Source organism: Pagrus major, chromosome 9, assembly GCF_040436345.1.
Source record: "Pagrus major chromosome 9, Pma_NU_1.0".
NCBI lineage: Eukaryota > Metazoa > Chordata > Actinopteri > Spariformes > Sparidae > Pagrus > Pagrus major.
Genome location: NC_133223.1, coordinates 25,178,674 through 25,717,241, shown reverse-complemented (window position 1 = coordinate 25,717,241; position 538,568 = coordinate 25,178,674). Strand labels below are relative to the sequence as shown.

At 39.7% G+C, this 538,568-nt stretch overlaps 1 protein-coding gene across 1 annotated transcript; it reads left to right on the top strand.

Moving 5' to 3' along the window:
* Positions 1-93,310: 93,310 nt before the first annotated feature.
* On the top strand, positions 93,311-381,848 carry lrp1bb (low density lipoprotein receptor-related protein 1Bb). Its single transcript, XM_073473505.1, has 92 exons — positions 93,311-93,401; positions 179,000-179,122; positions 198,960-199,097; positions 220,164-220,283; positions 221,958-222,086; positions 223,986-224,243; positions 225,781-225,943; positions 233,934-234,156; positions 236,422-236,614; positions 236,767-236,910; positions 238,126-238,362; positions 238,931-239,111; positions 243,339-243,558; positions 244,675-244,864; positions 246,083-246,205; positions 246,534-246,677; positions 249,195-249,320; positions 251,155-251,268; positions 256,597-256,677; positions 256,770-256,940; positions 258,310-258,492; positions 262,056-262,256; positions 265,454-265,699; positions 269,739-269,936; positions 270,882-271,086; positions 276,419-276,583; positions 276,908-277,152; positions 282,409-282,540; positions 283,899-284,126; positions 284,505-284,679; positions 284,991-285,085; positions 288,491-288,640; positions 294,087-294,227; positions 294,343-294,468; positions 294,678-294,809; positions 298,007-298,141; positions 298,329-298,458; positions 299,711-299,837; positions 299,965-300,116; positions 300,770-300,894; positions 301,604-301,975; positions 305,492-305,681; positions 308,169-308,373; positions 311,295-311,487; positions 314,047-314,172; positions 315,116-315,244; positions 315,429-315,548; positions 317,215-317,328; positions 317,524-317,673; positions 317,897-318,019; positions 321,753-321,872; positions 322,746-322,874; positions 323,335-323,457; positions 324,440-324,580; positions 324,817-325,004; positions 327,602-327,785; positions 327,875-327,960; positions 332,175-332,297; positions 336,514-336,695; positions 336,849-337,048; positions 337,890-338,078; positions 338,214-338,362; positions 338,631-338,724; positions 339,015-339,131; positions 339,642-339,761; positions 341,474-341,593; positions 345,720-345,836; positions 346,947-347,053; positions 348,357-348,489; positions 349,826-349,932; positions 350,158-350,290; positions 352,106-352,228; positions 352,422-352,544; positions 354,660-354,803; positions 355,094-355,228; positions 356,317-356,436; positions 356,584-356,825; positions 357,148-357,371; positions 357,968-358,074; positions 359,832-359,948; positions 360,240-360,413; positions 362,577-362,702; positions 363,347-363,511; positions 369,228-369,389; positions 369,962-370,136; positions 370,490-370,594; positions 372,377-372,490; positions 375,188-375,264; positions 377,613-377,703; positions 378,038-378,188; positions 379,979-380,053; positions 381,708-381,848. The coding sequence occupies exons 1-92, from the start codon at positions 93,311-93,313 to the stop codon at positions 381,846-381,848; spliced, it is 13,935 nt and encodes a 4,644-aa protein (XP_073329606.1).
* Positions 381,849-538,568: the final 156,720 nt, after the last annotated feature.

The window sequence follows — 538,568 nt, the reverse complement described above, 5'->3', positions numbered from 1 at the left end:
ATTACAGACTTGAAAAAATACTCATAAAAGTACGAGTACCCCCCGCAAAAAAGACTTTTTAGTAGTTGTAATCCATTACCTTCAGCCCTGCCTCTGCCTCAAGTGCACTGGAGTGGGTATTGTTAGAATGATAATACCGGTGTCTGTATTGTCTTTACACAATGACCTTGACGCGAGCAATAGGTAATACAGTCAGCCAAGTCAGTGTGCATGACACAAAGGAATTTACTGTACAGTACAGCAGAGCACAAAGAGCATTATCGATTGATAATCAGTTTCACTCAGTACCAACAGATGGCAGTAAATCCCTAAGAGATGCTTCCTCTCCCATTAAAGCCTTCCACAGTTTAAGAGTCGAGCTCAAATAGAAAATGCCATTTTGAAGAAACCAGACTAGAAAGTATTAGACACAGCCAGAACTACAAAGTATCCGACGAGTATTTTCTCTGCCTCTCTGTCCCAGGAGGATTTGTTTGCCTTTTGGTTTTATTTAGTCGCTCTAAAGAACATGAAACAATTTGGGAGAGTGACATGCCGGCAGGGGGAAACACGGCCGCTTTTGAGATTTGTGTGTGTGTGTGTGAGAGAGAGGGAGAGAGCGTGCACATGTGTGTCTGTGTGCGGCTCTGAATGGCAATGATGCCGCCCATCCCCACCCCCTTCCTGTTTGCAAAGCCTTGAGCATTACCATCTTGGTGGGACTGTTATCTGCTTGTTACCAGCGCTGCCTCACTTCACACCACACACAGCGCTCCTCCCTGCGTGTACAGGCGCCGAGCATAGCTGTGTATTGAGGGAGGCTGTGGTATAATGAGCTGTGCACACTGTGACCTGACACATCTGTTTGTTTTGCTCATCTGCCATTTTTTTAGGCAATTACATATGCTGCTGCATATACAGTAGGTTTCCCAAGGCTTACCTGTTTTGTTTGCACAGGTGTGTCTCGAGGCAAGGTGTGACACTGAACATACTGTAAAAGGCAGACTTAACTCTTGTCTCTCAGCGACATGGAGGACAGAGGTGTCTGCATTCCCTTCATTCTGCAGCATTCACAGCAAAAAGTTATGTGGATTTTTTAGGGAATTTTGTGGGTTTTTTTATCACTGACATGGGGGGAAAAAAAAATGTGAAGAAGAACAGAACCTCGACTTAATTTATTTTTGGAAAATCCTGTCTCAGTTAGACTTCCATGCTTGAAGAGAGAGCAGACCAGCACAATGTGCCAGGGAATGCCAGGGGAGTTGAGGAGAGCAATTATTCTGGATTTCACACTGCGGCTTTGGTCAGTAAACACAACTCAGACTGCAATGCAGAGCTCATCTGAATAATGTCAGAAAACACAGGGAGACAGAAGAATGACAAGAGGAGAGACTCGAGCTCATTTCATTTCTCGGAGAAAAAAAAAAAATACCACAATCTCTCTGACCGTGCCGTGGTTTGCTGAGCACCAATGATGCACAGTTTTTGTTTTGTTTTGGTCAAATTGTAAGTGATACCAGTTTGCTTTGCAATTCAAGCAGCATTGTGTCACCGGGCCAGTATTTTCTGCTCAGCTGCTTTTTTTTTGTATGTGTAGAAGACCACTCTAATGCTGGGCTTAGCACCCAGGTGAAATATGGAAATGAGGATCAACGTGTTGACTCACTAAATGCTGCCAATTTGTCCCCGGATCAACTCTCGCCAAACAACCTAAATCAGTGCAGCCTCCCAACCTCAATGCAGTCATATTATGGACAACTGAGCACCTCTGTGACAGGAAATAGCAGCTAAGCTCTTAAAACCAAGAGGGCTGAAGAGTTTTTGGGTTATGGGCTTGAGAGCCGCTGTTGTCTGTCAGCTGTCCTCGCTCGGCTCAGGCTGGGCTCTGTCCCTGGAGGTAGCGCCGCCATCCTCCACCGGCTTTGTCTGGTGGAGGCAGCCGGCACATAGCTGCCTTTTTAATGTTGTGGCCTGGAGCTATTATTCTGAAGGTTATTCATCATGTATAACACTCCTGTTACAGAGGCGGATTAATTAAAGATGAGGACTATAGGTGCGAACCTTTTAGACCCTGGCTACTGCCTGACTTAAAGTACTGCACTGTATGTAGGACTTAGTCTCTGTTTACATTAATCTCTCTTTGCTACTGGTCTTTGACATAACATTATATGGTATAACTATGTAGGAAATGAAGGTAATAATAATAATATTCACCGCTAATGAGTTGCTTATTAGCATGCATTACAATCTGTTCGTATTTCATTTCATTTCATTTCATTTCAACCTCTATTTAAGATTCTCTGCTAAGATAACACATTAGAATATACAAATCAGCAAGCTGTACAGTATGATGGTAGCTTTCCAATCAAGACTTATAGATATACAAACACCAAGTCAGGGAGGACCAACCAACCTCGTTATAAATATGTAATATATAACATATATATGTAATATAAATAAATAATTACAGGTCTCAATAGTTTCCAAATCTCTTAAGTCTTCCACATGCAGGATATGTTTCCCATTCAAATGTGAGAGCTCATAACTTATTCACTAGTATAGTTTGAAATGAATTAACCCCACTCCATCGACTAGGTCAACTAGTAGTTGTGGAGTACGGTCATGCAGAAGAAGACATTAATAAGTTATGTATAATGACTAATAAATAGCCAATATGCTATCAATATGCAAGCTTATAAGCAAGTGTGCCCTGATATATAGCCTGAAAATAATATACGCAATATTTTAAGTTTATATCGCAATACACAAAACCAAATACCTCAGTATTGATATTGTGACAATATTGTTGGGATGGCTATTGGTACTTTCACAAAGTATTAATACAATGAGATTTTTTTTCATCAGTAATGTGGATATAATGACTAAGTAGACAAGTCTGATAAGTTCAGAAAATGACATCACTTGACTGTAATGCAGCCTTTGAAACCAGGAAAAGACAACACAACAATAGACAACAGTATTACCATATCAGAATAACAATATAGTATTGATATACTGCCTAACCCTAAGTGTAATGCTGCTGCTGCTATTAGTACTACTACAACTAATGATAATAATAATAATAATAATAATAATAACAATAATAATAATAATAAAATATCCATATCAGTCTATCTAATGTAAAGGCAATATAGTAGTCTTGCAGATAAATAATTAGACCCATGTGGCTTCACATCTGGTGATTTGGCTGGTAGATAAAATCCCATCAAACCTTTCTGTGTGAGTTAGAATCACATTCTTGAGTCGAACCGGATGCAGCAACACGTTACCAACAGATTTAGTGTGGGTAAAGACGGCATTTTGCTGCATCTTCAAGGGTGTGTCATGATACACTGCAAAGGCTACTACACCTCCGCTGAGATAGTCTTGACTTTAACACCGCTTTTTTATTTGTACTTCACTTTTCTGTCCCCCCCCCGAAAATCGGTCTGCCGGTGCCAGTAATCTCAGAGACATAAAAGAGGAGCTATCACTATGATTCTTTTACCACAGACTTTTTATAGGAAATCAACAGCAATCTGAACTGTGAGCGAAGGATCGTTTCAAATGACCAAACTGTGGCTATTGTGCTCCTCCAATAGCTCGTGCACATGCCATCCGACACTGAGGGATGAAGGCAGAGATGCTGCAAGAAAATGAGTTGGCTGTCCTTATCCTTAATATGGCCATCCTCATCCTTAAGATATATATCAAACGAGACAGCTAAGCAAACGTCGAATCATAAAGGTGAGCACTACGAAATTGGGTGAAAGGTTGTGGAGACGGGGGTGCAGTGATCAGGTGGTCACCACAGCCTCGAATAAGAGCATCTTCACTAAAAGCCCCTCTGCCAGCTTATGGGGACCACACTGAGTGTGTGTAATGGCCTGGCTGTGAGAGTCCAGGGATTTAACAGCTAGACTTGAGTCAACACTGAGGCTCATCACAAACATCATTACTTTCTCTTGGCTTGTCCTTTTCCCTCTTCAGTGGCCCAGGTCTGATAGCTGTGTACAAACGACTGGGAGCAAAGGGATGGATGGCCTAGTTTGATAAAGAATGATTGACTCAAGGGCTGTTATTTACTGGGTATGTGCTCGTCTGTGGCTCCATATCCACAGAAAAAAAGCTCTTCAGATGTCTCGAAGAGGAGACCTTATTACCGTCTCACCTGCTGCACCTCTTGTTGCTTATTCAAGAGTCTCCACTAATTATTAATACACGGGGTTGAGTAGTAACGGATCACACGTACCCCGGGATTATGTAATCAGATGACAAAAAATGAATAACTTTAAAATGTGGCATTTTTACATTACAAACCTTTTTTCATAAAAAAAAACAGTGCTCTGTAATCTCATGAGAAAAAAACGTCCGACATGCAGGGTTATTTAGACAACTGCTCCGCTTTGTGGTGGACCTGGCGGGAGAAAAATGGACCAGCAGCAGTCCCTCCACAACAGCCTTCCATTACTGGCAATATCGCATCATTTCGACTTCAAAAATGTCCAACACAACACACTTCTGTGTCCAGTGTGACTTGTGTGTGTGAGAATTTTAGTTCAAAATGTTCAAAAATACACAAAAACAATCAACAGACTGTGAAGAAATATCAGTTTTTATGATATGTGTTGTGCTGCAGATATTTACTACTGAAGTTAGCACGCTAACAAGCTAGCCCGTGGCAGCCCTTTCTCCTAATATGACTCCCAGTGCGCGTTGCTAGCTGCACGGCTAACTGAGCTAACTAGCTGGCGGCAGCTTCAGTTTAGTAGTGAAAGGCTGCCCCCTGTATGCTTGCAGTATGAATTCAAGAGGTGGCCAAATCTCACACACTGCACCTTTAAAGAGAAAAGAATAATGTTTATGAAAGTGAACCTGGTGTGCCTGCTTTCATTATTCTTATTTTCAATGTTTGATTTTAAAGTAATCCAAAAGTATTCAGATACGTTTGGATTACATTACTAATCACAAAACTTGAAATGTAGATTGTATTTAGGAACAGACCACATTTCAAAGTATTCTGACCCAACTCTGTTCACACATTTAATCATTGTAATCGAGGCTCACACAGGCCACACTGTGACCGGGTACAGTCGGAGCTGTGACAGAAGTGGGTAAAGGAAGGGGTGGGCACTTTGACGGAGCCCTCGTGGGAACACCAAAGCTACATCACAACACTTTGCCTGTGACAAACCGCACTGATAACTTGCAAATGGAATGAAAGTTTGCATCTCCAGAATGTTTTTAACGAGTCTCCCTGGAGTGTGGCATAATGACTGTGGAACTGGAATGGAGAGAGAGTCAGAGTGTTTCGGTCTGCATGCAGCTCTCAGCTTTCTTTTTGCCCGTTTATGCACCAGCGGCTCTGGGGACTCAGACAGGCAGTGAAAAGACATGAAAAAGCCTCTACAAAACTGTTTGTTTTTGTAAGGAATGGCAAAGTAGGGAGGAGGAATCCACTTAATATTAAATTACTACATTTTTTTTCCCTCCAGTTACACAGCAAATATTCAGTCGGACCCCACAAAACATCAAAAACAATTTTCAAGAATGTTATACGCAAAACTTTGTCAAGGAGAGATTGGTAAGGAATGAGAGGAGCCTTTGAAGGGAGTGTTTTCAAAGTCTTTTGCACGTCAGGTGTGTATAAAATGACCTTTGTGTCATTTCAGTTGTGTACATTCAACGTTCTGTCGCAACATATTTCAGTACATTTCTTCTCTCAATACAAAATGTATGAGAATAATGGTCTCTGCAAGGAAGAGAAGCTCAAGCTGAAGCAATGACATTGAATCTCACATTGCTTGATAATTGCTCCTTTTCAAGACTGCCATTTTCTAAAGTATAAAGGACTTCTTTTTTTATAGAATCAATGCTAGACAGAAGAAAGCTTTAAAAAAGTAGATTTTAATATAGTCTGGGTTGCTATAGAGAATAGCCGACCCCTGATACGGATATGTTTCTCTGTTGAGGATGCATTGATATAATAATTTAAAATTTGGAACATGGTTTGATCTGATGAACAGTGGAAGCACAAGTAAAAACATTTACTCCCTTTGATGAATGCGTCCATTAAAATCAGGTCAGAACATGGGCATCAAACAGATGTGTTTAAATGAACGGCAAACAAATCAGAACTTTGGGTTTGTTTCAAACACCAATCATCAGGATCCACAAACAGGAAGTCACAATCAGCTGATTCTTAAGTATACGGACATGTTGATAAGACTCAGATCCCTCGTTTGTGTGACAAAATGTCAGCAAAACACTCCTGGTACAAAACCAGGACTGTTGAGGGTTTAGTGAGGGTAAATTTCATCATCTCTTAAAGAAAATAAACATTATTTTGATCATTTACAGTCCATTTTCATAAGAATTAAATGTAACCTAGGCCTCTATTGGTGTGTGTCTGTCTACTATACTATACCTACTTACTAAAAACTATACAACACATAATACAATATTATACAATATACCACATCGCATGGCCTCTATAAGCCAAAAACTCTGGTATTCGACTAAGCTATCCACCTTTAGCAGGAGGTTAGCTGCTTTTCTCCTCCACGTGATTGAAATACACTTTTATTTAATTATGTTGAATAACAAACTGATTTTACTGATGAAATTACCAGGTGGGCTTTTTTTTCCTTTTGCTAAGGCTAGTCATGGTTATATTTGGCTCACTAGCTTTTACTTGATCTAGCTAGTGTTAGCTGTAGATGTCAAGTTGACACTGACCGTAAATGTGATGGTGACCCACACATTACCAATCGTACTTTAAGTAAGCTTAGTATTAGCTCAGTTTTGTAGTAAGTATTTAATATTTATTCACAGTCTTTAGCCTAGAATACTCAAATTTACAGTAGCGCCGAGATCGAAAAGTGGCTGAAGGTATGTCGATTGCTGCTCAGCGGCATATACCGTTCCCTGGAGTGGTATATACCGATCCCCAGACTGGTATACAGATCCTTGGAGTGGTGTATACCGATCCCCAGACTGGTATACAGATCCTTGGAATGGTATATACCGATCCCCAGACTGGTATACAGATCCTTGGAGTGGTATGCTGCTATTATGCCGCTGTTATTCCCAGCCACCGTTCACACAATAATTTAGGTGTTATTCAAAATGTTATATGAAGTAATGTATTATTGTGTTCTAATAAAGAGAACCTGTCACTAAGTATCGTTTTGTTGGTTGGCTGGCTCAAAGTTTCTGCTATCGATTACTCAGACTGGCTACGGTGGCTGGGCTAACATTAGCCATGTTAGCTAAGGCTAGCGCTTTCATTAGCTTTAAGTAGTTTATAGGTAGAAATTTAGACATATTACTTTACTATCATATCGCAAGAGTCCTACGTGTAATTACTGTATATATGCTTACATCCCAACAACATAAAATACATACGTTCCTTTATTTACGGCAATGTGTTACGTTAGCATTGTCAATAAAGACTAAAAAAACCCATATATTCATCAGGGGGCGGTAACCACCCAACAGTCACTCAGTGCCACAACAATCTCAAGCGGCACATACCGTTATGTGTCGGTGGAATAACAGCGGCATAATAGCAGCATACCACTCCAAGGATCTGTATACCAGTCTGGGGATCGGTATATACCACTCCAAGGATCTGTATACCAGTCTGGGGATCGGTATATACCACTCCAAGGATCTGTATACCAGTCTGGGGATCGGTATATACCACTCCAAGGATCTGTATACCAGTCTGGGGATCGGTATATACCACTCCAAGGATCTGTATACCAGTCTGGGGATCGGTATATGCCACTCTAGGGAACGGTATATGCCGCTGAGCAGCAATCGACATACCTTCAGCCACTTTTCGATCTCGGCGTCACTCCAAATTTAACCTAATAGGCTGGTGTTATATAGCTTATAGGGAGCTATATCAGGCAGAGAGCAAATGGTTTGAACATTACTGTGACTTGATTGGCTAATGCAGACGGATCAGCTCCTTTATTTGTATTTTAGTAAAGTTAGCTCGACTATCCAGACAAACCTAGTCCTGAATTAGCCTACTGACTAAACAAAGATTCTGTCTCATGATGGTGTCATATGTCTCCAAAGATTTGTGTGGAGGAACTAAATAAAAATAAATAAATATGTGAGATCACATAATCAATTAACACTGAACCTTAGCGACTGGATTTTCTGCGATCTCGAACATCCAAGGCTTGATATCAGTTCCGCGGATGGGAGGAATTATCCAGCACTTAAACCTCTGTGGCAGAGTCACACCCCTGTGTAAGTGTTGCCTGAGTTATGTAAGAGTATGAATTGCTGTGAAATCCTAGGGCAAGGATATTATTACGAAGCTTTGAAAAAAAACAAAAAACGGAGAGGTGAAGTCACAGCCTTCTCCGTCTTACTGAGGGATGGTTATTGCAGCCTGACTGCAATGGATTCCTTCACACCTCTTTTACACCGTCAGTCTCCTCCAGCCAAGATGGCAACCGTGATGCTTTTTAATCAATACATTGTAAATATTATATAAATGCGTATGGTATAAGATGTTCAAGTTTGGATTTTAGGTTCGACAGACAACTGAAAAATAATCCACTTTCAGGCTTCATTGGCCTGTTTGACAACAGCAAAGGGAAAACATTTTTACAAAGCGCATTTTATTTAAAGGGACACGCTCATAAAACTCAAAAGGAAGTGAAAGACCCAATAAAAGATCCACTCACAACCAGTCTGACACAACAAGCAGCCAAAAACTCAAGCATATACCCTATTCAGTAAGATCCTTGTAATTGAAAAGTAATAGAAAAAAGCGAGTCACCCCCTCGAGCCCTCAAGAAGGTTTTCCTTCATCAAGGAGCAAAAAAAAACCTAAATGCAGCTTCACCAGTTTTTAAAATGGACTTACGCACATTGAGAATATCAGTGCCGTGAACTGAGAATTCTGTAGCTTTTAAGAATATATTGTTGACCAAGGGCATTAAGAGCTTTACACACTGTTTTAATAGTCCCTGTTTAAGTTTTTTGAGCTGCAGCCGCTTCATAATGTTTCTGAGGCAGACCACAGTGAAGGCCAGTACAGTCTTCATCACGTTCAAAACAGAGTTTGTTCAAAACAGAGTTTGTTCAAAACATTCTGCATGCTGTTATTATGTTTTTTTACCCAACATCTTTACTCAGGACCTTAAGAAACAGAGTTCATTCTCATCATTTTATGGCCACACTTGTCGTGATCTGCACCGCTTTCATAATCCAAGTATTCTAAAGCGTAACAGGCTTGGCGGCAGAAAACACATGTTCAAATTAAACCAAAAAACACTTCACTTAGACGCAGAGTAGTGTATTAAACTGATTGCTGATCAACTCTATGTTACACACACATACTGTACGGAGAGAATTTTCATCCGTCTGCTACGATCTGGTATAATCAGCTGATTCTCAGGATTGTGTTATTGTCAGATAGTGCACCGAACACAAACAATAAGGACATTTTGTCTTTGTCACTGACGAGATGAAAGAGGCGGAGGCCATCATGACTTATTGATTTCGCCTTTCAAAGCCAGAGATGAAGAGGAATAAACTAGGAACAGAGAGATTTTTAAGAGACAAGCCAGATTGTGGGGCTGTGGCTCAGTAGCAGGAGCGTGCCCATAATGTCTTGTGCATGCGGTGTGTTTGAGCACGTGAGGTTTTGTGCAGCACATAATATGATTGTAGCATGTTTGCACAGGCATTTTCCTGCATTATACATGATGTACACTATGCATCTTATCCATGCGTCATTGCATACCAGTGGGCAACGGGTCAAAAGCATCCCAATTAAGCCAACATCGTGCTGACATCTCGTATGTCTAGTATGTTTTTGTAAATAAGAAGTAATTAATCTTGAGGAATACTGCAGCAAAACATACTGTAACATGGAACAATGCTTTCTGTTTTTGCAGATTTTAATAGAGTGCTGCAGGGATGATGTATTTTTGTAGGCAAAACCAGAAGTTGGCATCGCAGAAGAACATTTACTGATTTTTGAAGCGTTGCTTCACGGTCGCATGACTAACGTTACTACCGCTAAGTGTCTTACAACACTAGACTGTCATATTTCACTATAAATTGATTAATCTACAAGTTGTAAAGTTAAGGTAAAAATAGTTGTAGAACGCTGTATGAATCAAACGTAAGGTAATTGCATACTGAAATGTTTTATGTTGTAGAACAAAACATGAAAATATCTTAAGCTTGTGTTTATCACATACCTTTTTCAGGTAGTACTCAATAAGGCTCTCACTACTGAATACATACAAAACCTTCACAAGCTGTTCAGTATTGAAAACTGAATGTATTTGTCAGCCTTCTACACAACATACAGTATCTGACACCGTTCTTGACCTGAACCACAGCGCCAACAGGATTCAATAGAGAGTCTATTACATTGGCAAATTATTCCCCATTTACACTTTTAACAAAACTCCATTCATTCACTATATACCGCTAAGTGTCTTACAACACTAGACTATCATATTTCACTATAAATTGATTAATCTACAAGTTGTAAAGTTAAAGTAAAAATAGTTTGCATCTAAATTCAGCTGTAAAGACAGACTAGTGAGTATTTGAGTCTCTGTGTTCAGCCTGAGGACATTTAATGTCCCCAACAACCTCTGTAGTCTCATTCAGCCAGTTGTTAGTGTCATGGTTTTAGTTGTGGTTTTGTTATTTCCTGTTTTATTTTGAAGTTCTGCCCTCATATGTCATGTTTTGCTTTTCATTTCCTCCCTTTGTGTGGTTTCCCGCACTTTTTCGGTTTCACAAACCGGGAATGACACGGGGAACAAAAGCCAGAAAGACAGATGGAGGGCAGAATTTCAAAATAAAACAGGAAATGGCAAAATCACATGACCACACGAGAACGCTGTATGAATCAAACGTAAGGTAATTACATACTGAAATGTTTTATGTTGTAGAACAAAACATGAAAATATCTTAAGCTTGTGTTAATCACATAACTTATTCAGGTAGTACTCAATAAGGCTCTCACTACTGAATACATAAAAAACCTTCACAATCTGTTCGGTATTGAAAACTGAATGTATTTGTCAACCTTCTACACAACATACAGTATCTGACACTGTTCTTGACCTGAACCACAGTGCCAACAGGATTCAATAGAGAGTCTATTACATTGGCAAATTATTCCCCATTTACACTTTTAACAAAACTCCATTCATTCACTCACATTGCTGTTGTCAAACATTGCTAAACCATTGTTGGATTTAAAAAGAGCCCTCATTGGCCTCTAAAACCTCCAAGATGGCAAAGACAAATCATCTCTGCAGGGCCAAGGCTAAGATAATGATGTGAACATCCACAGTGATGAAGGACAACTTTCTGTAGACAGAAAGTGGTGCCAAGCACGCGCTGCTCGCTCCAGCTGTGTCTGCAGCATAGGAAAATAGATATTGATGACTTGTTACTGCTGTGCATTGTGCAGTGCAAACTCACAGAAGGATATGGTTTTCAGGAAACTTTTCAAAGATGAGGAGTGAGGAGGATCCAGCACTCTGTTAGGAGAGTTGTCATCTTCTGAAGACAAATTTTACTGATACTTTTGGCCGAGACAACATCAATTATCCCGCCTGTTGTTATAAGAAGACAGCAAAACAAACTTCAGAGACCCTGTCTGCACCAAAGATTGTTTGGCAGTATGTCTCTGGTAAGATTTTGTTTTTTGTGTATAATTAGCAGCCTGATCTATGTTATTTAAGTGTTTAACAAGTTGGATGAACATCCAAGACTGAGTTATTAGAGTAGATCATCTAAAAAGTGTCTCCTAAATGGCATCAGTTAGCTTACGTGAAAGAGGTCGGCTACAGTTGGAAACTATTAGGCAATTATAAACACTCCTGTGACATTATTTTGTAGGAAAGTGTCCCCAAAATCAAGCTGATTGATGGCCCAGTAAGTTGTGTAGAGGAGTTAGAACAATCTTCAACCATGCATTTATAGTTATATGCAGTTATAGTCGTGCTCTCTCTATATATATATAGAGCACGAGTGGCTGTTTATTAGTAAGATAGGCCTCAACACTACACTATTATCTCTTCCTAGATTACTGCAAACGTTTAAGGCAAGATGCTTAATTGTAATGTTAATTGCTGCATTCACGCAACGAATACCTACCAGATTATGGCACTGATATACGGATGTAAATATGGAAATCAATAGGAGGCGCAGAGATTACAGCGACAGTCTTCTGCATATTGAGTGTCTCGGAAACTTCTCCGAGCTCCACCTTGAGCTCGTTATCCAGTCTCTACCACGCTCTGGGTTTGCGACCAAAACAAAGCAGTGCGGACCAGACTGCTTATTTCAGCCTTACATCTCAGCACTAACTGAGGTAACAGTGACTTGCATGATTAATAACACCTGCAAACCCCCGCTGATGTATTATTGTTCTTCCTGTGCAATTAGGCAGTAAAATATGACTGATTGTATCTCGTGCATAAAAGCATTGATTATATGAAAAACAGTAGTCTAGCTTTATCGTGGTGGATGGTATTATCTTTTTGCTTTTTAAAGTCATTTTTGACAACATGGAGCTTGAAAGTATGTTTTTCCTCAAAATCCTCCTTTATTCACTGGAGCATTTGAGCAAAACACAGTACACAACCCCTTTTTCCCTATCAGCTGCACCACAGAGGGCTCGACTCAGCCAAACAAAGATGTCTGAAAAACTTGCATGTCTCTTCATCCATAGGACTGGGGATTTGAATTAGAATAACTGTTGCAGCTTGTACGCTGCATGGGTAAATGTATTGAGAATCAGAATAAGAAGCACTGTTAGTGCCTCAGCGAGCACCCAACAAGCCCTGATTTATCTCTGCTGGCTGATAGGAGACAGTGGGACTAAGTCATCCAGACGGTGTGTATTAAAACAGCAGCACTATAACTCCATAAACCACAAGAAAAGCAACAGTGGAAGTGTAACACACACTCCGACACGGGCACGCAGGGATGCGTTGATGTGCAAGCAGCAACACACTCGACAGCAAAGTCGTTCATTTACAGGATCAGTTTACCAGCATTTTACCATGGAATGTGTGCAGTAAAGCGCACATTTGTCAGCTTTATTCTCTTGAATTACACCACAACACCACTGTTGTGAACGTGTAATGTTCGGTTGAAACGCTCTCTGAAAGCCGCTGAAGATTATGGACATTCTTTATTGAAATGCTTTCAGAAATGTGAAGTATTTTCTTTGCTTTACATTTGTAAGACTATGAAAGTGCATACTTTGTGTAGCCTGTAGTAGACACAACATAATATCACTGCCAGTAGGCGATTTGAAGAGAGAAGAGGGGGAATGGCATCTCCCTTGATAGCAAAAAGACCAAACTACATATATTGACACTAGTTTTGAAACTAGTCTTTCATTTCTGTGACCGATTGAAGCACATTCTGGATTTATGTACAGCGCTGGAGTTGCTGTGGGATGGTCAGGGTGGATGGCGGGTGTACAAGTCCATGGCTGGTCACACCAGCATCCAGGCTTTGCATTCAGTGAATGGTTAGATTTAGGCAACAAAACTTTGGGGAAAATTAGGAAAAGATATTTTTGGTTTTTGAAACACACGCAAAATTTAATGTATAGGATTCACTTTAACCTGATGTGCCAGATGGTTTGTTAGACATACTTATCTGGGAAGTCGTCCCTCAAAACTGTTTGAAATAAAGGGCAGGAATTTCAAAAAAATAGATGGCAAATGATTGGACGAACCATCTGTCCACCCCCGTCCATCATGGAATAATTTCATCAGATCAGATCAACAATACCAGCGGAGTCGCTGGTAAATCAAACCCTTATCGAAGCCGGTCGAGGGAAGAGCAAAAGCAAATTATTTTAACGAAGCTATAGCAGCATCTACGCTAACCTCTTGAGGAGCTACCATTGTTGGTTTCAAACAGTCACAGCTGCCGTCTCTAACTGCCAGTAGTTCCTCAGAGGATTGTTTCAACACCTGTGTGTTTAGCCGAGCCTATAGCTTGAAGCCTAGAAAGATGATCACGTGATCTTAAACTTAAACTTTGGTTAAGGTTAGAGAAAGATCCTTAGATCAGTTTACATTTCATTGTACAACCCTGTGTAGGTTTTTTGGATATAATGTTGGCTGCTAAGCTAGAAAAACCTCATCAAAATATGTGAAACCACAGCAGAATTCTTACATTTGAATGTTGTAATGAATAAAAAAATGAACTCTATTCCATATTCAAGACTGTATCCAGGGAAAGTAGAGCAATGGGACCATTATAAAGACAGACAACGTGAAGGTATAGAAAAGGTAGACTTCTTCTTGAGAGCATGGCAGCTGGACAACATGAATAGAACAGGAAATTTCCTGCCTAAGATGAAGAATGAGATGGAAATATAAAAGATGTAGTGCATGGCCTCATCAGCTGGTCTCCATGACTATAAAGGTGAAACTTCCATCTCTTTGAATAAAACATTCTCTTTCCAAAGAGTGTACTTGGACCAGCATCAATGAATACATTAGGCTTGGCCAAAAGTTTTAAAAGGTATACACCCTGCAGTCCGCTGTGGGATTCTGATCTGAGGAAAAAAGAAAATACATTTTTACCCCATGGATGAAATAATTAAGACACCGACTGGAGAGCCGGGGCGAGGAGTCCAGCTGTGACAACAAAGAGAAAAGGCAGGTTTGAGTGAATGCACAAGCTGACCTTGTTGTGTAGCTTGGTGTAAAGTCCTTCATGTGGAATGAGAGTCTTCAGTTTGAATGATAATCTTTGGCATTTGACCTTTAACTGCTGTCCATTTCTGTGGTTCAAGTTTTTTGAGCAAATCTCCAGCTGGAAGAAATACTAGATTTTAAATTGAGATATTGTAGCAACACGGACAGCTCTTCTAGCCAGACATACAGTGATTGGTCTTAATAATCAAAAGATAGTCTACAATAGAAGAGTGGGCATGTACAGATATTACTGCACAGATATTTTAAACTTAAGAGAATAGCTTTCCAGTGAGACAAAAAGACTGACATCAATCTTTGGTCTGTACATTAAAGGTGTAATATGTAGGAAATTTTAGTTAAAAACATTCAAGTATAACTAACATCATCAACAGAAGTTATCCACTGAAGTTAGCATGCTAACCAGCTAGCATCAGTCTGTTCTGGTCCAACATTCCTGTGCTAGCTATGTGAACACAAAGCAAAGCAATATAAGCTAACTAGCTAACAGCAGCTACAAATCGCAGCTAAGGTTAGCAGCAGTTAGCGGTTACTCTGGTGATATACTGGCCCCCATTTTTTTTAGTATGCATGAATTAGACAAGTGGCCAGCTGTCATATATTGCACCTTTATAGATCCAATATGTAACATTAAAATATCTAAAAAATACCTTTTTTAATGTATTTAGATGTGGTGTGCAATCAGTCTTCTTGTCTCACTCTCTGAAATATAAAATAAAAAATAAAATCTTCTCAAAATCCTTATTTCTTCCCAAAGGAACAAAATAAATGGATGCTTTCTGAATAACAAGGTTTTTATAGCAGGATTTGCAGCACCTGTAATTACATTTCTGAATCGATAGTAAATTTAATGTTAAAAAAACGAATGAGTTTAAAGTGTATTAATTAACTTTTCTTGAACACTTGGGGCTTTGGTTTGGTATCCAACAATTCCTGAGGGGAAATATCAGGCTTAGCCGGTAGTTGCTATGTTATATTCACCTTTGCTAACTTTGTTCATCAGATTTTTCACTATAAACACCTACTTCTGGAAAGAAACCTGTCAACGGCTGTGTTAATTCTTAAAATGACTAATGGCTGGATTCCATTAAGCTGGTGAGTGTTTGTACAATATGGCTCACTGACACACTGAGGGACAATGGAACGGATATGTTCCTTTTAACATGCGTTCTCTCCCTACTGTGACAAGTCAAACTATATAATGTATTTTTTTCTTGCAGAGTGATTGCTGGCTGCTAAAAAGCTGAGAGTCACAGTGTAAGGACTTAAGAGCACAGAGGAGTCCCATTGAAGTGTCTTAGTAGGAATAAGAGTAGACCATTAGCTGTGGTCTGAGCCCATAAGCACTACTTACTACTACTTATTTCTGTTTTCCCTGATATTTCTGGTCTGTCAACGTTGGAGTCAATGGGGAAGCTGGATGGCGCTCCTGTCACTCTGAGGCACCGTACAGCGAATTGACAGGGCCGCCATTTTCATCTGACATCCGGTTATATTTCTAGGTAACACGACATATTTGATAGCCTTCTGCTAGCCAACAGCAAACGTCAGCATTCACCCGACATCCTAGCTAACATTACTGTTTGACACACATTACATGATACAATAGTAGAGGCATAAATTAATTCTAAATATTAACATGCATCTTGGACACATTTATTTAAACCTGGAAGAAAAACAGACTGGATGTAATCACATGGAAGTGGTTGAATGCTAACGTTAGCCAAGGGGTTATCAAATCAGTTGTTTTGCCTTGAAGTGTGGCCCATGTTCCTCCAGATTTTCACTATGTATTGTCTTGTCAGTTGCTGAAAGCTGTAAGATTTCCTATATTTTCAAGACTTGCACCTTGGAACACAGCAGCACAACGTGATCCCAGCATTCGAGCACTCGACCCGAGCGTGACGCCAGACGAAAAATGGACGCCATGTGAATGTAGTCTATTTCATAAAGTGTGTTTGCTTGGATTAGTCACATTATTTGAAAGAGGGCACATATATTGCGAATATTTTGATAAAAAACATTAATGGAGACCTTAACAGCTTGACCCCATTCTGAGTGTTATGTCACCCTCTCTACCTCCCATGAGTTCTTCCATTGATTTGAATGGGGAAAACAATTCCAGACCAACGACTAAAACATGTGATTTTAACATGGATTATCAGCGTATGCGTTTGAGACAACTGACAGAGCTTTTTAGGAGGTGGTCACATGTATACATTGGTCTAAGTGGTTTCAAAGTCCTGCAGATTGCTATGCTTTGTTTGATTTATTCCATTAGAATTTCTATTAAGTTGTTATAATATTTGTCCGCGTCCCTGTAGGTGACAGCATTATGGTTTGATTTGATTATATTTGTAAACCTCTTAGTGCAAAGTTCCCAAATAGTGCGAGCAGCAGGGCATCTCCAAGCCCCCTGCTGCTAAAAGCTCTGGCTTATAAATTCAGGGGTGCTGTCACAAGTCCTGTTTATATTTTTTCCGACTATTGCTCTGTCACTACTTTCAGAACTCATTCTGGCTCTCCAGCCAGGAAGCCACAGTTGCACTGTGCAGCCAAACATTTGATTGTTTATAACAGCAGCCAGTGACATCAAGCCCACAAGCTGACCACCATCAAGTTAGCCAATGTTTTTCTCTGAGGTTGGATTTTAAGGGGAAAAAAATAATTTAAGTATAAAAATAGAGGTGATGAAAATGCCACTGCGCCGTAGATTAAACTCATTCATCTGGAATTATAATGGATGACAAAGCTTTTTAGCTCAAGTGTTCAATCTGCACAAGGCGACTACTTTACTTTAATGACCTCAAGTGCTGCCACAGAAAAGTGGTTTTTAAATCTTGAGGAATAATTACTGCCTCAGTCAAAATAATGAAAACAAAAGAGACTGTTTGATGACATTGTGAAGTGAGAGTGGGATCATGGGAGTTGTTGTCCTCTTGGTTAAACAACTACCACTGCCAAGGAAAATATGAAGCTCTAGTGGATGTTCAGTAAAGACTCTTTTGCACGCTGAGATTTTAGTTTATTTTTCATGCCAACCTGTCATTCAGTCCTCTCGCTCATGATGACTCATAGTTGCCTGTCATTATCTGGGGCTGTCAATTGATATCAGCTGCTCACATCACCCAGGCACAATAGCACAGTGACGCACTTTCACTGTTAGCCTAATCTTGCTGCTGTCGTTTTAAATATGATTGTCTCCTGCCTTTAGTTCATTCATGCTGCTGTTTTGTGTCCACCTCCTCATCACCGCCCAGTCTTTGCAGATTCACCAACTTAACATCACCGTGAGTTAAACTGCAGATTTCTCTGTGTTTGAACATTGTTGGAAACATTTATATAACAAAGGTCTAGTCGTTTATAGACATTTTAATGTGGAAATGTTACATATTATCATTAATTACCATCTCATTCTTAGTATTTAAAGTTGGTGAAACAGTAACAACAACAACTAGAATGGCACTCCAATATGAAATAAAACACATTTAGACCCGTAGATACCACCCACCTCAAAATGCCTTAGTTTTTTCATCAACATCCACGCATCAGTCCTTGGGAAATAAATGAAACACCCTTGAAATGTTAAAAAGAGTAAATATCTGTCCTTTTATCTGGTTCAGAACCAACAGTTAATGGGGTCTATTCTGGGCCGAGACCCATCCTCCATCCAAGTTTCAAGGAAATCTCTCTGGTAGTTTTTGTGTAATCCTGCTGACAAACCAACCAACCAAACAATCAACTAACAAACAGACACGGCCAAAAACACAAGTAACAACATTACTACCACTCCTACCAATGATACTAATAATAATTCATAGCTGGCGAATTCAAACCACTACTTTTACCTAAATCCAACTGAAGCCGCCTGTGAGTCAATCTTCATTAAGTATATTGTGAAGGAACAGAGCGATACAAGAACAGTACATCCACAGCTGCTGTATGGAAATCAAAGTGTAATCTAAATTCACTGCAATCCCTCCATCTTGATTGACAGCAGGCTTGTGAGACTTACTATCTTCCATTGTTTTGAAGACATATAGGAAACTGTCTGGCTTGTCAAATAATTACCTGTAATGATCTTGTGATGTCTGTGTGTATCTACGCATACCCATGTCAAAAACAGCTGTCACTGACAGTTTAAGGTAGTACTTTGGTTGTCAGGTTCAGTCTTCATCACTTTAATAGCACTCTGAAACACATGAATAATTGATATATACCTGGCTGCATTTTTGGGTTTGCAGTCCAGTGGACTCTGCTGTATGTCCAGTTACCTTCAGAATTAAAAGCATCTCTAATGAACCTGGGAATAAACCTGACTGATACCAAAGGTCTGACCAAAAGGGCTTTAAAATGTATAGTTTAATATCGTATGATTCTAAAATACTGCATCGAGAACAAGATTTAAAGATACGGGAGAGGAAAATGTAAAGAAGAGCTGATATACAGTGTCCACTATGCATGCATATATAGCTCAAAGGCACTCTGAAATGAGGTTCTCACCTGCAAATTCCCCCCGGATGTGGAAAAAGGAAAATAGACCATGTATAAACGTTATGAAGCATGACAGCAGAGTCGTGGTCGTACACTTATTTATAGTCTAGATTTAGATGGACTGAAGCAGCCTGAGGTAAGAGTCTCACAAACATGTATTACAAAGAATATGTTGCCTGTGCAACAATGATAATGGTGTGGGTCCTTTAGAGAATACATTTAAATTAAAGTAGTAAAAAATATGTGGCATGAAAAATAGTTAAAGGAGACCTATTATGCATTCTGGTTGTTTCCTTTTTCTTCAGTGTGTTATGTATATATAGGTTCTTGTGCATGTAAACTTCTCTAAAAGTTAAAAAAGTCAAAAGTCTGCAACAAGAGAAGCTCCTCTCTCCCACAGAAAACACTGCTCCTGAAACGCCTCGTCAGTGGACATCACGCTACATCGCCATGTCACACATTTGCATAATTAATGCCTTGCGGCTAGTTTGGCATTAAAGTATCGATTTAGCACGGCTGCTCTGTTGTTGTGAGTGGGGCTGGGTCAGGCGTGTGTGAGCTGACCAATCAGCCAGGGAGGGCCTTAAAGAGACAGGAGCTAAAACAGAGCGTTGCAGACAGAGGGGGAATACAATACTGCAGCACCGGACAGTATGTGAAAACAGATGTTTTTTAGCATTAAAGCATCTAAACCTATTCTAGTAGTAACCCAGAATAAAACTATGAACCTGAAAATCAGCATTATATGTCTTTTTTTTAAAAGAGTGATCACTTTTCTTGGATTTCTATTTTGAAATGTTCCCAATAAAGCCAGGAACACCAGGAATTTGTCAAACTGCTCACTAAGTTCGCTTAATAATCATAATCAATCATAATTGAAGTTTTACAATCCTCAATGAAGTCTTTCACTGATTTTTCATCCAATAATAATGGAAAACAAGCGCAGTAGGAGATTCTTTTGTCTTTGACGGCAGCCTTAGATATCGCCCACCAAGCCTCTGCACTGCGTGTCCAGTGTGCCAGAGTGTTCAATTCAAGCAGCAGGGTTTACATCCTGCGTGTGATCAACGCCCTGAGATGTGAGGAGCTGTGCAACGGCTCGAATAATGACTGAGCTTTCATTCTTTCTTTAGGTTTTCTAGTAATGACTGGCTTGCTCAGAATAATCACCCAGCTTTGGAAAAAGCTCAATCTTCTATTCTGATGTGCTGCCGTGTGCCCCCAGGGGCCCAACAGCTTGAAGGAGTCTTCTGCGGAGTCGAGTTGAAAGGTTTTATTCTACATGATTTCGAACCTGACTTTCAACCTTCCCACTGTTGGCTGTGCAAGGGGAGAAACACAGCAGCAGTTCATTAATCATATTTCTTGACTGCAGTACCTCGTGAGCGATCTAGAGTCCTGATATAAATGATCTTTTTTTCTTTTTTTGATCACTTCACACTGAAATAGTAAAGCAGTGTTGGAGAACGAACTGGCTTTTCACACCAGTGTAACAAAATGTTCCTATGAGAATGTGCATTGACTGTACAGCACATGGTCTAACAAAGAGTGACATCATGGACAACAATATAATCCTCTATGTACTGCAATGGTGAAAGCTTAAAACCACCTGAATTATGATATATCTTTTTTTTTTGTCAACACAAAAAAGAGCAGGTTTTTAATGAATGCGTAAAGCAAGATGTGCCAGAAAAATGTTCACCGAGAATGATGGAGGCCCCCGAGGACAACGTAGCAGCAGTGGACAAAACGCACTCACAAAATAGAAAGCACAAGAAGAGAGACAACTTTTTAGAAAACAGAAGCATCTCCAAAAAATACATTACACGAGGCACACTTAAAAAACAAAACAACACGATGTAAAATACATTCACAAAACAGGAAGCAAAACAGTTCTTGTCCATAATTGGACAGAGCCAGAGTCAATTAAATATTCCCAAATCAACACCCATAGATATACTGACTAGGGTTGGGTATGATTTGGGGCTTATTTCAGAGAATGGTGCTAAAACAATACTTTTAAAAAATCTAAATGAAACAATCAGACAAATGAATCTAATGCAGAAAACATGTATTTATTTGTATCATTGTACTCAGGTTGCAGCAGCAGTATAATACTGCACCAAGGCGGCCACTGTACATGTGACTCATGCAGTTTAAGTAAGATATCCGCCACGGCTTCTGCTACGTTGCACAGTGCTGCACAACCTGCAAACATGGAGACAAAAGCAGCCAGCGTTACACCAAAATAAATCTTCCAATTAATTTTCAGTGTTGGGAGTCCACGTCTTACTGCAGAGATAAGGTGCAGCGATGCCCTGCACCAACTATCTCAAATCTCTCCGTCACATGCTCACAGACGACTGATCTCTTCTGTTGATATCCCGCAGTATTTCTGGAGAGACTTGGAACGATTTGGAGTGTGTAGTTCTGTGTTGTCATGTAGCTTCAGCAAAAAACTCCCCTCACGTTTCACCTCGCATCTGTCGGTGAGCCTCTACTGTTTCTCTCCAGCTGTAAGAGGTTCATTCACAAATGTGTAATTTCCAATTCCCCACACTGTCAAATCACAAAAACTCATCACCTCATTTAAATGTTCTTGAGTGTTCTTCAGTGTTCAATGATCTTTAAATGTCATGGCTCATTTCTTACTTTCAAATTCAGTCATTCCCCGACGCTGTTTCCATCACCACACTGATCTTTTCTGTATATTCCCAGCTGGGAGAACCACATTCCTTCCAAATCTCTCTCCACCTACATCAGCCTCTCTTCTCCCGAGGTAGATCCCAAAGCCTGCGCCTGTGAAGAAGCATCTGTTTTCTGTTTTGTAAAATTCACAATAAATATAAACCATTCATCTCAGCTTGATCTCTTGAGATTTAATATGGTAACCGGTGTCAAACCCACCCACCACATAATGGTGCCAAAGCACTCGGGTTCACGATGATGATGCACGCTGGAGCTTTTCAAGGCCGAGTTATTTGGATTGCTAATGAAATTACAAATGAGAGGCAACGGGAGTGCCTTCTGCACAAATTAAAATTTACTGACCTGTAAACATCGTGCTCGATTGTGTCCTGTAACAAGAACTGAGATACATTTTTTGATAACCGCGGATTGCGCAGTATCATTACTTTTGATCGTCCTACAAACACTGCAGGTTCATTCACTTGTTTATATCTTCTAAATGTAACTCCGCCAGCTCTCCAGTGACTTTAAGATTGAAATGGATGGATGTTAAGCAGTGAGCGGACAATCTTCCGTAGAGATTTCAATTTACCGTAGTCTTCACTTTGCGAAGCCGTCGCCTGCTGGTACATTTGAATGGATTTCCATGTTAAATAAATACATTTTCCTCAGTGGCATTATTAATGGAAGTCAAAATAACCTCAGAGTGCCATTTATTTCACTTTTTGTTCCCATTTTCTGGATATCACAGTAACCAAAGGGTACAACATGTGGACCTACATGAGGCAAAAATAGATGAAATTGAAAAAGCAAATGACTGTGCAGTTGATTGTCCTCTCATGCACCCCCGTGCGCTTCCTGTATTTTTATCCAGTACTAAACTTATTATAATATCCACACTGGACTTGATGAGTAATTTGAATTATTTGAGCCCATAGTCTGCAATTTTCTAAAGGTTACATGCAGTGCAGATGCATTTGTGTGCAGAATTGTGACAAAGCTGGCATCATTTTAAAGGTTAGAAAATATATAAGTAAGGCATTAACTCCAGGACCCCTAGAAATAAAAGCTTCTCCTCAGAGTGCCTGTTTGCTACTGCAGGGAGCAATTTTTATTTTTTTTTACCTGAATCATTATAGAGAAAGTAGAGCATGTCTACATACTCTTATAAGTAGCTGTGGTGAAACAAAGGCAGCCCAGTTTGGTGGCACATCGCAAGTCTTTTTATTGCATCCTGCACATGTTAAGGAGATATTATGGAGTGACGGTAATGTGCAATAAATTGATACTAAATGTGAGAAATGAAATGCAATTGGTGGCTGTTTGAGAGCGTATTGATTTACACCTCATAGTAACTGCTCGGTGACAAATTGTATCACCGACAAATCGTCTCGCTTGACTACACTCAGGCTTCGTCTGTGTACAGTGCATGAGACCTGTTAAGTGCCACTTTTTGAACCAGCTCCCTATTAACGCAATGCTGACGACAGCAAAAAGTCGCACGAGTACCATTTATAGGAGGGTTGGGAACAGCGAGGCTGTGTGATTAGTCAAGACTAAGAGCCTGAAGTTTAATTAAAGTCATCAGGCAATTAGGAGCCGGCACGATAGTGCTTTACAATGCATTTCTGTCTTGTCCATTACCCAGGCCTAATCAAAGAAGTCCCTTCACTGATGTTATGAGCTATAAATGTTACCACAGTATATGGGTCAGCCACATGGAGACTACAGCTGGAAAAAAAGCATCTGTGGATTAATTGAAAAAACACCATTTATTATTCTATTATAAATCGTACGCATCCTGGAAATATAGGCTGTAAGTAATTAGTTTGTACTGATGTATAGATTTACCTTGATGAAAAAGGTCACGTCAGATAAACTGGGTCTTGAGAAACAGTTTTCTAGAGATATCGTTATTGAAATGATACCAAAATGATGTTGGGATGGCTGTAGTGCGTGTGTTTATTCACTGTACGTCAATAGTATTGTTCTTCACATTGTTTCCCTGTAAGTGCCTTCTAAACTTTTTAATCACGGTATATTTATTGATGGCTAACTTGTATCCATGGCTGATTGATTGCAGGGGTGTGAAGGATGAGGAACAGCGGTGGGGATTGCAGACACAGTATCCTCATTGATCCGCAATTGCCTGTGTGCCAGACACAGACACGCAGTAATGGAGTGTGAAAGTGGAGAGGATGAAAAGTAACAGATGAGGAAAAATGAACTTGACCAAGTACACGGCCGCCGCGAGACCCCGGGATTCATTGTAATGATGCAGATAGTGTCAATATTTATTACCGTAGCTCCATTAGCGATGACTGTAGCTCATTAATATGTATACAGCAGCTCCGGATGACCTTCACAATCACTGATGTTTTTGTTCCAGTTGGATCAGATTGAATCGGACGGATGAAAAAAAAAAAAAACCTTCTTTGCTTACGGGCAAATGCAATTAGTCTTTTTGCATCTGATAAGGTCTCGACATTAAATTCTAACACTGTAACTGGAAAAAAACATGTCTGAGGTTATGTTATTGAATTGAACCATAGTATGAGCTCCATCAGCCTTTTTTGTGTTCGGGTTATTTATTGTGCTTGTTTGTTTTTATGGCCCTTACTGATTTTTTAGTCAGTCAAGGTAGTTTCTGAGTGGCAGCACAATAGACCAGAGATGGAAAAACAAGGCACTTAAAAAAAAGAAAAAATGAAAATTGGTTGGTTGTAAAATGAATTAAATGCGTTATGTATCACTGGAATTAAAATTGAAGCAATTAAGTAAAAAATTGTGAAAAAGGTGTTTCTGACTGACACCACCGTTGCAAAGACAAATCTAAGGTTTGTGTCGCAATATTGTCGGATGTGACGTACATGCTAACTATGAATAAAACTCGGCAGTGTTAGAACAATGTCATGTCTTGAAAACGTGTCTTGAAGTAAACATGCAAGCTCGGTCAGTGTTTGCCGAGCAGCAGTCAAAGTTTGCATGATTCAACACAGCAGCATACCGAGCTAAGGTTACCTTAAACAGCAGCCAATGCAGCTAACACCTGGTTATAACATTTTACCAGCTAGACTTATGTTGAAATTGGCTGTCTTGGACATCATCACAAGACATATAACAAGCTAGCTAATATGATTTACTAGTCCAACAGCATGAAGTCCAGCTTGCCATCTGTCTTGTAGCCTTTTATTTTGCATGGCTCTCACCAAAGTCTGAAATACAGTCCAAGATTGACTCTTGTTTGGCCTAAAGCTTGCTCGGTTTCTCTTCTTAGCTCCCTCCGTCATCGTCCTCTTCAGTCTCGCCATCTCCGTCACGTCTATTTGCTCGCACGTCTCCGGTTGCCTGGTGCTCAGGGGAAAGTCAGCTAGCTGCATGTTAGGGCTGGGTGATATGGATGAAAAAAAAATCCACAAAACTGAAGCTGAAACTGAGTTGAATATAATCAAGTAGGTCCAATGTGTCCGTTGAGAGTATGAGAGGAGAGACGTTTTCTGGCATTGCAGAACTTTTGCAACTAATAAAGCTTTCTTTAAATAAGAAAAGATAGTTGAGGCAGAGCAGCAGGAGGACATCAGACTCAAAACCAGACAACATTCTCTCCATAAAGTTTGATCCCGTCCCACCAAAATCTGTGATTATTAGAGGTCAATGCGACGTACAGCGATGTGCACCGAGATGCCGCCCGCTTGCGTAGGTTACATAGTGCAGAAACAGGCAGTGGCAGTGCAGCGTGACTGAGACAGGGACAGCATCACAGAATAACAAGACAGTTTGTTTTAAGGTTAAATAGTTACATAATGTGGCTTTAATATACTTTTGCACTGAAACTTTCTTTCTTTTCAGCTGATTCAGTGTCTTAGCACTGTGTCCTTGCTTTTCTGCTTCAGCTCTGGATTATTATTTACCAATGACTGGGACATGTAAAATGTACAGCAGTTGCCTGTATGTATCACATATTTATGGGTTGCCCTGATATTAATATTCTATACGTACAGCTTCCTTGGGATTTGTGCAGACGACATATCTAACTTGGAATATGTTCTATGTAAATTCTTGACAAAACAATAAAATGTGCTACACAGTTGCATTTGTATGTAGCTCACACTTCTGATTCGGGTTAAGATCACACACTGCTTTTGGCAGAGAATAACAACAATGTACAGAAAAATGCAGCAAAAGTCATCTTGACTGTGAACAGATTAGACAATATTAACATTATGCTGTTTGTGCTTTCGTGCATTGTCAGTGATGTCTTTGATTTAGCTTACTTAGTGTCAGTAAGCTAACGCTGAGGCTGCTGTTGCTGCTGGCTATTTGCTCAGTTTTAGTTTTTATATGCTGTGCTTGTTGCTGGCACCGCTTGAGATTCGATTAAAGCATGAATTGTTGCGGTTTTATTGCTGTCAGGCACGGTGCCTACTGTCCAGTGGCGCCGGTTGCTAAGTTTGCTCCATAATGGTGCTGGATTTATGTGTATTCATTTGCATGGTATTGATTGCAAATTACTTTCATGTGGGCCTGGAGGTAAAATTTGTTGTTTGTATATAAAATATTTTTAATGATGTTGAGAGTAAAGAAATATGAATACTTATATTTATGGGCAGAATAGTCATGTGTTTGTTTTTTGTTCCCTACCAGCTCATTGGAAAAAATAATCCCTTGTGTATTATAATTATCTGGCTCTCATATATTTTACAGCAAACATGTGGATGCAAGTACTGTATGTCAATGCTTGCATTGAAATAGCAAGGTGCCAGTACCTATATAGCATATACATAGAGTTTGAAGGCATAAATCATCCACAAGAACTATTAATCAGAGTGTATATATTAGTAATTTCTGTAATAAACCTGCACAATTTATAAGTATAGTAATGAAAACCCCTACAGGGCTCTATGTAGAACATCAGCAGATGGATAACTCTGGATGTCTGAGCAGAAATAGCCCACATATTGTACCTCACACTGCCGCACACTGAGTGCCTCCACTTGTCCAAATTCAGCGTTTAAATCTTTTTCATTGAGTCTCTGTGAGAGCGCCACTTATCTGTATATATGATCAAATGTAACAACTGTACTTATGCTCATTGTTGATTCAGCTTGCTCTCAGGGAGGTGAGAGGACTCGCGCTTGCTCACACAATAAATGGTGTTGCATACACAAGCAGCACTGGTGTCAACCTGTCACATGTTGGGGGTTAATCAGGGCTGTGTTAAAAAGTGCGCAGATGATTTATTTGTGACGGGGGGTTGCAGATTGATGAGATTCATCGCATGTGTCCTTCAAGTTACCAGATGTCAGCGAGAGCAAGGAAACCACGCTAATCCACTCGTGTCTTCTGTCTTCCGAAAGTTCACCATCACAAACTCTGCCCATTTAAATGGAAATGACCTGGAGATGAGCAGTGCAAGCAAATCTGCAGGTGAAGGATTGGATGCACATGAGCCATATTTCCACTGGGATCACCTCTCTACTTATGTGCTGTACTCCGGTCTTTGTCTGATCCTTATTCAGCTGTGGCCGCACAACAAAAAGGGCAGAGTCATCCATGGCACACGGAGATATCTTAAGTTGCATAAATAAAACAAAACCCTAGTGGCATTGTTGTCTCGGCCTCAAGACGTGTCGGAGTGCATTCTGAATAGTTCATGCCAGAGGCCTGAGGCCATGAGTCAATCAGCATCTTGCAGCTCATATGGCGTCAACCAGCTCTGACATGTTAATTAGTGACAACTTTCCCTCCTGGCTGCAGCGCGAGGCAGCTACAGCAAAGGTGAGATACTGCGGGGAAATATGCAGGAAACTAGAGCTCAGCCCTGTTTTTGATCTGCCGGGGATCGCTGTTATCATTGTTCGGTTTCATTTGCGGAGATGAGAGTGGAGCTCCTCTGACATCTGAAGTGCTGACAGCGTCTTGAAAAGGCACAATTCTGTTTGACTTCATACTCACATTTCTATCTGGAATCATTTCTTTCATCTTAATGTGTACAGTAGACAGTATATTGTACTTTTCAATGAATAGCTACAACAATCTGAATAAGATCGATGTAGTGTCCAAAACTAAAAAGGGTATGACATCTGGGCTGATTTTTATTATTATTATTATCATCTATATTTTGCTTTTTTATGATTGTTTATTACAAATAAATGGTGGCAATACTGCAACGACAATATCCTGAGCATTACAAACATTTCAATTCAGCTTGTTATCAAACAGTATCAATTTAATACTGATGCCTCTATATGACCTACATAAACAAACAACACCATCAGCAAAAAGACTCGCAATTTCTATATTATTACATTCATTCTTAAAGGGATAGTTCGGGTCTTTTGATGTGGGGTTGTATGACAGGTGTGAGAAGTGTGTGAGAAGCAGAGGATTGTGCTGCTAAATGGCACCGACAGCAAAACGTTCTTTAGCCAGCTAAAAGAAGACACCTAAAGAAATATACATCTGGTTCTCTATCCATATTTTGAACATTTTTGGTGCTTAACATTGCTGTCAGACAGCTGTTGTTCATCCCAAACAGCGGATATTCGGCATAATACAGTGCGTGGCAGGCACAGCTGCACTGGTGCGTAGGGATATGGATGTTGTACAGTTGTCTGACGGCAATGTAAAGCGCTAAAAATTTTCAAAATATAGTTTACACCGAAACATATACATATTTTTTTAGGTGGGCCTTCTTTTAGGTGGCTAAAATACATCTTGTTGTCGGTATCATTAAGCAATGCAATGCTCTGCTTCCCTGTCGGTGCTACGCGCTGCTTCTCCACGCAGAGGCAGAGCTGATGGTCGTCTACTGCAGGTAATACACTGAACAGGGATAGGTACCTCATACAACCCCACATCAAAAGATCCGAATTATCCCTTTAATGCTTGTCACCAGGCCAGATTCTGACTTCTGCGGGTCATAATATGTAGGGATTCTGCATTAAAATGTCTATAAACTACTAGACCTTTGTTATATATTTTGTTGAGCTGTGTGCTTACATTATCCCAAATGTTTCCAACGTTTCTAGGGTGTGTTTATGTGTTTCAGGAACTCACAGGAGATTCTGGTACTCTCTCTTCTCTTCCCCCTCTCCTCTCTGTAATGTTACGTTCACGAAGCACATTTGCCCGTCAGCTCCATGGATCACTGCTACAGTCAGGCTGATAAACAGGAGTGAAGATAAATCCACTTTTTAATCCCAAAGGTTTAAAAGTAATCTCTGAGCTCTCTTTCACACGCTTCCTGAACAAATGCACGTGCTAGCCAGATCGAGATAGCTACCACACGAGGCGGTGGTGCTCACACTGCTTTTGTCCACAGGGGCCGTCAGAGCCAACACAAAATGAAAGTTCCTTATAGCTGCTTTAAATTAAAAGAACCAGGAATGGTACTGGAGCACAGAAATTGAAGGTGATAACAGCTTTTCTCGGTGAGCAGAATTCATCTGAATGAATGAGCTGCCATGTTTAGACACCTTATCCAGCCCAATGTTATATTTTCTCAGTCTGTGAATTCAAACATGAATTCCTTATGTCTGGACGTGGCTGATTTCTCAACTGGATGAGCGCTCTGTTGCCAGGACTGCGCTGTGCAAACCCTGTATCTGCAGTGGGAGAACGATACCGCTCATTTTAATAAAGGCCTCAAGCCACGCACGAACAAAACTGAGGAGCCTCAAACATGCTGACCTTTTATCATGCAGTCATTTTCTGTGCTCTTAAAGGGGGAGCCCTTGAGACCAAACAGAAATTAACTCATAATTAAAGCAAGCCACATATTACATTGTGCAGTCCCGGTGGCAGTCAATTTTGTCGGCTGCACAGGTAAGTTGATGCCTTCAGATGAAGGAGAGTCCATCATTTGCTGATGACTTGATTCAAAAAGAGGGATTATCATCTCACGGACACTGAATGAAGGTCAAATATCGCTTGTATTTCTTTTATTACTTTTACAAAGTAATAACTTTCCATTGATTACTCCTGTCAGTTATATCCATGGTGCCATGTCATTATTATGCCAGTAGCCTTGGCTCATGAGAAATGATTTTCACTGGAGAGTCACTTTCTGATGGATCTGCTTTGTGGCTTATGAGCGCAAATTATGTTCAAGCATGTCAACAATTTCAACCTAATGTCAGTGCTCTGTATTCACAGGGACCTTGCTTGAGTAATTAAGATGTTAACTCACCAAGGCACAGACTATTACGTTGAACTGGCACATGATAGACATTCTCAACCCAAAAAGTCTGTTTGTCTTTGTGCTCCTGCACTGTATGTGTAGACATGTCCATAAACTGCGCAGGCCTCTGCGTCTTCAACGTTCCACCATGAACAGACTTTTCTCCCCACTATGTGGCTCCCCGCTGCTCCAGAAACTGCAGACCAAGGGCATAACTGAATAATGCAGTCAAGTGTAGCCAAGCAGATTACTGAGGTACCAAATATGATTGTGAATGCATGATACCGTGTAGGGAAAGATCCGCAAGAGACGTCATTATAAAACACAAAGTCCTTTCCAACTGTGCAACTGTGATTCATATGGCGTTGTGACTGCCATAAATTGAAAGCAATTTGAGCTTGCAAATCGAGGATCAGTCAATCACAGGTACCGTATATTTTAACTTGGAGGTTGAAGAAAGTAGTTTAATTTTAAAGTTGTTGAGATGTGCGGCAGTCATTGCATGTGGAGGTTGTTCCAGAGTATTTTTAAAGGTCTTGCAGTTGATTTGAATTTCATACAGTATAATCAGATGGTCATAAATAGCACAAGTAGTCCACAAATTGCATATCATGAGGTATAACGTCAGTTGTATCTGTGCAAAGGGAAGTATAAACACTAAAAAAAAAAAGTATCCTCATTTTCATTTAACAGCTAAGATGGAGGCGAACCAAATTGTGAAGCTGCATGTTGGCGCGTTTTAATTCGTATCGTGGCAAACCAGGCTCTGTTTGAACCGTCATCTTCTGTAAACTTGTGAGTGTGGTTGCTTAAGGCAGTAGCTTTTTCTTTTCTCAGGCATCCTGCTCTTTATTCAGTGAATGGAGTCGTCGCCACATGTCTTGAGCACCAAACTTCAGTCACGCTGTATCTAAAGAAAGCAGTGAGATACGGTCGTAATCTCTAGAAATCTTTGGTGAGTTTATAATACTTCACAGGTGTTTCCAAGGTCGAGAATGACTATACATGCTCAAATGTTGTTTTGTTTTGTTGTTTTTTGTTGTATTGTTGCCATGGTTACAGTCTTTGAGGGATCCCAGTGTGTTTTTTTGGCCACCATTGAGCCAATCATGAAAATGTGTAGTTCATGGCAATTCTATGAAAATAAATGTCACCATATTATAACTGGTCAAAAATACATTGAATAACATTGACCATCTCATCACATGCGATGTTCTGCTGGGAAACCTTGGGTGCTGGCATTCATGTGAATGCCACTTGACACGCACCACCCATCCAAACACTGTTGTGGGCCAAGTACACCCCCTCATCACAACAACACTACCCGATGGCAGTGGCCCCCCAGCAGGACAATGTGCCACACCGTGACACACCGCAATCACTGCTCAGGAACAGCTCTAGGAACACAATAAAGGGCCCAAGGTGTTGACCGGGCCTCCAAATTCCCCAGATCCCAATCTGATCGAGCATCTGTAAGACGTGCTGGAGCAGGTCTTATCCATGGAGGATAATTCCAAACCCAAGCTTTAATCTGCTGCTATAACAGCCTCTACTTTTAGATAAAATATCATTAAAAAAATCAAAGCATTTGCTTTTCTCTTAATCAAAATTATGCTGTCTAACTCACAGAAAGGTATTGAGAGGTCTGTCTGCAAGTGTATTTTTCAGATGAAACTATCCTTGAGTGCCTTTTATATATCAGCATTCAACTGCAGTTGCATTGACAATTATAATAATGATAATAATAATCATCATCATAATAACAATAATAAAATTGGTATGCAGAAAGCATCACCAGTGTTGTTATGCTTTGTAACTGATGAGTCACGACTGACAAATCTCACCAAAACCTCCTTGTAATTCGGAGTGTGTGTCAGGTGCAGATTTGAAGTAGACGCGTCGTTCAGTTCTGTTTTCGTTTGTTTGCATTTATTGCATTTGTAGTGATTTAAATGGCAATTACATTTTTTTTAATAATCTGTGAACTCTAGCACATAAAATATTCATTCCTGCACCGTTGCATCTTTTGCAGAAAGAGTAAATAGTGAAAGAGCACAAGTGTTGTGCTGTGTCGCTGCTCGGCTCCATGTGCTGCACACAATACAAGTGCAAAAGATCAGGACGCAACACAGAAAATTGTCATTTTCACTTGCTGCTTAGAAAATATGTGCCTTGCAGCATTCCCCCAAACAATTCCAGATGGCATAACAGGCGAGTGAGAGGCATATTGCATTCAGAATCATATGCATACCAGCCTTTGACAATCCCTCTGTTCCCGTTTTACTTTGTAAGTCATCTGGATCACTTGCTCATTTAATTCAGAATAGGTGGCATATGCTGGCACAAAAGCTGTCGTAATATATGCAAAATACCACTGCAACACATTCGTACACTGACACATTTGTGCATTCTACTGCATCATAAGCTCTGACTTCATACACTGGTCAAAGTTATCGTGAAAGGTTATCTGAGAAATGGAAAGTACAACAATTGCAATTTTATGGAAGGAAGGGGAAAAGATGTTGGCAAGTGTTCGCTGAAAGCTGTGGCGGTGGCACGTCTGAAAAATGGGGATAAAATCGTTGAGTTGTCAGATTGCCACCTGGTATAACATACGAGGGAGGAGATGAGCATGAAATCCTCATAAACCAAAATGCAGCAGTCTATCATCAAAGCGAGATGAGAAGGAAATGTTTCATGCAAGGTCACAGCGAAGCAAGTGTGACATTAAAAACAGCTCAAGACGTTAATTCACTCTAAATGTGCCATTTATATGCCATGGAAAGCTTACCTGACAATATATTCCTTGTAAAGCTTTGAGCAAAGGTCATTTGGAAGTTTCCCGACACCATTAGAAACTTTGAGCGGCGTCACTTTGTTAAAGTGTTGACGGCAGACATCAGACAACACAACGGGGTGCAGTGTCATTTTTGGGAAAAAAACTATTTTAATATTTGATCGGAGACATGATGGAGTCTGATTGCGACACACTGCGAACTGATGGCTTCATTTGTGGAGCTACCTCTTTTATGTCGCAAGAACAGTAAAATGTCTGGGTTTATTGTTATTTATGTGGGCAAGCTCCATTCTGCCTCGCAGACATCCGCTTCTGTAATTTGCTTGTATTTCATAGAGGTTGTGTCGCAAGCAGGCTGCGGAAATTAGACTGAAATTGATGTTTTCACTCATCCTCGGCACGGTGACTCCGCTCGCTCTTCCTCTCGCACTGATAAGGTTTGAGTCCCACCCGAGACTTGTTGATCTGTCATGGCTGACGCACCGGCTGTGTTCAAAGACTTTTTAGCTGTGGGGGCAGTCAGGTGTGAGGGGTTTGGACCCGGGAAGTCTGATGCGTGTGAGAAAGACAAACCTGACCTTGGCCTCGCTGTGTGAGTTGCTTGGCTTGCGCTCCACTGTGAATGCAAATGAAGGGGGGATGAGTGCAGAGCAGAACAAGCTACCTGGACGACAGTGACTGTACTCTGTTAGTCGCTTCTTTAGTATGCAACTCACTCCTGAGCTGTGCTGTAATATCACCCTTGTATTCTAATACAAGGATTTCGGTCCATAAAAGGATGTGGACAAGTGAATTGGGCGGAAAAAAAGGGACAGAGGAGGAACTGAATGAGATGTGATGCAACCTGGGTATCTTTTCTCTGTGGAGACTCTCCGGGGCCTTCAGCTAAATTTTGCCAATGAGGCCCCAGCATGCAGTGCAAACCATTTATCAACAGCCACACTCCAAGCCCCAGTGCTGATCTGAGATCCACTATTCAATACAGACTGCATAATGCTTGATTTAAAGGGGCAGTTCAAACCAAAATCAAAAATATACATCTTCTCCCTTACCTGTAGTGCTTTGTATCCTTCTAGATTGTTTTGGTGTTCAGTAAGTTGCCAGTTTTTGAGATATTGACCAGCAAGATGTCTGCTTTCTCTGAAATACAATGGAAGCAGGTGGGCGCAAAATATTATATTTAAAAAACTCAACAGCAATGTCTCTTTCCTGAAATAATCACCCGGTTACTCAAGGTAATCCACAGACTCTGTTCAAAGCAGTTTTATGGAGCAGCGATTTTCTTTCTACCAAACAACGCCGCCCTCCACTCATACTTGAGACAAGGCAGACATCTTATAAAGTGATATCTCCAAAACTAGACAGCTCGCGCCAGCAAGGCCTACACCGAGGCTCCTCCTATTCAAGTATTTATCAGTCAAGGACTAGTTTCCCTACCTCCTAGAAACATGTGTGTCTGTTAGACTACATTCAGGAACTTTCTGTCTGCTGTTCTGTTGTCTTTTGTTATGTTTTGGTGGAGTCTATTGTTTGGTGCTGTGTGGCAGCATACAGTGGGTGTTCCACTTGACTGAAAACAGATTATGTTTGCACTTCCCATCAGCTTTTCTTTCAACTCATTGTAGTAGTGTCAGAGTAGTGCGATGTATGGAAAAACAGGCTCAATAGGTATCAGACAGATAGAAAACCTTGAAGTCGACACGATGCAAATATCTACCAATGAAATAAAACCACTGAATGCGACATAACGGCCAGTGAAAAGTATGAATTTAGCTAATTTAAAAAAATTATGAATAGGTAGGATAACATCTTTGAATTTTGTATATATCTATGCAATGAATATAAATACTTTAAAATACAAAAGTTTCAAGGAAATTGGAATAATCCTTGGGAAAAAAAACATATATAGCTATATTTAACAAGCTCTGTGGCACCCAGTTTTTTATGCAGGACCAGATAAATTCTAGATGTGATAGAGTTACATTAATACTACACAACACACCACACTTCCAGTTATTCATTTGATTACTGTAACCGTTCAGCAACAACTACAGTATTTAAATGAATACATGTTCACAAGTGTTTCTTGAATATTCAGGGCAAGTTTCAAACCAATCCAGCGAGAAATGAACGATTGGTGAGGCTGAGAATACACATAAACAGTCACAGAAATGCTGAAATGTAGCTCTGAGTGTCAGAATTCTGCATGAACACGTCTAAAACTGCCGTGACTTTTGTTTTGGTTTATACTTACATTATCCTCTAATGTTGAAACCCAGAGAAACCCACAAGTTAACTAAAGGTAACGTTTTTTTCTTCAGGGAGGACAGGGAGGTCGGCAAACAAGAGGAAACTTAACACGAATAAAACTTTAAACATGAACTTATCTGTGAACTTTTGTACCTGAGTCACACCAGATAGGTTTTCATCAGCGGTGCTGCTTGTTTCAACAGTGAACCGAGTTTGATGGCAGGAACATCACTGTTTATGTGAGTTACTTACAGATTATTGTACACTAGCCGTAAGCTAACATTACTGAGCAACGGCACACACCAAGGTTTTGTGAATCCAGCGTTCCCTACAGCCTCCAGTTCCCTCTCTTCCTTGTCCCATCTCCTCTCTGTCAAGTCTTCACGAAGTAAAGTACATTTCCCCTTCAGCTCCAGCTGCCAGTCAACATTACAGAGTTCACCTCCACACAAAGCTGCTGCAGTCAGGTTGATGAACAGGAGCAGCTGATCAACAGCTTGCCCCTTGCTCCGCCCGGTCCTCCACACCAATGATCCACACGCAACACTCGTCAAATGTCTCAGTTTCCCCCCTAACAACTTGTAATAAGTACATGGAAGTCTGGAGGCCACAAGTCTATTTTTCTCTGTTTTTTATTCTTTTGTATGTGAACTTAAGAGAATTGAGCTACAAATTGGGGTTGACCTACACAGCAGGTTGAATGCACGTATTGCCACTGACGGAGGACTGAATCTGCTGCTGAGGTGCTACTTTAGCTTAGCAGCCTGTGAAGACGGGGTGTAACGTCAGGTCTATGCCGGCGGCATAACGGGAGAAGCATCGGCAGCTTCAGTGCCCCATCTGTGTCTACACAGAAGAAAAAAAGACAGTATGTGGAATAAAAAGGCTTTTGGTTGCGTTTATTGATACGTGACATCGCCTGCAGAGGTAGCTTGATTCATTAAATAGAAGTTCTGTCATTCGCCAGTGAGACAGATGACTGAAAAACCCAATTGCATCCTGTGTAGACATGCCTTAAGACTTTTTGTGGTAGAATACGCCACCTCCACTTCTGTTACTGAATGTAAACATATTGACACCGCTGGATGTTTTTGACTCGAGACCACAGCTTTTCTACATCTGTAAGAGTCACACCACTGGATATTTTTAAGGAGACCTCGGGACAGCTCCAGCTGTGTTTGCGGCTGACAGAACATGTATGTTAAGCCAAATAATAATCTTTTCCAAACCCTAACAGAGTTGTTTTTGTGCCCAAACCTAACCAGACAACGTTATCACAACATAAAACAGAGAACTGAACCTAAAGAAAAGTCGCGTTGGAACTATAAATGTAGTATTTTAAGGCCACAAAAGGTTGCTTCTCAGAAAACCATGAACCTTCATGAAATTTCCATTTATCTGTATGCCTAACACAGTAAAAACAGTAAACAAAAAAAAAAGAGTGTCTAAACATAATTTAATGACTCTTCACACCCACAGCAAGAAGTCCTGAGAGGCAAGTGAGGAAAAATTAGTCAATATTAATTACTTAGTTTCACACGTGAAAAAAAAAAAAGAAATCTCTTGAAAATATCATTTCTTTCCACATGTTTTGACAGAAAAAATTAACAAACTTAGAAAGAATATCCTGGCAAAACCCTTTTTTTCACCAGTTCTCAAGTCATCAACACGGGAAAGAAAACAGTTTGGATCACACTTAGAAAATGGATCACCAGATTGTTTTGCCCCTCAGGGCTACCGTACAAAAGGTGCCTTCTGTTAAACTGGCTGATTAGACCGCTGCTCAGGTTGAAGGTGGGTGGAGCTATGATGAGATTTACGTGAGATCACTGGAGTCTGTACACTAGGTTAAAGATAAAGATGTTATTCGTCCCACTCTAACAGGTGCAGTAAAGCTGGCATGACAGTCAGGATCCCAATCAAGCATTACTCTTTATAAAGTCTAAACAGCCAAGAAAGTTGAATCACCTGTCTGCGCAGCCTTTCAAACACAGTTCTATGTAAGCTGAGTCCATTTTTAACTTCTTGAAGTAAACAACCTGACCTGCTTGCTGCTAATTCCCATTTTTTTCTCCTTTGTTTTCTGTTTATAGCTGAGGGAATTTGCTGGCGGGTTCCATGCTGTCATGCTGTGTCACTTTTCTAGAGGGACCGCGGAGCCCTGAGCACCTTGTGTATTCTCTTTATAGGGCCGACCAGACATTCGTGTCCTCGGAGGACTACTCTCCTCTCAGTTTTAAGCTATTCATCACAATTGTGTTCTGAGTTTATTCATGTGCGTTTCCTGTGAGTACCTGTGAGGCTTTTAAATTTGACAACTGTGGGCAGATTAAAGCCTCCTCTTTTCATTTTTTTTCACAGGATGTGATTAGAATAAGCTTTAGACTATTTCTTTAGCTATAAGTGGTTATCGGAAGTGCGGTTAAGGCTGCGAATGTGGAAAAATTCGAAAGTTTCTGACTCACTTTGTCAACATGGGAGAGGAGAAAAGGAGGTACACTGGTGAGATACTAAAACCGTATTAAAAGATTATCTTACAATGGGAGCGAATTTGCATGGAAACAAACCGGTTGCAAAGTATTGATTATAATGTGGAATTAAGTTGGATTAGCGGCAGGCTTTAGAGTTATACTTCCACATTAAAGGCACGCCCCTAGTCTTTGGGGACTAGCTGTGCCATTTATTTTTCACTACAAAAACATAAGTGTCCTGAATCCAAAGTGTAACGACTAGCAAACGGATGACATTTCTGCACGTATAAAAGAGTTCCCCGGAGCTTTACATTCAAAGCGGAAGTGAAGACGTGGTGATGATCACCAGGGGAAAAGAGGTCTTGTTCATTTTAGCACGAACGTACCACCAAACAATGCAGCAGGACGGAGACGCGCTTTAAGAGTTTGCAGGCAGTGCTGCTGTGGTGCTTTATCAGTCAGTGAAGATCCTTATTGGTCAGTCTGATGATGATTCAGGAGAATAAAACTGAAATGATGTGGGATCTCAGAGAGCACACCCAGCCTTCTATAAAGAGCCGAATTCATCTCACGTTTATGTACCATTACAATTAAAATTTTACATGAACGTTGGCGTGACACTAGAGGAGCTCTGAATTCATCTCCGTACAGGTGCTTCTCACGACACCACAGCAATTTTCATATTTTTATATAGAACCCAGAAAGCACCGACTGCAGGGACATTTGAATGCATCGCTCTCACTGTCAGTTTGCAGGACAGGAGAAATATTTTACAGTTGACCGCTTCCGGTAAATGTTTGTGTGTTTGTGTTCATCAACCGATGCTCATTACCCTTGTTCAAGCTGTGAAATTGCAGTTATCTGTCTGCTCAACACAAGAGACATAACATAGTACATGCGGTATATATCAATACGTAGTAAAAGCTGTAATTAATATTGATTGTTCTCGCACGATTGTGTCATGAATCTTGTTTTGAGCTCAGGGTGTACTGTGGTATGGTTGGAAAAATCTAAACATGAGTTATCAGTAAAATTACAATATTGTAAAACTCACAAGCAGATATTGAAGAGGCAAGTATGGATGTCATGTGTTCTTGTGTCTGAGCCAAACATGTGACACAAGTTATTTGGTCCTATCTGGTCTTTACTATATAAAGAGATGAGACTAAGTATCAGTACCTGTCTAATAATATTATTCATCAGTTTATTTAAAATGGCCAAAAAGTACGACAGTGAATTGAAATTGTATTATAGTTATTGGCATTCAATGGAAGGAATTAATCACATTATAACCCAATTGCGGGAATAAATGTTAGTTTCTTTAGGTTGCAACTTTACGTTTGTTTAGGTTGAATTTTCTATTTCTCTCCTGTCACAAGGCTGTGCTTATGCTCTGCCTAGGTTTAGGCACAGAAGCCACTTGGATAGGGTTAGGAAAACATCATGGTTTGGCTTAAAATACTTTCTTTAGTCAACCACGATCACAGATGGAGATGGTCGCCACAAAAAACAGCTTGAAATGTCTGCAGACTTGTCAGGCCACAAAAACACCTGGAAATATCCCAAGGTGTTCTTAAAAATATCCAGTGGCATGACTTGATCTGCGGTTGTCTCTTTGGCAGCATTGTTAGCTGTAATAATGCCATGTCCTTCCCCTCCACCGCCTGGTGTGAAAGGCAGCTAATAAGCATATAATGTGAGTGTGATATACCATGAGATATGCTATAAATGTTAACCTTAGACATATCTGTGGTTTGAAGAAATGTTACCTGATAACATTATATCCGTCGACTGGGCTGAACATTATGAGACCTTATTTATTTCTTGATTTCTTCAAAATAAAATAAAAAATCCCTCCACATCACTTTTAAACAGGGAAGAGCTGACAGCTGGAGAGTCATCAAGTCACAAATCTTTAACTGACAAGTCCAAGTCAAGTCTCGAGTTATGTGTTTTCTGTCAAAGCAGTCGTTCGAGTCGACTCAAGCCAAAGTAAAATTGACTCTGGTCCACATCTCTGGTCTGTGCTTAAAGCACATGGTCCATTGATTCTGGTCGATTCCATTTCACCTGTAAAAGCAAGAAGAGGTGAGAGCATTTGCTGCTTTTTCCAAGTACTGGTATTATGATTTAAGATTTAAAGTGATTTATTTTTGACTGTACCCAAAAACACAGTCAGGGAAGGAAAAGACCTTCGTTGAGAGGTCGTGGATGTGAGTGCAATCATCAAGACAACAAAAACTCATACCTGAATATAAAGTCAAATATAAAGAATGTAAAAACTTGTATGTGCACATTCTTTACAAAATAAAGCAGTGACGAGAAAGATGTATTCTAGTTTCTGCCTAAAAATGCCTTTGACCTTCAGCTTTTTATCTGAATTTCCCGCAGGCTTCAAGTAGACAAAGCAGTTACCACAGAGAGGAATGTAAGTGAAATAATGTAAAAAGGAGTTCCCATAATTTTGCAATAATGACAAGATGACATATTATAATTAATTCAGTGTAGTGAGGCTGCAAAATTAAAAAGATCGATCATTTGAAGAATTTTAATTTTTTTACAGATCATGAACAAACCTTTAATAAAGCAGTTCATGGCATGCGAAGGCAATACGTGGACATTTGGGTTCACAGTGCAATGAAAGATACATCATAGACCCTCTGCAGGAGCCGGTGAGTATGGGTGCAATGGCTTTTTTTAAAAGGCTGCTTATCTAGAAAACTTTCAGATAGGGAAAATCTAATATACAGTAAAATTTAAAAACATGCAGGTACTCGATACAAGGCACAGGCAGACGCTTTTGAATTACTTGAGAGCGATATTAGTTTTGGACAAGGATGTGATTCATAGGCTGCGCCACTCCGGTGGTACCTAACTCGGAAAAGAATTTTACTTTTTAAGCACTTTTGCCAAGAAATCTGTCCAGCAGATTGTCCTGTAGAAGCAGTTATATGTTGAAAGTATAGTCATTATATGCCATTTAAATACAGGTTTTAATCTACAAAACCTCGCCTTATCTGGGCTGCCTCAGCAATACACTTTAGGAAAATGGACGGTAAAAGTCAAAAAGTTTCAGCTTTGGGAAATTAATTTAACTTGCTCAAAACTTCCAAAATTTTAAATGCTTGTGTTTAATTAGCATGATGAGCAACTTGCCGACAGGAGAGCGATGAGGGACGAGGGCCAATGGTGAGCTGCCACCCAACATATCATGTGCTACGTTTCCTGGCAGAAATACTTTTTTATTAATTCATTTTAATTTGTGTATTTCTTCTTAAATACAAAGCAAGGAGTGGCATAGCTTGATGATGATATGAGCACGACTTTTATCCACTTTCACATCCACACTTCAGGTCACAAAGAAGCGGCGCGTGAGTGTTATTTATTTCTCAAGGTCTGTGTCATAACCACTTTTAGTGTTTTGAGACTGAATAACTTACTCTGTCAGAGGGGGCAAACGCTGACTGTGATAAACACAAACATCTCTGCTTTTACTGTCAGTGTAAATACATTCACTTCTACTCTGCCACTGTATTAACGGTGGCAGCGCTTGAGAGCGCAACACATAAATCAGCCCCGGGATTTGTCTATTTTTAAGGGCGACAAGCAGCGACCTGAAACCCTTAAAACCTTTGTCAGGCAGGTCGTCCACGACAGTCACTGAATCACTGTCTGAACATATAGAAATGTCAAGTCATCTAAGAAACGTACTGGCCTGACAGCTGTTCTTTAGCTGCAGTCAGAACAGCATTGAATTCACCACTGCTCAATGTTGCAGCAAGACCTGGCAGACAAACTTATGATGAACTCTTAAATTTGCAATTTGCATAAAGGTCCAGCGTGCAGGATTTAATAGCCTCTAACAGTGAGGTTGCAGAGTGCATTCAACCGAATACCTTTAACCTCACCCTCCCCTACAGTGGGGACTAAATACGCAGTCTAATTTCTCTATTTTGTGTCTCCTCTCTCCTCCGTCCTCCTGCCCGTGACCCGGAAACCTATCTCAGCGCGCCATATTGAAGGATTCCTAAGATCCTCCTCGAGGAGGGAGGTGCAAGACGGAAGAGGCTTGCCGGAGGTGTATCCTTTAGCGGCAGTTCTTCTGGCACCCGTGACATGCAAAGGGTTTGATGCACAGCTGGAAAATACAAACCATAATAGGAGTGGAGCTCTACAAATGTCCCTCTGTGTTCATCAGTCGAATTGGTAAGTTAAGATAATCAAATGTGTGATAAAACTGTCTGTCCTTCACTGTTTGTGTAGCGCCTCCTAAGTTGTTCTAATGCATTCCTTCATGACATTTCACCTTTATTTATAATCACATCTTTTCACGTTGTGAAGTGAATTGAAAGTCCATATATAAGTTGTCATGGACACAGCTGATAGGGCTAATAACACAAAGGAAACACTGAACGGACGATGCAGCTGCGCCACACGTCGTATTTAATTGATGTTGATTTAAAACACGGCTCTGAAGCACGGACGTCTGATTATGTTAAATGCCTGTTGCCTCGACTCCTCTCTCCTCGCGTCTTTTCTACACCTCCTATGCTCGCATCTCATGTAGGAGGGACTCAGACGCGAGAGGAGGCGAAGATAAAAGAGCAGAGGATGTACAAACTGAGAAATGACTAGAGGGCCCTTTCTAGAGGCAGTGTTTAGTTTGTCCATTCTGGGCTTCCATAGAAACATGGCAGACTCGATAAAAAGGTTTATTCTAAGGTAACAAAACCAAAAAGATTCATCTATTCAGGTGATTAAACACTAAAAAAAACATGATTTTGAATATTCAGTTACTGCCTTTAAATCCTCCACACTGGATCATTGTTGTTATTCCATTCACTGTAACTATGACAGCACATAATTGTACTATAGCCTCCTTTCGGTCTCAAAGTTTTCCTCATGTGCTGAGGCAGTGTCGTGCACGGTCTGATCAATGAAAATGTCTATTTCAGGGCGGAGGCAATAAAAAGAACTAGGTCCCGTCTATGAAAAATCCATTTAAATGGCTGTGGTTTGTTTTGAAAAATGTCAATAAGGTAAAATACTGTACGGAATATTTGTAGAAAATGAGCATAAATGGGTTGACAAAAGACTATTCACAGACACTTTTACAGAAAAAATAAATAACTGCATTCCATTAAAGCAATTCACTTTCAGAGATCTGAGGTTGTTCATGCCGTGTGAAAGGTCTAATAGGTTTCGTGTCTGCAGACTGAAGGGATCATCACTGGGGAATTTTTCTTTTTTGCGTCGCTTAAAATATCTTGGATCAAACTGCTATATTCATAAAATGATTTGCTTGATGTTTTGAGTTATAGAAGTTCATGTTACTCTCTATATGTGTGATGAGACACGATTCCCGACTCTGTTAGGATTTTAAAACGAGGGTTTAAAAAAAAAAAACTCCTAACAAAGGATTTTAAGAAAGACATCTCAGGACTTGATCTGAGTCTCTGCTCTCACGTCACTAGTAACTCTGCCATCAAGGACAGTTAGATATATGGAGAAAAAGCTTTGAAACATTGAAAATGAAAGTGTACTGTTGTGATTCAGTACAGTAAGGAATGTCAGTGAACCGCTGACTGAATGGATGATTTATTTTCTGTTATCTACAGCGGATATATGTTAAAGAATAGGCTTTACCTTCAGTTTATTAAATTCCTGCTGCAAGACAGGTATGTTTGATTGACCTCCAGCCTCCAGTTTGTGGATTGCTGAACTGCCATTACAAAAAGGTTGTGCACTGTTTTTACCTTCTGCCAGTGTATGATGGATACGACACATTTCCGTGGCTCATTAATCTTCTGCATCACGGCCTCCTTTTCGAATTTTTTCTTATCAAAGGGATGTTTCATGTTCTATTCTTGAACTGCGTTATGATGGATTTTTTTCTGATGAATACACATTCAGATGATTTGCCCATTAACGCAAAACTATCAGGTGGACACAAAACTGTCAGGCGTCCTTGCAGATGCACACAAAGTCCTGCCATTGTGTTTCTGCTGCATTAAGATATCCATAATGTTTCTTTCTGACCTGCACTGTGCAAAAAAAAATGTATGTATGTAAGAAAAGTTGGCAGAGGTTAAGTTAAGTGCTTGTCTGTGGCGCCGCTGGGGCATTATGCAACTTTAAATGGAATTTAAGTTAAATAAGTGCGAAACCTGCAGGATTATGTTCAGTTCAGAGTTCAGTCAAAATCCCACAATGAACGAATTCATCTGTGGATCCTAACAGTGCCGTTAAAGCATCGTGCGCGCTACATAAAAAAATGCTGCACTATGATTCATTTCAATGAGCTGTGTCGATGACCTTTGCATATTTTAATTCATTTTCATGTGCACTCACACACACTGTACCTTTGTTTTACAATACCAAGCAAGTATGTTCAACATTTTTTCTTGTAATTTCCAACATACTGATTTGGCTTTGCCTTAAAGAGATACCAGAGTATGTGACAAAAATGTCCAGTGAATTCATTTAGGTTTCACTTGTTATTAGTGCAAAACATTATTAATACAATGGTAGCCACTGGTGAGCCCTCTCTTCACCTTTTGCTGCACATCATTCACACATCCTGTCCTTCAGAGATGATAAAAGATTGGAAAATACTTTTGAAGAAACATTTTAAGGCACCGAATCTTCCATCAAGGTAAATGGGCTATTGAGAATGGTTTGCTTTCTTCTGACAGTGAGTTTAAATAGTTTTGCTGTACAAGCCGTTAAAAAGTACTCACGCAGTGCTGGAATCAAGGGGGAGTTATCAGGGACTCATCTTCCTCTTAACAGACACGGAACAAGAGGGAATTAACCATTCAAAGAGCTGAATATTGATTAACGATTTTGATTTCATGAAACAATTGTGAAGCAAACGATTTATATTCATGTTGATCTGTCAATTTTTTCAAAATAAAACCCTTTTTTTTGCCTGCCTGATGGCCTGAAAAGCAGGCTAATAAGATCTGTCGGACCACAGAAAACCAAAACAACAAGCTAAGGGTGCTAAATTGCTATAATCTATAATGTTAATCTCTGGCTTCATCAATTTAAGCAACAACTTTTCACAGTACACATAAAAACTTCTATCTCTGGTGCTGTCCGGGGAGGCAGCCTGCTACAGCTGCTCTTTGTCATCTTGTATTAAAACTGGGCCCAGTGTGCGATCCTGACCTGGGGAACCCACTGGTTGTTACTGGTTGTACTGTAAATGTTTTGGAGCAATTGTAAATATGAAAATGTTGTTTTGTGCAGCTTTAATTATTGACTTGTGAGAAGTGAAGAGACGGGAGGTTCTGCAGTCAGAACAGTCAGTGTAAAAGTATTTAAATGTGTGCGCGTTCACAGTTTCTGTGCAATGTAGCTGCAGTCTACAATTGTAGATAGATAGGATGAAAACAGTGTGCAGTTACAGTAAAATTCAAGTTCATCATTAGTGGCAAAGAGCATGGCTAACAGTGTTTACAGGGCAATTACAGTGCACATTATAGAAACTTCACTCTTCGAACTCAACCGTGACAAAACTTTTGAAAAAGTTCGACTGTTGACAGACTTGCTTTGTTTTGATTACAGTAGACACAAGGCGTGCTATCATCACCTGTTCATACACAGAGGCAAAGCCCTTAATGAAGCCTGAGCAGAGCAGACAGATCAAGCGTCAACACTTAAACAACTTTTCAAAGTAATTATTCTGCCCTAATTAGGTGGGAACCTGCGTTCCACATGTAGAAACAATCCGAGGTGAGAATTAATAATCTGTTGTTATGCATCGCACTTCTAAAAAGAATTCAATTTTTTCCAGATAAACATCCGGTAATATAATTAGCAAAGGGAATAGTTTGAAATCCACTTTTCAAAGTGAAACGATGTTGGCAGCTGATACAGGTGTACAGGGCAGCAGGGTGAGATAAGCAGGCCAGAGACAACTGGTGATAAACATGGCCTCTCAGTGCCATTGGATTTTAGGTAGCACATTTTTTCCTGTAACCCACTCAGCTTGTTTTTTCTTATGTAGTGAATGCTACCCGACTGTTGGTATACAAATAAGTTGAAAGAGTGGTCAAAGTTATGTAAAAACATTTCAACACTCCTTTTAAAACAGTAAAACTGTGAAACGGATACCACACCAGAGCTCATTGGAAAAAGGTCATTCAAGTGCTGTTTTTTGGCCGAGACACAGGCAACCTGAGGTGATGCAAAAGTCTGCCTTTGTCGCCGCTAATTCTTTGATGTCTGTTTACCTCTTGCTAATTATCTTGTGTGGCCTGCCCGCTTCCTGGTCCCCACGGTGGAGAGGACTTTGTGTGGCTCGGGCACCATTTGGCGGTGCCTCGTCCTGCCCAGTCGTCTCCTGGATCCACACACGTTACATATATTATAATTTGTATCAGATATTCTGTCAATGCAACTTGTAAACTGTGATTTTGTTGTTCTTTTCTGTACATGCGACATCTATTGCATGTCTGTTCTGGGAGAGGGATCCCTCCTCAGTGGCTCTTCCTGAGGTTTCATCCATCTTTCTTCCAGTTTTTCCTCACTCAAATCGAGGGTCTAAGGACAGAGGATGTTGTTCACTGTACAGATTGTTAAGCCCATTGAGGCAATGTGATTGTGATTTTGGGCTATATAAATAAAATTGATTTGATTTTGATTTGTTTGGTGTGTCTGGGCCCTAAGCGTGAAACCAATGGATCCTTTTCAGGAGAGTCGGGACATGTTAGTGGCAACAAAACTGGATGTTGGGTCTGTTTCCAGCTGTCTTCATGGTGACTGAACCAGGTAAGCCAAACGTGATTGTTTCCTCACCCTAACCAAGTGGTTTTTGTGCCTAAACCTTACCTGACTATAAGCACAGTGTTGTCACAACATAAAATTGAAGCTAAGGGAGTGAAAATTTGCAACATGAAGAAAGGTAAAGTTTCTCATAGCCATGGTTTGCAGAAATGTACATTGCCACATTGATTCTGGCGATTGGGTTGACCAAGTTACAATTTCATTTAAATTCAAATCAAATGAAAAATCCAACCTAGATAAACTAGCAACAAAAAAGTCGACCACCTGGAGACATTCCAAAGAAAAACCCTTCATGGATGAAAAATGTGTTTAAAGAGCATTCACCAAATCAGTGAGCCGAGGCTCTGCTGCCTCTACATTTTATTAACCTCTCAGAGCAGTTGGGAGACGGGTGGCCATACATGAAATTGAATAATTAGGCTTAAGAACTGAAGAAATTAATGCCGCACCTCGACAGGGAAACATCACCTCTGAGTATTTATCAAACATCTCATCTGCATTCTTTATTATCTGCTCGAAGTCGTTGAGGCAACACAAACAATCACAGCAGGCAATTAGATCCTATTGGACAAACGACCAAAGGACTCGCTGGTTTGATGGAATAATATCTATAATAACGGCGTTGGGGAGTAATATGCTTTCCTGTCTTTGCCTTTATTCGTGACAGCTGTAGTCAATGCCTGTCTGCCCTGAATTAAATACTGGATATCATTAGTTTTTTTTTTTTTTTTTTCTGGTACGAGAGCAGAATAGACAATTATGTCATTTCAACATGTCAAGTAGTTGCTGAAGCAGTAAGAAGTATCGGCTTCATGCTTCAGCAGAACTTGAATAATATCTGTAACCTCTCTTATACACCTGGGCAGCTTTGGAACATCAGACGTTGCCTAGCGACAATGTGTTCAGCGCTCACGCAAAAAAAAACCTCCCATCATCATTTCAGGAAGGTTTGGACTCGCATTTCTTAATCTGTATTATTCACCATGTTAAATTTAGGCTAAGTAAATGAGTGCAGCACACATGTGGTTTCACACCGTGCACACTCAAACTCCCCCACCAAGAAGAGCCACATGAACACATTTACCAGTGGTAACCTTAAAATGCTTTTGCACTCCTGAAACAGTCAGACATGTAGCCTGAAATGCTGTGTTGTTATTAGCTACTCTCTTCCATCCTTTGTGGTGCCGTCCAACCAAGATCCATTAAGGTGCGCTGCAGGTAGGTTGGTCAAGTTATAAGAATATTATGCACCATACAGGCCTCCATTTCATTAACAGTCACGTCTCTGGTTCGAGACAATCTGTTCATATGTGGCACATGGTATGCATCAGCTACAGAGGTATGGGGGTGGACAAGGGCAAAGAAAACCCATGCAAATAGACAAAACACAAGCAAATTAAGAAAAAATCATCAATTCGACAACACACTAACAGCAAAGACACACAACGAAACCAAATACATGAACATGCTGCATTCAGTCAGCACAGCAGAGGTTCTCCAGGCATGTGGGGGGAGTGCTCTCAACTGACAGGAAGATCCAGAGCTTTATTCTGTTAATTGGATATATGTTGTGTGGTCAACACATTCTCACTCCAAACTCATCAAATATGGAAGCTCAGTGGCCTTAAGCTTAAAAATATGATGCTATACCTACCCCACGAGTGACAGTTTTGCATGTGAAAGGCTCACATTAGGACTTTTGGATTATTATTAATGTTGTTATGGTTGTTATGTTAGGTTTAGTCTCCAAAACTACTTGGTTAGGTTCATGGTTCAAAACTACTTGGTTAGGTTTAGTCTCCACAACTACTTGGTTAAGTCTGGTCTCGATAACTACTGGGTGAGGTTTAGGAAAAGGTCATACTCTGGATTAAAACAACTCTGTTCAGTCTTGTAACTTATGTAACGGAAGTCACGTCATTTACATACGTTAACTTACTCACGTAACATAAAACATTCTTAATTGTTGTTCACAAACAAGACACAAACCCAGGTCATCAGAGGGAAAGTCCATCGTAAAACCCATCCAACCACCCCAACCACCCTCTGACTCTGACTTTTCTTCATCTTTATAGTACTGCATTCATGGGGTGCTTCAAGAAGGGATGCTTAAGAGTCAAAATTAGAAGCATTGGGCCACATAGCAGGCTGCAATATTTGACGTATTGAGAGTTAAAACAGGCTGATGATGTTTTCAACCACCGGTTTTATTGTGTCTTTTACAAGATTGGATATTTAAGCAATTGCAGGGGGATTATGCAAACTGTGAAATTTCCTTTGCCTGGATGAAAAACCTTGGCGGGCCACTGTTCTGGCAGCACCACACCTATTGTTAGCTAACTACATGATGTGGAACAGGACAGGGAAATTGTTCTGAGCTCTTATTCAGTCGAAGCGACTCACTCACTCACTCACCAGACGCTGCTCAGCAGGAGAAGCAGCTCCTGCCTGTAGACACTGGAGGGTGGGGAAGCAGGTAGGAAATATTTTATGCCACACACATGCACTTACCAGCTTTGTAGCATGTTATAGTCTCTAGATGATGTTGAGACAAAGAGAGAAGGAAAGAGTTAGAGATACACCAGTCAAACCACAAAATGATTCATTTAACGGTTTTCAGTTTGGTACAATACAACTGCATTATTGTCACATCTGAATATAACAATCTAATCTAGCATCATTGTACCATGCAACTTGATTAATGAAGTCAGACATGATTAATATGTGTGGATTGATGATTTTTTTGTGCATCAACGGAAAAAGCACTCACCAACAGTCGGCCAACGTTGGTCTCTGAAGCTGGGCAGGACGGACAGGCACAGTTTCCCTGGATCACAATTTTTGTCATCCAGTGAACACACTTGCAAAGTCTTGTGTTTGTCTTGTCTTATCATGTTTCAGCTTATCTGTGTAGCTCATAATTATTACTCTTATTCAAGCGTTCTTCAACATTTCACCACAGCTTAACTTCAGAGTTTCATAAATGTGTAGGGTTGTTAAACGTACAAGGAACTTTAACTGGTTCTGAAAGGGTGTCAATGATACATTTGTAGCTGCTTTAAAATGTTTTATCTTGTAATAAAGTGTGTGCCACAGCTTTTCTTTCTTTATTTGATCAAAAATTTTGTTTTTTTCTCTGCATGGTTAAATTTGCCCCTTAATTAGCTGATAAGAATCAACATTATCCATGTGTGAGTGCACTGTCTGTGAAGGCTGAACTGATTTATGTTCCCCGAAAACACATGAAACTCAATGCATTTCTTGAAAAGACTGGAGAGTTATATTTGGGGAAAAAAGTTTGATTCAGTGACTTAGAAGAAAGAATTCTGACATTCTGACAATAAAGGAGTTACTCGACCGGAATCGGAGGAGTGATTATGTCTCGAGCAGTGTCTCACGGTGTAATCAGTTTCCCCGTCTTTTAAACTCAGTGTATTCGAGCCTCATTAGTCAGCCATTGTGCACTCTGGCCTTAACTTAAAGCTTACACAAGGATACACAACTTCATGAATTCAAATGGGACAGAAACAAAACAATACCTTTACGCAGCCGCCGAGAAGAGTTTAAGAAAAAAATCTCGGAGGTGATTACGGAGCCTCCGGTATGATTTTGTTGTTGCTGAGCTTTGTGTTTGTTGTTTATCGTTTGGGTTGATGTCTTCCTCACAGCAACGCAGCAGCCCACAAGGTGAATGGAAACAAGCAGCATTCTGGAGAAGACAGTAAACATTAATGTGATATGCCACATTACCAGACTTGAATAATGCTCCTTATTTTATGCTCCGGACATTTGTGTAATTCATTTGATCTGTGTATGCTGCTCCTTTCTCCAGGCTATTAGAGAGGATTACAGATTACCTTTTACAGCTGTAAGGTGTGGTGTCATTCAGCATCCAATGCATTTAAATCAAGCCATTCTACCATAGCCAGCCTGTTGAAAATAGTAACTGTTTATAATGGAGAAGATATTCTCTATTCATGAAGTTGCTCTTTATTGATTGTCGTAGCCTGCAGTGCTCCAGCAGTGGAGCCTGTGCAGGAGCCCGATATGAGGCTGAGAGAGGACCTGAGGAGGCTCTATTATGTCCCCAAAGTCATGCTCACTGTTCAGAAGGGGAGAGTTCACTTTAATTAGGGAAGCTTAATGCTGCTTTTTATGAGGCCTGGAGGGGCTGCTCACCTCCTCCTCTTTCTGCATGTGATTCCTGTTCTGTTCGAATGGCCAAAAAAGGAACATCGGGGTCTCGGAGGTTTGTAGAAATGAGTTCCCTGCATCGAGGTACATTGCTGATTAATCTCAGCATCTCTGAGCAAAACACAAGCGTACAATATGAAGACACCGAAACCATTTCTACTTATTTTACAACTTTTATAGATCCAATTGTTCACCCTTTTTTAGCATTACCCTTGTTCATGAAATTATTTTTAATACAGTAGTAGAAAAGAGCTTAGCACTGTACTGTACTTGAAATGAAAAGTCGTCGTTGGATGAAGTACTGTGGGATCGTGGGAGTTGTCTTCCTTGTTAAACAGAAGTGACATCGGTCCTGGATCCGAGTACACTTGACCCCAAGTCCAGCTCGTTTGATCAGTGTTAACACAAGTGTACGGCTCAGGCACGGTTCACACGGGGTTGCCTGAAAAGGTGGTCTGGAGTACGGTTCGCATCAGGTGTTAAAGCAACTATAACAAAACATGGAAGTGGACTGCTACAACTGCTATGCTATGTTCTGGTGACACAAGTGTTTGTTTCTTCTTCACACGGCACATCATCATACCTAAATGACTAAATTGGTGGATTACCAGTGACTCCCAAAACAACATACAGTTTATATCACCGTTGCCAAAACAACATGACCGTTTCAGCGTACCAGCGACAGGCACCTTCATCATACACTCGCTTGGTCAGGTTTAGGGAAATAATGTGGTTTGGGTTCAAATAATTAAATTACTTACGCACCTTTAGTTACCAGTGTACCTACATTACATAGGTAACTTCAGTAGGTTGGCAAGTTAAAATAATTCACAACTTACTTTGGTTTCACACATTATACACCGACATCTGTCCTGACTTCCTCTTTTGCTGCTGTAATGGTTACTACAAACACTAGAGGTCGCCACCTGACGTCACTATGGGTTGTGATAAGCTGCTTTCACAGTCATGAAACCAACATTACTTGGAATAAAATTATGGTTTTCTCTGGGATGAAACATTGTTGGAAACATATTAAAAGTGACAAAATATAAACAAGTTGTTAACGACATTTTAAATGTGGAAAACTGTGACCAATTCCATCTTTATTTACAATTTTGAGGTACTTGAGTATTACCTTTTTATGCCATACTTTGTATGGCTACTCCAAACTTTTACTTTCAGTAAGTCCATAATACCTCCATACCTTCCTGCAGACTTCTACTTCTAATAGATTATTTTTACACCGTTGAACTGCTACTTTTTCCAAATATATCTTCCAACAGCGTTAAGGCATCGTTTGTGTCAAATAAGAACAATCTCAACTACTTTAATACGTCTTCCCATGTTTCGACATCGCCCTGAAACGTGTCAAACACAAACACAAATAAGCACATCCACAGGGGCAGCTATCACCAGCAATATTTTATAAAAGACACCTGAACATCCAGTGTTGTTTTCCAAACCAATTAATGCCATCGTTACAGACTGATGGCAGAGTCGCATGCGGAGCTACTGTCACAACCTTATCCCAAAAATAGACAGTTTTATTACCATAAGAGAGACCAGTAGTTGTGGAGCTGAAGCCAGAGGGGGCTGCCACATGTCAGGCAGATGACAGCCTGGACGTGATTGTAATTGTTTTCAATGATTCTGTTGGATTTTAATCGCCACAAAAGTGCCGCGTGAGGCGGAAACAAATGTGTGCTTCCTTGCTGGAGTTGCTACTTTTGGAAAAGTCAGGCCTCTGCTGTGGGGACAAAGACTCAGACTTGAGGAAATATTTGCACATCCAAAGTGGTTATCTAAGTGCACCAGAGTCGAGGCCACGTATCATAAATTGAGGAAACTTCAACACACCGCTCTTGCATAAACTCCACTTCAGCAGGCATGCAATGTTTTAGTGTTCTCCACAGAGTGCAAGGCCTGCAGCACTGAAACATTAGTTTTATAATAAAACGGTGCTACAGAGAAGAACTTACTCATACAATAGCTGCACACGTGTCTGCTTTAAATCATTGATATTGCCTTTATATCTTCTAGCTTGTTGTCCATATACACAAAACATTTATTATTTGATATGATATGTATAGCTTGATATACAGCTAGACATCAATGCATTCCCTATATATTCAATCAAATAATGCCTCATGCTGCACATTAGCATTTGGAAATAGATTCCTTTCTTTGCAGAAATTCAATCACAGACAGAATGATTTAAGGAGCACAATGTAGTTTTGGAGGGCATTTTAATCAAAAGAGAAAGATCTTCATTGATTGATTTGTATGCCTCAACAAACTAAATAAACAAGCTCTCTTTGTTTTTATGACTGAATAATCTGAATAAACAAACTAAATTTCATACTGTTTTACTTTGTTTGTATGTGGCGGACCCTGCCACCTTTCTAGCTTCAAACAGTGTTCTGGGGACCTTATTTTCCTCTGAGAACAGCTTGTTTACTCAGTTATGGAAAAAAATATATATTCCTGAGTTTGTAATATTACCACATTAATGTTGTTAATATCAAAATTCTGAGTTTGGATTTCTTCTCCAAAACTACGTAGTGCCCCTTTAACTGGATTCCAAACATACCCTTATTGACACTTTTAAGCATGTATCTTGGCGTCCTCCACTTTCTCACAACTTGCTTCACATTTCTGTCCAGGGGAAATATATTTCACCGGCCAACATGAGTAGCTGTCAAAGAGAGTTGCTATCAAAGAGACTTTTTGTTCCCCCATCCCACCCCATCATCGCACCAAGAGAGAGGGCTTCACCTCGCAAGTTACTGTCCTTTTCATCTCGCTGTGAAGGTTTTTTCCACGCACTCTGCCATCGGAGCTTTTAAAAAAGGAGGACAGTCGGCACCACGCTCTGTCACCGCTCTTTATTGTTTCACACGAAGTGGCGAAGTCCTTCACCAAACAGCCGGAGCATTGCAGACAGCGCCTCCAGGTCCCTGAGGAGGTCATTACGATAGGGATGAGCAGCTCGAAAGCACTGTAAGATGGACAGCAGAGTGACAGCAGGGGAGGACAGGACACAGTGTGAGGGAAAAATATAAATTGGAATGTGCTGAGTTGCAATGGATCAGCTTTCTGTTTTAGAGGAAACTTTTGACAGTTTGGGATCTTGCTTGTATCAGCACTCCTCCAGTTGAACATGAACAGAATATGTCTCTGAAACCTTAAACCTGTAAATATGTAAATCACAGTTTATCTCTATTTAAAGCATCAATGTTGACTATACTTTATATGATTACATATAAAAAATAATAGATATACTCTTGTTGGTATTCCCACTTATAGCAATGTGGTTATTATGACAATTACTATGTGTGTATCAGCCCTTTATTTAAGCTACATGATGTTTACACCAAGAGAAATATTCGGACCAAAGTCTCCATACTTTTTAAAGGGATAGTTCAGATTTTTGGGGTCATATGAGGGTATGGTGGTTGTCATGCCCACAGTTAGGTGAAGCAGGCAGGAGCACTGGTGTAGGAAAGCAATAAATGCGCTGCTATGGATGGGGGAGGCAGCAAAATACATTTTATCCACCTTAAAAAAAAATCAATTTCAATCGAATTGTATATTATATTAAGAATATTTTTCAAAAGCCGTGCCTTGGCATTGAACAGCCCTGTCATTGGCATTGCATTTTCTCAAGTGTACACTTGATTTCATGGAAAAGACAACAAATACAAGAAAATAACAATGAGTCACCAGGTTTTTAATATTCTGCAAACCACAGATACGTCCAAGGTTGACATTTATACCAAACATTGCATGTCACATTCACATTATATTCTTATTATTAGCCACCTGTCGCAGCAGGAGGTGGAGGAGATGCTGGATGTGTTATTACAAGCCAACAAGGCTGCCAAACAGCTGACCACAGTTCAAATTACATTACTGAATATTTTGAAGGACACCTGGGGATATTTCCAACCATTTGTGTGGCAGCCAAAAGAGATGTTTTGAGCCAAATCATGGTTTTTAACCGAGAGTTTTTTGTGCGGACACCTAAGCAGAGCATAAGCACAGCGTTGTGACAGAAGAGAAATAGAAAACTTCAACCAAAACAAAAAGAAGATGTTCAGTTTTGACTTATCTGTGGTTTTTCAGAAACAGACCAACTAACATTTATTCTGGCGATTAGGTTGTTTTGACAGCAATGACCAAATTAAATTCACTGTTGGAAGGAGAATAGCTTTACAAGCCAGAGTATACAGAAATGAACTTTTGGAGATGGAGACTGAAAAGAGAGAGAGGGGAAAGGTTTGTGGAGACTGGAGGCCAAGAAAAAGCCCAAGCTACCTGGAGGTGCAGATGTTGGCAAGTGTTGCACAGAATCCCAATTTTGGAGGGATTGGGGGTTGAATCTTAAGAAATCCATTGCATATTTTCCCAACAATTCAACCCAATATGTGATATATCTGGAAACTTTAGGACCTTCACAACAATTTGAAATAAAAATCGATGAGTTTAACAATACTTGGCAGCACAGCACGAGTCTCCACTGAATGATCCACTGCTGGGCTGGTTGTTGAACAGTTGTGTCTGTCCGTAGTTCTGTGCAGGTCAAACTATAATTCATGAAGATCGACAGTCAGACACACTCCCCGGTTATGTTATAACAGCCCCAGATTCCACAATTGGCGAGCGGTGTTGAATTTCAAATAATCAACAATGAGCTGGGAGGATGTGATTTGAGAGCGCTATTATGTGCTTTAAAATCATCAGGGAATATGTTTCAACAGCATACTGGATGATTCTGCCAAACCCACTATTTCCGTGAATAAGTCCAACAGATTCCACAAAAGTAAACTCACTGAAGTATTGATTAATTTGGTTATGCAACTTGAACTACTTGGTTAACTTGAGCAAAGTATTCTGAAAACACAAGATTATAGATGCAATCGTTGTAAAGGTTATTGTGTTTATGTTGGGTGACAACCCCGTAAGATACACCAGTCGATAGTATATTTTCATTAGCCATGCTGGAGGTGTGACTTTAAGGATGGCAATGTTGATCTGTCAGTCAATTAGTGGTCCACAGAGGATGAATCCTACTGACTTCGCTTTTTCCTGTTAAATATCTCAACAACTGCCAAATGACTTGGTAATAAATTGGTGCAGATATCGATTGTCCCCCTGATGATGTACCGTTCCCCTGACTTTTCGATATTGCGTCTTTGAGTGAAGTGCCTTGATACGATACACGATGTTTATTCAAATGCCAGAAAAGGTAATGACAGTTGAATCATCATCAGCTGCACTTTGCGTTTAGTGCTAATTAGCATGCTAACATCTGTGAGATGAAGAACATTGTAAAAGAAAAAGAAGAAGAACACCCCTCTCTCCACGTACAGCTGCACAGAGCATGATTGTAGACTTCAGAACAGCCTAATGGGACTGACAAGCAATCTGTTATGTTCATGAGGTGTGAGAACTACAGGTATAAAGAGAGTGACCAAGGGTTAGGTTTGGTTACTGGCCGACCCAGAAGCAGAGACACGAGGTTAAGTGTTGAGTAAAAAAGGTTTATTTTCACAATTGGTAGAATGACAAAGATGAGGGCAGGCAGGTGCGCTGGTAGAGTCGAGAGCCAGGGTTGAATGGTCTTGCTGGGTCTCGCTGGGTTTCTGGGAGGACGCAGGACACACAGGTGGGCAGGTGAAGGCAGTGGAGCAGATTGCTGAGCAGAGAGACGCAGGAGGTATCTGCAGCCAAGCAGAATGTAGCGTCAAACAAAGACATGAAAAAAAACAGCAAAAACTGCAAAACATGTCTGAGTATGCATGTTTACTCCTGGACGTACGTTTCCAAGAAAAAACTTGATGCCACCGAGGTGTGTTTGTAGTTAGCATGTACAGGATATCTAACAATCTTCTTACAGACACCTGGGATTTGTATTTACGACAGTGGTGACACATCCGCCAAGTGGCTATCTTCCGGTTTAGCCCTCCTCTAACTCGAGTTCGGCTCTTCTAGACTTTCCAAATGTTCTCGGACTGAATGTCTCAAATTCTGATACTGAAATAAGTAATTTTAAAAGGGTTGTGATGCTCAAAAAAATGTTACCCACTGTTTTACGACCACTTCTTACATTTATGGGAAAAGGTCTTTTTGGGCCAGTGTGCACCACGTGAAATTATTATAACATGCTTTGACTATTTGGCCTCCAAGCCTGGCGCTGTTCCTGGGGGCTTGATCATGACATCATAGAGAATGTGAGGTCGGACGGGAATATAAAGTTTGAAGGCACTTTAGACGTTAAATATTCATTCTTTAATCTCAGACTTGCTCCTTGTCTTATTAGGGCTTTCGGCAGCTCCCTTAGGGGAAGCCTCTGGTCGGCAGCAGTACCAGGGATACGTTAATGCTTGAAATATTCCTGATTTTCTCAAAACTCACCACACAGTTGAGCCACTGCGGGGGGCAGATAATAGCTGCGTGCTTGCAGACTGTGAAGAAAGCAATTTCCTTATGGGGCGTTATATTTTAATTATGACCATTTATTAGCAGGATTGCAAATTATTTGGAGACTCCCAGGTGACTTATATAGGGGTATCATGAATATACTGTATACATGCAGTGTATGTAATCACTAATTAGACTGTGTGTGCAAGTTATTTTCTGCATTGTGAGTACAATTAATATGTATTAATTCTGTGACATAAGGGATTAAGCGGAGGGTAAAACTTGTATAACATAATTTACCCACAATATGAATCTTATTAAAATAATTATTCATACATATAATCTCAAAAGCTCTGTATACAAGATAAGCATGACGCATAACAAGATTTTTTCTTATCAGTGGCTGTTTGCTGTAAACTCATGTTTGAGTACAATTATACACAGTGTGCAGGTTTAAGCAGAGGAGAGGTTATTCTGTGAAGTTATATCTGAAATATCACAAATTCCTGTTTTTTTTTGTTTTAATTTTTGCAGCTAAATTTCAGACTTTTATTTAAACTTTTCAGGTCAAGGTGCGTCAGTGCTTTCATTACTTCAGTTGAGAACAGAGAAAGTGCCCTTCAAACACATCACAGCTCGTCATTCTGTTATCAGTCAGCTATGAATGACCTTACCTCCTCTTATTAAGGTTACTCCCTCTCCTGCGGTCTCAAGCAACGCTCTCTTTCACTGATGCCAAAATGCTCCTAAGCAACTTTATTTTGAGATCAAGTTTGGCTGAACTTCTACAACTTTAATTAAACATTAACAAACATATTTTTAACACATTTCTATTTGATTTGAAGATGGATTTTAAGGTTTTAATGCCGTGCATGTTGCAGCTCACACTAGCCAGCACATAGGCTCGCGTCCTCAGGGTGGCTCCTGGCAAGCACAGTCCAGAGGAAACACCAGAGGTGACTGAGCCGTTAGAGTCAGAACATCTGAGAAAGTCCTGCCTGGGGACATCCAACAAGAGACATCTGTGTTATCTCGCTGCTCATAAATCACTTTCAGGATTGGGTTTTTTTATATTACTACTACTGCTACTTTTTATTTGCATTGTGTTGGTTTTGTTTCATTTTTTTTCCACTTTCAGACATTGTTCATTTTGACCTATTTGCTTTTCATACATTACTGACTCTATAACAGTGATTACTGTGTGTTTAATAAGATAATAACACTTACAGCAGCTTTAACTGTTAAACAACTATAAATTGTTATTATACGGTGTTACCCACATGTGATGTTATTTTATTTTCACACAAAACATTTTAGTTCACATGTAAAAAAAATAGCCAATTGTATGAGAAAATGTGGAATTCACATGTCAAGAAGCGATTTTCACGTGATTTCATGCGCCGTCACATACAAGTGTAATTGTATGAGCTTCTGAGTCCAATGTTGTTACTACTCTGTTTTGAGAATTTGGGGATATTTACTGCAAGACTAATAAACATAGAAGTGAAGTTATAAATTGTCTGTAGTCTCTTAAACCTTTGAATATGGCCAATCACGTGTAAAAATATTCAATTCACATGTGAATTATTATCATTATGACTGCAAAATATCAATCTACATGCAAGGGGTGGCCTTTATTTCATGGACTTGAACAAGTATCCTCATGCTCGCCACCCTGCCAACCTTTCATGGCTGTCAGATTACGTGCTGGGTGCCCTGGCCTGCAGTGATATGGAATTGAATTGTGCTGCAGGGATTTGGTGGAGGGGAGATTGCTGTGCGAGTCTGGAGCCACAGTCAGGCTTGCTTGATACTGTTATGCCTCCATTTTACCATTTCCAAAACTGCTCAGGGATGTTGACTGTTTTCTGCGTATGAGCGGTAGATTCTGTGGATAGAGGCTAGATTAGACAGACAGGAGGACAGACGCAGATATGCAGCCTTGTTTTTAAGAGGAAATTACTGAGTCAGGGGCCGTTGTTGATGGCTATTTTTTAAAAACAGCCCTTATTTAAAGATAGGCAAAAGCAATAATTGAATATTGAAAGTGTCTGTGGATGGGTTGGGTGTTAGGTGAGTGGCTGATGTGTTTCAATTTACCCAAACTAATGAAATCCTTCTTCAGGAGCCATGTAAAACAGCAACTAACCTTTTAGTACTGGTGATAACCGCCGTTGTACAAGGAATTCATTTACAAGTCGCAATTGATTTGTTTCAACAGCAAATTTGTTCATCCGCCTTCAATTTAAACTTCAATTTATTCTGTTCAGCGTTCTTTCTCATCTCTGTTGAGCCCCATATTGTTACTACACTGTTTTAGAATTTTGGGATAAAAATATAGTATAAAAATGAAGCCTGAGATTTGCTATTAATCTATCCTGTTACTTCACACTGGTTGGTCAGTGCAGTTTTGTGAGTAAAATGTAGAATTTGCAGAAATTAAACATCACACTTCCGAAACTCAATTTTCGTGCACAATTCTGTGCAAGTGACCAAATTCCTGCATATCCGTGTTCTTTTTCAAAGGAAGGACATTCTGCATGTTACCAGTATGGAAAGAAGCCCCGTAGGTTATTCAGATAACCCGCGGAGTTGGCCTGAGGGGGTATGAGAATAAAGATTAAAGTGCCTGATGTTCTTAGATTTCTGGTGTGAGAATAGAGGAGGCTCTTTGACAAGCTACCCCCCTGTTGATGTGCACTTAACACAAGCCTCTGCTTTTAGTCATATTTTGTATTTTCGCACTTGTGTTGCATCCGGTGTTGTACCAGAATTCACATTAAGGGCTTCCCACTGTAGCACTCATCACATCATGCATAAACATGGATGGATCGAACTGCATCACATCCGTCATTAAAGACATGGACCACACTGGTGGATTCGTGTCAGATCTCCCATGAAAAGATAAAACCAGCTCCTCAATACATCATACCTGGTGTGCCACTTTGTATCCCTGCTGTATATCTGAAATCGACAGATCCCAAGTCCTGAGGCAAATGACTTTGAGAATATTTCCTCTATGATGTCAACACATAACAGCTTGAGACCCCTGAATGCAGCATGTAACACGTCTGTCATATGATCGTTATTTGGATTACTGACAACTGACATTCACATTCAATATTATAATGTGATCAACATCGTCACTTATGTCAGTTTTAAATATTAAATATCATTTGTCAACACAAATTAACAAACAAATTAAGCATTTTGAATCGAGACGATCAGCAGTACGTTCTGATCTCTTGCTCCTTATTGTGTTGACAAAGGTAATACAGTCGAGTACCTTGAGGTAAATTGAGAACCATCTATCAAAACCACCTAAAAATTATCACTCAAAGTATTTGCTCTGACTGAAATGCTGTAACATCTGTCACATTTCTGTCAAAATTTATCAGAGGTGGAAAAAAACATCTCTCACTGATGGCACACCTGCAACTGCCAGTGAACACACTGTTCAAGGTGACATTCTGTCTGTAGAGTTTTCCCTTTTTATATTTTACTTTTACCTTTTACAAATGTATCTCAACACAACATAGCTATGGTGGCTGCAATACCTTCTCACTCCGAACTTCGTCAACATTACATAGAAACTGGCATTTTGTTTCAGTTTCTGAGTTCAGGGTTAGTATGTTGAAGTAAACATGTATTCAATGCTGTGATCCTGAGACACCATTCACCCTATTACAAGACACTAAACCATCAAAATGATTCTGAAGCTGTTATTTTAAGGTCAAAAAGTTACATAATGTTGCTTTACGCTTCAAACTTTGAGGCTTTACTTACCCCAGTAACGTCGGTTTTGCATGTGAATGGCTCTGTGGTCCAGTTAGCAATCCTGCGTAACATGCAATGTCCGGCTAGACTTTCAAAATAAAGCTCACAGACAAACAGTTCACATATTATGACACAGGTGTGGTTTGGTCAGATTTCGGGAAAGATCATACTTTGGATAAAATAACTACATTCAGTCATGTCATATATAACAAATATCACATTTGGTTTCCTTGCCACAAATGGGGTGCAAACCCCAGTCACTGGGGGGAAAATCCAGTGTGTGACCAATCGAACCATTCCGACCATCCCCAACTTGGACTTTTCCTGCTCTTTATACTACTATACTACAGAGGTGTTACAAAATATAGGGTAACAACAGCGACAAACTCAGAAGCGTAGGGCCACTGACCGCTGCTGTATTTGATGCTCTGTATAATATTGGATGAGGAGGACAAACTTTTGTGCAAACGATGCTTAATGTACATGAATGCCATTTCGAAGGCAGTAAATGGTCATAGTTGGGATGTCAGTCTATCAGCAACCCTGTAATTATATTTCAAGGCATTTCTGTCTGCCGCGGTCAGCACTGATGACAGCTTAAATCATTTAGATTAACACATTTGGTTCCCGTGAGACTTTCTGGCTTTGTCAGACTCAGACTGACATGTCATAAAACCCCATTAGGATGGAATTTCACTTACAGTCGCGATGGAGTAAATGGACAGAAATAAGCCAATATTGCAGGTATAAATGTGTTAGCATATTAGTTCGGCGGCACGCTGAACTCCCCTGGTTGGGGGAGTGAAGTCATCTGTGTCACATGATGTCATCTGTTAGAGAAATATGCTTGAACTGTCAGAGCCAATGATGTTAGAGATGGAAACGTGAAACCGTCTGAATGTCAATGAGGGATGATTGCTGCAGTGTTGCATCAAATTGATGTGCACTGAATGAGACTGTTTGAATAAATTTCATTCTCGGCGTACAGGATGAGAACTGGAATCATTCGCAATAAAGTATGACTCTATTAAGAACTTATTTTCCAGTTTTGTTTCTAAATTTGAACCTTCTACAAACTGACTGAGCTGTGCCTGCAAACATTCATTGTCACCAAAATCTACCTTAATACACTTAAAAAATAAAAATACTTCCCAAGCTGCACTGTCGACTTTAGATGGATGACTTCTTGGAATAAATGCAACGCGTCAGAGTGTTTCAGAAGTCTACTGTGTCACTCAAGGTCTGATGCAACATTGTGCAAATATGAATTATTAGAAGGCGCCTTTTAAATCTATTTTCTTCTGAACTTTTTGTGGTTCTGGATGAGTAAGTTACTTTAAATAACTGTCGGGCCTCATTATTGTACCTGGTTTGCATAAGAATGCCTCAAGGTGGCTTGAGGTTTAAAAATTTTTCCATTGTTGCCTAAACAATTAAAATCTGACTTTATTATGAGGCTGTCAGGCGGTGTTACTCCCCGGTTTATATCTTCTTTTCAACAGTTATTCATCACTTCACCATGGGAAGAGTCAGTCCTCAGTTTACACTTTACTCCTGACTTCCTGAGAAAATAGACTGTTTTGATCACCTTACCTCAGTGTGTGTTTGTTTTATGTAGGTTTTTAGTCCACTGTGCAACAGAAACTACATTCCATGAAATTTACGGCAGTTTCCTCTCTTCTGACAGTGTTTTCCACAGTCTACATTCATTTTCACGTACGCCAGAGGTGTTTTTATAGCCACAGCTGATTCATTCGCTGAGATGCTACTACTGTACATAAAAGGACAGATTTCAAGACTCTATAAAGTATTGATTGATGGGATAATGCCAGTGGTTCAATGTTTATGACCCCACCTTAAAATAGAAACAGTGCATCAAAGTGGAACATTGATTTATGTTCTGTTGACGTTGGCGTCATTGTTTGGAGATCTCATACACCCCACTGCTGTAAGTATAAATAATAATTCTATTCAACCATTTTCTTCTTAAAATATGGTGTTTTTTTGTTCTTTGTTTTTTGTTTTAACTTTCTTTAAACCTTAAAAACCTTAAAACACTTTGCCACAAACTGGACTTACACATTTCCTGATGTTGACGAAATACACAAATGACCATAAGGCATTGCTTTCACGCCAAACAGGAAAACATTTAATGTTTTATATATTATGTTCTCGTGAATAATACATACAAATATTCCTTCTGTTTGACAAAAACTATTTTACTGACTAAGAAATGTAGTACAGTACTACACAGTGAAACCACTTATGTTTGCAGCCAGTTGGACCCCAGCGAGGCCTAACTCCCTGTTGACCTCAAATAAAAAGCTGCTGGAAAACTCCACAACAAATTCAAACAGGCTTATTTGAGATGTGGGAGGGGTAGCGCTGTGCTAAAAGTTCTGTCAACACCAATCAGGGATACAGAATGGAACATCAAAGTCATGCTAGATAGCACTTACTGACATTTGTTTGCAAAAACATGACATATTATATACCACAATATATCCTATAGTCATCATTCAACTCAGTTCAGTGATTTGCTAACCCTTTGAAATCCTGCAACCCAACTGCCAGAATAAATGTTGGCAATGTCCATTTTTTGCCAACCATTTTGCCAACTTGACATTTTTTAAGTTCAGTCTTTTCTTGTGCCGACACTGTGCTTATGGTCAGGTTTGGCTCAGGCACAATACTACAGTAAGGGTTAGGAAAAGATCATGTTTTGGCAAAGAACACCTGTTTTGGTAACCACAAACATGGCTGAAGAAGTCTTGAGGTCAGTCTCATAACATGGTTTGACATGCCCCAATTTCCCATCAAAAATGTCATTGTTTTTGTTTCCACAAACACAGTTTGAAATACTCCAGAGGTCTCCTTAACAATATCACCAACATCGCTTGGCCTGTTTGGTAGTATAAGCCGTCACGGGAGAGCTGGAATTGGTGTCTTTCCCTGTTCCTGATTGGATTTTGGATTTTTACTGCATGAGCAGGGGGAGGAGAGACACTGGTTACTGACCAAAAGCTCTATAGCACTGACAAAAAAATGTATCACTGACAGCAGCTTTAACTTTTACATTTTATAACAAAATTCAAGTTATTTTAACAGATGTCACAAAAAACACTCAAATGCCTATTGTAACTGTCAATACAAAAGAATGCTAGAGTAGGCAATTCTTGCTGGCAAGCTTAGAGAAACTCTGACATCACATTCGAACAGTATAATTAAGTTAGATACTAAGAATAATGTCATGTCTTTACTCAGAAAGGTTACTGTTGGCAGGATGTCATTGATTAGAAGGGCCGTGTGAAGGTCACAAGTGGAAGCTGTCAGAGTAGCTCGTTTTCACACTTTTACTATCAAATCCTCCTCAGCGTATGTGTCAGAAATCTAATTGAAAAACTTTCTCTCCCTTTGTTCCAGGCAGGACCTACTCACAGCCGCAGAGGAAATGAAAAGCATACAGAACATCAGGGAATCCACGGTGAGAGCAGGAAACCGAACAAAGTCCGCTGGTCGCGACATACTTCTCATTTGTAACTCAAAACTGTCTCTGCACTGTGGATGCACATTCTCCATCTTGTGTCTCGTCTGTGGTGTTGTAGCCTTGAGGGGACTCTCCCCCCGCGGTTCAGATTGGATCTCTGTCTGGGAAGAAATGTTCCCTCACAGCCAGGCATGACGACAACATGGTGAAGACTCGACCCCCCCGGAGCGACACAGTGAGGCAGCCTGCTGGCTCAGCTCTGATGTAACTGAGGAGACAAGTGTATTTCCTTTCGTTATTCATGTCTCATGGTTTTGGCTGGAGATGTGTCCCTGAGACACAGACGAAGTTGTGGTCAGGTCAGGATTTTTAAAGGCTCAGTTTGTTTGGTATAATATAGTGTGTCAGTCTGGATCCATGCTCAGCAAACACTGCAGTTTATTTTGTAGAAATAGGCAAGATATTCCCTGACTGACTCACGCTTTGTATTTAATTTCCACCTACAACTGCAGTGCTTCTATTGTACACAGTCGTGAAAGACAACACTGTTTTTTGGTTAGGATTAGGATAAGATCGTGTTTTGGCTTAAAACACTGTGTGGTCAACACAAACATGGCTGGAGATGCACCGAGGTCTTGTTAAATACAAGTCGTTTGTCGTCACAAACATTGCTACAGATCTCCCGACTTCCCGTCAAAAATAGATTTTTTTGTCGCACAAATATGGCTGGAGATGTCCAGACTTCCCGTCAGATGTATCAGTTTTGGTAATTTGCTGGTAATTGTCCTGAGGCCTTGTTTAAAACACCCAGTTTTGTCGCCACAAACACTTCTTCTAAGTGCTGTATCGTAGGCAACTGGACTTGTTCTGACAAAGAACCAGGACTGAAGAAGCCTCTTGGATGAGAGGTGAAACATCAGTCCAGTTGCCTACGATTTAGCACTTAGAATTACCATGACCTGGATGGCTGAGAACCTTCATCAACACACAAACCCTGCTGGTAATTGTCCTGAGGTCTCCTTAAAAACACCCAGTTCTGTTGCCACTAACATGGCTAGAGATGTCCCGACTTCCCTTGTCACCACAAACACTGCTGGTAATTGTCCAGAGGTCTCATTAAAACCACCTGGTTTTGTAGCCACAAATACAGCTGGAGCTGTCCAGACTTCCAGGCAAATATATCCGTTTTTTGTCGCTACAAATGGCATGTCATGTTTACAAATGTTGAAACGCAGTATTTAAATATGGTCACTGGCCAGACATAAATGTTAGATCATAAACATATATTGTGAATGTGATTCGAGATGTCAAGATGGTACGTAACCTATGATATGTACAGATGTGAATGTATCAGTGGTTTTCAGAAACATTATGTCCCACATTTTATCCAGACAGCTTAACATGAGTTTAAAATGTTCACTTTTTGTTGAAAACGTGTGTTAAAGGTTTAAATTCAACTCACCACAATCTGTGAATAAGTAATTTCAGAAAGCATCTTATTACAAGTTATTTCTTATGGTGTCAAATGCCTGTATGCTTCAGTACAGCAACCAAATACTACAGCAAAAAATAAAGAAATGTGGAATTTAAAGATCATAAAACTTGCCAATGGACTTTTACATCTGTGAAGTAAAGCCAAAAGTAGTTCACTCCGAGCCAGGCATTTATACTTTATCCTGCGATCTGTAAACGCTCCAAAGCCAAAGAAAGAAAAACATCTTTGTCCAAGTGCCATTGTTTAGGGATAATTGTGTCTAGAAACAAAGAGCTTAGACCACAATGATGAATGTGGATGCTCTTTTTCACTGAGCAAGGGAAGTATGGGCTGACCCACTTTAGACCCATATGTGATTGTGATGTATGGAGGATGTACGGGAGGGAGGGAGGGATGAGGCGGTGTGGTGAGGGTGTGAAAGAGGAGAAAGCTGTCAGGATTTCTATATCTCTCCTACATTTATTATTTAAAACAAAAAAGTTTATTGCCAGCGGATAATCATCATGTTGGTCACATCATCTTCTCCCTTTCTTCATCAACAGCGGCTCAATAAACAGATGGTTGCCCTTCTTCTCGGGATTATAAGCACATCAAGAAAGAGTGAATGATGGGGTTTAATGATAGTGATAAAATATTAAAAATGTAATGAATAAAGAGCAATGAATTATTGACCAAATACTGAGCCCTGTGGGTCCAAATAACAAAGACTCAATATTATACTTTCTGACAATCACTGTTAGGGGTATGCTGCTTAATACACTCTCCAGTCTGGCGTCCTCGTAATGTTTCCATTCAGAGAGCGAGAGAAAAAAAAACTCTTCATATTTGAGGTCAAATTCTAATTTGGTGGCTATGTTTGGCCTGTTTGGATCAGCTGGGATTCGTGAGGTCCACAGATAGTTGCCGAGAGTCAATGATACATGATGCCTATAAGGATTCAGGGTAATTGCCGGTTACATTGCGAACATGACAAATTGCCTCCACCGCAGCGAGGTCCCTCAAGTGAAACAAGCCGCCACGAGGTCACTCTCGGGTTAAGAGTGTTATCAGCTATTGACCTTGACTGTTCACTCTCACTTGCGCGTGGCAAGGGGTGGCAGGGGATTGAGGCAAGAAAACATTGAATGCCCATTAAAAGCCTGATCAAGATGTGCGATAAGTGTTGGGTAAGCAACTCAGTATGCATTAACACAAATTCAAAATTGTAGATTTAACAGTTTTTCTGCAATATCAAAGCAAGAGTTTGACTTCAGAATCAGAATCAGAATTCCTTTATTAGTCCCACAAACGGAGAAATTTGTGATGGATACTACTCAGTACGATAGCAACCATGAAGATATGTCAGATATGTATGTATGTATGAAGATGGGTTAGCATATTCTAGGTTAGCTTTTACACTTGGGTTTCTACAAATTAAATAAATATATATAAGACCTTGATTAGTGACCTTCATAGGTGCTGGCAGGTAGATTTTTCTCACCATTACACAAGACCAAAGATAGGTGTTTTCTCTGTTTCCAGTCTTCACGCTCAGCTTAGCTAACCAGTTTCTGGCAGTTTCTATGTGATGTCCCTTGCACAACGTAAGTTACATCATTTTCATGCGTTAAGTTACTTAGGTTGCATAAATTAAACTAATTACTCTTGATTCTTGGTCACAAATGGGACACAAACCAGGTCTCAAGAGGGAAAGTCCTGTTAATGAACACCCAACCTCATCCTAACTCAGACTGTTCTTGCTCTTTACACTATAGAGGGGTGCTTCAAAAAGTGACCATAGAGGGGTACCAACAGTGCCAAACGTAGAAGCATAGGGCCACTGACCAGGCTGCTGTATTTGTCACGCTGGGAGTGAGAATGGGAAGGAAGTCGTGCTATTTATAAGCAGATTAATAAGACATGGTTGATTTACAGACAGACAGACATGATGTCGAACTGTCACCAAGAAAATGAAAAAGAAAAAATCCCAAATATCTAACTATTCCTTTAAGGCCTGCTTCAAAAGCCTGCCTGTATCTGGCAGCAAAGTGTGATCTCTTTTCTTAGATATGTGTTCCTCCGAAGATGCAGATGCTGAATCATTCACACTGGGGTTTTTTTTGAATCCCTTCACATTCATGAAGCTCCCCATCAAAAAATAAATACATTATTTATCGCTTTTTGTGTCCCATCATTCATGCAGAAATCACACCCTGAGACATTAAACTTAGAAATTTGAAAGCAAAGCTTTTTCAATGACCCATCAATATTTAATTTGTCCACATCAAATTTGCCGTTGGAGCTCATATTTTTAGATCAAATTTGTTATGCCATATTTCAGTGGGTGGTGCCCCATGTGTATCCAAATGGAGAATGCGGCGCAAGGATGATAACTTGCTAACTCCCTTGATCTTTGCTTGGCTTGGCTTTACAGCTGCGTCCTGCGTGGTAATGGTTGCAGCTATTTTAAACAAACCGTGGGGGATGCATCTATTTTGCATTAAACCATTCCAGTCTGACAACTCTCCCTGGGCTGCTGACAAATACAAGTTTCTGAGGCTGGATAGCTGCGTACAGGAACATTTTGGACAAGACAGCCTCTGTGATATTTCATCCATGCTACTTTTCAACGATGCAATAAAGTGTTTGGAATAGTGTATATATGATAAGGACATCCAGCGCTCTCATTTTCATAATGTTCACTATTTAAAGAAAGCCACTCAGAGAAGGAAGATTTACTCACTGTAGTATTTTCTCACCTTTTTTTCCACAAGGTGGTTAAATACAGCCGAGTCTTTGAAATCAAATCCTAGTCTAAATATAACACACTCAGTCTTACCTCCATGTGTGTAAACAGGCAAACACAGGACCACCGGGCCTCCCCCCCCTGTTGGTGCGGGAGGCAATTATTGGGAGAGAGTTGCAATGTTACAGGTTGAGGGAGGCATGTTAATTACCTTAGTGGATTCACAAGATGCTGCCTCTTCCTTTTCCTTTGTTCAGTCTCTTTATGGGCTAATTAATTATGAAACAATGCACAGGTGATTCATCTGAGAGCAGGAAATGTTTAAACCTTTCTTCTTCCTTTCACATGTACACAGCAGGGAGGGGAAGGCTCTTTATCAAATGTCAGCAAGGTGCGCATAACTCAATACATAATGTACAGGAAGATTGTTAAAGGAGCAGTGGATTTCCAAGAAGTCACCAATTAGGACCTGTGACTCTAATTTGACCATTTTATTTCATTCTAAGAGTGGCTTCGGTGTGCTGTACCTGGTGAGAGCATAAGCTATATAAAAATATGAACAAAGCCTGTGTGACTTTGGTGGGCATGTGGAGGTTTTGAAGTGCTTTCCACACTTGCAACTTTAAGCGCCGCTGGGTTTAAATATTCACTACGCCGGTGGCTTCTTACATTCACCGCCAGGTCTCCCACTTGGAAAAAAAAATCCATATTGAGACTGTTCACTCATGACGTGACCATTCTAGATAGATTACTATTTCTCCACTCATCACGCTGGCGGCAGCGCAGGAGAGCAGCGGCGAGTTGGAGAAATCATGACACCATTGAAGAAGAGCGTTCCTGGATCTCACTCACGCTGCCTAAGCGGTGGAATTTTAAACTTATTTTGCAGTTGAATGGCTGTGTTATCCCCACAGCAGACCCGTCACCTTAACTGTAATGAAACAGGGAGAAGGGTGATGAAAAATGTATAGAAATCAGTGTAACCCCTGACATTGCTTTCAGGCCTGGTGTGAACCCGAAGCAGCACCCGCTAATAAATGAAAATACTCCTGTATTTATACAATGGTAACTTCTGCTGACAGTGCTGTCAGGTGCATTAACCAAAGCCAAGAAAGGTGCTGAGGGACGCATCAACATTTTATGACTGAACATGAAATACAATGCAGACTTTTAATCTTCATTAATTATGAAACGATACACAGGTGAGTCACCTGAGACCAAGATATGTTTAGCTCCACAGTTAAAATCAGTTTGTGTGTGAGAGACAAGTTTGATGCTGTGAACCTGTGCTCTCTGTATCCATTAACAACGCTGAACTTTTCACACCTGATCTATATAACCTCCTGAGTGAGAAAGAATTGACAGAACTCTGAAGAAAAAAAAAAATTTGTACTTTCCGCTTTTGATGCCAACATAAAATGAAAGAGCACTTAAGACTCAAAGTGCATTTGTGTGGCTGAATATAGTGTGTATAAGTGTCTGGTGTTTTGGGAGGTAGTACTTGCTTCAGTACTTAGTCGAGTTGAGGGGATTCTTCACCGTACTGTGGGAGGCAGGGTTTGGTAGAAACGGATTACGTGTAATCGAGATTACAAAATCAATTATAAAAGTAAGCAACTATAATCAGCCCAGATTCAATTAGAAAAATGTAATTACATTGTCAAGGATTACTTGATTACATTTTTGATTACTTATTTTAAAAATGGCAATTTTAAAAATTGTGAAACTTTTCTTTCATAATAGTCACTGCTCTATAAACCCATGAAATGTGTAATCCCTATTTTGCAATGTCATAGCTTGGTGATAAATACCAGAAAAATACACACATGGGAGAAGTTATCTTTTCAAACATGAGTTTCAGTTAACCTTACCAAGTGTTTAAGTTCTGTGAACCTAATCAAGTATTTTAGTTCCCTAAACGTAACCAAATATTTTAGTTTCCAAACCTAATCATGTTTTTTAGTTTCCAAGCCTAATCATGTTTTTTAGTTTCCAAGCCTAATCATGTTTTTTAGTCCCCTAAACCTAACCATGTATTTTAGTTCCCTAAACATAACCAAGTATTTTAGTTCCCTGACCCTTATCAAGTATTTAAGTTCCATAAACCTAACCATACATTTTAGTTTCCTGAATCATGTATTTTAGTTCCCTAAACCGAACCATGCATTTTAGTTTCCTCAACTTATCCATGCATTATAGTTCCCTAACCGTAGTCAAGAATTTTAGTTCCCTAAACCTAACCACGTTTCTTAGTTCCCTAGACCTAACCAAGTATTTTAGCTCCATAATTGAGTATTTTAGTTCCCTAAACCTAACCGAACAGTGAACAATTGACAGTAAGAAAACCCCCCAAAAAATAAGAAGTGAACTTAGTGTAAAAACAACTGAACATTATAATACTAACCAAAGTCTCCTGAAGAAAAGTCCTGTACACAACCCACTTAACCATGACAGCTTGCTGCAGTTTGGTTTCAAGCGCTGTTTCATAAGTTGAAATAATGGTTCTGGAGCAACATTAATTGTGGTGTCCCAGGAAAAACACCAACATGAAATGCAAAACTATGACATCAGAACTACAGGCTTTTTCAGATTTAATGATGGTCCCAGAACAACATTTATTATAATGTTCTAGGAACAATACCAATTTGGCAATATAAGATTAACCTTTCTTAAACAAGTGCTCCACTTTGTAGTGGACCGGGCAGGACAAAACAGAAGGGTGATGAGTCAAGATGGAAGGTTCAAGCAGCAGTAGTCCCTCCAAAACTGCCTTCCATTCCTGGCCATATTACCATCACGTGATGACTTCAAACATGTGCAATACAATAACATCTATGTCCAGTGCAATCTGTGCCATCAAAAAAATGAGTTGCTGTCATCAACCTCAAGTTTCCTGAGATAAAAGATTTCAATTTTATTTGCATTTTAAATGTTTTTTGCAATGTTTAAAGAGAAAAAATATATTCATTAATGGAGCTATGGACTTTTTTTTTTGTGGCAGTGTCCATTTCCTTTTTTAAGAATAAGGTGCAATAACATCAATGTTGGCTGTGAAATAATCCAAAAGTACTTACTAATTACAAAAATCATCATGTAATTTCTATAAAGTCACTGACCCAACCCTGGTAGTGGGCTTCTATTCTCAACATTGTGGTTAATCTTCACTTGTCCACTGGCAGGCTGGTAATGTTCAGGTCCCAATGAGGCAAGCCAAGGCCCTCCCCCCTCCTGTGCTGTAAGGTTTGATAAACTGGTTGGAAGCGATTATTCAGAAAAATATCGCCTTTTGGAATTGTTTCACTGTGGTGGCAGGGGTGTTGTTTTTTTTCTGTTGGCAGTGATCAGTTCTTAGAGAGGCAAATTTGAATGTTTTGGCCAGGATGTCAATGTCAAGCTGGTTAAGCCTCTCCTCACTCACTTCTTCTTCCCACTTGGACATCTCACAATGGTCCCCTCCTCCCCTTTTCAGTTACTCCATCTCTGTGGAGCTCCTGGCTCAGGAAAGCAGTCAGGCAAAATTATTCATCTCCCTCCTTGTGGAGTGATGTGCATGGAAGTTGTACACAGTTAACAAAATCTGAAGGGTAAAATCCAGAATTTTGAAGGGTTTTCATAGTTTTGACACTAATTGCTGGTGTTGCTCTCGCTCTTTGACATGAAGGACATTGATGGTTACACGTACTTGCCTGATTCGTTATTTCTGCATTTTTGTTTTGTGCTCTCTGTTACATCTCACAAGCTTTCTGGCACTTCACAGAGGAACCCAGGTGCATACTATTGGAGAAGTTTATTGCCACACTCTTTCATAAAACACATTTGCAGTGTTGGCCAGTGACAAATTACCAAGTTAATCATGCAATAATATAACTACTTTCTCCATAACAAGTACTGTAGGGATTACTATTTTAAATTTAAGAGTTTAATTACAATTGCTAATCCCAGTGATGCTTCTTTACTTCAACACGGGGACCTGGAAGTTATGGGGGAGTTGCAATGTGCAAGTGCAATGGGACGAGTGGTCCAGGATGTGTTAGCCTGGTGCATGGACTGGGGATGAGCTGTTTGGCTGTCGACTAAGCCAGCCATTTTATTTACAGGTTATGTCATCCTGGGCTAAAATTGCTGTTTGTGGTCACTGAATCCTTCCAAACTGAAGACTGGGTGTTAAACCACAATGTCTCTTTTTGTATTTCAGTGCAGAAAACGTGAGTATTTAGGGTATGAAAATGTTTAAAAGCATTTTTGATGGAACCAAACTCAGTTCCAACAATGTAAAAAGTAATGTTAGTATTAACTTTTGCTGCTGATTGAAGTTAGTAATTATGATTTTATCGAGCAATGTGTGAGTAATTGATTATATATTTTTAAATATGTCTTTGCTGGTAGAACCTTGGCCCCAGGTAGCTGAGGAAGGCCTTGGTAACACTTTATAATAACTATCATAAATAGGTTGACAGTCAATGAAACTTTAGTTAAACAAACAATGAAATAAACCATTTATAATGCAATTGTTTATTATAAAGTTGCATTTGATGTTTAAAATCCTTTTTCATTGTTAACAGTGAAACACCTATTAACTTCAGTGTAATTAACTATAAATTTACTATTTATTGATGTGGTCACTATAAAGAGTTTCAAAGGCCTCGTTGTAGTTTTTGTGAGATTTTATTTTTTGGTACTCCACCCCACCTCTCCCATTTAAAAAAATCAATAAATTAAAAAATATAATATGATCGTGTATAGCTAGCAGTGACAGCAACTGTGTTCAGTTGACATCAGTTAATTGATATCAGTGAGGAAGGTCAAAGGTCTTTGTTTTTTCAATGATAATATGACTATAGATTCATTAAACCTCACTCAACTTCAACCCCTTTGACATGTCATCAACAACATCATCTCGGTTTCTCTGTCTCAAGTGGTTTCACAAATTAGCTTGACAACATGGTGTCAATGACCTGCAAAAGTGAAAATGCCTACGACTCACCACCAATCAGAGGGGCTAATGAGCCCTCCTGGATGACTGTTGAAACACATTCACATCTGTAAAAACAGTAGAGACTAATGAAGTCGTATGTAAGATAAATAAAACGCATCTATCCATCTGTATAACAAAGGCAGACAATGGAAGGGGGAGTCACTCTCCATCGTCTGTTGCAGGGCTGAAGCTCAGCCAAACAATCAGGAAGCGGATGTGTCCCTAGAGACAACGATGCCTCCGGAGAACGACAGCTCTTAATCATGAAGGACCCACTTTTCTGGCATTTCTCTCATTGTTGCACGCTCACCTCTCATTGAACAAGTGTGTGGGGGGGTCACCCGTCTTATGCATAGCGGAATAGCTATAACTCAAAACATTTAAGGCCAATTTTAGTGACAGATGTTGCTGTGTAACCACTCACATGACAACATTTGTTGCACAGTTATACAAGGAATACAACATGGCTCCAGGAGGGGCTTGGCATATGTGGAGTATGTGCTGTGCAGCACAAAACAGAAATCTGATGCTCAGCCCAGCCGGGGGGATGTTAATGTTGGCAGTTAATGTTCCTCAAAACCACTGATTTATTCACATTTGTTTGTGTCATAGGCTACAAACCATACTTCTAGTAAATGTGTCATATCGTGTTCACATTACATCATTATGACCTGACTTTTCTGCTCGGGAAGTGGAGGGTATGGTGGTGGAGTTACAGACCAGAAGCCTGCTAAGTGACCACAGTTCAAGAATGTGTTTCAACATTTGTAAAGCATGACATCCATGATATTTTTAAGGAGACCTTGGCACAATTTCCAGTCGTTTGTGCGAAAATGCAATGTTGCAACATATCCGTTTTGCAGAAATGTACATCGCCAGCATTTATTCTGGTGACTGGCTTTAGATGCAGCAGGTTGAGAAAGGACAACAGGTAAATCATCTTTGAAATGTTTATATCTTCAATTAAGTTATACATTTTTGTAATTTGGCTCCTAATTTGAGTAAACTGGCACTAACAATATCACTTTAGTGAGAAAGGGGTCTTGACCATGGCTGTTACATGGTTTTAACATCTGTGGATGACAGGTATGGGTGATATTAAATGAGAAATATTAAAAAACTGTTTAGCATATTATGAGGAATTAATTCTACTGAATTTGCATTGTGGTTTGAATAGCAGATGAACTATACTGGCAGGACATTACTAAACCAAATGAAAACAAAGACGAAATAACAGCAGGCATCTGTTCCACTGAGAGCCTTTTCTTGCTACAATTTTAGTTAAAGATATATCTCTGTGCAACCCTCAAGTACTGTACAAGTACATGCTGTACTGTCTCTGGAAATCATTCTGTTACATTCTTTCATTGAATTTGCAATAGTCATTTTGCCTTGAGAATTTTTTTCCATTCAAACTGTACAAGCGCAGCCTATTTTTTGTTATTTGCAGCTGCAGTAGATTCCTTACTTACCAATTACTGTGTTACAGAATAACTTCTTTAAAAATCAGCTTCTCACAGGGACTCTGTTTGCTCCAAAGTAAAAAAAACAGCAATGTACCCTGAAGTTATTTAGGAGCTATGCAGTTTGCCTGTCCTCATTTTGTTTTATCTGTAGCCCTCTAGTGTTGGTATTATATGATATTAACATAGAATTCATTACCGCAAACTTCCTCAATAATGATCATACTGGACTCAGATTCCCACAATGTTACCCATAATTACATTACATACTTACATCTTGTCCCATTGTACCTACATATACGTACTTGTACACTGTTGTACAAATAATTACACTGTAAATTAGGAGGGATTACACTCTACACTATGATGCAGGGCATGAGCTAAAGCGTTACCTAGGCTGATATTGGAGCAGCAGCCAGCCACTGTGGGCTATTTCAGCCGGCTGCAGAGAGCAACAGTCAACAGTTTCTGACACGACAGACTGATAATTTAGACTGAAAAGCAGGAGATAAGTATGGAGCAGAGATGGGGAGGCTAACAGGCAAGAAAGAGCAAAAGAAATTATCCAGGAGAGGTCATACAAGATGATTTTTTAGAACACTTCAAAGTCCAACAGCGTGTTCTCAAAGAAGGGTGTGTCTGGTCCGGCAGGGCATTAAAGTCTGACAATCAGTCAGAATATTTTATGGTGTGAGATTGGTGATGTCAGACCAGACCTTTCAGTAAGCCACTCACTTTTTACTGAGGCTGCTGTTTCTGTGTCTGCAAAGCTTTACATTCTTCTACTTCACTTCAAAATTTATAGACATCTTTGAAACAGTAGGTTCACAATTTCAGACAGAAGTAGAGAAGAGCATTGTAATTGCATACCCAGTGACTGCTGACTGTCGGCTAATATGACCACTATCCTGACAGATTTTATTAGCTTTAGCTGGCAAGCTTTTTAAGACAAAATTAGCGACATGAGGTAGATGAAAAAACCATCTCCAGCTGACTTTTTAATGTATCAGGCTGACTTATAGTAGCACTGAACGGCGATACGTTTCCTGGTAGAGCCTATACATTAGCATCCAAGTGAACTACAGCTGCTGTTCTCCATGAAGGAACAAGATACAGACTTCAAGCTTGCAGGAGCACATCACAGACAGCATCCCTGCCAGCCTGGACCCTCACCAGTATGCTTTCAGAACCAACAGATCCACAGAGGATGCCATGTCTACTGCCCTCCACTCAGTCTTCACACACAAAAGAACAGCTATGTCACAATGTTGATGTTGACTTCAGCTCAGCATTCAGTGCAATCTCACCCATGGAGCTGCTAAACCTAACTTAACAGGGGCTTGACTACCACACTCTGCAATTGGATATTGGACGTACTCACAAGCAGACCCCAGGCGGTACGGATGAGCTGTCAAATGTATTTAGTTTTCTTTCCTTAACAGAAAAATCCAGCTGCTACTGAAACAACTGTGAAAAATAAGAGAGGACTGCGCTCCATTTCAAGCCTGAGGCAAGAAAAGTTTCTCATAAAGACAGTGGAAAATAGAAACACCTGTACAATGTAATGCAAATTGCAGCTCTGTTATATTAGACCACGATATATTGTCGTTTCGGATATTTTGTTTACATAACGGTGATTACAGCCTCAAAAATAAGCACATCTGACCTATCATGACATCTTAACTTGGACTTTGGACCAACATTGTTTTAGGCCTGCTGCTAAAAACATAGACTTGCCACTTGCCGGGTTTTTGGGGCACACTGAGGTTAAACTAATGCACTGATACAACAGCCCTGTAATAAATAAAATACAAAACTATTGAGAGTTGATGATATTTAATCTACCTATAATTACTTTATGGGAAGGGCCATATATTGATCTGGTGATGACGTGTTCATGTGTCTTGTTTTGTCTGACTAAAAGTCTAAACAATTTCATAAAACACAAAAGCAGTAAATTGTATAGGGGAAGCTTGAATCAGAACATGTTTGGCATCTTTGCTCAGTAAACGTCTGAACTGTTTCATCATTTAATGAAACTGAACGGTCATTTTGTTGACAAAACAATTAGCTGATTAATCATTTCAGCCCTACACTGCTGCAACACACTGCATTCACTATAGAGAGTGATTAATCATTTCAAACAATCCCTTTTAATAAGTCTAATTTATTCCAAACCTGAGTGACCCTGCGGCTGTGAACCACCAGAGTCCTTGTCTCGGACACTCCTGCCGCCAAGACCTCAGCAGAAAACCATACAGGGAGGACTCCTTGGCGGTACGGACTGTTTGGTTGACCTGTGGTGTATTTCACAGGAAGTGCCACTGCTTCGCATTTCAATTTACATATGCTTGACATGGTTTATTCTTATGTTTGTTTTAACTCTGCAGAGAAAAGATGCGAGCCCAGAAAAAACAGTGGAAAGTGAAAATGAAATTGGCTCCTTCAACCCCTACCAACAGTGTCGATGTAAGCAGCCTCATTGTGAGTCAAAGTCTTTGTGCGGCTGATAACTCCATGTTGTTCGCAGTGGATTCATCACCTCAGGTCATTTATCCAAAGCTAAGTTCACAGTAGAATAACCAGCAGAGACGAAGAAGACTTGCTGGAGGTGAAGAATCTTTGCTGCAGAGAAACTTTCACACAAAGTTTCACATTAACCACATATTTTTATACATAATTAAAAAAAAACACCATGTCAGTGTATTACAGTATTGAGAGCCTTGAGAGTTGCTTTAGCTGTTAACAAAGAGGGACATCACAAAAACCCCTCGCTGACAGTGTTAAACAAGAGGAGAGAAAGTCTACCAAATACAAAATCAGCTAAAGAATAGCTGGGCTCACTGTGTTGGAGCCCTGTCAGAGCTACAGATGGGAGTGCAGATGAGGTCAATAAAGAGGTGGAGTTCAAAGCTCCTGCTGACGAAGAGGAGGCAGCAGCGAAGAAGACAGCAGAGGAGAAGAAGGACGAGCTGCCCATTCATACCTCCTTAGTGGTCCAGGCAGAGTGCCAGACGCTGTCCAAATAGCACTCGTCCTCGAACAGGTCAGTCCACAACTGCTCTTATTCAAAACCACAAAAGAAAAAAAAAAAAGATTTGTAGAAAGTTTTGAAATTCTTTATTTTACCATCAGTAATGTTGCCTCTGCAGCACTGGTGCCGTATGGGGGGGAAATGTTAGGACGATTCTCAGGGCCCGTGACTGACAGGGGGCCACAAAAGATAAGTTAAAAAAAATGTTAATAATTAACCCATCATAATTAAAGGTACATGTAGGTATATGTAGTGGCATCTAGCAGAACAAACTTGGCATAAAATGGAATATGTTTTCATTACCTTAGAATGAGGCGTATATCTACATTGGGAGCGGGTCCCCATCCACAGAGGTCGCCCTGTTGCACCGCCATGTCTCTACAGTAGCTCAGAACGGACAAACCTGGCACTAGTGAGGGCCTTTCGTGTTGCCGCCAGAAATGACCGGGTTGGAACAAGAAGAAGAAAAAGAGCAGGTGGCTGCTGTTTCCTGCCAAACAACATGTATTGAGAGAAGTGGAGGATGGGGGATCATACTTATTTTGTAGAAGAAACATCACAGGAGCATGAATCGAAGAAACAAAAACTGAATGAGATCGGGACAATTGACGCCGTTAAAAAGGAAGAAACATTGGAGATGCCTTTCCCAGATGGAAATCTCTGATAATAGAGAAATGTTTGCAGATTGATTGTGTCCTGCTTTCTGCTGGACAGGTAAGAGTAACGTTAAAGATTACAACTGACCGTAATATATATTTCCCCCCACTGCTAATGGTACAAGACCTAGATAATGTACCATATTTATTAGCAATTTTGAGTTATAACCTATAGTTTTATAGACTAAATAACTAAATACATCTTTACCTCATCACTTGAATTAGTAGAAATACTCAACGCTGTTGTTTACAAGTCCGTATTTAGAAAATGAGTTTCTTGTCCTGTGAGGGCCACTGGAGCTTCTGGAGCTTCTTGAGGTCTTCAGAAAGGGAGGGGTGAGCGAGGGAGTGTTGCAATCTAGAACCTCACCGCTAGATGTCGCTAAATAATCAATATATTAAACACTGTACCTTTAATATAATATTTTATTCAAAATATAGGTCTCTTTGTCTTAACTTGTTTTTAGTAAACATCCATATTGACCACCCCCCTGTATCTGCATGAAGATGCTGCTAGCGGATAGGCGTTGCACAGTGAGCCCCATGAGGAGCACCGTTGTCATGCTCCCCAAAAGGAAATTCGGTTTCCACAAAGGAAAGAACAAAAGTTAAAGACAGGAGAGAGAAAAGAAGGGGCGACAGCATGTCACCCAGTTTTTGTCTTCGCTGGCCAAGATGTTTACATTGTTTTCCCCAAAGGAATGATTTTTTTTTCTCCTTCAGATATAAGTGAACAGTAGAGTCTTGACCTGAGGAGTTGGCCCTCCTGTGTTGTGCCATTCGTTTATGGAGAGGTTGTTTTGTCTCCCCAATGTAACAGTATAAACTACATTACTCTGCTTATGCCTGGGTGTTTTGTCCCTAGGATAGACAATGTAAACATCTTGGCCAAAGGAGACAGTTGGTTTGAAAGAGGAGTAAAAGAATCAGACTGAAACGACTGTCTTAGAACAGAGGAGGAGGTGGCTTATGACATTACTTAACCCCACGTACAATGCTGTACTGAGTTCCCTCCCCAGACAGCTTAACAACAACCATTCACACCTGGGCTCACCTACCCCTAGCAACCAACATGAAGACCAGTTGGGTCAACGACCCACAAGTGGCCCTAAGGACTCTGAAAACTCAGAGCTCACACGTGTCCTTAACGACTCTGTAAAGACACTCCCACACAGAGTTTAAAAGCCTGCGGCTCCCCTCCAGTTAGTTAGAACTGAAGAAGCCTCTTGGATGAGAGGTGAAACGTCTTCAAAAAACTGAAACAAGTCCAGTTGCCTACGATACAGCACTTAGAATTACCATGAGCTGGATGACTGAGAACCTTCCTCAACAGAAGTTAGTTAACCTTCATAAACTCTACATGTAATGACACCTGATCTAACTCTCCTGTTAGGACACTACATGAGTGACGGGTTGTATCCTCATGCGGAGCCGGACGACCCTGCTGACTGCTGGCTCACTTTTAATGATTCAGAAGTCACTGAGACATTCAGGGTCTCTGTCAGCGAATATCCTCTTCTGCCGAAAAAGGGGTATGATGACAAGGCTGTCACGACCTGAATAACAGAACGAAGGATTGGAGGAACAAAAAAATAACTTGAACTATACACTTCCTTGTATCAATTGGAAACAGCTAATATGTTCTACCAGAACAATCACATGTCTAAATAAAACTATATATCTGGATGCATCATTCAAAGTATGCTGAATGTGTGCCCATGAATGTATAGGAGACATTGGATTACTTTGATGCTAGTTAAAAGGAGTATGTCTTCTTTGTCATGATTTCTGAATGGATTCAAGGACACTTCTTTGCAATCTGAGATAATGATATCCAGAGAAATTCAAAGTAGCCCTGAATCACTCTGAGAAGAAGCTTCAGTATGTAAATTGCCTTCATGAGTTGTGTGTCTCAGCCAGTGCTGCTGCTGTGCGATGGTTGCAATGGTCTTGAGCCAACAAACAGTTGTGGGCAACAAACAGAACATCTGTACCAATTATTCAGTGATGTGAACAGAGGTGTTTTCAATCGAACATGTAACAGACTGCAAAGTTGTAGAGCAAAGGGAAAGAGGCTGAACTCATATAAAAGGTGTTTTGTGGTTTTGGAGAGGTCTTTCTTCATGTGGGTACACGCCTCTGCCCACTAAAGCCATGCAACTAAAGTTGTGGCTGTCTGTAATGTTATTGGACCAGTATTGGTGCTGGCATATGGAATTAAAAGGAAACCTACACAGCTACTTTATATTTTCTTTTAGAAATGAGCGGCTTTGTGGCTTCCGCTCATTTGGCATTTTTAATGATATTCGAGTGAGATTACTGTTCGAGGGAGGGTTTGTGTTCTCATTTGAACTGCTCTGTGAATAGATCGAAAAAAAGGTACTTGATGATGACCTTGCGTCCTCTTCTTTGCCTTTTTCCTTGTTTTCTTTTGTGTGCAGCTTCACCACAGCATGACAAGCATTTTCTCAGGAGCAGTTGTTTGGCCTCAACGGCACTTGTCGAGACTGATTTGTCTGACCTGAGTCTAAAAAGAAAAGGGGAATAAAAAGGAAAGACAGTTGTAAAGGGCGCTTGGACAAGCCAGCTATGCTTTTCCTCAGGTCACATCATGAACTTGCAACGAGCACAATGAGAGCTCATCTGATCTGTGCATAAGGGGGATGCGTGGTGCTGTGAAAACACATCCTGAAACACTGATTCCAAATGTACAATTCGTTAAAAAAGAATCAATTATCCATCCAGTACTGTTTTTGATTGATCAACCTTGTTCAGAGTAAATGTTGCGTAAAGGGTGAACATGAAGACAGAGACAGGCCGGGGAGAGGAAACTCCAGACGTGGTCGACCTTCTCTCCAACTGTCCATCAATCAAACGGTAGTAGGCCATTACGTGAGGCGGCAAGCCACAACCACAAACTGTCATCTTCCATAAATGCTATCAACACAACTCATGCAAGATAAACAACAGAGAGAGCTAAAAGGGAGATGACAGAGCGAAGACAGCCAGGGAGGGTCTTAACGGCCAAGCTGGATGTGACAGCGCGAGTGGTCATCTAGAGATAAAGTGTCAAAGAACTATCAGCTGTGTATGCCGCTGCTGATGCAACATAGAGATCATGTTCTCTATCTCAAGGGTTCTTTTTGACTGGCTTTTAAGCTTGGCATGGATTTCAAGAAACAGATGGTGCCTGTCTCGAGATGCATCCTGGCTGATATAGCAACCGTGCAATCTAACTGATGATTGTAGTTTTGTTCTGACAAACATTTCCAGGAGGCAGAACTTCTGTAGAGGTTGAAACAATCTATGAAAAACTGAATGTCAACGTAAGGCAATTCAGCAAACCTAAGTAATTAACCGCCTAGCGGATGGCAAATGTGATCACTGATGTAATTAATCAATGAAATTATTACAACACTGGGCAAAACTGTCTTCTTTCTTTTAGTCTTCTTCCCTGCAGTCACTTCCTCCTCTAATGGTCCCATTTCCTGTGTTGGGGTGTTGTTCTTCTGACTTGTGTTCAGTGTTCACGAGCTTTCAAGTCGTAATGTGATGTTGCATGTTGTTGCTCAGATCATTTAGACGACATCCTGATAGCTGACCTTGGCCCAGACTTGTTGCTGCACCAGTTAATCACCACCAACCACTAAAATATTGCCTTTTATCAGGGTAGATAATAATGTCAACCGATTATTTACTTGTGCCCGCCATGTTTCTGGTAAAGCTCACCACTGACTTACAGAGTTGTTGTCACGACTTGAGGGGCCATTCACATCAGACTTCCCCATCAGCAACTCATTATTCAGATTATTCTGACGCCACATGAATGCACTATGAGAAAAAAATACTTTTGGGGCAACTTCAGTAAACTACTTTCACCTTCGTACCAGCCTATGGCACTCGAAGGACTTGCACAGCCTTGGCTACACCCACACAGGTGTTCACTCTTATTTCGCTTGATTTGACTTGACTTGTAAGAACTGTGTGGGTGTGTACGGACGTGACTGACATATTTATCATCTTCTTTATATGACTTTAACCTTTATTAATTTGTTGGTGTATGCAGTTTGGTAACCTTAGTCAACCCCCAGAACAATTCTGACTAAAGGTAGATAGAAAAGTGAAAACACCTACGTGGGTAAGACATTTTGACATGTCACAGATGAAAATAATAAATTGATATAGTGGCTGAATTTCATTTGGTTTTTCAGTTCAGGGACGTGGTATTGCGCATGCTGGCTCACTGTCACTTTCATGGCTTACTGGGAGACTTGAATAGAACCGATCCATCACTATGACAGAGCTAATGTTTTTAGTAACACCTGTGGCAAGTCAAAATGTCTACTATGAAAAAAAAAACATGTTGTATCATCCCAGTATCATCTTTCATCTTTTCAAAAGGTCAATGACATGGCAAAATAAAACAGCTACAAATTGGGAAGGGACTTGGGCTGTGTATAAAGTATATTTAGTGTTACCGATCATTTTGGTACAAGCCCTGAAGTTAAACGGGTACCAAAACAATACCAGCCTGTTCTCACCAAATGGTGTATGATTAACATGCCAATGTCTTCAGTCATTGTGGATGTAATTACAAAACAATTTTTCTTTTATGGATGTCATTTAACACAATCGGTTTGAAGTTTCTACAGTGACATTTTACCCTTGAGCACTATGGAGGAAAAAAAAGTCAGGTAACAGTATAAAGAGCGATAATGTTCAAGTAGGGAGGTGGATGAGGTGGATGGGTGAAAATGAGACTGGACAACAACAATAGTTGCTTTCACTGAGCGAGCAACCCAAAGAGACTCAACAATATACCCTTCTCCAGAATCACTGACCCCGCCTTTAACTGTTTTGAACTTGTGCCACATACTTTTTTTTACCCAAACCTTTATCTTTTCTTAAACCGTGTAGTTTTGACTCCTAAATCCAACCAAATGTAATCGTTTCACAGCGTTTAGTCGTGTAACTATGACAGCAAAGGTCACCTGACTATCATGCCTAAAGTTACCTGACTGTGTCCTCTCTTGTGTGACCAAACCTCCTAAAATGCAGATGGCATTTAACGACTTTGCTATCAGTATGCCAGCCCAAGACATTGGGTTACGCTAAACAGTGCTAACAATTATCAAAAACTCAACCATGATAACTCCATGTTCTCCCAATCATGTTTAAAATGTACGGATAAATACTTTGTGGAGCACTATCATGTCATCAAACCTCCACACATTATACTGTGTTTACATGTCAAAGGGTCAACTGAAAAGCAGTCCACTGGTTTGGCATTAGACTCCTTTAACACTATGGTATCATTATGGACAGTCAAAATCGATACAGCAGAAGCAGAGATATCGCCTCTTTTATCACACACACTCTTTTCCATCCTGGAGCCAACATTAACCGAAATGCAACTTAGCCACTGAGTGACTTCACTGGAGGTAATTTATCAGATTACATGCAGCTTCCTCTGGAGCCACAAAAGGCTTTATACTACTTTCTTCACATATGCAGTCGTACTCCACAAGACCTGTAAACACACTGTATACTTCAAAACAGAGCTATTCACAGACCTTCCTTATGCAAAAGCCTGCTTTATTTCATTATATACTGTATTTTTGCCTGTCACAATAAGGTATGGCCTCCGTCTATATAAAAACATTAAAAAATAACCAAACTCACGCCAGGCATGAAACTAAACATGACCTAGAGCAACCTGTGTCTGATATTACAGTATGCTGGGACCTGTCAGGCTTCAGCTCTGCCCACACATTATTTCTGTTACTGGAGCAATTGTGGCTTCACTGTGTGTATAACAATGACAACCCCAAACTGCACAGCTACAGTACGTGATAAGTTAACATACTCATTGAAAAAAGCAGCACCTATTGCTTTTCACCTTCTCCTCTGTGCTATCTATTGTAGCTTTTCTCTCTTTTTTCTTTTTTTTTTCATTTAAGTCTGATAAGACTTGCACACACATGACATCATTGAGTTTTGATAGCAAATTACAGAATTGATCTGGAGCTCAGCAGGCAATTATCAGGGTGGAACCACGGTGCATATCAATGAGCCCAGTCAAGTAAAGAAAAAAGTACAAATCTGTTCCTGCTGCACATTGCTAATATTCGACACTGCAAGGCTGTTTTGATGTCAGTACCTGGGAGCTCTGTGGGAGGACGTTTCCAGATCACTGCTGTATTTGATTTCCTCCACTGATCAGAGGAAAACCGAATTCTGACCCTTCACACAGGCATGATAAAAACCTGCAGTATAATGGATTATTTCCTCTCCTATCACCTCTGAAAACCTGCAACTCCTCTCTGTCTTTCTCGCCTGATATTCTCTCTCTCTCTCTTTCCATTCAGTGCTGAACAAATATCCCCCTGTCCTCACAGGTACGACGGACACAAAAGCAATACTGAAGCAGACATAACCGCCGACATTATTGGCGTGCTGTTCCCTCCAACAAGGAGACGACAACAATTACGCCATTCAGTAACCTTGCTGGGAAGTTGGTCGCCGCTGCTTGTTGATAGGCAAGTCTCTCTCTCTCTCCCTTTCCCCTTACCGCCTGTCGACTTGGAAAAGGCAATTAATATTCCTTTGCTGAGTAGAGGCTTTAGTTTTAGGCTGATCACGTGGAGAGTACTGGCTGCCACCTCCCCTCTCTTACAAGTCAGATAATTACCTATTTAGATGTTGCTGAGGAGATGTGTGTGTGTGTGTGTGTATGTGTGCCCTTGCGCGTGTATTGGCCTGCTGCCACAGCTTGTGAAAAGAAGCACCATGAAGTGGATCTGTCACTATGAGTTAAGAGACGCAGGATGGCTGCCCACCAAGAGAAAAAAGCACAGGACAGTAAACTGAACTATCAAAGCCACAGAAACACACTCGGTACATTCAAGGATTCTCACTCTGACATTGCTTTTTTTTACATTGTGGAGTTTCTCCACACGGCGGCCCACAAATTTCATTAGTGTCTCAGGTAATTACGGTGGATCTAATCGAAAGCTGTCATATTTCTGCGGTTAATGGGCTCCTCGTGGAGGCTGCCGAGGTGAAGGGCTTTCTGAAAGGTCAGCTGACTCACCACTGCTGCTTACCCCCTTCAGCTCCAGCCACCCACACCTCTTAAATCTCAATCACGGATGGGAAGTGTGGCCATTCATTAGCTCGGTATCCAGCGGCTGTCTCTTTCATCTCATTCCTCACGTGACCACCAACACGCAACCCGCCGCCCCTTCTTTTCCAATCCTCCCCCCCTTCCACTTTCCCTGGACCCCCCCAAAGGTACGGGGGGTTGAACTAGTGGGAAACTGCAATTGAACCCCTACAGCACACACACACACCAACCTCCCCGACTGGCTCTCTCGCTGCCTACACATCTCCCTCCTCCACGCTGAAACCATCATGATCCTGCGATGTCTCGCGGCTCTCCTGCTCTCTCTGTTTTTTTTCTCTACTGCCAATCAGCAGCACATTTCTCACACAACTACTTGTGGCAGGAAGGAGTGACAGCGTCTAGGGGTGTGTGAGTGCGTGCCTGTGAGCACGCGCATACGGGCAACAAAGCCTTGCACTAAGCTGAGGGCGGCTCCAAGGTCCCCCCATGAGGCAGAGTCGAGATTGAGTTCATTATTCAGTAGGAGCATGTTCCAGCTGTGAGAGGAGAGAGATGGCGAGCTACTCTGTCTGTGTTGTGGCTCCTTCAGCCCCGGCGTCCACTGGGAACGAGCACAAAATATTGCAGAGGACAAAGACTTGAACTGTCACACACGTATGGACAGACGGCATTTTTTTGCGCTTTTTTCCATCTAATAGTGAACGATGGCTCTCTTTCTGTGTCTTTTGAACACAAGAACACACAGTGCACTTTTTTATGTGTCCTTCTTGCTTTGTAATTTAATAGTTCCATGGTAATAAAGAGTATGCAGTGCCCCCGATGTGACTGTGATGTACACATGGAGCAGCACTTAAAATCTTATGTGTCCCTAGATGGCAGTAGTAAGTCAGTGCAATGCCTGCCACAGAGAGTGTGTCTTTGAATGTGTGTGTGAGCTTGTGTCTGCTTGTTTGCGCTCCCTTGAGATTGATATAGTGTCTCAGCGTAATTTCAAAAATAAATTTAAACAACGAGTAACAACAAAAGGAGACAAAAATGAGATACAGTATTTTCAAAATAGTCTTGGTGCCACGCTGCTCTTCACTTACAGGACCGAGGTATCTCCTTCACAAATAGATAAATACAGATTGTAGAAGCTTCTTTTTTTCCTCGTTTCCACACAAAGGCAATTAACTTGAAATTGCTTGTTGAAATTGGTCCTCAAACAGCTTAATACAAGCACAGGAAATGGCATCGGAGTGACTCTGTTTTTGCGAGAATTAAATGTATGATGTTCATCTCCTCTGAGATGTGCATGAAACTGCATAGAGGAACAATTAACTCATACAATAACATGTGTTTGTTTACACTGCGGCGGCTGTTGATGACTTCTGTGACGAGACAAACAAGTCACATCTGGATGAAAAACATCCATACTTGGCACTATTGTTTCAGTTACGGCCAACTGGTGTGAGTGAAAGCTCTTAAATCAATTTGATGGCTGTATATCGCGCTGAAACACACACACGAGACAGCTCTACCCTCACATTACCCTGAAACACTGCAACAGAGGTGCAGTTTGCATTCACCTTTTTCCAAAATTGCAAGTCATTTTCAGCATGATGAGAGTGCAGTGATTTATGCAGCAAATGGCTTGTCATACAACTGCTTGATTAACAAGCACTGAGACCCTGGGGAACACCTGTGGATCCTCATCACTTCATGGCCCGGGCAGATGAAAGCAAGACAGGACCAACCTCCATTCAGTGCATTTCCTGCATTTCCAACTAATAACTGTGAAAAGGAACAAAACGCACATCAGACCAAACAGCTTATTACAAGCACAGGAAATGGCATTGGAGCTACTCTGTATTTGTGAGGATTAAATGTGTGATGTTCATCTCCTCTGAGATGTGCATGAAACTGCATAGAGGAACAATTAACTCTTATACAATAAAATATGTATGTTTACACTGACACTGACTGTTGATGACTTCTGTGTCAAGACAAATGAGTAATATCTAGCCAAAAAAAACAAACAAAAAAACATCAATTTTTGGTAGAATTGTTTCAGTTATGGTCCACAGCCATCAAATCAATCAATTTGATGGCTGTATATCCTGCTGAAACACACACGAGACAGCTTCACCCTCACATTACCCTGACACAATGCAACAGGGGTGCAGTTTGCATTCACCTTTTCAAAAATTGCAAGTCATTTTCAGCATGATGAGAGTGCAGTGACTCATGCAACAAATGGCTTGTCACACGACTGCTGACTAATAACTGTCAATAGCAACAAAACGCACGCCAGACAAGATTTGCCGGCCGATCTTTGCTCATTCCTCATTTTATAAAATTGCTTTTGACTTCTGAGGGGAATCTTGTGGTAACCCAGCTGGGAAGAATGCTGAGCCTATAAGCTGAGGGGGAAAAAAACACAGCGGCGGAGTTATTAGCCTGATAATGAGCCCGCAAACTATGACAGGGTCAAGCAGGGTCAATAGCTGCTGCTAATTTTGGACCACGGCATCGCCATCCAAAGCAAGAGTCATGCAAAAAAAGTAAATGCAGTGCGGGAGCTGATATGGTATCTGAGCCACCATCACTCACGTCAGTCAGCAAGAAGAGCTCCAAGGGCATGGTGCTAGCAAACGACCCACAGAGCGTCACCTCAAACAGATGTTTGACACCGAGGTACTGTGGGGTGCGTGTATAGCTGCGTGTCAGTCTGTAACTCGTGACAGGCCCCATCCAGTCCTGTATGTCAGGACCTGTACCACAAGTGAGTGATACACAATGCTCGAGTGGCTATTAGGCTGCCCTACCATTGCCATTCTGTAGTGGGGCTGCCACTAGCTCTCAAATCTCTCTGACACATGTGCACTGAAGCCAACTGAGCATTACTCTTATTGACAGGCGCATGGCCTCTTTGTGCATGGCAACACTCAAATTTACCAAAAGGGCGTTAAATTTAAGTTGATGCGATCGTGTATACGTGAATGACTCTCGCTAATTAAGGCCAAAGGTGAAAAGAAGAGGCAGATGAGTACAAAATATTAACACTGACATGGCTCTAGTGCTAGCACATGTGAATCATTCAGAACATAAGTAGAGCACTTAAAACGGTCAGAAAAAGCTGAGGCGGTTCAATCAAAGTGTAGCCACTATGATTGCGAGGGGAAAAAAATGCAGTCAGCTCTCAGCATTCGAGGCAAAAAAAAAATATGAAAGCCTCATGAAATTATTCATCTGTTTTTTTTTTTTCCTCTCACAGGCAGAGAAACAGTGCAATCCTAGCAACGAGAAATAGCAGAGACTCGATGTGATATGTCCTTGAAGAATTGGACTTCCTCATTCTTTGTGACAACTCAATAATAAAACATGACAGATCGTTCCGCATGAAAGTTCAGCATGTTGCAATCTCATCTAAGATACATTTCTTTGTCACCTTAAACAGTGTTTCGCTTAATGAATTTATAACGCTGTGACAGGACACGGCTGCTTATATGCGAGCAGCACTAACAGCTTGGTTCATCAGTGGAGTTTAAAGTGATGTAGCTCTTAGTTTCTTCTTGCCATTAGGTCAAGGGATAGTTATTAACAGAGACGGTGCATTGTAACTTCATTAGCACCCATCCTCACCTATTAGTATTAGATCTGTTATTTGCAAACACTCTATTTCTCTCGCTAAAACCACTACACAACATATAGTAAATTAATGAAGATAACAGTTCAGAGAGTGCCTGTAGAGGGATTTTAGTTGAAGTGTAGCATCCTGTGGCCCCAGCCGTGGGCAGTCTTTTGTGTGGGTAGTCTTCACGAGCCTGCACTCTGTGATTTACTTACCTTTTACTGCTGAGATGCTACTTGACCAGTCCAGGAGAGAGAGCACAAAAATATGTTTTTCTTCTTGTCTTTGCTGTTGCTGTTGATTGATGGTGTAAACACTGAGGTTGAAAACATCACCAACTGATGGGCCATGCAGGTCTTATTTTTGATGAAATAAGAGCTAACATCAGAGAGATATGAAAACCACACTGTAGAAGTGTCATGTTGAACAATGGCACTCCCCTAAGTGTTAATGAACAAGCTAAACAGTCTCATCTCAAGGCCTGTTTAATAGCTTTTCTGGAAACTTCTATCATAACACTATGACCTTCGTGGGGAGAAGAGGTTTTGTTTCGTTCTCAGAATTGCAGAAGTTCAAAATTACATTTTTATCACAAAATCTTCAATAGTGGGGTGAGAGATTCTGGGAAAGGTGAGCTGATTGAGTCCAATGCCGCCACTTTTGGGTTGGCAGCTCAGTCAGGGCTACTATTGTTGATGGCTTAGTCTCATTCACAGGTCCCCACCTTTATCGTTAAGATTCATTGTTTAAAACAGCAGAATCTCACCTCAAGGTCTCTTTATTAGACATCCAGAGCTCCTATACTTAGCTAACTCCATCAGCTGATCCTGTGATATGATGAAAACCTCCAGACTTGCTACTAAAGGGATCTTAAGGTGAGATTGTGAGGCCAACTGATGTTTTTTGTTTTTTTTGTTAAAGGCCCAATTTGTAAGAACCTGACCTACAATCCCAAAACATCAGTATTTGATGAGTTTGGAATGAGACTTAAAGATCTACTTCCTTACAAATTGGACCTTTAAAGGTAGGGAAGGCGAATCTGGAAAAAGATAGTTGCTTATTGAGTCACATTCCCAGTTTGTCGAATACCAACGCGTTTGATTAGAATGGAATGAGAATCAACAGTCAACTATCTTGCTCCAGAATTGCCTCTCCTGACTTTCAGGCTAACTACCTGCAAACTACTGAAGTACGCAAAAACATACAAAGGAGCAAATAAATTGATATACTCCTCCAATAAAAACAGTACCACCTTTGCGTTGGACTTCTGTTCTGTCCAGAAAGACCCTCACCAGTCTTGCCTGCTTCAATCATGCTCTCACGTTCTTCCACCACATCTGTGCCATGTTATTATCTCCCAATTTGCGTACATATAATACGACTGTAGACTTCGATAATCACTCCCAACCTCGTCAAATATTGCACTTTCGGATGGTGGCCAACCGTCTCACTACAGCAATCATCTAAAGCGTCATTTAAAGCAACAAAATGTACTTAAGTTCCTGGAGAAAGATAGTTGGTTGTCAAGTTTCATCCCCAGATATTTTGGTAGGGTTGGCGTCTCGGGTCAGTATTTGATGGCATAGGACTGAGACTCAACAATCAACTATCTTTCTCCAGGAACTTACATTTTGTTGCTTGAAGTTCTGCTGAAAACAGATGCGTCCAAATACCATGCAGACATAATGTGAGGTCACGTAGTATAAAGAGTGAAGAAAGTCAAAGCAGGGTCAAGGATGGGGTTGACGGATGGGTCCTTTCACAAAGGAGACTGGCGTTAGTGTCACTTGTGAAAGAAAAAGTCAACATTGACCAACTTTCTTACAAACTGGACCCTTAGCATGATGACGAAGGTCAGCTGACTATAGATCTGCTCTCCACAGGATTCAATGGAAAGGACTGGCATCACACCTGCACGCAAAATTGGACTGTGGCGTATGCACTGCATGCAACTATGAAGTGTACAGTTATGTTATTTCTGCACAGATTGAAGGGACCGAGTTGGACATCCTGTTCTTCCACACCAAATAATAGAAAACATCTACGGTGTACCAGAAGAGCCACAGTGTACCAGAAGAGCCTAGCACTCTCAGTACCACGCTGACCATAACCATCCAGAGCAATTCATTTCATGGCCTTGGAAATTTCACAAAAGACGACAAGAAGTGAATAACACAGGTGAAATGGGAGGCATGTAAGGAATAGAGTGCAATGCACAGAAATGAATACTCATGCTGGCATAATAGACACTAACAGCAATAGCGTTCAAAAACTCTGCAGTGAACCTCTTATTGTAATGAGGTATTGCAAGAAAACCACATTCTAGGAGGGAAAGCGTCCTTTAAAATAGCTTATGAATGTTGTTGCTGAAGAAAAGAAAGTTTCGAGTTCAACAGCCCTGGAATAGAGGAGCTCTTTATTCAAATATGTAGTCTTTGTTCCTCTGAGACTCCGGTGAGCCATTTGAACTTATGCAGTCAAGCATTACATTATGTAACTTTTTAACCTTAAGACAGCTTCAGAATCATTTTGACGGCACAGTGTCTTGTAACAGGGTGATTGGTGTCTCTATCTCTGTCTCTAGTGAGAGGGTAGGATCACAGTGTCACATACAAGTTTTCAACATATAACATTGTTACGATGTAATGAGTTTTGTTTGTAGTGATCACCTACATTACATCTGCCAAATTGTTACAGAGCTGTATATATGACAATGGTGTTGCACTTAGAAACTGTGGGGGGCGCCAAATCACACAAAATGCCAATTTCTATGTAATGTTGCTTTAATATTTTTTGACTGTTGGGAACTCTAAATCCATATTTGTGATCTTTGTTCCTTTGAGACTCTGGTGAGCCATTTGAACTTTACAGTAGATTAAAATGGGCCGCATGTTTTTACCATTATCTTGTTTCTTTGTTGCTCTTTGTTGTTTCTCAGAGAGCAGCGTGGAAGTGGTTGACCGAGGGGTGTTTATCCCAGCGGTACACGTCCATTGTGCAAGAGGGCTTTCAACTGAATTTTCCTTGCTGTGTTTCTGTCATTCTGTTTGACTCTGTCAGACCTGGTCATACTTGCGAGGACATAAGCGAACGACGGTAGCCCCTATTGGCCCCTCATGAACTGCTGGTGCAAAATAAAAACACAAGAACAGCACCAAAATTAACTCCAGCATCTCACACAGGACAATATTTGAGAGAGCTGTCTTGAATTGCACTCATGTAGCTGGGGGCTTTTTCAGATCTGTGCTGTTCCAGACTGCAGTGCTCTCTGTGTGGTCCAGTGGTTGACAGTTTGGGGTGTCCTTGGCTGTGACTGTTAACAAGTCCAACAGCTCAGCAGTCATGGTTGTACTCTGATCTCTCTATGAGGTTATACACTACAGGCTCATTCTGTGGGATGTAGGCTTTTGTAGGAGTACACAGACTATTGAACTCTGCTGGTGAGAGAGAGAGAGAGAGAGAGAGAGAGAGAGAGAGAGAGAGAGGTAGAGCTGACATTACTCACACCTCATCCTACATCCTCTGACTTTTTCTCCCTTTTTTTTTGAGGACCCCCCTCTGACACCCACTCCACCGACTGTGCAGCCAACCAACATGATGAATTTCAGGCGAGCTGCGCCACCTTGACGGCATTTAATCATTGAGAAAAGCCAGGAAACGTACTCATTCTTTATCCTCCTACACTCCCACCCCGCCTTCCTTCCCTCCGTCCCTCTGACTCTCATCTCTCCCTGCGGTCTCCGGTGCGTCTGTTTGCTGTACGGAGCGGCGGTGTGCATGTGTCGCGGAGCGGGGGGAGCGCTGCACTGTTCTGCGCACTGGTTCACCGAATAACGGCGCTCGGCAACCGGGGTGGTGGTGGAGGGGGAGAGTGGACCCGGACCAGGAGCAGGACCAGGAGAAGCACCGCGGCTCTCTACAGCCCGCTCTCCGGAAACATGTCCGAGTTGTTTCTACTCGCCTTCCTAGCCCTATTGTCGGGATTATTTCCGTGCGCCGAGCCCTCGAGAGTGTCGGACGAGGAGAAAGGTAAGGAAGAACCCGGGCCGTCGGGGATGCGCAGTCCGTGTGAAACTTGGCACCACAGGCCGTCGTAGTGCAGTCTGGTGTTGTCACCGGTGCCAAATGTTGTGCCGATGCTGGATCTAAAAACCCCTTTGCTTTCAATTCATGAACGATGGAGAGTTGATCATGTAAAAAAATGTGCTCGTCATTCATTCATTTCCCTCCAGTGTGTTGGGGTGCCACGCTGGAAGTCTGCATCTTTTTCTCTTGTTGAAAATGTTGCATTGTGCTGCGTCCCAGTTGGTAACACACACAAATGACGGTGCCACCTTTTCTACTAACACGTTGAACTTGCCCTGCGCATAAAGCGGAGCTCTTTTTGCGGCGCTATCCTACAGTGCAGCAGGTGAAAATATCCCCGTGCCCAAAGTGTGTGCTGTCTCTCCCCGAGCTGGAGCCTGGTGTCTCCGCCGGGAGGAGAGGATGCGGGGAATGATCGGATGGAGCTGGAGATGGAGACGCAATTGATAGGACTAGTTCTGCACGGTCAACCGTAGTGTACATCCACAGTGATGTGAGGGGAACTCGTGTCTGAGCAGCGTTTCGACTGTTGCACGTCTGAATGTGACAGCCGTCTGTCACAAAATTACAGCATGTCTGCATCCATGCTGAGCGCTGTCCTCACCATCAGCGGTGGTCCCTGTGGATGTAAAGATGAGGCTGAACTCACCTCTCCATCAGGCTGTTTGATTTGCAGAGTAGAGTTCAAGAACATTTTTCAGTTAGTGTTGCCTGTATCTTCAGCAACTGCATTCACTGAAGGGCTACTCATTGAGTTTTAAGATCCTCACAGGAGGAAGAATTCAGTATTACCACACTGAAAATCTGATTTTTTTGCTTAATAAGATAGTTATAACTCAACTTTTTTGTCCTGCCTTTCAATTATTCAGGGCTCCCATCTGACTAGATACATTCTAAATAATGGGCATTGGACATGTGCATAGTTTTCTTCCAAAAAAAGCACAGAAAAGGTGTTTATTGCTGCCCTCGAGGTCACATTTTCCATCACTTCTTCCCTCTCCAGCATAGCAATCAGTGTCGAGACTTGGCTCGCTGCGAGACCGTCCCAAATTTCACCAAATCGCCCCCCAACGCCGCGTGGAGAAACATCGACTTAGACTTTGCTGGGCGATCACAGTAGGCAAGAAAAACACTGTTTACCTCTCTGTGTGCATGAAATGAAAAGATGAATTTGGCTCCTGAACCCCCCGAGGACGCTCTGAGCGAGGGTGAAAGACGAGAACACACCCACCTGAAATTTTAAAAGGGCTGTTGGAGTTTTTTTGTGTTTGTCAGCATTGCAGCAGCGCTGAGCTCTATTAGTGTGGCATGAATCAAAGTGAAGAACTACACGCCTTTGGATTGCCTCGCCTGGGCTGCTCCAACAATACAGTTAAGCTGAGACACATTCAGAGTCAAACACACACACACACACACATCCAAAAGTGTAGTTGGGACCTGCGTCTTTGTCCGCAAGCAGACTCCATCCTTCTCCTCCGCACTACATCCAGAATAAATGAAAGCTCTTGTAGTTGTGTCTAAATGGACGGTAATGATAATAGTATTTCTTATTTCTTCCAACACCAAAGCTGGTTGTTAGCCTAATTAGTCAGAAATGAATTTGCTTTGTGGCGGCGTTGTTGCGTTGAATGCCAAGTAGTGAGCCCATGGTTTTTCTCTACATGAATTTGAAGCCTTTCCAGAGCTCATTCATTCAAGTGCCTCCACTGTGTTCCACTCCTTATCATTTGTGTCCATCTAACATTGAGCGGGGCTGACCTGGCCGGCAGCGCACTGCTGATGTGACAGAACGACATGGTTTGAGAGTTTTAGACACACCAGGATGCTGCCTGCTTGTTATAATTTTAAAGAATAAATAAATAAAAGATCCCAAACACTCTTGATCTCGGTCGGTGACCTCAGCACCAGATAAGCATCGCCCGGCACAAACAGCTCAAGGTTGTTTGAAATGTATACCCCATTTAAAAAAGATGATAGTACAGAGGAAGACACAGATAGGTCCACGCACTAATGCAGGGAAGGCTGCCTTTAGGAGCTAATTAGGTGAGATAGGGAGATAGTATCGCAGGAGTGCATGTGATTGGCCGTGTGTGTTAGTGTGTGCATGTGTGCGCAAATGGCCAGCACAAAGTATAGATGATGGAGGAGTCAGTCAGTGTCTGTGTGCAGTTTGTTGACCAGTGATTAGCATGAAAGTTAACAAAACCAGTCACCAGCTGTTAAGGATGGTGTGGTAATGTCAATCAGCTGACAATACTACTAATGAGGAGGGCTGCACATAACAGTTATTTTCATTATCAGTTAATCTGATGATTTTTTTTTTTTTAAAATAATGAATTCACTACTGGTTGAGTCTCTAAAATGTCAAATAAATTTGAAAAAAGCTCTCCTAGAACCCAAAGTGACCTCTTCAAATTGCTTCTATTGTCCAACTAACAGTGCAAAATCCAAAGACTCTTCATTTAATATCATGAATGACAATGAAAAGATGATCACAAATGATCACATTTAAGAAGCTGGAAGCAGCAAATGTTTGACATTTTTGCTTGAAAATTGAATGACACGATCCATCTATTATCAAAGTATTGGCAGTATCTTTTTCTTTTGATCGACTTATTGATTAATTCACTAAAAGCTGCAGCTCTACAAATGACACACAACATTTGGACTAAAGCAAAACAGAACTGGAATCGATATTTCGATACTTTTGACTTCACTGGTACATAATTAATCCAAGAAGCGTATATCTAACTGTGCCCTGTTGAAATCTGAAACCAAACAATATTTAGTTTAGCAAGATAAAACACAAACATACAATGATTTTTTTTATAAATCACAAAAAAGCACAAAGGCTGAGTTGACTTTTACAACCCAATCAGCAGAATAAATGTTGGCAATGTACGTTTCTGCAAACCACAGATATGTTGAAACTTTGCTCTAGCTTGGTGTAAATGATCATGTTTTAAAGTACCTGCTATGAACCTGATATGAAAGTCAGATCATAGTCATGTAATGTGACGAGGCACAAATGTGAACTTAGTGGTTTGCAGAAAGGTAAACTGCCAACATTTCATTCTGGTGACTAAGTTGGCTTCTCACATCCAAAAGATCTAAAAGACGGGGCACGCCACTAATGTAGTGTAATGCAACCTGTAAACAACAGCTTTGTAATGCATTCAGTGGCTCTCTATAAAGGCTGAAAAAAAGTAGCCTCATGATGTCACCATCTCTGCTGGAGCCTGAGTCTTAACATTTCTCAGATACCCTGCATTGTAGGATTCAGTGCTTTTGGAACTTGAACTTGATCCATACCGGGGCCTAGAAGTCAAGATATAAGTCTGTGCTGCTTCGATTTTGACCAGTCCTTTGAAACTGTGTCTCTTGTGAGTCCTCTAACTTTTATGGAAGTGCAACACTACTGGAGTACCACTTACACTCAGCCAGTTACTTGGGAAAACGCCTGGGAGAGGAAGAAGAGAGCCTCAGGATAAACTTTAGGCTGTAGCATTTATTGTCTTCAGTGTACAACTTTGGCAGATAAATATATGTAATTTGGAAGTATGTACACATAATGTTATAAGTGTTAGCAGAAGATGTGTTATAAATGTTTTTTATATATATGTATGGGTGTGTAAAGTAAGTATTTGGCACAAGGAAAGGAAAAAGTGTCGCTAAAACTACAAACACGACTACTTCTAACCTAATTTTGACTGTTGCAATGGTAATTTCTTTTGGCTAAAGCTCTTTGTCATGTGTCATGATTGCATCAAATATTCACTCCTTAACTTTTAGAGTTAAAATTGGCCTAATTCCATTGAATCACTTTTTAATCAAACCCAGACTCTTGGCACGGAGCACCATGCAACAATTCAGGGATTTGGGCATTAATAATCTCTGACATGTGCACAATGACTATCTATAACTCTGCTTCCTTAGTGCTGCTGAGTTAAATAAATGTTCACTCTACTTAATGTCACCATTGTATCCTTACTGATTTAATAGATGGCTTGCAAGCAGGAAATTGGTTAGTAAATTGCAGTTGGACATGATAAATTGCAACAAAATGGAGATTATGTAAATCACCCGCCTTTAGCTACACAAAACCAAAAATTCATACTGTTTGTGACAGCCCTGAGGCCTTTCTATAACACTCGGTTGGTGTTATATGATCAGAACAGCAGGGCAGTGACTAAAGGTTGACCTTCAAAGGCCGGACCGGATTCTGTTTTCATAGCTGCTTTACGTCTTTTTCTGGAAGGCATTAACACAAAATGAGCCCTCCAGCTGCGAGGCCTCCTTTGTAGCTCGATTTTCGGTCCGCATCCTGTTCAAAAGTGTTCACCTCAGCAATAAGTGATCCTCAGGACGGAACGCGGCCGGCTAGTCTGTCTTCACCCGGTGATGGGAGAAACCACATGTGGTTTCCAGTCGAAGCCGGTTTGGAACGAGTAAATAAAGTGAAGGCAGGGGACGGGGATGAAGGGACGGGGTGGTCTGAAGAGAGGAGGTGATGCAGCAGTCAGCAATGTGTTTCTCCTTGTGCAAGTGGAAGTCAGCGGCTGGAAACTTGTGGAGCGGGCACTGGCTGGTGTTGTCATTGGCATTCAAGCCCCGTGCTCTGCACTTCAGGTGCTTTTTATTGACTATTGCTTCACAAGTTTGTTTTGGCTGGAAAACCAGACGAGTCGTCAGAACAGCCTGTCAGCTGGTAACATGCTGAGAAGGTCAGCTTCGGTTGGTACATTAGCAGATTATGCACTTCTACAGAACCTCAATGTTTAGTTTTCTTTCCCCCAAAAGTACTTCAAACATCATTACTGGTTTTCTAGGGTTTATCTGAGCGAAGTGCTTAGACAGCATTTTTGCAGGATTGCATTCGGTCTTTTACGAGCTATGAAAAGACATTAAAACAGCTGACACATCTATCCAGTGATGTCAGCTAAGTGTTGCTGTCATTGAGCTCTTACATCTATCTCAGGGCAGAGGTGAAGAATGGCCTCAAGCTATCAAGAGGCAGCAGTGAACCAGCCCACACAAGTCTCATTATGCTGTACAGTATGATGGTGGGGCAGGGCCGACTCCTGGAGAACAAAGTTATTGAATGAAGCCATCGGATTTTGATTGTGTCACCTTTAATATCACCTCTCACAGCCTTAATGGGTTACAATTGAATCAGTAATGGATTGGCTCGCCTTGCAAAAGCCATTGGCTGTAAATTGACTTGTGGAATTGATTACCGATGGATGGAGGAGCCACATGTTTGACCCACATGATATGTTTGTGTTGCTATTCTGGGCAGACTTAATTATGTGGTGTGCTTGACGTTTCATATTAGATTTTCCTGAAATGTAGCATAATCAAAAAATGTGAGTAACGAATCAATAAGTCTTTCTTCAGAGGAGCCCCATCTTGCAGGAGAATAATCCAAAAGCCGGGCTGTGCCGTGTACTGAAATGGCTGCTTGATAAAGAAGTGTGGATAAATTATTAATGGAGGAAAGCATAACTGTTTTATTGCCAAATATGCTAATGAAAATGGGGCTCATAAGGGCAGTGGTGGGATAAACCACTCTCTCTCTCCAGTCAAGTTGAGTATGAGGTCATTAGCGGGTGATGGATAAGATAGAAGGCGTCATAAAATGAAATGTAAGGGTGATGTAATGTGCCTTGTCAAAAGGGAAAAACCCATGCATATGCACAAGCAGGACCATCTGCTCAAACAAAAATTCAACAGAACAACTTATGAAATAGTCTTGTACTCACGTGCGAAAATCAGATATCATCTTTAGTGGCGACATGCATTTTCTCAAGAGCAACACCAAAAGTAGTGCTGTAACAACAACCAACGACAGGTCCAGATTCTCACAGCCATACTGTACTTGCATCATGCCCCACTGCTAAGGCTGTCATAGGCTACGTACTATGCTAACATGGCTACAAATCGTGTCATATCACCTTCACATTACATGTTTATTATCTGACTTTCATATCTGATGGTGGAGAGAACAATGGTGGAGTTAGAGGGGACAAGGCTGCCAAGCCAGTGACCGGGGTTCAAGTCTGGTTTCAACATTGTAATTTGTGACTAATTTCAACACTGGATATTTTTAACATCGGGACAGTTGCCAGCTTTGTTTGTGGCGACAAAATGGGGTGTTTAACGAGGCCTCGAGACATCTCCAGCTGTGTTTGTGGTTACCAAAAAAGGTAAAAGTTGCAAGATAAAGAAATGTAAAGTTTAAACTTACCTGTAGGCCTACAGAAACATACTTTTTCCAACATTATTTATGGGCGATTGGCTTAAATTTCTGCCTGTATATCTTCTATGCGCAGTGGTGTAGTGAGAATTACTATGGACTGCCTGGATAGTAAAGGTTAAAGTTGGTATGCTGCTGGGTTCTGAGAAGTGATACGTGAGTTGGGAAAAAAACCTTTCTGGAAGGGTCTCAAAAGGGGGAAAGTGTCTGCATCTCAGGCTAAGAGTCTGTCTGCCAGTTTGAAAGGGTGACCTGTTAGGTGGATGGAGGTAGCACCCTGAGGAGATGCTTCCTGCATTACGTTGTGTGCTCAGCATGTGTCAAAGTCAATGCGGCAGCAGCTGATTCTTGTGGATCGCTTTTGCTCTCACCTAGAACTGTGAATATTAAATTAATTGCCAACCACTTTGAGAATCAATTAATTGGTTTGAGTAATTGTTTAAAGAAAACAACAAAAAAAACCTGATTTTCTGATTCCAGCATCTTTAATGTGAACAATTTCTGGTTTCTTAACTCCTACATGACAGTAAACTGAATATCTTTGGACATTGTAGACAAAACATGACATTTGAGGACATTATCTTGGGCTTTGAGTGACACTGATTGACATTTCTCACCATTTTCTGACATTTTTATCAAATAACTGTTCTTTATTAGTTCCTCCATTCTGTCGAGGTGGGCCCAGAGGAACTGCAGCTGTAGCCTGTGATTTGTTTATTAGCTTTCGACCAGTTAGTAAAGTATCCACTGTGGAGTACGCCTCAAACATTCACTTGAATTCAATTGTAAGGTAGCAGGGACTTCTCCTGCAGAGGTTGTGTTACCATGGGAATAGTTGGTGTACAGCACTGTTCAAATATATATATATTTAGAGAGAGAGAGAAGGATCTGGAGCATAACTTCAGTATTTTATAGGTTAACCTCATGCAAGTCTGTTTTTTAATCACTGGCATCTGTTGTCTATCTTTGCTAGAAGGACAGAGCTCCTCTGATTGATTAGCTGAGTGGTTGGCATGCAGTTGGCTGACCTAAATCGTTTTCGCGGAGGTGTTTTTCTATTGTTCTCTACTTCATCGGAGTTTCCAGACTGACAGGATGACACAGACGCAGACACAGAAGCTATATTAGCGTTATGAGCTGTCAAAGTTAACACGATGAATCATGCTGTTAAATTAAAAAGTGTTCGGGGCCTTTTCTTTTCAACATAGTCTTTGGTGGGAGCAATTCACCCTGTACCGAGAGTTTGCTCATTGTTGTTTGAAGTAGAAGCCGTTATAGTTCTTGGCACATTCAAGTCCAAATATTAAACTGGCAATATGGAGATTCTCTGGTTAATGTACGAGCATGTGTGAGCCGAGTCCATGGCCCAGCCCCAACAACAAGCATCTCGCTGATTAATACTTTAAGATTTGATTCATCACTTCGTGTGGGCAGAGAGCGTTTCCTGCTTGTGTTGAGACCAGACATAGCAGGATTTAATTTAGGTGAAAATATCAGAGATGGATGCTCTGCTGTGTTGAAGCACTATTTTTTTGATTTACCGTTTTCATCTCATTGAAGTTTTGCAGAAGAAAAAGAATCTTGCCTTGTAAGAGTTTAAAACCTTGAATATGGATCAACTGATATGGCTTTTCAGGGCTGATACTGATACCGGCCGTTAGAAATAAAGAATTTGTTTATATGTGGCGGACCCTGCCACCTCTCTATCTTCAAACAGTGTTCTGGGGACCTTATTTTCCTCTGAGAACAGTTATGGAAAAAATAAATATGTCTGAGTTTGTATTATTACCTCATTAATATTGTAAATATTAAAATTCTGAGTTTAATTTTTTATCCAAAACTACATAGTGCCCCTTTAAGTAGAATTTTGAGGTGCTTGAGTATTGACATTTTCTGCTTCTTTATACGTCTTTATACGTCGTTTGTACAAAATTTGATAAATGTAGTTACAAGTCACTTTGCCGATTCATGTTATTCAGTGTTTACAGGTGGTTAATGGCGACATATAACCAATCAGATATTGTTGTGGATGGGACATTGTGTGAGATGATGCAGCATCAGAGCCAAATTAGCACATTTGTAAATTAGTTAATTTTATCAGCAATCTGACAGGGAAATCACAAAGACTGGATATTGTAAAAATGGGCACACAAAATATGATATTTGTTTTCTTTTTTTTAATTAAAAACCTGCACACAGTACTGCCCCAGAAAAAGTCAGTGAACACACTTCTGTGCAGCCTTCAGATTAAAATCTGACTGTAGACTTGTTTGTTCTCATAGCTTCAGTACTTTCACTACTATTAAATGTGAATATTGTATTGTTTGAAACGCATGGCTAATAGCAAGTATATTTTTGACAACCTTATTGTCTACAATAGTTTTAAAATGGTGAATTATTGGGTGACCAAACTGTGGACAAAGACAAACTGGTTCTGCAGGCTGACCATGACCAACGTGTAGGTCAGAAGTGCTGGTGTCGAGCCCCGAGTGACAACGATGGTGGCCAGAGGACCAGAGTGAGGGCTGCTGAAGCCTGGCTGGGGACTCTCTCTCCCAGCTGCCACCTGGCACAGACCGAGGGCTCAGGGCCCCATCATGCAGACTTGGCCCAGAAAACCAGAACAGGGGAGGGATTCATCCATCCCCCAACAAGCTTCATTCAGCAGACAAACCTAAGGCCCGTTGGTGATGCCGCGCTGCGTCCTTTTTTAAAAAGAGAAATTGGTGCACTTAAGCAATTAAGAAATATTGAGCTATCGATGTGTTTCATTTTAATGCACAACTCTGTAATAATCCATAATTTTTACCGTATGGATTTAAACATTAAAACGTTATGCAGGAACAGCTTAACACAGAAGTGAAGATATTTTATTTTTTTTGCCTGATTTGTTTTTCAGTCATTCTCACAAGCCATTGCCTTTAAAGAGCTGCAGTATATTTCAGCCATTAACCAGAAGATGAATACACGGACTGAGATGATCTTTAGTGGAGATGCAAGGCTGTTTATAGTATTTACATAAGGCACACAGCTGTAAGGGTTTCTAAGTTACCAAGATACCAAGTAAAAACCTTCTCTCACACAGGCTGCAAATGTGCAAACACAGACAACAACAACAACACATGCACATGAGCAAAATAAGCTGCTCTAAAATGAACGTCTGCGCCCTGTCTGTGTTGTGGCTGTCGTCCCTGGCAGAGCTCCCTGACAGTCTAGTCCAGTTAGATGAGAAGATAGAAAGGGGAAATTACTGGCATCGTTTTCATGCCTGTGTGCAAAGCAACGAGTGGCTATCCTCAAATGTGCAGTCGCTTTTTTGTCAACTGCTCTGAATTTCTGGGCTGCACCGAGAATTTCAACCAGTCTGATTCTTTCAAAATCAGTTTGGAAGAGCCAATCTATGTCCAAGCCCGGCAGTGCACTAAAAGAGCTTTTTGGGCCTAAAATATTTGTGAGATGGCCACTAAAGATGAATAATTTAATGCACTTTCGTGCCATAGTGCATGAATTGAAAATCGAAGATATAACCGCACTGCTGCCCCTACTTACACCTGCAGCAGGCTCACAATTCACTCTCAACAGCTGTGATACTGTTGGCCCACGAGGATTGAGTTCAGTCTTGTGGCAGCACTATCACTGAGTTACTTTGTGTTAAAATTAGATTGCCAAGTACATCACCACCAGCTGTCATCAATCTGATTCAGTATGATTCCCTAACATGCTTCCGAGCTGCTATTGATCTCTGGTCCCCACCACCCTCCCCCCCTCACACAGTGTTGGATTGGGAGTCCTATTAACTGCGTTCCCATCAATCACAGTTCACCCATGTTTGTTTGTAGAAGTCTTTGATACGATTAGAGCGGTGCTCTCGCACTCACACGCTACGTGGTTTCTTCTCTGCCGTTCCATTTCTCGTGTCTGCTGATTTGAAATGCGTGCAGTCGCTCCCCTCTTGCTTTAGTGATGTGCCTCAGTGCTCCGTAGCCGAGACCAGAGATTAAGCACTTGGGCCTCAAACATGTCCGCTGTCACAGGTATCTCTCACTACTCAATGCCTGATAAGGGCCAGTTGTTCCTGAAACAGCCCTCGCCAAGAAGAAAACCCTAGAGAAATAAAACCCCCTCTGGACACTGAGGGATTTAATATGTTTCTTGTAGAGAGAACATTCCTATGATTGCTTTTGTGGCCTTAGACACGTCAACAATTGGAGAGTATTGGCCACTTTTCTTTTTTTCTTTCTTTGAAGAGTGATTGGATTTTTTTTTTCTATTTAATTTTGATTTTGCCTACTTTTACATACACGTACTTATGATTGCCCATACTTTTAATTTAACAGCGCCATACCTGATTCATTCTTGTCGAATTCCAGTTGAAAACTTTTCCTGAGATCATTTAAGGCTAAAGAAGCAAACACAAGAAAAATAAGTATTTAAAGTTTTCAAGGTCCAGTTTGTAAGAAAGTTGAATTTTGAATCTCATTTCAAACTCCTTTAGATACTGAGGCTATGTAGGTCGTGTCGAGCTCCAGCAAAATCAGCAGGTTTTTTGAGCCAAAACATGATGTTTTCCTAACCCTAACCTACCCTAACCAGAGCTTAAACGCTGCATGTCACAACATAAAATTAAAAATTTAACATAAAGAAATGTAAAGTTTCAACATATCTGTGGTTTGTAGAAACGTACACTGCCAACATTTATTTTGGCAGTTGGGTTGGAAGATTCACAGTGAGAGGGTTGGCCTATTGACGGTGATGTTGCAGGGAGTGTAGCTGCTTTGAACTCTTTTCTGTTTGCCTGCATTGTCGTTACTTTCCACGGTTTCACTGATATTGCGTATATGTCTTAATACATGTACTGATATCAATGCAAAAGTTCATATGTGTAGATAATAGACATGCTGACTTTATAAGCACATAGTGACACCATAACTACGTCTGTTGCTTTATGATTATATCATATATTGAGCTTTAAGAGTGGATATTTACTTTGTATAGTCGTGTGCATCAGAAGCTTTAATAATACTTTTTGCATTACTGCTTTTTAAAATTTTTTCTTATAGATTTTTATCAATAATCTGTCAATTTGGTCCCGACATTTCATACTATGTGATGTTAACTGCTTCACAAAGTGGTGTCTAATGGGTTCATTGTTTCAATGTTCATAAAACAGCTTTGCAGACAGCCCAGCATTCATGTTTTCTTTCAGTATAACAGACTGTACCAGCATGCATTGAGCAGAAGACAGGGAAACACATGGAGATAGTTCCGGTCTGTCTCAGGCTAACACGCAGACAATCACATTCACACACTCATTCACACCTAGGGGCAAATTTGGGTCCCCACTTTGCCAGGCTTGATAATATTTCGATTTGGCAGGAAACCCGAAACCCATTGAAAATATGAAAAGCATTCAAACTTCACACAAAACAGACTGGATCCTTCTCCTCTGCGAGATGACAGTGCTAGCCATTCAGTCACTCGGTCGGGTTTGCATTTAGAAATCTGTCTGAAATGTTTTGTGTGTTGAGCCAAGTAAGGCAAAACTCCAGTGAGCAGAGACCCAAAATAAATGTGTCTGAAAAATATGTCCACAAACATCTGTGTGTGTCATGTAGGTATGCATGAGTGCAGATATGTGTGTGAAAATCTGTTGTTTGAAGTGAGGAATGTGGCAGTAATTAGGTTTAAACTGAACCTGATGCAGTAGGCGGTGGCCCAATCAATGGCACACAATTATCAAGTAAAGGTCACACCAGGATAGTGTTCAGGTATTGGAAACGCATTAGCCCACAGTCACAGTCATCATGAGATGATGGCTAAAAATGTGGAGTAAATACCCGAGGTCGTGACGAGATTTAATAAACCCCAGCTTTGTTATAGAGAGGGGGTTGTTGGCTGGGGACATCTTCATGACACCCCTGTACTTGTTGTTTTTTTTTGTTTTATATCAGATGATTGGTGTGCTTTGGTGTTTTATTTCTGTCACATCATAAGTGTGTTGTGTAAAGTTGCATCATGCCCCAAGTGCCAAAAGTATTCTGTAAGTAGAAGGATTTGACGTTTGTCAGAAGAGGTGATTTCTTTCTGGCAATTTGCACATTAAGCACACGGTTACTCTTAAGATTAGGGAACACATATTAACCATTAACTAGTTTCATATTAGCCTATTAGTAGCATATTGGCTCTTTATTAGTAATTATAAAGCACTTATAATACCTTATTCTGCATTACCATGTTCCACAACTCCTAGGCCATTAACCAAGAGTTTTCCCTTAATTACCTCCTGATTTGCTGCTTATTGATTATATAAGGTGGTAGTTTATTTATAAGGTCATGTGCCACAAGACTAGTCATTCTCCTGTAATAACACTTCATAAACAGTCTATTCCTATGTAACAATCCGCAAAACTTTGAATTGAGTCTTTCTTACTCAGAATATGTTCCCCATTCTAAAGTGTGGGTTATTAAAGGGAGATTCCAGACATTTTAAACCAGGGCCCTATATTTTGGGTTTGTAATTGATTAATATTTACCAGAAAGTTTTGGAATCAATCCAGTAGATCGCCACATCTGGCAGCCGTGACTCGTCTGCAATGGCTGTAATCCTTTGGGGCAAGTCTCTGACAACATCACAGAACTGATTTCTATGGAGATAGACCTTTTTCTAAAATGATAAATCTGTTTTCTCAGAAACACTATTGTTCAGGGAGAAGCCTCGCTCTGAAAGCTCGCGAGGTGAGTATTTACCATAGTTGCCTCATCGAGATTGTCAAACTCGGTTAAATATTCAGCCGTGGTTTTGGAATTAAATTCTTGCTGGCAGTTCCTCTACGTAAATGCCAAACTACTCTCTCCAACTCTGACTCATGTCACATTTCAACAAGATTTGTCCTTGAATGAGACGGATAACAAAAAGGTCAACCTCCATGGGAATCATTTCCGTAATATTGTCAAACACTTAACGACCTCAGCCAGTCAGTTGCAAAAACGTAACTTTGACAGTCACAGTTGCCCCAAAGGATTACGTTGCAGCTATTGCATCCAGCTGCCAGCTGAAACGATCTATAGCACCGATACCAAAACTTGTGGCAAGTATAAATCATTTACAAACCAACACATGTAAATATAAGACCCAGGTTTAGATGGTGCAATTTGTAAGAAAGTTGATTTTTGAGTCTCACTGCCAACTTGTATAATACTAACACTGGATTGTCGGTAGGGTCCGCCGCCATCTCAAAGCGCCAGTATATGATGCTTCCGAAATGAGACACAAAAATCAACTTTCTTACAAATTGGTCCCTTTAAATATACCTGAATTCCCCTTTAATTTTCAAATTACTTGAAAAACTATCAGTTAGAATTAGTAATGGTTATTAAGGCAAATCTCTGTTTATGGTCTGGTAGTTGTAGAATATGGGCATGCAGAATAATAAGAGCCATTATGCCATACTAATAAGCAACTAATTAATATGTGTTCCCTTATCTTAAGTGCTGCCAACCATACAAAATTCCATTATTTGTACCATTTTATAACTGAGGAACACAATGTACCTGACGACGCTTCCTTACTTTCGAGAGCCTTTTCAAAGGAAGCAACAGGCATACATGTAATTAAGCATGGCAGTTGTCTATGCACTCAGTCATGAGTGTTTCTATTTTCAAACATGCTCTGTGTCTGTTGAGAGACTGCATTTGAATGTACGGAATAGTGACCAAACAAAATAATGACTTTTACTTATTGTATCTCATGCAATCAGTACACTTTCTCCTTTTATCTGTCTGTTCTCTCTTTAATGATCTGCTCCTCTTTTCATCCCTGTACAAGCAATTAATAGCCCTTAGTGGATAAAAATCAGAGGCTTAATTCCAGGAAAGAAAGTTTTACAGTTTGATGGGGCCAGCTGAACAGAAGGCAGCACAGACAGCACTAGTAAAGGTGTTTTAGGGACAAAGGAAAGTGATGGAACAAGTGCATCTCGGGAAATGTTTCATCAAGAGATGGAAAGCCTTCATGGTCCATTTCTCCATGCTGGGGAGACATTTATGTTGATGTGCAAAATGGGCGCTTCCTCGGAGCAACAGATTGCATGAGGGTTGCCTGGCGACATAGGTGTTATCACAGTTGTAATGGGTGTCGTTCCATGTTTGTTTGCTTGCTTTTGAAGTGACGGCCCATACTGATGTACAAACAGCACTTAGTGCAGAGTGAGTCTGTCTGAAGAAAAAGTTTGATGTTTGATGAATCGGTGTCATCTCTGATTGTTCCAGCCCTTGAAGCCAAAGACAGTGTCGCATATGTCCCCGCAGAGACATCACATCTGTTACGATCATTAGAGAATCACTTTGTCCTCATTAACCAGGAAGTGTCAATCGAGAAAATAGGCAGCATTTACTAGAAGGAAAAGTGATAAGCTTCATAATTAGACAGCAAACGTCAACTAAACTGGGTCAGTTTCCCTTTGTGGCTTGATGATTTACTGTAGCTTGTCTTTATCGTCATATTAAAGAAAAAGTACTTACAGTGAAATGCACTTCATCATAACAAAGTAGAGAGTTGTATGATTGATATAGCAGAAATATTTGACCTTTTTTTTCTTGTTTTTTGTCTGTCATTATTTTCAGTCATCGTTCTTAATTGTTGGTCTTAGTCGTTCACTGTCTGTAGTGGCTGCTCGCCAATGTCTGTTTTTGTTGTTGTGTCATGTGTTTTATTCCTGAAAAGCTTAACCAGAGACTGGACAGCAAATTAGCCACGACTAGAAGTCCTACATATTTGCATAGGTTGCATTTTAATTAGATGTAACAATGCCTACATGTATTATCCCTGTCAAAGAAACGGATTAAATGAAATTTTAAAAAAAGAGTTACCTCGGCGTACCTTAGAATTGAGCATAAAAGCATTAACTTGAACATAGAAGAACTTTAGAGAGAGCTTGAGTTAGAATAACATTGCATTTTAATCAGAGCCACAGAAAGCGTTCATCTGTAATGTCTGCAGAGCCTTGGATGGGTGAAGTAAAACCTTCACTGACGTATATAGGCTCATGAATCACACATCACAACAAAAGGAAGGTCAAGCTCAAGTTGAAGGGCACAATCTTTATACAGTTTGACGGACTACATGGATATTACCAACATTAATAATTAAAATGAACAACATAAATTATAGCTGAGTAAACTATAAGCTGAGTTTTTTCCAAGCTTGCAAACAGGCAACTAAACAGAACTCAAACAGCCAACAGATTATTTTAATCGCTCCACGAGCCCTAAGATCAGAGAACCACATCTTGTTAACAGAACCACGGTCCAGGCTTAACACAAAGGGGGATCATGCTTTTATGGTTTTCGCCCCACAAACAGCAAACATTTGTCTAATGTCGATTCAAAGGTTTTAATGTTGCTCTTTTATATTTTGTTTTACCTCCGTACTTGCCAAATGTGACTTTCTCGGGAGACTCATGTTTTTCTTTGCCCTCTCCCGGGTTTCCTCCCGGGGTCACAATGTCCCTGTGAATTTTTCACACTTTTCCCCTTTTAATTATCATCACCTGTCTCTGGAACTGCGCAGCGTTCAGTCTGCTATCCTCCTCAGTGAGTGACAGACGGTGAGGAGAAAGAATATTTAAACAAACTTGAGATGCCCTGGAGAGAAGTATTCCCGTTTCTTGCGCAGTTTTAAAGGAAAGGGCTGTATGGGATGACCTCCATCAACAGGCCGACCAACACAGGGCAGTGGTGTGCACGGACTCTCTAAAGGGCAGGGGCAAAAAAATGAAGGAATTAATGAATGGAAAGTGATAAATTATACCAAGGGCAAATTATTTTGTGTTGCTTTCTGAGATGAAAAGTAAAATTCAAATTATTTGACACAAAAATCTGTTGCATTTTAATCATTGTTTTGTTGTTCTCATTCTTTGAATGTCAAATGTCAGAAGGCAGGAAACAAAGTCCTCGAATCTCAGTTTTTTCAGGGGCAGGACCCCTGGATCCACACTTTGGTTTTGAAATCCTCACTATTTTTGAGGTCTCGAGGTTGGCAAGTATGTTCATCTCTCTGTGTTTTATATTTCTTGTTCATTCCTTTTAAAATCCCTTGTTTTATTGCATTTTACTTCATCTTATTTCTCTTTGATTTACTGGCTTTGCACCTGTATTTTATGGCATTTTATTTTGTGAAGCACCTTGTTACTTCACTTAATTGTTTGTCCAACCAAAAGTCCCAAATCCAATTATATTCGGTATCTGATCGCACACGAATAAAAGCAACACATTTGGAAGCTGTATCTGTCCTTTGGCTTTTTTGCTCGAAAAAATGACTTAAATGATTAATAGCTCATGAAAATAGTTGCAGATTAGTTTCCTGTCGATCAGCTGATCAATTATGTGACAAATTGTTGCAGCTGGCAATTTTGTATTATGTACTTTCTATCAATCAAGCCAGCCCCTCATGCATTTAAAAAAACAAAAGCGTTTTCTAATCAATGTCTCAGTTTACTAAATCACAAACACTCCAAAATCAATAGACGTCTTTCCACATTTACATTCGGACTTCTACTCGGTGCTGTAAATCCAAAAGCTTTGCCTAATGATGAAGGTGACTAATATGACAAAGTGTTGATTTACTGGTGATTGTTTTTAAAGTGCTTCATCTCGTGGCTCATGAGTTTGGCTCAATCAAACGCACGGCGATTACATTACACCCTCGGTTATTAACCTCTGAGATTGTACAACAATCAAGATGGATCTGTCTTCTGTGCATTAATGTTGTGAGACATTGTAATGACACTAATTGGCTGTGTGACTCTTAGCCTAATCTCTTATGCAGAGGTAGAAATTACCTGACAAGTGGCTTCTGTAACTGAGCGACCTCTCCTGAGATACGGCTCACCAAAGCAGCCTATTAACTGTGTTGACAAGTACGTCGTCTTGTCAGGCGTGTCAAGTCTTTTTCCTGTGAAGCTCCTTAAAAGTGACTACAGTGCACGCAAAAAAAAAAAAAGAATCAATTCTAAAAATAAGCAGTCTTGCAAAAAGAGCGTCTTCAAGGGCTGTCATCATCAGTGGTGGCAAGCATGACATGACAGTTCTCATTTTTAGATACTCTCTTCTTGACCTTAGTCTTGTTCAGCTAACCAACATATTCATGTCTGACTCAAATTTACCTCGGTGCTCTGATTCATCATTCATAACAGTCGGTCAGGACAAGGCACATCAGCTCCCGGAAGTCTTTGATGCAGCAGCTTCAATCCAGAAATTAAGTCTGTGGTGATATATTTCGAGGCAGCCTGTGTTTTCTGAGTGCACCAGCTTTTTTCGATTTCTCTGCCATCACGCCGAGCTCCCTGACACAGTTATCAGAGGTCAGGCTCCAGCATCTGTCTACCCGAGACACTCCTCACACAGGACGTGTCGCTTATCTCCGTGGTTACAGTGTCCCTAAGGAGGTCTCAGGGAGATGTCTTTGCCAGAACTGAACTTGAACTTTACAGTGGTGACAAATGGAGAGGTACTGATTAAAAATCAGTCAGTGTTGGCAGCGATAATAGCCCTATTAAATGGATCAGGTATCAATCCGTTGTGAAGGGTGAAATTGTTTCACTTTTTTGGGAAAATTAAAACACTCATTCGCTGTCTTACCAAGAAATATTTGAGATGATCAGAGCCGCTTTCATGTCTGTGCAGTTAAAACCAAGGCTGCAGCCGTGAGACAGTTAGCTTAGCTTAGCACAGAGACTGAAAGCAACGGTTGACATCTGGTTTAGCTCTCTAGATAAAGAAACAAAGCAACAACTACCGGCACCTCGAGAGCTAATGAACACTATATGTCTAATTTCTAGTACAGTGATAGAAACAGAAGCGTATGAATGACACATTGGGGTGTCAGCTAGGGGTGCAATGATTATAGATTTTGACTGTACGATTATAGTCTGAGGAACAATCCAGGTTTCACAGTTTCACAATTAAAATGCATTTAAACAATACATAACAATGATGATAATGACGGATGAATGAGCATTTTAGTTCAGTTGTATTTTGACCCCCCACAAACTAATACATAAACCAAATAACACACTACTCACACCTCAGTCAGGTCAATGTGCAGTTGTAAGAAAAATAAAAGAAATGAATTGATCTCTTATGCAGGTGTTATGCCCTTGAGGGGGATTACATGCTGTTTTGGTGAGTTGCACTGTTCCTTTTCTTGCTGTGGTTTGGGTTAAAATGACTTCATTGCTCCTGTAACTTCAGTGACAATCATACTTACATTACCTAAGTAACTTACTTTAAATGTACGTTATGTATGTGACGTAGCTTCACTAGGTCAATAAATTCAAAGAACTCGCCATTGACTGCTGGCTTTGCACTGCACACAAACAACGGTCTCCTGAGTGAAAGTCTTGTGCTTGTTTAACTCCAGCATCCATCCCCGACCTCCTCCCTATCCGTATAGGGTATATGCTCTTTAGGTGACTTTGCCTGACTTCCTCCTTTGCAGCTGTAATAATCACCACAACCACTAGAGGTCGCTGTCTAACAACATGATGGTTATTTTTCTGATGAGGACAGGCACTCGGCGTAGCTGAGCCTTTACAGTTACAAGACAGTGACATTTTAAACTGTGGTTAATAGTGAAATTGATTTGAAATTGATAAATTGCCGCATCCCCACTGTCAGTACTCGATCCATGCCAGCTACCTGATTCATTCTAGGTCAGGTTTGAACCCTAACCCATCCCCAACCTCTCAAACATGCGCTGAATGGATCAGGTTTCCGGTACGGAGCAGACACTGAGAAGGGGCTATGTACCAGAGTAACTTCTTTGAGTTTTGACATCACTCCAGGAAGTTACAGCGCCCGACCCCTGTGAAACCACAAGCTTTTCTCTGTTATACTCTGTCTTTTACTAACTAAAAAAAGCCCCCTCTCTCTATGCTAAACTAAGCTCCGGGATGTAGCTTCACATACCAGACAGACTCAAGAGTGCTGTCAATCTTCTCATCTCACTCTCGGCAAGAATAAGGATATTTCCCAAAGGAGCTAATCCTTTAAATACTGTTTCTTCAGATTTTTTATAGGTGTGAGAAGTGATGCACATTTACAGCCGCTTGCCACCTCGCACAGAGAAGAATGATCCCAATCAGTTCCACCCTGTGAGGTATACAGATAACTGGAGAGTATGTTGTGGGAGAGAGGAAGTGGGATCGGTTCATCCGCTGTGACAAAACGTGTAATGTTAATATAACACCCCCCTTTGCAGCTCTGCATGCTTTGATAAGTGTCTGGTTTTTATTGTTAAAGATATGAAAGTGAAAGGAATAAGAATGATGTTGTTTTCGCATTGCTCGGAAAAGAATCATATTGCACAGGTCATTTCGAGTACGATAGGAGCTTATGAATGTGACATCTGATAGTTAAGCCCCGTTGCTCATACTGTGATGTGAATGGAGCCCTGCTGGAGAGCTGTTTGAGAATATAGAATGTGCCATGTGTGCAACTGCTAGTTGTCGCCTCTAAATTGCTACCGAAGCCGAAATTTGGATGTTCATTCAAAGCCTGGGAGACTGGCGAGGGGATCTGCATCTGCCCGGTATTCTGATGTGCCCAATTCCTCACTGTTGTGTTGTCTGCAAATGGAGTTAGTCGCCTCCACTGCATGATTTGTGACATGAATGTTGTTTATTTTTTTCCAATAATAAGTGGGTTTTATTGGTAACTTTCACCACTAGGATACTCTCTAATAGGAATGAGAAATAGAGTTTATGGTGCGGTACTGTCAGAGAATAACGCTGTCAACAAATCAAACAACTATCACTTTAAAGAGCGTTAGCCAGCGTATTTCTTTTAGATGCGTGGTGGGACCTTTCCTGCACCTCAAAATCTTTCATTTCCATAGCCGCCGCAGTGTGAACGGCTGCTTCAGGCGGTGTTTCCCTGTGGATCACAAGCTCTTCATTATTAAAGGCCCCTCGCCGACCATCCTCCACACTTCTCTGACCTAATGACTTTCTGGAGAGCCGAGCCACAGCTTAAAGCTCATCCCTGTTTCACTCTCTCTGTCTTCTCCTGGAACGGCAGCCAAAGCGCTGCATCTTTGTTTTTATACCAATTGGTAGGATGAGAAAATGGGATCGCCCTTTTGTGGCATTAAATATTGATATGTATTCTCGCACACACGGGGGAGAACTAAAGTTGAACCAGACATAAGAAGGGATATATGTGTCTTTTTAGCAACTGTGCAGTTAAGAATAAAGACGCCATATGTATATCAGATCAAAGTTTCTTTCTTAACATCCTGTTTCCTCATTTAATTATTAAATCGAAGACTTACTCTAAGTAGAAGCTGACAGATTACTCAATGAATATGCTTTTAGGATATCTATTTATCTTCATGAAAGTATTCAACACTGGTTCCTTCTCAACAAGGGCTCTTAACAGTAATGATACGCCACAAAAACTTCAAGAACCAATATACATTGTTTCTTGCATTCCTCTGAACTGTGCTGTGGCACTGACACTTCTATATAAGTCTTACTTCCATGAGTTCAATCAAGAACAATTTGAAACAATAAAATGTTTGAAATCTCATCCGTTTTGTAGAAAATACTCTGATAAGATACTTTTTTAAGAATTTTCAAGAAGCCAAAAGTAGATTTGATAAGAAATTGTCACATTTTGCAGTGTGTTTGAACCATTCCATTGCAGGTTCGCTTAAATTACGTATCCAACAACACCATTCACATCAGCTTCAGTTGCTTTGCACAGTAAACACAGGTAATTGTCGCTCGCATGGATGCAGCCTTCCAGTACTGTCTGAAAGCAAATGCGTCACTGTGTAATGAGCCATGTCTGCATTACATTTTTTACATGTAACTCTGCACTAATTGACATCGTGAGCTATGCAGGCCAGCGCTTGCAGATGGTCGAGGGAACAGTGTGCACAAATTGGGGTGGTGGTCACTTTATCGTTTTCATTTTGTACATTTCATTTAATCAAAAATGTCTCATTTCAGAGCAAGTAATCAATATCATGAAAACTTTTTTTTTTTTAAAGTTTTTCTTGCTTTTGTTTTTGAATCACCTCGTGAGTTAAAAGGAAAAAAGAAATTGCTGGTGTTGTACCATCATAATTTCTTCTTTTTTTATATATTGTTTGTTATTGGGAAGTACTATGACTGGAAACGACCCAATAACCAGAGTAAATGTTAACTAAGCACGTATCTGCAAAACCACAGATTATCACCAATTTCTGCATATAATACTGCGTCCTGGATGAAATATGTTACTGAAATTGATCTAGCAAAGTAGCAAGTATCCCCAGTGTTATGGCTCGGACTGTGACCGGCCGTTTGGCAGCTTTGTCGGCTTGTAATGACCTCCTGATGTGAAAGGTGACTAATAAGCATATAATGTGAACTTGATATGCCACGATTGGTACTAATGGCAACCTTGGATGTATCTGTGGTTTGCAGAAATGTTAAGTACTAACATTATATCCTGGCGACTGGGCTGCTTAAAAATCCTGCTGTGTGACTGTGGCTGGGAAGAGTTATTACTGAGAGGAGATGCAGCACAGAGGTACCCGAAGATTGAGCATCCTGTTATTAAGTAAATAATCTTTATTTATGTAGCACTTCTGTGCAGTTCTGTCTTTTTACTTTGTTTTGCATCTGTTAAATATATTGACCTTTTTTTATATTTCAACTCTCAGGATTATATATACTTCTGTCTCTATGTCTCCCATTGTAAAATCCCTACCCCTGACACATAATACATTACTGTATATATATTATTAACACGCATGGTCTTACAGTAACACATCAGGGAATAAAACAGGGGAGGAGGAAGTCTCACCCCACTTCTACACTCATGCACAAAGACAAACAACTCATATTTGTTCTTTGACAATTTCGCCAGTTGTGGAAGTTTTTGATGGCATTTGTAAAACTTTCCCTTTGTCATTGTATTCTCTTTATAGTCTAGTCTCACTTGTGTTTGTGTGCTGTGCTTGCCTTTTATATTGGCAGCACCATGGCACTTCAAGAAAACAAGAATTCTTATTCAAAACAACAGCCTTGGCTAAAAGTTCAGATATATATGATCTGATTGAGTCACACTGAGGGAAGGTTTTTGTTAGCGCTGCATTGCACTGACTTTGTATGAATTCACGTGTACGGAAGAAGCAATATTAAAGCTTTCTGTTTCAATATTTAATGTCAGCTATAGCACGTTGTCGGAGCGAGCCTTAGGCCATGTACATGTATTTTATGTCTGCGGCTTACTTGACATGTTTTACAGTCTGGAAAATGAGATCCTACCATTTTCTTTAGCTAAGAGTACATGGAAATGTTGACATCAAAATGTCAGTCAACTGTGGCCTGGGTATGAGGAGTATACAGTATGTGCTGTGTTTAGTGAATATCATGCGATTACATTTGCTACAGTGAAAACTGCCGTAGATGAGGATCTACAAAGCATCGTTTCACAGTAACAAGTAAAACACAGTTTAAATTTGTACTTTTCTACTAAACTTTTTAACTTAAGATGCCTACTGCTAATAAAACCTTGTTATCCAACATACATCTACAGCTAAACAATACAACAATAACTGCATTTCGTCTTTTGTGATTATGATTGCAATATAAACATGTTTTCACTCATGTTAGTAGTTCCTCCTCAGGACTGTGTGTACACGCTGTGTCTTGGCTCTCGTGTTGCATCTGTTCGGTGCACTATCGGTGCATTAACTTAGGTCAGTACCTCAATCACACATTGAAAACCTTGTTTCCCAGAAGTAGAACAGAATTAGGTGAAAAATCTTAAATAAATAAGCTGCTTCTAATCCCTGGAATAATCTATAGACATACCTGAAATTGTCAGAGTTGCTTACCTACCATGAGGGAATTTGGGTACATTTTAAAAGACCATGAGAAAAGTACTCTTGGTCAATGTGTTTGTTATTAAAACTCCCCTGACATTATTTCATAGTCGGTTCTGTATTCATGCATCATAATTGTTGCAGTAGTAGCATTTTATTTCTGTAACCCTGGATTTATAAATTAACTCCCATCATGCCACTACAACATGACGTTGTTATGGTAAACATCTTAGCATGCAGAAATTGCTAACTCACACATCGAGCAGACAAGGAGCAACATTAGCATGCTACTGTCTGCACACATTACAGTCAGAAATGTAAGTCCAATATTTACTCTCATAATAGGTCTGTTTAGGTCTCAGACAAAGATGCACGTTTAACATAAACTGCTGGACATCCAGCCAAGCTAACCGCTACAGTGCTGGTAAAGGTAGTGTACACTGGGTCTTCTATTGCTGTTTGGGGGCAATGACAGTGTGAACAGTAAAAACAACACTGACATTAAAGCAGCTAAAAGGATTCAAGAAAGAAAAAATAAGAAAGTAAGAAATCACTTTACTAATCCTGCATTAGGGAAATTACATTTTTAAAGAGAGATTCTAATTGTGTCACTTGCAGTTACATGTACTCATTGGACATTTTTTATCATTACTTTGCAACTCAAACAGCTGTTTGGCTGACATGTCAGCAAACAATTAGTAAATAATGTTTTTATAACTATTTATAGCTACAGTTTGCTTGGATAGTGATATCCAACTGGATTCTTCTGTTGACTTTAAAAGAGCCCAGAGAAAGAAACCATAAATTTAGAAATGTAACCATCTGTTCATTAGCATGAGGATGATTTTATATTATTTTATTTATTGAAGTGTACTGTTCCAAATGGTGCCCAGTCCATATGGCCTTACTAGTGTGTAATTGTGCTGTAGCTGAGTGTTTGCGTGGATTGTGCTCGGTGCATAGTTTAAACTCAGCAGAGTCTCTCCTCCTGTATGGTACCATTATTTACGTAGGATGTGCAATCAACTGTTAGTCTCAACAAATACTCCGAGGACTGAGCGGCATCAGAACAGCTGGAATGAAGCTGTAAAATAGGAAACTAGAGGGTGAAAAAGCTTTGCGAAACCAGTGTGTTGAAACATTGTGAACCATTTCAATCAGCATGAGCAGCAGGAGGCTGCAACTTCCACATTCAACACGGTCATAGATCGGTGCAATATGTGCAGGAGCGATAACAACAAACAACATTGTGCCAAACCCTGCTGCTGGCACGAACAGTCTGAACTTTTCACATCTCTTTGAATAAGGATGGTCTTTTGCGCTTTCAACATGAGCAACATTTCTGCAAAAGCACAAAACACTAGTCCAAGCTAAGGAGAGGATCAAGAACTCCATCTCTGAAATAGCAAAAAAAAGGTCTTGTGTACATATAGATTGTTGGATACTTTCTTGCCTTCATGTTTAGGCCATTTCTACAGTGAACTTTTTCAGGTCATTTTGTGAAGAAGGAGGTCATTTGAGAGAATCAATGAGCTTCATATATAGAGTAGTATGGCAAGAAAAACATCTGGAGGATCCTCAGGCTTCACTATTGACAGATGAGTCAAGCGGTCATCTTCCTGGCTGACATAAGCCTCATTATTTCCAGCGAAAACTGACAGTGAGAATGTCAAAGAAGGTGGTTTGTTGCTTCGGGCTATTTGCTGGTTCAGGAAAGTGAGCTCACTTTTTCTAGAGAGTGTCTTGTATATAAATGGAGGTAGTAGAGCAACAGCAGGAGCGAGACTCCATCAAATGGTCAAGGAGAAATATGAAGTTTTCATGAAGACGTGGCTCAGTGAAAGTGCAGGTTGCTCATTCCTTCATTGCTGTTTGATTGAAGTTGCAGTTATTTGGCGTCTTATCTAAAGGTGCAATAATCAGTTCTGGATGAAGATCCCATCGGTATCTGATGAGCTGCCAACCAGAAGCAACAATTTCAACTGCACCTTTAAGCCTTTCCTTGCAGAAGAAATGTTATGGTGGGGCTTTTATTCAAATACGACCTCTTTCTTTATTTATTCATTTATTTTTTCACATTGAAATTTAAAATACATCTTACTGTAAAATCTTTAAAAAGAAAAGTACAATCAAATTGCAATCAAATTGTAATATTAGTATTAGTATACCTGATTTTTGTATATTGCACCAACCCTGCATAATACAGTAAATACAAAGGCTACTAGTTTTCTCATTGTCCCTTTTAAACAATACATATTACACAATTAAAACTGGAAAAATACAAATAATTAATTAAAGCTTATGTCGCAATACTGTATATAATTTCATTGTTCATGTTCTCAAGCATATCAATAATGTATTAGTTTGATAAAGTTACTCGAAATTATGGGAAATAAACTAAAGAGCACAGAGCAGAATAAGCAACATTTCAAAAAGTCCCGTGCCAATTTATGTTTTTTTTTTCTTTTTCTTTTTATAACATTTATAATGCATATTGATTTATTTACTGCTGCTGTTCTCATGTGCTTTACGATGCTACAATACAACTACACCAATATATAACTAGTAGCCAACTTTACTGCTGGGTATATTATGGATTTTCATTGTACAGTGGTTAATTATTTAAGTCATCAAATGAGTGGTGTAGGCTATCATGGGCTTTTGCAGGCAATGGATGAAAAAGCCCCTGTTATCTTGTGTTATAGATATTGTTGATATTTGTTCAGTGGTTTCTGACTTATTCAAAGGAAGAAACCATCAGTCCTTATTCTGACAAATGTGACAATTTGGGAGTGTCATTCATCTTATTGAATTTGGATATTAAAAAACACAACAACAGAAGGAGCAAACTAAGGAAGTCATGATGCATACCTCAGAAATTTCAATGACAATGGTCTTCTCAGGCTCCGGGTCTGAACTCTGCTGCTTATGCCAATCCACGTCTCTGAAGTCAGAAACTTCTCCGCCATCAGACTCCCCCTCACTCAGTTTTTGGAACGCTGCTAAAGCCTCTTTAAAATTGTTATTTTTCTCATTCTTCCTCTCTAAGTCTTCCAATCGTTGTTTCTAAAGTTTTTATGATAAATCTCTGGGGTAAAATGCCAACTTCTCTCTCAATTTCTCCCACTTTCTTCAAATAGGTCCTGCGTATAAAAAATAAATTATTGAATAGAAACAATAAACAATGAAAGACAATTTTGGGCGACTGAAAACATCCCGGCGAAATGGAAAAACAAACCTGTAAAATGAATAAGTTACCTTGTATGGTCATAATGCCGCATCTGGCAACTGCGGTCTATATGTCAGAGGTATAAATGGCAATAAATCGTGCTTGTTTTTATTTTACTACCTTCCGGGCTTCAGAAAACATCAAAAACACATATTTAGGAAAGTTCATGGCTGAGAGGCATCTAGTTTTTATTTAAGCAAAGTTATATGCATTATGAAAACCCAAACAAGCTGTCAGACAGTCTTGGCGGTGCTAGCGTGAAGAAACAGGGAGCTGTTTTTTGGAAAAACAGAACCTCAGCCTCTAAATTCAACTATTCTGCTACTGTGGATGGCTTACCAGCATTTACCTCCTGTGGAGCAAAGCCACAACATTTTTACATTCAGAAAACTCTGACATGGAGTGATGGTTGTTGATACGCCTGACAGCGAGGCACTGTATTTTAAGACTGTGTAGGTGTCACACTATATACCATTGTCATTCTGACTGACTGGTAGACAACATATTGTGTTCAGTCGTGCCGTGACACAGCCTTTGTGATTTCTTCTCTTCATTTTTTGGCTCTTGAATATGCCACTAGGAGCCTGGCTATGGCGTTGCCACAGCATTCGTTTCACTGCACTGTTAGTATGATGGGGTTTACTGATAATGTTAATGGAGTCCAAGAACCTCTGTGTACACCAGCGTCCTGTCTCCCATCCCCACCATGAGCCCACCAGTGAAAAAGTGGCCTTGGACCAGAAAAAGGAAACCTAAACCACTGAGCCAACACATGCAGAGTGAAACATTGTGTTTACATTTAAACGGTGCCAATTTACTGCTTAAGAGCAACCATTATCAGTTCCTTTGAGGCCAAGATAATTGACTGAGAATTTGATTTTCTCAGTCCAAACATGATTATGGCGTTGCTTAGTGGGTGTCTGCAAATGCTGATTTGTTGCAGGTTGTTGAAGCTGGAGTTCAATCAAGGAGGAGCTATTGATAAAGCTATTGCTCCGGCTCTGAGAAAATTGCACTTCAACAGCAATTCACAATGTTTCGACAAATAGACATTGGTGAAATAGAACATCAGCGTAATTATTGCAAAACAAATGCCTTTGAGTATCTATCTTTCTTTGGGAAAAGAAAGAGATTTTTCTCCCAGTCAGCCTACCCCAGTCTGACCATCATATTACTTTTACCTTTAATTATAGCAGGCAGGATGGCCCAATGGCAGAACCACCTCTGAACCACCTAACCCTATAGTTATATACGTATATATAATACATAGTATAGTGTGGAGAATGTTATAGATCCAAGACGAAACTGAAAGCTGGGCAGGAGTCCATGCCATGCATTTATCAATACACAGCACGGTTAGGCTACTGATATTCCAGACCAATGGTCGGGGCGATAGATTCTAACTTCCACAAACCTTAGTCAGATAAAGGATCAATGAGTCAGGCAAGATTGAACTATTGAACTAAACAACCCCTATACTCCTGCATACTCTCTGCTACAGAGGGAGAGGTGGTTTGACATTAAGCCAAATGCCAGACTGGACCGGTAATACTGAATTTTACCACTAAGAGTCGCACGTGACTCAGACCCTCCTGAGGGGAACATAATCCATCAGGACAACTGTGTCGTTAAAAGTGTTTTCATTCTACAACAACCATCAACCTAACTGTTCTTTTTCTATAGTTTCTATAGTTTCTATAGTTCGACTTTTCAAGTGCGTACGGTAATTTTTTTCATGACACATTCCTGGAAACGTTTCATAATAGAAGCCTCAGGACTTTTAATTTGAAATGGATACAGAAAGTGTTGGGTTTGTAATCAGAACATGATGCAGTATACGTTTTCAGGTTGAATGGGAGCTGATGAAAACAAGGCTTCGTAGTAAAGTATTGTGGCATCACAGGTAGCATAACCAGCGCTAAATCGTTACTGAGGACTGACTGCTCTGTTGTGGACGTCAATCTGAGTGGTATAGCGCCACTGTGTGCACACCTCTCAACTGTAGTATCACAAGAAACACAGTAACCCTGTATCTCTGAGCTAATCGGTTATCCTGGGGCTCCTGCTAACTAAGTAGCCACATGCTGCTGGCTTTCTCCAATTACACTTGGCAAATGCCGGTTCGGTCGGTACAATTAAAATAAAATAGCAGTGGAAGGACAGAAGAAACGGCATGCCTACAAGGGGGATGCGTTTTGGTTATTTTGCGGAGTGGCGTCCGCCTCCATCAAACCTCACAGCTCAATGCTTGTTGTATAGCTCTTTTTCTCAAGCACTGTGCTGCAATGTATAATATGATTAGCAAAATGCATCAATATAAAATAAAAATTTGTGATTGTGAAAGTGATTCTGAAAAAGACATGCCAAGAGCGAAGGGCTGCAACACTGAGCAAATCCTTTTCTTTGTAGCAAAAAATCTGCTGATATTGACTGAATCTTTAAATAATCCTGCTCTCTGTCCATCACTATATTCCTTTGCTTCTCTAAAGGAAACAAGCAGCAGCTGACATTGAAGCCTGTTGTAAGGTGTCCCAGGTGGCATGCCATAAGGGCAGAAGCAGGTGGTGTAGAGTCTTCGACATTGACTTAAGGGAAAGTGCATATTAATCGGTGTGGGAGACTTCAGGCTGACTTTCACACTTTAACACTGGACTGAAATCGTTTCCCTCTTTTCCAAACCTCACCTCGATATCTTGGCCCGCGTTTCGTGCCAAAAAGAAAACACAGAATATTGCTGCTCTCGCTCCACTGCAAACACACTTCCTTATTAGCTTGGCTGTTTGTATTGCTTTTGCTTTGCTGTATGCCACATGGACAGACACTTAAACAGGGAAAAAGCAACGCTCTAATTTAAGTGGAGGGTGGTTGCAAGCAAGATGTTGTAACCCTCAATTTTATATAAAAGAGCTTTTTCAGACCACTTGCAGGAGAGTTACAAATCAGTCACCATATTGTGTGTGTATGCTGCAAAAATACTGTTAATTGTATTGTATAAAGCCCCCCATTTCAATGATTGAAGCAGCAAGGACGTTCTGCTCAGTATTTGGTCATCATTATCATCTGTTTCAAGGCAACGACATGGCCGAGAGAATATCAAGAGTGCCACATGAGTGAGATCCCTTAGAACAGTTTTTAATGCCGCTTTTGAATTCAATTTTTGACACATTGTATTGTGACTATTGAGTATTCATAGGCTTAATTAGGGGTGGAAATAATAGTAATTTCTTTGATGGATAAGATGATAATGTTCACCAACTACACTGGCTTGCACATATGTGAGAAGATAATATGATCATCAGTCACAAAATACAAGTCTTTACCCCTGAGGCAATTCTTAAGTCACAGTGATTTGGCTTTTTTTTGGAACTCCACTGCAAATTGGTCCATATCCCCTTTAGATTATATACTATATATATATATATATATATAGCATATATATATACATATATATATGTGTGTGTATATATGAAAAATGTAATTTCTATTTTAACTTAACATTGTACGTACTTTTAGATTTAAAAAAACAGCTGTGGACTTACCATACCACAATGAGCCCACATAGAGTCTATGTATGGGAAAACAGGGCATTATTTACTTATTTTTGTGATATAACTGTTGTCATTAAGTGTCGTTCAGTCAGTCAGGTCACTTTTATTATAAAGATGACATTCTTTGAGATGTCTTTTGTTACAATGTCAACTTAGCATTAAAAGCGACATAAATGACCAATTGACAACAGTCATAAATATTCATGAAGACTCCTTCATGTTCATGTAAGGTGTCAAGTCAGTCGTATGCACAGCCTTTCAAATCAAGTGTAACCATATTGTTTTTTTTTCTGGATGTTGTAATGCCTATTATTGTGTTAAAATAAGCTTGATTTCTGAGTTTGACATTGACTCATTGTCTCATCAGCATTTGTGTCTTGTCACGTGTCGCAGTAAAGAATGAACTCACCATCTCCGGTGACTTGGCTGCAATGCCTGTGCCATCGAAGTGGCAAAAGGGACATTCAGTGAATGGTTTCTAATCATGTCTAATGTTCCATGTAAAAGTCTACCCTGTCTCTGTCCTCCCTCATCACTGAGGCCACACTATGCCGGTGTTAAGTGTGTGTGCACGTATGTGTGTTTGCAAGGCAGGGCTTGACAGCAGCACATTTGGCTTCTCACTGGACCATGGAACTGCAACTCAGACTTGGAAGTGCTCAGATGTCTCTTCATAGCCAGGTCTCTTGGCGCGTGACCTTATTCCCTGTGACATTTTCAGCCATTAATCTGCAGACGTATAGTGATGGAGTACCTCTCTGGGGTTACATTGTGTTCATGTCACACCATTTTCTAGATGGCACAGGGGTCGTTCAACCCGTGTGGTGGCGATGCTACTGTGGGATGGAATTGAGCTTTAATTCAATCAGCTGTGATAAGAGGTTATTGACATTTTACTTGATATTAACAGGATAAACTGAAAGGTGCTTAATATTGTTGAACCGTAGTTAGATTTGATTTAGTGGCAATTACATTTTAAGTTATTTGAATGTGGTCAGTTTAAATCTAGTTTTAGTCAATTAAATCATTAAGAAATAGTCTAATTTCACAGTGTTATGTATGGAAGAAAAGGACACATAGCATTAACAATTGCCATTCATTGATTTATTTTAAAAAATGAAAGGGTATACAGGAAAACAAAGATATATATTTAAAGGAAACAATGATTTATTGGATATGTGTGTTAATTGGCTATTTTAAAATCAGTTTAACATTCCAATATTTGATCAAAAACATTATTTTAACTGTTTTAACATCAGCTTCCTCCTTTTATATTTATTTGTTATGAATTTATTCCATGAACCTCGCCGCCGTTGGACTTTGTACTGTGTTTTCAAAAGAGATTAGCCGTCTGATGAATATTTATGAGATGTGTTTTGACAAACGCGTCACTTCAGAGTTGTCAAAAATGTCATCCTTGTACAAGGAGTGTAATCTTCCTATCACTGACGACTTCTGAATTCCTCTGCAGCACAACATCTTAACAGAGCACTGAATAATTATCCTGACAGCTGTGCTACTTTCCTTACTCCTGACCACACTGCAGCTGTATTACAAACTCAGAGCACATATGCCATTTGTAATCCCAATTGTGGTAAAACTTAACTTGAAGTCCTACTTAGCATATGTAAGCAGTTGGGGTGTCATGATTCTCTAAATCTATGATTCAATTTGACTCTCGGTTTTAGGATTTTAGTACATTTTTGATGGGTATGACATTGTTATACTATCAAATCTCGATTTGTAAGGATGAGCGGATCATTGTTTCTGTGACCTGACAGCTGTCATTTACATTGAAAAAAATGATTTAAAAGAGAGGCTACATGGTTATTAAGAGTGATATAACAGCCATGTTTCTATTTCGGGGGGTGGGGGTGGGGTGGTGGAGTAGTGGAGCAGGTTTGACACTTTCAAATGAAGAGGGAGGTCTGTCACGTTTTGTAAAAATAATAAACATCGAAAGAAAACAACTTAAACAACAAGTAGCAATTAAATATACGTCACCAAACACCAGCACTGCAAAATAGACCATTCAGTTTTGGATGGGTGTATCACATAAAGCAAAAATGCGTTCTCCACGTGCTACATGCAATCCACTCAGTAAAATGGTTGCTTTGTTTTCCCCCAAGAGTCTTATCCAGGTCACAACCGCAAAAAGAAAGAAAGTCTGCAAAGGGTTTTCCTGCAGATCCCCACAAAATCAAATCACAAAACCAAGATTGGAATATCAGCGTCTGTATTTGCAGTTCAGTAACTGTAATTAACACAATAAACAATAAATACAGAGAGACCATTGATCAGTCTGTCAGTCCGGTTTGCAGCATCAGCCTCAGCTCAACCAAGACCTATAACTCCTGGACAAACTGACTGAGAAGTACAAATCCGCTGGATAATTTCTCCCCCTGAAACAGACAAGAGACAAGGCTTCTGTATACTGTGAGTTGGCAGCTGGTTTTGTTGTGTATAGTTTTATTTTTTGTACAGTTGAGAAAAGAAAAAGAAAGACAGGCAGAATCGCAGATCCTGATTTTTGGAATCCAAATCTTGATGCCCCTAGTGCGCAGCTTATAAACATTCCTTAAATAGACATTATAATGAAGTTATGTAGGAAGATATAAAGACATTTTAATTTTTATATTTTTACAACTGTGTTTTACTATATTGCGACTCATCAAATATTTATGCACCAGTCTCCACATATGGGTCAGCTGAGGCTCAGGAGGCTAAGTACTAATCGGAAGGTCAGCGGTTCAATATGGATCCCCCAGCTGCACGTGGAACTATCCTCGGGCAACATACTGAACCCCAAATTGCTCCCGGTAGCTTTTCCATTGGCGTGTGAATATGTGTGAATGGCTGAGCACAGAAATATCATGGGGCAGTTGGATAGGAAGCGCTGTATCGCTCCTGATGAGCAGGTTGGCATCTTGCATGGCAGCCTCTGCCATCGTTTCAGTGTATGGATGTGTGTGTGAATGGGTGAGTATGACAAGTGTTGCAAAGCGGTTCGGCAGACTAGGAGAGCTGTATATAAATGCAAGACCATTTACCATGGGTGCTCACAGGAAGAGATATTATTGGCAAATTAATTATTGTGTTACATGTGCTAAATGTGTTTGTGTGTGTTACCAAAATGGTTTGAATGTTTCTCTGGAATCTCCTGCTGGCTGAGCTTGTTAGTGATTTCCTGTTTCTCACGGGAGGAAAGCAGCATCAGCCTAACCAGGGAAAGTAGACAGGTTTAGGCTGTCAGGTGTGCTACAGTGAAAGGTTAGGGCTGTCACTAAAACAGGGAAGTGGAACAAAGCTGACACGTACTTACAGCAGCACATCTATCCCCTTCCATCGACACTGCTTTATCTCGAGCAGTAATAACATTTTATGGATCTGCTGACGGCCTGTCTTAGACAGTCATTACACACTGCTCCTCTCTTATCACAGCCACCTGATATTGCATTAATGTTTGCTTTCTGTTTCAGCGAGCATGATGGCTACAGGTTGCAGTAAGCTGGTGTGTTGGGTTTCTAGGTGACATGTTTTTCCTCATAAATTGTGAAATCAGTGCTGCCGGTCCAAGACTTCAATTCCAAATGTTTTTGGCTTTGCATGGAATATTTATATTTCATTGGTGGCAGCTGTTGCTACAGTCTTTGATATGAATTTGGAACTGGAAATATCTAATTGCACAATGATAATGGCTTTCTGTGCTGTCAACGTTTTGGGTCCATATTGCATTGCGGCTCTGTTGTGTGAGAAATGATAAATAATAAGATGTCCTACAGAGAGAGGACGTGTTGTTAGTAGCAAAGTTGGATTCCCTCCTGAGCTCTGTTTACTTGCGGGACAACTTTCACAAACTACTTTTGTAGTTTATTTTCACGTACACAGAAGACAAAAAATTTGGATTCCAGTGGCACTCTGTCTTGACCCTACATGTGGGCTGCAACCTCCATCTTTTTTTGGTGTAGGTATTGACAGGTGGGCCGGAGAGAAAAGCCACAGTATTACACCTCCAGCTGTTCCAATTTCTCATCCCTGCTTCTGAAATGATGCTGCTGCCGCTGTAAGCTTGAAGCTGAATTAATAATGAACAAAGTCAATAGGTCTCAGGATCCTATTCTCCCAGGTATCACCTTGAAGTGACTTTGCTCAGGTATTGAGGTGCCACGTATGAAGGAAAATCCTCCATATTTACTGCTGGAGTCGGGGCTATATGGACCCCATTAGCATGTGAAAATGGGTTTGTCACTGTTGGTGTTTTATTGCGCCGGACCTCAGACTTGAGCTCCTAATGAGGGACTGAAGCGTTTCCAGGACAATTAAATTCATGTCCAACAGCAAGCGGCCTCTTTGTATTTGTCCCCTTTTAGAGCGAAGCCTCAAAGGGAAACAGCTTCTCCTACTGTATCACTTTTCTGTCACATGTTTCCTCTGCAGTCATTGGGCTGAGAGGCATTTCAATTTCAGTGTGTGTAAGTACTCGGAAATGAGATTGTTCTGTGTCTGTTTTGTTTTGTGCAGACTAATAAAATATGCATCAACTGGATGCTATTTGGAGCCCTGCTGATCAATACACGTGCCTGTTTTTATGAGATTTCTCCAAAGAGAGGCCTTGTCAATCTGTCAGAGATCATTAGCAAGGCTGGTGGTGTGATAGATTGCGGCTCTGATGGGAAAGAGAATCAGGTAGGCCTGACATTAACATCCCATTGCCGATTTTCCATCTGTCTCATTGTTAACAATTCGTGCTGCTGAGAAACAGTTTCAGTAAACACACACTGAACAGTTTCCATTTTCACTGCACTCGACCAGCAGCTCTCTTTGATAAATACAGCAGAATATAAGCCTGCAAGCATAATCCCCTACATATATCATCACCGTTTAATGCATTTTTTTCTCCTTTATTGCAAGACAAAAGACAGAACAGGATGACACGAGGAAAACAAAACAATGAATGCAGGACCATTGCAAAAGTTTGGCCCAATAACAAAGTGGTGTTGGTGTATACATGAGCGCTTGTTCTTTCCACGGTCAGGTGGGAAAGAAGTTTATATAAGTCGGAGGGGAGCAAGCTAAAAAAAAGTGAATAAATATACACAAATGCTGTAGGTCAGTTGGTAGAGTGTGTGCACTGTAGTGGCAGTGTCCTCGCCTGCACGGCCGAGGGTTCAAATCCGACCTGCTGCACGTCACTGCCCTTCTTTTTCTTTCCATTTCCTGTCAATTTACTAAGCCCTCCTGTCGAATAAAGCCATGAATGTGCACAGTTCTATGAATGGCCACTTTAGGCTGGCTCAGAAAGCAAATGAATGAAAAAGCAGTAGTGGTCTCTTTAACTAATTTCCCTGTTCAATCAGATGGAGACTTCTTGTATAAATCAGTGTCAGTGTTCTGAATCTGAGGATATGGTGTGATACTTTTTTATTAATGGTCATGACTGATGTGCTTTGTAGTCTAGGGATAATGTGTGTGCTTAAAGTGCTGTGGTCTGCGTTCACTGTCTTTGCCCATTTTTGGATTAGCCTGAATATAGGTGGAATTAAGCATTGCTTTTCAGAAGTAGTCATGTTTTATACAGTTGTAATACTGATAATATTACTATTACTGAACTACAACAACAGCTAATGAATAAAAATGATTGTAGTGCCCTGCTAATTTGTTTATATGGGTTTATTATTATTATTTATTATTATTCGTATGGTTAATGTGGCGAATACCAAAATGTCCTATGTTTTGAATGGCCTTTGAACGCCTCAGGTTTCTCTTATTTGGGTTCTCATTTGTTTGGGCAGGTGTCAATCATTTTTTCTGTTATTGGGGATTAACCTGTCGGATTGTTGGAGGGGCGGGACTAGCGGGAAAACGAGGCAAGTCAGAAGAGAAAGAGCTGCGGAAAGACGTGAAGTCCGAGCAAACCTTCAAACAACTTTATGAAAAAGTATAATTTACCGTTATCAGCCGGGAGTTTATGCGAGTGTTTGCTTATTTTGTTAAAAGAGTTTAACCGAGCGTGTTTTAGAAGTGAGGGCTCGTACCTGGCGCAAACTGAAGACCATGATGGGGCTCTTGCTAGCGGTTAGCATCGCTAGCTGCTAATCAGGAGACAAGTTTTTGACATTGGACGTTGCCACATGCTGCAGGACGGAGGACTCGGGACAGGACCGAGCCTCGAGACGGGTCTCTGTTCACATCTCTGCCTCTGGGAAGAGGTTTTGGAGGAAATTGCTGGATCGCTTTTCCGTGGTTCGGGTGTGAGTATCCTGACCTGCGGGTTCAAGGTAGATTTCTGTATGCGCTCCAGCTTGCACGTCATCATTGATACCAAGTGAAACATTACAAAAAAGGGGTATCCATGAAAATCCCAAAACAGAGTTGAGTGAGAGGGCTACATGATCATACCAATACGTCTGTCAATAACAATCACAGCCATCTACACACTCATTAGCACCGTAATACTATGTACTACAGTAAATAAAATAAAATAGGGACAGAATTCACCATTCATCTTTCATCAAAAGCCTTTATTAAGCTGACAAAATTGAACAAATTCACATTTAGATAATGAAAATAATTTCATCCAGAAAGTGACTCAGCAGAAATAGTAGGTAGCTGGAAACTGAACTAACACAGTGAAATATTGAGATGTGGAGGTCACGTCTGTTAACCTTCAGTGTAGACAACTTAAGTTCAATTGGTTAGTCAGTTTAAAATTAGACCATTTCTTTTTGTATTTTAGTTTTTTTTATTTCTAACCAAAGGTCATGTCTTTCAGCATGACCAAAAGCTTCCTTTAACCCTTAGGAATTGTTTTTGTTGACATTTTCATATAACCAGCAGGTGGAAATGTCAAATTCAATTTGTTAGACTGTTAGATAGTCATCTTATTTTATGATTTTTTTTTTATCTGTGTCTAGAATGTAATGTTGACTATATTCCCAAAAAAAATGAATCACTATGACTAAAGCTGTCTCTGATTTATTGTTTTTATGACAACAAAAGAGTAATGTAATTTGAACAATAAGTACAGTACTTATTGTTCAAATTATAAGCAATTTAAGTGTACTTTATAGTCATTCCACACATCATCAGAAAGCTTAGATTCTTGCAAACCATTTCAAGATAAAACTACATCAGCAAGGTACAATCAACAAACAACCAACCCAACAAACTAGCAAGTTTTGCTAAATCACCAATAATTGTCTGGGTGTTTCAGTAGTGCATCAAACTCAGACAAAATCAGTCTTCTCTTTTTCCCAAATGTCCCTGTAAAAAGACTCCTCATTTCACAGCAGATGCCATTATCCCTCCACACCAGAGATCCTGAGATGGCAGCCATTTGATTGACAGCGTATTTGAGCAGACATGAGCTTCTATGCCCAACCTAGAGCCTACAACGGCCAATGAATGAACGTGTAGACAAGTGACACAGTTTTTAAAGCCCTAGACTGAAATTATGTAAGTTCATGTAGTTTTATGCGTTTTGCTCTTTGAATATGCTGCTTCACCTGAGCACTTGCTTTTGACTATTTTATAAAGTTAGTGTAAATAAGGACATAAAGAACTATAAAGAGTTTTTGCCAGTTTCTCTTAGACAGGGGTATTTTGCGGTCGCAAAATGGCATTTCTTTTTGCCTGACTATTTTCTTAAGAAAAACAATCTGTTCAACTGTCCATTTTCAGTGATATTGTTATCTAACTTGAACTTGGACCATGAAATAATATAAAATGTGGACCTATTGTGTTTTCCTTCTAACAGGGGCAGTTACAGTTAATCTGCAGGCTTATGTTTGCATTAAAAAATGTGGGCAAGAGAAATAAATTCATAATTCAGTGTGTTCAAACTCCTATAGATTAATGCCAGAAGCATTTACAAAGCTTCTGACAGCTTGGTTAAAAAAATAAAAATAAAAATCAACTTGTAACCGTTTTTATAACCAGAGATGTGAAGCAACAGGTAAACATGTATAAATATCATCAGTAATATCATGTAAAAGTAAAGCCCATTACATTAAGCTCCAGCAGGCCTATGCAGAGTGCGGTCATCAGTTCATTTTGGTAACATCATTGCCACTTGAAGCACTTTTTGGATTTGTACAGTTAATTGCAGGCTTTAGCATGCACCACATATTTTCACTGTTCCAGATAGTGTGCTGTTGTGCTGTGCTGTAGATTAAAACCATGGGCATGCTGATGTGATTTAGCTCCCCTCTTCCCCCTGTTAAACTAAATCCATCAGACACATTCACACACTGTCCAATAAAACCACACTCTTGTACTTTTGGGCACCGAGCAGCTCCACTGGAGCAGTCGCAGATCCAATAAGTGTCTTGCTTTAGGGCAGCACGGCGGTACAGTCGTATTTCAGAGAGAGGGGATGTGCTATGTCTGGATTGTATCTGGCACAAACAGAACATAATCTTAACAGCTGAACTGCTTTAGACTGTACCTTTACACTGGGGAAAAGTGTGTGTGTGTGTGAGGAATTTCATCATGGGACATGGCGATATAAAGACTGAAGCTAGATTGCTTTGTGTCTGGCATATAAATGGTTTGGGTGCAGCAATGCATAAATTCATATACATAAAGCGGAGGACATGTGGGCGGACTGCTCCCTGTCGGTTTCAGTGAAGGAGGAATTTGAAGAAATCATTTAAAGCTGTTTTAGAGCTCCTCACCTTTTCAGTCCTGCTAATTTGGAAATTACAAAAAAAAAAAAGGAAAAGATCATTCAGATAATTATTTTTCATTCATAATAGCCTTTTTCATGTGTGTTCTTGTACCTCCTTGTATGCTTGCTTCTTGACATTATGTAACTTTTGATTGTTCTCGGGAGTGGGTGAAAAGCTTTCACAACATGCCATATGCCAGCGGGTGGATGTGTTTATCAAAAGCACCTTGCAGATCTTGAGCACTTTCATTTTTTAATATAGATGGGCCCAGTGGGAATAGAACTTTTAACTTCAGTGTTAGTGATGTGCTCTTTTTCCTAGTTTGTGTCGTGATGTATTTTTGTGCTGAAGACCTTCATTAGACTAAGATGCCTCTCTTTATTTCTCTTTTTTCTAAAGGACAAGTTGTATCTTTCGTTTTTTTTTTCCTCTTTGACTGGAGGCGGTCGAGTGTGAGTGTTTGTCTGCAGCACAAGTTAAAAACACTGGTCAGTCGGTCAGCTCAATTACTGTCTGGCTGGGTGTCTCTGCCAATGTACTGTAGCAGTGAAACACATGCTCATTATCCCTCCTGCAAAACTCTGCTTCCTCCTCATTACTGTTCCATGCACAGTTAATGGATGGAGATGCAAAAGGTGACAGTAATGATTTTTTTGACACGACTGAAGCCCTCTCGTTTACATATGTATAATTAAAAAAGGGACAAACATGCACTCTGAAGTCCCATTTTTAAGGTTTAAAATTCAGAAAGAGAATGACGCATAGATTATATTCATCTGGAATCTCATTACTTTTTCATCGTAATGATACCAAAGCGATAAGATGACATGTGATGAGATACAAGACTGCTGCCAATCTCAGTGGACCTTGATGGGGCCTCATTTATGAAGGAAGTACATTATGGGCGATCAAATTAAATTACTCCCCACTCACGGAACAATTACGGCATGAATACTGTGTAACACGGTATGACAATGGAACAAGTGCCTGATTGAATTCAGAACTTAGATGTAATTTCTTTTTGGCTGTAATTTTCATCCAGGGTTTATAATTAAAAATGAAGGAAGAAGAAGTGATGATTATGCGTCCTTTTTGAGGGGCAAACGTTTACGACTGCTCAACTGAGAAATCCTACAAAGGCATAAAGAATAGAAGACAATGTTCTATTAAAGGAGAGGAAGGTGCTTTGAAAGTGGCATAGCTGACACTATATATACTGGAATACTGGTTAGAGAGACAGACTTTTGATTGAGGAGACTTGGCCGACATGTTACAGAGGGGTGGATACAACGGTGTCATGTCTACAACATGCATTTGTTTCTTTTTTACTTAGTGGTATCAATTTGAGCAGATTTGCTAAATAGCACAAAACTGCAGCAAAATTTCATCGGCTGGGAATTGCAGTGGAGTTAAGAAGGTCGTTTTCGGGAGACAAGCAACCGTTAACTGATTTCCTGTGAGATTAGCTGATCATTAAGCAGTGGGTGGCTCCTGGCGTTCGATTCACCAGCCCACAAAACACTGCTTTCACCCAACCAAGCTGGACTCTCTCAAATTGACTTTTTGACTGAGCGAAACTGCTGCTGAGTTAGCTGATATGATTCGCTGTCTGCCCTTGCAGAGATTAAAAGGAGGACGTATTGCCTAGCTGTTAACAATCTACAGTACCCCACAGATTTGTCATTTCCTTTTAGTTGACGCCATCCACTGTCTGATTGCCCGGGAAAAAAATACTTCAATCAAGAGAAAACTGGTAAAAAAAAACCCAAACATTTTACAGTCGTATTAATGTGTGAAACATTCGTTGCTGCTTGTTTGTGTGTGATTTGTGTCTACGTGCTTGGAAAATAATAAGTAGTATTTAGCCACAGGTGTACTGAAGTGTCTGGCTTCCGTCCCAAGGATTTATCTCAACAGCAAGGACGAGCAGGAGCGAGGGTATGTGCACCGGATGATTGGCAGACCTAGTGACAATTAAACTGTAGCTGTTAAGCAAAAGAGAGGATTTGGATCATGAGAGATGTCCGCTAATGTCCCTGTGCGTGTCAGCCCTGCCTCTGCTCGCTGTGCCCCCTCCAGGCTTAAACGGACAAGCTTTCCTCACACCCAAATGCCGACTGTAGTGGGCAATTACGCTATCGCAGCCCCGCGCCTGTCGTATTTTACTGCTATCTTTTAATTGAAGGAACAGTGGGAGACATTCTACACCAAGGATGAAGGAGATGTGTTTTACCTGCCTTCAGCTTGCTAAGAATAGAGTGGAATAGAATAAGAATCTCGAGCCGCCTCTGTAATGTGATTTCACCCGTAGGCCACAATTTTAATAGTCGGGGATAGCTCTCCCATTGAGGTTACTTTCATTTCACAGGCATGATGCCTCTTTGTGCTGGCCTTGCACAATGGGGATGTGAGATATTTCAGCTTTGTCATTAACGGGCCTGTAGTTAAAAATTGCCGTCACATTTCTGGAGGGGTTGCATTTATCATATCAGCAAAAACAGTTGAGACCAGCCGTATGTGAGTTTTCATTTTATGTATTTTGTGCAAATTGGGGCCTTCACAGTTTCTAAGTGCCACATGGATATCATTATTACAAACCCCAAGGATTCTGGAACAGTATTGTTGGGTGTAAAGTTTGGTTTGGTTACTTTAGCAACAAGAAAAGCTGTCTGTCTATCAGAAACTTCATATGCAGCAGGTAGCAGCAGGAGGATTTACTTTCACCAACGTCCGTGATAGTTGGTGGTGTGTGTGACATAGTGCCGTAAAACGTTAAGTGCTGTGATCCAAACCATACAGGCTATATAGTACAGAAAAAGGTGACTCAGGCACAGGGTGGCTGAGACAGAGATACCTTCACCCTAGTACAAGACAGACTGTCTGTCTGTAAGAGTCTGAGGCCCAGTACGTCATATCTATTGGCCTTGGTTGCCCTGGAGCCTGAGGTGGTGTTATCAGGACAGCTGCCCCAACCAGTCATCCTTAGGTGACAGAGAGGTGAACTCGCTCCAAGAGAGACAGATTTTCAAGCTGTGAAATATTTACATAATGTTGCTTTAGGTGAGCCAAGGATAAAATTTAGGGTTAAGACGATGAATGATTGAATCGGGTTATGGACTTATTTCTTTTTCCATAGTCGTCCTTGCTTGCAGAAGGAACATTTCTGAGAATTAGCTGCACATCATATTCAATTTGATTGTGCTGGAAAATGACATGGTAAATTATGCATAACTTTTTAATTGGCTGGTGGGTGGTGGTTGTGGGATTTCTTTTGAGAAGGTGTGACGTGAAAGGTGAGGTTGTGTTGTGTCTTGCAGAGGTAGTGCTGGATGGCTTCCAGAGGTCACATGGCTGAACAGTAGGGAGCTGGCCACCTGCTGTTCTGCCGGTTCCCTCCACACCTCTACCACTGCCCCACCTCACCCTGCGCTGTCTCCTGATAGCAGCCAGTTTACCCTCAGGCCAATAAGCGGGACATATACCACATGTCTGTGCAGCTCTGATTCTCTCTCTGTATAAATAGCTTTAATGTAGTCGCCCTCCTTACAATGAAAGTTTTAGAGAAAGGACATGCTTTTGACCTTAATTGGTTATCCTGCAAATACTTTAATGGGAAAGGCCAAGCTACATCTGACTGAACGCTGGCATCATTAGACCTGAGATCTGAGAGATTTTTATCCAAAAATAAAGGGATTTGATAGTAGTTTTCTCACGCATTTCCACCTACTGCAGGGAGTTGCAGCCGGACCTAATGTGAAGAGGGAGTTGATTTCTAGAGTTCAAAAGTGGGCAGAACAGAGACACACAGATCCATCATCTTATTGAAGGTGTGGAGGTGGCAAACTGACCCAAGTGTGCACCAACAACCCACTCAGAGATCATGCTAGACAGAAAGTAAACAGGCAGTTTTGTATGACTGGTTTTTATATGAGTAAACTCGCTGGATTGTCCCAACTGGCCCTGAACTGGAGTATGTGTTTTTCGAAAAACTTTTTAAATTCTAATAAGGCCGGGAGTGTGGTGGATCTGATTCCTGTGATTTAGTAAATCACTGTAATGGGCCATTACAAACTATTGCAAAAGCTCTTTAATGTGTAAAAACATCAGCTGCGATAAATGGCAATTATCAGACCTGTTAAAATGACTTTTCCCACCTCTAACGATCCATTAGCTCTTCTATTGCATAGTGGTCCGGCAATAGCCACCTTGGTGTATCCATATTTATGACAATAGGAAAGAGACCTCAGAAGTTAGAAAACAGAAAATAGCGACATTTTCATTAGTAAAGTGAATCTGAATTGTTATACTAATCAGAAGATGTTTATAAAATGTCACATTCGCAGTGAGAGGCGACGTTTGAAAGAAGCAGCGAGGCGTGCATCCTTTAAGACCACTTGGTTGTAAAGAGTCAGAGCTAATTGAATTGTGAGGAAACAAGAGAGGTTTCTTTAGATAAGGCGAGAGTAAATTAGCTTGTGTCTAGTAAAGTTGTGCAAAGTCTAATTGAAGCTGATAACCCGGTTTATCGAAGAGAAGTCATGAATAAAGACTTACTGATCATTGAAATTAGACCTAATTAGTAGCAGATTAGTAGATAGATTTGTATGTGCCCCATTAAAATAAGGGCCTGAATAAGTTTACATACAGAACCTAACGTGGCCTTAAAGGTGACTTCATGTAGTGTTAATTAATTTTGGACAACTTGAAAGGTTGTTATCAGTCGTAACAGCGCCTTTTGGTAATGTTTTCAGATATAGTAGTGGGAGCTACCACAGGAACAGTTTTGAGTGCTCTTTCAACTTGATTGATTTTTGTAAATATAGACCTTTTCTGAATTTGATGCCAGCAATGCATGTTTCAAACAAGTTAGGACAGTGAACATCCCACAGGTTAATTGGTATCGTGATTGGGTATGAAAGGGGCATCTTTGAAAGGCTCAGTCATTCACAAGCAGGGATGGGGTGAGGTTCACTACTTTACTAAGATATTATTGCTCGGGAACACCTTGCTAAATTGTAATCGGCAAATCATTGAATTCTGTTTTTTTTATATTTTACACAGTTTTTTCAGAATCAGAGTTGTAAGATGACCTGGCATTCACTTGTAATGATTGTAAAGCAACAAAATCAGAAGCTTGCAGTCGCGCTAGCCATAGTTAAGCTGCACAGAGACATAAAACAGTATATGGAGTAATACTGAGGAGTGCATGTGAGCACAGATGTTGAATGGCAGAAAAGATTGGCTAAAATCTTGTAAAATTGTCTCTGCCAGCTTTCAACGCGTACATCAATTTACAGAGAGAGATCTGCGGTCTGCCTATGAATTGAGACACTTAAGGAACAGAAGCTGCAACATCTGTGTATGCTAGCAGAGCCTCAAGCGTCCATTGACTCACTGTAGCTGTCCTTGGTGCAAAAATTGTTTACAGGAAAATACAAGTCCTCAACTTCTTTTTGTAAAACTGTCTCACTGCCTTCATTTGCATCAGTGCAACCATTAGAAAGATGATGGTGAGCTTTGTTTCATTAATATTCCAGCCTCCATGCTGCAGAACATTGTCAGATAAATGGACAAAGATTCCTCCTCTGCATTAGATTACAACATCCCACCAATACTTAGCATCAGCTCCTTCTGTCATGATGCTCTGTGGGGGTACATCCTCCTGTTGATTGTGTAATAATTGCATTAGCTCTCTGTGGACTTTCATACTTTCAGTGTATAGTTTTAACAATAGTTCCAATAGAGTAGAGTGTTTACAATGAAAGTTAGTCACTGAGTGTTCATAAAGAACAAGGCAGAGTGTAGGCAGTAGAACATCTTTGTCATGTGTCCTCAAGCTGGATTGTGGTGTGTCACTATACGCAGTGAGAACTCAGATAAAGAGTCATGCTTGAATTATTTGCTTGGTTAAAATGCCCTTCAGTAATGCAGCTATAATGGGAGTACACTTATCTTGAAGCTTAATCCAACTAGGGAGTATAATTACATTAACATAATCAGACTCTGATGTTTACATGGACTTCATCTTACAACCCTGGTTCCAAAAAAAAAAAAATGGTGACACTGTGTACAACAAACCAAACACACTGTGATAACTTGTTAATCCTTTTTGACATGTACCAACGGTAGAAAGACAATATATATAATGCTTTACCTCATCACCTGAACATATTTCTGTAGGATTTTGATGCCAGCGAAACATTTTAAACACGTTTGAACAGGTCAGGTATCACGATTGGGGATGAAAGAAACATCCTCTAAAGGCTCAGTCATTCAAACGTAAGGAGGGGGTGAGGTTCACTACTTTTGTGAAAGACATGACTGTATAAGGGATATTGTTACATGGGCGTCGGAAGACTTCCTAAAACCTTTGTCCGTAAACACAGTATGTTTGCAAATAACTGCATCCTGTTTTATTTACGTTTTAGACAGCGTCCCTGTATGTAGACCAATGTCAAGTTTAAAATGGCTAGTCCGAACTCTGACCCAACTTTAGCGACTTATTTTGTTTCTGTCAAGGACCCCTAAAAAAGAAGGAAGGGTTTGGTGCCAGACTGTGGTGACAGCTGTATTGGAGTCTGTGGGATATTCATGATGGATGATCGATTTTGTCTGGGAAAGGCTCCTTTTCGCAGTGTAATTGTAGTCTCATCAGCGATATTTGGCACCGTTTGGTCACAATATTATCAGCTCTGTCAATCATTTGGGGGGAAAAAAACAATCAGTCATTAACCTACCCTCTGAAGTGTGTTCTTTCATTTTCTGGAGGCTGTCACCACAATCTGGCACCAAAGCAAGATTTGGTGATGTAATGACCCTTCCTTATTTTGTAGGTTCCTTAGTTTCTGCATGATGTTTTCTAACATAATACTGTATGTTGTTATGAAGCTTTAAGCTCTCTTTGGAATGAAATTTGTTTATAACAAAGTCCAGCTTGTAAAAAGAAGCCTGGGTAGGCACACAGAGATCATCATCATGTCAGCTGTTGGTTGATAAAAGCGCTGTCCATGGTGCTGAACCACAGGACCTTTGTTTAATTGCAAAAATTGTCTTTGGCAGCTTTTTTTGTATTTTACTTATTTCCTCGTCTAAAAAAAAAAGAATTCATGTTCAATTTATTGAATTGTCTGGAGACTTAATACATTTTCAATAAATGTCTTTTACTATTTCTCTGCCTGTAATTGCTTTGATAACATCCTGATATTCAGATGTTTAATTGAGCTTTAAATCACATTATCTTTTTTAACTGACATCACTAAATGACTGGTTTCCCCTTACATCCAATTCCACGACTGCAATTACTTTATTTAAAAAATGCATAAAACTCATCCGACCCTGCAGCTAAGTTGTCATCCCTGCATGTTATGGCTAACATTAGTGTCATTTCACTGCACCTTGACTGTATGTTTTGAAGTAACAGCTTTGAACTAAACTACTGTTGATGCTCACTGTACTAATGAGAGTCTTAAAAGCTAACACATGGCCTGCCCACCTTGCCAACTGCCGCATAAACGGTGGACATGATGAAGGATGTTGTGCCAAGGTGCAACTGTTGCTACCTTCCCACCTGCTAGTGACAAAGGCTCCCCCTCTCTCCTCTGAAGTAATGCATGATGGGAAGGCCATCTGATGATCTTGGAACTATTTCCACAGCGACACACAAAAGAGACAGACAGAGAGAAGCTGTTAATAGTCCTCGTAGAATAACACCATCTACCACTTTGACAGTTGTATAAAGAAATCGCAATGTGACGCTGGGAGTTTGAGTGGCCCTTCAAGAGCCCACTTAGTCTCTCTATTGTGATAGCAAGTGGTAACGCTGTTTGTCCATCACTCTCTTTAACATTGAAATATAGCAATCAGAGCTCTCAGATTCCTGGCTGCCTGATACAGAGCTGTAGGCACTTCAAATATATTCATATGGAGTTCAGTTGTTGAACGCCTTTTTCTGCGATGGCGACAGTATCAGATACTTGATATTTTTGTATTCAGATGAGTCACAGGATAATGGTATTTGGTGATTCCTATAGCTGTGCTAAAAAATAGTTTTGCTGCTATCATCTTGGATCCCAAAAAGGTTGATATTCTTAATGCGGCGAACAAGATTGCACTGTAGCAATTCCAGCGACAAAGTGATATCATATGCTGATGCACAGAGCTGAGGCCAGGATCAAACATTTATGCCCACAGCAGCCTCCGAGATCCAGCTAGCCTGCAGCCACACCCTCGGGGCACCAGTGCACTCCTTTCAGTATACCCGGGGGACTCGCTAAAGGGTGTGACAACTTTATTCTTCTAAAATGCTGCTGTGGTGTGACTTTGTGTGCAACCGTTGGTCTTCAATAAAAGGAAATGATCCAATCCGGTAATGGAAAGATATATTTTTCAATGACTACCTGTGTCTGAACATTAATCACACCATATGCCAAAAGCGAGTGCAGTAAGACTGTGCATTAGGAAATGTGTTACGACATAACTACCTAATACCTCGCTTTACAGTATTGATATTGGAGCCATTGAGATCATGAACTGTGGGTTATTTTCCATATTTCGGCTCAGTTTCTTGGAAACTGCGAACAAAATGGGTGAGGATTAACCCCCTTGACCCTCTTTCTTACTTATAATAGTTCTGCAATTCCTGGCTTTTAGACTTTCAGCAAACCCTCTTCTCACATCCCTCAATGGTAAGACTGAACTAAAAGCATGTTTATTGTCTTGGTCCAAACATCACAGGGTAACTCTTTTTGTCATCTCCACAACAGAACCCTGTGGCAGGGATTGATTGCTGCTCTGCTGATTCCTATGGACCCGCTGGGCTGTGCAAATGCCTTTTGACGCGGGGTGCATTTTTAATGTGTCAACTGAGACCTAAGGCAGAATTACCACGGACCAAATTACAAGCACATTACTCTAGTTGTAGAAAAATAACCCGCATTTTTTTTTTCTTCTCTGGCTTTAAGGTGCAGTTCTCGATGTTAGGTATGCCTCATCGCCTGACTCCCTATATGGCAAATGTTGCGTGATGGATGCAAACAGCACACACCATGGTGGGAGTGTTTAAACCCCTTTTTTTTCGGCTTCGTGTTTTAGTTTGACAGTGGTGAAAGATAAATTCTTTGAAGAAAAATAACAAAGACAAATGTCATAGTCTTGATTCACATTTATGTTTCCTACAATGGCCCTGAAGTACAAATCACAACAGTAAATAGAAAAAACACAACTGCAAATACAAATCACAGAACACAACCAATGATAGGAAAACACAACCAATATTAGGAAAACACAACCGCAAGTAGAAAAACAACTGCAAATAGAAAAAAACCACCATGGCATATAGAAAAAACACAACTGCACTACCGTGTTTTTTGTTTTGTTTTTGTGTTCTCTAATTTCCTATTAAGTTGCACTTCAGTGCCACTGTATAATTCTATATAATAGGATCTAAATATAAAAAAATAACATGAGCTTGACCTTGAATACAGCAAAAAACAAGCTAGTTTTTCTGATGAAGGCTGTTTCAGTGTCGTATGACCAATTATCGTCGTAACATAGTGAAATAAAAGTGACAAAAGGGTTTTAAGAAGTTATTTTAATGAGGTGCTGTTACATCAGCTCAAAAAGGTGACATTGAGTTTCATTTAAGCAGCTACAAACAGTGGGTACTGGATTTCTGAGGGAGATAATTTCTAATGTGTTGGGAAACAGAACTTGCCGAGCTCTCCACACCAGGGGGTGCGTTTCTTAAGAGCTGCTGTTTGAGCTAACACACTGAGACCCGACCTGCATTCTTCCCACATCTAATGGGATTTATCCTTCACGTAAGGTGCATCTCGTTGTAGGGAACTGGCTGTTGCATCACTTTATTTTGCAGTGAGTTGGTGAGCACTGCCAATGCACCGCAGTGGGGTGTCCCTGGATCTGTCGATGGCAAGAACAAATCAACATCACCTACGCAGATACAAAGGCTTCTCATTACTGCCTTAGAAGTGCACTCCATAATACAACTGCATTGTGAAGTCTTGATGGTGCATTGAAGTTTTTACCTATCAAAACAAACGCGTATAATTAGGCCGATCTGCAACATGTCAAGTATAAATCATCGTTGAGAACAAAACACAGATTTGAAGGTACACAGAGAACAAAAAGAAACGGACTGTTTACAAATACTGTTCTCATTATACCCACTTTTCCTTTTAGTCTCCTCATAAGCTCAACTGACCTTCAGGTGATACTAATCATCTGTCGCTAATTACTGGTCTACCTGAGTAAACAATGTGTGCTTTTTTTTCTCCATACTGCAGTATAAACATTAATCATCACACACGAGTGAGAAGTTGTAATGAGTTAGATAACATTAATTAGAGTTTGAAGTATGGGCTACTGGTTGTACCAGAGAGGACCCTCTCAGCATTGTTAATTATCGAAGGTGATATTTTGCAAACTGACAGGGATATCTAGAGCTTTAACGTGCATCCATGGAGCACTGTGAAGACTTTAGAGTTCAGGCTACCTGATGATGTTAATTTGAAACCAGACCGGATGTATCTTCTCCCATATCTGATGTGCACCACCTTAAGCACTTTATAATGACAAAGGGTCAACTCATCAATTGCAAAAAAATATAAATATATTTCCTTACTTACTTCTTAATGGTGTCAAGCCTCAGTTTGCAGTAGTATCACATATTCTGAAAAGTACGCTGCCATCTTTGAAAAACACAGGAAGTCGTTCAGCGAGAATTTCCAGAGTCCTCAAATGCTCTTCTAACCATCTTGATGGAAAAATATTCCCTCTGCTGAATGATAAAAATATTTCTTTGAACAAGTTTCCCTAGCTACCTAATCCAAACAAATATGCATGCAGGAAATGACAAATATCCTCGAGCAATTTGCAAGAGGTGAAAGAAAGTTTAACATATTTTTTTTATTACGTCATTACGTTTTCAAACAAAATAACAGGTTAGTATTATGGCAGTGTGTGTCACTCCCAGTAGAGCCCGACTCATGTATCGATTGGACGATGTCATCGGCAGATATTGGCCTATCACAGATATCAGTATTGACTTATATGTTTTCTGATATGCACTTTTTTTATTATCTTTGTTAAGTTGCACTATGATGCCTTTCTTACAATGCACAAAATACCACAAGATACATATATAAATGTTTATTCTGAATATGAAAACATATTATGTGAAATAGTTTATACCATCAAAGGATTGGGTCAGGATCACATAAAACATTCAGGCATTCAAAAAACCCAAGACATAAAAGACAAGCTATAGCATTCCTTCATCTTTCACATAACACAAATCTCTCTCATCCCAACCTCTTACCCTCTACAAACATAAAGCAGAGGCACCTTCGATTTGATGAGATGTTATTTGACTATAGATAAGACATTGTATGAAGATAACATTAGAATTAAACAATTCAAACTGTCATGATCCTGTTTTTTGTTGTTCTCTTATTTCCTGTTTTATTTTGAAATTGGGTCCTCATGTGTCACATGTTGCTTTTCAGTTCCTCCCTCTGTGTGATTTTTCCCTCCTTCCAGTGTTTTTCTGTTGCTTTCCCTCACCTGTCCTTTCCCCGCCTCACTCCACCTGTACTTCATCCCCTCGTTAGTGTGTGTGTGTATATAGTCTTTGTGCTCCCTCTTGTCTTTGTCAGTTTGTCCTGTGTTACTCACCTGTGTTATTTCCTGAGCCTGTTCCCGTGTCTCTGTGTCTCCTCGTGGTATGTTTTTCTGTTTTTTGTTCCTGGCTTTATATTTCTGCTTTATTTCTCTTGTTTTTCCTGAGTTGTAATTTGCCTCTCTCTCTTTGTTTTAGCGTTTGTGTTGCTACTTTGTGTTTTGGGTATTTTTGCTCTTCATAGTTTTTTGGATTTCAGTTTTCGTTAAATAAAGCTTGCTTTTTGTTCCCAATCCTGTCTGCCTCCCGAGTTTTCTGCATTTGGGTGCTCACCTTTTTGCCAAACCGTAACACAAAAAAGGGATGTATATTTTTGAAGCCATATGAGATCGGAATAAAATACTGTGTCATGGCTGGTAGGGGGGAATAGAGGACATAGAATTACTATGAGGAGTGTGTGTGTGCGCGATGCTTGGGTCGTTTCTAATGATTAAATTCCCACTAAGTTTACTTGTCAAAAAACATTTGAGTTATCATTTGAACAAATTTGTGTGTATTTATATCTGATTTTTAATTTTTTTTTAACTCCTTAATATTGGCATCAACCCAAAAAATTTAATCTTGGTCCAGCTTCACAATTTCACAACTTTAGAAGCTGTTTAGCTCTATGGTTTGAAAGTAATGTTAAAACCTGGGACATGCAGATATAGTTTCAGATTTATGTGATGAGATTCTGAGAGGTTTCAAAGTATGTAATGATTCATTTGTAGCCTAAGTTGCAATTTCAATTTTCTCAATTCATTCAGCCTGACACTCTAACCACCAGTAGTGTGTAACATATCCACCGATCCGACATCATTTTCACTGTGGTAGCTGTTGCTACAAGCAGTTGATATTTTCCTAAACAATCAATATGCTGATTAAAGAGTTGTTAATTCTGTAAGTTGACTAAGAACTGCCTGTACAGCTTCATTGATCTCATCCATGCTTGTTACCATTTTTTTGGCCATTTTGTGTGGCCATATTTAATGGATGTAGCTAACTGTGTGGGAAAGTGATTTTCCCATCATTAACCCCATTAACAAAGCTCTAACTGGTTGACGCTTTGTCAATCTAGTGGAAACAGCCATCGACGGGCACAACACTGGGCCTATTTGAATGTCTGAACAAAACAGGAATTCATTCAACAGATCACATCTGGAACCAACTGCACCTGTTTTTCTGTTCTACTATAGTTGATATTCAGCCTATTGATTAACAGTAAACAGACAAACCTGTTTTCTACATTTTAAGATACTGTGGGTTTATTCTGGTGGCTCGACTGCCTTCATTTGAAGTAATATGGTATTTGTGACAGGCTAAGGGAACACATAAAATGGAGAATTGCTTGCATCCAGTGTACTTTTGTTACCACTGTTATTCCATCTCATCTTTCGAACACTGTTTCCTTTCACTCTGATGTTTCTGTCATACAGAGTTGTTGAATAGAAGGAGGCAAGCAGGGAAGCAATACAATACTATTTCCTTGTGAACATGAGGGCAAAAGAGAAACTTTCAGAATATTTTTGTGACAGAGCACATATGAAGAAAAGGGTTCTCGCCAACATTGAACGTTGTTTTGAACCATGCAGCTGCATTGGGGAAAAATGAGCAGAGTGTGCCAAAGTTCATCGCTCATTTTCCAAGATCCTCAGCCTTAGTGTTTATTAGCTTTAACATTAACTTAGAGTAAAACTCCACCAACTGATTTGCCCAGTTGGCAAGTGGTCCAACTGGAAAGGTATCACCAGATGGTGGATGCTCGTGAAAAGGCACATGCAGGGTGTAGTCACAAATATGAAGGGATTCTTTCATTAGAGGTTGAGCCAAGCAGCTGCAGAATATTTACAGAGCTCTATGACTTTTCTTTTTTTTCGTAATTTGGTAAAATGTTGACGTTGTTTGAGTAAGGAACTTTTTTCCGCTGCTTTAAACCATTACCTTCAAGGACCCAGTGCAAGTCAGGGAACGGCAGTGAATGAGCTTCTGCAGATGCTCCAGATGTTTTGTGACAGATGGGCTGACTTGTTCCTCATGTGGGAGGTGATCTGCATGCTTAAGGTAAAAAAAACAAAAAAAAACAGGTGACTCTGATCTCATGACTGTGGTGTCTTGTGACATTGTCTGGAAGCCATACTGCCATACTGTAGTTGGTGTTGCAGTTGCTGTTCCCTGTTACATGGTAAAAGAAAATTGAGTTCATTAGCCAGTTTTTTGCATATGGGATGTTACAATTATACAAACCCAATCGCCGGAATAAATGTTGGCAAAGTACGTTTCTGCATAACAACAGATAAGTTAAAACTTAGGGTCAATTTCTCTCATGTCACAATGCTGTGTTTAATCTCTAGTTAGGTTTTGGCACAAAAACACTTGGTTAGGATTAGGAAAACAACATATTTTGGCAAAATGTTGAAACACATGGTCCATCATCAAAAATATCCAGTTGTTTCACTCTTACAAATACTGGAACGCAATGCTGGCAGCCTTGTCACCTCTAACTCCACCACTGTTTCCTCCACCTCACAACATAAGCCAAAAGCCAGGAAATAAACATGTACTGTGAACGTAATATGACACATTTTGTCGATGTGTTAATGTTGGTAGGTAGCCAGTGACATGAACAAATTTGAACATATCCGTTATTTGTAAAAAACATTATCTGCTTACATTTTATCCTGGCGTCTGGGCTGAATTATAAGTTGCAAAACACAACACAGTCTGTAGGTTTTAGTTCACTCATCTCATAATGGCTGTCAACCTAACAAGAGAGACCAAAGATGAATGTTGAGTGTATGATATTCGCTTTGGAGTTGTTTGCTGTCAGTGTTATTAGGTGAGGTCTGTGAGGAGCCCTTTCGGTCGGGGACGTCACTTGATTAGAAACATTAATCAAGTCGGTGAGGAGTGGATGGGGCTGATTACCAAACTGGGCAGTGTGTTCAGTCTCAACACTTCATTTCATCTTCACATTCGACAGGCCTGCTCTCCCAACCCTGTTGCTCACGCTCTGCGAAACTGAGTCATTTAGCCACAAATTCGAGTCCCTTTATCCCCTGAAAAACATTCAAACTAATTTCTTGTTACGCAGCAAAACAATTACTCTCACATTGTCACTTTAGTTGCAGCACTTTAAGTTTTCTCACAGGACTAGCGCGGTAAGAGATTAACTAAAACATGCAGAATATATTAATTCTAGACCTCTATCATTCCATTTCCATCCATCCCTCTGAGGATGCTCATAGCTAATTTGCCCTTGAAGCTACATTTTCCTTGTTAAGACTGGAGGGCTTTTCTTTCATCTCAGCCTCGCCTCTACTGCACATTTCGAGTACGTCTGATGTATGCGCAGTGAAAGGCAAATGGAGCTTTGTATGGAGAGGAAATTGGATATTTTGTCATATTCTTAACGCAGGAAAACATTTCTTTGGCTGCTATATTTGGCAAATATCTGCTGTCAGGTAAAGCAACGTCCAAGATATTCTGCTTGAATTTTGCAGGAAATGTCTCTACACAGGTTACTTTAAGAAGTGTGCACCTTGAAAATGACAGGGGACCTTTCACTCCTTAATATTATATATATCTATGAATTGAGCATGACTGGCCAGACATACATAACCTGGAAACCAGATGATTTTGTGAGCCCATGTTACATTCACTCACCATCCTGTTCAGATGGATCATGGTTTGTGACAGGCCAATCACAACTGTTAAATATGCAGCGATATGGGCGCGTGTTTGATACTGTGAGCATGACCAGCCCAGACCTGAAAAGTCAAATCACATGTTACTTATTACTAGGTCTAGTCAATTGTGTCTAGTCTGCAGGTCTGTCCAAGTTTGCAAAACTTGAGTATGAATCAAGATTCTGCTGCTTCATTGCCTATTTCTTGCCTCAAATCGTTGTTCATTCACACCGGTGCATATCAAGGACACCCGGGGATATTTCCATCTGTTTTTGTAGTGACAAAACTAGGTGTTTTTTTTTTTCAGGAGACCTGCAGATATTTTGAGCTGTTTTTGTAGTGTGAGAAGCGGTGTTTTCTTCAGGAGACCTGGGGACCATCTCCATCCGTGATAGTGGCGACCAAAATGGGTATTTTAAGCCAAACCATGAAGTTTTCCTAACCCCAACCAAGTGGTTTTTGTGCCTAAACCTAACCAGAGCATAAGTAGATGAAGAAAAATCAACCAAAACAAGCACAAAACAAACTTTTCTGAGGCTTTGCAGAAAAAGTACTTTGGCGATTGGGTTGGTCGCTCAGGGCTACATAACAAGTTTTGTTGCTCTGATTTGTTGTAGGTCTATTAAATTGCATCCAGAGGCATTATGGTCTGCCTGTTGATAACTTTAGAAATCTAAAATGAACTGAGAGGTTTCAGATTAATGCGAATCTGCAAATTAGTCTGTTTTAAACACAGTCAAACAAAAAATTGGCCTCGAGCTGATGCTTTTCAACCCAAAAGTCTCCAGGGATAAAGAAGTTTTAAAGATTGATTAATGTGATTTCTTAAAATTGCGTTCAGCCACAGTGGCTCCACTAATATGTAATCACATATTACAGCACCCTGCGTTCAATACTGCTCTTGCTCTTGCATTTAGGTAATGTAATGCTCATTTCTCTTTTAAATGTACATTTTGTCACTCAAGTTTTTCTTTTCAGAAGTGAAACAGGGACACACAAATACTCTGAAAATAACTATTTCCTTTACTGCTTTATGAGAAAACTATTATGATAAAAAGCCGTAAATAAAAAGATAATTAAAACATGAAAAAAGGTGTGCTTTCTTCAGAAATGTGCAGCTGAATCAGATCAAGGCCAGCAAAGTGGAAAAAGACTCAAGCACATTTGTCGATTTACAGCCTTGAACAACACAAAGAAATTAACATTTTACCATTTTTGACTAAGGAAGTCAAACATGGAGAGGAGGAGAAGAGTTTTTTGTCTGGAGCCTGGGAGCCGAAAAACACGGGGCGATAAAGCACATAAAGCACTCATTGCTGCTTGTAAAGCTTTCTGCTGCGAGCGCACGGTAATGACTGAAGACAAAGTAGATGAGCACAACGATTTTTTTATCAACTCAGAGCTTCTCTCATCTGGAGGTGGCTCGGCAGTAAGAGAGGACTGTTTATAGAGTTCTGAAGAGTAAATTGAATTTTAAAATGTAAAAGTACGGGGGCACATACCCCTCCTCATCTTCGGCGTAAATTACATCCTTGCTTTTCGTCACCAATTAACACCATGCCACAGTGATTTAACAGCATGTGAATAAACAAGCTAATCTGGCAAACAAACAAAAAGAAATGTCTGTAATCTGTTTGTGATGATCTTTGTTTTCCTTTGAGGGTCATCAAAAAAGAAAATTGTAGTTGCTTTCCAGAAGGAGCAGTGAAACAGAAGATGGCTTTTTAACATGACAGAACCATGAGAAAATTAGGAGTTGACAGGAAGGAGGTTGTAGACATGTAAAACTACCACTGCTGGTAGTACTGTACAATAGCATGCTAACATACAATACTATAGGTGTCCAAATATCCAGTTCAGTTACACAGTTTTCATGCATCTAATGCAAGCATTTTAAACTAAGTATTATAAGAACAAATGTCCACTTAGTACCTGCTTTTAGACCATTCAGTAACATCTCACTGTCTTTAAGAAATTGATGTGTTAGGGTTTAGCAAACTAAGGTGAGGACCAAAATGTGAACACAGTCGTGGGCAGGTTAAGATACAAAAGGTGAGCTTAATTTATAAAGCTGGAATCCGAAAATCAAAATGTAGGCGATGAAAAAGCAGGCGACAAAAAAGGCTGGCAACAAAAGTTCAAGATAGAGATAGAGAGAGTAAAAGAGAATCCAAGAATAAAACTAAGAATACAAAACCTAGAAGAAACCAGAAAGTGACGGGTAACAGAGAGCAGAGGACATGCAAGGAGCAAACACAGGCGACCTGACGAAGTATGAGGGAAAATACTGACTTAAATAAACACAGACTGATTAACTAATGAAAGAGGAGTTCTTCAAAATAAAACAGTGAAATAACTGAACTAAAACCTAGGACCATGCCAGGATGGCTGGCTGTAGTCAGTCCTGTGTGTAGTGCAGAAACAAGTGATAGAGGGGCGGAGTGGCTGAGACAGAACCATTCACACTATTACAAGACACTGTACCATCAACATGATTTGAAGCTGTTATTTTGAGGTAAAATAGTTACATAATTGTCGCTTTAAACACTTCAATGATTGTATTATTCATGCACTGTGCTGTGGTCACTGAGAAACTGTGACGAGTAGCATTCCGGCATCTGCTCCTCGGGGTGTGGCGAGGAGGTGATGAGAGTTCAAGATGCCAGGTGGGAAAACATTTTAGGCGGGAGGAGAGTCACCTTGCCTGGGGGGCGAACTTATGCAGTTTCTGGAGTAGCTCGGTGGCGGTGCTGAGGACATGGAGTCAGTGACTCACGCTGGCCCAAGGCCACTTGAGTCTATCACCTTCAGAGGGCCATTTGCCCATTGGTGGAGAGACACTTTGACTGCTGGTGCTCGCAGGCTCGGCCTCATGCACAGAGCAGGTGGCAGGAACATGCTGCCAACAGGGACGTCTTTTTTTGGCTTCACTGTTTAATGAACACGAAAATCTTATCAGGATATTTCTGCTCTGCACTGAGGACATTCAGTGAACTGATTTTTAATTACAGATAGGTGTTTGAGATATTTGATGCCTTATGTGGCAGTAGCATTTCTGTTCTGATGATTAACTCTTGACTTATTGTAACAGATGGAATTCAGTCTGAGAACTGAAAGATGAACAAAAGAGACATGGTTGAAGCATCAGCTGCAATGTGATGCAATGTCCTCGTTTTTTCATTGCTTTTTGACTATTTAAATACAATTGAATTTTTATGTATTAATTATTAATATAAATAATGACCAAGAGATCTTGCACAATGTCTGACAGCTGTTTGTTGAGATGCTACAGTGAGCTGAACGCTGCACGTGAATCCTTTGGTGGTGTGCGCGGTTATTAATTGAGAGCATCAATAACAGTCCCTGTTTCTCTCTCTCTCTTGAGGAAAGCATTCATCATGTGAGGTCAGTGCAGCTAGGCAAGAGAAAATAGGGCAGATTTGGTCATCGCAAGCAGGGTATCGCTGAACTGGAACTCTCCCCATACCCTCACCAAAATGACAAAGTGCCATAACATCAGCCATGCTTTGGTGTGAAATTACTACAGCATGTTTCTGCCTGTGGTCATGTGCATGGGAGACAAATCCAATCAGGTATTAGACATGTCCCTTCACACCCCCCCCTTTGTCCTTTTTTGTCTTTGCACATTTGCAGTACATGTAGAAACTAACTGGAATTAGAACATGTAGCGCCTGGAACACAATAGGGAATTAAGTTTATAAATTCTGCTCAAAGTCCTTTACTCTTAAAAATTAAATAAAAAATAATGAAGAAAGGACATTTACACACATTATGGCCAGTAGTGGTGAGACCAAATAGCTTATAACTGATCCAGAAATGAAACTGATGCAAGTGGGTCATGTGTTAAGACCATTTTGAGAGCTGACTAGAGATTAAAGCTTAAAAGTTTCAGTACATTAAAATCAATGTATTTTGGTTCAAAAGCTTTTTTGCTTGCACTAACTGCTTTAATTTTAACACCTTTTCACTCCCGGCTCATTGAATATGGCAGACTATAGCGTCAGTTTTACACGTGAAGGGCTCCTCCTTATCTCCTTGCTTGCGCAACATTTACTGTGACGTCATTATATAGACTGACCCCTCAGCACCCAAAGCTGTGACTGCCTTCCCGCGTCCCTGTACACAACATCCTGTTAGACTTTCAAAATAAAGCGTGCTGACTAACAGCTTGCATAGTATGTTGGAGTGTTATTAATGTTGTCAAATGGTTGGAAGCAGGGTCCGAAATTAACACCCGCCAAGCGCCAATGGCGGGTAAATTTTCTGTTTGGCGAGTAAATCGCGGAGGTTATCCGCCGCTCTGGCAGGTAAATGTTTGTACCACAATAGTAGTAAAACTAAGAGTCTACTGCATTTTGGGACGCGCGCACACACACACACACACACACAAACTGTGTGAAAGTCTCAGATGCGGCGAGGGGTGAAATTTCCCTCCGCCTCTGATGCGCCTCCGGAGGTAGATCAGAGGCGCATTATTGGCGAACCGATCCAGTATGAACGGATAGGCCGGCGGCGCGGAGCGAGGGTGTGTCGATCTGATGGTGTTCACTGTCTGATAACTAAACAGGTCCATCACTCAACAAAATAAATGTCCGACAAAGCAACGTTACAGGACCAAACAACAGTAACGTAGTAACTGGTCGTGTCTTTGGCAACTTATATGAGGAAAAAAAATACCGCAGTTATTAGTGGAGAAGTGTCTGTCCTACTGACTCTTCGTCACATTTCTGCCCGAAAAACAGCGTCTGTCCCTGTCATAACCATGATGCGTACCGTCACGCCCCCTTTGAAGCCGCAGCGCCGGCTTGCTGTGTGAATTACACTCTGGTTCATCTTTTACGCCGGAGCTGCTCGGCTCTGTGTGAACAACCAACGGCGGAGAATATGCGAACTGCTGCTGCTGCAATAATACGGAGACTCTGTGTGAAAAGGCCTCGGCTCTAGTGATGAGCTGTTGGGTGTGTCGCCAGTATACCAAAGAAAAAAACCGAGACATAGAACAATTGATAGATAGATTTTCTTGCTTTAACTCCTGTTGATAGCAAATGCATTCATCAATATGTTAAAAAATAATTACGCTTCAACTTTGCTCTGGCCTCTTCTTTAAGTTTGTATTCAACATAATACTTTATCTCAATGAAATGTATGGAAATGAATGTTTATGTAACACAAAAAGGCAATTTATTATTTTGGCCGGTAAAAAATATGCTTGGCTGGTGGATTTTTTCATCTACCAGTCCACTTGGCTGGTGAGTCAAAAAGTTAATTTCGGACCCTGGTTGGAAGTTAGAAGCGTCGGGCCACTGACCACATTGCTGTATTTGAAGCGTCGGGAGTGAGAACAAGCTGTTAGTTTATCTGTCTTGAGGACCAAGTAAAAGTTAATCAATGGCACTGAATTATTTACCCAAGGCCCTCTAATGGGAACATTAAATCACTCGTATTCCCACAACAGCTATTAACCAACAAGCTAATGTTATGCTAGCAAGTGCTGATTGTCACCGCCTATTTTCTGCATGATGTAACCTACCCAGAATTTTCTTGTCAATTAATTTCCAGTCAAAGTATAACAGCTTCTTTATTTATATATTTCTGTGTCAGTTTCTGTTTGCTTTGTAAGCTGGACATTATTACTGATGCATTCAAATATTTTATTATTTCCAAACTCTTAATATACTGACAAATACCACAATGATGAATGCCTGCGTTTTTCAGTTTTCAAATTTTGTGTGCTCTGTACAACCCCTACAACACACCCCAAAAAAAAAGCACTTTGAAGTGTGTCGAGCTCTTCTTCCTCTGCATTATTAGCAGCAAACTCTGCAGTATGATCTGTGTAATCCGTCTTGAAAGGAAAAACCTTTTTTCAATGCATAGGTGGACCCACATGACCCTGTTTTTCTTTGGTAACATTTCCAATAGGTTGACCTTCTGTGAGCACTTATGTCATCACATCTTTTTGAAAAGACAGAAAAGAAATTCACTTTTGAACCTTATTTGTTAAAATAGATAAATTAATAGGAAATGTTTGCATGGCCCTGTGTACTGCAGCTGCACTATCTGTACACCTTTGCGACAGCTCTGACCTTGCGGTGCAATGTTAAGTGGGTTCCAGAGCATCAGCACAAAGATGACTTTTTCTTTTGTATATTTTTAGATACAGACATTTCAAGTCAGGTTGAACTTCTGACGGTTTTAAAGTAGCCGCATTGTCTCGCATCAATAGCATGACATTTATGAACTAACAAGAAACTTTGCAAGTGCATTAAAGCAAAGTTGTGAACGTCACAATCTAGCAAGACAAGACTTGGTTTGTATAAGAGGATTTTTTTGTGCATACTCATGGAACTATAACTCTACTCTCACGCGGCAGAACTGTTAGAACTTTACACTTCTTTGCAACTTTACTACTTTAGGTCCAATTTCCTATTTTATGTTGTCACAACACTGTGCTCATGGTCTGGTTAGGCTTCGGCACAAAACCCACTCGGTTAGGGTTAGGAAGAGATCATGTTTTGGATGGAAATACCTGCTGTGGTTGCCACAAACAGGGCTGGAGATGTTCAGACTTCTTGTTCAGAATATTTGGTTTTCGTTGGCATAAAAAAAAACATCGTATTAGGTTTGAAAGTTCTAGATATCAACTATAAATGATGTCATTTCTATCATGTATCATGTTCCACCGGAGTCTACATGCCAGCCAATAACCATTTAAAGTTGTATGAATGTTTTCTCTATAAATAAGTATATCTAGAATCATACCTGACAACAATTTTTCATTTGAAGCACACACTGATTCCTCAGAAGAAGGAGCAGAGACTGTGGTGCCTTAGGAAGCTCACTTTCCTTCAAATTGACCAAACTTTGATTGTGTCTTTTACTGAGACAGCTGTGAGTTTTTCTATGATTTATTGTTTTACAGCTGCAAATATCAAATGGAGGAAAAGCCTGAAACTACATCATTGACCAGGCCAGTAGGTTCATAGCGGGAAGGCAGATATCTCTGTCAGAGCTCTGTGATATACAGGCTCTGTGAAAGACTGTTCAGACCGACTATCTATTTAATGGTGAAGTCTTTCTTCTGGTATTAAAAAACATCTGCTTAAGGTCAAATAAATGCACAGTCCTTTATCCATCAGCTTATAACTTACTAATTAACATGATTTGGGGTAACTATGTTTGTACTAACTGTATCTGAGAAGTGTCTTATTTCAGTGGTTTGACTTGAAACCTGAAACCGTAATGACAGCATGGGGATTAGCTGTATGTACAAAATTACATATGCAGTATATCTCATGTACAGGGACCATCTAATCCCCATGAAATATACACCTCCACATCACCGGGAGCTCTCACTGTGTCGCACATGTCAAACAAAGCCTCATGCCGGAGGGAGGGCCACAATTTGGCATAAACCGCATGAACCGGTGGATCTGTCTGACCTGATGTCAATGGACGACTCAGGCTGTCTTCGAGGCAGGGGCAAAAATAAGAAGGGCACCAGCTGCATGCATTGGGGCACCAGGAGGACATGATGCAGTACTGGGGAAACAGCACAGACAATTCACATTTGTACATGTCCACGTGCCCTATTGACTTTTCTACAATCCTTGTCATATCATGTTCACTTTACATGTTTAAGACCTGTCTGTCACATTGGGAGGTGGAGGGGATGGTGGTGGACTGCCAAGCCAGTAACCGCAGTTCTAGACTGCATTTCAGCTTTTGTAACTAGATAGGTTTAAGGAGACCTTCGGACAATCCAGCTGTATTTTATGCCAAAACATGATCTTTTTCCAAAACAAGACAAGTATTTTTTTGTGCCTAACCAATCAAACCATTGTCACATCTGTGGTCTGCAGAAACGTACGGTAAATTGCCAACATTCATCGTGGTGACAGGTTTTGAAACAGTTCCAACCCTGGTTAAGATTAAAATAGTTTTATTATGTCAGTCAGATTTAAAGTATAACTACTACATCACTATCATCAAAGGAAGCTTTTCAGCCTTGAGTGCACTTCATCACAAGTTTTCTTGCACAATGGGCCATTGTTGAGGGCACTTTTATCTTTTTTTTTTATCTGCCACAGGGGGGCATCCAACAGGGCACTTTTGCAGTGTTATTTTTCGAACATGGGGGCACCAGGGGACCTGGCTCCCTGGTCTCACAGCACCTTAGGCGTACAGGCAGCTTTCATGCTTCCTTGAAAAAGCAGCCTTTCGCACCAATGCTGCACGATTTAAGAAAAGCAAAGCACGCCTTGCGTTTTCAGCTTTAAGAACCAAGATTTCATTTTAATCAAATGAATCATAGAGAGACCTTGATGTTAGTGCTAAGTTTAATTAAAATCTGTCAGTTTATAGCTGATTTATTTTCATACTAAAATGTATTAGATTTGCATTTACATTCACACAGCCCTAGTCTCAATGTGCTGGACTTATTGCTGCTTTCTATGTTTGCTCTCATTTTGTTGCAGTTGGGCTTCTAAGCGTGATGAATTTCTGGCTGTCAACATCAATCTTCTTTTACCCACAAACCCCTGCATCTTAGGGTTGCTTCTTTGAGTCAGTACATTTTTTTTTTTTTTATGGCTCACAAATCTCAGTAGATGTCGTGAGGACTGAGACATTTTTCATTTTAACTATTTTTGAAAATGGCTCTTACTGTTTACTTCTTTATACTTGGTTAATTGAAAATGTTAGGATGCTTTATCTGACAACTTTGAAAGGAGCACAACGTCCGACACTTAACTAAAACAATCTCGAATCCATGAGAAAGCAGCTCAGTATTCATTGCCGTTTTTCTGATGTTTTCATTTAATCTGGTAGTCGATTGAAGGTTTCTGCAGGATCCCTGTAAAAGAAGCCACTGCACAGCTACATTACAGGTCGGGAAGACCAGTGGTGGAAAGTTATTAATTAAATGAAGTCATATGTTGAGTCTGGTGATGCCACACCTGTTTCCTGTGAAGACGAAAAAACATGGGTTTGGTGGAAGTGACTCACAGCTTAACTGCAAGAGTGTATATTACCTGTAGGGTTTTTTCCTACACACAGCTCCTTGTGCCACAATATTGAGACTGTCAGCCCATGAGCTGTAACAGGGTTTTTACATCTTGTACCTAATGAGCTCTTTATCATAGCAACATTCCCACAGCCTTTTTTAAAAAAATATGTATAAGCATAAATTCAGGTGTCGACATAATGCTGCCTTGGGAGTTCAGTGAATAAACGTGTTTTGTGCTTGAGCCATTTAATATGGAACTGTAGTCCTTTGAAACTCCTCACATTACATCATCGCTTTCTTGTTTACGCAACATCGCCCACGAGGAGGATGCATCTGTTCTCACACTTCGCCTCTTTTTTCTTTTATAAAAAAATAAAAAGGACACTGATTCACTTTGAACAACTTTAATTTTCAATTTTGAATGACCGTTTCATGTCTCCTTCCAACACCCCATTGCGCCTGCATGCGCTGCGTTTGGCATCGCAGCAGTGTCTTGGAGGAATAGGAAGATGCCAGCCCTCATTCAAGACTCACAAAACAGCTACCAGCTATCTTGTACCTCTGAAAAGAAACCGTGAAACAACCCGTGGCTTACATTTTGACATCGCTGACAGCCCAGCTTTAAGCAATCCCAACGAGGGAGACGATGAGAGGGGAACACACAGTACACATTATTTTTTCTGTTTAGTTCATTAGATTTAACCTGATAATGAATGTCTATAAACAGGTTTAGCTTTCTACACTCAGACTAGTTCTCTCCATGCCATTCCTTGCAGTTTAAGGTTTGTTGTCAAAAGAGCATTTCCATAACTCTGCCCTTTCTAACATTGCATCATAGTGCTTCATAGAATTTTTCTGGTTGCCGCTCGGTAAATAAGTTGCGTACCCGTACAAAGTACAAAACCCTCTCTTTACCTGTCAAGTTTGAAAACTTGAAAGCCTTTCTCATCTTTTCAAGAGCAGGAATTGCTATCATTTGTCTTGCAAAGCTTAAAAGCTTTCAGCCTCTTTTTTTTTTCCACCAAGCAGGAATTGCTATAATTCACTGAACAACAAGCAAGACAAAGCTGCTGTCTTTGACAGCACGGCGAAACACGTCAGTGAAGAGTATAGGAGAGAAAAATGATGCCTATGCTACAGTAGATGGACTGAAGCCGACAGCCCTATTCAAGACAGACAATAGACAGTAATGGTTGCTTTAATGTTTACTTACATGGTAAACCCATTTTGACTGTCTAAACGGGCTGAAGTCTGAGACTAAGCTCATACCGTGTGACTGTTTCCTTCTTAATTGGATTCCGTTAAAAATGCAGTGGGTAAACAGGACTTTCACAAGACCCAGAGACAATCAGCACCCTTGGAAACACCTTGTGTGCAAAAAAGAAAAATGTTTATAACATCAAGTACTCGCACTAAGAAAAGAGGTGTACAAAAGCTGAAAAGCCTCAACTGCATCTGCGTCTCTCAGCCACTCTCTCAGTTTCTGCATTTATTGTCTATACGCAACTCGAGCTGTAAAAAAACATTTTAAAACACATGGCTTTGAACATGCTCTATGCATTATACATGTCATGTTTTACGGTCTCTCATTAAACGGTTAAACGGAGCAGCATGGTGACTACAGTGGTCTGGATCTGTGTTCAGTAGGGATGTCCCGATCAGGTTTTTTTTACCCCGATCCTGATCTGAGTCATTTAATATTTAGTATCTGCCGATACCAAGTCCCGATCCGATACTTAGCCCTAACTAATATTTTCTTAGATAATACAGCTGCATTAAGAAAAAAATCACCTGCATCCAAGCTGTTCTTAATAGCTTTTTTTATTTTGTTGAAACAAAGTAAATATTTTCATATGGCTCTTTCTTATTCTGCATATGCTATTGCAACATTGGTTTTCATTAGTTTTTTTGTTTTTGTTTTTTAACAAAAAAAACAAGTAAACAAAGTCAGTAACTAAACCCTGATCCTCTACCACAGAGGTAGGCTGGTTATCCAGAGCGATGAATTCAATGACCTTCTCTGTAATATTTGTGGCCATGTCGCTGACTCGAGGATATTTCTCTTTCCTTTTGAAAGTATCCACGAGTGTTTGTTGCTTCGGTGCCTTTGCCTGTATTGCTTGAGTGAACTCGTGTTTTTGTTTATGTGCCGTATCAAACTTGTAGTATTAAATGCAGCTCTTTTGTTACCAGCTTGCGAAACGGTCGTATTGCAGATGTTACGTGTTGCCATTGGACTGCTTTCGCTTTCGCTTTCTAATTTGAAATATTTCCACACTACAGACATTTTATCCACAGGTTCTCCAGACTAACGTTACGCGCACGACTGCATTCTGCCACAAATTGTGCTCCGTTGACGACAGCTGACGTAAAAATAATCGGGCCTGGGTCCACGTTCAAAATTGCCAATCCCGATCAGTGAAAAAATGCCCATATCGGCCCCGATCCCGATCCCGCAATCGGGATCGGGACATCCCTAGTGTTCAGTGTGTTGTAAATGATCGGCTGCAGTTTTCATTCCGATGATAGCAGAATGTTTAATTTGCGTTGTTTGTTAGCGCCACTGCAGGACGTGTAATGACTATTCTGCTGACAGTGTCGACTCATGCATGACAAAAAGTCAACTGGGCAACATCTGTTCAGTGATACTTGGTTTTAAAGTTTGAGTGATGTAAAAAAAAAAATGACAGAATACTTTCAAAGATTTTTTAGTCATTAAACACTATCAGGTATTTTTCTAGTCAATATATAAATATATAAATATGTAACATGGCAATGCCATTAATCACTTTATTAACAATGCACTAGGAACTAATAACTTGAAAATAACTTAAATTATCGTCAGAATTTAAAATAAATAATAAAGCAATATATCCACTACAGTATACTACGAAGAATCTAGCCCTGGCTTGCCCGGGTCCAAAGCTCCCAGTCAAGACCGCTAGCTGCACGGCTAACTGAGCTAAATAACTGACAGAAGCTACAGTTACTATGTGAGAGAGTATGAATTTGACAGGTGGCTGATTCTTATATATAGCTGCTGGCACAGTTGGTCCAGAAGAAACACTGAGTTCAACATCATCTTAACGGTGCTATAGAGCTGTGATTTTTTTTTTGCCATGACGCTGATGGATCTAATAAGTAAACCTTAAATGATCTAAAATAAGCTTATGTTGAAGGATAAGTTCTCCCAAAAATGTTCCAGAAATGCTTTATGGACTACAACATGTCATCTTACGTTCCATTAGCGTTAGGGTGAGTAGATAATGACCACATTTTCATGTTTGGGTGAACTTACTCTTTAAATTGTGTTGCTGATGAGGTGTAGGTTAAACTGCTGCTAACCCCTGCAGCTTATTTGTATTTCCTAGCCTTAGCTTTTGAGTATTGACCTCTTATATTGTTTTGGAAATTGTTCATTACTAATTCTATCATGTTGCCTTAGATATCTTGGAGCCAAGTAGCTGGTTACCACTGTAATCAGCTAAAGTTAATGTACTTTTATGAATGGAGCTGCAGACAATGGCCTTTTATGGAGAAGGCGACAGAGGCAGAGAGAAAAAGAGCCGATGGAGATAGAGCCTCACGCTGGTTTCAGAGCAGCAGCCGGCCAAATGCTTAATGATTATGAGTCTGTATCTTCTGTTAATATTGCAAGCAGGCATGTGTTGTGGACTATAAAACATTACAGCCTGTTTTGCAAATTGTGTGCTGTTGTATAATGACGGTGTAAGTGTCGCCACGAATGTATGTGGTGATGTTACATTCGGTAACCGTATCCTCAGATCAGTTTGAATAATTAGAGGACACAAGTGTGTGTGTGTGTGTGTGTGTGTGTGTGTGTGTGTGTGTGTGTGTGTGTGTATGCCCCTCAGAGTTTCTGATCTCTTCCCTTCCTGTTAATTCACAGCAATATCTTAAGTCCTGCCGTTGATGGATTATCCCTCTCCTTTGGTCATACCACGTCAGATTTTACAGACTGCTGCTCCCACAAATCTGTGCTCTATGTTGCCATGACAACTTATTACCGCTACGTGAAAAAAAAAAAAAAAAAAAGGTTCCTCTTGAGGCACTGTCTGAAGATATGGTGAAAGGGAAATAATTCAGTTCTGTGGGAATGCTTATTTGTAATCAAGTTTAATTAACCTGATGCACTAATGCGATTGGTCTGATTTATTTTTCCACTGCATTCATTAAATTTCTTTCTAAGATATGAAGACAAACACCAAGCCTGTCTTCAAATCAGTGTGCCGGAGACATAAATACACACATTTATGTTCTCACTCTGCTAACAGCTCACAAGTAAGAGCTCCCTCTGTATCTGGTTTTTATAACAAGATGAGATTCTTGCATCACATGTTGCTACACAGTGCTTTGCAGAGGTTGCAGAGGTTCACACATTCTTTACTCAATTAAAAGTAATAAAGTACAGACTCTGAAGTGTACTCGAAGTATAGAAGCAAAAAGTATCCCTCTGAAGGACATTTCTACTGGCCAATTCTGTGCAGAGCAAACTGAATCTCACGTCATATTGATATAATTCAAGGACTATTAAACGTAAAGGTAGAATCAGTAGGATTTGTAAACACACCACAAAGATAGTTGATTGTTGTGTCTGATTCCCAGAATGTCAATTACTGACATTTTGGCTTGGTAAAGTGTCCCGAGCACAGGAACAAAGTGAAAAAATAATAAAACCCAGGCAGAGGGCTGCAGGGTCTCTGCAGATACAAGACACTAACACACCTTTTCTCCCCATTCGATGCTATCTGTAATCCACTTCTCATCAAAAGGATCTTGAAATTGTTCAGATTTTGTCTTTGCGACAAGTATTTGTACTTCCCACCTCTGTTGCTTTGCTGCACTAGTTCATGGCTTTGTTATTTCTGCTGATGCTGATGTTCAACAGGGCGCCTAAAAGGTCACATAAGTTGTTTTATTTCTTCCTCTGCTAATCAGATCTCCCCACACTGTATTTAAAGAATGCATGTACTGTGATGCACTTATTGCACATAAATCCACAAGTTGTTGACAACCTTGTTAATTAGCTGTATAAAGGGCAGAAACCAAGTAATAAAGAGAGTTAACACGATTCCACAACAACTCGACATTATTCTCGGTCATTCGGAGCTGTAATGCCAGACTATTATTTTCACACCTAATTAAGCTGGAGTGCATATGAAAAATCACATCTTTCACTGGACATTATTTTGCATTTATGCGTATTATTACAACCGTATTTCTCTGTCCGGCCAGATCAAATCTGGTGCGTATTGTTTTCTATCTTTTATCGTTTATCATGAAGAATGTAATCAGCCTAGAAAGCTCACTGCAGATAACAGTATTATGTTGAAAATTGAGTGAAAACATGAAATTGGATTAAGCCAATGTGATCTTGCATGCGGTGTACGACATGAGAGGTTATTCGTTTTCATATGGGAGGGATCATTATTACCGTGTCTTGTCAAAACAGTCGTCTCATAATCTTTTAATCACATCTGTCTGTTTTGCATGACGGAGCACGTCTGATGACCTTTTTAATTTTTTTTCTTTCATTGCGGTGCCACATGTCATGAATCATAGAGTCGCAGAGCCGTCGCAGCCGGCGTTCACCGTCACACTGCACTTGCTCAACAGTGAGAGGAGAAGAGGAGATTGCTCATTCTATCCCTCCACCTTCAGCATCGGACACACCAAATTGATTTTAATCAGGCAATAAAGTAGATCCGATCCTCCCTCTGTTGACTCACTTTCATGCCCCAGAGAGGCCGACCCGATCGACTTTTCTGATGGATTTTACTCATAACTGCCGATAGCCCTGTTCAATACGGACAATCTCTTTCATTTTTAGTTGCATTCGGAGAAGACTGATGCTGTATTGGTGTTTGCTGTGAGGTTTCAACAGTTTTATTTATCAAATACTTTGATCCTTTAATTCCTGTATCCCGCAGCAGCTCTGGGAGAAAAAAGATGTGCAGGTCTGATTGTGTGAGAGCGAGATTCTTCTGATGCCTCATTCTGAAATTAACTTGGAAAGATACGACAGGAGCACCAAAGTGACACTGAAATATAATCAGTGTGCCTGCGCTCGGTTGGTCGCAGATACATACATTCATTTTCACTTTTATTTTTATAGCGATACTTGTAGGTCACATTTTTTAAGATAGGTGGTGACTGTCTTCTCCCCGGAGGGAGGGGGAAGTGTAATATTCTTAATCTCCAGTTCCTCAAATACTCCTTACCACCCAAATTAGTTCTGGCTCTGAAACCGGTCCCGTTCAAGATTCTTGGAAGCTTGGTGCTCTCTTTGCAAATCAACTCACATTTCAAGTTTCAAGGTTGATTTGTCATTACATTCCACACGATGTTGCATAACTAAATGAAATGTGTGTTACTCTGTCAAACAGTTATTTAGGCTATAAGCATAGTATTGTATACACCCAGGAAAAAGCAAGGTGGTAATGATCCATCAACTTTGACCGCGTTTGAGCACCACGCATCAATGATGTAAACACAGAGTCTACCTATCCTCGTCCTGCTAGAGTCCGGCACTCTGATGAGTCGGAACATGGTTGAGTGCAACAGCTTGATCAGAGGAGTTGTGTTGGAGACAGGTCTAAAGATGTAAGAACAACAGTGGCTGATTTCAGTGTGGTCCGTTTTATTTCTCTGCAACTGTACATTAGCTGGTCAGGTTCGAGAGATGCCACAGGCAGTGATTGTCTCAAAGTCTGCTGCTCTTAATCCAAATTCTTGCTTTCTTCTTCAGTGTTGAATTCATTTCTGCCATAGGCAATTTGTTTTTCAGCAACAAAGCTAAAAGGCAAAAAAATATAAAAAAACAAAACAAAACAGAAATTGTAGAGAAATTTGAAGGAGCTGAGTTTCCCCCAGTTTGAGCAGAACCATTGAAATCAAGGATGTCTTCATTGGAGGGTGTTGCACAATGACCTGTAGAATATGACATGCCACTTGATTTGCAGCTCAGGTGAAAAAAATGCTATTTATTTGGTTCCTGCTTGGCACCAACGTGCTTATTATTAAAAAGTAGATCTGTAGATTTTTACTAAAAACTCCAATAATAATCTGTAACATGTTACTGAAGTACATTAAACCAGATGCTTAGGAGGGTCCTATGTTTTATTTAATTTGTTTTTTTAACCAATAAAAACATTAGAAAATAGTCCCACTTACATTTCATCTGTCTGTTATTTGACAAAGAAGCAAATTAAAGAATCAAAGGCTCGAAGGGCGTACAGTGGGCTGACACAAAATCCCCACAGTCGGATATTCTAAGTCCCTCATTGAAAATGAGTTTCCATTTTAGAATATGACCTTTATGCAAAGTAAAAGGGCAGATGCAGCTTTCAGGTTCGTCATTTTTTTGTCCTTTGTCCTTCTTAGTTTTTGCTTCGTTTTGCATGTAAGATTTAAAGTCCTTCTGAATATGTTTGCAAAACCTGTGCATTGCATACAGTAATGGGCAGTTGGGATTTAACTTCATAAAATCAATATAGGTTCAAACGTATGTGAATACATTCACCATGATGTTCAGAAGGCCCATGGTATGTTTGTATTTTGGTGAAAAAAGTAATGAGTTGTTATATGTCATGATCAACACCACAACTGCCTGGATTTAGCTTTTATATTCCGGGTTCATTGAGGATTCTACGAGGGCTTGCATATAAGCCTATAATACAAATCACATTATATATCTGCAGGGCAAAAAGCCTGTTCTTCCTGTCCCAGAGCTTTGGAGAGGAATTTAGATATTTTCTCTTTTAGGATGTATTAATGGAGCCAGATTAGTCTTTGCTTCGGGCTGAGATGAGGAAAGCACTTCTCTGCTTTGTTTAACAAGTAATATGGGCTGCTTATCATTTCCTTACTTTCATTAGCTTTGGGACCTGCGCCGGATACTAAGCACACAGTGCACAAACACATATACGCATTGGCATGTTTATACATAATTGATATGTATTGGCCTGCAAAATGGCCCAAACACCACCGCTGTTTCAATTACTAAGGTGTAGGACATTACAGAGAGAATGAACGGTAATCATAAACAGTTACATCTGTATAATGGTGTGGATCTTCAAATGTTAATTTATGAATACTGCAAGTGATTAATCTTAATATCTGATTGTTATTATCTTATAATATATCATCTGATTCTTCTGTCCTCACCTTTCATTTACTGTTAAAGGAAAACTAGAATTTACCACAACATTGGTCTTGTTTTCATTCCTCTGGCCATCAATTCAGGTAACACTGCGCTCTAATTGCTGAGATGTAATCTAAACATTGCTAAAGAAAAGGCTCCAGAAGGGCAACAAGCAAGCAACAAACAAGCAGTCAGAGGATTATGCAGGTTGTAAACAAGCCAAAAGTTTTTCCAGATTAGCTGCGACTCTATTCAGATATAAACTGAGTAATGCTGCTAATAATTCCTTGCTGTGCCTGAGGAATTAAGCTGTGGATGATGTTTAAAGATCCCATGAAATGTGTGGAGTGCCATTTGTGTTGTTGGTATATAGTTACATGTATCTGTAAAAACAGGCAGCTTAGGGAGGGGACTTTGTCAGAGATATTGATTGCTGTTTGCAGTAGCCAGTACAGCTAAATGTGTGCCATGGAGCTAGCCATCTGCAGACTCTGCCCAGACAGGCAGCTCATGGCTCATGGCTCATGGCTCATGGCTCATGGTGAACATGGCCTTAACAGGACGGAACAACACAGTCTCCCAAAAGACAGAGGCCAGTGTGAGGACAGGGATTACATCACCAAGGTTGTTTTCTTTAACGGTTTAGCTCCTGCAGCAAATAGGACCAATAACGAGCTAATAGCAGATTGAGATTGAGTTAGCGATCACTTTAGCAACAAAGCTACTGGTACCTGTCCATCAGGAAACTCCATAAATCACCCTTGTACGATTAGCAGTAACGTTAGCAACATATAAAGCCAATTCTGTCCAGAATTGAGGCAAAGCAGCCTAAGGACATCAGAAAATACTAAATAAAACATGATCCACTTACTCCCAAATCAGTGAATAAAGTCCCCCTGAGTCCAGGATGAATCATCGAGATTTTTTTAATCTTTTTCCAGGCAGTTACTAATTCTTGAAAAAACAAACAAACAAAACATTTAAAATTCCAACAAAACAACTTTCTTGGCACTTCTTGGGCCTGATGCTGACATAGATGAGATATAGAGCAAGTCAAAAACAAACATCAATTTGGGAACTTTAAACACAGTCTGGCTTGTTATTTCACTTTATGCCTTCATTTTCTCAAACCTTGTGGTTTATTTACTGTACAACTTGATTGTCTGACATGCTTGTCCCTCCAATGGCCCTATTTTTAGTGATTTTTGGAATAGTTAATAAAACTGTAATAGAGCTACAACCACAGTACCTTTACTGCAAATTAATGCCTCATTTAAACAAGACAATACAAGGCAGAGCTTAATGCATATGCACCCTTACCGGTTCACTGTCATTGAAAAGAAACTTAATAAAATACAGTATATCAAGTTACCAAGGAAACAAAATGTGATTTCGTTTTTTTCCTTCATGAAATACTTGTTCCTTGCAAGTTTAGTATCTTCACTTATAGTTTAAAATTGCATTCAGGGACATGCTGAATACAGGGGCTGTGGTTGCTCAAATTTCTTTCTTTCTTTCTTTCTTTCTTTCTTTCTTTCTTTCTTTCTTTCTCGTTAGCCTTTTCTCTGATCTTGCTGATGTCCTTACAAACACAACAACAAAGAGCGCAAATTAAAAACCAAACATAAAAAATTGTGGCCTAATCTCTTAAAAAAAATCCCCTTTGCATATTTTTCTTCAACCTATCTGCTAAAATAGAGAGCATGGTGGCAATATGAAGATCAACTGAGGGGGGAACTCTTTACACTTTTTCATACATTCAAAGATTGACTCCACACATGATATCTGTGCTTTATTTTAGTGTTACAAATAAAAAGCCTATTGTACTGCTTTAATATGCTGTTTCACTGGGTTTGATTTATTGAGGAGAAGAACCATTTGCTCATGTTTTACTCGTATCTTTCAGGTTACATTAGAAATTGTGCGAAATCTAAAGTAAATTCCATATGTGCAAAGCAGTTTCTGTACTGTCAGACCGAATTATCATAACGTGATCCACAGCACACGTTTCCTCAAACACCTTATCACTAAAGCTCTTTCGTCACCCACCGGACCTCAAAGGAGAGCTGGATGTAATTTTTCAAATCGATTCCTTGTGTGCTGACGGTGCAGAAGTATGAGCAGCGGTATTATGTATGCACCTGCAGTAAAAACTGGCTCCTGGTTTTATCTGAATTAGCCACTTTAGAGCCTCCTGAGCAGAACAATGATCGTGATCACAGAATAATAGGGTTTGTAACGAGACCAGTGCACACACTGGTCACACTGCGACTCTAAATAAACTATACTGAAAAGCCAGAATTAGGCAATAAAAAACAATTAATTCTACTATTCTCTTTAAATGTAATGGATTATCTGTAATCATGGGATGTATAATAACATAAACTACATTTATTAAGCTAATTCTAAGTCACACATGGAAAGAACAGTGCAGTGGTCTTGGGTGGCATTTTCTTCTTTGTATGTACAAGAGTTTAAACAGACACAGCCATCATGGTTAATAAGGCTGGTTTGTGTTCTGAGGCACATTTGAGGAGACGAGTTTCCCCATTTCTAATGGAACGAAGCTAATCAGATCCGTGCGAGCTGACTCCCAGCTGTGCAACTTTGCAGAAATCACTGAGGAGTAAAGTGGAGTAAAAAAAAAAAAAAAAACTTAAATAAAGGGCAAGTCCATCTTGATCACATGCTTCTACGGTCCGGTGGCAGGCAACGAGACAGAAATGTCACATTAGCAATGCGAAGTGGTTTATTACACCGTAAAGACAGTAAAAACCAAGGTGCCGTTTGCTGATTCTGGCCTTTTTATTTAATATTGAATTTTGGCCAGTTAATCTCCTCTGAATACATTTTCTTATGTTTTAAATTCATAGACGGTTTGAAAAAAAGTATAATATTTAGTTTGCTTTTAATAATCAAAAAGGTCAAAGGTTTTGTTTTTCTTCTGGGCTTATTAGAAAAATAGCAAAAATGTACCTGATGGCGAATCAGTCTCAGAGAAAATCCTCATTTAGCCATTTATCTTATGTTCAGCTCCTTGATTAGTTCTCGTGAAGAGCTTCATGTAGATGTAAGCGAGTAGGCCTGCAGCATGATTTTGTATTTGCACTTGATTAAAATCAACTCCAGAGGGTGATTAGAGGAGAACATAAACCTAACAAAATCTCCTTTTTTCATTTGTGTTGCTTTAATTTGTGTTTTTTATTTATTCATTTATTTATTTTTTTTTTTTGTTATCACCAGTAGACTTCTGTGCTATACTTAGAATATACCTGTGTAGTGGATTTGGGAAGTCTCCCTTTAATGTAATACCCATTCCTCATTTCATTTTCCCTGTTAGACTTTGATGATATTATAGAAAACTATTGAAATACATTTCCCTAAGTGCCACAATGTTCTCATTTTTCAATTTCCAAATTTACATGATCTTTGTTCAGGTGGTTAAATTCAATAAGTCAATGCATATTCCTTTTACGTGCAGGTTTCTATCTTTGTGAGAGAAATTAGATTTAAACTTATTTGTTCAGTTTTAATGAGGTAATCCATTTTGAGGTTTTCGAGGTGGATATGGAGTTGTTAGGTAACAGACAGCTCACTGGGTGTGTGCAGTGGTACAGGAGGTGGGGTGGGGGGAAGGGAGGATGTGATCCCTCACCATAACAACTCTCAGTCCACTCTGATAATGCAGTTTAATCTGGAGGCTACACCCAAGGTACTGACATGCCCCGCAGAGTATCAGCCCCCATTGGGAAAAAAAACCCAGTGGAAACCTTGACTGGCACTTCACCCCTCAGTGATGACAAAAACCCTGTCTGCTTAAGCAGCTATTACTCCACCTGATTGGTAATCATGACATGGAGCGGGGCATAAATCCCTCCGACTGCTGCTGGTTAAGATAGAGGTCTTTGAAGGAACACAGTGATTAGGTGACCTTGGATGGAGCACAGAAAGGGGGCCAGGCGGGAGGAGGCTGGTGTGTGTGTGTGGGGGGGTGTACTTTTCTATTATTGGCAGTATAATGACACATTCTCATGCAAATGAAATTCACATACAGAGGCTACATTCAAACCAGTTACCACCTCGGACCAATTTAAAATATGCACAATGGATTTTATACAAAGTCATCAGATACACCTGAACATTCTCATGCACAGTTTATAATTTTTAATGTGTCTATGTCTATTATTGAGGTCAGAGTGTGTGGTGGTGTTGTACTGGACCCTCTCTCCTCCTAGTGTAATGCAGTCCAGTTCAACACCACTGCAAACTGCGACCTCACTAATAAACATGTAGTTATATTAACACCTCTCAGACAGAGTCATTCAAAACTGAACATTATTATCTTTGTAAAGGCAAAATTCATGGCAGAGCTGTTGTATTGGATCAGATAAGATCGTCAACCCAGTTGCCAAAATACATCTTGTCAATGTACATTTCTGCAAACCCCAGATATATATTGAAACTTGACATCTCATTATGTTGCTACTTTACATCTCTTTAGGTTAAATATTCAATGTTGACTCGTGACACTGCTGTGCCTAGCTCTCAGTCCTTCCTTCCTTCCGACTGCTACTGCTTCCTACAACCAGCACTGCTCCCAGTAGACCACACACACCAGAACTGACTTTCAGCTGTGCAATTTCAATGTCCCTATGTGAAATTTTAGCATCCCGATGCAATACAGACGTGCAGTTGTGTAAATATTTTAGAACTATTGAGTTTGTTTCTTATTTATATTGCTTGTACTGTTCTTACTGCTTTATTATTTTTTTTTAATCTTTTGTTCATATCTTGTTTTTTACTTATTTATTATCATGTTTTTTTTATTAATGCTTCTCCATTTTTGCTATTCCCTTTGCTGCTGTAATAATGGAAATTCCCCTGTTGTGGTACTAATAAAGGATTATCTTATCTTATCTTATGCTCTGGTTAGGTTTAGGCATAAAAACCCACTTGGTTAGTGTTAGGAAATGGCCATGTTTCGGCTTAAAATAACTGTTTTGGTTGCCACAAACATGGCTGGAGATGTACCAGTCAAGAACATCTGTTTTTTGTAGCCACAGACAAGCCTGGAAATTGTTCAAGGTCTCATTAAAAATGTCCAGTGGCATCTTGCTTACAAATGTTGAAGCTGTATTGTACCTCTTCAAAAATATCTAGTGGTTTGCACTCACACAACCCTGGTCTCTGTTGAACTGTGGCTTAGCAGCCTTCTCACCTGTAACTCAACCACCACTCTAAGGTTCTCTAAGGTTTCAAAACTTTTCTTTATGTTTGTAAGATTAAAGCATACTTTTTTTTAAAATCGTCCATTTAGTTGATGACTGCTTTCTAATGAATATGTTTGATACTCATACACATTTTTGCTTCACTCCAAAGTCCTGTGGGGTTGGAAATGTATTCTCCTGTATTGATTTATACCTTTAGAGTTAGATGCATATATTTTTTGTGTTGTACTCTGAGGGATTTATTCATATTTGGTGTCTGTGCATTTCTCCCTTCTAAATATTACAAATACATGATTATTCGTAATTATGATCATCTTGAGCTGAATTACTAATCATTTGGCACCCACACCTGCTCTTAATCACATGAAATCTACAGTACATCGCAACTTTCCTGACTCCATGCCGAGTTTGCCTGACGCAGATGTACTGTCAAACTGTGCTAAAAAAGAAGCTGCTAAGGAATAAATGCTCTTGTCAATCAACTAGTTGTGTTTACAGACAGATATGTGGACTTTTCCGGCTCTGATATCTCGACAGGCATCACCAATTGCAAAAGTATGTCAACAGGAACAGTAAACATAACCCAAAAATCCTCTGATATTGGCAGTCAGAGATACTAAAAATCAGCCCTATTTATAGGTTCCTGCTCGTACACTGAGCCGCACTCATAAAAAGTCAGACATACGGTGAGATATATGGCTGATTGTAAAATTTTAAGAGTTTGGAGTCATACTGTACCAAGAAGCAAAGTAAAGCGCTGTCACTCACAGGCAGTTACATGCTGTTCTTCAGAAGAACAGGGCGAATCGCAGCCAGCAGGGTAAACAAGGCGGTTTTGAGCAACGTGAAAGAGGAATCAAAAGGACAGTCTGAACGGAGATGTTGCTATTTAAACATTTGTAACTGCAGTGTGGATGTTTCTGTGTTGACAACATGTGCTTTGATCACACTTTGGGTTTGTTTATTGAGCAGCTGCGCAAGTTAAGACTTACATTTTTGGACCATTATAATGGCAAAAACGCTTAGAAAATAAGAGCCAGGGTGAGGATAACTAAAATAATCCTTTGAGTTATTACATTTCATTGGATTACAGCTCGTTGTCTTCCGGAGCCATCAACATGCTAATCCACCTGGTAATTATTTCTTGAACATGCCCACTTCTATTGTTCATTGGCCCGCTTGTCTTGCATGTTTCTGCTGCAGACTTTCACATCAGATCCAATTAAGAGCTGCACATTAACCTGACACCTTAATCAGATCAGGTGTGAACGAGCTCGGTTCAAGAGCACACTAGAAGACTTTGATAAAATCCTTGCATGTGGAGTTAAAGGTCAGCACAAAGCATACAGCGTAAGATCAGCCTTATTAATCATTCATTGTTTACTGTTGTAGGGATTTATACCAAGGAGCAGGAGGCCATTCTGCCAACGTCTTCTGAAACTTTGGTGCTCCCTTTTAATAATTTGTTGACATGCCCCCGCTGTTGTAGAGAAAACAAGAGTGACCTCGCTCTGTGGTGAAGGTCAGACAGCATCTAATGAAGGCCCCCTAGTCTTACAGCATTGATTTCTTACCCGTTTCATGGAGAAAGAATGCAGAGTTGTTCGGTGTTGCCATGAGGGATGGCCCCGGGTACGAGCTGTTATACCTCAGATACTCTAATTACTTCCCTTACTTTTACATCATTATTTTAACACAACCTGCCTGTGATATCTAAGAATTCCTTTAAAAGATTTTTTGGAGGATTTGTCGGAGAGCAGCAGAACCGGCGTGCACGTATAACGGGGAGGACTATGCGTCCAGAAGTGCTCTGACATTCTGAAATCATTCATCAGTGAGCAGGGTCACGGTCCTCTCTCTAGTCTTCATATTCTGATCAGACTTGACATGGATGGCATTTAAGTCTAAATACCACGTGGCATATGTCTCTTCTAGAGATACGCGTGCAATAAAGATTCATTATGCAGGTGTGTGGCGTCATTGAGATGCACCGCACTACATTGCATCTTTTGGCAGATTTAAAGATATGAAGATTAAGGGAGAGACTGCATTATACTGTTGTTATAGTTAATAACCTGCTTAGTTTGGCTCGTAGCCCCACGCTCATCCATAATGCATATGACCTGCAGCTGGCCAGGACGCTAAGTCTGCTCTGACACTGTGAGGGGGGTTTCAAATCACTAATCTCTTTGCGTGTACAGTATGTGGATGGAGGTGGGTTTCTAGCGTGTGTTTGTCTACTTGCAAACAGAAACTCTCCAAGTGCATTTGATTTTTTGTGGCCTCAGTTACTTGTGAAACATCTGCATGTGATGTATTTTAACCCGTGCGTTTTGATTTATGTTATACAATCACACGTGTCTTTGAGCAGAATATTCCACCCTCGTACTCTCAGAGTGTTACATATATCATCAGTCTGACATCAGTGCTTTTTCGAGGACTTATTTTGTTATGTTTAGTGTTTAGTGAGTGTTTAGCACCCTTTTTTCTCTCCACCCATCCTGTCTACTTCAGATAGTCATTTCACACTTTTCTCAAAACATTTCTAAAAAAGACAAAAGGGAATGAGAGTGAACCGGTTTTGTGCGACTTTGGGGTTTTATAAGTACCATGCTAAAAATGGGAAATGAAGTGCTGCTAAGCCAACTCATAACAAACTGTCTTGTATTGGATTGCGGTCTGGGAAATATGCTTATTTGCAATCTTGCTGGGAGATGGATGAGAAAATTAACGTGGCTCTTGTGTATATATGGTAAATATGAAGCTACAGTCAGCCTAGCTAAGCAGTATTGTAGATACTATTGAAATACATAATACAAATTGCTAAAAATGCTCTCATTTTTTTTATTTCAAATTCAAATTATCTTTGTTCAGGTGGTTTATTTCCATAGGTCAAATCATCTTTTTTATCTGCAGGTTTCTGTCTTTGCGAGCAAAATTGGTTTAAACCTATTTACACAGTTTTAATTAGTTAAATTAATCCATTTTACCACCTCCCAAAAGATATATCTAATTTGTTTAATAAAAGATAGAAAAGTAAAAAGATGAAGTTTCACAGAGGGTTAGGTGTGACACAGGGTCATTACCATCCATCTGTTATTATGCACATTTTCAATTTGAGCAAAAACCTTGAAATATCACTAAAAACTTTTTAAGCTTGGCTGAAGTGGAAAACTTGACGTATAGACAAAAGCATAATAGAAACACAGCCAAAGCAAATAAATCATGATGTACATGAAGAACACGACTTAAACATCCACTGACGACTGAAGCCTCCGCTGCCAGGAAAAGATGAAAAATGGCAGCAGACTAAACCAAATCTGCATGGAGTGATGAGAACACTGTAACATTCATCAAACTGATACAAGAAACAGAAATGCCAAATGTTTATCATGATATCTACATTGTTTTATATCGTTTGAGGTTGACTGGTGCTAACTTAATAATGTCATCTAGTTGAGCTCTTTTTTCTTCTTTCCAACCAGAGGCAGCCTGGGATAATAATTCAGGCTGAGAATCTAGCGTCAGTCCTGGGCAATCTCCACAACCACTCTGTTTACAACAGACCATGTATACTGCATATTTATTACATGTCACGTCTTTTTCTTTTATATTTCCCAAAACATCAAAATAGTTAAGAACAGCCACGTGTCTTCAGTTTCAAGAGTTGGTCAACTGCACTTCCATAATTCTATTATTCATGTGTCTTTTTGTGCACTTCTGGGGTGTTTAATTGCACCTGACATTTCCCTTCAGAGACTGGGCATGAATTTATTTATCATGACACTCTGGCAGCTCAGTGTGTGATACTTCCACCTGACAGAAAAGATGAGGTTATTAGGTCTTTTTTTTAACATAGAATGAAGTCTGGAAAATATGGTATTGTGACATGACGTGCTGATGCCGACCCTCCCAGCCTTTTTCTTTTATAACCACCAACCATATCCCCTGCTCATGATATCTGTAATTTTACAGCATTTAGTGGCACTTTCCTCCCGGGCTTCTCTCCTTTCAGTGCGCTCCCTCTGAGCCCTACCTTGTCTTTCTTTTCATCCCTCTTTCTCCTGTGCGGTTTATTTTCCTGCCACACCGCAGCCACTTGCACTGCACACACTGACTGAACGTTGTGTCGGTGTGTAGTGTGAGCGACCAATCGCGCGTGATGACAGACACAAATCATACAGTCAGGCCTACAGTTCTGAGGGACCTTACACAGAGCAGTGTTGTTTTCTCTCTGATTTACCCATTTTTAATTATTTAAATTTTAAGGCCACTTATTTCGATGAACCAATTCCTATCACATAACAGTAGTGGATGGAAACAAGCATTCATTCTCATTTTCTTTTGGTGATGTCCTCCAAATTCAGTTACAATTTGCAATACATTTGGATAAAAACTTGCGGTAGCTTATGTCTTGGCTAAATGTAGCAACTGTTTCCCTTTGCTCCCAGTCTTTGTGCTAAGTTAAGCTAACCATCTGGTGCAGGTAGCTTCATATTTACTGTATGGACGTGAATATGATCGATCTTTACAACTAAATCTTGCCAAAATGTTGAACTATTTATTTAATTTTTCTTTGTAGGATTGTGCGTGGGAAGCCGCTTGATTCTGACTCCAAAACCAAAATGTAAGCCTAATACATAATGTACAAATAGAAAAATAGTGGAAATAATTTAAATGAATTAAGAATGTAGTCAGATGCGAATAGCTTCTGATTGGTTAAAATGTGCAACATGCGTGTTTGTTATATAGTTCAGTTGAAGATATGGAGCCTTGAGAGCGCACTAGTCTCTGACCATCTCTAATATGTTTAGCATATATGAAGAAGGAAGTTTCCAGTTAATGGTTGAAGCACACGTTAACTCTGTGTATGTAACACTGTGATCCTACCCTCTCACTGAAGTTACATAGTGCAGAAATAAGTGATGGGGGGCAGAGTGGCTGAGACAGAGACACCATTCATCCTGTTACAAGACACTGTACCATCAACATAATGAAAATGATTGAAGCTGTTGGTTTAAGTTTAAATAGTTCCATAATGTTGCTTTAAGTGAGCATTTTAAGGAAAAAGACAGAGCCACATTAACACATATCATATAACAGGAAAGTCCTTGGTTCAAATTCTACTCAGGACCATTGTTTCCTCCACCAGCTGCAGTTTTCAATTAAATAATTTTGTGTGTGTGCATTTATATTTCTGTATATGCTGCATATTTCCATTTGGTTTTCAGATACACAGTATTCAGCTGCTATTTTCTCTTTTCCCCCCACACTGGCTGTTGGTCGACCTTGAGCCCCCTGAATGCAACATAGGTCTAATGGACTATCACTGCCCTGACAAGTGCACACACAGCCTTCTATGTAGAGCGGAGGAAGTTGGATGAGCTGCAAATAGCTTCTTGAAGAAGCAGCCCCTTCTCAACCTGCAGCTGTAAGATAGGCCTGACTGAGGAATATTCTCACATCTGCTTTTTTTCAGCTGTACAACACAGATGACGTTTAATTCACCAGTATGTGCACTGCACTGCAGCTTTTACAACACAGGTTTTTTTGTTTGAATAGGCCTGTGGCTTACGACTTATCCACTGAACCACATTGTGAACTGTGTGTCTGATGCAATTCAGGGGATTGTAATTCCTTAGTGGTTTGGAGCTTACCTCATTGGAATATAATATTGTTTAGAAAGATAAATGAAGACCTAAGCTCTCTTGTAATTTAGAGTTTTATAGGACTGAGCAAACGGGAGGGAGTGGAGGCTATATTGCAGAATGCAGGATGAAGAGATTTGTTGTGCCGTCTAAGTGCTCATGTTGCCGCACACCGGACATGTTTAGTAATTGGGTCAACACTCTTGAATTTATACTACATCTCAAGCAAAAAATATGTTGATCAAACATATGCTGCATTGAGTGCTAACTGCATTGTCCTCCTTCAGCAGGTTTGCAACCATCTTCCCTGTCTGCCTCCCTCCAAAAACTCTTTTGTTCCTCTGAAATTCTGGCACATTTCAAAGGCTCAATGGCTTTAATGAGCCACAGTGTTGTGCCAGTGGTGGCTGTTGGGTGTCAGGAATGAAGCTCATGATAATGTGCCCGGCTGAGTGCCACTATGTGTTCCCCACTGTTATGGTAATAGAGGCAGTCTGGGGTTTTTTTCCGCTCCTTACTGAAAGCGGCTGCAGCCTTCCTTCCTTTCTATTTGCTATTCCTGCCATCGCTTCTCATTTGATGTTTGTATAGAATTATCTCCAAAATACATAATGCCGTGTAAAATGCTCCTTCATGTATCTCATGCAAATACAGCAGTATATGGAAGAAGAACAAAAGAAAAACAGCAGTTACTTTTCCCACAGTTGTTTTGTTTGTGCCGCTGTCCTTCACAGCTGCTGCGACAGTGCGGAGAAGTCAAGGAGAGGCTGAAGGGAAAAGATGAATTGACATAAGAGGTCATTTGGTTGCCTCATATTTGCACCCTCAGCTTCCAAGGTGAAGTGGCATGAAAGGAGGTAGAACATCAATAGGAAATCGGTCTTCTCCGAGGTCCACGGGCAGTTTCTTTCATGGCTTCCATCGCCTGGCTGAGGACACGGCCCTTCTGTCAACCGACCCCCTGCTTTTCAGTGGTAATCAATTCAGCTTTAAAGGCGTAGGAGATTTCTCCCTCATAGACTTCAGCAAACTGAGCCTGCCTTTGCCAACCTCGAACCCAGCATGTGTTCATTGATGGTTTGTTATTTTGTGAGAGGGAATGTAAATAATGTATTCAGAATATTCAGGTCATACACAGTTCATTTGTTATGCACTACAGATGTTATGAGTTCAAAAAGTGCCTGTGTTTAGACTGGACTGCTTGTGCAACCCAGTCGAGAGAGAGAAATGTCTAAAATTAAACATGTTATGTTGTTACAATGTGGTGTTTATGGTCTGGTTAAGTTTAGGTAAACAAGCCACTTAGTTGGGGTTAGGAGAACATGATGATTTGGCTTACCTGGTTCTGTCGCAAACAATCACAGCTGGAAAATGTCCAGACGTCTTGTTAATAAATATCCAGTGATTTCATGCTTCCAGATGTGGAAACGCCGTCCCCACGCCACCACAATCCCCACTTCCTCCCAGTCCCGACATGAAAGTCGGCTCATGTACATATACAACAAACCACGGGCAAACCACGGATATGTTGCAAGTTAACATTTATTTTGGTAACATTTTTAATTTTATGTTGTGGCAACGCTGTGCTTATGGTCTGGTTAGGGTTAGGAAAAGATGTTTTGGCTTTGTCTCATTCCAAACTTGGAATTGTAGGTGGTGTCGTCCGCCATCCGAAAGTGTCAGCATTTGATGAGTTGGGAATGAGACTCAAAAATCAACTGCAGCATCTTACCAATAGGAGCTTTAAAAACAACCTGATTTTGTCGCCACAAGCACAACCGGAAATTGTCCCAATGTCTCATTATTAACATCCAGTGGTGTCCTGCTTATAAAATGTTGAAGCACAGTCTTGAACCAGGCAGCCTTCTGGCCTAGCTGTAACTCCACCATCATCCCCTCCACCTCCTCTTCTGAAAGTCAGGCCATAAACATTTAATGTGAACATGATATGAAACGTATTGTAGAAATGTCAATAAGGTACGTATGACATGCACAGAGTTGAACATAGCTGTGATTTGCAGAAACATAAAACGCCAACATTCCATTCTGATGACTGGGCTGGTTTCTGACATAAAATTACATGTCAGATAATTATTACTTGGAAGCAATCAATGTCACAAAATGATGTGAACCTAATTATGATTTACAACGAAACAGTCAAATCATGCACAGTCCATCATAATATTAAAAGACGGTGCTGTATTAATATTTATTGCGGCGATAATTTAATATTCATCAGGGTTGACAGCCTGTTTCACTGAAGATCAGAATATTGTGTTGCTTGATGGTAGTTAGAGGAAGCATATTTGACTGTTGGCTTTGCACAAAAGTAGTTTGTGTTATTATGAAGTTAACAGTGCTTTGGGAAATATTTGGCAAGATGAATTATTAATGTTCCACTGTTTAGAAGCAAAATAATGATTGTGAACGTGCTCCTCATGCAATGGGCTACCTTGAGATATCTCTTTTCCACTCTGCATGCATTTTAATTTATTTTCTCTTTAAAGGTTTGATGGCTTTGGTGTTCAATTTTAACCATGCGCTCCTCTTTAAAATGTGAAAAAAAGGGGCTTTGAATATTTCAAAAGAGACCTTGATTTAAATTGTAAGATTTCAGATATATTGCATCAGTGGGAATAGGAGAGGCAGAATGGATGAGATGTTTGACCTTTTCAGATTTGTCCCTGGGTAGTGAATTTGCTGGAGGGTGCCGGGACAGGGAGCAGCGGTGCGTTGAATTATCACTCTCACTGTTCAAACGCTGCAGACCTGATCTCCCACTTGCCCCACTCCCACTACTAATGGGTTAGGAACACACGGGGAAAAAGACAGAGAGAGAGTGGGAGGGGGAGCCAGAGCCTGTCTGATTGTCTGCGGGTTAAGCTTAGAAACAAATTGCCGTTTTTTGCTCGCCGCTGAGGAGGAGTAACGGCGGCGTTGAAATCTTTAGCAAAAGCTTGTGTCATTCCGCGGAATGATGGAGCTGAGTCTCTGACAGCTACCGGCAGGAAACATGTCAACACTTTGACAGATGCTCGCTTTATTGAAAGGCTATGATGACTTTTTAGTTGACTGGGCTTTCACTGAACTCCCCCAGTCCCACCATCAATTGAAAGCACAGCACCACCGAGGCAAAAAGATAAGAACAAACTTGCCAAACTGCTTTGTAATAGTTTGCCAAGGCGCAAAGGACATCATGTCTTTGTTAGAGGAGAGGAGCTGTCAAAATCACAATGTCTGGGCAGCGTCTGTGTCGTCTGCCTCTTTCGGTAGATTTTAATCGTGTGGAGAAAAAAAAGTTACGGCCTCTTGTTCTGACTAAGAATTGTGGTTTTTTTTAAAACATATGCCACTGACAAAAGGACTAACACTGCAGTACTCTATAATCATGAGAATTTTCATCAGATGAAGAAAGTGGAACCGCTCACACTCATGTTCAAGTTTACATCCAGTTTGCCGTGATCCACCTGTTCATTACCATCACCTCATGCTGCATCTTTTCTCTCTTTCTCCACCCTTTTTCATGCCATCCAAGAAGCCATCTTGTGTGACATTGGGGAGTTTCACTGTCACGACGAGGAAACCTGCATCCCTGAGGCCTGGCTCTGTGACGAAGAGCCGGACTGCCCCGACGACTCCGACGAATCTGACAGACTTTGTAAGTCACTCATTCCATCCATTGCTCACTAATGAAAATCAGCCATATGGGATTCTGACACAGCACCTCATTTGTCACCTATATAGTATAAGGGCTCATGTTAACATGCATTAAGTGATGTTCCTCCAAAAATGTATCTCTTTCAGTATCAAACACTCTCCACCTGTATGGCTTCATAAGGCATTAGAAGTGTGTGGTTTCCTGTGTCACAGAGAGCAGCAGCAGCAGAGAGAAACATCGTTTTTTTGTAGGTGTCTTTGAAGCACGCTACAATTGATACAGAAACTATATGTAACTGCGTATCAAGGTGGACAGCAGCATTGTGAGGACTGGAATTCTCTAACCATATAAAAGCTGTATGTTTCTATTTAAAAAAATGGTCAGCATGGTAGTAACTGACATAAATTTAGGTTGACCAAAGCTGCAGACTACCATCTCTCAATGCTACAGGCGTTAAGTGTTTATTATTAAGATGTTCCACTAAATATTGCTTTATGATGTCAAGACTTCTGTGCCTTTGTTGTTGTCCTCCAGGTGTTCTAGTCCACAGACATGTAGACTATGTGAACTGGAAACTTCAATGACGATAACTTTATTAACAGTTAATAGTCCTTTAACCTGAGAATAAATGTATAAGCTCCAATTTTAAACATTCAATGATCATCTCTCTGGTCCAGTGAAGTTTTCTGTCCCCAAATCTGTATCTTGTGATCAGCGAGTCACTGATTTTGTGTTTTTACCCAAACCCCACATTGTTTCAAAGACGGGAGCTGGATGAACGGCAAAATGTTATACTAAAGGGCTGCACATCCTGCTGTACGGTGAATTGATCAAATGTACAGTGTAACATCAAACTGTAATGAAAAATCTGTCAGAGCCAGATGGATGGCATGTCAGTATTATAATGCCAGGGTGACTGCTGGGCTCTTACTTTTAAAAACTCCCAACACTTGATCCAGCAATTGGAAACTTAAAAAAAAAAAGGCCAATCTTCTCCCTGAAGGTCTCGCGTTCCATAACCAGTTAAAAGTTCATGTTGGTATATTTGATTTATAGTTGAGCAGCTAAAACTGTAACACGCCAGGGAAACAAAATGGGGAAAAAACAAAGAAAATGACTGACTCTTCATATTTTTGATTTGCCGACCACATGAACTTGCAGTAGATTTGGAATGTAGTTGTTTTTTTTTATATTCTGGGATACTGTATATTAAAACATCTGAAAACTGACAGTGTTTTAAATGTATTTGTTTATTTTTCAATATAGATGTTTTAATCATATAATCGTTCACGAGGGGTGAGAACCATAAGGGCACAACTTGCATCTGACCAACTTTACAGCAGAGCCGTGCTGACGTTGTTTCTGAAATTCAATTTCTAATATCAAGACTTAATAAACACGTGACCTGCAATACACTTATATATATATTCCTTGTATAGGACTTGTAGGTTGGGTCGGTCGCCATCCTAAAGCGCCAATATTTGGGATTTAATAGATAATATGCAAGATATTTTTAATAATTTGTTTTAAATTTAGGTACTAGGTGCATGTGCATTATTTATTCAAACAGACTCTAATTGACTGATACAGACAAGGACAGGAAGCACAAAAACAGCTAATCATTTCAGACAAAAACAGAAGACTCCCAGTCCAGCAGAAAATGGGGTTATTATTAGTAGTGCTGTATTATCCAGTAAACAACTGGAAGTGGTTGTATTATGCTGCAAAGAAACCTGCTTGGCATATCCGACTGCAGTCACGTAAACCTTCATTCGTCCTTCACATCAAAATAGGTTGTGGCATGCAGGCTCGTGGGTATTATTTACACACTTCTGGGACATAGATTTCCTTTAATGGATCAACATAGCAGCAATTCCACGTTATTATGGGCTGAAATTAGCCTGAGTAAATCATGATGAGACTGTCGCTGCCACACGGCCTATCACAGCCAAAAAAACAGGCAACAAAACCAAATTATTAACATTCACTCCAGGTTCGTCATCAGTGTGATTTATTGGGTATAATTAGGACTTTATAGCTCTGGCAGTGGCATCTGTGCATAAATTGACCACAGTGTACAATAATTGTTAAAGCCCTAGTGTGCAGGAGGTCATATATCAAGTAGGCTACTTGTGGTAGGCAGAAAAGATGAAGGTCTCACTGCTTATATAACAACTATGTAATTACAGTCACCAGCTGTTTACATGTTCAGAGCTGCGTACACGCTCTCCGATGTATGAGAGGTGGCCTCTTGATGTTGCTGTTGCATGCTGACAAAATACAATAGGAGGCAGGATGTATAGAAACCAGATGGAAGGACGGCTAGTTTCTTCTAAAGGCTGCATAAGCAAATGTAGATATCATATTAATAGGATACATGCCGAGTGCTGTGTTGTTCTGCATATTTTTCCCCTGGAGGCTTTGTTGATGAAGTGAGTCGCTGCAGGTATATCTCTTGGCTACATATAGCAGTCCACCTTTAATAACTTATAATAATAATAATAATAATGACTTCAAAACGCATCACCTCATGTATCTCAGATTTTTTTCAATAAAGGGACTGTTCATTTAGAGCAGGTCTAGCCAAACATAAAGACAATGCTCTAATGTGGTCAAGACATATGAATGAAAAATGTCATGAGAAAACGTTTGTCAAGATTTTGCACTGTATAGATAAAACTGACCTGACTCGTTTAGGCGTGTTTAGAGGACAAAAAGCTTTTTTCAGATGCACGCACATTTATTCTCATGAGTGGTTCTACTCGGCATTTGAGTCTAACAGCCATACGTCTTCTGTGATTTTAAGTGATCATATCCATGTAGGGGTGGGCGATATGGCAAAAATATCATATCACGATTTTTTAAAAATAAAATCACGATTTCGATTTTATCACGATCTTAAATCAAAAAAAGAAAAACAGACAATGTAGGCCAAAGAACCTTTCTGAACAGATTTTAATTTAAATAGTTGCAGTTTTGCCAACATGTGCAAACAACGTAAACATACTAAAAGGTAAACAACACTCTGATAAAGTGCACTCTTGCAAGTAAAATATCAATGAAGACATTACTGTTTGTTTTATTCAATACAGTCATTTTAACAGGATTTAAGTATATCAAAACACTAAATAGCTTATTGAAAAGGGTCAAATAAGTCCGTCAGTGGTCGGACTATCCGACGGGGGGGTGGAGGGGGGGTCGCGGGAATTTGAACACTGTACAATTAGCGCATTTACCCTTTATTAGCAGCCAAGCGCGACCTATCCATGCGCCCGTGTGTGTGTGTGTGTGTGTGCGTGTGTGTGCGCACCCGAGAGAGACGGCAGGTGGAGAGGCTAACTGGGAGAGATGAGAGATGGGGAAACGCTGTTTTTTTTTTTAAAAAAGCGACCAACTCCTCCGTTTGGCTTTCAGCCATGGCTCTCCATGTCACTACCGCTCACCGCTACACACATAAACAAGGAGGCGGGTAAGAAAGCGCGTCACTGCCCGTAGTTCGCTATGATTGGTCGGTCAGGTTGATGACGTAATACGTTTGGTGCGTCGGTGCATCAGCATAGAACTGCAATTTATAGAATGTGCCCTAGAGTCGATCCCTACGATCTCTGCACTTTGGCAGATCGTCTACACATTCTAATCCTTCACGATCTAATATCGTCATATCGCACACCCCTATATCCAAGGTATTAAAAAGAAACATAACCCTAATGATGGCATCAAGTACTCTCAGCTTGAACTTTAGAAGTAGATTTTTCACTGTAATGCTTGACCGCCAAACCTCCTTTTTTCGTGGCAGGGGGAGATGTTACATCGGGTGTTTTTGGAACGTGACCCATGCACTGAAAGTCACGATATCTTCGCCTCTGCTGCATCAACTTTGACCATTCTTCGTCTTTCATAACTCCTTTAACGCAGCAGCTTGGCTAACTGTAGGATGAGCAAACCGCTCAGTCGCCAGGATAAAATGTTGGTAGTAAACGTTTCTGCAAACTACTGATACGTTACGATTTCTACATGCCATACGTACCATCTTGACATTTTTTACAATACATGTCATTTCATGTCGACATTACATGTTTGTAACCTGACTTTCATATCAGGAGGTGGAGGGGACGGTGATGGAGTATGGACACTTTACAACCGTGTTTGTGGCACCAACACAGGTGTATTAAGCCAAAACATAAAAAAAATGATCTTTTCTTTGCGCTAACCAATTGGATTTTTCACCTAAACCTAACCAAAACATAAGCGTGGTGCTGTCACCACATGAAATTAAAAACTGAACCCAGAGAAAGGTGAATTTGCAACATGAAGAAATGTAAAGTTTTATTTATTCTGGCGATTGGGTTTGAGCTTAACATAAAAGAATAAAATAAAAGAATAAAATAAAAAAAACAACTTTTTTTTGGTAATCAAGATGGAATCAACATTTAAGCTACGTTTAAAGTAAGTTACGTTACCATCCTATAAATGTCATATCTAGTTGTACTGAATTTAAAATCAGGTTCACGGGGCAATTCCCAGCAGATTTGTCATATCCTCTCTGATTGGTTTCTCTGTCACCTCTGATCTTTCTCCCTCCCTTCCTCTGTCACTTTGTGAAACATGTTTTAAATATAATAGATATAATATTACCTCTACACGGTTGCTGTGGGCCAAGTCGTATAATCTCCAGAAGCCAATTAATTATCACTTCGATTAATGCTGGCTCCATTTTATTTACAGTGCCTGTAGAAAGAAGCCCTTGCATATTCATCTAAGGAATTTGGCACAGCTCATTATCATGGATTATATATTGATAGAAAGGGGAATTAGATCAGCTTTGCCCTGCAAACAGAAGACAGGACTGGAATGAAACCTGCCTTTTTTAAATGATAGCATTGGCTGCAGTCACCTGTGAAGAAAAGATCCTTTATATAGGATGATATGCACTGAGCGAAGCCATAGAGGATTAAAATAAAAGCGCACAAAAACGAGGTGTAAGAGATCAGAAGTTTGATTTCAGTGTGAGTATTTGGGGCATTGTACAGAGGAATGTATTATCTTGAGAGACGAAGAAGGTAATACATTACACTCTGGTCGTCTAGAAATATAAAAATGTTGGTGCCATTGATGGCCTCTCTCCTCCCTGCTCCGACTTGGTCAGGGAGATGTAATCACAGGGCCTGTGGGGAGGAGGGGAGGGAAGGTGGCCTTGGATTGCAATACCTAGAGACTGGAAGGAGGCACCGGTTTATCCGCTCAGCCCCGGGCCTCGTGGGACTGGACAGCTGACGACAGTTATTCAGGGAGCTGGGAAAACCGCCTGCCTTCGGGAACGGCTAAAGAAAACCAAGCAAATGGCATTTCTCCAATTGTGTGCAGTTCAAGCAAACGCTTTCAGTGCAATAAAAAAGTCAAACCTCTTGGATAATCACATTTCTAGTTTGTGCATCATATTTACAAGGACGGCTAAATGTCAAGACTGTCTGGGGACATACGGATCGCTCGTTCGCTGTGCATTTGAGATAAAGTGGCACAGCCATAATTCACTTTCTGTAAATATCTTTTAGAGTATAATTTTATAAAAACTGTCGCTGCTAATGGCTGTCAGCACGCAGCTCTCCCACTGTATCGATGCAACATGCTTGCAAACACTGTCTTAGAACTTAAATCCATCATGAATCCTTCAGGAAAGGATTTCATGGACTTTTGGCTCGTCTCAGTAGTGCTGCCATGAGGAGCTTTGTGAATCTGGTGGACGTGGCGACCAGTGAATCCTTTGATTGAATTGTCACTCCCAGAGGAAAAGACAATAAAAGGGGTCAGCAGCTGACTTCAAAAAGATGGTCACAGACGCTGTGTTTCATGGCCGTAGGTTGGCTCGACCCAATCAGCACAGACGCTGATCTCGTTGTCCTCAAGGCACAGGGGAGGAGGACTGTTCAAAGACAGCTATCTCTGGGGTTCTTCCATTTATTCCCTTTCGACGACAGGGGAGGGCACATCTCCACATGGCTTCCTCTAAAGTCCTCAGATTCTCTATACTGAACTCATCAGTATCCTACAGGGAGGGTGAAAACAAGCAGCATGATGATCCAACATGGGGGCTCAGCGCCTCAATCTCATGGTTATTCTACTAAGTCTGATTCGGTAACTGATTTCTTGTTCAGCCTGTGCAACACAAATAATAACAGTGATGCCCTTATGCAGTATCTTTTAGTGGGAGTAAGGTCAGGGTGTGGAAAAAAGCAGTTCAGGAAAATGTTTTTTGCTACCTTAAATGTCTGAATGCTTATATTTTTTCTATACATCTTGTGTGTTTACAGCAAAGGAGGAGCTAGGATTCCATTTATCCAGGATATTGTTGATTTCCACTCATGTTTTTGCATTTGTGCGTCTCCAAGTTCATTTTGTTGGGTTTCTGTTCCACACACAGTGTATGTTGCGCTACTTGATCAGCGCTAAATTGCAGATGGACAAAGTTAGAAACATGATAGTGAAATTTAGCATTTAACCAGATAAAGAACTGAGTTTGCTTTATTTCTCAGTAGTTAGTAGAGACCAATGCTAAGAAGGGAGTATATCACTTTATCTTGTCAGATGGTCAGAAACATGACTCCAAATCAATGTTGCTCCATTTGCTGAATGTATATAATAGATCACAATAGATGAAAAGCATGATTTGTGACATCACACATAGTTTGGAGGGTAAATCTGGGACCAATTTGTAACTTAAAGGGTAACATTGATGTCACTCAGTGGCTAAGTTGCATTCTGGGTAATGTAGGCGTCAGGTTTTAAAAAGAAAAGAACGTGGTATATAAATGTGATATCTCTGGATCTGCTGTGTCGATTTTAAACATTGGTTTTAAAACTGTCCATAGTGAGTGCAACAGTGTGCAATGTGAGACCAGTGGACTGTTTTTCTAAACCTGCAGCCCACGTTACCCACAATGCAACTGAGCCACTGAGTGACATCACTGGAGACAATTTATCAGATTACATGCAGCTCCCTCTAGAGCCACAAAAGGCTTTATACTACTTTTTTCACATATGCAGTAGCACTCCCCAAGACCTGTAAACACACTTTAATGTGTAACATTGGTGGTCTCTCCCTTTAAACAAGTGTGATATAGAAATGTGAAGCATATACACTGAGAATGGACGTTTTTTTTAATCAGGGAATTTTTAACGAGGTAGGATTAGGTGCCAGTTTATGGGTTTTAATGTGAAAATTATACTTTGTATATACTATTTGTTTATATGTCTTAATACATGCCTTGGGGGGAACTTTAACTGTTTGCTTACATATTTTTTAATACAATTTTATAAGGTGACAATATGTTCATTTTGTATTAAAGCTTTTTTTTTGCTGCCCTCAAATTACCCCCCATCTCTAAAATAGATACTAGGTGGATTAGATAATATTGCAGCTTTTAAAGAATAGGTGAATAAATTAACATGCACTTTTACAAGAAAATGAGACAGTTAATTGTGATACCGTGGATTTTAGGTCATATTGTCCAGTACAGTGTCTTTGTTTTGTCTGCAGATACATTCTCTGCTAATGCAGGAAGCGCTAAGCTGTATATTCAAAGAGGCAGACAGTCTGTGTGTGAGGTCGAGGTGGTGGAGGGTCGTGTACCTCATCAGACATTAATGCAGGGGACTCGAATGTCTAACTGTCGCCTTAACAAAGTGTTTTAGTTAACATGCCTTAACCTCAGTTTATTTGACATAACCATGACCCTTCCTTAACCTTAACCCCGCTGTTAAGATAAGAAAAGCCTTTATTGATCCCAAGGGGTGGAAGTCAGGATTTTCTTTTATTGCAAAGCATGAATTTTTAAAACGTCGCTTTCAGGTTTTGCAGGATTGTCCAATATTTTTGCTCTCATCTGGTGAAAAGGTTTGTGCTGTAAACAACAGCTTTACAGTATATGTTTGTTTCTTGTTTTAGCTCTGTATTTTTACAGTCACAGCTAGCTTCCTCTAACCATACTCAAACAATAAACTTAATTCTGATTGTGAAGTGCATTTCTTAGATGTTAAACTCACATTGCCATTCAAACATTTGGAAGTGGCTGACAAAGCCCCTCTGGAAACACTGCTTAGAAGTGCAGAGGATATTTGATCTGTCTGTCTGTGATGAAGCTGCTGCAGCTACAGACAGTGTATTTCAGGCTGCCTATCAACATCCTGCAGGGTATTTTATCTGGCAAGTCCCATATTGAAATAAATGTATCACAAATGTGTGTGGTTCCCATGAGAATTGGCTCCAGCAGGATGGAGGTTTAGGGGGTAATGTAGCGTAGCACCTTGTTATTGAGCTGAAGGACAGGGCCTTTTGCATTATGTAACGTTTATTTTCCTTCCTCTCCGTCTCACCCTCCCCGCTGACACGTAACCCTTCTGTTGAATCATCAAAAAACCCCTAAAACATGCCATTATTACAAAAGCAGCATGTTTACATTTAGGCGTCTCTTGTGCATATTGTGAGAATTATTCATTGAAAGCGCTGCACCATTAAATCTGCATGATTCTGTCTTCACGATGCTGTCTTCTGTTAAGATGATTTTTTAGGAATGCGCAGGTTATGTTCTCCTAACGCTATCACTACAACATTTAGAGTGACTGTGAGTGTTGGCGCTGCGGAAGTTAATTGGATATCATGTTTGGTTCCTTAGCCCTGCGTCTGACACCTGGATTTGATTTGAGATCAGATGCATCACATTGTCCTTTAACCTGCCATGCGCGGCATCATAATCGACTGTTTTTTCGGCAGCACGAGGCATAAGGCTTTGAGATAAGATTTTTTAATTCACTGTCTCTCTCCCTCTCCCTCCTTTACATTTGGAACAGAACTTATGTACACTTCCTCAGGCGCCATCTGTTTTACCAGTAGTTTCAGTAGGCGGGGGAACAGACACAACAAATATTGTGTGTCTGTGCGCTGGGAAACATTAATTCCCACGAAGGCTGTATGCTTTAGAGTCTCTGTGATTAAGACTGCCTATTCTGTCAAGATGTCATAGTTGTGTAAAAGAGAAGTCATCTTCTTTGCCCTTAACATATCATTTGCTGCTATTCAGTCGTCTGCTCGCCGCATTTTAACACATTTCCGTGTGTTTTCGCATTTGTCTCTGGCGAAACTATTAAGGCGAGAATGAATTTCGTTGCCTGGTGACAATCTTGCAGTCGCACCATGTCTCATCCATGTCAGAAGTGATGCACAGGGAGGAGTACATTACTGCTTTGTCTTTGCCCTCACAACTCCCATCTCGACAGTTAAGCTGCACTGCCAACATTTTCCCTTTTGTATTCCCTCCTTGTATTTTGAGTGTTATAAAGGACAGCGTCCCAGATTGTCACCTTAAGAACCAAAGAAGAAGACATACTTTAAAAAACTTGCTGTCATGTTTGCTGTCATGGTACCAGTGTGACATTAAAGTACTAAAGTCTACATTATCTCCCTGCTGCAGAGAACAAAGTATCGCAGCAATATGAGCTTTAACTCAGAGCAAATACAGTGACATATGCCGTTACACCCAATCAGAATAGTGTCCTGTAACACGAGTGCTGTTCATCTCAGTTATACAGCCGCCAGGACTTGACTGTTAAAGAGCATGATTCAGTGACATTGGCCTTTATTTATATATTAATCATAAATAATGGGTAGTGTAATAGATAGTGAAAGGGATGAGCTAATGCCTGCTCTTATAGCCACTCTATAAACATGGTCATAGTCCAATGATTATTTCAAGGGAGCTGGTTTATTGCCAGAGGATATTTAGGAAAAAAATACATGTCCTCCCACTCGCTGTGTGTATTATACTCTACCACGGTCCTCATTAAAGATCCCTTCAAGCAAAAAAGCAAAAAAAAAAAACAAAAAAAAACGTATTTGCTCGCTCACGATCAATTGATTTATACTATAGGCCAGAACACCAATTTAGGCGCTGAAACTCATTACATAGTGTGGAATATAAATAAAGTCCAAGGTCAAGGCTTTTTCACCAAACAATTATAATTTAATGGAGGGAAACCAAGGCCAACGGATGGAAGAGCTCCTCCATTTTATTTGAAAGACGTATGGTTAGTTCACAGTGTCATCCACTCCCTAAATTCAACTCATTTTCAAGTGCTCTCTCTCTTGCCCCAATCACAGATGAGGTCAAATCTTGTCATAGTAACAACAATGAAATGGTCTTGCAGATTTCCATTATTAATGGAAATTGCCACAGTAGAAATTGAACGACAGGCTTTTTTTTTTTGCTTGTATAGCTTTAGTGAATGACCCTTATCAGTGATTTGAAGCCTTTGTTTGTAGCTATGGTGAAGCTTTGGTTAGATTTGGAAACATAACTTGGTTTAAAAAAGTGATTTGAATGATATCACATCATAACATTATCAACAAAGTGTGAAGAAACAACATTGTTGATAATAAGCGTGTTAACCAGCTAGCTCTGGCCCGTCCTTTCTCCGAATACCACTTTCTACCGCAAGAGGCGATAGTCCAAGAGCTCCCTGCAGTTTCAGCTTGGAGATATAAAAGCGTCGAGTTTGCTACCTAGTCTAATAAGTAATCAAAATAAACTCACAAAATATCAAGAAAGGGATCTTTTTCCTCTGCTTACTAAACAGAAAAATACAATCATACACGTACAAGCTTAATGGCCCGTTAACAAATCTCAAAACACACTCGACATAAACAAAATAAAAAACAGTGTTTGTTTGTCCTTCCACAATCGCCTCTGGTTTGATCAAAATAAACCCTCTATTCACAGAGTAAGATGTGAAAATATTCCAGCTCTATGTGCCGTTTTCATCTGCTACTCTCTCAGGGAAGTCTGTTCCCCCCAGCTGCGTGCAGCTAAAGAACCTGATATTTCCCTCAGGAGTTGGTGGAGACCAAAATTAGAGCTTAAAGGATTGTGAATTTTTTTTGGACTTGCATTCATCGAGCTAAAAGCTCGCCTTCAGCAGTCCAACTTAGGCAAATCAAGTGAGACTGAGACTTATCCTTAAAGGTAGGGAGGCCGATTCTTGAGAAAGATTGTTGATTGTTGATGAGTTTCATTCAAAGGTTGTCAAATACTGACACTTTGGGTTTGAATTTTGGGCCGAATACCGACCCAAAGCATCCATATTTGACGGCCCTGGAATGAGAGTCAACAGTCAACTATCTTTCTCAAGAATCACCTTCCCTACCTTTGAATCATCACAGCCAATGTTCCTGAATGGAGGTCATGGAAGTAAGATAATATCTAATTTGGGTCTGTATCTGCTTGTTTGAACATTTATTCTATAGGATATGTTGAAGAGCTTAAAAAAACATATATATTGTGTGGATTGTCCCAATTGAAAATCACTTCAGGCAAAGCAATACATCAGAATCTCATTGCATCAATGACATTAACTTAGATTACATTATCGCAATCGTGTATGTGTCTTTGAATAAAGAATGCCAGCATTAAATACTACACTGTTTATTATAATCCTAATGAGATCATTCTTCTCTGTGAATATTGGTTTTAGCCTCTCTAACTACGATATACTGTATGTATTATTCATTTGAAGCTGGCCCCAGAACAATTAGATTGGAACATTTGCATAATGGTTGGTCACAAAAGTATCTCTATTGACTAATTATGTCGTTGTTTTCCAAATAATGATAAATTGGCCTTTTTGCTGTTTTTTTGTGTGGCGTTTGTGAAGTGCAGCTTTACTACATTGTCCCGAGGCTGCTCATTCCTCTCTGTCGACTGATGTATTGATTCTTTATTATACAGTAGAGCCTGGATGTCACAGATGCCAACACCCGGCTTCATTCCACTGCACCCCGGCGACATTTTTCCTCTCTTTCTAATACGTTTGATTGAATACTCCGCATCATTTACAGCGAGCAGTAAGCTACAGCACACAGGAAATGAGGTGTCGGAGGAGCTTTGTGCATATTACTTTTCAGGTTTTTCTTCTCATTTACTCTGCCCAGTGCATATAAGATGTAGCAAATAATATTGATTTGCATACCTGAGGTGTTCGATTTGGAGTGAAACCATGCATTATTCAGGAGCAAATCACTCATTTCCTTTAATGTTCATGCAGCAGAGTAGGATCTAAAATATATATGGTTCGACATCAGGTCAAAAAGGCTAACAAGCCAAGTCATTTCTTATTTAATGACCGATCTGTATGAATGCAGGCTTTAGGAATGCACACACAGCTGTGGACATACTATAATATTGGTATATTCTCTCAGTATTCTTCTTTTAGCATAAGTGTCTTGTCAAAACTTATAATTTGATAATTAAAAAAGGGTTTTTTTATGAATGCCATCAGCAATAGGTTGTTGCCTTAGCCAGACTTAGTCATATTAATGCAACATATATTGTTGTATCTGTTCACTGTTTGCTGCTGTTTAACAACATGTAGTTTAGAGTTTAGCAAATAAAAAATAATCAAACGAGTAATCATGATGTGAGAATCTGATTAGACAGGCCAACAGACCAGCTGTGCGGTTTGCTGTGGGAGAGTTATATTTAATTAATTCCCTATCATAAATAAATAGCATTTATTTAAACTGTGTGTGTGTTGATTTTATTAAACAGCAAACACAGTTGTGCAGCAATGTAGACTGTCCTGTACACAAATCAAGTGTGACAGAGTAACACGTGCAGTAATGTGATTACTTTTTTGTTACATAATGTAAAGCCTCAAAATCTAAATGACCTCATCACCTTACACTTACTAATCCCAGAGATGCAGTGTTATTTTGTCTTTTCGCGGAGTTGCCAGGGACTGGGACTTGGATGGGAGTGTGAATTTCATCCCTGTCCTGTCTCAGTGGAGAGGTCGTGGACGTGTAAGCTTGGGAGCTTGAGATGGGGTAAGACAGCTGGCCTCTGCTAAAAGAAGAGGAGTGCACCTTCCTGTAGGACAAGTCTGTAAGACAAGGGGCCAATCCAGCAAAATACAGAAACACAATGGTCCTAAATGTACAAACCAGGCTACCAAGGACTTTTCATGGAGGCAAACATGTGAATGCCCTTGATTGGCTCTGTCAGTTTGGCCTCCGTCCAAGTCAGCATGTGTTTCATGTGCTGAGGACCAGACTGAAGGTATAAAGCTGCCGAAACAAGCAAAAACAGAAGATGGCTGCAGTATGGGCCTGGCAGAGGATCACCAAATGCTGGCCATGCATATGCACAAACATGCAAAGGCATTCACATTTTCCCACCTGGGAGCTGATCAGTTCATATGTGCCACTGGCTGCCTTTTCTGTGATTTGTCGGGAGTCAAATGACTGCTCATTGTCCTGCAACATCAACATCTTCTCTATTTGTACTAAAAATCACATCATGCAGTAATTTTCTTCTTTTAATTTTCATGAAGAATCTTCCATGAAGAGTCCTCAGAGGTTCTAACTTGAGGGAAATATTACTGATGCCTGTGGTCAGTCAAATACAGCTAAATAAGCTCTTTTGGCTGAGTACATCCTTTCAAATGCCAAGGATCTAAAGGTCACACAGGAAAATTATTCTTTTAAAGAGTCCTTCCTGTTAAGACCACTGCACCTTTTAAGAGTGGAAGAGGCTAGGGTGAGCTGCAGTTTACTACTGGTGAGTAACGGCTGTAATATTACTTAACTCTGCTCTTGTTTACCCCATTGCACTTTATCTGTTCACTTAGTTACCATAGAACTGGAATCACTAAAAGTCTCCGGATGACACACATTGTTCAGAGACAGCTGTGGCTCAGGGGGTAGAGTTGGATCCCGATGGTCAGGGCGAAAACTTTGTCTGTGTGGGCTTGTGAATGGGGGAAAAAAACATTTGTAAGTACTTCAGATAAAAGCGTTTCGTAATTGCAATTCATTTAATTGCATTAAAAAGACAGCAGCAATATGATGGGCTAGTAGTGGAGGTGTGTCGCTGTGCTATTGGATAGATGTGCCGATATCAATTGACAGGCCCAGATAATGACAGGCAATTATGAGTGAGCATGAGTGAGAGGGGTGAATGAAAGGATGGTATGAGAATTAAACTAAGGACTGAGCATGCGAAACGACGTCGGAGCACATGTGGGAAAATATTCTTTGTCATGGTTGGTTCTTATGAACTGCTTGTTGTTGAATTTGGTTAATAATACAATAGTGAGTAGCCAGTCAATGATCCCCTCCACAACTGTGTTAAAGCATACACAAAAACTACCACATTTAGATACTTTAAATTGGCACTTTTCTGTATGCCTCATTGAACAATTCCAGAAGTTTAATTACTGGACATAAGATGTCTCTTGTTCTATTGTCCTGGAGGATGCCACATTTACTTGTGTATGCTGAATATTGGACTACGATTGGCTGAAATTACCACTTCCAGCCATGGACCAAATTCACATAGTGGCCATTTTCCTCTGACATGGAGCTCAGAGTGGGAAGCTCAAATTTTGTACCGCTGTGCTCCAGATTGCAAGTCCTGTAAAGGCTGGGATCTGATTAATTGTTATAATTTCACTGCTTCCTGACTGATCAACAACTGAAAAGACAATGGATAATGAAAACATCTGGCCATATTTCAAGGTAAAACAACATATGTGATACTCCTGTTAGCTTCCATTAAACTGAAAACATTAGCTACTGGCGTAAATTAATTTTAAAATATCAACACACATCTTGGACACATTTATTTAAACCAGTGAAATCATAGCAATTTGTCTGAATCCTTGAGTTTATACTTAAGGGGGTGACTTCAAAAATGTTTTTCCCACAAAAAGTCCATGACTCACACATTTCATATGCTGTTTAACCTTCAGTTTATGCTCTAACCTAATGCCCAGTGTGAGTATAAGAAAAATCAAATTGTGTAAAAGTGTATATTTCTCTCAACACAAGGTGGAAGGGGGTAAATTGTTCTCTACTGCCTACCCAGGTGTATTTGTTGTGGTGAATGAGGCAATATGTCAAAAGGTTAGTCTTTATTGCCTACGGGCAAAGTACTGCGCTGGAGCACAGTGTAACGAGTGAAAGCCGCTGTACTGCTGTCTGTGCTGTTTCTGATATTTTGGCTCAAGTTCAGATTCACAAAAAAGCTTCTGCACTCTCATCTTGCTCATGATTAGATCAGTGATCTATGTAAGATTAATAATGAGGTTAGGGTTGAAAAATGGAGTGCATACAGTAACTAATGTCATTGTAATTGTGGGATTCACAAGAAAAGAGACGGTTAGCTACCATTATAAAGACATTATAGGAAGTCTATGCTAAAGCTGCCTCAGGTCAGGCATCGGGATGCCACTTTGATCATCAGCTTGAGCCATAAATTAAAAGAAATAAATCTTTATTTCTTTGGGATGCGATGAATCTCTTAACATGGAAGTTCAAGGAGTCTCCCCTGCTGATCGCTGCTCTGTTATTTTCTTTTAGGAATTCATTATTCCGCACAAACTGGCAGTGGATCAGATTAGCATGATTATCATAATGAACATAGCTGCTGAAATTCTCCCCTAGAAGCCTCTCGTTTTACATTAAATAGAGGTATTACTTTGGCCCAGCTGATTCCTCCTCATTCACTCCTCAAAGAAGGCAAACAGCAGCATGATTTTTAATTAACATGTTCTTATATCTAAAATCTTGCTGGCTGCCTCCACAGTTTGCAATGCTTTATTGAATCAAGGATAAAAGTGTTGATAGGTCAAATATGACTCAGCATTCATCCTTGATGCTGACCTGCTGCACTGCACGAGTCACATCTTAAAAACTCTTTCCTGCAAATGATTTGTTGGGCATAAATCTCATCTTCAGTACACGAATATTGTTCGCTTGCAGCAGTGGCGGTAATAAATGTGGAGTATTTAGACTAAATGGGGATGTTTTATTTAATTTATAGTTGTGTTATGGTGAAATAAGACATTTATAAATATTGATGCTGGACTTAAATGTTTCCCGCTTTACCTGAATAAGCACATCGTGGTATAATTTTTTTTTAGAAGCGCACCAGGGGAACATCTGCCACCAACTCAAGGTGTTATGATTAAACTGGTATTTAAGTGTGTGTTGACCATTTCATCTGTGGACATTATTCATTTATCAAACCATTACTGAGGATGTGGAGTTTTGCATCTAAAATAATTGGAGGTTTATACATCAGCAATTGCCGAATACAACAGGGACTTACAACCGTTGATATGTTTTTCAGAATGCCTATCTATCTATCTATCTATCTATCTGTCTGTCTGTCTGTCTGTCTGTCTGTCTGTCTGTCTGTCTGTCTGTCTGTCTATCTATCTGCAATTTGTATTTCAGCCTTTGATGTGTGTGTGAGAGAATCAATGTACAAAGTAGTGCATAACAAAGTGATTTAGCTCATTTAAAAATAAGGACAAACAACCAGTGTCAGTGCACCACAAGACATTCAGGAAGTTTAAGACATTTTCATTCTAACGGATGTGTCCTCAACTCACTTTAAGTCTCCAAGAGCAAACCGTCATTAGCTTCAGTTAAAACAACTAAATGTAACTTCCTGGAGACAGAAAAGTTGATGCTTGAGTCTCATCCCCAGGTTGTCAAATACTGACACCTCTGGTTGGCAGCTCGGCTCAGACGCCAGCCCAAAGCATCAGATTTTGACGACCTGGGGATGAGACTCAAAAATCAACTATTTCTCTCCAGGCTGAATGGGTGTTTGCACTTACTGTGTCTGATTAGACCTCTCAGGACCATGTCGGCGTCTACAAGCCACGCTTGATTAACACCACTTGTCAGTTTTGCTGCATCTGTAGCTTTATCATTCTTATTAGGTTATGTTGTTTTGGTGATGTCCCATAATTTCCAGCATGAGTCTACCTATTGTCAACCTGAGCAGCCGGTCTAATCAGCCAGAAATAAAAGGAAATGAAAATGTGTGGGTGTGCTGAGCTTTTAAAGCAGAAGGTTTTCAAAAAAATATCAAAACACTAACACTGGAGGAATAGCACATACTGTATATTGTGCATGCTGTCTCACTGATACAATTGGATAAAAGTCACCCATCAGTCATGTTATTGGTGACACCTGTGCTTTTCCTACTATGACATATCAAACTGACTGCTGTGAAAAATGTATAATACTGAAATTAATAAATGTAAGTTTATTTTTAAGATAAGATAATATTTTTATTGATTCCTCATTGGGGAAATTGACTCGTTGAAACAGCTCAAGAGTTTAAAGCAGGGGGTAAACAGTGAATGGATGGTAGATATAAAGATATCTACCATGTATATACATGGTAGATATCCTTATATCTACCATTCATTCGCTGTTTACCTCATAATTACTGTATATAAGCATATGATAGAAACCAATTTCAGAGGAAAATGTTTTTTTTTCCTAAGGTTGTTGCTGCATTTGCATATGCTTAAGACTGTGAATCTAGAAATGCAGTTGTGAAATATTTGACCTTGCAACACACTGTAGTAACACTTATATGTATGTATTTGCTCTTGAGGATTCTAATCTCGCAGATAATCATCACTAATGTCCCAGCGGGTGTTGCAATTACTTGTGCATTTTTCGTTTATTTGCCCTTTTTTTCCAAGCTTAAACAGAACGTATTCCATTCAGCTTTGGTCAGGCTGTAACCAGAGAGGGCTAAAGATGACCTAATGTAAACTGAACATACAGTATGCAGGGTTTCAGCATCTTTCAGCGCCTTGGAACAGGAAGCTGAGGAGATAAGAGCTCCGGTATGGCTGTCAGAGGATGTGTTTCGTGACATGGTGTACCATCCTGTATGTACGACTTTGAGCAATCATCCAACATAGTACAGTAGTTTGGGAATTGACGGAGGCATCCTGAGCACCTCAGCCGTTGAGAGACCATCTGTGTATCCCTGCATGACAGATCAGAGCCGCTGAATATTCATGCGCCATCCCTCCCCTTATCACATTAGATTAGAACCCATGTGGCGAGAAAGCAAGGGGAGAGGCTGACAACACCGTAACGTTGTCAGAGACCCTTACAGCTGTGTGTTAAATAGTACATTTGCCAAATGGACATGTGCTATTGTGTGGCACTGGGTTGGATGTTCTGTGACAGTGTGTCCTTTTCTCTGTAATGAGTAAACTTTCCTGTGTATTTTGAAATGTATAACAGTTACACATTGGGATCGCCCACTTATTTGAATCTGATTCTAAATTTAAGACATGGAAGCATTTCAAAAAGGATATTTTTGCTTTCCCTTTTTTTTTATAAAACGATTGCTGACTTAAAAGTCAAGTGTGTAAATACAGAATGCAAACTCAGCCTTTTCAAGAGCATTGGTGACATTTGAAGATGGAATCCCTGGTGTTTAGTAAGTGATGATCATTAAGAAACCAAGTTAAGCCTTTATACATTTCTTTTATTTCCCTTTACTGTATGGATGATGGATTTACAAATAGATTCATCTGCGTGAAGTCATGCATGTGTTTGAAAAGAGCACACACATCAAAAAGTCCATTCCAAAAGGAGCTTGGAGAGAAATGAAAAGAGCGTTGCTTTAAACACATTCCCAGCTGAGGCTGCCAGTTCACTCATGTATGAAATATGAACTCTCATAGACAAGGTCACTTGGGTTTGACTTACCTAAATATGGCATAGAAATAGTGTGAATCACTTGGGCTTGAAGAGATAGCCAAGAAATATTCATTAAAGAGGAATATCTCCTGCTACCCTTTAAAAGCAATAAAAATGCTCGGGAGGAGGAACTAATATGAGCCATCATTGTGTCAATACAGACGCACACCTACTTGTCCACATCTCCCGTCTGTAAATCAGCAGAGGATGGCAGCCCTCATTGTAATAGCCACATTAACTGCGGTAACTCTTACCTTACAAAGTAGAAATAGATGTTGTGAATAAGTCACCGCCCAGTCAAGATGGTCCAAATGTGCTGGGATGTGAGCTCCGAGGGGCGGGAGAACTCCGGGGGATTGTTACAGATCCCATCACGCGGGCGATAAATCTTCCCATTAAGTGGCTGCAGCGGCACGCTGGTAATTGATATCAATGTAGTTGGGGTGGAGATGTGACACATTTACAGTGCTGGTGCACTGGTCAGCTGTGTTTTATGTGCTCTTGTGGCTGCCACATGAACGAGGGTCACCTATGTGCCTCATGAATCCTTAAACAGCTGCTCGCCGCCGTTCGCTTGGCTGGCAGGGGGAGTCGGGCAGTTTGTTATGGGACTTCACCAGCGCATCTGCAAAGAAGCAATGTGGCGAACATCTGTTGTGTGTACAGAACAATGCTGCGAAGTATAAATATATTTGCATATGCATAGGTTCTACCACCTCCTATAAAAGAGGTCTTGAAGTATCAGCACTTTACTGACAAAAAATACGGGGAAGAAATTGTTTACCTTCAGAAATTACAAATGATGGCGACAATGACATATGCAAATTAATTTCACATATGGTACTCAGTCTCCCACTGTAAGTGCTACTCCATATGCAGAAATGAACATTAAAGCTCATTGGGTTTCGCAGTAAACATGAATTATTAAAGGTGCGCTATGTAGTTTTGGGGAAGACATTTTTTATGCCTAAACAAACTAAATAAACAAACTTTTCATTTTTATGACTGAATAAACAAACTGACCTTAAAGGACAGTTTCATACTGTTTTACTTTGTTTATATGTGGCAGACCCTGCCACCTTTCTAGCTTCAAACAGTGTTTGGGGGACCTTCTTTATCCAGTTATGGAAAAATAAATATTCCTGAGTTTGTATTAATACCTCATTGATGTTGTAAATTAAAAAACTCTCTAGGGCCCCTTTAACGTTGAAATACATGAAGATACAGCTTTCTGACACTGATCACTCTTGTTCTTTTCCTCAGGTGCACAAGAGGTGGTGATCAGATGTCCCCTCAATCACATACAGTGCATCGGGACAAAAAAATGTATTCACTTCAACAAACTCTGCAACGGGGCGAGAGACTGCGACGATGGCTACGATGAAGGAGTTCACTGTCGAGGTAAGAGTTAACGGTGCTCTCACATCCTGACTCTTTTTCCCCTTGGGTTTAGAATACATAAGTGAAATGGGTATTCTCATTATTATGTTAATTAATCAGATTGCACTCATCTTATTTGGATTATTAAGATTGTGAAATTCCCCTCACACATTAAATCTGCATTACATTTGTAAAATATACAGCTGTGAAAAATGCTTTACTTTAATACCCGGTTAATGCGCTTCAACTAAGACATTCATTAAACCAAACTTCAGTCAAGTAAATTGAAGCTAGAGTGTGCTTGTTGTTGTCTGTAGGAGTTTAAGCACCATTCAATCTCTCCCTTGTATCACTTAGATTCAGCTCTTTCAGGCTCATTGCTCGCTTTAGCTTTAACTTTCAAACTTTAGTTGTTGCCAAGGTCACTTTGCATCATCCCTTCCTGTCAGAGCAGGAAAGAGACACAGTAGGACGGTAGCACCAGGTGACGTGTTGTACACAAGTTTTTGTTGTTGCTCGCATTCTTCTCAACTATAGCAAGCTGCTAAGGACACCTGGCTTCTGTGATAAGGCAACGTCTGCATCCTGATTGCTGCGGTCCTGGCACTACGGTGGCCTCTGTCTGGCAGAAGCCACAACCTATTTTGACCCGTAAGACAGTTAAAGTCATGCTGGGTTTTGTCTCTGTGTGAGTGCTAGGTGCAAGAACACGGTAGCCTCTGACTCACAGTCGGGAGTTGTGAGTCCAAACGCTTGTTTGTTGGCAAGGAGCAGAGAACTCTTGCTCCAGTGTTTCACTCCTTATACTCTGGTTTGCAGTGATGAGCTTGCTTTGAAGATTGCCTGGATTAAATCAAAATGATTGAAGTGGGAAGTCATGGTAACAATATGAAACATGTTTGTTTTGGTTTAAAAATCGCCATTTATTATCACCTAGAAATATACCTCAGATAACCACCCATATGTTCACATTAATGAATGTTATAGGCTATGTACATTCACATTACATGTTTCTGACCTGACTTCCATATCAGAAAGTGGAGGGGGTGGTGGTGGAGTTAAAAAAGAAGGCTGCCAAGCTAGTGACTGCAGTTCAAGTATGTGTTTCAAGTGTGAAAACCACTGGATGTTTTTAACGAGAGACCACAGTGTTACACCATTTCTAAGCAGGGAACCAGTGTTTATTTTGAGGGCAACCTCAGGCCAATTTCCAGACATGTTTGTGGTAGCAAAAAATGGATATTTTTGACAAGAAGTCGGGACATGTCCGTCTGTGTTTGTGGAGACCAAAAAGAAGATATTTTTGACTAAAAGTCAGGAGATATCCATCCATGTCTGTGGTGACAAAAAAAACTGATGATTTTAACTGATGATATGTTATGTTGGAAGTAGGAACATCTCCATCAGTGGCATCCAAACCAGGTGTTTTTAAGGAGATCTCCAGCTGTTTTTGTGGCGACCAAAATGGGGACTTTTTTTTCTGAACCTAACCAAGTTGTTTTTGTGCCTAACCAAACCTTAAGCACAGCCTTGTCACAACATAAAATAAAAAATTAAACCTAAAGCAACAAAAGTTGCAGCATAAAGATAGAGAAAGTTTCAGAATATCCATGGTTTTTCAGAAATGTACATTGCCAGCATTTATTCTGGTGACTGTGTTGTTATGTTATGTTAAGTACGACCTTTCTCAGGGCACTGAGATCCTAATATAAGTACGAGAGCATACATTTTATACTTCTTTCAAGTGAATTGTGCCTGAGCTACAAATGATCCTCGGGGCTAATACCTTAGGGTCGGCTCATTGAACCAAACAGCAAAGCAGGATAAGAGGTCTGCAAGACTGGATCAAATATCGTGTTCAAGTCATGTCAGGTTTAATGAAAATGCAAAAAGCAACCCGGGAGAAACGCTCAAGTCAGCTCAGGTAGAACACGCAGGCAGTTCTTGCAGGCTCAAATGTCTTCCATACAGCAGGAGTGTGTCAGCACAGAGAGACATATGCCTGTTAATCCACTGATGCCGGAAGGACGAGGTGATAAAAATCTAAATTATTAGCAGCTTATTCACCTTTATTTTCATGGGAGCAGTCTCTCGCACATACGGCAAATACACACAATGATGAGTATTCATACTCCTTGCAACTTGTAAATGACTCTCTCCATTACCAACCCCTTAAAGGAAACTGATTAGAAAACGTTCTAATTTACTGCCGGCTTACAATTAAAAAAATAACAGCAGTAAGCCTCACCTTGCAGCATTTTACTTGCAGCAGTAATGACTCATTGGCCACAGTCTCTAAGAGGAAGCGAAATAAATTTGAAAGGAAAGAAGGTCAGACAAATAGTATTTTTAATTGGAATTCTGTTTTTTTTAATCTTTCTTTATTTTGGGAGAAAAAGAAACGGCAAAGACGTCCTGGATCCTCCTCCAGAAGTAAATTGCTGCATTCTGCTATTTGAGTGACTAAGTACAAAAAAATGAAAAGGCTTTTATTGCGCACAACTTCCCCCCTTTGTTTTCTTACTTTGCAAGCCAACCTTGATCCAAGAGTAAAACAAAATAATGAAAGATAATTTTTTCTTTTTTGTCTTTTCTTTTCTTGTTAAAAAGGATAATAGTAATCATATAATCTGATTTTTAAAAGAGAAATATAATTAATTTATCTTATAATGAGTACTTCAAACACTCTTGATATGTTGTTACTTTTTATCTTTATCTAAATAAAAAGCTATGAAAAAGCACTTTTCAGATTGACTTTTTAAGTTTCTGTACACTTTTCTAAAGAGTTCAATCCTCTGCACAACATATACATTGTTGGTACAAAACAATTGATCTTTTTCATAATTCATTCTGGTTTCAACACCTCCACTCTCCATTTACACAAACTTTATTTTCTCACTTCAACTTTAATTGCAATAAGTTAAATGGAGGATAGAGCCTCACTCCAATACTGCTAAATCCAGGAGCATGTGTGCTCTCTTATGCATCAGTTTAATTTGGATGTACTGCTTTGCATTTTAAATTTTTTTCACTCAGAGCGTCAGGGTTAGAATGTCAGCTATCTTAAAGCCCAAGACTACCGAACAGTCGATCTACTGCATATTTCATTCTGTGTAACACTCCATACTTCTTTCTACCATGAGGGCAACTTTTTGTGTTCTCTAAATTTTGTTATAAATTGAGAAACGAAAAGTTGATATTGGTAATATTTTTGATCAAGTGATCTGCCGTGCCGTGCACAAATGAAATTCCAGTTTTAAACTCTGCTTTCTGTGGCTCCGACAACACCTTTTCCACGTTCCTTTGTTTTTTTTTCCTGCCTTGCTATGGCCTTGCATAACCCTTAAGGGATTCAACATTATTCTTGCCAAATACATATCATTTCACACATCCCTTGTCAGTGGGTAACATGGCACCTCTGTCTCCTAAACTCCTTTCAGAAGGCACTTTCTGATGTGTGATCTGAATGCTAACAATCCACCTCTCAATGCAACACTGCAGTCAGCCGCTTTGAGTTCTTTGCCTAAAGCAGGAGAAAGATTGATTCTTTCACAAGGAATAAATTAGTGAGGAAGAAAAAAGGAATTTAGTTTCCTGCAATCTTTCGACACATTTTTTTGATTCCGTGGTAAAGATATCACTGAGTTTGTGTGGGGTAAACCTTCTGCTTAAGTTCACTCAGGGACACACACTGTACAGTATGCTTAGTCCCGCATGGACAGACCAAACTCTCTGGGAAGCAGGAGGAATTGAGGTCACCAAAGAGAAGTTTTAGGCAACCAGCTGGGTCTCTCACAAAACTTTTTTCCCTCCCTTTCCTGCCCACCTCTTATGAATATACATGCCGAACATCCCGAGAGGCCTTGATATGAAGGTGCCCAGATGGAAATCCACCAAACTCTTTTCGCTCACCTTCAGGAAACTTGCTCATTCGTAATCGCACGCTCGTGGCTGTGCCATGGGATCTCTGAAGTCTCTTCTGCTTGCATTGAGCGAGCCCTAAATAAACATAATTCGGCATCAAACGTCATATGTTATCTTCAGGACGGTCCCAGAAAGTTAGCACAAACAAATGTCTGCTAAATGAACATAGTTGTGAGAAAGAACAGCCTGGAGCTTAAAGAACTGAATTTGGAGACGTTGGCTTGGTCTCTCCAAGATTTAAAAATGAAAGCTTAATTTGATGCTCCATGTCTGCTCAAATTGTTGACTCAGTATTTTCACTTTTTCACCAAAAATGTGTTACATCTTAAATTTGTGATTAAACAAAAAATTGTTTTGTTTTTGGTTTGTTTGTTTTTTTCATGGGAAAAAAACAAGACAAAATGGTTAAATAGAAATTACTGTCAGAGCTGAGCTGACGGGTTTTCATTCTGTTCTTTGAAAACAGTGAAGAATTGAAGACTGGAGACTGGATCATGATAGCACATTTACAGCAGTGTCATCACAGATCACTGATAGAATGATGCCAACTCAACACTGTCAAACTGCTGTCTCACAGTGAGTGTCAGCAATGCAGCCTCAACTATATAGCATATGAAATTACATAACTGGATGATAAAAGATAGATATGTGGCTTAATATTTCATTACTGTTCATTACCACCACAGTACGGCTAAAGTCGAAAATTTAGATTATCATTTAGTTATGCTTTTACTGCACATGAGCTTCATTATAAACCCACTGATGCCAAATTACTGTATTTAGTATGTTGAGGAAAAGCTACACAGAATTTTGTTCTGTTAGAGGTGGGAATACTACATGTGCTCTGGAAACCATCAAGAAAAAATCTAAATGATTGATTTTTCTTGTCTCAGTGGGTAGAGAAAGTTGATTTTCTTTTCAAAAGAAAAAAAATTAATTAATAATGTGGAATAAGTTAATTATTTTGCTGACTCTTTTGCTAAATATCAGATTTAAACTGGACGAAAGACGATATTACTGAAACTGAATTAGATTAAAGATTTTAATATAAATCCTTATAGTTTTTAAAATACAGTTATGTCTGTATCATACTGTGATTAGTTTCTAGTCACATGAGGTAACTCATTTTATAACTTTTCAAAAATAAAAAACATAAGAGAAATACAGCTTCATCTGGTCCAGACGTCCCTTACTCGATCCGAGAGAGAGAGAGGGAGAGGAGGGTGGCTGTTTCTCTCCTCAGCCGACTACACTCTTTGTGTCAGTGAATGCAGGCGTACAAAAATGCGGAAAAACAATCTGTAGTTGACACAACAGCACTGAAATAGGGGTGTTCTGGGTGCAGGCGAAATGGAGAGAAGTTTATTGTTCGGCTGCACATACCGACATTGTGGTGGTACAAAGCTGGTTGGAAATCGGCAAGATTCCTGTTTCCACACATTGGCTTCAGTCACTTGCATGCTGCACACTGCCGTTTGAGAGTGAATGCCCAGGCAGATCATCAGCATTAAGTTTTATGAGCCAGATGCATGGTATAAAACATCACAGCCTGGGCTCGGTTTTCGCAGCAGTGTGAATATTGGCTTAAGCAGCTATCCGGCTATGAGATTTTTTTTTCATGACCTTGCAATACCGTGCTTTGGCCATCATAGGGATATTTTTTTTCTTAAAGGTAGGAGAGCATGCACCTGGGACTTGGAGCGAGCCAAACAGTAATTACATGAAGATCCACATTAAAAATGCATGTTACTTGTGATTCTCGCTTGAAAACCAGAAAAAACATCTGTTAATGTTATTGCTTTTGCTGTGTGCAATCTGTGTGGAGAACACAAGGAAAAAGCAGTTCTGCTGTGATTTTTTTTCTCATCATATTTTTGCAAATACTATCATAGGAGCGAGCATTTTTAGCTGCCTTAGCTTTCATTGACAAAATAGCACAAAACCTGAATCAACAACAATTTAAGTTATTGACTTTTAATGGTAGTTGATGTTGCTGGGTTGTCCTCTATATCTTCTGTTTATCTGAACTGAGAAGCACTTATGTTCCGACTGCAGTTTCTTCTAATTCAGAGTGAATGTTTGACTCACATAGCAGAATTTTTAGAGCAGTTATACGTGTTAGAAGGTGTCTGCTAATATGGGGACGACATGCAGTTCACGTCTGTCACTTCTGCTGACATTTAAACAACACATTAATAAGCACCCTGGTATTTTTGTCCCTGACTAAGCTCGACCTGAACCATTACGTTCATCATTAATAACCTCATTTAGTAATAGCTCATGATTACTTGACATTTACTGCAGAATCAGTCATTGTCGTGTGTTGATGGTGTGAAGTGTGGAGCAGCAGAAATTCCTCCTCACACAGAAAACAGGTCAATTTGAATATCAAAACAGCACACAATGGATATAATTCATGCTTTGTTAACCTTTCAGCCTACGAAAGAGTGAGGCCTGTGAAGCTAGCTCAGACAGCTCGAATCGCACTGCAAAAACCCCAGTATGAGTGACTCGACTCACGTACTGTATAGACATATCCAGAGCCCCTTCTCTACTGTAGTGTTCTGTTTAAGCTGTCACGCGTGTGCTCACTCTCGCAATGCCAATGAAAGAGCTGCTTCACTGCTCACAATACAAGCAGGGCTGCCACAGTTATTGCTGGCGCTCGCTATTCCATTTCATCCTCATGTAGGCTCTGATTCTGAGCTTTTTCCCCCCAGTGGGGAAGTTTGTTGCTCCCCAATCTCTCTACTCTCTCTTTGTGTGAAGCTTTTAAGTGTATTCTCTGAGGGGGAAAAATAGATCAATGTTCTGTTTCAGCATTTTAATATCTATTCTGTCTAAATTCGGTTCACATGAGTTGAATGAACTGTAATTCTCTCCATGTGCTTCTACCATTGTTAAAATTTGTGGGTTATGAATAACGTCAGTAACGCTGTTAATGTTAGGCTTAGGCATGACCTGAGTGTTATATCAGTCAATGCGTCAGTAGTGGTCCAGTTTAAAGAATGGGTAGGAAGCTCAAGAGCGTCATGCAAAATGAGAATCATCCAATGTTCAGTGCTTTTAGTGAGCTGAAGAGCTCTTTTAGCGACAGGCTTGTTATGCCGAGATGCTCTTCTGAGAGATTCAGGAAGTCTTTTGTACCGGCTGCAGTTAAGTTTTTTAATGAACACTGCTGCTGACTATCACTGTTAGCCAATCTAAGTACTGTGGAATGTTGCTCGCCATGAATATGTTGAATATGTTAGGGTGCAGTCATACTGATGTGTGCACTATTTATTATTGTGTATTATTGTGTATTATTATAATGTTGCTGTTCTCTCCCCTTATTTTATACTGCCCTGAAATGTGTATGTCTTCTTAATTATTTTCCTACTTTTTGTCTTATATGTATGGTGACACTCCGTTTAAGTATTTAGTATCCTACCGTACCATACCACACCGTACCTTACCGTATTGTATCGTATCGTACCGTATCGTATCAAATTGTATCGTATCATATCGTATCGTATGGTGGAATGTAATTAAGCACAAATATTCAAGTAATGTACTTGTACTTTACTTGAACAACAACTACCTGTTACATTTTCAGATCGCTTCAAAAAAAAAAACATGTATCTCCAAATTTGTGATTTTGAATGTGATGAAATTTGCTTACTTCTGAAGCTAAATGAAGTATTAAAAAAACAACAACCTGGAAAAGCTGGAAAATGCATTGTCACAAAGCTGAACACGGGTCATGACAAGGAGACATTTTATAAATAAGTGTTTCTCACAGAACAGTGATGCTACAACAAGTGATGATCTTAGAGAATATGTTGCATAAAATACACTTCACTGAGGTAGTTAGCGCCTAGCTTAACAGGTACTTGTACAGTGTAAAACGCAGCTCAAGGAAAAAGGTGCCAGAATATCTCAGTTAAACGTTATCAGGTAATTCACTTTTTTCTGCCTCATCACCTTGGAAAACACCTTTGAAGAAGTGAAACCTCCAGGCTTGTGAAACAGCTTGTCTTGTCAGTCTGGACAGCTAACATCCCTTTTAGTGTTGAGCAGCTACAGTGCAAACCTGTAGCTGCTTTTATTTATCCTGAAAATGATAATATGCAACACATCCATATTTGAACTTGGATGAATTCACTGTTTTCTTTGAATTGATAAGGTTAAACACTGAGTCAACCATTTATTTATATTTGTATCGTTGGGTTGCATCTCGACACTGAAAGCATTAAAAAGCCATTATAACTGTGTTACTCGTACCTATTGTGAATTAGATACATGGATGCGGGAACTAGAGGTGCTGAGGGGGGTGCAGCACCCCCTAAAACGAGGCTATAACATGTGCCGAATTTACAAGAAGGCCCAAATGATTTAGAATTAGAATTTAGTAGAAGACAGAAACAGTGCTTCATAAAGTTTTTAAAACTCCTCCTAACTCAACAGTTCACAAAATTGAGTGATTTTATAAGGGAGTCTGGGGAATTTATCTCCCACGTCATCTCTTTGCTGTTGTTGACTGTAGTTGCTGTGGCTGCTTTGATCTATAGTATGTTGGTGTTCAAGTGTGTTTGTTAAAAGTTAAACATTCTCAAATTGTTGTAAATTATATATGTGAATAATGATTAGACACATTTTATCCTGGCTAATTTAACTCATACTAAAAACATGAATGTTGTGCACCATTTAGTATGACGTCATTATATAGACTGATACCTCAGCACCAGCAGCTGTGACTGACTTCCCCCATTCCTAGTTAGATTTTATATGCTGGTTACATATTGGCTTTGATCTGCAAAAGAACTTGACTTGTAAATTTAATAACTAGGTTTATGACACTGAAAGGAAAGACGAACAATGTCACAAATTGCTACCTGAAGCATAGCTGTTTGTGATTAATGACATGATTGGACTTTCAGTGTCAACCTGTGTCGATCTCACTCACTCTAACAGAAAATCGTCAGCAAAAATTATCCACTGAATACTGCCGAACGTTACAATGATGAGGTGCGTCTGCCTCTCCCTGCACTCCGCGATGACAGCCTCTTTAATGTTTTTGATTCAAAAATACATGGATCTATTTCTGCCACGTAAGGGTAATCCGGACTTTTATGCAGCGTCGATTTCCATGTCACAGCACAACCTGTCAAAGGCGATGGGTTTGCCCTCTGCAGAGAAAGCACTGATTTAAGCTATTTGGGGATTTAAATTATAGTTGCCTTCTAGAGTACATTGGCTTGAAAAGTAGCGGGGTAAAAAAAAAATAAAAAATCTCATTACTGACGTTGAAGCGAGGAAGCATTGTCTCCCCGGCTCATCTTCTTCGGCAAACACATAACTTAATCGTTTTTTTTTTCTAACACTCTCTGACATTTTGACACTGAAAATAATACGGAAAACATTAACGTACTTTCTTCTTATGATAAAGCTTCTGAAAATAAACAATGTCAAACATGCACCTTCCCTCCCACACTCTGCCTCCGAACAGCATTCAATTATCTCACTTGATTAACTTTTCATTACGACAACTCAAACAAACAAACACTTTTCTCCGGGGTGAAGGGGCCCGTGATAAGTGATGCTCTTGTTCCGAAACGACTAGCCACGAACACAGCTCCATAATTTTTTTTCGTTTTTTTTGTATTCTCAGTAGGTTGAAAATGTGCTGCCAACCAGCCTTGCAGACTGCAACATATTAGCATATTTATTAAATTTTTGCCCCTCTAATGGATGGAACATTTACAGTAAGTAGTCAAAGTGATCGCTCTCCTCTCTCAGCGCTGTGCTCTGCTTTTTACTGTGTTATTCTACCTCACTGCAGTCACTTCTCCACCAAAGATGAGGCTGTAATTTTCGATAGTGTTATTACCTACTTCTGCTGTCGATACAGATGCATTTGGTGATTTAAAAAGTGATTTCCGAGGAATTTGTCAAAGTATTACATGACATTAAAGTCATCCAATTTTAAATTCTGTGTCAGGGTTTGCTTGGCTCTTTGAGGAGTTTACGTTCCAGACCTTGTTATCCTGGTAACACTGGTTAGGATTGACTGCCAGGCCCCACTACACACTATATAAATAACAGCAGACACTGGCAATCAATATTTCATGCATCTTACTTTGTTGTTCCACAATCTGGCAAGATATTGTCACTCATATCATTACTCTCACTAATATGAGGAAACAATCTGGTGTCATCAAATCCTATTACAGCGGATTTTCTTCCTCAGGAGTGGTTAGAATTAAAATTTCATTGTTTGCAGGAAGATTTCAACACCCACACCCGTAATGTTTCTTCCAATATTTAAGGGCATGTCAGAAGCCTGGCAGTGTACCAGTTCTCAAATCCCTCAGCGAATTGTGCTTTGAGGGATTAACAACATTTACTGTCACATTTGAGCCCTGGTTTGAGCTACAGGATTACATTTTTTTGAGAACTACATGTATATGCGCTTGTATCTCTCAATTTCTTGGGAAAATTATACCTTCTAGACCATCCGGACAGCTCCATGTCACATCAAAGCCGACACACTTGAGCTTCTCAGATAACTTTCCAAAAGCCTTGTCAATAAATGGTGTCACTCCAATCATTGCACATCTTATACAAATAATATTTCCCTGCACATACTTCTGGAAACTCTTGAATGTATGAACCTCGGGGAATTCATGACCCAATTTCATCGTTGTGAAATCAATCTTGTCATTCCTGCCACCCAGAGGATCCCAACCACAGCTACAGACCTACAGAATGGGTTAAGCCTCTAATTTATGGGTGAGAAATCCACTCATTAAAGGTCCTTGAGCCAGCCTGGGTGTACCTCCTGTGTCGGGTTTGCATCCTAATTTGGTCCCACATTAATTACAGGCCTTGACTGCAAACAGAGTTTTCGGGTAATACTGGCTTTTCACACACAAAGGCCATGGCCATCTCTAAAGGGAAACCATAATTAGGCCAGATGGGGCAATCTAACTGTTAGCCTTGGGTTAGCCTTTCCTCGCCCATGGTGAGGCTTCGTGTTTGTATTGGCAGAGGGACAGTGCCACACTCACCATTCATACGCTGCCATCTGTGTGGCTGAATGCGGATGGTCTGAGAAACTTCTGCTCGAATGGTCTGCTTGATAGATGTGTGACATTTTGTGTTAGTGATGGTGTGGAGTGAATTTTCTGGCCCAACTTGGCAAAAAGTCAATGCTGCTGTCAGTGAAACCAAACTTGTTTAACTGAAGTCTGAGTTAAAAACTAATAAACTACAATGATACTGCAACTATTATGCATGTTTTCCTTTGTTCTGAAGAAGATCAAACCTTTTTTAGATGAATTTGTGGAAACGGCGTCCAAGATTCAGGCTTCTGGGTAGCTGTCCTCCATGGCAACCATTGACAGACACATGAGAGTTGGAGTTGTAGGAGATATGCTGTCAACTTTTGTGGTGCACTACTGACTAGAGCACACAATAGGTCTGTATTGAACAGTGATAAAAGTCCCCAATGCATTGGTTATGTACCATTAGTGAATCCCTTTAAAACCATTGTCTGTATAAAATAAGTGGAAGTAGTCTCTCAGAAGTGCCTTGAAGCTGCATTCTTTCTAATGACCAGCAGGTTGCGACACTACTGGTTTCAAAAATAGGTCAGATTGTATGTAGGCTTATGGGAAAATGACCTCACTTCTCACCTTATCTATTCCGATGTTGTGTCAGTGATGGTGTGGAGTGAATTGTTCTGCCCAAAATTGGCAGAAATTCAATGCTGCTGTCAATAAAACCCAGACATGTTTAACTGAAATCTGAGTTCTCTTTACTTTTGTGTAGGATAATATAAACTATGGTGATACTGCAACTATTGTGCTTGTTATGCATCGTTCTGAAGAAGACTTTTTTTGGATGAATGTCTGGAATAAGATTTGTGTCTAAGAGTCAGGCTTCTGGTTAGCCGTCCCCCATGTCAACTTTTGACAGACACTTGAGAGTTGGAGTTGTAGAAGACAAGCTGTCAACTTCTGTGGTGCACTACTGACTAGAGCACACAATAGCTCTGTATTGAACAGTTATAAAAGATGTTTTTCCTCTTTTTACCAAGTCTCCAATGCATTGGTTATGTACCATTAGTGAATAGTTTAAAACCATTGACTGTATAAAAGAGGTGGAAGTAGTCTCTGGCTGCAGAAGTTCCTTGAACCTGCATTATTTCTTATCACCAACAGGTTGCGACTCCATTGGTTTCAAAAAGAAGTCAGATTGTATGTAAGCTTATGAGAAAACTACCCCAATTCTCACCTAATTTATTAGCACAGTAATCAGTTTACTAATGAGTCTATGGTCTCAGTCTTTAGTTCCAAGTCTTCTTTAATACACCACGATGTTCATTTTGTAAATCATATTTAGAGTAAAATAGATGATAAAGTGGGGTTTGTTTACAGCTGTGATTGACAACTCGCTACCATAGTGACCTGTCAATCAGGATAATGGGTTAGCAATACATATCCATGGCACTGTGTACATATATATTAACGTTAAGATGGTATTCCACCTGGGAAATTGAGGCTTTCAGGCTACTTTTAGATCATGTTATATCAGCTATGTAGTGTTCACCACCACCAAAGATATTGCACCAACCAAATTGCAGTCAGCCACCACTGCAAGAAAAAAAAAGAAAAAAAAAATCAATTTCTTCTTTTTTGTAATTAGAATTTTGACAAAAAAGGGCATACAAGTCAAATAATTTCCTTTTCCGTTTGATTTTAGTGGCTATAGACACTAAGATTTTTGTTATCTTAATTACCAGAACTGCAAGGGTTGATCAGTACAAGTAGTTTTCAGCAATTCTTTATATTGTCTGATAAATTCATTACAAACTCAGCTAATTAAACAGTATCTATGCCTTAAATTGGCTGGTTCCCCTCCCTATTGTGAAAACTGGACCTCATGGTTTGTTCTAATTTAAGCACACCATTTGGTTTGCCAGAGCTATATTGACATTGCAAATTTCCAGATGACTGATAGAATTTAAGCAAATGATAATTTTCTCAAAACCCGCTATAACCGAGCCTTCCATATTTCAACCCACCATCTTTTTTTTTTAACAGGCATAATGTGAAAACAGATGGAATTAATTTTGTGCAATTGCTAGAATCATTCTGTTGATACATCTGATTAGAGTAAATTAGACTGCACCAGACTGCAAATTAGACCAGGCTTGCTGTTGTGAATACATACTGAGATACATTTAATGGCATATTCACAATGATTTCAACATTTTATAAATCTGAATTTTTTACATTGAGAAAGTGGATGACTGGGCTCAGCCTGTTTACTGTTTTGTTTACCAACTCATGAATATTTCTGCATGCGCTCTGAACTTCAGCAGTCACTTCTTTTAAGGTGCAGGCATTATACTTTTGAGAGAAAGAATTAAGTATGCAGTTTCTCAAATCGTGTTTGTGGCTACAGTTCGTAATTTTGCTCTTTCTTTGCCAATGGGCCTTTCATCACAGCTGTATTATCCTTCAATTGCAGGAGACGGCATGCAAAAGTTTATGTTAATGTCAGTGTTTAATAATATCAACTTTGAAAGGGTAAATCACAGAAAATGAAAAGCTTTAACTAACTAAACCATACTTGTACATACAGCATATTTGCAGACTATCGATGCCATTACTGTACTTCACTATTGACTCACGTACTCAGAGGTAGCAATGCATAGCTACAGATATATGAAAGGCATCGGGCAGACTTGGTGGCAGATATACAATCCCTGCAGCACTCTGTGTTTGCCAAGAGGGAAAGCTGATCATCTGGCGTCTTTGAGCAGATATAAGGATTAGCTTTGAATATCTTCAGCCCGGCATGTCGTCGTTTTGCATACAGCTTCACAACGGGGAAGTGTGCTAGTACCACGCGATGAATAATAATGCACAGGTCACATGGGGTCCACACAAGCTTGAGAGTGAGTAAACAGAGATGGCTGAAAGCAGCATCAGTTTTTGACCCACCTGTTAAGAGCTTACCCACCTACTACCTCAAGATTGTAATACATTTTTCAAAATTGTGTTTATTCATGTAGTAATGTGTAAGGTTTGCAGAAGTTTATTTAGAGGAGGAAAGAACCCATACAGAGATCAATTATTTCGATATGAACCGCAATAATACGGTCTATAAACTTATACACAGCTCAGTGGCCAGGATAAAATCAAGTCTGCATTTCAACATTGTGTGCAGCCACTGGAAATTTTTAAGGAGACGTTGGAAAAAATTCCCAGCCATGTTTATAACGTCAAACGAGGAGACCTCAGGACATTTCCAGCTTTGTTTGGGGTGACAAAATCCGGATGTTTTTAATGAGACCTCAGGACATCTCCAACTGTGTTTGTAGCAACTAAAACAGGCAATTTAAGACAAAATAGTATGTTTTCCTAAACCAAACAAAGTGGTCATTGTGCCTAAACCTAACCAGAGCAAAAGCACGGCATTGTGATGAGAGAAAAAATGAAAGTTCAGCGTCAGAAATGTAAAGTTTGACTTATCTCTTTGCAGATAAGTACTTTTGAAAAGTATTTATTCTGGCGATTGGGCTGTTAAACATACTATTACACATCCTCTTGTATTTTGTGCCACTTCCTGCATGAGAATTCAAACCAAAACAGCCTACATGTTGTTGTTGTTTTTTTTTTGTTTTTTTCAAAGTTAGCAGAAGATGAAGACTGCAGATTCAGAACGCAGCTTTATTTTGCCGCCCTCTAAGGCAGCCTGTCAAGAACCTGTTTCATTTACACCCATTGTTTTCCTTTGATTTAATTGACACACACCAATTAAAAGTGCATGACAGTCAGAAGTGGCAGAGAAAGTCTGTTTACACCGAGCCATTCAAATGCTAATGTCTCAGAAAGATAGCAGCTCCTGTCAATGTATCTATCCAAGCAGACAAATTTTCCCGGCATGTGGCTCCTTGTAGGTGGGAGTAATTCTGGTTATTTCCGACCTGGGCTTTCTCCCCATCCATTGCCATCATGATGGCTCATTGTATTCAGTGTTTTGTTATTTCATTGTAGAGCACTACGTGGCTCCTTTTTGCTAGGAGTGCTGCTCTCTAGTCCAGCAAGTCCAATATTTCCTTCACAACCTCACTCCATATAACCCTCAGTATAACCAAAACACATCCTTGTCCTCTGAATAAATGTTTTGCTTTTGCAGCTAGTTGCTCACATTCACAGAAAATATAGTTTGAAGGCAGCAGATGGAGTCACTCTTGTGACATTTAACCAACAGTTAAAATTCTCATAGTAGTTTTTCTGTTATCTAACGTTATTTGAAAGGATGTGTTTTTACCACTTCTCAGCTGTGGCTGTCAGTTTGGCCTTCATGACATGATTGGCGGGCACCTCTTATTGTTAGCTGCAGCTACAGCTCAAGAGTGAATTAAGGTTTAAAGGTTGTAACCCCAACTTTCAATCATCCTGATAACAAAAACTTGGATGCTATGGCGAAGGTTGAAAGTAAACGTAATTCAGAGCCTGTTTGACTGTGTCGAGGCTGAAATGCGGTGTATTCTGATCTGGAAGAAATCCCTATTTATGGGAAAAAATGTCTTTTCACTGCATGCTTCTAATTTAGTTCACCCCTGTGTGGTAATTACTAGTTAAACATGAGTAACTCAGAGCTGCACAGCAAGATAGATGCAATGGTTTCATATTATGTCATAATCAGCGGCACATTATGTCAGCGCTTGCCACATTAAGGAATGTTCTAACAGTGCTAACCGACAGACTGTTGCATTCATTTTCAGAGGGTAAAACTTTAATGATCTCTTGTTAAATTGAGCTGAAAATGCATTCTGTAACTGTGGCAGCCACGAAGTGATGGTTGTGTGTTTTTCTGAGTGCTTTTGTATTATTGTATGCATGTATGAATGTACAGTACAGTATGAATGTTTTCACATCAATGCTTTTGTGCATGCTGCTTCATTCTGGGCATATTTTACATCCTTCAGAAATCTGAAATCCTTAGATTTCTTTTTTACTCTTTTATACCTCTTAAAATAAAATAAACCGTCCTTTATTTAAAGTATAGAGTAAAGGAATGAGCTGCTGTAATGAGGCATTTCTTTCCCCCATACTTCAGATGTGAAGGCAACCAAACCAAACACTGACAGAAAATTTAGAATAAAATAGAAATATAAGTCGAATTATAACAAGTCAACAGTATAACAATAAGTTCCACATGAACAAAAACCCAGTATTCCAGCCTTTCATATCCGGAGATGGCATTATTACAAGCCAACAAGGCTGCCGACCGTAGTACGAGTCACAGCAGTGGATACTTTTAGAGACCTGCCGAATATCCAGCCGTTTTTGTTGGAACCAAAACTGGCTATTTATCAAGGGAAGTCAGACCATCTCCATTCCTGATTGTGGCGACCAGAACAGGTCTTTTAAGTCAATGTTTTCCTAACCCTAACCAAGTCGTTTTTGTGCATAAACCTAACCAGAGCGTAAGCACAGCGTTGTGAAGAGAGAAATAGAGAATTCAACCTGACAAATGTAAAGTTGCAACACCTCAGAAATGTACTCGGCTAACATTTGTTCTGGTGATTGGTTTGGTAAAAGCCCTTTCCTTAACCTTTTCAAACATCACAACCTGCTTCACAAGTCACAAAGATATGACATCACAGCAAATTGACTGGTCAGTTGAAATGATGGTCTTGAAGCAACATTAGTTATGACCTCGAAGGAAAGTCAAGAAAGTCAATTTGACATAGTGACCAAACTGTGTAATAACAAGGTCACATAATGCACAAAGGCCCAAAAAAATGTTTTTTCTCAAAAGTTTACATTGTGATAGAAGTGTCTGTAGAATGCTGGATGATCTTTTTTTTTAGCATCACATCAGAATTTCATCCATTTGGTCCGATAACAAATGGAAAGTCTGGAAGAGCGGCACAATTAAATCCTTTTATCCCTATTCAAGTTGGCCAAGTGCTCAACCAGAAGTTAGCAGACTTGGCTTATGAAAGTCTCTAGTGAGCATGCTGTATGGGCCCCACAATGCGGAAGATCTGAGTATTTTTATACCCGGATGTCAAACTTATTTGGCAGCTTTGATAGTAATGTACTGGGCCCCTCCTCCAATGCTGTATCCAGATTTCATTATACCTCTATGGTTGTAGGAACAACAGCAACTCAGCCATATCAGATAAACTGTAATCAAACATAATGAGATCAGTCAGGCAGTACAGATGTGGGCACTCAGTTAACTGAGGCTACTAACAGAAAACCTTACTGTCACCTTTGAGCTTTTGAGAAAGTTGGATCAAAGAAATTATCTTTTCATTCTGACTCAACAGATGTTATGCACCGAGATAAGCCCCCCCCTTCCACATTAACATTTTGTCTTTACTGAAAAAAAGACATAATCTGGCAGCATTACATTTCCTCATTACAAAATTCATTACAAAACCTCTTAGCCAATGCAAATTAGTGGTATATGTGCATAATGTTGAGGAGACAGGGTTATGTCTCCAAGGACTATATGAGTGCAGAAAGCTCCGAAACAGGAATTTTATTTTCTTGCAGGCCTTTAATATAGTCATGTTTAATTGTTGGGACCTTGCTTAACTTTTTTGACGTCTGGTGGTTTAAAAACTTTCTCTCTAGTAAAGAGGTCAGCTCGTCTCCAAAAGGTAGCCCAGGGTCTGTGTGTCTTCGTGCAGATAAATGACTTGTTTTGTGAAAATCTCTTCTGCATGCATAGCTTAAAACTCCCATTTTCTGCGCAGTTCGGTGATTACTTTCAGCAGTCAGTTTGGCCCCTAGCTAATACTGTATATCGCTAAGGTATTTTCTTAACACCAAGTAAGAGCAGGATACATATGATTATGGGTTTGAAATCACCCTGAGATTAGATGTATTTTAATACATGGAGAAAAAGTAAACGGGCTTCTATTTGCAATTATGGGCAATAGAGACAAAATGGTGATTTTTCAACTGTAAGTCAAAACGCTCCATTATTCATGTGAATAAAGATGCAATTTATATCATAAAGTATGCAGTAGGTTTAAATATTTGAATGTAAGCAAAATGTGTGTGCATGATTTTTTCATGCATTAACAAATTATGTATGTATATATATATATATATATAATATTTACAGTACATTTGTGAATATATAATATAAAAGATTACTTTCTCAAATGAGATGTATAAACATTTCACTGGCTCTAACACACTACTGATTTTGCGTTATGCCTTGATTTTGTTTACCACCAACCCCACCAGAATAAATGTTGGCAATTTATGTTTCTTCAAACCACGGATATGTTTCACTTGACGTCTCTTTATGTTTTAACTTGACATTTCTTTATGTTGAGTCAATGCTGTGCTTATGGTCTGGTCAGGTTAAGACACAAAACCATCTTGTTTAGGGTAAGTAAAAGATTGTGTTTTGACTTACCTGGTTCTGTTGCCACAATCACAGCTGGAAATCATCCTGGTGTCTCATTAAAATGATCCAGATTTGTTGCCTAAAATGGCTGGAAAATGTCCTGACATCTCGTCAAAAATACCCAGTGGTTGTGTGCTTACAAATGTTGAAATATGATCTTGAACAGTGGCCTCTTGCTTGCACGACCAGACCCTTCCTCTTCCTGACATTGGAGTCAGCTCATATACATGTAATCTGAGCATGATAAGACATATATTGTAGAAATGTTGACACGATGTGTATGAACTGTACAAATTAAACATATACATGGTTTGCAAAAAACACACAATGCCAACAATTTATTCTGATGAACAGGCTGCTACCACCAACTTTGCGTGAATACTTGAACAATGTTATGCCACAAGCCATAAACAGTCTGAATTTGATATTTCCTAGTCAATATTCCCGACTTTCAATTTAAATGCATCTTAGTGCATCTGCTCTGGAAAACATGGACGCCCGCAGCAAACAGATGTTTGTATGGCAGGTCTGTGAACTTCACAAGCAATTACAGCATCTGATTTAACAGATTAGGGCACTTAGAAAGAGACAGGAGGAGAAGGCTCCTATTGCACGCTCGCAAAGACTTCTATCAAGCAAGAATCACCTGAATGGAAATGAAAATGTTGACTACAGAGTTGTTCTTCATGTTTGATGTTCCACATCGCAAACACTATGTAAAGTATAAAGTGATAAAAAGATTAAAGGTTCAATATGTGCGCCACCATACTGTTGTGACTTCATCCGGGTTAATGTCGTTGAGTTTCCGACTTGCACTTTTCCAAGTTCCGTGTTCAATGGAATGCAGCATTAGTGTGGATCAACCTTTGGGTAGCCTTACAGTCACACTTTTCTTGTGGGTGAATAGCTGCATATAAAATTGCCACAAAATGAATGTCAACAACATATCTTTTAAACAAAGAAAAGCAAAGCCATGCCCCACCAAAACAGTTTGTTTCTAGATTCTCTTTAAAGTTGATTATTCTCCAGGTCTTTGCTCCCTTCAGAATCATTTCACCACTATGAGCCGGTGAGGAGTATTAATAAATATCCAAGCAGGCTGTCTCTGGTCATGGAAGACCAAAGGCTATGGGGCATTCACCATTTCAATACTTCAGTGTTTGTTTGTTCTCTATCACCTCGAAAAATGAAAATGCAGTCATTTTCCACTCAAGCCCCTGTCAGTCAAAGCTCCTCTGAGGGGCTATATGAAAATCAAATACACAGAAAGTTCAGTGTTGTAGCTCCATCTCAGCCCTCTCTGAAGCTGTGAAAGGTAATAGAGCCATCACTTTGCGGCCTGCATATTTTAATATCAATAGAAGTATTTTGTACACACTTCAGTGGAGTTTAGAGTTACATCTGTGGGTATTTTATGATTATCTCTTGCGTTATTTCACTGTAAAATTAACAGATTTTAATGAATATAATTCAACTTCAGTAAGGCTTGTTAGTCAACAGTTACTGACCGTATTTCATTGCTATATTCTTCTTTCCTCTCACTTGAAAACAGTTTTCATGGCTATCAGCTGAAATATTGGCCTCCAACAAGCAGTCACTTAGATTTATATATTGCTCTCCAAACAATCAGACCGCGCCATTCATCTCAATGTGTCAGTGAGCTCACGAGAAAGTTAGATACTGTAATGAAAAATGTCCTCCTGATAACTCATTGAGTGTTTAAAAGTGTCGGATCCACTGACATCACGTAATTCCGCCTCTTGAAAAAAATCAAAACAGGTGACTCTGTTTTCATCCAGAAAGTAATGATAACTGAAGCTTTGATTGCCGTTCAGCTCCCACTACTCTGTTGAATGTAAATACAGCCTGTCAAGAAATGACGTGGTCTGCAGCTGCAGTATTTCATAATGTCGTGAAATGGTTAGCGCAGGAAATGCGAAGGACGATCAATGCAAGCCTTTATCTTTCGGGCAGTGAGTTGACATTAATTAATGTTCGGCAGCGGCGTATCAATCTCTGCGCAATTAAAGCTTTGTTTAGAGGGTTATATTTTCAATTGTGCCATTTATTCTGCTGGCACATTCATCATGCCATAATTAGCTGTTCTTTGTTCCTTTCTGTAAAAAAGATTAGTGCTATACAGAGCATCATCACCAATCACAACATTCAGAAAATACATGAGAAATGACAATGTTGGCACTTCCTGGGGGCTGCTACCACTCAATCAATGTCTCTTTTATAATGCAAGGCTGGTAATAAGTTTAAATCATCCTCATCAGAAGTCTTAGATTGCTGGGTCACAATTTATACCGAATCATGAAATTTAAAGTTCAGCCTCATGAAAACTTTTTATTAAAAGAATCACTTTTAACTCTTCACCAGTCTATATCTTTTGATACCACATTCTCATTTCTTTTTCAGTTATTTTTCTATTTCCTGCTGTGGTGATCCTGTAGTTAAGAGTGATAAAATACTTTTTTTCGTCAAATAGTTTCCCTCATGATCACACCACTTTCATTGCCACGTGGTGATTCGGAAAAAAAAAATGTCTAAACTTGTGATCAAATGACAAGGGAGCAGTGGTGACTGAAAGGGCCACGACAAGGTGAAAATCAAAAAAAGTCATTTCCCAAATCAAAAAGTAATTTCCCATACTACCTTGCCCCTTTCATGCCCTTTTCCTCCAATTCTGACTTTTTCCTCTCTCTTTCTTGTTCCCCCCTGCAGAGCTCCTGTCAGCCTGCCATGAGCTCCGGTGCCGCTACGGCTGCGTCATGACGAGAAACGGCACCTTCTGTTTCTGCGCTGACGGCTTTGAGGTCGGCGAGGACGGGACGAGCTGCAGAGGTAAGATTCGGCTGCACTAGTGGGAGTAAGGGGGGGCTCCTGCCATGGAGCCTCCCCCCCACTCCAAGTCTCCCTTTGCCCTCAGCCAGACTTCCATCAGATGAATAAGCAGGAGGTGCTGGGTGTATGAGAACCATCTGTCTGCAGGCAGGGCCTTATGTACAGTACATTACATGCATATACAGGACACAGTTTGTCTTTGGCTCTTTCTCTCCATCTTTACGTTACTGGGGTACATTTATTCAAGTGTTGTACTATTACAATTACAATTTTGAGGTACTTGAACTTCACCAGAGTATTTCCATCTTCCACTCTACTATAGTTTGGAGACAAATATTATACTTTTTACTCCACCACATTTATTTGATACCTTAATTACTAGTAACTATGCAGAGTGCATCAGAGCCAAAGAAACCCATTCTTAAACTTTTAAAACAGTGTGTGCATGAGGGATGTTGCGATATTGTTAAACAGTATTTATGGTTACCATTTTATTAAAAAAAGAAATTGATATCATGGTAATATTACACTATGATAATATATCGTGTGAATAATCCAGCGAAGATGTAAGGCCTTGGGCATTTTTTGTTTATGAGTTCATCTGGTTGCCTTTTCACGAATAATTGAGTTTAATTATTATTTGTGTACCCTTTTTTTTACAGTTATGGTTACAGACTCTCTCCACTGAAACACTCGTGTTTTGAGGGTTATTAATTTGCCAAAATGTAATAAAGATATAAATAAAAACGATTTAATAAATTATATAAAGAAATGTCTGATTGCTATCATTTTTTTTGCTATAATTTTTGTTTTGTTTTTTCCAGAGAAAATTTTATCTCGTGACAGCCCTATGCAAATTAGGGATTCCCAATACGGATTTCTTTTTCAGCTGATACTGATAACTGATAATGACCTGCTTAAAGATACCAATAATTTCACCTTTTTGTATTTCATAAAGAAGTTCAAGCACACCTGGGGGGAAGAAAAGCAAAGATGTAATGAGAAAATATTGATGATTTAATTTTCCATAACTCAAATCACATTTGTTGTGTTAAAACTCGTACACTACTTTTTCCCTCTTCTCTTGACCCTTTGGGAAAATGTATTTAATGCAACCATGTTGTTTTGCTCTGAAACGCTGCATGGCTCTACCCATTTGCAACAGTTTGACAACAAAGTACTTTCATTGGCAGACTACTCTTAAAACCTAGATATAAGTCAGTAATATTGAGGATTTTCCCATTTACCAAAGTAACATTTTAGTACAATAACTTTTCTTTTTCTAAAGTATGACCTTTGGGTACTTTTTACAACACTGTTCATACGTGCCACTGACCTGGTTTCTGACAGCCAGGAAGAAGACAGGATTTTTTTTCTCAAAGGTGCCTTTAGAGTTGTGGTGTCTTTCTTAAACTCATGGCATACAGTTGCATAATTATACTGGGGGAAGAGGCTTAACAAAGAAGCACTGCTTCCTGGATTTGATCCTGTTTGGGGAAGACATGAGAAAGAGAGGTTTATAGGGTACTGCAGCTCCAAAAAAGGCTCCTTGGTTATAAAAGTAATTATGCCTGAGGTGTTAGAGTGAGGCCACATTAAGTATACTTTATGTATTTGGGTCATGTTTGAGCACACCTAATTTGTTACAAATGACTCTCTTCCTTTCTCCATAAGATCATGATGAATGTGCCATGTATGGCGCATGCAGCCAAACCTGCACGAACACCTACGGGTCATACAGATGCAGCTGCACAGAAGGATACATCCTGCAGCCTGACAGGAGATCTTGCAGAGCCAAACAAGGTGAGCGGCACACTTGCATTGGGAAACAACATAATCTGCATAGTAGGTATGTTTCCTTTCTAATAATAAACAGGGCATTTTTGTTCAACTGGAGCGGATTTGTAGCTTCTCATCACCTTGGTGCTCACCAGCTTTGGTAGGGCAAGATTAATGTGGTTTAGCAGTGACCACATCTATCACCCACATGGGACTGGGTAGACGTGGTCAGGCCGGGATAATGATAAAATTAATGAGCATGAGATTTTAAGTGGGAGCAGTCTGGAGTATTTTGTGCAGAGACAATACCCAGCGTCACCCTGATTAATGTTAATGCCTGATGCTGCTAACAAATCTGTCCTGATGAGCAAAACAGCCCACTTAAATGAAACAACCAGAAAGAGGCATTGTGTTTTGGTGGTCCGCCATACACACATAAACAAGCATAACCTCATGTCGTATATTTTTGTGTTGTGCATTGAACCATAAAGTGAAGCTGATTTTTTTTTTTTTTAAAGGTGTTGTCACTATGGCATATATGGGTTGAAAATAGCTGGAGGCACAACACACCTAGCTGGGGAGAACACCACTGTTGCAGCTTTTAATCAATGTGACTGGTGTCCTACCAGGAATAAACTGAATATGATTACCCATAAACTTAACTGAACCCAATGCTCACATGCATTAATATTAATTTAGCAGAGAGCGATCGTGGTACAGGGATAACGATGGGGTTACCATTAGTTGTAAAAGCTCATGAATATAAATTCCAGATAGAGCTCTGTGAGACCAGAAGATGAGGAGCAGCAGGGAATGAAAAACATATTAAGGTGTTGAGTGTGAGTGAAGTTGAAACTCCACAGGACAAATGTTCTTTTTGGAGATTTAATCTTGATTTAATCTCTTCTCGTTTGGCTCAGACTAAAGTTAAAAAGGTAGAATATTTTTATTCAGAACATAAATCTGACTCAACAACACCTTAATGCTTTTCATGGTTTACTGACTGAGTCATGCCAAGAAATGAAATGGCATTTCTTTTTTGTTCTGCTGGCACACGATCTGCTTTGTAAGTCACATTTCTTTTTAGTTTTGGTTGTCGTGATGACACCTGCTATCTTTGCATTAATTTGTTGGAATAATTGTTGTTGTGGTGAACATTCACCCCAAAAAGAAATGTGTTGTGCACCCTCCGTTGTAGGAAAATAAATAAACCTTGAACCTTGAAAAGTGCGCTTCTGACGTCAGTTTGCTTTCTAAATAGCTAAATATTTGGTCAGCTGTAACACATAAAACGGCATATGTCGCTTTGGTCCATTTATTGTTGATATTGATGTGGTCTTTACTCACTTCAATACCACTGCCTCAAACACACCGTCTGCTCTTTTAAGCTATAGACCAACTGTGTCTCTCGTTCCCTTGCTGGTGCTCAGCCTGCCAGTTGCTATATAAGAGAGCCTGGTCAAACTCCCATGAAAAATGTCTGACCACTGGATTTAGAGGGATAAGGGGAAGCGGTTATGTGATCAGACATTTAGGGGGCAAACCTGATGTCAGAGAATGTGTATGGTCAATTGAGCCATAAAACAGTTTATCTTAATCTTATCAGACTATTTTAAATCTTTGAAAATATTTTTTGTTTGATTGTTTTGGTGCTGTTTCATCTGGTGTTAGAGTTAGATTTTTCTCTTACTTTACTTAATGCTTTCTACCTCTGAAGGTGAAGGCATGCTTTGCTGTCTTTCTTTGTTTCTCTAACCCCATATCTGGAAACCACTTTCCCTCTATTCCTTTTTTTTAATGTATTCTTGTCCTTATTTGAGGTCAGCTGGTCCTTTAATGTTTCAACAGTACAAATTGTGCTCCAGAAATAAAAAAAATAAAAAACAAGATTCAAAAATATACTTATTTTCCCTTTCTCTTAAGATCCTGGTGACAGCCGTCCAATGCTTCTCATCGGTGGTTCAGATCGTATTGTCATCACCCATCTAAATGGAACAGGCCTCCAGCCCCTGAGGTCTCTGAGTGTAAATGGAACACTGGCATTGGATTTCCAGCACAACCAGGAAAGTGTATGCTGGGTTCTGTCGACAGAGTCCTCTGGGCAACTCCGCTGTGCTGAAACGAGGAATCTGCGCGGATTCACACGGGAACGGGAAATAAGAACACAACAAAGTTTGCAGCGTACGTTTTCAGCTGTTCATAGTTTCCCTTTCTTACAGTACATACTCCTTTTCCCTTCTTAGTTTTTATGATAACTCTGAGTGATTATCTGCTCTCAAATCCTGAACACTCTCACCTACACACCAGCGGTGCATCGTTTCCGTTGAGACACCCAGAGCTCTCTCACACATACATGCTCATGCTCTCCTTTCTTCTCTCTCACAATCATACCTGTGAGCTCTCTGTCTATCCCTTCATTATCCGTGTGGTTGGATGCAGGTTAGCCTCAGCGGTTTTAGCTGCTCACCTTTCCCCTACAGCTGTCCTTCAAACATGCTGGCTACACTAGCTTCGCTACTTCAAAAGGGCTCTTTCCCTCCTTTTGATCTGATCCAAGTTCTCAATTTATCAAACATGTTTGACGTTAACAATGCATGATTTTCACCACCTATTTTTCAGTTTTTTGGCTTGAAGTCACAGCCTAAACCATTGCTCTTACAACCTACAGTTTAATACTAGAGCATTCATTTAGAATTCCTGCATCAGAGGTGTCAGGTTATACTGTCCTTTACAAAAACAGAATGCAAATCTGCCAGCCAATTATAATTCTCAGTGGCCATGGTGTGATTTGAAGGGGCATTGCATCCATTTAATATATCAAAATCAGCTCACTTATCATGAGCTTTTTTTCTATTATTATGTCTGCTTTGCATCTGTTCGAAATTTCAAAATTGAAAATAAAATCCTAATAATGTCACCAAGGTTGTCTAAAATCGTGCTTGGAGTCTAGACATGTTTTATTAAAGCAGGCACAAACTGGAGCCATGGAGTTTGAAAAGTGTCTTCCATTAAAAATTAATGGAAATGTATTGCTGTGGTGTCAGGTGCGTATATGTCACCAAACTCAGGCTAGATGGATCTCACCTGAGTGTCCGGATATGAATTCCGACTGGAATTACCGTTCCATTACACTTTTCCATATCAGAAGTTGTTTTTTTTGTTTTTTTTTCAAAGGTTCTAAATGCAGTGGATTGCAGCATAACAACATCTACTGAGATGCGTGATGGGAAGGGTAGCACCCAGCATTACATGGAGCAGGACTGATGACAAGTAGTTGGAATGTAACATCCTCTTCTGCTCTGATTTTTATTATTCATCCAACCCAGTCATCAGGATAATGTTTGCAGTATACGTTCCTGCAAACCAGATATGTTGAAACTTTTGCTTAGGTTGCAACTTTATGTTTTTTTAGGTTAAATTTTATATTTTATGTTCTGACAACGCTGTGGTTTTTGCACAAAAACCACAAACATGGCTGATATTCCAAGGTTTCGTCACAGGCATCCAGTGGTGCCACGCTTACAAATGTTGAAACACAGCCTTGAACTGTGGTCACTGGCTTTGCAGTATTCTTGCCTGTATGACAGTCAGGTTATGAATATGTAATGCAAATGTGATATAACACATATTGTAGAAATATCAATATCGTGTCCAAATGAATTCTGTGATTTTCGTCCACTGTTTTAAACAGGAGTCTAACACCTGTTTGCCATTGCAGATGTGGAGCACCTAGCCATCGACTGGCTGACAGGCAACTACTACTTTGTTGACCGAGTCACGGACAAGATATTTGCCTGTGGCCATGGAGGGGACACGTGTGTTACTATCCTACAACTAGACCTGCTGAATCCTAAAGGAATAGCTCTGGATCCTCTCATGGGGTGAGTGTTCTGCAGCCTATATAATACACCATCTCTGAAAGAGCTGCAAGGCTCATTTATCATCATGCATCTTTTGTTAAAGAAAGAAAATCATGGGAGAAGAAGAAAAAAATTCACTATGCATAACAATTGACTTGTCTGGTAGAATGTGAGCAAGTCACAATGAAGGGATTTAAATGATTCCCTGTCCTTCAACTCTTTTCTCTTTGAGCGGTGTAATTTGGCGGATAGTGATGCTTCAGACAGCTTGGACTGTCGAGACATTCATTTGTATTCACTGATTTCACCCCACATCCCTCAGTAGAAAATGCCCCTGCAGGACTTTCCATTACGGATTTTTAGTCTCTGTAGAGATCACAAAAAAAGCTGAGCAACTGTGGAGTAAAAAATATCCCCACAGCGAAAAGTGAAACATTTACAGCATGTGGTTGCCAGTCACACAGAACTCACTTATTGTGTGGGTTTCTTAGCAGTTTCCTGTTTAAAATAAAAAACAAAACAAATCAGTAATTGCGTCACCTGTACCAAAGATTTTAACCAGTTACCAGTAGTTTGAAGCCTTTTCTGTCCTTATTATTATTTTGAGTAAGCAGGAGAAGAGCACAGCAATGGTCAGGCACCAAGCTTGGATACAGGGCAGGTTTTGAATGGTACACAATGGTAACATATTACAGTAACGTACACAAAAATGTCAGTAGTTTAGGAGCGAGTAAGGAATGAATCAAGAATGACATGATAATTAATCGTTAATGAATCATTCTGAATAACTGTAATTCCAAAACTATATAGTAGATAATGATGAGTTACTAGGAAACAGACCAGGAGGTACTACATTAATGAATCATTAGGTAATGATTAGTTCATAGATATGTGTGAAATTAGTGATGACTCATTCATTACTAATTTACTGAATCATTAGCTACTCTTTTTGTTTACCTTCAAGTAATGTGAGATATCCTGCTGGGTAGTTACCCAATAGCCTCCTTAAATACTAGTTACATATTCATTAGTTACTCCTTTTCCTGGGAGTTCACAATTAGTTCTTTAATAACAAAAAATATTATATTCACACCACACATACATTCATATTCACATTCAAGTCATATTCTACCGCATAAGTGATGCTGAAACCTTAAAAAATAATGTTTTAAGGCTTCTGACAGAGATTTTAGAAAATGAGATGGACTAATAATAATGCTAGTTCCTTTCAGCACTGTAGATCATAGCACAGTAATGACCGCTCCACGCATCAGTAACAATAGAAGCATTTTGCCTCTGTGCACTAATTGTGTTACACTGTGTCACTACCAGCCACCATGAGGCCAAAGGCGATGTAAACTTTAACTCTCAACAGATAATTAATTTGATAACTGAAGCAGAACTACATCGCTTCTTTGTGCATTTCCAGTTTAAAAGCTGTACTTTAGTCAACAGCTTGGGTTATCACTATAAGCCATTTGGACTAATCACTATAATTAGCTGCTGGTTTCTTAATGACATGGAAAGTTCTGATTTGGTTGGCAGCGTCTCTGTGTTCTTATTAAATGCTGGTCATTAAGCAATATGGCTTATGGTAAATAACAGCATACTTATACCTTTGAGTTTCTGCTTAAGCTCTCTGTGAATCACCTCCGATAAGTAAGGGTGTTTTTTTCATTTTTTTATTCCAGGGATTTTATTATAATCACACATGACTCACAGAAATAAGTGTTCATTCTGTTGTGGGTATAGAAGGATGACAGTATGGGTATAGAGTCTGCTGGCCCACAAGGGAGCTGGACACGCAGGCTGCTGGCTAGATTGACTGTAGAAGGCAGAGGTTTTCCTAGGCTTCTTCTTGCCTCTAATTGGTGAGACATTGGTACAGCTTTTTTTGAAGAAAGCAAGTGTGAGAGAGGTCTGTCAGCCTCCAGAGCAATGGAGTGAAAACAAATGAAATCAGGGAGGTGATAGATAGTATAGCACTGTGTGAGGAACAGCGTTTATAGAATATGCTCTGGTTTGGCATTGCATTTTTTATTTGTTATTATTAGATTCTCTTCTTGTCTCCCTGCCCTTCCTACTGTCAGTTAAAGCATTTTCTTTTTTACTTTTTTAGACTAAAGTTTAATTGACAGTGCGGTTTGTTCATCAGCTAAAACTCTAACGTATTTGAAGCTACCTGTGAGTCCCATTTTAGTTTCATGTATAATGTTTATCTACAACTGGAAAGGATGTACTTTGTTTTAGAAAATTCTATATAGCCATGCTTGGCAAGACCAGTGAAGCCTATAGTAGATGATGTCAAAAAGTATGATAGAGTTCTCTGGTGTACATTTTCATTATAGACTCAAGATTCTGTGTAAGCAACAGTCAACCCTGTCCCCTGGAAATTAAAGGTGCATTATGTACAAATTTTAGATTTAAACATTCAAAATTGACTAAAATGATCAACAGAATGTGAAGAAATATCAGTTCTGTTACACATTGCACCTTTAAGTTTAAATAGTACAAATTTGTTTTAACAATGTGAATTTTCGAAAACATGATGTCTGCCTGGATTGTGTCACGGGGCATAATTTGAAGGAAATGCTACATTTCTTTTACTGATGGGAAGGTCATTGATTTTGAAGGTATTTGGTTTTGTTCCAAAGTATTCAAATAATAATAATAATATAATTTGACCAGATGATGGAGCTAGATTAAGCATTAAAGCATCACCGAAATTATTACAACTCATTCTGTGGGGACCATGAATGTCATCTGATATGAATTGAGATATTTAACTACAACCTGAAAATGTCAACATCATGGTGGAGTAGTAGGAAAAACTGTCACCTTCTCTTGAACATCAAGCAAAAAAATACTCAACAGCAATGTCTCTTTTCCAGAAATCATAATCAAAAAAATCTTGTTGTGAATCTTGTTGTGAGCAGTTTCACGTAGGAACTATTTTTCTTTCTTCCAAACAAAACCTGCCCAGAGTACATCTACTTATGTACGAGAGGCCCACGCTTGTGACATTGTTGGATGTAAAAGGTAATGGCATTCCTCTAAGGGTGTCACGATTTCGATTTTAAATCGAAATCGATCGAAATTAATTCACAATCTCGAACTTCGAATTAAAAAATAGAATTGTCGATGCTGCCACGCCCCCATGTCACGTCTGGTCGGCTTGCCAAGGGGAAAAAACACACACGTGTTGAAGTGCTGCGAGTCAACCTCCTCTAACTTAGCTACTAGCTAAGCCAGTAGCTATTAGCTACAGCCAGTCAAAAGATAGCATGGTGTTACACCATTCCTGTTCGGCTCCCGGACCGTAGTCGGGAAGCACAGGGGAGATGATTTCCTCCAGGGCCGAAGTTTATGTTAACCTTTGGGATGAACCCCCTTTCACGTGTTAAGCTGGTCGGGAAATAATACCAGGGAGCTTTGCTGTATCTTGAGGAGCCGTCGCCTTTATTCACAGCCAAACTGCAGCCTATATTGTACACTTTATTGCTGTCACTACTACTGCTACTCCTTTCGCTTCTCCTTCCTCTCCCATTCATTCACTGTCCGCACGTATGCACGCTCCCTTACTCTCGCTCGCCCACTCACACCTTATGCACCTTGTGTTCAACTGTTCGGAAATAGTTTGTTAAGACACTTAATTTTTCAGAGAAGACTATGGACATGGCTGTTTTATTTTTTGTTTGTTTTGTTGTGAACTTGAATGTCATCTTCTGTGAAGAAGACTGCAGTTACAAAAGAGAAACTAGATGGCAGGTTATTTTGTTTAAGTTTCCAATTGACTGAAGATATAAGTTATTGTTACATTATGTTGTTAATAAATGTTTTAAATTTGACAATGTAGTGTGGTACATTGCTAACAAAGGTCAGATATTATATTGCATAAAAGTCTAGTCTAAAAATGGCATAGCAACCTGTGCTTTATAAAAAATAAATGTAAAAATCGAGAATTGAATCGAATCGTGACCTTAGAATCGAAAATTGAATCGAATCGAGGATTTGGAGAATCGTGACACCCCTAGCATCCTCCAAGGCTGAGCTCGGGCAGCCTTCGCGAGTTCACGAGCTTAATAGTGCCTACATGTGACTGCTCCCAACAAGGTCTGATGATTATCTTGAATAACCAAGTTATCCACATGTTTGTTTTGCTGACACAAGCCGACTGTAATCTAGTTCCATTGTATTCGAGAGAAGGTGGACATCTTTATGGCTGATATTTGCAAAACTCTGCAACTCACACCAAAACAATCATTATGAATAAATAGTTGAAAAATACTGTGCCTTTAAGTCTGAACCCAGAAGTGCTGTGAAAAAGGAAAAACCTTGATGATACAGAGTAATTTGTTGTACTGTTAATATGAAACATTATCTCATCTATTTTAACTGCAAAACTGCAAGAAATAAAAACTACAAACAGCTTACAGCCTTCAAGCCACCGTGTCTGTCCAAATGTGAGAAATAATCATTTACATATACACTAGTCTAAAGAAAGTGCATCTCAATCAGAAAACAAATTAACTATTTCCTACCACGGCTGTATAAAATGGACAGAAAGCTACTACTAAAAAAAAAAAAACATGAAATCAACTTTGGTGTTCATGTCTATCTTCATCGTCAGTCTTCTTTCTCACTGCAGGACATGTTCTATTTTCCAGTGGTCCCATGCGGTTTATTTTATCAGGGGGGCTCATTTCCAGAATCCAACATGGATCTGGTTGTAGCTGCAGAATGCACAAGTACAGCATCAGCACCATCCTAATCCCAGAAAGCTATCATTTGTATGCCACGTGGAGGTGCACCTGTTTGGGGAGCTGGGTTCCTTGCTGACGCAAACGTTTTTTGGTCTAGGGTTCAAAGGGCAGCCCATCTCTCCCCTGGCTTGACTTGTGCAGATTAAGTCGGCTTCCCGCAGCTCTCTGGCTGTAGCTTGTTATCATTGGAGGCTGCTGGAGCTCCGTCCTCACTGAGCCCCAGCAGGACAGCAGGACAAGACTTCCATGTTAATTATGTGCAGACATGGGCGGTTTTCGATGCTTAAAGTGACAGTCCGTGAGATCTCTGCTTTTAGGTAAAGGATGTTTTATTTGTTTGTCTAATGGTATTCGGTCCCTATTGTAGGAAACAATTAGAATACATGTAACACCTGTTTTCTCAGTATCAGTCTCACATTCCTCTGGCTCCCTGTGTCTTTTAGAATTGATTTTCAAGCCCTCCTCATGGTTTTTCAGGTACTAAATGGTTTGGCTCCTCTGTGCATCACACATTGTCTGTCATTTTATGTCTACTCACATACCCTCAGGCCCTCTGCAGCATGTCTTCTAAATGTCCCCAAAATTACCACAAAGGAAATGGGAAATGCTGCTTTTATTGCGTTTGCCTTCAGGTTATGGAGCTTCTGCTGCATGTATCAGAGAGGCAGCCTCACTGGGAGGCATTTAAACACATTCTGATGTTTTTTTTTTGTTTTTGGAGGTTGGATTGTGCTTTAATTTAACAATAATTCTACACCTTTTATATGTGTTGTATGCTCTGCTGCAAATATCAGTGAGTGTCCAGCGTCGTGACACATTTCTTCGCAAACTATCTGCTGAGAAGCTTTGAGTTTATGTAGCTTGTGCTTGTTTCTTGTTTCGTCACCCGCAGGGACAACGAGTCCTCCAATCTAAATGACTAAATGGTATTATGTGCTATTGCTTCCAAAAATAACTTACAGAGTGTTTCTTGAACTACTGCCCATTTCATAAGGATGACATTGTTAGTCAGTGGCTTAAAAAATTGGAACATATGACGTTAAAAACAAACATTTTCATGATAATTTTCTGATTCACCCACGCTATGTTTAAGGGTTGGTTTTATAGTTTTAGGCATGAAAGTGACTTGTTCAAGGTTTTGGAGGAAAATGTGGATGGAAATGGGTTGCAGACAGAGCACTACAATGGATAAATGACTTGCTTTGTTGACCGAACTATACACTTCAGCCTCATCCCTAACATCATTTGCAGTGCTATAAAAACATCACACTACTACATCCTTTGCTCCTGACATACAAGAGTCATAATTCACTTGTTCACAAGAGGCCCTCGTGAGGTAAATTGGTCTGCTGAGGCATTTGAACAAACAACCAATGCAATCGTTTGAGGAGAGTAACGCTTTGACTTTTGCTGCGTTTGCTAAATACTGAATGATCAGCAACCTTTAAAAGCTCCTTTGTTGCAGCTCCCTGATTGCAGACCAAAATGTCAACTGTAAACCAAGTGTATAATGAGAAAAATTAGCTAATTTTAAGCGAAAAATCAATCAAATAATGACCACTAGGAGGCAAAAAGTACTGAGAAATAGTTTTTTTCACATTGGGTTATTTCGACTACATTTTGGAGAGGAATTGATATTTTTGTTCCACTCCTACTACAGTTGTGACTGGGCACTGTGCTTTTTCAGTTTTAACATGTTTAGAAAAATGACACATGATACTATTTTAAATGCACCACTTATGCTTTGGTGAATAATACTCCCTCCATCACACATCAAGTAAAAAATAAAATAACAAACTCTTAGAGTGTTTGTGCCATCTCCTGAATGTAAGACAAATATTCACTTTTGAGAAAAATATCCAGATTTTTATATTGCTTGATGCCAAACTACTTTATTCATCATCCACTCCTTGGGTTTTCATTTACTTTCTTTTCATGTGTTGCTGGGCAGGTAGCATTCAGTTGAATGGGCTGAAAGCAACATATCGACGGCAACATTTATTTTATTTTTTTTTCAAATAAAAACTCATGTCATCTGAATAACTTGAAAGATAACAACGCCACTTACATGCTACACACACAAGGGCTTAGTTGTAAATAAAAAGGGTGCTGGGGGTCTGAGACATTCGTAGCAGGCTCACAGCAGGTGTGTAGCTACAGTTGAGCTACAAGCAGGAGTTTTATGCTGCTGTTTTATACTTCTTCTATTTCCTCTTGAGAGATGAGTTCACAACATGTATGACTGGATGCTTCTGACTGACTGTGGATGACACTGACTTAATGTCAGTACCTGATCATAGGGAATATTATTCATTTTTTATTTATGTTGTTTTGTACAACACTTGATGTCTGTCGATTAGGCAGAGGGGTCATCAAAAATAATCATGGTCATTGTCATCACTGTATGGCTATTACATATTGACATGCTGTATGCAACAGGTAAAGAAACTATTTAATGTAAAATCAGTTTTGATCAAAAAAGACAACTTTCTAAGTCCTAGGAGTCTCTTATCACTGTTGTTATGCCAGTCAGTCTTGCTGGTTTCACAGTTATATAATTAGGGCAGCTAATTAACCACTCAAAATTCTTGGTAATTTTTTAAACAATGGGACCTTGATTTCAGACAGATGTAGACATTTATTTCTAGACGCCTAATGACAATTTTGGCATAATAATTAGATACCATGCAAGGTAGGCTACAGTTACAGTTAGCTAACCTTCATTGATTAAATACAGTCTACAGCTGAGTCATTTTAAATAGAGAGGGTGTTTAATATGAAACTGACGGATAGATGATGTCATGCTAAAATACTGAGGCTACATACTGTCTATATAAAAAGGTTATCAATATGACCTTTAAATGCTCATTTTCAATCTTAACTACATCCCCATGCACACTGCTTCAACATGTTGACAATTCAATAGCTTGACAGACCGTCCATGTCTTGTTGCTAAGCTATGATTGGATAATTGCTGTTCTGGGGAGGGGTTCAATGAGTTGCAGCTTGGATAAACATATTAGGCTAAAACAAAGTGGTATTCTGTTTATCGAATGGCCTGAGGTAAATGCTCTACAACACCAAACAACCCAGAGTCATGCATAATGTATGACTGTGCTTATTGTGGTTGTGATTGTATGTAGAAGAAGTATGTCTGAGAAGAGAAATGAATGAGACTCTGCTCTCCCAGAAAAGTAGACAACATTCTTTACAAAATGTAATCATTTAAACACTCCTACCCTCTGCAGAATGCTCTTCTTCACTGACTATGGGAACGTAGCCAAGGTGGAGCGCTGCAACATGGACGGCACTAACCGGACTCGGCTGGTGGATTATAAAATTGAGCAGCCCACTGCTGTGGCATTGGACGTGGTCAAGAAGCTGGTGTACTGGGCAGACGCCTACTTGGATTACATCGATGTGGTGGATTACAACGGCAGGAACAGGCACACCATAATCCACGGGAGCCAAGTGAGTGTCATATTTCACTGTAAGCGCTACTTTTTGTCTTCCATGGGCTCCACATCATAAGTTCTGTCTCCCTCTTCAATTGAGAGACTCCAAATTGTTATATGAGAGGGGGTTTCTTGGTTAATTTTCTCATTTAGGGCACCGTGCTTTATCACCGCAAAACAGGTGGCATATTCACTGCTTGTTGTTATAATTCACTCTTCATTTTAATATAAAAAGGTCTGTTGAATGGGGAATGGATGATTTATTAAATTGAAGGAATTGAGGCACATTCGGGGCTGTCCTCTAAATGAGCATATCAATAGTCTCTCTCCTGTAGTACACTTTTGAGGCCTTTCATCATAGATTATGACTATTCATTAATAGACCCTTTCAAGCAAACTTGGACTAGATATTCACCCTTTATGAGAAAAGAAAATGAACATTTCAAGCACCTTATTGTGTATGCAGGTGTTCTTTGCATAATATTGCCTACTCCATTAGTCTGTGGCCTAGTTAGACAGAGGATCTTCACTTCATTGCATCCACATGATGAATGGCATGCAGCTCCGCTTAACATGTTTTCCATTGACTGGATGAACTTTTTGATCACAAGTAAAACTTTGCTCACATTTAAAGCAGTTTAATCCTTTATTCTCAAAATATCCTCCATATATATAGTGCTTAAAACAGTTTCTCACTTATGATTCATCAAATACAGCAGCTTGATCAGTGGCCTCAAGCTTCAAACTATGACACTGTACCCCTCTAGCATCAGTTTTGCGCGTGAGGGCTCTGCAGTCAAGTTAGGCACAAAAAAATTGCTGACAAACATTTCACATATTAAGACTTTTGGACTGTGATTTATGTTGTCAAATAGTTGCTATTTGATTAGGTTCAGGCAAAAACAATAAACAAACACACTTGACTTGATTAGGTTTAGGTAACAAAACTACTGAGTTAAGTTTAGGCATGAAAACTACTTGGTTAGGTTTAGACAACAAAACAACTTGGTTAGGTTTCTGCAACAAAACTGCTTATTTAGGTTTAGACAACAAAAACACTTGATTTGGCAATACACTACCTGGTTAGGTTTAGGAAATGACTTGGTTAATTTTAGGCAGCAAAACTACTTGGTTAGGTTTAGGAGAAAATCCAGCTTTGTGTTAAAATAATGTCAGTCGCATCACTTTCATTACGTATTACGTAGGTTCACTTAATAACGTAACATAACTTAAAAACAAAATATGCACAATGTGGTACACTGCTGTGCTAGAGCGGAACTCCGAGAAATTACTCTAGAGAGGTAACTACAGCATCAGACTTAGACTTAGACTTAGGGCCACAGACCAGGCTGCTGTATTCGATACGTGGGAAAGAAAACTGGCTGTTATTGTCAGAATAAAAACATAATTCTGACTGGCTGAAGGGCTGTGGATTGATCTTATGCAGCACAACTGTAAAGTGGTAGTACTTATAACTCTTGAGTCCTGCTCAGGAATAATTTTGCACAGGATGGCCTTCACTTTTCAACGATGGCTAACCAATGCTGAGCACAGAGTTGCAGAAAAACAAAAATTAATTAATTTCAGTTTAATTAAACTTCTTATACTTCTTTTGATTACCACAACCTTGCTCTTCTATTTTCCCCTTTATGAAGTCGATCCTGTCTGGTTGATTCTGTCATCATATTCAATCCAGCAAGTACCAAATAGCATGCATTACATATGCTAGAGGTAAAGATGCAAGTACATTCTATGCACACCCTTTTTAGTAGTATGTGTGACATTGCTTTGAAAGTTTCCATGTAAAGGTAGAGTGCCAGGGCCAAATTCCATAGAGAGAGAAAGAGAGAGGGGGGGATGGTTGAGTGGTTTGTTTGTTATTTTATTTATTTATTTATTTATTCTGACGCATGTTTCTTGGTGCCCCTGATGTTAAAGTGTGACCCAGCGAGCTTAGGTGTACTTCCTGTGAACACAGCTCATCCAGCCATGTCGCTTTCTGTGGGTGTCAGCCTGTTAAATGTAGCATGGAGGCTGTGGTGTCAGGGCCAGTGGTCTCCCCGTGGAGTCCGGCTTTTGACCCCATGTGGGCTGCCAAATGTAGACAGCCCCGCTCTCCCACCTCCATTCTGCTTGCTGCATGATTAAAGATAAAAGCCCTTTAACAATTTATGTTTGTTATTGTTTTTTTTGTTGTGTCTCTCTTGTGGTTTTACTTATTTTTGGCCTCATGGATAATGAAAAACAATAAATAAATAGCATGGATCTTCTTGTTTTTCAGGTGTCGTATATTTTTTCATTAGCTGTGTTTGAGGACTACCTCTATGCTACCCACTCTGACCCTTCCAAAGGGAGTTCCTCTGTGGAGCTGCTGCAGATCCACAGGTTCAACATCACAGAGGAGAGCAAGATACTAGCCAACCTGGGGAATACTAAAAGACTCTGTGTTTACCACAAACTCATTCAGCCAAAAGGTAAAGGACACTTTCTGTGGAGGTTAACATGTGCAAGTATGTGTCAGAATCGTCCACGTCTTGTGACGCAGAAGCTGGAGTCACACGAGTACAGAAAGAGGATGCTTCAGTGGCTTATAATGATTTCTCTGTCTTTCTGATTTTGTCTACAGTCAGGAGTCACGCATGTGAAATAGGTTCATACGGAAAGCCGGGTGGGTGTTCCCATATCTGCCTTCTGAGTGGCAGCTACAAGTCCAGAAGCTGCCGATGTCGTACCGGCTACCGTCTGGGGTCTGATGGGCAGTCCTGTAAAAGTCAGTACATGTTTTTCCTTGGCAGTAAATATGTGAAACCTTGTGTGCTTTTCCTCATTTTGTTTTAATTTCAAGGATTTTCACTGGCAGTGCTTCCTGTTCTTAATAAGCAGGAATCCTGACTCATGCCTTAAAAGGATGTTTTGCATCAGTGCTCTTTTTGATATTGACATGCAATTGTAAAGGTCATGTATCATACTAGAGCCGCTATACAGTGACAGTGACAAAGATGAGCACTGGTGGACACAGGCCCATTTGAAAGTGACGTTCCGCTATCGACCTGTCGCGAGCCTGATTGATTATTGCCATAATGAGGTTTTAAGTTTGTCTGCATTTGTTGGCTGCTCTGATCAATTGCTGGACATTGTGTCACTGACAATAAAAGCAGAAGATCAAATTGATGACACAATCTGAGGGGCCCACCAATTTTCGATCGGGGTAACGAAGCATTGGGAGGCTTGGCGTGACACATTTGATTTATTCCCCCCTCATAGATGTTCTGATGCGCCAGCTATCTCGCTCTTGCTCGCGCGTTCCCACTCCCTAAGCATAATGATATTCGTTGCTAAATGGTAGTGCTTCTTCATACAGCAGTCACAGTGGGGTTTGATATCTGGGTCTCTTGCAATCCTTAATTGTCTCCTGGGTAGTTGGTCTCTCCCTCACAAAATGATAAATTGAAGTGAGGCATGTGTGGTCCTCACCCCCAGCATCCCAGTCTCTTGGGTAGGGGCTGAGAGCGAGGAGAGGTCTGCTTCTCTCACTGGAAGCTCCTTCATTTCTCCGCTTGCATCTCGAGAGGATCCCAAAGGGTTCGAGAACATACAACCCCCTGAGCGGCTGGCGGGCCGCCGAGGAGTTGCCTCAGCTTTCTGGGCCTCCTGTTTGCCTTTCTACTGAGACACCATGTTATTTTAGATCAGAAGCTGTGCTCACAGCCAAGGTAAGTATTGCCATTGTCTGTTTGCTCAAGCATTTTCTGTCTCCTACTGTCACGGCAGCTTTGTAGCAGGAACGTGATTGAAGGGGAAGAGTATAGTCATTGGCACTGATTACTGGCTCCATTAAGGTAAATGGATGGCCTTGGCTTTAGCTCACATATAAGTACAATGCGGCCAGTAATAAGAGGGTTTAATGCTGGGATCAGCATTGATGAATTAGACCAATTAATTGACAATAATAGTAAAAAAGGGTCTGTCCTTTCTTGCCTTGTAGAACCCAAAAACGATCTCTTCCTGTTCTACGGTAAGGGGCGTCCCGGGGTCATCCGAGGCCTAGATATGAACATCAAGTCCAGCGATGAGCACATGGAGCCAATCGAGGACCTGGTCAACCCTCGAGCCATCGACTACTATGCAGAATTGGGACACATCTACTTTGCTGACACCACCAGTTTCCTTATTGGGCGGCAAAAAATAGATGGAAGCAGCCGAGAGACAATTCTCAAAGATGGTAGGTCTAAATGCTTTTTTTATTCTAACTGCAGCAACTCCCTAGGATAAATTAAGCTGACTATAAGCAATATTTCATGTTAGCAATTCTTCTCTGACAGTAATGTAAAGTTAAAGCCATTTTGTACATTGTTATTCTACTCAAACCCCTCTTAATCTGTAAAAAAAAAAGATTTTTAGAAAGGTCTAGCAAAACACCGCTTTGTATCATTGTATTTGTAATAAAGCTCCATACATTGCAATGTTAACAAATGGTTCACTGTCACTGTGTTTTGTACTTCATTACCGAGTGATTAAAGACATAAAACAGCTTTGGGAAGTACTGCAGAATTAGAAACTTAAAGATTGCATTCATAATATTTCCTCTAGTGGCTCCATGGGAAACATTATCAGAATGCTATCTTTGCAGTACTTGTATTTAACATGCATTAAATACAGATGTTCCTGTTTGTAGAACCAATCAAAGTCACAATACCGGATCAAAATTGTCTTTAAACAGATCTTTAAAAAGTACGTAAGTAATGTATTTGGTGATTTTATTTAATTCTGTGCTGCTGATTCTGTTGTAGAACTTGACAATGTCGAAGGAATCTCAGTGGACTGGATCGGGAAAAACTTGTACTGGACCAATGATGGCTACAGGAAGACGATCAGTGTTGCCAGACTGGAGAGAGCCTCTCAGACCCGGAAGACTCTGTTGGAAGGGAATATGTCACACCCCAGGGCTATTGTGGTTGACCCTCTTAACAGGTCAGAAAAAAAAAAAAAAAAAAAATAATGGTGTTGTATGGAAGAGACACTGTAAAAGTGTTATAGCCAGTAGCTTTTTCAAGCCATAAATGCGTGTTAGAAGTGTGAGTGGGCAGTTGGTGAATAAGGTTAAAAATAAAACAAAGAAAAATAATTTCCTGTCTTTTTATTACAATATCTACCTGTGTAATATCTGTCAGCCCAGACAGTCGGTGAGAAATACAATTATCTTGCTTCTCACATCTCCAAATAGGGTGAGAGTTTCTATCTTGGAGCTCAGTGAGTTAAAATGTCAAGGAAAAGGTTGTAATAGAGACTTTACAGGGCAAACTTTTACCTACTAAATTCAGATTACATGTAAAACCTAAAACTGCTGTTGAATCTTTGCCGTGGCAGCTTGTTTTTGCATCATTTTCTGCCTCAGGTACGATTGTAGGACTTGTAGGACTTACAGACAGATTTTAAAGCACAGCCAATGTTGTCTATGGAGCATGAAATATGAGAAAAGTTAGTGAAGGGAGAATACTTCTGTGGTGTGCCGTGGGATCAATCATGGTATCCAGATTTCTAAAAGCATCTGACAGATGTCAAAGCGGCAAACTAAAATCTGCCTCTTGCCTTGTTCTTGTAAGAACATAAACTAAGTGGTATATGATTCAAGTTAGCAAAGACAACTTTGCCTTTAGGTGGATATATTACATCAGTTTGCTTTAAATGTTAATCCTGAAGATCATCTGCTACAGCAGACATCTGCTTTGACTGATGATCACATCTTGTGCCTTTCAAGAAAAAAACATGTAAATGTGTGGGGCGTAGTCTGCCACCCCCAAGTAAACCAGCATGGTTAAACTGAGAGAGCATCTGTTGTTTTAATGAGTCCAGGGTTGTGTGTGTGTGTGTGTGTGTGTGTGTGTGTGTGTGTGTGTGTGTGTGTTTTTATGGGCAATAAAATGGTAGCTCATCTTGTTGCCTGAACCTAAACCACAGCTACAAGTTTTTCCTTTGTAGTCCTCATTTATCATCTCATACGCCTTCCTATATGAATTTATATATGGAGGACCCCACCAGCAGAGGAGACGCTGCAGAGCTCAAATTCACTGAGTGTCTTAAGGATCTTACGGATTAACACTTTAAGGCTTAAATCGTATTAACACAAACCAAATCCATAGCAGTCAGAGATTAATTCTCAAGCCTCAAGAGGGCTGTTCCAAACATTTTGCCTCACACAGCTGTTTCGCTGTTTCACCAAACTGAAACTTACAAACACTTTATTTGGATTTTTTCTTTCCATCCTCTCGTGCATTTGTCAACACATGACTATATAGATCCTAAATTATAATTCAGTCTCCTATTTGCCTTTCTTTCTTGTGTTATGTTGATCTCTGCCCCAAAAGTGACACTGCTTTCAAATACGAGCCACATACACATACTGACATTCGTCACACTGATGAAAAGGCACTGATTATCAACCATTAAATCTATCATTTTCCCCATGTAACTGAAAAAAAATAAAATGAAACAATTATGGTGAAAATGCAGCCTTAAACTTTTGACACTAATGAGGAAATAGCCATGGCGCATATGCTGTAAAAGTGTTGGGTGTGAGGAATATCATGTCTCTTTTTTGTGTAAGGCTTAATCACTGTTACTCCGACCCTCCCACTGATAGCACAAATGATCAGAAAAGGTAGTTTTGGGCTTGTGAGGGAGCAGTCAGCCTGAACCCGACAGTCCTTTGATCTCTATCTGCTCTACTGGAAGGGTGTATTCAGGTAAAGTGGATGCATCTCTCCAACTGATTTCTCAACTGCATTCTGGCAACCTTATTTTCTGCTCTGTTTGCCACCTCTAGTCTGTGTTGATGTGATAAGGACTACAAGTGTCACCCTAACAGTGTCAGACCTCTCTTTCTTTGCTGCATTTGGTATCTCATACATGTATTCACATGAAAATTCCACACATAAATATAAAGTTTTGACTTGAGTGGCGCTTTGCTCAGCTTCAGTCATCTCTGACCTTGATAAGTGTGAATATAACTTACTGTCATAACACCGTTTCCACTTATTGGAATAGGCAGCTTCGTCCATTGGAGGAATCCATTGTTCCTCCATTTCGTATGAAGCACATGTATACACCACCTGAAGGTAGAATAACAGATCACATTAAAAGAAAATTGCGCTGCAACTAGTAATTGTTTTATGATTTTTTTGCTGATTTGGTCTATAAAATGTCAGCCATTTGTCAAAAATGGCCATCATAGGAACTTAGAGTCAAAGATAATGTTTAATCCAACCAGCATCCCCAAATATTTAGATTAATATCAAATAAGCGTAAGAAATCCTCCAAATAGTTATTTTATTTTATTGACAAAAACATGACATTAGTCACAAGAGAACAAACAAAAACATTAAAAATAAAACAAAAAGAACCTAAAACAAACCAATATACAAAGTCAAACCTATACATCCTGACACAAACACACAAAATATATGTTCACAGCATAACAACCTAAATGAGTAACAAAATATTGAATAATTAAAAATAAATTAATTGAATATAATTTAATCTTCCAGTTTTCCATATAGAAGCAAAAATAAATAAATAAAAATGCAAAATAATGTGTTATCAGTTTCTTGCAGGGAGTAAAACGTATGTGAAATCGCAGGTTTCAGTTTAACTGTACAAGAAAACAGTTTATTAATAAATAATACAATAAAAGGACATGTTTGATCCTACTTCTTATATACATATGAATTTCCTTATTGTTTGGAAAACCATTTACGGCCTCTCAAGATAGTAAATACATCAAAAAAAAGAGAGAGGAAAAAAACTTCTTTGTTTTGTTTCTTGATGTTCTTGCCAGCCTTAGGCTTTAAAAAAAACGTTCCCAATCTTTCACAATGTTGTTTAGGACCATCATTTCTTTTATGACTAAATCCTTTCAGAATAAGGTGCCATTCTATAAACATGCAAAATTGATTAATAATTATATTCAAATGACAAAATGTTCACATGAGAAGCTGCGATCTCCTTTATTTTATCAATCAGATAAATGGAAATATGGATCATGAACTATATTTACTGTCCACAGCCTTCATTCAATAGAATAGAAGACAAGTTCACAGTTCTCTTATTTTGATGGCAAGGTGTCCGTCAATCCTTCTGATGTGGTGTCTATGTGTTTTTTTGTGCATGTAAGTATGTGTGTGTGTCTGCATGTGTGGAGTGCGTAGAATCGCTGAATAATTCATGCGGTCGTAAAAGATGACTTGGAGACAGAGGGAGTGTTCATTCACCTCCATATCCCATTCTGTTTCATCTCCCCTCAGCCAGCTCTCTATCATTGATGAGAAACAGGGGGCCACACAGCTCAGTCAGCAGCACTCAAACAGAGAAAATCCCCTGGGCACGGTTACTAGAGAACAGATCACGTCAAATCGTTGACCCAATCACGTTTCAAATACCACAGGCCCACTGAGAGTTGCAGTCGCAGTAGACAGAAGATACACTGGAAACTTTTATTTTTAATTTTTTTGGTTGGGAATATGAGACTTCTAACTTTGCCATGATGTGCAGTCAAGCCACGTTTTGAGTTGATAAGCTTGAATCATTTCCCGGTCTCTCTTTTGATTGCCAGCGATGTCTGATTATTTGGTTTTACATATGGGAAATAGGAATCCCAGTTTACTTCCATTTCAGTTGGGAACAATCTTGTCATGTTAAAACCAGTCTACTTAACGAATGGTTATACGGTTGTGTGTTTGTCAGCACAGGTTGAGTTCTTTATAATGTTCCCCTGTATGAATCAAAGCGGCGTGTAAAAGACTCAGTGGGGAGCACAGTCATGCCTCCCCAGGGGTGTACAGAACAGAACCCACAAGACACATTTCACTGTGATACAGAATAAATCATTTTGAGAGAAGCCTGCAGAAAAATGCTGTCAAGTGTATTGATTGATAAGAAATCAAAGTAGGAGGAGGGTGATGAAGGCTGCAACAAGCGCAACCATCTAACATCAGTGTCAAGAAGCAAGGGCGAGGGAGAATGAGGAGCAGACAGCTGAAATGAACTGCCAAGGTTTGAATGTGGAATGTGATCAGTGTTAGTTTGGAGCTCGTGGTGATCTATTGAGCTGCGTGACTCGCAGATACTGCCTGAACTAAAGCAATGCCTTATTATGTCAGTTCATTGGTGCAATAATTGTATGTGTGTCTGTATGTGTGACAGCTGGATGTACTGGACGGACTGGGAGGAAGATGAAGTCAATGACAGCATTGGGCGGATAGAGAAAGCCTGGATGGACGGATCCAACCGCCTCATTTTCGTCACCTCCAACATGCTGTGGCCCAATGGTCTAACACTGGACCACAGCACCAGTACCATGTACTGGTGTGATGCCTACTACGATCACATTGAGAGGATTCATCTCAATGGGACTGGAAGAATGGTGAGTTTCAGTGTGCAGAAGGAACGCAGAGTGGTTAAATGATGCAGCAACTTATGTGCATGAATCATTTTTAGCTGACTTGACTGAGTTGAGGGTCAGTACGCTCGTAGAGTAAGGGCCACAGAATTCAGGACCCCAACTTAAAGGGACATTCTGGTATTTTTAAATCTGGACTAGATATTTACATGTTTGGGTGTGTAAATGATTCATACTTACCATAAGTTTTGGAATCGTCCAGTAGATTGCCTCAGCTGGCTGCAATTACAGTACTCCTTAAAAAGTGAAAACTATTGTCAAATAGAATTTAGGGTCTAGGGCTTCAAAAAGCTAGATATCAGTTTCATGAAATGCCTGTATGTCTATTGCAATTCCATTCTCCTCCCTTGTATTAAAAAGTCAACATCATGGACGCCACGCCACACACACTGAGGCCTTTATGTCTGTGTCTGGTTGGTATGTTAATAACACAAAATTAAACTGAGAGGTTTGCTGGTCTGGCAAACAGGATATATTTTTATATATGATTATTATACTTCACTACAAATACACTGTTAATTAAGGCATGATTAATTCCTGATTAGTTTTTTTTATTGTCAGATCACAACATAATCCTGCTACACATTCAATGTACATTGCTACCATGGTAATTTGACAATAATTCAGTGTTTGACTTCTCAGTTTCATATCAATATTGCATGGGTCTAAAACTAATTTCTGTATTTTAGCAATGACACAAAGTTAATCTGCAAAGCAGTGAAATGATTGAAAACTACTCGCCTACCCCGCAGCAACTGCCAACAGGACAGCCCTTCATCCCCAACTGCTCCTGTCGACTCCAGATACACTGCCATATTAAAATAATGAATTATTTGCAAATGCTATTTAATCAATGCCAAGATTCTAGCAAACATTATTATAAGCAGACAGTGCGGCGTGAATAAATTTGCGCAAGGAAATTGAATCACATTCATCATATACTGTGATCAAATAATTTCTGAGCCCATATTCAAACAGCTAAAACCCTGTTTGAGATTATTGATTTCTTTGTTGCCGATAGTGTCTCTGTGTAACTCTCCTAATCTTTTGATGACACAGTATGTTTGCTTCATGTTGCAGGTCGTGTACAATGGAAAAGAGCTGAACCATCCATTCGGGATCTCTCATCATCGTAATTTCATCTTCTGGACGGAGTACATGAACGCCTCCGTCTTTCAGCTCGACTTGTCCAGCGGTGATGTCACTCTGCTGCGGAGTGAGAGACCACCACTGTTTGGCCTGCGTGTCTACGATGCACAGAGTCAGCAAGGTCGGCCGCCTTTCCTCAATGTGCTCCTGATCAGTGTCGCTGAACCATTGCTTCCCTAACAGACAAAGTGGCTGAAAATAGAATCTCTCTGCTGTGTCCAGGCATTTGAATCCCCTAAACACGTTTAGCACTTAATATAAAATATACACCAGAGATTTCGTATGCACGCCTATTGGTGTCAAATTTCATGCTGTGAACCAGCGCATTGATCAACACTGACAGTGACTTTAAAACCACTTGGGGCTCCGCTCTATAAAGTTAAATAAGGTGACCAAGGTTTGGAGGGGTTTGCTCAATTCTGTAACAAATGATGATAGATTCATGCTGTTAGAAAGCTGAAAAGAGCAGATAGGAGAGGAGTCAGATACGGCTGACAGTGGAGAACTGCATTGGTCCCTCACAGCAGGTGTTTTGTTTTTGTTATCCAATAAAAGGCACGTTAAAAAAACAGTGCTCAGACACTTACGGCACAATCAGGGGAGGTTGATGCTATTGCTCTGAAAGTAGAATAATATAATTGTGCACAGTCCATTGATATGGTTTTGGACTCTTAACATGAGTGTTTTTCATTCTCAAGATTTCCATACAACATTGGATTTTAAGTAGGAAAATGCCATGCCAAGCACACGATGCAGAGAAATGGTTGGCTACTGCTTGTAGACAGAGAATTTTTGCTGGACATTTCTCCATTGTTCATGTCACTGAATAGATTAATTGGCTGTCCAGTCCTCTGAGTATTACTGATTGGCCCTTACAAAACCAAAAGCTTTATCTCATTGGCTCAGGCGCTGCCTTTGGGTTCTGTGTTAAATGAAAGTGACAAAGGTGTCTTATGCCTTAACTTTAGATGTGACAGTGTGTGTTTTTTTCCTTTTGGAGAATGTCGGCTTTTGTCTGGAAAAGACAAATTATTCCCCCGAGAAGGATAAAAATGTCAAATGTCTCTCACCTACCCTGTTCCAAATAATTCACCTGACATCTGGTTATAGATCTCATTGCACACACCTGGCATGTCTCTCCAAGAGAGGAGATGAGTTTTGTAACAATGACATGATTTGTTTTGCAGGTTTGTAAAGTGACCCCTGAACCTCTGCTGTTCGCTTTACAAAAAGGGAAAAGAGACTAAACAAAAACAGAAAACTCATGTCACTTAAGGAGGGCTTTAGAAAATGTATGTTTAAATGAGCAAGACACCTTATTTGGAATCTATTTCTCCAGGTGACAACGCATGCAGTGTGAATTATGGGGGCTGTGGTACCCTCTGCCTTGCCATCCCAGGAGGCAGAGTGTGTGCCTGCGCTGACAACCAGGTTCTGGGGAAGAACAATGTCACCTGTGCAGGTAGGAGGACATAATGAATCAGACAGAGCGAGAGGGCTAAGATCAGTCCTGTCCCAGTATATTGTAATCCTGGTTTCATCCTATGGGACATAGATCAAATAAAAGCCTTATCTATTCACATGCAAATCTGCTAATAAACAAATAAATACAAGCGGGAGATTATCCCGCTGGGTTTCTAGAAATGTAAGCCAAATCCCAGTAGTTACACACGGGGTCATGAGACATTATTAACATGTTTTTTGTGCTATTATAGCTATGCCAATAATCTCCCTCTAGCACATGCTTCATAGCAAGTCTCTTGTTGATTTCTAACCACTGTTTCTCTCAGAAGCCTCCAGCAGCAGTCCAGAGCCACAGCGATGTAAGAGTGATGAGTTCCAGTGCCATAACCATCGCTGCATAAGGGCCCTGTGGAAGTGTGATGGAGACGATGACTGTCTGGATGGAAGTGACGAGGAGAGCCACAGCTGCTGTGAGGATCTTAAAATAAGTCTGCACTGCAGGCCAAGCATGCTGCACGCAAACACACAAATACACTGCGTGTGCAGATACTGTTAAAGGTGCAATGTGTGAAATATGGGCAGAGTTGTAGTTTAAAACGTTCAAAAAAGGAATTCATATTATCAAATGTGAGGAACAAAACATTTTGATGTTGTGTCAAATATGTCTGTGTTTTTTGAGAGGTATCTACCGAAGTTGCAGTAGGAAGTAGCATGCTAACCAGCTTGCTCCAGCCTATCTTCTCTTGTAATACCACTTTGTACGTCAAGAGGCAATACTCTGATTGCTCACCTGTGTTGTGCTTCCAAATGGTGGACCCAAAAAGCAGTACATGAATAAAGTTGACGGTCAAAGTTTGATTTTGTTGTAAAATGTTCTGGAAGATGAAGTAGGGAGACTGTTGCAGAGCAGGAAGGCATGGCTGGACACTGGTGGAAGGAGGCTGATGAGGACTGCGGATGAATAGTGGACCTGAGGCACATGAAAGCAAGGATCGCCTAGACGATCAAAAGTTTAACTAGAAACAACACAGAGCTAGAGCACAGGCTGGTCTGAACGTTACCACATAGGTGAACTGACAAAGGCTGGAGTGAAGAACTGGGGAGATGTACAGTCGAGTCTTGATTAGTGGATGGGCTGCAGGTGTGCAGGGTAATTGGCAGCAGCAGGCAGGCGGATTGTCAGCCGGACACACAAGCACAGAGGGGGAAGACATACACAAAGACAGGGAACCAACCCGGAACAAGAGGGAGGGGGAAACACTGAGAAACACAAGGAGGAGGGACGTATTGTCTAATCTTGACACCCTGTAGTTTGAACCTGGGAGATGTACGTACAATGTTAGTTCGCTATGTTTCATAAACTCTTAGCTTTTTTAGTCTAATACATGAGCAAAAAACTCACCTCCACCTTCTGAATTCAAATTACTTTCCATACTAAACTTAGCTTAATTGCCTTGTTACACACTTTATTCAAACACGACAGAAACAAAAATGTCTCTTTGTCTATCCACTATTCCAACAGTCACCCATTGTGGTTGGTTTGGTCAAAGTAAATAATTAATTCAACCGAGTTAACTGTGTAAATATTCAGGCTGCTTTCCCATGCTGGGGATGACGGTTCCTCACTCTCCTCTCTCATGTCATGTCTTCCCTGTCCCTTCCTGCCATCTTAGTCGCCCCCAGAGTAAGAGTATTGGATGGAGCCGTTGTAAATCGCCTCTGTACTATGTCCCCTGTCTTCAAACTGGCATCCTTCAGTCTTTGAGACTTTGTTCAGACAGTGCTTTGGCACGGTTGCCTGCGTCGACTCCCCCCATTATCCACTATTGCAATCCAGGCAGACATGCTGCCCCCTATTTGTTTGGAACTACCCTTGACAGGTGGCCATATCTTACACGTTGCCTCTTTAATTCACTTACATGCACAACCATGCACCAAGCAAGACAGCACAAGCTTTTTAACGCTAATTCTCTCTTACTGTCAACCTCTGTGTTCCTAAATGTCGCTGAGGTACTGTAAGTAGGGGTGAAAAGTGCTCCTCCTCCACGCTGCCATCTACCCTTTCGCTCCTGCCAAGTGGTTTTGCACTTAAACAAATCAGGCGGATAAACAGCACGTTAAACGCTCCGATGCTGGTTTATTTATTTTTTAAATATTTTTCTGCTGGCAAAGCACCATAATCTAATCCTCTGGCAGAACGATCAGAATAGAAAAATCAATTATCTGCTCTCCTGGGATATCATATACCTTAACAATGTACTAACTTAGTTTATTTTGGTGGGTTTGGAGGCTTACGTGGAATCGGACTTGAAAACAGACTAATGTGGATGTCAGATGTATAAAAGCAAGGCAGTTTGATTTATACAGCACGTTTATTACACAGAGGTAGATTCAAGGCCCATGACATAAAGGGTATGTTATGTTTTGATAAAGAAAATATGGAGCTCGGTTGGTCGTTCCAGTGAAGTATATTTTCTGAGTTATTATGTAAAAGTGGCTTTATATTAAACAAAAATCGAGGCACTAAAACCACATAACAAATGTACTTAAGAGCTCTATAAAAATGTTATGGAGTCTCCATTACTCTCTATTAAAGGACAAACCACCAAGGAGAAACATGAGAGAGATTCTTCTCTAAAACATCATTCCTTTTTATGGTTCCTGACATGGCTTGCTGGTCTTTCAGAGCAAGATAAGTTGAGCTGGGGACTCCATGAAATCCCACTAAGAAGCTGTGAATATAACTCTTTATGGACATGGAACTTCTTTAACCCCGTAGGACTAAGAAAGATCAGATGGGCTGGAGAATTAATGAAGCTTTAACATTAAGAAACATTTAAGCTACCTTGGCTGTGGCTGAGACTGAGAATGTGATGTTCTGAATTATCAGCACATTTTATTTTTCACTCTTTTATTTTATTAGCTATTTTCAATGTATTTCATTTTAGAGCTACAAGGTCAATGGCTGACTTTTTTGCTTTTCGCAGACAATCACACCTGCCCCACCGATCAGTTCAAATGCAACAACAATCGCTGCATCCCAAAACGATGGCTCTGTGACGGAACAAATGACTGTGGTAACAATGAGGATGAGGCCAACACTACATGCTCAGGTATGTGCTGTACCGGATTCATGCTTGCCTTAGATTCAGTGCAGTATACACACATATTCACATGTTAGCCATTTTCCTCTGACGTCACGTTAAGGGTGGGAAGCTCGAACGCTGGGATAATGTCACTGTTCTCTAAGTTGCATGTCGTAATCGTAGGAAATGTGACAACTCATTATTATTTCACCACTTTCAAATTGATAAGCAGCTGAAAAAGATGATGATTAGTGAGGGACATCCTGCCATATTTCAAGGTAAAATAAACATATTCGATACCCTATTAGCTAATGTTAGCATTCAACCACTTCCTAGCTGACATTACCGCAATGTTACATCTAGTGTGTTTCACTTACAGGCTTAAATAAATATGTCCAAGATGTTCGTTGATATTTCAGAGTTTATTTACGTCTGTCCCATTATATCACTGTAACACTGTCAAACGGAAGTGACTGAATGCTAACTTTAGCTGTTGTTTAACCGAAGCTAACGGGTTATCAACTGAACAGGAAATATGACAAATCCTTATAAATGGAAAAGATGATGATTAGTGAAAATCTGGAGGGACTTCCAGCCATATTTTAAGGTAAAATTTAAAATTTTTTAGCTTAACAGCTTAATTTAGCTTAACATCACCGTACATAATGGCACAATATGGTTACATCTAGTGTGTCTGAGATATGCACTAATATTTCTGAGCTCATTTACACCTGTCCTATCGTTACAATAACAATAATGTTAGCTAGAAGTAAATGCTAACCAAAGCTTTGTTTAACCAAAGCTAACCAGTTATCACATATCTTTTACCTTGAAAAACCTCTGGATTTTTACTTTCAATTGTCTTTTTAGTTGCTGATCAATCGTAAAGTGGTGAATGATAACAATTTGTCGGATTCCTGACGTTTATGCGGCTTCAAACCTGGAACACAGCAGTACTACATTTGAGCTTAGCACCCCGAGCATGATGGCCAAGGAAAATGGCCGCCGTGAAAATATGTTCAATTGGCTGCACTTTTTGCCTGATGTCTCTTCTCAGTAGATCTGATTTATCTGTTTACATTTTATCTCAAAACAGACATCAGTTAGTCTATGAATTATTGCTTGTGAAATAGCGATATTAGTACATTAGTACATTCAGGCTCAACTCGCAATAATGCACTTCTGTGATTGATTTACTGATACATTTCAATCAAGCTGATGCAGACTGAAGATCAAACAGCTCTTTTATCTATACAGTAAGACATAAAACATATTTTGATAAAATTCTTCCTTTACTCATCAAAGTCTTGAACAGACAACATTGTTTTCACGGCAGTCATCACCTTTATATCTTGTGGCTCTCGAGTAGTTTCCCTACAGTGCAATCAATCTCCTTGTGTGAGAGCACTCTCCAGTATCAAAGAGCTGTAGCACCTACGAGACGCAACTGATGTCAGGAACACTTACAGTATATCACATTGCCTCCCATATCCTCGGTGGGGCCTCTCAGGAGCTTTTTGTCCACAGAGGATCAATCAATGAGCATTAGTCAGAGGCTGATGAATGTTCCCTCAGTGTCAGATTGACATGCATATCACACATCAGCGAGACATCACTGGTGTGCTGTCCATGTGTGTTCACCACGGCCTCGCAGGGTGTAAATGACGACCCGTCAAGCAACAGCACATTTCCCATGGCCTTCAGACCGGCCACGCTATACTGTGTGATTGAGTGATAAAAAGTTTGCAGTGGGCGGACATTGACATCCTGGTGATGTAGCGATCATTAGAGTTGTAGTGCACGTCCTGCATTGACTTATGCACATGTGATTGAATTAAGTGGCCTCTCACTTCTTACTCAGCCCAGCCCTGTCAGGCCGACCAGTTCTCCTGCCAGAATGGACGATGTATACCTCGAGCCTGGAGCTGCGACCGGGAGGATGACTGTGGGGATAAGTCTGATGAAATATCATGCAGTGAGTCACACATGCCTACTTACCACATATTCATTCAATCACTGTGCGTGGGTTCGACTGCTACTGCTGTTTTAGTTGCTCTGCTTGGTCAAGATGTAAAATAGGGAAGCTCAGTGAGCAAATCGAATACTAATAACGGCGTTAAGGGAAATCTCTAGTTGTTTGTTCCTCACAGCTCATAATGTGATGCCTAATTGCTGCATATTTAATGCTACAATAAATACAATGTTTCTCACTGTCTTGTAAGATATCTGTGAGGGTTGATAGGGTTATCAACTTACATTCAAAACTCACCTTCCTTCCTTCAACTCTCAAAATGTGATAATTTGTGCAACTGTGCCAGAAACTTTTCATTCCCACTAATAGAGGTAACTTCAGGTTTCACCGCTAATGATAGACAGATGCAGATCGATGTGTTTTGAGCAGTAATCACACTGGATAATTTAACGTAATTTGGTAAGAGCATGTCTTGCTTTTTCAGATAAGAGACACCGCAGGCAATTATAACAATTTTGGTTTTAAAGTCATTACTCAGAAACCACTTGAACTATTGGTTACAATGTTTATGTAGGAAACTTCTACCTATGTTCTACTCGTTAACAGCCATTACATGTTTTTACGGTCAATGAGTCACAATTTTGATTGAAACAGTCAAACGTTACATCTGCCTCCATACGCAAGAGCGATTGTAGCAGCATATGGGAGCAATTGTAACAACACACTTAACACCTTCATAAATACCACGACCACACTAAACTCCCAACAATATAGATATCGTTAAAACAATTGATATTCATTATAAAAATAATTCCAGTTTAAGTCCAAAGTTTAAAGCCTGGCAAAAAAAACTTTTACATAAACCTTGCAGTTATCCACTTTCAGCACACAGCGTAATGTCCTGACACAAAATAGAGACAATGGAGTTTGCTTTTAGCCAGCTAGGTGCGTGGATCTAGGAATGGTGTGTGAAGTGAAGTGTGCTAAATGAAGACATTAGTTAAAATGGGCGATCCTACTCTTCAGTTTAGTAGTACTATAGCACCATGGTGTACCACATTAAGGACAGCCACCCTGCTGCCATTTCCCTGCTAGCCAGGGGGGAGAAAGTGTGATGCGCTGGTCCGGGGTGATATGCTACCAATCCGTGTGATAGAGGGGGGGAGATTGAAAGCGCTTTGGTACCTCTGTTTTAGTGCTAATTAGCACATTTATACATGCCATCATGCTAAATGGTGAACATGGTAAACATTATACAAGCTTAACATCTGCATTTTGGGCATATAGCTCAAGGCAACGCTCCACCTCCCACCTCACTAATACACTAGAGTAACTATAAATTCTTAGTTTTGCTGTATAAGACACTTCAGAGTATATTATTGCGCTGGTTTGCTAGTGTCTTTTGCATGCATTACTTTATTCAATCCAGAGTGTTTTAGAAGTTGAATTATTGATGCTGTACTCTTTGGACCAAGAACTAGACATGTCCTCACTGATGGCATCAACTTCGAAGGGGTGGTGCTGAGTAAATACTTTTGTACAGTAGTTCACTGTGCTTAAGTCGTGTCTCAGTGGTATTAAACCATCTGTCAGCCTTGGTTAGCAAAAGTTGCTCTCTGTGTTTTGGATTAATCTTGGAAAACACGAATAAGAAAAATACACGGCGAGCGACAGTGGCCTGAGCTTTTCAGAGTTCTTTGAAGATGTGTTTAACCTTTTTTTTATGCAAGGGAAAAGAGCTTTTTTAGGCTGTAAAGTATGTTTTGAGGGTTGAACTGGATGAATTACAAGCATACATTTAAAAGATAGGGGTAAAGGTTTTAAAATTCCCCTTTAATCACCATTTGTATTAAATCAGCCTTTAACAGTGATTGATGTTTGCCAAACGCTGCACTGTGCTGTATCGCCTCAGCCTCCTTTTGTGTGTCCTAAGCTGCTTCAATACGCAGTCACAAACAGCCAGGGTGTAAGCAGTAATTAAAGTTCATGCTCGGCTTCATTCAATCATAATCAAGCTGTGCAGCAAAACATATTCTCTCCTATACTGTTGTCTGAGCTTCCTCAGGCATCACTTCTCTGTAGGCACTCTACTGTGCAGCTCTGGCAGCTCACTTAGCTTCAGTGGAGCTACTGTGGGTTTTGGAACACCTGAAGCTCAGTGGTGGCCGCCTTAGAGATTGATGCTAATTTGGATTTTGTTTGTCAGTAGTTTAGTAGTTGTCACACAGTGTCTCATATTGGGCTCTCTGTTCACTTGAAGCCGTCATTATTTATGGATGCCAGTGTTCCATTTTTTTTTTTTTTTTGCCAGGCTCACTGTTTACTTGAAACCTTCATTATTTATGGATGTTCGTGCTTCATTTTTAATGAATGTTAAACTCCAACCAGTCATGCGCTGTCAGTGAGACCTAACACATTTGTGGGATATATAGAAGACACTTGTCTGATAAAGATACAATATGTCTCCTTGACAGCGCCTTAGGTATTCCAGGCAGCAGCAGCAGATGCCAACAAATCAATTCAAATGTAGACTTGCATTTCATACGGAAGTCAATAAAGCTTTGGGCATCCAGGAAGGATATTTGAAAAGTACTGTATGTACAGTGTCTCAAAATTGGAAACGAGAGTGGTATCTGACGAGAATGCAAATGTCCATCCTGGCAATATCATCTGCCCACAAAATGTAGAAGAATCTGTATTCCTATACTTACTGCGACACTGGTAGAGAATTGTCGATGCTGTAGTGTAGACCAATTTAGTTCATGAAGTCTCTGTGACTACAGTGATGGATGTTGGATCAGCTATTGACTGACTACAGCTGTGATGATTGATTTGCTTTCACCAGCTTGCATTGCCAAGTTAAGTTCACATATGTATATATATATAGCCCTACATCAGGTAAATGTACAATATATTGTCTTGATTGACTGTAACTGTGCCTCATCAGCAGCTAAACGCCTCAGCACGCAGGGTGTCTTTTTAGGTAAAGCAGGAGAAACTTCTGGAAACATCCATTTCCAGGTATTGATGATGGTGAAATTGGAGCCGCAAGGGAAGATAATCAATTGCAGAAAAGAAAAAATGACAGTGACAGTAATATGTCAAACCAATTCATTTAGTTAATCACAATATTTACATTAACCCCAAGACAAGCTTCTGCAGATGCACCCTTTTGCACACAAATACTAAAATTTTGTTAAAACGTTTTAACACAGGCATTTTTTTCCCCCCTGTAGCCTGCTTTTGTATTGTGAAAATTAATGAACAAAGTGAAAAAGAAAATAAAAATTGCATTGTCTTAACACATTTAAATTCCTAGATTACCAGTCATACGTAGTTGATGTAAAAGTCCGGCCCCTCTGCACTTTCATTGAAATCTAGCCTTTCTAAAAATGTAGTTGAATAGGCCTCATCTGCATATAGACCAGGTGGACTTAACCATGATGTGACATGCAGCACTTTGTACAACCAGAGTGTTTCAGGGCCAAACATGGTTTTACATATAGAGTTCTTGGCATTGATCAAGAGAGGACACATGAAAATACACATCAGTGTGAATAAAACATGGTTTTTCAGGGCCTGTTTCGTACAAAGGACTTATCAAAAGACCAATTTCAGAATATTTTCATCTTGTATGTCCTGCTTCCATCCAGAGCCACCTTTAACAGCAACCCTGAGAAGTATTTACAAAGCTTTAACACCAGGGCTGCAAACTTGAGTTGGTTATAGCAATGTGATCATCACGTATAACTATTTGCATATTTTTAGCCAGGGTAGTGGCTCTAGGGTTGCAAATGTTTGTTGGTTAGGGTTTGGTTCCAACTGAGTATTATTGCACTACCTTGACATTTGGTACAGATATCCATGGTGCCATGTTAGTGAGTCCTAATGACATTGGTGATCCCTTGATTTTTTTATAGCGCCACCAGCAGGTCACAACTTTTCAGTGAAGCCAGATGTAGGATAATTATTGTATTTGTCCAATAATTTGGCCCTCTGTACGATCAATAATTCCAAAACTGCCATAAAGTACAATAATTTGATCAGTCTTTTCTGGTGTGTTTTAATTCTGACATGTTCAGGATAGCAATATATGGCTCTTTCAAGCCAATCACGCTTGGCGAAGGCGATGACGATGAGCGTGATTTGTGAGCACAGCCGTCCCTCTCTCTCTGCTGCTCGGGTTGGAGGTGGAGTTTGAGCTTTCTCTGTAACGTATCCTGTCAAGTCAAGTTATTTTGAAGGCGCGAGTAAGCGTGGTTACTTACTTAGTTAGCATACTTTATGGTTTTAACTTTGTTCGTGCAGAATATGAAAAGGCTTCCAGTCATGCTGTCTTGTGATTTAGTATTGTATTGGTAGGCTGTTACAAAAATTGTGAGACTGATGGACTAGGGTGAATCAAATTTTAATTGAAATATGAGTTCTGTAATATTACACATTTATGCCTATTCGTGTGGATATGACTCGCGTATGATACTTTCCCAAAAAATGCAATAATTCTTAGCCTCTGATACAACAGTTCAACATTCCCATCTGGCAACACTGCAGCTTTTACTTATGTGAAATATGTCAACATCTACTTGAGCAACATTTTGTACAGACTTTGGTGGTTTGCTGGAACAATTTGTCAGATGTAACATAACATAACATGCAGAGCTAACTTGTCGCTATGGTAGGCAGCAGTTACAGGTTGCTTTTAGGTTTTAGGTTGAGACAAACCAGAGACAAACATTTTCTCAGTGAAATATGATCCAGTTTCATCCAAATCGCTGATAGTTGATGCTGTGTGTGATGTTCTGCCGAATGCTCACCGAAGTTAGATAGCACAGAAACGAGCGATGGGGGCGGAGTGGCTGAGACAGAGACACCATTCACACTCTTACAAGACACAGTACCATCAAAAGGATTTTGAAGCTGTTATTTTAAAGTAAAAAAAAAACAGTTGAGACTTCTTTTCATCCCCTGCTGAAAAAGCTTAGATTCTAAAGATTCTGTTCTATTCATTAGAAGTGTTTGCACAACTACAGACGACTGTTTCAATGAGACGAACTTGAATGAATCTCATCCACACAATACATTCTCTACATGTTTCTGTCGTTTTCAATGACACTAAAGGTACATGAAAAGGTTGTACAAGCTGATATAACTTTGATAATGTGGAGACAAACTTTGCTTCACGATATTTAACTAACTCACATGATGATGAATAATAATTCACATGGACGTTAAATTTCTTTCCATTTACTGATGTATAGAATTACGGTGCAAGGATCTGTTGAGCTTGAACTGGGATTGTATTTGATGTTTATCTTTAAACAACCTTTTCAGCCTTCCCCACCTGTGAGCCCCTCACCCAGTTCAGCTGTTCCAACGGGCGATGCATCAGCGTGCAGTGGCATTGTGATTCAGGTGAGGACATTTTGAAGATTTGTCAGCCGTGATATTTGTGTGTGTGTTGGTCGAGGGCCGCACCTTTCATGGGTGTTCCTGCATGTGTGTAGATGATGACTGTGGAGACGGCAGTGATGAAGTCGGCTGCATCCGCTCCTGCTCCAACAACCAGTTTCAGTGCACCAGTGGCCGCTGCATCCCGGACCACTGGGCCTGTGATGGCGATAACGACTGTGGAGACTACAGCGATGAGAACACGACCTGCAGAGGTGGATCAGCACGTAAGACCGTCCGCATTACCTTTTAAAATAGTTTGAATCGTTAAGTCAGATAATAGAAAGGTAGACTTGCATGTCCCCTCCAGCATAAGATGGCTCTTGTTATTATTCATATTTTACATCTAAATATTAGTAGTATGACGGCGATGTATTTATAATTACCCTTTTATATATTAAGTCATCACAGGGATTTACTCCTGTATTTTCTTGAAGGATCTGCCTCGAAGCGAAGTCGTCTGGTGGCACCTTTTTATGAGCATGCTGCTGCCAGTATATCTGGTTTAGTGTGCTAATGATTTTATTTGCAATTCAAATCATTGTTTAAATTCGGGCATTCTAATTACAAGTATAACAATTAATCAGCTTGAGTCCAATAACTTTGTTTTTACGCTCACGTGTGACTAATCTTATCTAGTCTCTGTTTGGGGGGAATTTGAGCATCAGGAGTTGAATCATTTAATCTAATTACCACAGAAACCTCATGCAAGCTCCTCGAAACTCACAGCTCACTTGCTTGTCACTAGAATGTGTAGACTATTCATCAAACTGTTTCCTGATGGGAAACTGCGGGCTCCCTCACTCCCTCTGTGCCTGCTTCTGCTCTACCCCCGGGGGACTGTTCTTAGCTTTGTCTCGGCTGTTGGAGAAACGATTTTTGGGTTTGAGTTTTTTAGGTTTAAGCAAACGGTTAATCTTCAGGTCAGGATTCAGGTCACTATCTATACAGGATGCACAATGACATGAGTTAAAAATAAATGCATAATGTTTATTATGTTCTACTGAAAATATTATAGTGCATCATGATAAAACTGTTTGGTGTTCTTACATTCAAGATTAAATTGTTTTAACATCTCACAACAGAATTGTATAGCGAGGTGATGTATGTAGCCCCTATATGCTACTCAGAAACAGAAATTATATAGATGGTCCTGTTAAATGGTTCATGAATGTCAAAATGTGAATACATCTCAGAAAATGTGTGATGTAGGCTACTTCACACTACCATCATTATTGTCTGAGGATATGTCTATCACTCCTACACATCCAATGCAACACAGACAACATACTATAATGCTGTTGTGGTACCAGTTTCCTTTTGAACCCCCACTGGAGAAAGATATAGTGACCAGAGTCATTAAACAAGACAGAAACATCTGAGAGACATAAACCTTAAATGCTGGAAGTTAAACTACTTCCCTCTTTGGAACTAACTGGCCTGTTATGGCTGCCAAGTGCCCTGCTTGCAAAGATAAATATTTGCAAACACTAAAAGATGTCTTGTGAAATTACTGTTGTGCCTTTGCCCATGATTGTGTTGTGTGCAGCAGATCTGCAAAAAAAAACAGTCACTGCTGAATGACTTTTGTTTCAGTGCTGCCATCTGTGATTGAGTGCAGTGGAGAGGAATTCCACTGTGTCGCCGATGGGACCTGCATCCCGGAACGCTGGAGATGTGACGGAGACAAGGACTGTGAGGACGGTAGCGATGAGAAAGACTGTGAAGGCACCAAGAGGATGTGCGACCCCAAGGCCAAATTTACCTGCAAAGACACAGGTAGTGAATATGGTACACTGCCGAACACACTGGGGTCTGAAGTGAAAGATGCGTTGGTCAGCAATTTTGGTCAGCAGGTAGTAAATGAATAATTGACGCTTGTGGTTGTTGTGAGGCCCTGAAATATCTTCTAGAAGTTTCAGATGAAGTCTGACATACGTAAACACTTTCATACTGTTGATTTTCACACTCCATTACTCAACTGACACTGACAATTTTGGGTGGCTTGTGGTTTAAAATCAGATCCTGAGGCGTGAAAACTAAATTGAGCTTGTATTTGAGCTCAGTATGTAAATTTTGCATCATTCGCCTGAGACAGACGTTATAGTTTCAGCACCATGGCAGCCTGGCTGAACTAATTTGAGCATGAAGGACAGTAATGCACAGCAACAGACAGAGAGCCAAATCAGCTGACTTTATATCGCGTTATATAGGACGTTATGTGACGACGTGTGCAGAATTCAAATCAGACTTTCCTCGTTTTGCAACTCTGTGTGGGGGTTGCATCATGGAAAATTAACAGTCATCAGAAGCAATCATAAATTTCACTTCTAAATTAAACACGGTGGTCTGGAGTTTGAACATAGCCTCAAGCGTTTACTTTCATGAACAGATGACAAAAACTATTCCTCAACCTTCACGTTGAAAGCTGGAATAAACATATCTTGCAAGATTAACACTCTAGTCCTTTGCTCGGGTCTTAGGAGAGGAGGAAATCATCTCAGCCGTTTCTTGAACATTTGTTTGTGTGTATCAGTCATAAACTAGGCTGCCAAATGGCTCTCTTCCCTTTCCCCTTCACTGTCAGACGGGCTCTAGAGGTTCAACCATTCTCCACTTCGGAGCATCGCACTGAGGTTTGCATGTACTTGTTCGACCAATTAGGACAAACCTTTTAAATGGCCTGTTTAAACTCCCCATGTACCCAAACCCAGCATCGGCTCTCTCTCAGCAGCAGAAAGCAGAAGGTCAGATGAAGTTTCAGCTGCTTTCTGTCTTTAGCTGCACAGCTCCGCTCATCCCCTGACAGTATTATCAAGAACGGAGGCAATGCTGCGTAGTGAAGGGTTGGTTAGACCACACAATTATTATTCACTCTAATACTGCAGTGTCACACCCCTGTGCACTGGTGCAGCTCGTTCTGTCCTCCCAAAGAAGAGCAGAGTGCCCTCTCAGACAGTATTCAAAAGAGTTTCTGAAGGGGGCCATCTGGACATTCATGATAGATTGTAGAAGAGAACATCAGTAGAACTTTTGTTCTTTCTTTTTTCGTTTAATCACACAGATAAAACAAAGACATGAGACTCATCCTAGACCTTCGCCCGGTATGGGAAATACGGATGCTTTTTAATTGGGATGGATGCACTTCTGCATGTGACAGATAAAACTCAAACAAAGATGCAAATATTTGATGTGGAGCTGGCGCCTAGTGCAATCTTGGTTTAGCTTCCCACACACAGGTTTATTTGTTAACATGTCCATTTGGTGCTCACAGCATCAGTCCAGGATTACATCCTCGGGCAAAATAGGTATTTTAGAATAGATGGCGTCTCCAGTCCATGACTGTCACTAGTAGGTTGGCTTTGGTCTCTGCATGTCCATATAATGGAGTTTGAATATGTTTCTGATGGTTTAGAGAAGTGCTCGATATTGTGAAGAGTGTGAGAAGAAAAAGGTGTTTCACCTTTACTTTCTCTCAAGCATTGACTGGTTGTGTTAACAACATCTCCTCCAAATGATAGCAGTGTGAGTTTATTCCTGAGTCAAGTGCTGTACATTGAAGACTAAGTAGTTACCTTTATCCTTTAAGTGTTAAACAGATGCACATACTCATTATCGAAACACATGCATGCAGAGCATTCTGCTGCAGAGTTGAGCGCTCAAGCTTATAGAAGAATGAAACTGTAGCATGAGCATGTGCTGTATTAGGCTATAATGCATAAAATATTCTGTTTTAAAAAAGAAAACGAAGAAATGAAGATTTTTTTTATCAATACAGTAACTTTAACGATGAGCAAAGTTAAAAAACAAAGGAAAAACAACCACAACAAGTATGAATTTATCCATCCATTATTTAAAAATAAATCTTCAGCCATGCGTAGAGGAGGGACCAACATAAATAAAAAAGTTACCAGCTCTGCAGGAAATCCATCTGTGGATATGCTGCATTTTTGTTGAATTAAAGATGAAACTTTTAGATGTTGGAGCTTTTCTATATTTGGAACGGATATGAAAAATGTATTTCCTACTCAAAATAATAAGCAAAGGTTATGTTTAATAAACCCACTCAGAAGTACTTTTGTGCCTCCCACATCCTGAATGAAAACATCTTTTCATGTCCCTCTTTATCCACATTCTGTTCACTCCTTTGCCTCCCCAGATAAACACACTCACAAAAGTCATAAGTTTGCAGTTGTCAGATTTGTTTGCTGTGCCATTTAAGGTGAAACTGCCAGTATCAACACTTGTGAATTCAGTTATATAACTGACTAACCTCCATGCCATTTGCATTACCAGAAAGACTTTCGAAATGTTACTTTACAGTGCCCCATGTGTCCTCCATATTTTATGCATGTGAAAGCTTTGTGCACTTGATTTGCACGTAAGCTTGCATTTACAAATATGCAGCTGGCATTTAGAAAAACGACAGTTAAATCAAAGTGTTATGTTACTGTGTGCATGCCATACATGCAGACACACCTGAACACGCACACAATTTGAACCAGCATCAAGGATAAACAAGTGGGTTTCCAAAACTTCATCAGTCGCCCGCAACTTTTGCACAAGGGACAGAATTTTTCCAAGTGGCCCCTATGGAGTCCGACCTCTAAATGATGATAATAAATAGTGTGTACTAAAGTGTACTATTTTCACTCTGTTTCAAAATTGTAAGTAATATTAGCCTATATCAGTGTGAACAGATTCCTGAGAATGGTTATACCCTGGTGATGTGAGGATGGAGTTAAAGAGTAATCTGATTCTTTAGAATGGGTGAACCATGTATTACAGACTATTTTGGCTCTATATTGTTGCTCTGATTGAAAAACTGTAAATTGGAATACCAGTCCGCTGCATTGTAAGCTTTACCCGGGGGAGTGCAAAAATAAAACACCCATATTGTTTTCTAGTATTGGTCCCTACTACCAGTTTCAACAGACATAGCCAAGGGAATAACAAATGACACTTTAGTGTAGATTTCATCATAGGGAATATTAATCTCAGATCTTTTACAAGTCAAACAAGCACAGAATGAAAAAGAGATTGTTGTTGATTGAGCCCCCCTGGGAAAAGCTTGGCATTTTTGCTATCTAATGTGTATTCAAATGATATATGGAACTGAGCAAATGAAACATTAATCTAAACACTGAATGCTATATTTCAGTAAGCTGAGGCAGGGAACAATTTTGTGAACCCCATCATCCTCCAAGTCATATGAATACTAACTGAGATACAATGAGATTACATCGTTTGTACCACAGTGAAACTCAGAAACTGTTAATTCTCAATTTTAAAGCTCTCAGAACACTTACTGTCTCGCTGTCTTTACATCTCAATCTCTGCAGGCAAGTGTATCACAAAGAGCTGGGTGTGTGACGGGGACATCGACTGTGAGGACCGCTCCGATGAAGAGTCCTGTGAGTCTGCTGTGTGTAAGCCACCCAAGTACCCTTGTGCCAATGACACCTCTGCGTGCCTCACGCCCGATAAGATCTGCAATGGCAAAGTGGACTGTGCAGACCGCTCGGATGAAGGAGCCATCTGTGGTAATGCTTGTTTTGTTACTGCATGTCATCTTTTTTATTATGGTTTGTTTTGACGTCCTGAAAGATGCTGAATACATAAAAAAGTATGTGGATACCTGAACATAACACACTGCTGGAAAACTCATCCCCCCCACTGTGCACATTAATATGCTGCTCTAACATCTGCCACTCTTTTTGGAAGGCTTTCCACAAGACCTCGGAGGTTAGGCGCTGACCCGGCTCACAGTCGGCGTTCCAGTTTGTCTTAAAGGTGTTTAAAGGGGTTGAGGTCAGGGCTCTGTGCAGCTCAGTCAGGTTTCTTCCCACTAAGGAAAAAGATTTCATTTTGGACCTGGATTTGAGCACTCCATCCATCCAACCAACCATTCGTAGCTCCTAATCAGGGTCTGGGTCACAGTGGCAGCAGGCAGGGCAAGAAAGCCTTTCACAAACTTTTGCCACATACCTGAGAGCTCTGTACTATCAATAACAAACAAACAAATATATAAATAAATATTAAATAGGGTAAAAAAACAATAACAACTAAGAGATATTACCATGAAACTTCCCCAGTTGATGACATACATTGATACAATGGTTTCTCTTGTAGATGTTTTCTCAAACTGTACGTTTAAATATGTAAATTGGGCATTATCTTATTAAATATGCAGACATTTGCATCGCATTGCATATCTAAACAGAAATCTTAGCATTGGATGAAGCCAGGTTCAAAATCCTTGTATTAGTTTTGTTGAAATATTAGAGTCAAAGGTTTCAAGACAAGGACTTTTGGAGATCTCTTTTACTTCTGCATAATTCAGAAAATACTGTCAGAAAAAAAGGCATATTTTTTAGGAATAAAATGTTATATAAGTGAGACTGAATAAAATATGAACAAACCCCTCTGTAAGAACCTTCAGATCCTATATAGATAGAAATAAAACTGGAAAGTTTGGTGTATGAAAGTGCTACTGAGGTGGAGGTTTCTGTCAGAGTACGAGAAAAAAATCATTTTGAGAAGAAATGGGCATTAAGTATATGTATTTTACATTTATATATATATACATTTTTAGACAACAAAATGGTGTATAGAGTAAAGAAAATTTGATTTCCAGTTGATTACATTAAGACGTTTTCTTTTTGTATTAGTTTAGTTTTCAGAAATATAAATATTAATCCATTAAATATTCAAACAATGTTTTCTGATTAAATGTGCACTGATTTGTTTACATTTCCAAAACAGAAATCTCAGCATACAAACACACATAAATGTGTATTTTGGACATTTTCTTCCCACTAGCCTGAAAAGAAGAAGAATTTAAGCAAAATAGCCCAAAAATCTCAAAACTGACAAGTACATGAAAAAAGTTCTAACCTGGAACTGCACCAAAAGTATGTGGATAGATTATCACACTCATCCCCAAGTGGTTTAAAAAGATTGTTAAGAAAAAAAAAAAGCTCAATTCTGACAGTTACAATAGATTCTAATATTTCATAGTGATTTCACACAGCAGACAAAGAGACAAAATGTCTTGTTTATTGACAAAACCTCTGTAGTTCTATGTCCCAGTCATAACTTTGGTTAAAACTTCTACTTCTGAGTGAGCTTCTGACCTTCTGATGAGGGTGATAGACGGAGGAGTAAGACTTCGAGAAGTTTTCATGGGTTATTTAATACTTTAAGCAATAAAAACTTGGCAACATTGAAAATTCGACAAATTTCAAGCTGACCACAGCAGCTGTTCTTCACGAGGCACTTCGAGCCTACAGGGGGTATTTGTTTGATACTCAAAAAATATATTTTGGGGAGAAGAATAACTTAAAAGTGAAGAAAAAAGCTGTCAAAAATAATGACTTCCAGGGAGTGTTAGGCATCTTGGACTTTGTCAATATGTTTGAGTTCCTTTGATTGCCGGTTTTTGCAAGGATAGAAACACTGGAGTTGCTGACATTAGTTTAAGAAAAAAATAAAACAGTGACGAACGATTGAACCGTATTTGTATAACAAATTAAAACCACAGCACAATTTTGTGTGCAAGTCTTTATTTAAATATATCTCCTTGTTATAGTTTACTTATTATCTGTTGCAATGAGATTAATTGGAAAAGTTGAAGCACATTCAAATCCAAAGATTTAGGAAATGTTACTTGCTGAGGCAACTCACAACACTTGTGCTTCCATTGTTCAAGTATATCATGGGATGTTAGGGAACATCTCCCAGTGGGGTGCTGCTGTATCCTCTCCGTCACATTCAGCAGCTTAGCGCCAGACGAGGCACCGGTATGTGTTGTCTCAGAGTCTAAGGGGACGGAGCATGAGGTAATACTCTGGCTTCCTGATGATGGCAAATGTGGAAGTGTTTGTCCAGCAGCCTTCAGAGGGAAGAAAAGGATCTCATGTGATTATCCCAAGTCATCTAATCTCTTAAAGTGTGCAGTGTAAACATGGAGGTTCATTTCAGAGCGTCACAGAACCAGGCCTCTGGGGTGGGGGGGGCCTGTAGGACCGTTGAGTGTCTGCTTTATCATAGCTGAAAAGAGCTGCTTTTGCCTCCTCATAGACAATTATGTGTTCAGAAGGACCTCGAGGGTCTGATCTGCAGCGGCTCAGCGGGACTCACACCCACCATTAACAACAGTGACTTCATACCTCATCCCCCACCCCTGTTGAGAGAGTGCAATGCTGTTCAGCACTTTGAAAACCGTCGGGAAAAGAGATGTCAAACAAGGTTTATTTTCATCAGTTCACTTTTATCTCATGACCTGGCAGCTTCTAATAAAAAAAAAAAACGATGTGTAGGCCATCAAAAGGATGAAGCATGTCTGACTTTATTCTACTTTTTAAAAGGAGCATTGCATAATTTTCTGTTTCCTGTTTTGTTTGTGAAGTAGTGATGGAAATTACAGCCCTTCACCTCCAGGTGAAACCTGTGAGAACATTTCGAATGATGAAGGCTTTCTCATTATACGACACCGGTGTGCGAACACAATCATGATGCTTGGCATTTGATCTCTAGCTTTGAGTTGAAAATATGTTATCCTTGTGACACTATGTTCAAACACAAAACCTTTTAGATTTCATGCAACTCTTGACATTGGACAGTCTGTTGTTACTATCTTACACACTGTATTCTTCAAATGTTCTTTTAAATCTCCATCTGTCTTCCAGTGTGTGTACGATTTCAGTTTTTTCTTATGTTTTGCCTTTCTTCACTCCAGATCTATGTCTTGTAGCCAGAGGGGGCTGCAGTCACCAGTGCACTGTGGCACCAGGGAAAGGGGTTGTGTGTTTTTGTCCCCCTGGGCTTCACCTGGACTCCAGCAACAAGACGTGTGAGGTGGTGGACTACTGCAGCCGTCACCTAAAGTGCAGCCAGGTGTGTGAGCAGTACAAGACCACGGTGAAGTGCTCCTGCTATCCGGGATGGGAGCTCGACCCAGATGGAGACAGCTGTCACAGCACAGGTAACAGAGCCAAGCTTTTATAATGTTTGCTTTAGTGATGCTGTTGGCTGTCGTGACTGTGTGTGGCTCTGGCTCTGTGGCTGATGTAATATTAAAATTCATCCTTAGGCATACTTGTAACTCCAAAATCTTCAATTCTGAGTTAGAATCATTGTTCTTAGAGCTCATAGTTTTCATTAAATGCACCAACACTATGCAGTATTACTTATTAATGCAAGATTCGTAGATGAGAGAAACTGGAAAGGAAAACAGTAAAAGTCAAACTAGAGCATAAGAGGGTTTTCGTGTGAGTTTCTCTGAGTGCTGAGAAAGTGGAGAGGTGGGCTGAAGAACAGTAATAGATGGTGATTTAGGGTACCGTCAGGTCAAATTCAATCAGCTTCAAATCTGAAGAGGCATCTGGGCGATGAGCCCTGTCTGTTTCTATCTGCAGTGATGCTGAGTGAAGGAAGCGTCTTCTCCCTTCTCAAACCACCCAAGCTTTGTTACTTCATTCAGTTGTTCACCTCAGGCCTAATCCCATACAAACACAAATATTATATTTATGAATTCAAACTTTCCGCTATTGAATAATCTATTTGACAAGGCCGCTCTGTAACCGCTTCAAATACAATAGTTATACACACATGCTGCTGGCTTGTCACACTCAGATTTATGGACCTCGTTTTGATTACTTGCTTCTCTATTTCACTCCAAGATTGATGGCACTTCCAGCTCTAATCTTACATTAACGCAGGAAAAGAATACAGAATTTTCTATGGAGGCCGATCAGGATTCTGCGGCCTCATCATAAATCAAATTTTGCATACAAACACAAACATTCCAATTTAATCTTCAGAGAGGTGTTATTGGATTCTTTGTGAAGTCCTGAGCACACATCCACTCCTCCTTTTTCCTTCGCAGTAATAAAATCTCTCCGGTAGCATTTTAGCTACTTTGGTTACAACACGGAAATATGTCATTGTAGCAAGGACGCCATTTTAATTACAGTTGTGTGCAAACACAGTTCTGGTCCCTAAAGTCTAATTTCATGGAGAGTGCTGTGAAGATAAGGCGTGTGGTAAGGACTGTTTTTGAAAGACTGTGTGTGTGTGTATGTGTGGGTTCTGTGTGTTGATGAATTAGTGTTGAATGTGTGACAAATTCCAAGTTTTAGTTGTACAGATATATCCCAGAAGCAGAAATAATCTTACTGATTGAGCTAAACCTCAGAGGTGGAGGCCAGAGAAGTTTAGCATGCAAGCAGCGTTGCTTGCTCCAGGCCTTGTCAGTAGATATAGCGACTTCTCAGACTCTACAAAATGTATTTCTCAAAAGACACTACGAACAGATGTATCTATTTTTTTCAGAAAATGGAAAGAAATGTAATGCATTGATTCCCAAAGTGTTTGGCAACAAATTGGTTTCCCGGCAACTGAGGCATATAAGTTAGCACTACGTGGTGGTCGGTGAGATATGTTTGAAAGTAGTATGTCCTCTGCAGAGAAAAAGTGAAATAAACACATTGGACTAAATTGAAGTCAATTAATTCCCCAGCAGGTTTTTAGCAAATTTCCAGCATTCCATTATTTATGTAATTCAATCGGAATAACTTACACATAACAACGCATACATTGCATGGCAGTGATAGTCATTCAGTACAAACTTGCTGTGGTGACAGTGTTAGGGGCAAACACACGACAAAAGTAAGGCATTACAGTAATATATAAACAAATACAGCAATATGTTAAATGAGTATCATGAGGCGTTTCTAGTAGGATTTGCAGTATTAATACAATTGCTATCTACAGAAATGTATAACTGCCAGTGTTGTCAAAAGAACCCAAAAATCAATCAATTGAGTGAGACATCTCACCGCTGTTCAATCTTTGATGAGAGTTTCACATGCGCATTACTTAACAGGCAGGATGTAGCCAGTCAGCGGCAGAGTAGGGCAGAGCAAGGTAGTGTGATCTAAAATAACGCTGCTACAGCTGGTAAGCATGACTGCGGTACAGCTGTATATATTTTATGTATGTATGTATGTATATGTGTGTATATATATATATATGTGTGTGTGTGTGTGTATATATATATATATAAAACACATATGTATATATATAACACACACACACACACACACACACACACATATATATATATGTGTATGTATATATGTATATATATATATATGTGTATATATATATATATATATATATATATATATATATATATATATATATATATATATATATATATATATATATAAAACACACATATATATAACACACATACATATATAATAGTTACGGAAGTAAGGGCTCAACTCCAAACCAGCAGTTTCAGGCAGTGCTGGAGCAGTGTTTTCTGTTTTTCTTGAAAATTGGTCGAAAGAATCAAAAACGTTTGTTTTTTTCCATAAACAGTAGTTATCACTATTATTTTGAATCTATTAAAAATGACAGTGCACAGCTCCAACATGAATGTCACCATGTAGCTAATATGCACCCTACCAGATTATCTTCAAGCTAATTCACACATATGTGTATATATATACATACAGTACAGAGTAAAAACAACACACAAAGTTATACAAAAAGAACATATGAGGCATGCAGTGCAAAACCACACAGTGTGTGAAGGTGAGCATAGACCATACAAGCTTTAGGATACCAAAACTGAAGTAGCAGTAGCTAAATGGAATTCAGCCATCATTAATCATTTACACATGGGCTTTTCTTGCTGTGACATGTTAAACTTTCCCCCATAAAAAAGGGCGGGGGTAGGCTATGCAGTGAAGTACATTACGCCTATTCACCTGAATAAAACTTGTTTTGCGAAGTCAGACACAAATCTTATTCGCTATTATCACAGTATGTGATGTGCTTGCGTCGCCTACAATTAGGTTTTATAGCCTCACTTCAGGTAAGACTTCCACAGCAACACTTGTCTTTGGAAAGTGAGAAAAATGAAATGAAAGTCGCTAATAACTCATGATGATAACTCAGCCTGTCAGCACGCTCTGGCCCATTTAAATGCATTTACCATAAAGGTAAAAACCATAAATATGGTTGCACTCCAAAATTTAGGGGCGGCTGATTAATGGTGGCTGGCTTGACTACAGCTGTCTTTAAATGGTAAATGAAGCTAATGTGTCCACTTATTTTGGGAGTCACCCATGCCATTTGTAAACAAGAGGAAAGGTTTAGGTTAGCTTGTGCTTTGCTACCTTTATGTGAGTATTATGTCGCACCTGGTGAGTTATTTTGACACCTTTAGCTACAGTATTTCCTCTAAGCTGGTAAAAGTTATGTAACTAGTTTGAGATTGAAATTAAAGAGGGGACTAATAATTTCAGGTCTTAATTAAAGAATGCGAATGCCAATGATGTTATTCATTCAATAAAATAGCATTTATAGTCATGAAGAGGAAGTATTTGAGCTTTGATGGTTGCCAGGCTAACAAGGTAATTTAGATCCCTTAGTGTGGCAGGATGCATATTAATAATACTTGTAAGCTAAGCTAACATTGGGGGGGGGGGGGGGGTGGGGGGGGGTGGGGTTTCTTTGATCCCTTGGGTTTTTGTGCAGGCTTTAAGTTAATTCATTCACAGAGCGCACTGTAAAACATCAATGCTGGCAAAAGTAATTGACACTGATGTTAAAAGCAAATGACAAAAGGAAAATCAACAAATAGCTTTTAAAAGCTACAAAAGGGCCAGCACAGAATACCCTGCCTAACCAATGATTTTGGAGACACATGCATCAAACCTAACCCAGACAGTTTTATTAACTATTTAATAATGCAATAACGTGATTCATAAGAGTTTCTGTGGCATAGTGTTGGTTTTTTATTATTTTTTCTACAGTTATCAAACATCGGACCATGATATTCTTCAGAATATTATGGTCTGTAGTAGTGGTCATCAATGTCCAAAATTGTGCATGAACTGAACAATGTCACACATCTTCAATGAACAATATACTCAAACCATCGCTCGGCCCTTGGTGGCACTCCTAAAAACATACTGTGCTTGTTTCCTGTCTCTCTCCTCGGCCAGATCCCTTCGAGGCTTTCATCATTTTCTCAATCCGGCACGAGATAAGACGAATAGACCTTCATAAGCGGGACTACAGCCTGCTGGTGCCGGGGCTGAGGAACACCATTGCACTAGACTTCCACTTTAATCGTAGCCTCCTTTACTGGACAGATGTGGTGGAGGATAAGATCTACAGAGGAAAACTCTCTGAGTCAGGCGGTATGAGCATACAAGCACACACACCCACGTATACAAACATTTTCTATATATCTAACGACTGCTCTGATGTATTGGCTAAAGAGAGTCATGTCTTGCTCATCTGTGCTTGAGCAGCTGAAATGGAAGTCTAGGACACTGCCAATGATAACGCTCTGTTTTATCCTCCTGTCTTTACACATACTCCGCTCTGATACAGTAAGTTGATATTGTCTCTCCCTGAAAATTTATCTCAGGTTGACCAGAGTTGAAAAATGCTGCAGGACCAGAAGTCCTCAGATGGTAGTAATATAGTATCTCCCCCTCATAAAATGATAAATCAGAATTTCTCCTTTGCTCTGTATTTTTGTGGGTGGCAGTACTTTCACTGGGTTCTCTTTCTTTTATTTCCCTCTGCGGAGCCATAGAAATCCCCTTTTAGCTGTACCTATTCCACCCTTTTGTGAGACACACATAAAAGCCTCAGCATCTGAGAATAATTGTAAACAGCTGGATTATAAATATTGCTGGAAAACCCTTTTACCGTGCTTAATGTAACCCTGTGGAAAGCAATCTTCTTTATACAGAAGAGTTTCCTTAGGTATTTTCTGAGTTTCCTCTTCTGCTCTGAGGATGTTTTCCTGAGCTGTGTAAAGAGGCGGCGACCACCAGTGCTACCCCTGTAACCCTACAGAAACTGATCACTGCAGGAGATAGTTGTCTACATGATCCTGTTTGAATTGATCCAAGATAAAATCTTAATAGTTAGAGCAGTCATTCTTTTTGAAAAAAATAAAGATCTTTATTTAGTAACATGGAGCCTTCAAAGATATTCCAAGAAATGACATTACAATGAGCAAAACGACCAATGTAGGCACTGGCATCATTTCTGTCGCAGAGCCCATACAATGTATAGTAGGTCGGTGCTGCATATCCAATGCTATTTTGATGTTGATACTGTTGTCCCAGGAGTGACAGGGATTGAGGTGGTCGTGCAGCATGGTCTGGCCACCCCAGAGGGCCTGGCTGTGGATTGGATTACGGGGAAACTGTACTGGATCGACAGCAATCTGGACCAGATCGAGGTGGCCAAGCTTAACGGAGATATGCGCACCACACTGATTGCCGGAGGCATGGAACATCCACGGGCCATCGCTCTCGACCCAGGGCAGGGGTACGTTATGCACTAACTCCCACATACAGAGTCTGCTCTTAGCTGTAGTGCAGTTATCCATCAGGCTGTGAGATTATTGGAATAAAGTAAAATTACAACCTCCTTGTATTTCTCACTTCTGTATCTGCCTTGATGTATGAAGATGTCTTCTGTGTTAAGGTCCATTACGGCAGCAGATATAGAGTACATCAATAACAGTGCTGTGCGCTCCGTTCTAGTAATGACAACTGATGTAGCTAATACCCCCCCAACCATTGCTCTTGCTTTATGCTTTACTACTCTGTCACTCTTGTTCTCCGGTAATGTTTTTCTTGAAAACATTTTAAGCAAGACCTTCAAACAGAAAGCCAAAAATATGCTTTGTTTTTATTTGTGCCTCATTCCCCTTGGGGCCAATTTTCGCAAATCATGGTTGTTTATCCCGCTGAGAGACATGGGGAGGTGTTTGTAGATTGATCTGTGTCTCTGAAATGGCAGCAAGCTAGACGAGAGAGAAAACATAACATCTGTTACAGTGCATTGATTACACTCTATTTTTCTTGGTTTGACAAGAAAATTAGATTGTTGGACAGTGTCACACTAGACGTAACAGGTTTGACCTGTTATTAACCACTGATGCAACACACCCGGGGAGGATTTGATACCGTATGTCGTTTTGGACTATATATAACAGTTAAGAAATGAAACTGAACTGCACAAACAGGAACAAGGGATACAGAGGGTAAATGTCAAACTTGCAACACACAGAACGCGGGGCATGGCTGTATAGGTTGTAGGCACCCGAGGTCAGTTAAACATACACGTTTGTCATGTTTAATGGCTTCTTGTTATCTTGACATACAATTTTCTTTTTGTAACAAGACTAAGTGTCTTTACGATAAAAAAACATTTCAATTCGCATTGCATGTTTGCATGCATATGTGGCTGGCACGTGCTTGTGTTTAGTAGTCGCTCACGAATTGTCTGTATTTGTGCGTTACTATTTATTTTTTTCTTATTTTTTGATCTGTTAATGAGATATCCTGAGCGGTCAGAGGTTTTAAATAGCCTCGTGGAAAGCACATTAACAACCATCATAATTGTTTAACATTTTGTCATTGTAGTTAACAGAAGATAAACATCCATTATTCATTAGCTATGCCCACTTAACCTTTAAGAGGATCGCGGGGGGGCTGAGCAGAGCACAGCCTGGACAGGTTGCCAGTCAATCACAGAACTGACATATAGAGACAGACAAGCATTAATGCCTAAGGGCACTTTATCACCACAAATTAACCTGCTGATCAGGCCCACAATCCGACTCATCTTTGGGTACTTTTTTGTTTTATTGTGCTTCAGTTTCATTCAGGCCATGCTTACACAGGCGTACTAGGTCACATGGACACGGGTCAGTGCACGCAGTCTCCCACTTGTTTTAGATCATTTTGTCTCAACTGAATCATAATGTCCTCATGTGTTCATAGAGCAGCCATCGATCCAATATCCCCTCGTGCAAGACACAGATAAAACTAATGTGCACTGACCGGTGTTGACTTGGAGGGGGAGCAAACAGCTCTCAAAGAAAATTATTGGCACCCCTCAAGTGCTATAATGATTTCCACCCAATGGAGGGTTAAAAATATTTGTTTCCATGTGCAGGATCATCCCTCACTGAAAATGTGTATCCCAGTGTGTACGGCTGGTATTTGTATCCATTAAGCCTTTTTATCTTCTTCCAGCTGATCAATGAGAAATAACCAAGGTGTTATTTTTTTATTGAAATTGATTTGGCGGTGTAGGACAAAAATCAGCAATTCATAATCGAGACTGCATTATATTAGTGGTTTATTTAAGGCATGGATATACTGGTGAGAAGTCTAGTATTCTATGTATTGGCAGCTGCCAGGTGTGAATGTGATAACGATCTCAAAAAGAGATCATTGCTCTAAACCCTGAAATAAATAAAGGTTTAAAAATACAGTAAATAAAAGCAGTCTAACAGTCAATAGAATTAGAATTCCTTTGGAAGTATATCCCTTTTGTTGACCATTGAATATTGTTTAAATATCTAATGCAGCAACTGCTGTAAGGAGAAGGAGTTCTGCCAGGAGAGATACTGATTTAAAGCATTTAGGGTCACCTGAGTGTGGTGGAGAAAGGCAGTCACCCACCATTGCAGAGACCCAGGTTCACCTTCCAGCAGCTACGCCTCTGTCTTGGCAAAGTGCCCTGTGTTTTTCAGTGCAAATAGGTGAGGCAGCTGGTGAAGGATCATGTTCATGTCACTGCACTGGTACTCTCCAGGTTGGTTAAGGAGCCTGGCTGGAGAATAAGTGGGTGGAATAGCTTGACCCTTTATCCACCTAAGAGTAGAATTACATGGCATCAACACAAGTGCCCTGTGCTCTGCCTTGAAAAAGAAAGTGATCTCTTGCTTTTGATATGAATATTAACTAAATGTTTAATGGAGTGATCACAAACACTTGAGTGGCACTGTAGTTTGTAATCTGTGTTTTGTGTATTACAGGCAAGGAATTGTGTGTGTCTATGTGGAGTCGTGTTTTTTTTTAAGGAATGTTTGAGGATATGTTGCACAGTTTTGTAATGATGTCATGGGGTTGTATCATCTTAACTGTGCATATTGGATATTGTTCCTTGTAAGGGCAACAATTGAGACTTGTTTCTATCCTTACATGGTGAATTGTTACTGCAATTGGCTACGGCAGACAATTTTAGCCTAGCTGTTGGTTTTGCATACTGATGTTCCTGTTTGTTCCCTGCAAGTGTGATTGTTTCCAAGACGTTTGACTCACCTGTAGCCACAGGACTGGAATATGTATCACCCATGTGACATCCTCAAGCAAGACTGGCAGTGATAGCAGCTGTCTTGCTGCCCTTCTCCCCTCTTCATGCAGACAGTTAAGGTTCTGTTTTATGCTGCGGCATATAAAAAATAAAAATAAAAAAAAGATCCCTTGTGGGATCTTTTCAACAACTCAACATCAGCTGCTCTTACAATGTCTCCCAGGTGTATTGCATCAGCCCATACAGTATATGAAATAAGGTACAATGCAATACTATGTGTTCATCAACAAAGTGCATTGCTTTGTTTTCAACCCTGGTCCAAAAAAGTTGGATCACTGTGTTAGAAATTCACAAAACAGAATATTTAAGATAATATGCCAATCTCTTTTGACATATACTCAATTGAAAATTGAACAAAGACAATATATTTAATGTTTTACCTAGGGCTGTCGATGTAACGTGCTAATTTCGATTGACCAATTATAGAAAAAATGACGTGTTAAAAAAAATAAAGTGAATTAATCTCACTCGATTGACGCCCCTTGACCAGCAGCTTTGTAAATGTGATGGAGGCAGATGCAAAATGCTGCTGAGTATTGGCTCTGTTTAGGTGCTTGCCCTATGCTGCTGCTTGATGTGCACCTCCCCAGACGTCGGGAGTAGCTGAGGTGCTAATAACGGGCATTGTGACCAGTAGTTTCTCCAGTAAACACTACACTCATCGGCTATTGCATAATAATGCTTTTTTTTTTTTTAATCCCTTGACAGCCCTAGTTTTACCCTTTAGTTTTATCACTGATGCCAGCAACACGTTTCAAACAAGTTGGGACAGGGGCAATGAAAGACGCAGAAAGTTGTGGAATGATCAAAAAACACCTGTTTGGAACATTCAACAGGTAAAAAGGGTGAAAGATGAGGCAAAGTTCACCACTTTGTGAAACACATTATTGTATAAATGATAATACATAATGAGCTCAGGAACACTTGCCTAACTGTTGTCAGTAAACACAAATTGTTAGCAAATGATTGCATTATGTTTTTATTTACATTTTACACAGGGTCACAACTTTTTGGGAATTGGGATTGTAAAAAAAAAAAAAAACCTAGAGGGTAAAGTGTTTGTTTCATTTGTGTACATATTTGTTAGATATACAAATTAAATAAATCAGTAGTCTAGTTATGTTTATTTAAGGATCCCTATTAGAAGCACTCAGATGTGCCTCTTCAGGGGCCCCGAATATAAAAATACAATACAGTCATGCAATTAGTGTACTAACTATTTAAAATGTAAAAACAGACAACAAGCTATGCAGATACACAAACAAGAGGAATTAAGATTGAGGTGATAGTAAAGTACAAACAAAATAATTATGCATACAAGGTTACTTGTAAATAAGTAACCTTGTATGCATATTATTTTGTATGCATCATTACTCTCTGATATATCAGAGAGTAATGACAAAGTAATTATTGATTGATTGCAACAATTAGTTGTTTACTTTCTCTGAGTATGTTCTGCAGTGTTGTTAGTAGATGTTATGCTCTACCTATCATACAAAAAATCACCTACATAAAACTGTATAACATGTTTAGATGACATACATTAGTACAAATTATACCAAACAACTGTATCAATTTTCTCTCCTTTTCCTAATATTTCACATTTGGTACTTACTTTGGATAAATGCATCTTGAGAACTAGCCGATGGCTGTATCCTGTGGCCAGTATATTTCAGATTAAAGCAAAACCCAGACATTCCTAAAATCAATTTAACACTCTTAAGAAATGAGTAATCTGCTCATGCACTCTCTCCTATGGTACTCTTTCACATTTGGGAGGATGACTACATTTCATGGCTGCACAGAGTAGGATTAATGGGTGCTTTTGGTACCTAAAGGCGCATTTCCATTCCAGGGCAATAATTCTAATCTAATTACTTGAATCCACTCAAAGGAGTGGGCCATTGATCAGGGGGGCCTTATCAAGTGAATAAGGCTATTGATCTGGACAAGGATATTTCTTCCTAACACTGTTTCGTTGTCGTCAGTACGTGATTTAAGCTTGAGCACCCATTTTCTCCTTCGTTCTCGCTGACTTTGTCGACCTAGGCATTACAGGGGCGATGTCTGCCGGGGTTGGAGTAGGACGCAGGATGCTGTTGATAGTTACATCACTGACAGTGTTCATTTTCAGGCCTCAATGAGCTGTGAAAAGTCATAATAAAACAGATGGCCTCCCATTTCAAGGCCTGTCACAGATGTTGAGGGTTGCACTGGATCGCTGGTGCTGTTCTTGGACAGTCATCACTGTTGCTGTCTGTGTTAATGCCTACAGTGACAACACCATTGTTTATGTAATTACATTGTTTTACAATGGCACTGACAAGTACAAAATAGCTACTGAATTGCTCTCAGATGGGTGTGAGGTCCAACAGCTCCTGTTAGTGGATCTATGAAAAAAAATAAACTGGTGATTGTGTTTGTGCTTGTCCTCATAAAAACAGACACGCTTCAGTACTAACTGCTTTCTTTGGGTTTCTGCTCCAAGAATCCTCTTCTGGACTGACTGGGATGCGACTTTTCCCCGAATTGAGGCCGCGTCCATGAGTGGAGGAGGTCGACACATAGTGTTCAAAGATATGGAAATCGGTGCCTGGCCTAATGGACTGACTCTGGATCATTTGGAAAAGAGGATTGTTTGGACAGATGCACGGTATACCATTAGAGTTTTCATGTTGTGCGCAGATGCATTCACACCTTCTGTAACTTTTATTACATGTAGTACATTAAATATTGCGAAGGATTCACCACTACCCGGGTAAAAATTTTACTTGAATCTCCATTCCCCCCATGAGTATTAAATAATGGAGGACATGCAATATTTAGAGATCTTTGTACAATGGCCGTATTTGGTTTTAAGTGGGTCTTGAACAATTTAACAGACTTTGATCTGCCTCCTCCTGCTGTTCTCTTTCAATGCATGTGGAGAGCAGTTTAAACTTTGATATGGTCCTCTGTGTTGGTCTCTTTTGAACAGCTCCGACGCCATTTTCTCAGCACTCTATGATGGAAGTGGGGTCATCGAGATCCTCAGGGGCCACGAATACCTGTCCCATCCCTTCGCCGTGTCTCTCTTTGGAGGCAATGTCTACTGGACGGACTGGAGGACGAACACTTTGGCGAGAGCCAATAAGTGGACAGGGCAAAATGTCACAGTCATCCAGAAGACAAGTGCTCAGCCATTTGACTTGCAGATCTTCCATCCCAGCAGGCAACCACAAGGTGAGGACAGTTTATTTCTGGCTTTTCTGTTTGGGATGAGACACTCACAGAAAAGGTCCATATATAACTAATATATAACTTGTCACGTTTGCTTTCATGGGGTATTTGCAACAGGGACATTCAACCCCTTCAGCTACTACTTGACGATATGGCCATAGAATAATATTGCAATATCTTTATCCTATATAGTGATACATGACATTTACACTGAAATCTCCTCAAAAGACCTTCATAGACACTAAGACAGTGCAACAAAATAGGGATTGCTTTTGGTACTTCAACAAAATATTAACACAATGTGATTTTGGGTTAATCATAATCATTGGTAATATGGATATAATGACTAAGTGGGTAAAGGCAGGTATTAGAACAAGTAGAACAGCCTGCTAAGTTCAGAAAATTCAAAATCCAAAATCTAAGACGACATATAGTCTCATATCACGTTAACGATATAATATCAATGTATAGCCCAGCCCTACCTCAAGCACTGCTGTCAATTCATGCTTGGAAGGGGGCGGTTGTTTTTTATTTAACATGGCATCTTGTTGTAAATATTCATTGTTTAAAAGCACAAAGCCTCATAATTACATACCAAACAGCTACAGCATTAAAACCACCTACTTAATATTGTGCAGGTTAACCTTGTGCCTCTGGTGTGTCTTATGGAGTCTGGTACTGGGAAGTATGTAGTGGGAGTGGAGTTGCCATGAGGTTGTATATATTTGGTCCACAACAGTGTTCGGATGGCTGAGGCATGTCAAATGGCATTCACATATATGCAAGGACCCGAGGTTTCCCAGCAGAACATTGCATTGTAACGAGATGATCAATGTTATTCACATCATCTGTCAGTGATTTTAATGTTGTGGCTGATGTATCTGTTTAAACCATTTTCAAGATTCTACTTTCACTGCAACAGAGGTTGTTTATTTCCTTACAGGAATACAATTAAAACAGAGGTCAAATTGTACATTGTCAGGTTACACAAAGGGGACCCCAACACAAGACACACAGGCAGGCAGGTAACTTGAACAAAAAGCCAGCTTTATTAACATAAAGCTGATCATTCAATATCCAAAATTAGAAGCAACAAAAAGGCAGATATCCAAAAACAAAAGCAAAACAAAATACAAACCAAAAAGCAAAGTACGAACCAGAAATAACACCAGGAATTGGAACCAAAAGCCGGAAACACAGGATGGGAAAATGGGACAGGGAGGAACACAAGGGCAAAACAGAACAGACAAACTGACGAAGAGAGAGGAGAAGACAAGAACTTAAATACACAAGGGGTGATTACCTGATAGAACACAGGTGAGGAGTGAAAAGGGCGGGAAGACGGACAAAGGGAGGAAATGAAAAGCAAAACATGACACGCGAGGACAGACAGACAAACTATGACAAACATTGTTTTACCCTACTTGTGCCTCTGTAAATTTAGGTCAGCGCCCCTTAGACTAATTCTGACTTTCTGACTATAAACACCAAAGAAATACTATCCAAAAGATCATCAGACCAGATCATAGCTGATATTAAAAAAGTTTAATAAAAGTAACCATTTCATTATGGTATGGTCATTTTCGGGCATGTGCACAAAAAAAGGGGATTGCTGTTATGGGGTTTAAAGTGCAAAGTCATCACATTATCATCCAACACCAGAATTCAGATTGAATTTGGCTGTAGTCCTCCAGTACTACTGGGTATTGACTGAGGATAAATCATCTTCATCAGAATGTATTGACATGTTCTGTGAGGAGAATAAAAGCAGCATAATGCAGAGTTATTAATTTCGGCGTCTACATTCATTTGGCCTGTCAATCAATGAGTGTGTGTCTAAATGAAAAAAGGTACTCATGCAGAGAATTAGCTAGCTTGAGTTAATGGTACCCCTGAATGTGTTTCTCTCACCTTCAAAATGATTCTAATTGGCTCATACCACTATATTAAAGTCTTTTTTTTTTTTTGCTGAATATGAATAAAGAGAGCTGCGGAATGAGAACCACACTTCCCAGTGAATAATTGTGGCATATCTGATAATCAAATAAATTAGTAATGTGAATAATGTGTTGTGGTGACAGAAAATGTATTAAATGGTTCTGAAATGCCATTAATTGTCCCCAGCAATTTCTTTTCAGTGAAAGCGTCTGAATCTGTATCTGTCACAGTGGAATAGGTAATCAATTTTGTGGGAGGCTAAGTGAGCCAAGATTCTGACCACAAAAGACACACTGCTGATGTGCTGTCTGACAGAAGGCCTACATATGTAAGCCAATCTTTATTTGATATGCAGATCAGCTCGTAAGATATATTGCCAAGCTGCAATTAATGGCATGAAATCTGTTTTATTTTGTTTTATTTTTATTGTTCCAGTAAAATAGGTTGTTTGAAATTGATTTTTGATTGATTTGCAAAGCAGAACAACCAAAACTATGTGTGCCAAGACCACCTGATTGATGGCTCAGTTTCTATCAAAATTGCCTTTTTTTCAGCCAGGTTTCAATCTCATTTCCTTTTTTTTTGTTTCTATTTCAGCTTTCTGCATATGTAAGCGCCCATTCTCAAATCGGCATTATTAAGGTTGTAATCGGGTTAGCATCTAGTCCGTGCTTTCACTGCTTCTCCAGTGTGTCATGAGTTAATTTGCTTGTTTCCATCCTGCATTCTGCATTCTCATGACTGTTCACCACAGATAAGTGTGAGCAAAGGGGACTGCTTTTCCGAAGAAGACAGTAAGCGTGCCTAATCCTATTTGAAAAAGCTCAACAGGGGGGAGCTGGCTATTATCCACTCCAGCCAGAACCAAGTCTGGAGACAGGCTGCTCCACCAGACCCTGAACATCTGGACCAAAGAAAAAGAAAAGAGTGGATGAAGAAGGGAGAACTGAATATAGAGCTGGTCTTAGAAGCTATTCAGCAGCCTCCGTCGTGGAGCTCCACAGGGGGCATAAACAACCTGTAAAGACATTATGTGTCACTTGAAAGACATGGCTGTGCTTTCACTTTAGAATGGGTAACAGTCGTTTGCAAATATGGAGGTGCATCACAGCTACAGCATGTACAATAATAGCAATCCATTGCACCATTTTAAACAGCAGAAAGTAGAGAAAATGACACATTTTTTAAGATAATGGAGTAACTGATATTGAAGCATTCTTGGCACACAGCGGTTTAATGTCTCTTTCAGTTGTTGGATTGGTTTCTAAGTTTAATCTATTGGGTCGTGTGAAATTTATGTTTAATTTCCTGCACATATTACCTGAATCGTCAATACCGTTAGTAGTAGTAGTAGTAAGACATCCTTTTCTTTTCTTGGATGTATAAAATTCCCTGAAGTAACGTCCCATGTGCAGAACTTTACAGGGGGTAAAGTGTAAAATTAGTGCTTAAATTTCCTATACTTACCAGCACACAGTGAACATCAACATTACTAGATGTAGTACTAGTTCGTCCTTTTCTTTTCTTGTATTTATCAGGTTCCCTTAAATAAGTTGTCATGCACTGGTATAACTTCATTTTTGAATGCACCCTGGACTTCCGCCTGCTTATTTATCCACTTAGTTGTCACATAAACCGAGCTGCGATAGCTTACGCTGCCAGGGCTTCATCACTCCCTCCATCCTCTCAGTTCATACAAAAAATTGGTAAATGTCCATCTCTTTCTCTGCCCTCTCGACTCACAGCAGGAGCTGAAGCTGTCCAGCATGATTCCCCGAGGGTATTTAAAACTACTTCTGGAGAGAGTGTCTGGGTTTGCTGTTGTGCATAGTATTTAAAACCGACTACCACTTTTGCACTTATGACTTTTCTGATTTATTTTCTATTCTGGCTCCTGTATTGAATGTCCTGTCCATCTGTAAGATTGTGTTTGCTAAGGTTTCCTAAGAAGATTACTGGCCTAAATAAAGGTTAAATCAGTTTTAAAGGTATGAACGGGAAAAAGAGGTGTGGCTGAGGATGATTCAGCTTTCTCTTTTTACAGTCATAATTTTTAATCTTAATGTTTTCAAAGCTTAACATGAACATTATGACATTCCATTTAGAACATACACAAATACAGTAGACTTTGAAATACAACAAGTATAGGTCTCCCAGTGGAAGGATTGCATACTAAATCGTGTTATCACTACACTGGCCCTTCCCCAAATATGTCTTTGGCATTTAAAATTAGCATTTTCAGGGAGTACCACCATGGTCACTGCGTTCGCAAAGCAGTGGGCTCATTTTTTTAATGTATTTGTTGCGAATACATCTGACAGTTTAGAGCAAACAAACACCTTGGCTCTGTTGTTGCTGCCTGTCATCCCTCAAGAGCAAGATTTAGGTGAATGCAGCGCTGTTCAGATGTCTCCCCATTAGCATACTGAGTCAGCTGGGCACTGTTTCCAGCTCGCAAAGACGGAGATGATTTTTTTTTTTTTTTGTCTTAAATAAGCCACATTTGTGATGCAATGGGGCTCTCCAATGTGTTGCTGAAGGAGGCCGGGAAATGAACTTTGAATGAGCTCGTTTGACATGAATCACACTGAGAAGATGGAGAACTGGATGTGTTTGACGCATGAAATGTGATTTCAGCATGATGGGAAATAATTCTACCTTGGGTGACTTTCTGTAGTTTTTTGCTGAGGTGATTTAATCTGAATAGGATAGAGTGAGACGATTTGTGAAAACTCTGCTGCTCCTATAAGATCACTGTTTAGTTTAAAGCTGTTAAAATTCAGCTCGTCGTGCTTGTCGAGTCAAAACTGTCAGCAGCTTAGAGTCTCAAACTGGATATTCTCCTACCCTACAGTAACAGGCTAACTGAGATTCTGTCACCTTTAATTCCTGAGAAGAAGAACAATGTGATGTCTTCTAAATTTTATATTTTATTTTCATGTCTCTTAACCTCCTCAAACCCATTTCAACAAGAGACCAACCTAAAAACCCCAATCATGGGCAGAAGATGAGTGAAGATCTGTCAAACTCAGCATGACTTTTCCAAAGCCAGTGTTTTCTCTTTGTGTTAAAAAGAAACCCTCTGAACCCCCTTTTTGTTTCTACACAGCTAGAATGATATTGTAATTGTAGTTCTTTTTCAGCAATCCTTTTTTTTTGTGACTTTCAAAGTATGCGTTTCCTTTCAGCGGCACAAACAGACAAGCCTGTAATGTCGAAATTGCTTTTAAATATACATCCAGTATTTATCCTTTGTTTCCCCGTCTCATCTTCCTGTGCCGGGTGTTCTGAAATGTTCCCTGTTTCCTCTCTTCCCATCAGCCTCGAACCCATGTGAAGAGAATGATGGACGTGGTCCCTGTTCACATCTGTGTCTCATCAATTACAACCGCACTGCGTCCTGCACCTGTCCACACCTTATGAAGCTTTCACCCAACAAACAGTCCTGCTTCGGTGAGAGAGAGCACCTTCCTCATTTTTCATGCTTCCTCCTTATGTTATCAGAGTGGAATTATAGGATGCTATGTAAACAGCAGGAGAGGTGTTTGCTTTACATGTGACTTCCTGACCTTTTGATTGGCATCAGCATTAACAGGCTGTTGTTATCACACTCTCACCTGGATCCGACAACAACGGTATGCAAAGGTTAGGGCTGCACCGAAGAGTTTAAAGCTTCTGACATTCGAAATCAACATTTAAATGCTGCACTTTTTTTTTTTTGGTATGTCTATTAATTCTGTTTAAACCCTGTTTTTCTGCACAGGTGCAAATATAGATTAGGCTAAACTAGCATTATTAGTATGCATGGAATTGTTTTTAACGCGTGTGGTCCAAACATTTGGACAAGTGTTGTAAAATTCAAAACTCAAAATGTTTTTAAAAAATAGACATGTAATCATTTTCATGTTTTTATCTGTCAAGATATTCTGCTTCAGTCCATGTTTTTTTCAAAAACTACACTTTTACTGTGGCCAAAAAACAGTTTGCTCACCCATTCACCGCCCACAAAAGGTGGAGGCAGTGATTCTGGAGAAAGAGAGTTGATTTCAAAAACCACAGGCAAACCGATGAAACAAATGTAAAATGTAAAAAAAGCACAAAAACTTTTTGCTAACTCATCTCTTGTTATTTCATTTTTTTGTATTTGTTTTACCTGGTATGTCATTATCTGGGTCATATGAATGCCGCCTATTGGCCATGTTGTTTTGTTGTTTGGAGCCCTGATGAAAAACCTAATGATCAAAACACGTTTGTTTTTGTAATGACTGGCCTTTTAATGAAAATGATTTAGCCTCTATATGAAAGGCTTTTTAATATTTCCTTCCTCGTTTTGATACTTTGTCTTGTTTGGAGTGCCTGGATTGCCTTTGGTTTTTGAAGTTCTCTTTTTCTTGTTTTCCAAGAACAGCCGACACATTTTTATTGACATTGTATTATATAGAGAAACCTGTCACCTCCTTTTTCTCCAAGATAGTTGAATGTTGAATCTCACTCCCGGGTTGTCAAATACCTACGCTGGCTCATCCACAAAACCAAAGTGTGGGTATTTGACGACCTGGGAATGTATCTGCATTCGCTTGATGCTCGACATCCCATTTAACCCAATCAATTAATTAATTGAAATAGAGATTTTTCAAGGATTTTCTTTTTCTTTTAGGATGATGATGTCATATGAAATGATGACAGACATTTGAATATTCCTTTGAAAACCTCAGTATAAACTTTACATGTAAAAAAAAAACAAAACATTTTGGACAGCCCTAGCAATGCTTAATTTTCTCAAATGATTGATTTGTAAACCATCTCACCAGCGCTGAAAAGGTTCCTCCTGTACGTGCGGCGGTCTGAAATCCGTGGTGTGGACATTGACAACCCTTATATGAACGTCATGACGGCGCTAACGGTGCCAGACATTGATGATGTCACAGTGGTGGACTACGATGCCCTGGAGGAGAGGATCTACTGGGCTGACATCAAAACCCAAACCATCAAACGGGCCTTCATCAACGGCACCCAGCTAGAGACCATTATTTCTGCAGGTGGGTGCTTTCCAGACATCCATACAAACTGCAGAGTCAGAGCTGTGTGTGTGCCAAGTGTTATTGACTGGCTGGTACACACATACTCATGTTTTCAAGAGTTGAATGCAGTACTGTGTGGAACGACAGATTCCCCAGAGAGGTTTAGTATTTTCTTGGTCATGGATTTGTACTTTTTATTACCGGTAGCCTAATTATACTATAGGATTTGTTGTAATTAATTGTATTAATTAAATGCTCTTATTTCCTCTCTTGACACAATTACAAGGTGCAGCACACATATAAGTAAAAGTCTACCTCAAATGTACAGCCATTTGTTTAATTGCATTATAGTTTCGTAAAGCTCACAGACAGTTTTTTTCATGCTCTGCCAAACAGACATAGTGAACTGCCGCGGTCTGGCTTTGGACTGGCTTTCCAGGAACTTATACTGGCTCAGCGCTGAAAATGACGAGTCGCAAATCAATGTGGCTCGCTTTGATGGGTCCCTGAAGACCTCCATCATCCACGGCATTGATAAGCCAAGGTGCCTTGTAGTGCACCCTGCCAAAGGGTAAGTAGATTAGAGCAGTCTGTTTACTTCATCAGTACCTCACCATCAATCCATAGAATTAGGAAACCTGACTACGGACCTCAACTGTACATTAGAGGGATCGAAGCTGCGTCGTTGTAAAGGAAACATGTTTTACAAGCTTGAAACGTTGGGGCAGATCTTTACAGGGTTAATAGGTGGAAAACAATCTGCCGGCTAACATTCAATTTTCATTTAATAACAGCGTAGCATTCATTGACCGTGTTGTAAACCTTGTGATATCTTGTGCCTAATTGGAACTCTAACTATTCACCTCACACCTCTCCACACAGAAAAATCTATTGGACAGATGGCAACACCATTAACATGGCCAACATGGATGGGAGTAACAGCAAGGTCCTCCACCAGAATCAGAGAGACCCTGTAGGTCAGTACGAGAGCTTTCGATTGGCATACAGAGTTGGACCTCCTATTCAGCTGTGCGTGTGTGTGTGTGACAGAGACAGGATTGTTTTGTTGTGTAAAATAACCAAAATTTCAAGTTGTCTCAGTTCAGTATACATAAACTCATGCACACTGTAATCTGATTTGATCTGAATATAAATAACCAGATTAAAGCATTTACATAGTTTGCAAACAATCAGTTTCCCCAACACTTGATTCATTTAATTATTTGGGCTACTGTCTCAAAGAATGTGAAGTAGCCGAGTGCAAACAACACAAGACAGAAAATAGAGGGAATTTGTCAGTGTTGTTTGGTTATGGCTTCAATTTATGGTAATTTCATTCAACTAAATTTTCCAGGATCAACAGCTGTGCCACTGCATGCACCACGCTGCATCTATCTCCGCTTCATTCCAAATTCAGTTGAGTCCCTCTATTTGAACGCTAATTTGGCAAATACACCCCAACATATTAAAGTCATAATAATCTTTTTTATCTGTATGACTTTTACAAACAAAATTATTAATGTGTGTACCTATTGACTTTTCCACGCTGGCAATCACAAAGAACACCCACCTCCTCAGTGGTGATGTTACCTCAACACTGAAGAAAAGCCACCAGACAAACAAAAATGTCTGGAGAAGACCAGGGAAGGTGTGAGAAGTCAAGCAATGCTGGACTTTCTTTGAAACCAGAGAACAACTGTCACCTGTGTACACTTCTGTCCTTTACTGTTTGATTTAATGCCAAATTACTTTCAAAATCATCAAATGCTTCTTTATCTACAGATGCTTCTCTAGCTTCCACGTGTTCATTCCTTGAGGTTTAATTTCATGGATTGATTTATTAGATTGTGGTGGTCATATGGTGAACGAATCTTGCACTATTACAGAAAGAATAATTGGAAGTGTCCATCCTCTTGACGGAACATGACAGCTTTAAATGGATGAACCTGCCTTGCTATGATGTTAAAATGTGTTGCTTAAGCCTAGTGTCTCCTACATCCATCTGCCACAGGCTGACTCCTACACGCATAATTAGATCTTATACTCCAATTTCTCTTTTGAACATAGTTGGGATTGTCACCTTTGAATTGCTGAACAACTCTACAGCAGTTCTCAAACCTGCCCTTCTGCTTCCAACACTGATGTCTTTTTTATTGACTGTTGGATCATCTTTTAAGCACTCATATGTGGACCTCGACGTGCTTCTGTTTATGTAGTTTGTAATAAGAAATTGTAGATGCACTTCTTCTGAGGTATTCCAGTCAGACACATGCCATTTCGACTGATCTGCGATGCTCTCAGCCAAGGGACACTTAAGGGACAAAGGAAGCGCCAGATGCAATTCTGCAGAATCCAGTTTTCTCTGGATTAGATATTTGTCTAATTAAGATTTTGCGTAATCCTTTGTAAATCATGAAGCTTAGCCTGTGGTCGACAGTTTGAAACAGATATTCTTGAAATCGGTCTTCTTCATGTGTGTTGTATAGAGTATGGGAAGCTCAGGGTAAATTTGCCTTGTCGCTCGACTGAAAACAGAATTTAAGAATGACTACTAGGATGTCTACTGCTGAAATAAGAAATCAAATAGTTGACCAATGACATTTAAGAGAAAAAAAACAAAAAACACAAGAGAAAAGGACTATGTAAAACCCATTATTCAGAAACCTAGTCAGGACAATGAAGAGGGTGATTGTCCACAAAAAATCCCTCAAGCATCTGTTGCGTAGGATCAGCCTGTCGGTGTTCAACTGGCAGTCTGAAATGTGCAGGAGTGTAGTACTGGAAAGGAATCACTGAGTCGTGGTTGTGGATGTCCTCTGCTGTGGCACTAAGGGAGGCGATCGATGTAAGATTTTCTTGTTGATGTATTATTGAAATCTGGGGGCACTGAATGACCACCAGTATTCATATCTGACAATATTCAGGGAAAACCAGGCATGCAGCTTACGCAGCATCTTAGATTGTAGATATGTGAGGACACTTAGTAATTCTTGCTGATATGTGATAGAAGATGTATTTTTTAAAAAACAATCTTGTTTACTGGCTCCTACTTACAGGATATTTATTATATTTCATTGGGACCATTGATTCGTACCAGTTGCCTGATTTTAAACATATGTTCTTAAGGCAACATTTCAGTAACACTTTATAGTAACCATTATGTATAAATGGTAAGTTTATGGTTAATTAAACTAGAGTTAATAGTTATTTCACTGTTAACAAACAATGAAATGCTTTAAAAATAATTCATTAAATTATTGTTGTATTGTTAATTCATTTATAATACTTTGTAAATGGTTTATACATACTGTGCAGTTAAATAAACTTCATTTGGTTGGCAACTATAGTGTTGCAACTGATGTTTATAAATCTTTGCAACTGATACATGATTTCAACTATGAACTAGTTAGTAAGTTAGTTTTATTAACTATAAAGTTAAAATGTATTAATGATGGTTATTTAAAGTGTAACCAATGTGTACTCTGTACTCTCTTATACTCTTCTTTTTTTTTAGTGTAAGCCTTCCCCACATGATGCCTGCCTAAGTGAGCAGTTGTAGCTTGTTTCACCAAAAAACAATCAGCTTGTCTTCATCCCCGAAGGCCTTTTGTCACATAGCTCAAGGTCAAACTCCCTCTTTGTCACACAAACAGCTCCATTGTCTCCATTGTGTTTTTTTTTTCATTCTCCTCGGCCCGTCAGCAATACAGATAGCAGGGGGCACCGTATTTCACCGGCTTCATTTATGATTATGGGTTAGACCTGGGGACAAGCGTAAATTAATGACGCATTGTGACTGTGAATCTGCCAAACATAAATCCAACACATGGTGGGAGACAGTGAGTTATCCAGCGGTCCGCGATTGAAATTGCTTTCAGTCCCCCACCATTCACTGTGGTATTGAATGAAAAACCTTCATGTTAGACAGGGAGGAAAAAGCAGTCAGTCTCACTCCTGTTGGGTTTTTTCACGCCAGTTGGAACTCATATAAAGAGCCAGCACAATCAACACATGAACAATTCTATTATCCCTCACTCAACCACATGCAAAGAAGCTGCAGTATGGAAACGTTAAGGTAATGCAGCTCTGAAATGTGCTGTTGAAGTGTGGTGAAAGTGAAACTCCTGTTTCTTTTGCACCTTCTCAGTGCTGCATATTCAATGTTGTCAAGATTTGTAGCAGAGGCAGCTTTTTTAGTGGTAATATATCTCAAATGTGAATATTTTAATGAAAATATTATATTTTTTGCATGTTAAAATGTTAATCTTTTCTTCTCTACAGCTGCTCTACAGTGTTGAGTGTTTGAGTGTTTTCCTTTTAAAGTCAAGGTCTGTATCCTAGTGTCTAACCTGCCGTCTTCTCTTCATTTGTCCTCCTCTCAGGTCTCTCAATTGACTACACTGCCAACAAGCTGTACTGGATAAGCTCGGCCAATGGCACTATCAACAGGTGCAATCTGGACGGCAGTGGGCTGGAAGTGCTGGAGACTCTAAAGAGGGAGTTAGTCAAAGGCACAGCTCTGGCCGTGATGGGTGAGTGGAGCTTGTCACGAGTGCATCAGATTGCCATTGGGGATTAGTCAGAGAGTGTGGAGGGATTACATCTTTAACCAGTTAAGTGGCTGTAGAATGGAGCTATCCAGCCAGCCCTCACAACAGTTGTGCTTCACTTTGCGTGAAGTGGCAGGGGCATTAGATAATTAAAACACAGGCAGCAGTGATTGATGATTGATTTTCTCACCCTCTCGTAATGAAAAGGTGGGAGGATGTTCATTATGTGTTGATTCCCGGTATCAGTGCTGAATCCAATGTGTCACACCATCCATCACCTCACAGGTTCATTTAGAAATCTCCTGAAATCTAAGTCAACATGTTGTGAAAATAAATCTTACCTTCGGCTCACATTACAACAGCCTTTAGCTCCCAGCGTCTCAGCTTTTATCACCTTGTCCACCTTTTTCTACAAGCTTCCAATTAGGGCCATATGTACATGTTAACTGGAACACGTCCTAGTTCTGCCATTACACCATCAACCCTCATTAATCGTGTAATAACCAATCAGGAACAACCCACATTTCAAAAAAAAGTTTGAAAGTGAAAACAGAAGGCGATTATTTACGAACAAACTGTGTTTACTGACACATGAGCCCATGTGGTAATATCCTTTATACCATTATGTGTTTCACAAAGTGGTGATCCTCGCTGCGTCATTGCTTCTGTCACAGTTACACTGAAAGGACCTAAACACAAGACACACAGGCAGGCAGGTATAACAGGAAGCGAGCTTTAATGAGCTGTTTGTCCAAAATCCAAAATCCAAAAGTCCAAACAATAAAAGGAGAGGCAAAGGAAACTACCAAAGTAATACAAAAACCGAGGACAAACCAGGAAACCGCAGGAGATACAGGACTGATGTGAGGACAAAAACAGGATGACAACAGAACGGACGTAAGGACGAAGATAGGCAAACCAACCGAGAGTGAGGGAACAACACAGGCTTAAATACAAACTAAACTAACGAGGGGATGAGGTGCAGGTGGAGAGACACTGAGAACAGGGCAGTGCTAATGAGGCTGATGTGAGACAGATGTTTGGTGAAAATCAGACTGGGGAGAAGCACAGGAACACTGGAGGGAAACAGAACACTGGGAACAGGAAGTAGAAAGTGACAACAAGAGGATATAATTACAAAATAAAAGAAGGAATCTACAAACCAAAAAGCCCAACCCATGACCGCTTTTGAACTCCTGAGCCTTTCGAGGATGCCTCTTTCATACCCAATCATGATACTATCACCTGTTGCTAATAGCCTGGTTACAAAAAACTCTCCCAGGCTGCTGTGTTTCCTGTCCCAACTTGTTTGAAAAATGTTTCTGGCATAAAATTCAGATTATATATATTTACAAAATAAATTAATGGGTTAAGTTAATGCAGTAAAATAATAAACATTATTTGTACTATTCTCAATTGAGTGTAAAAAGCAAAAAGGATGAGCAAATCATCACATTCTGTTTTATTTTTTACACAACATCCTGATCTTTTTGGAATCAGGGTTGTATTTGTGTTGTATACCTATATACTTTGAATGTGTGACTAAAAAAAATAATTAATCTCTTCCTCTTCTTTAACACAGCAGATCAGAATTTGAATTTTAAATTGTCTCTCTTCCACTCTGCTGCAATCTTGAAAATTGGGAAGCTTCCCAGCGAGCTATGCGAATGCATTTCCCTCGCCAAGATTGGTAATGAGACGGGAGCAAACATACTGAACAGAGACTTGTTTGTTTTGTGTGTGTGTGTGTCTGGACCAAAGTGTAATTTTTTTTATTTTTTAAGGGGAAAAAAAATAAAATCAAGAGTGTTGTCAGGGTGATACTTTGTGTTCTCGAGGCATGTTATTAATCACAGCAGGCTTTCGTTTCCTGTGTGGTGGGTATCTGTCAGCATGTGCAGAGAGCATTAATTGCACTGTTACAGAATAACACAGCAGTAGCAGAATGGATTCCAACTGTTAGGATTCTGCAACTCCAGGCCAGGTCTTTTTGGTTCATTTTTTATAGGCATTTCTCTCAGTAAAGACTATGGGGGACTTTTCATTATATGGACGATGGAGACTTCATTATCGCATGTCACAAATGGGAGATAGAACTCAAGGTGACATAGACTAATGGCTTGGCTCCTGCACAGTAGCAGGTACAGCAAAACAGTGAAATGATGTCTGCGAGTCTCCATCAATCACAATTAATGACATTTTGTTATGTTGAGGAAATTGTTTTGAATGGTAGAATGAACAGCCGTATTGTTATTGTACTTTGTTAAATAGAAAAATTTCACAGTGGCTCAACAGTACATGCTGCATGGTAATGAACCACTATATAGAGAGGATAGTGATCTGGTGGATTTGTCCATTTATACCTGGATCCGTGCAAAGAAAAGCGGTTTAAATACCCATAAGACCTACGCTGAGCTTTTTATATAATCTTGGCACAAGATCTATAAAAAACTGTAAAGGTTTTTAATGTTAAGCTTAGCGTTTAATACCACATTAAACAACTAACAACCCTTTTCACTCTTCACAAGATTATACGGCGGCAGTGACTGAACAGTTTCCGTTGAAGCACATAATTGGGATGCCTCATTGTGTGTTACAACAGCACAGTTCACTGCATATTTATATGTACATGTATTTCAAACAAATTGTACCAATTTAACACAAAAGCTTACTATATAAATGTTGCTGAGAATCTAATCAAATCCATGTTATTTATACAGCCCAAAATCACAATCACATTGCCTCAGTCGGCTTTACAATCTCGATTCAAGCGAGGAACAACTTACAAGAAAAATGGCACATTTAAACGTCTTCATAGCCTGAGATTAATATTTTGCATTTGCTGTAAATTGCACCTGTTGCTTGTTGTATGTCAGACATTCAGTTTCTCATTTTGGACCAAGATGACTTCCTACTTTGCTACAGACCATTGAGCATATACTTGTATGACACACATTTTCAGTTGGAAATAATGCTTTGGGAACCCAACAGGACAGCAGCCAGACATATCATTTTCCAGCTTCTTTTGCTGTTGGCAAGTGTATAGACTGTTGGTGATGCCTGTTACTGTGAAATGTCCCATCTGATGGTGTTTGGATTGTCTCCATGGTGGAAGATGCAATTAAGTGCATTTGCTGACCATTCGCTCTGTAAGTTTGGCTGTGTTTGTCCTTGCTCCATATTCTTTATCTCACTAGCTCAGCTAACTATTAAAAATTGGCTTTATAACTAGTATTAGAAGTACGAAACGGATATATAATCTGCTATGCCCAGGGAATAGCTTGTTAGGTATTGTCAAGTGAGCATTGGTAATTAAGGGCTCTTGTGTACTCTGTGGTAATTAAGCCAATCTACTTAAATTAGTATTAATCAAACAACCGTTCTACACTCGCTTCTGGTCTGTGACGGCCTGAATGATCAGTTGGTCGTGTTTGAAGTGGTTAAGGTTTCTCCAAATCAGCGTCAAGCAAACAAGGAAGGTTTGAGTTCTATCACGATCTATAGCTCTCATCACAGCAGGAGGCGAGGACAGGCAGAGGTTATTCTACTGCAGTGATGCCTGTAGAGTGCAGCTTTTAGAGAGGAGTCATCTTGTCTCCAATTGCTGCAGAATAAGACACCTAATTTCATAAAAGTTTCACAGTGATTCATCCACAATTGACTGGCAAAATGAAACCTATCAGTTTCAGAGAGCAAAATGACTGCAATCGATCAAGAGAAAGATTTGACTAGCAAGAAGCTGCGTGTTAAAACAAAGATGTTAGGGTGCTTTTGGCTTCCTTTGGCTTTCTCATTTTGCCTGCATTAGTCTGATTTCATTAGTCTGATTTCATTAGTCTGATTTCAACTCAACTGGTCGAAAAAAATTACAATGACGGCACTGTTAGTGGCATAAGGTTGATCCACTCAGGTGCTAGGGCTCCGTAATAATTGGATTGGCTTGAGGGAAAGGTGAGGGCTTCCATTCAGAAGGTGTAGGTGATCCATCAGCCTGGAATCAAACTCGCAGTTGAAGTGGAAATTGAATATGATGTGCCACAAGCGAGCAATCAGCTAGCCAGCGCTCCCCGCGGCTTCAAATTAACACAGGGTGCAAAGCTAATCTAGGCTAGCATGCCCTCCGGGATCAAATGTTTTGTAAACTGCGTGTCGACTGTCATTCTCACTCATGGGAGTTTGTCTGATTTGAAGAAACGAGTTTTACGCTCCCTTTAAGGGTAACATTGAGCCTGAAGCTATTGATGCATCTGGGAATTGCTTCTGTTTTTTTATTCTAAAAAAAAAATGAAAAAGGTTGAGATAAAACAGTGTCTCACCTTCAAGGGATTGATGGTGTGCAACCTCAAGGGCACAGGTTTTTGTTGTTTTTTTTAACTCATTGAGGTATATACCCCTTTTAGCCTATTTCACTGTTACTGTATTAATATGAATTAAATTATGTTGTCTTTTTAAAGCATTCCTCCTCAGTATAATGTTCCATTTTTATAATCTTGGCCCTTTCAAAAAGGGGTAAAATCAGGTCCATATCCACCTCATTTGCAGAGTCTATTTCGAAGTGAGAGGAGCCACCTGACTCTTCTCCACTTTGCACTTCAGTGGGATTTTAAAATTGAGAGTTCCTGTCACGTCTGTAGAGTCTGTGGCAAAGAGCCTGGACTGTGCATCACTGATTTCTGCTGAGGGCAGAGATGGGGGGGTTGGAGAATAGTTTGGCGGCGGCTGTGTGTGCCGGGGTCAGGAGCCTATTGTGCATGTGCCTCTTAACAAAGACACACTCATCACTTATGCTCACACCGGCAGCACTACCGAAGCCTGGAGGTTCACTGTCACACAGAGCCAGACAGGACAGTGAATTAAACATCTGTGCACAGTGAAACATCGTGACACTCAACAGCTACAGTACAAGCTGCCCTTGTACCGGAATGTGTTTTGCTTTCAAAGATTGGCTTATGCAGTATGGTTTTATGAAATGAAAGACAAAGATAAGGAGATTGTGCCTCAAAATAGCTGAATGTTTTTGCATGTTGTATCACCAAAAATAACTACTTAGCACTCCGTATGAATCTGCTGAATATCAATGATAAAAAATAATGTGAATGCATAAATATATATATAAAGTATGTGTCACTCTCCCCAAAAGAGTGCACGGAAGAGCTGTTATCACAGTGAAAGCGTTTCCCAAACATCAAAGTAACTATATTTCAAGGTTGCAAGATGCACGCATTATTGTCAGCAAGTGGGCAGAGCAGGAAGCAGGGTATGTCACACTTCAATCTCAAATCAGCTCAGAGAATGCTTCAATTATTAAGGGGCTGTACGGCATAAGAATGCCATCCTTGGTGGATTAGAGTGAAAGCCAAAGGAAGCCATGTGAAGTGCAATTTACCCTCGCCATATTTTTTTAAGCAAATGACATTGATGGTTGCAGGTGGCAAACTCTGGTGGGCAGATGAAGAATCTGCACAGCTGGGAACGGTTACCAAGAGAGACGGGCGGAACCTTGTGATCCTGAGAAACAAGACGAGCGGGGTCGTTCACATGAAGGTGTACGACAGGGAGGGTCAGAAAGGTAAGCAGGCTTGCATGTATCTCACACACACACACACAAAGAGGTACAGACACAGACACACATACACTTATGGTACCTTACTTCTTGCCTTATGTTGGTTGTGCTTAACATTCAGGAAGAAACCCGTGCCAGATAAACAACGGTGGCTGCTCACAGCTCTGCTTCCCCACTTCTGAGAACACCCGCAGCTGCTCCTGCACTGTTGGCTACAACCTGCGTAGCGACCGCATGTCTTGCGAAGGTACGTTTCCCAAAATATGCTCTTGAGAGCAGCCGATATGCTCTTATCAGCATTTCAATTTTTTATGACTGCAGGTAGAAATATACATCTCTAAAATCCTCCTCCATTCGTTACTCTAAGTGTGAAGCAATGCACTTACCTTTGGTCCATTTAATCCATAAACAGGTCAGAGGGCATTCATAATTTACAATGCTTTATGCGTTCTTTAGGCGTTGATTCTTTCCTGATGTATTCCATCCATGAGGGAATCCGAGGAATTGCGCTCGACCCAAATGACAACAGCGAAGCTCTCATGCCAATCACGGGAACACTGTTTGCCGTGGGAGTTGACTTTCATGCAGGTATGATAACACGCAACACACAGAGGAATCTTCATTGTTGAATCAGTGTTTGATATTGAGTTTAAGGCAGACGATGTGAAAAATCCACTGAAGATAAAAGAGTTGTTTTTTTTCTGACATATGGTTAAAATTAAAAGATAAAAGTAAATGGCTTTTACTGAACATTTGGCTTGCCTGTAAAACAATTCTGGAATTATTTTTTAGCTTGTTTTCAACTGTATGTATCCAGTATTTGGATATTATTATACAGTATTTTCCACACGCATATGCAAAGTATTATTATATAATATTACACAACACTCGTGTGTTTTCCCACAGTTCAAACCTTTCCCTCTCAATCTTAAATGAGTGGGAGGGAAAGGTCTATGTTATAGTGGCTCTAACCTTTTGAATAATGGTCTGCGTGCCTGTGGAGTGCAGTGTAGATGAAAGAGTAATAAGTTCACATTACTGGGGAACCTCAGCATAAATAACTATTTCCTTACAAGCCTCTGAAAATATACTAATACAAAGCAATTCCCAAGATATTGTATCAAATGAAGGTACGGTAACGCGCATCGCAAAAGACGAAGCCGATAGCTGCTGTCGTTTGTTACATCCCTGCTTCCTTCTACGTAATATATATGATAAAAATGATGCATTTATTACACCAGCAAATGCTATGAATATACTATAGGCTGGTAGCATTGCATATATGTAATAGGGCTGCCACTGAGGCATGATAACGAAAGCTGCGTAAAGGAAAATGCATAAGCACAAGCGAAAACAAAATACATACACAAACGGGTTGATATTCTTAGGATTTGCAGTAATTCTTCTCAGAAAAGCATAAAAGCAGCAGCAGATAAGAACATGTGCGTTTGGGTAATTCAACATGTATTCCATGACTTTCCTTTGCAAAAAATGGGAGTAGGAAATGTAAATGTATAACAAAGTTTGCTGTAGCTGATTTAATATTCCTAACCGTGTGTGTGTGGCAGAGACAGAGATCAACAGACATCCCCTGTCACTTGAAAGGGACTATTATCTGCAGGCTATCATCTAATGAAGGGAGCAAACAATGCCAGAACACCGTCTGCAACACCAAATGAAATTACATTCAATAGATGTCTGATGAGCTGAAATACTTTTTTTTTTACATTTATTTACATTTTTATGGTCATTAGGGCTCAAAGTAAGAAAATGTTGTTGTTTTTTAGCCACAATCATTTGATGAGTTCACCAAGTCGGTCCAGACTGAAATATCTCAACAACTACTAGATTGATTGCCATGAAATCTGGTCCAGATGTTCATGATTTGCAGATGATGAATTAATATTACTTCAGCGATCCCCTGACTTTTCCCTCGGTGCCCCCATGAGGTTGACATCTGTGGTTTGTGCGAGTGAAAAGCCTCAACAACTATTGGATGGATTGCCACGGAACTCAGCACACACATTCATGTCCCTCAGGATGAATTGTAATCACTGTAGATGTCCCTTCACTGTCCCTCATCTAGCGCCACCATCAGATCAAAATTTTAAAATGTACTTCTGTTATCATGAAGAGCTTCCCAGTCTTAGCTGTACATTTTTATTATTAACTAGAATGGCACTCAGTAGAGTGCATACCTCCGCAAATGCCCCAACAGTCCCCCTTTTAATTCCATCCAGCCAAATCAAACTTGAAAGCCCTACATCTCTCTAAATTTTAAACCAGCTATAACTGTTTTATCATAATTTTAGCACACTAGATCTGTAACAGCCAACCACAAGAACAACAATACAATTCAGATGGAATCATAATCTACATTGTGTTTTGGAAGAATAATAGATTTTTTTCTAAGAAACTGCATCAAATTATACTCACTCACTGATACCAGCAAACAGACATGTGTGAAAACATAACCTCCTTGGCTGAAGTAATGAGCAAACGTTCGCATGCTAACATGCTAAACTAAGATGATGACATTATACCTGCTCAACATCAGCATTTTAGGGCCATCATTGGGAGCATGATAGTATGCTGACTTTAGCATTTAGCTCAAAGGGCTACTATGTGTAAGGAAGAACAACCTCTCAGACCCATTAGCATGGCTGTAGACTTCAAATCATGTGATTCCTGTGAAACTAGAACTTAGATCCAGAAACTTTATTGTCTATCACACAAACAATTCCATGAATAAATCAGAGCAAAATGTGCAAAGGGTGCCCTTTAAATAATGAATGTAAGTTAATGACAGAAATTTGCAGTAGTCTCTCTAAATCAACCACAAGGGGTGTACATGCTGTTATCATGTGTATATATATCATGTATAATTCTTGCACTTTACTTAACACGTGCTACTGAACATCATGGGACGCTCATTACACAAGTAATTGTCATGAGCCAGACTGCTGTGCAAAAGCTGAGAGCCTGAAATCTAATTCTGAATCTGAGTGACTTCAAAGGTCGATAGCAATCTTGATGTCTGACCACAGCTTTTAGAAAATAGGAAATAAGCAGAGTCCGAGCCAAAACCTGGACATGGCCCAGGTACAGAGCAAGATTGCCGATTGTCCTCCCCTTTATTACTCTGTGCAGGTGAACGTGCAAATGCATTAGAAAGCCCATCCAAGAGCAGCAGCCAATAGCTCACGCACATCATTTACATGTCATTACAGAATCCAGGCTGCCAGAGCAGAACAGATGAAAGCCCCGCAGCTGTATTCTGTCATATTTGAGCTACGTGTTAACAGAGTGTGAAGGCAGCAGGAACAAGGAAGTGCTAATAAACATATAACGCCACCTATACTCCTAACAACCTGTACAGAGCCAAGCTGACAGCCACACGCAGAGATGCTCTTGAAGACTGCACCATAAATAAATTACGCACTGTTTTATGTGCTTATGTAATAGGACTGTAAAATCAGAACGGGTCCATAACAGTTTTACCAACACCATGTTTTGCATGAAGCAATATACTGCGTTGTAAAAATTTGGCCCACAATTGCCTTTCCCGTTCAGGCCCTGTGTGTCAACAAAGAGCTGTGGATGGACTGTGTGGGTAATTTTCGCCATCATACTTTATAGTTCCACACAACCTTTGGTGAAATGGGCCGTGCCGCAGTAAAATGTGCTTTCATGAGCTGCTTTGTTTGAGGGCATAAATACTTTTGTGGCAGCCACATTCATCATCAAATTTTCTCCTGTCATTAACCATTTTGGATGGTTTGCAGGAAATGACACCGTGTACTGGACAGACATGGGCCTGAACAGAATATCCCGAGCCAAACGTGATCAGACCTGGAGGGAGGACATCATTACTACTGGCATCAGTCGGGTGGAAGGCATCGCTGTCGACTGGATTGCTGGTTAGTGACACTCCAGGGCCTGGAGTCTGATACTTTAGGCTGTCAAGCTGGTATGGATTGGTTAAAACTGGTTGGGTTGCTAAAAAACATCAACAAAGTTCAGTATCTTCCACATAAAATCATTAGTTTTAGTGTATATGTATGTTCATGATGAGACGTTCATGAGTTGTTGTTTTTTTCTTCACAGGGAACCTGTATTGGACAGACCATGGTTTCAATCTAATAGAAATCTCTCGTCTGAACGGTGCATACCGCTCAGTGGTCATATCTGAAGGACTTGATCAGCCGAGAGCCATTGCTGTACATCCGCAGAAGGGGTAGGCCATGAAGTCTTTGTGTTTTCATATTTCATATTTATGTGCACTATTTGCTGTAATCAGTTGTACTATTAACACCGGTGCAATGGTTTCAAAAGCATTTATTGTAGACAGAAGCCGTATTTACATTTGCCTCTAGAAACTCTAATAATGAGTTTGGCAAATGGTAAATTCAAACGGATAGCTGACTGATCAAGCTGACCAGTATTTCTTCAGTACATAAAGTGCATATTGGTTTCTGCATTACTGCCGACAGAGAAGCTCTAGTTTTTCAGTACCATTAGTCATTTTCTATGGAAGCTGAGAACGGCCTTGCTTGCAATTTCTTTAAAAAATTGTATTTATGTCATAATCTGGAGGTTTCAAGTTAATTATAGCCTTATCTCAAGAAAGCAATCCTTGCTATCTTGAGTTAACGAGATACTCAGCCTGTTATGAGAAACCAAAAAGTTGTTTCCTCCTATTGCTTATAATGATTAACAGAAGTGCCATGTCAGCATGCATGTGTCATCATGGTGTCTTGACAGCTGTAGCAGCTGATCAACTGATCAACCCATCAGGTTGTAATTAATTATAACTTTCTATATCCTATCACGTATTCTAATTAACCATAATGAAAATACCATCATATCAAATTTCCAGGGAAACATTCTTGCGTTAGATGACTAAAGCGGATGAGAAGTCTGCTTTAAAACTCCCAAACCCATTAAACAGAGCCGTGCGTCTTTGTTATGGGCCACCTCTGAAGCTTATGACGTCATTTCCTCATATTAAATTGTCCTTTTATCTTAAGAAATCTGCCTTTTGTGTTCTCCAGATAACAAGATAAATTAGCCCATTGTCACGAGAAAAATGAGCTTTGTTATCTTGAGATAACGATAGTTAATTTGTGATCCTGAGGTTAAAGCATTTAGAAAAATTAATTGCAAGCACGGCTGTTCATGGCTTCCGTACCTATCTTTCTTTAGTTTAACAGATTTTATTTTGTCTGTGTGTATTTATAATTATTCACACATTTTATAGTATTTACAGTATTTACAGTTACTGTCATCTTGTTTATTGTTCCACTTTAAACAACATACCCCAGTAGAAAATGTTTGGTTGTTTGTGGACCAAACCAAATTTTAGGGAACAAAAATATTTGTTTCCTTGGACAAAAATCACGTATTTCTAAACTGTATTACCTCTTTTTCATGAACACGCTCTAGTCCAGAAAATCAGTGTGTTTGTGTGATTCTACTATGCTGGCCAGGTATCTGTTCTGGACTGAATGGGGCCAGCACCCCTGTATTGGCCGCTCCCGTCTGGACGGTTCAGACCAGGTTACCTTGGTCAACTCAGGCATCATGTGGCCCAATGGAATTTCCATAGACTACGAGGTACAGTTACACACAGACGCACTCCACACCCACATACTGTAATTCCTACCTCATCTCCCTTGAGGCTGATATATGACTTTGCCTACGAGGTTCACTTTGTGATATGCATTTTAAAATTACTTTCCAGGAAAATACATTATACTGGTGCGACGCCCGCACAGATAAGATCGAGAGGATAAACCTTGAGACAGGTGAGAGCCGGGAGATTGTACTGTCAGTGGCCAACGTAGACCTTTTCTCAGTGGCTGTGTTTGGGCCTTACATCTACTGGTCTGACAGGTAATTTATTATTTTCTTTAATGTGCACACATGAAATGGCCTGCAAAGCCTGCAATACTAACCTGACTGTAACCTTTCCCCCCCAAAGGTCTCAAATGGAAGTATTAAGAACAGTAGTTTGTCATAGTGAGGGTCACTGCCTATTTTTGCAAATACTCTAGGCAGAACTCGGTGTCATCTGCAAGGGCAAATTCATCCTCACCCTCCTGTAAAATCAGCAGCACAGTTAAATTTAATGAAGCCTCATTTCTTTTTGTGAAGTTGGGAGCCTTATCCATTTTTACACACATGCGTTTTATTGGATCCCTGAAGCAACAACAGACTGAGACAGGTTTTGAACTATTGGGAAAGAAATGGTTTTTAAATCCCTCATGACGTATCGTATTTTTCGTCATTTATCTGTTTTTAACCTGTCTTACAGTCATCTCATTCTTTCCCCTGCTCAACAAGAAGCTTTAGTGTGTTTATCTTCAACTACTTGAATTGTATGGGAGGACTGGGTCATCGCAGTCTTAGATTTTTCTTGACTTTTGTCAAATAAATGATCTGCCTTTATATCTATCTAACTTTGTCCTGTCCCTGCCTCAATGTAAAGTCAGAATACTGTCCTCTCTGAAACTTCAACCACTTCCTTTGTCTCTCTTGTACTTCAGGGCTCACTCAAACGGTTCAATCCGACGTGGCTTAAAAACTGACACCAGTGAGGCTGTGACCATGAGGAGTGGTCTGGGGGTCAATCTGAAGGATGTGACTGTCTTCAATAGAGGCAGAGAAAAAGGTAGAGGAATCTACTTTACAATCTCATTGACTACCTTTACATGCACAGAATATTCTGGTTTTTGCCATCATTCCAGAAAAGACCATATTTCTACTAAGCTGTATACGTGACTAATAGTGAAAATAAATATTCCAGTAATGTTCCTGTTTACATGGAGCTGTGCATACGCTAACTGATGCGCTTCAAAATATGGAAAAACAGAACAGCTGGAGCCACTTTTGTGTCAAAATAAGATTTTCTCAAAAATGTAACCGATGGCAGACGGTGCAAACACTGCCTCCTGCTTTCCATTCTTCAACCACATCTTGAAAAGGTCGGCTTGGCAATATATGAGCATATCCAAAAACCCTGATATCCAAATCTTTCATAATGTTTGCAAGTAGGTGTGTTTCTCATTCCAACCACACAGGTGTGCTTTTTGTTTGGGCATCCATCTCTGGTAATCCAAATGCTCTGTATACACGTCCAAACAATGCTCCTAAAACCTGAATAGCGTCATACCCAGCATGTCTTAATCTGAACACAAGCTACATTTGGAATAAGGTCTAAATTCAGAATACTGTCATACTCTGAATGATATTGGAAAACTAGTGCATGTAAACATGGTCAGTGATTATAGATTTGCTATTGTCACATACAATTCAAACATGATTGCTAAGTGGAAGAAACTGAGGCAAACCAGTAACCGAACATGTTTTGGGTTTTGAAGGCACAAACCCCTGTGCCAGGAGCAACGGAGGCTGCCAGCAGCTGTGCTTCCACCTGGGCAGTGGTCGCCGGACTTGCTCCTGCGCCCACGGTCGCTTGGCAGAAGATGGCTTTGCCTGCGAGCGCTATGAAGGCTATCTGCTCTACTCTGAGAGGACCATATTGAAAAGCATCCACCTTTCGGATGAGAATGACCTCAACTCACCCGTGCAGCCATTCGAAAATCCTGCTTTTTTCAAGAACGTCATTGCCCTGGCTTTCGACTACAGTCAGAAGACCGCTGAGACCAACCGCATCTTTTTCAGTGACGTCCACTCTGGGAACATCCAGGTGATTAACGATGACTGGACAGGAAGATCTATTATCGCAGAAAGTAAGTGTATTTCACATTACCACAGTGTGTACTTTTTTCATTATTTGTGTGTTATTATATTATTGAAACAACCATCCATTGTCCTCCGCACACATATTGAACACTTACACATGCACTAATTCCACCAATTCAAATGGGGCCACAATTAACATTTATTTGCATTAACGATTAATCTGCCAATTATTTCATCACAACTTCCAAAGTGATGTCTTCAGATTGCTTTTTTAGTCCAACCAACAGTCCAAAACCCAAAGACTCTTCATTTACTATCATAAATGACAGAGAAAAAACATAAAATCCTCAATTTTAAGAAGTTAGAAGTCGAGAAGTCGATTATCGAAATACTTGGCACTTAATTTTCTTTCAAACGACTATCAATTAACTGACTTATTGTTGCAGCTCTAATTAAACGAGCTTTATATTTGCTACATTTTGCCAGTTTCACAGTGGCAAGATTCAGCTGCACGTGTTGCATGTCTATTGATCTTGAGAATGCCTTGGCATGATGAAGTACAGGAGGAGTAGTTGGAATTATTCAGCTGTTGCTTCCAGCCAGCCGTCTTTTGTGCTTTTCATGGAAAAGGTGTGCGTCGATTTCAATCAATACAGCAACGGCCACGAGACGGCTCATGCTCCACTTTACTTTTCACATGTAACTGCGTCCCCAAGCATATTTTTACGCCCCAAGTCTGTTTTCTTCTGACTTAGCTGCATTGATTGTGTAGTGGGTTGTGGGCGGTGCCAACATGCTTTAATAATGCACATTGACACTGTGGTCGAGCAGATCCAGTACAGACACTGGCCGCTGACTGCAGCTGCTGCTGTTGTGACGAGCTGCTCTCATTACCTCAATGGAAAAGGTGATATTTGTATTTCAGTTTTAATCAGATGGGACAACCTTTTTAAGATCACAGTATTCCCATTTCATTAATAGCACCTCATCACACCCATTTCCTCCTCCACTCCTTCATTTTTTACTGCCAATGCTCCTCTGAAAAGACCATTTAATACTGAATCATCAGGGTATAATGCCCATGTTTGAAAGCTCTCTGCTTACTGACTGTCACAGATTGAACGACGCGACCAATCCCTCTCTATTCCTTCACTAAATCTCAGTCAGTCCTGCGTTGATAAGCATGACTGGCGTCAGATGAACAGCGAAAGCCTCTGTTCTGCTCGGCTAGCATCCTCTGCCATTCTGTGAAGCTTCTACTGGGAGCAGAGCTCAGCACCTTCCCCACCCCCTCCTCACACTGGGAGACTGGCAGAGTGTTACTGATCCACTTCCACCCACCCACCACAACACTTCTTCCACACCCCTGCTGAGGGAGCTTTCTATTTATTTATTTATTTATTTAGCTTTGAGAAATGAACAAGCATTATTAAGAACCATCTGTCGTTATTTGTAAGTGTCCTTCACAATTTGGCTCTTGCAAAATGCAAAACCAAAGCGGTGCAAATAATTGATTCGAGGACAAATTAAATGATTGAATCCAAAATACTTTGTACTTAAAAAAACTTACTTATTTTAAATACTCAATAACTTTGTGGCTTTTCAAGGCATGGCCACAGTTTGTACAGTATGCAGCTACATTGCATACAACTGTGGTAAGATAATATGACCATTCCTGGTTCCAGTTAGTTTATTTGCTGTTGTGAAATCAGCCATCAGGTCCGTCTGGGTTATACTCCCTGTAATGAAAGCACCACCTTTCAGCAGCTTCTAGCCCTGTACTGTGTACAAATGCAGGACTCTTCTATTTCCCTCTCAAAGTTTCTGCCTGCATCCCTTTACTGAGGAAAGGTGAAGATGTTAATCATCCATATTTCCCTAATTAAACTCCATGTCCCCCATTAATTACTCCCTTGCCCTGCCAACAATTTGTGAGAAACTCCAAGGTGCCAGACGGCTTTTATTGCAAACTATTAATTAGTGATCGGCTGACGCAGGTAGTGTCTTAAGCATTCTACAGCATGCTTTATAGGTCTTCAGATAAGAGGATACAGCCAAATGCTTTATCATTGGCCACATGTCCGCCATTATGACAAATTACTGTGGGGTCTGCATCGACGCTCAGGCCCAAGATACATGTGGACACAGATGTTACATGAATACTACTGCAGTGTCAAATTTATTCAAGTTTCTTTTGAGCTGAGTTGAGAGGAGTGCGCTTCTCTTGTGGAAGATAATCTCTTGTTTTGTCAAACAATAAACAAATGCACTTACACCTGGAAGAGTTACACATGGACAAACACACACAGAGAACCTGGTTCATGCAGGTAATCTTTACAAAGCCCTAACAAATCCCATTTCCTTTCCGGTTGACAAACTGTGATATTAGACAGCTTAGGGTCCAGTGGCTTTGTAGAGCGTGGCTCCAATTTTAATAAATGTGCTGCATCACTGTAAGAAATAAACTTCTTGTTTTTAAAGGAAATTCAATGCTTCCTTTGTCCATTTTTTTTAAATTCAGGGATTTCAATTGCAACCAGAAGGAATTATTTATATTGGGAGTACATTTTTTATTTGTTTGTACTGGTTTGGCATTTTTAAATTGCTTTGTGCATGGTGTCAACATTTTTCACTGCTACAGCATGTACAATATTCACTTCAATTTCCTCTCCCAGGATATAATGGAAACATCCCCCAGTCAGAGGCTTCCACAAACACCCTGCAGTGGCCCTCGGGGGAACAGTAGCCATATTCATGAACATCAGTACATGACAACTCGACGGCACTGTATTATTATTCCATCCTTCTTCAGATTGACACATGCGCAATATTGAAACAGCGGAGGTCATATTCAGCGGGCCCTCTATGAAACCATCGCCAAAAAACTTCAGTTAATAATCAAGCAGGAATATGGCCAGGTTTTCTGTCTGTGATCACTGTCTCTCTCTGGAGGCTCTCTCCCTGTCAGTCACATTTTTCACCAACCCAGGAGGCTACAAGGGCCTTTTCATATTCTGTGTTTAGGAAATTGGTTGGCGATGAAAACATATTCAGTTTCTGAGTGACTGTTGCATCAACAAATAGCTGTCTGTCCAGGGTAGTGAGGCATGAAGTCCTTTCCTTGTCAATCACCAAGGAAACATAATCCCAATTCCAACACAATTGGAGTCTGCCATCTGTTACAAGCAAAGTCAATATTTTTACCTAAATCTGCAGGAGGAAACTTTGCAGTTTAGTTGCCCAAGATAGCAACAAGAGTTAACTTTTTTTTCTTTTTCTTTTTTAATTTAGGTAAATTTCACCTTCCAAAGACATGCTAAAAAAATAATATATTATTCAGTTGGTCTCTTATTCTGCAATGACACATTCATATTATATACTCCATGCATACTCCAGGTTTGTTGAAACCATACTTGTGATGTAGACTGATAAGACAGATGTGTTTCCAACATTAAGATCTGTCCTTCAGGCTGTGTTTTTACTAAACCGTGCTTCAATGTGGTGTGCAAATTAGTTTAGTCAGTTGGAATTTCAGCAGAGGTCTTGTGTGTCTGCTCTTTCAGATGTGGGTTCAGTGGAGGGCCTGGCCTATCACCGGGCCTGGGACACCTTGTTCTGGACCAGCTCCACCACCTCCACGATCACTAGACAAACTCTGGATCAGACACGAGTCGGTGCCTTCGAGCGGCAGGCCGTTGTCACTCTCTCGGAGGAAGACCATCCACATGTCCTGGCCCTGGATGAGTGTCAAAAGTCAGTAGCTCACCATAAGTCTGTAACCCCTCCCTTGTTCACTCTCTGTCTTCTTTTCTCTGAGCTATAATGTGTATGCTGATAACACCATAGTTTTTTTGCTCTTCATTATCCTAGCCCTATTTAACTGAATCAAATCAAAGTGAGTCCAGGGTTTTCCCTACCATTACAGGGCTAATAAAAGGCTCAGCACTGAAGTGGTTTTGAACACCAAATGAATGTAAAATTAGTGTTAAGGGCATCAAAAGTAAGTAAAAGACTTTAACAAGACCTGGTTGTAGTTAGTCCCAAAACTTTTGTGTTTAAGCTTTTTGGGTGCTTTTTATCTATCTGCTCTAGCTTTTCCAACTTTTGTACTCAGAAACCCAAATAAAAATGGTACAGCATAATGTGAAACTGCATTATTAAACTGCATCATTAAAAATGTGAAATTTCTTTGGGGTGGACCCCCCAACCCCTGACAGAAAGGTACACCTAAGTCGTCCACAAAGAGGGGGGAAACACTTGACTCATGGGAAAAAGCTGGGTCCTATTTAATAATCCAAAAGGGTATATAGCAACATAACAGCATTCTGTCATTTAAAAAACATTACAAAAGTCAGGCCTTTTCTTTCTCCCTGAGAAACAGAGAAGCTTGTTGCGTGCACTTACCTTTTATTAGTTTGGTCCAAGATTTTAAGATTCTACCCCTGTCTATAAATCTATTCATGGACTATATTGTTGATCTGCTGCCAAGATATGTCCCAGGTAAAAGCTCTCAAATCCACCCATTGTCTACTGCTCAGTGTAGCAAAAATGCAGACAAATGGAATTGTCTCCCTCTGGGTCTGAGGACAACATCATCAATTCAGGCTTTTAAGTGCGTGCCGTGTCTGCTGTGTGTACCATATTCCCCTTCTTTCTGAAACGCTCTACTTTTGCTCCTGTCTCTTTAAGCCCCCCCTTCACAAATACCTAGTTTACTTTGATTGGTCAGCACACACACGCCTGAGCCAGCACTGCTAACAACAACAGAGCAGTGCTTAACCAATTCTTACATGGCAAACTAGCCGCCAGGCATAAATTATGCAAAGATATGACTCTGTGACGTACAGTGTGAAGTCACGTAAATAAAGGCGAGACTACGAATGAGACGTTTCAGAAGCAGTGTTGTCTGTTAGGAGGTTCTGTTGGTGCAAACTTTGACATTTTTAACTTTCAAGATCTTTTACATGCACAAGAACCTTTATATAAAACACTGGAGAGGAAAAAATAATAATGTTTTTGTTCATAGAAATATGAGATAATCAACAAAATGAAACCTTTGGTAGAACGCTTTGTGTTGTTATAAACACATGACACTCATCTTGGTGACTTTTTAGCTAGGATCCCTTCAGTGTGGGGGCTTTGGTGCATTATGCTGTTTGGAGCTGTAATCTGACATAACTATCAAGTACTTTGTGTTTGGTGAGCATTTTTACACCTCAGGTGTAAGTGTTCTGATCACTTCAGAGCTGTGCCAGTTTTAAAAAAGCTCAGGAAAAAAAGGTGTTTTCTGTTGTTCAAAAAATAGCGCTTCAGTATTCCTGTCACTTCAGATTTAACACTTACTTGCATATTCATGATGATAAAAATGTGACTGTGAGCAGTCCTAAAAGAGTGAGTATCTTGCTCTTCCTGTTGTACTAACTAAATTAATTTCTTGACCTCAGACTATATCCTTGGTTGGCAATTTGGCACCATATCCATCCCACTTGAGTAACACTGTCTAATAATTAGAATTCGAACTCAAGTGGCTAATTTGCAGTCCCTGGATGTGACTTCTGACCGCAATCCTTATTACTGCGCAAGACCGCAATCCTTATTACTTCCATGACTTTATCACAGTATGAAGTGAGAGCCCAGAGGCTAAAAATGCTTTTTATACAATTTGAAACATATCTACCTGTTTGTTTGTTTTTCTACGGTTTATCTACATTGCTGTTTATTTGAAATATGCACCATCGACTTAGCGAACCCAGATATAAATCTTTCATTTATTTACTCTGTTGCTCTTACTTGTGTTTTCAATGTCCCTAGAAGTCCCCACAGAGGAGAATAGGAATAAAATGACCTCCATCTCAGGGATTATGTTGATGGCTGACTGACAGCACTGCAGAAACCTTCAGCAATTTAATTCACTGCAAGAAGATTTCCCTGTTTATTAGTGTTGTTTTTTTGCCTGCATGGCAGAGAGTCCCCTGGTTGACATGGTGATAGAGCAGCTCTTATAAAATGCCATCATTCCTGCTCCCTGATTTAATTTCAGACTACACATATTTGTTTTGTAGTTCCTTGTCATGGTGTTGTGAATTCATCGAAGTACGAGGTGAACTAGAGCTCCTTTTGGAGAGGGAGAGAGTCTCTGATGACATCCGCACATTAAGATGAAGCCACTTTGCGAAGGGAAAAGATTAGTCTGCTCGCTAGTAATTAAATGTTTGCTTTGGCTCTCCTCTCACACTTTAGCCTGATGTTTTGGACCAACTGGAATGAGCAGAGACCCAGCATCATGAGATCCACCTTGGCGGGCAAGAACATGAGGATTATCATCAGTACTGACATCCTGACACCCAATGGACTGACTGTGGACCACAAAGCAGAGAAGCTCTACTTTTCAGATGGAACCCTGGGCAAAATTGAGAGATGTGACTACGATGGTTCCAGCAGATATGTGAGTATAAAAGGCAATTGTTTTTCTTCTCTGTAAAAATGACTTTTTATTGTATTTTCTGTCATTATACAAGGCATGAATACCGGTTTGATAACAGTTCCACGTTTTTGTATTGCACCCTTTAAAATTCCCAAGAATCAAACAATGTTTTTGTGAAAGAATCTCAGTGACTCACCAGAATCTATTTGTCTCTCAGTGATGGAGATGTTTCAATGCAAAACATCTGAGAAACATGGCACTTATTCAGGGACAGAATGTCAGATTGATCTGCCCTTTTATCCTGAAATGAAACATTTTTTTTTTTTCTGTCGTCCGTTTAATCTCCAATCCCTTCTGGGCTCCTAAAATATGGTCCTCCATACAGCGGATAGGATCAGAAATACCTTTGATGCTCTTTCTGATACTTCATCTCTGAGGGTACAGATGGTTTCCTTAATCACAGAAGTCAATCCCTGTGAAAGTAAAGAAGCTAAATGTGGGGAGCTCTTTTTTTGTCCCCGAAAATGTTGCATGCATAATGTAAAACATCCTAACTGGATATATATCTTCTGTATTCCAGCGTTTAAAGGATTGCAGTACAAGGATGGTCTTTTTTTGCTATGGATTTCAGTTTTTGCTTGACATGACCTCTGCAGCTCAGCACCTTGGCCCATCTCAATTAGTTACCCATATGTTTGCTGAGCTGGGTCACAAGGCTCAGAAAGTCTTCACCTTTGGGTCCCCACCAGCCCTTGCTGCAGTCTAATCCTGCTAATGAAGGCTTTGCTGTGAGACCGCTCTGGGTGCTGATTTTCCATTCCAATTAAAATGTGTAAATTAAACCGAGGTAGCTGATTGTCAACTTCAGCACTTAGCCAAACTGTGCTTTGCTAAAATCTGGAGACAACCCATCCAGTATATACAAGAAGCTTACTGTGGAGATGGAGGCTTAAGGCTTGTTGTCACTTTAGTGTGTCCTGATTGTTTTATTATTTTGGACACTGATCTGATGTGTTTAACTCAGCAAAAATTGCGAAAGGCTCCAAGATTTCATTTTGGAATAAAAAAAAAATGAGTTTGGTCTGACCACAGACAGAATAAACCACATTATAGAACACCAATTTTGTATTGAGTCATATTAATGCGGACTTGGATGGGAGTGGAGTGTCCTCAAGGGCCCAGCTAACCCTCTTCACTGCAGCAGTGTCATTACATGCTGTCAGTGTGGTTAGCGACAGAGAAGAACAGGAGCTGTGGCATAGCTTACTCCCCCGTGCCATTTTGAGAGTGGGGACCCATGTTGTTAATGAAGGCAGTGCTTCACAAAAGGGCAGTGGAGTGCATGATGAGGGAAGATGTCAGTATGTTTAGCGGGGGAAAGATGCCATGAAGAGAGGGATTTGAGAGCTACCTGGAAATGGTTTGTGTCATTTGGGTTCAATGTCAGCAGTGTGCTCTCTGGGGATGTTTATGTTTTATTGAAAAAAAAAAAAAAACAGGTATATCAGGTAGATCTGTTTTGAGTTTGTCGTCATGGAAATATAATTAACTAATACCGTTTTACACCAAAATTAGCGCATATATGCAGTTCTTTTAAACGCAGGAAAACCCAGTTAAATAGGTGATTGATTCATTTCCTATTGCCAGTAGAGTTTTAGTTTTAGTTTTAGTTTTTTGTTGTTTTTTTCCTCTTCTCTTTCTGGTGACACATTCAGTGCCACAAACACTCCAGGAAACAGCGAACAATAGGAAGCAGCACAGGAGACACTGGCAATGTTACAGCGGTTACTTTTTTATATCTTTTACTCATCTCTGTTTCAAACTCGACACAGACTGAACAACGCTCGAGCATTGCTTGAACGGAGAGGAATGGAAAACTCTCTTTGCACCAACATCTGGAGCTTCTTGCATCATAGCATCTCATTTTGAACAGAGCAAAAATGAGCCTGTTCACCCGGTTGTTATGTTTCTATCACTGCTGATCAGATCGGCAGCTGATAAATCCCCATCACTACTGCAGAGTCGTTTGACCAGGGAAAGAATGTTGGTTGTACCACTTTCCATCGAAGACAACGGAAAACAATTTATGCACCAAAGTCCGGAACTTCAACGGCGTCATGGCATCACAGCAAGAAAGTTACTTGTCCAGTGTGGAGGAGGTATTATTCTCACATTGTTGAATAGTGAGAGGGTGATAAGAATGAATGAAATATGTCCACATTTACCCGAAACACGAGTTGATCACAAAAGTAATGAGTTGTGGGCTGTAAGCCTAATGTCTCCCAAACCTAATTTCCTATCAATACGTTCCATCCTAACACATCTGGCTTTCAATCCTCCCCTCTTTTTCCCTGTCAGTCTCTGTCTCTCACTGGCCTGTTGTTGCTTCCACACGCTGGGCTCCTTTAATCAACACCTGTCCTATTAATCCCAGTATGGCACAGGGCTAATGTGATGCTGCTTACAAGCCTGTCCCACTTAATGGCTGAGACTACCAAGCTGCTGGAGGCCCTGATCACCCCCACACACACCCACACATACACACTAGCCTGGAGAGTCCCACAAGGAGGCATCTGATGGATTCCTGCCTCCCTGCCAATGACACTGTCATTTACTCCCCCAACATCTGGGTTAAGCATTCACGTGGGCGGCGGGGGTGATGTGTTGATTAATGAGTCGAAACATCATTCTCCGCATTTATTCCTCGGGTCACGCTCAAATTCTCTCGATGCTTTTTCCAGCCAGATCTTGAAAAGAATTATTGATTTGTAGAATATTGATGATATGAAATGTATAAATTCTCCTTGTTATGACGTGTGTGATCTCTTCTGACATATTGAATCACTCACATGCTGTAAAACGTGCTATTATCAGAGCAGAAGCCTGAAAAGAATGATGGAACACAGTCCTAACATGAGTGTTCTGCTTTAAAATGTTTTTAGGTCATAATTAAATCTGGACCTGGGAACTTCTACGGGCTCGCCATCTATGCAGATTTCATCTACTGGTCGGACTGGGCCCGCAGATCTGTGCTGCGATCCAACAAGTACACGGGTGGTGACACCAAGGTACTTCGAGCAGATATTCCCCATCAACCGATGGGAATTATCGCTGTGGCCAGGGACACAAACAACTGTGAGTATTTAAACACCTGGAGATGAGCTTAATTTAATGGCCATCGGGATGCAGTGTTGTGTTGGCAAATATTTGTCTATTATGTGTTTGCAGGTGCCTGGCTGCTCATGTGTGCGTATAGGCAGGAGTGTATACATGTGCATATTCATTATGTTAGTGTAGTTTAGGGCAATAGACCAAAATAAATATGTCGCTGTATGCACTTTCTCTGTAGCAAGGCGAGAATAATAGAGGAAATGTTTTAGTTGTTCTTTGTGGCCGGCATACCATTTCCTCCCCTGACTGGCTTCACATTTTTCAATACAGCAGCACTTTAGGAAGTAATAAAGCCAGACTTATTCGAGTATTTGAGGACGATTCCAATATCAACATTTTTCAAATTCATCACAAATGACTGTTATCTTTTGTGTTGTCAACCTGAGCCACCAGTGGCTTCCATGCAGGGACTGCAGATGGAAATTAGCTTTTGGTTTGTCCAGTGCAGTAAATGTTTTGTGCAGTGTTCTGTTAAATAAACAGTAAAATAAAAACAAATTGAAATCAAATAAAATCCAATAACAACATATCAGGTAGTCAAGAACATCGAGAACATAAACTTTTTTGGCAAAGTTTTTGATCTTTAGAGACAATGACAGGATATTTACATTATCTTTTATGTAAATATCTAAAAAATATACTAAACTTGAATTGGGAAAAATACACTTGAAATATCAGTCAAATTTGGTCTACATTTCTTTATATTTCTTTAGTTTCAGCTTCAGATTTTATGTTGTAATAACACTGTGCTTATGGTCGGGTTAACTTTAGGCACAAAAAAACACTTGGTTGGGGTTGGGAGGTCTTGTCAAAACATCCAGTTTTGTTTTTTGTTGCCATAAACACAGCCGTAAACTGTCCCGAGGCCTCCTTTAAAATATATATAAAAGTGATGTTTTAAAATGTTAAAATGCAGTCTTGAACTGCAATCACTGGCTTGGCAGCTTCCTCGCATAGGTTGACCCCACCACCATCCCCTCCACCTCCTGATATGAAAGTCAGGTCATAAACATGTAATGTGAACTTGATATGACACATATTGTACAAATGCGCAATTGGTATGTATGACGCGTGAACATGTCAGTGTGTCAGTGGTTTACAGAAATGTTAACCGGCAACATTTTATCGGGTGACTAGGCCGCATGAAAATATCGGCCCACTGGTATGTCACACAGGCTCCTGTAAGTAGAAGGAAAATATTTCTAAAAAGTGTAGTACCTTTTTAGTGTTTTAATCCACAAAACAGTGAGAATGATAAATTAACTTGGTCTTATTTAGAAAGGCTAGGAACTTAACTTTCAGAGGTAATTAATAAAAAAAGCAGCCTATGTTGTAAAGGGAGTCTCTAAAGTGTTGTATAAAGTTGAATTTCCAAGTAGGACAAAAGGAAGTGGGCTTAAGTGTGTCCCACTGGTTGGACTCAGATGCCGAGAGCCACACTGTTCCTAGTTTATCTCATCGCATTGGGAAATAATCACATCCCGTGATCTGCATGGGCGCAGCTGCAAGCCGACAGCGTAATGTGCGGTGACCAGCAGTGGCTGATCTGATAATCAGGTTACCGTTTCTTTACGTTGTTAACCTCTTGTTGCATTCATATACTGACTTTGAATAATTATGCAAGTGGTCTACCTGAGCTGCAGATCAGAGCAACACTCATGAATAAAATACACATGGCTGGAGGGCAGGTAATAACAGAGGGTCTCCAATGGACATGCATGTTTCTGAAACTGCCCCTCTTGTTGCTAAGCTTCTTTTCTCTCAGGTGTAGATGAGCACTTGCATTTCTTTTTTTAAAGGTTATGTCTGCAGTTTGGTCATGCAGTTTAGTCCATTACATGATTCCCACAGAGCTACACACAGCTTTGCCACATTGCACCCCAGGCAGTGAAACAAAGTATGCAGCATTGTAATATATTTGCTACCTGTCAGTGAGGATAGTAGTCAGTGTTAGAGCAGGCCTTAACAACAGGTCTACCCTTTTATTCAAAGGTTGATGATTATTTAAATTAACACAAAACATAAGTGGAGCGTTTTACACTTGAATCAGCCCCATGCTTAACAAAAAAAAAGAAACCAACAAAAAAAACCATCAATACTAGAGATTTGTTATTGATTAGGAAAATTTTTTTACAGGAGAAAATCAATATCAGCGATGTCACCTATTTAAAGTCAAGATTGTATTTGGTGTCAGACCCTCAGATTCAAAAAGCAAGGGCTCCTTTCTGGGTTCACCAACCATTTAGAAACATCCTTCCTCTGGCAAGCAGATAATCCAAATTCTGTGCCAACATCCCGTGGGATTTTTAACATTCATTTTAAATACCACTTAATGCAGTAGATAAGGAAGGCTGAGGCTAATTGTGCTCAGCAGAAAGTCACAATGCTTCCCCAGAAGATAAATCCATGAATGTATTGAACATCTAAGACTGATGACATCTAACAGAGAATGTTTGCCCCTGGAGATTTTTTTCTCTGGCTGCTTCTGGCCCACTAATCACTTCTGTTTGATTGTTATTGAAGGTGAGCTGTCCCCGTGCCGACACATGAATGGAGGCTGCGGTGACCTTTGTCTCCTGACCCCGTATGGGAGGGTCAATTGCAGTTGCCGCGGAGAACGTGTGCTGCTAGACGACAACAGATGTGTGTGTAAGTCCACAACCCTTGGAACATCCTCAGCACTGGATATTGATTGTGATGGCACTCTTCATGGATTAGATAATTTTAAAAAAAGAGTCACTGTCTACATTTATATGCATAGCAACACCTGGCTTCTCTTCACACTCAGGTTCAGATCTTATTTGGGCTGTTTACACAAACCTTTGATATATTTCAATTGATTCCTTTGTACATAAGCAGGAGAGCATGAACAGCTGCTGTCTCTTCCTCTTTGACTAAGCAGGGAGTTTGTAATGATTCCAGGAGTCACTTAAAGTTCACGCAGACAGCCGAAAAAACAAAGCTGGAAGCACAGGGTGTCTCAAAGTCACAAGACAAAAGCATTTTCGATGGCGTCTCGCTTCCTTAATTTTGACACATTGCGGCTTGGATTTGAAATGCAACGTGAGGACAGACCATAAGGTAGGAGGAGCTATTCAAACGAGGGAGGTTTTGGCCGGACTAAATATGGCAAGTGATTCAGAAGAGCTGGATGGCAGCCTGGATGTCAAGGTGGAAGATGACAGGCTTTCTGCTGCACCCCGATTCTACTCATTACTAGAGCAGGAAGAAGAAGTTTCATATTTTTCTTGGAGCTGCAAGTGGCAGAGCAGAGAGGGAGATTGGACAAAGTCTGTGAAACTGTTGTTGGAATTTTGCTGAAATCATTGAAATCAATGTTGACATTTATTATTACAGCACTTTATCAAATGAATATCAGAAAAAAAGCATTTTACAGCCAGATTCCCCTCAAGTATAAGGGGTTAAGATGTTATTGAAGGCAGTTATGACATTTACAAATGTTGACTGCTGTAAATGTGGACTTCACTATAGTATGCATTGAAATGTTGCCTCTGAGTTCAGTCGTGACAGTTGGAGTTTTTTTAAGATTTGGACAGCCGCAGTTCATCACCCACATTGTCTTCTTCTGCAGCAGAAAATTCCTCCTGCAACATCCACACTGAATTTGAGTGTGGGAATGGCGAGTGCATAAACTACCAACTAACCTGCGACGGAATAGCCCACTGCAAAGACAAATCAGACGAGAAGATGCAATACTGTGGTAAGAAACACCTCACAGCTCTGTCGGATGCATATTCAGATAAGAATGTAGAGTATCAGAAAAATGTGTCGGTTCAATTTAGAAGTCTTGTGGAAATTATTGCTTCAAGCACCTGTTGACCTATTTGTCATTGACTTTTCTGCATTTGCTCATTTCTAACAAACTTCTGAATTTTACTGTTCAGTCAACAGGAGCTGCCGGAAGGGTTTCAGGCCCTGCTACAATCAGCGGTGTGTGGCCAACAGTCGTTTCTGTGACGGCATCGACGACTGCGGGGATAACTCTGATGAAGCTTTCTGTAGCAGTGAGTCACAGCCGTTTGATCTCCTGTTCAAGCTGTCCTGCCTCTGAGGGCAGGATACAGCCACACTAATGCTTATATTAATTCGGCACACTAGGCCACAAGCTGTGCTAAGCCTTCGCTGTCTAATGAGCCCCAAGATCATAACGAGTGCACAAATTCAAAGAGGCCCGCAACCCCCACCCTTAAAAGCTGCTTTTGGGAGCCTGAACAATACTTTGTGTCCAGACTGAGTTTGTTCTGACCTTGATGGTGAAATAATCTAGTAAAAAGTACAGCTATTTCTCTGCTGTAATTGGACCACAGTGGGTACAAACAACATAGTATCACTGCAGTTTGTGAAAAATGTCACCAAATATAATCTATAGGATTTGTGTACAAAACACTTCATGTAAATAGTTTTTTCATGACAGTTGTCATGCTTCTATCACGTTTGTTTGACTGAATGAAATGCTACATTTATGAACTGGGAGGTGGTCTGGGTGCCTGGATAGGTAAAGCAACTTGATTAAGGTTAAAGCAACATTATGCAGAAATTGGCATTTCATGTTATCTGGCACCTCCCACAGTTTCCAAGTGGAGCACCACTGTCATAAATACAAATCCCAGGTCTGTAACAATTTGTCAGATGTAATGTAGGTACTAACTACAAACGAAACTCATTACGTCATAACAATGTGTTGAAAACTTGTGGTTACAAGACAAATAACTTCATTTCAATTGGCTATAGTTTGTTCACGCGCTGTTCACGCATTGGAGTAGACTTGAGATGTGATTACAGATCATCTGCAGTACCTCAAGGTACTTTGTCTACACTAAAGATCATCCGCTTCCTTCTGTAGGCATAAGAACAAGATGTATCAGCCTACGGGCTCCTCTAAGATTAACATCAGGACAACTCTCTTAGAACATCTTCTTCAAAATACCAAAAAAGAAACAGTATAGAGAATCACCAGACTGAATAAATAATAAAACCATTAACTTCTTTTACAGTGGACATGGATTTTCCTCTTTTAACCTAGGCTGAGACAATTAGTACTCATGTACACGAGTCCTATAGATACAGTTCCATCACTAGTCACAAACTGCTGTAATACTGTGTTAGAATATAATGAGGTTCATAGACTGTACTAAACTGACTGACCCCATAAGGAGAAAGTGATGTTGTCATAATTAAAGTGGACCTTCCAACTCAGCAGTCTGTTTTGTCAGGGATGAGTTTATCACACTGTGGTGTGTCATCTTCAGCCTTGCATTCTTTTAATGGGACATCAACAATAACTTCCTCTGTAACCATTAGAACATTTTATTATAGTATTATGTGATTTTTACACTGCTAATGCAACGCAAAGATGTGAACTGACCACAGCATTACATGGCAAATGAGCAACAAAACCAAGATGCCCCCGTTGCATATTAAATGTAATTTGCTCTTTCACAGCTCTAAGAGGGTCATGACATTCAGGTAATTTTATAGCACAGGCAGTTCAGCTGCACAGAAACCACAGCTTATCACGAAGCCTTCTCTGTCAGGCGGTTTGCAACCTGGAGCTAATTTTAACCGCCCCCAGAAAGAGGTTCTAAGTATTGTTGTGAGCTGTACCTGTTACTGCCTCTGAGTGCTGTTTCTCTTACGTTATCTTTTTGAAATGCTAATTCTCTCCCCCAGATGTCACGTGTGGCTCATCAGAGTCATCGTGCAAGGATGGGAGCTGTGTACCCAGCTCAGCCTGGTGTAACCAGGTCATTGACTGTGCCGATGCCTCAGATGAAAAAAGCTGCAGTAAGTCCTTTAGCCTGTGATTTTGCATCGCAGTTACTGTGAAATAAAAATGTAAACACGCAGCTGTAGCGGATCAGATGGATCCAGTAACTTAAAACGCTCTCATCAGATTGAATACCGACCCTCTCACCCTTACCTCGACCACTACTTCTGATATGACGAATCAGTTATTGTGCTGCTGTGTTTTGTATTCAGACCACACAGACTGCTCTCACTTTTACAAGCTGGGGGTGAAAGAAAAAGACTTCATCAGCTGCAACTCCACCTCACTGTGCATCCACCCCTCATGGATCTGTGATGGTGCGAATGACTGCGGAGACTATGCTGACGAGACCAACTGCCAGGGTGAGCGCCCAACACAAACGCACACAAAGACACACGTTTTGCGTGTGCATTCAGAGACAGATTAAGGAAGCCAGCTTCAATTAGAAAAGATTTAAGACAGCTCTCTTTTTCAGAGATGATTATGACAGCGGAGGAAGAGATTCAGAGAGAGCTTAGGAAAAGATAATGACCTCAATCATTGCTAATGCCCAGAGGACTGACTTGGTTTTGTTGCTCGTCCCAGTTTCCCACGGGCAGAAGTGCGAGGAAGGCCACTTTGCTTGTCCAAGTGGGAACTGCATCTCCAGTGTGTGGCTGTGCGACGGCCAGAAAGACTGCGAAGACGGAGCAGATGAATTCCAGTGCGGTAAACCAACAAATCTTACCTCTCATGGAAAAGCTGTTGCTCAGTAAACTGAAGTGATGTTTTGTTCTGTAACTGGAAGAAATAGATGAGGTAGTCAGTTGCTTTACACAGCACTGTTAGCAGTTGGAAGGATATTTATTTTCCATTAACAAGAAGCTATTTGTTATAATGTTTTTGTCATTTAAATAGATCCAGGCCTGCAACAGATATTACATACAGTGTATAAAGAGGAAACAGAAAGACAACAGATGATTGTTTATCATGCTTAAGGCAATTTCTCTTCACTTTGTTTTGCTTCCACTCATTGTGTGTTTGAGATTTCACAAGTCATTGCCGCTGCGTGTTTGAAAGTCTTATTCCGATCCTGAATTCAGAGTGAGGCTGTTGAGGACGAGTGAAGTTTTCCCCTTCTCTCTTTGAATTATAATGTACAGCACTTCCAGTGTAACAATTAATTAATGAGCCATCAGTCACTGAAACGGTTATACTGAAGATGGAAATGTGGGTTCAATGGAAAGCTGTGACATATGAAAGGATTACACATTACAATGCCACTCCTCCACCTCCCTCACCAGAGGCAGCAGGAGCATTCTTAAGCTTATGCTTTGATCCGTGCTAATGTATGCAGAACCGACCATGACAAAGTGAAGATCTCTCCAATTAAAGTGAGGGACTATAATTAAGTCATGGTATAGATTAATATAATTTGCCCACGTGTCATTGCTTTTGGCATCAAAGCAAAATTGACTGTCTTCGATGTAGGTGGTCAGAGTGGCAGAGTAGCACGTGCACAAGGTAATTAGATCTGATGGAGAGGTCTTCACACACATTTCAGTTGTCAGCCCAGTGTATTGTGTAGCCCATAGACTGCATGGTCTAGTGTAAGAAGTCATGAAGCACTCAGCAGCAGTTGTCATCTGTGTGCAGACCTCTGTGAGGTAAGCGACATGTAACTATTGCAATTTGCAATTATCAGCACCAAACACATAACGTAGCGAGGCAGCTGGATTCACAAGAAGAATAGCAAAGAATGCCAATGAGGGAATTTCTCGATGGAAAATATTTTTTCACTTTTCTCCCAAATGGCTTTGGCCAGAGTTAGATTTACAGACTGGCTCCCCTGGCGGTAGCACCCTCCAGCCACATCATAGGTTCTTGATCTAGTTGGTTGAAGTAAGTCCATGATAGATGGTTCGTCCAGTCATCTGGCAAGCATTTTTTGAGAGTTACCTTTTTCAAAGAGTTTCTAAGGACAACTTCCCTGATAGTTCGGTGTAACAAAACATCTGGTACATCAGGTTGACAAACACCCAATTCCACTTATACATTCAATCAGACATTATGGAACTTATTTGCATCTCCCATCAACTTATTTATTCTATCTATGCCAGTATTGGTCCACAACTTTAGTCTAGTTTTAAATTTTTAAAAACTATTGGCTGTATTGAGATTACATTTTGTGCATTTATTGTCCACAGAGGACAAATCTTTATCACTTTGATGATCCATTTACTTTTCAAAACTTGTCTGAAACTTTTTATGGATCACCATAAAATGTGGCACAGATATCCTTGATGCCCAAAGAATGAATTGTAATTTGATCTTGGACCTGTATCATTTAGAATCGTAGGTCAAAGCTTTCACTTATCCAGTGAAATAACTCAACTTAATGGACCATGATGGATTGGCACAAAATTGTATACACTCACTCAGGGTTACCAGGCAATGAATCCTGCCTGCCTTGGTGAGTTTTGTCTCGCTCGATCGACATTTGTGGTTTTGATTTAAATGTCTCGACAACTATAGGATGCATTGCCATGTCATTTGGTACGCACATCCATGACCCACTCAGGATGAATTGTAATAACTAATAGCTCAGATCAATACTTTTTGTGACCAAAAACCTGAAAAACTGACGTTCCATCGGCTTCAGTTGAACTTAGTGTTCAATGCTACCACACCGAACTACGATTGTGATCATGTTAAACATTATACCTGCGAACATAGGCATGTAATCAAGTACAGACTCACAGAGCCGCTAGCATGGCTGCAGATTTTAGTTTTGTTGATGTATGATTAATTAATTTTGCCTTCAACCTAGCCAGACCATAGTAGTTTGGAACTGATAACATCAGGGACTAACTAAAGAATGATAACTCAAATAAAATGTGACCACTGAGCGAAGATGTCTCTGCCTTTGAGAGAGCGTTTGACTAAGATGTTGCAGATCTCTTACTTGTCTGGTTTGCTCTTCCTGTATAATTAAGCAGCACCTTTGTTCACATTTCCGTTGCAACAGATAGAGGAAGGCAGTTCGGAGCAATTCAGTTTCATGTTAAATGCTCTTTGAGTTATCTGATTTATTTCTGTAAATTGTCCATGAATTTTGTTAGAGAGATGCATAACACATGAACGCCATTTCCATTCCTTTATCTAAAAGTGTCAATTGTGCCTGTGTGAAATGATAACATCCCATGCTTCAAATGTGCTTATATCAGAGCTGATATGAATTATGCCACAATTCTTCGAGAAGTTCTGAATAGCTTTTTCAGGACAAATAGACAATATTCCCATTCCTCCAAGTTAATTATCATATAAAAAGCTCCAGCCACTGATAATCTGACTGCAAAGGCAAAGTGGTTTTGCGGAAAATGTCATTACATTTCAGAAATTTCCAGTTCCACATCTGATTAGATGAAATAGTCATTTGTCACTTCAAAATGCATAATGTGCTTTTCTACTGTGTGAAACACTATTGAAAATGAGACATGAAAGACTTCCTTTGATACTTTTAATGTGCTGTAGACCTGCTATTTTGTTAAACACTTGAAGCAGCTGTTCGCATTTGAAGTGCAAATTTAGTATCGCGTACAAAAAGTCTGGATAATCACAGTTTCCAGATTTAGCCATTTAATGTTTATCTCATCCTTATCTTACATCACAGTATCAGGGTACGGAAAAGCTGGTGTGATGTACAAAGTCTGACAGGAAGGAAAGCAATGCACAGCAAGAGACCACCCCTCCTTTTTTCCTACCCCCCACCCTCAGTGGGATCCATAATTCCTTGTACTGTGGTCTGACCTAGAGCACACATTCCTTCCTTCTCTCAACATCTCATCAAAGCTCTGGCAGACTTTGCCAGTCCTGACATCTGAGAGAGAAAGAGACCACAGAACGACTCCCCAGGGAGAGTGGGTGGCTCTGTGACACAAACTCAGCACAGATTATGAATATATCCCCATTCTACACAATAGCTTTTCCACGAAGCGATCAGCAGAGTGCTCTCATTTGACAACCAACTGTTTCTTGTCACCCCTAGCAGCCAAGTGTCTTTTCATATAAAATAAGAGAAAATTAATCTTATAATTAATACTGAAGTGCTTTGATATTGACGAGATATGTCATCTAGACACTTGTTTTGTGTTAAGTTGAAGCTTTTATTTTTCCTGCACAGAAACACGGATCATTCATCATCATCTCTTGTGAGACAAAAGGAATAAAATAAATATATTTACAGTCCTTTGTGTGGCAGCTACACTGATGTGTGCTGCTAAGCAGAAAAACTACAGAGAAAAACAAGCAAGCCAAGGGGCAAACAGACGCCAGCCCACTTGTTGTGTTTTGATTAAAAACACTCTGCCCCTTCTATAGGGTATGCCGCTTTTGTTGTTGTTTCCTCCTCACTTTGTTTGATTTATGGCATTGAAATTCCCTTTCCCAATCCCCTCTGCAGACTCGTCATGCTTGTGGAACCAGTTCGCCTGCTCGAAGAACAAGTGCATCGCCAAACAATGGCTGTGTGATGGCGAGAACGACTGCGAGGATGGCCTTGACGAGAGCGTGCAGATCTGTGGTTGGTGCCCTTTCAGATGTCATGGGGAATGTGATGCTGGTGTAAAAGGTCACATCTGCTATATTATGTGTGGCAGCTCCATGTGTTCCTCTAGAAGTGCTGGAAATGAACAGAAAGAAACGAAACATTCTCAATGAGACGACAAATGAGACCGCAGGCATTTCTGATGATTTGAGTGGGCACTGAGGCAAACAGATTTTTTCATCACTGAAGCCCAAGAGGCACAGCTATTTCAGTGGGCAAATGAGATGCGTGTTTAATGAATTCTACAATAAAATAAAAAGAATCCAGCCACAATAAAGAGACAAGAATTTCTGTGAACATTGGCTGCATAATTGGATTGTAATGGGGTGTCAAGGAAATATTAATGAAATGGCCCAAAGGTTTCCCAGGCACAGTTCTTGTCAAAAGCAAGATATGCATTTTAGCTATACATGCCTAATTGAACTTCTGTATTTACCTTTGTTCCTCAGTGCAGCGATTCCTTTTTACTGCTTCCTGTTGCCTTAAAGGGCAAGCCTAAGATAAAGGAGTGTATTGCTGACTTACAGAATCCAAGTAAATAATTGTTACTCGCAATAGCACAATCATTATTTGTTAGCTTGCATAAAGGGAATTGCTGCACAATGAAAATGTATTCGGGTCATAAAGGAGGAATCAGTTCAACACCATAACCATCTGATATCTGCTATAAAGGCTTTGTTTAATTGTGGTTATTGTTCAGTGTTGACTTATAACAGAAGCCAAATTTAACAAAACAAAATACATCTGCTTCAGTTCAGTATCCTCTACTAGTTTTTCTCCATTGTGCTTTTGACCCGTTGTGTTCTCTGGCTTTTGAAAGTGGAACATGTGGTCCTGTTTTCCTCGCAGGCTCGGTGACGTGTGCTCCAGGGCTGTTCAGCTGCCCCGGGTCGTACGCCTGTGTTCCGAAACGCTGGCTCTGTGATGGCGAACGGGACTGCCCTGATGGGAGTGATGAACTTTCTGCAGCTGGCTGTGGTAAACTCTAGTTCAAAACAATAAATGGCTCCCGGCAGTTGTAAAAGCATGTAATCCCACTTAAAAATCATTAGTTGTTTACACATTATTGTGTGAATAATCGTAGATTACATGATGCAAAACAATAGCCCATCGAGCCTGAAAGCAACTAAACGCCTACTATAAATCTCTGTGCAAATTTTTATCCCAAGCAAGAAAAAAGAAACCGGTATACAGTGGGAAGTGTTGGACAATGGAAGTTTTTGCACATTTGCAGCCTTTTCTGGGTGGTGTAATCTGGATTTTCCTCCTTAAATTTGTGAATTGGTTCTGGACCATTCATCTGAAACTAAAAACACAGAGACTAGGGGAGTAGCATAAGGCTTACCAACAGGAAGTTTTTCACATATTGCATGCCATGTGTAAAAATAAAAAGTTTATCAATTAATTGGTCTTGAACCTCCTTCTTTTCATGCACTAGCACCCAACAACACATGTGATGACAGCTCGTTTCACTGCAGCAACAAAGCATGCATCCCTCAGCGATTCGTCTGTGACCACGATGATGACTGTGGAGACGGATCTGATGAGTCAGTGGAATGTGGCAAGTAGATTTATCCTGCTGTCTTGCTCTTAACATTCACCTGCGGCATAAGAATGTGCCCTCATTGAGAGCTGCACATGGCAAGGTGATAAAGCTGTTTCCTAAGCTGAGTGTGGATGGCCATGGTGGACCTGTTCTCTTTTTTCACTTATACTGTTTGAACTCTGCACGTTTGAAATTTTTTCTTTGAGGACAGGGGTCTCCATGGTAGAGGTTGAGTATTAAAAGGAATAAAAAGTGGGAATGAATAAAAGTCAAATTCATCATGTAAGAGGAGGTCAGTATAAAGTCCAGTTAAAACATGCAACAGGTCGGTGGGTACTGTAAGTATGTAGGTAGGGAGGTAGGTAGGTACTGTAGGGAGGGAGGCAGGTAGGTGGAGGGTACTGTAGATAGGGAAGTATGTAGGTACTGTAGGTAGGTAGGTAGGTAGGTACTGTCGGTAGGAAGGGAAGTCAGTAGGTACTTATGTAGGTAGATAGGTACTGTAGATAGATAGGTATTGTAGGCAGGGAGGAAGGTAGGTATGTAGGTAGGTTGGTAGATAGGTAGGTAGGTTCTGTAAGCAGGTAGAGAGGTACTGTAGGTAGGTAGGGAGTGAGTGGGGTAAGTAGGTAGATAGGTACTATAGGTAGGGAGGGAGGTAGGTAGGAAGGGAGGGTGATAGATAGATAGATAGATAGATAGATAGACAGACAGACAGACAGACAGATAGATAGATAGATAGATAGACAGATGATAGCTTTGCTATTATGGTACTTGTAACCATACTAATAATCATAAATAAATAAATTGAAAGTATTCTATCTACACAATGACGGAAATCCATTGCATGGATATGCCTATAAAATTGTTGCCTTGTGGAGCTTTATTTTTCGATATTCTCACTTCAATCTGCTAAAGTTACACCCTAAACTGAAGCTGTGTCACTGCCAAGCCCAAGTGTATCTTAAAGAAAAAGCATCTGCCTCTTTTTCTCCAGTCTATCGCTCCTGTGGATCAGAGGAGTTTCGCTGCGGGGACGGCCGCTGTCTCCTCAGCTCTCAGTGGGAGTGTGACGGCTATGCAGACTGTCCCGACCACTCTGACGAACTGCCTCTGAACCTCAAATGCTTGGCCGCAGGTAAGACTGCTGTTTGGCTCTCAGCTGGAATCTCTTCATCAGTGTCACCAGAAGCACCACGCGGCCAGGAAAGTGGCGGGGACATATGGCGGAAACAAAAGGCGCTACAACCAGGAGAGCTTCCTTGAAAGGAATTAATCTGTCAAGATCCATTGTCAGGTCAAAAACATCCCCCAACTTTGTTGATAAATTACAGGGCGTTGTGCCAGTGACAGTCATGTCCTGCTCTTTTTTAGGAAGCTTGTGCAATGGCTCCTTCTTCATGTGCTCCAATGGACGCTGCATCTCCGAGAGGAATCTCTGTGATGGGAGAGATGATTGTGGAGACCGGTCGGATGAGAGGAACTGTAATGTGAATGAATGCTTGAACCGCCGTGTCAGTGGGTGCACACAGGATTGCCAAGATCTTCCAGTGGGATACAAGGTAAGTGAGTAGTGGACTAGTCATGGTTCAGTAGCTCGGAAGCACATCCTCCCTCAGAATCACTTGCTGGCTGCAGTTGGTCCATAAAGGCTAATTCAGCTTAAACCAGGCTGCAGTAACATCGCAGATGAAAATATAACGATTGGAAAAATATTTGAAAACAACCTGTGAGCTAGTCACTACTGTGTGCTGCTAAAGCAAAGGCCCTTCAGTATGTAAACTTTGTGAACACAATGCCCACCGAGGGTTCATTTGTCAATACAGCTATATTTTGTCTTACTTCAGACATTGTTACTTGCATCATAATACACAATGCCACAGGGGTTTTTACAATCTAAATGGTATACGACACCCTCTGTCTGTCTGTAGACCCACGATTTAAAAAAGGAAAAACTCCCCCTCAAAAAATCTTTTACCTTCTGAATGTAATTTTTATTTGAAAATTATTTAATGGCAAATTTAATTTAGATTTAAAATATGGTCATAACTGTATGAACATGTGGTAGTATACTTGAAACAAAAACAAAAAATAAAACAATAGGTGTCAGTTACATCAAATTGAAAGGTAGGGTAACTTAGTATGAATAAAAACAACAGACTCTTGAAAACCCTCACTTTTTGCTCAGCTCACAGCTCAACACATATTGTGTCCTCATTGTGCACAACACGGTTTATGGCAATCCAGCCATTCCTGTGACATATTTCTTGTTCTCAGTCTTTTCTAAGCTTTTCATGTCTGTAGTAATATCAATAGCCATGCCATCTAACAGTTATCACCGGCCCTTGCTCAGCCAGACTCACCAAGAGCCCAGCGCCGAGCCTTCTTGCGAGCAAAGTCATTGATCAAGTCTTTGAAGTCCAGCTTTATCTCCAACTGACTCTCACTGAACAACAGAGCAAGACTGCAAAGCCTGTCATGGGACATATTGGACCTCAGATATCTTTTTTTTAATCAGTTTTAGCTTACTGAAAGCTCTCTCGCCACCAGCAACAGTCACAGGCAATGTGCAAAATATATGTAAAGCAATGCGTACTCCTCCAAAAATGCTTTGCAGCTGCATCTTATGAATTGCATTCAGGAGACCAAACAAGTTAGGGGGGGAAAGGGGCAGCATATACTGTGTTCAGGTGTCTCACTCCATTTTCAAACACAGATGTAAGATCTCTGTTGCTCACCTTGTTGAGATGGTTCACTGAATTGGGGAGGGATATAGGGAGACAGGGCTGCTGACGAACCTGTTGTTGAGTCTTGTAGGAGGGGCAGGGACAACTGAATTAGTATAATTAGCTTGCTTGATGCTTACCTGCACGGATTAAATGTAGGTTAGAAAGGAGTGAAATGTAGCTTATTTTACTGTGGACATCAAGCCAACAGGTTAATTTCAACCACTCACAGACTACACCGACCTTTGTTCGAGAAAAACCGGGTGACATACTGCCGCCCTTTCTTTTCTCTCTCCTGTCTTTCTCTTTTTGGAAACCAGAACAACAGGCGAAGCTAGGGGAGAAAAACTAGAGGAGAAAACTAGGGATTAATATTGAAGTTGTATTGAATATTACTGCAGCAGTCTAACATTTTAATTATTAGACTTTATTGACCTACAACCCTAACCACTACGCATCATTAGTAGCAGGTAAAATGCGGAGCTTATATTATTAATAGTGTCGACATGAATGATTAATGACCGATAATGAATCAAGTCTAACTTTGCACATCATTAAACAGATAAGATGGGTGGGAGCATTTAGTCTCTCACTTACTGCATAACCTTGACTGCTGTAAGGAGAGTTTAACAATATGCCAACCACTGCGTGTGCGCCCTCACTGTGCCAGGCGATTGTGCTGTGCCTGGCAATGATGGCATGTGATGTAAGGGTCGCATGTAGGTCAAGGCCACGTCCGCTGAAGTGTTCCGGTGACAATTACTATTGTCAGACTGAGGTAGTTAATGCCTTTGTCCCTGGATCTTCCTCTCCGACTCTTTCGTAAGATGTTGCTCACTGCATCAGGAAAGTGGCTGAAAGCACAGAAAAAGCACTCTCTGCTGTCATGACAGAGGCAGAGCCGGACAGAGAGCGCGTCAATGCAGACCCTTAGCTCATCCGTTTGTGCTCCGGACAGGGAGATCAGCAGAGAGGCCCTCAAGGTTATAACTTTTGATAAGAAAGGGATTTGCAGTGGGCTCAGAGCAGCTGATTCAAGCACTTTGAGTTACTTTAGGGGGGCGCTGGTCACTGAAGGGCAATGGTATTTTTGAGCCATGGTACAGTATGTCTGCATCATGGCTTCAATGTCATCATTTATGCTGGATGATAGGCTATTATTGCTGACCTTCATCACTTTGTGAAAAACATACTGGATTCTAAAAACACATTGTCTGTTGTTACAGATTGATATGACATTACTGTGAATGCACAGCCTGTTGCTAAGTGCACTACTATTTTGTAGTGGCTCCAATTAAGCATTGTTAAACTCAAATGTCCAGTGTTTTCAAACATGTCTAAGATGCTACTCGCTAAACAGCTAAACTGAGGCTCTGTCTTGCATTTCCTGCTGTCATGATCAAACCTCTTCCATCGTCTTCTTATGTCATCAGTGTAAATGCTGGCCTGGATTCCACCTGAAGGATGATGGGAAGACCTGCGTGGATGTTGATGAATGCTCCACTACCCTTCCCTGTAGCCAGCGCTGTATCAACACTTACGGCTCCTTCAAGTGCCTGTGTGTGGATGGCTATGAAGCCTTGGAGCGCAACCCCAACACGTGTAAAGCGCTGTCAGGTCAGCCTCGTAATTGAACCCCCAGCTTGCAGAATTATGCAGGGTGTCGCTGTGAGTCCAACCAGGTCTTTGACTGTTCCTCATTTCAGCTGAAGAGCCTTTTCTCATTCTGGCGGACCACCATGAGATCCGGAAGCTGAGTGTGGACGGCTCAAATTACACCATCTTGAAACAGGTGAGTGATATCACCATCACTGCCATTTTGCCATCAGTGACATTTTCACGGGGTAGAGGAGGATTGTTCAACATTATTATGCTGACATACTGCTAAGAGGCATCAACAGATTATCAATCATTTTCCTGGCCTGTGTGTTGCGCTAGAGTCTGCAACCTTTATGTTGAGGAAGAGTAGGTTTAAATGTCCCATACTATGCTAATTTTGAGGTTCATCCTTTTATTTTAAGCGCCTACTGGAAAATATTTGCATATTTGCATATTCGCATATTTGCCTGTTTCTTTAAGACCCTTGCTAATGAGCCCAGTCTGCTCTCATTGGTCAGCTTTCACAGACCTGAGCAGGCACCGCCCACCATGTTTCCACATCAGCTGTGCTGGTGTCTTTGAGGGTGAGGACTGTATAGTTGTGACATTACAACTGTATGGAAGTCCTGATGGCTCATTTGTAGACACGGTTTCTAAATACGGGCTTTGTGCATTTTTTCGCAGATTGACATTTTGATACTTTGCCAGTATTTATATCGCACCAGATCTGAACTTTCTTCAATGTGTGAGACCTTTAAATGGCAGTTGTTGTTTGAAAACAACCAGTGTAGTTGCAGTACAATGATGTTCACCTGCTAAAAGTGATGAGAAAATACATGTATGTGACGCCTAAATGTATTGTGAATACAGTGTTTTGTAGAAATGTTGGACAGTAGTGAGGTGTTTGATATTGAAGGAAACATTATATCAAAAAACAACAGAAATATCTATGTAATACTTTGATAAAGACACACTAGCATTGGAAAAACTTTGGAATCAGCTAAAAGATCCACAGAGAATCCCTTTTCATTTAAATGTATGGAAAAGGTGAGTGTAATCCTCAGCTTCAAGGAGTTATTTTCATAAGAGTGTCTTGTGATTAAAACTGAAAATGTCCCTCAACCACTGTGAAATCTTGCTATGTTTATGTGAGATGTCTGCTGTCCATCATGATTCTCCAAATCCCATCTATGGCCCAAGGAAACTGGTCATTTTGATAAGCAGAGAGCAAAATCACACTATCAAGGACCCCATGGAAAAGCTATTTCAATTATTCCCAGGTCATCACAGCTGCTCCGGGCTATGCTTAAATCTGACTGTTGATTATCACAAATGGTCGGCTGTGATTTACTGTAAATCAACCTACGGGCATCCTACAGTTTCCTCTCACAGTCGTATTAACCTCTTGACTCGATGTACTCTACCGTCTGTATCAGAGTTCCCGTCAGCCACAACTCACTTTAATCACAGCGTTAATGGAAGCTAGAGAGGGAAAAATATGCACATGGCTTTGCTAAGTGCTGGTGGATACTTCACTGACCTCATATCACTTTAACACACCATTACATACCCTGTTCAGATTGTATGTTGGTGATATTATGTAAATTTTAATTGACACGATCTTTTGCTATATGTATTGTTTTTGCTGTTAGCATAAATTTGTCTTCCCACCACAAAGTGATTCACAATCTTATTGTATCACTTCAACTTATTGTTAAAACCCACTCTGTTTATGTTCTCCTTTGTCGTTTTAATTTTTCACCGGAGTTAAGTAGAGCTGAAAAATAAGCTTCTTTTTCAGTAGGGAGGAAGGTTCCCATTTTTACAAAACAAAAAAACAACAAGTTCTACCTGAACTACAATACTGATTTATTTTATGAATGAATTAATCATTTTTGAGTGAAAATTCTTTATTTCGGTGATGTATGTTATGTATGTACATCCATAAAATGAGCCAGAACACCAGCAGTACCATAGAAAACTACTTAAAATTGTGATTCTTGATTATTTTGTATTTTAATCATTTTACATTGTAATTCTTAATAATCTTAAATTGTAAGACTTTTTTGAAACTTAACAGAAAGCTACACAATTTCTACTCATCACTAATACTTTAATAGTTTGATTTCCAAAAGTGGGACATTTCTGTATTTTACATTGGTTCTCACACTGCGTGTTTCAAAAATAAATTATAATAAAAATTCATTTTCTGTTCTTCTCTCAAAACATTCATCATAAACATTTGTTTGAGTGCAGAAAGAAAAGCTTTTGTTCCCTAATTTTAACACGCTGCCGCCAAATTACAACCCCAATTCCAAAAAATTTTGGATGCTAAGTAAAACATAAATTGAACAGAATGTGATAATTTGCTAATCTTTTAGACAAATAGTCCTTCTGACAAATAGTGCAAAGAGAATATATTTAATGTTCTACCTCATCGATTTTTGTAAATATATGTTTCTGAATTTGTCGCAAGAAACATGTTACACACAGGTTGGGTCTAGGGGCAACATAAGACTGCATGGGTTGGGGTTCACCATTTTGTAAAACACATAAATCTATAAAGGGTTTTACTGCATGTGATCAGGAGCACTTTTTAAAACCGTGATGACACATAACTAATTCTTTCTAACTGAAGAACACAAAATACCCCTAAAAAGGCAAAGTGCGGGAATCATGTATTTATTCACTACATTGTGGTGTCAGGTTCACATAATTTGACACTAACTGATATAAAACAAAGTCTTAGCATAGTACCGTTTTATCACACACACTGAATGCAACTTGTCCATGTTTACATGTATTTGAATAAAAATATCAATACCGGGTGCCAGCGTATTAATAATCATATCTCAAGAGGAAGTATGAAGATATATTGCCGTATTTATATTTTGTTCCACACCTATTGTGGATTCAATTTAAAGGCTGAAAAGTGGGAATCATTTCTATTTTAAAGCTTGTGTATGTAGCGACAAGCCAAAGTGAGGTGAGGTAAGATTTCCCTGTCAAACATGTCTTGTTTAAGAAGTAAAACTCGTTGAATATGTGGAGCAGGAAATCAATAGTATATTGATAGTGATGTCAATGTGAGTGCTTGCACTGTAATAATCTGTATGCACATATTTTATACTAATTCTGCTATTTTTGACATTTTTATGTAGGTTTTCAGAATCTATCGTTAAAAGCTTGTGGTTCATTTTGTAGCCGGTCGGTTTCTGCACTGTCTGCACGGAAAATGAAAAAATGAGGAATGTGTTTCTGGATAAAGGAGCTGATATAAAAAAGGGCACGCTGGTCTCGTCTCTGTAGCTGATGTTTGGTGTGAAGAAGGGTTCCCCCGGGACACTTTGGCGCCTGTCTGTGTGGGTGTTGATGATCTGATGAAGATGTCTCATTTCGCCTGTCAGATTATCTGACACCTTTTCCTCGACACCCTCAGTGCGAGACAGCAGGGTGGGGGCACTTGTTTGGTGAGCAGCTCTGTCTGACTGACAGTGGGGTCCTGTGAGCATGACTGAGAAGGAAAGTACCTCACTCTTGTGCTTTGATACTGTCGGACTTGGACTTCACAGAGCGTTTGAGACTTCCCTTCTTCTTCAAATGCTCTGTATAGCTGAAAGCATCTGAACCTATGGGAAAACCACTTAAATCAATAATGCTTGTACAGTAAATACCACATCAAACACACAGATACTGCAGACGTTAAGCTTGTTTTGATATATTTCTCATCCTGTCCATTTTTTACCCCTGTAGGCATGTCAAATACCTAATTAAACTTAACCTCACTGGATTGGATTAGTCTTTTTCAGGCCTGCATATAAGCCCAGGAGTCCTCTGTCCAGGATGTGTTCAGGCACAGCTTTGAGCGTAGGTCAGCTGTGTTTTAAAAGCTTTAGAACACCCAGTCAGTAGAGTCACCTGTGTAAAGCGGAAGAAAATAGACTTGAAGCGCAAAAATACACTTCATGTTGTGTTACGCGGTGAACCGTATTGATTAAAAAAGGAGCGAATCTGTCAGACAAGCTTAAGAGGGAAGACTGAAAAAAGCGTCTTGTGTAGACAAGCTGTAAGGTTATGTCACTGTCAGTCAGTGTTTGGGTTCTGCACTATTTGCAATTCCTAAAATAAATTAAATCTCCTTCAATTTAAACCTTACTCCATTTAGTTGTTTATACTGTTACTTCTAATAAGACATTTTAAACCCCTTATTTTATAGAACTGAAAAATTAACTTCAAAGGGATAATGGTATGTGAAATGTAATAATTAATGCACACCTTTGTTTGCAAATGAAAGTGTCTTTTAACTTTGTGTTCACAGGGAACTCTGATCCTTTGGTGTTTTTTAATTTCATTGAAACTAAAAGTGACATGTTTATATACTCATGCTCTCTCTCTGTTTGTTCTCAGGGCCTCAACAACATCATCCACATAGACTTTGACTACAAGAAGGAATTTATCTATTGGGTCGACTCAACCAGGCCAACTGGTCGAAAGATCAACAGAATGCGCCTCAATGGGAGTGACCTCAAGGTACCACAGGGTTTAGTTGCTGTGACTGCATGCCATATGGTGGCTTGTGCCACTTTTACCCAAGATTAATTAGCTTTACTTTGTGCACTCCCTGTCCAACTTGTGTTTATGAATTTTTCTTTTTCTCCAGCTTTATTATTATTATTATTATTATTTTTTATTTGTTTAACCTTTATCTATTTAGGGAGGGTTCCCTGAGCAATGCTCTCTTTTTAAGGAGTGCCCTGATCACAGTCACACTTTCACACCTGATAGCTGCTCAGTCTGATCTGCTGGCCACTGAGCAGCTCCAGGGCACGTCAGTGGTGGTAATGAAGGAGGGGCAAGCGCTGTCTTTCACTTCCCCCACCCAGATCTATCTCGCACATATGGGATTTGAAGCAGCGATCTACCATTCACAACCTTTAGGCTACCGCTATGTATAATATATAAATGATTATGTACGGTTAATTTAAATTATGACCAAAAACATTTTCTATTGTAAAGATAAATGTCTGTTTGAGTTTGTAAAAACAACTATGGTGCTTAAGTGACTCATTATCACTGCTCAGTTGATGATGACTGCCCTTCATCCTTTTATTTAGTCAACATAATGGATTTTTTCTGTTGCCAGCCAAAGGCCTGTTAGCTTAACAACAACGAATGTGTGTTAGTGATAATAGGAGTATCGCCAATGGCTTTCAGATAAATGTAACAAGCATAATAATACAATGGTGCTCTCTGGTGTAATCACCAAGGTTTGTTCAGGTCATGGGATCGGAGCCCAGACACCGGGGACGCTGGGACGTCAGCAGGACACCTGCTGTGCCCCTATCCCACATCTCATTAGCATTGGTGTGTGGGGGCATTAGGCTCATTCGGCTCAATTGCTTCCACAGTCTCTGTTTGAGCCACTGCCACAGCTTAGCAAGAGGACAAACTGTCTGAGACACTGATCTGGGAGCTGCTCACATATGGTTAATTAAAAGAGCAACTGATATCCAGTGTTACTGGTCTAGAATTCCTTTATGAGATTACGAGGCAGACAGTATTTCTGGGGATTTCTTTTTTTTCTCTGCCAAGACACGATTTTTATCTGACCAAGGCAGATTAATTGAATTTTTTTTTTTTTGTTTAGTTTATCTATTTTGTAAGAGTACAATGCATTTTGAAGCTACAATTCTGGCAATACAATCAGTGATGTCACAGATGTCACTCACAGATTTTGCATATGAATGAAAACAACCACTGTGGCGTTAATGATTGGTTTGATCCCATAAAGAGAGATGTAACAGCAGCTGCAGCAGCCTTATGAAAGTGTTTACCTTTATCTGTGTTCATCCTTGGTGCTTTAAACTATCATTGTTCAAAAAGTTGGATTTAGAGTAATATAATAATAAAGATATTAAAAAGCATCAGTGACTTTGAAAAGTCTTCTAAAGAGAACATTTCAGTTCTGAATGAACATGTTTCACTTTGAATGGCTGAGAGCAAGAGGTTTTGTTTCAGCTCAAGGTGAGAAAACTTCCAGTGAATGCAAAGATCAAAAAGCATCTGGATTCATTTGGTCTTTATGTTTTAATGAGCCATATTCAAATGTTGACATTCCTCAGAAGTTAACCTTCAGTTCCTCATGAATCTTTTTAATCAATACAGCGCGATGTTATGGATAAAGTGAAGAAGGGGAACTTTATGTAATGAGTATCAACTCCTTTCTGCCTGAAGGGGCAGTTTTATAAAAGATAGTGCACAATGAGTGACACTTGAGGCTGTTTTAAGCTCAGTTTGGTCCAAATTACCGTGTAGGGGACAGCCTAGTTTTTTGCCAGGACCATATATTTTCTTGCAAACGATGACAGAAAAAGACCTCAAAGCACATCGTCATCCTTAATCACAGATTGTATGGGTGCTGGAATTTTTTTCCCCCTGTATCTAAAAGAGGGATATTAAAGACTTTGCTTTATCTGCCAGCTGGCACAATGATTGTTTATTGTGAACAACTGCTTTTCGCAAACTCAAAAGGCTAGACTCTCTCAGGGATATTGATAGAGTTCCTGGATAGTTCCTAGATTTTGTTTACATCAGTTAAATACCTTATTTATATTTTAACCACATCTCTCACAGAGGTTAGCACAATAAGATGAATAAGATAATTCATGAGAGCCTCTCCTGCTATCCTCTACCCTTCCCTCCCTACTTTAATCATAGTATTCACATGTACACAATTAAAACATACTTAAACTAATGTACAGAGTTCTATGCTGCCATTTTTTGCATGTCCACCCTAATTGAACTGAGATGGGTGAAGTTGTGTATCCTAGGATGTGTTTGCACAGGTCAGGTCATAGCACATTTTCAATTTTTAAACATACTGGCATCCTCACAGAAAGGAAGTCACTAACTCGTGGTGCTAAATGTCTTTTACCACAACAGTTACTGTAACCTATAGAAACATTTGTGAAGAATATCAGCACTAGTAACTGCATATCAGGTAACATTTGTGGTGATTTAGAACACATTATAACATAGTTTACTTTGGTTTATGGCCTCAAACACGTCTCAAAGCATGCTGGGAAACTCTTCCCACCAACCCCCAACACGCTACTATATATATTCGTATATGTGCATATATAAATGTATCATGAGTATTTCATAAATGTTATAAACCTGTATCTCTCATATACCCATAGCATGGATGTATGTAATAATAATATATAACCTTATAGGTAACACATATGGCAGCATCAGGGATGTACAGTATATGTTATATATTACATTTCCATATAGGTGGCGCACACAAGTGCAAAAAGCATATTTCTTAGCTTCAGTTGGAGTCACACCAGCTTCTTCTGATTAACGGAAAAAAGTTTCTTGCAAGTTTAATTTGGCTTTTGGGTCTCTTGGACACTGATCCAATCAGCAGCTAGCACTGTTGTAAATGCACATCAAATTACAATTGGAATGTGATTAAGAGTCACTACAAGTCTGTCTTGAGTTAGATTAATTATACTCCTGCTAATGTCAGCCACAACTGTAGCCATCATACAGCAGCAGGAATGATTTGTGCTCTCCATCTGTAGTCTCTAATTTGAAAAAATGCGCTGTGCATAATTAGGCATGGGTCAGACTACACTGGTACTTTAATTAATTAAGTCTTTAGACACAGCTCCTCAGTCAGACAAAAGAAGTGCACGAACCACTGTGCTTTTCTTCACACTGGACTTCATTTTGATTATTTGGATAATAGCTGGCATCACTGGGATCCTGAGCTCCAATAAAGATGCTATGATATTTTTAGTATTTAGCAAAGCTCAATACAACGTTTTCTAAGCAAGAATTATGTAACCAGAGCTGTACATTAAATAAATACTGTATGTAAGGGCTATTGCTCTTCCCACTGCTGAGATTGTGGGAAAATAATGTGATACTGTGCACACACACACTTACCTAAATAAGACTAAAAAGTTGTGACACACACAGCTGACCTTAATTGAAACACATTTTATAGTCAAACTAGTTACTTAACATATTGTGATTTAACAAATATAAACTTTAACAAATTAAATACAAAGATTTTAGTGTAAATTTACATAATTTAAGAAGACATCAGTTTTTGCCAGTCTTTTTTGGCTGCTACATTTTAATCACATCTGACACACACACACACAAAAAAATAATAAACCAACTGCTCAGCTTCTGCTCTGTAGTTATGGTCATTAGTGATCACCCTGCAGTGCCCTTTAGCAGGTTGCATCTGAGAGGAAATAGATGCGTACCCATTACTATGGCAACACATGTACAGTAGACCAGATTTCAAACAACTCTCTCATCACGAGAAAGTTCATTTTAGTTTTGGATGTTAATAGGACTTGTTTCTAATGCTGGTTGGAAAATGGTAGCACTTGTATTTGTTTTGATGGAGGAGAGGATCACGCCTCCCTCAAAGCATACTCATGTCTCTAGATTGATCTCTGTAGGACATAAAAATAATTTTCGAGTGATTCAGATCCTCTCTTTATTTCCGACAGGGTTTTAAAAAGTTTCCTCCTACTTCCTGCAGAGGAAGACCTATTTATTGTGCACGCTCTTATGAAAGAGCCCGTTTTGCACAAATGCCATCTGTTTTCTCACATGAAATATGTTCTTTAAATGCATCCCTGGAAGAATTTAAGCAATTATCATGCGAAATAGACAAGCATCTATAATGAGACTGATCCTCCTCTCCCTGCGTTGATAGGTCGTCCACAAAACAGCAGTGCCCAGCGCTTTGGCAGTGGATTGGATAGGAAAAAATCTCTACTGGTGTGATGCCGAAAAGAAAACACTGGAAGTGTCCAAAGCCAATGGCCTCTACCCGACTATCCTGATCAGTTCTGGTCTCAAGAACCCCAGGGATCTAGCTCTGGACCCCCAGGCAGGGTAAGCATATTATCATCAGCTGAGTTCACCGTAATGCTTAAGTGTTTTCTGAATAAGGATTGCTTTCACAGCTTTGCTTCTATATTTATTATTCCTATGATGTTTGCCTGCTGCAGTACATAGCTCTTTGAACTGTGCTATACTTCTGACCAGGTACGTGTTCTGGGCAGACTGCTGTGAACCTCCTCACATTGGGCGTATTGGCATGGATGGCCGAGGGCAAACGGTTATCATTGACACAGAGATCTATAGCCCCACTGCTCTCACTATCGATTACACCAACAAGAGGCTCTACTGGGCAGACGACAACCACATCCTGCTCGCCAACATGGATGGCACCCAAAGACGCAAAGGTGAGACTAAGGTGTTTAACATCTTGGAAAGTACATTCACTCATTTTCTTGCTGAAAGTTAGACAATAAGATTGATCCCATCTGAGGTCTGACTGTTAAATATAAGGCTGGAGCCAGCAGCTGGTTAGCTTCAGTAGCTCGGCACTGGAAATAGCTCTAATTGCTCCATATCTGACCATTAAATTGCGTTGTAGATGTTAAAGTGAAGCTTCTTTTTTCACAGCCTATTCAAGGGGGGAACATAGCGAGCTTTTTCTGCCTCATGGTTCAGTGTTAAACATGTGAGGGTGCGATTGGGAGAGCATTGCTGTTGCACTTTTAAGCTGGCAGTGTAATTAGTGACAGTGCTGAATAAATGTAAAAAGATCAAGGACAGGGGTGTGACATTTTGACAATGTGTAATGTGTGCAACCCACCACCAGGATAGTAAAAAAGCAGAAAATATCTGCAAATTGGGGAGACAACAAGGTCCTGCAGCTTGTTATGCTTTGAGCAGAGGATGAGATCATCGACCATATAACATGGATTGCGTCTTTATACAGTGTTGTTTGGTTTAGTAAAAAAATAAAAAATAAAGCAAGCCGGTGTCGTGACAAATCTTGTGACATTTAGTGTAATATTGGAAAATAAAGATTGTTGTACAGGGGTATGAGAATTAATATATGAACATATATATCTAATCATCAGTTAACCTGATAAATGGATCTTTTGTGAATTGTAAGACTCAAGCCTCGTCGCTGTTGATTATCCATAAATACTACAAATAAGCGACTCGGGAGTTGCTAAATTGAATGGAAAAGAATGTAACTGAAGCTTGCCATGACTGTTTGTTCCTCTCCAGTGTCCTATGATCATATCCAAGGGGTTATGGCTCTGAGTTTGTTTGAGGACTTTGTCTATTGGACGGATGGGAAGTCCAAATCATTACGACGCGCTCACAAGACAACCGGCGCTCAAGGGATTGAGCTCCTCAACTCCTGGCAGGCCATCAAATCCATCAAGGTCTACCACTCCCTGCGCCAGCCTGAAGGTACGAAGTCCATCTGGCACTCGTGCCCACTCTATCCTCTCATGCCGAGCAGTTGTGATGGGCCTCCTTTATTGTGTTGTGATGGAAATGGTTCATGTAATGAACTCAGGTTTGTTCTTCTGTCCTTCTGTACAGTACCCAAACACCAGTGTCAGATTGCGAACGGAGGATGCAGCCACCTGTGTCTTCTATCCCCCGGCGGGGAACATAAATGTGCCTGTCCTACTAATTTTTACTTGGCTGCTGACAATAAGACCTGCCTGTCCAACTGCACCTCCAGTCAGGTCAGCTCCACTCCCCTTCCCTCCCACTTCTAAGTTTAGTTCGACTATGCTGTTGCTTTTCTGTCCTGATCAGTACTTTCCCCCTGAAGGCAAATTGCTTTACCCTCATATGTTTTCCTCTTCTGTCATGTACTCTAAGTCCTAGGATATGGTTGAGTATTGATTTCGACTTTGGCTTTGAAGAATGCTGAAGCTAAAACGGGAGTCAAGTATTCATGTTGACTTCAAATTCTGTGTTTTCTTTCAAATGTGTCCACGGTACTGATAGTTTCGCTGCGGGACGGATGAGTGTATCCCTTTCTGGTGGAAGTGTGACACAGTGGATGACTGTGGGGATGGATCAGACGAACCCCTTGACTGCCGTGAGTCCTATGTTATTCCAAGGTTGGCTTTAAAAATAGTACAACCAAAAGAAGTCAGCTCTTATTTCGGTGAGCTCTGAGGGGTATTAAAATTGGAACTTAAGGGGCTTATGTTTCTGTCTTTGCTGCTTATTTACTTTCAATGTAAGTGTTTTCTGTTGTTGTTTATTTGTTAACATTTGACGGAACCTGTTCCTACCTTTTTCACACAATGTTCTGTAGCGACTTCTCAGACTAAACTCTTTAAAATTACAGACTCTGAGATAAACTTATGATTTCCTCTCCAACAGCGGAATTCAAATGTCAGCCTGGGCGTTTTCAGTGTGGCACTGGCCTTTGCGCTCTTCCTCCTTTCATCTGTGATGGAGAGAATGACTGTGGTGACAACTCAGATGAAGCCAACTGTGGTAAGGATGGAACAACCATTTCTGTTTCAGGTTGGAAATCTTTTGCTTTCGTGTGCTGTTTCTACATTTTCCAGAAACCTGTCTCACTGTCACTTGCAATCATTTAATTGGTGTATCCATGGTCATTTCCTGTTTACGGTGCCGTTAAGTGCTAAAATAATTAGTCCATGAATGAAGTAGTTGATCAAAAGAAAATTAATCACGACCAGCTTTGACAGTTGATTATTTGTTTGAATAATTCATCATGCAAAAATGTCAAACGGTTGCTTCTTCCAGCTTTTCAAATGTGAACGTTTGCTGTTTGAATTGGGTTGTTTGTCAGACCATTTAAATGCTTCACTAGCAGAACTGTGTATCTATAAAACCTTTAACATTACATGTAAGAGATTTAATTACCTGGCTATATTAGGTTAAACGTACTAGTGGTAACATAGATACTTTCCTTTGTTTAGACTCCAGTATATCTTACTGATATGACCTATTTCTGCTCCTGCCCGTGCTTTCTTTCAGAGACCTACATCTGTCTGTCAGGCCAGTTCAAGTGCACCAGGAAACAGAAATGCATCCCTCTTAACCTGCGCTGCAACGGTCAGGATGACTGCGGCGATGGAGAGGATGAGACAGACTGCCGTAAGTCTGCCCTGCATTATTACCTTCAGACTCTTAGAAAAGGCTTAACTGAGCTTTCAGACAAAGCAGTTGATGAATATATTCCTCATTTGATCAGTCAGCCCTTACACTGCAGCAAAAGCCTTCCACTCCAGTTCGTCACTATTTTAAGGTTTTTGATAGTTTCAAAGACAAAATCTAGTAGATTAAAAAATAAAAAACCTGAATTGTATTTTTTTTTTTTTTTTACCCGTGTTTCATTCATTGGTGTGCTTGGACAGACAGCCTAACATTACACAGTCTTCATTAGGTATTCTGGACGCAACCCTTGTTATGGCCTGTTCCTGCGAAAAAGGGATTAGATATTGAATCACACAGAGGATAAGAACAGATTTTCCGTGCCATGATGTAACTTATCAGAATATCACACTCCATTCAAGTCTTTCAAACTGCAGCATTTGTCTTGCATGTGATTGCAAGAGGGGTGAGAGCGGGGGGAGAGAATGCATGAAAAAAAAAGTAAAGGGGAGAAAGAGAGACTTTAAAAACAAGCGCTTTAATTAAAGTGAAGCTAATTACTTCACCCCTTCTTAGACTTCTACAGTGATTGGATGTGGTGTTGAATGCATGTTTGTAATGAGCACTGCACCAGTGAAATTAAAATGCTATCTGAAACAATGTGAGCTTTTATAATGAGCGGCTATACTGCAACCATTCTAATAAAACACAGAAAAGGTACGTGAGGTAGATGAGAAATAAGAAGTGTTTTGGGGAAATTAAAGGGGATATTTTTCAACCCATTCCTAATTTTCCCATATTTTTGTGTACAAATGAAGTGAAGAGATATTTGAAATTGGTCCAGTATTGAGCAAGACCTCTGCACACCGTCTAAGTACGTCCACTATATGTGTGTTTGTGTTTGTTTTTGTCACTGACAGGCTCAGGTTGTTATTATATTCTATTTTGTTTTTGTTTAACCAGAAAGCAACTCTTATCACTCTTACCAAATCCACCAGACTCAATTTGCAGAAACAGTATTTTTATCATCATAAAACACACTTCATTCAAATTCAACAGAAAAACAAAATAAAACTCGAACCATCTTGGTTCCTCTTTCTATTGTTCCAACAATCAGCATCCAGTTTTGTTAAAATAAATCTTGAATCCACCATCAAAATATAGGGAGACGGGTGTGAGGGAGGACGGAGACACGAGAGGGAAAACAATTTTCACATCCAACGTAGTGAATTAAGGATTTATTCTGACCAGTTGTTGATAGTTTTTATAACAGTGGAAAGACAAACCAAGAATTGTTTGGGGAGTTTTTATTTTGTTTTTCTGTCAAGTTTGAATGAAGTGTGTTGTATGATGATATAATGGAGTCTGGTGGTTTTGATAGCGGTTGTTTCTGGTTAAACAAAAGGGATCTTATTCTTTAACAAAAAGGTCTATTTCTGTTGGGATTCTTTTCACAATGTTGTCAAACACTGAGAATAACAATCTGAGACTGTCAGTGGCGAAAAGAAGCACTTTAAGCACACATACTTTGATGGGAGGCAAGTGTTGTCCCCATTTTTTCACTTAGACACAAAAATGGTTGAAAAGTACAAGAGTTCCCTTTTTAATGACTTCCTAACTTACACGTTATTTCTGCAAATCCAGATTTCTGCATGTATAACCGTGTGGGTTATCTTTCTCTTTTGCACACACAGTACCTATCTCTCTGTCTACAGCTGAAAGCACCTGCTCCCCAGACCAGTTCCAGTGCAAGGCCTCCATGCACTGCATCTCCAAACTCTGGGTTTGTGATGAGGACCCTGACTGCGCTGACGGGTCAGACGAGGCTAATTGCGGTGAGTTGTGGAAACCCACTTAACCATAAATCACCCCACTTCACTTATTTTTCAGTTAAACGGGGAAGAATCTGATTTAATTTGAATTAATTTTACACTTGGCTTCACTCTGGTATGACTCAGTCCTTCTACTTGTTCTCACCGCCTGCCTCGTTGTGCTGAGTGAGAATGCCACGAAGGACAGCCGCCCCTTTCGTCAATAAGAGCTCAGCGTTATGATCACAGTTTGCCTTGCGTTCTTAGCAGCTGTCAGTGTTTGAATACCGACTTCACACACACACATAATCAAAGAGTTCTTCTCAATAGCGCAAGTTTTACTTTAGGTCAAAGCCGTTATTACTTGGGGAGGTAAACAACATTTGAAACGTTTTTCTTCCTCAAAAGAACTTTTTAGCACTACCCGCAGAGATAATACATTATATTTGTTTCACACGCCTCTGTAAAGAGCAGGAATTCTTCGACAACTTCGCAATAATGCAAGTCTCTATAGTTTTACCACATCAAAATAAACTCATTTTACTGTCCTAATCCCCAAAATAAACCTAGATGAAATCATTATTGCTTCTGGAGTTTTCAGAAACCAAATACATCTTGAGACGTGAGAGACGAGACAAGCTGTCAGGTTGTCTGTCGGTCATATTATGCACGTCTGTGTCTCTCTTATTACTTGATTTTCTTCTTCCAGCTTTGAAGGGAACATTTGGTATTCTATTGTAAACCTAGAATGAACTATAAGCATGGAGTACAGTACAAAATGCAACTTTTTTGAATGTATATATGGCAGTAATTCAGACTCGAAATGAAGATGCTGTCAACAGGATAATGGATTACATTTAATTGGAATGACTTAATTAAGAAACTGTTATCAACGCAGATTACAATTTAAAAAACATATTATTAGATTATCACTACACTCTAAATGATTACATGTTAATGTTTTGATTACGTCTTTAACATATGGATTTTTTTTTTTATGCTACGGAATGCACACCTGTAGCTTGTGCAAGAACAGTTTTCATGAGCCTCATTTGAATTGACCAAATGTAAATACAAAATGCAAACTACAAGAATATTTGTGATACTCATGTTTTTGTGGCTGGGTCCATTTTTTCGCGTATTGGGTGCCATATATTCAGTGTTTGATTTGTAAGTTATCCAAAACTACTCAGATTAAATGTTTTTGTAGTCCACTTCATTACGTCACAAAAGTGCCAAGTAATTTGTATTCAGTAACTGTCAACATTTCAAGGTAATCAGACCCCATCCTCACTGTAAGTCTGCTGTCAAACGCTGCGCTGTGAACACGTCTTCATACAGCTAAATACAAACAATACACCTCTTCACCAGCTATAAAAAGCTGCTCTTTATAATCCCTTTTTGTGGAGGTATATAGTTGCTTAGTGAGAATACATGTACAAACGGAGACATGCGAATGGCACGCTACAAAGGAGGAAAAACAGTATCAACACATACCCAGGGAGACAAATGAATAAAACATTGTTGATCAGGTGCTGTTGTTGCATGTGACAGTGTACAAAAATACGACTATTTTGTCCATCAAGCCTGTGTAGTAATGTGACTTTTTAGTATATTTTTTCCTTTCAGCCCAATCCTTCACTCTTAGTTTTCGAGGCGGTCAAACTGTCCAGTTCCTGTCATTCATGTTGATGAACTGTCTGTCTTTAAATGACGTCTGGAGTCAAAAACTGAGATTATCTATTATTCAAACCGGGGTGGTCTGTTATTCTGTTTCACGTTTGCAATCACATCTTACTGCACTGTTGTTGTTGCTATGACTATCCTGCTCTGTTGTCACCAGCCTCAACTTGACAACAGAATTCACTGTTGGTCACACCGACAGTTGTTAACTTTGCAGAAGTCGAAACGTGTCAGTCTTTAATCAAGTTGTTGCTGGAGCTTTTTTTGACCAAGAAGCAGATCGATATTGTTCTTGATAAGTTATCTTTATGTGAGAAGTGTTGTTGGTGACACGTTTGTGTGATGGAGTTACAGGAGGTGATTTGTGTCAGCTGCATGCCTCCACATGCATGAGACAAATCAATCAAATGGATGTTTGTGAGTGTTAGAGCCAGGTGTTGCTGCTTTATAAATGTGACATCTGAAGATTTTTGGCTGATATCAGGATATGAGACTTGCACTGCCTTTCAATTTGATTATTATTTCAAGAGTGTCGATGTTTTGATGGGACGTTCGATGTCTCACACCTCCTCTCAATAGCTACCTTTGTAATTTTAGATTGGCTGCATGCTGCAGTTAACCCTGATGGAATATTGAGTAAATGTTTATCCCACTATGTAGTTTACTAATGTTTAACTTTGGCCCCTCAAACTCTATTATCTGCAGTGTTCGTCAGTGTCTTCTATCACCTAAAAAGTTCCCCCCACATGGGAGTGCGCGAAAGAGCTAATGCTGCTTTTTTAGGGGTTTTATTTTCCCTTTGAATTACCTCAGACTGTTAAAGGAAGTTTTGCTTGTTAGCACCGTAATGAGCTCTGACTTGGCAGGGAAATATTGCTTTTTTTCCTGTGTCACATCTTTTATATGCTGTAAGTGACTGAGCTGCTTCCTAATGAATTGCTGCCTCGCGTGTTCCGCTGCTGCACTCAGCTTTCCCTCCTGATTCTCTCCTCCTGCTGTCATGTTGGAAAGAGATCCAGGCAGAATGTGCCACCCATCCTCTTTTGACGCATCTCTTCCCTAAGTGATAACAGCGTTACCTTGGCCATTATCCCTGATGATGTCTGCACTGAAATGACTTTTTAAAAGGAGGCTCTTAGTTTGACTTTGAAAACACATTCTGAGGAAGTATTGCTGGAGCAGAAATCAAAGCATCTGCTCCTTTGGAAACAAATGCAGATATTATGAATCTGGCCATGTTTAACACTGAAATGCCTGATTCAGTTTTCAGACTGAAATTCTTAAGGTGCCTCTTTAAGGACTGCGAGCCACTGTTGACACACACGTACACAGTTCAAAGACCAAATGCATAAGAAAAATAAGACTCTCAAATGCCATTTATTGCATTTTCTGGGTGACATTTTGTAGCTGGGGTCCAGACCTCTGAATTTCAATTGCCCACATCTCTGAATTTTCCTGAATGATTATCAGGCTTGACATTTTGAGGAGGAAGCATTACCTTATCCTTGACCCAAATCCTGCACCCATATTTACTCGAGCCTGATCAATACTGGATTTTTTTGGCTGAGGCTGATACCGATATTTGGAAGTCAAATATCGATATATCGGATGATATACACACATTTGGGATATTGTAAGGACACAACTCAACAATATATAGAACAAAGGTCTAGTTGTTTTTAGACATTTTAATGCAGAATTCTTACATATTATACTTTTAAACAGTAAACCTGCTGGTAATCTATTAATCATAAATTACCACAAGCTTGTTTTTTAAATTCATATTCTCTGTTAGACATTATGGGCACATGGTCATAAAATAATAAGTGTAATGTGTCTTGTCTTTACAAGAAAATCTCTCTTTTTAAATGGTGCCAAAACTGATATTCAGTAACAGATGTCTCTTTTGTTGTAAATGATGTTTAGTTTTACAACAAAGAGACATCTGTTACTGAATATCAAGTTTGGCATTTTGGCATTTTAAATGATACTATGATCTAATGAATAGTATTAAAAACAAAGAAGTGATGAGCTCATTTCAGGAGCATTAACAAAGCTGCTGTCGCTTACTGGAAAAGCTGGCATTTAAAATATCAATATGTCAGTGTCAGGACACACAGACACAGTTTGGGTTCTGTATATACCAAAGTGATAATCTCATTCAAGAGCGTTTGTTGTGTTCTGAAATTCTCCTGGAATGTTTTTGCTCGAAGAAAGTTCAATCCTGCCGACTTGCCTGTCACAAATTCTGTTGAGGATGATTGGTAGCACAGTCAGGTATTTCATCTTACGGTGTGTTAGCCTCTGGAGTGCATACTGTGTTTTGAACTCGGTGTCAGAGTTGCTCGGGGAAACCCTGAGGAAACGATGATTACACGTAGAAAAATATGATAGCTCGCACACTATTAATATTCATGCTCTTTGAAGCCATTTTCATCTCCGTGTTTGTTTGCTCCTGATGAAAAAGATGAAAAGACCTGCGGACCTCATGAATTCCGCTGCGAGAATAACAACTGCATCCCAGACCACTGGAGGTGTGACAGCCAGAATGACTGTGGAGACAACTCAGACGAGGAGAACTGCAGTGAGTATCTGACTCCTTCACTTGCTGTCAGCTCTGTTTGTTCGTTTATATACACTGTTGACGTTCTACACAAACCGAGGCGGTGAAGAATTGGACACCTGGGTGCCCCTCCCACTACTATAACCCCCCTTTTACCTCCTTCGCTCGCAAACTTGTATCTGCACACCCTGCGTAATGTTTCCCACTATCCAGTCAGCCAGATTCAACTCCGTCTTTAAAGCATTCTCTTATTATCTGTGCTGTTTCTCCAAGACTGCTGAGCTCTTGATATCATCTTTTCTCTGTAATTCACCAAGCCCGTGCTCCCTTTTGTTTGGATATTCATCATCACTTTTTCCAAGAAAACTTTTATTTACTCATGAAATGACACTGGCAACCCACCTTGTTAAATTTCATTTCTTTGGCCCAACTTGTGTGTGTGTGTGTGTGAGAGAGAGAGAGAGAGAGAGTGGAATTGGTTGCCTGTACATCATATGAGTATGTGCATACCGTCTGCGTGTTTTTGCTGTGTATGCATCATTTACGTGATTTATTGGATGCTTATTCCCCATACCTATTAATGTCACTTAAAATGCAAATAAAAGCCAGTCAAGTGTTGGACGGCAAAGAATTAAGCAGGTGGACCAGCTGACAGTCTAGAGGCTGCAAATCAGATTTTGGTGCAATGCCCTGCTGGGAGTCTCTGTTGCAGCACAACTCATAACACACACCCTGCGCTAGCTAACAGTCCATGATAACAAGGGGAGGGCCCAGACAGTAGATCTGATGCAGCTGTTTAGCTGCGCCCTAATATTGTCCTCAGGGACAGACTCGCACTAAATGGCAGATACAAGATTTTTTGGCTTCAGAGAGCGTGTTGCCCCCCTCCATCGCGAGTGCAGCAATGAATGTATTTACATCTTGATCAGCTTTGCCAGTTTCTACACTTTTAATACAAAATGATTCCCTAATTAGCTGAAACGACGCTTTTGCCAAAGCATTAGCATGAGATTCTAAACGCGGAGAATTTGGCCGATGGCTGCATCAGGGGATGTATGTTTGCCGGGCTTTAATGCTGGAGAAAGAATGAGTTTGGCGTGATTTTGTATCTGTTGTGTTTTCTCAACATAGAGCCAGTCACCTGCAACCACAAGGACTTTGCCTGCGCTAACGGAGACTGCATCTCCTCCCGATTCCGCTGTGATGGAGACTACGACTGCCTGGATAATTCAGATGAGGCCAGTGTTTGAGTTTCTTATTAATCACAGAGAAGGATAAACCCACATGAATGATGCTAATGAGGCACAGATAATATTAAGACACTAAATTCGGAATAAAATACTGCACACTTCAAAAATAGCTCCAAAAAACCTTTTTACAGCTTTGACAACACTTTTCTGGCACTTTTCTGCACTTATATTACCACGTGCTAACCATCTATTATATCATTACGGGTCAGAACTGGCTATAAAAATTAAAAGTCAGTTTACACAAAAAATGTAATACTGTGAATACAATACAAAGGACACGGATTTGCTTAACACTTACAAATTACAGTGTGCACAGATTAAATTACAGTATGTATTTATGGATACTGTAATTAAGACCATAATTGAAATGCGTGTTGGTATCTGAGCTGGCAGCCCAAACACACATTTAATATCCCAATTGGAAAGGGAAATTAAATTGGATGGGTATATCGCCAATTGCAAGGAAAATAATCCCATTCCAGGCATAATTCATTGTGTTGATCCACATCTCCTCGTCATGGTCGCTACACTCCAAAACAATACTGGACAGAAAAAAATCACTGTGATGAGTTATCGTACCTTCAAGTACATTAGTGCATGAAATACCTTGTGTTTAAAATTTTTTGAAAGTGCTTATCCCCCGTCCCTTTAAGCGGCACAAAGACTGCTTGTTTTGTTCATAAATATGCCTAAATATCTTAATTTATACAGCTTCAAACCACCATTGTAATTTTTACACTCTTGTAATACGTGAAGAAATGAATTTAAATGCGCGTTTATCAGCGCTGCATGGTGTAAAGAGATTTTTGCAGGATTCACACAAAGAATGCCCCATCAGTGGTAATGACGCAGCGCATTGCATAATTCAAGGACAAAGGCTTGTTATTACGATTCATTATTCTTGTTAATTTATTGCTCTGTTCAACATTTGCACAGCAATTTTTTATACATAATCCCTCTCTGTGCAAAGCAGTCTAACCCTAATTAACCCTTTATTATGTGTCTCCCCAGTGCCAGCTTTCTGGGTCAGTGCAGGCAAATAGTTTCAGGAAAGAAAGTTGTCTCTCAATCAGCATTATAGTAAACAGTGATTATTAAATTTATGTATTCATAGAGGCCGTTACGGTGCAGACTGTCATAATTCATAGCATTAAGGACACTGAGTTGGAGAGCACTGTCAGGATACTTCACATATTTAACAGTTAACATGCACTGTATGATAATCTTAATACCACGCTGCTTTTCTACCATGTATTTATGTTACGTTATGTCACTCTGTATTTGTTTACAGAAAGGCTGCGAGGAGCGCTGTGCAGAGGACCAGTTTCGGTGTCACAACAACCTCTGCATCTCGCTGAAGTGGCTCTGTGATGGCCAAGAAGACTGCAAGATGGGGGAAGATGAGAGAAACTGCCAGGGAACAGGTGCAAAACTAATGTCCTCTAGCCCTTTCATGCATGAATTATTATCATAAAGATTTGTTTTTTTTCAATGTTTGTTTATGCTCCTAAACAAGCGAAAAAAATCATGCTAATAACCAGTGATTCTGGAGCTACCGTTAAATTATTTTACGATGAGAAATCCAGACAGGTAAACACTAAAGTTTTTAACTAAATAAGAAACGTCTGCAAAAACTTTTACCAGATTTTTAGATTATTCTTCTTATTCCTGTGACTGAAGATACGTCTGTCCACTCCAATGGATGTTATGCGTCAAAGGGTCTATTCTGTCTATTTGAATAAAATTGAAGACTATTAGATATGCTGTAGATATTGCTGGCTAATCAAGTCATTTAAATGTAAATTATATCTTAATTTTCAATGGAGCATGCCAAATAAGGAAGGATCTAAATAGGCAGAACAGGACAAATGTAGACAGATGTATTTTCAGTCCAGGAAGCACATGTACAAGAAGATGTTATTAAAGTCTGGATAAAAGTATTTCTTACACCTTTTTGTACTTTGAAAAACTGAGAGTTATTCCTGAGGAACTTGGTGCATCTCCTCTTCCCTCTGCCGTTTTGAATGTAATCTCAAAATGACAAGAACATACAAAGGTATTAATCAAGTAGAATTGTGAACAAGGCTTTGGATATCAGCCACCTAGTGATTGACACATGGTGCACCAATTGAGTACTACTACTGAGTTATACCTGCATAACATAGACTGAGACCTTGTGTTGTCCTTGTGGAATGTTTTTAAGTAGAGAAAGTTTTTCTTGTCTTGCTCAACAGCTTGGAGAGGCACTGAATGTGATTCAGTGCAAGACTCAAACCCTGCGTAAGGTCACTGCAAGTGTCCAAGTGGCACTCATGACGAATACAAAAACATGTCCTTATGAAGGTTACTTTTTTGTATGGGCTTAAGTAAAGCATTACATAAACTAACTGGGAATTGGTTAAAGAAATATATGAAAAGATTTGACACAATATTGTAAAAAAAACTGTTTTGCGATAAAATTAGCCTCGGTTCTGCTGATTTGCTCTGTTGAGTTCCGCTGTTCAATACTGGCCAAGTACTGTGAAGCACTTTGTTCAGCAGCAGGTAGTCCACAGTGTGAGCTCTTTGACCTGCAGGACAACATACTTAGGAGTGACAAGTCCCAATACATTTTCTCCAAGAGCTCCACTTGCAGTTAACAGCACCTGAAGTGTTCTACTTCCACATGTTTCTGGAACAAGAAGCTCAAAAGGTCTCAGCTGGGTGATTTCTAGTTGAGCAAAGGCAAGTTGTTGACTGATATACTCTGCACTTCTCCAGTAGTCCCTTCATGTTCCGTCAACGAGTATGTTTGTGCCAGCGGAGGGTGTGTGTCAGCCAGCCTGCGATGTGATGGACATGACAACTGTCTGGATGGCTCAGATGAGGTCAGTGCAACAGACTCAAAGAAGAAACCAAAAGATGTTGTTGTTCTTTAAAGCAGTGCAGCTTCACAGTGTACAGTAGTTCTGTGGTGAGGAGCTGTTTATCCAATCATGGATCAATCTAGGTTAAAACATGAATCATTCAGTGTTTTGGTTTCCTCTGATTGCAGCTGAAAACATCACTAAAAGGTACAATTTTTATGATTTGCAATGTTTCTTTGCCGACAGATTGGCTGTGTGAAGGAGTGTCGGGAGGATGAGTTCCTCTGCCTGAATCGTGCTCACTGTATCCCTCGGCGCTGGCGCTGTGATGACGTGTTGGACTGCATGGACCACAGTGATGAGGAAAACTGCAGTCAGGGTAGGCATGATTGTAACGTTTCTAGACTGTCATGTTTTAATTTCCACTTCCTGTCTTTGTCTGTTTTTCGTCCTCTTTCTGTGTACACCTGAGTTTCATTTGTTCATCAGTCCTTGTGTATTTAAGTCTGCGTTGTTCCTTTACCTTTCATTGGTTTGTCTGTTATCATCATGTGTCTCCTGCGTCCCTTTCGCCCCATGTGCCTGTCCCCCGATCCTTGTGCGTCGTCTGTGTTCCTGCTTTGTTCTCCGTGGCTTCTGGTTCGTTTTTTCAGTTTTTTGTTTCTCTTTAGTTTTTCCTTAGACTTTCCTTTGCCTGTTTTTTGTTTGCTTTTTGGATTTAGGATTGTTAGACTTTGGATACCAGCTCATCATCAAAGCTTGCTTTTTGTTTTTCAAACTGCCTGCCTCTGTGTCTGCGTTTGGCAGTGTTGTATAAAGTACCCAAAAGTCATACTTGAGTCTAAGTAAAGATATCGTGTTAAAATATTACTTTGGTAAAGTGAAAGTCACTCATATGAATAGTACTGAAGTAAAAGTCTTGATGTATTCCATATTAAACGTATCAAGTAAGTAGGTACATTTCTAGCAGAAAATGTACTCAAGTATCAAAAGTACAAGTACAAGTAAATGATACATATATTTACATGCATGCACATCCTGTATACTATGGATTGATCAATTATTGGCCTGGCCTTCATCAGGTCTGAAGTTCTGCATTTTTCCAATTATTGGAATCAGTGTTGTTGTTTTTTGTGTGTTTTTTATCATTTTGTCGGTAAAAAACATTTAAACACTCATTTGGCTCTGATTCAGCATGTCATCTGCAACTTAACTAGTAACTAAATTTGTTAAATTGATGTAGTATGTAAAAAGTACAATATTTGTCTCTAAATGTAGTGGTGTGGAAGTATAAACTTCTTCTAGTAGTAGTAAAGAAAATGTAAATGTACTCTGGTACAGTACAAGTACCTCAGAATTGTACAGTACTCGAATTATGGACAAAGTTACATTCCATTACTTGCATTTGGGTCCTTTTTTGATGAACCGTGACAATATTAATGTTTTGTGGTATACTTTTGATGACTGATATTTGGATTTTTGATCCTTGAAAGTGCTGTAAAACATAAATAAAACATATTATATTTTGACATATGTACTCAATTGAAAACAGTATAAAGTATACAGTATATTTAATACTTACTTTACTCTATCAAATTCATCGACTTTTGTAAACATACTGTATGCTCATTCTGAATTTGATGCCAGCAACACATTTAAACGAGTTGAGACAGGGGCACCAAAAGACTGGGAGAGTTCTAGAAATGCTCCAAAAACACCTGTTTGGAGGTGAACCGGTATGAAAGGGGCATCCTCGAAAGACTTAGTTGTTCACAAGCAAGGATGGGAAGAGGTTCACCACTTTGTGAATCACATGATAGTATAAAGGATATTACTACAGCAAATAAGTCATGCTAACCATTTCAAGGCATTTTATCTAAAGAGGAAAGAACAACCGAATAACGTGTGACTGGTAAGTTGACTGCACATGTGACAGAAGTGGTTTTGAATACGATGAGAACAAGAAATATGAAATGAGAAGAACGTCAGAACTAGAATCAGACTTTACAGGTGAGAGGGAAAATCATTGAGAGCTGTCTGCATCGCTTTGTTAAATGATTTGTCATTATTGTAATTCATAATATACTAAAGCGATATACAGTTTTTTCAGTCACATCTGCTATAACCTTGAACCTTTTCAAGCAAATTCTGAGTTTGACTGAGAAGTCTTTGGAAATTATCTGTGTAATTGCAGGTGCTTTCTTCTGCCGGGCTGATGAATTCATCTGCAACAACACGTTATGCAAACTCCACACGTGGGTGTGCGACGGCAAGGATGATTGCGGAGATAACTCCGACGAAGACTCAGACATGTGCGGTGGGTTGAAATTGACACTTACAAGGTTTCCCTTTGAAGACAATTGATGCATATTTTATAACCCGCTATTTTTCTATTTTCCACGAGGGAATATTTCTTTGTCATTTCATACAGGGTTTCCAGCAGTTAGTTATTTATTTATTTACTTTTTCAAAGACACATCCATTAGCTTTTTGTATCTTTTCATCTCCAGCCAAACTTCCCTGCCCTCCTACAAGGCCATTCCGTTGCAGAAATGATCACGTGTGTCTGCGCACAGACCAAGTCTGCAACAAAGTGGATGACTGTGGTGACAACTCGGATGAAGAAGAATGTGGTGAGCTCAGAATGCACAGATACAGATCTGATATTGAATGTGCAATAAGCAAATTTGTATGTGAGGATAGAATATAAGTTATGGTCAGTTTATTAAACAGAGAGCAGAGGTCTGCTTTTATTATTTGATAACCATACTCACTTTATGCACTTGGAGATATTGTTTTAACCTGATAGAAACGCTTAGAGCATTAAGTAGGGCTGGGACAGAACTTGGCAACCTACTGTTTGTTGTGGACTATTTGATGAAGACAGGAAAAGACATAACAGTGTCCTCCAAACTGTACTCCAAACCAAACCTTTTTAATGTGTGACCTCTGAAATTATGTGAAATTAATTCAAGGTCCAGTGCAGTGTGGAAGATTTAATAGGATCTATTGGCTTGAATAAATGTTATTCATTCTATTCTATGTTCTTATATTCAAAATTATGTTTTCATTAGTGTATAATCATCTGAAACTAAGAATCATTGTGTTTTTGTTACCTTAGAATGAGCCCTAGTAGCTACAAAGAGAGCAGGTCCTTTTTCACAAGGTCCGCCATATTGGACAGCTGTGTCTCTAGAGTAGCCCAGAAGGGACAAACAAAACACTGGCTCTAAAGATGGTATTTTACATTTCATTTCACCTTGATAACTCTGTATAATAAATGCAATTAATAAATGGTACATTTATAGTTCATAGTTATTTCACCATTAACAAACAGTGAAATGCTTTAAAACCCATTTATTAGGCAGTTGCCATTTGTAAAGTTGCAACTGATGCTTATAAACCTTTATAATTGCTTAATAAATGGTTTATAAAGCATTTCACTCTTTGTTAACATTTCAATCACTACTAACTAAAGTTTGATTAACTATAAATGTACCATTTATAAATGATGGTTATTATCAAGTGTCACCATGTTTAGAGGCCACTGTAGGGGAGGGGGAGGCGAGGGGTATTCAGTTGGTTGCACACTTAATGCGACACACTAGACCTTTAACTAAATAACGCTATCCTGGATAGGATCTTGTGGAGTCTTGAACCCCCAGTTTGGTAACTACTGCTCACAAAGGCAGCAAGTGAGTGCTGCATCGAATAATCATTAAAATTCTGTTTTTTGGCCTGTTATGCCCAGTATTTTATGCACATGTCGTGCAATCATACAATCCTGCAGTTTGAGAATAGTGGAAAACATTTCATAGCAACTGTTTTTATACCAATAGTTGACTTAATGTGCTGCAAATCATCATCATTTAGTTTGTTTACAAATGGTGGACGGGGTGAAGTATCTGCCACTGCATTTAAATGAGACATTTGCAGACTGCATTATAAAACTTTTTCTTTTGCTTTTGAATTGATTTTTGTGCTGAAAATTGCCGATTATTTCCTCTGATATGTCCAAAGGCATAATCACTGCCAGCCCTTTAGAAGGATCACACAGAGCGGACAGGAAAGGAAGGGACAAATCACTTTTCACTCTCATCTTTCACTCTTTCATTCCTTATGTCCTCCATTCATCTTCCTCTCTGATTCCATTGATACTTCCATCCATCTCTTACCTCACTCCATTACCTCTCACCATTGTATGCCTCATGCTGCCATCCATCCTTTCAATCTCACCTTAATCCCACTGTTCCCTCGATCCACCTCTCCCTCACTCTTTCTCTCCTTCTTTATGTTGTGCCTGTGGTGGATGGGCAATTCTTTTTCCATATGTATTGCTATGAAAGATGAAAACTGCACAGTTAATGTAAGTAAATTGATTGCCATAAAACTAAATATACAAAGTAACTCTAAGTGGCTAGAAAATGAAGCTTTTCTCTTCAGTATGTTACATCAGTTCTTTTGAAAACACCTGCAAATTGATGATTACAGAACGATTATAGTTAGTGGTTAATGTTCTGTTTTAAAGCATTTATCATGCATACTAGTTCACTATACCATTACATTTATCTTCAACTTGCAGTGACTAATAAGTGAAAGTAATAAAGACAGGTAAATAATTGTACAATTATACAGTTGTACAGTATCTTTTGAAACTACAAGCCGCATATTTGATCTTGAATTTATTCCTGCTTGAGCAACGTGATCAGTTCTTGTTGCATTTTCCATTGAAACTGCATGTACTGAAGCAGAGGTGGTGGCCGGAAGACCTCGGCCATGTGGGAAGACAGAGTTCACCTGCAGTAACCAACGCTGCATTCCAGTCCAGCTGCAGTGCGACCTCTTCAGCGACTGCGGCGACGGCGGCTCAGATGAGCAAGACTGCAAGGCCCGTAAGTACAGCGGCAGTTATCTCGAACAAACAGATCAAAGACCCATTCGGAAGAGATGAAAAGTACGGAATGTCACAATGATGTTATCAGGAAGCTCAGTAATCTCCTCATTTTAAATGCAATGTTTTGTTATTTATGGTAATATATGTATGCCCATGTCTGAGTTGTGTTGTGTACCGTATGAAAGGCGATGATGCCCTCTTGCCTTTTGCACATCAAAAGAAAAACACAGCAGGTGTCTAAGATGCAGAGGACTGAAGTGTAATCAAAGTCCTGTCTTTTATTTGTAGTTTCCAGTGGAGATGTATGTGGAAAGAAAACAAATCCATGTGGAGAGGATGCGGTTTGCAACCAGACGAATGTTAATGCTGTATGCCAGTGCAAAGCTGGCTTTAAGAGGAACCAGAAGACAGGCCAGTGTGAAGGTAACGTGTGATCAGTTTTATTATTTTCCCCCATTGTCACAGTCAATTAGAGGTCGCTGGTTCTGTCACTGCAGCATTTTTATATTGGACTGTTGGATTAATGGTCTCTTTTCCTTGGATCAGCCAGGTTAAGATGGAATTAATTAAGTTTTTGTTGCAAATACTGTCAGCTGTCACCTAAATATTATTCCTTGGAGTTTATTTTAAGTACAAACTCGTTAGAATTTAAGCAATACCAACTAACAGACAAGCCCTTTCGTGGCAACAAAAATGGTTCAAATGGACACAAATAATGTGGCTATTTGAGTTGTGTCGAGTCATGTCAAAACATGTCAGACTAATGCCTCCAGTTTTACGACAAGCTTAGTTTCAAACTGCCAGTTTTTCCCATTATGTGGAGAACCTCTTGACAGGACACAGACTGACAGTCCTTATAATATTTTACTGAAAAAAATATATAATGTATTGTTGATAAGCTGCAACAGAGCAGTTGTGTTTTAGGTAAAGGTATTTTTGATAGACTCATTAAAATAAAATGTTGGTAACTGAGAAATACCGAATTATACTTCAGGAATACTGTCAAAAAAATTTTTGCTTTCCAAATGTTACATTCTGAATCCCCTCTCCCACTCACATCTCCTCAAGGCATTTTAGCTTGCCATCTATACTTCCACTGAACTTTAAAATTTAAGATGAAAAATATTGAATGCAGTTATTCTAGTCTCAAGAGATGATATTTTAGATTATTTAGTCAACCCTTCAAACTGCTTCTTGTTTCCCAGTTGATTTGCTTTTTGTCTTGGTGGTTGTTGCCTCTATAGAAGGAGAAAGTGTCATTTACTGCATCCATATAATTTCGTCTTTAGTAATAGCTCTAGGGCACCCCTTATCATGGAGAAAAAGAAAGTAAGGTTCATACTGATTGTGTTTCTTATGCATACCATGTCCACTTTCAACTGTTCTGTGCTGGAATGTGTTTGTACATTTATAACGCATCATCTCTGAATGAGTACAAAGTGTTTGATTACTGATTCAAATATATGATGAGGTTATTTGTTTCCAAGTAAATCAGTGTTTCTGTTTTTCAGAGATCAATGAATGTCTGCAGTTTGACACATGTCCGCATTACTGCACAAACACTAAAGGATCTTTCAAGTGCACGTGTGACAGAAATTACAAGGAAATCAATGGCAACTGCATAGCGAAAGGTATGATCCTAGAGTTTATTACAAAAAGTCCTTTGATGTACTCTGCATACATGTTAATGAATATATGAATGAGTGCAATGTCTAATAAGCTTTTAACCAATTTTCTTTTGTTGTCTTTTTTTTACATATTAATAACTCATCGGGCAGGACCAGAAGATCGAGTGCTCTACATAGCTAACGATACTGAAATCCGAAGCTTTGTGTATCCATTTAACCAGAGCCATGGGCACAAAATTCTCACTCACATTGAGGACAATGCCCGAATTATTGGAATGGATGCTCTGTTTCACCACCAGAAGTTTATCTGGGCGACTCAATTTAACCCTGGTGGGATTTTTTACAAAGACACTCTAGAGAGAACTCAAAGTAAAACAAATGTCAGGAACATTGTAAGTATATTTAACCTTTGTTTTTCTTTTTTATGCATGTGTCACATTTTGTCAACTTAGATAGAAAAAAAACATTATAAAATCTATTTTTATTTGTCACATAATCCTTAATATGTCTAGTTATTTCTTTTTACCGCAGATAATATAAGCATTAAGCTAAACAAATGAAAGGCGATAAATTATTATTACCTACAAGTGAAGTTATTTTACAGATAATAATCGACTGCATTATATTAAATGTCTCCTTGTATGTCTTTTATGAGACACACCTCTGCATAAAAGTATAATCGAGCCCTGACTTTGTGGCTATTATTGCTTGCAGTGTTCAGACTTCCGTCGACCCAGAGATATTTCTGCTGACTGGATCACAGGCAACATTTATTGGACTGATCACTCGCGAATGCACTGGTTCAGCTATTACACAGCCCACTGGACTAAATTACGATATTCCATAAATGTGGGGCAACTTAAGGGACCAAATTGCACCCGCCTGATTACTGACATAGCAGGAGAGCCATATGCCATCGCTGTCGACCCAGCCAGAGGGTGAGTTGTACACATAGTGATGCTCTTTTCCTGCCGAGATCTCTCAAGACACATGCCACGTAGACAGGTGCATTATACTGCAAATATTCTCGGGAACATTATAATTATCAACCACTCAACCACAAAGTCCCATTAACACTTCCACAATATATCTTGCCAAACACACCTCGCTGTGGCCACATAATAAAAGCCTTTTACTGGCTAAGCACTAGAATGTGAGGCAGCTATAGGAAGTGAATGCTTGGCCATCAAGACAGCTATGAGACGCTCTATCAAAGATTGTAAATAAAATTAAGATGAGGACCTTTTTTCTGTGTACATTATGTCAGTGGATCAGTACTTGAGTGTAGAAAATGTACAAAAGAATCTCAAGGTCTGTACTGGAATGTAAAAGCTGTGACATAGCTGGACATTATCAGGCTTTTTATGTGGATTCATTCATTGGGCTATGTCAGAACTAAGGCTTATTTTATGTATACTCTTTGCAGTTTTACAAGAAGATGGTTTAATGGAGGTAACACAGGTTAAAAAAATAAAGGTATAAGTAGTGAAATAATAGGAAACGTTGTAAGAGTTATTCTGTTTGTCTGTTGAAGGATGATGTACTGGAGCGTAATAGGTGATCACTCTCATATAGAAGAATCGGCCATGGATGGCTCCTTACGCAGAGTGCTCTTGGAGAAAAATCTCAGGAGACCTACCGGTAGGTTTTTTTTTAAAAGCTCAAATTCATTTACGTTGCTATATATTTTTACTTCCTGTTGTTACTTGATATTTTAAAGGAACACTGTGGAGTTTACATGAAAACAAACAACATTTCTGTGTCTCTCAAAAACTCATTGTGCGTATCCTTGACGCTGGACAATGATGTTTTTTAAAAATGTGCATCGCTTACATTCATGTTTACAACCACCGGCATTCTTCTTCTCTGCTGTTGGTGCCACATTGGAACATTTAGTGGCAGAAATATGTATTGCATCATCACAGGCAAGTTGTTAGGACTCAACTGGGTAGACTGGGTTGGCAGTCACAGTTAAACATGCATGTCCAATGTATGTACTGTACGTGTATGTTTGATCACCTATCCAAATTTCTTAATTTCTAATTAACTTAGATAAGAGTCTATCATTGTGAGTGAGAATGTGTGGAGTACAGTCTTTGTTTCTACTGTACATGATTGGCTGAAAGTCCTCACAGCGTTGAGAAAAAGTGATAAAGTCTCAATAGAGTTAGAGTAACATAAACTAATGACTAATAGCATAAATACACATTTTGACAGGAACATTGGCATTTAGTTTTGCCACTCATTCACATTCATTTAAGTTGCATAAATACTTACATTACCTCATAATGTCTTTGAAAAACTGTTTCAAACCTTGATAATTTACAGTGTCAGTGCCAACATGTATTGAAATTATTCATCTGCGAGCTAAATGCCAATGTTCCTGTCAAAACGTGTATTTATGATATTAGTCATTAGTTTTTTCATATACTGCATACAGGGAAAATGTACTCTCTTCTGATGTTACTCTAACTCTATTGAGACTTTATCACTCTTTCTCAACGCTGTGATCATGTCCAATCACATAATGTTTGTGTGACCATGCCATAGAAATAGTTTAGAATGGACATTGCTATTCACAGCAAGAACGTTCCTCTATTATAATCATATATAATAAAAACACGGTCACCCCTCGTCAAATTTGACACAGGGTGACCACTTCATCCAAGTCTCTGAAAGCCACTGAACATACACAGCACTGTAAGATTTGTATGTCGTTATTGTTTGTAAATTTCTGCTTCTTGACTCTTATGTTATGACCCATAAACTACTGTATAACTACGATGAATAGACATACACATGTCATTGTGCAGCCACAGCACTGCCAATATATGTGGCTTTCAAGCTATAGAGCACAAGAGCAAGGAAATGTATAAGTAAGGCATACTTTACAGCCACTTGGAATTTGTTGGTTTGTCTATAGGGAGACGCTTAGTGCTGATCTAGTTTTGAAGAGCTGCTTTGGCCTCCTTTAATTCAAGGAGCCATGCTCTGTCTGTGTAACAAAAAGAGGAATTCATCATCTGTGGAAAAAAGCAAACCTGTTTAAACGCCCTAGCCAGATGCTCAATTATCCAGTCAGACTTTTGGGAGAAGGTAAAAGTGACTCACCGGTTTGAAATTGTAACGTAAGCACACCCACGCTTCTGCTATCACAGTTGCAGTGCACAACAAGATGGCAGATCCGCTTCGTTATTATGACATGAGCCAAACGAATGTTGAATGCAAACAGCCAGAGGGTGGTAGAAACAAAAGCCACCCTGTCTCCACATGCTGTTGATCTGCTACATACGTATATTAGCTCTTCTAACCTGGAGGGCTCCTGCATTGAGGGATTCCATGATGAGCCCTGTGTAATTTGTCAGGTAAATAAATCTCTTTCCTTCATCCTCCCACAGGGCTGGCCATTGATTATTTCAACCAGCGATTATATTGGGCAGATCCGGAGCTCTCACTTATAGGGAGCATGAGATTGGATGGCTCGGACCCTCTGGTGACAATCAGTGACAGACACGGTAAAGCCAACTGGAAAACAAAGCACATCCTCTCCTTTTAAACACATGCTGTTTCTGCTTCACTTTGGTTCCTTCAACTTTTTTATCACATCTTAATGAAAACACTGCTTGTGTGTTTCAAAAGGGTAAGCTTGGGAAAAAAATGCGTGTTAAGATCAATCTGCCCACACTGCAACATTCTCGCTTCTTCTATCCGCCACAGGATACGAACCTTCATCTTCCCAAGCCTGCGAGTGTTCTGGAAGGGTTACTTGAATTTACCAGCTTTATTTTTCTCTGCTGCATTTACAGGGATTTCACAACCATACAGACTTGATATATTTGAAGACTTCATCTACGGAACTGGACTAAAACACGAGGTCTTTAAGATTCACAAGTACGGCAAACAGTCGGTGGAATTTCTCAATTTGGGGATGGAGAAGCCGACTAATGTTTTGATCTCTCACCGTTACAAACAACAAGATGGTGAGTTGTCTTGTCGATCCCCTCCAGACATGTCTTAAGATGTATACTAAACACTGGACTTTGACTGATAATGTGTTTCTGGTATGGTTTTTCCACATTAAAACTCTAAATAACTTGTCAAAATCCTTAAATTTACATCTACTTCTTCGCCCTCTTACAAATATCCACAATCCATGCAAATATATGTTATTACAAAAGTATAACTACTTCACAGTGGATGTCTAAACCCAAATGCCATTGGCACTTCATTGTGAAGTTCATTCTCAGCGTTTGTGTGCTGAAGGCTTCAAGTTTCCACATCACACTTGCGTGAGCTGAATATTGGACCAGGATCGGCTTCCAAACTATCTGTGATGTCACTAATCATGCTCGTGGGCCCACCTCTTCAAATCAGATTTTCAATGAGTACAGAGAAGATTCACTCTTTCAGCAGTGAATGTGAAAACTCAACTCAACTCAAACTCTGCACATACATCACTCTACAAAGCTTAAACATTCAACTGTAGAAACAAGAAGAAAAAAATATCTTTGAATTGAGGGGGTATTAAGTAATCATATTATATCCATATACTGTATGATTTGTCCTACACTTCAACCGCTGTTTAATTTATCTTAATTTTCAAGGTAGTTCACTTTGTATTTTCTTCAAATTTTGTTTTTTTTACATGTTACCTTGGGTTAAGTTTGAGGTACGGTTTTGTTCTGATTCTCAATTATAAGGCTTGAGAAAAGATGTATTGAAAAGGTTTTTTCTTTTTTATAAAAACTGCCTACAAATGGTATTTATACACTTAAAGACTTGCACACCTTTTCACCAGGCAATTAACAAAACAGGCATGCAAGGCAAGGAATACTGTAACATTCAACATTTAACCTTTACAAACCACAGATACTATCGTGAATGGAACATGAGCATGTCAATTAAAAAAGAAAAGAAAAGAAAGAATAGCTTACTGTCACAGGTCACGGACAGCCATGGTACATAACTGGCGATAATTTGAAGTTGCTGTGATGGATATAGTTTTTCAAAAGATGCGCTGGATGTTTAACCTTAATTCATAGATAAATAACGCAGTATGAAAATAAAGGATAAACTAGCCTTGGGTAAAACAAACGAAAAAGGCTTTTTTTTTCTCAGACCAAAGGAGAAAACTTAACCAGTACTTTACGCTGGTCTTGTGTAAAAAAAAAATAATAATAATTGTCATTGGAGTCTTGCTTTTATAGTTTGAATATGCAGTTGAGGATTTCAGCTACATAATGTGAGGACAGCCAAAAAGAGCACAGACAAAGTCAATCAATGCAACCATGTCTTTCTCCCACTTTCCTCATATAGCAGGCCGGCCTCAGTTATTTGTTACATCTCTGGAGTTAATGGTTATAGAGCATCAGACAGCTCAGTCTTGGTCAGTTTTTCACTTAAAGGGCAGCTGTTCCGTTCCCCGGAGACTCATTAGGCCAGCCATGTAGTGTGTGGTGTGAAGTCTGTGGGCAGAAGATGTGCACAGCCTGCAAAAAGCTGTGACATGAAGGCTTGATAGCTTCAGCAAAACCCTAACAACCATTTAGATTTGTTCTGAGCTTTCATCTTCATGTGCCGTGTAAGAAATCTGAGCACTGATTATTTTTAGTACAATGTTGTAACTGTTAATGACTTGTCAAGAGACATAAAGTGGGAAGACATAATTATATGATTTCATAAAAAAAACATAACTTCGACTCTGGATCTAAATCACATTTGTAAATCATAATTGAAGATCTATTGTATCTATGTTTTTTTCGTCTAATGCATCTGGACACAAAGTAGTGATTCCCGGACCTCTTTCATAAACTCATACAAAGCTATTATCAATATCAAACCTGATACAACCCCTATATGTAAGTGTTCACAGTGCACTTCAAAGTGCAACTAATCAATTAGACAACAAACACTGATTATTCAATCTGAGTGTTGTGAAGCTATTCATATGTTTAGCCTTGTGCCTCTGTGGGCTTCAACAAAATAACACCCTTCACAGACAGAAATTAAAAACACTTGAAATAGCTTCACTCTGAGAAAGAACAAACACACGTCTTTTGCTTTCCAAACAAATGGCTCTTTCTCATCTCAGGCCAGGCTGACAGATTATCTTCTTGGCTCTTTTTTCTTTATTCCCTCCACAGCTTCAAATCCATGCCTGAGAATGTCTTGTGATTTCATGTGTCTGCTCAACCCAACTGGTGCCAGATGTACCTGTCCAGAGGGGAAGGTGCTCGTCAATGGCACCTGTAGTGACGCCATCATCTCAGGTAGGCTTGTTGTTGAGATTTTAACATGGGCAATATATTGGTTTTATATCGTTATTGTGATATAAGGCTATGTACCGTCTTAGATTTTGGATTGTTATATTGCAATATGGCATTAGCATTAAGTCTAAATCAGACCAAATCAGTCGTTGAAAGGCAGTGTGGGAGTGTCATTTCATGGCCCATTTGTGTGACTTTTAGGGGGCAGTAACACAAAAATATAATTTTGTTAATATGTCGTGAAAGCACCAATAGTCATCCTTCCCTAACTGTCACAGTACCAATTTTTACAGGTACTTGCTAAAAAATATTTTGGATTTTTGTTTTCCTACAGGTAAACTTAACACTTTGAATGCACTTCATAATTGCCACACTGTTAACTTTGGAAACTTGTCAGAATACAGCGCCAAAACACAAATATGAGTAGACACCCACAGTCGTTCTTAACTGGGACCCAAAAACACTGCATTGTAAACATCTGATGTGTGGTCCTGCATGCAGTTTTTGTTCGTGCTCATCTACTCGAAAATTCCGGCTCACACCTCATATAGTTGTTGCTGTCTGACAATACAGCATAGCACTGTTTGATGTGATTGACTGCTACACACTGCAGCACAGTGAGTGATATGGGCTTTGCTGCTGTGAAGGTGAACTGTGCCGGCCCCCCTGCGAGAACGGAGGCCGCTGCTTAGCCAACGAAAAAGGAGACTGGAGGTGCTACTGCTGGCCCGACTTTTCAGGAGAGCGCTGTGAGGTCAACCACTGCACAGACTACTGCCTAAATGGAGGCACCTGCATGGGCTCACCCCTGGGTAGGTCTACTTCAAATCCAAGTATCGAGCATTGTGTGTATGAATAGATGGTTTGTGTTTTGTTATCCTGCTGTAGAGTCCTTTATGTTCAGCTCTGGGAAGACCAAACTGCTACAAACAGACTCTTTCAATTCTGTGAAGTTCCCTGACTTTTTCCTCCTGCACACTGACCCAGAGCATGATGCCACAGATGCCGTTTGTCTTCCTTTAAACTTCCACACTTTGCGCACTTCAGCTCAAATTTGCCTCATTACATCTGCCACTTGAGCAGTTTTTGTCAGCGAAGCTCTCGTCCAACAAGCCTCAAATATCAGACTTCTTTCATGTCAGGGTCCTCTTTCATGCTTTCATGGTTTTCTGGAACGACCAGTTCTACCCCACAATTTAGTGACTGGGTGTGAATATGCCGAGACGTCGGCGCCGGAATTGAATCAGGATGTACAGCCCTATTAAAGACGCTATCAGAGATTTATGACCCTGTACATCATCTTCCCATCACAGCAATTATCCACAACATCTCCATTTCCATTTCTTATGAAACAGAAATCACCACAGCAATTGCCCTGTTTTCCAACATAAATGTTTTATGAAGTGCAGTGCCCTCTTTAAGATTCACCGAGTGATATACAGTAAATAAAATTAGAAACTAAGCTGTATGTTTTGGTTTGAGTGAGTCACAGCAGTTACACCGAACAGCTGGAGAGATACAAAAGTGGGCTTTTGATTTGTGATTATTTTGAATAAATGTTTATTCCTCCAAATCTATTTAAAGCATGGAATAATATCTGTTTATATTCTCTTTTTGCCTTTGGAAAACATACCGCCACAACAGTAAGTAAACTGGTATTTTAAAAAAATTAAACCAATGTTTTCATCTTTTTTTATTCAAATTCTGTTTAGACTTTTAAAACAGCGCTACGTGACATAAAAAGACAGCAAGATAATCACCACTACTCATTAAACAGAAAGGAGTCTGTCTATCACGATCAGAGCAATCATGTAGGATCACTGCAGTAAGGCGTCAGGATTGAATAAGAGAAGGCAGGGCTCCTATTGGGTTTATTCTCTTCGTTATTCACCACCAGATTTTATTCATGTCCAACGTGCTACACGGGATGATGTATTGTATCCCGCTTTATGGTGGACAGCTGAGAGGAAAATGAAAGTGTTGTGATATTTGCTGTGCCGCTGGGAACACTGTGCCTTTTGTTTCATTCATGCTTGGCAACTGCTTTGGTTGATATTGAATATCAGTGAGTGCCCAAAGATGAGCAAGGGAGCAAAAATAGTCAAATAGTTTTCTTCAAGTCCCCACTTTAGGGATAAAATGGGAACATCAGAAACAATTAGAGGCTGGAAAATGTCCAGTTTTCTCTATAAAAACACAAAGTGACATTGAATTCTTGCTCTTTTGTCCCTATTACTGCATGGTTTACCTGCACTATAATGGAACTTTTGGCAACAAAGCACATACTTAAACTATAGACACTCCCAACTGTTCTCATATTGCAGTGTTTTATGAGATATGTCAGATCTGTGTGTTTTTAAGCTATCATGTCATGCAGTATGGGTCAAATACACAATCACATCCCATATGTATGTGGTTTTGAGTGTAATCATTCACAAATGAAAAAGCTAAAACAAAGATGTAAATTCTAAGAGATGGCATTAGCCCATTAAAAAAAAAATGTTTTTTTTAGTGTGTGTTTCTCGTACCTCTCTTAACTTGGCAATTCTTCTGTCCCTACAGTGTTGCAGAAAAACATGGCGCTGAATTAACACTATTGGGACCAGGAAATATCTCCATAATGCATCTGTTTACTTGGCTGATCGCTCCTACAGCTTCATTATTTCAGATTAAAAGTGTGTTTTGTAGTGGGTGCTACAGTAATTTACCCTTGTTGACTGAATCATCTACCAAACGACTTATCTCCTGTTTTTTTGAGTAATTAATCATACTTTTTTTTTTACTAGTTTTTTTACTTTAAAATCAAAATCTTGGAATGAAAAATAATCGCTATTCAGCAATCCTTTACCAACAACATATTGTTTCCCTCATTTATTAGCAAATTTACTGCATAGACGTTAACAATTGGGTTTGTTCTACATGTCTGTTAAAACCCACTGGTTTCTTGTTATAGGTCGCCTGATGGTATATCTGATATCCCTGTGTTGGTGTTGTTCTAGAAACTCAAAATTAATTAACTAATCACACTGTTTTGCCTTGTGACTTATGTATTGTTGTTAATGTTGCTCCAGGTCTATCATTTGAACTTCGGGAAAAGCGTCCACAGCTACAGCTAGTTTCCATCACTGAATGGATTCTGTATAGTCCTCTCATTCAGTAGACCTGGCTTCTTGTCTTGCACAAAAACATTTGTTATACTCTGGACGTACATTTTTACACTAAGTTCAGTTCTTATTTTCCGTTTCTGTTCAGTTTTCTATCACTGGTTAGGTTGAACGGACAAAAACACACTTAGTTAGGTTTAGGAAAACATGGTTTGGGTTCAAATAGATCCTCTCACAACGTTTAACATGTGTTTGAAAAGATAGCTTCTCCCATGTGCGTGTTTTTCTCTAAGTCACAAAGCTAAAACATTACAAAAACACGATTGGTCAGTTTCAGTGATGTTCCTGGAACAACAACAACAATGAAGTGTAACCAACATTATTACCAAGTTGAGCATGTGCTTTCCATCTGATGTGATAAACAGGCTGCACAGTTTAAAAGTGTTGCACAATTAGTGTACATCCATTGTTGGTACCTTAATTTATATGTGAAACAAAACTGGGTTCCAGCGAATAAAAGAAGAGACCTCAGTGTTCAGATCTAATTTATACAATATTTTGAATGTGCTATCCATAAAACATGGCTCTTAAAGTAGAATTTCATGGCAGCCATAGTAAACTATACTAGATTCTCCTCAAGCCCATATGTTTTAATTCCATACATAGATCTCACTTTAAAAAAAAACGACCACTTGTTCGGTATCCGATAGAAAGCCTTGAAAAGAAGGCCTGAGGCTGCGTATCATAATTTTTACACAGCGCTACTAATTTGGACACTGGTGAATCCCCACCTCCACTGTCTGATGCACTGGAGGATTTACCAATGTAATTCACGTCTTTGCAAATTGACAAACTGCAAGAAAGACGAGGCACAACACATGTAATTTTTATGAGATGTTACTGAATATGACGCTGTGGTGAACTGACATTTAACATCTTGCATAGACAAACATTAGACACTTTATAATACATTTTTATTTGTACAGCGCTTTTAAAAACTCTCAAAGACACTTTACAAGAATAGAATACATACTTTACCATATGAAACGCTTACTGCATTATAGGCTACTTACCTGTCCAACAAATGAGATTTTTTTCACAACCTGAAGCTCCAACTTTCAAATTAAAATGATGCACCAGTGTTCACTTGAGTTTTAGAGAATTGAAAACAAGTGATAAGGATACAATGGGTAGTTCAGCGGGCCTGGGAGTTTTAAGCCTCTACAGTAAAACAGAGTTGGACGGGTTCTGCCTGTTGAGAAAGCTTACAGCGCCAGCAGCCATTAAGTTGACAGAGAAGTGACTGGAGGCAGAATGATTGTCTCTTGGACATTTCAAACCCAGATTATCCCAGCCACAGAGTTGTGGAGTGTGAAATTACCAAGTAGTGTGACCTACATGGCGAGACCTGTATCCATGGCAACTTTGTTGTCTTCTATGCAAGCAGTCGTGCCTGGGCAGCGACGATTGTTGCCTTTTCTGAACAGGCACCTCAAACCAGCCTTGATGCTCCTGCCTGTCCACTGGAGAAAGTGTGAGTAAATTGAGGCAGGGAGTGCACTGTTTTAAAGGGAGCTGATTTGATTGAAACGTTTCCACCTGCTGGTAATGTGTTGCTTTTACTAACAATAAATAACACTCATTTCACTCCAGCAGTGCAGTGGGGCGGCACACAGCTTCCAAAGAAGCAGAATTTTTATTGTGACTCACCAAAACTACAAGTGGGACACAGTCGGAGGCGCGTGTGGCACAGGCGTGTGGATTCCATTTGTACATATATCTCATCTCCTGAGATGGAGAAAAAGAGTTCAGCAGCAGCTGGAGTTTGTCTGACCGTCATGGTGAATATGGAGCTGAGCTGCATGAAGCTAAACACTGTGTATATACAGATCTATTTCATCTATGTTCTGACTCTTACCTACAGGCTTGACATCTGTACGCTCTGTGACATTAAAGCTGCTACAATCAATCATTTTATATTAACGGCGGATCAAATGGCTTTGTGTATGTGTCGATAATGGTGATGAACACACAGAATTACAGTATCATCTGACAGTTCACCTCAGCTATATGTATGGAGCATTTCAGCGTTTCTGAGCTCATGGTTATGGTTTTTTACTTTATGCTACCAACGCACACAGTCAAGGTAAGCGACTAGGTGGTGAACATGGTGGAGCGTTTAGCAGCTAAAGAGGCTGATAGTCCCTCAGAGGAGAGGGTGGAAACAAAAACAAGAGTAAGAGTGAATATTGGACTTGTCAGATTTGTCAGATATTTAGTAATACGACTCAGAATGCTGATGTTGCTCCGTATCTGCTCGGTGTGGTGAAGGAACCTTGTGGTGAAGGAACCTTGGATGTCGCATGCTTAGTTTCTTATGCAAGGTGTCCATATCAAATCAAATCAAATCAACTTCATTTATATAGTACCTTTCATGATTCTGATCCACACGCAGGTGAGTTGTACACTGTAGCTGGTAAAGGGGTTGTTTTTCCTCTAAACTGTGGTATATAGGAAAATGTTTAAAAAGAAAAAAAAAACAAACAACAACACTGGAATCACCACTCCCTCATTGTTCTCATTTTGAAGCAACTGGAGGTCATTTGGACATCTGATTAGGATGCTTCCTGAACGCCACCCTGTTAGAGATAATCCAGACACGTCTGACAAGGAGGAGGATTGTCTGCAGACCCAGAAGACACTTGAGGAATTATATGCATATTGTGTCTGGCCTGGGAATTATTTTGGATTACCTAGATGGCCCTGGAGGACATAACTGAGGAAAAGGGCACCTTAGCTGCCAATCTGCTGTCTCCTTGACCCGTACATGACTATTTGCCTGAAAGCGATGGATGGAAGATGAATTTTGCCTTTGCCTTTACGCTCAGAAGAGTGATTAAGTTTAATTTATTTATTTAGCACGTTCTCTGTGACTGTGGGAACATATTAAGTGTTGGGTATTTTAGGCAAACTTGTGCAGAAGCATGAACACTACGATAAAAGGAAGTTGTTCTTTTAAAGGGTTACAAGTATGTGCTTTCATTTTTAACAAAGGGTCAGAAATGTTGCAAAACAGCTGTGTCATGTAGCTTTTAGTACACATTACTCAAAGTAAGTACTCGACGTGCATTTGGTGGAACTATTTTGAGCCGTAAGCACTAGAGGGTACTTGCAGGAAAGTGTATGTGAGGTAGAGAAAAAATAAATGACAGAGCCCTTGTTCATTGGAATGGAGGAGCATGTTACTCAGTGCAGCATTGTGGATATTGATGTATTTAAAGTATTTAATAGTGTCTGGAAAACAATGATCTGTGGCGCATATCAGGATTTGGCTACACAGACAATACTCCTGAGTAGGATCAGTGTATTGTTGGTTTTGGTCTTTTCCTGCTCTCATAATCTGTCTTTGTCTTTCTTTGTCCAGGTAAGCCTACCTGCCGCTGTCCTGTTGGTTTCTCCGGGCCTTTCTGTGAGAGGAGGATCTGTGACAACTACTGCTTAAATGGGGGAACATGTGACGTCACTCAGGGGAACCAGCCTGTGTGCCGCTGTATGGCAGAATATACCGGAGACCGTTGTCTTTACCGTGAGTCCTGCACCCAGTACTGGGTAGCAGCAGACACAACAAATGATTATTATCAGGCTCTTGGCCTTCTTATGATTGGCATTTTCAAGTCTAGCTGCAAGAACAAATCCCCACAAAGAATGGATTTGAATTCAGTTATGCTGCATAAAATCTATAGGACTGAGCTTTTCAAAGTTCACTCACAGTGCGGTACAAAAAACAGCCCCCCAAAGTATTTTCTTTTTGACAAACACCACATTTGCCTCCATTTGCAGATAAACAAAATCAAACTACTACAATCAAACAACCTGTGGGTGTTTCTGTGCTGAGGAGATAATGTTTTTTATTTTGCATTGTTTTCTCATAACTGTTTGCTGGGAAACAATTTCAACTGCACGTCATTAGTATTTTCCCACTGTTGCTCGCCCTAAGGGTGATATATTTTCATCTGTGGCTAAGATGTCATTTCATGTGGATGATTAACTCCATTAAAGCCATGTACAACTCCAATCAAACGAGCTTAAACTATGTTCCCAGTTGCTCACTACACACTACCCTCTCTTTCTCTCTCCACCTCTCTGGACGTGGCGCAGACATCTGTCATCACTACTGTGTGAACTCCAAGGCCTGTACGCTGTCCAGTAGTGGATATGTGGAGTGTGTGTGTCCTGCCAGGTTTGAGGGAAACAAGTGCGAGGTGGACAAGTGTCTTCGATGCCACGGAGCACCTTGCCTCATTAACGAGGAGACAGGGGATGTGGTTTGCAAGTGAGTATCTGCTCACTATTCTTGTCCCTCATGCCTTCTGCTACATAGCTAAGCCTTCACAGTCGTCAACATTTATGGAAAAGCATGCGTTCTACAGTGGATTCTCTGGTCTCAGTTGCTGTATCCGCAGGCTACAGGCTGAATGAATTGATTTGATTAAATCTGAAAAATTTATTGAGCCACATACCTTACAGCAATTTAGATTGTGGTAATGTCAGTGAATTAGAAGCCAGGTGAACTTGTCTGTTTTATATGAATTATGCATATGTTTGACAAAACCACCACTGAGTCATTTTTGCTTCTTGTAAAAGTGTAGCTTTCTTGCTAGCATCCATTATTTCTTCACCCTCCAGCTGCACAAATGGCAGAATAGCGCCGAGCTGTCAGCTCTGTGACGGATATTGCTACAATGGAGGCACCTGTCACCTGGACCCCGACACCAACCTGCCTTTCTGTCAGTAAGTCACTGCTTAATGGGTGAAGGAAAGTGGGGGAAAAAATTGAATGTTCTCCGCTATTATTCACACTGTTTCCATTCAAATACTGGCTCTGTGCCCTAGAAATCCTGGCCTTAGATCACCTAGGGAAACCATTCCCTGCTCGGAGAACAGTGCAAGATAGATGTCTTCCTCTGGAGAAAAATCCTTAAGTTGAGGGAAGGTTTGATGTCACTATGTGGAGGCCATGGCACAGCAGGGGGCCGAGTGCCAGTACACCATCTTATGCCGCATGACACCTCACTGTGGCTTAAGGTTTTTAGATAAAAAACTGTTTCAAAACCCCTTCAAAGCTTGCCATTCTGCACATATCACACTGTTCCTCCTTGCAGTTAAGAGCTGATGTCAGGCCTCCCTGACACTCAGTAGCAGGTTTAAGAAGTTTTGCGCTCTAAAAAAAGACGCTGAGGTATGTGTCAGTGGTAGAACATGCCATGAAATCCAACGGGAGAAACTTGAAACAGACAAAAGCTTGACTGGCAGACACGAGGAAATGATTGTGAAAGGCTACCCATAGATTAATACCACCTCAGCTATAATCACATACAGTGCTGTGTAATCTCCAAGGAGGAAATTGGAAATCCATTTCAAAAGCCAACTCTGTATTTTTTTAACTGCCCATTGTCCACTATAGTTAAATTGAAATTTGTGGTCATCACTCGCAAATTCCAGGGGATAGAATCAATTTCTATGCAAATGATCCCATCTTATACGAGGAGGTTAACAGATCCCGATAATGTGGTTTATTATTTGCTGCAAAGAACAGGGATTATGCGAGATGATGGATATATCTGTGTCAAGAAATCATAATGTTTGACCTTAATACTCTCAGTAAATGTATATTTCATCAAGCCATCCCAAAGCAAGAACCTTGCAGGGCAGAGCTACTTCAATTGGAATGATAACTGATGCATTAAGCACTAAAAAAAGGTTAAAGAGGTTTTCTCAAAATGCATCAGCTCTGCGGTAAAGACAGCTACAGTAAACAGCCAAGCCCTCATTCACTGACAATTATTGGAGTATTCTTCTTGAAAAGCACTTCGGCCATACAGTAGCTCTTTTCCTTTACAATGCAGAAAATATCACTTACTTCAACAACTGCTTTGCCCAGTTGGATAAATGCAGGACCTTAGCCCGTTAGTAAGAAGCAGCAATAATGTCTTTTTTCTCAGATAAAAAAATATGTTATTGTATTTTTTTGTCACTTTGACTTTTCCTGTCATCATACTTCTGAATAAAAATAGAATTTTCTTTGAAAGGATGTCTTTGTGGGATTGGCAAACTGTATGCAGTGGTCCTGGGTCCTGAGTGTGGTCAAGCAACCATTATCCAAGCGTGACAAGTATTTTGCTCACATTTTAGTGTCTGGATTGTTTTGCTGCAAAGCCACAGCAGTGATTTTTAAGTCCAAAAATCCCTCCCTCTTTGAAATATTGTAAATCTTTTTCTACACTGATATGTCTCAACAATGTTGAATCCATCCAGAGGTGACACCACTGTAACAGACTCTTCTCTTGCAGATATATTCCCCTCACTTGGTGAGCAGTGAAATTGATTTGTGTTCATATTATTTATTTTGCTAATTTGCTCGATGCAGACACGACATTGACTTACTCCATCTTATGAATGAAGCTGCTGAAAGGGATTAGTGTCTCAGCCTCCATTCATCAAGCTGCAAACGGTTCAACAATATACAGTACATTCTCTGGGCCCTTTTATCACTCCCAACACAATGTTTTGCAGCTGCACGTCAGGGTTCAAGAACCAACGTTGTGATGAGCTGGCCAACCCCTGCGATTACTTCTGTCAGAATGAGGGGATGTGCACATTAACAGCTCTTAACAAACCACGCTGCAAGTAGGTCCTTCTCACCTCTCCAGCTGTATTCAGAGGCCACTCACCCCCTTTGTCTACACCCCCACCTCAACTCCATCTGGCTCCATTCCAGCCTCAGCCCAGTATATGGGCTGTTTGTCACAGTGCCGCCTTGTAGCAGCTTATCATGTAATAAGTGCTGGATAAGGTAATGACTTATTTAATCATATACAGTGAAATGACATGACATTGCTCCAGGATCATAATCTCCCAAGATTATGATCATATTGATTATTTTTGGATAGGTTTGTGTCTCTATTTAAATTATTTTCAGCCATTTTGGTTTTGACTGGTGTGTGTCCTTGACAAATTGTTAATATGTACTTACCATTTTGATTGAAACATGTTTTGTCACACTGCCCTGGCTCAGAGGACGAAAGGTTGGCTAACTGTCATTAGTAAGCTTGTAACGTTGTTGTCAAACACTGTGTTGCCCTTCGAGCGTTTGCTCGACCTTTTTATCAGCAACGTTCACAGCTCGACTTTGCCTTTAAACAGCAGAGAAAATGTTTTCTCACTCAATCATTTTATCTTTTGTGATAATATAGACTTTAAGTGAAATGACCTTAAGATCACTTTATTTACTGTCATTAAGTAACCCGATTTCTATTAGTACATCACATTTGATTTTTTTTTTCACTAAGCCTTAGACTCCAAGAAACCTTCTCTTTCACACGAGAGCTTGGACAAAATGACACGTAAAATATGTCTTTACAAAAAATCACTAATTGATAAAGCCACCTAATGTGCGTTTAAGGAATAAGCTGACATTTTGAGAAATATACAGAGTTAGATGAGAAAACTGACACACGCATTTCTGTACCGTTAATTTGAAGCTTCTGCCAGAAGTCAATTAGCTTAGCAAAAAGGCTGCAAGGAGGTGGAAACAGCTGGGCTGGCTCTGTCTGGAGTTGTCCACATGTTGCCTGGCAACCACCAACTTCAACAAGCAATTCAGCACGCCCACCCTCTGCAACATGTTGTTTCCATATGGATCAAACTAACAAGATTTAATGTGTTGATAATCAAGCTTTTAGAGGTGTTGATAGACAGATTGTGTTATCTTTAGACAGATCCAGGCTAGCCGTTTCCCCCGAAGACTCCAGGAAGAAGAGCTCTGAAGCCGATTTGAAATAGCTTCCAGAGCGTGGATACAGTTTTTGAGCATCGCAGCCCCAGTAAAATTAGATTGTGATCCAGTCAGTCCTATAACATTAGTAAAGTCTAGAAGAGCCACACCATTAAATTATGTTATTTCAATTCAAGTTAGCGAAGGGTTAAACTGTAAGTTAGCCGCTCAGCCAGTGGAAGTCTATGTAGAAAATCAGGGTAATTTCACACTCAGGAAGTTGAACTTTTTTGGCTGCATTTGCTACTGAGAAGCTCTCATAGGAATGAACGGGGCTCTGACTCCAGCGCTGTATCCAGTTTCCCCTCATTAGGTCCATTGTTTCGCCCCATTTCTAGTCTCTCTGCTAAGCTGAGCTAAACAGCTGCCAACAGTAGCTTCATATTTACTGTACAGACATGAGAGTGGTATCAATGCTCATATCTAACTATCATCAAGAAAGCAAATAAGCACGTCTTAAAATGTCATTATTTTAATTATTAGTAGTTGCAGACATTCTTCACTTAGAGCTCAATTTTGACTCTTCTGTGTGATATTTTGAACGGGTATTAGCTGACATGGCACTTATTACATTATCAGTTGCTGCATGACTCTGTACCGTTGCTGCCCCTCACTGCCACCCATCCACCCATCTCATGCAATCTTCACCCAGCACACAGGAGTCAGGGGGGGGGGGGGACTAAAACGTGACACTGTCTGTGTGATGTGGCCATCAGTCTGTGCATTTTGCAACCTGTGCATGATGGAAAGTTGAAACATATCCGTTATTGACCAGTCATCACGTCTGCGTGTAACTTACTAGGCTGAACATTTCATCAGAAATTGGTGTTTATCTTTAACGCCTTCAACGGAGGTTAAGAGAGTATCTTCATCCCTTAAGGAATTATTCTTTTCATGGTTTATGCTTCCCAAAGGAGATCAAACTCCCCGTTGCCCCCAAATTTCCCATTAAAATTCATGCCGCTGTGACATTTCGTTCTGCGAGGGCGTGATTCATTCCCACTATGTATGGGGCTGCATTCTTATTTTTTTTGATAGCCGGATGTTCTGATTCTTAGAGTGCATGTAATTTAGAGTAATTTCATTCTGTCATCATCCAGTCGCACCCACCAGATCAGTCACGCTTTACAGACCCATTTGAGTCAGTCGTGTGAAATTAGATATCACCTCCTCTAACAAGGGTCATACATCACGCTCATCGGATTCCATTGGAACACAAATGAGATGAAGACTTGTTGTGCCGCTGTCATCCTTTTAAATTTTTATTTTTTTTGACACTGAATATTCAACATGTAAATTCACCTCACACTGTTTATGGACACACATCTATATATATACATACAGTAGTGCTCTCTCTCCAGGTGGTGTTTTGTTTGTGTTGGATCAAAGCACTTCATCGCAAGACTGAATCATAATGTGTTGTATATGTAAGCCACGGTCACATCATAATGTAGTTCATCCTCTAAAGGTGTTTTCTCAGCAGTCTTTCTGCCTGAAAAAAAAGGTATTCTGATGAAAGTTTATTTTTACTTTCTTTTGACCTCCTTCAGATGTTCAGCCAATTGGGCAGGCACACAGTGTGAAAGACCCGCCCCTAAAAGCAGCAGATCAGACAATACCAGCGGAGGTGAGTATTTCTCGAAGCCTTATTATAAACCCATAACATTCTGTATGAATAAATGCATATATCAATACCACAATGCCCACATCCACACATATTTACAGGCAAGTTTTTACTTACTCCAATCCCATGGCACACAGTTGGACTTGTTCCTGATTGGCAGCCTAACTAGAGAATTACTGTGCTCCATCCAACCTAGCCAGTTTGCAGTATTTGAAGAGAAAAGCCTACGCTCAGCAGGTTTACCTCATTTGAATTAGAGGAGCTGCTGTTGCCGGCTCTGTCTTCAAATTAATTATAAGTAATACAGTGAAATCTCTTAAGGAAAACACACATATATATATAAACACACCATGTTACCTTCGGGATCTCTTCTGGTCCTTATTAACTTAAGATTTCTGCAGGTGCAAAAACAATGCACGTGTTTGTAGAATCTGCATTAACATCAGAGGTGGAAAAAGTCCACGCATTCTTAAATAAAGTAGAAGTGCAGATACTTGTGGAAAAAAAGACTCAATTCTTTACTCAAGTAAAACTGATAAAGTACAGGCTTTGAAATGAACTCAAAGTATAAAAGTAAAAAGTATCCACATATAGTAGTATGTATAGTAGTAGTAGTACTAGTATAGTAGTAAAAGGACATTTCTATTGGCCATTTCTGTGAAAGCAAACTGAACCTCACGTCATATTAAAACTTTAAAGTAATAGTTCACTCTAGAACGAAATTCAGTCATTATCGACTCACCCTCATGCTGATGAGAAGTCCGGTGTAGTTTCTTATTCCTCAAAGTGCAGCTGGAGACCCGCGGGGGTACCCTCCGGCAACAATAATCCATATAACGAGCGTAAGTGGCGACCGAGACGAAAAGGTCCATAAAACTACACAAAAACTTTGTAATATTCCTCCATACTGCTCACCCGCTGCAATCCAAGTGTCCTGAAGTGGCGACATCCAGAGTTTACTCGAAACAACGTCATTTAGTACATGTTTCTAGCCTAAACAGTCACTATGCTATATCTGCCTGGAGGCACGCTCCGCGTTCACGCGAGTCTCCCTCACAGCCGATTGCACTACGGAAGCCGGACAAGATGAACGTGACTCGCGATAGATACACACCGGTATTTACTCCCTGCTTTGAGCAACCGAGCGACACACAAACACAAGAGGGATCTGCCTGCACTAGTGATTTGAAACTTTGACACTCACAGCAGGATGTAAATACCGGTGTGTATCTATCACGAGTGTCGTTGATCTTGTCTGGCGCGGCTTCTGTAGTGCAAACGCTGTGAGGGAGACTCGCGTGAACGCAGAGCGTGCCTCCAGGCAAATATAGCATAGTGACTGTTTAGGCTAGAAAAATGTACTAAATGACGTTGTTTCGAGTAAACTCTGGATGTCGCCACTTCAGGACACTTGGATTGCAGCGGACGAGCAGTATGGAGGAATATTACAAAGTTTTTGTGTAGTTTTATGGACCTTTTCCTCTCGGGCACAATTGACGCTCGTTATATGGATTATTGTTGCCGGAGGGTACCCCCGCGGGTCTCCAGCTGCACTTTGAGGAATAAGAAACTACACCGGACTTATCATCAACATGAGGGTGAGTCGATAATGACTGAATTTCGTTCTAGAGTGAACTATTCCTTTAAGGTAGAATCAGTAGGATTTGTCCCGGCCATTCATGAACAACCAAACCAACCAAAGACAGCTGATTATTGAGTCACATTCCCAGGACGTCGAATACCGACATTTTGGGTTGGTAAAGTGTCCAGAGCAGCAAAAAAAAATAGGAAAAAAAGAAAATACAGGCAGAGGGCTGCAGGGACTCTGCAGATACGAGACACTAACACGCCTTCTCTTCACTGGAGTGTCCCTCACTCTCTGTCTCCCTCTTGTTACATCTGATGTGTGATATGTACTGATAGGTTGAAATCAGTCTTTTGATGTTGGGAAAGGCGCCTTGCAATGATGCAAAACAAAAATAATCAATAATTCCTCTCAAATGCATTAAAACTAAAGTAATGAGCCTGTTTTTGGAAATGTAAGGAGTAGAAAGTACAGATATTTGTGTTAAACTATGGGGAGTAAAAGTAAAAAGTTGTCAGGAAATAAATACTTAAGTAAAGAGCAGATACCTGAAAAATATAATTAGCTCATATGTACTGAGCTGTGAATGGAGTGAATTGTGAAGGCGGCCAGGCCCAAGGAAGAAACATATATCTTTTATATTGGCCTTTTTTTGAAGCCCTGGTCTGTCCTGGCTCCATACAGTGTGTCACTATCTAAAGCCATCTCAGCTCCTTTCAATCGTCGCTCATCTCTCCACACCATCTCTCCTCTGTCTGTCTCTCAGGGAGCATAGCTATCATTGTGCCTCTGGTCCTGCTGGTAATCTTGATCGTGATGGTGGTAGCAGGTGTTTATATCTGCAGACGGAGGCAAAGGTAAGTAAATATATAATAAAATATAAATAAGAAAGAGGCTTCTAAGCAGCAACAGATGATGAGAGATCTGAGACCACGCAGCTTTGAAGATAAAATGGACATCTTTGCTTTATAAATGAAAAGTTTTTTTCAAAATGTTCAGCAGAACACGTCACCTCTGCACTCAGCCTTTGATTATAATTCAGCTTTTTAGGTCTGCCCACCATAGTTATGTACACCAAGCGTGCCAAGCGGTGTGATGTGATTTGTTGTACGGAGCCGTGCAAAGCTGTGCAGCATGTTGACCTTCATGTTGTGTGTCATGTTAATGATGGCTGGCTTCACCTCACCTCAGGGGAAAACGTGTCCAAAGACAGCCTATGACAAACGGAGGGATAAACGTGGAGATTGGGAACCCGTCATACAACATGTATGAAGTGGACCATGACAACCATGCTGATGCAGGCAGCCTGCTGCGACCCAACTTCACGCTTGACCCTCACAAGGTTTGGTTATTGAACTCAATGTTAAACTTACTTCAGTGCCAACGGTTAACTAAAGCTTTACACCTGTCTGAAAATGAATAGTTGAAAAAATGGTTTTGGCTTAGTTATTTTTGATTGATCTGCAATGTATCTTCTACTTCTTTTTCCCATTTCAAAAACATTTTTAATAGAAATATATATTTTAAAAAAACAAATATTTACATATTTATATATTTAAAAGACAGAATTGGTGTGCAATAACATTATATTTCTTGAAAAAATGTAGATAAAGGGTTGATAAAGTGAAAAAGAGCTTTTTATAACTTAAAATGGATCTAAAATGAGAGATTTTTCATGCTTTAAAGAAATTCTTTTTTGCCATGGTGGATGAAATGCACGACAAAACTAATCTACAGGAGAGACACCCACCCAAGAGACAAATACTGCAGTTTATTGAGTTGGATGCAAGTTATATCCTTTTTTAGTTTAATAAGTTTGGAAAACTAAAGCTTTGCATTTGTCTGAAAATGCAAATTTAATGATTTTGACTTGGTTCTTTCGTTGCTTTGTGCAGTGAAGCATTATGGCAGCAAATTGCTGCTACCATGACACAAATTATTTGCTAATTTTCTCATTTTAACTAGAATTTTTTTTGTTTTGACAATATCCTTTTTATGATGTGTAGTTTTTATTATTGTAGAAAATTACTCTAACCTTTCCTTGTAACAACATTTCATTTTATCTTGTTATATGAGCTGTTGCTCAGTTGTTTGCGATCACTGATTTACTCTGACATCAAGTAGACACAAATTATTTACACATATGGTGCACAAAACAATACAAAAGCAGCTCACAGCTATAATATATTAAACACCTTTCCACATGTCTTGGTCAATGCTGTTCAGTTAATAATTGTTAATCCATAATTGACTAATGATCTTATATAATTGACTCAGACACTGAACAAATCTTTTTCTCGTTTCAAAACCACACGTATGAAATATTATTAAACAATGTCTAGTAGCACAGTAAATAGTAACAACATGTGGATCACAGTCACCAAACACACATATTTATATGTGATTCAACTCATTTAATCTGCATCTGCAAGACAAGAACGTACTCAACAAACTCTGCGAACCTTGTGTTGGAAAAATAAATAAAAGAATTTGTCAAAGTTGTTTTTAATGCAGGAGGGAGGAAGGCCACCCAGCACCAATTCCAAACTATTTTTCCAGCTTTCTAAAAAATAATTGCGTGCTGTGTTGTTCGTCTCTGTTCCAATTACTGTGATAATGTGACGTCTAGCATTGGGATAAATCAAATTTCGTAAAGCCTTGGCTGGTTTGCAGGAATGCACAGGTGCCATGAACTGAGAGGACTCTTCATCTGGCTGGTGATTTATTCTGCTCATGGCCCTCAACCCCACACTAACATCCAGCATATCAAATGAATCATAACACCTTCACTGATGTTGTTATCTAGCTCACCTGCTCGAGCTTCAAGCCTAATGCTGTCGCTTCTTGGCCTGCCAATTCTGACATCTGCTATTGTCAGTCCAATCTGGCTGTATTTTCAACAGCGCACGCTGTGTTGCATCTAAACTAGCTTCTGTATTCCACTGCACTCTCTCCACTCAGTTTCCTTCGTCTTTAAATCAGTACAGTTTTATTTTGAGTGGAACGTAAGTCCTGTAACCCTCTTATTGCACATATATAACTACTAGATGACAATGCATTATTCTATGCGTAGAATTGTTTAATATTAGCTGTGTTGCACTGTGAACAGAGGTGGTGCTTGTTGTGTTACAGGGCTGGTGTGTACAATCCAGTGACCCTCGCAACTTGGGCATGAATTCTGTGCCCAAGGAGGTAATCCCTGGACAGGTGAATTTTCCCAACTTCACTTCATGTTTGCCTTAAAAAAAAAACCCTAAAATCATCCTCATGCATTTCCCAAAGTTCGCTGTGTACCAGGCAAACTAGGAGTGGGTGATCTGATGTTCTAAGATTGTTATCGATCATGAAGGCGAGACACAATCTTCATTATAAGCACGTGTCTTATTCTGCTTCCAAACTTAACATAATCTCCCTAGCAGATTTGTGCTACTTGAACAAACCAATAGATAATGAAGCTTGAAACTTGATGGTCATGCTGATTGGACGATTGACTTCATGTGGCTCTTCCTGGGTGACATATTGTAAACAATGCAACATTAGTTATATCTAGCAACATGGCGCATGATGAGCTTGTGCCAAAATAGATCTACCTGAAATGCAATATTGTGTCCTGATGGTGCAAATGGAGAAATTCATAGGCTATTTCAAGTTTGGCTATAGTTTACGGGGCATTTCAAAGCTGAGAGAAAAGATCAAGATGCAGATCATCGATTGTGTTTGCGATTAAATAGATCGTGAGATTGTTTTTTGGCCAGATCGCCCACCCCTCAATAAAAGGTTTTAAACACCACACCCACATCCACAGTCATCTGTAGCTGTTCCCTTCTTCATTTTGTGAGATCACTACTGAAATATACCCCTTGTGTCAAAAAAGTTTAAAGCTACTGAAGCTACGGCTTGAAAACTGTGCTTGCATGGCTTTATGTTTAAATTGGCTTCCTCCTGCATGTTGCTGTCTATTACTGTACTCCCAATCTACTAATGGAGTATGCATGGGTCATGTCTTGTGCTCCTCTTTGTGCTGCTTCAGAGTGAAGCTCAGATGTTTTACCCACTTGGTAAACTACACTTTTCCTGGAAGCTGCAACATTTTCTGATATTAACGTGAGCTCAAAAGACCTTGTGTGATGTGAAACAGGAGGTTGTTTTGTCTCTTTGTTTTAGTCTCTTTTAGCTCATTGTTTTGGTTTTCTGCAAGCTAGCCCACAGACTCTGCTATTTATGAAACTTGTCTCTAGACGCAGCAGGCAGCTGATTTCATTAAACGACCGCTGATCCAGTGGCAGACTAGGGATTTTTGAGGGACAGGGGTGGAAAACATAAAAAGGGACACCAGCTATATGCACTGTGGCACCAGTGTGCAGAAAGTTATTATAATTACTGCACCCCTGTAATAAAACACACAGGGAACTATTAATTATTTAACCATTTATTTCACAAATATACACATGTTAATCACATTTTGTCCACTGGAGGGAATCCAGAGGGCACTTAATCATATTTTATCTAGCATAGGGGCACCAAGAGGAGACTGCTGAACTAAACAGCAGACAGAAAAACTTAGCAACGAGCTATAGTAGTAAACATAGTGAATTTTTTAGCATTTAGCAGCTCATTTTTTCAAGACATGGTGGAGACCAAAACAGAGCTAAAAGAAGACTAAATGTTTAACTTATCAGCTGTACAAAACACAACTCCAGATCATAATTGTCTCCCATTTCTGCTGGATTTAATTAAAATAGGCTACATGCCACAAAACCACCCCGGGTGGCCAAAAACTGTGAATGCAGCCTTAAGGATCTCACTGTTCTGAAGTGAGTTATATCAATAACTTTTTCTATCTCCTTCCCTTCCTATGCAGCCCATGAACTACTCCAACCCAGTGTATGCAAAGATATATATCGACGGGCAAAACTGCCGGAAGCCAGTCATCAGTATCGACGAGAGGAGAGAGCTACTCCCAAAGAAACTAGAGGGGACAATTCATGAAACCGCCGCATAGCCTAACTTTACACTTTGTACTTCTTTTTTTACCACAGTGTACAATGTATAATACGAAGGAGGAAACAAGAAGTTTTCTATTTCCTACGAGGCTCTTAGGTTTTACCGGTTTAGCATCAGCATATTGTCCTTGTTGGTGTGCTGACGAGTTTTCTTTTCCATTTACCGTTTGCTTTCTAATGTTTGTCAAACATAAGTTATACAGCGCTACACTGTATACTGTGTGACACTGAAGTAAAGCTGCTGATTTGCAAAAACTTTATTAACACCATACACCACACTTGTGCACAGTTTAAACCTTAAAAATGCAGTGCTAAAAATTTGTACCCATACCTGTTTCTAGTTTCAGTGGAATACATAAGGACACTGTGTCATTTTGTGAAGGCGATGAAGGCAGGTTGGCTCAATTTTTCTGAACAAATGTAAGTATCGTTGAGGAAGAGTTAAGTGGGTTGTTTCTAAGGCTTTTTCTTTTTTTCTTTTTTTTTACATGTCATATGACGTATGGACCACAAAGCTTTGCAACTGAGCAGTGAAGCTTGATATTTTTTTAGGTTTTGTCTTTCTTTTTATCTCCTCGGTATACCTGACGGATCTACAGACTGGATTTCCAGCAAAGGCCATAATCTCAACATAATAGTCCATATAGTCTTCTGTGTTTTTCCATTTCCACGGATGTCAAGCTCCGTCCACCCCGTATCGACAGTAATATGCCACACGAACTTCTTATCTTTTGGTGAAAGAGATTGAAGCCCACCTTGAATGTTCTCCGATCAGATTCCCAGATCCTGTACTGTACACTGAAGAGACAGATACTGAATACCATATTTTTCTAGGTCTCATATGTCAACAGATGGATTAAAGATGTACACACAGAAGAGATTTACCACAGCTACACAAAAGGTTATGAAGAGTTATTATGAAATACATCTGTTACTTCAGAAAAGGAAGATGATAAATATAAGAAATTTTATAATTTTGTATTTGATTTGTATGTTGTTTGGCTGCTTGTATTTTGAAGAAATGTATTAAATGTAAGTAATTTTTATATAAAATGTAAATCGATATTGAATAAAGGGGGCTTATTTCCATGTCGTGTTCCTTTCTTACACAACACACCTCATCCTCCGCAATATATTATACAGTGGACCTTGAAAGTAGTTCACGGAAGATGTCAAGCACTCTATATAGTGTAGCAGTATAACAGTACTGCCTATAAAAAGAATACATACCGTCTTATCAGCCGATTCAACCAGTGTTTCTCCAACAGTTTCTGTGGTTCATACGGCCACTGACCTGACAAGTCAATCAACAGTGTGACGTCTGTTACCTGCTGTGCAGAGGAAGGTGGCTGATGGGGGATCATTGCCCTCCCTAGGTGTGCAGGAAGGCCAACACCATTCATTACCTGGTGGTGGGGACACAGTGCTCAGTGCCACCTGCTGAATGATAATTCAGTCTCCTTTTACTTTACTCACAATAGCTTTCCACACACTTCTCTCCATGGCAACCAGAGGAGTCACTCCTGCCCTCCTCTCCTTCTGTCTGTGCTATCAGCTGGATCTGAAAAGTACACCCAGCTCACCGCATTTTAATGATTGTACAAAGAGATACCTCAGTTTCCAGCAACACTCCCCTATAGACCATATTAACATGGCAGCCATTCTCCTCTGACATCATGTGGGAGTGGGAAGCTTAAATGCTGGGATTGTATTATAGAGTGTTGTGGGGATAACGTATTTTTGTAGGCTAACCCCAAAGTTAGCTTCGCCTTGGTTCCCTCGACATTGATTTTTGGAATATCCACGAAAATAATAAAACTTACAAGTTTTGTTCACCAAGATAATCCTCACAGATGAACACCACTTATTTTGATTTTCAAAGCTAGGACGTGGTTGAACACTAACATTAGCTAATGGCAGCTAACAGGTTATCAAATGTGCTGTTTTCCCCTGAAATATGGCCAATGCCCGTCTAGATTTTCACTCTTCATTGTCTTGTTAGTTGCCTATCAATCAGGAAAAGATAAAATTATGACAGCTGTCAGATTTCCTATGCTTATAGGACTTGCAAGCTGGAACACAGCAGTGAAATGTTTGAGCTTCCAACCCTGAGCATGATGTCAGAGGAAAATGGCCGCTGTGTGAATATGGTCTATAGTGTATAGTTTTCTCCCGCAGTGATCCCAGTTTCTCCCTTTTTCTCTAGATTTCAGTGAAACAAATCAGATGGCTGTTTCCTCACATCCTTGTATTTTTTCTGTTAATCTGTGATGTAAGGTTATATGGGCACAGGGTCATTTGCCGATACCCAAGACAATCTCTCTCTTTTTCACAGCCTTGTGTAGGCAGGCATGGTTACCACACATCTTGTTGTTTTTTCTGGGTGAGCCTGATCACAAACACCAATCTTTTTTTGAAAAAAAAACAATTCCTGTAGATATTGAAATTAATGACTGAATACTCCTTTAGTTCGTGTAGTTGTTTACTTCATCGTCTGTGGGCACTGAAAAGAGGGGATGATACTAGGACGATGGCCGTTTTTTAAATCTCCTCTTTGCCTTGCAGACCGGTAAAAGTGCTGAGGAATCCATTTGGATGTAAGCTGCACCGCTCAGTAAAGCTCTGCTGTAACTTAAAGCCCCCAAATTAAATTACTTAAATTTAAGTAAGTGTTGGACTTGTATGCGAGGATCTTGTTATTAATTCATCTCCACTTCTTTTATGATGGTGGTCAGTTGAGGCTAGAGGGGATTTTTTTTTCTTGCAATACGGTGTCACAAGGGACGAAGGGGCAACCAGCAGACCCTCCTTTTCTATGTCCTGTTCTCTGAACATAGTTTTGAAGATGGACTTCAGGTCTCTGGAAGTAATTAATTAATAGAACAGCCGATGTTAGGTCACTGGCATCTGGAGCACATCCATGGCTTGGATGGACATGAAACGCGGTACAAAAGCTTGAACTACTCCACTGGCAAATATCTGGTTCTTTGATAACAAGTCAGAAGTACAAGCCTGTGTTCATAAAAAGGGGAAACGTCAATTAACACTCCCCAAGAGCATTTTTGTGAGAATCTTTTATTCACCGAGCTTCAAATTCTGTTGCCTGAATCACAAACAAAGAGCAGAAGTTAAACATTATGCAGCTGAATTACATTCACTTTTAAACTGTGCGTCGATTTTGGATGAAATCAGCAAATAGTGTTTTGCTCGCAGAACTACTTATTCATTCTGTTCTTCTCTATTACCTATAATACAGTAAGGCTATGAAGGTTACTATAGGCTATTCAGAGTCATCTGCCGTACCAAATCGATGAAAAAAGTGACCTCCCCAGACCCCCCATGACTGTCATAACAAGCCTAGAGGGCTTCCTATATGTGGTGAAAGCTGCTTCTGGCAGCAGCAGACTATATATACCAGAATATATGCCAGCGTCGGGCAGAGGCAGCTTTCACCACATAAAGGAAAAGTTTGTACAAAAATGTAAATTCAGTCGTCATCTACTCACACCCTGGCCAAAGGACAGTTGGATGAAGCAAAACAGTGTTGCAGCCTGACTTTGATTGCCTGGTCAAGCTGTATGTGTGTGTTTCTGTTTAACATCTAAAACAAGTCCCCATATACTTCAGTTGTTTAAGAGAATCATGCAACAACAGTGTTTTGCTGTGAAGCTCCAGAAATGTTTTTGTGGACTACAAAACTTCATCCTGCTTTACATCAGCATGAGAGTGAGTAGATAATAACTGCATTTTGATTTTTGGGTGAATTTATCCTTTAACTTATTTTACATTCATGATGTCAGTGTCAACACAGCCCACTGACACCATCGAAAGCTCAAAACTACTGTTGAACAATGAGTGTCAGCATAGGATGAAATATGTTAGAAGTGACCACAGTTGAGCAGCAACAAAGAAAAGGAAATAGTGAATATATGTTATTGAGATAGATATTGCAATTGTCATATGAGCCAAATGAGTATGAATTGTATTTTTTGCATTTCATTTTCACTGAATAAAAGTTCCCTTACGTGTGGAGAACAAGATTTGCAGGCTGGGATGTCTCTGTAGCATAACAATGCTTCATTTATAACAGTTTATTAAGATATTTCACCTTGAATCTATATAGTTTGCAGATCATGCGATTTGGATATTGCACTTGGCCATATTGCAATTTCAATTTTGATTGATTTAATCAGCCCTAACTATGACCTTATCAATGTAGTTACTAGAGTTCGAGTCGCTTTTCAGTTTTTTTAACCAATCCTTAAAGTACCGTACCCAAAATGTATGTTTCATCTGCAGGGATAAACACAGTTATTAAATATGCAGAGTAAATGAGGTAAAGTGTTGTGCTGTGATGTAGGGACTACTGAAGGAGTATGTGTCTAGTGCATTGATATTCACTCCAAGCTCTCTTCCTATAACAGTCTTGAACTAATGAAGACTTCCAGCCCAGCAGTGGTAGAACTCAGCTGCACTGGGAAAAGCGAGTAAAGGACCGCTGGCCCACTCACTCAGCCCCTAAAGTGCATCAAAAGAAGAGAAAAACTGAAATTTGAAAACTAGTCCTGAACTAAGAGATGCTTGGCGCTCCCCTCCCCTCACCTTGCCTATTGATTTATTGTCTCTTTTCCACTTAGCAAGCATCACCATTCTCCTGCATAAACATCAGAAAAACCCAGAGGGCTCATCTCTCGGACAGAATCAATAACAGCAGGAGTCGTATTCACATTATAAACAACAGCTCCTGCATACTCAAGCTACAGCCTGCACCAAGGAAAGCTGCTTATCTCTCTGTGTGCGGTGAGAGGGAGAGAGACGACAAGAAAGAAAGACGGAAAGACACTGTAAGAGAAGAGACGGGAAGAATGCGAGGATGAAAACAAATGCAAACTTAACTCCGGCTAACGTGCCGAATAACATCTCAGCACTCATACTGGTTAAACTGAAATTATGACCTAATGATGACACAGGATTAACGATCAGGAAATATCCAAACAGATAGCATAAATCCTCTAAGGGCACAAATACCTGACAATGTTTTATGGCAATCCATCCTATAGATGCTGAGATATGTAATTCTGGACCAAAGGGGTGGACCAGACTGTCATTAAACTTTGACCCTTTCACCAAGGAGACCACTGTTTGTGTCCTGTGCATGTGAAACCAAAAGTCATTGGTATTTGACAACCTGGGAAAGAAAAGAGGACTGGACTGTACTGACTGACTGGCCCATTTAACCATTTGTGTAGCCATGTGACTAAAAAGGGAGTAAAGTGTGGAAGACGGGTTAAACGTACAATATGCTACTTCTGCCGCTAGGGGGCTCTCCATCAAAACAAAACAAAAGACATTTGCAGAGTGTTGTGTGGAGGTACCTGGTGAAGCAGGGGGAAGAGCCGGCTCAGAGCCAACTAGTGAGTCAGGTGCAGAGTCCAACCCTCTGGAGAATAAACACCTGGAATCACATCTAATCTGGAGCCGTTACCAACGTGAGGAGAGCTCAAAGTTTACTTTTTAACCTTTGGGGTCAAAAAATTGATTTATCTTCACTCCTGTTAATCAACCTGACTGCAGCAGCGCTCTGTAGAGGTGACCTCCATTGTTGGGTGTTTACGAACTTTAATGTTGACAACCGACTGCAGCCGGAGGGGAAATGTACTTTACTTCATCAACCTAATGTTGCAGAAAGGAGAGGGGAAAAGAAGAGCGAGAACTGGACCAGAATTGGTTTGTGCTGTTGCTTGCTAACTTTAGTTTACGGCTAATCTAAGCTACCAATAAACGCTGCATGACTAACCCAAATAAATGCAACTGATCGCCTCGCTTGTGGTGAATACACCATTAAACAATTACAAGGGTCAAATTTCTAGTTGTTTTGGGACATTTTGATGCAGAATTCCTACATATTATATCTTTAGCCATCATTAATTCTTGGGTTAAATTAACACCCATCAATAAGCTCAGCTAGTAACTGACACACCCTGCACGTTCAGAGCACTTTTGTTCCAGTGACAGACATTTAGTGTAAGCTAGACCAGTGTTTCTCAATGTTTTAGCACTGTCTACCACTTCAGAAAATATAAGGCTCTCCAAGTATCAACCATTTTGACTGATGTCGAGCCATATGTCTTTACTGTTTCGTACCCTTTACTGCTGGTGTTAGCAGGGGCTGTGAACCCTTCAGCGGCACTGCTTCAGTAGCCACGAGCACTCAAGATCAGTTCATTATCGTCATCTTCAGTTTCAACAGGGCTGCATGAGATATCCTACTGATCCACACCTCTCTCTCACTGTTCCTGTTAGATAGATAGATATATAACTTCAGAGCTACGTTTGTAGTGTTTTTGAACCTTTCATTTTACCACTGTTTACTATCTGCCACCACGGTTTGAGTTTAGCTCGTTATTATTGGACGTGACTACGTAGCAGGCTGAAACAAACATGTTACAGGAAAGACAAAGCTAATTTCAAGTAACATTTCAAGTATTTTCCTTCGAAATTCTGTAGTATTTTGATAGTATTATATGTTTTTAATTAATTTATCTCATTTTCAGAAAATATTTCTGGGATTCCTCCGAGTACCACTTGAGGGAGCTCGCGTAGCACAGAGAACGGGGCGCTGGACCAAAACGAAGTTTGAATAGTGAAATTAATTTTGAGCATTCTTATTCTAGTTTTGGTCAATCATTAAGAGGAAAATTAGGGTTTTTTAAAGTTCAAAATGTTTCTTTTGGCACTACTGTAATGTCAGTGATGTCAAGCAACCATCACCAAACTGCTAATGTTGTTGTAGTCTACAAAATAGCAGTTCATGGATGCTGCTACGGCGCTCAAATGTTTTCTAGGGCCATTAATGTTCCCATTCTATCTTTCAAAAAGTTCAATATTAAAATACACAGCAACCAGTAAGAACAAAGACTCACACCTATCTTAACCATATATCAGGAGCTTGGGGGTGGAAAGAAAGCATGCTGACCTTGTAGAAATACTTATAAAATCACAGACACGGTTCATGAATCAGTTTTATTGCCAAGCATTTTGGAACGAGTCTGCTTTGTCCTGGAAAGACCTGCAAAATGCATTGTGAAACTTTACTACCTACTCCCATTTATCTAATTTCTAAAGGCTATTTACAAGAGAATGGATCTTTTGTTCCCAAAATGTTTGTCAACAAGTTGTTGTATTTACATGCAGCAGAGACGGCACCAAGAGGAGGATGTTCTGTGTCCTCGAACACCCTGACTAATGACCGGATTAAGGGGGGAAACGGGGCTGAATTGTAATCCCCACGGTGAAAGCTGCACTTTCAGTAAGCTTGGCCAATAAATCTGTGGGAGGGTCCACTCATTCTTCTGCAGCTTTTGTGTTTCTGCAACAATTCTTCTCCCGCTCCTTGATCACAGCAGTATGCAGCGTTAAACGCTGGATGCTGATTGGGTGCTGCCCATTTTATCCCCTTAATTCTGACACTTTGACACCTGTATTGACTGGTGGGCACTTTTCAAAACAGATTACAAAGTGCCCTTTAGAGAGCGAAAGAAAAGGAACAAAAGCAGAAAAGTAGCAGAAAACAAGGCAAGATTACACAAGATAAACACTACACCAACCTACAGTAACACTCACCGCCTTCATTCACATACATGAAACTTGGCTCAACACATAAACGTCACATGTGTTTACACAAAAGTAGTAAAAAGGATTCTTTGGAGCCTCTTAGAAATCTTTATCCCAGACTCCCATATTCACTGATACTTATGGCTATAGAGTGAAAATGTAAAATATATATATATATAAAAAAAGAAAACATGTTATCGAGCAGAACTTAAATTGCTTTTCACTACCAGAAGGATCATCAATCACTGCATGTAAACCATGACCGCAGAAAGCTGCCCGACAGGTGCTCATACCCAGAATACAAAACAGACACGTGGAAAACGATCATAACAATTACATGTATGACAAATCTGTTTCATTTGTAGGGGACGCAAGACATAAAGAAGTATACATACATACACATGGAGTACATATATACATATAAATGTATGTCTAGCTGTCATAATATGAAAAATAACAACCCAAATTGATGTTCAACACAAACATACCCGGTGTAAGAACCCCCCGTCTATGTGCTCTGTTGTCCAATGATTGCAGAAAATAAGCCAACAAACAAACAGATTTGTCATAGTATGAATATGATCAAACTGTTTCCCTCCAGTGATGCAGACATGGCGATTGTATGATATATTCACTCAAAACATGCCGCAGTTACACCTACACATTCACCTATGAACAGATTGAAGCAGTTGCAGTGTGTGCACTGTCAAATGTACTCATGCATGTACAAACCAATATGGTGGGTTTAATGTAACCAAACAATAAATCAGAGAGGACTGAAGGAACTTGGGCCCATAAAGAAAGCTCTTCTACTTCCATGGATTCCCAAACTGCATGCAGTGAGGTGGTAATTGGTTTCCTCGTAGGTTCATCTGGAATTTTTGGGAATGTCTCAGAAGGCGCCGTTTCCATGGCATTAAGTAGATTCTCTGAATTAATGAACCTTTCATGCAAACTTGGTGATAATGATGAGACTTGGAGGAGTTACTTTGTTCTCTCTGTCAATTTCCATATCGATTATAATCTTGCAAATCATCATTCCATGACTGAAGATAACGGTCCATTCAGTTCTCTTGTGATTTTCTCCAAGTGACAAAATGTTTAGACTTTGCAGCTGTTGTTAAATGTAACATGGCAAAGGTTGTTTCCAGAGGACACCATATGCATTTCTTTACAGTAAACAGTACATGATAAATGTGTTGCCAGGCAACTACCTTTGTTTCTGAAAGAGGAGTCATTATTTGCATAACTGCAAAAGGTTAAATCCCATCTGTTGAGCTTGGAAGTTCATTCTTGGTCTTGACATGGATCTGGAGCTTTCTACTTTACAGTTACAAACGGTCTTTAGAGCAAGCGACGAGGGGACCTTGAGTTGTCAACAGTGTTCAGAAAGTGCTTAGAATAATGGAACCATTAAACATCCACGGCTTCATTATCCATGAAACACTTGAAAAACCTTTTTTTTTTTGCCTCTATATTGTCAGTAGACCTTGCTTTTTCATATCATCTGGTTGGATGTTTTATATAACCATATACATATGGTTATGGGGCTGCTGTTGGTGTGAAATTATTTTTTTGCTCCTCCCCCCAATACATAACAGATCTTCCCACTCTGACGACAATGTCGATATGGTCTATGCTCATATCCACAAGTGCATCGAGTCTTTTACATGTAAGGACAGGAAACAACCTCTCTAAACACTTAGTGAGAGTGCCTCGCTTACGTACAGGTGGGGAAATCCACACACTGCCAAGTTCATCATTCGTTTCCCCATACACCTCAGATATGTTGTGGAGTTAACGATACAAACATGGTTTTGGTCATAAGTGAAACTAAAAGTCAATTTTTTTATGTATGATCAAAGCAGACTCTAGACACACAGAGGCAGGCAGGTAGAAAAACAAAAAAGGGAGCTTTAGTATCAAAGCTGAAGTCCCAAAATCCAATATGCAAGCATCAAAAAGGCAGGTGACAAAAAAAAGCCGGCAACAAGGAGAAAAGTGGAGGACAAACCATAAAACCACAGGGAAATCCAGAACACAGAGGACACATGAGGACAGGGGAACAGAAACATCAATGCAGGAGGTGCAGACGAACCAATGAAGAGAAGGAAAAACTGACTTACACCGTGGCTGATAACTACAGGAACACAGGTGAGCAGAAAAAAGGCAAAGACAGGAAGTGGAAATAATAATAATCTACGAAGATAAACAGAAAATGGAAATTAGAAAAAGCTAATTAAAAATGTGAAATTGTCATTTAAGAGAGTAAAGGGAGTCAATGAAAAAAGTGACATTTAAAATGCCAAAGCTTTTGAGGAATTCTAACTCAAGTGAGATATTTTTTGGGCTATAGCTGTCATGGTAAGAGAAAGAACAGTCTGAATATCCATCCCCACGTTATTGTACAATGCATGTCCATTTCCATTGCTGTACACGTATAATGTACATGTATAATTAGTTTATGGCAACAGAGCTATGAAAGGTTTGTGTTCGCTACTTAACCCCATTAAGGTCTTAACTGCAGTCGTTAGCCACGGTGTGCATTTGAAAATAGCCACTGTCTCCACCTCTTTATTTATTCTCTTCACTCCCTGTAGATTGCCTCCCCAGATGTACTGAATTAGAGAGAGGCTGTGGAGAGAAGAGGGGAGGGATGGAGCACCGCAGTTATTCCCTACCTCAGCAATATAGTCTATGAGCGGGAAATGAAAGAGGTGGACTGGAACAGTGGAGTCGGTATACCTTATTTGTCTTGATACAGCTAGATATGCATGGCCGGAGTGATTGTACACAGAGTGGACACATCTGACCTATTAGCCACAGACTGACCACCTCCATGGACCATTACGCATGATGGATATAGCAGACTATAGTGTGTGCCAGGTGAGCAGGGAGGTGGACTCCTCTCTGCAAAAATATATTCATCCAAGCAAACTGAGGAGAACATTTTCAAAAGTATCTCGCCTTTATCTCTCCCTCCCTCAGTGCCAAATTGGTATTTTTGCTGTCTGCCTGTCTCTGGCCTGATCTGGAACCTTAAGGTGGCCTAAAGTAGGAAATTCGAAGCGTCTGGCTGATCGTAAAAAGCAGCCTGCATCTCTGTGCCACAGTCATAATTGACAAGTTGGAGCTCTGTCTGGCTACAGCGGTAATCGCGCTATTGGTTTAAATCCACTTCATGTCAGTCGCACAAGGCCCTGCCAGCTCACAGGAGGCAAAAACCTGCTGTGGTGGCAGATGTTGAGGAAATGATATGTGAGTTTGTTGTTTTTTTTTTTTCATGGAGTCTCTGTGTTATTTGAGCCCCACAGCAGGATAGGAAGCGCCGGAGCTCCTGACCCTTTCCGCTGTGAGAGGAATGAGGGGTGACGGTCAGAGGAAGTTCAGTTCAATCCTGTGGCCTGGCAGCATGGAGACTAGATAATTGTGATTCCTGCCCATGTCTCCTCAAATTCGTTGAACTCAGTACACGTACCTGTCTCTGGAGCTGTGGACTTAAATGAACAGGTAAAACTCTGTGTTTTTCTTCTGATCTTTTGGGATCTGTCAATGCCAATGCGAACATTTTCATTTTAAAGCCCACTGAGTTTAGATGTCTGTCTTGTTCTGGGTTGTTCACTGTGTGGTTTCCTGCATGCTGCCTTTACTGTCATGGCTATAAGCTTAGAAGTAATAAGTGCTCAAGTAGTGTATTTAAGTACAATTCTGACGTATTTGTACTGTACTGGAGTATTTCCATTTTCAGCTTTTTATAGTTGTACTCCACTACATTTTGGAGGCAAATATTGGACTTTTTACTCCACTACATTTATATGATAACTTTAGTTACTACTTTGCAGATCACATGCTGCATCAGAACCAAAATTGTGCATTTTTACATTCGGCAATCAGACAATCAAACCCCTGATTTCAATAAACCGAAAAAATGCTAAATATTGGCTAGGCCGATATTCTATCAACCCTTAGTACACAGTCTAAACATACATGTAAATATATTTTATTGCCAGAAAATTACTTTTGATACTTCAGTAAATTTCATGTCAGATACTTTAAGACTATTTTTACTCAAGTACTATTTGTAAGTGTGAGCATCTTGCACCGTTGTGAAGCTACTGGGCTGATGAAAATCTACCCACAGCCAGACAGACCAGCTGAAAACAATACCAGCTATGCAGTAGTGGACAGGGATGAATGGAACTGGGTTACAGTGATCTGCAACTTAAAACAAATGCACAAAGTGGGGGACTCATGGCCCCTTTACTACTTCTTACCTCCCTAGTTCCAGCCTCCTTGTTGGGACTATGCCCATCTTCAAACTCAGCCTTTGTGACTCAGCCTTTTCTGCCTAACCGTAGGATATTTGGGTGCAGTGGACAAGTTACTGTGGAGGAGGAATTAGCAGTAGCCAGCGTTCTCTCTCACTTGGTCCAGACCCAAGTCTGCACGCCTTTGCCGTGTTTGGTTTTGGTTTTGTTTTCACACGACAACATCGCACACCTCATAACGCTCACACATTCACATTTACACTACTGATAATACCGACTTACACACTCCACATTTATAGTAAGGTAGTTATAGTTATATAGTTATATAGTTTATAGTAATTTATTCTCAGTTATTTTCTTCATCATAATAAACAATTTAATTCTCAGTCATCTAGTGTGTCCATCGTGCATTTGTCATGGCCTAAGAGGTGGCTTATGTCACAATGTTGATGTCAACCGGTTACCTGTAAATTTTCATAACTGTATCTTGCACGGTTGTGATGCTATCTCGCTGACAGACAGACATATACAGTGAACACCTGCAAAATACCCAAAACTGCTTTGTTTGTTCCTGCTACAAAAAGTGTCTCCAGGATCACAATCTGCCATGATGAGATATAAACACGGAGTCACAAAGTGAAAACATTTCCAAGAAAGAAAGACAGAAAGAAAAAGATATATGTGAGGGAGAGCAGAGAAAGCAGTTGAGCACTAGGACGCAGAGAACGAGCGGAGACTATAAAAAGGGGCTGGAGCTGACCTGGGCCTCTCTTCCTGCATTGTAACCTACCTGAGAGACAGCAGCTGATGCCAGCTTTTGTTTGGTAAGACTTGGTGCTTTGATTTGATTTATTGTGTGCGCTGAAGGACAAAAACTTGGAGTGATTGCTGAGGCACATGAGCCAAGAAAACATGATTCAAGTCTCACCTCTGCAACTGTGTTCCAGTCCAGCAATTGTTCCAAACAACCAGGGGGTAAACTGCAAAAAGAAGGGCCAATCTTTGTCGCTCCCCTTGTGTCAACAGGTTGTGGCATTCCTTTTTTTGTTGCTGTGCCAAACATGGATCAGAAATAGAGAGGCCATTTTAAATCCATGGCTACTTGTGAGGTTTGAGTCACCTTAGCCTGCTGTTTGCAAGAAACTCACGAGAGGTGTGGAAGGCTTTTGACTGGCTGCTGTGCACTGTTGTGACATTTATTTGCTTGTGTGTTTTGCCAACAAACATACAACATCTTGCTGAGCTTGTTTTGTCCCACAGAATAGTGGAATTTATGGCCAATAGAAGTATAGCAAGTTTTAGGAACGACTTCCCATTTTGTTTGTACTATGCACAGCCAGCAATAACATGCAATCTAACACACTCCTGCTGATTATTTCACTCTATTCCTCTGATGGACATTTGAAGGTGGTGATGTGCACCAAGGCTGCATGAATATCAACATTGCATGATTTAAAATATTAAAAAAATGGCTTCGCAAGTGAAGGAACTGCACAGATTTTTTAAATTTTTTTTTTAGAAACACTTAATATAAATATAAACTTAACTTTTGTTTACAAGAGAGACTCCTCAGTGCCCCTTCAATCAATAGAGGCAATCAATCCCATTTCAAGTAAATAGAATCTACATTTTTTGGTCCAGCATGTTCTAGCGTCCGTGCACCCAGGGTCCTGTGTGTTTGCGTAGATTTTTATGGCTGCATATAGGTTTGATTCAGCTGAGGAAATTAGAAATTGTGTTTTCTTCTGTGAATAATTGAACCCCTATGCGCTCTACTTGATCCGACTGTCAGCTCTGTTAATTCCCAGAAACCAAAACATTTTGCATTATTATCAAACAGTAATGCTTTTCCTTATCAAAATTCAAAAACCTTCAAATTAGCCTCCAAATTAAACATAATACTTTCCTAATCTTGTCAAAATAAATGCACTAAAGCAATTTTGATACTATGTATTAAAGGTGACGCTTCCTTGCCAGCATTCCCCATTGATTGCCTCGGGCCTGAGAATTCGACAGGTTGCTGTTTCTTACATACTGCACCTTTAATTATCATCACACTGTTTTATTATATGAACAGAGGCCAACAAGAGAATAAACATTACTACAAGGACAAATACTGTACAATGTTTTATTGGTGTAGGTTAATCTAGCAGTGTAAGTGAAAAGTGCAGTTGACTGTGCATTTTGCGACACAAGACTAACAGGGTAGCAATAAGAAGACCTTGTGAAATATACTATTTTTTAGAGAAAGAAACAATTACAGCAATTAAATACTTTGTTTTGTGAAACAATGGTGGAATGTGTCATGCAAATGTGTGTTATTATGCATCAGCTCCGGATAATCACATGTTCCCTGAATATCTGAGCATTGTTTCAGTGGCACTTTGCCATGCAGACAGAGAGCTGCAGACACTTTGTGATTTTTGATTAGCTGCTGGTTGTGATGCACCACAGACTCAGCGCTGCCTACTTACTCTCTCATCTGCAGTGTTTGAATGTATGTATGTAGGCTGTGTTTGCTCCCCCCAACAATAAGTGTACACATTTTGTATCCCTGGAAACAAACAGAGCAAACAACAAACAAGTGATTGTGTTCGCGTTGTGTTTGGACGGAATGAATATCAAATTGCACATTCAGGAATAATGGCTTTATTTTTGTCTACCTGCACAGTGAACTGATGACAAGAGCTACTCAGAAACAATGTTGTTTCCGAACCTTGTTGTCTCTCAGCTCAGCGTGCACAGTTTCGTTTTTTAAATATGACACTACAGCCACCAGAATTTGGCTTAGGTCTTGAGGAGGAGTTCTACATAAAGCTTAAGATTGGATTCATACAGGCAGTTTGGGTACAACTGAATCTTACTATTGTGTCATATTGCAGTGTATTCTGATATACTCACTTTTGTCATCTTTAGTTCAAGTTTAAATGGTAAAGGTGACTGTTATCACGTTTGTATTTTAAATTAATTTTCTTGCCTATGGAGTTTTCCATGACACTTGTATCATTATAATTAAGCCTATGATCATATTTAAATAGAAGTTATAGAACAACAATGTAATACTAATCAAACTGAAATTTAATTTGCCATTAGTGTGTGCAGCAAATTAAATGTTCCTTTATCTGAAAATTGCCTCAAACTTCCTCTGACAAATAGGCCTAATTTAATTTTTTGTCCAAAGCTTACTTTAATCCTGCTGTATTTGTATAATAAAATTAAATGAATGGACCTTGCATTTTCTTTTTCAAATTGGCAATTATTGAACTACCTAAACTAGATTTTATCATTTTAGAAAAACACCTTACTGGTTGAATATTTGGAGAAATAATTCAATCTACAGCCACTTTACACATCCGATGTGTCCACTCACTGTTTACTGGTTCACGTGCAGTAGTTTTAAGGAAAAGTGCTCTTGAATGGAGTGAGAAGTGGAAGATGAACAGCCACACCACTGTTGGACTTCATGGTCCACTTCTGTTGAGGGGTCACTCCAAAAGCTGTTTGGCCAGTGGAGATGTACCTCTGTGACAACCCAAAAGAAAGTTTTGTATCAAAACCATAACTGGGAACATACTAAACAAAAAATATGGCAAAATAGAAGTCCTTCTCATTGAGCACGTTTACATGCACCATACATGATCATACTGATCATTATCTGATTCATGGAGTTGCCAGATTATTCAAGTGGTCATGTAAACAGCATAAAAGTCGTTATTGGTTTATGAAATATCTGATAAACACACCTAGTTTTTTGCCCAATATGCTGTTTTATTCTGCGCATGTATACCATTAATCTGTTTTCTTTCGTTCTTTTACATCTGCGCTTGTGTAAGAACGTAAAAGAAAACGGATATTGTGAAAACGCATGCGGATGTGTTTTCTGCTCATATGCATAATGCAAAGAAGGAGAGCATTGTTTTGCATGTTTTGCAAACCTAACGAATCCCACATAAGGAAAGGGCTGACTGGTGGATGATAAGTGACATCATCTAGCAAAGATTATTTTGGAAATCAGATTATTATCATAACCTGATTATTCCCAGTTATCAGATTATTGTGGTCATGTAAACGTCCCACCAGGGCAGGAAATGTCTTTTTCTCACCCCATTCTGACATCTAACAAACTTTGTTTGTCGTCAAATGAGTACCTTTGTCAGCAGTTATCTAATGGAAGAGACCAAATATAGTCATATCATTTGCAATTTCACCACCTTATCCAGAGAATAATAACGGTGATTGGAGAGACCCTGTGTTATTATCTGTCATTAGCAGTATCATTATCTACTCACTGATGGAGAGTCGGGTGAAGTTTCGTAGTCCACAAAACATTTCTGGAGCTTCACAGCAAAATAGGGTTGCAGCATTCTCCTGAACAGCTGAAGTAGATGGGGTCTAAAAATGTTATCAAAAAATCATAAAATGGCTCCATACAGCTTGTCAGGCAAAATCCAAGTAACCAGAAGGCCAGCGATCCCAAACTGCTTGGAACATTACTTATGCCCTTTATAAGCCAAAATCTTCACTTAGCTGCTTAGCTATGAGCATTACCTTGCGCCATGTCTAAAGCAGGTGCACGAGAACTTTGGAGAACTTATTCTTTAAATCCTTTCTATCCAGTTGGCTGTAAGGTGATGGCTGTGCATGAAGCTGCAGTGGCCAGTAGCTCCAACAAATATTGTAACATTTTATTTTTTTTTTAACTTGCATTTTATTGTTGAAGCACGTGTTGTCCATATGGCATAAATACTTTCATCAACATCGAAGGAGAAAGCGGGTGTTTTGGATTAGGAGCAGCAGATGGACAGTGTTTCCCAGATGACTTGTAATGAGAAGTTGTCGACCGTATGATCATCACCATCTTGTTGCTGCTGTTTTACATACACCCCGACGCAAATTCAAAAGATGCACTATGTGTTTATGCATATTTGTATATAGATAAGTGTATATATGTTGTGTGTTTGTGTAGCATGTAGGAGCTTTGAGAGCTTTTATTTCATTATGCAACCCTGTTTTGTATAATGACCAAGAAATTACCTTGTACCTTGTATCTTGTAAACATATTTAAAGCAGATCAGGAGGAAGGAACGTATGTAGCCGACCTGCGTTGCATTGAAAGCAGAGCCAAAATAAAAAAATGAGTGTTATTCTTAATAAAAAATAAATGACCAGTGACCGTGTTCATCATGGAGAGTTGTAGTCCTGTCTTACTGTTACTGTTACATACAACGTGTAGAGGATCCAGCTGATCTGCTATAGATAAGGCACAGTATATACTGTGATCTTTCCATGCTAACACACTGTCAGTTCATCCAACTTGTTGTTTTGCTATTTTACTTTTGTTTATTTTCTCCCGATTAAAGTGTCTTTGTGTGGCACTTGAGAGATATTGCCCAAATTACTAAAAAGAAAAGCTTACCCATACGACATGCACTTCTCTGCTAACTTCTCCCCAGCCCCCCCCAGTTTTAATGAACAAATCAACACTTCAAGGCAGAGCAGGCTGCTTTCAATTCCAAAATGTTTAGCGATATCATTTAGTTTCATCATCTGTTTCCGAACATCAGTTCACAACAGCAGAAGCTTCGGAGGTTTGTTTTTTTTCCCTGCGTGTCGGCTGAAAACATTGTTGTACTCCAAACAGCTTTGGATGCACCAGGAGCTCATTTTGTACTATTAAGCTAATAACATATGCAGGAAGACAAACCTGCAGCTGGATTTTTATTACAGTCATGTCTATTGTCACCTCATGTAAGTACTTTACTTTTTGCTCCACTTCATTTAATTGATAACTTATGTTACCAGTTACTTTGTAGCTTTCATGCTGCATCAGAGCCAAAGTAGAGCATTTTTAAAATGATTTATTTTATCACCATTCATATAACTACATTTGACATCAGATACTTTAATTGTTCTGCTTCGGTATGGCTTTTGAGTACTTTTTTACTACACTGTCAATTTGTCACAAACATTCAACATCAACACATCTGGAGATACATGGTTTTCACTGGGCAGGACGGTAATCTGTAAAGTAACTAGTAACTAAAGCTGTCAGACAAATGTAATGGAGTAAAAAGTACAATATTTCCCACTGAGAAGTAGCGGAGTTAAAGTAGACGTACTTAGTTACACTGATAAATGATGATAATGTAGTGGGAAAAAAAGTACAGGGGAAGTGTTTTGTAATCATCTCAGTTACAAGAAAAATTTGAGTTTGCTGTTTCCACTGATGGAATGTAACTGAGTACATTTACTCAATTTTGGGGTGATTTTACTTTCCATCTCCTGCTGCTTTATACTTCCACTCCACTCCACTTTGGAGGCAAATATTGTACTTTTTACTTCACTACAATTATTTGATTACTTTAGTTTCTAGTTACTTTACAGATTGCATGCTACATCAGAGACAAATGTGTGTATAATTTACTAAATTACTACACAAGTACATTTAATATCAGATACTTTAAGACTTGTACTTAAGTACTATTTGTATGGGTGACGCCACTTTTACCAAAGTAATATTGTAACACGATGTCTTAACTTTTTTGAGTACTTTTTACAACAATGACACCATCAAGACTCAAGAATATATGCTGCTATATAAAGGTAATTTTATCGGTGGAAAAAAACATGAATAGTCATTGAAGTGGGAGCCTTTAAACCAGGAAACAAACATCTGTAGAAGGGCAAATGAACTTCTTTCCTGGAAGATGATTTTCAATTAGACTTTAACCTTTTAATTTTATTAGAAATTAACCTTTAGCTCACTAATTAATCATAATAAAAGCAGATTTTTTCGGCTCCACTATGGAGCAAAATAATAAGTCATGATACAAAAAAACCCTTACTTAATACCACCATCACCCTACCGCACAGAGGGAAGGCGTACGAGACAATTAATTCAGCAACCATGACAGCCAAGGCATATGGTGGTAAAGAGACATGAGGCAATCATCTGGATAAATGGCATATTTCATCTCACTGCAGGCACCATATGGGATACGCCTTATTCAAATGTTTAAAGAAAAAAAAAAGAGGAAAAGTCTTAAATTAAGTTGTGTAGTTGTGATCTTACACTTGGTTTTACTTGCATCTAGCACAAGTGAGTAGGATGAAGAATCTGCGTTTGAATCTGAAATCAAGAGCTGGAATATGAAGTGAAATATGATTGATTATAAAGAAAAGCTGGAAGGGACCTGAATAATTAAAATAAAAAAAGAAGGCACTAATCATTTCCTCAGCAAATGTAAAGACTAAATGGGCATTTACAGACAGGGAAGATCCTCTGCTGCATTAGGCAAGATTTTAATCACCAAATAGTGTAAAGCATGGTTGTACACAGAGCCTGTAGCTACTTTATAGAATGTGCACAGCTGTATCCAGATATAAACAACAGCAGGCAAGTAATACTACCTTTTTTGTTTGTACACACAGAATAACAGAATTTTGATATTTATTATCTAACTCTAATAAAATGATCTTATCTAATGTCTATTTTTTTTCTATTTAGCAACATACAGACACAAAAGGCAAGCAGTATATCCAAAAGGAAATAAATTAAGATGGGAAGAGATGAGCAAGATGCCATAAAATATATAAAATGAAAAGAAAACACAAATAATAAATGCAACAAGGGAAATAAAGGTGCAGTAGAGAAACCAATCAGTCCGAGGCAGAAGAGACCGAAGCAGTAAGAGATCATCAGGAAGTTGGTTCTATCTTTGTCCAGCATGTCAGCTAAAAGCAGCTTCACCCTGTTTGGTTTTGATTTGAGGTCCTTTCACCTGACTGCTTCCTAAAGACCTGTGGGCCCTCCTGACTTTATCTTCTTCAGAGAAATCAGAAATGTATTTTTACGCACGATTGCTGACTTAAAAACTAGCAGCAGCACTCTAAAATCTGTTCTATATGTAACTGGAGGCCAGTGTTGTCATGGTTTGGGTTTTTGGTTTAGTCATTTCCTCTTTTATTTTGTAAATTGTATCCTCTTCTTTCCACTTCCTGTCTTAGTCTGTTTTCCCACCTTTTTCTTGCTCACCTGTGTTCCTCCCCATCCTTTTTTCCCCTCCACACCTGCCCTGCATCAGCCTCATTAGCCCTGACCTTTTCCCAGCATTTTCCCCAGCTCTCTCCTCCTGAACCTCATCCCCTCGTTAGTAAAGTTTGTATTCAAACTGGGCACTTTGCTCTTGTTATAACTCTGGAAGCAACTTTCTGAATGAGCTGAAGTTGAAGTCTTTTTTTGGGGAAGACCAGACAAGAGGCCATTGTAATAGTCGACTTTGGTGGAAATGTAAGACATGAATGACTTCCTCTCAATCCTGTCTGGACATGAGACCTTTAAGTCTCGATTTCTTTTTTAGACAAGACCAAACAAAACATCCCCAGCAAGTGATGTGATTCTCCTCAGGGCCAAAAACTAATATACAGAGACATTCATAATGAAAATTTTGGTTTGGCTCTGTACACAAAGTATATTAAAGTCAGAACTGTTTTGTTTGTTTGAATGTGATCCATAGTGTGTCTCTCTGTGTGTGTAACAGCATTGGCGTGTGTATGAGCAAACAAATAATGTGGCCCTCTGTTTGTTAGATGTATCCCTGAAACTGCCAGAATATACTGACACATACTAAATCAGTGATTATAAACTGGACACCCGCAGGCCACATCCGGCCTGCCAAAGCTTGACATTCAGCACTCAGAATTTTAATGAATTCAGAAAATGTGTGCATCTAATGTCAATCACCACTGGAAGAGCCCCAGTCCGGCCTGAGAGCAGTTGATTGTCCTTGGAATATCCGGGAATTTTCGCAAGCCAGGTCATTCATCCTAGTTAAATGTGGCTCTTATTGGGGACAAAATGCTCTTCCAAAAAAGGAGAGGAACAGTGTGGCCTTTTCATCTTTGCAGATACATAATAAATTAGAAAAGAACAAATGAGCGGTGTAAAGGACAACTTGATTGACACAAGGATGAGTCATGAATCTGGGATTCAAGCTAATGATCGGCTGTATATTTCAAGACAACAGAGAAGCCTTGAGCAGTACAAACTCGAAGCTTTGTGAGAAGTTGTCCCCAGCTGTTTTTCGCCATGCTTTAGAAAGTACAGAAAATAAAAGCTGTCCTCGTTTGCTCAGTAGATAAGGGCTGGCTGGTAAAATGAATAAGTTGACCTGAGGTGTCATTAGGCCCACATTCACTGCTCTCACACATACCAGATAAATGGTTTTAGCACCTTTTGTGCTTTAAAAGGTTTCCACATCAGAAACAGCACATTCATTTTTGTCTCCCATTGAAGGCACCAAGACCAGTTAATGTACCATGTTCATTGTTCCATCTTGTTTGGCATTTTGTGCGTGTCAATTTGTCAACACATTACATTTTTGCGAGTGCAAGTCTGAGGTGCTCAGGCTGTTTGCTGTCAGTCTGATGCCACCAGTTAAAATCTAATCCTCTGTGCTGGGTAGAAGACAGCCTGGCTGATCATAGAGAGTGACAAATGACAAATAGCGTAGGATTTTTACAAGACAGAGCTGAAAAAGCATGGCTACCACTTGTTGATGATGCCAAGAACAAATCAGCAAATGTTTGCATTGCACAATGGAAATGTCTTGTCTCACTGGAGTCCCCTCTTCCCTCTGTACATGATAGTTTGTGTTACAGGTGTTACACAGCACTCGGGCATAGGCCGATAACTTTACTTTCCCACCACTCCCACCATCGTTTTGCTTTTTTAAAAATCAATATTTAGCCAGACGACAGATGCTGCAATTAATGCTGCAGGTGTCTGCATTTTTACATTTACATTTTTAGGGCATTTAGCAGACGCTTTTGTCCAAAGCGACTTACGGTAATTCATACATACATTCATACACTGATGGCAGTGGCTGCCATGCAAGGTGCCGACCAGCACATCAGGAGCAGTTTGGAGTTCAGTATCTTGCTCAAGGACACTTCGACATTGAACCAGCGACCTTCTGATAACAAGACGCTGGCTCTACCCCTGAGCCACAGCTGTTCACATTTCGCCTGTAATATGAGGAAATATAAAGGCTTGACTGACAAGACAATGGCGGAGGATTTGTTGTCAAAGCAAAAGCACCTATTTGGCAATATTTTGAATTTAAACCCACTACAAAGAGAGAACCTGATCATGTTAATGGGGGAAAAGGAGTTGGTTACTTCACTGAGAAGTTGCAGGTGTGCAGCCTGTTGCTTGCAGCTCTTCATCTAACAGCGCCTTCTTGTTTCATTACTCCCACAGACTGAATAAAAATACTCCATGACTTGATTTGAACTTGACTGCTTTCAACAAATGCAGAAAATGACTGTTTCGTTGTGTAGACGTTTTTTTTTTGATGAAAGACAGCGATAAGTGCTAAACTCACTGAACGCATTGCATTACCTGTGTCCTTCCAGAAATAATAAAAAAGAATCTTAATAGACCATTGTTATTTAGAGCGCCAACCTCAAACCAGCACAATGTTCTGTCTCAAAAGAAGACGTCGTCAAGGACGTTCAGTACCTTAGAGGGCACAACACTGAAAAGGTACAATATGCTTCAGTGGTGTTAATTTGCAGGGATGAGATGACTATATTAAAAGTGCACTGTTGTAGAATGAATCTGCTGGAGCATGATGTTATGTGCCAATAACTTTGAAGATTAAGTTCTTTGTAAGAACATCAATCTCATCCCATCATCCTTTGAGGATCAGTAGACTACCCAGTAATATTGAGGCAGCAGAAAAATAACAAAATATATCAATGTACACATTTAAAAACAGGAGAGTAACACTCCAAAAATAAGGGTTCTGAATAGGTTAATTGATCTCTCATGGGAGAGGGGGCTGCTGTTGCATTTTACTTCTTTCTTTCCACTTCCTCAAAAAAAACATGTATTGTATCCACTATGGCAGGAAACCTTCAAAATATCCGTTGCATGAGAAACAATTTTACAGTTAGTTTTCCATTGCCATTCATTTCAAAGCCTGACTATACTGAAAATTAGTTTTGTGACTTTTCTCCTGTTTTCAAAGAAAAAGGAAATTGGAAAATGTCTTTTCTACAGGGTAATGCATATTTTCCAAATTTAGCACCCACTCTTGAGGAAATGGTGATAATTTCTTGGTCTGAGTTGGTTCCGCAAGGTGTCCTTCAAAAGGATTTGGCTTGGGTAACTTAAACTTAGTCTTCAGAGGGATAAAACTAAATTCTAAAAACTTTGCAAAATGTTGGAGGGAAGCGTGTAATTGCCCTAAGTTGTAGCTGTTAAACAAAGCTAGAAAAAAGCCTCAAAATGATGGATGTGACAATACAGATACGTGAAATGGAAATTAAATGATGATGAATAGGTACCTTAATTCCTTATTTTTTAAATGTTTTACTTTAAACATGCAGGTTAACTTTATTAGATAATTGTGTATATTTAAAACATAATAAACGTTTCTCTCTTTATATTTAAATATGATTGCAACACAAGGAAATTACCCAGGATTCAGTTCTTGGACCTCCTATTTCTTTATGTATTTTTTCGGCCAAATCTTGCCAGACGTAAGAGTGTTGCTGGATATAATATATAACTTGCTGAAAACTAAGTATCCTGTTTAAATGTTTCCAACTGGGAATATCTATTCTAATACAAGATGAGCTGCTATTGCTGCTCTGCAATTCAAGCATATCTGTGTGTTTTATGGAATTACAAACAAAAACCTGATGGAGAACTTCAAAGAAGCTTTGAATGAACACGGCACCAAGCTTCTGAAACCCCAGGTGGGAGCATTTCAACCTGAGATTAATCTCTTGAGAGATTTGGACAATACTTCTAAGATATTATTTGATTCTTTTGAACATGAAATAACCATGAATGAGCAAACTAACTAAGGGTTTGCTAATGATGGCAGATGTCTGAGTGTTTCAACATGCATTGCACAAACCTTCAATGATTTTGTCTTTATACGCTTCTTAAATGTATACGTATAATGTTACCCCCTACACGACAGTTATGTGTATCTCTTGTTGAACCTTTTAGATTCTCTTGGGGATGCCAAGATACAGAAATGTATAATAAACTGTTGTTTTGACCACAAATAGACCATTTAATGCAGAAGTTGCATTTATAAAACTTTTAAAAACATTTTTCAGGATTATTTTAAGCAATACTTGTACATATATGCTGATTTGATTCAAATAAGTAGATGTTTTTCCAGCCCATACAAAAATGATATATGTAAATGACATATTGTGGCATATGTGTCACGTTATTAATACCTATAACATAACATATAACACGAGACACAGATGGAGGCTTTATAATAACAAAGAAATATTATAATTCATTTGTGAGTAGTTTTGCAAGAGTCTTTTGTGAACACAGTGCCTGCAGTATCTTCAGTGCTTAAACTGTAGAAAATAAATGCAGAAAAAAAACATGTTTACTACACTGTTTGGTTAAACCAATTTGTTTCTCAATCCAATCTTGTACTTTATTTATACATTTTGATGGCTAGATGCCTTTGCCTTGTGGGCATTACATTCATCCCATTGAAGTCATCTGACAATTGTTTTGTCCACTCCATATGAAATCCCCAATTGTGTTATTGCCTTTAGCTAGCAATATTCAGCCAACATCAAACCAATTAGGACTGCTGCTTTCAAAGAGTGTTTAAATACCTTCATGTTTCATACTCTAAGCCTCCGCAGAGAAGCATGTGCAGTACATTTCAATCATGGTAAAACAACTAAGCTTGCATAAAGGTTTGTGCATTTTAGTTTTGCGTCTTCTAATCATGTGATTATACTCGAGACTGATTCTCATGTTTATATATGAGGAGGAATGGATCTGATATACAGGTAACCCTCTGTATTTTATTCTGAATAGTGAGTAAATCAGAAATAATCCAGCCAGTGGTTTTGCTGCGTTCTTAATTACATCAGAGAGACTTATGGTTTATTAATCAGTTAGTACATCCACCACTTTGGTTCAACTGGTAAATAAACTAAATATCTCTGCAACATGTTGATAGATTTCCATGAACGACTTGACCACCTGACTTCTCCTCTAGTGCCAGCAGTTGGTTTTGGTTTGAAGTAGCACAAAGTCAGCGCAACTACTGGATGGATTGAGGATAAATATGAATTAATTCATTATCAGGTAATATGGAAATCACAGATGAGAAAAAGTTGACAGTGTGCTTTGCTTTTATGGAAGAAAAAAATGTGCTATGTCATATCAGGACAATCCACAGAGTCATTTCAGCTTCAGAGCTTCAAAGATCTTGCTCAACTTAATACACAGATGATTTGATCAACCTATTGGCTGCTTGTTGATTTGTATCTTATAACTAAATCCACCTCTTAACAATTACAATAAGAAACTGATTGTTTATGATTGCAGAGTCTGATTATTGTATTTTATAACAGAAAATTATTTCTTTTGTCATTCAGATTGCGTCTGGGAAATAATTACATGAAGTGGCGAATTATAAATTGCGGATAAATGCACCGTTACTTTGAGTCTGAAGGCACTCTTCTGTTGGAGGCTTAATTAATTAAAAACAATTTGGCAAAGCCAATTAAAAGCATTCAAACAGCATGCTGACTGCATCATGTAATAAACCAATTGGTCTCCACATTCTGTTTGCTGTTTGCTGCTCTTTGTCGAAGTCGAGTAAACTTTTAATGTCTTTTAACTACTTTATATAAAAATTGTAACATTTTATAATAAAGCTGTTAAAACTCAAGGGGTCATTCCGCCAATGTAAGACAAAGTTTAGTTTACTGTAGTGAACTGGAGTACTGCTCAGCCTGTGGAAATGTCAGGGGTTATTTCTGCTTGGGTTTAATGATGATATATTTATGACAGACAGCCTGAGTTACATTTGTGGCATGAAGGGTCTAACAAAAAGTTTCTATTGATCCCTATGAAAACTATAGGATACAGCATTTTACAGTAGGAACTTAAACTCATTGTCTCGACATTTACTGCTTCTATTTTAACCATTTTCTCCCTTTTGAGCTTAATGGAAGTGCTGTGCCTGATTTTGGACCCCATTTACACCTGGCATCAAAATGTGATCTGTATCCGGACACGTTATCTTGATAAGGAAAAAAGACTTGTTAATCCAAGGTGTAGACAAGCTGGATCCACCTGACCACATCTGGAGGTAGTCTGGTTTGCTTTGTGTTCAGATCTAAGGTATTAACACAATTCATAAGATATGCTGGCATCCTTAAGGCTCATTTATGCTCTCTTTACCCGCAAAAATAGACACGTCCCTTTCAAACGATATAACAGTCACTGCCTGCATACATGGATGCTAAGCAATAGAACCACTAGAGGTGCAGCTCAGAGTCAGATCGGTCTCAGTTGGACTTTCCCTTCGCCACTATCCAGTCTCCTCATCAGTAATATCATACTGTTAGAAACTTCTCACATACTTGCACAACCTCTCCTCAAAAAATTCAGCCATTTTTCAAACTTCTTCCTCTTGTCCTGTGGTCGTGTCTCGCTTATATGGACAAAATGAAGCAGAGTACAGGCAGAAGGCCCCGTCCGTATGCACATCTAAGCATAAATGAGCCTTTACACAGCATTAATACAGAGCTCACATAAAATATAAAATGTAGAGAGCAGCAAGTGGCTGAGGGACACACGTCTGATTTATGATTATACATTTATTCTGTTCCATGAAAACACCAAAAGAAGTTAATCAACAGAACTGTGTGAAAAATGCAAGCAAGACGGGCGGGAAATTAATGATATACAGTAAGAAATAACGTGCATTCATCAAACTGGGACAAACTAACAATACTTTGTAGACATAGAAGGAATAATGAATGTGTTACATTTGCCGAATTTACAAGAGGGGACAAATAATTAAAACAGCCTTTCAAAAGGTTTAAAGAACTTCCCGTAACTCAACAACACACAAAACTCTGACTTATTTTCTTTTAAAGGAGTCTGGGGCAGATTTGCCACAACCTCAAATATTCTCATACACGTTTTGCTCTGGAGGACAGAGATCCGGTTTAATGAGGTTAACAAGAACGCTTTAAAAATAAAAGGTGTAAACTAAATGGGGTGTTTGATTGTTCTGGGAAAAGTCGAACACAAAGCTAACACACACTGGATTCTTAATTTCTCCCTCAATTATATAATATCCAATCAAATATTTGCCCAAATCTCAAAACCTTTGAGACTGACAAAATTTTATTTCCATGTTCATTTGAGGGTTGTAAAATTGTTCAATATCAACCTTTGACATTAACCTTCTCCAAATTACTGGAGAAGAATTAATTGAACTGCATGTATTGTTATGTACAGTGTCAGTGGAAATATTGTTGCAGATCCATTCTTTTATGATGTTTCTACAGTAGTGGCACTGTACTGACGATCAGTTTCAGATCACACTCCAAACATCAAATAGAAAACAGACATGCGTAATCTCATTAGCATATCTGCTTCGGGGTACAGAACCTGTGGAGACAGAAATTAATATGAAATTGCTGCTGGAATCTCGCATTAATTTCACAGCAGGACTCTGTGGCTCTGCCACTTTACATATTCCTCCACAGGTGACCAAAAACATACCACATGTTGTGTTCGGGAAGAGGATTTGCGGAAAGAACAGGGGGATTTCTGACGCTCTCGTGAGCCTCTGCTTGCTGCTGTGTCACCTGGCAATGGTGAAAAATACAAACTGTACAAACTGTCACAGACAGAATCAACAACATATTGGAGACGAGGAGATGGAGATGACTAACTGAGTCACAGGGGGGCGTCTATCCCAGTACACCCTGGACAGGCTGCCAATTACGGGAAATTGAGTGTTAAAGGAAGAATTCGGTCTTTTTGTACTCCTTCTCACGCAGATGGAAAGTCAGGTGAAGTTTTGTAGTCTACAAAACATTTCTGGAGCTTCGCAGCGTAACAGAGTTGTGGCATTCTCTTAAACAACCGAAGTAGATGGGGACTTGTTTTAAAACATTTGAAAGCAACTTTCTAGTACATAGATCTTGAGTGTTCTTTAGTGGTCCTTTCTTTGACTCGTGTATTATTACTTCATAGAAATAAATTCCTTGTATTCACTAATGGAGGAAAGTGGCGACACAGAGAAAAACCCCTTGCTGAGTTGAATATATCACAGGAAATTGTGCTGCGTCGAAGTGTAAATGTTACCCGTGCGTTTTTTTTCATGCATCAGTGGCTTTGTGAACGGTGGCTCAGCTGGCCCTCTGGAAGCACTCAGGTTGGGAGTTCTTGCTAAATTGTGGATAGTAAAGAAAGAAAGAAAGAGGGGGATTTCATGAAATCAAGCACAGAGGCAATAATAAGGATAAGTGTCATGTGTCATGCATTGCTCACTGATTCATGACTGTGGTCATTTGGAGAGGCTATCTGAACTTATTTGAAATCGATGTGTTTTGTAAGAAGTCACCGGGGAGATGATAAATGCTCATCGATCCATTTCCTTTTCTGTCAATTTTACATTTGAAGGAAGAGGCATGTAACTGAATGTTGAAGCAGAACATCACCACATAAGTTTTTACTATTGTGTCTTTTGTGTCTTTTGCTGTGTCCTATTGTTTAATTGGAGGAAAAAATCTGATGGTGCAGGTGTTTTTGTTTACCTGACCTCAGCAAGATCCTCCCCTGTTCCCAGTTGTGCCTTGCTTTGGTCACGCATTACATCTGAGAGGTTTTGAAGGGTTTGAAGGGCTGTAGTGGGATTGGTTCCAATGGGGCCAATATATACGGTATGTTGCATCTGACGTAATCTGTGTCATAAATCCTTGAGTAAAAGCCTGGGGAGGAGTGTGTGAGTACATACTACTATAAATGCCTCAGATGGAACTTTCATTGCAACAGCTATTTCCATAACACAACTTCCATTCGTACAACAGGATCATGCCACAGTAAACTGACATTACATGACATTATAAATGAACCCCTTCATCTTCCTCTAACTGGCTCAGTGATTAAAAATGAATCGAAACAATTTCAACTGTTTTGCAGTGTCACAGAAAAGTCACAATCAATCAATCATGTCTAAATCAATGATGAACTGTTGTGGCATCGCTGTGCTGGATATTATCATTTGCATATTGTGAAATAACAGATAATGATCTCATCAAACAAAAACACCTTCAATATGACAGATTAAATCTGGGATGTAGGTCTGATGGATAATTGTGCTCATCAATTGCAATCATTCACCTGGCGTTAATATCTAAATGGTGACATGTTCTGCATAAAATGGGTTGTAGACGAGCAGAATTAAATTGAAAATGAATAGGATATACTCATTTCCTGCAGTCTAGAATTAAAAATGCAGAGAGCAACAGTTTCTCTCAGCAACGCACGGCCAAGCAGCACACTCCGAGGATTTCTCTAGTACAAATAGAGATAGAATAGGAAAGACTTCTTCATTATTTCTCCACTGCTTTTACATCCATTACAATTTTAAAGCAACCCAGTTACCAGGATATAATGTTAGCAGCTGACTTAGCAGTTAGACTTTTGTACCAGACATGGCTTATCATGATCCCATTTCATGCTTATTAATGAACTTTCATATCAGGAGATTGAAGGAAAGGAGGTGGTGTTGGTACACTTTCAAGCCATTTTATTGGCAACCAAAACCAGCTATCTTCTACAGGAAGACAGACCATCTCCAGGCTTTATTTGTGGCGACCAAACCAGGAATTTTTAAGCTAATCCATGACGTTTTCCTCACCCTAATCACATTTGTTTTGTGCCTAAACCTAACCAGACCATAAGCACTGAAAAGAAAATTTAACCTTAACAAATGCAAAGTTGCAACACAAAATAAATGCTAATGTTGAACTTAGGTTTCTGTGGTTTTGCAGAAACGTACTTGGCTCACATTTATTCTGGCGATTGGGTTGTTTAAAAGACACCCTTTCCCTCATTCCTCCAACTTCTGGCCCGTGACCTCATTAAGGATGCTCTAATGCTTGTGTCTTGGAGGAAACAGAGAGTGAGCAGAGACAGGTGTATCTTACCTGGTAGTCTTTAACTGGACGGCAGCACACCCGCGGTCAGAATCTTTATATTGAATGGTCACTGCAGCTGATCTAATTGGACTGCTGTGAGCTAACCAAACGTCAGCACCAGCTGTTGCTGCAAAGTTAGCCTCTACCATTTTTCCACTTTTTAGGAAGTGAAATTTATGGATGTATGTACAATCTTACAATAATTTAATTACAAAACACTTTTCCAGTTTTGCCCAGTGTAAAAAGGTTTTTATATCCCTAGGAGAATAATCATCTGACAGAGCTGCAGATGCCATTAGTCCAGTAATATCTCATTTTTTATGAAAATGTACACACCAAATGCACCTCTAGCCTTTCTGTGACCTCCTGATTGTCCTATTCTTCCAGTAATAATGACTATTATTGCTTGTAGACAGCACTTTTCACACATGTTCTTCTGTGTTATGAAATTATTCCGACACATTACAGTCCTTTTTTTTAAATCTCTCTGGTAAACATAAATAGCGGCTGTGTCTGCCACTGTATCATATAAAAAGCATCCACACATTTTCAGCACTATTTTGATTTCTCCAGGTTTACTACATCAAATCAAGAAGGCTGACATTTCATATTTTTTATTCTTCAAAGTTGTCGAGAAGCAAATGTGTGAAAAGCAGGTCATCCTATTTCTTATATTGTGTTTACCTCAGTTGTCAGAAACAGTGTGAGATGATTATTTTGTTACACGACTGACTATAGATTCAGGTTCTGTTGGTGTGATCATCATGCAGGATCAGAAAAGGCAAAATATCAAATCCTCTTTTTGACAAGCATGCTGATGAGTAATCCCCGCTGTCATCAACTCCTTAATGGTGGACAGCAGGTCAATTAGTGACATCGTGAATGTTGATCTTAACTTTTAAAACTGATATTCAACTGCCATTATTTCTACAGTTTGGCAGAATTACTGTCCACATCTGATCTGATTTGAGACCTCTCGTAGCAGTGGGGAGTGAGGTCCCTGTTTTGTTTATCTCGTATGTGGGTGATACGTTACCAAACACTACTGCACTGATCAACAGATGGCAGTAACGCACCGGACAATGCTACAATGTGGCAACAAAGGCAGTAAAGAAGAGTGCAATGTAGTTTATGGAAACAATGTTTGATGATCATGAAGGAACAATGTGTTTGTAGGATACACACAATGCTTGTTGGGGAGTAACACTGAATACAAGAAACTTTTGTTTGTTTGCAGGAAAATACCACAGAGCACTTTTAATTTCTGTTGCCAACTGTTAGCCAGGTGCCAATCAGCGATGATTACTGACTTCCTAGAGTTCCGACATCGGTGGGAATAATGCAAATGAGAGAATGAGGTAGACGAGTAAGAAACCAAGTGAAGGCACACGGGTTAAGGTTCAGAAAATGTGTTACTGTTTTTTAATAAAGTTAAAAGCCAGAGGTTTTGACAGTTATAAGATATAACCCTGTGAAACGGGACTGTGAACTTTGATCCCAGCTATTTTCTGTCAGGAATTGAATTGACCTAAATTAGCAGTATTTTGATAGTGTTTGTGGATTTTTGGATAGTGTGCTTCAGATTCTGGGGCAGTAGACGTCCATAGAGGATCTGTTGCTGCATGACAGAGAAGACTGGGTGCACACAGGTGGTGCTGCCTCATGGGGCAGTCAGACTTAAATCCTACTGTCAGAGGTGGAAACTTACAATATACAAATACTTGGTCACTGTACTTGAGTAGATTTTTCAGGTATCTGTACTTTACTTGAATATTTATTTTTCTGACAACTTTTTGCTTTTACTCCCTCCATATAAACACAAATATCTGTACTGTCTGCTCCTCACATTTTCAAAACAGGCTTGTGGCTTTAGTTTTAATGCATTTGAGGTGAATTATCGATTATTTTTAGATTACATCATTGCACGGCGCCTTCTCAACAGCACAAGACGGATTTCAACCATTGATTTCAACCTGTGCACATCACGCACGGCAGACGTAAAAGACGTGACAAGACAGAAGCAGACAGAGAGGGAGACTTAAATGAAAAGGCGTGTTAGTGTCTCAGAGCTGCAGAGACCCTGCAGCCCTCTGTCTGGATGTTCTGCTGTGCTCTGGATGATTTAAGAACCCAAAATGTCGCTATTTGACGTCCTGGGAATGAGACTTAACACTCAGCTATCTTTATGGTGCATTTACCAACAGCTAGAACAAATCCTACTGATTCTACCTTTAAGTTTATGAATCACATTAATATGATGTGCAGTTCAGTTAGTTTTGCACAGAAATGGCCGGTAGAAATGTTCTTCAGAGGGATTTTTTGACTTTTATACTTTGAGTACATTTAAGAGCCTGTACTTTATTACTTTTACTTGAGTAAGGAGGTTGAATAAGTACTTCTTCTTTTACCAGAGGCTTTTGCCACCTCTGCTGCCTGGTGAAATCCACGGTCTGGCCAAAAGCAGGAAGGCACAGGAAAAAGTGTGAGTAGTGTTGTGAACATAACCTGCAGGAGCTACAGTAGCATGGCTAGCAGGCTGACAACAGCAGTCAATTACCGTTACAGTTATATCAAACATACTGTCATTAGCAGTCTGTTTCCATCCTGAAACTCCCTACAGCAACAGTAACCCTTCTTATCTGTTGCTTGTATTATTTTGCCATGCCACTAAGTTATAAAAAAAGATTATAAACAAGAAAAACAGCGCCTCGAGAGTTTGTGTGTCCAAGTTTAATCCGACTGAACTCGAGAGTGAAAGCGACAGAGGGAGGTCAATCTGCGACTAGGAAGCAAATGTGTCTCGCCCCGTTCCACTGGGAAATTAATAGGGCAGATTTCAGTCTGACTGCTCTGTCAGGACATTTCACCAGAGCACTGTTTGGTCACCGCTCGGTAGAGTTTGCTAACAAGGAACCGTAAGCACTGACAGAAGGCTTTCGGTGAGGACTCAAATGAGCTCCAACATGCACACTAACAATATTGTACCATAGACTGGGATACAGAAATCCGGCGCATGCTTAATTTTTTTTTTAACTTAATTAAACAGGAAAATTTAAGGAGATTTAAAGGAGTGAACCGCCTGCTCTTGTTCTTTCTCTCATGTTTGCCCATATTGTGAAAGATTGGGGCTATAGTGTAATGCATGGGAGTTTTCTTAGCTCACATTAACTGTGGAATTGTTATATAAGCAAACCAGACCTCTATGTGCCCCAAGCTATGGTTAAATGCTCGATATTTTGTTGTAGACACCAGCAGACCCACCTAAATTCACCTCCCATGCAAAGTGTATTTGCATGGGAGGTAATTGTTCTGAGTTTTGACACAACATACTGTAAAATGAGCATTGAGGGGGCGGGCTACATACTTTTTTTTATGTAGGTAAGCCATTATTTTTGTCAGCAGTGCTCCTCTCATTACTATGAACCATTTGTTGTTTCCTCCAGACATCCACCCCCATTGTTACAAAGCCCTTCAGTGTACGTACACGTGGAGGAAGTGATGAGCTTGTTTTTTTGACAGCAAAGTTGCACACATGATGGATGAGGTGTTTTTGGTTCTGCCACTCTACTTTTGCAAAGCAGCCTGTATGCAAACAGCACAGCGCTCTTCGTCAACATAGGTCCTAGCAGAATCCCTTAGAATGCTTTTCCGTCACTATCCTGGTCATATTTATTCACATACTTGACAGCTGACATATATCCATAAAGCAGCAGCAGGGGGTTCCTGTCATATATTGTCATTTACTGCCGTTATCTTTGACAGCAAGGCAAGTGAAGCTGATGCTGGTGGTCGAATATTTTACTTTAGAGTGCTACGGTTACAGTTTTGTTTTGTTTTGTTTTGTTTTTTCAGCTCTGGCAACAACTTCAAGGCCAAGCAATTTGTTTCCTAGTAACTGTGCTAAGGATTACAATTCTGTAATCATCTAACAGTTATCAATGTTCAAATTGAGAAGGTTTAAGGCCTCTACTGCAAGCCCCATAATCCTGACTCCTGCCAAGGGTAATTATGTCACAGGGTCTCGCCCCTGTGATAATGCCAGCTTATCAAATTCAAGTGCACTTACAATTGTGCAGAAATTACCCTGAAATTATCCGCATTTATACCTGTCATATAAAGCAACGGGGGGAAAGTGGCTTGATTTCAAAGCAGGCACAAGTTAGCAGAGAGCAACTAAATGTAACTGACGGCACAAGTTTAGATGGATGCATGGAGATAACTGATCTTACCACTGGTGGACTCAGGGACTGGGGGGACGACTGCACACCTCAGCACCCCCATGTTCGAAAAAACTCAGTGCAAATCTACCTCTTGGATGCCTCAGTGGTAGATAAAAAATGATTAAAAAAAATGTTTTTTGCGCCCATGCCCCTCACACATCCTGAGTCCAGCACTGGATTTAACAGAACCTGGCTTGATTGCATCTGGATTTTATCAAGTCAGTTCCAATAACAAATGTGAACTAAGGCTATAAGGCTGTCAACCAAACGAAAGTGATACACACTATCACAGAAGCAAATATTATAAATCAAGCATACGCAGAAATATTTAACAAGATTCATGTTTCTAAGATCCAACACAGTGGCATCTGCCCTCATCCGTAAGTGGATGCTGGCAGAACAATACATTTGGATCCTACTCCTCAGTGCAGTGGGCTGATTGAGGCAAACTTTGATCCAGGTCAAGTCTTTTCACCTGCAGAGGCTCCGCATCCATCATTATTAAATGGGTCAAGTTCTCATTTCCCAGTGCTGTTCACAGGGTTCTTGACCCATTTTAAAGCTTACAAACATCATCAGTGCAGCATTACTGACAGGTTTTGTAAAGTGGTTAAAGTGTGAAGTTGTCTTGAGCTTCTGTGTTTTTGGTTGCTGTGCGTAGAGGTTGGACATTGTAAGAAGAGGTGTGTTGTTTTCCTAATTAATGCTCTGATAACTAGATTGGCACTCAGTAGAGTGCATACCTCCACCAAGGCCCAACAGTCCCCTTTATGGCTGTTTTTTTTCCATCAAAATCCATGTATAATTCCCTGAGAAATTAAGGAAAAATGTCAGGAAAAGCCCTATTCTTGCAATGTTAGAGAAAGTAAGAAGAAAAACTCTGGATCTGTCCCTTCATCTGGATCGGCACCAAAAGTAAATGGGGTCTATTCGGGGAAATCTTACATCCACGTTTTGTGGCAATCCATTGAGTAGAGTTTGAGTTATGAGGGTTACTTTACTTTACTTTAGCAAGATGTGCTCTGTGATAATATGCCAGACTGTAGAATTTAACCAAAGAAATGAATATCTGTTAACTACACGTTGGCATACTTTTCTCCCTTCTTCTCACAGGTGTTGATCATCAGTGACAGGCACATCACTGAACTGTCAAAGACTGTAATAATTTTGCATTCAAGTATTTCACAATGTAGAACCAGAAATATACACAACAGAGTGCTAATTGTGTAAGTCAGCAGCAGACAACATTTCTCCAATCAATTGTTGCAGTAACTTATGTCATGATCCTGGTTATTGTTTTTCTCTTATTTCCTGTTTTATTTTGAAAGTGTGTCCTCATGTGTCGCGTGTTGCTTTTCAGTTCCTCCCTCTGTGTGATTTTTTTCCCTCCTTCCAGTGTTTTTCCGTTCCTTTCCCTCACCTGTCCTTACCCGGCCTCACTCCACCTGTACCTCATCCCCTCGTTAGTGTGTGTATATAGTCTTTGTGCTCCCTCTTGTCTTTGTCAGATTGTTCTGTTTTCTCCTGTGTTTCCCTCCGTTGTTCCCCTGTGTGTCAACCCAGCTTCAGTGTTATCTAGCGTTTCTCTGTTAGACCTCATGGTATGTACTAGTTTTATGTTCCTTGTGTTTTCATTGATTTGTACTTTGCTTTTGTTTGCACTTTGTTTAAGCTCTTTTGTTGCAACTTTGTGGTTTTGTCTTTTTGACTCCTTGTGGTTTGCCTGGATTCTTGGTTTTTTGTATCATTCAGCTTTCGTTTAATAAAGCTCACCCTTAGTTCCTTAATCCTGTCTGCCTCCCGAGTGTTTCTGCATTTGGGTCCTACCCTTCCCTCTAAACCGTAACAATTTATTTGAAGTCAGAGGAATAAAAAACGTGAGGATGATACCTGCATTTCAAGTTGTCTTAGTTATGGCTGATGGGAATTTGCATGAAACTGAACGGTCCCAGGTGTTTTTCTGAGATGTGTGTTGCTTCTATGTAACCTGTTTGAGCTGCATTTGTTTATGTACTTCCAAGATTTGTAAGTCAGTAATTATGTTTACATGCACACAAGTTTCCTGGTTTTGAATCTTTGCCTAATTTTGATCTTCAGGATGTTTTAGAAAATTATGTTCACAGTATTCAGGCGGTACAAATTGAGATCACTGTTTAAATAAATGCTCCAGATTGCATAATTGAGTGTCTTGAAACTGGGATTAGGGATTATCAAGGTTACTGAACCAGAATGTTTATCTGCAACGAGCATATAACCATGATACTCAACCCAGTGTTTTGTTGTGTTGCATTTAAAGCAAGCTTTTTTTCTCACTCTTGAAACAGATAGTGTCTTCTCTATTTTGTCCCAAGAGGTATATTATGATGTTGTTCTAGATGTGTTTAGAGACGCTGTTGGAATAAGATCAAAATGGTGACGCATGGCTTTTTGAAGGAAGAGTGGGATGTTTGTCCGATCACTGTTACTAAGACCTCCAGTAATTCTGTTTGAGTCAGATGTGTTTCTTTGCAGGAATATAGCCAAACCCTTTGGAGTGAGTCAAAGATGTTTGTTCTCCCTCCAGACAAGCTGAAGATCACATCTGCACATCCCTGGATTTTAATTACACGATGTGTGCCTTTGCCCAGAAACTAGAGGGAAAAACATCTGGTTAAAGGTAGGACATCAGACTCACACCTTCAGAGTATTTACGGTTATACCGTTGTTGTGGTTTTGATGGCTTTGGAACATTTTTTTTTTTGTGGATTTTAAGAAAAAAGAAAATAACAAACAGATGCATGGAAATAAGTGATTCACGGGTATGCGTCTTTTTATGCTTCCCTGCAGTTTTTGCTTATTAAGTCTTGTGGCAAGGTTTTGTGTTGACATATGGCAGAAAGTATCTGCTCACAATGTGGTCTGTCAATGAATTGTCGTGACTGAAAATTGAGAACACATGACAATGCAACTTTTTTTTAAAATTTCCTGTACACATCTTTGATTGAAAACAGGAAAACATGACACTAGGGGTGACATTATAATAAGCTTTTTGCAGACAGCAGCAGGGTGAACAGACTGTGGTGGGTGTCGTCTTAGAGTATCCTTTGGACTCTGTGCAGATACCTCACCTCACTGATATCACTGATGCTCTGTAGATGAGAACCAATGATGTTCTGGGTGATTTTAACCATCCACTGCAGAGTAGTAGTAGAGCCTTTTGTGTGTCTGTGTTGTGTGTGTATTTTTATTTTTATTTATTTATTTACCTGGCCCTTGAAGCTAGCAAAATAGCAAATGCTTGAAAATAACATGCATTTAATGTACAGTACATAGACTCATAATATCAATTGGTAGTTAAAGAAAATATAGTGCATTATATATGAAGAAAGTGCTCTTACACAATCATAATGTCGTGTTCCTATGTGCTCTTTGTGATGGGTCGATCATAATACAACTTTATAATACACCCAGTTTATCTGCAGTTCAGCTCAACCTGTGCTTGTTTTTGTGAGAGCAATTCTATGTTGAACTCTGAGTGATAGAGCAACAGCCCTTCATTTTTCTGAGCTCGCTGCGGATGTTTTTGAAACCCAACGCAGTTCACAGTTAATGAGCTGGGAGGAAATCTGTAGATTTTAGGGTTGTCCTGTGTGCTACAAGATCAGCCAGTGTATCATACTGTAGAGATGTAGCCAGGATGAACCAGCTGCAGTCACGTTAATGCTGCTTCGAAGATTAAGTCAGGAAGATACCAAGATATGGCTCAGTGTAGGTCTAGATAAGGGTGATGGAAGTCACATCCATGCCTTCACTAATCATTTTTTCATATCACATACATGTATAGAACAATCTTTCAGTCATATTAATATCACAATGAAAGACTGTATGGAGAAATGAGAATTAAAATGGTAATTGGCCATAAACTTAATCATTTTGATGGATATCATTATTGGCTCCTGTGAGTCAAATACCACCCTCAATTCACACAAATGGTAGAAGCCTATGAAGATCTCCTTATCAAGGGTGTCAATTAATCATCTGTAGTTAATTTTTAATTAACTGGAGGAATCTCTCGACCATTTGAAAATTGTCCAAATGACTGCCTTGGGATGGACCCTCAAGGGCAGTCAGGTTTAAATGATCCCAGCCAGAGTCTGTTTCATCTTTGAACCTGAGGTCAGCACAACTGCAGGAAATTAATGCCTATCCAACATAACCTCAAATAGGTCCTGACAAGCATTTCCCATGGATCTAATGCATTCTGACAGAAAAAAAGGTTAGCTTTGGTTAAAATGCAATACTGAAATATGAAATAGTCCAAGAGAACAGACATAATGAACTATATAAATGCAGAAATATCATCCATTTTGGATCGAAACCATTAGGGAATACAAGTAACTCAGCTGACTGAGGGGCTGCGTTAGTTAAACACAAAAAAACTGGATTGTGTCATTTGAATAACATTTGAATGGAAATGGAGATTTGTCTTTCTATAGATCAAAAGTTAAAATACATAACAGTCAATTGAGCCAAAGCCTCACAGAGTTCATCGTAAAGCTGCATTCATTACCTTCACCAAGGAGGTTATTGTTTCCACTCATGTTCGTTTATTCGCTAGTTGGTTGGTTGGTTGGTCAGAAGGATTACACAAAAACTGCTGAATGGATTTCCATTTTTCTCACTTTCTTTAACATTGCAAGACAAGGAGTTTTTCAACATTTTAATTAGTTTCTCAGGCAATAATACATGGATCTTGATGAAAAATAATCGGTATATAGGGTAGGTATTTAGGTGGCTGGTATCTTTGAGTGAGTACATGTACATGTTGGGCCATGGTGGAGATGAGCACTCTACTAAGTGGCATTCTAGTTTATTTTATTGTAGTTCTGTTACATCAGAATATGTTGAAACACATCAATGAGATATTATCATTTTAACAGGGTTGTATGGCAAACATGTTCACAAACAGTTTACAACATTACTAATGTATTGTCATTGAGTGTCACACTGCAATGACAAGAACAGACTAATTTAAAACATACATTTTTCTATCACAGTTCATAATATTGATTTAAGGCCTCTAATACAGCACGTTTGTGGATTATAACCTTCTGTGAATTGTTGCGAACACAGTTGTTTCAGTGTGAGTCTTTCATAATTGAACATGACATAGCTGTGAATCACTTAATGAATTCTTAATAAAGGTATGCCATTAAGTGTCATAACATATTACAATTTTCAACAGATGACAGGCTTTGCTGAGATAATTCAGTTCCTAACAATTCCCACCTGATGTTCCTTCTTTATCAGTTTAAACATATAAAACATTCTGGTCAGTCTATTGTTCTTATAGTTTCTGTTTATACTAGGGAAAATGTGTAAATTTTGTTTTTTAAAATGTATGTAATGTTTTGTATACACGGTGTCAATGGTGATGTATTGGTCACATGACAGGAAACCAGAAACAGCCTCAGGCACCGCCCTGATGATGGCAAGTTAAAAGTTTGGTGAATAAAGATTGGTGTGCTGGAGAAGAGTCATGCAATGTGTTATAACTTTGATGGACTTGCAGCTCACGCTGGTCTGCAGCTCGCTGTGTCTGAATGCACGTCCTTTTTCAAGAAAAAGGGAGTTTGCCATACTAGCTGTTAATTGCTAAATGTATGCATGCTGTTCTTCACACAGGCTTCACCCTCGAACAGGTTTGAGATATGTGTAAACCAATTATCTCCTTTTTGTAGCACAGAGCAGCAGTGTGCAGTGTTTGTTTTCAAGTTCACAATGGGAACAAGTCAATTACCCAGCCTCAGATGAAAGTTTTGAGGTTTATTACGCCAATCAGTGCTGTCCCTTTTTATAATTAATAGATACCTCACTTCCCAGGTGGGATCATTTATATGTAATATAATATAATATAATATAATATATAATGTGGAAGTCTTTCACTAATCAGTTTTAGAAACACAAAGTGAACTTCAAGTTATAACTCCTGGGTTAAAAAAACAAAAAGCTCATACAGTAGAGAATTTATCAAATCAATCATTATGAATTTATTTTTAACCACATGAGATCTTTTTGAGTTTAACAGCCACAGTTACATAACCTGCTGCCTAAAAAGAAAAACAGTTTGCTTGAGTGAAGAAACACATTGCTCCTGTAAATTAAAGGTGCAATATTTAAGAGTTTTTGTTCAAAATTAACTAAAATGATCAACATAATGTGAAAAAATATCAATTTTCATGTCCTGACATCTACATTTCTTATAAATAATGGTTATCATTCTAACCAGCTAGCGCCGGCCTGTCCGGTCTAAAGCTCCCGTGCTAGCGGTTTAAACACCAACACTCCCCAGGTGCTCTGAGCTCCTTGTCCGAATCGCTAGATGCAAGGCTAACTGAGCTAACTAGCATCTACGGTTAGCAGGTTGCTCTGGTGATATTCTGCCCCCTTTTTGTTTGGTGAATGAATTAAACCGCAGGCAAATTCTCACGTTTCATCTTTACATCCTCTTACATTTCATCATGACTTGAGAAAATACATTCAACACATACAGCATGTTACCATGACAAAAACAAAAGCAAAGAAATGCATGTTGACATTCTGCTGACATCCAAAACACTCACAGAAACTCGTGATTGGTTGGGTAAGGGACCTTTTTAAGTGAATTTCCCATAATTCATAGTGTTTGAATTCCAAAAATAATTGCAAAATACATCCAAATGATTAAAATACACACTGTAATTAAACAAAGTTCTTATATGCACATAGCAGCCAGCACCATGTGTAGGTCTTTGTTATGTGAAGTCATGATTAATTATGTGCTGATCTCATCAATACGGCTACTGTGCCGTTAAACGTTATGTTCTCCTCTGCGTTTTGATGTTTATTTACAAGTTGTTAGTGTTCCAATTCACGCTGTGTTAACAGTCCTTTCACATCTGACAGCATCCAGCTGGAAGGCCTTCATCTAGCTCACACTCCAGTAACCTGCTACTCATCAACATTCAAATGGTGCCTGTGTAATCCTCACCTCCTTCTCACTCACCTGTTGCTAATACGGCTAAACTGCAGCGCTGGGATTGACAGGGAGGAGTTCTGTCCATCTGGAAGTTTAGTTTGCAATTCATAGCCAAAAGTGTACAGTATTTTAATAAGCACTGGGAACGTCAAATCCGGTATTTGAGGTTTTTGAGTGGGTTGTGCGTCTTTTATTTTTCATTTTTCAAAATATTACTTTTGTGCTTGATAAGAAGCAAAGTGGTTGTACGTGAGCGACATTACATTTGAATAATGGATTATTTCTTCTTGCGTTTAAAATTGTGTTGATTCACAAAAATATCCATATACATCAAACATTTTTTTTTAAATTTATGTTTGCATCTTATTCTTACTGGAAATATAATTAATCCTTCAACACAGTTGTTTTAAACCAAGTAAAATCGTGTACAAAAATATTCCAAATGATTAAGATTATTTTGATGCAGTGACTGATATTGTAGTGTCTGTACCAACATAAAATCAGGTTCCTTTATGAAGAACGTAGTGCTGCGAAGCTTGTGAAGTCCATTTCTTGATGTCACTAACTCTTCAAGACTGGATCTTCTTGTTGCTCGCAGCAGGATGTCATCTTGACTCAAGTTTCTCTTCCGCTATCACTTTGTCATAAGTAGCACTGTGAACCTCTGGTTTTGTGTACCTCATTATATTAGCTGGCAATTGAAATGTAGGATGGCACAAAGCTATGTTTAGCACAGTGCTCAGTTTGTCCTCAGCTCTTATGAAGCTGCAGTGCTGCCAGCTTCCCAAAAAGTCCAGTGAAAATATTAACACACAACTTTTAACACAAGGGTGCATTTGCTTTTCTTCCTTTCTACCTAAGGGCCAATTCTGCAAGTTGACAGGAGGCCAGCAGTTGGTTATTAGACAAAAACGAATAATCATTATCTGATAAATGAAAATGAAACTTAATAAACATTGGGGCGCCTCAGTAGCTCAGTTGGCTGAGGGTGTGCACCATGTACAGAGGCTGTGTCCTCGCCGCAGCGGCCCAGGGATCAAATCCGATCTGTGGTCCCTTGCTGCGTGCCACCCCCTCTCTCATCCCACTTCCTGTCATCTCTTTAAGCTGTCCTGTCCAATAAAGCCATGAAAAAGTCCAGAAAATAATTTTCAAGAAAGAAAAGAAAGAAGGGGGCACCTCAGTAGCTTAGTTAAAGCATGCATGTACAGAGGCTGTGTCCTTGCCGCAGCAGCCCAGGGATCAAATCCGACCTGTGGCCCTTTGCTGCATGTCACCTGTCCTCTCTCACCCTGTTTTCTGTCACTCCTCAGCTGCACTACCTAATAAAGCCATGAAAAGGCCAAAAAAATAAATAATAATAATTAATTAAACATGAAAAAGCCCATAATTCATCTTTCTTATGCAACTTTTGCTCTTTTTTTAGCACATCATTGCTGCCCTCCTGCTGCTCTCCTGCTGGTGCAGGGTAACCTACAGCAGACCAAGAAAATGAATATTCCAGCCCACATTAGGATACCAGGATTGACACTATTTTATTAACAAATTACAGTGAAAACAACAAAAAGCAAACAACTATCTTTACTGCGTTTCACGTGTTGCTTCATCAGATTCACGCTACGCTTGATTGCCATCAGGTGAGCCTTTAAATGATTAGGTGCTGATTAGCAGAGAATCCAACGAATTCACTTTCCTCAATACAAACACACATCAAAAAGTCAACAACAATGAATTTCCTCATATGTCAAATATAGAAAAATAGAATAATACATTATGATACATTACAAACATGAATGCTTACAACTCCTTATCATAAATATTACAGATTCACTGTCCTACTTCGTGCATGTCATGCGCACGAGCAACCGCAACACAAGTTCATGAATACAGACAGTTTAGGTTAAAGGTCAAAGTTGCATCATTTAATATTTGTTTTGACCAGCTGGAATTTCTTCAAGCTCTGTGAAAAACCGCATACATGATGCTCAAAGAAGATTCGGATGCTCTGATGTGGCAATTAAACATAATTGGCCAGTTTTCCTTGAGGCATGATAATCACTTTGAATGAAACAGGGTCTTGGGTTTGTGGCCTATGGTACGATAACTTCCCCCCCAGTGTGAACAATTACAATAATATAAAGGGGGGCAGAATTAATCACCAGTGGAGCTTCCTCAGAGGTTAAACTGTTAAAGTTATTTTGTGAAGTTTCAAGCAGGCTGTTTAATCAGGCCCAGTTCAGTTTGATGTCTCTCTGTGGGAAGCCTACGAGAGGCTAATCACATACTGACTAAAATAATACAGCTTGAGCACATCCAGTGTGGCAGGCAAGCCCATTAAATAATAACAGCAGAAACCTTCATTAGTATTACCCTGAGTATTCATCACTCAGGTGTACCCCCTGTAATGAATGAGGGGAGCACATGATTAAAGTCAGACAATGAAGCCTACTGGGTTCACTTCAATGACAGATACTCACAGAGGCGCTGGCCCCATGTGTCTTGTGTGCAGTAAAACAGAGACACTTGAGTAAGGGTGGCATACTAAATGAAAGCCTTTTGAAGCCAAACAAAAGCTTCTTCAGAATATTTTCCTCAAAAATAGAGGTCAGAAACTTGGAAGAATTAACCATCCTACACTGTCATTAATTAGTTTTGAGTTTTTTTGCTGTTTTTCTTATGTTGGGTGCTGAATTATTCATATTTTTAGTGTTAGTGTCAGAGTGTTAGTTGGACCTAACAGTTTAAGTTTTTTTCTCTATTATTTTTGAAAGTGAACTGTTAATGCTAAAATCTATTATTATATAAATAGTTTGAGACATTCAGCAATTTTCATTTCTTGAATTAATGCAGTCAGCCATTTGGGTTCAAATCCCGACTGGGGTAGGGCCTATCTGTGTCGAGTTTGCATGTTCTCCTTGTACTTGTACAAACATCAAAACATGCATTACAACTGTCAAGATTCCTTTTTAGCACAGGTGCACAGTAGAACGAAATTACATTGCATCTGGCTCTAGATGCTACATATAATATGTACATATTCAGATATATATTAAGTGTGTGTGTGTGTGTATATATATATACATATGTTAAAGAGGGTTCAATAAAAAAAATTACATGTCAGAAAATCAGTGATCATTTGTTACACACAAAATATATACACAAAGCGTCCATATATCACACTTACACACCTAAATATGGAGATACATATGCGTGCCTACACGTATGCATAATCACATATTCATCCACACACCCACACACAGACACATGCACTAGGTTGATTCCCCAGTCAATGCCCTTGACCATGGCACTGACTGACATCTGGAGGTGGTCCCCAGGTATGCTGCTGGGGATCAACCCACTGCTCCCTCCAGATGGGTTAAATGCTGAGTACCATTTTCACTGTGACATAAATAAATCTTCTTCTTCTTCTTCTTCTTCTTCTTCTTCTTCTTCTTCTTCTTCTTCTTCTTCTTCTTCTTCTTCTTCTTCTTCTTCTTCAGAACTTACTTGTAAACTCAAGTAAACCTTACTTTTCCTGTAGCGCCACCAGTAGGTCATAGTTCTTAGGTCATTTTGTCAAACATCTCAACATCTACTACATGGACTGGCACAGAATTTGGTGAGAATATTAATGTTGCCAAGCCAATTTATTCTGCAGACTTTTATGATCCTCTCACTTTCATCTTCTAGTGCCATCTTGTTGTATAAAGTGTACTTACGTTTGCCACGTTCCCAGTATACATACATGGGGGAATGCTGTCACACAATAACAGACCATCTGGTATAGAGAACATGTACGTAAGGGTACCGGCTACGTCTTTTGCGGTGTGTGGTTATATCATAAATGCATGAGCAATCAAGCACCAGATTCAGACACAATGTTTCATTTTATTATGAAGCATTGAACACAGTTCTTCATCTTGACTGTGCATTGGCATGTGAAGGTAGCTGCTGTGTTTGTTATTCTGTCCAAGAGCATGTGAAATGAGAGTGAACAGACTTCTAACCTCCCTCTTGGGCCCATGGGACCTGCTCACTCGACAGTCACCATGCCTTACAGCGGTAGATGGCCTGTGGAGATGGCGGTGCATTCACAAACCACCTCGGTGTGACCAGCAATGTCACTTCTGAGGATGTGGAAGCAATTGCCCCTATGCATTTTTGGCTTGTGTTTTCATTAAAAGAATAAGCAGGTTGAAAGACACCTCCTGAATATTGTTGCTTGTATACGGTAGTTGAATGACAATTTAAAGAGCTCAAAGCCATTGTACTCCCAGGTGAGTTATTTCACAGGAGGTTATCGCTATTGCTAGCAAACTCAGAGGCTAAAGCACATAGTGGAAGACAAAGTTAGGACTGAAACATAAACGCAGTGCTATGTTTGTGCTACCCAATTTCTATCTTGAAGGGTCACTCCACCAATTTTACATATTCAAGTGTGTTTTCAGGTCTTGGGGAGTACTACAGCATATGTACAAAAAAAAAAAGGAATAAAAAGCCATTTGTGGCTCCTGAGGAAGCTACATGTAATCTGATAAATTGCCTCCAGTGATGTCACCCAGTGGCTAAATTACATCGTGGGTAATGTAGGTGGCAAGTTTTGAAATGAACTCCACTGGCACTCCTGTAACACAGAGACTGGTGAGCATTGAAGTTGATGAGAGATGATATGAATTCTAACACCCAGATACAGAAACCCTCGCTGTGTGGTGTTGTTGCTCGCTAGCTTAAGGCATAATGTACAGTGAAGTAATCTGGCTGTTTGGGGCTTAATATCATTAAGTTTAGACAGAAATGCACTGTTACCTTGAGTTAACCTTGAGGAAACATTTGGGATAATGTAAGTACACAACTTAACAAAATATTTAACAAAGGTCTAGTCATTCAGCTTTTCTATTAATCAAACAAGCGCAAATTCAAGTATAAATCCAAGAACATTTCTATAAATGAGGCCCCAGGTTTTGGTACAATGTGTGAAAGCTAAAAATATGTCACTTTCCTAGGTTGCACATAAATAGTACAGTAATACAAAAAAAACAATAAGTGAGTCTGACCACCGGTGCATTCGCTCCAGCTAATGGAGCTGATGGCATGGCTAAAGATAACATGTCCTCTGGCAACCTCCAGCTAAATCCCCTCATCAAAGTTTCACACATCAGGTTGTTAGGGAGGGATCCAGGTCAGAGCCTTGTTAGATCTCAATCTCAGCCAATTTACACAGGATGACGGCTTAGAACGATACAATCAACAACCTCCTGGCTCTGCGGCATGGATTGCTAATTAATTAATTTAGCTAGGGCTTGACAAAGGAGAGCTTATGTGTCAGCATTGTTCCATCAGTATTTAATAAATGACTCAGGAGAGAGAACAATATGCTGCTGACTATAGATACACAAACAGGAGGAGGTGCCGAAAATGTAAGTGACCATGACAAAGTATGGCCACAATTTTCACAAATGCCATCTTTGAAGCGCTCGCGTAGACTTTCATCTCATATCTGCCGATATTAAGACAAAAGGTCTGAGCTACCGTGTGTGGCACCACGCCATAGATTCACATTAGAATCCTGACTGACAGAGAGGAGGTAAATCCTTGCCAGTGTTGCCACAGAGACTGCGTTCCCCCTCATTGGAATTCACAAAGCCATCCCCAATAAGAAGAGCACATTTATTTCATTTCCATATACTCAATCCCATTCATTTACACAGTCTCTTGTGTATCTACCCAGAACATGTACCTTTTCTCAGTTTAACAATCATGCCCAGTGCTTTGGGAGAGCCACTGCTGTTGAGAGCTTGAACCAGGAAATCAGCTTACACTGGTAATTAGTTTGCCCATTTGGTTGCTGACAGATGAACCGTTTTCATCAACATACCACAGGAAGAGGTGCCACGCGTTGCCAGCGGTGACACTGCCTAGCCTTGGTAACTGGTGATTGCCAGCCCCTCCGATGGGAAGCAAGTCCTCATACCTGTATCGTCCTAACTATCTATGTCATCCATTTAGCAGGGGATGAAATTCCATCTCCTGTGCACATTTCCCTTCCAAAGAAAACAACCTCTCTGTGACGAAGATGTCAGACCTCCTGATTATCCTTGTACCAGTGCTTTGTCTGCAAGCCAAGGCCAATATTGTGAGTTATAAAGGGAAGAAAAAAAAAGCTCTTGAACAATGTCAGCCTGTTTCCGCAGGTGTCCACAGTTTTTTCTTCCTCCGAAAGACTCATTAAATTTATGCAAATGACATTGTCACCCCTTGAAACATGCAAATGTAGTCCTTGCAACGTGTTATGAGTGTTCTGCAGAAAGTGACATTTTCTGTCCCAGCAGTATAAATAGTTGTAGCATTTTGGTTGCTGACAAGGTCTGTAAATATTTTTGCCTTAATCTTATTTCCTATTTTCTAAACATCAGTGGGGGTTGTTTTCCTCATATCCCAATAGGAAAGAAGAGAATATAGCAGGACCCGCTGCTAGCTCAGGGCATTGTACAGATGCATAAGCGTGCAAACCTATACAGTATACCTGCAGTTATCATCTTAATCAGAAAACTCTTATCTCCACATTTAGAGTCATTTGCTGCACTATCTTTGTGATGCTCTTGAGCAGGGGACATTAAGGGAGGCATTTGGAGAGCAGGAAAAATCGATCATTAATTGTTAGACATTTTAGGGCCTGAGATAGAAAGGATAATTAATGATTCGGTACAAAACCAGTAGATGCCTTCTGCTTCTGAAAGTACTACAGTACAGTCACACATACGCTGTGTAGATATTTGATATAATTTCAGTTTATTAAAAAGTTATTTGTTGAGTTTTCGTGTAGAGTTCTGAATTGTGTTTAATATGACAGATGGAAACGACAACAAATGCTGTCAAATTTAAATTGTAGGTTGTTGCACACCTATCCCCATAACCAAACAACTGAATAATTGCCAAGAAAATAGCCAAGAAAATAACTTGGTTAAGGTAAGACAAGATGACTACTACTTGGTTAGGGTTAGGCCAGAACAATACTTGGTTTACTTGAATCTGTCCACCATACCCAACCTCTCCCTATAACGGACTTGTCGTTTCTTATACTGTTATTCCTTACCTCCTCCTCTACAGCTGTAGAGGAGGAGGATGAAGTTTTATTTGTCAAGGAACAGATTTTAATTTGGGATTCTCTTTCAATTTTTAAAAAGTTATGCGACAAAAAATTTGCATTTAGAAATGATTGAATTGTTTTTAACGCCACTCGTGGTAGGTGCATAACAAGCTGGTGGAAGCTGGAAGCTGGTAGTGTTATCCAGCAGACACAGTAACATTCAACATTAATTTGAAGTCATGTTTTTGACTGAAAGCCACTCTGTCTAACTCTATTTTGGTCAAAACAACCCTGTGAAAAAAATCTGGCTTTCATGGTTTTGGGTTTTAATTTTAAGCATTTCCTGAATAATTTTGTAGGTGTTATCCTCATGCACTGCAAATTTGAAATCGCACATTTAACACCCTGAGAGTTGAAATTAACACTCCCCCAGAGTTTATATGTGAACCACTGTAAAAGTGTTAAATTAACACTTTCCAAAGAGTTATTTTTATTAACACTATGACAGTGTTATCTAACAAACTCTTATAGTGTAAAATATTAACACTGTAAAGGAGTACAGTAACACCTAACAGTGTTAAAAGTTCACTCATTTGAGACACTCCTGGAATAACTAGTTAACACTGCATTAGTGTTAACTTAACACTGGATGGTGTTAATTATACTTAAAAATTACACTACAATTTAACTCGTTTTGACTGATACCCTCTTAAGATTAACATTGTTTGAATTAAAATGTAATAACCGTTAATCTAACTATCCTTCAACGCATGTGTAATAATCACTCCAGAAAGTACTGCAATGAAAGAAACATTTATTTTTCTTTAAGTAAGGGCTTCACATACAATTGGACAACCAGAGCACTCAAAACACTCTAAAATAAAACATTGTCCAAAACATGAGGTAGCCTGTAACTGTTGTTGCCCTAAATCAATGGTTCTCAACCTTTCTGAGTGGTGACCCAAGGAAAAACAGGCTGGTCATTCAGGACCCCTGTCCCCCCAGCACTGAGACTTCTGACTCTCAGTTTTTAATTGCAAAACATGAAGAGGTTTTTGCACATATTCAATCAGAATTCATGTACAATTGTACAAATCAACTCAATAAAAATGATTTTAAGGCAAATTATATATATGTTAAAGGCATTTTTCCTCAACATCCATTTGGAGACTCCTGGAAAGAATTATGTTTTATATCATAATTAACTTTAAATGTCAGGATTGTGACTTTTATCCCAGAATTGTGTTTTTTTTATTGTAGAATTGTGACTTTTTATTCTTAAAATTTTGACTTCATCTCAAAATTATGAATTTTTTAATCTCATATTAATTTTTATCTCAAACTTGTAAAAAATTTTAATCTCAGAGTAGCAACTCCTTATTCATAGAACTGTTATTTTATCTCAAAATTGTGATTTTTGTTTTTTGTCCCAGAATAATGATTTTTATCTCAAAACTGTGACTTAGAGACCCCTGAAACTTATCTTGGGGCCCTCTTGGGGGACACAACCCACAGGTTGAGAACCACTGCCCTATACAATGCAGCCATCGGGCACAACATAGAAAAATGAGTCAATACCATAAGACATTTGAATATCAAAAGGCTTAAAGTATCTCAAGTCATCAGGTCTGACAACAAAAAAATTGTGCATGTTGTCAACAACATGAAAAGCATGAAAATGTTCTACAAATGTAGTCTCCATCTCTGAGACCAAAAAATAAACTTCACTTCTCAAAAATATGCTAACAATCTTATTGAACACTGGCATTTCATCAATGAAATCTGTGCAAACAACAAGACCTGTGTGATATTCAGTGCCATTATGTTTAACCCAAGTAGTAACACTTATTTCACTTGACACATCAATTTGAAAATGCTTTGAAATCAAATCACCATTTTCAACATCAGTCAGTATTTTGGATTTGACAGGCCCAGACTCAATACCTTTGGCAGACAATGATTCCCAGTGATAGGCAACAGCTATCTGGTGTTTTTTTGCAAGCGACTTGGTTACGTTCTTGAAGTTTTTTATGCTTGACTTAAAAAATGTATGCTTGGCTTCATACCTCATACTCCAAACATGTACTAAGGGACCAATCTGACGTATGCATTCAGGATAATGGATCATGAAATGATGTTTTGGGATTAAATTATTTTGAGGATACAAGTCTGTGAATAACCTGTGATGCTCTTCAATAAGATGCTTCAAAAATACAGTCATGCCCTCGGTAATACTTGGAGCAAAAACAATGTTAATGATGTGCAACAAAAGCAACAACAAATGCCAATGTCTGTCACCTTCAGGAACAACATCACCAAAGATCAGAGGGAGATTCCGAACGAGGCATAACGTTTGACTAGCATTAAGCCCAATGCCACTACCAGTACATGTCATGTTTACACGTGTTGGACGATTCTTTTTATCCATGAAGCCATAGTTGAATGCATATACACGCTGGAGTATGTTTTCATGAGAGATGAAGTTTTGATTCATATATTCAAAAAGTAACTTAATTTCGTACTGTGCCACACCTTCTAAGATATCGTGCATGATGTCAAAAACAAAGTTATCTGTTACACTGAAGTATGACAAAGAATTGAGTATACTATCACGTTTGATCCCAAAACAAGAATTTTCCCTTGGATTTTCGACAAGATAACTGTAATGCTCCTTATTGGTTAATGCGGTGCGTAACGACACCCGTGGATCATTTCCGCTGAACACTGTTTGAGCTGAAGCTTTGTCAATGAGACACATCCTACAGTAGTAGTTTGCACTAAAAGACTCCACATACCCAAGAATCGAATTTAGACCTAAATTGTCACCTGTTACTTGGGCAATGGTGCCATAGAGAGGTTGTTCAGTAAATGACACTTTCATTCCATTTTGTTCTAGAACCTTTACATCGTCAACAAACGGAGTGAGTATTTTGTCAATGCCGTACTTTTTTGCATCATGGGAATGAAATAAAGAAATAAGATGTATATTCATGAGGGATGAATTTAAACGTGGCGGTAAATTGCGGAGTGTAAAATATAAACATCCTAGCTTATGAATGCCTTGTTTCGACCCTAGTGGATTTGATGTTTCAAAGTCATCATAATAAACTTGAAGTTGCAAAGCATTTTTTGATTTGGAAAATAATGGGTGATGTTGGTAATATTTTCCATCAGAGAAATCCTTATACAAGTCACCAAGAGCAGCAGGGTTATTAATATGACGACATACTTCACCATTCTTGAAAATGAACTCTAATGTTTTGAACAAAGGTATATAAATGAAAGTGTCATTCACTGGCACCTGTTCATATAATCCAGTTACTTTGCTCCTCTTTGAATCATATCTGACCCCTAAATGAATTTCTATTGGTTCAACAAGATCCCATTTCTCACTAAAATACTTGGTCCATTTCGAGTTGGTGTTTAAGTCACTAAAGGGATTAAAAGTATTGCTGAAGACTTCTTCCACTGCATTTCTACTAGGATTATCAGCAGGCACTGCATCCAACACTTGCTCTTTAAGACTTTCATGAACTTCATTGACATACTCCTCCATGCTTTCAACAACAGATAACACAACATTGTTTGCGACACCACTGCCTTGCAACTTCGCAATAATTGAAGCACACATATCTTTTGCCTGATCTTTTGACATATGAGATGTTGAGGGCTGACTGATCATGTCTAGGGCCATGTCATTTAAATTTTCTTGTGAGCTCTGTTCACCCATGTCTGACTGATGTGGTGTCTGGATATTAACATCGTCACTTGTGCCCATGTTAACAGCAGTATGACAATTATCTAAATGCTAGAGGTAGAGGAGGAGGATGAAGTTTTATTTGTCAAGGAACAGATTTTAATTTGGGATTCTCTTTCAATTTTTAAAAAGTTATGCGACAAAAAATTTGCATTTAGAAATGATTGAATTGTTTTTAACGCCACTCGTGGTAGGTGCATAACAAGCTGGTGGAAGCTGGAAGCTGGTAGTGTTATCCAGCAGACACAGTAACATTCAACATTAATTTGAAGTCATGTTTTTGACTGAAAGCCACTCTGTCTAACTCTATTTTGGTCAAAACAACCCTGTGAAAAAAATCTGGCTTTCATGGTTTTGGGTTTTAATTTTAAGCATTTCCTGAATAATTTTGTAGGTGTTATCCTCTGATTTTACACTTCCTGTGTTTGTGTTTGTCCCGCCTATCAGTTTCACCGGTCCCCTTTTAGTCTTCCCTCCCTTGTGTATTTAAGTCTGTCTTTCCCTCTCTTTTTGTCAGTTCGTTTATTTTTGTCCTCATGTTAGTCCTGTGTATCTATGTTTCCCAGTTCTGCATTTTGCCCCTCGTGTTTTACCTTCAGTGCTGTTTTGTTCCTCGTGTCACTTCTTGTGTTTATTGCAATCCCGCCTGTTCACAAGCTTCGAGTGTAGTCTTGAATTTCCTTTTAGTTTTTTTGATTTGTCTCAGCCCGCTTTTGTTTGTTTTGCCGCCTGCCTTTTGATTTTTGGACATCAGCTTACAATATTAAAGCTCCCCTTTTGTGCTCAATCATCTGTCTTTGTGTTTTGCATTCGGGTCCTCTTTTGCCAAACCTAACACCAGCTTTTAGCAGCAACATGCTCGACTGTGTTCACTGCCTAGTCGCTTATGCTGTCTGTCTTCTTTTTAGTGCTGTAAAAAGCCGTCTGCTATCTCTGAAAACAAGGTTGTTGAGAGCAGTGAGACAAAACCAAAATAGTAAAAGTTGTGTGCTGTAAAAGGAGACGCTCAAACATTCCATGGAACTGAGGCAAACTGCAAAGGTTGGTGATAAATTATTAATATTATTTTTTATACTCTGGCACTTTATGTGATTTTTTTTGTTCATTACTGCAGTAGATAGGATTAGGACAGAGACTACAATGATTGACTGTGAACAGAACCAGCCTCAAACCTTCACACTAGCCGTCACTGCTGTCTTCATCTAATTGGCCCTGGCTGTTTGTCCTTTCTCTCCTTCCTCTGCCTGAAGTGCAGTTTATCTTTTTTTTTTTTTCACTCCGCCTGCGCTTTCCATGATCCCATCCTTGCCTCCAGTGCTGGCCACACATATTGTATTTACAACTCGACTGTTGATGCCTCCAGTGAAGCTCCACTGTGGCACCCGCTGAATAGCCCATGAGACCATCTGCATATTGCAGTTCAGCTACTCTTTGTCTCTCTGGTCCAGCTCTGCAGGGTCTAGTGGAGCACCAGCATCTCTATGCTTTGGTTCTGGCTGGAGTGGATATCAGCCAGATCCCCCCAGTTGAGTTCTTTAAAATAGGATTAGGCACGCTTATTGGCTTTTTTGGAAACACTGTTCCACTGGCTGCCACTTATCTGTGATGAGCAGTCATGAAATGATGGTAGAGGAATGAGGAACAAATATAGAAAACATTTGGAATAGTACAGTCTGTTGTAGCTGATCTGACATATATGACCTCTGTTAACCTGATTTCATAATTTATCTTAATGCAGTGTGACAGGCCGCACCTGATGGGTTTTATTTTCAGGTTCATACTGTTATTTTAGGTAACTGCTCAAATAGGTTTATTATAGGTTGTATTTATCGCCTGTGTGAGACACTGAGGCAGACATGGAATATGTGCAGGCACCCGAACTAATCAGCCAGTGGTTAGATCCCTCACTGGCTTTCTACCAGCAAACACTGTCAAGCTGTGTTTTGTATTCGTCTCATTCATATTTCATTCACTTGAAGGTCCACTGTGTCAGATGTAGGTGGATCTATTGGCAGAAATAATAGGCCTATATTATATTCGTTTTTTTCGTTACCTTACAATGAGCCTTTTATATCTACAGAGGGAGTGGGTCCTCTTCTACAAAGTCCGCCATGTTGCACTGCCATGTTGCTACAGTACTCCATTGGTGAGGGTTATATTATCATACTCGTACAAGTAAAATGTGTCAATATCTGTACTCTTAATGAAGGAAAGTTCTCATTTGGTAGGTGACAGAAGTTTATCTTACTCTTTTGATCGAAAACATTTATCTCAAGCTCAAATTCTGAGGCAGCTCTTTCTGATGAATAATAAATAAAGCAAATTCTGATCAACCCAAATTTCGGGCCTAAATTAACAACTTTTGGTTGCTTTGGTTTAAGCACCACCTACTTCAGGTTTATGTCCCACCAATTGCGAGTATGGATACTTATACATATACAGATACAAATAATGGTGTACTTGCTCATTCCTGGTAGACCAACCAAACACTAGCTTTAGAGATGGCCTTTCTGGTTTGCACGCGTCCCTTACTGCTTGATTCCACGAGGGACGTCTCCGTTACCTCGCGTGTGTGACGCTGTTTTGTTCCATCCACCACATGGCTTTATACCCCTTATTTCGTAATGTTTCCTTGATTAGGCTACATAGTTAAAACGTTTAATTTTCTGTCTGTCTGTTTTATTTTGAAAATTGACCAGATGCACTATGCCATTTTACTGTCTGACTTCCTACCTGGCTCCATCTGCTCAATACAACTTTCCGTCAAAATTGACTTGCCGCAGAAATTGTGGCCGAGATCGGCCTGGTGAAATCTGAGGTTATGGAAGGGTGAGACAAGGGGTGCTCAGCTGGTTACAATCCGCAACCTCACCAAGGTGGAAGTTGTAGCCACAGATTTGGCAGATGAAATTAAACTCTTGGTGTTTTTAAGAGCATACTGGTTGTTTTGACTGTTCACCTTAAAGCTCTCAACATGACTCTTTTTTAAAGATGCTGTGCATATTTAAATTTTAGCATTCCAGTCATTTCTGTCAATGGTAAAGTAATACCTCTGATAAACTCGGTTCCATTTAACCATCCACCCTGAAAAGAGCTTGTTTTGTGAAAAAATGTTTCAAGGACATTATTTTTTACACAATGCTTATTAAACCCTGATGCACTGTTTCCCTTCTAATTTCTTGCTGCCTACTTTGATATCCTGAAAATAAACATGGATCAATATGAAGAATTCTCAAAATGACATGGTTGCCCTTTAACAAATTAGTACGTGCATGCAAATATTTCAGTGATATTTGTTTCAAGACAGAATAAATGGCATGCCTTGTGTCAGAGGGAAAAAATCTGGCATTTCATATCACACGTGGGTATAAATTCATTTCTAGTCTGTGAATAAAACCCGACAAACCTCTGTCAGATGATCAAAGGTTGAGAAATGGTCTGTATGTCAATCGTTTGATGTGATCATCTCAAAGTCATTGGTCAAACTAGACAGTGACCTGCAGCTGTATTGTCTATCACTCTGGCAGCCCTCATTGTTGTCCACATATAGACACATTTTCAACAGCCAGTATTCACTTGCAGTGATGACAGCATGACAGCCAAAGTAGAATAATAAATAGCCTGTTGTAGCTATAAACTGATACAATATCACTGGAGAAAACATAAGAATATTACTCTGACACTTAAGAATATTTAACAAAATACATGAATTTATGATCAGGAAACCTGCGCTTCACTTTGTCCTATCTGACCTTAGTCTTACGCATCCCATCAGATTATCTCAGTTGCACACATGCCATGCAAGAAAATCTCAGGCAGCATTATGCTCTTAGGTGTGCTCTCTGACCCAACAGATGTTAATATCATTCTCTGTGCTAGTTCCTTGGAAGGCTGAGAATACATTACTGAGATTCTCAAGGTCAGGTAGAATACAGCTTTCCATACAAAATTCTCTTTAGTCTTTTATCCGTCAACCATGGGAAAATCCTTAAAAACCAACCTGGGGGTGTGTGGCTTTGTTGCGGTGACAGATGGTCACATCGAGTCCCAACTTAAGGGTCTGAGATGGTACAAAATTCTTTCTTGCCAATTTGTTTCATATCTCCAGATAACAAATGCAGATTTGGCTCATCTGTCCTATTTTGCAAGGCAGATCAAATGGCTTATACTCTGTTCTCTTGGTTTTGAAAATACACTCACAAAGCCGTTGTGAAATATGTCATTGTGTTGCTTCAAAGCTCCAACCATGATGCAGTAATTGACGTGAATGTTGCATAAACATTCCCTTTAAAGAAAGAAGTTGTGATTTTAAGGTCTAGTTTTGATTTAAAGGGCTTTGTGGAACGTCTATGTTGTGCTGGAAGCTGGTCTTCTTTTTACGTTAGCGGACAACAGTGGCTAACTAACGATAGCTACTGTTGCTGTCTGTTAGCTGAGCGGATAGCGGCACTCGAGAATGTGCAAGTCACATCCTTTGGACTGTCGCAGAGTCCTTCACAAAGAAATCCACAATCCAGCAGCATTAAATAACGTAAACAAATCATCCACAGGCTTGTATGGGCAACTGAGAGAGACAGGGACGGTCTCATTTTTCACATCACATTAGTGCCCGCTCACATATGGCCAATAAAAAAGTGATTATTACATTTAAATTGCTGCAAATGGTTACATAGAGCATCTTTAAGTCGGGTTCATTGTACTATAGCTCTGCAATGTGACAACAATTAGTGTCGAACAGTGTGCCCACATTGTTCAGCTGAAGTTGGATTTGTCTGTGAAAACATTTCAAACACATCATTTACATCAGCATCACCCGAATGTGTCAATTAACAAGACAGACAAAGACAAGACTTCGAGTCGTGTCCTTCTCCCCACACCATTCAGGCAGCAATAACGGAGGAGTTTTTATCTCTGCAGATATGCGATCATAGTCTGAATAATACAGGATTCAAATGGGTCACGACCTCTGCTACAATTAAGCAATATTATACAAGAGGGTGTGCTTATCATCATTAATGATTGAACAGTGATGCTGTAAGTAATGTTCTGGTTAGGCACAAAAACACTTGGTTAGGGTTCAGAAAAGATCATGTTTTGGCTTACCAAGTTCTGTTGCCACAAACATGGCTTGAAATTGTCCCAACACCTTGTTTAAGATACATACATCCATGTAATGTAAAAGCGATATTGACAAACGTACACAGATTGAAATTGTGCCAACGTCTGTTTAACATACTTGGTTTTTGGCTTCAAATTGTCTCGACGTCTCACCAGAAATATCTGGTCTTGTTGCCACAAACACAGCTGGAAGATGCTGTTTCACGCTTACAAATTTTGAACACATGTCTGGCTGTCACACCCCAGCCTCCCCTCCTGACATTAGAGTCAGCTCATATACAGGTACATGTAATGTGAAAGCGGTCTAACACATAGTTTAATGTATTGCTTTGTCTACTGTCCAGCTTTAATCTACTCATTTGTAACTTGTATTGTTGTCTTATCAACCTTCATAATGTAAGGGGCTTGTTTTACAACAAGTTAGTTAATTGTCACTAATTGCATAATAAATGAAATGTCAAGGTTATATCTAAGAGTTAAGGCAGTGCTGTGCCAGGTGGTAAGGTCATTTTGAGTGATAAAGGAGTAAGTGTTCAGCTCTTTCAGCTCAATTTATACAGCCGGGCATTCAGAAATCCTTCTTTGCATATGATGACATTTATGATATGGCCCAGAGGGAGACTGAATATTATAAGTAAGGCCATTGGCCAGCTTCTCCCGAGAACTCTGTGTTAAGCCTCAAATGAGCAGCAATGACAGTATTCCCTGCCAACGTTTTTATGGTGAATGTAGAGCTTTGTGTGAAATAGTGGGCTGGATCAATACTGCCTCTCTGAGGATTTCTTCCATTCAAGATAACCTTATCCCAGCAGAGAGGGCGCCCCCACCCCAAAGCACTTGATGTGAATGACAAGGAGCTGAGGCCCTTTTCCAAAGAGGCTGAAATCTTTTTGTCATTGTTACCAGATAAGAGAGAAAATGAAGTGGAAAAACACAAGGATTTCATGCACCTAATTTCTCTCTTTTATTACTTGTCATTTAACCAAGGTCATCACTTGTGAGCTGCAAATATTCATCGCTGTGATTGTCACATTATATCAAAAACATGAAGCAGTTTATAGTTCAGAGACGAATGAAACTATTGAGGAAAAATCACAGCTGTGTGTCTTAACTGATCAGTCTTTTCAGTTTGTGATGCTTCTTTTTGATCATGGTCTTGACTGGATGACATGATTAACAGGGCATTGCATTATTTGGGCTTTGGTGACACTTTACAATAATACTGGGTAGTTATTAAATAGTCCCTCATAAATTACTAGTTACTGAATCATAAGTTACTCTTTTTATGCTTCCTCAAGAAAGTGATACATAATACTGAGTAGTTACTAAGTAGTCCCTCATTAATTACTAATTACTGAATCACTAGTTACTCTTTTTGTGCCTCCTTGAATTAAGTGAAACATAATACTGTGTAGTTATTAAGTAGTCCCTCATTACTTCATAATTAGGACAATTGAGGGCACAAAAAGGGTAATAAAAAATATGAATTAGTGATTAATGAGTATACTGGTAAATACTTAGTATAAAGTAGCACTTAAGGGGGCACAAAAAGAACACAGAAACAGTTTACTTGAAGGGGCACAAAAAACGTAAGTTATGATTAAGAAATTCCCGATTAATTCCTAACTTGCTCCCTAGTACACTACGCTCCCTAGTATCACATTTTCATTATTGGTATGGTAAAGAGTTACCTTGGATTTTGCTGTCAGAGGTCTTATATTATTGTCTTCCTTTTTGGGTGTGTTTTCCTGTTTTCTGTCTGTGAATGTGTCCATTTTTTACCTTGGTTGTGATTCACGGTTCCCTGTGCACTGCAGTCCTAGTTACTACTAACCCTGCTGCTGACCTCAGGAGTGCTGCCAACAGATGTGTGCTACCACTGTGACATTTGTCACCAGCTGTTTCTTTTTACCTGCCAGCAATGAGCTTCATAGGGTGTAATGCATGAGTCATACTATCCCCCTCAGTTCCACCCCACACTGTGAAAGCACCCCAACTAACCTGCCAGTAGCTGGAAACCTGACTGGCCGCCCACCAGCGAACACTGCCAAGTGTGCTGTATGTTGTATTTGTCTCATTCATCTTTCATTTACTTAAAGTTCATAATTGTATTGAATTGTTGTGTTTTTGATTCCTTAGAATGAGCCCTTTATCTACAGAGGGAGCAGGTCCTCTTTCATGTAGTCCACCATGTTGCACCAAACCAAATACTGACTCTAGACAGAGCCTTTGCATCTTTTCGCCTATTTATTAGCTGTTTTAGAGAATGTATGTATTTCCCATATGAAAATGTAAATTCTTTATGTCTTGTGAAAACTCCTGTGAATCATTGTGGAATTGCCCAGTTCACAGGTGACATAGTGTTATTTTCACATGTTAAAATTTTAGTTAACATGTGAAAATATTCTAATCACATGTGAAATTGTGATTTTCACATGACATTTTTGTGAGGCGAGGATGATTGATAATGCATTACCCTAACCCTAACATCGACAGTTAGAAGTAACTGATATTCTGAGTAGCATTTGAGAAGAATAGTTTGTACTATACAGACTTTTAATGCTCTTTCCACCTATATATATTCCACCTTATATGTTTCTGTAATAGATTATTTAAGTATTTTAACTTGAAGTTTGCAGAATAGATCAGCTTGCAATAATTTATCTTGCAAACTGCAGTGTGATTGCAAGAATGCCTCAAGAGCAGTGTGCTTTTTTTTGTGATGTCAACAAATGCCCTCTGTGTGAACCCACTCACATATGGCCTAATGTGTCATCAAGCGCAATCTCCATCAAGTAGGGAGGTTGATGGTGTTCATCCAGGGGCCTGATCGCCTATAACTATCCCCATATGAGGCTTTTATCAGGACTGCCCCCACCTCCTAATGCCAAGGGAAGATTTCAGCATTTTCCATCAGTTGATGAACATTTAATGGCTGTGGAAACAAAGTCCTCATTATAGTTATTGTCGAGCGCTGATGGTGAGTGCTGACATTTCAATCTCGGTGTGTGACTTTCACAATGCGAAGGTCAATACCTGCCACATCTCCAAGGATACACTTGTAAGGGGAGAAGCTTGGCACAAAGAAATGTATGGTTCACTCCCACTCACAAACAACTTAAAGGCAAATCCTCCAAAAGAGGTTCACACAAACACATCTGCTGCATAGTAAATCAACATGCAGCCAGGTCATGCTGTGCTTTTAGATTTGCTTGTGGTTTGAGGTCTGCAGGAACACAGTGGGGTATTTGAACGATGAACTTTTTAACACAAAGATTGGCAAGAGAAAGCTATTGATTTATTGTTTCTTCTTCAGCTCATAAGACAAGCTCCTGCTATCTGCCATATGTGGCCAAAAGTATGTGGACAGTGTGAATTCCACCCATCTGTGATTGTTGATATCATATTACTTTGTCAAAGGCACTAATTTGACCAGGTGTGTCCATATACTTTTGGCCATTAAATACACAGCATATCTAGAAAATAGATCTATATTCATAAAGCAGTAAGATATACAGAGTATGTTACCCATACCTGCCTGATTGTTGTAATGTATGTGCAAAACAAGCAATTCAAAGACAAACTAAATGTGTAAATATATATGAATAAAGCTTATTAATTATTAGTACTTATGCATGAATAGGACTTGATATGTTAAAAAAAATGATGTCCTAATGAGGGGGATCAAAATGGAAATTTGCATCACTATGTGTTGACTTACGCAAAAGTCAGACTTGAGTGATGGTTGTTTTGCATCCTTCAGGTATGGTCAACTAACAGGACAATTAGATTTATGATCAGCTAACATCAACAGAAGTTTTATTGCTTAATTCATTTGCTTTCAGGGGCATAGAGCGTAAGTTATGATGAGTTATGACTTTTTTAATATGCAGATCATAAAATAACAGTAATAAAGTGTGATTAAAAATATGCTGGACATCTGCCCCTGGTGTAGGACAAATGACCAGAACTCAGAATTGACAACCAGTCCTGAATATTCAGGAAATTAGGGAAGATTTATTTATGAGAGATAATCAAATCAAACTTTGTATAAATTATATATGTCATGATGAGTCACGTTAAATGTAGAAATTGTCGTTTATTGTGTTTATTGTATTGTGTTTTTTTTTGTTTTTTTGTTTAGGAGAGTCATGTATAAACATTAGAAAGAATAGTATTTTCATCCTGAGCTCATTTGAAAATAAATTCAGCAACATTGAATGGCACACTCCCCATTATGAAGTGCTATCATTCATGCTGTTTACATGCCTGTTACTGAATTATTCATCTGTGCTTTAGTTATTCATTGTCCTGCTTGTTGTGACACATAACCTCCCATATGCATTGCACAACAAGTTTAATAAGTTAAAACAAAGCAAGGGCACATTAGTATGACTGATATGCAGCACGGCCTCTTTTCTATTCGCGTTTCAGTAATAGCAATTAGTACCTTCTGCAGCTGTTTTATGTATCTTGTGTGCATTTGCATGAAGCCGACATGATGCACATTCTGTGTTCATTCTGCCAGTGGTTACATAATGTTTGAGATAGATGCGCATAAAGACGGTAGTGATTAATCATTAATCAATTAATTGCCGTTAAGAGTTTAACCAATTAAAAATGTATTAGTTGAGTCAGAGATGGGCATAAAAACATCACAAAGTATCTTGCAACAGAATACAAATACTTCCTTAAAATACTATAATAATTCCTTGAATAGCAATCTCAAATACAAAATACCAGCTTGAGAATATGTATTTAATTAAAAAACAAGTAACAAGTTGTATAACAGACGGGAGCACCACCATTAAAACTAATGGCTAAATTAGTTATTATTATGTGTTTAGTTTATCATTCAAGTGACTTAGTTTTAACTTTATTAATTATTTTAACTCCTACTGTATCAGGGATGTGGGAAGTCAGTCACAGTATAGGGGTGCTGAAGCTTCGGTCTATATAATGACGATATTGTAAATGATGCGCAACATTCATGTTTATTGTATTGATTTAGACAGTCAGGATAACTTATAGCAAATAGTTATTAACGTCAATTTAAAACAATTTGAGCAGCCACAACAACTACAGTCAACAGCAAGGAGATGAAGACTGAGAGAAATTCCCCAGACTCCCTTAGAAAATCGCTCAGTTTTGTGAGTTGTTGAGTTAGGAGAATTGTAATACATTTTGTTCAATGCTATCTATGACAAATTACTAATTATTTGGGCCTTCTTATAAGTTCAGCATATGTTATACATTAAGATCTTTCTTTTATTGCTGTGGCACCCTCAGCATCCCCAGTTTCTGCATCCATCCCACTCGAATTTTGCATCGAACATAGATCGTGTCACTGGTTAAAACGGTTTTCTAAAACATCCAACATATTTCATATATTATTAATGGTGAATGGAAAATTGTTAAGGCAGCTAGGCAAGTAACACAGAATGTAATCACTTTTGTTTGTTTACAAGAAAACTGTACATGGCACCTTTACCGTCATTAAACCATAAACCAGCACTGTTAGACATTTATCAGCCTCATAAGCAGGTCATGACTCTCTCATAAACCTAATAAGCAAGATGTTAACTCTTTTCTAATAAATATTAATTAAGCATTACTCCTTGAACTGTGAAGTGTTACAAGTTCCACAGAAATGTCAAAAAAAGAGCCTCATTATTAGAGAATATGACAACGAGGTTACAAAATGAGATGTTTGCATGAGATGACATGCAGTAATGTGCAGAGCAGTGCCCGCTGAATCTGTCCTGGCAAATAAGCGGAAACTCAATTCATTGCATGACAGCCGTTTCCCTCAAAGACATGGAAAAAGTAATCAACAACACTAGGACGGGCCAGAGACAAAGTAGGCTCATGAAAGGGCTGTCAGATAGCAAGTTGGACTTTGGGGCTGCTGAAAGGTCTCAGTCTTTCATTGTACCCGAGGCAGTGCCTGAGCCAATGAGATAAAGGCCTCTGTGTTTGTAAGAGCCAATCAGTAATACTCTGAAGAGACCCAAGCCAATTAATCTCTTTGGTGACATGAGCTTTGGAGGAACGGCCTGGTTAACTCCTGGTGGCGTGCTGAGTCCGGATCGAAACCCTGCTGCTTTCCTTTCATCTCACGGCAGACAAAACCATGACGTTCCCCTCAGCAGAGAGAACTTTCTAGAGTTTTTTTTTTATCTTTTTGTCTCCGTTTGAAACTGTACCTGTTCTTTAAAGCGCTGGAAAGACAAGATCTATCCTGGAATCACTTCAGCAATCTTTTGAAGAATTTGCTGTCAGAATAATTTATGCAAGGGGAGTATGCAGACACTTACAGCGTCTTTTCAGCTCTTTTTTTATTCCTCTGTAGTGACATACTAGACTAACTGGCAGACCAAAGTGTCGACTCTCAAACCTCCTGAAGATCAAAGCTAAGGAGACAGTCGGGTGTTCCACATCCTCTTCCAGGTCCTGGATGTCACATTGTGTCTTGCTCTCTCTCTTCAATCTCTTGGGAGTTTTGGTGAGGCTGCCAGACAGAAGCCAAGCCCTGAGGGGCACAAGCATCCTTAGCATGCACTCCAAATTACTGGATCATCGGTGATTGGTGTTAAATGATGCGTATTAAACAACCAAGGTTAAGAGAATAAAAACATAAATACATCACAAGTCTTACCCACTGCTAAACATAATCCTCTCTCCACAGAACCACAGTGTGTGTGTGTTTTTTTAATAGTGTGATTTGATAGAAATGTAATTTAATTTAGAGAATGGAGCCAATCACATACTTGAACTTGAAAGCACCCATTGAGTACATCTCTTTTCTGGCACAGCTGCGGTTCCAGCCCATATTGCAGCCGAGATTAATGCTGTGAACATACGGTAATGCGCTCACTGTTGTTCAAGGTGTTCTCTGTCACAATTGCGAGGAGGGGGAAGAATAATATATCATTAAGGCTTGCGGTTCGATACGAGACAACAGTGGTTTTGGATGAGGAGTGACTTTCTCGCGGAATACTAATACATCAGACGGTTTTCTACGAATAACTCTGTTGCTGAAAGCAAAGCGCTGCACAGACTGCTGATGTTTCTGCTGAATTTTAAATATTTGAATGCCACTTTCTTTCTAGTGCTCGGGCTGAATTACTTAGAAAGAACACCGACTGTGCCAGAAAAAGACAGGGCGTCTCAATTGCAGGAAATTATGTTCAACAGGTGATCAGGCTCAAACTAGAGCATTTTATGGCTTGTTAAGACCAGGTATTAACAGGCAATCTCGAGTGGACAGCTCTAAATGCAGGTGTAAATGCCAATCAGACAAGATTCGGAGGAGGTGTGGATGCACATGACTTTTAGCAATGCTCGAATTGTCCTGGGCCACACTGAAGGATTGCCTACTCAACTGACGTCCTCTAGGAAAACTGGGAAACAAGAAGCCTCAACAACAGACATAATAGGTAACACGCTGTCTGATTAGATTAGATTCAACTTTATTGTCATTGTGCACAGTATAAGTACAGAGACAATGAAATGCAGTTAGCATCTAACCAGAAGTGCAAAAAGCAGTAAAGTGCAAAGTATGTACAGTATAAATGGTGCAGCAGACAGATATTACAATATGTACAGTATATAAATAAATAGAGTGTAGTAGGACTATGTACAGTATGTACAGTGTATAAATATTACTGGCAGTACTAAGGAAGATTGTTTGTACAGTATATACTGTATATAAGTGTTGTGTACAGTATATAAGTGTTATAGCAGTACTAAAGGTGGGGTTAGATGAAGTATAGAATAGTCAAGAGTAGTGCAGTGTCCAGGTGGGGTGGGGGGGAATCAGTCACTGAGGGAAGGGGGAAGGAGTGTGGGGGGGTGGGGTGCAGTTGGTCGTCACCGGGGTGTAGAGTTCAGTAGGGTGACAGGCACAGGGAAAAAGCTTCCCCTGAACCTACTGGTTCAGGTGCGGAGAGACCTGTAGCGCCTCCCAGAGGGGAGGAGGGTGAACAGTCTGTGGTTGGGGTGGGAACAGTCCTTGACGATGCTGCGTGCCTTACGCAGGCATCGCTTGCTCTGGAGAGCCTCGATGGAGGGGAGTGGGGAACCGGTGATGCGTTGGGCAGTTTTCACATATAATTTGCATATAATGTGTTGGGCTCTCTTAAGCTGTCGATGTCAGCAGTAGGTGTTTTAGAACACACTGTCTGTTTCAACTGATTTTATCAATGAACCAGTGATAGCAATAACTCCAGATTCCCCTTACAAATCGTGCAATTTTAAGAATTGTGGCGTGAGGAGATATTTAGCAAACTTTTTCAAAAAAGCTACAGCTTATTCTAAATTATTTGTGCTTTCTTGTAATTTCAGCATTAAATGCAATACATTTAGTCATTTCTTTCCTTGTAAAAAGTGTCAGTTTGTGGTGAAATCCCTGTACTTCTTACCTGTCAACATTAAACACACTGTTTGAACTGATTTCACCAATTACACTGAATTTATGAAAGAAGACAACATTTTATTGATGGTAAAAATGCCCACATTTTACAAATACAGTAAACAATACGCAATATAGACTACTTCTTTGGTGCTTGTGGAGAAAGTCCCCAGACTCCCTTAAAAAATTGCACAATTTTGTGAGTTGTTGACTTATGAGAAACTTTATTAACTTTGTGAAATGTCTAATGACGAACTTAGAGCTGTCCACTTGTTGTCACTCAGCCCAGTCACCAGAAATAAAATGCTGGCAGTACATGTTTCTGCAAACCACATGAACCACACTGTCGTTTGTACAATTTCATGTACACGTCACATGTTTATGACCTTAATTTCATAAATTGTCATAAATGATACATTTATATCGGGCGGTGGTGGCAGTGGTGGTAGAGTTACAGCTTGTGAGAATTATTCTGTTCAGCAATCATGAACCTGGTTCACAGAAACCTCATGTGTTTTGGAGCCTCATTCAGAAATCTGAGGGACAAGTGCTCTTTAACAAGACTAGCAACAATGCAGGCGAATATGCACTCAAGTAGTCCGTTGGTTTCTCCTTATTTGGCAGAACTCGGTGTTCATGCAGCAGCGGGTGCTTTATGTTAATTTAAAGACCGAACAAACATTCTGAGGATAAGAGTGGTAACTAAAAGCAGTGTAGAGGAGTTCATAAGCGGATGAGGCAATGTTTTGACAAGACTCGAGCCCCCTGATAACCAAGCATAACAGATCTGTCTGCTCTATTTGTCCATCTTCACCGAGTGCATAATCCTACATGTCTCATAGCCAAACGAGCCTCACTATCAGTTTGATATATGAAACAGAATGTGACAGAGGGGGTAATGGAGCAGGCGTGTTGTCTTCATGCATTCAGTCCGCATACCCGAACACTTTGACGCCATTTGCTACCCATCAGCCCCCTCCCCGCCTACACACCATCCTGGACAAGACCTGAATCAAAGAGAGGTCAGGATGATTGGAGATAATCTTGTGTCTTATCATGTTGACTAAGATATGATGTGACACTGTGGAGGAATTGGAGGGTTGTGGGGGCCAGGGGTGGGGGTGTGAGGGAAGACAGAGGAGACGTAAATGGTGTTTAAACAGGAATAGAAGCTTGTAGCTCACTGTGGGAGTCCCGTCCACGGGGGACAGATCTGCTCTCGTGAAGGATGCACCGCAGTTGGAGCAGTGTGTGTGTGTGCGTGTGTGTGTGTGTGTGTGGGGGGGGGGGGCTGCATATCACAAAGCATGTCCATGCTTCATCACAGTAACTCCATTTTCAAAGCCATCCCTCTTCAGAGGAGATACGTTGCATGCTTGCTTTTCTTCACCCAGATTCTGTACAACTCAGCATCCATTTAAGTCATAGGTTTGTCTTCTGAAGCTCTACATCATGCTGCTTGCAGACTATTGTGTCAGCATCTATAAATTATAAAAGAGAATCGTATTAGTCAAAATGAATATTTGCATATCCCATATTAATGTAGAGAGCATTATTAAAACCAACACTCTGAGTCATTTATTTCTCCCAGTCATGAATGTGGTATCACAGAAGCTCTTGGCAATAAAAGGAGCCATTAATATTTAGACCAAGTAACCACTGTGTGTTGAGAAATGAGTGCATTTTCAACCCACTAGACTTCTAGTGGGCAGCCGCAATGGTAGAACTATACTCAACCACAACCCCACTTGGAGAGGATCAGTATATTACAATATCTCTTCACCTCCCAGGTATTGTACATGCGATATGTTCAATAACACAAGCCCCCGCTCTGTCATCCGGTGCACCCAGAAGGCTAATCGTTGGGTAAACAAACAACTCCAAATGTGTTGTAATAGGAGCTCAGCTCTCCGCTGAGGTGAGATTATGATGACAGTGAATCAATGGGCTTCAATAACAAGGCTCTGATTTAAATCCTCTGTATGGACAGGAAATCCCTGCTGTCTAAATGGAGCCAGCAGTAACCCTTTTTTTTTTGTCACATGACAATGAGTGATGCAAAAGGATTAAGAGCTGCTGGCGATCCCTGTCAAGTTGAAGCATTCAAACTCCTCTTGATGAAGGTCAAATGTATGGAAAGTTTGTAGATCAGACATGGAAATTGGTAGGCAGGGTTTTGAAAAATGATCACAATATTTTGCATTTGTGACAGGTTTGTTATCAGTCATTGTGACCTGAAGATTACTTGGCCAGGTGTTGAGATTTATGTCTCTCTACCAGTGTTAGTTTTTTGATACCTTTAAATCTCCTCCAGATTTCGCAGCAGTATACAGAATCATGGACTGATTTTAAAACTAATGCTGTAATGTCACGGAAGAGAGAACGCTCCACTCTTCCATGACAAGATGGCTGATACACTTTACTGAGCCTCTGGCAAAGACACAAGTACATTTTCAGAAAATTGCATTTTGAAAATGTAATAATAAAGATGTTCATTTACAAAATATTGACCGTAGTAGAACCCTCCAACATCAAGTTCTCCAACATTTGTCTACCAAACTGGTTAAAATTACTTAAAGTGACTACCAGGAACTTTTAAGTGTTTATGAAACAGTCTAGTGATTCCTCTGATGATTATAAATGACCTGTAACAGCAAACGAGACCATCAGCGAAAAGACTGCTATTTTTATATTAGTTTTTATTAATGAATGTGCTCTCGCCGATCACATATAAAATCACATATATATATATATACATTACCTGATTGCGATCCATCCTGCGGTCTCTCTGTCGCTTGCTTCCAAAATCAAGCAGGCGCTTGTGTCAAACCACTTTTGTCAAAATGAACTGCTGGAATCAACAAAAACTGAAAGTTCCTCGTAGTCACTTTAAAGCAGCAAAATGTCATTTAGATGATTTTTGAGCGTCATCAGGTCGTCAAATACACTTTGGGCTGGCAGCTTGGGTGGGACTCCAACCCAAAGTGTCAGTATTTGACAACCGACAGATGAGGCCCAACAATCAACGATCTTTCTCCAGGAAGTTACATTTTGTTACTTAAGATGAGATATGATAAGATTATAACCTGACATGACATGACATGACATGACATGACATAATGTAACATGGGAAATTCACTTGTAACAACAGCTCAAGAGTTGAAAGCTGAGTGAAAAACTGTGATTCAGTGACAAATCAAATGAAAACAAGACTAATAACAAGATCAAATATAAAGCTATTTATAATGCAGATATATTATGATGTACAATGTTTCTTTCACATACAAATATGACCAACAAGGACAATTGTACAAGATGATTACACCCTTAGTTAAACACACATGGTCTGCAGCAATATACTAAACCCAAAAATGAAAAATATATAAAAACTCAGCACAGCCAAATATTGATTGAACTATCTTTTAGTTTACAACTTTATAATGTGCTGTACCTTTGACCCAGACCATGATTGTAGGATAAAGTCAATATTTATCTGCTTTATTCTGCTTGAGTAAGATGTATGACAGACTGAGCCATCCTAATCACCAGAATAAGGTCGTCAGTATACATTCCTGCAAACCATGGATATGTTGAAGCTTTACTTTTCTTTTTTATGTCAAACTTACATTCTTCAGGTTCAATTTAATTTTTTTTGTTGTGACAATGCTCCTGTTTATGGTCTGGTTCGGCTCTAATGGCCACTGGAGGTGCTGCTGCAGGTTCTGGTTGACTCCAGCTCAGCCTGTAACCGCATCTTCGTCAGACCTACACAGTACAAGGGTCAAGGAAGTACAACTGTGCACAAACTTGCAGACTGCTTTACTTTTAGAGCCTCCAGCATGTTTTCTATGTCCTTGGTAAACTGAATGTCCTTGTCTGACACAGCCAACACATCTTCCCTGCACGGCTTGAAGAAGAGGAGGAGTGAGAAGCTTTTTACAGACACAATATCAATGAAGTCAATAACTACAATATAAGATTATTATAATTATCTATAACTAAGCGAGTCAAAAAACATTTTAGTCAATTCAAATAAATAATAAAACTAAAAAAATTAACTGAAACTATGTGTTTGTGCTTACAGCTAACTCAAATAAAATGAAGGTATACAGGACATGTAATACCAATTCTGAACTTAATCATGCCCCTGAAAAATAAACCCCAAATTATATAAAGACAAACCAAAATGAATACTGAAATTTAAAAAACTAGATCAAACATTCAAACTTAACTGACTGAAAACAAAAATTAAAAACATAATAATATCTGCTGAAATACAACAACTTTATTGATCCAACTGGGGGCAATTTGAGGCACACAAAGCGTGTTGTACACGGTAACAGTAACATACAAACAAATAAATGATTCAAGGGGAAATGTGGAATAGAATCTATAAATAATATTGATGAATAAACACAATAAAAACATCAGATAATGATCGAGAGTGAGCAATTTACAATAGCGGTTACCTTTAAAAGCAGTTAAAACATAATGATGCCCCGATGGCAACAGAGAAAATGAAGAAAAACAAAACTCTTGCTGCTTTCTTGAGGATTTGTTGGTTGCAAAATGAATCCCTTTGTTTCACTCCGGTGAGCCTCAAACAGATTTTAACAATGCTGTGTTCAGGCGGTTTCTGACTTTTACTGTGAGGCTGTAAAAGGAGCAGATAAAAGGAAAACTCAGGAGACGCTCAATAAAAGATTGATATAAATGACAGAGGCTGACGGGAGTGACACAAAAGGAATTTAGTTTGTGGAAAAGGTGAACTCTTTGTCGCCCGCGCTTTATAATAACCTCAGTGTTCGGATCAAATTTAGGCTGTCTAGGGGACTCTGTTATGTCTGAAATCAATAATCAGTCCCTTTGTTTTAGATACATTTAAATGCAAGAAATAAACATGCAGGGCCAACAAATAAACTCAGGGAAAGCACTCCCATGGTCAGGGGACAGAAATACAGTGTTGTCAGAAAATTTGACCAAACAGCTGCCATCCTGAGTGCTCCTGCATAGTGTACATAACAAAGAGTAAGGACGGAGGGAAGCACCCTTTTAGTGAGACTGGTGATGCAGAGCGTCTGAGAAACGACCACTTACAGAAACCCTCTGTTCTCTGTCAGTCAAGAAGTCCAGGATCCATAATATGAGCCGGTGAGGCAAATTAAAATCACATAGCAACCCTTCTATTAAAAGATCCGGCTGCATCGTATGAATGCAGATAAAAAGTCTGCAAACAAAAGCCTGAGTGGGCTTATATAGGTCATTGACTATTCAAAGGTTTGCATCCTTCACACCTCTTCCTGCCTGGTAAGCATATAGCAATAGCAAGCAACAAGGTTTTAAAACATTTTTTCTTAAACTTTTTCATTATTAACGGCGCTATATGTGAGAACTTGCCACCCGTCGAAACCATACCACAACAAATCGGGGGGCAGCAGGTCACGGTTCATTGTAATAAACAAGGAAATGCATGTCAGGTCTTCCTTTCTTTTTACAAAAAGCTAATTTAGCAAACCTAGTAACACTGTCAGTAATGTTATACATTGCTACCTTCAGTCTACAGTCTACAATAAATGTTGCAAGTTTGGCATCAAACCAAGAGCTGCTCCAACTGTGGAAAACAACACTAAATTAAAATTTGTTTTACTTTTGCTACTATCACTTATTTTCTTTCCCATTGTTAGGTTTCATGCCTGGAGGCAGTGGTGAGAATATGCCCTCACAAGTATTTCTTTTCCAATTCTACCGCAACTAAAAAGGTTGAATTATTTGAAGTACATGGAAGTAAACAGAGACTGAGCCAAGCTGGTATAGCCTACAGTTCATCATGTTTCAACGCTGCTCTGAACATCTTGCTAGTTGAGTTACACCTGCAGCACTTACACATCCGAAGTGGCTCCGAACTGCTCGCCTGGAAGTAGGACAGAAACAGAAACAGCACGAATGTGTCAGGGATTCTCCTTATTATATGGAAACAAAAGGAACAGGGAACAGGGATTACTTATTTGAAAATGTAACAGAAATAAAAGATACTTGAACGCATTATGTTCCGTTTTACAACAAGAACATAATCTGAGTACTCTAACACATTGCCCCCAACACTGGCAGGGATTTGTTTACAATCAAATGACATCTGTAAGATGAATGGAGGTCACCTGCAAAGCAGGTCAGCACAGTATCGCACTGTGAGCAAACAAATGGGATCTGAACCAGAGGCCTTCCTGATGTTTACACATTTTAAGAGTTCGCTAACTCATTCCTGACTGATGACAAAATGATGGTCAGAAGAGAGAGGCTCTCTGAGGAGAGAGATATTTTCAGAGCAGGAGTTAAAGTTGTTAAAGTGCTTTGGGAGCAGCCTTCAGGACATTAATGCCCGGCTATTTAAGGCAAAGGTTGCTCCTTCTGTCATTAGTCAATTGCTTGCACTTGCTCAAGGATGCGTTCAGTCTCACCAGTTTAGATAATACAGCACTGATCAGGAAATCATTCAATGTAAAATATATCATTACAAAGATTGCAATGCATCAAATGTCAGACCGGGAGTCCCAATTCCACCAGATTAATCTGAGTTCTCTGACACTAGCTGCTCACACGGGAGCTACTAGCAAGACAGAAGTTGACATTTCCTTTTTAACCTTAAGATGAACTCATATATAAACTTGTTACTTCTGAATCTGCATCACCAGAAAATTCAGGGATTAATTAAAGATAAAGACAAAAAACAAAATAGCAAATTAAATTGGATGCGAGGCCCCGTGTTGAATTCCTCACAATATTAGCAAAAAGTGGAAAACCACGCTCTCACAGTTGGCCTTAAACGTGCGCCGCGTACATTATAATAACCGTTACTGGCTGCCACATTACTCAAGAAAAAATCAAAGACACACAAAACCCTCAAATATTCAGTTCATTGACTTGAAATAAATAATTCACTTCAATGGATCCAGCTGCAGAGCATGAAGCACAGATTTGTCAGGAGCAATTAGTTCATCTGTCGAAGCTGGTAAATGTAGCACTCTACATACGTAGTAGCACTTTTTAGGAAAAGTGTACTGCAAATGTCTGGAAAGAGACTGTGGAACACTAAAGATTCAATATTTAGTAACTCACCTCATTTGAATTAGAAATAAGCTCTATAAAGAAAGAACCACACCTGCAGAAGGAAATGCAATAAGATGCTAGGAGTAACAAATGACATTCAAGCCCCTCTGGCAGAGATATAGGCAGCTACAACCCATGGGGATTGGTGGGTGGGCAATAATGTCTTCCCAGAGGCCCCACTGAGCCCATGCAGCACCCCAAACTCCCCCCAGGAGAGGAGATACACACACACACAAACAGACTATAGTTATTCACCCAAGAGACTCCTGAGCAGCACAGGTGAGACCACACATGTATCACTTCAATTTATCATTCTCACAGGGCATGCTTTACAAAACACACCGTAGCTGTGCTAGATCAGCTGATACGAAACATGGCCAGAGACGCTGGCGTCCCGGTGGCTTGCTGTCCTGAGATGGCAAAGGTACAAAACAGGGATTAAGTCATTGTTGCTTGCAGCAAGAGTAAACAAACATGGCATCAGTATGCCACAATGCAACAGTGTTATCTCTGTACTGAGAGATGCAGAGTGATGGCTTATTTTACCATTCTGGGCCCATACTTGTCATATGTAATATAACTGTTGGCTTTCATCTTGGTGCCTTTATTTAAAACATAACAGCTAATTTCAGCATTTAACATTCCTTTGGATTGGTCAAGTATCTCACTGTGGTCCTGTTTAATGGACAAAACATGATGGAAAAATGTCATATTTGCTTCCTGCCACTGTCACGTTTCAATGTTTGCTCAGGTAGATTCTAATAAGGCTTATAATAGTTTCACTTGTCCAGAAAATGTGAAGCAAGAACATGTTTGGTCTTTTACACTAATTGCTAGAGCAACCTAAAGAGTGTTTCAAGTAGAGTAAGCCTGTAGTTCGACACACAGCACAATTTCTAGCAATAAACTAACAGTAAAAAAATACACAGTTTAATTATCCACTCAATCGCCAGAGTCAGTGTTAGCTAAGCATGTTTCTGCAAAACCACAGATAAGTTAAAACTGAACGTTTCTGTTGGTACTTTATGCTCTGGCTAGGTTTAGGCACAAAAACCTCTTAGGGTGAAGAAAAATATCATGATTTGTCTTAAATAGCTTACCTGTGTTGGTCGCCTTAAAAACAGCTAGAAATCTCCCCAGAGCCACAGTGCAGTTGCTCGCTTGGGAGCCTTGTGGTTTGTCATATCCCCACCACTGTCCCCTCCACCTCAGGAGGTGAAAGCGGGCTAATAAAAATACAATGTGAACACGATATGCCACATTTGGCACGAATGTCAACCGTGGACATATCCGTAGTTTATCATTAACTGCTAATATTATATCTGGGCGACTAGGCTGTTAATTATGCTTATCTTTAAAGGAAGTTGACTTTTTTCCCTATAATCATTAGCAATTTATATAATTCTCACCAGAAAATTTCAAGGAAATTATTAGGGAAATTGGAGCAGACCTGTATCTGTCTATGCCAATATTAAACATCTCATTGTCCAGTGGTTATGGGTAACATGCTGATGATGAATTGCAAGTTTAATTAGAAGCAGGCTAGGCTGTTTTGTGCACTCAGAGATGTTACTGAGAAAGAGTCAAATCTTTAAAAGAAAAGTGTGAAGATGTCTGACTACATATTCAGCATGTGGTGAGCTGGTCTTGGTATGATTCACTGAAGTTAGTAAAAATGAAGATAACAGTATCAGTGAATGTGGATCTTTGGAAGACATGATGCAAGGTCCACATATAAATAGAAGCTGTAAAATCCTGCCAGCAAATTTGAAATGTATGTTGAACATTGAACACTGTCAATTGTACATTGGATTGAGACGACTATATTCAAGTGAAAGTCGAATACTGTATCAAGAACTACATGGTCAAAAATGACAGATCAAACATTTAATTAAGCAAATGTATATTTAATGTAAAATCAGATAAATGGGTTCCTGAATAAAAGGTCTTATTTAGATAAATGAGATGCATTTGCGGTATTTTTCTATGCCATTATTTTTCTCACCTCTAACATTAGTGTCAATCATCACTCACCATGGAGCACTCACTGAGTGCATGAACTCAGCGAGGACCAGACCAAAAGCCTGGATTTAGATTAAATCAATGGATGATTAATTTACCAAGGGAAGCAATTTAAAAGGGCCTTAGGAGTTCAGCTTGTCTTCAACAGAGGGAAAAGCATAGAGTTTAGTCCCATGGCTTTGGCATGTCTGATGTTAAGGTTAATTTGCTGTGGTTCCTAAAATCTGCTCTCACACCTCTCATTCTTCACCTGCATAGGGCTGCACTCAATATTAAAATGTGAAACCGAACGAGTTCATCCTGTCATCGAGCATTGTTTTACCTTGAAGTGAGAGACAATAATTGGTTGCCAAATGCTGTTCCGGCCTTCAGAACCCACTGCTTTTCTTTTTTTGAGGGAGAATTTTGATACCGTAGCGGTGCATAAACGGAGGTGCCGCTGTGTGCAAATGCAAACGCAGCACATTTCTGTAATAAGGATGGACAGTCAAAGAAGAGGCCTATTTAATCCATGCGAGACGAATCAGGAGAGGGAGAGATACGGTGGCCTTTGAACCTAAACACCAGCTCGCCCGAGCAATTGTCACCATCAGCAAAAAAGTCAACTTCCAAAAATAGGTTGCACTCCATATGCTTCAGCTTTCACCACTGTACCTAATCACCACAGGGGCTTCCCTGAATCAGCTATAAAACAAACACTTGTATAGATGGATGTGGTGCTATGTGACCGAGGAGTTGGTATTTTTACCTTCTAGTGCTTCTTTTTTTTCGGTGACCACCATTAGAGTGTCTGTAGGGGTGGTGGAAGTGTGCACTCCTGCTGAGTTCAAGATGCATACAGTAGGCTTGAAGTCTCCGGGCGGCTGTGTCAATGATCCTTAAAAACGCTGCTCAGCTGAAAAGAGCCTTTAACCAAACAGTATATCTTGTGAAATGCCCACGTTTTGTAATATGGGGAAATCTGAGGCACTTAAAGCAAATGGAGGGTGATCAGTGGGTGCTTTATCTACCTCATGCTGCAAAGTTATTCCCAAATTTCTCTTGTTTTCACTTCATTGCTCCCAACTGACAAACCCTCTGCTCTCTCAGCCTTCCATTGTCAGACGGTGTCTCACCAATTAGAGGAAGAGGAGCCTTGGAAAGCTATCCTGCTATGTCTTTCTACGTTTCAGTCTGGATAATAGCTTGGGTTTGCCAGCGAGCGGTTAGGTGAGTCATATAATGTACAGTCTGCCAAAAGAATACGTGCACTGCTGGAAATGTAATGATCAATAGTTTGTAAAGTGCTATCCACAGAAGATTGCAGTCAGAATAGCCGTCCTGCAGAGACATCATCACAAAACAGACATCTTGTGCTATCAATCATCGATATTGTTTTTCATTACATTATTTTGTCATTTTCAGCAAATGTTTCTATCTGCAGCAACCTCACCTAGAAGCTGTAAAGTGCACGCTGCACAGGGAATAGCTGAGATGAAATCACTAGAGAAGAAGGCCTTATATTGCAACATATATGTACTGTACAGCATTTACAATCTTTGTAGGGTCTTTGTAGGGCTGGCTGATGGGCTGACACATTTTGTAGCATCCATGCAATGTTTTGATGGATGATATTACATCATTGTGTAGAGCGTCTGTGCTGTAGATCCCGGTATGATACTGTAGGCTGCTTAGAAATGTATATCATTGTGTTCACTGAATGCGCTCATATGTTTGGCAAAACTGTGTGGCCATTTGCAACAAGGCAAGTGTCTTTCAAGTTGAGTGTCTTTCAGCTTTTTGTTTTGGTTTTAGGGCCTATAAATTCTGCTCTAAACAATATATTTTCAGATGCAGTGGGCAGGTTATTTCAGCTGGTCTGATATTTAAAAATAAAGCCATATAAACTACCAGGCTATGTCACATATTAACACATGGAGCAGCGCAGGACCGGAGAACAAAGGAAAAGCAGACGAACCACCAAAGAGTGGGGGGAAAACAGAGAGCCAATAATGGACCTACATTCATCAGGTGACCAGAAACAGGGCTATAAATACATGCAAGTCTTGATTTGTGTCTGCTGGACGTGAACATCCAACAACTGTAGCCTGTAGCTAATTTATAAGGTGATAATATGTCACTAAAAAACAGCTTTAAAGATGATCTTTGCATAAAGTTGTAACGTTCAACCTTTGACCCCTGTCTTTTCTCACACTTTGACTCAATCCCACACTGCCTGCTTCCTCCCAAAGCCTTGAGAAGTGATTAATTTGCATCCCAATGAAATTCAATAAGGCCAAAAATCTCTTTGGACTGAACCGTGGCTTGTGGGTCTTTACCCTTTGGAGTAGTTAAGTCTTCAATGCTGCATTACCAAAATATCACCACATTACTGAAGGTCTTGGTCCTTTTTTATCAATACCTTTCGCATTCTGAGGAAGGGCTGCTGAGATATCTCTTTCTTCAATCGGCCAAGGGTGTCACTTTGTGTCAAAGTGGTGGGAACATAAGGGTTCAGATGAAAAGCAACAGTCTCAACATGTGCAACTTTAGGCAATGTAATGGGGGAGATCATGTAAGGGCAGAATTACATCAGGAAAAAAAACTGCATAATGACTCATGAAAAGGGCACAGCCTACGCCACTGTAGTCCACTATAGAGTCAGCAATACTAATAAATTCATGATAAAAAGCACAACACTGTTGAGTAACACTCATATGCATCACAAAAAATCCAGCAGAATCTTAAACCTCTTAACAAACCATAGGGTATTCTAGCCAGATAGGTAGCTGATGGAAAGCAAAATCTTCTCATTTGTTAGTTTACATGTTTGTTGCGAGCTATTTCAGAACATTTTTGACAAATTATACTTTTAAATCTGCCATTTCAAAAAGATGTGGGGACATGTGCCCAGTGCTAATGACACCGATGCAATCAGCAGAATAAATGCTGGCAATTTTTGAAAATTTCAATTTTCAATTCTAAATTGTGGCAATGCTGTGCTTATGGTTTGTTTAGTTTAAAAAAATAAATAATCATGTTTTGCCTGACCTTTTTCAGTCACCACACACACAGGCTGCAAATTGCCCTGACATCTAGTTAAAAATATCCAATTTCTGTTGCCAGTAACTAGGCTGGAAAATGTCCTGGCGTCTTGTTAAATAACATCTAATGGCCTTGTTGAAACGCCCTCTTGAACAGTGGTCTGTCACTTGGCAGCCTCTTGCCTGGGTCTCGCCAAGGTGTCACTCCTCTTACCGCCGCTCTTTCTTACCTGATAGTTCACTCGTTTTAAATTGCATCTTCAAAACTCCGCCAACCAAAACATCCTGCTCATCTTGCACTATAATGCATGGCTCTACTGAACTCCTTCCCCGTCACATGATTGGCTTGTTGTGGGTCAGTTTCCAAATGGCAGAGCAATATGGAGCCGTTTTATTGACTGTTAAATGTCATCAGCAATGTAAAAGGTGGCTTTATTGCACACCCTATCCCTCCTCCTTCTTCACACCTCTATCAGACCTGCTTGAATGTATGAAGTGTGAAATATGTGAAGTGTGTATTCGTCATCATGTTTCATTAAGATGTGGTAATTCTGAGCTGACATTAGCACTTTCCTGTATGATTGATTCAAGATTTACAATACTTGGTCACATAATGACAATTAGAATGGATTAATCAGGACAACATTGTGCTTTAAAATTGTGATTTTGTTAAATGTGTTCTGGTATTTAGGTTTGTTTTCGAGGGTGAATTAATTTATAATTAGTTTTATAATTGAAGAAATTCTGATAAATGATCCGATGTAATCTTACGTAACATTATCCGAGTCTCGATACAATGATTTGAATACTACTTTATACAAACTCTTTCCTTGAGGCAGAAATTGGATCATTTGTTCAGCACTTCTCGCCTCCTCCCACCTCAGCACTTGTCACTCATCCTGATAAGCTGTCTGCCTTGAAGCAGCTTCTACCCTGGAGCTATGGTAACCGGCATCCACGAGGCCTCCACAGAGGCTGGGAAAGCTGTCAGTGAATGCCTTCGATCTGCAGTAAATACTTTTGCTGTGAATGAAATCTCAACATAAAAGACTGAAGGGTTCATTTGCAAAAACAGTTATCTCCATTTTTGATAAATTTTCTTAAATGTGCACTCCAGAGATTATCAATCACACTGGTGTTGAGTTGTTTTTGATAAGACACCTCAAAAATGTCTTCTTTTCCTATATCAGATTTTTTGTTATTGTGCCGTCAAAGGAATATCAATCAAACTGATGTTGATTGTTCATTTTCTGAATGTCTTTAATGTTTTTGCAGATAAACACTGAGATTGGTGTATTCTTTTCTATTTACCGTACAATAGGTTTCAAATTGTGTATAATATGATTGTAAAGTAAACTTCAGGGGAATTCAGGTAACTGCACACAGAAAAGCTATGCACCAAAGGCCATGAACAATAATAACTAAGCTATAAGAAATGAGAAAGATACTTAATTATATAAGTTCCATGTGCTATACATTGTATCTTTCTTTGTTTTCCACACTTGGCCTTCAGCTTCACTCCCACACCACGCCAATACATTACAGCATCTTTCATTTTTGAGGATGACATCAACAGAATGCCCATCAGCAATTCACAGCTGACAATGGATAAGGTGAAGGCTCAGTCAATTTACATTACCTGGACCTCTTACTGAGCCGTGTTGTGTTTAGACACAAGGTTGCACAAAGTTTAACTTCGTGAGTGTCCTCGGTTTAGTTTAAAGCAACGTGTTTACTTTAAAATAACAGCTTCAACATCATGTTGATGGTACAGTGTCTTGTAACAGGGTGAATGGTGTCTCTGTCTCAGCCACTCCGCCCATCTATCACTTGTTTCTACACTATGTAACTTCAGTGAGAGGGTAGGATCACAGCGTCACATACATGTTTACTTCAAGATACAAGTTGTCAACACATAACACTGTTATGATGTAATGAGTTTGGCTTTAGCTTCTGACAAATTGTCAACCTGGGATTTGTATTTACGACAGTGGATTTGCACTCAAAAACTGTGGGGGGCGCCAAATCCCACGGAACTGCCATGTATCATGTTGCTTTAATTCAGTGGTTCTCAAACTGTCAGGTGTCGCTCTTGTAGAGCCATTACAGAAGCTTTTATCTTGAACTCACCACGCTAAATGTTGGCAAAGTATGTTTCTGCAATCAGTCTTCAGCAATAGTGTGACTTTGACCTCATGTTAGATTGAGAAATGTTTTGTTATTTTGTTTAAGTAAGAATAAATCATTCAAATGGATGCAACAGAATCAGCTATCTGCAGTGTTGTGATTGAGACGGTTTAATGTGTGAGTCGAGAAGCGGAGCCCAGTTAAGATGGCACAGCTTAAAAGACTTTAAAAGAACAAGCCATGACAGTATGTTTCTGCACACCATGGCTATGTTGTTAGGTTAAATTTAAGTTTTATCTCGTGACAGGGCTGTATTTATGATCAGGCAGGAAAATGTTTGATGTATTGTTAAATACATCCAGTGGTTTCACACTTTGAGATGTTGAAACAGGGTCTCGTTCAGCTGAATGGCAGCAAAGATTTGTGGATTTTGTTGCCCATTTCTTACAGTGTAGCTGTATCAAGGCATGTTTTGTTATTGTAATGTGCAAATGATATGTGAGTATTGTATTATGTTCAATGGAATTAGAAAAATCTGGATATATCCTTTTAGGTTAGGAAAATATCACCAACATTAAAGGTCCATGTTGTAGAAAGTGAGTTTTCAGTATTCAGAAACTGTGCCTTTAAACGAGCCCTCAGGACTCTCGTAACGTTGTGATGTCACAACCATGAAGTTATTGTCCTCAGCCACAGCCCCATCGTGGTCGTGGTTGTAAAAAACACCGGCAGAGTTGATGTGGAACAACGGTGGGTGGTGGCTTTTTGTGAGGGGGGCCAGAATGAAAAAAATTATTTCTTTTGTGAAGATAAAGCGTGTTATAATAATGCTAATAAAAGCTTGAACCTGAAAATGATCGTTATATGGTACCCTTTGAAAGTGTTGAGACCCACAATTTGTTTACCCAACCAGTCACTGGGATGTTTTCTCAAAGTATAATAATCTCACACCATGTCCACTTTCACTTCAAAGAGAGGACAATTACTCTCACAGCAGGAAGTCGCTGTTCAGGACAGCAGAAACATCGGTTGCTTTGTTCTAACAAAATGACCAATGATGTTGATGTTCAGAGTCTCTTTTGTGTCAGCACAGCATTTTATATTCCTTTTTAACATTAATAAAGCTGCAGTGAAAAGCAGCAGCATGTTAAATCAATTTTATTGGATCTTTTTTTGTCTTGTATGCTGGTTTCTTTGTGATGCTCTCTGCCTTTTCTGAGCTTTGGTGTTAAGACAGTGGCTCTTTCGGGAAAGTTGTGTGCTCTGAACTCAAGCCCTCCGCCTCCTCTTTGTTCCTCGTGAATATAATGGCTCTGCCTGTCCTTTAGAGCTCCCAAGTCCTGCTCACTGGGAACAAGAGGAGAGAGGAGGCTTTTATCTGCTGATAATCAGGCCAGCATGCACTTCTTAAAGTGCTCTTTTGGGACATTACTCATTTTAAGCACACCCTTTATGTGAAGGTAATCTAGCAAATAACACAAATTTTAATCACCAGCACGATCGCCAACGTGGGTGCATAGGTGAATAAAAAGAGAGCCATCAAAATTCAGTGGGGACTTGCTGGAAGAAGTGGGAGGTGGAGACAAAGACTAAATCATTGAACATTTGTATGCAGAGGCAGATGCTCTGCATTTTAAACAAGTACGGGTGTGTTGAGGTTAAATATTCAGGACAAAATACTTAGCCTAGATTTCTCATAAACAAAACCAAACCAACAACACGGCTTTTTGTCTCTCAGCAAATGTGCAAAGACAATTTATTTGATGAAATGCGTAGTGTAAATTGAGGTTTGATAAAAATTATATTGCATATAAAACTTTTGTAGTCTTTAATCCATGATGTGGTTTGTCCTTGACTGTGTCCTTGAAGTCTGTGTGGTTTTTTTTTCTCTGTCTTTGACATTTCGCCTACTGAGACTGTACCGCTTATCCATCTGCCCAACTACAAACCGTGTCAATTACTCAGGGGTCTTTTAAATGTGAGGGTGATTAGAATTGTGCATGCCACTGAACTCAATCACTCCTAATTCTATTACAGATCCTGTCTCTCCCTCTGTCTGGCTCTCCTGCTCCCTCAGTCACCCTCACACACATACTTACATGCACACACCTTGATAAGGGTCATAAACTCTGAGTAACACCTGGGAGGACTGTGACAGAAATTGTCGTTGGGCACCATATTTGCATCCGTCTATTAACATAAAGTACGCCGACAAAAGCAAAGAGGGATGGTGTTAAACCCCAAGGACTGTCCTCCCAGGTGGAGCCAAGGTTGGGAGATAACCACCACCAACGGCTCCAAGGATTAAATGACTCCACCTGACATCTTAGCTGAGCATTTGAAGCATACAAGCCCTGCTAACTTCAAAAGGCAATGGCAATTAGAGGGAGACTTCAAAGCCAAAATAACTGCATGTGTAAGCAAATATCATACGGTGGTTTTCAGTGACAGATGCATGACTGTATTTCACATTTTATCAGAGGTAGAGTGCAAGACATGATAACTTCTGGAAGTTTCATGTCTGACGGGATGTATTCTTTGATATAAATGGCACACACGCAGTATAATCAGCCTGGCTATGCTTATGTTCAGTAACTAATTCGATGTGGTTTGAGGATAAAAAGAAAAAGGTGAGAGAGGATACTTAAGTAATAACAATCATATCAGTAAGTACAATATGAAGGCAATGTCTTTCAGTCATTAAGCTGCCTGTTGTGCATTCTAGACTGAGATATACCAACACGTGATGTTATTCAGGAACTATTTATTTGTTCTTGCAATCATTTGTGTATTTTGTAAGAAATGGACGGAATTTGAATCTAGCTCCAAAACTAGAGGAGGCAGCACAACCGCTAACTGCTGCTCACTATACTCTTTGTTGCAGTGACTAGCTGCCGTTGAGCAAGTAGCTCGCTTAGTGAACACGGCTGGACAGCAGACTGGGACTGAACACAGACTATGAAACCAACGGGTGCCAGTTTGAAGACAGAATGGAGGCGATTTACAGAGGCAGAGATCAGGACTATGACTCCGAGGATAAAAGGCATGGCAGGCAGGAACAGGAGAGGCATGAAGCGGCAGAGGAGGGCGAGACAGTCACGCATCAGCAGTGGGCAAAAAACATTGTCTATGGCCAGAATATTAATAATATCGAGTTTGAATAAAGCGTGTATCAAATGAGGCAAATTAAGCCCGTCTTAGTTCGGTAAGGGAGAGAAACTAGATGGTGGGCTGTATTTTTGTCTTCAGTAAGGAAAATAGGGGCAAGAGTATCTCCTTTCTTGACATTTTGTGGGTTCGTTTTGTTGACTTGTTAGACTAAGTAGTGAATTTGCCACTTTTACATCTCCCAGCTGTAATTTTACGAGAAAGAATAGGCTGGAGCTCGCTGGTTAGCATGCTAACATCTGTAGACATGTCTGCAACACAAAATATAGGTGTCTTTGACATAACATCTACACTGTTGTTTCAAACATGCTGCTGATAACAGTTAGTTCTTTGGTTTGTTGCTGACTTGTTGCTTTGTAACTACTCTAGTGCAGAAGTGGAAGAGATACTCAGATCTTGTACTGAAGTAAAAGTAGCAATACCACAGTGTAGAAATGCTCTGTTACAAGTACAAGTTGTGCATTTAATTTATTATTCAAGTAAAAGCACAGAAGTATTTGCATTGCATTATTTTATAATGTGTTTATCACCAAGTTTAAAATAAATGTCGTGGATTAAAAGGTACAATATTTGTAGTGGAGTAGAAGTACAAAGTAGCAGAAATATTCACATAAAGTTCAAGTACCTCGAAATTTTACTTAATTACAGTACTTGAGTGAAATCACCTAGTTTATTTCTACCACTGCTTTTGTGTACTTTATTGTAAAGTGTTACCAGATGCTGTAAACAGTAGAGAGCTATAAAAAAAGAAAACCTGATGAAACCTCTGGTGGATCTGCAAGTCTTTCTGAATGGAGAGGGGACTGTATGAATCCATGTAGGCTTGGATAATCCATGCTTTAGCGCAGCCAAAGGTCTGAAGATTAAATACTGCAAGTGGCCCGGGGGCTGCAGAATGACCTGTGGGACCATACAAACTGTTATATTTGAGTCTGCGGGCTCAGTCAGATCAGGGGAGATTTATTCCTCTATCCTACCACGGTTTAACTCAGGGGGCCACCTTCTAAACCAGCAATAAATCAACACTATTTCTTGTGTGGAAACCTTGTTTCTTCAGGCTCCCTTATCTAATTGTTAATTTATTATTTTGTTTGGAGACTCAAGGCTTGTGGTGTCTGTGGGAGCATAAAGGATTAGACAAATGGTCCCCAAATCATTCACACACACACAAACACCGGTTTATTATAATTAAAGATTGCCAGTCATCCAGTTGACTCTGACCTGTAGGGCTAAACATTAAGTCAATGACGTATTTAAATCTATGTAAAAGTTTGATTCAGAAGCACTTGTACTGTAAGTGACAGTGTCAAATTTACATATACATTAATTAAATGCATTATAACTTATTTGTCATCTAATTTGAAAATTCCACCTTAATAGGGATCCAGGGATCGAATTGAAATTATTTGGGCAAATTGGTGAATTGGCCTTGGCCATGCATATCTGGTTTTTCAATCATTGCTGGAGGATTAAAATATTTTGATGGGGATCTGTGATTATCTGTAGAAAGTCATGCATCAGTTTTTTCTCCCGCTTGGCAAGTAATTTGATCATAGGATGATGTTTAATTTGGCTGTAGAGACAAGCAGGGACAGGAAACAGCATACTGTGAGAGCTTGTTTGGCACAAACACTTTGCATCCAACTGCGCTGTCATAACATAATCATATCCGAACGGCTGAATGATTGCTAGATTGGTACTCCCAAAACAACGGGACTATCTCAGCCTACCAGTGACCTTTGTCATACGCTCAGAGTTTGGTTGGGCTTAGGCTGTATAACTACAGGAAGACGTCATGGCTTGGGTTAGAATAACTATGTAACTAATATAACTTATGTTACTAACTTAAACTTCCTGGAAAAAGATATTTAATTTTTGAGTCTCATCCCAAGAATGTCAAATAATGCTTTGGGTTGATAGCACGGGTAGGAAGCCAACTCAAAGGCTTCAATGTGAAAATATTTTTCCCTAACCTTAACCAAAGTGTTTCTGTTGCTTCGACCTAACACACACACACTGGAGGCAAACCCTAGATTCTGGTCTGGCCATGTACATGAATCCTGTTGATTACATTTCATGACAATTACCCATGATACTTTGTTGCTCTGCAAGAAAAAAACACAGGTTTCAGACGTCCAGACAGCAATGTTTTTTTAATTTAAGTTGTTGTGTTACACACTGTCTCTTGAGAATGCTAACACTTTAGCTCCATACCACCCGACAGCAAATGCTTTCCACTTCTCTGGGCTCTGTTGGTCATTTCTCACAATGCATCTGGAAATACAAAGAAAATATAGAGTGTTTGTTTACCATTTAGAAAGTGTATGCATAAATACTAACCTAACATTGTGTAACAAAAAGATATAAACTTACATGAGAAAAACTTTAGGGAGCCCACAATCTTTATTCTTGATGTTGTTTGTTTTGGTTCTTAGTTTTTCTTCTTAGTTAAACCAAGTTTTTGGTTTAGAGGTGGTTATTGAGGTGATATTCAAGGTGTGGCTAAGGTCTGGCTGCAAAGACGTCAACAGAGCAGATGCAGAGGATCGGAAACAATGCTGTCTGTCTTGGGAGTTGGCGGGTGGTGCCTGCATATTTATCTTTAATGTTAGGATTTTTGAAGAAAAGGTAATTGACTCTAATTGCCTCTGGATGAAAAGACGTCCAGTGGAGAGCCAGAATGAAAGTTTTTTTGACGTCTTTGTCAGAGGTCTTTTCAACGTTCACTAGTGATGTCCAAGTGATATCCTCAAAATTAAAGGTTTTACAATGTATTTTTTCTTCAACTTCAGTCACAGATGTCTAAAGAACTTCTTGTGGCTCAAAAATAAAGTTTTTACTTTACTCCATGCAGGGCAGATATGAACCCCCGATCTCAACAGTCTGAGTGAGGAACACACTTTACCAGGAGAGCTATTTATCAGCTTCATTTTGTACCATGTTTTGGTCATCCAACCTCCATCGAGTAGGTTAATATTCCACGGTTGGTTTAGACGGTGAATAGATGTCTTTTGGATATGTTTTTGTTCAGTGGGTGGATTTTGGCTCTCATATCAGGCGGCAAACAACAATCACTTATTCAAGGATCAGGATTCTGCTGCAGCTGTACCACTGTTAGGTGGAAGGTCAGAACCAGTTCTGGTCTGCTCATATTGTGTTTTTGGCAATAAAAATGGGCTAAGAGAAGACCGTACTGGATGGGGAGATAAACACCATGGAAACTAGATTCACATAAATAAGTCAGGGTTTCTTGAAGGGCTGAACTTGAGGCTCAAGTGGTATCTAACAAGGATTGGTGATGGGTTAGGCAACAGCTTCAGAAAAACCAGTACTTAGACTGCGGTCATGTGTGTTTGAAGTTTAAGGGTTCATCTTGACTGCAGTCAGAACCTTCTGCTTTCAGTTCCTAACTAGCCTGAACTAAACAAGACTCTGAACAAAAAGGGATGAATGGGAAAAAAAAGGTCAAAAGGAAGTAAAGAGAAAGAAGCTTCATAAATATTGTTATGTGTATATTGCCTCTACAGTGTAAACACAATTATAGTAATTCTGTAAAACAAGATGTCACATTTACATACAATCAAAACACAATTAAAAGATAATTATTTGTGTATGTTGGACCACTTTCTGAAAGCTACATCATGGTTCATGAATGTAGTGTTTAATGCAGTCAAAGAAAATAATTTACAGGATTCACATACATGGAGACACATTTTAGTTTATATTTTATGACAATTTTACGAACTGCTGTGACAGTATGCTGTCCTAGACAGTCCAGTGGAATAAAATCGAATGTGATAAAATTACATCTCAAAATTGCAGTCCTTTATTCTACATCCAATCTTTCTAATGTACCTAGTTTTATCAGAAATCCAAAATTGTTTTCTGACCTATTTGACCTCTGGTTTATAATGTAGCTCCACTTTAGTGCATATCAAGGCTGTTTGTGTAGAAAGAAAATAAGTTAAATAAATGGAAAGAAGGAAACAAAACACTTTAATACATATTTTGGGCTGTTTGTGTTGCTGTCGGATCATTTCGACCTCTCCTATTGTGAGAGTTTTCATGCATGCCACTTTTTGGTTTTGTTTTGTCCTTGTAAATTGTTGTGAAAAGAGTCTGTGCATCAGGGCGATAATGTCTGTTTGTTCCCTGAATGCCCTGAATTCATTGTTTCACGTTGTGGGCTGCCCAGTTTTGAAATCAATACTAGTCAGCATTGTCATTTTTGTATTAAAGTATTGAATATTTACTTTCTAACAGATCTAGAGATTGACTCCGGGGTCGATTCTAGGATCAAAACCTTTAGAGATGTTCAGCTCCCACACATTTAAATTCTATCAACTAAATGTTTTGGGTTTTTTTCTCCCCCTCAGCTAAACAGTTACTGTTTTGCCATTTGTTATCTGTCTACTTTCTCATCTGCTTTCTCGCTGTTCTTACTCTCCATTCTCGTCTTTCCCTTTTTGTATGACAATCACAGACGAGTATACTGTGTGCAGCTAGAAGATGACATGTAATCTGATAATAAATACAGCAAATGTAGGGGTCCACTGCAATAAATGTGACTTTGCCTTATAACTATGTGTTCTTAACCACCTTCTTGCTCTCTATAGCTCTCTCTATCCTCCTGGGCAATGTAGTCATTTCACTTTAAAACCTTACTCTCACTTGAACCTGGCTGTTTTGCAGGGGGAAAAATGTAGCCTATGTCCATCTTTGGAAAATCAGACATATCTTTTGAGCCAGATGTGAAATTGAAATTTACTGCTTTCAAATTCATGTTGCATGTTACGACCCCAGAGGACGTATGAACATTTTCCTGTCTGCTCTTTATTTTCCTCCGATTTCATCCCTCTGTCTTGTTACCTGTGTGAGTGTGTGATTGGCTGCAGGTGTGTTTGGCTGAGTGAACGTTGACGTGTGAGTGTAGATTGTCTGAGGGAGCTGATTGGTTCCAGCCTCCAAGCCAGAAGTTTAAAGGCCGACTCCTCCCAGTTCCTCTCCACTTTCAGCCAGGCTGCTGGCATGTCTGTTTGTGTGTTAGACATATTTTTAAATAAAACCTTTAAAATACTTTGCTGCCGGTGGTGCTCGGGAGAGGGGAAGAGAGGAGTCTCATTTTCATGTTGCGCCAGGGTTAGGCTCTGGACTTAAGGATCCTCCAGGTCATGGTAAATCTAAGTGCTGTATCATAGGCAACTGGACTTTGATATTAGGCTAATGATTTTAAAATTTTAGGGGTGCTGAGATGAAGAGGTGTTGTTGAGCACTGCTAAAAAGAGCCTAGAATTACCTATGGTCAACTATCTACAGCCTTGAACTTCCACACACAATGAAAGCGACACCGATGATGTGACTCATCCTCTAAAGAGCTCCACACTGCCAGTAAACCTGAAATAACAGTTTGTTTCCGTGTTTCTTGTTTTTCAGCCCACTTTGGAGAAAAAATAGACAGCGCCGATAAGAGCGAGAGTAAGAGAAATGAAAAAAATAAAAAGTGGAGCTGAGAGGGAGGAGATTAAAAGGAGAACAGAACTGGAGGAAAGCGTGGAGCTAAATTCTGCAAAATTGTATGAGCAACAGATAAAAAAAAATCTAACAAGTGAGACAAGAAGACACGATGTCTTCTCAAGATTCGGGGAAGAGGCGCAGATAAAGATTAAAGACACAGATTAAAGGGCAGAACACTTTATTCTCCCTGGTCTCAAAGGGACATGCTACGAGTCACTGATGAGGGGTCCATTAGTGATGACAGAACAGCCATCCCGCCGTGAAATGCATTATGAGTCATGCTGCGTCACACAGTGTAAAATGTGTGTTACCGGGGAGCTAAATTATCCATGTGACACATGTTAGGTAAGTATTTATTACTCACAATCTTAACAGCATGCTGTGAATTCAAAAATAAAGCAATAAAACACAATGTATTCCTGAACAGCTGCCACTTGATATCAGAGCGGAAATATTCTGTTACAATAACTTCTTTGAAGGTTATGTTTATGACCATAATGGTACATCAGAGTGATGTGGAAATTATAGCTTGTCTTTGGGACTGTGCTAATTCGAGGCGGCACACTCCGAGAACTCTGTTAAAACCTTTTTGTACAATATGAATGTCACTCTTGGCGCAATAAAGCAGGACAGGTCTGCAGGCTCGGGCAGCCCACGAGATGATTCAAGTCACAAATCCCAGGCATAATTAGCTTTTAAGCCGTCCAACATGCCTTTTTCCATGACTGCAGCCTTCAGATCCTGACAGGTGTGATTAGTAATAAATTATGAAATGCAGATATGCTCCCACTGTCTGGACTAAATAGCAGCAAATTTTACAAGTGACATTACAAGAGCTTTGTTCGCATGGATTTGTCTTAAAGCTCCTCGTTGATTTAGGTTCGATTTGTGACATCAAAGTTCCAGTTAATTTTACTGAAATGCCATTACTGTACAAAAAAAAAACATCTTGCATTTCTCTGCTGGCACAATTTCGTGCTGCTCGTCAGTAAAACCATTAGGTGCAGTAATGTAATGACACAAAGGGTGATTTGCCCCTAGATGAAGTACAAATATGTCAGCCCTGGCTCCATTCCACAGTTTCACTTCTCCACAAAATGTTACCTTGAGATTAAGGCCTGAAACCGGGGCATTAAAATGAGAAATCAATCAACAACCCTGACAAATATTATTGCCTCCTCTTGGCAAGAGAGCCACCACTGCTTCGATCCGAAACCACACCACGATGATAAATCATCTATATGAGCTGCTGGACAAGTCACTAGCCAGAAGTGTCAACCTGCATTTCCAACATAGAGCAATAGGAAATGTATAAATGTTAAATGCGTCATTATTAAAATGCGTCCATCTCCTTTATCAGTGCCAGGAAAAGCAGCTGAGCCACAAAGGTCCACGGGTGTGATGCACTTCACACGACGCATCACGCTGGAAACCACATCCACCGTGCTCATCAAACATAGCGGGCTCTTATACTCACCACACTGTTGGCAGACGTTCCCCGTCACATGCAAATCAAGAAAAATCATTTTCAAAACTTGGCTCACAATAAATGTGTAATGATTTGTGTCCAGCACACATGGATTAGACAGATGGTCTTTTTTACAGTACAAATACTAGGATTATAATGATCCATATGTATTCTGCCAGCACCCGCAACACACACAAACACACACATAGAAAATGTTTTTAGTCCGCTGAACATGTTTTTGAACACGGGAGAATAAACTGAAGGTTATGCGACCACGGCAACCGTGTATGATCTTCGGGGGAACTATCCTACTGTAAAATGTTACACAAAGACAGGAGGACGCTTTCTCTTGAATGTGTCTGACCTCAGACGGTGGAAAATTGCCCAGCTGACACACAAGCCCTGAAGTTCCATTTCATGGTCTCCTGGTTACCACCAAGCTGTCTCAGGATATCATTTTCCTTTGCTTTTCCTTATAGACTGTGTAATCCTTTATAACAGCTGCACAGAGCGTTTATCTATCCCCTCATTTTCCACAATTACAACTCCTTTGTGTTAAATTAGATCCGATTCTTCCTGAAAGCAGCAAAAGAAATCATTTTACATTTTTCTTAAAGTGCAGTGGTGTCTCCCATTATAAAGCTACAGTCAAATTTGTAGAAACTGATCATTTGGTCAGCACAGCCTTTAAGTCATTCAGTAATGTGGGATATATTTTATTCTAACCACAGAACTAGAAAGAAAAAATCTTTCTATACAGAACCAATAAATGGCCCTGTTAGATACCACAGAATACAATACTACCGACACGGTTTTCAAGAGGACTTCACTGAATTTAAACACAATCCCACTCTGATAGTGAGTGTGTCAGTGCTCTGTGTATAAGAGTAGACTCTTAAAGACACACTGAAGTACCTGACTTAAATGGATGAAGGACACATTGACAGTGATGTTGTTTTTCTGGCTAAGAATAGACGTGACACTCAAAAGACTGAAAATATTACATTTGAGAGGCTCTTGATCTCACAATGACACATATCAGGTCTTTTCGGTAATAAAAGATTAGCTTTAAAAAGTGTTATTCTTATGCAGTGTTTGTCGTCAATACAGGTTTGAGAAGTTTTTAAACTGGAGTTGAAGTGGTGAGTCTGAAGGGACTGTGTCGCACAAGGTTAAATAGAGGCTGATTGAGCAGAGTGAAAAAAGACTTGGATGCTTTGTCGTATTTTGATTAATACACATGATCACAAAATATAGGTGGCATTGATGTATGCTGTCTTAGTGTTAGCCTTTGTGGGTGTTTAATAGTGATCAATAGCCTCAGCGCAGATGTATTTGAGTAACTGTTCACCCAGCAGTGGTCTGACAAATGTGAGCACCCTCAGCATGTTAGCACCTGTCCTTGGTGTTTGTGTGTGTTTGTGTGTATTGCAGGTCCTTGGCAGGGTGGAGCACCTGGCCAGCGTCGCTTTGCTTTTTAAACCTACCTGCCGAGAAGCCAGTGTGCCATCTCCTTCACCTTTCATTTGTTTTACATTGACAACACCCCACACAGTCGCCCTGAGGGGAGCAGCTCAAACCCGGTGAAGAGAGGGTGTGTTTTGTCATTTATGATGGGCTGGGCTTTCCTGTGTACAGCTGTGCTGTAAAGATCATCTAGCTGCTTCTGTTGGCAGCCTATTATCATCCCTACTGTCTTAACAATACTATCTAGCTTGTCTCTATTTAAAGTCAGGTGCCCGTACCAAACAGAACTATTAAAAACAAGAAGGCTCTCTATCAGACGGACCAACACCGACCAACTGCATTCATTCATACACTTTAAAACATCACTGATACTGACCTCACCTATTTGAAATGATTTCAGTTTACTACTGCTTAGTTTGGCACACATCTCCTCTTCTTTGTCGTGTAACAAATTGGAGGCTCATCTGTTGTTCAGATCATGTTTTGCTAGTTCAAAATTGAGTGAACTCATGTTTTATTTTCTGCCGAATCTGGTTTATTTGAGTGTTTTGGTTACACATCATTCAAGTTTAATTGGCTGCACATGGAGACGTTCCTTGAGCTGAGTTATTGAAAGGGATTCCCTCCTGTCACTGTTATGTAGTGAGCGTTATGTGCTGAGTTTGTGACTCTCTGGAGGATGCACTTTGAGATGTTTGGTTTAGGTGTTTTGCAGGAGCTTTTTCTTGCTGTTTGTGGCTGAACAGACATTTTTTTCTTCTGCAGCTGTTGTCTCCGGCTGCAGATATTGGCTGAGGCATCCAAAAGTAATTGCTGATCCGCCTGAGCGTGCATTTCCTGAAGGAGTGGTTCCCCTGGTAGGTCTAATGGCAATCGTCCTCTGGGTTTTGTCAAGGTAGAGAGGTTGTAGCGTTGAGGTTTGGCAGTTGGAGGTTACTTTTTCCCAGTTGCCCTAAATTTGCTCATCGTGCGTTCCTGGTTTTTGGGAATGGTTGACAGTTTTATGGTCACCTCTACTGAGCTAGTGCACCGGCTGCCACAACTCATGAAGACTAGGGTTGAGTTTTGTTGTCGGATACTTGGTTAGGTAGTCAGACTCCAGGGAAACTGTTCTGTTTATGGTGAATAGCAACTGTTTGCTAACAAGTTCACTATATCAGCTTCAAAGGAGATAATTTATTTCCACTATCAGTTATTGCAGGCTTAAGTGCACAAAATTATTTCCTGTACATCTTAAAGGCTGTATCTGTCTTAAAGGAAAGTCTCTTTTTATTATATTATCCATATTTTCATTATACTTAACATATAAACATTATACTTTACATATTGCTAAGAACTGTAAACACTTTGGACTTTGTTAATTATAACTTTATGGTTTCTTCCTAACCCAATCGCCATTTCTGCAAATTACAGATATGTTGAAACTTTACATTTCTTTATGTTGGAACTTTACATTTCCTAAGGTTACGTTTTAACACTTATGGTCTGTTTTTTTTAGGCACTAAAACCTCTTGGTTAGGTTTGGAAAAAAGGTCATGTTTTGGTCACCACAAACACGGCTGGAGATGTTACACAACCCATGAAAAATATCAATAGTTTTCACACTTACAAATGTTAAAACGCAGTCTCAAGTCAATGGCTTGGCATCCTCCTTGCTGGTAACACCACCACCATCCCCTCCAACTACCAATACGAAAGTCAGGTCATAAACATGTAATATTGACCCGATAAGATATATTGCAAAAATATTTATACAATATGGTGGTAGCCTATGACACTTGAATATGAATGTATCAGTGGTTTGATGACTGTGCACTTATTTCAAGTAACTTCGGCTAAGATCTTTAAGTAGCTGTTGATAAGAGCTTAACGAAGGGGTTCACTTAACAATATGGTGCACATATTAATGTATGTGTAAGCAAATGAGTGCTGCTTGTGATTAAATAGCTGCTGTGAGTAGTTCAAGAAGCATTACATTACTTTAGCCTTACACGTGTTTTCAGTCGGCCTACCAGGTGCAAACCATCCAAACCTTCTTACTTTTCTGTAATTATTATTATTGTGCTATTACAGCAACAATTCAATTAGCAATGGTGTTACAAAAACAACATCCCACCACAATTAGACTACAGGACACCAGAGAATCAAATATGTGATGAAGGTGAGAGATCATTTCTGGGGTTGTTTTATCAGCAGCGACTGACTTAATTGCTGTATTGCTCCACCTGAAGAAGCTCTCCTTTTTTCTTCTGTATGATGACAGTGACCTGTGCTCCTACAGGGCCATTGTCAGTGTGCTCATCGTCACATTTACTCAGCAGATGAGCATCTCAGGAGACTTTTGCTTAATGGTGAGCGGTCCCTATTCCCTTTAATCTTGATGTAGCAGAGACATATTCTCACTAAATTGTTCAAGATCATGACACTAATAGGGATCCTGTGGACCATCCCTTGAATACCGTTCATGGAATCAGCAAGAAACTCTCTCATTAGTTCTTCATCTTTTTGAACCCACATTTGCTTTGCAGTCTAATTTGATTTGTAGAAAAGGTACAGTGACATTGAGGATGTGTAGGTCTCACCGTCACACGATGAATTTAATTATATTCAAACTAATTGTATTGTAGGAAAAAGAATGAGAGATGTCAGGTTCTTCAGGGAGCAGAATTAATTCTTCGGCCTGTCAGTGTAGGTAATTGGTGATGATGAGCTCCTTCTCACAATGGCTCACAATATACCCAGTCCTCATTTAAATGCAGCCAAACCAAAATGCAGCCAACCACGTCAATGCCTGAATTGAAGTGCTGTTTTTCTTACCCAAATATGCACAGCGACATATCATTTACTCTGAGCTAAAAAGAAAAAAACACTGAATATATGAAAACAGGTATGCAGTTAGTATACTGACAGTGTGGGTGTTGTCCTTTGCCTCCAGCAGAAAGCTACTGTTAATTACAAAATTCACCCGTGCTGTTTTTCTAAAACACCTGACCCATTCTCCACCCAACACTTAACAACAGATTTTCTATACAGCACCCCAGACTCTCTCTAATGTCCTTAGGAGGGCTCTGAGCAGTTAAAGCAGTCATGTGTTACTGATCCTGGTCTATGAACACACGAGTGCTGTCAAAATTCACTGAAACAATCCACCAAAGGAATGAGTGGGAGGTCAGGCTCTGAGGAAACTGAGGAGATCTGGGTAATTCATGTTTTATGCAGCCATGCCCTCCAGTAAAACACGCTAATGGGGGGAGAGTAAAGTAATTTGCTGCTAATTTTTTGTGTGTGCTTTTTTTCAGCTGCATGTGCTTTGGGATCATATTTGTGCTCACATAGATTAAATTGAATAAGAGTTCACCAGTGACGGCCCTATATTTGTTACTCAAGGCCAGAACACAAAGCTCAGTGAAATGCGCAGTGCAGACTGGGCGCACTGGCACATTTATTGGTATTTTCATATGCAGCAAACCGGCAGCCCACTTGGAAAACAGGGTGGGATTAAGAGGAAATCCATTAACATATATTATCAGCTGGTGTGTTAGAGGAAGGTTAGAGGCTAGTAAACTATCAGTCGTGACCAAACACATCGGCTTCATCCCCTGATCCCTTTATGGCCGTTTCCTTATCCACCATGATGTGCTGTGGCGAATGGTGCGGAGAGTTTTCTCAAAAAAACACCGGAATACATTTAATAAACAAAAATGGCACATAAAATACAGGGTTTGGTTAAGCGCTACAGTACAGCTACAGCTAGGTAGATTACCTTTCACATATGGAGATACAGACCTACCCAACAATGTATGAACCTCTCGGATGTCCTCTGACAACAATTCAGCATCTGGGGGGCAACGGCCAATGATTTGCAGCTTCCTTTGTAGCCAGCAGATATCAGGGCCAAGACTTTATCTTCTGTGCACCAGTTATTGTTTACAGTCCGATTGATGCTAGAATGGAGCTGGAGTTGAGGGTCAACTTATCCCTATAAACAGATATCTGCAAATGATTGCATATACAACAGCCAGTGGTTTCTGAGATTGCATTTCAGCTAATGCGTTCTGCCTCTTTTGCTCTCCACAACCAGCTCTGCAACGTGTTACTACTTTGCAGCCCAACAGCCAGAATAAATATTACCAATTTATATTTCTGTCAAGTACAAATATGTTGAAAGTAGGAATGCATGATATGGATTTTTTTTTCTTGTTGCTTATACCGATAATCAATAATTACCTGCATCTCATGGCCGATATCGATAAGATAAGTCTGAATTTTTTTGGTCTGGTTTTCAATTTCATGTCGTGACAACCCTGTGCTTATGTTCTGGTTAGGTTTAGCGTTAACACTTGGTTAGGATTAGGAAAAGATTGTGGGTTTTTTTTGGCTCACCGGGTTTGTCGCCATTGTGTCTCAAACAGCGGTCTCTAGCCATCCTCTCCACCTCACAACACGAAAATCAGCTCATATACATGTAATGTGAACATGACATTATGGGCACATAGTATGACACATACACATTTGAGAATATCTGTTTTTTGTAGAAATATAAAGTGCAGAAATTGTTACTCTGGCTATTGGGATTACAACGACAGGGCTGCAAACGGAAACCAGAACGCTTCTTGTCCTTGGCCTTAAGATAATGCAATCATATGCAGATGCATCACATATCCAGCTTTTGTTCCAGCTGCTGAAGTCTAGATGCCCACCATGTTCAAAAATCAGCTGGCGAACATGTTTCCTGTTGTCCTGTCGGGTTGTAGAATTATGATTGAGATTCTTGCAGCAAATGCTTTTCCTCCAATAAAGGTAAGCATACAATGAACACATTATCACCTGAAGGTTTGTGGTATGCTCTTGGCACTTAACCCTGACAAAAGAAACTTTAAACCATCTAGGAAGTGAGTGTTGCCTTGCCTTGACTTTGCTTCCGAAAAGCACTTTTCAAATAGGTCATGACGAACATTGTACCTCATTGCCTATGAATAAATGTGAATTAGAGAGCTCAGTATTACTGAAGTGCAGGGGGGTCATTTCCTCTTATGATTGTATCTGCTGCGGTTTGAATTAAAGAAGTAGTTTTGATAAGGTTGAATATTTAGAAAGGCAGAAATTTAGAGATATTCTCCCCATTAGCAGGCAGACAAAACCAGAGAAAATCTACCTGTTGATTACAGAGTTGCAGTAGGAGAAGGAAACTATTGAACATAGCATCAGTGTGAGTAAGGTGATGTTCACAGGAATTTAAGATTTGATAACTCTATTCATTAACTGTTAATTTTCACTGCATAATTTTAGAAAAGTTGATTATAATCAGGTGTTGGCATGAATTTAGAAAGACTGGTCCCTTACCTCACAGAGGACCTCTAACATCCAAGTTTCAGGGCTCCAATTCAACTCCTGCTTACACCTTTCTCAGACATACAGTGTCTGACCCGACTGATATCAGAATTTAATTAACAGGAGTGTCTATTCTTTTCCATTTATCAGTGGTTGGCCACTAATGAAACCAAATTTAATCCCAGTGCCAATAAAAAAATCTGCTTGATGAAACCAACCCCTGCAGCTTGTTTCAGTGATGTCTGGTGTCTACAGGATATTACCAGTCCTGCCGATTAAAGCTCACTTCAGTATTAGATAATGTGGGATATGACTTGTTATAAGTCCAGCTGCAGAATACAGACAAGTTAAAGCTGCAATTATTATTGCAAAACACCCATTAAGTGTGAATTTTCCTGTTACAAGATCGAATTATACAATTTCTATTGTATAGGGGTGTCATGCTATTCGAATATTGACTATAATCATGATATTTAAAGATATAGTATGCAGGAATTCTGCTTTAATTGCCAAAAAATTACCAAAAGTTGTTTCCAACAATGTTCAAACCCAGAGGAATCCACAAGTAGAGAATAGATAGAGAAGACGATAAACAAAACTAAACTTAATGTGAATACAACTTTAAACATTACATCATCTGTGAACATTTGTGCCTGAGTCACACCAGATAGATTTTCCTCAGATGTGGTGCTTGTGAAATAGCGTATACATCAACAGTGAAGCAAGTTCGACGGCAGGAACATTTGTGTTACTCATGCAGTGTTTATCCACCCCAAACAGCCAGATTACTTTACTGTAACTATCCGTAAGATGTTCTTTGGGAGCAACACCACACATTGTTAAATTCAGGACAACTCAACGTGAATTCAGTACTCACCCTCTTCTCCCTCTGTAACGTTGTTCATGAGGTAAAGTACATTTCCCTTCCAGCTCCAGTCGGCAGTCGACATTATAGCACATAAACACCTGACAATGGCGGTAAGCTCTGTGGATCACTGCTGCAGTCAGGTTGATAAACAGGAGTGAAGATTAATCCACTTTTTAATCCCAAAAGTAAAAAATAATCTCTGAGCAGAATCTGAAGTGACTCCAGGTGTTTATTCACTGGTCTGGTTCTAATCCAGATGTGGACACTCTGCAAGCATCTTTTGCTTTGTTTAAAATGAAATATTGATATTGTGGAGATGTATCACGTACAATGACCACCATAAAAAGGAAAGTTAGACTAATTAAGTTTAATTATGATAATTAATAATAATTATTAAGTGTAATTGTTCTTTTTGTAGGCTTTTGAACATTTATGTTGACAGACTCTCTCTTTACCTCCCTGTACTTGTATTTTGAGTCTGATATTGTGACAGCCCTGGTCTCACATATAAACTGTACAGGATATACAGCAGGTGGACGCAGTAGCATGTATGCACCTGTACACTACAACACAGTAGAATAAACATGGACTGAATATGACTTTGCTTATAATTCAACGAAAACAAAACATGGATAGCAAATAAAATTACACCTATTAAAAGAAATATTGATGATATTGCAGGAGACTTATTCAAATGGCTCCCAACCCTAATAAACCAGGGTTTTGAATGGATCTCCTCTCCCCATTAAACTCTGTGCAGGCCAGTGCACTTATTGATCCAGTGCTAGAAACCTAAATGCACAAAACATCTCACAGATTCACCCATCAGGTAGGTAGATAATATCCTCCCTTTCTACAGGATGGTACAGCTATCAGTTGTTCCAATTTCTACCAGACTGTGTTTCCTGATTTATTCTCGCGAGGAAGTAAAGGAGAACTCCAGAGACTGTGCATCAAGCTCACTGTAGCTGGGTAGAGTATTCCCTTTGTGCAGCTCCACCAATTAATCAGGAGAGAACAAGTCTTCTTTCTACAGAGCCTTGCCTTTGGTTTGGCTGCATACATTATCTGAATATTTTCCTCAAGTTTTAGAATCATAATGTTGACTCTTAGGGAAAGCAAAACATTTGGGCTGTGTGCTGCCAGGTATCCTGAGTGCTTTCTTGGTGATGAGTGACTTGAGGGAGGCCCAGGCCAGCTTTGCTCTAAAATGTACTCTGCTACATTGTCTGCATTAAGCCATTCCAGTTCTTATCTTCGCTTTCCTTTTATCAATGTCTAACATACAGAAATCTTTCTGTATGTAACAAATATTCTGTATTCCTCATTCACCACCACTGTTGCCTCTAAGGCCATTTATTCATAGGTATTCTCACAATGTGCTTGTTGCTGCAATATAACAATTTTCTCAGTGGACCGCCGTCTAAATGAATCTTTCCGTCTGCCCCATCTATGCATTGGGCCTCTGTGTCTCTTCAGCTGTCAGTGTTTATATGCAACAATAACTGAAGCTATCATTGCTCTAATTAAAACAACCAGTCTAATTAAAATGGACTTGGCTAGTCTGAGATTTGAAATTTGAGTTTATTTAGCTCTGAAGTCTCTGTGGTTGCACAGCTGGAAGTCATCTGTGGAAGATCTGACAAGTCTTGATTCGATAAAAGAAAAGAGGGTGCCACAGTCCATCAAAGTGTTCCTTCTTAGTCTCGTTAACCCCACTGGAATTAGTGATGTGATGATGTTGCATCATAAATTCACTGTATGAAACAGGGTCATCCAGTGAGTAAACACGAGCAAAACAGGGGTTTTTCGTACCGTGAAGGAGAGAAGAGTTCCTTCGGGAAACTTCTTCCAATTTCCTGTGGTTCAACTGCCACAGTACTAGGAGTAAAATCGACTGTTATGGAAGCTGTTGCGTTAAAAAGCTTATATTTAAACCTGGAGAAATTCTATGTTTCTTCTGTGTCCGTGTAGCACAACATCACATCACACATGCTGTTGCCAGGATGTAACAGCTGAATGGAAATGACACCCATAATGAATATGTTTCAGAAGAACAACAACTATGTTTCATTTATTTTAAGGTACAGGACATGCAAAGAAGTGGCAGATTTCTGCACAATTCAGCACTACTGTGATTCTTAACATGGTCAAAGACCAAGACCAAACATTTAGCTCCTATATCACCTGTGTAGCTACCCTCTGAACCTCCCTGAGGCCCAGCGTGTGCCGTTTCTCGCCAAGCCAAGAGTTCTCGGCCAAGCTGCAGCTGAATACACAGCCAGTCCTTATCAGGAAATTACCATATAGGTCGACTTTGAAAGCAGCTTATTGCAGCCCAGATTTATGTTTCATGTGGCTGTAGTAACGGTTATGGCTGCAAAGGAGAAAGAGGGGAGAATTAGTCTAAAGAGTGGGAAAGTCTATATAGGGAGAAGGTCAGAGATGGATCGATGGGTTTACCAAGCAAAGGGCTTTCATTCAGGACGCTGCTGTTTGTGTCCAGTGTGAAACCACAAGTCAACGATGAGTTATTTAAACTTATAATAATAAGATAATAAAGAAAGATCACATCCAAACGCAGCGCAAGTTACTTAATGTAGGTATGTACAAATAGTTATTTCAACCCAGGCCACTATGTTTTGACGAAGGTCCGGTGTGCCTGTTGCTGGTACGGTGGAACGGTTATGTTGTTTTGGGAATGATGATACGGCATTGGAAAAATGCACATAACAACTCTCTATCTCTGGTACTGAAGAGGAGCGAACTCTGCACGGGCAACTTACAATCACAGTCAATCAGGAAAGATTCTTGTGCCCCAGAAAGACATATGTCACCTATCACTAACGTTAGACAACATAAAACATCTTTAATCTACATTATTTTGATTTCAGATTATACATTATACTCACTTACTATCTAATGTTTATTTGGCACATTTATCAAGTAACTTTTTTAAAGTCTTATTGAAGGTCTCTTCTTCATGTCGGGATTGATGGGACATTGCTCCATTAGAGAAGTTGAACACTTCTATAGGTAGGAGGTAAAACTTTTGATTTGCTTGTGATTTGTTTGTGTCTCGGTATAAACTGCCTGTTTAGTCAGTCGCACTGATTTGTGCATTGAGTCCAGAATTCTTAGAAACTCGAGACAAACAACAGTTTGTTTACATCAACCAGTATTTTGTTTACATCAACTCATCAGCACCAGACGGCATCAGGTCTTCTGATTGCCACGACCCTTTCTATGTGTTCGGTTTGAGGGAATTTTGCACAAACGCCATCCACCACACAACATGCAATCAAATATAAAATTACAGCGAAGCATGTTTTAAAAATGTGCTCTGAAGGTGTGAATAAAGTGGAGTGAAGAACTCCAACTCTACAGCTTTTATCTGTGGACTTCTAAATGTCTTCATATGTCAGGGACGAACACAATGTGCTCCTGATTAAAGCTTAGCGCTTCTTCTGTCTGACATAACTCATCAACAAAGGCCCAGCAGTAAAAAAGCAATTGATTTGGTTGGCGGGAGGTCTGAGCTCAAGCTGAAATTGGGCATTAAAATGACACAGTCCATTGCTCCCACTAGCAATATTCCTCCTCATGTCAAGGGAGTGAGACTGTGAGACTGTACAATTAATGCTTATGAGCAGAGACTTGCCTCATTCAGTCCCTCACTGCTCCCGTATCCCACACAGAAAGCACAGGAAAAAAAAAAAATCACCTCATTTAATTAAACTCTTGTTGGCTTGTTTTTGCTATCTGAACATTACAATTAGGCAAAAGTTGTAGAAAGACAAGCTAATAGAGGGTTATCACAGGGATTATAATTCACTGGACAGAGAAATGAAAGTGTGGGTTTCCAAAAGAATAATAGTTTCTACCGACCTGTACGTGTCAGCTCTTTGCTCGTCGCTTTGACAACTTGGCAAGTCTGATTATCATCTGCTCTTCGCTGAGGGCTTCAAATGTGCATCTCTCCGTGTCTCATATCATGGCATTAAAGCAGTCTTTGGCTATTTCCCTGAGCAGTTTTGGTCAAATAAAACTGCCTGTCTTCAGCACCGTCTGCCTTAGACTACATCTGTCTGTTCCACTGTTGGCTTTGACTGCAGTTTAGCCGTCAGTCTAAACCCCTCTTGAGTGCGACCGCTCATGCAGAGAGGCACTTTTTGGAGACATAGGAAAGCAAGTTTTAGGCTGGAGGCTATTTAAAATCAGAGAAATGAGTTTTGTTAGATGTCTTTGTGGACACCAACAACCTCCCAGCTCTTCCATCCAGAATGAGGTCGGACGACCTATCGATACTTGCGGTATTCATGTAATACTAGCGCTTTTGTTTATCTCACGCCACACAGGAACCTAATTTCTTTTGCTTTCCTAGTGATGAATCATGTTTATAGGAATGTGTGGAGAGAATTTATTATCAGGCTGTTTTCAATTCAATATAGAACGAGAGAAAAATTGACCTCTAGTCCTTTCAGGCACAATAACATGCATTTAGAGGCTCATAATAGAATACAAACAAACATAGTGTTCTTCGAAGGTTTTTGCAAATCTGAACTCCGGCTCGGCACCAGCAAAATACAGTGTGAGTCATTAAATGCTATTTGCAATGCATTCAAAACTACAACTAAGGTCAGGGGAAAGATTGGAGGCATAATGTAATGCAGCTACTTCCTAAGCTCAATAATAGTGTGGATATTTTGACTTAAAGACGCTCGCATGCCCTTACCTTGTGTTGTTTTTTCTCATCTGCGGATTAGAATTTGCCTAAAGAAGAGGGCTGCAACTGTCAACATGCACACAGAAGTCTCTTTCTTGTTCAGAGTTACTTTCCCAAGATGCATCAAAGTAAGATTTTAAGGTCGGGGAGAAAAAGCGAGAGCATGAAAATTCAATCTGCACACAGCGAAATTGATGGCATACCCCTTGACGGCCTGCCATGGAACAGATGGTATTACAATATGAGGACAGCACTATTAACAGATCCAGCCATTTTGTGCCTGTGTTGGGAGAGTACCACATCACTGCAGAGGGGTGCATGGAGCCAAAATTGTCAGATGGCCACTCCACCTTTCATGTGAAAAGGGAGATGATCTTTACTGAAAAGACAGCATACACAATGATACATTCTGTGTTCTGCTATCACCAAGCGGCATCTTGTCACTTTGTCTCTCATTTTTTTGTCTTTTGATTATCATCGAGCACGTGATGTGGAAGCCTCGCTCGCTAAATATTGTAACAATGAAAGAGACCACCTCTATCCAGGCTTTGATGACTGTCCTGCAGTATAGTATTTTGGTATTCATGCTATGTCCAGACTTAAGAACCACTTTGCAGTGAATCATCAGTTGAAGAAGAAAGGCAAAGTTAAGTGCTGCATGAATATTTCAGGTCCTCATTGTCTAATTGCACTTAATTAGAGTGATTAAGAATTTAAAGGTTCCTTCTACAGTGACTCTTCAGATGAAGTGGTCGCCGTCACTTGTTGAAAAGTATAGCAAAAAGATTCTTTGTTATCAAAAGGTCTGTATGCATTTGTACTTAAAGGTCGCCCACTGGAACATTACATTTATAGAAATGCTGGTGGGGAGGATGAGAATATATTTCATAATGGGCATTATTCGCTGGACCTCAGATTGCTCCTTTGTACTCTTGCCTCAAATATAGTTAATGCCAATTTTTGCTCACATCCTGGAGTCGTCTTGGGCTTAAAAGCAGCACAGAGACAGGAACTGAAGCCTGAAAGAAGTAATACTCAAAGTTCATCTGCTGAGTAAGAGCTATGTGTTTTTGCAACCACTGCTTCAACTCAGTTATTACAACATCACATGCTGAACAGCCCAAAAAGACTTGAGCTGACATTGTGAAAGAAGCAGCTGCAAAGCGGTGGATGAAATCTTTTATTTTATCATCACAACCCCTGTGAAATGGTTATTTCACTCTCACTCACTCTTTCAGTCATTTCGTCAGATAACATTTAGAAAGTCTAGACTGAATCATTTTTATTCCCATTCATGTTAGCCAGGCGCTTAACCAAAAGTTAGCCGGCTCGGTCAGCGGACATCTCTAGTGTGCACGCTCTTTGGGCCCAACAATGCCAGAAGATCCGAGAAATATTACACCTAGAAGGTCAAGCTTCCACTGAGCAGCTTAGGAATGAACAGGGCTCTGCGTCTGAAGCTGTATCCAGATTTTGATTTCATAAATCAGTGAGTCTAATCAGTAAAAAAAATAAACTAGATAGATCATTTTAAACCTATTTTCCCTACTAAACAGAAAAATACAACAGTAAACAATTCAAGTTTCTCTCTTTTACCACACTAAGACGAGCCTCACTGTCGCGTTAAGTCATCGTAAAGCAACACATTTAGTACAGACATGACATAAACAATACAAAACTCCTGTTAGCTTATAGGGTGTCTTAGCTCCAGGGCTAAATGAGCTTTTTGCTAACAGCAGCTAGTCGCTACAACCAAAGATAGCTACAGCTGAGAGAAGCAAGTCCAATATAGTGAGCAGCAGTTAGCGGTTATGCTGCCCCTGATAGTTTTCTAACCATTTTTTACAAATGACACCTTTACAAAAACACAACTAATAAGGTTTTTATCACATTTTTAGATTCTACAATTTAAAAGCTTAAAGCCAAGTGGTAAATTAGAAAGATCGATACGACTTTCACATCTGTACAGTAAAAATGTAGCTGGAGACAGCAGCAGTTTATGGTTTACGCCACAGATAAAGGGTTTTCTCCACCACACACTAAATACTGGAAACCATGTTTGAAGTGGATTGAAGGCCACTGTCTATATATATCTAATCTATGTAAAATAATTCAAGTCAAATACAAGATCATCTGCTCTTCAAGGCCGACACAGACACAGAAAAGTTGCTGTCAGCGGTGCATTTCAGCACCATGGACAGCGACTACTACCAAACGAGGGCATACAGTTGCATACAGGCCTACACTGCCTGCACTGCTCAGCATGGCCTCAAGTCGCCATTACAATTATCTTTTTAGAGGAGACCCGAGTCTGATTTATGCTTAATTACTGAAATAACAACCACTGTATCTCAATCGCTACATTTATGGCCTTTTACAAATGCAGGATTTTTCATGCAGCAGATTTTATGGCTGGAAAAAAGGACAAAGGGATGATACATCACACACAATGCTATCTGTTGATATTATAAGAATAATTCAGGACTTAATATTCAAAAGATTTACAAGGAACAAAAGGTTATGACAGAAATTGGTCATGGAGTCTTAGTTGTTCCTCCTTCATTAACTTTAAGAATCATGACCTTTTCAGGAGTGTTTTGTTGATGGTGTGGGTAAAAAGGAGCCTTTTCGTTGGGTTGCCATGGCTTTTCCCTCCTGAAACAAAATAATGAAGATGACCTTTGGCATCGTAGAAATTAAATTCCACAGAAATGAAACAAAAAGACCCTGCAACTACATTCGAAAATCATTTCCGCTTACAACAATAACAATAAAATAAGCGAAATGTCTTCACTGTGATGTCTGCTCGAGGAAAACACCAAAGAGTCTTCAGGTGCGCTCAACATCAAGGAGGACAGCTAATCAGCTATTCCAGGGAAACATCGGTGTGGCCATGTTTATCTTGTGTGCAATACGTGTCATCAGGAGCAATCAGCTGTCAGTGATAGTATGAACGGGGCCATTACCTCAGGGGGGCATGTGCTCTCTACAAGAATGTGCTTGTTCACAAGGAGTAAAAACACTGTTCGTTCGGAGATGATGTCCATCAGTAGATAGGAGAAGAAAAAAACGTAAAGTTTTAAACATCAGATGAACCACAGATGTGAAAAGAGGGAGAATTAGGGTCAAAGTTTATCTGCAACTGAAGCCACTTGGTTAACTGCTGATGTTTTGTTATGGCCGTAACGCAAACAACATTTTTAAAGGTCAAAAGCTTTGCTACTTTTATTTCAGACCAATCAAACGTCCTCTAATTATAAGGGCACTGAATATAATTATATGAAAATTAGAGTGCTGGTGATAGGTGTGGAGATTTTGTCACTTGACCTCATAACTAATAATAAGCTCTGGTGTCAAGAAATACTTTGAATTCACAAGTTGAATTAACTGAGGTAAAACAGAAGGAATCAATACTATAATTGAGCTGTTCCTAAACAATTGTATACTGTAGGTCGACTGCAGCTACGACCCATATTGACGTTTCTTGTCAGGTGGCAGACACACCTAAAAGCAAACATTAAGCACAGGCTGACAGACAATAAAACAATACCGCAGCTTTCATTCAATGCAAATAGGTGTTGTCACTGTTAAACGTACAGGCCAAAAAGCAATAGAGCAAATGACTCTCCAAACAATAAAACAAAAGTAATGTTTCCAGTTTCACTATCAGTTCACTGGAGTTATAAAGTCCAGTTTGTGTTTTCTATTCAGTCAATCAGGAGCCTCCAGTGCTGCTGTCCAGAGATCTCCAAGGTTGGAGCAGATTCCAGGAATTAACTGCCCGGAGGTTTTGGCGAGAGGCAAGGATTCAGCGAGATTAAAGCGTGGACTATTAAACAAAGACAGACACCGAATTAAGACAGATCTGACAGGACAGTCTCACCACTTTGCAGGCGTAGCACTGCCCCATCTTGAATTTTCAATTCATCGCCATTTGAAAGAGAAGTTAGATTAGGGGACTGGCTTATGAGCAGGGTCTGTCTGTGACAGCAATGCACACGGGATAAACAGTTTGCCTCACCTGACGGTTCACCTCTGACTACAAAGCATTAGCTAATTACAGACAATTACTGAGGGCTAATGAGCATCATCGTTGGTGCTAAACAGATCATAAAAAACAAATTGAAAACAGCAGCCATAAAGTTATAAAAAATAAGTACTTTACTGTACAAACAATGGTTAAACAGGGACATTTGGAGAGCAGATAAAAGACACATTTTCTGCAACTGCTGAAGAACTGTGACTTGAGGAGTTACCTAGAAACAAAGGAGAGCCAACCTGGCCTGTTCTTGTCAAAAAATATAAAATATCTTGGTATTTGTATTCATGTAACAGACAGGTCTGATGTCTGACTAGGCAGCTGTAATGTTACAAGAAAATAATAAGGCAGCAGAGATTAAGCGTACACCACCAGGGAAAGCTGCATTGTCATTTTGTTACTACTTTGGACACTGCAGAACCTGCCTGACCTTAAATTCATTTGCTTTCAGACCACATTAAACAGAATACTGCAGTTTAAAAATGTCTGGCACAAACTCCACCCACTGCTTCACAAGAGCATCTCCTTGAAAGGCTGAAGAAAAAAAGATCAAATGCTGCTTTAATCTCTGAATGGATTCAGAAACTGGAGGAATGTGTTGCATTGTTGAAACAAACACCAGCAGAGTAAATCTCAACATCATGCAGCTTCCAGAGACACACAGAGGGTCATTAGATGAGCCGAGCAGACATGCAGAGGTACGACACTGCTCTCAGAAGAGCGTAGGCTCACTGAGGAGATGAAATTGATTTCAGTCGATGATTCAACTGTTGAATTTTCTTGGGAAAACAGATCCCCTCCGGCTAACTGGTTAATGCATAGTCATGACTATGGTGATGTAGTCAACGGTGCCAAAAATGAGTTCCTCAACTTGTTTGGCAAGAAATTATATTCAGAAAACAAAAGTTCTGCTGTAATTTTGCAGTTTCTGCTGAACTACTTGTACGAGAAGTTTTAACAGTTTTATATTCATCCCATTTTTGTTAAAAGTATCACTACCTGTGGTATTATTTATTTTGTTTGTTTGTCAGTTTAGCTTTTATTGTTTTTTGTTTCAACATAACTGGAAATCTCTTTTTCAAACATCTCGAGCGACGAGGAGCTGTGTTCTCGCACCAAGGATAGGTTGACCTCATTATCACAGTGTGTCCCAGTGTGTTAAGAAAACACCTCCACACCCCACACTTGCAGTCTTAATGGGCACTTCAGGACTGTTGGTAATTACTGGAAATCTGTTACACAAGTGCCTGGAAAAAATCCACAGACCGCAAGTGTGATTACTGGGACGGAGCCAAACATTCCTTTTGCTGCCATCAATGATGTCTCTGGATGTTCTGCATCGTATTACTATCAGTCTTTTGTTTAACATTCTGCTTTAGTGCGGAGGGCAGAGCAGGAACTAGTACAAAGGTCACCCTTGATTATTGCTGACAGGATTGGAGAGGGCTGAAACATCATGTATTTTGCCATCCTGTGATAGTTTGCCTTTTATGAAATAAATAGTTTAAGATTTCTCTATGATGCAAACCGTTTAAAAACGTGGTCCTCACCATCATGTTGCAGTGTTAACAGTTACAACAGAAACACATGACAGGGCCAGCAGGGAGATGTATTAGCAGCTATTAGCTTTGTTCAACAAGCTATCTTAGCGTTTTTTAGACTAACAAATACATAAATAAGGAACTATTAAACACCAAAATGCCACAATTGTATTGACACAAGCAAAATATGAATATGAAAGGCATGGCAATCACTTCTTACTGCTGTAGGTGTGTGCTTTGTGCTAACAGGGCTAGCTTGGCTCCGGGACTGTGTGCTTTGTGCTAATGTTAGCCACCGAAAGAGTGTGTTGCTGCCGCAGCGGCTCTTCATGGAGCTCAAGGGCTCTCATTTAATGCTACTTGGCTAGCGACTGAATGACTGTCAGTCAGTGTTGCTGCTCACTCCTTCTTTGGCTCAGAGGCTGTATGCTTTGTGCTACTGAGTTAGCTAGCTGCAGAAGAGCAGGCTCAGTGGCTGTGTACTGTAAGCACAGCACATCATTGTAATCACAACAGCCAAAAATATTGTGAAGACATCAACCTTTATATTATCTCATTACAGTAAGAGATGATTATCCTTTTAATGTCACCATATTACCATCTTTTAGATCCACATATTGCACTATAACCATTTTAATGTTAGCATGTGACTATATTGTAACCTAAATTTAACTATCTTGTTATCTTTTTTGCCCCTTATTAACCCCTTAAATACATTTTAGTCCAATTTTACCCAGATATATCCAATAGCCAAGCTTTTACCCTGGTATTACTTTGGTAAGTACTTGTTATTACTAAATTACTACCTCTTTATTATCAAAATATTATATTCTTATGAAGAAGCTGTAAAGTGTTACCTGCATCACTTTCAGCATGGGGATGTTTTGGTCAAGGTCTTCATGGGGACCATATTGATTAATATTTGTATGTCTGTGGTTTTGGTACATGTTGGAGCTAACTGCACCACCACAACGCCAGAGAAATTCATTAGTCCCAGTCCATCTCCCTCTGCTGCTACATCCACTACCACCAAATGTGTATAAAGTAAAGCAGCATTCTCATCTCCAATACCACCTACAGTCCTTTGTTACATATCCCTGAAAGGTTGGTTTCAGTTTATTAACTGTGTCTGTTTGTTGAATGGAAGTTGTTTTTTTCGTTGTTGTTTTTTGTGAGTTGATAGCGGAATAATAATATTTCTGTCTTCACATAATAAAGAGTAAGGTACTTCAGGCAAATCATCTTCCGAATACATAATACCATCTCCACTGGTACAGCACCCCTGAGATGCCATGCAGAAAATTTTTAATGAAAACACAGAAGCACAAAATCAACTACGTGCGACCTGGGAGTATAAAAAATAACTGTTAGCACAGTTTTTCCCAGATGTAATCAGAATTTTATGCTACCTTGATAAATCTGTTTCACCATTTTCCTGATGTTTTTTTGTTATTTCTGGTTAACCCTTTAATCTATAAGGGACTTTGATAAGATGGTGATGTAATTCTCTCTTCTAAGGTACCTCTCAGGAGAGCACTTGATCATATTTACAGTTGGCAAGTTGCGGACAGACCTTGATAGTTGCTGCACATGAATAAGGAAAAATATTCAAGACCACTGACCTTCAATTAACTGCAGTACTTAAAATGCAAACAGTGAAAGGGTGAATGCGGCTGTATGTAACCTTTATAATACCAATATTTTCACAGATTTTTCACTCATTAGCTTTCATTTATTAAATTATTAGGCTGATGTAATTAATCTTTTCATCATTACCAACAAATCATGTAAAGACGTGACAAAGTCAACAATCAATTTAATCTCCAACTAGGTGTTGTTTATGTAGCCAAAGTTTGCTATAAACACAATTTTTCTTTTCCATTTCCCAGTAGTCTCTGAGATGTTAAAACATCATTAATCTGCCAGTTTATTCCTGTGCTCTAAAGAGACAAAGACAGATGGTGCATGTCTTTGACAAGAATCTGGACCCATTTTACACGGATACAGTGCCTGGCAGAGGCTGGAATTGTGTTGCTGTCACAAGTCAAGTATAGTTTAACCAGCCACTCAAGTGAATATGTTTTAGGTATTTTGGTGGGTGACAGTTTATGTCAAGGCGAGCGTACATGAATCATCACGAATTCATGAATGGAAATGAATGAATTTGTACATGTTGTACTGCAAGAACTATACAAAATGTGCAAGAATAATGTTGTTAATACTGATATTAACATCTGGTCAAAATATGTCTTTGAGGCGCCCCTTATACGTACTTAAATCCAAGATTCGAAACCCAACGGTCAGCGACAAAATCATTCTGATTTGAATCTGTGCTATCGGAGTGTCCTGTGGGCAACGCTGGCTGCCTTTTTGAGCCCCACACACGTTTCTGTTTTCAGTCCTGTCGCTTGCATTGAAAGCAAGACATGGACAAGGAATGGAGGAATGATAAAGTTAGCCAGATATGTAATTTCTAATAGAGAAACATTTAAAATATCACAGTATAAAATGTGTGTTTTCTGTTTATAAAGTAAAAGGGTAGGAATGATGTTACAAGATGTATGCACATTGAACGGATTCACTTTGGACGGCGAGCCTGCGACATCACATCACATCGGACACTTGCAATTCTATACTTCCTGCTGTCTAGTTCAGGTTATTTCTCATAACGCAGTAGGAACAGAAATTTGTAATGGCTGCTCTGTGATATTCAGTTTGCTCTGAGATGAAGGTGATTTTGGCGAGGCAGCCTTTTCACTATCACTTCATTTAGAGGAGGATGAAAATCAAAGGGAGGAGGGTGGCTCATTCTCATCCCGCCCAAGTGAGATTAAAAAATGTCGAATCCCGAATACAGACTCCTTCTCTGGGGAGGAATCCCAGCGGAAGAAGCTCATTCCCTGGAGTGGCTGGATGGCAGGAGCCTCACCTTTTGATAAGCTATCATGAGCTGTCTCTACTCTCGATCAGCACATATCCACCCCGCTGCCTGACTCCTGCTCCCTTGATTCTCTGCCTCGGAGATGGAAGGCGGCATCAATACTGTTTCCACACCACGCTGCTTTGAGAGAAGACCCGTTTGCCCTGAAATCGATTAAGAATTCTTCAGAAATTGAAAACACTCTTAACTGATCACATAAGTAAAAGGCCAGAAAAGTTTTGGTTCCCTCTGGAATGAGTTTTGTCCCGAACAACTCGTAACATTTAATAGCTTCTGAATAGAAAAGTCTCGTGCACAAGAGCAAATTAATATGTTACATGTTAAGCTCATTTGCTTAAATAAAATACTTTCTTTGAGCAAATATTGGCCTTGATTATTACCATTTCATCTCTCTGTAACAACTGTCACATTTTTTAATTCAAAACCCGAGGAGGACAGTGTAAGGTTATTCCTGGGAGAACTGGGTCTGAAAATCCATTGACTCTGTTCATTAGTAATTCAGTTTCTAGTTTGCAACATCTGCAGCATCATTTCAGAAGAACAGATGAGAAAACTGTGCAGCTGGAGCAGTAATTCTTTGTATTTTCTTCTTGGCCTGCCTGTCAATATCCAACACCACCTGTCACTGGAGGCTGCTACATCTGTCAAATACCATTTTCTGTCACTTGAGCATCAACCGATTTGAATTCAATATTTAATTCAATAACTTTATTCACCCTGTATCCACAGTGTGTGGGTTATTAATGACCTTTCTACATGAATAAAACAAAATCCATTATTTATTTATTTAGTTATTCATTTATTTATTTATTTATTTTTGCAGAGAACCTACTGAACAACATTAAAGGTCAGGTTAAAATAATACATCTTACAGAGCTTGTAGAAAGGTGCAGAATATAAGTATCTCTTTTCCTTAAAAACATATTATGATTGTGAGTACTAATTTATTTTTTTAATTGTCTGGTTCAAGATGATAGTTTTGTTTATCTCTGTGTAAGAATTCCCATGGTTCTGTACCTGTCCATCAAAAGATCTTTAAATATTTAGGGTAATAGTAATAATAGGAAATGTCCAGCAATTATCCTTTTCTCTCACATTAGATCTGCTGCCAAGGTTGTTTTTTTTCTTTATTACAAAACTGGTGGATTTTAAACAACATTAACCAGCTTCAAACTGTCTGCTAATTATTTTTCAAAGCTTGCATTCGAAATAACTCTCCTTGTTATCAAGTCATGAAACAATGATTTATATTCTCAGAAAAGGGTTCATTCAAGGTGCACAGCACAGTATGCAGAAGAATAAAGAGATCAGGACATCAAAGTCATGCAATAAGTCTAATTTGAGCAAGCACTGCAAAAGATCTGAGTGAAAGTGTTTCACAGAAAGCAGGTAGTTTGAATTAATCTACTCTGCAATAAAATGAAGCGATCTGTCATTACAATCCACCCAGAGAGATGTGGCCTCTTGTAGGAAAGTGAAATTCAGCAGGTAAATTGGGCTATCAGTGTTGGACTGAGGCGCACAGGACAGCTGTATAGAATTTTAAATTATTAAAATAAGGGTGATAGTCCTTGAAAGTTCTTCCTCTTATGGCATATCTGAATTAAATGAATGGACACCGGCTTATGCATATACAGTATACTGTTTATTACACCGCTGTTATGTGCAGTCATGCAGCACTGATCCAGGAGTAAACAGATGTCATACCAAGGACACTAGAGGAGAACTGTAGGTGTTGTACATGTGCCATTACCTGAGATGGCACTCCAGCTGAGCATTTGTGTCCCATTGACTTTGAGGCATAGTGTGATGAACTAATGTAACGTGGAAGTGAACGGAAGCTTTAGCTCATTACAAGTAAGCAGTTGTGGAATCGGGGCAGATGTTGCTTGTTAGTTTCACTCAGTTTGAATGATCCACAACAAATAGTGAGACACAGCTGTGTTACTTACTAAGTACAAGGTTTTAATGGAATTATTGCAGATGTTTTTTTTTTTTAATGTGTAGGAGGATTTATGGTTAAGGACAGGGCAGATAAGGGGAAGTAACTTCATGGAATTTATAAGAGTGGTAACTGCACTCCTGGAAGACGTCCAGAACAACTTCCTAGAAGATCTTTGTAAGGATCAAATGAATAACATAACCTTGTGTGTGCAACACTTGAACATGAAGATCTGACGTCACCATTTTTATATTTATTCATCTTTCTAGGTGATACATTTGCCAACCTTGGAGACGCACTTCAAAGTGTGTGACTATGAAATGAAATTTGACCGTCTTCACTTATAACAAAGTGTATTCAACATATCATACCATTCAGAACATATTTATATAGAAGTGTGATACTGCAGGCATGTTATCTGTAGATAGGCCACTGCAGAGGTGAGTAGATCCAATATAAACCAGCACCTTGATAGAGATTTATCCATATCCATATTTTTTGTGGTTTTGTTTTATTCTGATTTGTTGTATTTTCTCTGTAAAAATGTTGCACAATTACTTTAAATTCATTTTATTATTCCATGAGAAACCATCTTTCAACACTTCCTGACTTGTCTGCCCTGCCTGTGACACAGAAAATATAAATCTTTAAAAAGATACTCACAAATATGTATATTTATATCAGTTTTGACCCTAATGTACCCAAATGGTAGTAAACAGTGCATTTGTTGGGAACAATTTTCAGCAGTGGACTAATACACAGCAGCAGGACAGTGTGTGTGTTGGACTGACTCAAAATAAACAACCGCAATGGCCAGAATAAATGTTGGCAAGACGTTTCTGCAAAGCATGCATATGTTCAAACTTTCCCTATCCTTAGGTTCAGTTTTCAGTTTTATGTTGTGACAGCGCTGTGCTTATTGTCTGGTTAAGTTTAGGCACAAAAACCACTTGATTAGGGTAAGGAAATAACACGTTTTAGCCTAAAATAACTGTTTTTGGTCGCCAAAAACGCGGCTGGAAATTGTCAGGAGGTCTCTGAAAAAATATCCAGTGGTCACCTGTAACTCCACCACCATCCGCTCTGCCTCCGGATACGAAAGTCATGTCATGCTACATGTAATGTGAACATGATATGACACTTTTGCAGGAGCATTAACTGCCATCATTTTATCCTGACGACTGGGCTGAAATAAACTACTGTAATTGAATTCACCATATTGAAGAAGCATGACTCATACTTTGTTAAATAAGCTATATCAGGCTTTGGCTACACACACAGTCGGATCAGTAAGATCTAACATTACCACCATCTTGGTTGTATGCCTCCCTGCACCAGTCAAGTTTGCTGTTCCTGAGCTATGGCGTTGAATAATAATAATAATATTTGCAGAATAATATCACATTGAAGTTGACCTTTGACCTTTGACCTTTTGGGTATGAAATGTAATCACTTCATCATTTTATCCTATTAGACATTTATGTAAAAATGTGTTTTGAGAGCTTTGACCTTTGACCATCCAAATCTAATCAATTCGTCCTCGAGTCCAAGTAGATTTCATTTAGCTGTTCTGGTCATCATCCACAGCCGACATGTCAACGTGTTACTAGTTATTGGATGACATAGAAAAATATAATTTAGATTGTGACAAGAAAAATGGCTGAATATGCTTTAGAAAGGACAAAAGTAGGACAAAAACAAGTAAACAAAAAATTACAGAGAATACAATGGTCTATTTCCGACACGGAATAACATGTCACAGCAGTAACGGGTACGGCAGCGTTGTGTGTGGCTTCTGTGCAGGTAATTTGTTCCTTTGTTGGTTTTATGTCTGGATACAGGCAGTGCAAAGAGAATTACCTGCTCATTGTTTGTTTTTTTTACACAGATAATGCCTGATTCATTTTATCAAGGGATAAGGGATAGGGATTTTTCTTTTTTTTTTGGGGGGGGGAATAAAGGGAACAGAAGCCCGCTAAGCTGCACGCTACAGAGCAGATATACACTGAAAATATACTCCACGAAAGGTGCTTCCATGTTGCGCCATGAATCCTGGAGGCGCTCTTTAATAAAGTTTGCATCTATGTAGACTTGAGGTCAGTTTAATACCTTTATAATATATATAACTATCTCTATTGCTTCTTTGTACTGTTCGTTAAGTTTACAATACAGAGCAGCTGATTTATTTAATAGCGTTTCAATAGATATATACCTACTTTCTTTTCACATGCTTGTACAATACAGCCCTGAGTATTCACTCCTTTTTAATTCATCTGTTCAGTTGTCGTTGTCCTCATTTCTAGCTGTGTATATGTTTCTGTCTACTATAAGTAGTATAAGTACACTGAGAGCGATGTAAAAGGAATACATAGTCCTTCAGTGTGTACTTACTTGGACAGTAGAGCCTATTCTGATACTGATAAGGGTTATGTGGAAAACTGAGAACAAAGTCCATGACCAATCAAAATTCAGACAGAGTTTTAAAAAGAAACCAGTGCTGAATAAAGCTGTTTCAGCAATAACTTCCCTTCAAATCCTTTCCTAAGCTGAATAAGATCAGAGAGAGAAGAGAGAGAACAAGAAAAGTCTCCTCCATATTAAGATAAATTTTGAATCCCTTTGCAGGTGAGATAATGAGCGTTTGAATACAGCATATTTTTGTAGCGTTTTACAATAAGCAAACCATATTTCAAACAAATAAATGTTTCACGGAGCTCCGTTGTTGTTTAGTGTTATTGAATTCTGTGCCTGTAAGCTATTTTTTTATCACTTCAGATCAAAACAATCCAGAGTGGCCTCGATCCAACGATGGCAGATGATAAAAGCGGAGCACCATCACACTGAACTTGGCATCAATTGCATCAGATGTCATGTACTCAATACTGCTCAGCCATAATATACAACTTCACATCCTCTTTGATTTAATCATATATGAGAAATGTTTTCATACAACTCAACTGGCAGCCTTGTTTGGCTTAAATGCATCTTTTTGTTAGAGGAGGACAATCGGGAGTCAATGGCTCTCTTTAGCCTGAGGGCTTTATATATAGCTTTTGAACGTTCATTATGCAAACATAATGGGTTTCAAATTTACATTCATGTAATTACATTCATTCACAGCTATATGGATCATTTGCAAACAGTAGAAAACAACAGTAAGGTTTCTGAGCACTGTGTATGGCTCAGAGGCCTTGAAGATCATTATCATCATCATCAAGATCATCATTTAACTTATTGCAACAGTTCTTGGGTTGTTCCCAGTGTGCTTTATTAAATCAGAGATACTGATAAAGGCCTAAAAGGTTGTCGGTTTGCATGATATTTATCATCTATAAACATCAAATGATATCCGCTAAGCAACAGGCTGCTTACATTATCTGACAGTAATGATATGTGGAGGATTCCCAAGAGAAGTTTGTGTGTCCCCCACCATCAAAAGCAAGATTATTAGGTTCATTTTCCCATCAATGAAACCTGATCTACATTTTACATTTTGTGTTGAGAAATGCTGAAAATATAATTGAAAAAGACTTTAACAGGGCTCCCTAAAAATCTGCCAAATGCCAAATGGCGGTGCCTTACAGTACGTCCTGCATCACACATAGTGTTGTGTGCCTGATTCACATTTGCATTGGCGCGCATTGAGTGTCTCTTCAGTGTAACTTCAAACAGAGATGATTTTTTTAATCCCACCCATAATCTTTTCCTAAATCTAAACAAGTAGTTTTAACCAGGTAGTTGCCTAAACCTTACCAGGTAGTTTTATTGTCCAAACCTGACCAGGTTGTTTTATTGTCAAAACCTGACCAGGTTGTTTTATTGTCAAAACCTGACCAGGTTGTTTTATTGTCAAAACCTGACCAGGTTGTTTTCTTGCCTAAACTTAACCAGGAAGATTGCTGCCTCCATCTAACAAGGTAGTGTGTTGCCTAAACCTTACAAGGTAGTTTTTTTGCTGAAACCTGACCAGGTTGTTTTGCTGCTTAAACCTAAACAGGTAGTTTGTTGCCTAAACCTTACAAGGTAGTTACTTTCCTAAACCTAACCAGGTAGTTTGCTGTCTAAACCTCACCAGGTAGCTTGTTGTCTAAACCTTAACAGGAAGATTGTTGCCGCCACCTAACGAGGTAGTTTGTTGTCTAAACCTCACCAGGAAGTTTGCTGCCCAACTCAACCAATACTTATAACACTTTTAAATACATGTAAACAATAAATTCACAGTCTGATATAGTATTTGTATGACTGAGGATGAGATTGAGTTGAGCATACTTTTAAGTCATGAAACCAACAAAAATTAACCAAAAGTCAGTTCAACATTCTGTAAGTTTAATGTAAACTTCCTGAGCTCTATTTTACTGACAGACTGGAAGTTCTCAGTCATTAACAACACACACAATGAAGGCCAACATCGATTGAGGAGTCCTCTGGAGATGTAATCCCTTCTTACCCTAATCTCTAATCAATGTAACAAGCGCGCTTGCCTTCTGTCAAAGTTAACTCTCCATCCAACTGTGTTTACATAATACTGTCTACATTGTTGGTCTTCCAACTCCATGTCAAAAACAGCAGTACTTCTTAGCATATTAAGTTTGTTCATTTTCCAACCATATGCCCCCCTGAACTATACAGCACTGGTGAGACATAGAAAATCAATACAGCAAGCAGAAAGTTTTAAAAAATAACAAGACTGGAGCAGGGAGAAGATGTAAAATGTAACCTTTTGCTAATTGTGAGAATTAAGTGATTGGCTACCTGTGGAAGAGATATTTTTTAGTATCAAGCTGACATAATAAGAAAGAGAACATAAAAGGTGATGCTAAATTAAAAAACTTGATCAAGCAACCTCCAAACTATTGAAACAGTGCTTTGATCCAGACATCAGTCACATTTAAACCTGGCATATTAATAATGTACATGTGAACAGTACATCACGTACTTCCTTGGCCCTATTTATAAAAGAAAAAAAACCCAAGGACCAGACTAGCCAACCACAGGAGAGCAGAGCACACAAAGACTGAGTCTCAAAAGGCGAGAGAAAGCTCTTTTCTTCTTTTTCTTCTTCATTTAATAATGAGTGGCAGCCAACATGGCCGGGCACAGCATGACACGCAGTCATCGCTTGTGAATGGAGGCGTCCATATTCCTCTGTTGAGGTGGCTTGCTTGGACTTAATGGGTCTGATTATGATTATCAACCGATTTGTAAAAGTGGTTTCATGGTAACCCAAACACACGAATAAGCCCCCAGCACATGCACTCATGCTGGAAAAATTGGCCTCTGAGTGCAGTTTACAATACATTATATGTTTATTGATTTCATGGTACTGAATGGTGTTAATAGTGTCCAAAAGAATCTTTTCTAACTGCCCATAAGTTTTCCAGTCGAAAGTGAGGTCTGGATCATAAGTAATTCACTAGTAGGTCGACATTTATTGACCCACACAGCTTCTACTAGTGAACAAACAGACTTCATTTAAAGTTATTTGAACACTTTAAACCAGCACTGCCCAAAGTTGGCACTCCCTAAGGTTTGGTTAGACCCACCATAACTTTCTAAAATAAAATCACTGTTTATTTTTTGTGAGGAGAAAAATGCTCTTGGAATAATGTCGATCGCTAAAGATGATTCATTTTCCATATTCTGAGCACGGCAGGCAGAGTGACCATTGTGCAGGAGGCCCCCTATTTACTCAAGACAAATAGGGGGCAGCATATCGCTAGAGTAACCGTTAACTGCTGCAAACTGTAGCTGCCATTAGCCAGTTAGCTCAGTTAGCAATGCAGTTAACTTCAGTATATATCTTTGCAACGCAATACATAGACGTCATAACATCAGAACTGTTATTCACACCCTGTTGAACTAAAATTCTTACCTATTGCACCTTTAACAATACAATAAAATGGTGTTTACTTTTGTCCTGTGGCCTATCATTAAATTTAGGCCATCAGAGGGGAAGAGTTTTGGCTCCCCAGCAATAAAAACTTTTAGTTTTGTGCTTTTTTACATAAGAATTGACCATATATATTGTAATGAAGGGAGAATGACTAGAGAGCAAAGCATACTATGATTGTAATTCATGTACAACTTCCTCACTTACTGTCAATAAACAGTAATAAGGAGATTATTGAGGAAGAATAATCCCAGTTAATGTCCTTGTAGCTGTAGAATATGATCATTATTAAGTGCTTTATAATGACTAATAAAGAGCCAAAATGCTACTAATATGTATGCTAATATGCAGCTAATAGATGGTTGTGTGTTGTATATAAGTGTAAAGTCTCAGGAGTGTTTCCTGGACTGTCAGAGCAGGCAGACTCCAACGCTGAAGGCGGTGTGAATCTCTCTGGCAGAGCTCCGTGATTGGCACCGGATGGATGAGCGCAGCCTAAGGCAGTCCAGAGTTGTTGGATATCAATCACTGTTGATAAATAGCCCTCTCCACTGAAAACAAATGTCCCCTCTTTTACCGCTGATTTAGATGAATCAGCCAAAGGACATCAACATCCCATTGGTCTGGCCGGCTCCCCACTCATCAAAGTACACCTGTTAGCCATCTTTTAGTGGCGAAAACAAATGTCCTCCAAAAGGCTGGCAAGCCTAACATCAAATTTCTCAACTACAAAGTCACGTAGATAAAATGAAGACAGTCATTTCTTACATGTTATACAACGGCATATTAAGTTTATTACTTCCCCCCCTCGCCCCCTTCCTGTCTTTCACTATCATTCATTCACTGGCCCTTCCTCACTCGCAGCACAAAGGCTGTCAGGGTGAAATCTAAATAGGTAATTATCTGGCTTGTGTGAAGCAGAGAGAGAGTGAGAGAGGCAGATCCTTGTGACTGGCCTGAAATCAAGCCCACTTCTCAGCACAGGAATATTAATTGCGGACCCACCTTGTGTCTGGGGCTTTTATTGGATCCCCTTGTTTTCCCAAACAAGCCAAAATGAGGGCAGCTTGTTCCCTTCCCACATTCACCCATTGATTGTTTACTTAACAGGTTAGCGTTTGAGAGGGCTGCTTCATCTCAGGCATTATTAATTGAGCCTGCGAAACTGACAATGAATGCAGATTTTTTTTCTCCCTCTACTACTCATTTTCCTGTAAGAGTGTATGTGTGTGTGTGTGAGAGAGAGAGACTGGCTGCCCTATACTTATCCTTGCTTCTCACTTATTAAATAGGTGTATGTTTCTGGTGGCTTACTGCCCCCAATAGGCCACAACGGTGAAAACCAAATCATGAATGAAAATGGACTCATGCGATTGTCTGTCTCATTCTGTATTTGAGGCAGTGGCATTGAACATATGTTGCCCATTCAATTCAATTCAAAGGGGCTTTATTGGTATGGAACACAGATGTTGACCAAAGCACATGTGAAATGTGATTTTCTGTGAACTATCTGATCTTGTTGTGCTTTCAACGTGATGCTGTTTTTCTTCCATAAGCAGCTAATCATAGTCTTTTTGTTTGTTTGCTTTGTTTTCTCTAAAATGTATATAAACTAAAAACGTAAGTCAATAAAAACAAGGACAAATGTAAGATAGAACTAGAACTAAGTAAATATTACAACATAATATTACATAATATTTAATTAAACTTATATATATTTTATTTTAATTGTATGATATACAGTATATATGTATACATATATACAAATATATATAATTAGGCACATTTACAGTTATTTCACCGTTGAAAAATGAGATATAATGAAATAAAAAATGAACTGTTGTTAACTGTTATGGTTTATAAACCATTTACTAAGCACCTGTTCATTGTAAAGTTGCAACCGATGTTCATAATACTTGGTGGTTGATATACACTATGTATAAACAATAATTTGTATAAACATTCATTTGATGGCCATTATAAAGTTGCTACATAAACTATTAAATAAAGTTTAGTTAAGTATAAATGTGCCATTTCTTGATGATGGTTATTATGAAGTCTTTGTTTGTTTAAAAGGATCCCCATTAGGTGAATGCACTTGGCAGCAGCTGGGGGTCCAAAATCCAGTAAATCATATTTATAATAAGCATCATAACATTGGTGTTACATTGTGTTCATCGCATGTGCACCTCACATCATATCAGTAATTAACACTGAAATAATATATTCAGTCGGGAGTGGAAATAAATATAAAAGAAATACTCAAAATTGACCTTGGAGCGCATATTTGTGTGGGTGTGAAAACTAATCATTTAAATGTCACAGACATTGAGAAACAAATGTATAAAACTGTACATAATTAACTGTTGCTCAAGGGCTCTCATACAGATTTAATTTGCACTTGTTTACTTTTTGCAATGAGATATAGATAAATTCATAATTATACTGAATCACATTTGACGAGTGTGTTTAAATCTGGTTTTGTCAGATTTAAACACAGTTAATTAATTGTGTAAAAGATGCAAACAAAGATGCCCAGTTACTAAGAGCATTAATGACATGTCACAGGTGTAAAAATAATAGAGTTAATTAACAAAGGCTGAATTTCATTTAGCTGCTTCAGTTTCAGGGCTCTGGTATTGTGCACGGCATTGATTACAGGAACAGTTGAGTAGAACAGAGCCATTGTTGATGTAATCAGTCACGCTTTTCCTACAATGGCGAATCATAATGTGTGCTGTGAAAGAGGACGGTTGAAACGTTACAGCCGTTTCTGTGTGGCTCTGGCGGACACTGGAGGACAGCAGCGACGCCAACCTCGTCGACCTGTCAACCTTGTTTAGCTATTATCTTCATTAGCTGTATGCCCATTAAATTGAATAAATGCTAATAATAACTTCAAGCTCGCACACAGGAGATGTTAAAAAAGTTTGGTAAAAGCCTGTGACTGCAGGGAATCATATTGTATATTGCAGCTTAATCGGATTAAAGATATGCAACCCAGACAGATTCACAATTTCAGTACATTGTGGTGCACACATGCTCCGTATTGATCACACATCACATCTAATTTCTCTCACAGTCGGCTTCTGTCAGATTTGCCTGAGGTCATACCATCTCACCTCCTGTCTCAGTGTGGTCCGACGCCTCTTGACTGACTGGTAACAAATGATCATCTTGCTGGCTGCTCTCTGCAGCCCGGCTGAAATAGCCCACAGTGGCGGCTGGCTGCTGCTCCCATGCAGACCTAATGGAGGGGGGGGGGGGGTTGGAGACGACTGGAGATGGATTTCCTCTGTCATTCTCCACTCGAGCATGCCAGACTCTATTTGAAGAGATGAGCCATGTTTGAGTCCACGTCTCTAATTAGCCACGTAGGCCTTTGCCTTGCTCAGAGAGCTATTATACTGCCTAATAACAGCCACTGCAGAGCTCTGAAAGGAAATAACTAACACTCTCAGTTTAGATATGCCATTGTCTTAAGGTTCAAAATAAATGGGAGCGCAGAATTGCATTTTGTAAGGATTTGCAAGTATGCTAATAGCATTCGAAGGAGATGCGATACATGTGCATAAGCTAGAGTATCCCGTAACAATGAGAGAAACACCAGAGAACTGGGTCTCAGATGATTAAGAGCTGCCTCTTTCCCCAGGCGTGTTTGTCTCTAGAGACACATCATCTTCCTGATAGTTTCTAGGCTGAGCTTCGGCCCTCCGACAGATGACAGAGAGAGACGCCCAGCTACTCTTCCTTTGTCTGGTTCAGGAGGGCAGACCGCTGCATCTAGCTTTATTTATCTTACAAATGACTCTATCGCTAGGCGCGAGTGTTTGACTTCACAGCTGGATGATTGAGAGGGTGTAGAGCTGATCTGATCTCCCCACTCATCCTCTCGGTCTGTGTCTCTCGTGCAGACACTTAAAATTCATGAAGCCTCCTCCCATTAGTTCCAAAACAGGTATTTTTCTTCACTTGCCAGCTCTCATAGAACATGCCGCTAATCACATTTGATCTGGTCTGCGTTTCAGTTCCTATTCTATTAAAAGATACCTCTGTGTAATCAAGAAGCCGCTGTGTGTTTCTGTCTTTCATTCCTTTTTTCTTCAACAGACAAAAACATGATCCTTCATTTCCTAATTAACCAACACAGGGGTTTGTGGAGCAGGGAAAATAAGATGAAGCATAGATTGTCCTCTGAGTAGAGGCAATTACCACCTTCTCCTCAGCAGCATGTAACATCACAGGTTGCCTAAATAGTTGTTTCTTTTTGTTGCCCTGATGTTTTTCCTTTCTTCTTCACTTGCCTCCTATGGAGACTGACCTATATGGAGGAGAAATGTCAAGAGTAAGGCAGCGAGCAGATGAGAGAAACAGCAGAGAGAAGAGACAAAAGCAGACTAAAGCCTGCACTCAGATCCACTCATGCAGGAAATGGAAAGAAAAAATAAGATCCACTCTTTTTCTCTCCATGCTTCCCTGGAGAGGTCACCTCTTCTCACAGTTACACGGTGAAAGCGGTCAGATGTGTGAAAGATGCCACATGTATTTTCTGAGTGTTAATACGATCACAGCCTAATTACAAACACAGAGAATATTAATAGCTGTGTATTGTACAGTTGTGGTTAACAAGTTCCAGGACTGCGTTTCACCTCTTTTGTATTACGACTTCTGTGGAAGTTCAACAACCCCGGGCTGCAGATGTAGGTGGCAAGACGTGAGTTATGTTTTCATGCAGCTTTCTTTGTTCTTATTCTGTTATCACAAGATGAGTTCAGTGGGCACTGACCTTAAAATACATGAAGTAGATACCAGCAGCTACAAACTGTGACATGTTTTGATCTTGCCCTTACTGGGAGACCATCAGATTGGCTTTATCAGACAGATTCTGCCGACTGCATGTGATTGAAGTGCATCTGACTCCTGGAGCAAAATCAACCCAATCACCAGAATAAATTGGGCAATGTAATCTTTTTTGCAAATGATTTATATGTGGAAATTTTACATTTCTTTACGTTCACTTTTCACTGTGTTATGGTCTAGTTAATATAGGCACAAAAGCCACTTGGTTAGGGTTAGGAAAGGATTGTGTTTTGGTTGCAACAAACGCCGCTGCAGACAAAAAGCACCCGGTTTTGTCACCATGAACACGGCTGGAAATTGTCCCGAGGTCTCCTTAAAATGAATCTGTGGTTTCACACTTACAAATGTTGAGACAGAGTCTCGCGCTGCGGTCACTAGCTTGGCTGCCCTCTCGCTTAGCTCCACAAAAATCCCCTCCACCTCCTAATATAACAGTCAGGTCATTAACATGTGAAGTGAACATGATATAAAGCTAAGTGCCTATGCCACATACAAATTTAGAGGAATCTGTGGTTTGCAGACATGTCTATGGGCTGAACAGAATACAGCACCTCCTTAAAATCACTACACCGTTTTAGAAAGCTGATCATAAACCTCCCAAACTTTTGGATTGGTTTATAAAACTGTATCTTTATTTTACAATTACATTTTTCTGATTTATCAATCAAGAAGCCGCTGTCTGTTTCTGTCTTTCATTTCTTTTTTCTTCAGCAGACAAAAACATGATCCTTCGTTTCCTAATTAACCAACACAGGGGTTTGTGGAGCAGGGGAAATAAAATGAAGCATAGATTGTCCACTGAGTAGAGGCAATTACCACCTTCCCAACATTTTTCTAATTTATTTATCAAATTATTTGTTGTTAATAGCTACAATTTTTTAGGGCATGGACTGGCATGGGTGTCAACAACAATGAGTGTATGTCATGACCACTTTCTTAATTGGCCGATTTTGTCCCCACCACTGTTTTAAAGCACAATTTATTAAAAATGTTATGAAAAGTAGCTTACCCTAAGAATGTTAACAAATGAAAACAACTGGCTGACATGCACTGGTACTTTCTACAGCTGATGTAATATTGGCAGTGTTCTTTTGACATGGTGTTGAAGTCCAGTCCATGTTATTGTGTTTTATGCTTAATATTTGTGTATTTGTTGACAGTGTAGCAGCCTAGGATTCACCCTTTTGATGCACCGCAAAGAAAATGTTTTTCCTGCCGTAATTATCTATTCTCACCGAACTGATCCCCTTATTAATTTGCCTGATATCACACGTGTCCCCACTGCTTTCAGCACAAAGTGATGCCCTTGTTGGCTGGTGTGTTTTCACCTTATGAGTCTGTGTGTGTGTTTGTCATCATGGCAAATTGTAGTCCTGGAGGCATCTATTGTAGCGGGAACTAACACGGACACAGTTTTGAGTACTTGACTACCAGGTGTTTCTGTCTGTCTGTGGACACATTTTTGTCAGTGCGATAGTGTCTCAGCCCTGCAATACAGACTCACGAAACTTGATACGTGTGGTTGAGATCAAAATGAAGGCCAAGTTCATAGATGGGCATGATCCAGGCAAAGTGGCAAGAAGTGGAGGGGTGGCGCAGCTACAATTTATTCCCCTGCCCTACATCAGTTTGATGCATACATGAAGGAACGTAAACATGTTGCTGGGCGTCGCTGGTGTGAGCCCATCACATGATGTATACAGTATGACTATAACTTGTTGTTGTTGTTATTTTGTTTTGCTTTTCCTAGTGTAGTGTCTCTGCAAATAAGGGTCACCTTGTAAATACACCAAATGAATAAATGTTAGGACTCATTATACTCAAAGAATTGCTTTATTCTTAATTACAGAGGCTTTAAAGGAGGATGAATCCGAGCCTGAAGGATGCTTACACATCCCTTCACGAAAACCTAATCAAAACACACAGCACAATGTGTGGAGCTTCAGAGGTAAGACTCCCCTTGTTTGCTTAAGAGCCAGTAAACATCGTAGCATCTCTTAAGGTTTATGTCACTCGCATCGCCATCTGTAGCTGGAACTTAAAACTCGCCTCTCTACAGTAAGTTGTGCATAAGACTTACTATTAACATAAAAACAGTCAAGCCACAAAGCTTTAGCTGTTCATTTTACAGTGTCAATCAAGCAGCATGAGCAGCTTCTCGGGAGATCCGGCAAGCTAACCACTTATGAAGACTGACAAGAGGAGAAGATGTGTGAAAGGAATGACGACCACTTAAGAAAAAAAAAAAGTGCCACTTGCACCTAAAAATATACACACTTGCCACTAGAGATACTACACAAGGAGATGTTTGACATTTGTGTCACTTATCCCTATTATCACATCTCTGGTGGTCCTGTTTTTAGAGATCACTTTCAGTCTTTAGCAGCATTTAAATCTCTGTAGAATATTTCATCATATTAATGGCCTTTTTTTTTCAACTAACAAGACGTGACTAAGATGATGTTATTGTAAGTGTTCTCATATGGGTTGACAGGGACTCAAAGAACTGACACAGAGCCTCTGGGATATGGTGTTCTGTCTTTATTCTTTGAAGATTTGGCTTTGATAACATGCTGGTACTTATCCACAGCAAATACAGGATTCTCAATACTAAAACATACAACGCATCTAGATTAGCCTCAGGCTAAGACCAGTTGTGAATATGCAATGGGCAAAAAGACTTACTGTAAGACAACAACTCGGACTGCTGTCTCAATTTGAGGGAAGTAGATATTGGTGGCATAACTGATAATGAGGTATAAATAATGAATTCAGTTTAAAGCACAGTATACAAACTCTGCCGTAGGGGGCCTCTCAGTCAAAACAAAAGGTGCGAGTAGTTTGGGATCATAGGAGTTGTTGTCTTCATTGTTAAACAACCACCATAGCAGATATGTTCACAGATGAGTTTCAACTTATAATCACGTTCCTTCCATCCTCTCTGCTCTCGTGGAGGTTACAGCAAAAGGCGACCAAATGAAATGCAGCATTACCTTAAATAAAAAATATGATTTATCTGGGTTTGAACATTGTTTGGGATCATGTAGATGCCCAGCTCAACAAAATATATAACAAGGATCAAGGCCTTTCCGCCTTTATACTAACCCTGACAACCTTTTTACACTCAGCTGTCAGTTTATGAGATATGCCGAGCTAATACAACAGCAATAAATGCTACCTTCAAAGTTTCTTCAAAGGCAGCTGTAAGTCATTTTCTGTGTTGTTGTTGTTGTGGTTTTTTTTATATTGGGTGTCATAAGTATTTAGTTTACGCCTCTTGGCACACAAATGTAGTAAAACTACATCATCAACCCCACACATGCCTAAAACAGCTGTTTGTTCAGACTCCACACATGGTATTGACCCGGCACTTCTCTCTATGTACTCTTAAAAGTTTAGAGTGCATGAACTAAACCGGCAAACAAAGCCACAGAGACTAGCTACATGACCTCCATTCTCAAAAGAACTTAAACTAAAAGAAGCTGCTGTCAGAAGCTGTGTTACAGCCTTAGTGTTGTGGGTGTGTTGGTGCGTATTTGTTTTTGTTGTTTTCCCTCAGGTGCCGCCCTCTCCCCCCTTTCTTGCCTATGAGTGGAGGATCACATCTGATCTCCCACATCATTAGGTCTCCGTGATTTTTAGGATAGATAGCGTCTTTATTGTCCTTTTACAAGGAAATTTGTTGCCACAGTCTGTACAGAGCCCCCAAACATAGATACATAAATACATTAAACATCCATAGCACCTATACATGAAAGACATCCATACACAACACAACTACTGTACCCACATAACCCACGTAAACCCACATATAGACAGACAGTATCGTCGCAGCAGAGCATGCGCCGAACCTCGAGTGCAGCAAAAAATAACAACGGGGCCAGTGGGCCAAGCAGCTATAGTGTGCTGTGTGAGCGTGAACCTTGATAGGTCAGGTAATTTCCTTTTGTTAATTAGTGAAGCAACATTTAGTGCCGGAGCTGCTCTGAATTTTGTAACACTGGTTGTCTTTTCTTCTGTTGAGATCCAGCATCTTCCTTTTGAAGATGCTTGTTTTTTGTTGACCCAATTACTTTCATTTTTTGAATAAATCTTTTTGTGTTTAAACTTATTCATTCTGCTTCTCCTTCTTCTTTTATTTCAAGTTTTATTTAACTAGGTTTACCCTCGTCATCCCCTGGCTTTATGGGGATATAATGTCGTCTATGATTTGAACCCTAGACCTGTCGAGAGCTCCTTATGCTTCAGCTTCCCCTTAAAAAAGGGGCAGGACCACCCATCCCCCAAAAGATGAGAGAAGAACTCAAGGGAGATGTCCATAATCATTGTGGTCTCAGCGGTGTCATGGATCTGAATAACAGATCTTATAAAGCCATACATTATCACAGTGATAATGTATACCAGAAATGTTCCTGATGTGTGAATAAATACAACTCCAGTGTTAACAAAGATTTGACGCAGGACCAAGTGGCAGACAGAAAACATATTTTCCACTTGGCCTTTGACAACCCGAGGTGTGTGCTCTGTATGAACTTTGACTCGCGATCTTTGAAACAGCCATTAAGCAGAGACTGCAAGGTCATGGCCACTATCGACCTCTTGCCACAGTATGTACTGAGCAATGTGTAGGGACCAGGACCTCTCTAAAGGTAATTTGTCACATTCATAAGTAACTATGGCTTTAATTCCTCAGAGGCCTCATGTTTCACCGGCGTCTGTTGGAGAAATTTCTCAAACTGCCAGGCTGTACCTACACTTTGTTATGGTGGACACTTGAGGTCAAATATGTACGTCTGTGGCTTCACAAGGTGCCTTACTAGGTCACTCTGGAATCAATATTAATTCAAGCTTTGGAGGGATAGTTTGATTTGAGGGAACACAAGTATGTTTTTCGATTTTCTGTTCGATATTTGGATGATTAGCTGTGTTTATATCTGCACAGGGAGTGCTACCATGTTTCTACAGAAGCCCAGAATGGACATATCAAGCACTGGCTCTGGAGAGGGCCTTTCGTGTTTATCATATTTTTAGTGGCCACTGTAAGATGAGGGGTGTTCAGTTGGTTGCAATCTTTAACCACACAGCTTGATGCCTTAATCCTACATACTAGACTTTTTGTTATGCTAGAGCCATGAGGCTATTATATGGTGGCCCTGAAGGTCAAAACACGACAACATTTCAGAAATCACAAAGGCAATTTTTTCTCCCAAAACATGACAAAACAGAAAATTGTCATGAATGTGTTGTGTGAAATGTTGATTTGTTTTCCAAAATGATGTTGTGTTTTGCGAAGTGTCATTGCCTTTATCTTTTTCTGTAAATGTTGTTGTGTTTTTTGAAATGTTGCTGTGTGTTGACCCTCAAGGCCACCGTACTATTTGCTTATCTTCGGTCAAGATTGGAAACGGGCCAACTTTGCTCTGTCAAAAGTTCAAAAATATACCTACCAAGTGTTGCTGGCACTTGAGTTACATATTGTAACTATTTCTTGTCACTATCAGCTCTGAAACCATAACATGTCACTTGACATTTCTACATTTCTGTTTATGTGCAAATTAAACAAACAAGATATGAGTTAGTGGACTTTAGAAGTGTTAGTAGGGTTATTTTTTTTAATTTAAGCAGAGCCAGGTGAGCTATTTCCTTCGGTTTCCAGTCTTTATTCTCAACCAGGCTAAGCGCCCTCTGGTTCTAGCTCCATTGTTACCTCACACAGAGAGCATGAGAGTGCCATAAACCGTCTTTTGGCCCTCAGCATTATAGTGAATAAGAGTATTTCCCAAAATATCAAACTATTCCTTCCATCAAAAACAAAATAGCCACCTTTGGCATTTTCATTTTCTCCCATTCTGAAACCCCCATCTTGTTTGCTTCCTCTCAGTGGTGGGATATGTGCAGACCTACGCTGAGAGCCTCTAGCTTCGCTGATGGTTCTTTTCCAAGCGACAGAGGATGTTGTTGTTACCTGAACAGGAAAACTTGAAAAAGTCCAAACAAAGGCAGAAATGTCTGAGTGTATCAAATTCAGAAGAGGACATTCTGGGGGGGGGGGGGGGGACATCACCTTGAAGAAATGAATAGTTTTGAAAAAATACAAACATTCAGCTGAACCGCAGGCACCAAAGCAAAGTACTACAAATATCATCTAGCTGGTACAAACCATCGCAGCCATCTGAAATGAGAAAGGTGCTGCAAACAACCGCAAATTTGCCCCCCCAAACAAGCACTACTTCAGCTTCAGATTCACATTTCACGTATCATTTAAGTGTCTCTGGCTTCAATCTCTGCGTGGCATTCAAGGGATGCTTTCTGTTAAGAGCGAGCACATACATTGAATTACCTTCTGAACTGAAGTGCACAGAAATGTTGCCTTGCATTGTGAGAATGGGAATATTTTCAATACTGTAATGATGTCTTTTATCCACCTGTATATGCTCCCTCTCTCTGTCTCGCTCTCTCGCTCTCATGCAGGCCAGTAAACACAGATGTACATGTAGTAGAGCACAATCGAAATAAGCTGCTATGTTTGCTGGTATATTTTGAGGGAGAAATGTACTGAGAAGACGACGTCTGACTAAAGTTCTGATGGTTTCGACATCTGTTTCTAACCGTCTGCCTTACTTTATGGATTATATTCAAACACACCTTGTTTTATTTGAACATTTTGCTGGATACACCTCACACTAACAACATTTTTAGGAACATAACATATCTGAAAAGTGTAAGTTTCTCAGGCTAAGTGTTAATCTTGATCACACTGTTTAATTTTTTATCAGTCTCCACTCCTGGCAACTTAAGCATGCTTCTGTGATTATTGTTATGTTAAGGCAACTCAAAGCACTTATTTAGGGGAAGATAATGGTGATATATTTGTTATTATTATCATTAGCTAATGCAAATTATTTGTATATGACCACATACAGTAAAGACAATTACTAAAGCAGCGACTTGGTGTGTCAACCCACCTTTTTATCTGTTACTGTCTCATCTAATAGGTGTATATCTTATATTTTGCATTGGAATTTACTGCAAATTGAAATTGTGTTTTCACTTAAATAGTTAAGATCAAAATCTCCAAAAATCAGACCAATGTAAGATGTCATTATTGATGCTCAGTGATTAACTGTGTCAAAGCACAAAAGCTCTCTGAATCCACAGTCCTTCCCTCCATCAATGGCCACAACAGCTGAAGGCCAAGGTTTTCAAGGAAGTGCATCACTTGTGAGATCCTCTAACTAGCAAAGTCGGCCAGAAAAACTACTTGCACATTTATAACAGGCAGGTTGATGCAGTTGAGATGAATATACAAAGTTATCTTATTAGTTCTCTTGAGATCGCTACTTTGACATTATCTTGACCGTTGTCACATTCAGGGCTCATATCATCTAAGCTAGCTCATCTCCAGTTTCTCTTTTAATGATCTAATACCTACATTGCACACAAACAAATCCCTCACCATCAGTAGCCTCAGGTACATTTTTATTTCCAGTGTGAAACTGTTTGCTCTTTGGCTTTGCTCTCAGCTTTGATACCAGAAATCCATACTAGGTGTAAAAACACTTTCAGGAAGAGGGTTTACCCCCACAAGACCAGAAATCCAGGGTTTCTTTGCGTGCAGGAAGAAGCAGGACCAGGTGTCTTGGCAAACGGTGAATAGAAGTATATAAAATAAAAGCTTGTTAAAAAACAGATTAGAGCCTTCGCGCCTTCACTTAGTCCTTCTAGTTATTCAAATCAGAGTTAAAGCAGAAGTCAACAAAGATTTTATAAATGCCCACAATCAGACATGTTTTCAAACAGTGGATGAAAGTGGATAACTCAAAAAAGTTCTTATGAAGAGTGTATTTGGAGTTGGCCTTCACCATTACCAAAGAAGACTTGAAAACCAAAGTTTTTTGTTCTTCCTCTGATGTTTCTGATGAAAAGCCATCACATCAGACAAGACAAATGGATCCACCAGAGTGTGATGAGGTCGGGTCCTTTATAACGAGTCCCATTATACAGAAAAATTAGTTCTGAAACAACACGAGCAAGTTAATAAACATGCTTTATGCAGTGTAAGTGTTCTTTGAGGTTTCAGTCTGCATGTACACACCGTGGCTTTTGTTGTATTTACTGTTCCTCTCCATTGTCAAGGTCCAGTCAAAGTGAAATTTAAGAAAACCAAAAAAAAAAACAAGCCACTGTATTTCTTCAAAAACCCTGGCAACAGAAGTTAATTTCCCATTTGCTGTCTCTGTGGGCATACTGTAGCATTGAACGAAACCCAGCTGCAACAAAATGGATCGCGAGTTTGCACAAACAATCTCTGGAAAATAATATAAACTCTGTTCTCTCTGGCTTTTAAAGTCACCGACAGAGGTTGTTAGCAGAGGAACATTCTCACATTGATCTTCTCTCACTAACCAAGCACAACTCAGTTAACTTGGTGGAGTCTGAATTTCACGGTAAGCTCGATTAAAAAAAATGTTTCAGCTGAAATCAGATAACCTGTCTCACTATTTGACAGCTTCTTTACACTCTTAAAACATTTTGGATGATATTAAATTTCACTATGGGGACAAAAGCCTTGAATTATTAGTCCTGGAATCGTATAATTCAGCTTTTCTATCCTTTAAACTGTTTATCTCTTCTCAGTCATGTGGAATTCAAACTGACATCAAAGCTCTCGCAACACAAGGCCTGTACATCCATCTACCGCTGCAGTGGAGGGAAGACAGGTGTGCTCTGTTTTGCCCAATCAGCCTGCCGATTATCCCTCAGTAAAGGGCCGTTCAGCAGCAGCAGCCTTGACAAGCGACGGGATTAGGGAGAGCAATTAAGGCCTCAACAGGAAATGTGTGTCTGACTCACACAGATAGGATTGTGGCTGCATCTCCACACATACATGCATTAGCCTCTAGCTGTGAAGTGGGGTGCTCACCTTGAGTCACATAAGATGACTTCAGCATCAATTTATTTATTTGTGTGTGTCTTGGAGTTCGTTATTGACAATTACCGACTGAATTCACCGCTGCAAACCAATTATCGCATGCAAATTAATAAAACTGGAATAGGATCATCTTTGGAATAATACACTGAGAAATGACAAAGATTAAGAGGGACTCCGATCCTTCAATACGCGCAGGAATGGTCTGTAGTTCAAAGCACATTTCGCATTAGATATTCAATATGCAAACAACAGTAGAAAATGAAAGCAATATACCTTAGTTCAGTTGGAGAATAAGGTCAGTGATGTCTCATATCAGATTCATTTTTAAATTATCTCGCAGGTCAGTGCAGCTGAGTGCTCGGGCGAAGTAAGAAAAGACGTTGCAAGGTCAATTTTACTCACTATGGAATAAAAAATACAAGCGGGGCTGGAAATAATTTGAGCAAGGTTGCACGCATTAGGCCATGTTCAGAATGACTTCAGCCGTGCGTTAAAAATACACAGCCTTCTTATTCATTTGGATGAGACCAGTGCGACAACACTGCAAGGTTTCCAGTGCAGAGGGCTCTGACAAATGAATTCAGTCATGCTGCAAAAAAGTTGAACCGGACTCAACTTTTGCAGCAACGCAACACGACGTAATCTCGCAAGGCCAATCAAATACAAGAGCTCATACCCAGGTAGATTACTTTGTGATATGAATACAGTATTTCTAGACCATGCTATTGACTTGACAAAAGATAAAACTGCTGCCACTTTTACAACTTAAGTTGTAAAATCCTGAGTACTTCAGGTCTCACTGATATAGTGGAAACGTCTGTCAAGGTCAAACTGATTACTATTTATAATTTTATTTCAATTGTTCTTTATTTGTTTATCTTCTATTCCATATATTTCTTTATATATTTTGTATTTTGTATTTTATTTCTTATTTTCTATTGTATTTCTATTCATAGTCTATCATTCTGCTACCCCAGTCCTGGAGGTGGCAGTAAAACTTGATATGAACCCTGTCAAAAATCATTTACTTGCTGGCTCTGTGAGAAGAGTAGCCCTTTTACCTGCTCCAGCTGGAAACCACCAAACATCAGAGCCACTGTGTAAATAGACATAAAGCAAAATGCTCCTTTAAGCGCTTTAAATACCTGTTTTGGTCGCCACAGACATGGCTGGAAAATGTCAGACACCTTGTTATATCCAGGGGTTCGCATACAAATGTTAAAACGCCATGGTACCGCCTTAAAAATAAACTGCGGTGTCGTGCTTACAACTGTTGAAACGCCAGGGTCCCTCATCAAAAAGGTCACTTTCTTGCCAGCCCAATATGAAGGTCAGGACATAAACATGTAATGTGAACGTGATATGACATGTTCTGTAGCAATGACAAAATGGTACAACTGGTAGCCAGCCACAAACAGATGTGTTACCGCAAGGAAAAGTACAATATTTTAAAAGTAAAATTTAAGTAAATAAAGGATTTACTGGCGTTTTATAACATTTTTCCATATGTTGTCACATATGATAAGACCCAGATGAACACTGGAAATGGACTACCGTACTTGACTACTTTAAGTGAAGCATTAAAAAAGCCTTTTGATTATCTCCCAGCGTTTCATATCAGTGATCACTGTAAATGGTTTTCAGTGTGTCTGAAGCAACTTGCTCACCAGCACAGCTCCCTGTGTTGTTTTAACAAAGGGCTGTTTTCAGTCTGAACAGCCAATTAGATGCTTGCATGCCAACAGTGCTGCAGAAGTGTAAAATTCTACATCGTTTTATCAAACATTTGTTTGTTACTCCGAGGTTTTTGTTAGTCCCTCATGTTGTGTATTCTTTCACCATGCAGCACTGATATAAACAACCAGTGCTTTTAGTACAGAGATTACACCACAGCCTGATCAATATGTTGATAAATAATTTAAGCAAGGACAAGAAGTCAAGCGAGTGAAATTTTACTGCAAAGTTATATTTAGCTGACCTATATTCAAGCAGTAATACAACATGAAACAGACTATTATGTGGTCAACATGGGGTACTTGATGGTTTTGTGAGGAGCATCAGTTCGTGTAAGCAAATGAGTATTCACTGCCCTGCATGCAAACATGAGAGCGAGCTGGTGTTGCTTTCTCAGAAACTCTTTTTTCACGGCTCCATCAGTCGACCTTGTAGCTCTTTTTCATGTCCCCAATGCTCTCAGTGCTTTTATGTGTGTCTCCAATTATGGCCATCTCCCTCCCTGACCCGCTCTCTAGACACACTTATGTCCGCACTTTTGCACACTCACACATCTGTCCTCGCTTTCCTCTGCTCCTCTGTCAATGGATGGTCTTTTACAGTGTGAGGACACGCCGCTCATCCCCATTGTAATGACCTCCACAGAGACCCGGTGAAGCTGTTTGTAAATCCCCAGTTGTTTTGTCAGGGACTGTTGCCATATTAAAAAAGACTCACAACACAGTGGAGTGCGCAGATCAGCCCTCTTGTTATCAGTTTGCACGCCATCGCAGAGATGCCAGCATCCAGATGAGGGGTCATTTGCAAATACTACAAAGGACACTGCTGCACCCGGTCCCAAAGCATTTTCAAAGACCCTTTCAAGCACTGCTGAAGCTTATAATTACCGCGCAGAGACTTATGCCACATTCACATCACATACGATCCACTGTGTGCACAAGCTGCCAGTGGAGGAAAACATTTACCTCAGCTCCATAGTGCTAATTAAAAGTATGATGTGAGAATTTTTAGAGGCTCCATATCTCCCACCTGGTGTCCCATATTGCAAAAGTGTGTCAACACAGGCAGTAAACACAACCGTTAATCAACGTGTGCCAGAAGTCCAAGGTAATAAAAATCAAAAATTATTAGTGATAATACAAAACATTAATGCAGTTGGCTCTATTTGTGGAAAATAGAGCTGACAGTAGAATCTAATGTAAAGGTCCAACATATTAGCCCACATCACAAAGTGGGGCTACAACAGAGGACAGCACCCCACCAGAGCTGTGTTGAAAAATGGGTTGCAAAATGTTATTTTGCTGTAGTAGAGACACTAAAGTAGCGAGTGAATAAATGTTTAATTTGATTCAAACTTTTAAAAAACAGATGTTTTATTCAAATCAAATAAATATTTGATTATTCTCCGATATTCTAAAAGTGTTTGAAATGATTCTCTGTATTTAATAAATGTTGGATTCTTTCCAAAATGTACCAAATTAGTCGAATATTATATTTAATGCAATATTTAAACTACTATTCGCTATCTCAGCACTAGGGATGGGCAATACCAAACTTTTTTAATTCAACACAACACCAATACCTTGTAAGCCAATTGTGTCGATAATAATAATTTCTTAAATGGTTATGTGATTTTTTGGAAAATAAAGGTCATTTTTAGAAAACAAAAACATTGAAAACATGAAGAAATCATTATACTTAAAGGCAAATCACATGCATAGCCTTCTGGCCAATAATCATGAGATCTTTTTAAAAGCAAATCCGAGTACAATTAATCAAAAAAATTTAAAAACTTTAAAAACAGTCCAGTATTTTACGGAAATATGATTTAAATGTAAACTATGGCCAGATTTTGAAGACTGAACAAACGGGGCTGCATATTAACAGACTAACTGTGACTATACTCTTTGCTGTAGCTATAGTTTAGCTGTTGTCGTATGTTAGCTCAGTTAGCTGTGGAGACTGGCCCTTAAAGCTGATGTGAGTCTGCCTGGACTGCGAGCACGGATCACGGGAGGATGTTACTGTTCACACCGCTGCCATTGGGACTCACTGAACACGACTGTCACCAGACGGAACACAGCCTAAATACAGTCCAAATATGGCTCCAAAAAAACCGAGACTGTGAGGACCGTAATGCTAAACTCGAGGCTTCAGAAGAAGCAATATATCTGGCTAAATGCTCCACTATGTTCACCAGATAATCTCTTAAACCTTGTCTGTGTGCTGTTTGCCGTCGCAGGCCATACAACCAAAACAAATACCTGAACGAAGCTAAAATGCTTCGTAGATCTGAGGGGAACTGCAGAGTTTGCGATGTGTTTGCAACGACCAACCCTTTTACATTACACATAATTTGATACACAGTAAGTATAGAAATAGCTTTAGCTGAGAAAACTTTACTGAACTGAACTATTACTGTGTAATATTCTGAAAGTATGTGTTCATTTGATGAACATACTTTCAGAATATTCAAACGAATACCTTTCCTTAAAACAAGTTTGACAAAAAGCATTTTTCTTAGGTATACCTTTGAAGTTTTATAAATGTCACTGTTCCTGTGGGGGGCTTGAGAAGCCCGTATTGCCGAATGCACTTGAAAGTTTCCTAAAGTGGGCGAAATTGGCCTTCTAATGACACACTGTCAGTAATGAATGTCAGTGCCCAGATGCTTGCACACAGCCGGAAAATGAAATTGGCACTTTTAGTAGCAGCTATTCCTGCCAGGCCCAAGGACTCACTACCTCCCATTTAATCTGTCACACACACACACACACACAGCCATTACATGCAACAGTGACGATTATGAAAAAAGATCTGCATCCTTCTGAGGGACCCTGTGTACTCTGTGGGTGATTAAAAACAAATCCCACAAAGTCATTGGAATCCATTAGAATCATCTCTGGGTTGTCATCTGTCTGACATGTGGCGAGTCTCAGATTTACTGGCATCTTTGGGTAACAGTGGAATCATCTAAGTGAGGCCCACATTAACGCTTCACAAAAGCTGGAGACGCTGTTTATTCACCCTGGTTTAAATTGGCCAATAATCAGTCAGGATATCAGAGACGATGACTGCTTAAATAAACACCTGATCCTGATCTCTGATATCACAGTAGCCAAGTTTCCATCTGATCGTCAAGCTAATTAGTAAGTGAACTTTTGAAATTTTGCAAAAAATAAAGGAAATAAAAGAAAGTTAAAATTAGGCGTGTGTCCATCAACTGCTTTGGATCAAATACACAAGAATGTAGATGGATGGAGAGGCTAGGATATCTATTAGGGGACCTGTCAAGGCATTAAGGCAAGACGATGACAACAAAACAGCTTCTTCTTCTTCTTCTTCTTCTTCTTCTTCTTCTTTTTTTCTTCTTCTTTTTCTTTTTCTTTTTTTCTTCTTCTTCTTCTTCTTTTTCTTCTTCTTCCTTCTCTTCTTTTTCTTCTTCTTCTTCTTCTTCTTCCTTTTCTTCTTCCTTTTCTTCTTCTTCTTCTTTTTCTTCCTTCCTGGGGGGATATCCTGATTGGATCTGATTGATAATCATAAGACATGCTGTGGTTGCAACTGCTTTATCGTCGTTGACAGAGTTAATGGTCAGAACTCTGATTAAGTGCATCAACTCTTTTTCAAGAAAGCTAAAACCACCTGAAGTGAGTTTCAATAAAAACAAGGCTGTTGTTTCATTAAAAGAAATGTGATAATTTATCAATAACGTTGGCCTAAAATAAGCAAATGTTGCATGGTGTTAGTTGACTTTTATCAGCTGTTTCATTCATGCTTTCCTATTAGTTTTTCATTCATCGACTAATAACATCCAATCCTATTTGATGAGGTGTAGTTCATGTTGATGCTGTTTGCTGCAGACGCTCCCTTCACTCACCAAGCTTCCTCCCATTGTGATGTTGTTTATTGTGTTGTTATGTGTACTGAGATTTAATGTTCATGCATATTTATTAAGGGGAGATAAGTTATCCCAGCAGAATCGTCACCGCTGATCTGATTCCTCGCGAGCTCCATCAGAGAGCAGAGCATTTTCCTTCCACACACGGCCATCTTATTAGAGAGATTTACCATTTTGAGTGACACAAAATATTGCTTGGCAACTATTAACAGTGACCTTTCATTTGGTGCCGGCTTTTATGGTCACCATTATTGAGACGTTATTATGATCATTGCTTTAACGGCCTCCTTATGCTTCAAGTTATCTGAAAAGATGAATGTAATGTCAAAGTCATCGAACACCATTCACCCAAAAAAATACTAATGTTTGCCCTTGTAAAAGCAGAAGATATTGAATCTCGAGTATGATGCGCATTAATACAGTTAGCAGGCAATTAGAGACTTCCTTTACAATTAAGATTACATTTAACTATTGAGATTGGAAGAAACTATCATTCAAAAGCCTTTCTTTGCATGCTTTTCTCTTGTTGCTCCCAACTAAAGTGTGGAATCTTAAATGAAGAAAGAGGAATAGAGCAGTCCCTCCAGGGCCTCTTAAAAATCCTCTCTAATTAAACTGAACTCTCCCCTTCCGAACTGCGAGCAAGCTTTTAGGAACATAGAGAGCCTCCTCAGGTCCTCTTTCAGCCTCATATCGGTCTCCTGCATCAGCTACTTTCCTTGAACACTGCAGGCTGCAACAATCAATAAAGAGCAACTTCATAAATTGGAATTCTCTCCCCCATAAAAACACTTATTGTTATTGTTTTAAAACAGGCTGGCCGTGGTAGAAATACTTGATTTAAATGCATTAAATGCTGAATGACACCACAGCTCACAGCTGGTAAAAGGTAATGGTCTGTAATGGTCCCAGGAAACTAACTGAGTCACACCAATTATCTAATAAATCACACAAATACCCAAGTGCATAAAATAATGTACAGTATGTTGGACTGAAGAGGGAAGAAACTGCACATTTCCCACGTTTCATCAAGATAAATGCGTGAGCAAAGAATAAATAAAGATCATATATATGGTGTCGACATTTCCAAGCTATTTGCTGTCATTTCTTTCTGACTAATGACATTTAGCTGCAGTCAGCCATTTCACCTCAGGGAAGAAAAACGCCCCCAGAATTCTTGGAGATTTCTGAAACCAGCTCAGCGCTGACTTTCGCTTCCCTGACAAACTTTAAGGATGGCTGCAAGAGTCAGACATATGTCAGAACAACCAGATTATGTTACACAGTCTTTTTGGAAAGATTCAAATTCACAGGGGAGCCTCTTTACTGGAGCTAGATATCAGAAATAAGTGGACGATGTCTACATTCAGAGATCCTTAAGGAACTCTTGAATCAATTTTTTTTATGACCTTCAAGTGGCAAATGAAATGACTGTACGTATAAGACAGGAGGCCGGAAAGTATCTTGACTTGCAGTGTTAAAGATTGGTGCCGGGTGCTCTTTAGCTAAAGACCAGTCTTAATAATGTGGGTCAAACCACAGGCGCTCAAAAATCACCCGGCAATCACTTAAAAATGCCAACAGTAGGTCTCTGGCACAGCTTTCAGTGGCCTCGAAATGACCTGAAGAAAGAGAGGAAATGTAGGTACTTAGAGCGGGAACTCAACAAAGTTGAGGGTGAAAAGGTCATCAATATATCACAGCGCAAAATGTTTGAATAATAAGGCTGTTATATCAGTGTTTGTGGGAGTTTTGCTTCCAGCAAGACTAAATTATGAGCAAGAAAACCGAGGAATTCAACACTGCTCTGCGTAATTGAGTCACCGGTATTGATCGGTAACCTTATTAACCTCTTTCGCAGTTAGATTTATCTGGATACCTGTCTTTTAATGATCACTATAGTTTTGTTCAGCGTGAGAGGAAGAGAAATGCGTCACTTCTTCCAAGATGTGAAAGGTAAGGTGGTGCATCTCGGGAGATTTCCTATCTCCCCATCCGCTCTCCCCCCACACTCATGTCTCCATGACGTCTCCATCTCTGCAGCTATCAGTTAATGAAGCCCAGTCCGGAGCGTGGAGCAGCACTAAACCAATCTGCAGGACGCACATGAGGAGCAGAGGGGATTTGCGGACAGTCAGAGAGACTCACAGGCAGGTTAGCTAGGGGGCATCGGGCTCCAGTTTGCGATCTGATCTGAGTCTATATTTGACTCTGGGAAAACCTAAATATGGTAATGGAATATATTGCCTGCAGATTTACTGTATGCTACAAGCGTGGGCACGAAGGAGGCATGTTGCTGAAGTGTAAAAGCCATCTGTAATTGAGTTGGCAGCAAGACCTCTAAAACGTAGCAAGTAGAAAAACGACAAAGATAGCTGTGGAGGAATATTCCCCCAAGGTGTCTGCATTGCGCCAGCGTGAGGAAGACGCCGAGCCCTCTGGGTGGAGGGCGCAGTCAGGTTCACTGAATTCCACACAAGCCTATCAGTCTGAGTACGCCTTCTCCAGAGGGAGAGGATCCCCCACACTCAGCTGTCTGCGGTGAGCTGTTTTTCTCTCTGGGGGTAATTTGTGGCATCGCACAGTGAGACATCAATTCTTTCTGACGTGTTGTGTAGAGAAAATAGGAACATTTACAGGCCTTTATTTGTCATCGTTTTTTTTTACGCGGACAAATTGATTACCACGGAGGTCGCTGGCCTTGAGACACCCAGCCCGGGGGTTATTGTATATCTTTTTCATGCTCATGTGAGTGGCTCTCTCTGCAAAGCATTGGATTTAGATGCAGGTGTATTTGTATGCACGAACTGGAGCACACTCACCGATGTTCAGCTTATTAAACTCGTTGACATTCTGTTGTACTTTCACTTTTGTTATTTGGTGATAACACAGATAATTGCAGCACTCAGCTTTTCTGGCAATCATGTTAAAATACTTCCAAGCCTAGAACGAAATGTTGCACGGCACACTGGACAAACTGTTAATACCCTAAGTGGGCTGCATGACAAATATCATAAAGTGTGAATATCGCTGAGTGCAAATTAGCAACACTGCAGAATATATTAACCACATGATACCTAATTTATTCACATCTTTGATTTCACAGCAACTCGAAGCAGCTTCTTAACGGCTGGCAGCGAAGTTAGGAATGAATACACAGTGCAGGCAGCCTCTATGTCAATTTGACTTGGTTTCTCAAACTTCTCGCTTGAATAAATACTCCATCTGTCTGAGCTGATCTCATCACCAACATTGCATCTAATCCTCCTCCTTAGACATCAGACTGTACTGGCTGATGATTCTCCACCAAGTCAGATTACATTCTCCGGTCTCTCCAAGGGAATCAAACCCCTAAGCAAGGCTTGAACGGCTTCCAAGGTGACATTTTCATCTGAGCTCTCTCCTCACAGTGGACTTCTCTCCCCCACCTCCCAATCAGGATCTTTTGCATTGTTACCAGATGTGGTAACACACGATGTCATCTATCTTTTCCTGACACATGCACATATGTATGTACAGACACGTACACATAGCTGTGTACATATGTGCACACAAAGACATAACAGACTTAATGCTATCACACACAGTCACATATGGAGGCGGGGATACAGACGTACACAGACACAACAATATGTAGTTGGACACAGAAACACACACACACATTTTCCACCCTCTCCCATAACTGAAAGGAGAGGAAGCTCACAAAGGGAGTAATGTAGCACTAGGGAAAATGCCAAGTGTCTTATTAGTGGTTTAGTAGAGATGGCTGGGAATCGATGAGCGACCCCACTGGTCACAACACAGCACTCCCAGAGACACATATCATGGCACACAGTCTGCACAATCCATCATAACAAAACAAAAAAAGAAAACTCTTCCACAGCTAAAGACTTTCTCCCTCTTATCCCTCTCCTTCTGTTCAGCACTTTGGGAGAGACGTGAGAGTGCTGCCAAGCAAAAGCTCGGGCAACATAAGGAGTCCCTTATTTTCTTCTTTGGTCCTCAGAGATCACTCCTCTATTCCACCTCCATACAGCAGACAACTTTTCTTTACAGGAGTTTTTTTTTTTCTTCACGTTGTTCTGGAAACACATTTGACAAAGAAAAACTTTTCTTTATTTAAATCCTTTTACAAAAAGCTGATCAAGGAAATCCTGTTTCTTTTTGAACCTGCAGATGTCCACAAGTCCGTGAAAGTACTGGTTAGGCACAGCGACTGTGGCAGTAATACTTGCAGTACAAAGTAACTGCCTAAAAGATCCAGTGTGTGGGGTTAAGTGGAGGTCGCAGATTACAACCAGCGGGATACTCCTCATCTAAACCTACCCCGACGGTGGCAGTGAAAAACATTAGAGGCCCTCTCTAGAGCTAGGGTTTGGTTTGTCCGTTCTGGGCTACTGTAGAAACATGGTGGACTCTGAACCTGCTACCTCTGTAGATATAAATAGATATTTTAATATAACAAAAACACAAACCCTATATGCAGAAACACAGTGGATGAAAGTAAATGATTGGTTGATTGATTGATCGATACATGACTGCATATGCACTTTTGCTAAAATGTCATTTGTAATATACCGTTAAGTTGTAACCATTTTTAGCTGTCTATGAAGAGTGACCTAGAATATCTATAACATTACACCAGATAACAAGTCAAAGCAATATTTTAGATTTTACTGATTTTACTTTATTTTATATTGCCACTTAAAAGCTCATGAACGCACCAAAATTGGAAGATCACGTTTATCTGAAAATGGGACCATCCACGTAGCATGTGAATGGACTGTAAGTAAACACTTAATGACTTAGTTACTCATATAATCAATAACTACATGTGACATTTTTGAAAAAAGTTATTTCCTTTTGCCAACATTTAGATGAGAAGATTTACACTTAGCTTAGCTTAGCTTAGCTCAAAGACAGGAAACAGGAAAAATAACCTGCCAGGTTCTGTCAACTAAATACACCTACTACCAACTCTAAAGCTCATTAATCAACATCTTAGAAACAGGTCAGAAATATAAACTATTCATGGTGGATTGTTGAGGAAGATTTCAAAAGCCTCACAGCCATCCATCCACTAAATATCCTCCCATCATGCACCACGGTTTAATCTTAGCAGTCAATTTAAGCAGACATTAAAAAGAAGAAATTCTGAGGTTTCTTGCCCATCAAATGTTTTGTTTTGTTGGAAAGGGTTTCTTGAGTGTCTCTCAGACTTGAAACTGACTTCATTTCAAAGACTGTCGCTCCATGAAGCTGTTGCAAAAATGACACCCAGTATGATTAATGAAAGATTAAAGTGGGTATGTGGTCACAAAGCAGTCAAGATGACACATTTCCATTTTTTTCCTCTCATTAGGCAAGCTGTTGGGAACTTATTGAAAGAGATGGGATAAACAAGGTTATTCCACATGAAAGGTGTGCAGATTGCGTGGCAGCGGTGTAACAGACAGGGAAGCAGCTGGTGGCTAATGGTGTTTCTGTAGAAGAACTGCTGTGATTCTGACCACCTTCCACACTGCACTTATTTTTCCTATTAACACTTCAACAAGCCTTGGCCTTATCATGACTTTCTGATTTACCTTTGTCCATACCTGCAGTCAGCCAGAAAATGAGTTCTAAAATGCCAAAGTGGCTCAAGGGACCCATTGTTAAGTGTTATTCAGGAAAGCCACTGAAATAGCTGCCTGTCAAAAACAACTCAGCAGACACTCCACTGGCTGCTCCGAAGCCCGGCTCACCAGGGACAGATATTATTTGAGAATGCGAGGTGATTTGTGGTCATTTCAGGGTCTGTTGGTGATTTCAGGCCAGCGTGAATGAAATTCAACTGCAAATTACACACTTTGTATTGGTAATTAGTGATAATTGTGTCAATGATAAATTCAATTTGTGGCAATAATACCCCCCAACAAGTATTTTACAATACAGAATAGCATAAAACTTACAGCATGAAGCAGCAAGACACAATTAAACTTTATATTTCTCTAAATTAGTGGCTAATAATCTTCGTCTTCTGTGTGTTCATATATGAATATAACTAAACAAACAGCTTTTCACCATTGTTTCTGTTTCTGGATCTATACACTTTTTTCTTTCTGATTTTAGAAATATTACACAGCAGCATCGTGAGGCTTTGCCTCTAACCCTCCTTCTGCATCATATAATGATTCTGGCAAAAGAAAGGCCCACAGAAGACATTAATAAAGAACCATCAATTCTTTGTGCTGTGTATGTTATTTCCTTTATTTTCAGTAATGAGAATATTTTGTCCCTTCTCTTACCTTGCCTGAAGGTGAATGAGCTTCCTCTTCACACTTTCCCTATCAAAAATCCATCTGTCACAGTTATTAGATCGACAGACACGATGCAGAGCTAGATCAACAGAAGAATTATGCTTTCTTCTTGAACAAAGAGCGTTTGTTTCAGTCTGTTTGCTATTGTGTTAAGATGTGTGGTTTCCAGCTTCCCAGCCAACTTTTCTGTCAGCAGCAAAACACATTATCATATTAGTAACTGGGAGGTTTTGAATTTTTCTGCTTTATCTTAAGTAGGTTGTATTTTAACAAATACCCCAAGGGTGCTCACACATAACTAGGTTTTCAGGCTTTTCTGGCTCCACACAGATTTGAGAACATCCAAATGTTTTTGATTTTTGTCTGTTTGGTTATTTATTCATTTCTTTAGCTAGCTGTGGATAAAATTGTCCATGTCAGACAGGGACGGTAAGAGAAACCTCATGCAGCACCATTACCAATGAAAGTAGCTTAAAGAGGTCATTATGCTTTTTGGGTTTTTGCCTTTCCTTCATTGTGTTATGTAGCATTTTTGTGCATGTAGAAGGTCTGCAAAGTGAAAAAATCCATGCGAATGAGAGTATCCTCTCCCACAGAAACAGAAACACTGCTCCTGTACTGCTTGAAACTGCTGGTTTGGAATCGAGCCTTTACTTCCATAACTTATGTGCGTCACTACTGTATGTAACAGGCATTATATAAATATACATTTTTATATATTTATTATACACTCCAGTTAGTCAGCAGACATACAGTTGCTACTGCTGTAGCGGCGTTATTTTAGATCACACTACCTTGCTCGCCATGACCCGCCCTACTCTGCCTCTCATTGGCTACATCCTGCCTGTTAAGTAATGCGCATGTGAAAATCTCACCAAAAATTGAACAGAGGTGACGTGTCTCACTCCATACGTAGTGTTCAAGACACAGTGTGAAAAGGGATGTTGCAAACCTATTCTACTAGGACCCCCAAATAAAAGTATTAACCTGAAAATCTGCATAATATGACCTCTTTAAATACCCTATTTGACTAAAATCAAACAATTTGCTGTATGATGATAACACTGATATCACTCTTACAGTATATCTGTCTGTGAAATATGGAGGTCACCCCAGCAGATCGCTGCTGCAGTCAGGTTGATAAACACGAGTGAAGATAAATCCACTTTTGAATCCGAAAAGTTAGAAAGTAATATCTGAGCAAATGTCTTTTGTTTTTGTTTTTTTAATAGAGATCACCCTAGTGGCAGTTACATATTATACATTTAAGTGGTTTGTCTGAAAATAACAGTATTTTCCTGTTCTGACTTGAACATACCGTCATAATCCAAGTGTCATTACATGTACAAACTTAGTGTTAGCATGATAAGTTAACATCGAGCTCAAAGTGCAGAGGATATAAAGTTTTTGATGTGTGGCTGGTATGAGATGGAAAGACAGAGAGGATATCTGTGGATCCTGAGGGTTCATGCTTTGGGGAATCTGAATGTCTGTGCAAAAATCCAAGTCAGTCCATGAAGCAAATTGTTGCACTGATAGACCAGCAGTCAAACAGATGGACTGATAGACCCACATCACCATCCCGAAGGCCATGCCGCTAGCAAGGCTAAAAAAGAAAAAAGAAAAAGAAAAGACACACCACACAGCCGCACAGAAACAAAGATAAAGTCATGTCCCAGGCCTTACAATACACACAAGGTGGAGGTTGTACAAAGGATAAAGGAAAAGCTCATCCTTGCCACAAATCCAACTCAATTCAACTATCCAATCAGTATTCTGCTAAGGCCCTCTTTCACACATATTTTCATCTGTCATGGTAACCTCCCGATGTGTCTGAGACTATCTCAAGTGGAAAACTTGTGCTGCTTCTCCCCAAGTAACCACAGAGAAGCATAAAAGCATATTGAAGGTGTGCCAGTAGAATAAACTACAGTAAATGATGTTTATTTTCAAGACTTTTCAAAGGTGAAGACCAGGTAAATGAGTGACATTTCAAAAGCCAATATATAAAAAGGTTTTTGAAGGGTTTCACCGCCTGTGATTAGCAGAGACTCGTGGTAATGGAAAACATGTAGTGACGATACCAAAACAACCTTTTGAGTGAACTTTACACAGAAATGTCACAGTCTATCACAGAGCTGTTGAGGGCCAAGAAAGACACGGAAAAAACAAGGGAAAGTACAAGGACAAAGGCACCTTTCAGATATAATCTATAAGTCAAACTACATAATTACAGACATAAATACATGGCATTCAAGGAATGTAATTGCACCTTTGATGTAGGTGTCAATCAGAGCAACAACTTCCTTTATAAGCAGCTCACAGCACTGAAAAGACACAAACAAACAAAAAAAGCAACCTAACTGTATTCAAACTGTGCATTATTATTTTAGACTGGCCATTGCTCTTTAGGTTTTGTATCGTAACACGAAATATGTGTATATTTATATATTTACGCATATATTTATTCTATATATATTATATATATTTATTCCTGGAAGAATCACGAAATATGATCTCAGCCACCGCTAAACTCGATCATACCATGTCTTAACCGGGACGCTAAACGTCTCATCTGACAGCCTCATGCTACTCCCATCATTGACTTGCAACTTATCCTCATATCTATGCTTGCGTGTGTCGTGCACTACTGTAAGTAGATTAATGTAAGTAACTATGTAGCTAGTTTAAAACAATTTACTTTCTTACCTTATGAGTTTCTGAATTAGATTGTGTCAGGTGTCTACGGATGAATAAATGAAGCTAACGTTTAGCACTGTTGGATAAATAGATAGCTAGCTGTGGCTATGGCATTTCATTTATAATATAAATTTGACATCAATATAGAGTTTATTATTTTATTTTAACAGTCTTTTGTGTGGCTGTCCGTGTATAATGAAAAAAAAAACTTCCTCCTCTCATTTTTTTCCCCTCATCCCTGGCCCTAAAACTCTTCTGTACTTATGTGGATACATCTGAAAGTACAACTTCTTCCTCTTGGTTTTGAAACACACCAAGGAAAAATAAGCCCAAACTGTCTTTTACTTTGGTGAAAGCATGTCCAGCCATGTTTGGGGTAAAAAATACATGAAAAAAAAATGTTTTCACTCGACTCAACACATGAAAAAAAAATGTTTTCACTCAACTCGACACATGAAAAAAAAACGTTTTCACTCGACTCGACACAAAAAAAATGTTTTCACTCGGCTCGACACATGAAAAAAAAACTTTTCACTCGACTCGACACATAAAAAAAACGTTTTCACTTGACTCGACACTTGAAAAAAACGTTTTCACTCAACTCGACACTTGAAAAAAAAGTTTTCACTCAACTTGACACATGAAAAAAAAGCGTTTTCACTCAACTCGACACATGAAAAAAAATGTTTTCACCTGCCTCGACACATGAAAAAAAATGTTTATACTCGCGAAAAAAAACTTTTCACTCGACACTTGAAAAAAACGTTTTCACTCAACTCGACACTTGAAAAAAATGTTTTCACTCAACTTGACACATGAAAAAAAAACTTTTCACTCGACTCGACACATAAAAAAAACGTTTTCACTCGACTCGACACATGAAAAAAAACGTTTTCACCTGCCTCAACACATGAAAAAAAATGTTTATACTCGCGAAAAAAAACTTTTCACTCGACTCGACACATAAAAAAAATGTTTTCACTCGACTCGACACATTGAAAAAAAAGGTTTTCGCTCGACTCGACACATGAAAAAAAAAGTTTTCACTCGACTCGACACTTGAAAAAAAATGTTTTCACCTGCCTCGACACATGAAAAAAAATGTTTATACTCGCGAAAAAAAACTTTTCACTCGACTTGACACATAAAAAAAACGTTTTCACTTGACTCGACACTTGAAAAAAACGTTTTCACTCAACTCGACACAAAAAAATGTTTTCACTCGGCTCGACACATGAAAAAAAAAACGTTTTCACTCGACTCGACACAAAAAAATGTTTTCACTCGGCTCGACACATGAAAAAAAAAACGTTTTCACTCGACTCGACACATGAAAAAAAATGTTTTCACCTGCCTCGACACATGACAAAAAATGTTTATACTCGCGAAAAAAATGTTTTCACTCGACTCAACACATGAAAAAAAAACATTTTCACTCGACTTGACACATGACAAAAAATGTTTATACTCGCGAAAAAAACGTTTTCACTCGGCTCGACACATGAAAAAAAAATTTTTCACCTGCCTCGACACATGAAAAAAAATGTTTTCACCTGCCTCGACACATGAAAAAAAATGTTTATACTCGCGAAAAAAAACTTTTCACTCGACTTGACACATAAAAAAAACGTTTTCACTCGACTCGACACTTGAAAAAAACGTTTTCACTCAACTCGACACATGAAAAAAAAACGTTTTCACTCGACTCGACACAAATAATGTTTTCACTCGGCTCGACACATGAAAAAAAAAACGTTTTCACTCGACTCGACACATGAAAAAAAATGTTTATACTCACGAAAAAAAACCTTTCACTCGACTCGACACAAAAAATGTTTTCACTCGACTCGACACATGAAAAAAAAAGTTTTCACTCGACTCGACACATGAAAAAAAAATGTTTTCACTCGACTCGACACATGAAAAAAAATGTTTATACTCGTGAAAAAAAGCTTTTCACCCGACTCGACACATAAAAAAACCGTTTTCACTCGACTCGACACATTGAAAAAAAAGGTGACGCTCGACTCGACACATAAAAAAAACTTTTCACTCGACTCGACACTTAAAAAATAGGTATTCGCTCGACTCGACACATGAAAAAAAATGTTTTCACTCGACTCGACACTTGAAAAAAAATGTTTTCACCTGCCTCGACACATGAAAAAAAATGTTTATACTCGCGAAAAAAAACTTTTCACTCGACTCGACACATAAAAAAAACGTTTTCACTTGACTCGACACATTGAAAAAAAAGGTTTTCGCTTGACTCGACACATAAAAAAAACGTTTTCACTCGACTCGACACATGAAAAAAAATTGTTTTCACTCGACTCGACACTTGAAAAAAACGTTTTCACTCGTGAAAAAAAATGTTTCCACTCAACTTGACACATGAAAAAAAAAAATTTCACCCATACATTTTTTCACGACAGGAGTAAAAAATAAATTTACACTTTTAGTAAACTTTTTTATATTGTTCTTTGGCTTTTGCCGATGTAAACTCTTTTGTCCGCCTCTGTTGTTTTTAAATGTGCTCTATAAATAAACTTGACTAAGATTAATTAAATTGAAAGCCGCCGTATCGACTTCTTAACCAAAGTCAGTTTGTTCATTTTCTTTCAACATCAACCTCTCAACTCTCATTGAGAGAGCTGCTATAACATGTACACCTCACCAGCGATTTACGTCAACAGGGCTTCATTTTCCTCAGAGGTTAGGAGGTGAATACTGCTCATTAGGTGACATCCCGTCTCTCAATCTGTCATATTTGGTGTTGTGTCATTTAAATCCTTCACAGCTCAAATGAGGCGCAGAGAAATTGTGACCGAAAGTATGTTACATGACAGACAACAGTGGATCACTATTGCTAGTGTTTGCAGGACATAAACAAGGTATGGTGAATAATTTTAAAGAGAGAAAACAAATGTAAAATGTCCATAATAACTGTGCAAGTGAGACTTCTCACTGTTTTATTTGCTGTGTTTGATTGGCAGCGACCGGGATGTAGATGCAGGCTGCTGCTATCCCTGCTGCATCTTTGACCTAATCTCAATCCCTGAATCGTTTAGGAACCACAACACATTGAAGCCGATGCACTTTACAACAGAAAAGATAAATCACTTTGGACATTACAATACAAACTGGAGCAGAGGGTTGCCTGTTCTTTGATTAAAGTCCTGTGAGACCTGGAAAGAGCGATATCTTATCTGAATAACGGTTTGATATCTTATTTATACATGGCCCATTGTTACATAATTGCCACGTAATTTCCCAGCCTCGGTGCACATAGTATGTAAATGTTATGCTTTTTTCATTCTGCACTAATACCTGAGGGAGATTGCTATGTAGGTGTACAAGAGGCCATTCAGCGGCAAAGCCATTGGGAAAATGGAAAGCCTGCTGATTAGCATGGAGATCGAAAAGTGCCGCTGTGTAGCCAAACTTCAGCTAATCCCAGAGCGGCTTGTTGGGTCAGCACCTCAAAAATAAACACAATGAATGGTCACAGACTCAGAACGACGTCCGTGCAAACATTAGATAAAGCACATAAAGAATGGATGAAATACCAACAACCACCAAGATCATTAAACCGCTGTAAACGACAGATGAAGCTTTCTACCTGTGAGAAATATTCATCAGATGAACATGATGAACCGTTCGCAGCAGCAGCATATCAAAGGACACAACCTCGAGGACCAGCTGTTATTTAGAAATCATGTAAAATAGCACCACAGACTGATCTGAACCGATGATTTTGAGGACATCATTCAGTTCATAGAGCAGCTCTGCTACAATGAATTACATCTCAACTTTGACTCACACGTTTTTAAAGTCGGTGCAGGACTTTGTACAACATCTATTTTGCTCATATCTCATCATACCTGTCAGACAAGTGCCGAGGCAATACGCCCACGGCACGGTGAGGCCTGCTGTGCTGAAGTTTCTAACAATACAGCCCTACAGATACATGTTGGAGAACTGAATTCATTCATCTTTAATGAGACACACACACACACACAACATAAGTTCCTGATGCAATTATTGCCCGTACACCTCATGCAGATCTCATGCAGCAGTACTTCTGTATCCCGCTGTTCCCCCCATTTTAAATAGCCTCTAATGAATCATTACTTTCAAGCCCACCCGTCCACCTTTGACATGAGTTATGTGTTTTTGTAGTTATGAGAGCACACTGCCAGGATTCATCAGATGGGGTGAATATTGCCTCTTTCAGTTTAATCTGGCTTTGCCACGGCCTTCGGTGTTGCACTGAGATTGCGTGGAGGTGTTAGTGAGTCGATCAAGTTTTTTTTTTCTGCCTCTGCTTCTCACTTTGTTTTCTTTTTGACCCACCAAGAAGAGAAGTGTGTTGAGCACAGATTTCCTCTCATGTCGCAGATGGTCACACTGATAATACACAATGTGCTTTTTTTTTTGTATGTTTGTTGTGTTTTTTATTGTTTTAATTTATTCACTCAAGTTCACTCAGTCACCATGATAAAACATTGGTTTTGAACATTTCTCATTTTGAACATCGGCGCACCACTGAGGAGAGTAGAAATCATCTCATTCATTATCACACCTTTGTGGACACTCGGCGTCTAAATAGACAAATAAAGATGAGAAAGACGTCAAAGAAAGGACAGTTCAGCTCATAGTTCAACCAAAAGACGCTACTGGTACGAAAATGAAAGTTTAATACTGATCAGAGAAGTGTTGGGTTTTGTGTTGATGTGAAGAAAGCCTGTTACAGTTGCTTCATATTTAAGTTGATGCAGTATGAAATGATCAGTAATCATGTTTAGCAGCATCATAAGGTTTGGCTTGGTTGATTAACAACTGTTATAAATATAAATATTAATAAGCTCAGTCATGAGTGACTGTTATGAGTGATGTTTAAGCAGTAAGGGTGATTGTCATGAGTTATATTTATATTATTGTTTAAGCATTACGCTTCAAACAGTTGCATAATTAAGTTTTCCTCCTAAGACATACTGCAGTTATTTATATTTAGAGAAATGTTTCATTTAAAGGGAGAATATCTGTTAGAAAATGATGGCATATGTTTATTTTCTTTTTGCTTTCTTTAAAGGTTATCAACCGAAGTAACTCCACTGAATAATTTTACTGATCTTGATATGACACCTATGAAACGTACAAATTTAACATCTCCCTGGTTTGCAGTAATTCTGGCAACTGAGCTTTTAAGAGATAATCATTTGTATACGTCACTTTACGGTATTGGAAGTGGGGTGCAGTATGTAAGAATTGGCCACGTGTCCAATTCAAACAAACATGGGGCAGCATGTCACTAGAGTAACTGCTAACTGCTGCAAACTGTAGCTGCCATTAGCTATTAAGCTCAGCTAGCCGGGCAGTTAGCGGTTGTATTAGCAAACTCGGCCCAGACTGGGAGTGTTGGTGTTGTTTACTATCCGACCATCCCCTCTTGAGGTACAAAGCAACTTGGGGCTATCTGGTTAGCATGCTAACTTAAGTAGATATCTCTGCCACACAATACATAGATGGCTTTGAAATATGCTCAAAACTTTTGATTCACATTCTGCTAATAACTTTAGTTAATCTTTGGATGTTTTAAACTAAAATTCCTCTGTATTGCAACTTTTTAACACAACTTTAAAAAACCTACCCACACCCAACATTTTATAAAAGACCCAATCGAAAAGGGACCTGATCACAGCCAGACTTGATCCGAATTGTTTGGAGGATAGTAAGACTTAGTTGTCCTGAACAGGCTGATACACCACCAATTAAGTAGCAAAGGAAGTCGAAAAGAGTAAAACACATCATTTATTCAGGAATTCACAGTTCAGACTCGTATGCCTGCCTGTATGGTCTGCGGTAAGTCCTCCCAAATCCACCTGAGAATCAAGACCTAAGACCCACAGCAGTTACAAGTGGAACATACCAACCTGGTTAGACTGAATATAACTTGCTTCTGGCCCAGTTTGTGTCGGGGTCGGATCTCAGATACCAGGGCCTTATATGCTGCACAGGCTCTATCCTCTTTGAGCATGAAACAAAAGTTTAAACTATCTGTTTCCCTTAAAAAAAACTCCAGGTGTTTGGTTTTTTTTAATGATGAACATTAACAACTGACAAGGCAAGAAACCTACAAACCCTGTTAGTAGCATCGAGAGGCTGTGCTGCTCCGACGGTACCGAGAGTGGTCGAGAGGTGGAGGTTCTTTGACTCTGTGCAGTTGATCGTGGGTAATACCAAACACTAGCTTCTTTTAGCTGGCTGGATAAACTCTCAGTTCCCATAATGATTAATGCTCCACGCATAATTTTGAATAAATTGTCAAAAATGTCCAGTTTTACAACATCTATTTTGGATCCACTAAGCCTCTCCTGCATCTCGTCTCCCACTCAGCACTTAAATGCTGATGGAAGATGTCGTCATTTTGTCAACATCAGAGGAACATTCATTGAAAACCATTGAAGCTTTTTGCAGTGAATATGGCACGGCTGTGAGTGAGAGCATAACAACGTTCATGAATAACTGACTCCAGGAGGATCGTCAGCCTCTGATGGACGCTGGTTCCTGTACTTTCCTGTGATGTAAAAAGATATATACCTTGCTTTGGTGTTATATTCATGTGTGATGGAAAGGGAAAAGCGTTTGAAGCTGCCGTCTCATCTGTCATTCTGTATGAATCTGTGGGTTGGCTGGAAGTGTCTCTAACATCTATTGAGACCCTTTACTGTACTGTACGTGGCCGGGGTGACGACTTTGTGTCGAGTGTGGAGCTCAACACATCACCTGAACTGTTTATCAGATGCAGGTTCTTTAATTACCTCCATCAAGGAGGGTACGTTTTTGTTTGTTAACAGGATTTACACAAAAAGTACTGAACGGATTTCAACGAAACTAGAATGTACTTTCTTTAACATTTAACATTGTGAGATGTGAGGGTGATTTTTTTTAAATATTTTTGTCAATTTCTCGGAATAACGCGTAGATCTTGATGAAAAAAATCAGGCGTATTTAGGTGGCTGGTGTCAAGGAGTGAGTATTGCAGAACCGAGATCTGGTGATTATGGACTGTATAGTGTTTTTATCGCACAATCAGGGCAGACTGTGTACAATATGAAGTCACATCCAAGCAGCTCTGTGTGCACTTGAGCTAAGAAGGGTTTTTTTAGTTGTTATTCCACAAGCGTTGATTTAATCAAGCTAACCACAGTGGATACGGAGTCCATAATTAAACTTTGACACTCAAATTAGAGCCTGACACCTGATGGCGATTTTAAGGAGTTAATCAGCTGAGATCCTTCTCAGGCCTTTAGCATACAGCTATATATAACTGCTCCTGTGGGCACTCATAAGTAGAGAGTGGCGTTTAAGCAGATAATGATTGACAATATAGAAAACATAGTAAAATTGTATATGTCTTCATAGGAGAAGTTATCACTTCTGGCAAATACAGTGCTTTATAAAGGTTAGAGGTTATGTTTTCACCCGTGTCCATTTGTTGTTGGTTTGTCAGCAGGATTACACAAAAACTACTGAATGGATTTTCATGAAACGAGGATGGTGGATGAGTCTCAGCCCAGAATAGACCCCATTAACCTTTGGTGCGGCTCCAGATAAAGGGGCGGATCCATGAATTTTTTCTCACTTTGTTTAACATTGCAAGATAGTGCTTTTTTGAGGAGGGTTAATTTCTCAGGAAATAATCTCTAATAAAAGCAGATTTAAATATGTTTTATTTGATATGGGATTAGGCTTGATTGAATTAAAGGGGACTTCTGGGCCTCTGCTGAATGCCATTCTAGGTGTGTGTGCTTGTTTCTTGAGTATGAAGGTCTGGTTTTCCACTTTTTTGCGGCTTTGTTTGCAGTTTAGTTCATGCAGTTTGGGAAGATGCGCAGCTGGCCTAGACTTCCCCCCGTTCTTTTGTTCTTTTTGGCCAGGACTCCCATAGTTTTGGTTATTTCATTATTGATATTATTTCATTGTATTATTTGTAAGTATAACCAGTTTTTCTTTGGTATGGTGTCTTTTTTGTAAGTGATGGTCACGACGTTGAGCCAACTTTGTTTTGTTGTGACCATAACATTTCTATATTTTGGGGAGAGAGGGTAAAGTGTGAGCAAGTAAGTAAAAACCGGATTTGAGAAAACAAAAAAGTGCACTTCACACCTGTCCCCAGACCTGTATGAAGTCAGCGTCAACCATGTCCGTGTTGAAGACTTTTACTTGTGTGTGGATTTCCATCTTTAAGTGTTCTGAGGTGATCACGGCAGCTTCTAAGTGATGGTGTGAACACCTGCTTTGAGAGAGAGGCAGCACAAATGAGAACTGTGTGATAAACAACAAAAGTGTGCATCTTTTGATTGTGGGTTTTATGTATTTAATGCGCAGTTGTCATGTCTGTTTTTACAAATAAATTAAGAACAAAGGTGAATATAAGCACCGCGTTAAAACAGGGTTCAGAGAGAAAGCAATTTGTTAATTCTGCGGCCTGTTTGAAGCAGCATAGCTGCAGATGGTGAGAGAACTGAAGCTCAAGATGAAACACACAAGGTGTAAAACTTCTCATTTAAATGCAAGGGATTTGCGGTTTGTTAAAAATATGGAGGGCTCCCACTGTTAGGCTGCTTTTAAATCGGCAAGCTGGAAAAGAGCTTTAAGCTCTGAGCAAAATAGATTCAAAGGTAGGCAGCGTCAGTATATTTCAAATATTGTTAAATAATGATGCAAAACATACGTGACCAACTGCATTATGTGGTACTTAATGTGGTTCATGGTGATTTGTCAGGAGACGTCTTTCTCTGTGTTCAGGGCGAGTAAATGGAAAGACTATAAATGTATATAAACACACTGCAACATGAATCACTGAGTGGAAAAAACAGATGCAGAAAAATAAACATACTGGTGTGAAAATTGTTCTGATTTTTTACTTGTCACCAGACTGAAGGTACATCACAGCTCAATTTGTGAGGCAGGTTTGGCAAGTCTTCTCTAAATTACAGAGCAGCTAGAGGTAGCCACAATTATTCTGTAAATCACAAACAACAGTAATTATAGTACCTTTAACAATGTTCCACTTATTACAGGAAAACATAGTTTCTGACAGGTTAAATAGATTTTCCATTCAGCTGTCGGTTTGTTATTACTCGTCCAAATGAAGGTATGGTCAGGCCTGCTGGAGATGTGATGGGCTTTATTGAACGCATCGTCTGCAGCTCATGTAATATACTGCATGATGTCCTCTTATTCACGCTGTCTGCTTCAACATCAAATCGGTGCTTGTGGTTTCTTTCATTACATGAAGCCACAATGAAGAGTTGCATCAGATCCTGCTAATGAGTTTGTGTCTCCAATGATACTGATTGCAGACGGTCAGGGATAAATTTGTCCCTTTTTTCTGTGTTATGTGGGAGTAAGCCCTACATGTCCATGAAAACTGACGCTTGTTTATGTAGAAGTTATATTTAACAACTTGACATCGCTGCCTCACAGCTCGTTTTTTTTATTCCTGGCTTAAATGTCCACATTCACAAAAACTGATCAAGCATAATTGGAGGTGCAATGTATGCGGATTCTGATATTATTTATCCTTTCCATCCAAGTCTGACAGCTTTTGGCATTCAGTTTAACAGCTTT

Excerpts from the sequence above, each read along its gene's own strand:
- lrp1bb (XM_073473505.1), top strand. The coding sequence starts at position 93,311 with ATGTCCGAGTTGTTTCTACTCGCCTTCCTAGCCCTATTGTCGGGATTA. Across the intron at positions 294,228-294,342 it reads CGACAGGGAGGGTCAGAAAG|GAAGAAACCCGTGCCAGATA; the intron begins GTAAGCAGGCTT and ends CTTAACATTCAG. Across the intron at positions 348,490-349,825 it reads GAGAAACTGCCAGGGAACAG|TAGTCCCTTCATGTTCCGTC; the intron begins GTGCAAAACTAA and ends GCACTTCTCCAG.